Source organism: Plecotus auritus (genome assembly GCF_963455305.1).
Source record: "Plecotus auritus genome assembly, chromosome: 10".
NCBI lineage: Eukaryota > Metazoa > Chordata > Mammalia > Chiroptera > Vespertilionidae > Plecotus > Plecotus auritus.
The window spans coordinates 59,093,238-59,633,422 of NC_137785.1; the positions used below are offsets into that span (position 1 = coordinate 59,093,238).

General features: G+C 59.3%; 7 protein-coding genes across 15 annotated transcripts; 2 read left to right on the forward strand and 5 right to left on the reverse strand.

Moving 5' to 3' along the window:
* Window positions 1–5,404: 5,404 nt before the first annotated feature.
* BRD7 (bromodomain containing 7) lies at window positions 5,405–26,417 on the forward strand. 2 transcript variants are annotated; one of them, XM_080645174.1, is made up of 17 exons: window positions 5,405–5,683; window positions 6,112–6,320; window positions 8,917–9,046; window positions 9,355–9,412; window positions 11,365–11,509; window positions 14,321–14,431; window positions 17,568–17,752; window positions 18,629–18,752; window positions 19,328–19,403; window positions 21,589–21,696; window positions 22,022–22,160; window positions 22,585–22,696; window positions 23,888–23,944; window positions 24,815–24,926; window positions 25,143–25,304; window positions 25,424–25,567; window positions 25,830–26,417. In XM_080645174.1, exons 1-17 carry the CDS (start codon window positions 5,635–5,637, stop codon window positions 25,883–25,885), a joined length of 1,977 nt encoding a protein of 658 aa, XP_080501300.1. In that variant the 5' UTR covers window positions 5,405–5,634; the 3' UTR covers window positions 25,886–26,417. The 2 variants fall into 2 exon arrangements, with proteins under 2 accessions (XP_080501300.1, XP_080501301.1); XM_080645175.1 differs by having other exon boundaries at window positions 25,161–25,304.
* Window positions 26,418–28,755: 2,338 nt separating this feature from the next.
* ADCY7 (adenylate cyclase 7) lies at window positions 28,756–59,983 on the reverse strand (the record flags this gene model as incomplete). Of its 3 annotated transcripts, XM_080645172.1 has the most annotated exons (26): window positions 59,922–59,983; window positions 45,354–45,787; window positions 45,047–45,250; window positions 44,325–44,486; window positions 42,912–43,061; window positions 41,912–42,060; window positions 41,200–41,311; window positions 40,970–41,097; window positions 40,411–40,569; window positions 40,060–40,192; window positions 38,602–38,793; window positions 38,278–38,312; window positions 38,061–38,144; window positions 37,363–37,435; window positions 37,016–37,113; window positions 35,853–35,937; window positions 35,578–35,703; window positions 34,246–34,344; window positions 33,337–33,530; window positions 31,691–31,781; window positions 31,300–31,455; window positions 30,586–30,732; window positions 29,993–30,097; window positions 29,590–29,704; window positions 29,076–29,200; window positions 28,756–28,902 (listed from the first exon to the last, which is right to left on the reverse strand). In XM_080645172.1, exons 2-26 carry the CDS (start codon window positions 45,585–45,587, stop codon window positions 28,756–28,758), a joined length of 3,303 nt encoding a protein of 1,100 aa, XP_080501298.1. In that variant the 5' UTR covers window positions 45,588–45,787; window positions 59,922–59,983. The 3 variants fall into 3 exon arrangements, with proteins under 3 accessions (XP_080501298.1, XP_080501297.1, XP_080501299.1); XM_080645171.1 differs by having other exon boundaries at window positions 40,970–41,311; XM_080645173.1 differs by lacking the exon at window positions 59,922–59,983 and having other exon boundaries at window positions 45,354–45,539.
* Window positions 59,984–79,754: 19,771 nt separating this feature from the next.
* Window positions 79,755–119,789, reverse strand: TENT4B (terminal nucleotidyltransferase 4B). 3 transcript variants are annotated; one of them, XM_080644915.1, is made up of 13 exons: window positions 119,739–119,789; window positions 118,562–119,050; window positions 94,960–95,083; window positions 93,124–93,170; window positions 91,864–91,984; window positions 90,302–90,409; window positions 88,123–88,251; window positions 87,314–87,527; window positions 85,907–86,033; window positions 85,710–85,813; window positions 85,434–85,621; window positions 83,882–84,046; window positions 79,755–82,330 (listed from the first exon to the last, which is right to left on the reverse strand). In XM_080644915.1, exons 2-13 carry the CDS (start codon window positions 118,936–118,938, stop codon window positions 82,154–82,156), a joined length of 1,881 nt encoding a protein of 626 aa, XP_080501041.1. In that variant the 5' UTR covers window positions 118,939–119,050; window positions 119,739–119,789; the 3' UTR covers window positions 79,755–82,153. The 3 variants fall into 3 exon arrangements, with proteins under 3 accessions (XP_080501041.1, XP_080501042.1, XP_080501040.1); XM_080644916.1 differs by having other exon boundaries at window positions 118,562–119,053; window positions 119,739–119,745; XM_080644914.1 differs by lacking the exon at window positions 119,739–119,789 and having other exon boundaries at window positions 118,562–119,345.
* Window positions 119,790–136,005: 16,216 nt separating this feature from the next.
* HEATR3 (HEAT repeat containing 3) lies at window positions 136,006–159,584 on the reverse strand. Of its 2 annotated transcripts, none has more exons than XM_080645318.1 (15): window positions 159,305–159,584; window positions 159,019–159,191; window positions 157,485–157,572; window positions 155,801–155,913; window positions 153,407–153,516; window positions 151,521–151,661; window positions 149,855–150,132; window positions 146,030–146,120; window positions 145,782–145,942; window positions 145,456–145,538; window positions 144,353–144,489; window positions 143,999–144,087; window positions 141,397–141,540; window positions 140,366–140,542; window positions 136,006–136,732 (listed from the first exon to the last, which is right to left on the reverse strand). In XM_080645318.1, exons 1-15 carry the CDS (start codon window positions 159,440–159,442, stop codon window positions 136,610–136,612), a joined length of 2,046 nt encoding a protein of 681 aa, XP_080501444.1. In that variant the 5' UTR covers window positions 159,443–159,584; the 3' UTR covers window positions 136,006–136,609. The 2 variants fall into 2 exon arrangements, 1 of the variants encoding a protein (XP_080501444.1); XR_013959235.1 differs by having other exon boundaries at window positions 136,007–136,732; window positions 143,999–144,245; window positions 159,305–159,539.
* Window positions 159,585–161,756: 2,172 nt separating this feature from the next.
* CNEP1R1 (CTD nuclear envelope phosphatase 1 regulatory subunit 1) lies at window positions 161,757–172,016 on the reverse strand. The gene is made up of 6 exons (XM_080643826.1): window positions 171,876–172,016; window positions 170,508–170,579; window positions 167,117–167,190; window positions 163,986–164,095; window positions 163,816–163,870; window positions 161,757–163,101 (listed from the first exon to the last, which is right to left on the reverse strand). Exons 1-6 carry the CDS (start codon window positions 171,898–171,900, stop codon window positions 163,060–163,062), a joined length of 378 nt encoding a protein of 125 aa, XP_080499952.1. The 5' UTR covers window positions 171,901–172,016; the 3' UTR covers window positions 161,757–163,059.
* Window positions 172,017–226,397: 54,381 nt separating this feature from the next.
* On the forward strand, window positions 226,398–471,387 carry ZNF423 (zinc finger protein 423). Its single transcript, XM_080644591.1, has 8 exons — window positions 226,398–226,691; window positions 274,181–274,240; window positions 311,152–311,352; window positions 367,298–370,518; window positions 376,644–376,728; window positions 442,738–442,869; window positions 444,335–444,450; window positions 470,656–471,387. The coding sequence occupies exons 1-8, from the start codon at window positions 226,652–226,654 to the stop codon at window positions 470,683–470,685; spliced, it is 3,885 nt and encodes a 1,294-aa protein (XP_080500717.1). The 5' UTR covers window positions 226,398–226,651; the 3' UTR covers window positions 470,686–471,387.
* Window positions 471,388–508,504: 37,117 nt separating this feature from the next.
* Window positions 508,505–514,611, reverse strand: LOC308235669 (uncharacterized protein C16orf78; the record flags this gene model as incomplete). 3 transcript variants are annotated; one of them, XR_013959204.1, is made up of 6 exons in its annotated part: window positions 508,604–508,697; window positions 508,787–508,855; window positions 509,517–509,775; window positions 513,447–513,570; window positions 513,852–513,968; window positions 514,393–514,611. XR_013959204.1 is itself a non-coding variant. In XM_080644705.1 (5 exons), 5 exons carry the CDS (start codon window positions 514,609–514,611, stop codon window positions 508,550–508,552), a joined length of 861 nt encoding a protein of 286 aa, XP_080500831.1. In that variant the 3' UTR covers window positions 508,505–508,549. The 3 variants fall into 3 exon arrangements, 2 of the variants coding, with proteins under 2 accessions (XP_080500831.1, XP_080500830.1); XM_080644705.1 differs by lacking the exon at window positions 508,787–508,855 and having other exon boundaries at window positions 508,505–508,697; window positions 509,517–509,769; XM_080644704.1 differs by lacking the exon at window positions 508,787–508,855 and having other exon boundaries at window positions 508,505–508,697.
* Window positions 514,612–540,185: the final 25,574 nt, after the last annotated feature.

The window sequence follows — 540,185 nt, forward strand, 5'->3', positions numbered from 1 at the left end:
AAATAGAATCTAGTGATGTATAAAAGACTTATACACCATGAGCAAGTGAGATTTATCCCAAGCATGCAAAGCTGGTTCAACATTGAAAATCAATTCATGTAATCCATCATATCAATGTCCTAAAAAAGAAAAACCATAGGATCATGGCAATAGATGTAAAAAAAAAATAGCATGTGACACCTATTAATAATTTTAAAATATCTCTCAATAAACTAGAAATAGAGAAGAACATCCTCATCTTGATTAAGAATATCTCAAAAAAACCTACCGCTAACATCATCCTGAACTTTGAGTTTCCTACAAACTCAAAGCTTTCCCTCTAAGCCAGGGGTGGGCAAACTTTTTGACTCGAGGGCCACAATGGGTTCTTAAACTGGACCGGAGGGCCGGAACAAAAGCATGGATGGAGTGTTTGTGTGAACTAATATAAATTCAAAGTAAAGGAGCGGAGGGGAGAGCAAGAGAACCCTCCGCTCTTTCGGCTCCGCGGGCTGGATAGAACAGCCGAACGGGCCGGATCCGGCCCGCGGGCCGTAGTTTGCCCACGGCTGCTCTAAGATCAAGTACAAGGCAAGGATGCCCCTTCTCACCGCTGCTTTTGAACACAACACTTGAGGTGCTAGACAATGCAATAAGACAAGGAAAGGAAATACATATTGAGAAGGAAGAAACTGTCTTTGTTCACAGGTTGCATGATCATCTATCTCTGTTAAAGAAATTAAACCAGCAAAAACCAGTTTGGCTCAGTGGATAGAGCGTCGGCCTGTGGACTGAAGGGTCCCAGGTTTGATTCCGGTCAAGGGCACGTAACTTGGTTGCGGGCACATCCCCAGTAGGAGGTGTGCAGGAGGCAGCTGATCGATGTTTCTCTTTCATCGATGTTTCTAGCTCTCTATCCCTCTTCCTTCCTCTCTGTAAAAAATCAATATATTTAAGGAAAAAAAAAAGAAATTAAACCAACAATTGGTAAAAAAAAAAAAAATTGACCCAAAAAACCTGGAACTAATAAACGCTTACAGCAAGGTTGCAGGATACAAGGTTAATACACAAAAGCTAATCCTTTTCCCATATACTAGACATGGATACGTGGGCCAGATCCCCATCAACCTAAAAGGTTCTGCGTCCAGGGCACCCGACCTAAGACTCCTCCTCCAGGCCAATGTGGGGGGAGAGGGGCGGGCCTTGCCTGACCCAAGGCTGGCTCAGAGTCCCGTCCCATCAGCGCCCTGTTGTTTTCCTCCGTAACAATGAGCACAACTATATTTAAATAATTAGCCGTGTCGTTACTCGTGTGTCTCCCTGGCCAGATTGTGAACTCCATGAGGAGGAGACCATGTCTATTTTGCTCCCACTGAGTTCCAGCACCTAGCACAGTGCCTGGCACAAGAATAGACACCCAACAAAACTAAGCAGGGGGAGAGGGAGGGGGGAGGAGAGGGGGGAGGGGGACAGGGAAGGAGGTCCTTGTGTTTCCTCTTTCCCATTATTTTTTTTTACATTTTATTTATTATTTATTTTTTATTTATGTATTTTTAAATACATCTTTATTGTTCGGATTATTACAGCATCGAGGACTGCAGGTGTACCTTTGTCACGGCAGAATCTGAGTCCCAACGACTTTTGAGGTTGTCAGCAGTGGGCACCGTGGCTGGACTCGCTGCCCTCCAGCAAGCAGCTCGCAGGCCACGAGGGCAGAGGCAGCCCAGACCCCCACGTGGACAGCTGCCATCTGCTGCCTTTTGCTCCCGCAGAGGCAGGCGGCTGGGCCAGCGCCCCCCCCCCCCCCCCCCCCCCCCGTGACCGTGAGCAACCCTGGAAGCTGCCTTGTCAACAGCCTGTCACAGCGAATCACCTCGGGCCGCTGCATCCCCGCAGAGCTGCCCAGGGAGCTGGCCTCTGCCCGCTCGCACACACAGGCTGGCGCCAGATTGGCCGGTCCATGCTGCCACACTGGGCACCTGTTACAGCCACCGGGGGCCGGGGCTCTGGAACTGCCACCTCTCTTCCCCTCCCCCCTGCCCCCGGGGACAGAGGGCAGGCACCCCCAGAGTAGCCAGGAACGTGGGCCCTCCCCCACTCCCTCCTGCTCCTTCTCACTGGGTCAAGAAGCCTTTCCACTCCTCCCTTCCCTGGCCCTCGTGCCAACCACACAGGCCGGGCAGGGCTGGTTCTGCCCATTCCCCAGACAGGAACACTGAGGTCCAGACAAAGACCAGAGAAGAAGTAAGTAGCCCAAGAACAACTGGCCTTGGCGGTGCCTCGCCCGGTGGGGCTGTGAGGAGCCCAGAAGGGCAGAGGTGAGCATCTTGGAGGCCCTGACGTTCATGGCCTTAGTCTGTCTGGGTCACGGGGTCAGCCACCAGGAAGCCTCTTCCGGTCAGCCATGGGGGGATAGCTGTGAGGGGTCCCCACCGGGCGCTCCCAGAACTGCCCCACTAAGGGAGGCCTCACTACCCGCCGGCCAGGTGCCCCGCACATCAGCCATCCGTGGAGCTGGGAGCCCCCCCAATTGGAGCGCTGAGGCCCGCCGCACAGAGGTGCTGGGAGCCCCCCCAATTGGAGCGCTGAGGCCCGCCGCACAGAGGTGCTGGGAGCCCCCCCAATTGGAGCGCTGAGGCCCGCCGCACAGAGGTGCTGGGAGCCCCCCCAATTGGAGCGCTGAGGCCCGCCGCACAGAGGTGCTGGGAGCCCCCCCATTGGAGCGCTGAGGCCCGCCGCACAGAGGTGCTGGGAGCCCCCCCAATTGGAGCGCTGAGGCCCGCCGCACAGAGGTGCTGGGAGCCCCCCCAATTGGAGCGCTGAGGCCCGCCGCACAGAGGTGCTGGGAGCCCCCCCCATTGGAGCGCTGAGGCCCGCCGCACAGAGGTGCTGGGAGCCTGGCTCAGGGTCAGGAGTCTGGCCGGCTCCTGCCTCGGCACCCGGCCTCTCCTGAGAGCGGGCAGAGGCCATTTCCTGGGAATGCCACACACCCGGGGGGGGGGGGGGGGGGGGGGGGGGACGGGGGGGGGCAGCCTTCCCCAGCGGCTCTCTTCCTCCTCCTCCTCTGACTGTTCAGGAGGCCACCTGTCACTTCCTGTCTCCGTCCCCAACCAAAATGACCCTCAGGAGAGAAGGAATCCTTAACAGAACAGTAGCAATTATTTATTCTTTCACCCGACACGTATTTCCAAGCGACTGTGCTGAGCCCAGCGTGGCTGGAGGCTGCCCTGTTCCTTGTGGGGGGGCGGGCGAACAAGGGGGGCTGGCTCTCCACGGCAACCCGCACCATCACAGCCACAGAGTTGGCTAGCAAGACAGAAGTCCCACTCTCAGGTAACCGAACCCCAAAAGTGACAGCTCATCACCTTTGCCACATTCTGTTGGTGAGGAGCAGGTCTCTAGGACATAAATCCCAGGAGGAGGAACCTGGAGGGGTCCTTCTAGAGTAGCCGTGGGCAAACTACGGCCCGCGGGCCGGATCCGGCCCGTTCGGCTGTTCTATCCGGCCCGCGGAGCCGAAAGAGCGGAGGGTTCTCTTGCTCTCCCCTCCGCTCCTTCACCAGCAGCAGTTTTAACATGGCAACGTGGGGAAACACGGCCGCAGCTCCTTCTTCTGAGTGGGCGGATTTATATCCCCATTCAGTGGAAGGAACAACCTCTCAATCTCCCAGAGGCTCCTTGGAATGCCCGCGGACGCGTCCCCCGACATCACCCTGGGAATGCGGAGACACGTTATCGTGGTGATGTAGGGAGACACGCCCCTGGAGAGCACAGTATCAGAGCATTAGCTAAAAAGGAGACCAACAACACTGTTCCCACTGAAGTTGATGTTTTAAAGACCAAAAACCTTTCAACCCAGTCTACATTGCCATCTACATCTACGTCCCGGGCATAATTTGGAAGTTGCACTAAAGAAAATGTTTAATTTACTGTTTACACATTTTGTTCTTTTCTATTTGTTTTAGTTTTAAATTATTTTATTATATTTAAGTTTAATTTGAAAGGCTTTTGTACCTTTCCTTTGTTAGGCAATTTTATTTTGCCTTTGCCATCTTCAATAGAAGGTATGTTATTGTGCTATGATTCCTCCATTTTTTGAAGTTTCAAATGATAATAATTAGTGTTTACATTCTTCTTGTTAAAATGTTTGAAATGAATAAAACTATTGAAATAAAAAAAAAAAAGACGGTACCCTTTTATGTAATGATGTTTACTTTGAATTTATATTAGTTCACACAAACACTCCATCCATGCTTTTGTTCCGGCCCTCCGGTCCAGTTTAAGAACCCATGGTGGCCCTCGAGTCAAAACGTTTGCCCACCCCTGTTAGAGTCTGACCCACACGGCGAGGTCCAGTTCAGTTAGCATGTGGTGCCTCGGAGGTGCGGGCGCCGCCCTGCAGCTGGGAATAAAAAGGGAGACAAGTGAGGGTTTCTCTCTCCCAGGAACCTTTCCTGCGAATGTTTTCCACTTCCTGCTCTTACTCTCCTTTCCCTGCCGTGAGCCCTGGGGGAGCTATACAGGACCTGTGGGGGGGGGGGGGGCGGGGAATTACTCACTCTGCAGTGTGAGTGTTAACCAGATCCTCTTCCTCCACCCCAGGGTGGTGGGAGGGAAGAAAGAGGCACACAGACAGAGGAAGCTAGCGCCAAGGGGCACCGCAGGCGTCACGGTGCGGGTGCTGTGGATGCCAAGGGAACAAGACCAGACTCTGCCCGGGGGGAGCAGACAGGTACACTCATGGGTTCGGCCTGGAGTAAGGCATGCCACCGCGGAGGCCGGACCCCCGGGGCAGCGGGCTTAGCGGTTCTCCTTACAGCAAAAAGGGTTACAGCCAATGGCTGAAACCAAGCTGCACCCTATGCGGGGAGGCCTTTACATATCAGCACCTGCGATTTTTACGGTTGGAATCCCTCCGTTACCAGTGTGCTGGGTTTGCTGGATCTGGCATCCAGTACAGGGCTCCATAAATATTGTTCAATGAGGACAGGGGAAAGGGAAAGTGGGATAGGAAGAAAGGAGGAAGGGTGATGAAAAGAAAAGGCAAAGGAAGAAAGGGGAGGGAGGGAGGAAAGGGAAAGGGAGAGGAAGGAGGAAAGAGAATGAGGCAGGATAGGGAGAAAGGAAGGAGAATATGCAGGGAAGGAAAGAAAAAGACAGAGAAACAGATGTGGAGGGAGGGAGAGAAAAAGACAAGAGGGACAGAACGGAGAGAGGTGGAGAGAGACAGTGAGGGAAGGAAGAGGGAGGAGCGAAAGAGAGAGGAGGGAGAGTGACAGAAGAAAGGGAGAATTCAGAGCAGTGGCCCCGCCTCCAGGTCGGACTCCGCCCCCCGGGCCCGGAGGCTGCAGCGCCCCCTCCAGCCGCCAGGGGCCGCCACGCGCAGCCGGCTGCTCCCAGCGTGCGCCGCGGGCCCTCTCTCCCGCCTCCGCGCTGGCCGCTCGCCGACCCGCCGCCGCTCTCGCGCTGCGGCCGCGTCTCGTTCGCTGCGTCTCCGTGAGGGGCCTCGCGCCGCCGGCGCCCGCCGTCCCCCTGCCTCGCGGCGCTGGGTCTCGCGGGCCCCGCTCCCGCCCTCCGCTCGCCTGGCCCGGACCGGAAGCGGCGGCGCACGGCCTGGGCCTGGCGCGGGGGGCGGGCACCGGGGCCCGGTCGGACATGGGCAAGAAGCACAAGAAGCACAAGTCGGACAAACACCTCTACGAGGGTGAGGAGAGGGCCGCGGGGGCCCGGGGGCGGGGGCCGGCGAGCCGTGGCCGCTCCAGCGGCTTTTCGAGCTTTCGACACCCCCCCCCCCCGCCTCGAGCGCCCGAGGCGGCCGGGCCGCGCCTCTCCCGGGCAGGCCCGGACCCGCGACGGGGGCGCGGCGCAGACCCCGACGGGCGGGGGCGGGGGCGGCCACGGGACCCCTGACCCCGGCGGGGCGCGGAGGGCGGCGTGAGACGGTCCCGAGAGGCCGGGCGGCGTTCGGGGCACCCACTCGGCGAGTGCCCGTCATTCAACAGGTGCTTCGGGGGCGCCCCCTGCGTGCCCAGCGCCGCCGGCCCCCCGCCTCCCCGCCCCGCGGCCCTGCACGGTGGACCAGCCCGCCGGGCCCTCCGTGAACCGGCCCCTCTCCTTCCCTTCCCCCCCCAGAGTATGTGGAGAAGCCCCTGAAGCTGGTCCTCAAGGTGGGCGGGAGCGAGGTCACCGAGCTCTCCACCGGCAGTTCGGGGCACGACTCCAGCCTCTTCGAAGACAAGAGCGAGCATGACAAGCACCGGGACCGAAAGCGGAAGAAGCGGAAGAAGGGCGAGAAGCAGGTCCCCGGGGAGGAGAAGGGCAGGAAACGCCGGCGCGTGAAGGTAAGTGCGGCCGCGCCCGCGCCGCTGGTGCCCGCACCGGTGGTGCCTCCTCCGGCTCCCGCCCCCAATGGAACCGGCTTCTCCGGGCCCTGGCCGCCTTTTTAAAGGCCGCCCTGTTGCGAGGAGGAGCAGGGCTGAGTGGGAACACCGGCCACCGGGTGCCTCGGCAGCTCCGTTTAATTCCCCTCCAGGTGCGCTCACACCCCAGCGGAGGGAGCGGCCCGGCCCACCTGGGCGGGCCTCCGGGGACCCAGGGGGGCGGAGACTCCTTTCGTAAGCGAATGGGATCCGCCCGGGTTCACACATTTTGTTCCTAGATAAAGGTACTCCCAATGCCACATACTGAACGGGCAGCTTCCACCCTTTAAAACTGCGTTTGTGCCCTGACCGGTGTGGCTCGGTGGATAGAGCGTTGGCCTGCGGACTGAAGTCCCGGGTTCGATTCCGGTCAAGGGCATGTACCTTGGTTGCGGGCACATCCCCAGTAGGAGGTGTGCAGGAGGCAGCTGATCGATGTTTCTCTCTCATCGATGTTTCTAAATCTCTCCCTCTCCCGTCCTCTCTGTAAAAAATCAATAAAATATATTTTTGAAAAATAAAAATAAAACTGCACTTGCTCTCAACTGTCGAAGAGAAAATTGGATCGAGATCTTCAAGGGATAGGACACCAGGAATGAAAATAAGCATTTTCTTAACCGTTGGTAGTTAATAGATGAAAAATAAGTCACGGCCACCTTGGTTTGCAAGCTGAGTAAAATCGTAATAACTTCCCTCCCCGGTACGCTCACCTCGTGTCACTGCAGCGTGTTCACTTCACCTGCTGTGTACTCGTAAATAAGCCACAAGGCAGCGGTCCATCTCCCTGGAGCAGGCATTGTGTTGTTTCTAATTTTTTTTACTGATTCAGCCAGGGCTGCAGTAAATACTCTTGTGGACAGTTGGCCCTTGAACACCACAGGGGTTAGGGGCGCTGACCCTCTCCCCCGCCCCCCTTGCAGTCGAAAATCTGCATGCAACTTGACTCCCCAGAAACTTAAGTTGTCCCCTGGTATCCAGGAGGGATTGGTTCCAGGACCCCCTAGGATACCAACTTCCAAAGATGCTCAGATCCCTGTATAAAATGTCATAGATCAACACATACGTTCGGCCCGCCCCATCTGGGCCTCCCGACAGGAGGTCGAAAACAGTAAGGCATTTACTGGAGAAACTCCACATAGGAGTGCACCCACTTCTGTGTTGCCAGGGTCGAGTGTACATTGTGAAAAGAAGTTTCCCCAGGGCAGTGGTCGGCAAACTCATCAGTCCACAGAGCCAAATACCAACAGTACAGCGATTGAAATTGCTTTTGAGAGCCAAATTTTTTAAACTTAAACTTCTTCTAACGCCACTTCTTCAAAATAGACTCGCCCAGGCCGTGGTATTTTGTGGAAGAGCCACACTCAAGGGGCCAAAGAGCCGCATGTGTCTCGCGAGCCGCAGTTTGCCGACCACGGGTCTAGGGACCTTGAGCTAATTCCTTGACATCTCAGGTTTATTCTGGGAGTTACCTGTGATACTCTTCACCCGTTTTCCGTTGGGTTCTTTGCCTTTTGTAGATGTTCCTTATGCAATCTTTCTGGTACTTCCAGTTGTTTGCGTTGCAAGTACTTTATCGCTGTTGATAGCTAGCCTTTTAGCTTTGTTTATGGGGAAGAACATTTTTTTCTACTCGAGTCATAAAGATTCTTTATCTGAGGTTTAAAGGTTTGCTTTGTACGTTTCAGTCTCCTATACCTGGGATTGACTTGTGTATGGTATGCGGTAGAGACCTGCATTCATTTGTCTTTTTCCATGCCGATAACGAGTTGTCCCAGCACTCACTCCCTGTTGTCTGTATTCCCAACGATGCCTCCTCTGTGGCACGCCCAGACTTGCTGTGTGTGTGGGTCTGTTTCTGGGCTCTGCAGTCTGTTCTCTTGGTCCGTTTGGCTATCCCTATGTCAGACCCACATTGTCTTAATTACTGTCACTTTATACAGATGCTGTGTGCCTGGTAAGACTCTCATTGTCACCTTTCTCAAAACTGTTCTGACTGTTCTTAATTTTGACCTGCAAGATAAGTTATACGATTGGCTTGTCAAATGTCATGAAAAAATCCCATCTTACAATTTTTATTGGCATTACATTTTATTTATAGATAACTCTGGAGAGAATCACGGGTCTAGTGTGAGCTCTTGCCCACTAACTCCTGTGCCCAGTTCATGAACATGGTATATTTCCTTTATCCAGGTCTTCCACAGTGTGCTTTCAGTAATATTTCATAATTTTTTCCAAAATGTATTAGGTATTTTTATTAGATTTATTCCTAGGTATGTTATCTTGCTTTTAGGAATAGTGTTATTTTCTAAATGGTTATTCTGGCCTATACTGTCAAATCACTTTTCTTCCCTTTGTGAACATGTTATTTTCTCCGTTTCCAGTAGATGGCAGTAAAATACATGAAGATTTTTTAAAAGAACTTTCAGTGGTGCCTTATTTTTTTTCCACTGAAAGTAAGATCATTTAGTTTAAAGGTATTCTGAAATATTTCTAAATTACCTCCCTTTGTTCTGTTCAGGAGGATAGAAAGAAGCGCGATCGCGACCGTGTGGAGAATGAGGCAGACAAGGACCTCCAGGGCCAGGCGCCTGTAAGATTAGACCTGCCTCCTGAGAAGCCTCTCTCCAGCTCTGTAGCCAAACAGGAAGGTCAGCACAACGGGGAACTGTCCTGAGTGGGGAGGCTGACACGGCCAGGGCAAGTCACTGGGTTTCCAGCTTTCAAGTTAAAGTTTAAACTCTTTTTAATGGAATTTTTAAGTTTTCTTATTTCTCTGATGCGTAAGAGCTTTAAACTAGCTTCAGTTTTGAAGTCATACTTATTTATAAGGTGAATGGAATTTCTGTGTGAGGTGTTCAGTGATGGATATGAATAAGTTATATAGAAAGGAAATAAGTTAAACAGTACTCCATAGAATCTTCCTTTTTAAAGTGCTCTTTTCCTTTCTTTGCTTTAGAAGTAGAACAGACGCCCCTTCAAGAAGCTTTGAATCAGCTGATGAGACAATTGCAGAGGTAAATGGGTTTTCCAGTCCTTTTGTAACATGGAAATTGAAAGGAGAAAGATAGTATCCAAAACACTTTTCTATTTTGATTATTTAAAGCCACATTTTGTGGCTTACATCCAAACGTACTTGATTTTAAAGTGGATGATAAATATTTTGCCTGGCAATAGAAGCCCTCCAAGAGGCTGGCTTTTAGATGTTCTCATTTAGTTTGTTTTAACTGGCAGCTTGAAGAGTGTTACGTAAGATTCTTAATGGCACATTTCTTTTTAATCTGAAGTAACTTCTGACGTTCAAGCTTTAAACCAGGAATAAACAACACAGATATTTCCACTTCGTTAATAGATAAAAATACCGTCTGTGTATTGGTGCAGCGCTTAGCACACTGTGAAAGTTCAGCAATTACTGAGTCTGGGACAGGAGGCAGAATACTATAAATAGGGTTTGTGACACTTTCAAATGCAGGAATTTGTTCTAAAAATTTCAGTATCTAGATTAAACCAATGTTAAGTTTGTAAAAGGGAAAAGAATAAGTCAGTCTTTATTAAAATATCTGGTGCCTGTCTTTACTCAGAATTTGAGCTTTTAGCTGAAAGACATGTCACTGGCAGAGGACTCCCAGGTGCAGGGCACGCATTCTAAGAATGCAGTTGATCAGTTTAGGAATGCCACTTCGGTCGGACCAAGTGGGCTCTCCAGTAAATGACTGATCTTCGGAGGCATACATGGTTTTCTCTGAAGAGGCCTCACAGATGGCTGTGTTGTTGTTCACAGTAACTGCGGTGGGCAGCCCCCATCGGCACGTGTGAGGCCCAGGCAGGATGCTTTTGCTTATTCTCGTGTTTTAGTCTAATTGCGTGGGCATTGTGCTGGGAAGAACAAAGGCAGATTCACATAGACCTGGTTCCGATTTTAACTCTCTTGTCAGACTTACGACCTAGAACAAATGATCTGAGCCCTGAGTCTCAGTCCTCATCTCTAAGTGAGGGTACCACTTCCTGGATGGCTCTGTGAGGGTTAGCTATAAAATACATCAAGTACCGGGCCTGGTACATGGTAAATACATTTTAACAGTCACTGCCATGGTTGGTTTTTAAGCCATTTTTTATTGTTATGATGATTTAGAATCAGAAAATTTTAGTATGCCAAATTTCCAGAGGAAAAAAATCACTCCCATGACTTAATTATATAAAACAATGGTTCTCAGCCCTGTTAGTCCAAATGCCAAATGCTTCCGTGCCAGTACCAGTACTCAACCCTAGAAATACCAATGCCTGGACCCACCCTCCTTCCTTAGGCGATTCTGATGCCGTGGGTCTGAGGTAAGCCTTCCCTGGCCCACTGGGGTTTTTACAAAGTTCTCCAGTAAGAGTTGAGAGCCTGTGATAGAAAACACTGTCTCAAGTTTAGGGTATTATGAGGGCTTTTTAATGTCATATTTTTAACACACTTTTACCTACACACACACACACACACACGATAGAAGTCAAAATACATATGCTCACAGGGATGTAATAATTGTGTGGCCCACCAAGAGTCCAAGCCAATAGTTAGAAACCATAGGGAAGACTGCACAGGTTTGCATTCACAGTTACTATTTTGGCCTTTTCCCCTGTGGTTGATAAAAATACAGAGTACTGATCTTCCAAAGACCAGGACACTGCTCAGTTAAGCTGGGTCTTCTGTTTCGTTTCATTTTTCCCTCTGTAGGAGGTACTACTGATTAATTTAACCTGCATATTTTAAAAGACTCTCTGTACAAGAGTTCAGTTATTTAAAACATCTTCACCTTGTTATTAAATAGTTAGTAGTCTTTACAATTATCCCTGTAGTTTTCAGTGGAAAGCATGTTGGCATACTACAGATTCCTTCTACATCTGAATGGTTTCCTCTGACTTCTGCTCTTAGACCAGTAGATATGTTTGTAGTAGAAGTAAAATTGCCTTTTTTATATCTTCACAGAAAAGACCCAAGTGCTTTCTTTTCATTTCCTGTGACTGATTTTATTGCTCCTGGCTACTCCATGATCATTAAGCACCCAATGGATTTTAGTACCATGAAAGAAAAGATCAAGAACAATGACTACCAGTCCATAGAAGAACTGAAGGTGACTAGAGCTGTTTGTGTTGTGATTGGACAGATAACAGCGATGATACAAAGTAACTTTATTTGCTTGGGAGTCAAGCTCTTGGGTCCTGTATATATAAGATCTTGGTAGAAACCTTCATGTCTGGTATTTAGAATCTTTCTAATTGAGCTTTTGCTTTGCAAAGAATTAAGTTTATTTTAAAATCCAAAAATCTTTCTATATTTTTGTCTTTGAAAACATTTTTGAGCTTGGAGGTTCAAAACCAGATGAAATAAGCCATCTGCTATCTTTTATTATTTGGGGGATTTTCATAAAATTTTGAATTTCATATATTCTACAGTGTATTTTCTCCGCCATTAAAATAAGATACTTGACTTTCAGTTTCAGATCAATGCAGGTAAGGTTGATGTTTTAATGAAATTGAATTAGAGTAGCGCTTTTCCTAGACATCGAAGGTGTGTGTGCCTGTCTTCTCACAGAGAGAGTGAAATGGGCTGGCCCAGAAATGCTGGTTGAATGAAGTCACTTGTTCTCTGAGACACTTTGGCACTATTTGTCGAGCGTATTTCCTTCAACTTTAAAAGGAAGGAAATTAAAAACTTGCAAGTAAAGAAGCTACAAGCCACCAACATGCCGTACATGCCTGGTGGCACAGTTGAAGTCTTCCCTGTCTTTACAGTCTTGGTATAGGTTGACTTGAGAGGTGATACTTCTCTTTTTCATCTTCCTCCGAAAAGGAACCACGTGTGTTTTACATCAGCTCTGTGCCAAAGCACCACAGACTAAACTGGTTTGGGTGTCTATTGTGCCTTTATTTTTTCTGCATAAGCTTCGTAGTGTGCATCTGCCCTAATCAGCTATAAAAGGGAAATCCGACAGTAAACTATATCTTTATTTGCTCTTTTTTTTTTTTATCCACGTCAGTCAGCTGAGAGGTATGAATAACACCAGCACTGAATTCTATCTTACTATCCATTTTGAATATATAGATAATACCCCACTACTCTGAAAACTGGGGTTACATTCTTGTGTCTTTAGAGAAATGGAAACTTTTCATCTGGTGAAAATTAGGCTGGAACTGTTTATTTCAGCATTTTTCCAACTTGATTATTGCTTAATGGAAAAAATCTTAACAGTTTTGTTTTTTCTTTTAGTGAACAGTTTTCCTCTCATCTTTGTCTTGTGATGACAGGAGAGAAAAGTGTGCCCCTAAGCGTTTTTGAGCAAAAGCCTTAGGCTTATCATAATTAAAATGAACAAGTGTTTTTAACTCTTTAGGGTTTTCTATATTACTTCGTGTGTGTTTGTTTTTTCAGCAACAAAAAGTAATACTTACTGGCTTATCCAGCTCATTAGGCTGTTGAGGACTTTTTTAATTACATGAGAAGTATGCGGAGGGGCCATTGCACAGAAGTCCAGGAAAGCCCGCCCAGCACCTGGCAGTTCTGCAGGCCCCTGGCATCCCCAGGTTGCCTGTGCTCAGGAGAATGCAGTGCCCTCTGGCAGTTACCAGGCCCCGTGCTCATTTAGCATGAATAATGGCCAGTGCGTGTTTCCCCTCACCAGCCTCTCCTTCCCCCAGGGAAATATCTAATAATTCTTAAGGGAATGGAAGCTTGCCAGAATATCTGTACCAGGGGTGCTTCACTTAGGGTCCTTTGGGTAGCCTTGGGGGGACCGGGAACCCGCTAAAATTACATGGGAAGGTCTGTTCTGGTGTGTGCATGCACACGCACAGGCTGGAGGGACGAGTGGGCCCGTGGCTTTCATCACATTCTTGGAGGCGCAGGGTCCAGCAAAAGCCTGGCTGGTTAGAGACTGGGCCAGGGCCGAGGTCCACATGGACTTCGTCTACTTCGAATTTAATACCAGTTTGTTAGGACCCTTGAATCAGTCCTCTCGTGACTGTTAAACAGTGCTCAGTGCCTCTGTGTGTTCCATTTGACTGTTCGCGGCTGTCATCACTTCATTAAATAGTGGGGTTCGAATGTTTTGATTTGGAGGAGTTTGTTAGGGGCATCAGATTCTTTTTCGTTTGATTTTTGTCAGTTTAGTTTAGTACGGGCTTGACATAATGGCTCACATTTATGTGATGTAAAAGTGCCCAGGAAACTGGGCTGTGGAATTGCTTCTCCGGGATGTCTGTGTACTTCGAAATTTAAACCGGAAATGTAATTTGGGGTCATTTGGCTCCTCCATTTACATGTTTCAGCTTTTTGAGGTTGTATGGTTTATTTCACATTGTCATGATTTTGCAACGTTCTGCAAATTATGTTTAGCTTATAATAGCATCCATATAGGTAAACGAAAATGTGTAAGCATTGTAACATTTTTGCTCAGTTAATTTGGATTTAGTAGGAAATAATGTGGTAATTTAGCCCTGTTCCCTGTTTTCAGTCAAGATCTGAAATAAAATATTTAACTCATAAATATATAGAAACTTAAGATTTTTTTAAACTAAGAATAACATTTCTAATTAGATTAACTACTCAGTTAAAATTATTCTATTAAATATATGCTAGAAATATTTTCTTCTATTTCTTTTTTGTTCAGTAAGATTAACATTTTTATCTTGATACATAAAATTTATATAGTTATGAAATGTTTCAAGAATTTGGAAAAGAATGTAGGATATTTAAATTAATTGAGTAGTATTTGTGAGTTTTAAAACTTAATAAATTGCTATTAATGTTCTTCAGTAAACATGAAAGAAGGGGACAGGATTTTTTTTTTTTTTAATTTTTCGAAGGCCTGTATGATTTCAAATCAAGAAAGAAGGGTACTTCGTTTTGTTTTAATGCATTTTCCCCCTTAATATTCTCTCTGCAGGATAACTTCAAACTTATGTGTACTAATGCTATGATTTACAACAAACCAGAGACCATTTATTATAAAGCTGCAAAGAAGCTATTACACTCAGGAATGAAAATCCTTAGCCAGGTAAGGAAAATTCTTTGCCATAAATAATAATTATTATGAAAGTGGTATTCTTTTGTTTTTTGTCATAGTAATACAGGTCCAATTCAGTACTGGTTTTATTGTTTAGGCAGATCATGTTTAAGTTGAGATATTCAATGAAAAATTCTGAATAATAGAGAAGAAAACGAAAGCGGAGGATTCTCGTTGGAACTGATACGAATAAATATTGGTGCTCACTTGTAATTACTTATACGAGGCTCTTGAGTGGATCCTCACCAGGTAGACTGTACTTGCTGCTTGAGAAACACCAGCCTGAAGTCCAGGAAGAGGCTGGTGGGTGAGGAGCCGGCAGGAGGCAGTGCTTCTCCCCGTGTAGGGCTGGGGTCCGACGGTGTGGCGCAGCACGGGAACTCCTGGGAGAGGAGAGACAAACGAGCACTAACTGGGAACTGTCTCACAGCCACCTCTGATGGGAGCGGCCGCTCCCGCGAGGGTCAGGCATTCGAGGTGGAGAAATGTGGGCAGGGGCCTCGGCACGCCCGCCAGCCGTGTGACGGAGACAGCGTAAGCACACAGACTCCCGAGAGGTGCTGCCGACAGTGGCAGGAAACGATGTGGGTGTCATCTGGGATGAGGGCTGGTGACAGAGGCTGAAGGGTAAACTGAGGCGATCGCTGTGGGAGAGACGGGAGCTCCCGGGACAAGTCACGTCTCGGAGGCTTGACTCACAGCTCTGAGTGGGATGGGAAATTGGCGCCTCCCACAGCAGGAGTGGGAGACGGGGCTAGTGTGAGCTCTTGGCCACTGACGCCTGGGCCTCAGGCAGGACATGAGCCCCTGGGCATCAGTGTCCTCATCTCCAGAGGCGGGTTTGACCTGTGCCTCCAAGGTCATCGCCCGCAGTGAATGCTGCTGCGAGAGGAGACCTGGCATGGGGAGGAGACGGACCAGGGAGAGCAGGAGAGGAGGGGTTTGCAGAGAAGAAATGTGGGTATGAGAGGGCAGGAAGGAGAAAGCCGGAGCTCGGAGCTGGAGCTCGGACCGGAGGCGTTCGGACAGTAGGAGTGAGTCATGGCCCCACGTGGTTTTTCAGCTTTGATGGCGCATCTGTGTCAGTTCCACGTTACAGAGCCACCGTGGTGTGCACATGTCTGAGTGTCTGTGCTGGGCTCTGAAAGGTTCTTGGATCCACTTCACAAGGGAAAGAGAAACATTGGGATTGACAATTAATTCTTGCACTCCTAATATTTAGACCTCCGTTCCCGTCCTCTCCTAAAGACTAGGAAACTGTGATGTAAGCCAGTTACCCATCTTTGGCAAAACTTGCAGAGGAAAGAGAATGTAAAGTGTTTATCCCAGTCTTGGCAGAAGGACTCAGAGGACAGAACCGAGCCATGTCCCAGGTTTAAAAACCCACGATGCTTGTTGTTACCCATTAGAAGGAAAAGTGCTTCTGTCAGTTGCAGCCTTTACTCCAAACTGTGCACATGAATTTCCAGGAGAAAGTACTTCACAGGGCTAGCATAGCCAAAGCAAGTTTATCCATGTTGATTCACCCCTATTGCCATCACTTACTGTCCGTAAATACGTAGTTAATATAGCATGCGAAAGATTCCAGTGTCCCCTGGAGCTTACTGGGGGTGAGGTGGTTGAAGGCACAGAAAATAAAGTTTCTTCTCCCTTTCCCTTTTCGCTGTTATCTTCCTTTTTCTCAGACCTCTTCCTGTTGAGGAGCCCTACCCATCCTGTGTTATAGCTTCCTGTTGACTTCTCTCCACCCCAGGTGGGAGGGGTCCTTACAGCAGTGATTTACGTGATTAAAGTTAGACCCAGCGAACTCCTCACGGCAGTGCTCCCAGGAGGGCCCCGCACACCTTCCGTGCACGGGGCCTGTTAAAAGATAGTGGCTTCCCGTGTTCGGTGCAAACAGGTGGGAGAGCAGCCAGCCATTGTTTTTTCGGTTCCAATTCTGAGGATGAGGAGACGTTATCTCTATAAGGAATGGGCATGCGTAGAATAACTTGGTCACCTAAATAAACAGAGAGGCCGCCTACAGCACAAACAGTACTAGTGCAGCACAATAGGTCACACCGATCAGGGCCCGTCCTGGCTCCGTCACCGCGCGGCCGTGTGACCTGTTCCTCTAGATAACACACTGACGAGGCTTTTATTTTCTCCTCCATTCACATCTGTGTCTGCAGAACAATACGTTAGGTGAGTAGTTTTAAGATGACTTTATTTAAAATAAAGTTCTGTAAATACAGCAGATCGCTTTCCTGAGGCTTTCCCAGGCTGCACCTCTGGTACAGGCACGGGCAGCAGGAGGCCCGGTCTCGTCACTGGTTCTGTGACCTTAGATGAGTCACTTAGTGTGTCTGGACTTCATTATTCTTACTTGAATGACCTCTGGTCCTTTCTAGTTCCTATTTTTCTGTAAAGCCTTCCCTGCCGTTGCTGTGCGTCCCCAAGGAGACCGCCCTCCATATTTCATCCAGGGACAAGGCTTAGAGTTCAAAGGCAGAGGCATCACTAGGAACAGATCTTCCAGAAGCCTCTGGCCCCTAACCACAGCAAAAACTTGACAGCTTATCAGCGCGGTGGAAGACTAAGCATGTTGAACGCGGTAGAAACAAGATTTCCTTGGTGGGAGGAACGTTCGCGCTCCGTGCAGGCAGCTGTGCTGGCCCCTCGTTCCCAGGCAGGCTGTTTTCCAGGGTCGCTAGGACCGTCCTGAGTGCCACAGTCCTCGGAGACTGTCTGTGTTCACGGGCTGTAGGTCTTAATGCCTGCTCATTCTTAAACTTCAGGTGATAAGCCATTCTGTTCAATATAAAATGTTAACATGCTGTGAAACCCAATTCCGCTTTTTAAATTCCGTACTGCAGAGAAAAGTCTTCATCCGGGTGTCCTCTCTGTGAACTATTTGATGATGCAGTAAAGTTACAAAGCATTCTCTTAGGTTGGAAGTGAAGTCGTCTGAATGGAAGGATAGACTGTTGTCCTGGGTCCTGAGTCTAATACTCCTGGTGCAGTTACATTGAGCGCTCGTCTCCCCAGGTCAATCACAAGATAAACGCAAGCTCTTGTGAGAAACAGAATGCGTTACTTTAAAGGTTAGTGACAGACATGCACTAAGAGTGCTCTTGAATGTCTTCAGGAGCGAATCCAGAGCCTGAAGCAGAGCATAGACTTCATGGCCGACTTGCAGAAGAGTCGGAAGCAGAAGGACAGGGCAGACCCCTCGCAGAGCGGGGAGGACAGCGGCCGCTGGCCGGCGGAGAGGGAGGACGCGGGCGAGACGGAAGCACAAGCCTTCAGGAGTCCCCACAAGGAAAACAAGAAGTAAGGAGCCTTGCAGGGTCTCGGTTAAGCGGTCTGTTCAGGCTGGGGAGGGGCGTGCTGCCTGGGGAGCCAGGCCCCGGTGCCTGTGGGCGGCTGGTTTGGGCATGGAAGTCCATCTGGAGGAGGGTTACCTTCGTCTCCTACAGGCGCCGTGTGGAATCGCCCCGCACAGTTCGGAAAACAGCCCTGAGCGCGTCTTCTTACGAGAGTGGTTTTAAAGCCAGCGAGTTCTCCTTAGGGACTCGCTGTCCGTGCCTTTACTTAAGTAGGACTGTTTGTGGAGGGAAAGGTATTCATTGCTGTGTTCCATAAGGGAGTGGAGACAGTGGTTAAGCTCAGCACAGCTTAGCCGAAGCTGCTTCCGGAAGAGGCGGCTGTCGCGTGGACGTGAACGTGTTCACCAGGCGCCACCCGAGGAGCAGTGACTCCGCGGGGCCGCGCGGGCAGCAGCGGCAGGCCTGCCCCACCCAGCCCCTCACGGTCCACCCTGGAAGAGGGTTTTCATTAGTAGTTGGGATTTCTGCTGTCACAATGCAAAGAAAGTAAACTTTATGACAAGTTTTCGTTCTGTTTCTACGATTTATAATTTTAAATGTTATGCAAAGTCAAACTTTAAAAAAAATTTTTTCTCTCCCTTCAAAATATATTCTTGGTAGATTCTGTTTTTTGTGAGTGTGCTGAGGAAAGTGTTTAAGGCAGATAACACTGGGCCCAAAGGGAGGGAGCTGGCCCAGGTCTGGGGCTGCCTTTCCTGCACACACACAGCCTTCCCGGCATTAATTAGGGAACAGCGCATCTCCACCTGCCTCCATATTTGAAACTCCCTTTGATGTTTTCACCTTACCTTCTTTCTTACTTACATTCATGTGTTTTCAGGAAAGACAAAGATACGCTGGACGATAAAGTGAAGAGCCACATTTTAGAGAGAGAGCAGGAGCAGATCGACCGCATCGTGCGGGAGTCCGGGGGGAAGCTGACCCGGCGGCTGGTGAACAGTCAGGTGACGAGCTGACCCCTCCTTGGAGCCGCTGACCCGGTGGTCTGAGCGTGTGTTTAAGTCCCGTGTACTTTCAGTCCCCATCTGCCCCAGGCCCCCAGCACCACACTCAGACCTGAGAAGTCGTGGCTGTTTGTCAGTTACCTGATTAACCTTACCCTCTTCTACTGGTTGTAACGAGTTCTAAAATCGGGAAATGAGCCACTACTCATGTTTACGAAAACACTGTGGCCTTTTGAAATGGTATTGGGTGGCGCGTTGGTTTTAAACCACATGGATTCACATATGACTTTGGGAGGTCACCCCCTCTCCTGGTCTTCAGTGTCCTCCGTTTAGGCAGAGGAGGCAGAACCAGGTGGCCTTAAGGACCCTTTCACAGAGCCTTGCACAGCCTGCGATTTCTCGAACCATCCTTAGTTTAGCCGTCCGCACCTGTGCACAGGAGGCGGGTGCAAGTCGGGATCTGCGTGTCATGTGATAGCTACCTGTAATGGTGATACAGGAAGGCTGCCTGGTGTGATACATATATGACACACACAAAACCGCTTATGCCGTGTGAATCCTTTGGGTCATTACAGTGTGAATTTGAAAGAAGAAAGCCAGATGGGACGACGACGCTGGGACTGCTGCACCCTGTGGACCCCGTCGTAGGAGGTGGGTTCACAGGATCAGACCCACAGAGCTGCTGTGGGCGGAGAGCAGGGACCTAGGCCTGAAGAGGGACCGGCCTGGCGTATCATTGTCTCCAGTGAACTGGCTAGACCGGTGCTTCCTGTTAACAGCTGGCCCCCTTTCTCCTCATCCCAAAATGTTACCCAGATCAAGTTTTCTTTAACCCAGCAAGTCGGAGGGCGTCACACCCACCTTTAACACAGGCAAAACACGAGGCAGTCACTTCTAGCCCTGCTTTGTAGCGTGGTCTGGAGCTCAGTGACTTCTCCGGGCATCTCAGAACCCTCGATTCTGACATCATAACTCCGCTGTTTCAGTGAAGAGAGAGTGCGGGCCGTGCTGTGCCGTCCGCGTGACGGGCTAGGGCAGACCGTCGGCTTGCCCTGGGCCCGTGGGAATTATAAAGGTCGAGAACCCCTGTTTCATAACTTCAGTCTTATTTTATTTTCTCAGATATTTTATTGGAAATCATACAGGGAATATAGGAACCGTATAGGAAATGGGATGTAAAAATATTAATCTTGTCATTCATCTGAGGGGAAGTATGTGCTGCAATATGCAGTTGTTCGTTTACTTTATAAACACCGTTTTCATGCTGCCTCCAGGAGAGGTCCCTGGGGATCCCGAAATGAATACAACAGAATTCCTGTATTCAGGAAAGGTCGCTACCGCTGCTTTTCCACTGTGGGCGGCACTGTCAGGAGCTGGGGTGGCCGGCGGGTATTGGGGAACCGAAGGAAAGGTCGCTACCGCTGCTTTTCCACTGTGGGCGGCACTGTCAGGAGCTGGGGTGGCCGGCGGGTATTGGGGAACCGAAGGAAAGGTCGCTACCGCTGCTTTTCCACTATGGGCGGCACTGTCAGGAGCTGGGGTGGCCGGCGGGTATTGGGGAACCGAAGGAGAGACCAGGCTCTTCGCTCGGCTCCGTGGGGTGCGGAGAGGCGGGCGCCAGCCATTTACACGTGGAGGTGGCGCTTGTCCCCACGCTGTGCCGGCTCGGAGCAGGGGCTGCCTCCTAGGGCCTTGGGGTCAGAGGGGGCTTCCTTCGCCAGGGGTGTTTAGTTTGGTCCCAAGAAGGTGAGGGAGGGGGGAGCACCGGTGAGACCCCTAAGGCAGGGAGGAGCGGGGGCACCTGAAGTCAGACAGGGCGCGCCCGTTTCCATCGCGTACTTTGCTGTGGAGGCCCCAGGAGCCCGTCCCTCAGAGGGGAGACCTGGGGCTGCGTTTTCGAAGCCAAACTCATCTCCCTCCAGGTGAAGGTTTTGTGGGAGGAGTGTACAGGGTCTTGGTCCAAAGCAGCTGCTCCTCGGTCGAGAACGTTGCTCTTTGCGTACAGCCGTGGTGAAACGGGCACTAGGAGGTGCAGTTAACGATGGAGGCCGCAGTGAGACCTGCCCCTCCTGTCTCTGTAGCCAGGGGTCTGGTCTCCCCGTCAGGGCCCCGGTTTCCAGCCCGTCGATACCGCAACGTGGCCAGAGCTGGCGGCTCCTTGCGCCCACTCCCTGGTGTAGATGGAAGATGCCCGTTTGCTTCTCCCTTTCATCTTCCTGTGGGGGTGCCGGTACCCCGGAGGGCACCAACGCGGGGCCGCCTCCTGAGGAGGAGAGGAGATGTGCTGTGGACTGAAGTTTCTCACGGCACCTTGTTTATCACCGATCGGCTGCGCAGGACCCGCTGCTGCAGGGCCGTCCCGGTACAAAATCCAGGACTCTAGGCCAGGAGAGCGCACCGGTCCCTGGGCGCGGCCTTCCCCAGCACCACCTGCTCAGCCCTCGGCTCAGTTCGGGTCCCGTGTCCTGGGCCTTGCTCCTGGCTTACGGAGGCCGCGTCTGCAGGCTGGTCCCCGCTGTCTGTATTCCTTCTGGGTTGCTTGCTTCCATCGTAACCTTAAAAGGCCCAACTTCTCCATCTTTCTTTAAAGCAACACGCCACACGACTGCATAGAATTCCAGGAAGCTGTTGGGCGTGCTGAGGACCAGGTTTGGGTCCTGGCCCCATGCCTGCCTTTCTAAGCTCAGGTTTTATGTTAAAATTGGAGATAGGGAGGGCTCCCCATCTTCTCACGGTCACGTAGATGGCGTGAAGCTGTGTGCCAGTGCTGCGCGGAGTGCCACTCGGCTCGCCGCCTCCACAGCACCCGCCTCACCATGCCCGCCTTCTGTTTCAGAGCCCGGCTACTGCCCCGTGAGGCTGGGCATGACCACTGGGCGCCTTCAGTCTGGAGTGAACACTCTGCAGGGCTTCAAGGAGGATAAAAGGAACAGAGTAGCTCCGGGTAAGGCGCCCCTCGGGACAGTCATCCTTCGTGGCTTTGTTCGCGCACCCTTTGCTGGCATTTTTGCAACTTTAATTAGTTGCTAACTTCAGAAGAGACGGAGACATCATGTATTAGTATTCAAAATGAGGTTTATTTATTTGCTCTCCCCTTTGTGGGGGAAATTCACTTGAGTTGCTGCTTCATAAGCATCTGTCTGGGAAAATGTCTGCCTTAGGCTTGTGGACCAGTCGGTGAGGCAGGAAAGGTAGAGGGGAGTGGTGCCCGCTAAAGCAGGCACAGCCCGCCACCAGGCCCCAGGCGCTGAGCTCTCCCCTTCCCGCAGTGCTCTACCTGAACTACGGGCCGTACAGCTCCTACGCACCGCACTACGACTCCACGTTTGCCAACGTCAGCAAGGACGATTCCGATTTAATCTACGCCACCTACGGGGAGGACGACGGGGACGTTCCCAGCGACTTCAGGCGAGTCACCAGCTCGGTATTCTGAATGCCACGTTTTTCTAGCACTGATCTGCAGGGCGGGGTCCAGACTTGAGTTGTGACTGAGAGGCTCATACATTGGAAGTCATGAGGGATGCATTCACCCCGGGGGGGCGTGAGGGAGGGGCACGGAGCGCACCGCAGAGCCGGGGCTTCCATCACTGAGCTGGGATTTTTCCCAGTCTCCCCAGCATTTCATTGCACTTCACTGTGTTAGCGAGTGTTGCCTTCTGTCACGATGGCAGATGCTCGCTGGTGCACATGTAGACACAGCGTGGACCGGGGGGTGAGCTTGGCATCGCGGTGTGAGTGAAGGGCGCCTGTGGGAACAGCTGGCTGTGACGGGAAGACGGAGCCAGAGGAGACGGTTCTATGGCAGTGACTGTCCCAACGTGCTCTCTTTCAGCATCCACGAGTTCTTGGCCACGTGCCAAGATTACCCATACGTCATGGCAGATAGTTTACTGGACGTTCTGACTAAAGGAGGGCATTCGAGAACCCTGCAGGAGTCGGAGACGGTAAGAATGCCTCCAGAGAAGCAGGGTGATCTGTCACTGGTCCGGCATTAGTCATGCGGTGTTATGAAACCACGGGCTTAACCGTGTGACAGCTGAGCTCCACTCCCTGGGAGGACGGCCGGCCGGGTGGGGACCACGGGCGGAGGACAGTGGACGGAAACGGTAGTGCAGGCTCCCGGTCCGAGGCAGAGGCCTGGCCTGCGCCCGCGCCCGCAGGGTGAGAAGTGGGTTCACAGCTGAGCGGCCGCCGGTGCCGTGCACCTGACAGAGGGAAGCCTGCTCGCTGGCTGGAAACACTGGCTGAAATGAGAGAGAGAGAATGCCCTCCTCCTCCCTCTCCTCCTCCTCCTCCTCCTCAGTGAGCGAGCTGGGGAGCCGCCAGCAGCGGAGGAGGCCGCTCCTGGTTGCCGTCTCTCATTAACGCCTGTAAGCTGTCCGCAGGGCAGCTGGACAGAGTTCATGAGCTGGGACAGCTCAGCGACCTGGCTCAGATCAGAACCAGCAGCGCACCTTCTGGGGCCGAGCTGAGCTGGTCCCCGATGCCCTTCCTGTCGGTGAACAGCCTTGAACTAAAATCAAATGGCCCTCCCCTGGCCGATGGGCAGAGTGTCCACTTACAGTTCCTCTGCTCTTTGATCCAACAGTTACTATTCTCAGAATTTATTCTAGAAAATAAGGAAAAGGCTGTATATAAAGACACATTGTTCATAATTTTTAAAAATTGGAATCGGTTAAATAAATCACCACCTTCCAGGAAGGTGACCTCGTTACTGGTTGGAGTCCTGAAGCGCTTGTCTGTCTCTGCGTCCTCTCCGAGGACGGGCTGTGCAGCGGGCAGGGTCTCGAGCTGTATTCACAGCAGCTTCTGTCTGAGAAGCGCCTGCTACGTGGGACGGCCCTGGCGCCCCTAATTTCCCCCTACGGACTGACCGCTGGGGAAACAGACACTTAGACGCCTGTGCTGTTCACCACACGCCTTGGGCACAGGCATAGCTTTTGGATCAGGCACAGAATTACCCGTCGCAGAGTCACTAGTGGGGGTGCTCTTGACTCACAAGATACTGCAAAATGCCAGTAATTCTCTCTCATTCATTTTATTCCCCAAATCCACATCCTTCCGTTTTCCTGTGTGTGTGACACTTGCCTTTGCCTGTACCTTGGAATAGACTGTTGTCTGTCTCTCTCCTACAGTCATCACCTGAAGAGGAAGGCCAGAGCAGGACCCTGAGCGCAGCCAAGGAGATAGAGGTGATTCTGTTCTTTATAAAAGATGTTTAAACGGAGACCAAGCTGAAAGACCTACATGACAAAGCTCTGTTTGTAAAGAAAGGTGCAAGCAAGCCCTTTCACCGCGGGGACACACCTGCAGGCGGGAGATCGAGTAGGACAGATGCGGATGCGGGTGGTGTGTGCACGTGTCCTTCCAGGGGCAGGAGCCCAGCGAGGCCGCGTGTAAGAAAGAAGTGTTAGGAGTGGGAAAGCAGTAAGGACACTGAGGGGGCTGTGAGGGCCACCCCGGAGCTGACAGCTTTCCCCCATACCCCAGCCCGGGTGGCGGTGGAGAGAGCAGGTGCTCGGGGGGTTGAGCTTGGAGTGCGACACCACAGCCTAACGGTACCCATCAGCCTTGGCCACGTGTTCCTAAATAGCAGCGTTGAGGTTGTAGAAAGTGGGGCTTGTGGTCCAGAATTAAACGCCGCCCCGTTTTGGATTGTGTCTCCATGCAATGCTGGCCCCTGGCTGCGGGGCCTGGAGGAGACCAGGAAGCGCCTTATATACAAGAGCTCTTGCGGGCGCGCAGGGCGGACCGGGCTGGCGTGGCTCTTGTCTTCACCACGTCGCAGTCCCAGGCAGTTGTCCCTTTCACGCTCTGCGTGGCTGGCACGTGAGACAAGTGATGCAGGTGGTGCAAGACACTCCCTCGCCTTCCCGCGCAGCGTGGGCGCGTGGACGCTTTTTTGCCGGACTTGGCAACGGCGTTTCTGTAGGGTCAGACGGTAGCTGCGAAGTGCGCAGGTGGAATAACGGGGCTGCAGGCACAGGCCACCTTCCCGGCTTCTCATCCCAGCCCTGTGGGGCCTAGCACGCTCCAATGAGTCCTCTCTTCCCTCGCGGCAGGTCACCGACGTGGAGCCCGCGGGGCGGCTGGGCTCCGGCAGTCAGGACAGGCTCGCGGCCCTGGAAGCAGTGGCAAACTTGGGCGCTCCGGTCGAAGTGTTCGACTCTGAAGGTGAATGTCTCAGGGGGGTGATGGGAGCGCTCCTGGCGCGGCACTGAAGACTGGCTGCCCCGCGGTGCCGCTAACGAGCCACCCACACTGGGCAGGCTTCAGGACAGCACTTGGTGGTGGGGGTCTGGTTTGAGGAGATCTGTCAGTACACCCCAGAGCCTCGGAGCGCGCGGCTCCGTTTCCCGCTCAAGGTGGAACCCCGGGTGGCCTCTGCAGGGTGTGCTGTCCCCACAGAGGCCGAAGTGTTCCAGAGGAAGCTGGACGAGACCACCCGGCTGCTCCGGGAGCTGCAGGAGGCCCAGAACGAGCGCCTGAGCACCAGGCCCCCGCCCAACACCATCTGCCTCCTGGGCCCCTCGTACCGGGAGCTGCACCTCGGTAGGTCCCCCGGCGGGAGGGGGCTCCAGGGACACGTCGTCTTGGCGTGTGTACACTTGTTCTTTAAAGAAACCCCATTCCAGTACCTCGAACTGTTCTCAGTTTGTTTGTTTTTCTAGCTGAACAGGTGACCAATAACCTTAAAGAACTTGCACAGCAAGTAACTCCCGGCGACGTCGTCAGCACGTACGGGGTTCGGAAAGCGATGGGCATCTCCGTGCCCCGCCCCGGTGCAGGAAGCAGCCTGGTGGACCTAACAGAAGGTGCGTGCCACGTCAGGAGGGCGGGGCCGTGACAGGTGCTCCCTCGGCGAGTTGCTCGTGTGTAAAGTCCTTGCACTTCTCTCCACTTTGCAAGTTGAAGGCTCAGTGCATTTGCAGGAAGAGCTCAGTGATCGCCTAATAATGCGGTCTCCCCGGTGCCCCTGGGAGGGGTGCCAGCGCCTCTGGACACTACCTTACCGTCACGTTCCTTTTTGCATCAGAAAGGGGAAATATGCTAAATTAAGTGGGTTTTTTCTTTCAGATTTTGAAGAAGCTAAAAAGACGGATGTTGCTGAGTGTGGCCCTGATGCGAGTTGAAGCTGACCAGTATTTGATTATATATTATGTACATATTTTTTGATTCTTAATTTGGAAATGCTTTTCAGAAGATATTAAATATTTGTAAATTGTGTTTTTAATTAAACTTTGGAACAATTAATTTAACGTTCCAGAGACTGGCCTTCTGTCGGGTAAGAGCTGACCCTGGGACTATGAACTGGACGGTGCAGGTCAGCTCAGTGATCCCTGGCCTTTCTGATAATGTGTGGGAGAAAACAGCCTCTTTCCTGACCATCCGTTAAAGGAAACACGTCCTCCAAACACTTCCAGGCCCTCAGTTCCACGGTCCCTGTCAAAGAAACCAGAACCAGATGGTTCCTACCTTCTCAGGTTGCACCTGACGATTTGAAGGGGCCTGTGAGGAAGGCATATGGCTCTGGCCTGTTGCCAGCGGAGCTTTGGAAAGTGGGTGGAGCCAACTGGGCAGAGTCCTCGGGAGACTGGAGTGCGGCTGCTCCTGCCCCGGTGCTGCAGGCAGCCGTGAGCCTGACCCGGAGCCCTGCCTTAGCTAAGATCATTCCTGAGGCCAAGCAAGCGTCTAAGTCAGGGCATGCAGGCTTTCCGTACTGGTCATTTAATACATGGAAGGCTAAGCATGTAGCAGCACAGGTACTTTATAAACATGAACGTAACGTTCCAAAACGAACACTACAGCTCTATACGTACTCAGTGCACAGAACGCCCCCCTTTGTGCATGTTTCCGCACGTTGACCTGCTGTACACACCCCTGCAGTGGGTGAGGGCCTTCCTCCCATTAGGGAGTTTTCTCACCCTAACCTCGGGGGTGGGGGGTCCCTAGTCAGTGTTAGAAAAGAGACTTGTCCTGTCACAAACAAAGTGGCACGTGGGAAGGAGTGATGTCATTAGAAAACATTTATAAAACAACTGCAAGTGGCTGTCATGGTCAGTTACACACTCCGATCTGAACATGGAAAGCCCATCTCCTCCGGGCACAGCGCTTTAGTTGTAAACACACACACGTACATTCACGGTAACCAGTATTCTCTAAGCTCCTGCGGCCTAATGTTCACGCTGCTCTCTCAGGATCGGCTAAGCACAGGACTTACCTGAAACCAGCCCTTCCTGTGAAGAACTGCTGGGTAAACGGCCGTTGAAGCCTTACTCCCTTCCCAGCATTGCTGCCATGCAATGCCTTGTCGTTTACTCAGACCGTCCCCGTTACATGCAACTCATCCGCGCGCCCACCAGCACCCTGTGCAAGGTGCCCTGCCTGCAACCTTGTATCCTCTTCCTGCAGTCTCTCTGCACAGTTCTCCAATCCCAGGGGCTCCATGGGTGACTAGCTGAGAGCCTGCAGTAGTGAATCGCCTGCATTAGATCCGGGGTCCCTGTGGTAGTGACGTCACCTGCATTAGATCCGGGGGTCCCTGTGGTAGTGACGTCACCTGCATTAGATCCGGGGGTCCCTGTGGTAGTGACGTCACCTGCATTAGATCCGGGGGTCCCTGCAGCAGTGAATCGCCTGCATTAGATCCGGGGGTCCCTGTGGTAGTGACGTCACCTGCATTAGATCCAGGGGTCCCTGTGGTAGTGACGTCACCTGCATTAGATCCGGGAGTCCCTGCGGTAGTGACGTCACCTGCATTAGATCCGGGGGTCCCTGTGGTAGTGACGTCACCTGCATTAGATCCAGGGGTCCCTGCAGCAGTGAATCGCCTGCATTAGATCCGGGGGTCCCTACAGTAGCCAATCGCCTGCATCAGGTCCAGCGGCTCTGCTCAGGTGGCAGTGCAGAATGAGGAGCGGCAGGCTGGTTCTCGCCCCGTGGAGCCTGGCTGGACTCAGGGTTCTGTGCGAGTCGAAGCTCTAGGTGCCTTTTGCACTTGCCCTGGTTCATTCGGTCAGAACAAGAACATCTCCGCAACCAGGTCAGGGACCTCTCCACGTGCCCTGGCTGGAGTGAAGCTCCTCAGAGTCAGTATGCGGGCGAGAGGACAGGAGAGGGTCCCACAGGTGCTGGGCTCCCCAGACCCACTCCTTCCTGCCGAAGCGTGCAGGGGACAGCGCTGACGTGCACCAGCAGGCGGGCTGAGGAGGCGGCTGGGCCTAGCTTTCCAGGCTTCTTGGCTGACAACCTAACCTCGAAAGGCTGGAGTCAAAGTGGGGGCACCTTCCGCAGAGCTGCGTCCCCACAGCCGGGGCAGCCCCAGAGCTGACCCTGGACTGGTCCTGCTTGCGTGCCAGTGTTTAAAAGGCGGAGAATACACTGGAGGGAAGAGGCTTGTCTAGATCTAAGAAGTCATTAAAAAGGATAAAACCTGCATTGATAACACATCCACTTAAAGAAACACGTGCCAGAGGCGGCAAGTAACCCGCGTCCGCTGCTTGAAACCTTCCGGACTTTGGAAACGCCCTTCCCAGCTCCATTCGCCAGAATGCCGGCTGAGAAATCTAGAAGCCGTAGCTGGTCGCGGGGGCAAAGGCGTCCAGCCCATCCCAGCCACTTGTCTCCGTCCTCCTGCCTGGAAAGCGGGCCCGTGCGGCTCCTGGCCATGGGGGGTTCGGTCATGACCACAGCATGCCAGCAGCAGCCGGGACCCCAACGAGGAGCTGAAACTCGGGAGCCTTTTCCTGGGGCTGGGGGCGACGTTCCCCCACCAGCACACGGGAGTTCCAACTGCCCGGCGTGGGGAGGCCCAGCGGTCGTCTTAAGTGGGGGGCTGGCGCACGTGCCCCGGAAGTCCTCTCGGGCAGGCTCCTGGGGTCCCCCACACATCTGTCGGGAGGCGATGGCAGCCAGCCGCTCTGACGGCCTTGGGGACTGGCGGGCTGCATCTTCCAGGGTTTGGCTCGCTTCGGGGCGGAGGCGCAGCCCCGCCCAGCAGCCCTCAGTTCAGCCCGGGCCCCTGGCACTTGGCAGTGTCCGTGCAGACAAAGTAGGTCCTTAGCTCCCCTTTGCCCTTGACGTTGATCAGGCCCCGGCATTCGCAGGAGTAGCCGAGGCCCCGGAGGACGCCGCACGTCTCCTCCGTCACCTGGGAAGGGAAGGAGCCAGTCTGCAGAAGCAGGAGGGACGCCTGGGGGGCGGTGGGCAGACGGGCCAGCAGCAACGCGCCTGTTCCCCCGAGGACTCGGCGGCTGGGCCCCAGTGCGCGGCCAGGTCCCCTCACCTGGAGCGCTTCCCTCCTTGGTCCCCAGGAGCCCGTACCTGGATCTTCCCCAGCTCTCCGGTGCTCTCCATTCTGCTGGCAACGTTGACCGTGTTCCCCCAGATGTCGTACTGAGGCTTCCGCGCCCCGATCACACCAGCGATCACGGGCCCGTGGTTGATGCCTGGAGAGGACGTTCGCAGTTCGAGGTCATTGAGGCTACAGAACGCCCACCAACCACAGACAGCCCCGGGACAGCTGACCGAGGCCCGAACCGGAGGCCTGGACGGTGCTTCCCCGTCACCGCAGCTCCCGAGACCTCTTCCCCGGCAGCGGCTCTGCGAACCGTCTGTGGCTCAGTGACCGCTCGGGCCAGGAACCTGGTTCTCAGCGGATGTTACAGCTGTTTACAGCTGCTGACTGGGGTCTCCACTGTCCGTAGGGATGTGTCATTTCCAAGGTAATCATGTCCGTGGGGCGCAAGGAAAGTAACCGCCCAACTGCTAGGCTCGGAAAGGCAGGGCCCCTAGGACCCTTCCCGGGAGGTGGGCGAGGACAGGGCCTGGGGCTCACCGACGCGGAGGCGGAAGGCGTTGAAGGAGTGCCTGTTGATGCCGTCCAGCTTGCTCATCAGGGCCATGCTGAACTCCACCATGATGCCGATGTGGGCGTGCTGTCGCTCCAGGTCCTGGGGACAGCGCCATCAGGCCTGGCCGCACCCCGTCTTCCCGCCTCGACGGGTAGATGGACGCGCCAGCCGCCCTGATCTGCACCGTGTGGGCACGTGGCCCACGGGAGTGGGGGGCGCGTCGGCGGGCAGAGATGGGGCAGGGGCTTCAGCACAGAGGGCCCCGGACTTGCCCCTCGCCACCCTCCCTCCTGGGTCAGGGCGTGGCGAGGACCCCTGTAGGTGGCAGGTCTGGGACTGGAATTGCACCTCGCGGAGCTGGGCCAGAGGCCACCACACGCGGCGTACCTGGTTCTCATGCCCAGAGGGCACGCTGAGCCCCGCAGCTGCCATGTAGGTGCTGCCAATGGTCTTGATCTTCTCCACGCTGCTGAACTTGGGCTTGAGCAGCAGCTGCGGGACAGAGGCAGGGCTGGGGCAGCTGCAGCGGCCTGTCCCAGATCTCAGAGCACGGCTCCCGCCCGGCCCCGGCCCTTCTGACCAAGCCGTTTCTCACCCTGGGCTGGCCCGCCCGCCCGCCCGCCCGCCCCTGTGGACAAGTGCGTTCCCTCCCTGCTCCTGTCTGTCCGCCCTGACACCGCCTGTCCCCGTCCCTCCAGTGCTTGTCCGGCCTCTGGTCTTGCTAAGGAGCAAGCGGCCAGCTCTGCAACAGCGCCACAGGGATGCGGTTCTGTGTCCAGCTCCCAGGCAGGCCCGACCGACCCAGGCCAACCGCGGGGGCTGGCGGGGGATCCCCCACAGGAATCGAACGGCAGCCCGCTGCCGGCCAGAGAGCACCGGACCCTGAGTGCAGCGAGGAGGGCTGCGACGTGGAGGGTGCCCTCCGAGCGGGGTTCGCTGCAGATGGGCAGGGCCCCTGCCGCCCGCCTGGCGGGGCCCACCTCGTCGAAGTCGGCGATGATCTCGTTGAGCAGGCGCAGGCACTCCAGCCCCTCCTTGTTGACGTCGCACTCCGTGTAGAACACTTTGAACTCGGGCACCGAGGCGAACATGACGCAGACGCAGTCGTAGGACTGATGGTACCAGTCCTGGGGGGAGAAGCGGGCCTGTGGCCACCTCCCGGCCTTGCAGCCGGGGGAGCTGGGCGCGGGCTTGATCCACAGTGGGGGGCTCTCCCTCTCCCTACCCCCCCCCTCTAAAATCAATAAACACATTTTTTAAAAATACAAATAAAAGCGGGAGTTTCTGTCAGGTGGTCGGGGAGAGTCAGGCTCGGGCTGATCTTTGCTCTTAAATGCCCTGGGTCTGCAGAGTGGCGTCGAGAGCCCCGAGGAGAGGTCTCAGCCGGGAGACGCTCCGTCTCTGACACGGCGGCACGGAGCTGGTGACACCCGCGTTCATCACTGTCGGTTACACACCACATCCTGCCTGGCAGGCTCCGTGGGCCCCAGCTCACCGTGGGCCACCGCCCCGGGAGGGAGGCACCCAGGTCTGCACCCACGCCCGTGGTCCTGCGCGAGCAGCTCACCCTGTCCCCAGGCCCCGCAGCGAGGCCAGGACCCCGGGAAACACTATCAGCCCTCACTCCGCAGGCGGGGAGCACGCTCAGCGCCCGCCTCCTGCAGCGCCCCGCGCGCCTCGGCCTGCCCGCGCACCTCGTTCAGCTTGTCCCCGATGAAGTGGGCGGCCACGTGGGCCGGCAGCACGTTCTCCAGCAGCAGGCGGTTCACGCTCTCCATGGTCTCAAACTCCTCGTGCTCCTTCTTGAACTTCTTCTTCCACAGGCAGTCCAGGCGGCTGTAATAGTCGATCTGCAGACGGGACGGGGTCCTGGCCCCGTGAGCGGCCCCGCCACCCCGCAGCATGGCCCACCCTGTGATCGTGGTGAACACCGCACTCACGTGACCCAGGGGGCTCTCGGGTCCCCGACCAGGGCTTCCCCCAGGACCATCTGCCCCAGGTCTGAGGCGGCCCAGCCCACCCGGCCCGCCCCGGGGAGGGCAGGTGGGCGGCTGAGCCGGGAGGTGGCAGCGGCCGCCTGCTCACCTGTCGGGAGAGCGAGATGAGGGTGGCGTAGAACAACACCAGGTAGAAGCTCATCATGGCCTTCAGATCTGACCAGGAGCAGGCGGGGGAGCTGCGGGAGTGAGGGGAGAGGCAGGGTCCTTTCCGGCTCTCACCCCCCAAACACAGGGGCGCGGGGCCCAGACTCCCCCAGTGCCACCCGGGAAGAGCCACCAAGACCGGTCATCTGGCGCAGTGAACAAGACAAAGGAGAAAAGGGGTGTAGGTCAGAGGTCAGCCTCCCTGGAGTGACATCTGAGCTGAGGCCCAGATGCCAAGGAAGAGCCACACCCGGTCTGAACAGGAAGCCCGGCAGCGAGGGGGCAGGGGGGCGCCAGCTCCGGCGGGTCGGACGTGTGCCCTGGCAGGTGTGAAGGTGCCAGCCAACCCGCAGGGGCAGCCTGTCCTGGGTCCACAGTCCCAGCCGCTAGTCCGAGGGGAGCCAGGCCCCTCTTCTCAATCCAATTAGGCCCAGAGCCCCAGGACCACACACACACACACCTGCCCCCGGCCACAGGTCACACCTGTCAGGACCACACACACACCTGCCCCCGGCCACAGGTCACACCTGTCAGGACCACGCACACCTGCCCCCGGGCCACAGGTCACACCTGTCAGGACCACACACACACCTGCCCCCGGCCACAGGTCACACCTGTCAGGACCACGCACACCTGCCCCCGGGCCACAGGTCACACCTGTCAGGACCACACACACCTGCCCCCGGCCACAGGTCACCACTGTCAGGACCACACACACACCTGCCCCCGGCCACAGGTCACACCTGTCAGGACCACACACACCTGTCCCCCGGCCACAGGTCACCCGTCAGGACCACACACACCTGCCCCTGGCCACAGGTGACCACCCTGTCAGGACCACGCACACCTGCCCCCGGCCACAGGTCACACCTGTCAGGACCACACACACACCTGCCCCGGGCCACAGGTCACCACTGTCAGGACCACACACACCTGCCCCCGAGCCACAGGTCACACCTGTCAGGACCACGCACACCTGCCCCCCGGCCACAGGTCACACCTGTCAGGACCACACACACCTGCCCCCGGCTACAGGTCACCACTGTCAGGACCACACACACACCTGCCCCCGGCCACAGGTCACACCTGTCAGGACCACACACACCTGCCCCCGAGCCACAGGTCACACCTGTCAGGACCACACACACCTGCCCCCGGCCACAGGTCACACCTGTCAGGACCACGCACACCTGCCCCCGGCCACAGGTCACACCTGTCAGGACCACGCACACCTGCCCCCGGCCACAGGTCACACCTGTCAGGACCACGCACACCTGCCCCCCGGCCACAGGTGACCACCCTGTCTGGGAGCAGCAGACACAGGGCTCTTTCTAGAACACTCTGGCTGAAGCCTCCCACCCCAAACTGGCCCACAGACAGGACCCCCCGTGGCCCGGGAGACCAGGGACGCTCCCAGAGAACCGGCCGGCCAGCCCCGCAGCTGGGCGTGCGCAGACCTGGAGCCCTCACTGCCTTCCTGTGACGGAAACCACGCCGTCCCCCGCAGTGCCCGCCGACGGGGCTCAGTCTGACACGCCAGGCACGGGACACCATGGGCCCATCACGACGGGCAGGGCCGGGCCGCACCTGAGGGTGGCGTTGGTCTGGGTGCGGTTGCGCAGGCCGGGCCCGCAGCAGTCCCACTGCGCGCACAGGGAGAGGTGGAAGAGCGCCAGGTAGGCCACCAGGGCCGCCGTCAGCAGCGCCACCTTCAGCTCCAGGCTCATCCTCAGGAAGACGGAGCAGGCGACGAAGGCCAGGATGCAGCTGCAGGTGTGATACTGGGGGGACGGGGTGCTGGTCACCCACCGTCTCCCGTCTCCGAGGGACACCCCCTGGACCAGCCGTCACCCAAGGGAGGGGCCCCGTGGAGAGCCGTGTGTCTCAGCATCGCCCTCGTGCCTCCCTGACGCCCTAACGAGGGGCCGGCGGCGGAGTCTAGCTTCCTGTGCTGTTTCCTGCACCTTCACTTCCACTCAGGGCAGCGGGCTCAGAGGAAAACAATGTCATGGGAACGCTGGTGGCGTGCAGATGTGACGTGGGCAGGGCAGGGCAGGGACAGGGCAGGGACGGGGCAGGGCAGGGCAGGGGGAAGGACGGGCAGGGGCGGGGCAGGAGCAGGGCAGGGACAGGGCAGGGACAGGGCAGGGACAGGGCAGGGCAGGAGGAAGGACAGGGGCAGGGCACACACATGCCTGAATAGCCTCCCTGCCTTGAGTTTGGCGTGAGCTTGTCCTTCCCACAGAGCATCTCTGCGCACCTCACTCTCCTGCTCAAGAGCAGGCTGTGGCTCCCCGCTGCCCCCAGAACAAAGACCAAACCCCTCACCCTGAGCTGGAGCAAACCCACCCACGCGTCTGGACCAAGCGCACCCACACCCAGACTCCTATGGTCGCCAGCCCCGCCTCGGGGGGCCCTCTCCACCTCTCCGGGGGGAGGCTGGGCTCCACTCGCCCACACCCTGGGGACTCGGGCGGGCCAGGGCGGCGCACTCACCGGGAGGAGCTCGCAAGGGGTCCTCTCCCTGCTGCTCCCGGCCCTCAGGCTGGTCTGGTTCCCAGCAGGCAGCCCCAGGGCTGGGGAGGGCAGCAAGGGCTGCAGGAAAGAGAACACGTCCCGTGACGGGTGGTCGGGGCCTGGGACTCCAGCACCTGCCAGGCCGAGCGGGGCTGGGCCCCAGGCCTCTGCCAGCATCACGGCACATCCCGCCAGGCCCAGCTCTGTGTCAGAGTCTACCGGGTCAGGGTCACAGAGGTGGGGTCAGGGGCACGGAGGTGGGGTCAGGGGCCCGGAGGTGGGGTCAGGGGCCCGGAGGTGGGGTCAGGGGCCCGGAGGTGGGGTCAGGGTCACAGAGGTGGGGTCAGGGTCACGGAGGTGGGGTCAGGGGCACGGAGTGGGGTCAGGGGCACGGAGGTGGGGTCAGGGGCACGGAGTGGGGTCAGGGTCACGGAGGTGGGGTCAGGGTCACGGAGGTGGGGTCAGGGGCACGGAGTGGGGTCAGGGGCCCGGAGGTGGGGTCAGGGGCACAGAGGTGGGGTCAGGGTCACAGAGGTGGGGTCAGGGGCACGGAGTGGGGTCAGGGGCACGGAGTGGGGTCAGGGGCACGGAGTGGGGTCAGGGGCACGGAGGTGGGGTCAGGGGCACGGAGGTGGGGTCAGGGGCACGGAGTGGGGTCAGGGGCACGGAGATGGGGACAGGGGCACGGAGTGGGGTCAGGGGCACGGAGATGGGGTCAGGGGCACGGAGTGGGGTCAGGGGCACGGAGATGGGGACAGGGGCACGGAGGTGGGGTCAGGGGCACGGAGGTGGGGTCAGGGGCCCGGAGGTGGGGACAGGGGCGTGGAGTGGGGACAGGGGCGTGGAGTGGGGACAGGGGCGTGGAGTGGGGAACACCCTGACGAGGTGTGGGGCCTGAAAGATGTAGGGACATGGACATGGACACGGAGCATGGCCCGAGAGGCAGGGGCCCCACGTCCTCCCAGCTGGAGCCCAGGATGGCTCCCCAGTGTCCCCGAGGGTGAGACGGGTCTCCTCGGGGGCCGGGCAGAAAGAACACGGTGTCTGGGACCCCGTGCTTCAGGGCACCTCCTGTGGGGCTGGCCCCACGAGCTCCCTGGGGCCCCGGACAGGAGACTGGGGGGGAGGAGCTCTCCCTGCCACGGAACCCCAGGCCCGGCCACGGGTAGCTTTGAGGCCACAAAACTCTAGGAGTCCAGAAGTGGGAGGTGCCCAGGCTCAGGCCTGGCTCCCGCCACCAGGCGGCGGGCACAGGGTCCTCGCCGGGGCCCGTCCCCGCCCCCCCCCCCCCCCCCCGGCACCAGAACGCACCATGTTGACGACGGCGATGGTGAGCAGGCTGCCCACGGTGAGCACGGCCAGGGCCACGCGCAGCAGCGGGTGGGTCTCCACCCTCTCGGAGGCGGCCCGGAGCCCCGTCCAGGCCGGGCAGCACCGCTGGGGGCACAGGCTCACGTCACCCACTGCAGCCCCGGACAGCGGGGACCCTGCCTGAGGCTTTGGGGGAGGCGGGGGGGGGGGTTCCACCTCCTCAGCCCGGACACCCATGAGCCCCCACAGGGCTGGGTCAGGGGCTCCCCACTCACCAGCAACTCGTCAGCGAAGCACAGGCCCAGCACCAGCCCCAGCACGCAGGCCACCAGCCCGAAGGACACGCCCAGAGCCACCGTCCTGCAGAGGAGGGACACGCCTAAGTTCTGGGGGAGCATCTGCGCAGGGCTAAGCCTCCGACACGCTCCCCCATCTCCCAGCACCCCAGTCCTCGGGCGCACGGCCGCCTCCTGCCCGCCCCTCGCCCCCAAACTGCTCTTCTATACTCAGCCCAGTGCCCTCTGACCCCGTGTCCAGCTGCCGTGCCGACAGCACCAGGGCATCCCTTCCCCCAGGGGGGCCCTCCCACTCCCCACATCTCAGACCAGACGCCCGACAGCAAGCTCAGGCCCCCCGTCTGCACCAGGGGCATGGGGAGGGAGAGCTCAGGCGTGGCTCCGTGGCTGAGCAGCGACCTGTGAGCCAGGAGGTCACGGCTGATTTCTGGTCACGGCACAGGCCCGGGTTGTGGGCTCCATCCCCAAGAGGGGGCGTGCAGGAGGCAGCCGATCGATTCTTCTCTCTCTCGTCACTGATGTTTCTCTCTCTCTCCCTTCCTCTCTGAAATCAATACAAATAGATTTTTTAAATGAGTGACTTCGCGTCGGGAACCTGGGGCCTGGTCCGGAAGCTCCGTCTGGTGTTAGTGAGCGTGCCCTGAACACGATGCCCTGCACCGAGGCCTAACCGCCCTCCAACCAGCAAGGGGCTGACCCCCCTCCCTCCCTGTGACCTCACCCCCACCCTGCCCCCCCCCCCCCCGCCACAGAGGGCCGTGAGGCAGAGGCATGCCTCTGGTGGTGCGCACCCTGGATAAGGCATGACCCCCGCCTCTGAGCCTCCGTGTCCCACAGCTCAGAGGGAGGGCGGGCGGGCCAGCACCCAGGCAGGAGGCCCACGCGGAGATGCCCCGGCCGTGCGGACAGCAGGCTTCAAGGGCGAGAGGCGTCTGGGAGCTGGGAGGCTGGGGCTCAGGCTCCAGGGAGCAGCCCGTTCAGTTGAAGCAAAAACTAGGGGCCGGGAACTCCAGGTGTGGGGACGCCACGGAGGCCTCCTGAGCTCTTCACAGCCACCCCACCCCTGCCGGGTGCCACACCCCTGCCGGCCGCCGACCCCGCCTGACCCCGGTGGGCTGACCGTCCTGCCCACCCCGACTGACCTGGGCATGAGCAGGACGTGGACCAGCAGGATGCAGACGAAGACGAGGCTGGCACAGGCGAAGTAGTGGCGGACCCGGGGGATGGGCGCCAGGCGGTACTGGGGGCACAGAGAGGCTGAGGGTGGCCCCACAGCGGAGAACCCGCAGGGCCACATGCCCTGACCCCTTCGGCCGACTCCAGCTCGTTACCTTAACGCCCCTCACCCTCCTTGACGGTCAACTCTCCCTGGTCTCCATTGGGTGTTTAGAGGGGACCCTGCCCCTCCCCACCCCAGCTCCCCCACTCGATCTCCACGTCCCTGAACAGCCAGGGCCCAAGGCCCCTCCCGGGACGGCCAGGCGCTCACCTCTCGCTCGAAGCCCTTCTCCAGGAAGATGGGCCCGAAGGTGTGGAAGTCGTCAGACTGGGAGCAGCAGGGCCTGCGGTGGCAGGAAGGGCAGTGAGACGTGGGGAGTGGGAGGGCCCCCCCCGGGGGAGGGATGGCCAGGGGGCAGGGCCCACTCTCAGGGGGCACCACCAGGGAAGGGAAGGAGCTCCTAGGACATGACTGGAGCTGGGCCACATGGGGGGCTCTGGGCACATGGGGGGCTCTGGCCACATGGGGGGCTCTGGGCACATGGGGGGCCCTGGCCACATGGGGGAACCTGGCCACATGGGGAACCTGGCCACATGGGGGAATGTGGGCACACGGGGGGCCCTGGCCACATGGGGGAACCTGGGCACATGGGGGGCCCTGGCCACATGGGGGAACCTGGGCACATGGGGGGCCCAGGCCACGTGGGGGACCCTGGCCACGTGGGGGACCCTGGCCACGTGGGGGAACCTGGGCACATGGGGGGCCCTGGGCACATGGGGGGCCCTGGCCACACAGGGGACCCTGGCCACATGGGGGAATGTGGGCACATGGGGGGCTCTGGGCACATGGGGGGCCCTGGTCACATGGGGGGCCCAGGCCACATGCGGGGCCCAGGCCACATTGGGGGCCCTGACCACATGGGGAGCCCATTCGCGGGAGCGGGGCACGCAGAGATCTAGGCCCCTCACCTCGTGGAGCTGAGCCCCTCAATGGCTGACAGCATCTCGTCATCGTAGGAGTCGTCCTCCGACCGCCCCTTGGGGGACGCACTTCTGGAATCAGACACACACCCAGGCATCACCACCGGGACCTGCAGAGGTCAGGGCAGCCTGCCTGGAGGAGGTGACTGGGCGGGGCTCGGCAGGAAGGCCGGCCGCTGGGACGGGGAGGGGCCGGCACACCTACCTGTCGGGGGTGCGGTGGCGCCTTAGCGGAATGGCCTGGAAGGAGGGGGAGAGGCTGTCAGTCTCCATCCCGGGTCTCAGCCTATTGCCTCGGACACACGGGCAGGTGTGGGGCCACCTCTGGACCAAACTGGACTCGGCTGGGGAACGAGGAGGGCGCAGACAGCCCGGCCGCCCGGCGCACCCTCCACGCGCCTTCACGTCCCCGGGAGGGAGCAGGGCCGCCACCGCACCCCTTTCACCGGGGGAGAAGGTGAGGGCCGGGCTCTGCTGCGCCCTTCGAGGGGCATCCCGGTCCCCAGCTCCCCGGGAGGACGGGTCCTACCTTGGGCCGCCGGCCGTTGGGGACAGGGGTCTCGCTGCTGCTCACGCTCTCTCGGTGGTTGAGGTGGGCGAAGGGCCGCTGGGCGCCCCAGGACTCCAGGTAGCGGGTCATGCGCAAGGAGGCCCGCATCTTCAGGGCCGCGTCCCCCTTGGGCTTGGGGAGGTGCTGGCTGGGTGGGGGCGGCTGCTGGCTCTGCGGGGGGGACACAGAGCCGCTGGTCCCACCCCTGGCTTCAGCCCCGCGAGGCACAGCTGCCCCAGCGGCAGGAGACGCTCTCACTGAACACTCGTGGCCCCTGCACACCAGCAGCTGCGGCCGGGTGGGGGAGGGGGGTGGGGGAGGGTTGAAGTGGGGGAGGGGGAGGGGAGCAGGGGCTGGAGAGGCTCTGGGCAGTCGGGCCAGCCCTGAGGACGGCCAAGGCCAGAATGAGGGAGCGCGAAGAGCCTGCGTGGCCGACATTCTTGAGCGCGCCCCAAGGATGATTCACCAGCAACAAGGGGATAAGCTGGCCTCCCAGGGCGGGAAGAATGGCGCGGGGCAGGCCGGGAGCAGCCCGAGGGCCCCCTCCACGGGGTCCTGATGAAAGTGGTGGCATCGCTGACCCGGCCGACTCCGCGGGGCAGAGTCCGGACACGTGGAGGCCGGCCCCGCAGCCCCCTGGCCCCGCAGCCCCCTGGCCCCGCAGCCCCCCGGCCCCGCAGCCCCCCCCCCCCGCCCCGCAGCCCCCTGGCCCCGCAGCCCCCTGGCCATCCCCTGCTTTCCTGCGTCTCATCCAAAGCGTGGCTTTCAAACGTGTCCTTTGGAAACCCAGGGATTAGTGACGGCCGCATGGAAAACAAACTCCCAGTGACTTATTTCCCCGGGTTTGTCCTCGGGGGTGGGCCCCTGTTATTCCCACTTCATGGAGGAGAGCGCTGAGGCCCAGGGAAGGCGTTACTTGGGGCCCAGACCAGTGGTCGGCAAACTGCGGCTTGCGAGCCACGGTTTGCCGCTCTGTTGACTGAGTTTGCCAACCACTGCCTTAGGGAAAAACACTTAAAAAACATTTTAATAATGTATTAATGTCTTTAACCTGAAGTCAAAACTTCTGGGTAAGGGTAACGCCTTACAGCAGTGGTCGGCAAACTCATTCGTCCACAGAGCCAAATATCCACAGGACAACGATTGAAATTGTCTCTTGAGAGGCAAATTTTTTAAACTTAAACTTCTTCTAACGCTACTTCTTCAAAATAGACTCGCCCAGGCCGTGGTATTTTGTGGAAGAGCCACACTCAAGGGGCCAAAGAGCCGCATGTGGCTTGTGAGCCGCAGTTTGCCGACCACGGTAGACCATACCCAGTGATGGGAGCTCACTCCCACCCACAGGCCTCTCCCCCGCTCTCCTTCCAGGGCACCTTCCCCGGGTGTGGGCCCCGCCCCCCCCCCCCCCCCCCCCGCCGCTGCCTCCGAGCCGTGTACCCGGGGGTCGATGACCAGGTAGGTTTGGATGTTCATCTCCTTCAGGTAGGGGTCCCGCTGCTGCCCGTGCCCGTCCTCCACCTCGTACGCCTTGTCCAGGTGGCTCAGGGTGGCCGCTGTGATGTGCACCCGGCTGCACAAGACCCAAGTCAGATGGCGCAGCAGGGCCCAGAGCGGGCCGGCTCCACCCGAGGGTGCACAGCAGCCAGAGCCGGGCAGCCCGGAGCCCAGCCGGCTCCCTGCCCGCCCCCCCTGCTCCCCGCGAGCTCAATGATCCGCCTCTGACCCCCCTCTCCCCCGCCTACAACCCCAGTCCACTGTCAGGAGCTCAGAGCTGTCCGGGGGCCTCACCCGGGAACCCCAGCCGCCTCCATCCTGTTGGCGAGGGACACGTCATGGGACCACACGTCGTACTGCCACTTGCGCAGCCCGATGACACCACACAGCACGTTCCCCGAGTGTATGCCCACACGCATGCTGATGTCCACGCCCGTGGCCTCCCGCACCTGCCTGGGGCAGAACAGGAGGGTCACCTCACCTCACCCGAGGGCCGGCTCGGGGTCCCAGTGTGGGGTGTGGCCTGGGGGCGGGGGGAGGAACAGGGGAGGCGCAGTTCCCGGAGAATGTTCTCGGCCTGATGGGGCCGTGAGCGCCTCCAGCTGCCCAGCCTGCCCTCGGGGGGAGGAGCCCAGCTGCCCACCCTCACGCCCCAGCCCGGAGCTCCTGACACTCAGAGGCCCAGTGAGGGGACCCCAAACAGGCGGCTGAGCAATCCAGGCTCGCCACCTGCCCCCGAGCCTCAGCTTTCTCATCTGCAAAATGGGGACAGTGCGTTCCCCACCGTGCCCTGGGAGGCAGGAGACCGTCGCAGGGACCGGCCCTGGGCCCCAGACCTGCCCGCGGTACCTACTTGATGGCCTCACACATGTCCAGCCCCATCTTCACACAGTTGCGGGCGTGGGTGGGCAGGGACACGGGCAGGCCGGACACGCAGTAGTAGCAGTCCCCCAGGATCTTGATGCGCATGCACTCGTTGGCCTGCGGGGCGAGGGGGAGGCGGGTCGGCGGGGGGCCCGGGTCGCACAGGCCATCGCCTCCCACCCCCTCCTGACCCCCCGTTGCCGAGGGGCGGCGGCTGACCTTGGCGATCTGGTCAAACTTCCCGAACAGCTCGTTCAGCATCACCACCAGCTCTTTGGGGGAGCAGTCGCTGGCCAGCCGCGTGAAGCCCACGATGTCGGCGTAGAGAATGCTGGGGGACGGGGGGGGGGCGGCAGAGGGTCAGAGGCAGCCGTGCCGGACAGGGCCACAGGGACACGGGGCCTCCAGCGCCCCGCCACCCCTGCGCCCGCAGCCCCCATAGGGACGGAGAGGCGCTCCGGCCGGCCGTCAAGTCAAAGCTCCCGAGGCCTCACTTCAAAGCAGACCCCGGAGTGTGCAGGGCTCCCGGCCATCCCGCCCAGCCTGGCTGCGGGAGGGACGGTGCCCCCGCTCACCTGGGCAGACTTCAGAGCTAAAGGCCCGTGAGCTCCGCCTCACTCTCCCCTCCCGAGACCCCCATCCTCCAGATGAGCACACGGAGGCTCAGGGATGGAGACCGCCTGGGGAGCCAGAGCCCCAGTTGGCACCAGACCCCCCAGCTGCGAAGTCTGAGTTCTGGGCCGTCCACAGCCCAGGTGGGAGGCGGGAGGCGGGGGGCGGGGGGCGGGAGGCGGAAGGCGGGGGGCGGGGGGCGGGAGGCGGGAGGCGGGAGGCGGGGGGCGGGGGGCGGGAGGCGGGAGGCGGGAGGCGGGGGGCAGGGGGTGGGAGGCCTCCCCAGGAGACGCCGCACACAGGCCGGCCGGCCGCCCACCTGACATTCTGGTGCCGCTTGACGTAGAGGCTGTGGAAGTTGTTGTCGGGCATGTAGCGGCGGTCCCCGCACTCCTTGAGCCGCTCGATGATGGTCAGCTTCATGCCCATGGAGATGTGGGCCGGGAGCACCGACAGCAGCAGGTTCTCCTGGACACGGGGACGGAGGGGGACGGAGGGGGACGGAGGGGGACGGAGGGGGACGGAGGGGGACGGAGGGGGGACAGGTTGGGGGACGGAGGGGGATGGAGGGGGGACGGAGGGGGACGGAGGGGGGACGGAGGGGGACGGAGGGGGGACAGGCAGGGGGACAGGTGAGGGGACGGAGGGGGGACAGGCAGGGGGACAGGTGGGGGGACGGAGGGGGGACGGAGGGGGACAGAGGGGGACGGAGGGGGACGGAGGGGGGACAGGTTGGGGGACGGAGGGGGATGGAGGGGGGACAGGCAGGGGACAGGCAGGGGGACAGGTGGGGGGACGGAGGGGGATGGAGGGGGGACAGGCAGGGGACAGGCAGGGGGACAGGTGGGGGGATGGAGGGGGATGGAGGGGGGACAGGCAGGGGACAGGCAGGGTGATGGAGGGGGATGGAGGGGGATGGAGGGGGGACAGGCGGGGGGATGGAGAGGGGACAGGCGGGGGGACGGAGAGGGGACAGGCGGGGGGACGGAGAGGGGACAGGCGGGGGGACGGAGAGGGGACAGGTGGGGGGACGGGGGGGGACGGAGGGGGACAGCGGGGTGACGTCAGACCCCAGGCTCTCCCTCCACGTCTCTCCTTTCTGCTCTGCCCATCACCGCTCCACCTCTGGCCTACGTCCTGCCACCAGCCCAGCCGGGCACACATCCCCGCGTGTCCCCAGCAGCCCCGGGGTCAGCCGGCACGGGTGTCTGGCCACGTGGCCCCTGCACACCCGCGGCTCCAGGGGCGCCTGCTGCCCACCGAGAAGGGCACGGGGCCTGGGCCGGGCTGGGGCTCCGGGGGGGGGGGGGCGCACCCACCTGCTGGCGTTTCTCGATGCGCAGCTTGCGGCGGATCTGGATGCACTTGACGGTGTAGGTGAAGAGCTCGCGGGCGGCGCCCTGCATCTGGTGCTTGTGGAAGGCGCCCGCCAGGTTCCCGCACAGGAAGACGACCGCGTTGGCCAGCAGCTGAGGCGGCGGACACGGCTCAGGGTGTGGCCTGGCCCTGCCCCTGCCCCTGCCCCTGGGGTGCTGTCCCCCTTGCTGAGCCGGCGATGGCGCCCCCGCCCGTCCCCCGACCTCCAACCCGCTCAGGCTCAGGCTGCCCCTTCCTGGGCAGGCAGGGAAACTGAGGCCCAGGCAGGGGCTGGTCCCCTGGGAGCCGCTATAACCACAGGACCAGGGCTCAGGTCGGCTCGGCCCCGCCAGCCCCTCCCTGGTCCAGAAGAGCCGGACTCCAGAGACGGGGGAGCCAGTGAGTTCTGGGAAGCAGGATGGCCGTCCCAGGGCTCAGGCCCCTCCCTGTCCCCGAAGGCACAGCGCCCCCCCCCCCCCCGCTCCCCCCCCCCCCCCCCCCCCCCCGCTCCCGGCTGCCCAGAGCTCCCGCCTCCGCCCGGAGCAGGCGCCAGACCCAGGAGGAAAGCGCATGCACAGGCACCACTGAGGGAGACTAAGCCACTCCCTCAGCACAAGACAGGACAGCATGCCCAGGGATGCCCCAGCCTGCGGGGACACCCAGGAACACGCTTCACCCCAGGACAGTGCCCTGCACCCAGAAAAGGGCCAGGACCTGGTGAGGAGCTGAGCCTCTGGGTACCAGGAGTCGGGCTTCCAGAGAGCCTGCCCTGAGGCCAGCGGGCTGCAAACAGGGGTCCAGGCTTCGGACCAACTCGCCCCATGGGCCTGGCTGCCCTCAACCCAAACCACAGCCCCCACCCAGGCCCCCGGAGCCCCTCACCTGTACCCCACCCTGACCCCCAGAGCCCCTCACCTGCACCCCACCCAGACCCCGAGAATCCCTATCTGCACCCCACCCTGACCCCCAGAGCCCCTCACCTGCACCCCACCCAGACCCCCAGAGCCCTTCACCTGCACCCCACCCTGAGCCCCAGAGCCCCTCACCTGCACCCCACCCAGACCCCCAGAGCCCTTCACCTGCACCCCACCCTGAGCCCCAGAGCCCTTCACCTGCACCCCACCCAGACCCCCAGAGCCCCTCACCTGCACCCCACCCAGACCCCCAGAGCCCTTCACCTGCACCCCACCCAGACCCCCAGAGCCCCTCACCTGCACCCCACCCAGACCCCCAGAGCCCTTCACCTGCACCCCACCCAGACCCCCAGAGCCCCTCACCTGCACCCCACCCTGAGCCCCAGAGCCCCTCACCTGCACCCCACCCTGAGCCCCGGAGCCCCTCACCTGCACCCCACCCTGACCCCCAGAGCCCCTCACCTGCAGCCACACCCCGACGCTGGGTGACGAGGAGACCCCCATCAGCGTGCCAAGCACCAGGAGGTGGGACACGCTGGAGACGACCCCGGCCGCGACGGCCCCCCGCATGGTGAAGGGCAGCAGCGTGTACGCCACGAAGACGGTGAACAGGAAGAAGGGCACCTGCACGGGACACGGTGAGTGCCGGCACCGGGCCCCCCCACCCACCCACGCACCCACCCACCCACCCACCCAACCACCCACCCAGGACACAGCCCAGACCCAGCCGGTGTGGGGCGGCCCCGAGGCCATCTCTGCCCGACCTGGGCACGGCCTGCCCGGGTGAATGACACAGAGGAAGCAGGGCGGAGAGGAGTGGGGTGCGGCCCCTGCAGGGCCCCCGGGACCACCCTCAGTCTTTCCTGGCACCTGAGCCGTCCGCACCTTTTGCTTTTCTGAGCTGGACATGTGTTACTTCCCACCCAGTGCGGGTGCACCCAGAAGGGCCCAGACAGACAGCCCAGCGGACGTGCCCCCCACCTCCATCCACCCCATCGGGCAGAGAACTGACAGGCCCGGGTCAGCCCAGGGCCCAAGTCACCGAACCACAGCCCTGGGAGCGGGACGGGCCGGGGCCAACCCCCCAACGCTGGTCCATCCGGCCTCCACAGGGACCTGATCCAGAGACGGCACAGCGGGGAATGGCGCCCAGCCCCCAGGGGCGCCGGGGCCCTGCCTCGTACCTGCTCCCACGCACAGGCCGCCTTCGTCCACGCGTCGAACACCAGCACGTAGCCCAGCGTCACCAGGCAGGCCCAGATGAGCAGCGCCGAGGCCCGGAGCCACCGCCGGACCAGGCACTCCACGTACACCAGCACGTACAGCACCACGAACACGGCGAGCGCCAGGAACGCCGTCCCCACGACGGCCTGCTGTTCGGAGAGGTCCTGGGCGTGGCACACACACACACGGACGTGTCACGGCTTCCCCAGTGGGCGCCGCCTCCTCCAGGAAGCCTGCCAGGCTAGCCTGTCCACCTGCCTCACTCACCCCGTAGCTGAACGTGATGACGATGAGGGCGATGCAGGCCGCGATGACCACCAGCAGGAGCGTGAGCAGCAGCGGCCCGTGCTGGCTGGTGAGGCGGTACTTCTCATACAGGGCATCCTGGTCCGGGCCCTCCTCGCCCTCATTGAGGAAGTAGCGCCCCTTGGCCGGCATGCTCCGCCCTGGGCACACCTGCCCGGGAAGCCCACTCAGGAGAGCCCACAGCCTGGAGGGCATCTGGGTGCCGACACCCTCCCTGCGGGCCTAGGCCTCTGGCCTCCGCGAGCCCGGCAGGTGGGGCGGGGGAGGGGGCCCCTCGGCCTGCAAATCCATGGGCACTGCGGTGCCTGCTGCTCCACGCCAGGCCTCGGTCATGGCGATTCTGGCATCTTCCTTGGCATCCAGGTCAGGCTGACCAGACTCACGGCTCCTCAGCTCTGCAGACACACACAGTGACCCGGAGGCCACGTCAGGGAGGGCTGGCATCGGGACAGCAGGGCCAGGCCTCAGCCTGGGTCTATTTATCAGCCTTAGCCTGGACCTAACTCCAAGTCCTGTTTAAAGCTTTGCACACCCCACGGTCAAAGGGTTCCCTAGAACCGCTCTGTGGGGTACAGCCGTCACCAGTCACACACGGCTCTTAAAAATTAAAGTTGATTAAAATGACATTAAACATTCAGCCCCAGCCTGGCCGGCGTGGCTCAGGGGCTGAGCATAGAGCCAGGAGGCTTCCCCGCCGAGCTCCCTCCGGCAGCGGCAGCCCGGGACTGAACCAGCGGCCAGCTACACGCAGCAACGCCTGCCGCCCGGGCCGGGCCAAGGCCAGTGCGTCGTGGGTGCCAGGCTGAGCAACCCCGAACCCCAAACCCTGAGAAACGCTCACTCCCATCCCATGGTGGCTCCATCCCCCTGCAAACCACACACTCACAGACACACACAGATAGACACACAGACACTCACACACAGACACACAGACACACTCACACACATACACATTCACACACATTCACACACACACACACACATACACACACTCACATACACACACACATACACACTCACATACGCACACAGACACACACAGATAGACACACACACTCACACACAGACACACAGACACAAACACACACACACACACACATACACACTCACACACAGACACACACTCACATACACACACATTCACATAGACACACACTCACAGATACACACACTCACATACACACACACTCACACACAGACACAGACACAAACACACACACACTCACACACATACTCACACATAGACACACACTCACTCATACTCACACACACACACTCGCACACAGACACAAACACACACACTCACACATACACATTCACACATACACACTCACACACAGACACACACACACACTCACAGACACACACACACATACACACACTCACATACTCACACACACACACTCAGACACACACACTCAGACACACACAGAAACACAGACACACAGACACACAGACGCATACACAGAGATAAACGCATACAGACACCACAGGCACAGGCAGGCACACACACATACACATGCACACATGCAACACACAGACAGAAACACACATATGCATGCACACAGAGACACACAAATGCAGGCACAGACACACACGTGCACACACAGACGCGCAGACACACAGGTCCCAGGCTGCCTTTCCCCCGGCTACCGGCCGCCCTTCCAGGACTTGAAGCCCGCCTGAGCCGTCCACGCAGAGGACCGGCTGCAAGGGTGCGAGGGAACGGGCCTGGTGCACACTCCTCTCGGGGACCTAAGTAGGCCACTTCCCGGGCAACGCGGGAGGGCCAGGCCGTGCACAGTGCCAGCACTGCACAGCCCTCGCCCATCCAGGGACCCGTCCAGCCCCTGAGCAGGGCAGGGCCGGGCCGGGCTGGGCGGAGAGCCTGCATCTTCACTCCTGAGAGATGGCCCGGGACCCCCCTCAGACACCCCCAGGCCAGCCCCTCCCTAGGAGCCACCCCAAAACCAGGCGCAGAGACCTCCTCCGCTGGGCAAGGCCTCCAGGCCCTCTGCCTAGCCGCCAGGTCCGTCCCATTTGCTGGATTAGAAAGTCCTCACAGCCCTTTGATGGGTCCAGAGTCAGGGGGAGGGTCCCCTTAGGTCAGAGGTGACAGGGACCTGCAGATGCAACCGGTCCTATGGTGCCTCTGGAAGGGGCTGAGCTGGGAAGGGAACCCTCTCAAACGCACACCTGTCACTGTGTCCCGGACTCCACAGCCCCGGCCAGGCCACGGGATGACCAGGCTGTGGAGGCCCAGACTACAGGAGGCCCGGGCTGTGGAGGCCCAGGCCGCAGGAGGCCCAGGCTGTGGAGGCCCAGAACCAGGCTGTGGAGGCCCAGGCTGTGGGAGGCCCAGACCACAGGAGGCCCAGGCCGCGGGAGGCCCAGGCTGTGGAGGCCCAGACTGCAGGAGGCCCAGGCTGTGGAGGCCCAGGCCACAGGAGGCCCAGGCTGTGGAGGCCCAGGCTGTGGAGGCCCAAAGTGCAGGAGGCCCAGGCTGTGGAGGCCCAGGCTGCAGGAGGCCCAGGCCGCGGGAGGCCCAGACCATGGGAGGCTCAGACTGCAGGAGGCCCAGGCCATGGGAGGCCCAGGCCGTGGGAGGCCCAGGCTGTGGAGGCCCAGAACCAGGCTGTGGAGGCCCAGGCTGTGGGAGGCCCAGACCACAGGAGGCCCAGGCCGCGGGAGGCCCAGACCATGGGAGGCCCAGACTGCAGGAGGCCCAGGCTGTGGAGGCCCAGGCCACAGGAGGCCCAGGCCACGGGATGCCCAGGCTGTGGAGGCCCAAACTGCAGGAGGCCCAGGCCGCGGGAGGCCCAGACCATGGGAGGCTCAGACTGCAGGAGGCCCAGGCCATGGGAGGCCCAGGCCATGGGAGGCCCAGGCTGTGGAGGCCCAGAATGCAGGAGGCCCAGGCTGCGGGAGGCCCAGAATGCAGGAGGCCCAGGCTGTGGAGGCCCAGGCTGCGGGAGGCCCAGGCTGTGGGAGGCCCAGGCTGTGGGAGGCCCAGGCTGTGGGAGGCCCAGACTGCAGGAGGCCCAGGCCATGGGAGGCCCAAGCTGTGGAGGCCCAGGCTGCGGGAGGCCCAGGCCATGGGAGGCCCAGAATGCAGGAGGCCCAGAATGCAGGAGGCCCAGACCATGGGAGGCCCAGACCATGGGAGGCCCAGATTGCAGGAGGCCCAGGCTGTGGAGGCCCAGACTGTGGGAGGCCCAGGCTGTGGGAGGCTGGGGACGGCGGATTCCCTGCATTCTCTCCAGTGGCCTCCTCCCAGGGAGGAACTAGGGGGCTCGGGGCACCCTCAGGTAGAAACGGATGCCAGGAGTATCAACCTCCTCCCCCATGCAAGCCTGGCGGGAGGCCTCCCTGCAGCCCCAGGCCTGAGAGGGGTGGAGGGTCCACATACAAAACCCACTGAGCACCCACGGTGTGCCCGGCGCTGTGTGCTCCAAACCCACTCGCCGCCTTGTAGGTGAGTGCGACTCCCGCTGCCATTGCGTGGATGTGGGACCTGAGGTAGAGAGGTCCAGCCATTTCCCGGAGGTCACACAGCCTGTGAGAGCGCCGGCATTTGAACACAGGCCATCGGGGCCCACTCTCGTCCCGCCCATCGCCCTCACGGCGCCACCATCCACGGCACCCATCCCATCTCAAATGTCACCCCCTTCTGCCCCTCCCTGGGGAGGCCCAGGGCAAGGTCCGGCAGCCACCTCCGCCAGCTCGATCCCGGGCGGCCTCTTTTTCCAGGAAGCCCTCCGAGCTACGCCACACACCGTCGTCTCCCACCCCACAAACGGGACAGGCCGCCCGGGCTCTCCTGGCCGGATGCTGCCCCGCGGGGTCCAGGTTCCGTAGCTGCTGGAAGTTGGGGGCCCGGACCTCAAATTACCACCCAGGACTGGGCCTTCAGGGAGGCTCAGGAAATCGGTCCCCTGTGGAGCTGGCGGATCCGGCAGCCACCAGCCTACCACGCCCTGGGGACTTCGAGCCCACCCCCTGCTTTCAGATGCGGAGGGCCCCCCACTTCCTCACCCAGGCCGCGCCGGCAGGAACCCCAGCCTCCGGGGCAGGAGGCCCGGCTGCACAGGGCCTGGGCTGGTGGCCTCAGAAAGAGGAAGTGGAGGCGGCAGGCCTGAGGAGAGGAGGCCCGCTCAGTCCCCTCGCCGTCCCTGCGCCCACACCCCAAAACCCACAGTGCAGGCTCGCCCCCTAGGCCAGCTGAGAGCTCGAGGGCTGGGTTCTAGGTGGGGGTGAGGGAGCCCAGACCCAGGCCCTGAGGGAGCTGTGAGGGAGACCAGTGGCTGCCCTGCCCAGCACAGGCCTGGCACTTAGGGGAACCTCATGGGACCAAGGGGTGCCAGCCGTTCTGGCACGCAAGCCCACCCACGCTCCGGCCTCACTCTGCTCATCGGCAAACCCCCAAGTCGGGGGAGTGAGGCGCAGGCCAGAGAGAAGGCCCATCCCTGGGACAGAGGCACCAAGAGGCTGGGTCCCCAGGGCCCCTCCCTCCCGGGGACAGGCCGCGAAGCCAGCAGGCAGGGGTAAAAGCTGAAGCCCCCAGTGACGGGAGCCGCCCAGGCCCTCTCTCTGCTCCCCCAAAACTCCTAGGCTGCTGGCCCCAGCCCTGGGGGCCACAGGCTGCCGTTCAGCCTTGGGGAGCAGAGGCCTGCGCTCCAGCTCCAGCTCCACCTCCAACCTGCTCCCTGGCCCTGAAGCCCGGGTCCCCACTTGCAAAGGCGTGACGTCAGACCTCTGGGCCCAGCTGTGGCTGCGGGGGGAGGACCAGGGGGGAGGACCAAGAAGCGGGCAGGAGAGACACCTGGAAGCTAGTTCTGGAGGGGGCGGGCAGAGGTAGGGAATTATTCTTTGTACCCTAAATCCTCGTTTCTGCTCTTCCTCTGTCCTCTTTAAAATGCAAATACCCCACTTCTCACTCACCCCCAAGGCACCAGCTGCCAGGGATAATCCATCCGGTTTGCCACCTCCTGTGCCAATTCTAATGACATTTCATCCATTCATTCACCATGAGAGGAAGCAATCATTCATTCATTCATTCATTCACGCACTAGAGCCTTCCGTGTGCCAGGCCCCAGGTGAGGTGCCAAGAGGCAGGCACTCCAGGCACACGCTCCCAGAAGGCACAGACCTCATGCCCAGCCCCCCAAGGCGTCTGTCTGCAAGGGCGCTGCGCACAGTAGGTGCTCAGGCAACCACGTCTACTGGAAGGCCAGTGCCCCCCCCACACACCTCTTCACCATTAGTGACTCACTCCTTTAAGCACGGCCCTCACTAGGCCCCCCTTTTCGGAGGGAAACACTGCCTGCACATGTTTAGCACACTCTCACCCCTTCCCCCCCGATAAGGAAAAAGGCAGAAAGGGGAGTCCAGCTGGCCTTGGGGAGCCTCACGCCGTGCTAGTCCCGCCCGGGGCCACGGGACAGCGGGCTCCCCACAGCCACCCGGACAGCCAGGCACGAGAGGGCCCGGGAGGTGGGAGAGGAGATGCATCCAATCCCACAGACAGACGGAGCCAGGGGAACCGCTGAACTGGGTTGAGGGGGGCGGGGGGGCAGGAAGGGTGTGAGTTCGAGTCTGAATCCGGCACTGCTCGCTGCCTGCTTAAAGACGCAGCAGGGGCCAGAGGAGGCAGGGCCAGGAGGGCTCCTGGTTTACGGCGGGACGGTTGCCAAGGGGAGCAGAAACCACCAGAGAATGCTATGCAGTGCTGCAGCGAAGGCACCCTAACGTCTCACAAAGCCGACCGAAACCAAAACCCCAAGAAGAGCGATTAGGGAGACATCTGCAGGTCCTGTCACGAGGCGTGGCCTCCCTCCCAGGTAAAGAGCGCCCGCGGAAAAATAAGAGGTAAATTAAAGACACTGACCCGGCAGAAACCTGGGAGACGGGCATGAACAGGAAGTTCACAGAAAGGCAATGCAAAGGCTCCTAAGCATTTGGAGAGAAGCTGATCGCCCCCCCCCCCCCCGCAACACACACACACACACACACACACACACGCATAAGAGAAACGCAGATTAACTCTACGAAGGAACGCCAGTTTTACTTATCCGACTGGCAAAGGTCAACCAGGGGTCCTCAAACTATGGCCCGTGGGCCACGTGCGGCCCGCCGAGGACATGGATCCGGCCCGCCGGGTGCCGCTGCCTGTCCTGCTTAGCAGCCGACGCGTCCCGGGCCCGCAGTGCGCATAGGAATTTGTTCATAGTTTTTTTTAAACTATAGTCCGGCCCTCCAACGGTCTGAGGGACAGTGAACTGGCCCCCTGTTTACAAAGTTTGAGGACCCCTGGATAGCACTTCACAGACCTGTGTTGGCTGGGCTGAATAGAAACAGGCACTCACACACTCACACTCACACACACTCACACTCACACACTCTCACACACACACTCACACTCTCACACTCACACTCTCTCACACACACACACTCTCACACACTCACACTCTCTCACACTCACACACTTACACTCTCACTCACACACTCACACACACACTCGCACTCACACACTCACACTCACTCACACACACACTCGCACTCTCTCACACTCACACTCACATACACACTCACACACTCACACTCACACACTCACACTCACTCACCCCGACAGGAGTGAGGCTCAGCACCACCCCCGGAAAGGCAGGTAAGTCATCTCTAACCAAGTAACCAAGTGGCTAAGGTGCACAGACCTTTGACCGAGTAAATCTACTTCAAGGAGCTTATCCTGCTCACGCCTTCAGGAGTGTGAAGTGACGTGTCCAAATCATTCACAGCAGCGTTGTGTGTGGCAGCAAGAGACGGGAAACGGTGCGTCTACCAGCCAGAAGCTGGTGAGACACATCAGGGCCCATCCTTACGACGGAACGCTACGCAGCTGTCAAAGGGGGCAGCCGCCGAAACAGCGCCGTCCCGGGGGATCCCTGACAAATCCCCATGGGACAGCAATGCCCGGGAGCGGGGTGGAACCCGGACACCGGAAACCAAAGCTGCTGCTGGGGGCAGAGCGAACACGTCGTCCCTCCCCGGATCTGCCGTTTCTGTTTCGAGTGTCATCACGTAGCTCCTGCAATTTTTTTAAAAGTTTTTCAGCCCTGACCGGTGTGGTTCAATGGATAGAGCGTCGGCCTGCAGACTGAAGGGTCCCGGGTTCGATTCCGGTCAATGGCATGTACCTTGGTTGCTTGCACATCCCCAGTAGGAGGTGTGCAGGAGGCAGCTGATGGATGTTTCTCTCTCATCGATGTTTCTAACTCTCTATCCCTCTCCCTTCCTCTCTGTAAAAAATCAATAAAATATATATATTTTAAAAAAAGTTTTCACAGGAAAACCAGGATCTCCTGTATACATCGTGTCCGCAGTTAACAACACAGCACTGCAGACGTCCAAGCTTTTTCTCAGAGGGTGGACTGTATGTGTTACCAGAAAAATAATCATAGACAGAGTAAAAGAAAACTTTTGGAGGGGATGAACGGTTGACGGCATAGATGGCAGCGATGGCTTCACGTGTGTATACTTATCTCCAAACTTAGGAAGCTGTCTACATTAAAAATGTACAGCCCGGCCGGTGTGGCTCAGTGGTTGGTTGATCGTCGACCCGTGCACCCAGAGGTCACGGGTTCGATTTAAAAAAATCAAACCACACGGGGCTTTGAGGGGGTTCAATGGGACGGTGTGGGCAGAGCACCGGGGCTGCACGTGGCACCCAGGAGATCATTACCTGGGTTCCGTGTCTTATTTTCACAATAACCTAGGGGTTATTGTCCCCCTGCCATGTCCCACACTTCCCACCCGGCCGCCGGCCCTCCACCCTTCCTCGATCCGGGTCGAGAGGACAAGGATCAGGGCAATTTAAAAAAAAAAAAGTACAGCTTTTGGTATGTCAATCATATCTCAATAAGGTGGTTTTTAAAATAAAGTGGTAACGACACTAGTAGAAAAAATTCAAAGGACGATATAAGGCGGGTGATGTCTAACGTGACTGGAAGTTTAGTATGTTGACGTGGAAAGATGTGTTCCTAGCATGTTTGTTGGTGTGTGGGGGCACATGTATGCATATATGTGTGGAACATAAAAATACGTTATTTTAAAAAGAAAACAAGTCTTAGGTGCACGGTGTCTACGCTGCATGACCTGGAGGAAGCTGCGGACCCCCTCTGTGCCTCCGTTTCCCATTCTGACCACACAGGGCTTTGAGGGGGTTCGATGGGGCGATGTGGGCAGAGCACCGGGGCTGCGCGTGGCACCCAGGACCCGGGTCGAGAGGACAAGGATCATCAGGTTGGCAGTGAGCCCGGAACCTGCGCCTCCCGCCCCACCCCGGCCCTGTCTGACCACAGCACCGGGGGGTCCAGCAGCCCAGGCCCTCGCTCTGCCCTGAGAGTGATCTGGCCTCCGGGGTGGAGACGCCTGTGGTCAGCACCTCGGGGTGCTGCCTGGGGCCACGAGGAGCAACACGGTTGACACCCCCATGTGGTGCCCGGTTAGGCCTCAAGGGAGCAGCTATCCACTGGGGTCGGGGGTTTGTGGGGATGTCTGTCCGAGGCAGGGAGAACTCCCGGGGGCTTGGCCCCCACCCCAAGCCCCCGAGGTCTGCCGACAGGAGAGAAAGCATAACACCGAACCCTCCAGACGACGCGGCAACCTCTGAGCCCAACCGGAGGCAAAGGCAGAAAACCAGGCCGGCTAGGGACCCCACGGTCAGCCCGGCAGCACCCCCAGCCGAGTGAGCAGGGCTGGGACCGGCCTGGGCACGGTCCTGCCACCTTGATCCCCAGCCAGGGAAGACTCTGGGACCCTAACCTGCTCGGCCCAAGTCCCCAGCCGGGACGCAGCAGGGCTGAGCCTCAAACCCGGACCTGCCCATCCCACGGCCAGGCTCTCTCCACCCGCTCTGCACTTCCCGAGACGGGCTCTGCCCAGGGCCGGGCACACGAGCGGTCACAGGTGGCCACTCGCCGTTTCTGTCACGGGCAGTGCACGTTAACACTCCCCTCCTCCTTCCAAGATCCCCGAGCACATGAGCAAAGCAAAGGCTCTGGCAGGTCCTGCAGGGAAGGAACTTGCTGAATGGAAGGCAGCTACACCTTCCCCCAGCTTCCTGGCCCCAGGGGCTCGTTCTGCAGGAAGTCCCCGGAGACTGGGACATGCTGACTCCGGAGCCGCTGAGGGTCAGCGCGGAGCTTCCCCCAACCAGACTTCCTGGGCCACTGTGGCCAGACAGGCCGCTATCCTCCCGCCCCTTCTCTGCCGGCCTGGGAGCCCCACTCCCCCACACCCACCCGGCGCTGGTTGGGCAGGATGGGCACACAGTGGGGGGACCGGCCCAGCCCCGGGCTTGGCCTCCGTGTGGGGGTGAGAGAAGACACAGGAGACGCCTGGGGAGACGCCCCTGCCCTCGGGGAGTTTTCAGTCGGGGAGACTGAACCTGCCCGCCTCCTGCCTCTCCCATGCAAGGCGGCCAGGTGGCCCCTGCCTCCGTCTCCCCACCGGCCTGGCAAACAAAGCAGAGCCCCAGGCGGACCGCCAGAGACCCTCCCAGCTCTGCCCCTCTCACCGCGGGCCTGATCCCCCCAGCGTCTCCTCGGACCAGCAGAGGAGCCGACCACAGAGAGGGCAGGGGGGCAGGGCACCCCCACCCGGAATCCGCAGGCCATGTTCGGGGCCTTGGCGGCCCCTGGCCATTCCCAGAGCCCAGGGAGGCATCACGGCGCCTGCAGCCACTGCCCGGCCCCGAGGTCCCAGTCTGGCTCCTGCAGCGCCAGCCCCCATCCCGGGGAGGGAGACCCCATTTCCCCCGGCTTCCTGAGCCCCTGGGCCAGGCCAGCACAGCCCGGAAGTGCCCTTCTGCAGGGAAGCAGCCCCGCCGACCACCCCCAAACCACAGCCCGGCTTCCGGAGCGGCACCCACACAGGGGGCACCCACATGGGGCTCGAGAGGCCCTCCATAGCCCGCTCTGGAGCCAGCCCCCATCCGGGCCACTCACTCCTCCCACAAACCCCTGCTCTCCAGAGCCAGGGTCGGCTGGGCACACACAGGGCCTCGATGGAATCTCAGGCCGCAGCATCCCCACCACCACCCCCAAACCCGAGCCTCCCCGGGATAGTCCACCAGGCTCCCCGCACCTGCCCAGGACCCCAAGAACACCCAGCCCAGCCCTGCTCACCCCCTGGCCAAGAACCTCCAGCTGGGCTCCCCGAGGCCTCCTTCGGGGCTGCATGATTTGACTGATTTCGCTTCCCCACACAAGCCCCGCCCACGGCAGCCTGAAAGCACTGCCTCCTCCCCACCCCAGCGCCCTCTGTGCCCGCTCAGCTGCCACCTCCTCCAGGAGGGCCGCCGAGACCACCTGATTTGGGTGCAGCACAGGGCGCCTGGCCTGCCACTGCCCGGGAGGGACACCTCTCCCCAGGGAGGCCTGGCCATGCACTGCCAGCTGCCAGGGCACAGCCCCACTGGCACACAGGTGACTCTCAGGCCCCAAACTCCATGGCCGGGCCGGATACAGCCGCACTGACCCCGCACCGGGTCCGTGTGCCTGAGCTCACGGGTCACGCCTCCCAGGACCCGGTTTCTCCCCTGAGCCCCGGGGATGGAATCGCCCCTGCCCCAGCCTGTCCCGGCGGTGAAATGACCTCGGGGCTACGAAACCCTCAGAAAGCCAGGACAAGGCCACCCATGAGGAGCTGAGCCCACTCTGGTCCAAGGCTCACCACCCGCCCACCTGCCCCCGAGATGGGGGCTGGGCAGGGCCTGGAAGCTGCTCCGCTCTAGGTGTCGCCAGGGCTGGGCAAGGCCACGCCGTGCCGTGGGCAGCTGAGAAACCCGTGGGCAGCGGCGGGTGGAGCCGGATGCCGACGGCTATCGGTGGGCACGCTGCCACCTCCTTGGGGCCCGGGGGTGGCAGGAGCCACAGGTGGGCGACCGGGCTGGGAGGGGGCCGGCAGGAGGCCTCTGCCCACGGCCAGGGAAGCCCCGGGCCCGGGCCTGCGGGTCTCCGATGCCACTCTCCCTGAAACCTGCCCGGGCACTGCCCTCGGCAGGGGAGGAGACAGGAATGAGGATCAGCCAGGGCGCAGGCCGCCAGGCAGGTTCCCTCCCCACCGAGGCTGGCTGGACGGACGGGCAGACAGAGCCGCACCCCAGCCGGGACAGCCATGCAGCCACCTCCCTGCTCGGCGGCTCCGGTCCAGGAGCGGCGTGGCACCTCCTCCCAGCACCGACCCGCGGGGACCACAGTGCCCATCGCACAGATGCAGAGACGCGCCCGGCCCTGCTCTCTCACGCCGCCGGGAGGGGGCCGAGGGGCCGGAGCCCCGGCTGCCACCAGCGTCACTGGCTCTGCCTGGAGGGGGCTGGGCCCCGGGACCCCCACACGACCCTCCTCCTCTGGCCGTTCAGACGCGGCATCTCGTTCGCCCCTGTGACCCACGCCACAGGAACTCCCGGCGCTCAGCTACGTAGGTCTTACTTTTTAACTTAAAAATATCTTTTAATTGGTTTCAGAGAGAGGAAGGGAGAGGGAAAGAGAGAGAAGCATCAAGGATGAGAGCGAATCATGGACTGGCTGCCTCCTGCACGCCCCCTACTGGGGAGCAAGCCTGCAACCCGGGCCTGTGCCCGGACCAGGAATCGAACTGAACCATGACCTCTGGGTGCTAAGTCGACACTCAGCCACCCAGCCACACCAGCCAGGCTACATAGGGCTTTTTAAGCAGAGTGAACGCTCCAAAGATCCACCATCAGCACCTCCTCCCCCCGAGACTCAACCCCACCAGAGCCCCACCTGGGCTGTGATACGCGCGGCCTGCTCCCTGAGGCCCCAACTTCCCGGAAGGTTGAGCGTTATCGTCCGACTGGGCAACGCTGCCGTCAGCTCAGCAAGAGAGGGTCCCGCCCGCTCTCCCTCCCGGACAGGAGGAGGGAGGTGGGAGACAGGGGCGGCCACCAGCTACCTCATCCTGACCCTGGGCTGGGGGATGAAAAGCCGTGGAAGCCGAAACCAGTTTGGCTCCGTGGATAGAGTGTCGGCCTGCGGACTGAAGGGTCCCGGGTTCGATTCCGGTCAAGGGCATGTACCTTGGTTGCAGGCACATCCCCAGTAGGAGGTGTGCAGGAGGCAGCTGGTCGATGTTTCTCTCATCGATGTTTCTAGCTCTCTATCCCTCTCCCTTCCTCTCTGTAAAATATCAATAAAATATATTTTTTAAAAAAAAAAAAGCCATGGAAAATGCTGCCTGGCCGGCGAGGCTCAGTGGGTGAGCATCGACCTATGACCCAGGAGGTCACGGTGCGAGTCCCGGTCAGGGCACGTGCCCGGGTTGCAGGCTCGATCCCCAGTGTGGGGCGTGCAGGAGGCAGCCGATGGATGATTCTCTCTCATCGATGCTTCTGTCTCGCTATCCCTCTCCCTTCCTCAATAAAAATCAATAAAAACATATTTTAAAAAATAGAAGCTATGGGAAATCCAAAGGGCCGGTCACCTACCTCCCAGCTGAGGCCCTGACTCAGCCCCAGCCACCTGGCGCACAGGGGTGCAGACCAAGGCCCGGCCCGGGACTCCCTCCGGGGAGCCTGAGTCCGCACTCTGCCCACGAGGGCCCTCCACCCCCCTTCCCCCGCACCAGCCTCATCACAGACAGAAACGTGACAGCTCCAGGGAGAGGTGGGGGTGGGGGGCATGGACAGCCCTGAGGCCCACTAACGGGATGACCAGGACAGGACAGTGCCCCCTGGGCCTCGGTTTCCTCCCCTGCAAAGTGGGGACAGAAGTCACCCACCACACCTACAGGGCGGTGGGGAGGCAGGGCTGGGTTAAAGCGATAGTTCCAGACTGTAAAGAGGGCTCCGCGCCCCCAAAGCGACATCAAGCCAGACCATTGTCTCCTCTTAAAAGGCCCCCCCTGGCCCTGACCGGTTTGGCTCGGTGGATGGAGCATCGGCCTGCGGACTGAAGGGTCCCGGGTTCGATTCCGGTCAAGGGCATGGACCTGGGTTGCGGGCACGTCCCCAGTAGGAGGTGTGCAGGAGGCAGCTGATCGATGTTTCTCTCTCATCGATGTTTCTAACTCTCTATCTCTCTACCTTCCTCTCTGTAAAAAAATCAATAAAATATATTTAAAAAAAAAAAAAGGTCCCCCCCCCCAAAAGGCTGCGTGGAGGCCCCACTCCTGCCCCATCCCACGGCTCACTGCACCGAGGCCCTTCGAGACCACCCTGCACCGACACCCCGGAAATGCCACTTCTTCCCCACAGAAAACCACTGCAGTCTGCCCCCGGCATCCACACCTTCCCTCTTGGGCCGAGAATCCGGAACAATCGCAGGCCTCCCCCTCCTCCCCTCCACACCACACCACACCCGGGGCCACAGGAAAACCCCGGAGAGCCCAGGGCCCGGCGGGAGGCGGGCGGACCTGCAGCCCCCTCCCCCCCAGACTGCACCCCCAGACCCCGCACTTCCTGCCCGGCCGCCCCCTCCACACTTCCTCTCTAGCCTCCTCGCATGGCACCTCAGTATCTTCCTTAGCCTGGTCCCGGCAAAAGCGCATCCGCGAAGTCACAGTCAAGGTCCCGTGCAGGGATGGCTTCTTCTGAAACGTGTTCAAGAGCTGACAACTGAACACACCCATCCCCGGAGAGGCCAGTACCACCGAGGCCACACGGCAGGTGCCCCCCTGAGAGAGGCTGGTCCCAGTCGCCCCTCATCGCCCAGCTGTGCTCAGTGGCCGAGAGCTAGCGACAGCCCACGGTCACACGCCATCCCAGGCGGAGCGGCCCGGACACCGGCCGCCTGTCCAGGCCGTGGGCCAGGGGCCTGCGGCTCAGATCCCAGCGGGCCCCCCGCCAGGGCTGGCCACAGAGGAAGCCCCCGGTGCCCGCTGTTCCCAACTCCCTGTGGCGACAGGGAAGAGGAGCTTCTCCCCGTGTGTGTCCGTGTGTCCGTGTGCGGAGCGTGTGGGTGGAGAGGTCCGGAAGGACCCATCGCCATGGTGCGCGCTGGCCCCAGGCCGCGGGCTGGGCGGGCTGGGCAGAGAGAGCTGGCCCACTCTGCAGGCATCCGCTCTGTCTCGGCATGCGCTCCCTCCCGGAGCGGGTGTTTGTTTATGTTCTCAGCCTAATAAAATAAACCCAGCGGCCTTCCTCGCTCATGTGTAGCCATTGAGAAAAGCAGAGCATACTTGTCCGTGTAAGGGACAGCCCTGAGCGGAAGGCGGGCTGAGTCTGTCATTCCCAGATTTCTAGGGGCGACCGGCCAGATGGACGACATCACGGCGACTGTGCGCCTTCCCGTCGTCGAGGCGAAGAGCCGGTGACAGGTTGACTCTGGTCCTTGGTCCAGGAGCCAGGCCACCCGGCTGTCTGCCCAGGAGGCCCGAGAGCCTCCTCCGTCCCCAGCCCAGACCCCGTCCATCCCCTGCCCGGCCAGGCCCGCCTGCTGGGACCGGTGTCTGGTGGTCCCCGTGGGCCCAGCCGTAGGACAGATGGCGCCCCGTCCCCACACCCCACGTTACCTGGCTCTCCTCCGGGGCCCCTGGGCAGCTGGGCCGGGGACTGAGCCGGCTCGCGGGTGGCCGGGCCCTCGCCTGCCCCTGGCCAGCCGGCATCCAGGCTCCCACATGTGCAGGCTGCTTCCCCGGCTACCTAATGCGGGTGAGTCACATCTGGGACCCACAACTTCCTGCTCCGCGGCGGCGGCGGCCGTGGGGGCAGCGCCTCAGCTCAGCGCCCCAGGGGTGCGTGGGGGCCCCCTCCCTGCTGCAGCCGAGCCCTCCGCGGGAGTCGGGGGAGCTGTCAGGCCCGGCTCCCGGCTCCAATGACTTCATGGAAATTGGAAGCGTTAAGCTGGAACAATTTTCAAAAAGCGAAAATAACACACGCACCAAAAACCGCCATGAGGAGCCCCGAGAGTGCATTCGGAGGTGGGGAGCGGGGGGGCGGTGCAAATGGATCCTTAATGCGCAGTTAGAGGCCCGAGCAGCCTGGCACGCAGCTCGCCCTGGCCCCGCTGCTCACACGCCGGCCCCGGGCCTCAGTTTCCCCACCCACATCGTGGAGGGCCTCACCCGTCTCTGAGAATCCAAGGTCTCCAGCCCAGCCGGCTGCCTCTCCAATCCCAGCCGCCCCTCCACCCGCCGAGTGGGGCCAGGCCAGGGCCCATGCCTGGAGTCCCCGCTCCGAACTGCCAGAGCCCCAGAGAACCCCGGGCAGCCCTGGGCCTCGAGGCCAGGAATCAAACCTCACGCCACTTCTGCGTTGCCAGGCCTCAGTTTCCCCCCTGGGGTCCTGGGGGGGGCTCAGCGGTGAGGCAGCAGAGGAGGAGGGGCTGGGAAGCAGCCAGCAGAGACCTCCTGAGACAGGGAAGCACCCCCCGGTCCCCGGGGAGCCCTTCTGAGCACGTGCCTGGGGTGCTAGGGTCCTCGTCTACCTTTTATCCTCACAGGAAACCCTTCTGCTCGGTAACAAAGTGGGGAACGGAGCCCGGTGTGCCCAGCGGACACCTCCTGCCCTCCCCGGGCCCCCTTCCAGCTCTTTCCCCAGAGGAGACAGTGGTCAGACGCTTTGCTGCCGACTGCCTGCACCCCCCTCCCCCCCCTCGGCCTGTCCGCACCCCTAGCCCAGCCAGGCCTGATACCAACTGGGCACAGGCTAACTGGTTCTGTGATCAGCACGTGGACACGGCCCCTGAAGAGGGTCCTGCTCGTACCTCCCTCCAGAGAAGAGGAGACTGGGGGTCAGAGAGGCCACTCGCTCGCCTGAGCACCCAGCGCCGGGGTTCTAACTCAGGTCTGTCTGACTCTCAGCCACGCAGCCATGACCCTCCTGGGAGCGAGGCTGCCTCAGATCCCACTCCGCCCTCCTCAGCGGGGTCCCCTGGGCCGCTTGGTGCTCCCAGACCTTCCGGACCAACTTCCCCAAAGGAGGGGCGGCCTGAGGCTCTCCGAGCACCGGACGAGAAGACTCATTTGTGTCAATCACGGTGCCGGGGCACGAAGCCGGGGCCCAACCCTTCCCTGTCCCGCTCGGCAGCACCCGGCCTCCTCCCTGTGGGTGGGACCCCCCCCGGGGTGCTGGGGACAGACACGTGACTGGCACACGGCCCCTGAGATCCAAGCTTCCAGGTTGAGACGTGGCCCGATGGCGTGGCACAGAGATCTGGCGAGGCACCGTGAAGGCCCGACACAGCCCGGAGCTCAGGGGACAGACACCTCATCCCCAGAGGCGGGGACCCAAGATGGGGTGCCCCAGGCCGAGAAGGTGGCCCGGACACTCCCGGACTGGTGTGTGGGAGCCAGGACGGTAGAGAGCGCACGGTGGGCAGGAGGGACTAGAACTCCAGCAGGAACAAGGCAGAGAGGGTTGGCCAAGGGGCGCCACTGAGCAGGGGGCCAGCAGCCTGGCCCACTCAGCTACTCGGATGGGGAGCCCTCCCCGCTGGGAAGAGCCCCCACAGCACCCCAATGCGCTGTGAACGCGGGCAGCTTCCGGGAGGGGCGTGAGCAGGGAAATAAGCCTCTCTCCCATGTCACCTCATCCCTTCCTTGCCCTTGGGGAGAGCTGGGGCCTCATCACACCGCAGCGGAGGCTGGAGAGGGGACTGAGCCATCGGCTGTAACTCACCCCCAACCCAGCCCCTCGGCCCCGGGGGACGAAGAGGAGACTGGAGAGCTTTGGGGTGAGAACCCCATCGAGGGATCTGGGCCAAGGTACGTGACCTTGGCAGCTCGGGAGCCCACCGGTGAAGGGCGGGACGACGTCCTCCAGCCCCTTGTGAGGGCTACGTGAGCCGTGTGTGTAGGGCACATAGGAGGTGCTCAATGAAAGCCGGTGGGCAAGGGAGGCCAGACAGAGGTGTTCCCTCAGCTCCACCCCTAGTTCCTGCCTGTACCCCATGCTTCCCCTGGGCAAAGACCCTCCATGGCCCGGCGGGTGTGGCTCACGGTTGAGAGTCAACCTAGGACCCAGGAGGTCACAGTTCAACCTGGTCAGGGCACATGCCCAGGGTGTGGGCTCGATCGCCAGTGGGGGACGTGCAGGAGGCAGCCGATCCATGAGTCTCTCTCATCACCGATGTTTCTCTCTCTCCCTCCCTTCTCCTCTGAAATCAATAAAATATTTTTTAAAGAAGGCCCGCCCATCTTCACTGTGCCTCCTGAGCCCAGGCCTGGCCCCTCCTCCTGACCCCGCACGCCAGGTCCCTGGCCCCGCGACCCGGCCGCCTCCCTCTTCCTGCCTCTCTGCCACGCCGGCTGGAGAAAATGCCATTCGCCCTCCCGAGCAAGTGTAGATGCCACCTCTTCCAGGAAGCCCTCCCTTTGGGCCCCGGGCCTCTCCACAGAGGGAATTACTGTGACCCTCCTTCCGCTCGGTGACAGCTCCCTGTTCCTGGGGGAACCGCCGTCTGGTGTCCACTGAGAAATGGGGGTGTGACTCAGCTGTGCAGGGAGGCGCAATCCTGGAACTTCTGTTTCGACTACGTGGGGGAGCTCGCTCAGCCGTCAGGCCGGAGGACGGGGCTGGGGGCAGGCACCGTGGCAGTCGGCTCGGAGCGGCCTCCGGTGACCCTGGCCTCCTGCTGCTCACGCCCCTGCACAATCACACCATCTCACACACACACACACACACACAACAACGAAATAGGGCAGACGCACACCATGGGACTTCTGAGGTCACGCAGGACGCCGCGCCGCCCTCGCTACCTCCCGGATCAGCCAGTGGGGGAAGCCCGCCACCGCGCGGCCTCCCGCCAAAGCCAGCACCCACTTGCCCCCCACGGAAGCAGGTCCCCTGGCCCCGGTGCAGACTGGCTGCCTCATTCTCACCGTTGCCAGCTCAGAAGTGAATGGGGGGGTCCCCTCTCCCCAAGACAACCCCATGACATTTCTGCCAAATGGATCCGCACCCAGATTCTCCCAGTGAGAACGCAGCGGAAACACAGCCCACTCCGTGCGGCCAGCGGCCTGCGTCCCTGCGCTCAGCCGGGGGGGGGTGGGGGAGGGCGGAAGGGGGGGTGACCTCGCTGAGGCAGGCTCAGCCTGGGGGTCCCAGACCGATTTTTCACAGAGGGGGTGGGAGGTGATTCCCACACATCGCGTCACCTCAGGGATGTGCTGGGGTCCCTTCCTCCCGGGCTGGGCCCCTGGGAGGTGCTCAGGGCCACCCCTCTCTTTCTTCACCAGCAGGAAGCGGGGTGTCCAGAGCAGAGCAGCCCCTGGGGTCAGGCACAAGTTACAGCCTAGAACAGGGGCCTCCGACTCCTCATCGGGGGTGCTAAGGGGTGGAGGGGTGAGCCGCAAAGCCACTCCACCTACACGTGTGCTAAGTGATCGCGCCTCGGCCTACACCCCCGCGCCTGGCGCCGCTGCCCCTCCGGTGTACGAAGAAGTCTACGCGACGGCTGCTTGTCCCGGTCCCGGTGCCGGAGAGGAGAGATGAGAGCCTGACGGCGTGTTGGTACAGCCGGCCGGGGGGCAGGGGCCGGCTCCCAGGGCTCCCAGGGCCCCCCCCTCGGCCAAGCCTGGGCGACAGGGCTGTGGCCAGGGAAGGGCAGCCGGGGTCAGGCCGCGCTGAGTAACAGCAGAGGATCCTGAAGGAACAGATGTGAAAGCAACTGCTCTGCCAAGCCAAGGCCTTGTTTCCTTCGTAAAACTTGGCAGCTGGGCGACACCAGCGGACGCCTGTCCTTCCCCGCCCAGCCCAGCCCAGCCCAGCCCAGCCGACGGGAGACGGGAGCGGGGAGGAGCGGGAGGAAGGCCGCCCGCCCTGCGGATCCTGGGAGGGGCGCGGCCCTGCCCTGCGAACAGCAGCCAAGCGGGGAGCCCTCTCTCTTTCCTTCAACATCACAGGTGTGTGTGTGTGTGTGTGTGTGTGTGTGTGTGTGTGTGTACGCAAAAAAAATAAATAAATAAAATAAAATCTGGAAGCCGGGCCAGTGTGGTTCAGTGGTTGAGTGTCGACCCAGGAACCAAGGTCACGGGTTCGATTCCTGGTCCGGGCACATGCCCGGGTTATGGACTGGATCCCCAGTAGGGGCGGCCTCTCGATGAGTCTCTCGTCATGGATGTTTCTATCTTTCTCTCCCTCTCCCTTCCTTGCTCTGGAATCAATAAAAACGTGTTTTTTTAAAAACACAAAGAGGGAGGTGTTGGACCCTGAAGGGGCAGTTGGGAGCTAAGAACAGTATTTCAGGAACAACGTCAGCAGGCTGGCGGGAGCCGGCGACCGCGGCGGCTGAGCGAGAGGGTGGGGGTCACGCTCTCTGTCTCCCTGCGTGTGTCCCCTTTCCCCACGAAGCGCCGAAGCCTGGTCGCCGTGAGAGCTCGGCATCCGTCGTCTCATCTGAGACGCCCGCCCGCCCGCCCGCCCGCCTGTACGGGTCCTCTCAGCCCCTCCCTCCGGGTGAGGACTGTGCGGCCCTGCAGGGGAGGCGACGCCCCAGTCTCAGAGCTGGTAACACCGCCACAGGGTCAACCCGCTCCCCAAAGGAACGGGGGGGGGGACGGGGAGGGCAGCTTCCATGCCCCCTCCTCACCTGAACACCCATCATGCTTGGCAGAGACAACCTCAGGCCCTGCCATCACCTCCAGCATGGAGCAGAGGCCTCCTTCCCCTCCTCGCCCTCCTCCCTCTCCTCCTCCTCCTCCTCCTCCTCCCCTCTCCTCCCCCCTCCTCCCACCACCCACACAGGAGCTTAAAGGCTCCTAGCACCAGCCCCCTCTCCTGGAGCCTCTGTCTCATCTCATCCTCTGACCGCAAAGCAGTTCACCGAAGGGGGCGGGGAGTGGGCGCGCTTGGCGCCTGGGACCTCCACGCCCCCAGACGCAGCCTGACCACAAACCCGCGTCCAGTCTGTGGGCCCAGGAAGTGGAGAGATGGGCCCGTCTTCACTGACCCTTCGGAAGGACCCCCGACGTAGGCACAGACCTTGCTGCCGGCGCCCAGCGCAGTGCCCCGTGGGCACAAACACAGAAACAGCCGACAGGACCGGCACAGGGGCCGCGACCCCGCCAGGCTCCCAGGCGCCACAGCCCCCGCGGCTCCACTCACAAGGCACGGCCAGCTTCCTCCAACGGCAGCCAGGAGCACGGATGCTCAAGACGCTCTCTTCGTGTTTTTAAAAAGCCAGCTGGAAAGACGTGCCCGCTGTGGTAATGGGCTGCTTCGAGGAGGAGGGTTCTGGGGTCCCCCCCCGGACCGCTTAGGTTTTCTGGCTTTTCAATGCGAAATGGGAACCACTTCTGTAACAGAGCGAGAGGCATTGAGAGAGAAGCAACGAGCCGCCTCTCCTCCTCCCCAGGAATGTAGCCCAGAGCCACGGCCCAGGAGGCAGGGGCCGCCTGGCTGTGGGACCCCTGGGATCACACTGCCTCTCGGAGCCTCAGTTTCCCTCTGGCAGACACCAAGCTCGCCACGCGGCGCTGCTTCCCAGCATCCTCGCTGCTGGGCGGGCGCTAGCAGGCAGAGCCACCAGGTCAGGTGAGGAGGCCTGGCCAGCCTTGCCCCGCCCCCATCGCCTTTGTCCCCCTGGGCACCGACTGACCCTGCACCCAGGCTGGTGCGGAACTAGAGGCCAAGCACCCTACCCTCCGCGCAGCCACATGCAAAGCGGCCCTGCTCAAGGCTGCCAGCCCACGCCCTCCCAGCCTCCCACCCATGCCCTCCCCCACCCTCTAGCAAGGAGGTGTCCCCATTTTACAGAGGAAGGACCAGAGGCTGGGAGAGAGGGGAGGAGCCCACCCACCCACATACACCAAGCCAAGGCAGAGGTTGGGCCTGGGCCCCTCTGTGGGTCCCTCCTCCCCGAGCCCTCAGCACACCCCCCAGCACTCCTGCCTAAGAGCCAGGTGCCCCGCCCGCTTAGGGCTGCGGGCGGGGTCGAGGGAGGACTGGCTGCACCCTTCCTGAGAAAAGGCCCCAGATAAACAGTTACCACGCCAGTTAATACCGACACCTACCCTGACCTACAGTCCCCACCCAGTCCATCCGCCGCCCCGGTGACGTCCTTCACACAACGTCCTTCAGCCCGAGTCCCATGCGGCCGCCGGGGGGCGGGTCTCTTTGGCCTCCTCGGATCTGGACCTGTTCCTTGGCCTTTGACATAAGCATCCTCGGTGTCTCCATTTCATACGTGAGAAACGGAAGCTCAGAGAGGTTGACGCACTGGCCCGAAGTCACACAGCCAGGGAGCGCCCGGGGGGTTCCCTCCAGAGCCCGAGTTCCAGTCCTCCAGACAGGAGGCCTCGCGAATAATCGCCCCTGTTGATGACGGCAGACAGCGCTCCCCCTGCGAACAGCTGGCCGGCAGGCGCTCATTAACCGAGGGAGTGCCACCCTCCCGCACACACCAGCTGGGCGGCGAGCTCCTGCACAGCCCCACGCCCACCTCCACCCCCACCCGGGCCCCCACCAGCCCCTCTATACAGCTGGGGACAGCATCTCCGGCCTTTCTCTGTCCCCCTCTTAAAGTGACCATCCAGGCCCAAGTGCCCATGTCCGAAAGCAGAGAAAAGGCACCTGCCCCAGAGCCACATCCCTGACCACAGACCCCCGCGCTGAAGGGGACCCCAAGGTCAGCTGCCCCAAGGGGCTGAGCGTCGTGAGGCCCACTGCACACACACACACACACACACGCACACGCACACACGCACACGCCGCCAGCAGAGGGAAGGGTTTACAGAAAGAAGGCACAGCAAGGGCTGGAGGGGGCGGGGAGGGAGTGCTCACCCCGGGGACACAAAGGACTCAGGACTCGGGGGTCACACAGCAGTACTGCAGAGAGGAGGAGAAGCCTATCCGCTGATCCCCAAACTCCACAGCGAGGGGGTCATCCACTCCTCTCGGGACCCGGGCGAGGCACGCCAGCTTGGGAAACCACTCTCTTTGTGGTTCCCAAATGGGGGTGCATCAGAGCCTGGAGGCTCCCGCCATCACCCCCAGCCTGGTCCCCTCTGGAGAGGGGCCGCCATGACCCTGGCCCCCGTCAGCTAGCTCTCCGACAGCGGCCTCACGGCCAGAGGCCAGCAGGCGCACAGGCGCACAGGGAGAGAAGGGAGCCGAAGCTCCTGGGCCCGAGGTCCAGACCGCCTGCTCGGGTTTGGGGCTAATTGGTACCGAAATGCCTCAGAACCCTGGGGCCTCCCCCCTGGGCCACGCTATTAAAATGAGAAGTTTGCACAGCCTCCTGACCCCCGGGCAAACCCAGTGCCAAGTTTCAAACCAGCAGAACTGCTCTTGAAACTTCTCCAGAACCAACAAAAGAGGAATAAAGTTTTGCTTTGCTTCCCCATCGCAGACAATTTTGAAAATACAGAAAGTGTAAACAAAGGAGAGATCTAGCAACAAACTCCACAAAGATATTTCCATCAAGACTCCTGCACCCGCTGGCCTGCGGGGCGGGGGGTGGGGGGGAGTGGGGGGGGTGGCTCTTGCTACAGGTGTCTGGGGGCAAAGTGCAGCTGCTTTGTCTCTCCCATTGGCCAGTGGGCTGAGTCCCGCCTCCGCCCAGGCCCCGGCCGGCCTGCCACTCAGGCTCCCTTGCTGGAGTCAACATAAGCCACTGTCACCCATCAGCCATCCCTTTGTGCCCAACTTCACAGGAAGGGGGCCTGAGAGGTGGGGTCAGCCTCAAAGCCCAGAGCACCCCAGGTTGGGGCAGGACGAGGAGGGGGGACGTGGGCAGGGAGGTGGGCTGGCAGTGTGTTTTGCTCTTGCAGGATTTAATGGGCCCATGTGAGACTCTGCCTGCCAAGGTGGGGTCAGCGCCCAATGGGTACTCAAACGAACCCCCCCCAGAACCCCGGGAGGCTGGACCCTGGTTCCAGCTCCAGGACTGACCTTTGACGACTTCAGCTTTCCCACCTGTAAGTGGGGCTCATCACTCCGACCCTGACTCACAGGAACCCCACCATTCAAGGGGCGTCATGCCATGGCTGTGTAAGCCACCTGCCTCATACACTGGAGGGCTCCCCCTGCCCCCCTCCCCCTAAGAGGCCAAGAGCACCCACTCTCAAAGCCGGAGGATCTGAGGAGAGAGGACCCCATGTCCAGGCTATGTCACCACCCCCGCCCATTTCCTTCATGCAAAAGGTTAGATTTGGGGTCCCCCCAGTGAGGAGCCAAGTCAGGGGCCAGAGCCTGCCCTCTGTCCCATCTGCACCCCCTCCCCCTAACTGGCTGGGTGGATTGCTTTCAACCCCAAGCCCAGGCTTGTCCTCCCTCCGGAGGCTCCTCCTAGGGGCTGTGTTCACTTTAAACAGACCACAGCGGACCCTTAAGCAAGGGGGAGGGTGTTAGGGCACCACCCCCACACCTTTGACTCCCCCGAAACTTAAGGACAGTTCTCTCTGACATCCAGGGGAGGTTGGTTCCCGCCCCACCCCACCCCCCACCAAATCCCAGGATGCTCAGTCCCTCCTGTAAAGTGGCCTTGAAGGATGTGGGCAGTCAGAACAAAGCAGGCGGGCGCCTCGGCACCGGGGATTCCCAGCCACAGGGGCCGGAATGACGGGCCCATCTGCGGCGGGTGGAACACAGGGGTGCAAAACCTGGGGAGACCCTGGACTGGACGTAAGCTATATACCGACACTGTCAGCTCCCTTGTCCATGTCGGGGACACTGACCCCCCCTGCCACCATAAGCCAAGGGCTTTCCCACAGAAGGGAGGCGGTGCCCGGCCTGGGGGCAGCGCTGTGTCCCGCTACCTGGTCTGTCCTGGAGTGGGGACAGTGGCATTGGGCCCCTATTCCTGCCAGCTGGGAGCCCTATCTGGGCACATTTTCCCTCCCCGCCCCCTGCCCCCCCCCCCCCCCGCAAGGGCCCTGAGTGGGGGGCCGAGGGTGGAGGGAGGGGGCATGGGGAGACGATCCCCAGACCCCAGCCAGTCAGAGGAGTGGAGCGGAGGGGGGTTGGGGCTGGGGTCCCAGTGGGCCGGCATCCTCCCCCGCCGCCCCCCATCTCAGGCCTGGGAAGGCAGCCGAGGGAGGGGTCGGCTCAGCCCTCCACCCAGAGGAGCCTGCAGGCACCCCGCACCCCCGCAGGCACCCCTATGGCGCAGGCCTGAGGGCCGGCGGGCGCATCCCGGCCCCTCCCCCACCCGCTCCGGGCGCGCGCCCCAGCGCCGGGGGGCACCTCCTCGCGGGTCCCCGCCGCGCTCACCTGCCCCCGCTCACCTGCCCGCGCTCCTGCCCCGCGGCGCCCGAGTCCCTGCCGCCCGAGCGTCAGTGCGCCCCGGCCGCGGGCGGGATCCGGCCGAGCGGGCTGGGACGGCGGCGTGGCCGCAGGCGCCCCCCGCTGGCGGTCGGGGTCCCGCCCGGCCCAGCCCAGCCCCGGGCGCAGGCGGCGAAGGGGGGCGCCCCGCACGCTCCGGCCCCCATTCCGCCCCGCCTGCCGCCGCCCCGCTGATTCTCCCAGAAATGAAGCGCCCGCCCCGGTCAGCGTGGAAGGGGGCCCCGGGCACCCTGGAACCCAAGCAGGAAATAAACCCTTTCAAACCTGTTCTCAAAGGCACGCACGTGTCTGGACGCGCCAGGCGCCGCGCCGCCCCACAGGGAAACACTTTCTAGCAAACTCCTCTAGCTGCTTCAGCTCCAGATCCGCCCCGTACCCCAGGAACGCCCCACTTCTGGAAGGATCCATCATCGGCGGACTAATGCCCTGCCGCTTGAGATGAGGAAGCTCGGGTGGAAACCTGCGGCCTCACTCAGGCCTGGAACTCCGGTGGGGTCCAGAGGTGGGATCTAAGCCCCCTCCCCGCCCCCTGCACCCAGTAGGTCCACTTGTATCCACCTGCCTGTGCTGGCACAGGAAGCCAAAGCCCACCTAGGAAAGGAGGGGCCTTCGCGCTGGCCGGTTTGGCTCAGTGGATAGAGCCTGCGGACCGAAGGGTCCTGGGTTCGATTCCTGATCAGGGCACATGCCTGTGTTGCTGGCTGGATCCCCAGTAGGGGGCGTGCAGGAGGCAAGTGAACAATGATTCTCATCATCGATGTTTCTATCCCTCTCTCTCCCTTTCTCTCTGAAATCAATAAAAAACATATATTAAAAGAAAAAGAAAGTCCTGCCGGTGTGGCTCGGGGCTGCTGGTCGATTCCCAGTCAGGGCACACACCTGGGTGGCAGGTTGCCGAGCGTCTGCACAGGTCAGCTGACGGATATTTCTCTCCCCAAGCATGTCCAAATACAACAATAAATAAATGGAAAAAAAAAAAAGTAGGTGTTACAACCTCGTCATGACCCCACTCACTGCTTCCCACGAGCCGGGTGGGCCCAGAGTTGGAAGCAAAAAAAAATCTGTCCTGTTTGCGCGGCACCCAGGACGGTGAGCCAGAGCCGGTCCTCGGAGTCACCGCTGGGAGGGACCCAGGCGAGGCCTGAGGGATCTGCAGGACCAGGGGCGGGGAGGTCCCAGGCCTGCGGAGGGTCCCCCTCCCGCTGTCCAGAGCGCCCTGACTCCCAGTGAAAACCCGGTGCCCACTCCGCTGAGAGGGATCGGGGCGCAGCCTGAAGCCCATTTCTCAGGCCCCACCTCAGAGGCCCAGCCGGAGCTCCACGGGAAGATTCTGGGAAATCTGCAGTTTAACAGGCGCCAGCTGACCCTATGACCGCAGGTTAATAAAACCCTGGCCCACTGGGAACCCCGGTCCACTGGGAAGCCCGCGGTGGAACCCGGAGCCAGGTACCCCAGCTTACCTTGGAACAACCCCGCAGGGAACCAGCTGAGGAACTGGGGTGGGACGCTGGCAGGTGAAGATCCGCTTTCCCCTCCAGACGGCGGGAGACGGCGTCCCACAGCCTCTGGACAGGGGGCAAGGGGGCCCTCTGGGCTGGAGCTGAGACGTGGTCCCACAGCCTCTGACAGGGGGCACGGGGCCCTCTGGGCTGGAGCTGAGACGGGGTCCCACAGCCTCTGACAGGGGGCACGGGGCCCTCTGGGCTGGAGCTGAGACGGGGTCCCACAGCCTCTGACAGGGGGCTCGGGGCCCTCTGGGCTGGAACCGTGCCACTCTCCGGGCAAGGTCACTGCTGCATCCTGAGGGCTCACGGCGGAAGGTGTGAGCCACCGGGACGCCCCGTCCCAGAACTGGGCGCGATGGTCGGCACACCTGCTGCTCATCGGAGCCACAGCCCACGCCTGCACGAGGCCCCGCCCTCCCCGCCTCAGAGCCCACCTGAAGCTTCGTGGGGAGGCTTGTGTCCTGCGGCCAAGGTGGACCCTGGAGAGGGAGGGGCCCCTCCAAGCTGAGTCCAGGAGCCCTCCGCCCTCTGCAGGGAGCGATGCTATGGCTTCCACCCACGTGTCACCTTGACCCAGAGCTCTGACCAGCTCTCCCAACAGCAGACGGGAAACAGCAGGAGGGAGGGCGTCCAACACGCCTCCGCTCACCCGCAACTGCCAGGGCAGCCCCACCTGTGGGGGCACCTCAGGGGCGCGGCCTCGTGGCAGGCTCTGTCCTCAGTGACTGCGCGACGGGGCCAGTGTCGGAATCGCCCAGAGGCCTCATGGAAAAAAAAAAAAGCGCACAACACACACACACCCCGCGGCCCCACCCTGATTCTGGTTGAGCAGGTCTGGCATGGCTCCCGAGAATTCTACCTTGTCCGGAGCTCCCAGCTGGCACCGATGCCGCCGGTCTCGGGTGAGATTCTGCTTTCCAAAAAGGGTTGGCGTCCCATTCCCAGGGGTCCTGACCCCGCGCAGGCCCGTGAGTACTCGGGTATGCGTTACCCAACACCCAGGTGAGCCGGGCCGGCGTGGCTCAGAGGCTGAGCGCGAACTATGGACCAGGAGGTCAGGGTTCCATTCCCGGTCAAGGGCACAGGCCCCGGTTGTGGGGTTCATCCCCAGTCGGGGGCGTGCAGGAGGCAGCCGATGGGTGATTCTCTCCCATTAATGCTTCTCTCTCTCTCTCTCCCTTCCTCTCTGACATCAATTTTTTAAAAAATCCCAGGTGAGCTCTGTTAGCGACCCGATGGGCCTTCCCGGGAGAAAGGAGTGGCTGCCCCAGGTGGTGCTGGGTGAACGGCCGCCTTTGGAGGAAAAGCTTTTAGAGACCAGCTCCCACCAGACTAACACCACCGCCACCAGCCAGCCGATGAAAGACCTAGTGTTGGAAGAGAAAACGTACACAGGAAGATGTAGCCAGGCGTCCTCAAACGACGGCCCGCGGGCCACATGCGGCCCGCCGAGGACATTTGTCCGGCCCGCCGGGTGCCGCTGCCTGTCCTGCTTAGCAGCCAACGCGTCCCGGGCCCGCAGTGCGCATAGGAATTTGTTCATAGTTTTTTTTTTAAACTATAGTCCGGCCCTCCAACGGTCTGAGGGACAGTGAACTGGCCCCCTGTTTAAAAAGTTGGAGGACCCCTGATGTAGCCACTCTGTGAGAAGGCAGCAGAGGAGATCCAACCCACATTGAAGGGCTGTCCTTAAACGCAGACTGTCCCTCTCCAGGCGGGGGGAAGGGGCGTCTCCAACGGCCCACCTCCAGCGTGTCTGTCACTCTCTCTCTTTTTTTTTTAATATATTTTATTAATTTTTTACAGAGAGGAAGAGAGAGGAGAGGGATAGAGAGTTAGAAACATCGATGAGATAGAAACATCGATCAGCTGCCTCCTGCACACCTCCTACAGGGGATGTGCCCGCAACCAAGGTACGTGCCCTTGACCGGAATCGAACCCGGGACCTTTCAGTCCGCTGGCCGATGCTCCATCCACTGAGCCAAACCGGTTTCGGCTGTCACTCTCTTTTTTTTAAAAATATATTTGTACTGATTTCCAAGAGGAAGGGAGAGGGAGAAAGAGAGAAATATCCATGATGACAGAGAATCATGGATCGGCTGCCTCCTGCACGCCCCCTATGGGGGATGGAGCCCGCAACCCGGGCCTGTGCCCTTGACTGGAATTGAACCCGGGACCCTTCCGTCCGCAGGCCGACGGTCTATCCACTGAGCCACACCAGCCAGGGGAGGTTTGTCGTTTTCATTACCCACTGTGGTGACAGCCCCCAGAGAACATGGGCCTCATTCGCCCTCCCAGGGGCCGCGCCCACCACGAGGGCCAGCGCCCGCTACCAGAGAGCGGTCAGCATTTGCTGCCTGCATGCCACGCGGCGCTCACATCCGACACCCTTCTCCCGGCAACCCCATCGGACGCGAGAGCACTGGCCAGAAGAGATGTGGATTGAACCCGTCATCCACTCTTGCTGCCTCCTCACACAGACCACTGTTAAAAAGAACAGTTACGCCCTGGCTGGTGTGGCTCAGTGGATAGAGCGTCTGCCTGCGGACCGAAGGGTCCCGGGTTCGATTCCGGTCAAGGGCACATGCCCGGGTTGTGGGCTCCATCCCCCGTAGGAGGCATGCAGGAGGCAGCCGATCCATGATTCTCTCTCATCATGGGTGTTTCTCTCTCTCTCTCTCTCTCCCTCCCCCTTCCTCTCAGAAATCAATACAAATATAAAAAAGAAACGTCAGGATAGCTCCTGGGCAGCTCAAACACAGGAGTTCAGGGGGTGGGCAGTGAGTACGGCTTCTAGCAACGACAGACAGTTTCTTTTTCAGTAACTCGGGTTGGACGATAGGAGCCACCACATGGCGATACTGTGTAACATCCGCAGTCGAGGCGAGCTGGGCCGGGCCGGGCAGTCACCACGGGGCATCTGACGTGTTCGCTCCGCAAAGCTACGCGCAAGCGAAAGTGTGGGCCACAGAATGCGTGGTGGGGAGCGCAGAATCCGACGTGGGACACCTCCGTGTAAAAGCAAAGACCCCCCAAAAATATCTATGTGCAGATGTGTTTATGTTTGTCAACGCATTTTGTTATTGATTTAAGAGAGAGAGAGAGATTTGTTCCACATATTTACGCATTCATTGGTTGGTTCTTGTGTGTGCCCTGACTGGGACTTGAACCCACAACCGTGGTGTATCGGAATGACACTCTAACCAACTGAGCTATCCAGGGCTATAAATGCAGTTTTTAAAATCTGGGGTACATCCCAAATCATCATAGCGGCCGGCTTCCGGGAGCTCAGGGGGACGAGGGGCCAGGCAGCAGACCCCTGGCCCAGGGGCCCCCAGGTTACCTGCATTCCCGTGGAACTCGCTCTGTTGCTGAGAAATGAAGGCCATCCATTCCGGGGAGGTGGATCCTTCACGCTCTAACTTCCCACTTGAGAGACTTATTTCACAGGATTCTACTTCCTGCTTGTTTGCTTAGAGACCGTTGCCAGTGAACGTGTAAGAAGCGAGAAAGGGGCCATATAGGATACTTTCAGCAATAAAGATTTTAAAAATAATAATGAATGTGGAAGAAGCGAGCGGGCTGGAGCAGGCGGTTGTCTACAGACTCCTGTTCACGCTAAACCAGCCCGGGACTCCGTGCACGACCCCACTTGGGTGGTCCAGGCGGCTCCGTGGGGCCAGCCACGGCCGCCAACTCCACTCTGAGAAATGGCTCGGCTGCACATGGCTACGGATCCTGCTTCCTCCGCTCTTGGGAGAAGCAAAAACTCTTTTTTTAAAAAAATGTATTTTATTGATTTTTTACAGAGAGGAAGGGAGAGGGATAGACAGTTAGAAACATCAATGAGAGAGAAACATCGATCAGCTGCCTCCTGCACGCCCCCTACTGGGGATGTGCCTGCAACCAAGGTACATGCCCTTGACCGGAATCGAACCTGGGACCTTTCAGTCCGCAGGTCGACGCTCTATCCACTGAGCCAAACCGGTCAGGGCAGCAAAAACTCTTATGACTCCAACGGGCCGTGGGGTGAAGCATCCGTCACTCAGGGTCCCTTGCATTAAAGCAAAGGATAAGGCCCGGTGGGCATGTGCGCATGGGAGTCCGCTGCCAGCCTGGCGGTGGACCGGGGCGAGGCCAATGCCTGCCTTTGCCCAGGCCCTGGCCGGGCCGGAGGGAAACCAGCCCCTGAAGGCATCCCCACTGCCCTCCCGGCCGCACGAGGATGAACACCGCGGGAGTGCCCTCGCCGTAGGGGAAAAGCCCTCCTTGTCTACACGGGGCTGTCTTTGGAAGGACGAGCTACACTGAGGCAAAGCAGCCATCCAGGGGTCACAGAAAGGCTCAGACCAGCGGTTCCGAAGATGAAGGAGAGCAAACGCCTTTATTGAAGTGCGGGTGATGAGGCGTGAGCCCAGGGTGAGCACTGGGGGGACCGCGGTGCGTAGAAATGCGATTTATAAAATTTTCAAGGCAAACAATGGGCATCTTCGAAGACATCGTCGTCAGCTTAAAAAAAAACACACACACACAAAAAAAACTTCCGGGATGCGATCCGGTGCCCGGGGTGACGGGCCCTCAGGAAATGTCGAGATTTCACGAATCATTTGTATCAAATCTCTCTGCTTTTCTGGAAGCTCCTAGCGCCTCGGCAGCGGCAACTAGACAAGACTGGGAAGCTCTTGAGATGGTTCAGACCTCCAGCACCTCCCAGGAGTCCGCGCTTCTTAGCACAGAAGGCAGCGCTGATCGGAGGAAATAAACAAGAAGGTTATTACACACAAACACGGACTCGCCACCCTTCCAACGTCACGCAGCTATGTACACGGTCCACTACAGAAGCCTAGCTCGCGGCTCCCGTCCAGAACTCCCCTGGCCGCCGCCTCCCGATGAGTGGGTGCTCTTGGCAGTGAGAACGGACGCCTGTGACGAGCCTTTGGGATCTTTTGGGGCCACAGGACTTGCAAAAGGCTGATGTTAAAGGGGACCCCTGGGCCCTCTCTGTGGGAATCAGAGAGGGGGGGGGGGGGTCTTAAATGTCGGAGCGTCAGTGGAGGGGCGAAGAGACGCAGCAGGCTAGCATACCCAGAGGCGTAATGAGGAGACTTGGGAAAGCGCGCGTGTGCGTGCGTGGCACGGAACCCAGCCTGGACGGGAGGGCAGTTTGCACTCAGGGAGTGCGGCCGACCACGGGGATCTCTCTCATCTCAGAGGTGCCGCCGCCTCATCCACGGGAGACAGGACCGAACAGCCTTCCCCACGCCACGCGCTTCGGAGGTGGCTTCCCCAGCCTCCCCCTCCCCCCCCCCCCCCACCGTCCGGGTAACGGCCAGTTTTGCTTCACAGCCGCTCTTTACAACAGCACCTTTAAGATAAACCAAGACTCCAGCCCAGCCGGCGTGGCTCGGTGGTTGAGCGTCGACCTATGCACCAGGAGGTCAGGGTTCAATTCCTGGGGATGGCACGTGCCTGGGTCATGGGCTCGATCCCCGGTGTGGGGCGTGCAGGAGGCAGCCGATCCACGATTCTCTCTCATCGCTGATGTATCTCTCTCTCCCTCTCCCTTCCTCTCTGAAATCGATAAAAATATATATTAAAAAGAAAAAGGATAAACCAACACTCCTAATGAATTCACCGGACTGCCTGGCGGAGACCTCGCTGGCATCTGGCTGCTGCGGGAGAGGGAGCCACGGCCACAGGGAACCCACGGACTTAAGTTAAACGTAAGTGGACGTGCAAATACCCAGCAACACGCGCCGATCGCGCAGGTGGAGGCCACCTGACTCCCTTGCTGCCTAGCACCTGCTCCTACGACATCCGGCATTCCTCCCAGTCCACCCAGGAGGCACCTCCCGTCCGTGACCCCCCCAGGGGTGCACTGTCTCCCTCCCTCTGGGCACCCTCTCTCTGAAGTGCCGTCTCCCTCCTCTGGTGGGCGATGGGCCAGGCTCAGCCTGACAGCGCACAGACTTAAGTCGAAAAGGCAGCGGCCGAGCGCTTCAGAGAGACAAGTGCCGGGAAAGAGCAAGCCGAGCGCGAGCAGCTTATCAGCTCAGAACCGCCCGAGTCAATGTTTGGCTCCGGAGAGCAAACAGGTCCGTTTCCAGGCAGTTCTCCTGGTTAATAGTTCTGTCAACACCCAATTCATGGAGCTCATTATCTCTGATGAAAAGAAGGGGCCTCAGGTGCAAAGTCAACACGCCTCATGGGGACACGCCTCATGAGGACACGCCTCACAAGGACACGGCCCACGAGGACACGGTCCACGAGGACACGCCTCACAAGGACACGGCCCACGAGGACACGGTCCATGAGGACACGCCTCACAAGAACACGGCCCACGAGGACACGGCCCACGGGGACACAGCCCACAAGGACACGCCTCACGGGGACACGGCCCATGGGGACACGGCTCACGGGGGACACAGCCCATAGGGACACGCCTCACGGGGACACGGCCCACGAAGACACAGCTCACGAGGACACGGCCAAGTTTCCGCACCACGTGAGTGCCTAAACGTGAACACGGATTCTGCCCACAATATCCTGACAGAATGGCAGTGCCTTTGCCTTGAGGTGTCGAGGCTGGGAAGGCGCCCCCGGGCACACTCAGACCCGTCGGTGTCCACTGAACGCAGCTCCGTTCTCTAAGCATCTCACCATGACCACGTCAGAGGGCAAGGGAGGAAGAGTAGCTATGACACGTAACGTTCCTCCTCCGTTCAGGGTAATAGGGCCATTTAGCAGATGCTTTGCTCACAAGACGCCTCTGGGAAGGCTGCTTCCGGCCCACGCACAGTTCAATGGGCGGGAGCGAGCGAGAGCTGGCGGGAGGATAGACTCTCCCCACCCGTCACCGTAGCCTGTCGGTGTCGGTCCCGGCTACATCGGCAACGCCGTTTTTATACTTCAGCCTGGACTTTCTGAAAAGTTAACTGAGAGGCAATCCATTTCCCACCAACATTCCTGATGAGTGACTGACACGCTAAGAAATCAGCAGCGTGTTAGGACGGAAGGAACGGATAAAACTCTAGATTACTATCAAAATCGAGATGTCGTCATCATCATTGATAAAATATTAGCAAAGCTCTGGGGATTTTTACAGAGTGGTCTTGATAGCCACACCCCGTCACGGGGGAGGTCATGGCCGTGAGCACATCACAGCCATACGGGGTCCTGCCCGGCCAGAGTGGCTCAGCAGCTGAGCGTCAACCCATGAACCAGGTTACCAGTTTGACTCCCGGCCAGGGCACATGCCCAGGTTGTGGGCTCCGTCCCGTGTGGGGCGTGCAGGAGGCAGCCCACCAGTGACTCTCTCTCATCATTGATGTTTCTATCTCGCTCTCCCTCTCCCTTCCTCTCTGAAATCAATAAAAAATATATGTTAATATCGGGTCCTGCGCTCACAGCAGTCATACTCTCCCGACCTGCCCACAGTCCGGAAACCCCAAACCCTAGTCCACCGGGCACGGCAAACGGCTCACACTCAGCATGGCATAGGGGAGGGGACGGGAAGCACACACATGGGGATCTGAGGCGCTAAGGGGTGACTGTTACCGCCCATGCCCTGTCTGCCAAGCCCCTACCCAGGAATTCCTGAGCCCAAGCACAGAGCCTCAGTGTTCATGGAGGACCCAGATGCAGGGAACGGTGAGACACACTTGCGACGGGACGGACGGACAGTGGGATCCTTAATCCTGAGGGCCGGATGGCGGCGACGTGTGAAGCCAGCCGGTCCCTGGTCCAAGCGAGAGATTGAAGCCACGGGCAGCCTCTCTGAGCGGGACACACGCTGAAACCAGCACCTTCACGGACAGGACACCTCCAGCCTGGAGGGAAAGCACCCGACTTTCTCATCAACACAGAGCCGCTGGGGTTTGGGCCGACGCCTCTCTGACCCACCGGCACCTCCGACAACCGGTACTTAAATGTTTCCGATGACCTTTTAAGGAGCATCGACATGGACTGGGCGCGCGCGCACACACACACACACACACACACACACACACACACACACACACACACACGACCACCAATGGAACGTCCCCATGGGGCGGGGGGGAGGGGCGCGCGTTGGTAACCCGTGTTCCACAAGAGCCGGCAAAGGAAGGTCGTGGCTCGTGGACGCGGGCGGGCCATCTCCTTCAGGGACACGCATGTGATGGGTCTGCCGAGCCCTTAGACTCAGCCGTGGTTCTCCACCTTCCTGATGCCGCGACCCTGGAATACAGCGCCTCGTGTGGTGGTGACCCCAACCGTAACATTATTTTCGTTGCTACGTCATAACTGTCATTTTGCTACTGTTATGAATCGTCATGTAAATATCTGTTTTCCGATGGTCTTAGGCGACCCTGCTAGCGGTTCTCAACCTGTGTGTCGTGGAAAACACAGATATTTCCATGATGATTCGTAACAGTAGCAAAATGACAGTTACAAAGTAGCAACGAAAATAATGTTACGGTTGGGGGTCACCACCACACGAGGAGCTGCATTACAGGGTCGCGGCATCAGAAAGGTTGAGAACCACTGCTTTAGAGGATAAAGACTCGGAGGAGGGGGTGAGGCAGGAGTGGCGCGCACGGATGGGAGGGGACAGAACAAACGAGCAGGCGAAGAGCAAGTTCAAAGTATTTTACTTCGGATTGGAAAAGGAACAGCTCCGACACTGTTCGCTGCAAGATACCCAGTATTCACGAGTACAGTGCTGGTCGTGAGAGGAGATGCACACGCCCCAAGCTCTCCTCCGCCATGCTGTTCCTTCTCTTAGAAAGATACTGTTTACCAAAAGGAAACGGCAGCAGTACAGGAAAAACCAATTTCCCAGTAAGTGTACGAAAACCTAAGATTCCCAATGGAATCAAGATGATCTTCCCGCCATCACCGCCTGCAGCACAATCACATGCTTGTGGGACACGGCTCTCCGCGCCCCAAGAGGACGCTCGCTTTCGACGACGGCGAGGGCGATGCTCAGAGAGACCAGTGCGGGCCGACGGCACACGGGGCTCCGCCGGCACCGAGAGTCCGCAGTGGGCAGCTAACACTGAATCCCGTTTCATTGTATAAATAATTGTTCCCTTAGCAGTAAACAGACGTCGACGCGTTCGCCACGGTCCTAGGAAATAAATACTGTGGTTATGCACACAACATGTTAGGACAAAACTAGTTCCGGAGAACAAAAGGAAGCTCGACACCCTTGATAAAAAAAAAAAACCCTGATCAGAATCAAATGGGCACCTTCGGATTTAAAACATCGTCAATGGAACCGCGCGTCGGAAATCGTCCATGTTCACACGGGGGGGTGACTCTCCAGTTCTGGAACACGTCTTTCGGGTGTGAACGAAAATAACGAACACATTGGAAGTCGTTGATTTCAGGGGTGACATCCGTTCTGGTCTTACTTCCGCGTTATTTTCTTTATAAAAAGTTACACTAAGTGTCCATTCGTGGTCTGATTGGTCTTCAGTATTTCATAAGTGTAGATATAAAAGAAATTCCTAAAAACCGACAGTACTTCGTACGCGTGTATATATGTATAGATAAAAAGAACCTCATCTCGGAAACGGCTGTCATGGACAGAGCCACACACAACACTGATGCTAGACATGAGCGCTTGCACCTACGGACAGCAATTTCAGAAATGATTCACTTACATTCATTAGATCACAGTAAATATTCCCAAACTCAACATGTGACAAGTGACAGAATATACATCTTGTTTGCACTCAAGGCTGACCACAACCGAAATTTACAGTATGATTGAAACAAGCCCATGTTTAAAAACGCTTTAATTCAAGGTAACAATTCCACGGGAGGAGGGGGAAGACTGGGATGACAAGTATTTGGTCTTCGTAAGGCAATACAAAACAGACCCATTATCAAAGACCATTTCGTTGGGAAAGATCGACAATACCAAGAGCATAAAGTGGGTATAAGAAAATAGCTTTTGTAAGTATGACTTAATTAAAGCTGTTTACAGGTAGGTATTCTCTCCCACGGGAGGGGCACGAATTTTAAAAAAGAGATGAGAGACAGGCAGGCGCAGCGCCCGGGCGAGAGGCGCCGCGCGGAGTCCGCAGCCAGGGCTCGCGCGGCAGGAAGGGGACAGACGTGTGGCCTCTTGCCCGATCACAAGTTTAAAAAAAAACCCGCAGAGGAAACAAACATGGGATCTCGTACCTGCCCACTGCCCAGACAGCACGATCGGAAGCGGGTGCCAGTTCGCGGTCAGAGATGAGAGATGTGTTCAGTGTTGACACAGAAGTACATAGTACGGATATATATACTCGTTTGTACAAAATAAAATCAATGTCATTTGCCACCATAAACCTTTACTCGAGGGAGGAGACGTGCCTGCAAGCGGCCGGTCCCGGGGGCCCCGCTAGGTCATTCAACGCAGAGAAAATCGAACACGAGCGCTAGTCACGTCCCTACGCGTGGATGTTAGGATGACAATTCAGATTATTTTGCAAACTAATCCTGAGAAAAATCTGTTTACAATTTAAACAGAAATGTTATGTAAAAAGTATTAACAAATCCACTATTACAAATATCAATTTCCTATGTGGTCGTCTATATATACACACAATAAAATGGTAAATATATGCAAAAATATTTTAAAAACACATGCACAGACCCCTTCCCCTTGGGAATCTGGGCTTCCTATGAGAGACCTGTTCTCCTCCCGGTCCTCCGACACCCCACCCCTCCCCGCACTGACCCTGCTCCCTCACACTGCACAAAGCCAATGAGGAATAGATTTCCTTTACATTCAAGCTCTGAACCTGAAATGACCCTGTTGTAGCATACGGCTTATCAAGCGAGCGGCCTTGCCCCCCTTCGGCTTTTCGCCTTGGCCGCCGTCAGTCTTCCCGATCCATTCCGTGGCGAGCTGGGACAACAGTTGCTAAATCAACACGTGGCCCGCGCCAGGCTCCCGGACGGGTCCCAGGAGGCCCCGGGCCGCTGCCCGGGGCGGGAGGTCACTGCACGCAGCAGGCGTCCGTGGCCCACGCCGACTACCTACAGAGGTCGGCGAGGGGGGCGTCCCTCTTGTGCTTCCTCCGCTTGCCGTGGAAACACTGGTTAGTGGGTTTGCCGGGATGCGGCTTGTTTGCCGCCAGGGCGCTGTGGCTGCTGGGAGCGGTACCTTGGAAGCCTTTGCTGGAAGACCGGAAGAGCCGGGCGGGTCCGTGCTGCGGGAAAGGAAGCGGGCAGAGACGTCAGTACCGGGAGGGGCCCGCGCTGCTCGCCCCACCCCGGAGCTCTCACAACCAGGGCCTGTGGCTCAGCCGGCGGCGGCCCCTCCTGAGCTGCGGTTCTGGGCTCTGTCCCTGGGAATGCCGAGCGCAGACCACCCCCTACCCACCCCGCAGAGCAGGTGGGGCGCGCTCCTCGCCAGGAGCCTGCCAGCCGGGACGCCACACGGAAGTGGCCCCGCGGCTCCGACACCAGGTGCGCGGGGCTGGCCGCCCTCCTGCCGTCACCTGCCACGTTAACTGCCCCTCGGGGTGATCGTTCGGGGCACGGGCCTGAGGCCGTGCCGGGGAAGGACCTGCAGGTCAAGGGAGGCACGCGTGACCGACACGCCCTGCGCGGGGGAGGTGGGATGGCCTCAGGCCGGGCCAGGAGCAAGTGGCTTCTTCCCCATCTGAGGCAGGGCCCGTGATGATGCCACTTCAGGCAACAAAACAGCCTAAAACAGAGGCTCTGAGGCCTTTGCAAGTGAAAGCGGATGCCAAACTACTGGGCTGGTTGGCCGCTGCCTGACCTTTCACCCCAGGCCCTGCGTCGGCCACGGACACATCCCGGCCCCGCTATTCCCAGGTGCGCACGCAGCCAGTCACACGAGAGCCGCACCTGCGGTGACCCAAGTGCAGCGAGGCCCTTTCCAGCCCTGCGGCCTCTCTGCTGAGTCTGGCATGAGGGCGGCGGCCCGGCACCGCACCACGACCGGGACGGACACCCGGAGGTCTGTGTCCCGGGGGTCCCAGGCCCGGTCACTACAAGCCCATCGTGCAGTCACCTCTTAGAACCAAACAGGTGTGCTCTTTAACCTGAGTCTGCAAGCCCACATCGCACACGTGTAACTGACATGTAGGAAGCTGGACATAGGCTGCACTGACTGCTCACAGTGACGCACACGTGTAACTGACACGTAAGAAGCTGGGCATACCCTGCACTGAATGACATATCCTGCACACGTGTAACTGACATGTAAGAAGCTGGCCATACACTACACTGACTGCTCACAGTGATACACATGTGTAACTGACATGTAAGAAGCTGGACAGCCCTAGCCGGTTTGGCTCAGTGGATAGAGCGTCGGCCTGGGGACTGAAGGGTCCCGGGTTCGATTCCGGTCAAGGGCATGTACCTGGGTTGTGGGCACATCCCCAGTGGGAGGTGTGCAGGAGGCAGCTGATGGATGTTTCTCTCTCATCGATGTTTCTAACTCTCTATCCCTCCCCCTTCCTCTCTGTAGAAAATCAATAAAATAAATTAAAAAAAAAAAAAAAGCTGGACATACCCTGCACTGACTGCTCAGTGACGCACACGTGTAACTGACATGTAAGGAATGACATACCCTGCACTGACTGCTCAGTGACGCACACGTGTAATTGACATGTAAGAAGCTGGAAATACACTGCACTGACTGCTCACAGTGACGCACACGTGTAACTGACATGTAAGAAGCTGGACATAGGCTGCACTGACTGCTCACAGTGAGAAGCGCACTCACGCACCTGCGACTTGCTGGCGCTGCCAGGCGTGGCGGGGGCCGGGGCGCTCTGCACCTTCCCACCCGCCGGCGAGGACTCCGCGGCCACCTCCTGCGATCCCACGCGGCTCCCGGCGGACGGACGGCAGAGCAGCTGCTTCGGGGTTTTGCACGGCGTCGCGTCCGAGTCCTGAGTCGCATGGGTTACAAGGTGGCACGTTAATAACTCAGTCCGTGTTAACAGGGAAACCATTTCAGCCGAGTGCTCCCTGGACCCATGTACACATCTGGGAGCGTAAGGAAGCGCACGAAGGAACTGACGAAACGAACTCTGAGTTTTCTTCCGACCACTGAGAGCGGCTTATTTTCCCGGAGGGTTTCTAGTCGTTCCTCCCTCCCGGGCACGTCTGCCTCCGCCCGCCGCCGCTGCGTCTGAGTCGCCTCGCTCTGCGTCAGCTCTGCCCGTGAGGACCTGCGCCCCCCCACGCCGTGCGGGCGCCGCCGGCAGGGAGACGGCGTCCCTCCCACATTCCAGCACTCTGCTCCCGCCTCACCGGGCCAACATGCAGCACCGGGGGGCCGGCTCGGGTCTCAGTCCCGTAAACTCCATCAACCCGAGGGGCAGGGGAACTGTGGGAGTGACCCCCAAAGGCCCCCCGGAAAGGCGGAGAGCAGGCAGGCTGCTGAGGAGGGGAGGGGAGGGGACTGCCAGGGCCGTGAGCAGGTCTGCGTGGGTGATGGGACTGTGTTGGGATCAGCTGGGTGATGGCTGTACAGCACTGTGAATGCACTAGGGCCGTGGTCGGCAAACTGCGGCTCGCGAGCCACATGTGGCTCTTTGGCCCCTTGAGTGTGGCTCTTCCACAAAATACCACGGCCTGGGCGAGTCTATTTGGAAGAAGTGGCGTTAGAAGAAGCTTAAGTTTAAAAAATTGGGCTCTCAGAAGAAATTTCAATCGCTGTGCTGTTGATGTTTGGCTCTGTGGACTAATGAGTTTGCCGACCACTGGCCTAGGGGGAAGGAATCGGGCATTTTTAAACGGTGAACTTTATGTGTTACAGCCCAACTGGTTAGCATGCCATCAGGAGGCTCCGAAGCAACCTGAGGGAGGGGGCCTCGCCGAGCGACACACGCACTCCACCTGCGATGCCGACCGCGGCGGCCACGGCGTTAGACGACCCCGGGACCTCCGGGGTGAGGCTGGGACCGGCTGGCGGCGTCCCAGGGGACTCTCCCCGTTGTTGGGGCTGGGTTCTCAGGTGCACGCATTTGTAAAAGCTCAGTGAGTGTACGAATGTACGAGTGCACTCTGGCTCCGGGGAGGCATGAGCACTCGGGCGCCACTGACCACCCCCGGAAGCCTGTCAGGGAGAAGCATGGAAGTGGGGGGGCCCCTACGTACACACTGCGTGCTGGATGGGCGCGCGCCACGGGCGTGGTGGGCCCGGGAGGTGCGCGGGAAGCTTGTCCATTTCAAGGCGACGGTAACGTCATTCCGACTCCCCAGTACCAGCGCAGTGAGCGAGCCCCTCCGCCCCCGACGCTGCCCCTCCCTGGCCCTGCGCCCTGGACTCACGACGTCGCTGGAGCTGGACTGCGTGGCGGACGAGGAGGACACGGGGCCCGAGGAGGAGTTGGAAGAGTGTTTACTGAGCGGCTCAGCGGTCTTACTCCTGCATTTCCCGAGGGCGTCGTTCTCGCCAGAGAGGCTCCTGGTGCATTTCTCCAACGGCGGGGGCTCCACCATCAGGGTGACACCGTTTCCTGAAAGAGGGCGCAGAGCGGGAACGTTTCTTCCCGTGGCCACGCGCCGTGGGGACCGTGCGTGGCGCCGGCGCGGGACTCAACTCACCGTTGCACGAGGGCTCGGGCCTGCTCTGCCGGCCCCACTGCTTGGAGATCCAGTCCCGGTACGTGGCGACCTCGTCCGTCACCCTGATGATCCTGCCTAATATGCTGCGAGCGGGAGGAAGGAGAGGAGACGTGAACCCGAGGCAGGAACCCACATCCCCCCGGGCGCCCGGCCGATGGGGGGCGGGGGGGCGTTACCTCTCCGTCTCGTTGTTGGGGTAGTGCTTGGCGATGGGCGACACGGCGTGGCTCAGGACCACGTAGGCGTAGTCGAAGGCCTGCTTCACCTGCATGGCCCCGTACGAGCTCCTCCCGACGTCATTGCCTGGGGAGAGGGGCAGGTCAGAGGGGCCGGGCCCCCGCTCCTCGGGGCTCGGCCTGCAACGCGGGCGATCGGGGCCCCGCAGAGCTGCCCTGGGACCCGGCAGTGACCCCGAACTCCAGGCTCCCGGCACGGACATCCTGACCAAGCAGTTAGAGCGGGTGCTCGGGCCCACACGTGCCTGGCCTGCCAGGGGCACCCCACAGGCTGTCCTGCAAACAAGGACGCACCCATTTCTCCTGAGCGCACCCAGGCGGAATGTCTCTGTTCCCACAGCCGCATGCACAGCGCCCACGCGGCCAGGAGTGCCGCGAAGCAAGGGCCATGGGGCTGAGGTCCTGGGTCTTTATGTGGAGCAGGTCCCGGTACACGCCCCCTCGATGAGGAGACACACGGGACCAGTCACGGTCACGAGACGCCCGGCAGCCAGCACAGGCCGAGGCCACGGCGGCCCTCTGCTTCCCTCCCCCCCCCGCTCCCTGCCAGCGTTCACAGGGCACAGCACCGGCGAGCGCCCTGCCGCTGAGGCCGACAGCGCGGGACTGCGTGCTTCCATCACGCCAGGAGGCACCGCCCCAGGAGCCTCGGAGACGAGCACAGAGCCTCGGGGCTCCCGGCCGCTCGACGCTGGGACAGCGCGCGGACCACGCAGGACTGACGGGGAGAGGAAGCTAAAGGGGACCAGCTGCCTCTCCGAACCCCTCGCTGGGGAATCTGTTCCTGGGTCACCGCCCCCCCCCGCCCCCCCGAGGACCTCAGAGGCCTCGTGCTGAACCCCGGGGGGCGGGAGGGAGAGGAGGAGGCCGAAGTGGGTAAAGGATAAACGGTGACGGAAGGAGCCTGCCCTGGGGGGACAGTGACGGACGGCAGAGCTCACACCTGAAACCACACAGCTGCTCACCCACGTCACCCATCAGCTCAACTACAAAATGAAAGCCTGCTGGGCAACAGGCGGGACGGGGCGAGGAGGAGCGAGAGAGGAGACAAGTGGATGTCAGAATGGAGACCCAGACCCCGCCCCCCCGAGAGCCACACCCACTCCCCACGCGTCCAGGGTCTGCGGCGCGTTTTGGTGTGTGTGTGTGTGTGTGTGTGTGTGTGTTCTCATGCGTTCTCCCTGGTGTGTGTTGACGTCCATGTATTTGCTCGTGAACTGTTCTGATGCAAAGAGAATGACCACGTTAGAAGCCGATCCTGAATGTCTTGTCGAGACAGTGCCCACCGCCACACGGCGGCCACGCCCCGCCCTTGCTCCGCCCGCCCCCACCACCTACTCTCATTACCTGGCTGCAAAGGGTCCTCGATGTAGAGCATCGACGGCCTGTAGCCATCCAGCATGTTCTTCTGGACTTCATCTTTGGCCACATATGAACCACCATCCTTTATCCGGATGCCAGTCTTTAAATAATTGAAGTGCCGTCCATATAATTCAAAAAACTCTATTAAGAGAACACCATAGTTTGTATTGGGGATGCAAGCATCTTCCCTGGGATGCAACTACAACCAGAAGGAGAAGAAAAGAAGTTACGTTGCACGTCCTCTGACTTCCCCGGGGGGGACACACGACGTCGGACGCCCCCCCAGCACTGCCCGCTTCCGGCCTCGCGGCTGCTGCACAACCCCCGCCTCCCGGCGAGCACTGGGCCGCTGGGCGGCGGGACGGGCGGTGGCCCCGGGAGGGGCAGGGCTGGCCGACGAGACGCCACGCTGCGTCACGAGCAGGCCAGGCCGCCAGCAGCACTGAGCCCCATGAACCCGCTCAGGGCCGCGGGACCTGCCCCCCTCGCCCCACGGCAGGCCCAGTCCAGCGGGACGCACAAGATCAGCCGCTTAGAGGACGTTGCTGTGCGTGGTATTTCTACGACTCGTCACCGCTACGGAAACCACGCCCCGCTTTGAAAAACCTCAACAACAGAACACGTGGCTAAAAGCACAATGCTCTTCCCCGGGGATTCTGAAACACTTGCTAAACTGCAAAAAGGGGACAAGTTTAAGGGGAACGTCTGTCTCCAGTGATCGGGGCAGCGGCAGCTGCTCCCAGGGCTCCCCGTGGTGCTCCCCGCCACGCACGTGGGCCTGTGCGCCGACTCACCTGGAGGAAGCTGACCGCCATGAGGAAGAGGCTGTAGGAGCCGATCCCCCCTGTAAAGACTTCGTTCAGGTCCCTCTGCAGGAGGAACTGCTTCAGCACTAAGACCAAGTACGGCAGCACGGGGTATTTCTGAAAAAGAGCGACAGCTCGGTGATGCCCCCGTGGGGACCGCCCTAAGTGCGAGCTGGCCTTACGGTAAACGGTCCTTCCATTGCCAACTGGTGGAGACCCTCCACGTCCCAGCTGAAGGGCGAGCTGTAAAAGCAGCCACAGCAACTGGGGAGCACCAGACACGCCCACGGCACACGGCACCGCGGGCCGGCAACGCCACCACACGCGTCCGACGAAGCGCAGTCCGCCGCCACCGCGACACGCCCCGGTGCAAACAGGTAAGAGCAGCAGCACACAGCAGCACCACGTCAGCGGGGCATCGGGGGTCCTTTCTCGTGGGCAGCACCCCCCGGCGGACCAGGGCCCCCCAGGCCAGAGCGGCCGGCCTGCGGCTCCCCGGGGCAGGCGAGCCTTCCCTGCGCAGAGGACGGAGACCTGAGCTGGCGCCCGGGCAGTGCGCCCCGCGCCCCTCGGGCACAGCCTCCCCCAGCGCTCCCAGGAGCCAGGCCCCAGCCGTTCGCACGGCCCCGGCGGAGGTGGGTTACTAGGGACGTCCAGTTCCTCCCGGGCACTAAGAACGCGACGCTTCCGTGAGAAGGAAAGAAGCGCGGACTTCTGCAAGTCGTGTCCAAGCCAGCAAGCAGGCAGGAGAAGGAACGCGTACAGAAAGCAGTCACTTTCAGGCATGGTGGCCGAAGTCAGAGACAGTCTCCTTCAACGAAGGGAGCCCGTCTGTGCGGATAGGAAAAACCTCCAAGATATCACGTCAAAAAAAGGACAAGATGCGGCCCCGGCCGGGTGGCTCAGTTGGTTAGAGCGTCATCCCCATACGCCAAGGTTGCAGGTTCAATCCCCGCTCAGGGCACATACAAGAATCAACCAACGAATGCAATTTAAGTGGAACAACAAGTCAATCTCTCTCTCTGAAAATCAATACAAAATTTTTAAAAATTTAAGTATAAGATAATGAGCGTACAGGGTGCCATTCTTTTTGTTAAAAATTTAAGAGGAGCCGAAACCGGTTTGGCTCAGCGGACAGAGCGTCGGCCTGCAGACTGAAGGGTCCCGGGTTCGATTCCGGTCAAGGGCATGTACCTTGGTTGCGGGCACATCCCCAGTGGGAGGTGTGCAGGAGGCAGCTGATCGATGTTTCTCTCTCATCGATGTTTCTAGCTCTCTATCCCTCTCCCTTCCTCTCTGTAACATATCAATAAAATACATTTAAAAAAAAAATGTAAGAGGAGAATAAACAAGAAAAAGAAAGTTGATGATATAAAGCCGCTCTAACCCTGTAGGGTGTAAGGTACCCTTCTACACCAGTAAGTTTTTATTACTCCTATTAACTCGGTTAAAAACATTTCTGGGAGAAGAAAACCTACACACAGTGGCACCTCCCCAAGTGTGGGCTGGGGCCTGTATTCCTTTCTGCTTCTCTGTGCTCCGTGCATGTGCAGGAGAACGAAGACATTAACATGTTTTCCTAGGAAACAGGGAGAGGCGAAGCCGTGGAGCTGCTAAGAAAACGGCCCATGGTCAGGAGAGACGTGGGCGTAGCCACAGCAGCCCGGCGTCTCTGCTCCGGGAACAGAGGCGGCGGCCAGCACGAGGCCGGCAGATTCTCTGCAAGAAAATAAAGCAGCCCTGACCGGATTGGCTCAGTGGATAGAGCATCGGCCTGCGGACTGAAGGGTCCCGGGTTCGATTCCCGATCAGGGCCCAGGCCCAAGTTGTGGGCTCGATCCCCAGTGCGGGGCGTGCAGGAGGCTGCCGATCCATGATTCTCTCTCCTCATGGATGTTTCTCTCTCTCTCCCTCTCCTTTCCCCTCTGAAATCAATAAAAATATATTTAAAAGACAGATCCTGCCCACAGCGTGGCTCCCCCCTCGTCTCCCACGAGCAGAGCAGCTTTCTCCACTGCGGCTCTCCCTCGAGGCCGCGTTGTAAGTGACCGATTCTCGGGGGCTCGGGAGAGAAGCGCTCGCCGGTGGTCGCGTGCACCTCTCTCGGCACAGGACAGCCCTCCCGCCACGCCCGGCCTGGCCGCCTCACGGCGAGTGTGAGCCTGACCTTGGTGAAGTCCTTGATGAGGTCCGCCGCCCGCACGCCGTTCTGCACGTTAAAGCTGATGTCCACCTTCACTTCCGTGAAGGAATCTGTTAACTTAATGATGGGCACCTGGACGGGGAGAAAGGGAGCATTAAAACGCTTTACCCGGACCGGTGGCAAGATCAGGCGCAGGGTGAAGGGCGTAAGGCCCCACCCCTCTCGGGACGTGCCAACAGGAGGTCCTGAGGCCTGCGCCCCCAGCCAGCCAGCCAGCCTGCCTTCCAGAAACATCCCTCTGCGCAGCTGGCGCTCCCCCTCACACCGCGCATCCGGTCATTCCTCTGGGTGAGTTTTGACACCAGTGACAGAAACGCTCCTGACGCCTCGCCTGTAGAAGCAGCTTCCTACTCGCTGACGGCCAAGCAGTCAGAGGGGGACTCCGAGACTGAGTCACACTCACGGCCCCTGCATCACCGTCAGCGCTGCAAGGAGCCCAAACACACCCTGACCGTTTGGCTCAGTGGCAGGGGTCCTCAAACTTTTTAAACAGGGGGCCAGTTCACTGACCCTCAGACCGTTGGGGGGCCGGACTATAGTTTAAAAAAAAAAAACTATGAACAAATTCCTATGCGCACTGCGGGCCCGGGACGCGTCGGCTGCTAAGCAGGACAGGCAGCGGCACCCGGCGGGCCGGATACATGTCCTCGGCGGGCCGCATGTGGCCCGCGGGCCATAGTTTGAGGACCCCTGGGAGCATCGGCCTGTGGACTGAAGGGTCCCAGGTTCGATTCCGGTCAAGGGCATGTACCTTGGTTGCGGGCACATTCCCAGTAGGGAGTGTGCGGGAGGCAGCTGATCGATGTTTCTCTCTCATCGATGTTTCTAACTCTATCCCTCTCCCTTCCTCTCTGTAAAAAAAAATCAATAAAATGCATATTTTTTTTTAAAAAAAGGAGCCCTAACACAACCCAGCAAGAGGAGACAAAACGCAAGAATCGTCCCCAAATAAAAAGTGACAGGACGATTTCTACGCGACGTTTGGGACCCTTTAAAAGAACAAGAAAAACTCCGCGTGCACCACACGTGGGAAAACGTGGGCGGCACACCGCAGCCCCGGGTGCCCACCGACAGGCCTCCCGGGCTGCCCAGGCCGCGGTGCCCAGAACATCGCGTGCAGACCCCCACATCAACTCAGGCGTGCTCCGGGCTCCCACGGAAGCTCCCCGACGGCCAGGCCAGGCTGGCGCACGCGTGGCCCGACGACGGAATGTCAGATGTGGCCCGAGCTGCGGACGCAGACCCGCACGGAGCCGAGCAGCCCGGCTGGGCCACTAGGATGCCTGGCAGCCGCCTGGGTTGCTCTGTGCTCCACCGAACAGAGCCCGCAGGCCACGTACGGCACCCCAGGGAGCCCCTGAACGGGAAGGCGTGGCCAGCGGAGCCCATCCGTGTCCCGCATGGTGTGAGCGCCCGGCACGGTGCCCGGTGACGGCGAGAAGGCCCCGGGGCCGGGCTCTCCCGACGGACCCTAACCGGGCAGGCGGGCGCGGGAGGGCAGGGGCGAGGGGACGCGAGGGACTCACGGTGGCTTTGTCCAGGACTTTCACCGAATCCTCGTCTGCGACCTTGTGCTTCCGCAGGGCCTCCTCCAGGGTCCAGAGGGGCAGCTTCTCCCACTTGCCGAACACCACGAGGTCGATGTCACTGGGCACAGAGCACGAGGCTGAGTGCGGCCGCCGGCGGGGAGACCCTCACCGCCCGCTCCCCCGGCCCGCGCTGGCGGCGACTCTCCGAGGAGGGGGCTGGGGGGGGGCATTGAACAGCCGCCTCCTGAGTCCTTTCACACGGCCAGGCCCCGGGAGACGGCGACTGTGACAGCAGAACCCCAAAAGCACTGGTGACGTGAGCTGTTCGTGAGGCTCTGGGACTAGACCAGCCTTGGGCAAACTACGGCCCGCGGGCCAGATCCGGCTGTTCTATCCGGTTCTCTTGCTCTCCCCTCCGCTCCTTTACTTTGAATTTATATTAGTTCACACAAACACTCCATCCATGCTTTTGTGCCGGCCCTCCGGTCCAGTTTAAGAACCCATTGTGGCCCTCGAGTCAGAAAGTTTGCCCACCCCTGGACTAGAAACTGAGAGTCTGGCTGCGGCTGAGAACTGCGTTAGCGAGCGGCAAGACAGGATGCGCCACCGCGTAAACCGGAGAAAACACCGCCCGCTCGCCCTCTCCCACGCACGGACCCACCGTCCCGTCCGGACGGAGGCGCCAGGACTGCCCAGCGGCCCCTCCCCGGGACGGAGGCCGGTCCCGGCCCCTCCTGTGATCACTTCTGTGCCTTTCAAACCTGAGCGATGTGACCGCACCGCCACTCCTAAGCTCACCTACACTGTTAGGAAGGGTGAGGGACCCCAGCTCCTACACAGGGACAGGTGTCCATGAACCCGAGGGAGGGACACTACGGCCTTGGCCAGGGGGCCGCGGGGGGAAGGGAGTGGTCAGGACCCACCCCCTTCAGCGGGTTGTGTGTCTGGGGCATGTGCACCTGAGCCCCTGGGTCAGGGTGCAGCTCCTAGTAAAACGGCCCCCCGAATACGCAGGTGCTTCACCCAAAGGCCCCCCTGGCGTGTGAGTGGTTAGGGGACGGGCGGAGGTCTGGGGGGCCAGCGACAGCCCCATTGCTGTGCTGTGGGCTGGCGGGAGTGACATCGACCCCGAGGGAACCAGGAACCCAGGAATGTGAGTATCTGTTCCACCACCCGCTTTCTTTCTACACGTCCGTTCAACAGGCAGGACAAACACACCCCAGGACGGGCACAGTCCCGGACGCGCCGTGTGCTCACCTGGTGGGTAAATACAGGCCGGTTTTGAAACTCCCAAATATCTGGACCTGAAACGGAAACAACAGCAGGTCCACGCGTCACCGAGAGCCACCAGCCAGGAGAAAGGCTGGTGTCTGCTGCCCTCTCCTGGCGCCTCCGAGCAGTGCAGCGGCTCTCAGGGCGCACAGGCAGGCGTCCCGACACAGGTACCCACACTCAGTTCAAGGACCCAACGCAGAGGCTCAGACAGAACAGAAACTGCAGGGACATGCAGGTCACCCGTGCTCCCGATAGCCCCTGCCCCCCAACACTGGTCCCTGCCCCCCAATACTGGTCCCTGCCCCGTAACACTGGTCCCTGCCCCTCAACACTGGTCCCTGCCCCTCAACACTGGTCCCTGCCCCGTAACACTGGTCCCTGCCCCTCAACACTGGTCCCTGCCCCCCAACACTGGTCCCTGCCCCTCAACACTGGTCCCTGTCCCCCAAACACTGGTCCCTGCCCCCCAAACACTGGTCCCTGTCCCTCAACACTGGTCCCTGTCCCCCAACACTGGTCCCTGCCCCCCAACACTGGTCCCTGCCCCGTAACACTGGTCCCTGCCCCCCAACACTGGTCCCTGCCCCCCAACACTGGTCCCTGTCCCTCAACACTGGTCCCTGCCCCCCAAACACTGGTCCCTGCCCCGTAACACTGGTCCCTGCCCCCCAACACTGGTCCCTGCCCCCCAACACTGGTCCCTGTCCCTCAACACTGGTCCCTGCCCCTCAACACTGGTCCCTGCCCTGTAACACTGGTCCCTGTCCCCCCAACACTGGTCCCTGCCCCCCAACACTGGTCCCTGCCCTGTAACATTAGAGGAAGCGTTGCCGCAGGAGGAGGACGCGGAGCTCAGGTCAGGGTCGTGACCTCAGCATCCTGACATGTGGAGCAGGTCATTCTGGGTTGTGGGGGGCTGCCCTGTGCCCTGTGGGGTGTTTAGCAGCACCCTGGCCTGCGCCCACCATCTGCCAGGAGCACTCAACAGTCACGAGAATGAAAACTGTCTCCCACCCATAATGCCAAATGCCTCCTGGGGGGCACATCCCCCCACCCCCCGCTGAGAGCCGCTGACTCAGGCTGACAGGAGAAGCCACGGGCAGCAGCTTCTCAGTAAAGCATGCGTGTCCTCTCCTCTCCCGCCACCTACAGCCCCTCATGTGAAGTGTTCGTGCTTCACCAACCGGAAAAGGAAACCAAAAAGGCCCCTGCGCCACCAGGACAGAGCCTCAGAAAGGTATATGACACAGTGCCGGGCTCTAGGGCGGGCCCTTAGGGCGCACAGCCGTACAACAGACCCTCACAGGAGCCCTAAAAGTGCAGCTGACTCCGTGCAGAAACCGCAACAAACAGGCAGCCCGGCTCGGCTGTGCGCAATGGGGAGGCTGTGCGTGCGGGGAGCCCGGGGCCCGGAGCAGAGGACAGCGTGCAGGGGCGGGGCGGAGACGCCAGCATCGGCCTGAGAACGTGCACTCCAGATGACAGGAGCTGTCCCCCCTCCTTCCCTCTAAAGGACACTGTCCACCTGAGGTTGGAGCCGCGTGGCGCTGACACGGCGCCTCGGGCAGCAGACCGCACGGCGTGCCCTCCTCACACCGCCTCCTGCGCGCTCTGCCAGGCCCCCCGGCACCGAGGGCCCCGGCCTGGAGTAGCCGACTCCGCGCTAATGATTCGGGAGCCCCACCCTAAAGGCTGAAGGGACGCTTGGCCTGCAAATGTCAGCCCCCGACTCTGCAGATGCGCGGACAGGTGCCCGAGAGGCCGCGGCGAGCCACCGGCCCGCGTGTCCCCCTGCTCCCCGGCCGGGCAGGTGCTCACGTCAGCGCTGGGCCAGAGCTCCTTGATGACGCTCTCGATCCTGTTCACCACCTCCATCCGCATCTTCTCCTCCTCCGGCCTCGGCGACATGTACTCGTAGAAGTCACTGATCTCCTCGTGCAGGCTGGAAAGGAAGGCAGACGGTCACACGGGCAGGCCGGCCTCGGGACGCGCCGCGGTCTTAAACAGCCGCCTCTAATGAAGTCTGGGCGCTCCGCTGATGACTTAGCCTCGACCGCTACCTTAATTGTAACGCTGCAGCTCATGCTGAGCTACAATGGGAACGTATGGAACTTAATCAAAAATACCAAAGTAATTCCACAAACACCAAGTCCAGGGAGGCCGGGTGGCATGCTGACAGCAGGAGACCCTGAGCGGCCACTGCGGGAGCCCGGAGGTCGGCCCGGGCAGCCCTGACCCGGGACAGAGAGGGACCCGAGCCCCAGACAGGATGCTCGGGAAGTCACCGCAGCCCGACGCACGTGGGGCGCTGCTCGCCTCGGGCTCCCCCTTCCTGGGCACGCGCAGACGGGCTGTGTGGGAGTGCCAGCGAGTTTCTGGGAGAGCACATTCCATCTGCTGGCACTTCCTCCGGGAGAGCCTGAGGTCGGGGTGCGGCCTGGCCCGGCTCTTCTCAGGCGCAGCCGGCCTGACGGTGCGGGACAGCGCCGGCCCGGAGCGAGCCCCGTGCGTCCGAGTGACATCTTCAGGAGGCCCTCTGCTGGGTGTGCACAAGGAGACTGGCATACGTGCACGCACATGCGCGCACACACACACGTGCACGCACATACGTGCACACACATACACACGGGCACGCACATACACACAGATGCCTGCACTCCCGTGTTTCCTCTGCCAGGTGACCCCTCTACCTAGGTGTCAATCAAACGCAGTGAGTCCAATCGAAAGTCCACGTCGTCCTCCCACACCCTTCCCTCCCGGGGCTCCCCTCCCGGAGAACTGCCTCCCCAACGGAAACTGCCGCCTTCCCTGCTTCGTCCTCTCTCAGCCTCGGGAGCTAACGGGTCTCCAAATCCTCCCCCTCCCCCCGACCCTCCAAAAAACCCCAAACCCACTTCCAAACCAGGCCCTGCCCTCTTAGGGCTCCCAGCCCGTCTCCGCAGGCCACGGGAGCAGCCCCCACAGGGTCTCCGTGGGTGCCAATCGGTGCACCTGCCAACTCCCTCTCGGGGTGCCTGCCTGTGGCCTCCACCACAGCCCAGAGCAGCGCGCCCGCACGCCCCTGCAGCATGCCCCCTTGCCCAGCAGGCCCTGGGCCTGGAGCCCCTTCCCACGAGCCTTCAGCGCTCAAACGTCACCTCCCGGGTACGATTCCTACCTCCCCAGGGCTCCCGGCCGCTCCCGGCTGGCCCTGCCACCTAGCGGTCAGTCACAGCCATGGCCCGCTCACAGGCCTCCCCCTCAGACGCCCCTCTCCTGGCTCAGCCCTGGCCCCAGCCCCAGCACAGCCCTCGTTCACCCGTGTACCCACACGCACGCCCACACGGTCATCCAGGAGACGGTGTGCCTGGGCATACAGTGAGCGAGGTACCAGGGTCCGAGGGTTACAGGTTTTCCCACAATGCAATGCCCTACTGTCTTCCCGCCGAAGTCTGCACGTGTGCTAACTGCCTACACCGATCAGGAGCATCAAAGCCAAAAAGAAAAGACACGTACTCGCCCCCCAAGTTCTCACTACATCTCAGATTTAAAAATGAGGGAGCGAAGATACGGGAGACGGCGTACCATTACTGAAAAGGAAAGGAGCCGGCATATCCCACTTCTGCCAGCGGCGTGGGCATCTGCAACCGTGTTTGCGGCTGAAGAGAACGCCACGCTGTGTCCCCTCCTGGGGGAGGGGCCCAGCAGGGGGCACGGAGGATGTGTCCACCGGGTGAGTTTTCCTTCTTTTCCCCTTTGAAGCGCAGCTCTCAGACCCGCCTTCCCGGACATCGGAGGTCCTTTCACGGGCCAGCGCCTGGGGCCTCCCTCCGGACCACGGTCCCCGAGGCCAGTGTTTGGAAGGACGGTCGGTCTTCGCTGGATTTCCCTGTCCCTCCCCCCCTCCTGCTATGAGAGAGAACGGAACCTGCTCGCTCCTCCCGACCCCCCCCCCCCACGTCTTACTTCGCCCCCCAACCCTGCCACCACTTCTAAGCAACCGTGAGGGAAAGGGGAAGAGAGACTCTCACCCAGCCATTAATTCTCTCCCTTCCAGGGAGAACTCGAACTCCCCAGCTCTCAGCGCAGATCTGGCCAAACGTGGACACCGCTGGAAGCTCAGGGAACAGCTGACGGTATTCCCTGACGGAGACCAGCGATCTCCAGGTAAGAGCTGAGTTAGTAAACGCGGTCCCCGAGCGGGAGGCCCTCAATACGTGCATAGGAAAAGCACAAATAAACAAGGTTAGACTTTTCCCGACCCCCGAGGCCCAACGCCACCGAGAGCAGCTCATTCACGGGAGCCTGCTGCGTGCGGGGCTCCGACAGTGACACGTGCCCGTTTCACCCACACAGTCCTCAACCAAAGTCCTGCCCGGAACTTCCATTTCCCGGACTTATCTCTGGGGGAGAGGCGGGCTTAAGACCAGACGGGGCCCCACGCGTGGACACAGGCCGCCGAGTGCCTTCCCCGGCGCCCACGTGCTGGCGGGGGGGGGGGCGCCCAGAACCACCCGCCCAGGGGAAGCCAGTCCCGGCGGTCAGAGGGGACTCTGCTTAATAAACTGTGCACGTCGGATAAGGCAAACTCCCGACTCGCATTTAGCACCTTCGGAGGCTGGAAAGGCTGGAACTAGGAACAGGGTGGACGGAGAAAGCTTTAACCAGGGGTCCTCAAACTACGGCCCGCGGGCCACAGGCGGCCCGCCGAGGACACTGATCCGGCCCGCCGGGTGCCGCTGCCTGCCCTGCTTAGCAGCCGACGCGTCCCGGGCCCGCAGTGCGCATAGGAATTTGTTCATAGTTTTTTTTAAACTATAGTCCGGCCCTCCCACAGTCTGAGGGACAGGGAACTGGCCCCCTGTTTAAACAGTCTGAGGACCCCTGCAGGTTCTTCCTGTGCTGTGAGATCTCTTGGCTAAGTGCTGGTATTGGCTGTGGAATTTTTAAAAGCTTAAGTGAAAAACGCAAAGACAGGCTGATTCACAGAGAATTCACTTAACGCAGGTGCCAGACACAGAACGGAAACAAACCCCGCGGACTTTACGAGGCCCCAGATCCCTTCAAAATTAACAACAGAATAAACTCCGAGAGGGAGGGCTCGTGCAGCTGCTTGGGAAAGCACACGGAACAACACGCAACCAAACACGTCGGTCACCCGGCTCCACCGAGCGGCAGGCAGCTCGGAGCCACGCCCCCACACCTGGCTCCGCGCTCCACCCCGCCGGCAGTCCCCATTAGCTACTGGACGGACCTGAAGCTTACAGCCTACTGGGAAGTAATTTAAGAACCATTTTAAAGTGAATGTTTTCTATTAAATTTATTGGGGCGACAACGGTTAAGTTTTCATCCTAATTTTGTACGTTGTGCTTGTTACTTTCTTTTCGGTTCACTAGCGTTCTTTATGTATTACTAGAGGCCTGGTGCATGAATTCGTGCATGGGTGGGGTCCCTAGGCCTGGCCAGCCATCAGGGCCAATCGGGGCCGTCTCGCCCAGTCCTAATTGGGGCGGGGCCGATCAGGGCCTGCTGGCCTGGGGGAGGGACAGGGGAAGGGACCGGGGGAAGGGACCGCGGGAGGTCGGCCGGCTGGTGGGAGGGACTGCGGGAGATTGGCCGGCCGTGGGAGGCTGGCTGTGGGAGCGCACTCACCACCAGGGGGCAGCTCCTACATTGAGTGTCTGCCCCTGGTGGTCAGTGCACGTCATAGCGACCGGTCGACCGGTCGGTCCAGTCGTTGGGGCGTAAGGTCGCGTAGGCTTTTTTATATACAGATGGCTGTTAACCTGTGCCATAGAGACATGGGGCAAATACCCTTTCCTCTTGGCCTTTCCACTCAGTGAAGTTCTCTCAGTGTGTGCAGATGGTGGATTTGCATGGACTTATGCCTATGACTCTGCCAAAAGGAACAGACGGCTGCGGCAAATGAATGCACTTGTGCCCTAACCTGTTTGGCTCAGTGGATAGAGCGTCGGCCTGCGGACTCAAGGATCCCGGGTTCGATTCCGGTCAAGGGCATGTACCTTGGTTGCAGGCACATCCCCAGTGGGGGGTGTGCAGGAGGCAGCTGATCGATGTTTCTCTCTCATCAATGTTTCTAGCTCTCTTTCCCTCTCCCTTCCTCTCTGTAAAAAATCAATAAAGTATTAAAAAAATAATAATAAAATAAATGAATGCACTTGTAACAAGAAAGGGCGGCTCACCTGCCCCTGCGGTGCGGGGTGCGTCAGGGACTGCGGAGGGGCCCGCGCCCCACCCACAGGAGGCACCGCCACTTCATGCCACCTGCGTCGGAAGGCGAGCCCAGCACTGCACGCGTCCCATTCCTCTGGTCGGCAACGTTTTTATTTTAAACTGTTGCCATAAACTTGAAAAGATGAGCTGCACGAGATGACCGGTACAGGCAAACGGTCCGTGCGCAGCTCTGACCCAGTCGTGAGCCGTCCGTCAGCCATCTCCGCGTTAGGCCACCCTTTCCCGCGTTTGAAAAGCTTTCTGCCTGGAGGTTAGGAAAGTGTCTGACGATCAAGAGGACGAGGAGACGAGCCCAGCCCGGGAGAAAGAACAGGCACACCAACGCACACGACTCTCCAACAGCCCAGTTACCAGCGGGCACAGACCCACACAGACACCTGCACACACACTCACCAAAACAGATGGCAAACAAGCAGGTGAAAACACCGGCATCGTGTGTCGCTAGGGCCGGGGTCGGCAAACCGCGGCTCGCGAGCCACATGCGGCTCTTTGGCCCCTTGGGTGTGGCTCTTCCACAAAATACCACGGCCTGGGCGAGACTATTTTGAAGAAGTGGCATTCGAAGAAGTTTACGTTTAAAAAATTTGGCTCTCCAAAGAAATGTCCATCGTTGTACTGTGGATGTTTGGCTCTGTGGACGAATGAGTTTGCCGACCACTGCCCTAGGGAATCGCAAATCACAACAACGCAACACCACTGCTCGCCATCCCAATGCCCAGAACCCAGACCGCTACCCCGACTGCCGGGAGCACGTGGAGCCGCGGGAGCTCAACCCCGCGCGGGAGGGCCGGCTGGCGGTTCCTTACAGACCTGCACACTCGTGCCGTCCGGTCCAGCCACCGCGCTCCTTGGCAGTGACCCGGGCGAGCGGAAGACGTGTCCACACACAACCCTGCAGAGGCGACAGCAGCTTTCCTCACCTGCCAGACCCTGGGGCAGCCACGCCGCCCCTCGGCAGGTGAACCGGCCCACAGAGCGGACAGTGAGCGCCAGTCGGTGCGAGAAGGAAGGAGTGGCCCAAGCCGGGGAAGCCATGGAGGCCCCGCCTGCGTATTACTCAGCGCAAGCAGCTGACCAAGGAGGCTGCGTGTACGGTACGACTCTGACTCCTTCTGGAAAAGGCAAAGCGACGTGGAGGCAGCGAAAGGGTCAGCATTCGCCAGAGCTGGGGGGAGGCAGGGGGGAAGGGGGGCACAGAAGATTCCTGGGGCAGTGGGACCGTTCTGTACATCACACAGGGGGGTGTCTGTCATCACACCTTCTCCAACCCACGCGGTGTGCGCCACCAGGAGCTAAGGCCCCGGCAGCGCCCGTCACGGATGCCAGCCAGGTACCCCGGCGGGAACGGGACGAGCCCCTCTTCCTGCCACTCAGCCTGCCGCGAACCTCCAGCGGCTCAAAAAAATCGAGTCTATTTTAAAAACCCGACACAGACTATCACTCACGCGTGACTTCATTTTTTCAAACAGCTGCTCAGTGTCCAGCACCTTCGCTGATGGCGAAAAGGACGCCCCAGTCTGTCCCGTGGCCTGACCCCTCCCCCAGCAACTCCGTGGGGAGCAATCCCTGTCCCTGCCGTCCGGGGTGGTTCTGGGGAGGCTGGGGTTCTGGGTGGAGCAGGCGTGGGACACCCCGTCGGTGTGTCACCCCGTGGCCACGGCCCAGAGGCGGGCACACGGCCCGCAGCCCACGTGGCGGCTTCCTGAGGACTGCGCACGGACACTCCCCAAGGTCCTCGTCTTCCTTGGCCTCGAGCTGTAAAAACAGAAGCGTGGGAGTATCCGCGGCCGCACCCCTTTTCCTCCGGCTGCAGGAAGGAAGCCCCGGCAACCGGGGAGGACGGAGCCAGGCCTGGGAACGCGGCGAAGTCCAGGAGACACGGGGTGCTGAGGGTTTCCTTCCTCCTGCCCGTGAAAACCCCGGGGTCACACCCAGCCTCGGTGGCACACGCCACTCGGGCCAGTGGGGCTGCCGCGGGCTCTCTTTGCAGATCTGCTGCTGCTCCTGTCTCCTCTGCCCCTGCGAGAAGGACCACTGCCCAGGGTACGTGAAGAACTACAATTCCACCACGAAGAAAAACACACAAAAACGGGCCAAAGACCTCCATGGACATTCCTCCAAAGAAGATACACAGATAACCCATCTGCACAAGCAAAGATACTCAGCCTCATCAGTCATCAGAGAAACACAAATCAAAACCATTAGATGCCGTTTCAACCCATTAGGATGGCTACTATTAAAAAAATAAAAAAAAGTAGCCGAAATCGGTTTGGCTCAGTGGATAGAGTGTTGGCCTGCGGACTGAAGGGTCCCAGGTTTGATTCCGGTCAAGGGCATGTACCTTGGTTGCGGGCACATCTCCAGTGGGAGGTGTGCAGGAGGCAGCTGATTGATGTTTCTCTCTCATCGATGTTTTTAGCTCTCTATCCCTCCCCCTTCCTCTCTGTAAAATATCAATAAAACATATATTAAAAATAAATAAATAAATAAAGTGTCCTAACCGGTGTGGCTCAGTGGACAGAGCGTCGGCCTGCGGACAGAAGGGTCCCGGGTTCGATTCCGGTCAAGGGCATGTACCTTGGTTGCGGGCACATCCCCAGGAGGGGGTGTGCAGGAGGCAGCTGATTGATGTTTCTAACTCATCCATGTTTCTAACTCTCTAGCCCTCTCCTTTCCTCTAAAAAAGTCAATAAAATATTTTTTTAAAAAAGAAGTGTTGGTGAGGATGCAGGACCAGAGCCTCCTGCATCGCTGAGGGGAGGAAAATGATTTGGCTGCATGGAGCCCGGCTTGGCAGGCCCTACAAAGGGTAAACATCGTATTACCATGTGACCCAGCAATGCCACCCTAGGTGCAAGCTCAAATGCAAACCAGCAATGTGGACACTTCTACACCAGCACCCAGCATTATGCACAGCTGCCAAAGGAAGCAGAACCCCAGCGGCCATCAACAGGTAGCTGTGTGCTACCACAAAGCAAACTGCGAGGAACAGGACGGCCTGCGAGTGAGTAACAAGAAGACGGGACGGCCAGGTAACCCACGACTTAGGAAAACCCACACGAAGCAACTAGCCCAGCCGTGGGCAAACTACGGCCCGCGGGCCGGATCCGGCTGTTCTATCCGGTTCTCTTGCTCTCCCCTCCGCTCCTTTACTTTGAATTTATATCAGTTCACACAAACACTCCATCCATGCTTTTGTTCCGGCCCTCCGGTCCAGTGTAAGAACCCATGGTGGCCCTCGAGTCAAAAAGTTTGCCCACCCCTGAACTAGACACTTCAGTCCTTCAGCACGTGGAGCAAGCGAACAAGCAAGATGTCGCCCTTTTTGAAAACTGAAAACAGCCCCACCCGGTGTGGCCCGGTGGATAGCGCGCCGGCCTGCGGACGGAAGGGTCCCAGGTTTGATTCTGGTCGAGGGCACATGCCCTGGTGGCGGGCTCGGTAACCAGCAGGGGGCGTGCAAGAGGCTGATGTTTCTTTCTCTCTCTCTCTCTTCCTCTCCCTTCCCCTCTGAAATCAATAAAATACACTTTTTAAAAAAAGAAATAGTGAAAACACGTGCAGACCACATTCTATTAGGACCCAAAGGGGACCCTAGGAATTGAGGGTCGCCCCATCTAATCCTAGAGTCCCAACAGCTTCCCACATGACCCCAGAGGGGCGAACCTGCACCCGCCCGTCCCGGCTCCCTCCCGGCACTGCTGGCTCCACAGGAGGGTCTTCAAGCAGCCACAGAGGTCACACCAAAGCCCTTCCACCATCCCCTTCCTCACCAATGAGCACACGCGACACGTCCTTCCGCTGCCCTTTGCTGCGGGAGCCCTGCCTCATTTCGGTGGCACCGATCTAAGCGGCGGCCGGGCCTTCTCCTCCCGGGGAAACACAGCCACCCACTCCAGAACCGGCTGTGCACCTGCGCACGTGACTGACCTTCTGGCCAAGGACAAACAACCCACGTCCTACCTCAACGGTGCCAAGGCCCCGGTCAGCTCACTTTCAGGTGAGGAAGGGATGAGCAGGAGAAGAGTTAAAACACGAGCGCAACGCAAAGGAGAAGAAGTTATGCGGCCACATCTACACGTCCCTCCACACGCTGCACACGCACCAGCAGACCCGGGGCAAAACCGCAGCCGCTGTACCGAGGCAACCGTACGCGCGGCGGTAAGACCTAACCGGCTCGGGGCAGGAGAGGGGAGCCCGGGGGGCCCTCGGAGAAGGTCCCCTCGTTCAGTGGTGACCATCTTGGTCTTTCTGGGAACCGGTGGGAAGGGACCCCTCAACCTGCTCCGAGGAACACAGACCGAGAAGCCAGCTGGAAGGTGAGCGCGGCATGCCCCCAGCACTGTACGCACAGCAGGAAATAAAAAGCCACTAGGATGCCCACCATAGGCGGCGCCCACGGAGACCCCGGGGTATGGATGGGGGAAGACGTATCTGCCCCCGCCCCCCCGAAGCGCTGCATTTACAGAGCATGTAGATGCGGGAAAAGGCGTGCAAAACAGCAGAAGCGGTAAGGCCTTCCACGGGGAAGTTACTTTTTAATGGGTCTTTTAGAAAGACACAAACGAGAGTTAGAGACTAATAAACTGCTGAGAGCTTACACTGAAGAGCTTCTTTGAAATGGCATGTTTGCTGTTAGTTTGTGGTCAAGTTGATCAAAAATGCAAGAAAAATGATTAAACGTGCAACCTGAAGTTTCTAACACCATGACAACAGGCAAGCACCGCGGAAATGCAGAACGCATCACACTCCCTCGCTGTTTCTTGCTGTTCCGACACAATTACTCTGGCAACCATGACCTGTTCATCCTCCTCACGTCACAAACCTAATCCCGCGTTTTTGGTAAACGCGTCCCCGTCGGCACCCAGCACAGTGGCACCGGGCAAGCGGGCGTGCAGGGGCAGACCCAAAGCGGGCCCCGCCGCTGGGTCAGTCACAACAAAACACGGGCATGCGCTCGGCTGTGCTGCTTCCGCTCCATCACGTGCAAGTCCAGCAACTTCTCCCGAGTCCCCTCAACCCCATCACAGCCCGGCAGGGGGCAACTTAGCACTGAACCCCACCCCTTGCCCAAAAGAAGCACTTTCAGTACAAGACCAAATATTTAAAAAGTCTTATAACCTCAAATTTCTAATAAGCATTTTTACTTTTAATCCGAAAGTCAAGCGTGTTGCAAGGCCTGAGCCACACTCCACTAAAGTCCTGTCTGTTGCCCACAGAACTCCTCTGCAGTTGTTCCATTCGCTGGGTCGGTCTGGTTTGAATGGATAGAGGCAAGTTCACGGGGAGGCAAAGCTACTCCATCTGGAGCGTAACCTCAGGTGACCTCCAGCATCTCCCGCCCCTCCTGCTAGGACCCCCGTGCAGCCAGGGTCCCCGTGCAGGTAGGGTCCCCGTGCAGGTAGGACACCCGTGCAGGTAGGGTCCCCGTGCAGGTAGGGTCCCCGTGCAGGTAGGGTCCCCGTGCAGGCAGGGCCCCCGTACAGGTAGGGTCCCCGTACAGGTAGGGTCCCCGTGCAGCCAGGGTCCCCGTGCAGGTAGGGTCCCCGTGCAGGCAGGGCCCCCGTACAGGTAGGGTCCCCGTACAGGTAGGGTCCCCGTGCAGCCAGGGTCCCCGTGCAGGTAGGGTCCCCGTGCAGGTAGGGCCCCCGTGCAGGTAGGGCCCCCGTGCAGGTAGGGCCCCCGTGCAGGTAGGGTCCCCGTGCAGGTAGGGTCCCCGTGCAGATAGGGCCCCCGTGCAGGTAGGGTCCCCGTGCAGATAGGGCCCCCGTGCAGGTAGGGTCCCCGTGCAGATAGGGCCCCCGTGCAGGTAGGGTCCCGTGCAGGTAGGGTCCCGTGCAATGCTCCCCCAAAGAAGGCCCGTCCCCCCCGAACGCCAGCTCCCATTCTCCTCCCCCCTGCCCCCAGCAACCACTAGTCTGCTTCCTGTCTCTATGGCTGTGACTACTTCCGGTGACCCACAGAAGTACACTCACTCAACGGCTGTCTTTAACGCAGCAGGTCCGTAAGGTTCGTTCATGTTGCAGCATGCGTCAAAGGTCCTTCCTTTTTAAGGCCGAGTAATATTCCACTATGTGTATACACCACACCACGTGGGTTGCTTCATTCTGATTTTTTTAAGGGTATGTTATTTTGAAGTCACATACAAGAGAGTTATGTTTAAAAAAAAAAAAAAAAACATAAGCAGACTACAATTCTACACCTTAACAAGACGACACCTTCACCAATTTAAAAGCACAGCAACTATACAAAGTATGCTCTCAGACCGCACTAGGATTAAACTAGAAATTAGTAACAAAAATGATAGCAGGAAAATCCCAAAATATAATACTTGGAGATTAATCCTTGGGGATTAAATAAAACATGGGCCCTAAAAGAAGTCTCAAGAGATATTTCTAAGTACAGGAAAATGAAAATACAACTTATCAAAACTTATGGGACACAGAGGAAGCAGAGGAAAATTTATAGTACTGAATGCAAACATTAGAAAAGAAGAGAAACCTAAAAAATCAATTACCACCCTATCCGGTTTGGCTCAGTGGATAAAGCATCGGCCTGTGGACTGAAGGGTCCAGGGTTTGATTCTGGCCAAGGGCACATGCCTGGGTTGTGGGCTCAATCCCCAGTAAGGGGCGTGCAGGAGACAGCCAATCGATTCTCTCTCATCATTGATGTTTCTATCTCTCCCTCTTCCTTCCTCTCTGAAATCAATAAAAATATATATATTTTAAAAAATCAATTCTCTAAGTTTCCACCTTAGCAAACTAAAAAAAGATGAAAAAATTAAATTCAAAGTAGGACCAGTAAATAATTAAAATCAGAACAAGAAATCAGTGAAAAGGAAGACATCAATAGAGAAAAATCAATGAAATTAAAAGCTGATTCCTTGAAAAGATGAAAATTGATAAACCTCTGCCAGATGAACTAAGAAAGAGAGGAGACACAAATTACTAATCTCAGCCCTGGCCGGTGTTGCTCAGTGGATAGAGCGTCGGCCTGTGGACTGAAGGGTCCCGGGTTCGATTCCGGTCAAGGGCATGTACCTGGGTTGTGGGCACATTCCCAGTGGGAGGTGTGGAGGAGGCAGCTGATCGATGTTTCTTTCTCATCGATGTTTCTAACTATCTGTCCTCTCCCTTTCCTCTCTGTAAGAAATCAATAAAATATATATTTTTTAAAAAATTACTAATCTCAGACAAAGAAGGGCCATCACTCCTGAGCCACGGACAGTACGAGGACGATAAAGGCACGTGACCAACGATTCTGTACGCCCACGGCGACGGCAGCTCCGGTCATCCCTGCCCAACCGTAAAACCACCAGGCCTCGCAGGAGGTAACGGGCTCATCCTAACACAGCACTTCCGGCGTTTAGGAAAGCAGCTACCAAGCCAGGAAAAGCCAGGAAGGAACCTTAAATACGTATTGCCACGTGAGAGTCAACAGTCTAAAAGGCCACACGGCCCTGGCCGGTGTGGCCCTGGCCGGTGTGGCCCAGTGGATAGAGCGTCAGCCTGTGGACTGAAGGGTCCCGGGTTTGATTCCGGCCAAGGGCACAGGCCCGGGTGGCGGGTTCGATCCCCAGTGGGGGACGTGCAGGAGGCAGCTGATCAATGGTTCTCTCTCATCACTGATGTTTCTATCTCTCTCTCTCCCTCTCTTCCTCCCTGAAATCAATAAAGATATTTAAAAAATAAATAAGTAAATAAATAAATAAAAATAAAAGGCCACATGGACATTCTGGAAAATGCAAATGCTGGGACAACTGGTTAAGAGCAAAGGAATGAAGACGGACCCCTACCTCACGCCATACCTAAAAACGAACTCAAAATGCATCGACGATCTCATGTAAGAGCTAACGCTATAAAACTCTTAGAGGGAAACACTGGATTAATTCCCGGGACTGTGGATTAGGCAACGGTATCGATGATGTGACAGATAAAGCACCAGCAGCAGGAAAAAAAGTAACAGATGAACTGGAACCGACTTATAGGAACTGCAATTTACAGGAAAACAAGCCAACCTTTGTGCTTCGAAGGACACTCTCAGCAAAGCGGGATGGGAGGGGAGACAGTCCGAGGGGTGGGAGGAAATAGCTGCAAACATCTACCCGGTAAAGGGCACTATCTAGACCAGGGGTGGGCAAACTTTCTGACTCGAGGGCCACCATGGGTTCTTCAACTGGACCGGAGGGCCGGAACAAAAGCATGGATGGAGTGTTTGTGTGAACTAATACAAATTCAAAGGAAAGGAGCGGAGGGGAGAGCAAGAGAACCGGATAGAACAGCCAGATCCGGCCCGTGGGCCATAGTTTGCCCATGGCTGATCTAGAACATACAAAGAACTCTTATAACTCAACAACACGATTGTTGAAATGTCCAAGGGTTTCAACAGGTACGTCTCCAAAGATACGTTGGCCCATACGCACAGGAAGATGGGTCATCGTGATGAACATCATGAGCCATCGGGAAGATGCAGACAAAACCACAGGACACTCCACTTCACGCCCACCAGGGTGACCACCCCCCAGAAGACAGATCATGGAGAGTGCTGACAAGCACGTGGAGAAGCTGGGACCCTCGTCTACTGCAGGGAGGGAGGGGTGAAGAATGTGACAGCCGCTTTGCACGACCCAGCAATCCCACCCCTAGATACTCACCCAAGAGAAATGAAAACACATGTCTAGCCCTAACTGGTTTGGCTCAGTGGATAGAGCATCGGCCTGCGGACTCAAGGGTCCTGGGTTCGATTCCGGTCAAGGGCATGTACCTTGGTTGCGGGCACATCCCCAGTGGGGAGTGTGCAAGAGGCAGCTGATCGATGTTTCTCTCTCATCGATGTTTCTAACTCTCTCTCCCTCTCCTTTCCTCTCTGTAAAAAAATCAATAAAATGTATTTTAAAAAAATAAAGAGAACACGTCTACACAAAAACTTGTACATGGATGTGCATAGCAGCGTGAATAGCCAACATGTAGAAACCCGATGTCCACCCCCTGATAAGTGGATAAACGAAATGTGGGCTCTTCATACAGCGGAGGACCCAGCCCTAAGAAGGACTGAGTACTGACACATGCGACCACATGAATGGACTTTGAAACATGAAGTGAAAGGCACTAGCACCAAGGCTGTATGTTGTATGACTCCACGTATATGAAATGTCCAGAATAGCAAATCTACAGACACAACCAGTCTTGATGCGGCTGCCAGGGGCTAGGGAGTGGGGGGGCGGGGGAGGGATGAGGACAGCATGTCTCTCTGGGGTGATGAAACCGTTCTGGACGTACAGAGCTGGGAGGGTCACACAGCCTTCGGAAACCGCTGGGCTGCACCCTTTAGAAGGGTGAATTGGAGCCCGGCCGGCGGGCTCTGTGGTTGAGCACCGACCCAGGAACCAGGAGGTCACAGTTCAGTTCCGGGTCAGGGCACAGGCCCGGGTTACGTGGCCGAGGCTGTGGGTTTGATCCCTGGTCAGGGCGCACACAAGAACCAACCGATGAATGCATCAACGAGTGAAACCACAAATCGATGTTCCTCTCTCTCTCTCTAAATTCAATACGTTTTTTAAAAGTTTTTAAGTCTTTCATCTTTTTTTAATTATTTAAGTTATTTAATTGAGGTATAATTGACATATATTAGCTTCTGGTACATAACATAACGGTTCAGTAATTTGTCTACAGTAATTTTTCCTTATGAACAACCGCAAACCCGCTTTTGCCCACCCCTGCCCTGAGAAAAGACCCCCACAATAACTCTAGTTAACGTCTGTCACCGCACAGAGAGGTTTCCTTTTCTTTTGATGAGAAATTGTAAGATGAACTCTCTTAGCCACTCTCAAATATGCAAGAGTATTCAGCGCAGTCCCCACGCTGCGCCTCACACCCCCCGGACTCCTAACTGGGAGTCTGTACCTTTTGACCCCCTTCACCCATCTCACCCCCCCAACTCCCACCACATCCCACGCCCGGCAACCGCTAATCTGCTGCCCGCATCTATACACACGGGGCGCTGTTTGTTCTTAAGACACCACATGAGTGAGATCATGCAGGAGTGACTCACTTCCTTAGCCTCACGCCCTCGAGGGCCATCCAGGCCGGCACAAATGGCAGGATTTCACCCCTTTTTCTGGCTGGGCAATACTCCACTGGGTGCTGACACCCCTCTCTCTCTCCACTCCTTCCTGGGGAGGCACTGGCTGCTTCCCTGTCCCAGCCCCAATCAATCGTTTGCAGTGAGCCTGGGGGTGCAGCTACCTTCCAGCCACTGTTTTCGTTTTCTTTGGATAAATACCCAGGCGTGGGACTTGCTAAATAATATGGAAGTTTTACTTTTAAACTTCTGAGGCCTCTCCATACCGTTTTCCACGGTGGCTAAACCAATCGACATTCCCACCAGCATGCACAAGAGTTCCGTGTTCTCCACAGCCTCACCCACACTTGCCATTTCTTGTCTTTTTTGTAATAGCCATTCCAACACGTGTGCGGTGGTATTTTAAAAAATTATTCAGCCCGGCCGGCATGGCTCAATGGTTGAGCATCGACCTATGAACCAGGAGGTCATGGTTCCATTCCTGGTCAGGGCACATGGCCCAGGTTGTGGGCTGGATCCCCAGTAGGGGGCGTGCAGGAGGCAGCGGATCAATGATTCTCTCTCATCATTGATGTTTCTATCTCTTTCTCCCTCTCTCTTCCTCTTTGAAGTCAATAAAAATACGTTTAAGAAAACACTGTACGTATATCCACAGTAGGAGTCCATATGGGTAAGAAGAACAAAGGATATAAAGTATACATACATTAAAAAGTCTGAAAATATTGATGCCAAAACGGTAATGGCAGTTATATCCTGGTCGTGGTATTATAGGGCCTATTTTTTCTTCCTTTGGTTTAGCTGTATTTTCTGGCTTCTGACAATTAGCATTTACAGCGAGATACACGCTGATTTTAAAAACCAGTACATTCTAAGGAGCAGTGATTTCACACAAAGAAGAAAACGAAGGGTGAAGAACGAACTCGGGGGACTGAAGACACGCAAACCCACAGCTCGCCGCAGATCCAGCGCGGCATCAGAGCCACGCCCGCCCCGGACAGGGCCCTTCCAGCTCCTCCTCCCCAGCCCCAATGGCCTCGCGCTCTCGTGTTGGCAGAAACTTACGACACGCAACAGTGCCCCGCACTGTGCTATCTGACCCAGTCCAAGCAGTGACGGCACGGAGCGAGCCGCTGAGGGGAAGAGAGCGAGCCCCGGTTCCAGCCGGGTCCGGGAAGCGGTTCCAGTGGAGGTTTATTCGAGGAGCGACCTGAAGCTACAAGTGTGTGCGCCACACGGTCTGACAGCTCGCTCCGACAGAGACATAGCGTCAATAGATCGACTGCCGCCACCGAAAACACACTCACCCCGGAGCCCCCTCCCCAAGCAGAGGCGAGCCGGCGGGAAATCCAGCCCCCTCCCCAAGCAGAGGCGAGCCGGCGGGAAATCCAGCCCCCTCCCCAAGCAGAGGCGAGCCGGCGGGAAATCCAGCCCCCTCCCCAGGCAGAGGGAAGCCGGCGGGAAATCCAGCCTCCTCCTAGCCTCTGGGAGGACGGGGCTCTGTCTGACAGCAGTTGTCCGCTCACCCGTTCCCATCGACATCACGATCCATTTCACACTATAGTCGCTATAAAAAAGCGGCATGTGAAGGGAACGCCGCCAAGCACTTCACAGAAAAGAAAAAGCGTTTAAAACGCCACCGTTGAGAGTAAAACCGAAACCAGCCCTTTTCAGTCCTCAGTCTAGTCGCACACACGACACAAATGAGTGCTCCCGGAACCGGTGCCGTCTGGGTGAGGCCGTGGGTGGTAACGATGCCCACTTCCTGGTGTTGATACCAAACCACGGTTACGTAAGATGTTAGCGTTGCACTGGAGTAGGTGAGGGGAACATGGAATCTTGCTGTACCATGTTCTGCAAATTTCTGTGATTGTATTTCAAAATAAAATGTAGCCCCGGCTGGTGTGGCTCAGTGGCTAGAGCATCAACCTGCGGACCAAAGGGTCCCGGGTTCGATTCCGGTCAAGGGCACGTACCTCGGTTGCAGGCCCCTCCCCAGCCCGGGCCCAGGAGGCAACCAATCCATGTGTCTCTCTTACATCAATACTTCTCTCTGTCTTTCCCTCTCTCTTCCGCTCTCTCTAAAAATCAATGGAAAAACATCCTTGAGGATAAAAGTAAACAAAAAAAAACGAAGTAAAATGTAAAAAATAACACATTTGGAGAGCTATGCATGAGAATGTTAATGTAGCAATAGGGGAGGCTTGACAGCATGTGTGGAACCTGATAAAGGGGCGACATGGACACCCTGCTTTGCCTAAGCCAGTGGTCGGCAAACTGCGGATCGCGAGCCACATGCGGCTCTTTGGCCCCTTGAGTGTGGCTCTTCCACAAAATACCACGTGCGGGCGCGCACGTACAGTGCGATTGAAACTTCGTGGCCCATGCACGGACGTCGGTTTTCGGCTCTCCAAAGAAATGTCAATCGTTGTACTGTTGATACTTGGCTCTGCTGACGAATGCGTTTGCCGACCACTGGCTTAAGCGGTTTGAAGACACAGGTTTCCGCCCACGGTTCCAACCGCTTCAGCAGGAAGCCGGGCGCGAGGGGCGCTCCCGAGTTCCGATGCCAGATCGGCATGACCTCTCCTGTGCACGCGGCCACACCTGCGCCCGACATGAACGTTCAGGGTTTTCTGCAAAACCTTTAACTCCGATTTCCCCGTGGCCTAAAGCCCCTCGTATCATCCAGGAACGCAGAGGACGGAAACAGATGTGTCACCCGCTGCCCGGGTCCAAATGAATAAAAGCCTCGCTCAGAAGGCGCCCTCAACGTCCATAAACGTAACCTTGGGGACACATGATCCCGTGCCGTGGGGTCCCGCAGCAGCGGGGCCCCCAGCTGGGATTCTGAGGGTGGGAGGCGCCGCCTCCTTTGTTCCTGAGGCCCTCCAGCAGCCCGCTCCGCGGAGAGCACGGACAGGGTGCTCAGGCCGGCGGCCGGGATCTGGCCCGGATGCTTTGAATGAGCATCCTCGTTGGCCCTTTCAAGACTACTCCATACCTACGTGTGCGCTGGTGGTTCACACACACCATCTCCAGCGCCGTGGGTGTGATCCTGAAATAGCTGCCTCCACTAACTGTGACTCTAATGGATTCAACAGACGGGAGGACAGAAAGCGGAGTAAAAGCACGTACAACAGCTTGTTTTTCTATTTTCCATTAAAAAAAAAAAAACGGCTTACACGTCCCTCTCAGCTTCAGCAGGTGTAAGAACAGCTCATCAATCCAATACCAGCACAGGTGCCCTGGAGTTTTCCTCCCATGGACCCTCTGGACTCCTAACACCAGGATTCACTGGAAGAAGTTGGGATCCAAGGCCACTGAGCGCCCCCGGACCAGAGCAGTTCTCACACACACGCGCCCCCTCCCAGCCTTAGGCCTCTCGTGTACCCCTTCTCATCCTTCCTTTCCTGCAATATACTAAACCTTTTGGCCTGGCCGGCGTGGCTCAGTGGTTGAGCATCGACCTAGGAACCAGAAGGTCAGGGTTCGATCCCAGTCAGGGCACATGCCCGGGTTACGGGCTCGATCCCCAGGGGTGCGTGTGCAGGAGGCAGCTGATCGATGATTCTCTCTCATCATTGATCTCTCTCTCTCCCCCTTCCTCTCTATAAAATCAATTAAAAAATTTAATGAAAATATATACGCTGCACCTTTGGTGTGAGCACAGGGTAGATTCCAACATCTAAACTTAAAGTGGGGGCTGAAAGATCCCACCGCTGAAACGCCATTGATCCTGCCCGGGACGGTGCCCGCATCACGGATTTCGGATGGAAGATGCGCCGTGGCGTGAGTGCCACCCAGCTGGCCACTGGCCACTGGGTTCTGGAAACCCTCGGGGATGAGGTCCACGTTAGTGTGGACTCTGCCCTGCAGAACGCTTAGTGTCGTCTCGAAAGCGCATTCAGTACCCGACGCCGCAGAATTTAGTGACCTGGAGGTTCTACCAGCCGTGGGCAAACTACGGCCCGCGGGCCGGATCCGGCTGTTCTATCCGGTTCTCTTGCTCTCCCCTCCACTCCTTTACTTTGAATTTATATTAGTTCACACAAACACTCCATCCATGCTTTTGTTCCGGCCCTCCGGTCCAGTTGAAGAACCCATTGTGGCCCTCGAGTCAAAAAGTTTGCCCACCCCTGGCTAGCCCCCTGGAGTTTCCGTGGGCTGTCTCCGCCAGCGCCCAGAAATGATAAGTAATTCTGTGGCGAACAAGCACCTGAAGCAAGGCCTCCAAGTTCCTTCATCCTCAACCCCCGTGAGGCCGCCTGACGGACCGACTGCCCTGGAGCCCAGCGCTGACACCGACCCCATGATCATGCTGTGTAGCCAAGCAGACAGAGGCCACGTCGCCAGTGCTGAAGAACAGCGTCAGCACCTTGGACTGTGACCGAGGGTGTGCACCGGGGAAAGACAATGCCCCCCTGCACGAGGACCACGACATTTCAGCCCCCAAATTCCCACCCCCTGCTGGACAGCTCCACCTCAACATCACCCTCTTCTGCTCCAAACCAACAGGAATCATACCGCCCTGACCGGTTTGTCTCAGTGGATAGAGCGTCGGCCTGCGGACTGAAGGGTCCTGGGCTCAATTCCGGTCAAGGGCATGTACCTTGGTTGCGGGCACATCCCCAGTAGGGGGTGTGTAGGAGGCAGCTGATGGATGTTTCTAACTCTCTATCCCTCTCCCTTCCTCTCTGTAAAAAAATCAATAAAGCCGAAACCGGTTTGGCTCAGTGGATAGAGCGTCGGCCTGCAGACTGAAAGGTCCCAGGTTCGATTCCGGTCAAGGGCACGTACCTTGGTTGGGGGCACATTCCCCGTAGGGGCCGTGCAGGAGGCAGCTGATCGATGTTTCTAACTCTCTCTCCCTCTCCCTTCCTCTCTGTAAAATATCAATAAAATATATTTTTTTTAAAAAATCAATAAAATATATTTTAAAAATTTAAAGAATAATACCAACATTTCCCCAGTCACTCAAGGTCAAGACTGTAGTTGATTATTAAGTCCACGGTGGGTCCAAATCCTCTCCATCCTCACCGTGAAGTACCGCTCACATTTATTTGGTCTTCTTTGCATTCCCATCCCATCATCCCGTTCGAGAGATTATTCCTTAAACCAACGTTTCCCACGGGGTCCTCTTGATGTCCCATGGTCACATGCACGCCAAAACATGACGTTTAAGTCATCCAACCCTTGAAAACAATCTCTCCAATCCTGGCAGTGCGGCCGCCTCAAACTTTTTTTTTTTTATTGATTGATTTTTATTTTTATTGATCATAGAGAGGAAGGGAGAGGGAGAAATAGAAACATCCATGACGAGAGGGAATCGTGGATCGGCTGCCTCCTGCACGGCCCCTACGGGGAATCGAGTCCACAACCCGGGCCTGTGCCCTGACCGGGAAGTGAACCGTGACCTCCTGGTTCACAGGTCGACGCTCACCCACCGAGCCAGGCCTTTTCCAGTGGGCCTGAACGAGCATCCGGTGCCTGACACAGGACGTCTCTGGACTCGGGGGCTCGGACCAAGGACTCTGACTCCGTCCGTTTCCCGTATTCGCTACTTTCTGTCCTCCCCTCTTTCTCCAGGGTGATGGACAATTAAGTCTCTGAAAAGCAAAGGGCTCAATGGCTCCCTTTCATGGACAACCCGAAGGAGCTGGTGGACCGCTTCCCACACCACAGCGAGCCTCTGGAGGGACGTGAACCCCAAGGGGGAAAAAACAAGTGAAAGAACTTTAAAATGAAGACAAGGCGCCAGGCCGTGGCTCGGCTGGATGGCGTGTCATCCCCTAGACGGAAAGTTTGTAGGTGTGATCCGCAGTTGGGGCACGGATGGGGGTCCATTGGTCAATGTTTCCACAGACCGATCCTCAGGTGAGGATTGAACAAAATTAAAAAAAAATTTTTTTTAATGATAAAGAGCCGAAACCGGTTTGGCTCAGTGGATAGAGCATCGGCCTGCGGACTGAAGGGTCCCAGGTTCGATTCCGGTCAAGGGCGTGTACCTTGGTTGTGGGCACATCCCCAGTTGGGGGGTGTGCGGGAGGCAGCTGATTGATGTTTCTCTCTCATCGATGTTTCTAGCTCTCTATCCCTCTCCCTTCCTCTCTGTAAAATACCAATAAAATATATTTTAAAAAAAAGAAAAAGAAAGTGAACCCACTCCCGGGGGGGGCGGGGGGGGGGGGCTGTGGGTACAGGGAGAAGGCTGTGAGGGTGAGTCAGGCAAACTTAACTGTTTGAAATAGGACTATGAGGACTTCAGGATGAAACCTAAGTACTTACTTTACATTTAAGAAATCCCCATCTTTGCCCTAGCTGGTGTGACTCAGTGGATAGAGCGTCGGCCTGGGGACTGAAGGGTCCCAGGTTCGATTCCGGTCAAGGGCATGTACCTTGGTTGCAGGCACATCCCCAGGAGGGGGTGTGCAGGAGGCAGCTGATGGATGCTTCTCTCCCATCGGTGTTTCTAACTCTCTGTCCCTCTCCCTTCCTCTCTGTAAAAGATCAATAAAATACATTTTTTTTTTAAAAAAGAAGAAATCGCCATCTTAGGTAGTGGCCTAGCGGGTGAGGAGAAACATACGCATCCAAGAAAAAGCGGCCAGGCAAGCTGCACCCATACCCGAAGCAGGTGCTTCAAGAGTTCAAGAAGGAACCAAAGGCGTCCAGAGCCGGGGGACGGGCCGGCCGGGATGTGAACCGCCCGGAGCGAGCAGGCAGGAGGTCTACCCGCGTGGCTGAGGCAGAGGACGCCGAGATGGAGATGTGAGAGCGGCACGCAGCCGCCCCACAACCCAGCCCACGGTCCTGCTCTGCTCTCCCCTCCCCCCGATGGAGGCCGTGCGGCCACAACCGGCTCACCTATCAGCTCCACGTCAGCCGCGCGCCCAGGGCTCAGAATGCTGGGGACAGTTTCACCACATTTAATCTCAGAATAGCCTAACGATGCACTCTGAACTCAAATGTTTTAAATGTCTGCATTAAAAACAGCAAAACTCCCACAACAGTCGAGAAACTAGGATCCATAAATCAAAAGAAAAATCTTTAAGCACCCAGACACTCTTACAAAAACTCAATAAAAAAAAAAAAGGTAAAAAAACCCACCCACGTTAAAACTGTTGACCTCCTTTTAAAGAAGGAAACAAAATTAGAAGGAAAGTCTGATAAAACGATAAGTAGTGTTAAAACAGGTTTATAATCAGTTTTAAACAGTAATCCCTCCGGGAAATAAACATTCCTCTCTTTAATCCCTTGGAGGGCAACATACGATCCGAACAAGACCGGATTGCTTCTAAGTTCAAATGGGACCCTGCCATCACACCTTCAACCATCAACAGCCAGGAGAGGGCGGGACAACTCCTCCTGATCAGAAAGAGGCAGCCGCATTTTGGATTTCTAAGGGATTTTTGCTAGACACGTACGCAGAAGCTTCAGGAAACCGAAATTAGGGAACTTCACGTTTTTAGTTGACGGGTTACTTCACTGGAGCTTATTCCTGAACCAGCACCAAGGGAACCAGAACCCCTCAGTGTCCATGTGCTCTCCCTGAGCCACAGGTCGACGCTCCGCCCGCCCGGCCACGCTCCCAGGATGGAACCGGGAGCCTTTTAGGAGAAGGGATGGCCATGGAGAGCGCCCTTGAAGCTCAGCAACAGGGTCAACCCCGAAAGGGCGCCCCTGGGGAGGGGCAGTGAGGGCAGGTTCCACACGTCCCCCAGCGCCAGCCCTGAAACCTCCCTGCCTCTTCCCTAAAAGGTGTGAGCTGTGATCGTAGCGTCTGGCAGACACCGGCCCCCCGCGAGAAGCAGATGGAACCCACCAACTCGTTTCCCCCAGGCCTTCCACACCCGCTCCGCCTGCCCAGGCCGGGCAGAGCGGCAGAGCTGAACGGGTGAATCTAAGGCATGGCTAACAGAGCTTTCACTGGCCTCCTGCAGCCCCAGTGTAAGGCAGGATCTGAAAAGTGAAAAGCAATTTGAAAGCTCATTCTCCACACACCAGGCAAATGCATGCACACGCACACACAGTCACCAACACCCACACACACTCACACACACACACTCACAAACACGCACACACACACACACACACACACACACACACACACTCGCACACACTCAGTAACCGGTCGTATCCCAGCAGACGGCTTTCCCAGACGGGAAACCTAGCTGAAAACTTCCCCTGCTCACGGACGTAATTTCACTAGGGGTCAGGGGAGACTGCATTTTGTAACAGCTGAACTTTAACCAGACTGTCATAAGTGGTGCAACATTCCCTCATTAGCATACAGTTACCCCTCGAATGAAAAGCCCTGGCTGCTGGCCAGGAGCTGGGGCCAGGGGCCATGAACTCCTAGAAAGTTCTATGGGCCGCTGAAGGGAGAGCTCCCCAGCTCCACCGGCCTAAACTTAGCCCTCACCCCATTCCTCACTCCCCACAGCATCCGGCGTCGCTAAGATGATACATTTTGAAAATAAAAAGGAAACGAACCGATGGAGCAAAGGGCCAGTTAGCAGGCAAAGCCTTGCTGGGCTGGCGATTCCTGTTTGGGATTGGGGGAGGGGGAGGAGCTTTCTGGATGATTCTATTCTTGGCAAGGAAATTAGCTCCAGGTCCTGTTCCATCAGAAGGCCCCAACGCAGGACCGTTCTGGGGGAATGAACGCTCTCCCTGTGCGAAGCGACCTCATCCTGGGGTGTGCGGATGGGAGCAAAGTGGGGAGGGAGGGCTGCAGGGGGGAGTCGGGGAAGGTGTGTTTCACTGTGGGGGGGTGGGCATGGGGAGGGGCGCTGGGAGGGCAGAATGAATGGATAAGGTCGGAGAAGATGTGGACAGTTAAGAGGAAGTGTGTGGATGACTAAGGGAGGTGAAGGGAGGGCGTGGATGGCTAGAGGGGAGAGGTGTGGACCGCTAAGGAGGGTTAGGGGAAGGTGTGGATGGTGGACAGATGAAGGGATGTCCATCAGCCCCCTGAGAGGCAGCAGGGAAGGAGGCCCCGTGGGGTGGCCTCGCCCGGGCTCTCCCCACCCCCCTCTGTGGGCGTGTGCCCCGCTGCGCGTGTGCAAGGGCCAGGCCGCCAGGCCGCAGGGCCACCACTCACCCCACGACTCCCTGGTTGTAGTTCCTCCGCTTCCAGGGGGTCCCGCTGTACACGCCCCCGCCGCCGTCGACCCGGCCGCCCCCCGCGGGCCGCGCTCCGCTGGGCTGCAGCAGGCTGTAGTTGAGTCCGTAGGTGCTGGCCTTGTTGTCGCGCTTCCTCTTGTTGCTGCTGCCCGAGGCCGGGTCGGTGGACTCTGCGGCGGGGACAGCGGCCGAGGACGGGGCCGGGGACGCCGACGGGGCCGAGGGACCCGCGACTGCCCGGCGGGCCCAGGCCGCGGGCTGGTGGTGGTTGTTGTTGTTGTTGGTCGTCTCCAGGGGCAGGAAGTCCCGCTGCTCCGCGGGGCTGCCCAGCAGGCGCTCCCAGGAGCGGTACATGCTGGCCGGGGCCGGCGCTGGGGCCGGGGCCGCGCCGCCGGGGCTGCCGCTACCGCTACCGCTGCCGCTGCCGCCGGTGGCCGTGCTGCCGCCGCCGCCGCTCGCGCCGCCGCTGCTGTGACAGTGGTGGTTGAAGTAGAGGTTGCGCAGCCCCTGGGTCGTCTCCCAGATCTGCATCCACAGACTGTTGGACGGTCCGAGCTGCTCTGGCTGGAACCAGGCGATCCTCGGATCCATCAAACGGCGGCGGCCTCTGCCCCCGCCCTTCCCGGCCTCCCGCAGGGCCGCCCGCCGCCGCCGCGCCTCGGGCGCACGCCCGGCCTCGGCTGCTGCTGCCGCTGCTGCCTCTGCTGCTGCTGCTCCCGCTGCTCCCGCTGCTGCCCGAGCTGCCGGCGGCGTCGCTCCCGCCCTCGGGGACTCCGCGGGCCCTCCCCCCTCCCTCCGCCCCTCCGCTGAGCCTGTCACCGAGGTCCCCGTGCAAATGGCGGCCGCGGCGGCGGCTCCGGAGAAGGACGAGTGGCGGCGGCGGCGGCAGTGGCAGTGGCGGCGGCGGTGGCAGGGGCAGCGGGATGCGCCTGCTCCGTAGCGTCCTCGCTACTCCGGCCCGAGGGCGGGGCCTCGGCCGGCTCCGCCCCGCTTGCCCCGCCCCGCCCCGCCCTCGCGCTGGCCCCGCCCCCGCGCCGTGCTGTCCGTCAGCCCGGAGGCCGCACCGTGCGTCACAGAGGCCACGGCGCGGAGCGGTGCCCGCAACCGCCCGGCCCAACCGTCCCGGCGCCGGCTGGGCACCGAGCCGCACGTACCTGGGCGTCCGGGTGCCCCTCGCGCGCGCACGCCGCCACCGCCGGTCTCGGTTTCTGCGTCCCGGAGCCTGGGTGAAGCCGGACGGAAGTCGGCGTCAGCTCCGCGGGGAAGGGGCGGTGGGAGGCGGCGCCCCGCCCATGGGCCCTCCCCCGCCCGCCTCCCGGATGTCCTTGGTGCCGACCCCTCCCGAGGTCTCAGCTCCGAGCACACCTGCCTGAGGGAGGAAGTGCCCCCGGCCCCGCGCACGTGCGCTGGGGCCCGCGCCTACCGCCCCGCGCGCCCCGCGCTCGCCCCGCGCCTGCCCAGCCACGCCCCGGCCTCGGCGGAGGGTCCCCAGCCCACCTGCGCGGCCGCACGCGCGTGATCGTTGCATGTGTTAGCCATGAGCCCAAAACCCACTCTGCACAGCCACGCACACATCCGCACGCGCGGATGCACAGGCGCGGAGACGGACATGCGCTGCTGGGGGTGTAAGGACACCTCGCCCGCCCCGGGGTGCACCGCCCTCTTGGAAAGGCCTTGGTTCAGAATTAACAGAAAACCCGGACCTTTCAGACTCACGTGAGGACCAGATACTGTTGGCGTCAGTAGAGATTTCCCACGGGGTAGCTATTTGCATATCTTCCCAATCCCTGTGGTTAAGACACGGAAAAGGGAATGTTAAGTATTTCAAATCATCAGGAGAGAAAAAAAAAAAAAAAGAATGAGCACATCTCCCGGATGCCTCTAAGGTGGTCCCAAGTCCACAAGTCCCAGCACCAGATTTGGGCCTTCTGTTTGGGGAGCTCAACATCCTGGAAAGTTTTTTTGGCAAATGATGAAAAACTATCAAATAAGGAAGCGTGGCTCTCCCTTTTCTCTTGCTGAGAGGCTAATATGGCTGTACATAACGGAAAACCTACAGCAAGCCCTACAGAATTTTGGTCCTTGGTGCGTGTGCCGAGAGTCACCTAGCCTGGAAAATGAGCAGCAGTGTTTTAATGCTCGTCACCCTGACCAAACGAAACAAAAATAAAGCATTGCGTAGAGATGGGTTTCTTTTGAGGACTTCGAGTTTGTTTCAAAAACTCAGAAGGGAAAAAGAGAAAGCCGAACAAAGTAAACATGATCAAGGTCCCACCATCTAGAAATCACCATGCAGGCTGTGACACAGTCTTCCAGAAATCTCTCCAGGCACACGTGTACGTCAAGGGACCAAGATCCTGTAGGCTTTTTCAATTTTCATTTACCTGATGTTACATGTGATTCTGATTTTACATGTGATTCAGTCTTTTAAAATATTTTTCCAAATGTCCAAGAACATATTAAACGCCACTGCAGTCTAAGACCCACCCCCCAGAAAAGTACCCGTGTGGCAGTACATTGCCCGAAATGAACATTTGTTGTATGGAGCGTTCATTTCCAAAGGCAAACCTTAGGAACTACTACAGTATTGGCAAAACGATCAAATGAGCTAATAGACAGAACGGTACTTCACACTGTGCGGGCTGAACGGTAAGACGGCCCTGTCCTTGTTCGCCTGCAGGGAACGCTGACCTGTCAGCCTGGTCACACGCTCATGTTTCAGGGGCATTCACTCAGTACATCTGGGTTGAATGTCAAGCATCCATAGACAATGGAGCTAATTGCTTCAGAGAAGATAAGTAAGCAACCGGGGGCCTTTGGCTGCCTGCATGAATTTACTGTCTGGTTAGGGAGGCAAAAGGGGTAAATATTTAAAGTCATGTGACAGCCCTGACCAGTTTGGCTCAGTGGATAGAGCGTCGGCCTGCGGACTCAAGGGTCCCAGATTCGATTCCGGTCAAGGGCATGTACCTTGGTTGCGGGCACATCCCCAGTGGGGAGTGTGCAGGAGGCAGCTGATCAAAGTTTCTAACTCTCTATCCCTCTCCCTTCCTCTCTGTAAAAAAATCAATAAAATATATATTTTTTTTAAAAATCACGTGACAATTTATTCGGTTAATTCAACAACTATGTCTCGAGCAGATATTACGTACCAGCATACGGTGAGACAGCCATGACCGACACTGACGGAGTCCCCGCCTTCATGGACCTTCCATTCCAGCGGTAAGGCAAGCGTGTAAGGTCAGACAGTGGTTAAGTGCTACAAAGAAAAAGAAAGTAGGCTAAAGGGACAGTGACTGTGCTATTTTTAGACGGGCTGGTCAGGGAGGGCTGCTCTGAGGAAGTGATGTTTGAGCAGGGACTTCAGTGAGGCAGTGGGTCGTGTCCATCTAGGGAATGACCCGTCAGGCCCAGGAACTAGCCAGTGCAAAGGTCCTGTGGCAGGAATATCCTTTGTGGACCAGATGATAAGGCCGTGTCATTGAGGGGTGAATGTGGTGCCATGATTTAGAACCATCAAGTCTCTCTTGTGGAGGTTTCCTCAAAAACCGTCCAGTCTCATGTAAAACAGTAGGGAATTGTACATACACAAAAAATGTGTCCACTTTCCCCGAAAAATCCGCAGTGTTTGTCTCCAAGTAGCCCGCTGCATCCAAAGAGACAGACTCATTTAAATCATAAATTCTGATGACTCAACCTTTTCATTTTGCTTTTTAGAACAAGAGAATAGACATTATAGTCTTCAAAACTCTCTGCATTATATTGATGAGCAAAAACAACACAACACAGCTATCATACACCCAGACATTTTCGTGCACTTGGCGGGGGTGGGGGTGGTCCCCCCTCAGCCTGGCCTGCGCCCTCTTGCAGTCCGAGGAGGAACTCGGGGGATTTCCGACTGATGGCTTAGGCCCATTCCCCGCTTAGCATCCTCGGTGCAGCTGCAGAGGCAGGAAAGGCTACCGCCACTGCCACTGCACTCACCAGCCCTGAGCCCGGCTTCTGGTTGAGCTCCTGTGCTGTCTGCCCCCGGTGGTCAGTGCGCATCACAGCAACTGGTCGTTCCACCATTCAGTCAATTTGCATATTAGCCTTTTATTATATAGGATGTCCGTTCATTTTCAGGATTCTTGGTCTTAGGGAAGAACATGCTGAGTTGTTGGTCTCAACTTGAAAGATTTACGGCAACACCAAGGTTCTGCAGGTCAAAAACAGAACCGAGAAATGAGAAGAAAGCAAATTACCGAAGAATCCGGCAGATTTAAATAGGATTTTTATTGGCATATTAACTTGCAAGAAACAGAAGGGGCACAGCACGCGCACTACTACAGGGGGTGATTAGTAACTGGCCTTGGAGTTGGCCTTGGAATGAAGGCATGGGCGGTGGATGACTGTATCCCGCCCTCCGGAGCGAACCAGCCCAGGGCTGACGGTCACACAGTAGGGTTGTTAGTACCTCCAGGGCTCAGCTTCTGAAGCAGCCGTCCCAGGCATTCGTAACCTAGGGCTTAGGCCCCATTTACAACTTACCCTCTTTGGCACACAACGTGCATTGATGACATCGTGGGTTTTCTCTCCGTCATGAAGGGAAAAGAAAGTAGACTCTTAAGTAGGGAGGTCCTTTTCTTTTTTTTCTTTTTTTTTTAAATATATTTTATTGATATTTTTACAGAGAGGAAGGAAGAGGGATAGAGAGATAGAAACATCGATGAGAGAGAAACATCGATCAGCTGCCTCCTGCACACCTCCCACTGGGGATGTGCCCGCAACCAAGGCACATGCCCTTGACCAGAATCGAACCTGGGACCTTTCAGTCCGCAGGCTGACGCTCTATCCACTGAGCCAAACCGGTTTCGGCGGGGAGGTCCTTTTCAATGAGACGTCAGCGTAACAGGCGGCGGGAAGGACAGGCCCAATTTCTCCCAGCGCTGTTTTTAGAAACACGTTGCTCAACGGCCTGCCATTCTGGGATCTCCGGAGTGAGTGAGTGAGTGCGTGCGTGTGTGCGTGAGTGCGTACGTGGGTGTATAACAACTTCATCGTATAATGCCTACTCTATAAAATTTGTTCGTTTTCAGTGTGAAATTTTTTAGTAAAGTGAAGAGTTGTGCAACCATCACCACCATCCAATTTGGGAATATTTTCTATCCAACCCCCCCGCCTCCCCCAAATCTCTAGGGCTCATTGGCAGTCAATCCCTTTTCCCCACCCCCACCCTGGGCAACTACTAACCTTCTTTCCGCCTCTAGAGATTTGCCTTCTCTGGGTAACCTCTGACTTGAGTGGCATTTCCATGGACGTTGACCTTGGTGGCTGCTAAAGCCCCCACAGAGAACTGCCTGCCTCGTCTAAGGATGGTGGGAAAAAAACAGCTGTTCAAGTTTCCCCTAGACCAGTGGTCGGCAAACTCATTAGTCCACAGAGCCAAATAGCAACAGCACAACGATTCAAATTTCTTTTGAGAGCCAAATTTTTTAAACTTAAACTTCTTCTAACGCCACTTCTTCAAAATAGACTCGCCCAGGCCGTGGTATTTTGTGGAAGAGCCACCCTCAAGGGGCCAAAGAGCTGCATGTGGCTCGCGAGCCGCAGTTTGCCTACCACTGCCCTAGACTATGCAGGCAGCTCTTTCTTTCTTTCTTTCTTTTTAATATTTAATAAAACATATTTCCTTATTTCATTTATTTATTTGCATATTTGAGAGAGAGAGAGAGAGAGGGAGAAACATCACTGATGAGAGAGAATCCTCCATCCGCTGCCCCCTGCACGCCCCCTACTGGAGACGGAGCCCGCAATCGGGGCCTGTGCCCTGAAAAGGTGGAAATAGGACCTCCTCGTTCATAGGTCGATGCTCAACCACGGAGCCACGCCGGCCGGCCGGGCCCCTTTGGGCATCCTGATAGGGCAGCTGTGGCTCCCACATGCTGCACCCCGTGTTTCTCCGTCTGTGCCCCGTGGTCCGTCTGCCCCACTGTAATGAAGCTCCATGACAGCAGGGGCCTGGTGGGGGGCAGACGGACTCGGAGATGATCCCCCCATGATCCCCAGTTCCTGGGGTTCCCCTTTTCTGTATAACCCACTCCCCTTCCCTGAGGGTGTGACCTACGGCCTGTCTCTCACCAGCAGAACGCGGTGAAGGGATGGATGCCATCGCCCTGAGGATGTGACCTCATAGCAGACTCTGGCCTCCGGGGCTCACACGGGAGCAGGCGCCTTCGGGAGCTGACCTCTGACCCGCAGCGTAACCCAGCAAGCAAAGGGGCTGGGCTGAGCCGGCGGCAGATGCTCCTCCCGTTGGGCCTCCGGCGCGGGGAGAGCCCCGCAGAGCCATGCCCGGGCGCCGGAACCCCGGCACGGACAGCTACTACACGTCTGTCCTCCCCGCTGCCCCTCGGCTCTAGGAAACGGGCGTCGTCTGTTTGGCTCCCTGCTCTCCCCTCCGTGGTTAGGACAGGGTCCTGGCGGGGGAACGTGCCCTGAAAAGGTGGACTGACCTGGTGGGGGAACACATTGCCATGAAAAGCCGAGCAGAGCGACCGAGTGGACGGCGGAGTCACGGCCCGCTGCCGGCTGTGCGGCGTGTGTGTGCGCGTGCATCCCCGGAGGGTGCCCTTGACCTTGCCTGCCTCGCAGGCAGCAAGGCAAACTTCGCTCTCGGACGCGTGAGAGCCAGGCCCCGGGGCCTTTTCTAAGGTCACATGCAAGCCGAAGGGCTCCCAGCTTTCCCCTCGCTACTGCTGGGCATCTGACCTAAGAGGCGTCTCGTGCAAGAAAATTTGGAGTAAGTGACAGAGTTAGCCTGGGATCTGGGAGGGTCTAATAACAGACTTGGAAAAGTGCAGCCACAATAATGGGGGGGGGGGGCAAGTTCCACATTTGTTTGGTGGCGCGGAAGTCTGCAGGCTGAGGACGAACGGAGAGAACCCGTTCCACCGTGAGGAAGACCGAGTCAGGGGCAGCGCGGAGCTCCGAGAGGCCACTCCGCGTGCCACCAACAAGCGGCAGGGTCACCACTCGCGGAAGATGGAGCAGGTGTCACACGTGTAACCCCTGACCTGTTCTGAAACGGATTGATTGCCTGAGCACCTCTCCTAGGGCTGGAGAGGATGTCTGGGACAGCGATATTCCCTCCCAGCAACGAGGGAGGGGCGGTGGCCACAGCAGCACGCGGCGGTTAACCTTTGTTCAGAGTTCGAAAACTGGAGCTGAAAACGCACAGCCGTAACGGAGATTCGGTGATGAATCAGCATCGGAGGACGGCTGGCTGAAGAGAGCGTCACGTCGTTTGTCGACCTTCTCAAATCCCAAGTAGTTTTGGGTGAGTTTGTCTGTGGCCGTGGTCGGCAAACTGCGGCTCGCGAGCCACATGCGGCTCTTTGGCCCCTTGAGTGTGGCTCTTCCACAAAATACCACGGCCTGGGCGAGTCTATTTTGAAGAAGTGGCGTTAGAAGAAGTTTCAGTTTAAAAAATTTGGCTCTCCAAAGGAATTTCAATCGTTGTCCTGTTGATATTTGGCTCTGTGGACGAATGAGTTTGCCGACCACTGGTCTGAGGGAACCATCGCCATTTCTCACAGGTGACAGGAAAGCCGTATCAGCTTGGCTGTTCCAGCTCCTCAAGCCGCCCATCTCGCCAACGTGGCTACAAGGTCATGGCTTTGAACCCTATGAAGGTCCAAAGCTGTCCTCGGCCTCTTGGCCAACATAACATGCTTCCCAAGAAATATTGGAACACTTAACCAGTGTCCTTGTCATTCATTCATTCATTCATTCATTCTACCAACACCGAACACTGGGGCACACAGTGACAAGCCGGGGCCGTGCTCACAGCCCTGTGGTCCTCGGTGTGTGCTGTGTTTCCACTCAGTATGTGCCATTGTGGCCAAATCCTTGTTCAGCTGGCTGGAATGCCAGCCCCTGGAGGACAGGTGTGAAGGAGGCAGCAAATGGGGCACCTGGCGCCCAAGAGCAGGGGTGTGTCCGGGTGACCCATCCTTGGGCTGCCAAGTGGCGAGAAGGAGGAGCAAAGAATGACCGGGAAGAATCTAGCCCCACATCTTTCAAGGACAAAGCCCGCCCATCCCTCCATCCCCACCTCTCGCCGGCCGTGGACACGTGTCATCCCCAATTCAGTTCATCTCTAATGTTACAGAACCTCTAGCTCATTTCCCCAAATCCCTGTGACTTAAATCTCTCACCCTCTAAGGTGAGAGGCCCCAAAACAGTGTCCCCTCACCTTTATTTCTTCACACCCATTTCAACTCATGAACTATGAAAGGAGCAAGAGGAAATGAGAGGGAATGAGGACGTTACTTGAGACGTCCCTGTGGGGTGGACATGCCTTCACGTAACGCATGCCACCTCGTGGGCCTCCAGGGATGGGGAGGGAGGGTAAAACATTCACTTCTTAGCCTGGCCCGCGTGGCTCAGTGGTTGAGCTTTGACCTATGAACCAGGAGGTCGAGATTCAATTCCTGGTCAGGGCACATGCCTGGGTTGTGGGCTCTGTCCCCAATAGGGGGCGTGCAGGAGGCAGCCAATAGATGATTCTCATCATTGATGTTTCTATCGCTCTCTCCCTCTCCCTTCCTCTCTGAAATCAATATATATATATATATATATATATATATATATATATATACACACACACACACACACACACACACACACACATGGTATAAAAAATTCACTCGTTACAAGCCACACACACATTTGGAAAAATCGCGACATTAAGCATTCATCAAAATGGGTACCTTTCTTTGTGTTTCTCCGATTGACGAAGATTAAACAGAGCAGTGACTGCCAGCGCTGGGGAGGGCATGGGAGACACAAGTCTCGGTGACTGTGTGTGGACATGTGACCCAAGATCCTTTCGGGTCCATCTACCAACTTCAAGACGTGCATGTTCTTGGACCCGGTGCTTCAGTCTGCTCGGACCGCCCTAACGGAATGCCTGCCACCGGGGGGACTAAACATCAGAAATGTATGTTCTGACAGTTCTGGGAGCTGGAAGTGCAAGAGCCAGGTGCCGCTGAGGCTGGTTTCCGGAGAGACCTCTCTTCCTGCCTCGCACACGGCATCTTTTTGCACGTCCTCATCTGTGTGCATGCAGAATGAGAGCGCTCTCTGCTCTCTCTCCCTCTTCTTCTTTTTTTTAAAAAAATATATTTTATTGATTTTTTACAGAGAGGAAGGGAGGATAGTTAGAAACATCGATGGGAGAGAAACATCGATCAGCTGCCTCCTGCACACCTCCTATTGGGGATGTGCCCGCAACCAAGGTACATGCCCTTGACCGGAATCGAACCTGGGACCTTTCAGTCCGCAGGCCGACGCTCTATCCACTGAGCCAAACCGGTTAGGGCTCTCTCTCTTATTATAAGGGACACTAATCTTATGAATTTACAGCCTCATCCTTATGACTTTTTTAAACAATTGATTTCAGAGAGGAAGGGAGAGGGAGAGAGAGAGAAACATCAATGATGAGAGAGAATGAATCATTGATCGGCTGCCTCCTGCATGCCCCACACTGGGGATGGAGTCGGCAACCCGGGCATGTGTCCTGACCGGAAATTGAACCGTGACCTCCTCATTCATAGTTTGAAGCTCAACCACTGAGCCACACCGGCCTGACAGGGCCCCATCCTTATGACTTCATTTAACCTTAGCTTCTTCCCTAAAGGCCGTATCTCCAAATACAGTCAAATTGGGGGGGTAGGGCTTCAACATATGAATGGGGAGGAGGTGTCACAATATAGCTCATAACACCCAGCGAATCCAGCTTCAGAAATCGATCCCGCATATGTTTGCATATGTGCACAGAAATCTTTAAATAAGAATGCATTGTGCACGGCCCGGTATGGCTCCGTGGTTGTGTGTCGACCTATAAACCAGGAGGTCAAGGTTCGATTCCCGGCCAGGGCACATGCCCAGGTTGTGGGCTCCATCCCCAGTAGGGGTTGTGCAGGAGGCAGCCGATCCATGATTCTCTCTCATCACTGATGTTTCTCTCTCCCTCTCCCTTCCTGAAATCAATAAAATATTTTTTTAAAAAAAAGAATGCATTGCCTGTCGTAGCCAAAAATGGTAATGAACCTAACCGTCCATCAAGTGGGGGCTAGTTAAACAGATTAAGCTCAGTCCGTCGATAAAATACTAGTGTGCAGCTGTGCGAATGAATGAGCCGGCACAACACAGGCTGGCCGGGAGAACTCACTCAGACGTTCAGTGGGAAATGCAAGGTGCACAATGGCGTGCAGAATACAATCAATTTAGGGCTAGGGCTAGGGCTAGGGTTAGGGTTAGGGCTAGGGCTAGGGTTAGGGCTAGGGCTAGGGTTAGGGCTAGGGTTAGGGCTAGGGCTAGGGTTAGGGTTAGGGCTAGGGTTAGGGTTAGGGCTAGGGCTAGGGCTAGGGTTAGGGCCAGGGCCAGGGTTAGGGCTAGGGTTAGGGTTAGGGTTAGGGCTAGGGCTAGGGTTAGGGCTAGGGCTAGGGCTAGGGCTAGGGTTAGGGCTAGGGCTAGGGTTAGGGTTAGGGTTAGGGCTAGGGCTAGGGTTAGGGCTAGGGCTAGGGTTAGGGTTAGGGTTAGGGCTAGGACTAGGGTTAGGGTTAGGTTTAGGGCTAGTGCTAGGGTTAGGGTTAGGTTTAGGGCTAGGGCTAGGGTTAGGGTTAAAATTAAAAAGTATTCGCACCGGTATTTTCTGGACAGATTTACAAGAAACTTCTGGCCGTTATTCCCACCGAGGCCTGGGCTTGTGCGGGGCGAAGGATGCACTCCTCCCCCCGCTGTACTGTTTGCACTGCCCGCCTCACTGCTAGTGGAGGTATGGGACTTTCTAAAATCGAAGTAAAACTCACCATTTTAACCCCCTGAAAGTGTCCAATTCGGTGGCACCGGTACATTCATATTGTCATGCAGCCATCACCTCTACCTGGTTCCCCACAATCCATCCCCCTGAATGGGTGGTTGCTAATCTGTTTTCATTTCTATGAATTTGCCTACTTTGAATATACTATATTCGTATCAGTGGGATCATATAATCTGTGGCCTTTGTCATCCACATTGTAGCATGGATCAACACTTCATTCCTTTTTTTTTTTTTAACTTGCATTTTATTTTTTATTATTTATTATTATTTTTTAAAATCCCCACCCGAGGATATTTTTCCGTTGCTTTTTAGAGAGAATGGAAGAGAGAGGGAAAGACAGAGAGAAACATCGATGTGAGAGAAACACATTGATTGGTTGCCTCCTGCACATGCCCCGGCCACGTGTCCGGGGAGGAACCTGCAATTGAGGTACATGCCCTTAACCGGAATTGAACCCGGGACCCTTCGGTTCATAGGCCGATGCTCTATCCACTGAGCCAAACTGGCCAGGGTGCTCCATTCCTTTTTTATGGCTGAATAATATTCCATTGTATGACTATGCTATACCTAGTTTTACCATTGATCTGTCCACGGGCATTCGGGCTGTTTCCCACTCTTGGCTATTGTGAATAGGACTGTTAAGAAGATTGACGTACAAGTTGTTATTCCAATACCTGTTTTCGGTTCTTTTGGGTACATACCGGGAATAAAATCACTGAGTCATATGGAAATTCTATCTTAGTAATTTTGGGGGAATGAACGCTACTTTTCTGATTTTGTTCAAGTATTTAATGACATGCCACAAATGAGACAGAATAGAGCAGCCGTGGGCAAACTACGGCCCGCAGGCCGGATCCGGCTGTTCTATCTGGTTCTCTTGCTCTCCCCTCCGCTCCTTTACTTTGAATTTATATTAGTTCACACAAACACTCCATCCATGCTTTTGTTCCGGCCCTCCGGTCCAGTTGAAGAACCCATTGTGGCCCTCGAGTCAAAAAGTTTGCCCACCCCTGGTATAGAGCAAGACCCTTTAGTACAGTCTCTCTTAGACAGGGGACACTGTTTATCTTAATTAAGGCCCTCATTGGGTTTGTCATTTGTCTCAGGGCCTGTTAGATGTCCTCTGTGAGACAGACACGCCAATGTTCTTGCTCTTGAGCTTGGTCTCCCTCAAAAGGATAAAAGGCCGTGGCCGGTTTGGCTAGTGGATGGAGTGCTGGCCCGCGGACTAAAGGGTCCCAGGTTCGATTCCGGTCAAGGGCACATGCCCAGGTTGCGGGCTCAGTCCCCAGTAGAGGGCATGCAGGAGGCAGCCGACCAGTGATTCTCTCACATCATTGATGTTTCTCTCTCTCTCTCCCTCTCCCTTCCTCTCTGAAATCAATAAAATTTATTTTTTTAAAAAAAGGATATAAGTATTCTTCTGATACTATTATCCTTAAATAAAATATAATGCAATTAATAGTAATTATTCCAATTTTTAACTATTGTTGGACAGTTTATTTAAAAGATAACTAGCCCTAACCAGTTTGGCTCAGTGGATAGAGCGTCAGCCTGGGGACTGAAGGGTCCCAGGTTCGATTCTGGTCAAGGGCATGTACCTTGGTTGCGGGCACATCCCCAGTTGGGGGTGTGCAGGAGGCAGCTGATCGATGTTTCTCTCTCATTAATGTTTCTAGCTCTCTATCCTTCTCCCTTCCTCTCTGTAAAAAAAAAAAAGAAGAAAAAAAATCAATAAAATATATTTAACTAACTAAATAAAAGATAATTATTGGCCACTTCACACCCATTAGGATGACTATTATCAAAACATAGAAAAGAATAACTGTTGGCGAGGATGTGCCGAAATCGCAGCCCTTGAGAAATGTTGGTGGGAATGTAAAACGCTGCTGTGGGAAACACGACAGTTCCTTGGGGAGAAAAACAAACTAGTTTATAACGCAGCAATTCCACCCGAAAGAACTGAAACCTGAGATTTAAGTGGATATGCAGGGTGGTCCTGAAAAAAAGTATACACACTATGTATTGTATCACATTTTGAAAATGGAATGTATTTAAATAAACACTGCATTTGTAAGGATGTAAGGTATGTACATTTTTAGGGACACGCTATACTAATCCGAATCCTAACACTAACACAAGCCCTAGCCCTAACCATAATACTAACCCTAGCCTAACCCTAACCTTGTGCCCTAGCCCTAGTCCTATCCCTAACCCTAACTCTAGCCTTAGCCCTAACTCAAGTCCTATCCCGAGCCCTAATCCTAGCCCTAACCCTAGTCCTAGCCCTAACTCTAGCTCTACCCCTAACCCTAACTCTAGCCCTAACTCAAGTCCTATCCCGAGCCCTAATCCTAGCCCTAACCCTAGTCCTAGCCCTAACTCTAGCTCTACCCCTAACCCTAACTCTAGCCCTAGCCCTAACCCTAGTCTTAGCCCTAACTCTAGCCCTAGCGCTAACCCTAACTCTAGCCCTAACTCTAGCCCTAGCGCTAGCCCTAACTCTAGCCCTAGCCCTAACCCTAACTCTAGCCCTAACTCTAGCCCTAGTGCTAACCCTAACTCTAGCCCTAGCCCTAACTATACACCCATGTTCACAGCAGCATTATTCACAAGAGCCCATAGGAGGTGGAAGCAACCCCAGTGCCCATCAACAGATGAATGGATACATGCTATGTGGAAGGAGTAGCATTCAGCCTTGAATGGAATACTATTTGGCCCTAAAAAGGAAACCGATACATTTTACGACATGGATGAACCTTGAAGACATAATGTTAAGTGAAATAAGCCCATCACAAGTCAACAACATATTATGATTCCACCTACATGTGGTGCCGAGTAGTCAAACTCATAGAGACGGAGAGCGGAATGACGGCTGATGGACGGGCAGCAGGGGGAGGTTATGTTTACCGGGACTGTCTCAGCTGGGGACATGGAAACATATTCTGGAGAGGGATGATGGGGACGGTTGCACAACAATGTGAATGTCCTGAGAGCCACTGAAAAAAGCTTAAAATGGTAAGCGTATGCATGTTTTATCACACACACACACACACACACAGGAACACAGAAATGCAACTAAAAGAACTACTGGGCTGCTACTAAGGATGATGAAGGTACAGCAGAGAACAAAACAGTAAACATAGTCCCTTCCTTTATAAAACTTACTGTCTAGTGGGGAGAAAAACAATAAAAAATAAGAATTTGATACACACATGCTCTAAGATACACATCTTTATAAAAACACAGAGTATCTTTTAAAAATACAGATGTGGCCCGGAAGGTGTGGCTCAGTGGTTGAGCGTCGACTTATGAACCAGGAGGTCACGGTTTGATTCCCGGTCAGGGCATATGCCTGGGTTTTGGGCTCCATCCCAAGTAGGGGATGTGCAGGAAGCAGCCGATCCATGATTCTCTCTCATCGATGTTTCTCTCTCTCCCTCTCCCTTCCTCTCTGAAACCAATAAAAATATATTTAAAAGCAATAAAATACAGATGTGCATTTTGCTCTGTAATTTTCTTTCTTTTTTTTTTTTTTTAAATATATTTTATTGATTTTTTACAGAGAGGAAGGAAGAGTGATAGATAGTCAGAAACATCGATGAGAGAGAAACATCGATCAGCTGCCTCTTGCACACCTCCTACTGGGGATGTGCCCGCAACCAAGTTACATGCCCTTGACCGGAATCGAACCCGGGACCTTTCAGTCCGCAGGCTGACGCTCTTCCACTGAGCCAAACCGGTTTTGGCTTGCTCTGTAATTTTCTTTTCACTCAGTGCTAGAGATTTCTCAATGGTAGTTCACGTCTATTTTCCTCCTTTTTTTAACACCGTACAGAATCCCACTGGGAGATGATACAGGAGTGATTTAGCTACACCTCGACGCATGGGCATGTAGAGAGTCTGCTAGTATAAACACTCAGAAGCCCATGCCATCTCCCTCTTAAAAGCAGGTATTTTAATAACAACTTCATTTTTATTTTTTAAAATTCACCCCCAGACCCACCCAGGCAATCAGGGGTCCTCCTTAACAACTGCAGAAATGGAGGCCCCATTCAGGTGAGCTGGTTCCTTACACTGTTCATACCTGTTGTCTACCCTGAGATTTTTCCAACCCGAGTGTACTGCGGTGATTTTCCGGCTATTTCATTTTATCTCATCCTTGTGGGACAAGAACTTATCCACTGTCTTTTCAATGGAAAAGACAACCTCACAGGTAGTTCAGCAGTATTTCCACCCCTCCGAGCCCCTCCCCTCCCGCCACACCCACAGAGACTGGATTTCAAAACTTAGCCTTGAAGTGGCTCGGACCTCTGCACCCACCAGCCATTTTTTGCATTTTAGGGTAAAAAATGTCCCTCTCAGATTTGCTGCCCAGGTAACTGGCCCTTCCTGTTTCTCCATCACCATTTTTTCAGTACCTTTTTCTTTCTTTTTTTTACTGTTCAAACAGCTATATTGTTCTGATCTTATTAAGTGGATCTTAATCCATCAAGTTAATGCCTATTAACTACAGATTTGGACGGACTGAAGCAATTTTTATATCTGCAGAAGGAAATTAGTTTGATAAATGGTCATGAGAATTATCTTCTATCACAAGGCAAGCAATCTAAGAGAATCGCCCTGCAGACGGACTGGTCCTCCCCCGTGGGCGCGGCTCATGCAAAAACTCTTACACACCCCAACTGGAGATGAACGGGCTTGATCACTCACACACACACACACACACACACACACACACACACACACACACTTCCTCCTAAAACACAACTGAAATATGTCTTGCGTTGCTTGGGTTCCTCCTAGAAGCAGACACCAAACCCAGGTTTCAAATGCAAGCAGTTTCCGTGGGAGGGGATTCCAGGAAACACCTGTGGTGAGAGGGATGTCAGCGGGGGAAGGCAGGCAGCAGCAGAGGCTCGGCTTTCCAGCGGGGCCGCTGTGAGTCAGGAACACTGAATCCTCCTGCAGACCTCTGGGACCTGGCTCAGGAGACAGCGTGTCGGCCCGTGGGCTGAAGGGTCCTGGCTTGGTTTCCGGTCAAGGGCATGTACCTCGGTTGCAGGCTCAATCCCTGGCCCTGGTTGGGGCGCAACCAACCAATGTGTCTCTCACACGTCGATGTTTCTCTGTCTCTCCCCATCCCTTCCACTTTCTCTAAAAAAAAATCAGTGGAAAAATATCTGCAAGTGAGGATGAACACCACCAGAGAGGAAATATAACTGTTGCCAATAGAACGATGGAAAAAGTCCTCTTCTGAATTTTGCAGAACTTCTGTTACCTTGTAAGCCAGGTGAGAGTGAAGACCAAAGGCGAACACGTCCCTCTCTCATTTGGCTTTTTTCTTTTTTTTTGGTAGTTGATAACGTTATTTTGTCAAGTTGTGAACTGCACGAATTCGTGTACATTTTCATGATGGGGTTTTTTCATGAGCATGTGTCATGTTTTCAAGACTGTGATGATTTTCAACATTTGCTGACTCTGTACACTCATCTTTGATAGAAAAGAGAAGAAAAGGCAGGTAACTACTTGAACCATCTTGGTGAAATCACTCCAGCGCACGCTAATTCCAGCCTGCATTAGAAAAAACATACTTCATGTCTTCCTTCTTTGCTTGAATAAGCGTAAGTGTCCTTATGTTACACAAACCCAGGGAACGGGTTCCTACAAATGACAGCAGGCAGGTGTCTTCCTGGTTTCACTCAGACGAAATGTAATTGCAGTCAGCAGTCCCTTCACTCAGAAAGGATTTGTCCTTTTCGTGGCCAGGCACACATTGCTGAAAACATTAAAATTTTAGCGCAACTGTGTTCTTCAGTTGAAGATATAAATTTCTCTAATAGGGCAACATTTGAGAATTTTCTACAAGACACCACATTTCCTTTTGGTTAACCAGTAAGAGGAAGGTGTACTTTTAACTCAAAAGAAGGAACACGAGTAAAAAAACATGTTAGACCTTGACATTTTCAGTGGGTGTTACCAATGGAAGCAGTAAGCAGGCCTCGGGGTGAGAGCGGAAAGCGGAACCCCCTTCAAACCCAGCCGGCGTGGCTCAGTGGTTGAGTGTTGACCTATGAACCAGGTCACGGTTCTTCTTCCTTTTAAACGTTGTTTTGGATACTTCAAGTCCTCTCCCCTCCACGTAATTTTAGAGCCAGCTTGTCAGTTTCTACAGAAAACCCTGCTAGGATTTTGATTGGGATTGCCTTGAATCTATAGATGGGTTTGGGAAGAAATACCATCTTCCAATCCATGAACATGGTAGATTTCTCCAATCCATGAACATGGTAGATTTCTCCAATCCATGAACATGGTAGATTTCTCCAATCCATGAACATGGTAGATTTCTCCCTTCGTTCAGGTTTACTTCCTCTCAACAATGTTTTGTAGTTTGCGACGTCTCTAGGATACTGAGAGTCATGCTGAAGGTTCCTGCTTAAGTCTTGGCTTTAATACCTCACACATATTCACAACAATGTCCATTAGCAAGCAGATGCCCAGACGCAGGACTCTCTGGTATTTTTAAAAAAGATTTTGTAAGACACAAAGCTTTTTGATTAAAAATTTGTTTATTAAAAATATTTTCCTCCAATTCTGATGACATATCAAATTAAACAAGGAGGTTACAAAGCAATAGGTTGAGCTGATCTGTTTATATAGAAGGTGATAATGACCTCATTAGCTCTTTCATACATTCTACTAAATAGTGGAATACAAATTCAATTCATTCACTTCACAAAAGATAAACATAATGATATACTTCAGACCAAAAATCTTTCATCAAGCTTGTCTTCAAATGTGTTAGAAAGTCAGCCAATAGAAAACGATATCGACGTAAAAGAGCTTCCAAGCTATGCCTTTGGTTTTCCTGTTTCTGCAAAATCCGGTCAAGTTTCTGCACTGCTCACCGAGCCCCAGCTGAGGCTCCTCCGAGCTGCCAGCCTCCCCTGTCCGGTGCCTGAGGCGGAGAGCACGAGAAACGCCCTCCGATCCCAGAGCTCCAGGAAGGACGAGTTTCTGATGGGCTCCGAAGTTCTGGGAACTTCAAATTAACACACAGAATACAGACACTGACCAGCGGCTTTCGGAAATGTACACACGCCAAGGAAACCTGTAGAGTTGAGCACTTTGGGACAAGAACTGCTCTCTTTCAACGGGTCAAGCAGTCAGTCTTTTCTCAACAGCCTCTTGATAAGCGACAAACCTCCTCAAGTTCAGCTTCACGTTGTCGAGAACGCACAGCTGATCTGGACTGTATTTGCCTTTCCCTTCTTTCCGGATCTGCCAAAAGAAAACCACATACGCGTTGGTGTAAATTACTAATTCCTTTACATACAGAAAGCATTTCGTTTTGGGTGTATTTATTTTCAGAATGAGACAGCTGCTGGAATTGGGTGAAACATTTTCATTTATTTTTTATTGTTGAGATTATTACAGATGTCTCTCTTCTTTTCCCCTCATTGGCCGCCCCCCCACCAGTTCTCACCCCACCCCAGGTCTTCAATCCTATTGTCTGTGTCCATAGGTCATGCATATATGCACAGAAGATCTTTGTATAATCTCTTCCCACCCCTCACCCCCTTCCCTCTGAGAATCATCAGTCTTCCATTTTCATGCCTCTGATTCTATTGTATTCACCAGTTTATTCTGATCATTAGATTTCTTATTCGGTTATTTTGATTTTTAGATAAAATTATTGATAGGTATGTGTTTGTTGCCATTTTGTTGTTCATCTTTTTTATCTTTTTCTTCTTCTTCCTCTTTTTAAAAAATACCCTTCAATATTTCATATAACACTGGTTTGGTGATGATGGACTTTAACTTTTTCTTGTCTGTGAAGCTCTTTATCTGACCTTCAATTCTAAAGGATAGCTTTGCTGGGTAATTTTGGTTGTAGGTTCTTGCTACTCATCACTTTGAATATTTCTTGCCATTCCCATCTGGCCTGCACAGTTTCTGTTGAGAAATCAGCTGACAGTCGTATGGGCATTCCTTTGTAGGTAACTAACTGCTTTTCTCTTGCTGCTTTTAATATTCTTTGTCTTTTGCTCTTGGCATTTTAATTATGATGTGTCTTGGTGTGGTCCTCTTTGGATTCCTTTTGTTTGGGGTTCTCTGTGCTTCCTGGACTTGTAAGTCTATTTCTTTCACCAGGTGGGGGAAGTTTTTGGTCATTATTTCTTCCAATAGGTTTTCAGTATCCTGCTCTCTCTCTTCTTCTGGCACCCCCATAATTCAGATGTTGGTATGCTTGAAGTTGTCCCAGAGGCTCCTTACTTATCTTCATAGTTTTGGATTCTTTTTTCTTTTGCTCTTCTGACCAGTCCTTTTCCATTTTTTTTTTTTTGGAGGTTTCTAGAAGATTCCTGAGTAACTTATAACTATGGTTTTGAACTCTATATCCAGTAGTTTGCTTCCTCCCATTTCTTTCATTTGTGACATGTTTGTCTCCACATTTTGGCTGCTTCCCTGTACTTTGGGTAGAGCTGCTATGTCTCCTTGTAGAGTGGCCTTGTGTATTAGGTATTCTATAGGGCCCAGTGGCTCAGCCCCCCAGTCACCTGAGCTGGGAGCTCTAGGGCACCCCTTTGTGGGCTATGAGCACAGTCTTGTTGTAGTTGAGCCTTGATTGCTGTTGGTGTCACTGGGAGGACTTGACCTCCAGGACAATTGGCTGTGAGGACCAACTGCAACTACAGTGGGAGAGCTGCTGTGCAGGAGACACCCCAATGGAGCAGCACTTGCTTCAGTGGGGCTTTGGTGCTCACTGAGTCTGCCCCTTGAGTGTGTCACTTATGGATGTGAAGTGTTGTAATCTGGTAGGGTCTGACACTGACCACTGGGTACAATGGCTCTTGGGTCTCCTAGGGAGGTGCAAAGTCAGCTGCTGCCTGGGGCCACCCAGCAAGAGCTACAGAGAGATCTTTAGATTCCTCCTCTTTGTATCGGGTTTGGAAGTGCCCAGATGAGGCCCAGCTGTGAAGCAAGGCAGCCTGGTGCTGGTGCCAGGTCTTGGGCCTTTTATTGATAGGTTTGGGGCTCCCTGACCCAGCTGCAGCTTGTTTGAGAGATTTTACCCTGGGCAAGGAAAGGCCATTCATATGCAAAAGCCGCTGCACACAGCTTGGGTGGGGTGTAAATTGGTTGAGGCTACGTCTCAGGGAATCACTAGGGTAGAGCAAACAGAAATGGCTGCCAGTCAGCCCTACGACTGGGGAGGTCCCAGCATAGGAACAATGATCCCTGTGAGTACCTCCATCTGGGAGAAATCCACCCCGAGTTCCTGCCCCGCTGCCAGACAATCCAGTTCTTCCTCATATGTGTCTCTGTTCCCCAGGGCCTCGCCCTGGTGCTGGAGCTCAGAGGAAGCAGGACCTTGTAAGTTTAGTTTGTGGTGCTGGCCTTTTAAGAGGAATAGTTGGGTCTCCAGCAGCCTCTGTGTCACTGAGCCCCAATCCGCACTGGTTTTTACAGCTGTTAATGTTCCTAAACTGACACCCACTACAGACGTGACAATGGCAGAAGTTGGGCACAGCTTGAGTTTATAGTTTCTTTTCTTCTGGAAAGGAAAACTTTTTGTTTTTTAATTGATTTCAGAGAGGAATAGAGAGGGAGAGAGAGAAATATCAATGATGAGAGAGAATCATGTCACCTGCCTCTTGCATGCCCCCTACTGGGGATCGAGCCCGCACCCTCGGCATGTGCCCTGACCAGAATCAAACGGTGACCTCCTGGTGTATGAACTCAATGCTCAACCACTGAGCCACCCAGCTGGATAAAAACTACTTTATGTCTTAAAATTTTTTCAGGAAATTTAAGTTTTTAGCCATACAATCATATCCACCTAAAACTTACCACAGAGTTCTCTCCGTCAGGCCTGAAATTCTATGTTAAAAGCTCCTTAGATCAAAGAAATGCATATTGGAAACCAAGAGAAAGCAGGATAACTTTCCATCAAAACCTCTATTCTCCTGACCAAGATTGAAGAGGGAATATTGCATTTAAAATCTAAACATGAAAAACACAAATGTTTTTGCTTTAAAAAAGGACAACTTAAGAAGTGAGATTTGGGTGAGAAGGGCAGGGCAATGGACGCACGCAGCTCACGGTGTCTCTCCACCGGCCCCCAGAGGAGGTATGGGGATGATTTCTGACTCAGTCAGCTTTGTGGCGCCATCCCCCACAGACCATCCCCCACAGACCATCCCCCACAGACCATCCCCCACAGATCATCCCCCACAGACCATCCCCCACAGACCATCCCCCACAGATCATCCCCCACAGACCATCCCCCACAGACCATCCCCCACAGACCATCCCCCACAGACCATCCCCCACAGACCGGCGGCAGCCGGGAGTTTGCCTTTCCCTCGGAGCGCCAAGGGACGCGTCCATGACAATGGATTCAACTGGGTTGGACCGCAGGACACAGGATCAGGCGAAGATGAGAAGAGGGCTCCCACACGAGGACGTCACTGTGACGTCACCCAACGCACAGAAAGGAGAGCGCAGCCGCCATCTGGCTCAGGCCCAACGACTGAGCGCAGCTCGGGGTGACTGAGCTCGGGGTGACTGAGCTCGGGGTGACCGATCTCGGGGTGACCGATCTCGGGGTGACCGAGCTCGGGGTGACACAGCTCGGGGCGACTGAGCTCGGGGTGACACAGCTCGGGGTGACTGAGCTCACGGTGACCGATCTCGGGGTGACCGATCTCGGGGTGACTGAGCTCGGGGTGACTGAGCTCGGGGTGACCTAGCTCGGGGCGACCGATCTCGCGGTGCCTGAGCGGGACGCTGCCCGCAGCACTCAGCCTGGGCCACGGTGCTCCAGGCTCACGGAGGCCTGGGAGGGACCACACCGCCCCTCCCCCCGGACGCTGAGGCGGAAGCATTTCTGACCCCGCGGCCTCATACCTTCATCTTGAAGACGGGCTGGAACTCCTTCAGAGCAGATAACAAACGGATCTGCACAGAGGCCCTCTCGGCTTCGCTACCGTCGGCGAACACGTCGAAGAGGGCGTCCAGGGCCTCGCCCACCACCACCAGCGAGGGGTCCTTGGTGGCCACCTCCAGCAGGAAGCACCCGATGGTCTGCAGCCGAGAGAACACACCCGTCACCTGGCGCTCAGGGCCATTCCCAAGCACCGCTTCACGGCGGCAGTGATTTATGCACGTTTTACATCAAATGCCAGGGGCAAAGGAGAGCTTTTAAAAGCTTTAACACATATTTATAAATACACCAAGTAAAATGTAAGCAAGATAAGTGAAACGTATTAGAGTTTATATTCCTAAATAAAATGAGTTAAGGTCCATAAATGATGTAAGAAAGATCAATTTAGAAAATTATTAAGTTGTCCTCGTCTCCCTCAAAAAGGCTTTCCCCAGGGTGTAAAAATGCATACAAATATTATCTAACAAAAAACCCTGCTTTTTAAAGTATAAGACAAACACTCACAGGCAATAAAAGAAACTGAACAGGACACAGCCTCAGGTGGCTCCGCTGTGCTGGCCTCTGAGACACCCACCTCGCCACAGCCCGTCGACGGCAGCCCTCCCCACCGACGGCAGCCCTCCCCACCCGCAGACGCCGGAGCGCGCAGCGTGCGGGCCACAAGCCTCACCCTGTGGGAGGGCGCGCACCTGGTAAACAGGTGGGAGAGTGGACGTGCCAAGAGCTCCAAACTGGCCCCACCATGAGCAGCAGGGCGACCGCGGGACAGTCTGTTCGCTGCTCGGGCCTCGGTTTTCCATCTGAGTGCGCGCCTAGCTACCCCTTCAGGCAGCATTTCCCTTTCTCACCCTACACATCAGGGTGCGTTTTACTAATACCGACCAGGAAGCAGCTTCTTAATAGGATCTCGTCTCAGGATGTCCACCGAAGTGTTTGAAACCCCACACCCCACTTCTAATCACTGAGCATTTCAGGTCGGAAGCCGCCGGGTTACCTTGAGCGTTTCAAGTGCACCATCTTCTTTGGCGAGGACGCTGCCCGTGATCCCCAAAATGCTAACCACGTTCACTCTCACGCCGACGCTGCCGCTCTGGATGCCGGCTCTGCACAGCGTCATCAGCTGGTCGGGGGTCATGCACTGTTGGAGGAGGAGACGAGCATGTAAGGCGAAGCTCAGCCAACGCCACAGCACGTGCGACACGGCCGAGGGGCGCCCCCCCAGGCTGTCTGTCCTGAGAACAGCAGCTCCCAGCAAAGAAGCTGCTGCCCATTCTGCTCACTCCCAGTACCGCTGCCGTGGAGCTAGGGGAGGCCTGCTGGTGGCTCTGTCGCTGTCCACCCCCGTCACCGTGTGCCTGCCGAAGGGCTTCCGCTCCTACCAGTCCGTCTGAAGGCGTCCGTTCAGGTGCCCAGACTAGAGAGATTCCAACTGCTTTTCATTTCTTGTTTGAAAACGGGATAGGATCATGTGACTGTAATAAAAACTGGCTGACCCTGTGCGCGGTAAGAGCACGCCGAGGTGTTACGGAGACTACAAAGGACTGTGAAACCGCTAGCTGACACAACGCTCCGCCGTGCAGGGATACGTCCCCGTGTAAGCCAATCTGAACACGCGTGTGGACGCGGTACTGGGAGAGTGCGACGTCCCAGGGCCCGGGACCTGGACGTGACGCCCTGGGTTCGAGTCCCAGCCCCACTCCTTCCCCCAGGTGATCCAGCCCCTTCCTGAGCCCTCTGAACCCTCCGTCTCCCCGTCAGCAACTTGGGCGATAACGGTCACAGAGGTGCTAGGAGGGTTAGACTGTGCACACAGCACTCGCACACGTGGGCTGTCACTCTACAGGAGTGCTGAGCTGCTCTCCATCAGCTGGCTCACGTCGGAACCAGAAGCCAGTCGCTGGGAAAGCTCCAGTAACTGGCATCGTTCAGAGCGGGCGGGCGGGCGGGCGGTGGGGAGAAGGCGTGCCGCGCCGTCTGACTCCCAGGTGCCTGGTGTGTGAGAGCCACGGGCGGCAGGACAGCGGGCGGGCCCGGAGCGGTCCCTCAGCAAGTCCAGCCTTCGGTGTCCTCTGCAAACAGCGCTCCGGAGGCAGGCTCCTGCCAGCTCCAACACTCGAGGCCCATGCCCAACACACAGCCAGCCCGAGGACGTCCGACCTTAACCCGGAGGGCACTTTCTTATCACTGAGCCTCTAACATCCAGCTGGCCCCGTCGATGGCCGCCTGGCACCATGGCACATCAGTGAAATGCCTGCGGGTCCTGCCAGCCCTCCGGGAGGGTTCTCGGACCCTCCCAACAGCCACGCGGCAGGCGGGCATTCTTCCCGGCCCCATGTCAGAGTCAAAAGTTACGTTCCTGAAAAAAAGTCTCCAATTCACAAAGAAATGCTGGAAGAGTACGTGTGAGAAGTCAGCAGCACACACAGCATTGAACATTCCCTGTCAACTGGGGCCAGGGGCAGCGTGGGCTGTGTGGATGCCCTAGGGGCGGGGCCATGGAGGGCCGGGACGAAGACCCGGCCAATGGGGAGGAGGTCCAGGTGCTGGGGAGCCAGGCCCTGGGACAGTGAGGGCGCCAGAGTGGGGACAGGACTAGTGAAGAACAGAGCCCAGCAGAGCCCTCAAGGCCCGAGACGCACGGGGGGGGGGGGGGGGGGGGGGTAGAGGACCGACCAGTCAGGGAGCGTGCTCGCCGCCCACACATCGCTGATAACCAAGCAATGGCTGCTCATTTGCGAGCCTGGGATAATGGTACTGTGGTCACGGTTTTAAAAAGTTCACTTACAGGTGAAATAACGTGACTTGCGTTCAACTACTCCAGGAGGCAACCACGAATGTGTAGTGGGGGCAAATGAAATGAACACGGGATGCTGACGACTGGCTGACACCCCGTGACCGTGACGATGCGTGGGGTTCCTTACACCGTTATCTTATAACCACACGCTACCATCTCTGCTTGTGCGAAAGTCTGACAATTTCCTGAATAAAAAGCTAAACATTTCAGGGAAAAGGCGCCTCGCACAGAGGTGAGGTGGATGGCTGTGGAGGTCAGGAGGGCGTGCTTGAAAACGTTTGTAATAAAATGCTTTTAAGGAGAGAGATGGTGAGCAGAGAAAATCTTTACTCACCACGTCAAGAAGCTGCACCAATAAGAACGCCTGTGGTGAGGCAGCGGTGGGAGGAGGGGGCAGCAGAGGGAGGGGCGGCGGTGGGAGGAGGGGGCGGCGGTGGGAGGGGCGGGTGGCGGTGGGAGGAGGAGGAGGGGGCGGCGGCGGGAGGGGCGGGCGGCGGTGGGAGGAGGAGGAGGGGGCGGCGGCGGGAGGGGCGGGCGGCGGTGGGAGGAGGAGGAGGGGGCGGCGGCGGGAGGGGCGGGCGGCGGTGGGAGGAGGAGGAGGGGGCGGCAGCGGGAGGGGCGGGTGGCGGTGGGAGGAGGAGGAGGGGGGCGGCGGCGGGAGGGGCGGGCGGCGGTCAGAGGAGGCACCTCTGCTTTCCCTACAAGGCTCGGATTGGAAACAAGCACTCCGCAAGCAGTGAGGTCGCCACTTGGCCTCCGTATGAGGCTCCTGGCCGGCTGCGCAGAACTGTGCACATCTCACCTGAGCAATGTTGCTGGCGGCCATGGTCTGCAGAAGGGCCCTCAAGGCGCTGCTGATGGCTTCCAGGAAGTCCGCGTGCTTGGCGAAGTCTGAAACAGAGCGGGTGTGAGGGCCTGCTCCGAGGCCAGCGGCTGGCAAGGGGGCCGATCCAGGCCGAGCGCGGGAAGCGGCACACAGGCCATCGTCATAAACACGCTGCAGGTGGAAGCCGAGCTCCTGGGAAGGCCCGGGGACCGCACACTGGACTCTGAGAGATGGCAGCGGCTGAAACGACCGTGACAAGGCGTGTTCCCCCGTTCCCGCCCCTCGGAAGTCCCGCTCCGAGCGGTGCCCACAGCAGGCCCGGCGGTTTACCTGGCTGAGAGAAGAGCAGGGTGGACAGGTGCTGCGCCAGGGCCTGGAGGGCCGGCGCCCCGCCCAGGTGCTCCACCTCCAGCAGGGACACGAGGCTCTGGAGACACACGAGGGCTCGCCACTGCACGGTGTTCATCCTGCAGCGGAAGCGGGAGAACGCCGTCTGCTTCTCGAGCAGGGCCCCCCGGAACCCGGGCCCACTGCTACCCCGCGCTCCGGTGCTGACTCGGGGCGTCAGGAAGCAGGGGTGGCAGCCAGCACAGACTCCAATCGCACTGCCTGAGCCTCCAGGCCCCGGGGCGCAGCCCACTTCCGGGGCATAAGGCCCCGGCTTTACAAAACTGCACACGGCCGCGTCTTTCTCTTCACCTGCAGCTGTGAAGTGTGACCCCCTACGGGAAAGCACGTCAATTCCCGTCCCGTCTAACAGTGTTTAAAGCCAGCGACTGTGCAGCCAGGTGAGACATGCACACGCCGGCACCCTCACAGCCCGTGCCTTCCCTGCCACGCCCCACCTCTTTACCCTGAAGGTCACCGCGCCTGACTTTGACAGCAAACAGCTCCTTGCTTTTCTTCACAGGTTTACCGCCTACGTACGGCCATGTACGTAAACCAAACAGCCTGGCGTCACCTGCTTTGGAACTTTGTAAAGACAGAATCCGCCCGGCTCAGTGGTTGAGCACTGACCTATGAACCAGGAGGTCACGGTTTGATTCCTGGTCAGGGCACAGGCCCAGGTTGCAGCTCAATCCCCCACAGGGGGCGGGCAGGAGGCAGCCAGTCAAGAATCCTCTCTCCCCACTGATTTTTCTCTCTCCCCCCTCCCTTCCGCTCGAGGTGCTGGGGACAAGACCTAGCTCGGATTCTGCTGCCTGCTGCCTGCATCCCACTGCACGGCAATGCCAGATGCACGGACCCCCTGCCGCCGATGGGCCCCCCTGCTGTGCACACGCTCGGGCCTCAGTGACGTAAGCACACGCCTCTCCAGGGCACACACTCGGGAACAGAACTCGGGAAGCGGGGGCAGCGGCACCTCCCACTGAGCGGTCCACCTTTCACAGCACAGCGACGACCAATGGTTTTGCAAACAGACAAGGTCTTACTTTCTAACCAACGGTTTCCACGCGGGGCTCCTGGAACACACGTCCACTGCAGCGCTGCTGGGAAAGGCGGTTTTCTCAAACACCTGGATTTGAAAAGGCGGGAGAGCAGAAGTTAAAGAGCAGACTCTTTCTACAGCGCCCCCTACAGAGCCAGCGCGGCAGCTAAGTGAGACGGCCGTCGGCTGGGGCTGCCTCAGCCCACTTCCAGGCCTGCGTTCTGCCCAGTCCCCGTTACCCAGTGTGAGCTCACTTCCCCTGCACACAGAGCGAGCAGCCTCCCAGCCCTTCCCCGCGCTGCACGGCGGGCCCGGACCGGGAGCCAGTACCTTCCGGGGGATGTGGAAGTTGGTGAGGGCGGCGTGCGTCTCGTGGGAGAGGCAGAGGGGAGACAGCAGCTGCCCCCCGCCGTCGCCGAGGGAACTCTCCATGAACGCCTCGCTCTCGTCACTGCTGGAAAGCTCTTCCTCCCACTCGTCGTCCGAGGGATCTGTGGAGTGCAGAGCAGCGGGGCTGGGTCGGTGAGCACGGCCTGGCGGGGGCTGTGGAGCCCAGGGGAGCAGGGGCGGGGACGGACCTTCGCTGCAGCACACGTTGACGATGATCTCCAGCGCCGTCTGCTGCGCCGTCAGCAGCGCCGTGGCCTCTCTCAGCTCCTCGTTAGTGGGCTAGGAAAACCAACACCAGCTCTCAGCGTCGGAGAAAGCATTTTTTTAAATAAATATGTTTTCATTGATGTCAGAGAGGAAGGGAGAGGGGGAGAGAGAGAAACATCAATGATGAGAGGGAATCATTGACTGGCTGCCTCCTGCACGCCCCCTACTGGAGATCAAGCCCACAACCCGGGCCTGTGCCCTGACCGGGAATGGAACTGTGACCTCCTGGCTCACAGGGTGACACTCCATTAGCTAGCGGGAGAGACGGAGAAATACTCAGGCCTGTGAGCTGAATTCACCCTGAAACTTAGCCGGGTATGTTCAGAAGTAGCTGAGCGCACAGATGAAACAGAGCAGTCCTGTCAGACGCCTGGCGCTGACACAGGACGAGGACAAGCCCGCTTTCAGACGCCTCATGGCTCCTGGGGGAGGCCCGCACTGCCGAGAACTCCCAGCAGCCCTTCCGGCCCGGAGCTCGCTGAGGAGTGGGAAGGCTGCTCCCTGGCTCCCCTGAGGATGCAGGAGGCATTCCTTTAACACTGAAGAGAGGGGGGCTTCCCTCTCCCCCCGGGAATGAGTTAACACGACCTTGTCAGTTACCATTCTTAGGAGGAGCTGGATAGATTTACACGACCTCAGTTCGCACATCACCCATGGAAAGTGAAACAGCTACACTGACATCCCAAAACCGTGCATAAGCTAAAAATCATGTAAATTTTAATGTCTGAATGGCAGATGCACTATAACTTATTAAGCATTTCACTAGTGTGGAATATTTCAGATTACCTGGGATATCTTATTTGTCAGATGTATAGATCAGACCTTAAAAACGAGAGACCTGCCGGCTGGTGTGGCTCAGTGGTTGAGTGCTGACCTATGAACCATGAGGTTGCTGGTTTGATTCCCAGTCAGGGCACATGCCCAGATTGTGGACTGGATCCCCAGGAGGGGGCGTGCAGGAGGCAGCCAATGGATATTTCTTTCTCATCAATGTTTCTTTCTCTCCATCCCTCTCCCTTCTCTCTAAAAATCAAACATTGTTTAAAAAATGAAGCAAACAAAATAACTAGAGACCATGACACAGTCCCTAGAATGTATATGCTCCCTTATCATCCTCCAGCCTCCCCTGTGCAACAATGTAACTGTAATTTCAAACCATGCTCTTGAAAAATAAAGGCAAATGGCTACCTGAAGAGATGTAGCTCATCTAACATTTGTACTCCTTTTACTGCCGGCAAGAACTGATGTAAAATCATCCCCCTTTGCTGTGAGTATGCTATTCAACTGAACAAAAACGTGTAAACGTGACAAACTGCTGTGCGGCTCTTACCCACCTAAAAGGCACGCAGATCTGGCCTAGAAGCATCTGTGTGAACGTTCGCCTTTCCATGCCAACTCTCCTGCTCAGAACGTTTCCCTGCTTCTCACTGTCATCCAAGTGACAGAAGGAGCCACTCCAGAGGAAATGTTATGACAGCAGAGATCTGCTTCAAAGTACTGGGAGTGGAGGGGAGAGCGGGGCCATCGACGAGAAGAACAGAGCGCGGTTTGATAGCTGGCAGCTGTGAATGTGGGCAGCGAGGGCCTTCTCCGCCTGTGTGAACACGCTGCGATGCCTCTTTCTTTACAGGCCTGTGATGGCAGCTTCTTACGTTAAATGCTGCGATTGCAGGTTCTGATTCTAAAGGACTCCTGCACGCCCCTGGGCAGCGAGGAAGACCGGAGCTGACGGACTATACGTCTGTATTCCGGGCACGTACCAGCATGACGGCTGGCAGCTGACGGGCACCTACACACTCTGGCTGGCCGACTGGCATGTTAATCACCCAGTCGACTCAAGTTATGTCAACAGACTTTAAAAAGCAAGCTTCTGTTATAAGAAAACACTGCAATTTATAAACAGCAGAGTTCTATTTTTAAAGAACACTTAGGGGAGTAAATCTCTAAATACCAGTTAAGTATCCATACTTTTCGTTGCTGTTAATCCTCACATGAGGCTATTTTTCCCATTGCTTTTCAGAGAGAGAGGAATGGGGATGAAAGGGGGGAAGAGAGAGAGACACATCGATGTGAGAGAGGCAAGACACATTGAATGGGTGCCTCTGCACGCACCCCGACTGAACCCGCCACCCAGGTACGTGTCCTTGACTGGAACTGAACTTGAGTCACTTCAGTCCGCGGGTAGACGCCCTAACCACAGAGGCAAATGGCCAGGGCAACACTCTATGACTTGCAAGAAACTCAAGGGCAATGTCCACACCACACCTGACACGTCGCTTTGCACCTAACGGCTATTCACGGGGCTAGAAAAGGAGCCCTAACTCCATTTTTCTTTCGAACCCACCAATTCATGTTTTGCGAGACTGTGTGAACACGGCTGAGTAGCAGGCTGACAGCTTTCTTTCTCGGCACATTTCAGCGGGGGAAGTCCCACTGGGCACAGCCTTATCGAAACTCGAAGGCACTGCCAGCCTGTGTCAGGTCGTTTGACACGGAGGAGGACGGGCTGGTCTGAAGCGTACAGTGTGGGGGACGTCCGTGCCTCCTTCCAGCTCAGGCCTCCGCCCCTGTGGGATGGCGCCAGCAGCCCCCTGCGCCTCCGGCCTCCAGGCCCTCACCGCCCACCTGCCCTCACCAGGCTGGCGCGGACCAGCCTCTAAGGCGGCCCAGGTGCCTGTCCAGAGAGCTGACACCTCTTCCGTCCTCTGCCTCCTCCACACACGCAGCTCCCGGGAGGCCTGCGCCCAGCCCCTACGGCCCCAACACAGGCATGACAGCAGGTCACTCCCGCCTGCCTCTCCTCCCAGGACGGAGGCGGTTCCTGGAGACAGGAAGTGCGTCTTAATCACCTTTCCTTTGTCAGCACCTGGCCCGGAGCCTGGCACCGGCAGCACAGATCTGCACCTGAGTGAGCAGGCTCCGGTCCTCCCTGTCCCCTGACCACCTCTCTCCTCCTCGGGAGCGTTCTCTCTGCCTACCAGCTCGGCTACAATGTTTCCCGCACCCTCACGCCAACATCACACCCCCTGGCACGAGCGAGCCCCCATCACCCAATCAGCAAGACCACCAGCCATTGTTCATCTTCCCGATCACTCAACCTCTCCTGTGAGGGAGGAGCAGTGGGCACAGGACCGCCTGGTCCGCTACCGGGTGAAGCTCAGCACCAAAACAAGGGAGACGAGACCTGGCCAGCGGAGCTCAGGGGCTGAGCATCGACCTATGAACCAGGAGGTCACAGTTCGACTCCCGGTCAGGGCACATGCCGAGGTTGCGGGCTCGATCCCCCGTGGGGGGTGTGCAGGAGGCAGCTGATCCATGATTCTCTCTCATCATTGATGTTTCTCTCTCTCTCTCTTCCTTCCTTGCTGAAATCAACAAAAATATATTTAAAAAAAGAAGAGACAAAGATGTCCTGGGTTGGACAATCCAAGCAGTGGAAATTCCTCCAACTGGGTAAGTTGGGGGGTAGCGTGTAAAGGCACTGGGGAGACACAGCAGCCGGGAGATGGCCGTGTTTCTGAAGTGTTGTAACAGAGTGCTCTGGCCCATCTTGGAAATCTTCTGTGTGTGAACGTTTCATTTTAAACAGGGTTTCTTTTCCCTGTGGGAGCAGGCATGCAGCACTGATTTTTCCTGAAAGCCGCCTTCTCGTTACCTCTGCTCTCACACTTTCCTACACAGCTTAGGCTGGCTCTTGAAAGAAAACCTCTGTGTGACACCATGTCGGCAGCACCGACCCGACTTACCGGAAGTAAATCCGAGATCAAAGTTTTCCTTCTGACCCTTCTCTTGGGAGGAGTTTCTTCCATCTCGTCGTCTTCGGTCAGACCCACGCCGTTCGCACTCTCTAACCTTTCCTCGGTCTCCGCGGCGGTTCTCAGCCTCTGCGTCTCGGCCTCCTTCATCTGAATGACCACTGCGCCGGCGTCCATTTCCAGAACTTCGGATAAGATCTTGAGGATGGCGCTTATGATTTCTGCTTGACTCTTGGACGGAATAATGTCCTTTAGATTCCAAACTGTGCCTGGGAAAAAATGAGCGCAAGGACAAAGGGACCGCCTGTGAAATCTTTTGTTAATTACGGTTTCCACAAGATTGGTTCTCTAAGCTCAGCCGTAATTTCAAAACATCCTTATCCCACTGCCTTTGTTTGGTTTCCAGTAAATGGCAGAAAGCTGTGCACAGAGACAGCTCCTGTTACTACGGCCTCTCGCAACCTCTCCCTTCCTTGGCTCACAGGCCCTCCTCTGATACACCGCCTCGCAACAGACCAGGAGCACCGATCGAGTTTCTCTGAAAATGATCAATTCATTTGCCTCTCTTTCTTTCATCTGAACCTGAGCTGCTCTCCGAGGCAGCTTCTTATATTCCAAGGGTGGAATGGAATGTACTAAAAATTCCAAGGTCTCACGCACATACCAATCATGCAACACGTTCTTATCAAAACAGAACAGGAGCTGCCATTAAGTAGTTAGGCCGATTGTTTAAAACGTGACTATTAAAAATACCTCCTGGGTACATACCCAAAAGAACTGAAAGCGGGGGTTCAGATATTTGCATCCAAACACTCACGGCAGCATTACTCAACAGCCAGAAGTTGGAAGGCACCCGAGTGTCCATCCACAGATGAATGGATAAACCAAATGTGGTACATACTGCCTGGCCAGTGTGGCTCAGTGGTTGAGCACTGACCTATGAACCAGAAGGTCATGGTTTGATTCCTGGTCAGGGGCACATGCCTGGGTTGCAGGCTGGATCCCCAGTGAGGGCCATGCAGGAGGCAGCCAATCAATGATTCTCTCCCATCATGGATGTTTCTATCTCTCCCTCTCCCTTCCTCACTGAAATAAATAAAAATGTATTTTTTTTAAAAAAAGTGAGTGGCCACGTCTTTTTTTTTTTTTTTTTTAAATATATTTTATTGATATTTTTACAGAGAGGAAGAGAGAGGGATAGAGAGCTAGAAACATCAATGAGAGAGAAACATCGATCAGCTGCCTCCTGCACACCTCCCACTGGGGATGTGCCCGCAGCCAAGGTACATGCCCTTGACCGGAATCGAACCCGGGACCCTTCAGTCTGCAGGCCGACGCTCTATCCACTGAGCCAAACCGGTTTCGGCGAGTGGCCACGTCTTGATGCCCACAGCCCATTCTGACCTTCCTGGTTAGTAAGGGGACCTTGAGAGCAGCATTTCTCATCAGACAAGAGTGTCTGTTACACTGAAAACAAGTTGATCCTAGGAGGCTTCCCAGCTAGGCACACCGCTTGAATTCAGGGTCTCCACTTCAATATTAAAAATTTCACAACAGCCATAATAAGCACAGATTGGATTGGTGAAATCCAGGCATTTCAGCCTATCTCCACCACAGGTTACTGAAAAGCACCCTGTCACAGCCGGCTCAATTTTACCTGCCACCAGTGTCTTCAACAGGACGTACGCCATGGAACTGACAGGAGCCCGCATGGCCGATTCCAGCACCTGCAGTGCTGACGCACCGAACGACTTCAGTAGCTCTGGGTTATCTTCAGTTACCGTCTGCAAACAATATGCTAGGAACACAAGAATGAAATGCTCAGACAATGAATTCTGCGAGGGTAACTTACAGCAAAATAACTCCATTTAACTCCTCCGCTGAATTCAAACAAGACAAATAAATCTCTGACAAGACTGAAGACACGAAAATAGAAGTGACGTTTTTCTTTTAAAAGCTAAGCGCTAACTTTCCTGAAACTCTTACTGTAATAAAAACAGTCCTCTGAGATTAAAAGCCACCTGCCCATTTCCTCGTTCCAGTTTATAAAACTCTGCATTTACTCACAGTCTCTTCCCTGCCAAAGAGTCCATTTTAAGAAAAAGATTTTTAAATTTTCCCAGTAGTATTTGTCCCCCCACCTCCCTCTTTTATTTCTTTTTCTTTTCTGTGCTTTAAAAAGTACCCATTAGATGCCCTAACTGGTTTGGCTCAGTGGATAGAGCGTCAGCCTGTGGACTGAAAGGTCCCAGGTTCGATTCTGGTCAAGGGCATGTACCCTGGTTGCGGGCACATCCCCAGTAGGAGGTGTGCAGGAGGCAGCTGATGGATGTTTCTCTCTCATCGATGTTTCTAACTCTCTCTCTCTCTCCCTTCCTCTCTGTAAAAAATCAATAAAATAATTTTAAAAAAAAAGTACCCATTAGAGCCAACAGAAGCATCATTGAGGGGACCGCTCCGTCCTTGCCAGGAGGATGCAGAGTTAAATAGAGGATGCCTGCCGGTATTATGGGCAGAAAAGGGATGCTTTTCATCAATTATTTCTCCGTTCTACTCCAAGTTCTCCGGTTTCATTCTCCTACCTCACCAATGGCTCTCTCACCCCGTGGACAGGGGGCGGGAGGTGGGCAGCTTTGCCATCCCACGGAAGGGAAGCAGGCCTGCGAGAAATTTCAACCATTTGTTTTCCTCTCTCAAAAAAAAAAAAGCCCAGGTTTACAGTTTTCTGCTAAAAGTAGGAGCCAGCAGCCCGGCTGGTGTGGCTCAGTGATTGAGCGCCGACCCATGAACCAAGAGGCCACCGGTTCGATCTCGGTCAGGGCGCAAGCCTGGGTTGTGGGCTCGATCCCCAGTAGGGGTGTGCAGGAGGCAGCTGATCGATGATGCTTCTCTCTCATCAATGTTTCTATCCGATCCCTCTCCCCTCCTCTCCCTAAAAATCAATAAAAACGTGTTTTTAAAAAAAGTAGGAGATAGTGGTACAAGGCATTTAAATAGGTCCAGATTCCAATGACCTCTGGCTGCGAGGCCTGGCGGCTGTGGGTCGCTGTCTCTCCGTGAATGGGAGACGGGAGCTCAGGAAGAGAGAGGCTTCTACGAATGGGAACAGCAGAAGCCTCGCAGGGGTCCTCAAACTTTTTAAACAGGGGGCCAGTTCACTGTCCCTCAGACCGTTGGAGGGCCGGACTATAGTTTAAAAAAAAACTATGAACAAATTCCTATGCGCACTGCGGGCCCGGGACGAGTCGGCTGCTAAGCAGGACAGGCAGCGGCCCCCGGCGGGCCGGATCAATGTCCTCGGCGGGCCGCAGGTGGCCCACGGGCCGTAGTTTGAGGACCCCTGCCTCACAGGCTCCATTAACTGCCTTCTTCCCTTTCCGAGTGAAGAGCAGGAGAACTGTTAAGTACTGACCACAGATTCTAAAAGATTCAGAACAAACAGAGCTGGGCTGTGCGTTTGCACACGAGAAAACATGCTCTATCTGAATAAACAGTTTCACGTAAGGCGACACATACGGAGATCATCCCTGTTTCTTCACTTACCTGCCGAAATGGCCAGGTCAACGTTGGTGGGAAACCTACTTAAATACTTCAGCACGCTCTCCAAACACCCTTCTTTGTTGAAAAGAGACACTGCTCTGTTGCTGCATTCACTAAATTGAAGGGGGAAGAAGAAGTTTCACTATTCACATTTTCACACTAGAAATCAACCACAGAAATTCATGGAAAAGTCAGCCAGGTTTTAGAACAGAACCGGAGTTGGAGTCAAACACCCGCCATTTTTATGGACGAAGAAACCACTGCCACCGTATTCTCTGGACAGGAACACAGCCGGCGTCTGCGTCTACTTCTCTGTCCCAGCGGGCTCTTTCTGCCCCTCTCTCTACCTGCACCCCGTCTTCTCACCGGCGGTCAGAGCTGAAAGAGCTCTGAGGAACCACTTCCTTCCAGATGAGACCCAGGCCCCAGAGGTGAGGGACCCGTCCCAGGACCACAGTTTGTCAGTGGTGGCTCCTTGGGTCGGCCGGTGCTTCCCACCGAGCCGCAGGGACAGTAAGTTAAAGGCCTCTGTGCTTATCTCCAAAGGCACGCATTTTAAGAAAGTAGAATTAATTTTAGCCATTCTTTCTAGGCTATTATAATCATAGCAAGCAGAATTTACAGTCTGCAATGGAGATAATGCTATACTATTTTTAAAAATCGCACTGTCTGTTAATAAAGGAACCAGAATTATGTTAACACTGCTATTAACATATCTACTAAATACAGGGTAAACAGAGCTAACTGTAATAATGGCAGCCATGTTTCAGAGAAAGTATTGCCCCATACATACCACATGCACATATGACACACTAACAGCCAAGCTGGCTACATCACTAAACCCAATCCTACAAATTGAAACATAAACTGTTCCTGTCTTCCTCTCTCTCTCTCGCTACTGCACACTCTGTGAGCCTTCCCTCGAGAAGCCCACAGTCGCCCTAACCATTTTGGCTCAGTGGATAGAGCGTCGGCCTGCGGACTCAAGGGTCCCAGGTTCGATTCCGGTCAAGGGCATGTACCTTGGTTGCGGGCATATACCCAGTGGGGAGTGTGCAGGAGGCAGCTGACTGATGTTTCTCTCTCATCAATGTTTCTAACTTTCTATCCCTCTCCCTTCCTCTCTGTAAAAAATCAATAAAATATATTAAAAAAAAAAACAAAAAACAAAAAAACAAAGCTCACAGTCAAGTCAGGTTCAGCCAGGAAGGTTAACACACATGCATTGAGACAATAACAATACACATATATGTAAGTGCGTTTACAAGACAAACTACAAAGCAAACATGTTAGCGGCAATGACTCAGAGAGGGCTCACAGGCAGCAGGAAAGAGATCACTGAGGAGACCACACTTTCAGGCTCTTCCCGGAGAAATTTCTAGAGAATCTCCCCGTTCAACAATCTCTGTAAGTTAAAGGTACGTGGCCCGGTGGCTCAATGGTTGACCTATGAACCAGGAGGTCAGGGTTCGATTCCCGGTCAGGGCACATGCCTGGGTTGCAGGCTCGAGCCCCAGTGTGGGGCGTGCAGGAGGCAGCCGATCCATGATTCTCTCTCATCACTGATGTTTCTCCCTCTCCCTCTCCCTTCCTCTCTGAAACCAATAAAAATACTGAATAAATAGTAAAGTCACGTGGTGCGCCGCGGCTGGCTCCGATGCTGTCTCCTCACATCGGCTCTCCCGTGCTGCTGGGGAGTGCCTGCACTGGCTTCCCATGAACCACAGGCAAGCTGCAGCTGCTGTGTGGGCAGCTTTTCAGATCTAACGGGACCGCGTCTCCTAAAAAATACCGGTGCTTTAGGCCAGGAGTTACAAATGCTGCCGACGGAACAGAAGAAACTACGGCAGAATCGTGCTAAAAATGGGGAACATAAAATGGGGCAGAAAAAAGAGATCCAGGGTGTGTTTCCAGCCAGTTCCACTCTAAAAGCACGTGCCCCCCCAGGCCACGGCCGCTACAGTCCTGGGATGGAGCTCCTCCCAGGCACCTGCTGCCCCGTCGCATGGCAACGCAGGGTGAGGGGGGCCCAGCGCCACCGAGCTGTGTGGTCCCTGTCTCGTTCCAGATGCCAGACCAAAGCAGCGACTGCACCAGGGCCCGCTGGCTTTAAGACAGCTGCCACTTAAGGTATACGGGCAGTGGGGGGAAGGGTGTGCGGTCCGTGCCAGTGGACAAGACTCCCCGTATTGTGGTTAGCAGTAACGATGGAGAGAAGAGCGGAAAAGCAGAAGTTGCAGTGATGAGGGGAGAGACCAAGCCGGGAAGGAGGACTCAGCACCTGACCTGGCTGCCTACCAGGGTCAGCATCACGCGTTTACAGGCGCACCAAGGAGAGCAGAGCACCCTCGGGGCTGAGCAGCGCTGCGGCAGGGGCGGGGGCGGAGAGCACCTTACCAGATGTTCCACAGCACGTTCACGGCCTCGTTGGCTATGTTCTCAACAGAATTTCTGTTCTGCTCTTTCTCTTCCCGGGGAGGCACCTCGTTGGAATCCAGTCCAGCACTGCACTGTAACCAAATATCAAAATTAGCACCTGGTCCAAAAGAACAATTAAACGGAACAGCCAATGACAGCAAAGAATCTCAAAAACTAAACATCAGCAATTACAGTGCTTCATGAGCCTGCTCCCCTTTGGCAAGAGATACAGACAGGAGAGGGTCACCAGTCATTGGACAAACTAGTTGGAAAGCACTGCACGTGGAAATGAAAGGGCAGCCCTGGCCGGGTGCTCAGTGGTTAGAACACTGGCCTGAGGACCAAGGAATCTCAGGCTCGATTCCCAGTCAAGGGCACGTACTTGGGTTGCAGGATCCCTGCCCCCATCGGGGTGCATGCGGGAAGCATCCGACTGACGTGTCTTTCTCACATCGATGTTTCTCTCTCTCCCCGCCTCCCTTCCACTCCTCCACTCTCTGTGGAAATCAATGGAAAAAATATCCTCAGGCGAGGCTTAACAAAACAAAAAAATGAAAATGTAAAATCAATACCAAGTATTTCATCTAATGTGATAAAGACAGTAAATAAGGCAAAGAAAGCCAACACATGGCAAGATCTAACATCTACACGGTACCTTCTAAATGCAAGGCACCAGTCTAAGCACTTCCCAGATATTGAGTCACTTAACCCTCACCACAAACGCACGGAGTAGAGGAACTATTATCCCCAGTCTTCCACTACCGGTAGGAAAAGGAGGTACAGAGAGCTGCTGAGGGGGTGCGGAGTAGGTGGTGCAGCTGGGATTCAGACCCAGGCATTCTGGCTCCAAATCGGGTGCTGGGAACCACCCCCTAGAGCAGGGCTTCTCACCTTGGCCCGGCTGGTGTTTTAGGCCGGACGAGTCTCTACTGTGGGGGGCTGACACGTGCGCTGTGGGAGGGTTAGCAGCAGCCTCGGTCACTACCTGCCAGGAGCGGCCCCAGCCCCAAGCTGTGACCGTCAAAAACGGCTCCAGACTTTGCCAAATGTCTCCTGTGGGGCAAATCACTCCTAGCAGAACCACTGCTTTACAAAGGAATGAGGCTGGTGCCTCTCATCGGAACTGGGTGACCTTGAGGTAGCACTGAGTGAAAATTACCCGTCAGTACAGCGTCGTGGGTCAGAGGCACGCCAGGGAGAGAGCTCCTTGATCCCGGAACTCGTATCATGCAAAAAAGTTGGCACGATATTAAATCTGGGAACTTAATGTCATCTTTCAGGCAAAAAACAAACACCCAAAACAGGTATTTTACAGATGCCAAGTGGACCGCTGTGAGGGTTTAACAGTATATGGAAGAGCACCTGGTAATGCTCATTATTTCATTGTATGAAGTTTAAAGTCTGAAGGAGTGTGTCTATCGTGTCAGAAGGTCTGTCCCAACTGGCATATAAATAAAGGCAGTGGGGACAAACCAGGGGCGGCTATCAACGAGGCGAGATCCGTGTTTCCAGGAAACGAAATAGACTTCCCACAGGATGTTTTGAGGGAAGACAAAACAACACCCAAGTACTAACACAAAAGCACACGCACAAAACACTGAGTTTGTGTACCGAACGCTCCATTTCACAACTGTGGCCCCAGGACACTGAAGAGACCGCATACCTCCCGGAGCAGCGGGACCAGGGGCGTCATGATGTCCTTAGTCACCATGTCATCGCAAACCTCAAAACCTCCACAAGCACTGAGATTCCTACACGAGAAGTTTAAGACACGTGTTACTTTCAGAGCAAGTCACAAAACACCGGGAAGCTCTCAAATGAATTTCTGTTTCTAACCACGATTAAGGTTTCCCAGACAAAATTGCTTATGATTTTGATAAGATGTGGCGGAACCAATCCCTGGATTCCCACCTGTTCTGACCCCTGTCCTATACGATGTAAACCAGGCATCCTCAAACTACGGCCGCGGGCCACATGCGGCCCGCCGAGGACATTGATCCGGCCCGCCGGGTGCCGCTGCCTGTCCTGCTTAGCAGCCGAAGCGTCCCGGGCCCGCAGTGCGCATAGGAATTTGTTCATAGTTTTTTTTAAAAACTATAGTCCGGCCCTCCAGCGGTCTGAGGGACAGTGAACTGGCCCCCTGTTTAAAAAGTTTGAGGACCCCTGATGTAAACAAATGACTTAGTCATGCAACAAGCCCATCTGAGAAGCACGTGGGTGTGTGCCTATAGGGATGGGGCGGGGGAAAGACTTTTCCTATTTAATGCGCATAAATCACAGCCTAATCTCATGTGAAGGGACCCTGTCTTGGAACCTACTGAGAAGGACATCCCTGAAGCACCCCTGACCTGCTAAGTCCATGAATGAAACACAGTCCACAGAGACAGAGCTATAAGGACTACAAACACTAACTCTTGCCCCCTCTACAGTCCACTGGCTGCACAGCCACCGGAGGGCCCTTTGGAAAAGGAAAATTGGATCATGCCACTCCCGCTTAGAATGAATTGGTCCTTTAGCTCTGCACCCCCAAGCCCTTGTCTATCTCTCCAGCCTCCTCTCCCATAACACCCGCCCCTACCCGACTCAGCCACACTAACCTTCCATCCTTTAACCATGCCAAGGCCTCTGCTGCCTCCCTTCTTTGCTGTTCCTCCCCCCCCCCCCCCGCACCCCCTTTCTGGCTCTCTCCTCCGTCAGCTGTCACCTAGAAGGCATCCACTTTAAAGTAACGTTTCACCCCCAACTCATCCTCCTCTTGGTTTTCTCCAGAGCGCGGCTCACTATCTGCTGTCTGTCGCACCAGCACGGGCTCTGTGGCGGCAGGGGTCTCGGCTGTCTTGCTCAATGTGCTGCCTGATTAAAATCCCCGGCACATTTATACTGGGAGCGTTTCCTGAATCTCAGGACTCTGGAGGGTTCCTGGAGAAGGGACAATGTGCGCTAGGCTCTGAGGGGAGGACGCTGGGCAGGTGGACTCACGGAAAAGGTGGGAGACTCAGGGGTCTGAGTTCAAGTTCCTCTTCTGCAAATGGGGGGGGGGGGGCGCGCCTGGGCGCCTCAAGGCGCTCGCGCGCTGCCTAGGACAGGTGCGCCGAGGATGCAATGGGGGAGCGACGGTGCGTGGCACACAGAAGGCGCAGTCTGGACGCAGTGCCGCCCGGACCCGAGGCCCCGCCCCGGCCGCCCTTCCCGCTCACCTGAGCGCGCCGGCCGCCGTCTCCCTCACCGCCAGGCTGGGGTCGAGCAGCAGCGGCCCGAGGCGGCGCACGGCGTCCCGGCGCGCCAGGTCTGGGAGCACCGGCCGCTGCTGCACCAGCCGGGCCAGCCCCGCGCACGCGCACTCGCGGACCTCGGCGCTCGGGTGCTGGAGCTGCGGAAGGGAGCAGGGTCAGAGGGAGAGCAGCGCGCAGGCGCCGGGGGCTGGGCCGCAGCCCGCTCCCCTCGGCCCGCCCCGCCCCCCGGGCCCGCGAGCCGGCGCCCCACCTTTTCCAGCAGCTCCGCCGCCGGCCCGTCATCCTCCTCCAGCTCAGTCCCGTTCGCCGCCGCTGCCAACTCGGCCTGACAGTCGCCGGTAGGGGAGAACTGAGGTCTCTTGAAGCGCTTCGTCCTGCTCTTGCCCATGGCAACGTGAAGACCGAGAGGGGGCGGCAACGGCTAGGCGGTGGCGGCTGCCCGGCTGGTGGCAAGGCCTGGCCGAGGCGGCGGTTCGCGCGGCGGCTCACCTGGGCCGGCTGACGGCAGGAGCCCACATGGACAGCAGTGCGCAGGCGCGCGCCGCGTCGCGAGAGAGGAGGGGGCTGGCGCAAGGAGCGCGCAGGCGTAGAGAGGGTGGGCGGGGCCCGACCTGGGCGAGGGGCGGAGTCCTGTGGAATATCCTGGGAAGGCGGCTGGATTTGAATGGTTCTACGGGATGCACCTCCCACCGGCTGGTGCCGTTTATCGCTATGGAACCTCGCCAAATAATCAAATTTAATTTCCATAATAATCAAATGGGATTAAGGATGCCTAACTAGCAAGGTAACTGTGAGGCTTAAATAAAATTATGTAAAGCACCTAACACCAAGCCCAAGGTACAGTAGGTGCTCAAAAAATACTTACCACGAGTTTGTGTCCCTGGTGCCTAGCACAACTCCTGACATAGACAAAGCCCAGTTAACATTTTAGAATGGACTCCTTTAAGCAGTTCCTTAATCTTTCTGCCTCAGTTTCCTCATCAGTGATATGGAGACGTCAATAAAACATACCTAATGCAGTTATAGGATTAAGTGTTAGTGTTAAAGATGCTAAGAACAGAGACTGACTGGCACAGAATAAGCACTACGTTAAGGCCAAATATCCTTTCTCTTGGCATGTAATCCACTATTCAGAAGTTTGCTTAGTTCAAAATACAGACTGAATTCCCTCATGGTTATTTCACCTGAGATGTTGACATTGGGTAAGGTGGTAACAGTGAGATCTTTTTTTTTTTTTTTTTTTAACTTTTAGGATTTAACAGATTTACTAAGCAGTGACTTTGTAGCCAGAGTGCTTTAGATGAACTAACATGTTTAATACTCTATATAAACCTGGAAGATTGACCAACCCTATACAGAGTTGGGCAAAAGCAGTTTACAGTCATCTGTATGGCCAATAATACAATAATAATAATACAAGAATAAATGTTTTGCATGCTCACAACTATAAACCTACTTTTGCTCGACCCTGTATTGTATCTACCGAGGATAAATGAGGAAAGGGAAGTTGCAAGTAGCAGATGTGAGATTCAAATCCAGCCTGGCGTAGGCTGTGTTCCTAACCCTAACATTATAATAGGTCATGGCTGTGTTCCTAACCCTAACATTGTAATAGGTCATGAATTAAGTCCAATGCACACGCACACACACTCACATCCTTTCGATCTGAGTCCAGGGACTTGGGTTCTGGTGCTGCCTGTCTTCACTAAGTCATTGGGATCTAAAGCCACTTTGAAAACCCCAGACTGTCCGCCCCGCCTATAAAACCAGAGGAGCAGCCTCAACGAATAACTCCCTGGTAGTGGGGAAGCAGGTATGAGGGTGAGGGCAGTGGTGAGGAGAAACTAACTTGGCAACAACCCTTGGGCCTATTTCAACCAGAGCAAAGGGTTGTTGGAAAATGAATTGTTCTGCTCGAAGTAAAGGCATAAAAAACCTTTTACAAAAGTTTCTTTCTTGGAGCAAATGGACTCCAAGGAGGCTGGCACCAGGAAATCTGGGAAATCTCTCCAAATGCATGCCAAGTATGTGCATGTACACAGCGTATCTTCCTAGGGGAGAAGGTGCACAGCTTTAATTAAAATACTCAAAGTTGCCGAAACTGGTTTGGCTCAGTGGATAGAGCGTCGGCCTGTGGACTGAAGGGTCCCGGGTTCGATTCCGGTCAAGGGCATGTACCTTGGTTGCGGGTACATCCCCAGTGGGAGTTGTGCAGGAGGCAGCTGATCAATGTTTCTAGCTCTCTATCCCTCTCTCTTCCTCTCTGTAAAATATCAATAAAATATATTTAAAATAAAATAAAATAAAATACGCAAAGTAGCTGATATCTCCAGAAAGATCTAAGGACCTAACAAGTTCCTCTTTTTAATCGTTATTGTTGTAAGTACTACAGATATCCCCTTTCCCCCCACCACAGACCCCCACCTTCCTACTCCCACTCCCTCCCCAGGTCTTTACCACACTATTATCTATGTCCAATTTATCCTCTTGGAGGAAGCTGGAAATGCAAGTTTGAGAAAACCTGCATTTCCTGATTAAGAGCCAAATGTTATTAGACAATGAGGGAGACAAAGTTATAGCCGAATAAACTGGGTATGTACAAGTGCTACTGGAAATTTGCTCTATTGACAGAATTAAAGTGAAATATCTCATTTGGAACTCGCCTGTGTTGAGTTCCTATAAACCAAGGAAAAAGCCCAATCACCAATTATATATAAAGTATTTATTTTATGCACATATTTACCTACAAAATTTACAGAAAATAAAACAACGCAGAACACAGAGAATACCCTCTTAAGACTTCTTAGGAGCAGAGGGTTTTATTGCTACAGTTCAAAGAATAAAACCTGATGCACGTGAAAGCCAGGATGAACACGTTTCCATGAAATGGTAGCCTGGTTAAAAAGTTCTTGTCCTGTTACTGAATTTTCAGCTTTATGTCAAATGAAATTTAAAAGACTGCTCTTGAAATAATTTAAACCTTCTCAAAATCTTCTAATAAACAGGTAAAAGGCACCTCCAGTTCTTTAAAATATTTACAGCAATCCCAATACTTTAATTCTAAGTTATATAGTCCATGTGGCTAATATGCATACACAGTATGTCGATAACACTCTCTGAACAGTGAGAATTGTACTCTCGGTTGTGGCACCGCCCCCGGTTCTCCTGGTGACGGAGTGGATGATCAAGGACACTGTGCAATACTAGTGCCACGGCACGCTGACCACAGCATAAAACCAATTATCTAAAACAACAACCATCCAATTCCCAGACAATACATCATTTACAACTAAACCGGTATTTTCAGAAGCCTCTGGAGTGTTCTGAAAATTGTTTTTAAAATATAAAGTAAATTTAGCATTAAATGAAAACAATGACTAGGAAAGTATCTCCCCCATCGTGGCTGAAGTTCACTCTCTGGTTTAACAAAAACTGTTTCTCAAAACATTTTTGATTCCTTACAACATAATGAAGGTGAGTTTTCCTCCGTCCAAGCCCAACGGCGGTTTCCTGCATTCTGATGGAGAGAGAGGCGTCAGAGGAAAGGCACAGCTACACGTAGCAGGAGGTTTTAAAGAGCCGCGGAGACGGCACGCTGACGTTCCTGTAACTCCGGTGCAGGAGAACAAGTCCACATGACGCTGTCCTCTTTGACATTGGCATTGATTTGCTATTTACAGTAGTTCGCAAAAACACATTATAAAAACTGGATGAGGTTCTGTTTCTAAGTTTAACTTAGTAACATACACACATACTTCACCTGCAACCATCGTGGCAGGATGTGAAGTACTAAAGTGACACTAACACTGACACGCAGACAGCCCTCGGTACCAGCGCTGATCCTGGGAGCCGCCGCCGCCAAGCTATCTGGGTAAATATTGCACACGGCTTGTCGGCTGTCGCCCTGACCGTCCACATCCCACCGCACAGGGAACGCGGCTGGCTGCTGCTGGGCCGCCTCTCCGAAGAAAGGCTGCTTTCGGTCCCGCCACGGACTGCCGGCTGTCACTGCACGTGAGGCCTTGGTTTCAGAATCAGTTTTCCCGTCTGTGAAATAAAAGGTAAGTTTTTAAATACACAGTTCTGTTAGAAACACCGCCATTTAGCCGTAAACCTCAAAGGGCACTGGAAGGGTACTAGGGCACCGCTCTGTATTTAGTCAAGATGAAGCAATGAAATTATTTTTCAAAGTTTTCTCTACGTGGAGCTTTCTTCCAGTCTTTATTATTTTAAAACACACGTACAATCTTTATTTGATGTATTCCCTGTCCCCTGGTTACTTGAAAATCAGCCAATCAACTGGATAAAATTAGTGTAATTGAATTTATGTGCTTTACCAGTGTATAAAATACGAATAACATGATGTATCTGACAAAAGCATTTCTCTTTTTCCAGCAGTAAATTTTACTTGTTATTAATTTTTTTCAAAGTTGAACTGAACTTTTATTTTCCCAACAGTAAACTTTAATTTCCTCAAACTAAAATGTTAACCAACGGCTGGAATAAGAGAAGAGATGCATCATTAAGAAAAATTAAACTGTCAACTCTACCAATTTAATTGTAAGACACCACTGATTTATTAAATACATCTCAATTTCAGAGATGTTAAAATATTTACAAAGTCTTAGAATCAATGCGATAAGGAATATTCCCACTATTAATTCCATGGAGACAATTACTGTTAATAAAATGCTTGTTTCACTTAAGCAAAAACATCGTCCTTTCACACATCTGTAATTTTCAAATGAAGAAAACACTTACGTCATCACAAGACATGTTGTACTCTGCTAATATAGTTCGACATCGCGCAGCTATACTGGAAAAGTGTGGTTAAGGGAAGAGCCATCATTTACAATAGGCTTTACCATGCCTCCCTCGCCAAGAAGGCACCTCAGCTTCGTTCCGAGCGAACTCAGCCGCGCAAAGGATACATGGAGGGAGCCACCACTCTCTTGTGTATTCCAGCAAAGAACAGGCCTATGAGCGTGATGCAGCTAATGGTGAAAAACGGGTGATTCCATAAGGACGTGAGGAAGGACACCTGGAACGAAGAGTGTGCAAGAGAAAAATGTTAAAATCTCAAACAACACAGATTCCTTCCTACCTCTCCACTCATGCATACATGTATGTAACATTTTAATCATCTGAAATACGGGCATTTGAAGACTTCCAATACTGCCAGTTCTCTGTATTGCTATGCTATAAAAATGAAAACACATAATATACGTTTATATCTTCAATGTGGCAAGACAATATAGGACTATTCCCTCCATTCATTCCAAATACCTGAACCACCACAAACTCATTCCTGTGATAAAAAGCCAGCCTACCACAAACATGGACTGAGCCCCCCAGGGAGAGGCCCATTAGAAAGCTCACTCTAAGGCTCCGAGAGGGACACGGCCCTGCGCACCTGAAACGGCACACGCTCCCCGAGTCTTGTGGAGAGAAGAGGATCTGATCTCGATGAAAACACAATCAGATGTGATCTATTACCTTCTGCTAAACGCCTCCTTAGGACTTGGGCAAACTGTGCCATGGGTAGCCTGGTCCCGTGGCATCGCTTCCTGCCACACGGCACAGATGCAACTACGGCCCGCGGGCCACATGCGGCCCGCCGAGGACATTTATCCGGCCCGCCGGGTGCCGCTGCCTGTCCTGCTTAGCAGCCGACGCGTCCCGGGCCCGCAGTGCGCATAGGAATTTGATCATAGTTTGTTTTTTAAACTATAGTCCGGCCCTCCAGCGGTCTGAGGGACAGTGAACTGGCCCCCTGTTTAAAAAGTTTGAGGACCCCTGATGTAGAGGGACAGGTGTCCAGGAGCCACATTTCGGAAAACAAGTGGGCACTGACACCAGACTCCTGGGGGACAGGAAACGTAGATGGGAGGAGCGAAGACAAATATGTGGTCTGGAAAATGGACTAGGAAGTAAGGGGGAGCGACGGAATCAAACTGAGGGCCTCTGCACCCCCTGGCACGCCGCGAGGTGCATACCTGTTTCAGGACAAAGACTGAACTGATGAAAGGCACCTGGCAGGCGGCCTAGCGTGGTCCTGGTTAAATAACTTGTCAAACGAAGGAAGGAGGGGCTGGGAACATCAGGAGGAAGACAGACGCTCAGGAAGGATGAGCTCCTGAAGAAAGACTCCTGATCCAGAGGCCTGTCTTCTTAAAACCTGAGGACAGTGTAATTCCCACGGGCCAGCTGTGTTCCATGTGCCCGCGCCCTGTCAGCACAGGCAGTTTAGGCTTTAATTTTCATGTGATCAGCCGGTGCCAGGCTCTCCTCTGTGGCCACAGCCAACTGCTGCCAAGCAGCGTGTTCCTTCAGATCGGGGGGCCCGCATTTCCCCGTTTGCCAGGTCCCTCTCCCGTGTCCCTCCAGCTAGCCACTGGCTTTGAGTCTGCATCTCCGGCTACAGACACAATTGCTAGTGAAAAGGCTTGTCAGGTTGGAGCTTATTAAATACTAAAATATACAGAGCCAACCCTTAGGCTAATCCTCACATTCTCACCTAATTTAGAAAATCATATTAACTACAGAGTTTTGGGCCTATTTCAAATTACATTTAATTCTGTGTTTTATTAAGATCTCAACGAGCTGAAAATCAGCTTGTATTTTTCCCAATTAGAAGTCAGCTTCATTTCCCAGGACAGACCTTTTTCAATCTTCTTGCAGCTTCCTTCACTCTTCCCCTAAAGATGAGTACCAACCTTACGATCGGGTTTTTATAAATGAACACACAGGAGAGTTTCCGCTCTGCCACAAAACCCCTCTATTAACATAAAATTCCATCACCGACCTCCCCTGCTTATGACATCCCACCCAGTGGAGCCAGGCAGGAGACTTCACACTAAGAAACCCTGGCCGCCTGAGCCGCCATGCAGCCTGCTGACAGCCTTCCGACCTGGCTTTTCTCCCCCATACAAGGCCATAAATACAGCTCCTGACATGGGCTCCCTAGTCCCAGCTTATACGGGGGAAGTGGGATTAAGATTTGTGAAAACTACACATTTTTACATAAATAACATTTTTACATACATTTTAAATAAATTTACATTATTACATAAATAAAGCTGCCCGGGGGGGGGGGGGGGGGGGAGACAACTTCACTGATAAATTGGAGACTACTGCTTCTCCAAGAAAAAAGCCCGGGCTTGAAATTAAGACCCCGATTAGTAGAAAGAGGCAGAATTTGAGAGGCATGCTACCAGCTTTCATCAAGGACGCTTCGAGAAACCCCATTCTGAACCCGTACTGCAGTGGTATGGGGGTGCCCCCGCAGTGCCCGATGGGAGCTCTCTCAGTGTTCCCTATATTAAACTCCAGGCAGGAAATTTTTTTGGAGATGAACGCCAAGGAAATGAAAGCTCTGCTAGCTAAGAAACGTATACGTATATCCTCTTCACAGACAATGAAAACCGAGGAACTGGCTGGGACTTGAATGATTAGGTGCCTCAGAGGCTAATCTGTAACTCAATTCGGGAAACTTGCTGGTGCACATGGCCACACGGTCAGTGACCTGGGGTCATTCCTGGTTTTGTCCTCCAAGCCGAATTAATTTCTAGTCTTGACTGTTTATTACATTTAGATTGTGCTATTTTATCACATGCTTCCTACAGAGCCGGCTCAATGCTTTAAGGGATGAGGAAAGCTATAAACAAAGGGAGCTGATAGGAGAAAATGTTGTTTTATAATTCTTGAAAGCTGCCCCTGCGGACGCTAACTGAAGCAGAACAAAGACCATGTTTACACTGGGACGTAAAAAGAGGGACAGATGAGACGCGGAAAGCTGCACACAAGTTCAGGAATGAGTGAGGAGTAATCAAAGTGGAGTTATAATAATTCTTAGGCCTTTTCCCCCGTAAAGATACTTAATTCACAACAGCCAGCCGAAGGTTTTATGAAGCACATTACTGTAAGGCATGTTTTTAATATGATGATTAATACCACTGTTAGTAGTAACAAGCAGCAGCATCTAACACTCTCCAATGAACAAAGCACTGTTATAGCCAGTATCGCATTTAATGTATTAAAGATTTTAAATCAAAACGTCTACCTTTTGTGTCTCGGGATCTATTAACCAGTTCCAGGCACCAGTAGCTGTACAGACAGATACCACTATAAGAAGCACTGATGAGAGATAAACACAAAATTAGTAAGGAATGAGCTCTTAGCAGGTGACACTGCTGCCACCAGCTACTGATCAACGACAGCCAAAGGCAGCGCACTTCAGGAAACGGAAAACGCACTTGACGGTGGAATCAGGGGACTTGCCACGAACCTTGAGGAATTCTAAACCTGTGACCTGGGTTACTGAGGACAATACTGTTCCCCTCATTACTTTAGTCAGACGTATGAAAGCTAATGAAATTAAAGCAATACAACCAGCATGGTAAAACTTTAAGATTCTACGTTATATAACTTGCAATGTGTTTTGTACTGATTTTGCAAATTCAAATAAAAAGCAAAACAAAAACCCTCTCATTTTCCACTGCAAGCAACCAAACAAAGCCTCCTTTATGAATGCACTGTGAATTCCGACTGAAGGGTTTGTCTTGCAGACACTGCTGTTTAATTACACAAAGGTCAGTGTGACTGTGTGTGTGTGGAGCACGCCAATCAGGATCGGATTTTCTTTAAGGGACTCAAAGGGGTAGAAATTACTGATAGTAAATCTTAGCTAAGGTTTCTCTCTCCCCACTTAGCTAGGATTATTTCTAACAGTTCTAAAGAAATCATAAGTAAAAGTTAGTAAGTGGCATTACTAGAAAATCATGAAAAGGCAACAAGGCCTTGTTAATATTCTGATCAATACAGCTCCTGTCTTCCAGCGGGGATACACAGTCTTAAAATGTAGAGCTCAAGCTTCAGAGAGCAATAGGAATATATTAAACCCCTAATTGTCTAGAAGTCCGGGCAATTTATTTTAAGAAGAGGCAAATTACAGAAAAACAATCTCATTTTAAGTATTTAGTAACAATCAAAATCTCGAAATTAGTTCTCAGCTCAGGGCAGATTAAAATCAATTTCCTATAATCTATATTTCCAGTAAGAAATATACTCCGGTACAGTTTCATTGTCACTAAGCAAAAGCAAACCCACATTAGGGGCCCTCATACACCTACTCTCACACACACATTAACCAGCTGCCACTTACAGGCCAGCGTGGAGACCACAACCAGGAGAGGGAAAGCGTGGTCACTGTGTCGCATTTTATAAGCGCGGGCAGCATCACAAATCTTTTAGAAGATTCTCAAGTAGCAGTGAAACAAGGTTTTGGAGGTAATTCTAGGTAAACCAGAGAACCTGGAAAAATCACTGCTTGTGAATTCTGATCAATGAGAATTCTCACGGCACAGCATTAAAACCCTGCCGACAGATGTAATAAAAACTACCCAGAAATCTTGACCGGAGAGACCCGTATCCCCACTAGCGCTGTTTTGGCCCCACTACTGACACTCAGTGCAGTATGTCCCTGACGTGTGCTGTGCTTCTTTCTCTCTTTTTTTTTAAATATATTTTATTAATTTTTTACAGAGAGGAAGAGAGAGGAGAGGGATAGAGAGCTAGAAACATCGATGAGAGAGAAACATCGACCAGCTGCCTCCTGCACACCCCCTACTGGGGATGTGCCCGCAACCAAGGCACATGCCCCCGACCGGAATCGAACCCGGGACCTTTCAGTCCGCAGGCCGACGCTCTATCCACTGAGCCAAACCGGTTTCGGCACTGTGCTTCTTTCTTGGCAGGAATTAGTTTCAACAATAAACCTCCAAGAAAGTAAGACTGGTCCCAACGTAAGTCAGCAAAGCGTTCTGTTTGCTGATGTCATCATTTGTACCTTTGCCTGTATGTGCTTATGTTTCTACTGGGCATAACCTCAAGTCTTTCTAATCATATTTTGTAACATTCATGATATTTGTGAGTAGACAGTAATAATGTGAATTTTTTTTCTAGGTTAGGCTCTAAAGCAGCATAATCACTGTTAAAATCAACGAATTTCGTAACCTTTGCAAATACAGAGGGGCAAAAGTAGGTTTACAGTTGTTCATACAGAAAATAATCGTATATAATAAAAGCCTAATATGCAAATTGTCCCCTCGACCGGGAGTTCAACCAGGGGGCGGGGCTGGTGGCAGCAGTGGCAGCAGGTGGCCAGAGGAAGGGAGGCGCCCCAGATGGCAGCCGGTAGCCGCTAGGGACCCTACCCATGCATGAATTTCGTGCACTGGGCCTCTAGTCTATATAATAAAAGCCTAAGCGACCGTTATGGCCGAATGACCAGAACCACCAGAACAACTGGTCGCTATGATGCGCACTGACCGCCAGGGGGCAGACGATCAATGCAGGAGCTGCCCCTGGTGGTCAGTGCGCTCCCACAGGGGGAGCGCCACTCAGCCAGAAGCTGGGCTCACAGCTGGCGAGTGCAGCGGCAGTGGCGGGAGCCTCTCCCGCCTCCATGGCAGCGCTAAGGAGCAGCGAGCCGAGTGGTAAGGAGCAGCGGGCCGGTAGGCAGTAAGGAGCGAGGGGTCCCAGACTGCAAGAGGGATCCCGGACTGTAAGGACTTTGAGGAGAAAGAAAATTAATACCTGGGTGCATCAGAGGGAAACTACAAAAAGACAAAGGCAGAGGACATCTTAAAAGTAGAAGAAAACCGGCAGGCAGACATCCCCCAAGGGGTCCCGGACTGTGAGAGGGCGCAGTGCATGAATTTTGTGCACCGGGCCTCTAGTGAAATAATAATACAAGAATAAACTGTTTTGCACTCACAACTGTAAACCTACTTTTGCCCCACTCTATATATGATAAATATTCTTTTCCTTAACAAAACTTTATTCCAATCATTTGCAGGTAAATTGTAAAACTGCTAAATAGGCTACTGAAAATTTTGTCGTATGTATTGTCTATCAAATTTGTAATATTTGTTTAAATAAAAAAATAAAAGTATGTCTATTTTAATGGGAAAATGAAAATTCAACCACAAGGATTGTTCTTCAGCCTGGGTGATGCGGCTTAATTGAGTGTTGACCTATCAACCAAAAGCTCACGGTTCAATTCTGGGTCAAGGCACATGCCCCACTTTCAGGCTCAATCCCCAATAGGGGGCATGCAGGAGGCAGCCAACCAATGATTCTCTCTCATCCCTCTCTCCCTCTCCTCTCTTTTCTGAAATCAATAAAAAATACATATTTTTAAATGTTAAAAAAAAAAAGATTGTTCTGCACGGTGGCCAGTTCCCTTTCTTAAAAGTTTCTTTACAATGCATTGTTTACGATGCTAAATACATTTAGAAACTGTGGAAACAAAAGGAAACATCTATGGCTTAGTAGAGCCAGTGTTTGTTATTCAAGTTTTACATAAAAGTAAATCATTGCTAGGCAGGGAGAAAAGTATCAACTGTTCAGTTTATGTCCCCTTTAAAAAACAAAAACATCCGGGCACTTACTTCTCCAGCGTCCAGTGGCAGGTTGCAAACAATGAATATATTCGGTGAGTCTCCTCTCGAAAGCCTTGAGATCTAGGCAGAAAGATGTCAGTCTCCTCGTTAGCTACTCCTACCGTGTGAGTCTAGGTAGGAGATGACACGCTGGGTGCTCTAGCTGCGTCACCTCCTGCACATCAACTCCCAGGTATGGCTGCCCTGCCTGCGTCCTTTACCACCACAGCTTTAAGCCCTTGGCAAACACATTACGTTTCTTCAGTTCCAATTTCACACATAAGGAAACTGGCTGGTTCACTTTGAGAAGTATGTGGTATGTGGAAAAGCAGCAGCAGCAGCAGCAGCAGCCTCAAGCCAGAGCCAGAAGCTAGAAATGTGGGGGTTGCAAATAAAAGGATCAAAGCCAGGTGGAGTTCTCATTCTGCTGGAACCAAGAACTTCCTATCAGACAGAAGGACCTCATCACCTCACTCCCAGGTCCTCCATGTCTATTGGGACGCAGGCACCCGATCCCCTTAGCTCGCCCTTAGGTCTAGCGGCTCTAGCCAATGGCTACGCTTTGCGCCTTGGAACCTGCTAACGGGGCTCGGTCTCTATTGGGCGCCCGCTACCTCCCAGGCAGCGCTCTGGTCGTCGTCAAGGGCGTCAGAAATCACCGAGCGCGAAGACAGCCCCCTCCCCTCCCTCCGAATGCGGGGAGAGGTGACCCCGGCTCCACCGACGCCCGGACGCCTTCTCAAGTCAGGGGCGTCCAAGGTGCCCCCGCGAATGAGCGAGGTGGGAGGTGGGGGGAGGTGTCACTTTCACGATCGCGCTTTTTAAACTTTAAAAAGGAAACCGAGAGGCAACCTCTTACCCTGGCAGTTACCAGAAACCACGGCAGGAATGAGGGGTCCAACTCACGGGGTTTTCAGTATAAAATGCAGATAAAGGAATGAGGGATCCAACTCACGGGGTTTTCAGAGTAAAATGCAGATAAAGGAATGAGGGATCCAACCTGCGGAGTTTTCGAAATCCAGGGCTGAGGGGTACAACTCCCGGGGTTATCAGGATAAAGCGAGTGGACTTGCAAACGGAAGTGCAAACGTTCACTAATGAATTAAAAACAGCCCCGAAGAGGAGCTTGGGTTCAAACCGGGCACTGGGGCAGCGGCCGCAACGCCCCCCAGCGGCCGCGCGCGCGCAACCCGCGTCCGGCCGGGTCCCGCAGCCCCTCGGCCCCCAGGCCGGGCCCTCGCGCCCCTTGAGCTCCCGGCCGCGTCCGTCCACCCAACGCGGTCTCCTCTCCCCGGGGCGGGGTCCCCGCGGCTACAGCCCCTCCGGAGCCCCGCAGGCTTCCGGGGCGAGCCCGGGACGCGTCCGGGCGGCCCATACCTTCCGCCTGCTCCAGCGAGTTCATGTCGGCCGGCAGCTCCGGTCACGGACGCGCTCCCGCCCGCATCGCAGCTCCGCGGCCCCGCCCGGCCCGCAACAGCGACTCCCACCTCTAACCGCTCCTCTCGGCCCCTCCTCGTCGCTCCGCCCCTTACCTAGACCCGCTGCGTTCATAGGGCGCCTCTGTCTCACCTCACAACTAAGACGGCTTCCTATTGGCTAACTTCCGCCCTGGCCTCAGGGCCCTGGGTTGGACGGTCAGCCGGAGGGGCCAAGAACTGCCGGCGTCCGGGTTGGTGTGACGCTAGCGCCGCCTCTTGCCCCGGGGCGGAACTGCAGTCTGGCCCAGCCGGTTCATAGGTTCTTGCTTTCTAGTTTCCAGCTTGATTCTTTAATTCCTGAAACATTTATTGAGCGCCCACTACCTTCCAGGCAGTGTTCCGGTCGTTGACAAGGGCATCAGAAATTTTGGGCGCGTGGGGAAATATGTACAGAACTATCTAGAACCCCAAATAAGGGGTATAGTACCTCTTTCCTAGATATACAACTCCTTAAGCAAACATTTCTCCCTTGATTACTTTTTTCTCACGACCACTTTCATAAATCATAAAGGAGACAAGCAAAGCACCCCAATACCTAAAACTCTAAAAAAAAAAAATCTGTACGACATCGACTACATTTATATTTGATTCAAATGTTCTCCTGTTTGCCTGTCGGGTGTGGCCCAATGGGGTGTGGCTCCAAGTTTGAGTGGTGACCTATGAACCAGGAGGTCTCCGTTCATTCTCAGTCAGGGCACATGCCCGGGTTGCAGGCTCGATCCCCAATGTGGGGCGTGCAGGAGGCCACCGATCAATGATTCTCTCTCATCATTGATATTTCTATCTCTTTCCTTCTCCCTTCCCCTTGAAATCAATATATATATATTTTAAATGCTTTCCTGTTAATTTCCTCGTGGTCATTCATTCATTCTAGAACTACTGACTCCATGATGCTGCCAGGCACTGGATCAGGGATATGAGCGAGACAGACAAGACCCCTGTCCTCGAAGTGGGAGGGTTACACCAGGCCATAAACACGCAACCAGGTAATTACCGTAGTTTCAGATAAAGGTAGTAGTTCTACAGGGGAGGGAAGGGTAATAGGACACACTGAGATAAAGGAGGGGAGCCGGAGCCAGTGCTCAGGGGAGTGGGATATTTGAGTTGAGAATCCCAAAGGGCCCTGACAGGTTTGGCTCAGTGGATAGAGCGTCGGCCTGCGGACTGAAGGGTCCCAGGTTCGATTCTGGTCAAGGGCATGTACCTTGGTTGTGGGCACATCCCCAGTGGGAGGTGTGCAGGAGGCAGCTGATGGATGTTTCTCTCCCATCGATGTTTCTATCTCTCTCCCTTCCTCTCTGTAAAAAATCAATAAAATATATTTTCTTTTTAAAAAAAAAAGAGAGAATCCCAATGGATGAGAAGAAACCAGCCCTGCAAAGATGAGATCCAGAAGGTTCCACGCAGCACTTTGGGGAGTTTCCATTGGGGGTGCCTCCCTCTGGACCAAACCCTTTACATCCATCACCCCATTGGACCCTCCGAGGAGGTATTTTTTAAACTCTGGGTCAAAACCTTTGAGAGGGTCATGAAATCCATCTCATGAGCCATAACTGTTATTTGTTTTGTAATGAACTAAAGTAAAATAAAAACTCTCAGCCTCGTGGAAAGTCAGCATACCCATTGTTTCAGGATCTTTTCTTTTGGTTGTGTGTGCATGCCTGCTGGGTTCAGATCCTAAAATAAAGCATATACTTAACTGAGGGTTCCAATAAAAAATAAAAAACCCCCACAGTTTCAAAGTTTGAAAGTCACCAAGCTAGTTATTAGTAGGCTCGTTGTACAACTGAGAAAAGTAAAAATGAGTTTGCCCAGATCTTGCAATGACTGTCATAGCCTGGATTTAAGCCCCAAGTAGCATATCGCCCTGCCTTCTCGCTCAGGGTTCCACTCCTCCATCTCCAAGTCTTATTCCTCACGTTTCCACTGGGCACCCAGCAGTGCTTAGAGAGGGGCCAGCGAAAAATCTGTCACAGGACGGGATGCAAAGTTGGCTTGGTATCAAACAAATGGATTAATGACTATATTATCTCAACAGACTAAAGGACAAAACCCAGGTGCTTAGATAAGGCTGTAGAGAAAGTGCAGCGTTCATGCCTTGCTCGGGGAATGGCGCGGCTGCTGTGGGAGACAGCATCACAGTTCCTCAAGAAATCAAACACTGTGGAGCTCTCAGACGATCCGGCAATTCCACTTCCGGATCTACACCCACAAGAATCAAAATCAGGCCCTGGAACATAGAGTTACACATCCATGTTCACTGCAGCATTGCCCACCACAGCCGAGCGCTGGGAGCGATCTAGATGCCGCTGATGGGTAAACCAAGTGTGATGTCTGTGAATACCCACCGTGGGGTATGACTCACCTTAGAAAGGAAGGAAATTCTGACACATCTGCAACATGGATGGACCTTGAGGACATTGCGCTCAATGAAATAAGCCAACCATACGGGGAAAATCACGGTAGGATTCCGCTTCCACCAGCTAAGGCTCCTGGAAACGGAAAGTGGAACAGGGGTTGTCCGGGCCGGGGCGGGGGCTGGGGAGTCGTTGTGTAACCCGGACAGAGTTTCGGTTTTGCAAAGCGAAGAGTCCTGGAGGTGGGTGGGGGTGGGGGTGGCAGGACAGTGTGAATGTGCTCAATGCCGGTGAACCGTGCACCTACAAATGGCTAAGGTGGTTAATATCATGCGATGTGTATCTTACCAAGATTTTAAAATGTTTAAAAAATTATCCGGCCGGCGTGGCTCAGTGGTAGAACGTTGACCTATAAACCAGGAGGTCGTGGTTTGATTCCCAGTCAGGGCACATGCCTGGGTTGTGAGCTCGATCCCGTGTGGGGCATGCAGGAGGCAGCCAATTCATGGTTCTCTCTCATCATTGTTTCTATCTCTCTCTACCATAAATATATATATATATATATATATATATATATATATATATATATATATATATAGTAAAAAATAAAGAAGAAATATATTAAATTTTTCTTTTAAGTTTAAAAATGTGTATACTGACTTCTCATTAAAAATATTGGTCTCTTGCCCTGGCCGGTTTGGCTCAGTGGATAGAGCGTTGGCCTGTAGACTGAAGGGTCCCAGGTTCGATTCTGACCAAGGGCACATGCCCAGGTTGCAGGCTTGATCCCCAGTAGGGGGCGTGCAGGAGGCAGCAAATCAATGATTCTCTCTCATCACTGATGTTTCTATCTCTCCCTCTCCCTTCCTCTCTGAAATCAATAAGAATATATTTTAAAAAATATTGGTCTCTTTAGGTCCTACTCCGAACTGTGGAAATGTCCTCTTTTGTAAAAGGATTCTTACTCGGTCCTGAGACCTTCTCACCTTCGCAGTTTCTGACAAATATATCAAAAAGGCTTTATGAAGACTTATCAAATGAGAACTAATTTTACCTGTCCTCCTTCACTAAGGGAAGATTTCTTTAACCCAATATGCTCAGAAACAATTGGGGAAATTGTCACGTTGGTAGTTAAATGCATCTTTCCCAATATGTTTTGAAAAATAAAAAAGCCTTTTATCTTATTACATACTTCAAATATATTCTCATCAAAAGCCAGAAGGAGCGGATTTAGTTCATATAATTTGTAGACATGTTTACCACCTACCCTCATTGGCAAGGCCAGTGCTGACCGCTGAAGTACAAGGAGCATTTCTGTTCGAAACCTTCCCTTTTCTTTTTTTTAAAATATATTTTTATTGATTCCAGAGAGGAAGGGAAAGGGAGAGAGAGAGAGAGGGAAACATCAATGATGAGAGAATCATGGGTGGGCTGCCTCCTGCACGCCCCCTACTTGGGATCGAGCCCATAACCCAGGCACATGCCCTTGACCTGAATCGAACCCAGGACCCTTCAGTCCTCAGGTCGACGCTCTATCCACTCAGCCAAACCAGCCAGAGCAGAAACTTTCCCTTTTCCATGCAAACTCCCCCTTGCAAGTCAACTGGGGTCCAGCTTGCCGGTGTCCAAAGCAGCGCCACTCTTAACACAAATCTGTGCAAAACAAGAAAGCCACGCCTGTGGGAGGGATTCCATGTGCCTGCAGGTCTCCCTTCCTGCCTGCCCCTCCTCATGCTGACCAGGCGGTGCCCTGGCCAGCGAGCTTTGCTGGGCCAAGGCTGCCCGTGGGCTTTGGAGGAGCCGACAGCCTACCGGTAGGCATCGTTTAGTGAAACTCGCGTTTCAGTGTCACATGTGTGTGTGTGTTTCTCCATGTATATCCTGGGAAGCGATCTAACATGGATTGCAACTGTGCGCGGGGGTGTAAAAAAAAAAAAAAAGTTCCTCTGCTAGAACTTCAGCTGCTGGGCACAGAAATGGTGCCCTTGCCTCACCCCCCGCGTCTGAGAGGTTTCTGACACCGAATATTTGTTGCATGGAAGAATGAATGAAAGAATGAGTGTCTGATTGAAAACATGAAGGACAAAGGAAAAGAGAGAGGGGGCGGGAGAGGAGTGACTGGGAAGGACAGGGAAAGTGAAAAGGAACAAGAAAAGGAACTGAGCAGTGAGCAGAGAGGTGCGCGGGCCTGCGCCTGTCCGCCGACAGGGGGCGCTGCGGGCCGCCGGTGGTGCGGTGCGTCTGGTGGGGCGGCCTCTTGGGGCGGGGCCTCTGGACGAGGCCTCTTGAGGGCGGGGCGTCGTGTGGGCGTGGCCTCCGGGCGAGGCCTCTTGGGGCGGGGCGTCGTGTGGGCGTGGCCTCCGGGCGAGGCCTATTGGGGCGGGGCCGCAGGCGTGCGGGCCAGGTGAGAGTGGAGGGGTTGCAGGGAAGGGGCGCGCGCAGCTGGAACCACACGCGGCCAGGTAAGCGTCCTCCCGAGGCCGGGCGGGCCGGGCCTGGCCTCACTGCAGTCCCTGTGTCCCTGACCCCTCATGGGTGGGAGCTCAGGGAGCCTGAGAAGGGCCCAGCAACTCAGACTCGGTTTCCAGCTCCTTAAAGCCTCAGTTTCCCCAGCTGGTCAGTGGGCAGATGGGCTGCACGTGTTGCCTCGGAATGAACTTGGGGGGCTCCAGCCGCCACTCAGGGCCCCTCTCGCCCCAGGTGTCCTCACGCGGTGCAGGTGGGTGCTCTCTGAGGCCTGCAGCCCCGTCCCTTGGAAAAACGCTTGCTTCTCCATTCAGCACCCCCTCTAATATTGATTGAGGCCCCACATTTGGCCATTACTCCAGCCTTCCCACGTTATGTACACAATGGGAAGGGCCGGGCTCTGTGAAACCTTACGGTGAAAAGAATTAGTCACTTTAGCAAATTCACTCTTTCTGCAGCTGTTCGTTGAACACCTACGATGTGGCAAGCACCCTTTCAGTTGCTGGGGAAACCGGGGGCGCCCGGCAAAGGTCCCTGTCTTCTGGGAGCCCGCCTTCCTACCTGGGACGAGGTAATGCACAAATGGTAGGTGAGCAGCGCTCCTCAGCACGGCCAAGGCCACCAAGGGGAGGCGCGGCCCAGACACTGCCGCGGCCCAGAGGAGCCTAAGAAGACGCGACGGCTGAAGGACGTGCATCCTGGGCCGCGAAGGCTGAAGGACGTGCGTCCTGGGCCAGGAGCAAGACATCAGGTAAAAACGGAGGCAATGGAATAAAGTCAGGAATAGTGTCTCAGTACACGTTAATGTAAGGTGGTAATAATAGGGAAATAGGCTATGTGGGAACTCTCTTACATTTGTACCATCTTTATGGTTTTTCTGAAAATTTAAAACTGCTCTAGATAGGAAGGTTTATTTTAAAAATGTGTGTGCGTGCATGCCTCTGTGTGTGTGTGTGTGTGCGTGTGCGTGTGCATGCTTCTGTGTGTATGCATACCTGGGTGTGTGCATGCCTCTGTGTGTGTGTGCATGCCTCTGGGGGTGTGTGCATGCCTCTGTGTGTGTGCATGCCTCTGTGTGTGTGTGCGTGCCTCTGGGGGTGTGTGCATGCCTCTGTGTGTGTGCATGCCTCTGTGTGTGTGCATGCCTCTGGGGGTGTGTGTGCATGCCTCTGTGTGTGTGTGCGCATGCCTCTGTGTGTGTGTACATGCCTCTGTGTGTGTGTGCATGCCTCTCTCTGTGTGTGTATGTGTGTGCATGCTTCTGTGTGTATGCATGCCTGGGTGCGTGCATGCCTCTGTGTGTGTGCATGCCTCTGGGGGTGTGCGCGCATGCCTCTGGGGGTGTGTGCATGCCTCTGTGTGTGTGCGTGCCTCTGTGTGTGTGTGCGTGCCTGTGTGCGTGTGTGCATGCCTGGGTGTGTGCATGCATATGTGTGCCCTGGTGTGTGGTATATCAGATGGTGATGAGTGACATGGAGAAAATGAAAGCCGGGTCAGAGGGCAGGGAGCACAGCTGGTGGGAAACAGGGGGCCCTGCTGAGAACCTGACACTGGGACAGAGTCCTGGATGGAAGGGAGGGAGCCGGCCGTGTGGATATGGAGGGGAACACGTGTGTTCAGGACACAGGGAGCAGCAGGGGTGAGGCGCTGGGGGTGCGAACAACTCGGGGGCTTGTTGGTTGCCATGGAGGGAGGGGCTTGGAGACTAGGGGGAGGAGGGAATTAGGTTAGTCATGTTGGGGGGTACACTGGGTGGAAGGAAGGGTGGGCATCCGGAACCTTTTACGTCCTGGTCAGGACTTTGGCAATGACTCTGGGCCAGATGCGGGCAAAGCCGTGGCCTGGCCGTCCGCCCTGTGGCTCGGAGCACCTCACCACGCCCTGGCCCTCCTCTTGCAGGCTTTGGAAAGTTAGCCCTTGCGGCCTCCTGAGGCTTTGGAGCAGGGGTCCCAGAACCCCAGCCTTAGGGCCAAGTCCTGGTCCCCACTTTCTTTTTTTTTTTTCTTTTTGGTAATCATCATCTGAGGATATTTTTTCCACTGATTTTTATAGGAAGAATAGAAAGGGCCCAGCCGGTGAGGCTCAGTGGTTGAGTGTCGTCCTATGAACCAGGAGGTCACGGTTCGATTCCCGGTCAGGGCACAGGCCCAGGTTAGCAGACTCGATCCCCAGTGTGGGGCGTGCAGGAGGCAGCCGATCCATGATTCTCTCTCATCATGGATGCTTCTATCTCCCTCTCCCCCTCCTTTCTCCTCTGAAATCAATACAAATATTAAAAACAAGAAACCAGAGATCTTTAAAAAATAATAATATCCGTTGTATGGATGTACTTCAATCTGTTTATCTGTTCACTGGTGAAGGGCGCCCCAGTTTTTGGTGATAATGAGTAAAGCTGCTATAAGCATTTGTGGGGTGTGTGTGTGTGTGTGTGTGTGTGTGTGTAACGTGTTCAGGTCACGTGGTGTGTTTGCTGAACCCCATAGAGCCCTGTTTAGCGGTGTATGGACCCCGGCTCTATGGAGCGTCGTGGCAAGAGCCTCAGGCCTGGCTTGGTTTGTGTCCCTGGGACAGCACCACGTCACCGCTCTCTCCCTATTTCTGGAGGCTCTCTGGAAATTTCTCCAGAGGAGTGTTAAAATTCAAATTGTTTTCAGTGAAATTTGAAATTATGATGGAACTTCGAAGAGTAGACTCTTAAAAATCTTTTTAATTTTAAAATTGATCCCCACTGGGTCCTATCCTGAGAACTTAATAGATCGGCTGCCTCATAAGTGGAGGTAATTGAGATACAACAGTAAAAAGTTAAAAATAATCGTCCCAGCGTTCCTGGAGGCTTCGGGAGTGACATGTACATTTAATTTGAAATCCTGGGGAGAGTGCGAGGGCTCTTTGTGGCGGTGCGAGCGGTTTTCTGTGCGTAGAGACAGCAGAACCTGGCGAATTCTGAGCAGCACCAGGACTGGAAACACTCGACACCTATTGATGTTCAAGAAGGAAGAAAACGAAGCAGGGATGAGGCTGGGATGTGTTTTCTTCTTTTTCTTTAATAAATCTTTATTGTTCAGATTATTACAATTGTTCTTCTTTTTCCCCCCATAGCTCCCCTCCACCCGGTTCCCACCCCACCCTCTGCCCTCCCCCCACCCCCTCACTGTCCTCATCCATAGGTGTATGATTTCTGTCCAGTCTCTTCCCGCACCCCCCATACCCTTTCCCCCCTAGAATTGTCAGTCCACTCCCTTTTTATGCCCCTGATTCTATTATATTCACCAGTTTATTCTGTTCATCAGATTTTTTATTCACTTGATTTTTAGATTCACTTGTTGATAGATATGTATTTGTTGTTCATAATTTTTATCTTTCCTTTTTCTTCTTCTTCCTCTTCTTAAAGAGTACCTTTCAGCATTTCATGTAATTCTGGTTTGGTGGTGATGAACTCCTTTAGCTTTTTCTTATCTGTGAAGCTCTTTATCTGACCTTCAATTCTGAATGATAGCTTTGCTGGGTAGAGTAATCTTGGTTGTAGGTTCTTGCTATTCATCACTTTGAATATTTCTTGCCACTCCCGTCTGGCCTGCATAGTTTCTGTTGAGAAATCAGCTGACAATCGTATGGGTGCTCCCTTGTAGGTAACTAACTGTTTTTCTCTTGCTGCTTTTAATATTCTCCCTTTGTCTTTTGCTCTTGGCATTTTAATTATGATGTGTCTTGGTGTGGTCCTCTTTGGATTCCTTTTGTTTGGGGTTCTCTGCGCTTCCTGGACTTGTAAGTCTATTTCTTTCTTTATGGGGCAAGTTTTCTGTCATTATTTCTTCAAATAGGTTTTCAGTATCTTGCTCTCTCTCTTCTTCTGGCACCCCCATAATTCAGATGTTGGTATGCTTGAAGTTGTCCCAGAGGCTCCTTACACTATCTTCATATTTTTGGATTCTTTTTTCTTTTTGCTTTTCTGGTTGGGTATTTTTTTGCTTCTTTGTATTTCAAATCTTTGACTTGATTCTTGCGATCCTCTTGTCTGATGTTGGATCTCTGTATATTATTTTTTATTTCAGTCAGTGTATGCTTAATTTCTAGTTGGTCCTTTTTCATATCCTCAAGAGTCTCGCTAAATTTATTGGCCTTTTCTAGAAAATTCTTGAAAAACCTTATAAACGTGGTTTTGAACTCTATATCCAGTCATTTGCTTTCCTCCATTTCTTTCATTTGTGATCTGTTTCTTTGTCTCCGCATTTTGGCTGCTTCCCTGAGTTGGTAGAGTGGCTTTGTGTGCTAGGTGTCCTATAGGGCCCAGTGGCTCAGCCTCCCCAGTTACCTGAGGTGGACACTCTTGGTGCACCCTTTTGTGGGCTGTGTGCACAGTCTTGTTGTAGTTAAGCCTTGATTGTTGTTGGTATCACTGGGAGGAATTGACCTCCAGGCCAATTGGCTGTGAGGATCAGCTGTGTCTACACTGGGAGAACTTCTGTGCTGGAGACACCCTTATGAGACAAGACTTGTAAAAGCCTCTGTGCTCAGCTTGGATGGGGCGGAGTCTCAGGGTGGAGCAGACAGTATTGGCTTCCCGTCAGCCCTGCGAGCACCTCTGAGAGAAAGCCACCCTCGAGTTCTGCCCGCTGCCAGACAGTCCAGTTTCTCCCCGAATGAGTCTGGGTCCCTAGAGTCTTGCCTGGAATTGGAGTTCAGAGCATTCGGGAGCTTTTGTCTCCCTCCCGCTTTAGAAAGCCAGCCGCGTACTCAGTTGCCCGCCTTCTCCGCGTGCGCACCTCGGTACCTCTGCCTTCCGCAGTTCCTCTGAGTCTCAGTGTGCTTTTCTCTTTCCTGATAGTCTAGTTTCTCCCCGTATGAGTCTGGGTCCCCAGAGTCTCGCCCGGAACTGGAGTTCAGCGCAGTCAGGAGCTTTTGTCTCCCTCCTGCTTGAGAAAGCCAGCCGCATACTCAGTTGCCAGTCCTCTCCGCGCGCATCTCTGTACCTCTGCCTCCTGCAGCTCCTCTGAGTCTCAGTGTGCTTTTCTCTTTCCTTCTAGTTGTAGAATTTCCACTCAGCCAGCCTTCCTGTGGTTCTGGGTGATGTCCGTTTTGTCTTTTAGTGGTAGTTTTGAAATTGTTGTGCGAGGCAGCAGTTTAGGTGTTTATCTATGCCGCCATCTTGGTTTCCCCTGGGGTGTTTTTTCTTCAGATTACAGATGTGTGATCTTGGTGTATGATGTACCGCTGCATATATGTATTTATTTTAAAAATACGTTTTTATTGATTGGAGAGAGAGAGAGAAACATGGATGAGAGAGAAGCATCATGGATCAGCTGCCTCTTGCATGCCCCCTGCTGGGGACAGGGATGGAGCCCACCACCTGGGCACGTGCCCTGACTGGGAATCAAACCGGAGACCTCCTGGTTCATGGGGTGACTCTCAGCCAACTGAGCCACGCCGGCTGGGCCGCAGGGGCTGTTTTTAAGGAAGGGAACAGGAGCCCACGAGGGCTCTGGGCGGGCGTTTCTCGGGCCTCTGGGACCCTCGCTGGGCTGTGCGCTCGCCTTTCTCAGCTTGGGCTGCTGTCCAGCTGGCCCAGGTGCATGGGGGGTGCACGGAGCCGCCGCTGCCATGGAGAAGCGGGAACTTACCCCGGGATGGCTGGGCCAGACTGCTGTCTGAGGCTCTGGCGTTGGCAAGGTGGTCTTGAAAGGCATTCCGAGCGGCCAGGTGGTTGCCATGAGCGTGGCCAGGTGGGCTGGAGCCCGGCGGCGCTGCGGCGGAGACGGAGGTCCCGGCGAGGCGGGCAGTGTGGGGGTCCGAAGGCTCTGCCCACTCTGCCAGGGGAGTGTCTGGAGGCCTCCCCTCCCCCGCTGGCCGCCGGGCTCCAGGTCCCCTGCGGCGTTTCTCCTCGGAGCGGCTGGCTTTCTTGGCATCGGCAGGCCCAGTTGCTAGGAAGCCGAGCAGGGCACATGCAACTTCCTTTTGACTCGCCTGCCTCCCGCCATCTGCCCGCTCCTTCCCGCGCCCGCAGACTGGCCAGGAGCGCGGCAGAGGCTGGCGCAGCATCTGTGCTCTCTCCGGGGAAGGGGGCGCTTTCTGATGCTCTTTAACCCTCTCGGCCCAGGTGCAGAGCAGCTGGGTGCTGGGCCCCTCGTTCCTGCAGGCCAAGGACTCGGTGCCTTTGTTTCCGTTCGAGGTCTAGGTCCCGGGCACCCAGTAAGCACACGGCCCTTCAATGAGGAGGGTGGTCTGCGCGAGCCAAATGCACTTGGCACATCAATATTTCTAACAGCGGCCTTCCCAAGGTGTCTCATACTTCCTATGGATGCACGCGCATCACTTAGGAATTTTCTCTCCTGAGCTCCGTTGTGGAGCTGCTGCCAGATCCGGTCAAGGTGGCAGGGAGTCACGGACATTTATGGTGATGTCCGTGCAGTCTCCAGCAAAGAGAAGTTTCCAAAAACAGACTTTTATTTTTTTAAATATTTTTTTTTTTATTGATTTCACAGAGGAAGGGAGAGGGAAAGAGGGAGAGAAACATCCATGATGAGAGAGAATCATGGATCCACTGCCTCCTGCTCAACCCCCACTGGGGACTGAGCCTGCAACCCGGGCATGTGCCCTGACCGGGAATCGAACCATGACCTCCTGGTTCATAGGTGGATGCTCAACCATGGCTGGACAAAAAAACTGGTTTTTCAAAAAAGCATCATGCCCTAGCCGTTTTGGCTCAGTGGATAGAGTGGTGGCCTGCAGACTGAAGGGTCCCAGGTCAAGGGCATGTACCTTGGTTGCGGGCACATCCCAGTAGGAGGTGTGCAGGAGGCAGCTGATTGATGTTTCTCTCTCATCAGTGTTTCTAACTCTCTATCCCTGTCCCTTCCTCTCTGTAAAAAAATCAATAAAATATATAAAAAAATAAATAAATAAGCATCAAACACCACCCATGGCCTGTGTGGCCCAGTGGGTAGGGCGCCATCCTGTGCACCGAGAGGTTGCAGGCTCGCTTCCTGGTGCGGGGCGTGCAGGAGGCAGCTGATGGATGTTTCACTCTCACATCGCTGTTTCTCTCTCTCTCTCTTCCTTCCTCTCGTTCCAAAAAAAAAAAAAAAATCAATTTAAAAAACACTTAAAACAAGAATATTACCCAACGCCCTCTGCTTCCCCTCCTTTCAGGGCTGGTTCCGTTGGGCCAGCCAGACTCCTGAGCCCGAAGCCGCTCTCTGGCGTGAGCTGGTGCGGTTGGCTGTCCCTGTGTCCGCGCTGCGCTTTCGGCGTCGTCTCCGCACACGCAGGTGAGCAGGGGAGCGGGGGAGCGGGGGGCCGGACGGAAATAGAAACAGGCCTCGCAAAACAGGGTTCCAGGAAGAGAGAGGAAAGCCATTGTTCGCGCTCTCAAGATCCAGCGTGACCGGAGCTCGCCTCGGCCCTGCGTGCGCCGGGCCGGGAAACCACTGTACGGGCGATGGGCAGTAATTCCTCCTTAAGGGTAATTTTGTCTGTGTGGGTTGGTAGCAGTAAGCCATCTAAACCTTTTCTGCCGACTTCTTATTCTCCCCAAGAGGGCTACTTAAACGGGGGGCCAAGACGTGCTCCGGTAAAGGTCTATTGTTGTGGCTCAATCTGCTAAAAGCTTTAGGAGCCATTCAGGTGTGTTCTGACTGTGCAGACTTTATGCGCTTGCTAAAATTGACGTTATTAATATTTGCTATTCCGGAAGTCCCTCGGGTCAGCTCGATCGTATTAAGCCACTCTGCTCTAACTTGTATTTCCAAAGTCATTTGGGCTCCGGGAACGAACACAAGCCTGGGGACCGAAGGGACCCGGCCCCCCCCAGGCCCGGACTCTGGGTTCTGCAGTCAGCTCCACCGGGGAACCCACTCCGTGGGCTGCCCCTTCTCCCAACACTTTCGGGGCTACCATCTAAACATGGGCATACGCACCCAGAATGCAAATTTAGTTTATTCTGAGACAAAGCAGTACTCCAGAGACTAGCATAAATATGTCGCTTTAAAAAAGGTGTTTTTTGCCTTAGCTGGTGTGGCTCAGTGGATAGAGTGTCGGCCTGCAGACGGAAGGGTCCCGGGTTCGATTCCAGTCAAGGGCACATGCCCTGGTGGCGGGCTCGATCCCCAGTGCGGGGCGTGCAGGAGGCAGCCGATCCATGATTCTCTTTCATCACTGATGTTTCTAGCTCTCTCACCCTCTCCCTTCCTCTCTGAAATCAATAAAAATATATATTTTTAAAAAAGGTGTTTTTTCCCCCGAGGAATGGGTAGAGTAAAAGTGTCTCTAAGTAAAAGTGGAATCACTTAGCCCCCTGGGTGGCTCAGTGGTTGGGCGTCAACCTGTGTGTGCTCGGTCACGGTTTGATCCCTAGTCGGGGGGCGTGCAGGAGGCAGCCGATCCATGATTCTCTCTAAGCATTGATTTTTCTCTCTCTCTCTCTCCCTCTCCCTTCCTCTCTGAAATCAATAAAAAAAATATTTTTTAAAAAAGTGAAATCACTTTTCAGAACTCTGCTATTCTCCCCTTCTCTTCCTTGTTTTTGTTTTGTTTTATGGTTAATCCTCACCTGAGGATATTTTTTCCCATTGACTTCTTTTAAAAAAAATATATCTTACTGATTTTTTACAGAGAGGAAGGGAGAGGGACAGAGAATTAGAAACATCGATGAGAGAGAAACATCGATCAGCTGCCTCCTGCACCCCCCCACTGGGGATGTGCCTGCAGCTAAGGTACATGCCCTTGACCGGAATCGAACCTGGGACCCTTGAGTCCGCAGGCCGATGCTCTATCCACTGAGCCACACCGGTTAGGGCTCCCATTGACTTTTAGAGAGAGTGGGAGAGAAGGAGGGTGTGAGAGAGAAAGAGAGAGACATTGATGTGAAAGAGACACATGGATTGGTTGCTTCCGTACACGCCCCAACAGGGACTGAGTAGAACCTGCAAGCCAGGTATGTGCCTGGACCGGGAATCGAACCCTCAACCCTTTGGTACACATCTGGGTCGGTGCTCTAACCACTGAGCAGGCTTTTCCCCCACCCAACCTTGTGTTTAACTTAAATGGCGCCCACTGGTACATTGTTCTGGAACTTGCTTCCTTTGCTTATTCACCCTCGTGGTTTTGACCTGCGCGTAATATTCCAAAGTGTGCAAACCAGTTTTCTGTTGTGTGTTTTTTTTATCATGATGGCTATTTATTTTCTTATTTTGTTTTTTAAACATATTTTTATTGAATTCAGAGAGGGCGGGGGAAGGAGAGAGAGGCAGAAACATCAGTGATGAGAGAGAATCCTGGATCGGCTGCCTCCTGCACGCCCCTCACTGGGGATGGAGCCCGCAACCTGGGCCTGTGCCCTGACCGGGGATCGAACCGTGACCTCCTGGTTCATAGGTGGATGCTCAACCCCTGAGCCATGCCAGCTGGACTGCAAACCAGTTTTGAAGGTGACCTCGTGCAACTGCCGTCCCCATTCAGCGGTGGAGTTACAAGTAAGTTCTAGAAGCTACGCAAGTCCGGGTGGCAGCGCCCGTTCTGCCGGGGAGCTACCGCGGCGGTCTGGCAACGCCCTTTTCCTTGAGCCACATTGGAATTGATTTTTGTGTGTATGAACCTTGACAGGGCCTCTCTCCTGCCTGCATTGAAGATGAGATTGGTGTCAGATCAGATTAATAATTCAGAATGGAAAACCGCTTTCCTCTCCCACGGAAGCCCGGGCAGTAGAGGCATCGGGAGTGACGGTCCGCGGAGGTGAGCTTCTCCGTGACCTTTCCTGCGGGGGACTCCGAGGGCTGGCCATCCTCCCAAGGACGGGTGTCCGTGGCCCTGGCCTGAGAGGGACCCAGAGGCAGAGGTGGGAAACCCTGCTGACATCCATCGAGGGCCTTCTCCGCGTCAGGCACCCAGATGAACTCACCCAGTCCTCCTAGCAACCCAGAGAGGTGGCTTGTCCTCATCTCCCCATTTTACAGGTGAGGAAACTGAGGCATAACCATGTTAAGTAACCTGCGCAGTCTTCTCCGTTAGTGACGGAGCTGGGGTTAAACACCCGGCCGTTGTGCCCGGCTGGCGTGGCCCAAGGATTGCGTGGTGACCTATGACCCAGGAGGTCATGGTTTGATTCCTGGTCAGGGCACATGTCCGGGCTGCAGGCTCGGTTACCAGTAGGCAGCCAATCAATGAGTCTCTCTAATCATCGATGTTTCTATCGCTCTCTCCCTCTCCCTTCCTCTCTCTGAAATCAATAAAACAAAACAAAACATATTAATAACAAAAAACACACACAAAACAACCTTCCAGACTGCTTTAAAAAATAAACAAAAACCTTTTCCAGGCGATTGCGATGGCTGACGTAGAGCTTATCTTTTTCTTAGTGTTTTTAGGTTTTTTTAGCCATAAAAGTTCCCGTCAACATCCATGCCACCCATTTCTCTTTCTCCCCTTTCTCCTCCCCCGCCTCCCCTCTTCTCCCTTCCCTCTCTGTCATCAGCTTAATAGGAAGCTGGCCGACGGTGGAGCGAGGGTGTGTGGGTTTGCATGGAAACGGTACACCAAGCTGCCACATGTTATGATTTGGAAACAGACTGTAATGTTTGCTTTCAAAAGCTGACAGGGCACCGGCTGTTCAGGGTCCCCGTCTCTTGCATCAGCAGACAGTAACACCTGTACCGAAACCTGGGGCGGTTTGAACAGCATGCAGTTCGGTTGGCTGTGTTATTTTCTGATCTTTTCTCCGTCTTCTTGTAAAGGCGTCTCTAAGCGCCATCAGGGCGCCCACTGGATGTGAAGCAGGCTCTTTGGAGTCCTGTCATTTGCTCCTGGAAGATGTCATGGTGTGGGTGGCTAACGGACACAGAAACTGTTTTTTTTAAAATATATATTTTATTGATTTTTTACAGAGAGGAAGGGAGAGGGATAGAGAGTTAGAAACATCGATGGGAGAGAAACATCCATCAGCTGCCTCCTGCACACCTCCCACTGGCGATGTGCCTGCAACCAAGGTACATGCCCTTGACCGGAATCGAACCTGGGACCCTTCAGTTCGCAGGCTGACGCTCTATCCACTGAGCCAAACCAGCTAGGGCGAGACTTTTTTTAAAAAAAAATGTTTTTATTGATTTCAGAGAGGAAGCGGGAGGGGGAGAGAGAGATAAAAACATCAATGATGAGGGAGAATCATGGATCAGCTGCCTCCTGCACGCCCCCTACCGGGGATCAAGCCCGCAACCTGGGCCTGTGCCCTGACCGGGAATCGAACCAGCGATCTCTTGGTGCATGGGCTAACCACTGAGAAACACTGGCTGGCATACAGAGACTTTTAAAAAATATATATACTTTTATTGATTTCAGAGAGGAAGGGAGAGGGGGAGAGAGAGAGAGAGAGAGAGAAGCATCGATGATGAGAATCATGGATCAGCTGCCTGTTGCACGCCCCCACTGGGGATGGAGCCCGCAACCCAGGCTTATGCCCTTGACCGGAATCAAACCCGGGACCCTTCAATCCGCAGGCTGACCCTCTATCCACTGAGCCACACCAGCCAGGGCCAGAGACTTTTTGATGAACAGGAGCCGCAGGAACAAGCTGGGGTTTCTCCGAGGGTGGAGGGCTGGTCCCTGATTCCTGGCCCCGGAGCGCCTGTATCTGGCCCTGTGGGTGGGCGTTCGGCATCTTCTCTTCCTGCGAACCAGGGAGAACATTGTGTGGGAAGAGTTAGACTTGCTCATGGACGACTCAAAGGCCAGGCTGGGGCAACGGGGAGGTGCTGGGTTGCCCCGCCTCCTCCCCTATGTCAAAGCCGGGGAAATCTTTCTCTACAAGTCCACGTATGAAAGAAAACAAAGAACTTTTCAATGTAGTTGAGAGACTCTAGCTCTGTAACACAAAGATATCGTATTTAGACACGGTCCTGGTAGGAATACACTATTTTTTAAAATACATATATTTTATTGATTTTTTACAGAGAGGAAGGGAGAGGGATAGAGAGTTAGGAACATCAATGAGAGAGAAACATCCATCAGCTGCCTCCTGCACACCTCCTACTGGGGATGTGCCCGCAACCAAGGTACATGCCCTTGACCGGAATCGAACATGGGACCCTTCAGTCCGCAGGCCGATGCTCTATCCACTGAGCCAAACCGGTCAGGGCAGGAATACACTATTTTAAGGTTTAACCTGCATAGACTCCAGTGCTGCTTCGGGAGCAAAGTTTGCTTTGGGAGCACGATTTTAATATGTAAATAGGATGACTCTTCCATAGAGATGGACGCGTAGAGTTAGTTCAAGTGCTCGGTCACTCTGATTTTCTGATTCTACGTTTCCATTTTTTATTTTTTATTTTTTTAAAATATATTTTATTGATTTTTTACAGAGAGGAAGGGAGAAGGATAGAGAGTTAGAAACATCGATGAGAGAGAAACATCGATCAGCTGCCTCCTGCACACCCCCTACTGGGGATGTGCCCACAACCAAGGTACATGCCCTTGACCGGAATCGAACCCGGGACCCTTCAGTCCGGCTATTTTTAATTTTTGGTGGTGGTTGTTCATGGAGACATTCTCAAGATTGCTTGGACGGACGTGGTAAACTTGAAGTAGAAGGTCTTCACCTTGAAGGTTTTAAAGCGTCTTCTGGTGACAAGCCAAGTCCTTGAAGAGGGACTTTTCAGTTTGCTTGTTTTGAGTTAAGTGGGTGAGAAGAAAAACATCACTTGTCCCGTAGGAACAAGAAGCTGGAGATGCAGGAGCGCGGTGGAGCGTCGGAGAGGTGGTTCGTTTATAAGAGGGAGCATGTGGTTGATTTCTGTACACTTTTCTTCTGCTCAGGGCCCAGGGTGGGACGGGACCCCAGAGACTGAAGCCAGCGGCTCCATTTCTTCGAGATGTAATCGACACGTAACCTTATTTCAGTTACGGGCACAGCGTGACGGTTTGCCGCGTGTCTGTACCGAGTAATAACCCTCACGGTCAGTCTGGTTGACACCTGGTTTCTCTGTGACTGGAGACACCTCTCAGCCGGAAAAAACGAAGGTCTTCTCCGAATCGCCAGTTCTCGTGCAGTGCGGTGCCGGCTGATCATTGGCTGTCTTCATTTCCTCCAGGTTTTTTTTTTTTTTTTTTTTAGAGAGAGAGAGAGAGAGAAACATCAGTTGGCTGTACTCCCTTCAGCGGGGGATGGAGCCTGCAACCCCAGCATATGCCTTGACCGGGAATCGAACCTGGGACCTCCTGGTTCATAGGACGATGCCCAATTAACTGAGCCACACCGGCCAGGGTAGGATTTTCTTCTCTTCTAAGGGAAAACCATGTTTGTCTACACCATATTTTCTTTCTTCCTTTTTTTTTTAAAATATATATATTTTGATTTTTTACAGAGAGGAAGAGGGATAGAGAGTTAGAAACATCGATGAGAGAGAAACATCCATCAGCTGCCTTCTGCACTCCTCCTACTGGGGATGTGCCCACAACCAAGGTACATGCCCTTGACCGGAATCGAACCTGGGACATTTCAGTCCACAGGCCGACGCTCTATCCACGGAGCCAAACCGGTCAGGGCTACACCACATTTTTTAAAAAATATATATTTTACTGATGTTTTACAGAGAGGAAGGGAGAGGGATAGAGAGTTAGAAACACCGATGAGAGAGAAACATCGATCAGCTGCCTCCTGCACACCCCCTACTGGGGTTGTGCCCGCAACCAAGGTACATGCCCTTGACCGGAATCGAACCCGGGACCCTTCAGTCCGCAGGCAGACGCTCTGTCCACTGAGCCACACCGGTCAGGGCTCCACCACATTTTCTTGACCAACATGTCCCTCATGGACATCTGGGAGGTTTGGGGGTTGATGTATTCAGTATTTCCTTTGGTGAGGCTCAGGTCTTAGATCTGCAATTCGGCTCCACGTCCCCGCAGGGCAGAGACCCGCTCTCCTTCTTCAGGATCTCCCAAGCGGAGCGCCTGGCCTGGAAGGAGGCCGCGTCCGGGAAATGCAGCCTGTCTCCTCCCTTCTCTCGGGCTCTGAGGCCTGAGCCCCGTTTGCCTGGACCTGTGCAGCCACCCGTTCCATGGTCCCCCGCTCCAGGCCCTCCTGATCGCCGTGGGGGCCGTTTCCTGTGCCCTGACTCCGTGCTCTGCTAACGGCATGAATCTAGCCCAGCCCCCCTTGCGATTGCCCCCACCCCACGTATGTTCTCAAAACCTTGCATTGCCTACAGGAGGGTTTTCTGAATTAGGGACACAGGCCCTTGCTGTGGCGGGGTGGGGGATCCTCAAAATTGTGTCAAGGTGACCTGAGTGAGTTCTACGAGGGTCTTTTGATTTTGTGTTTCGGTTTTCAGAGCATCTTCAAGGGCAATCCTATATAATAAAAGGCTAATATGCAAATCGACTGAACGGCAGAACGACCGGTTGCTATGACATGCACTGACCACCAGGGGAAGACGCTCAACGCAGGAGCTGCCCCCTGGCGGTCAGTACGCTCCCACAGGGGGAGCGCCGCTCAGCCAGAAGCCGGGCTCACGGCGGGCCAGCGCAGCAGCCGTGGTGCGAGCCTCTCCTGCCTCCGCAGCAGCGCTAAGGATGTCTGACTGCCGGCCTGTGCCATCCCTTGGACATCCCCTGAGGGCTCCCGGATTGCGAGAGGGCGCAGGCTGGGCTGAGGGACTGCCCCACCCCAGTGCATGGATTTCGTGCGCCGAGCCTCTAGTTTTAATGTAATCTTACAGCTGATCTTACAGCCGATACCTGTGTTGCTACTTTGTAACGGATCCTATCGTGAGATTTCTGTCTGGTTTGCTTTGGTGCCAAGAGACTGTGCAAAGTGACAGGGTTATAGCTGTTCACGGGGTGTTTCTCTCATAGTGTGTGTGTGTGCATGTGAGTGTGTGTGCATGAGTGTGCGCGCGCGTGTGTGTGCATGAGTGTGTAAGTGGGTGTGAATGTGCATGTGTGCACATGAGTGTGTGTGTGTATGTGAGTGTATGCATGTGAGTGTGTGCATGAGTGTGTAAATGTGTGTGAATGTGCGTGTGAGCGTGTGAGTGCGTGTGTGTGAGTTTGCCCCTCTGAGAGGCGCTGGCCATGGCTAAAGCCACACCCCTATGTCCAGCTCACAGGGACTTCCATGTTCACCTCTTGGGCCTCAAGTCTCACCTCTGTCCACGTGAATCCTGTGTCGCGGCTCCGTCCTTGCCCCCCAACACCTTTACGCCTTAGTGCACCCCTTGGTGCCTTTCCACCTCTCTTCCTCTCGGAGGCCTGCTCCAGAGGCCGCAGCCCTCCCTGCGCTCAGGAATGCCCTCGGTGACAGCGCTTGCCTCCTCCATGCCGCCAGGGCCCCCCGCCTGTCCCCCCGGCAGACTCGGAGCTCCCAGGGCAGGACTGTGCTCGCTGTCTTTTGTGCCCGGCAGCCAGCAGGTGCCGAGTCCACACTCACCGCGTGGCGTCGAGTTACCCCGAGAGCCTTCGAACTCTCTTCCCAGCACAGGCCTGGGCCCTGCGCCCTCGGAGCTGGACGAGTTGCTGCTCCCAGCGATATCTACCTGTGTCCATACTAGACGCTCAGCGAACACGCCCTCATCTCTCTGCTGCAGGTAGATTGGGGCAGTTTTCTCCCTTATGGACAGATGTTTCGTTCGGTACTTTTTTCCTTTTTTTTTTAGTTCTCACCCGAGGACATGCTTAGAGAGGAAGGGGGAGAGAGAGAGAGAGAGAGAGAGAGAGGAACTTTGATATCAGAGAGAAACATCGATTGGTTGCCTTCCGTATGTGCCCCAACTGGGGATTGAACCTGAAACCCAGGAATGTGCCCTGGCCAGGAGTCGAACCGGCGACCTTCCAGGGCATGGGACGACGCTCAACCAACAGAGCCACCCGGCTGGGCAAGGTGTTTCTGGGGAAAACAGAAAGACAAGGGTCAGAACGGCCCATTAGATGGCAAAGAAGCATTGCTGGCGTCATTCTGTGTTTCCCTGAAGACCGGCCTCACGTGCTGTCGCGTCGGAGCGTTTGCTGAATGCATTGCACAGGTCGCTTGTGGACCGTTTCGGACATGTTGTGGAAATTTCCCTGGAATTGTTTCCCCAGAGCACGCTCTGCTCTTGCTCGCTTGGCATCTTAACTGTTTTACGTGATGACTGGTTATTCTTTTTCATAGCCACTCCCCCCGCAAATCCCTGAGTCTGCCCCCCACGCCCACAGAGTCTGCCCCCACAGAGTCTGCCCCCACAGAGTCTGTCCCCACAGAGTCTGCCCCCACAGAGTCTGTCCCCACAGTCTGCCCCCACAGTCTGCCCCCACAGAGTCTGCCCCCCACGCCCACAGAGTCTGCGCCCCCAGCCACGCCCACAGAGTCTATCCCTCCCCCAGCCATGTCCACAGTCTGTTCCTGCGAGCCACACCCACAGAGTCTGCCCCCAGCCACGCCCACAGAGTCTATCCCCCCCAGCCATGCCCACAGAGTCTATCCCCCCAGCCACACCCACGGAGTCTATTCCCCCCCAGCCACACCCACGGAGTCTATCCCCCCAGCCACACCCACAGAGTCTATTCCCCCCCAGCCACACCCACGGAGTCTATCCCCCCAGCCACACCCACAGAGTCTGCCCCCAGCCACACCCACAGAGTCTATCCCCCCCAGCCACACCCACAGAGTCTATCCCCCCAGCCACACCCACGGAGTCTATTCCCCCCCAGCCACACCCACGGAGTCTATTCCCCCCCAGCCACACCCACGGAGTCTATCCCCCCCAGCCACACCCACAGAGTCTATCCCCCCAGCCACACCCACGGAGTCTATCCCCCCAGCCACACCCACGGAGTCTTTCCCCCCAGCCACACCCACAGAGTCTATCACCCCCAGCCACGCCCACGGAGTCTATCCCCCCAGCCACACCCACAGAGTCTATCCCCAGCCACACCCACAGAGTCTATCCCCCCCAGCCACACCCACAGAGTCTATCCCCCCAGCCATGCCCACAGATTCTGCCCCCCCACAGCCACACCCACAGAGTCTCCCCCTCAGCCACACCCACGGCCCTGGGTGTTGCACTCGCTGTATGATGCTCGCCCTCCCCAGGGCCGCTGGGCAAACGTGTTGGTTTGAACTTGAACCCCTCTCCTCTCTCCTGCGCTTGTTTGTGTATGATACACTTTCCGAAGACGTTTGAAAAGTCAATGTTTGACTTGCATAACCTTATTTGAACGGCCTTTACACTCCCCTCACTGTCGGGCTGGCGGGGGCTGCCTGGCTGGCTCGTCGCGGCCAGAGAGATTCGAAGGGACGCACCAAAGGGGCACCTTCTCGGCTGGGCACCTGGCCCCGCCCGCCAGGGCCCCGGCAGGGCTGGCAGTGGGGGCGGAGATGAACTTGATGGGAGGCGTTTCGCTGGGGGAGCCCTGCCTTGCCTCCTGAGAGTCACAGCGAAGGGCACCGGGACCCCCGGGGACGCTGTCGCCTCAGATCCCGCACGCCAGCGGGGAAGTGGTGACAGCCATTTTATAAAAATAACATTGTTGGCGATTAGAGGAGCGAGCGGCGCTCCGGGCAGAACACGTGGAAGATTCAGGAATGTCACAGACGAGAAGACAATCTCACCCCCCGGTGTGTGCGGGGGGAGGGGGGGTGCTGCGGGAGCCGCTCTGATGTTTCTTTCCACAAGTTTCCTGGCGCGTTTACAGCTTCATTTCCCCGACGTGGCTCCCGCTTCTTCCACTCCTCAGCGGCCGCGCCCACCGCGCCCGGCCGGTCTCCATCCCCTTCTCCTTAACACCCCCTCCCCGGCGGGGGGGAGGGGCATTTCTTTGGGTTCTGACTCCCCGTTATTCCCATTATCCGGTGATAAACATCTTTCTCCACGTGGCCTTGCTGGCTTCTCTTATTATTATGAGGACAAATGACGAGAAATGGAATTCAAAGGAATTTACACTGAGTGGCCAGATGATGATGACCTCTGAACGCATAATCATCTGGCCACTCAGTGTCTATCCTATAGAATAAAAGGCTAATATGCAAATTGTCCCCTCGACCAGGAGTTCGGCCAGCAGGCAGGTTGGCCAACCGCCCATGTCCCCTCCCCCTGGCCGGGCTGGCCAGACCCATCCCATGCATGAATTCATGTACCGGGCCTCTAATATATATATATATATGTGTGTGTGTCTATATATATATATATATATATATATATATAGAGAGAGAGAGAGAGAGAGAGAGAGAGAGAGAGAGAGGCCAGATTATTATGGGTTCAGAGGTCATCATAATCTGGCCACTCAGTGTACATTTAACACCGAAATAAGAGTCGATCGATTTATTAGATGTCACGCATGCAGAAAATGAAACTTTAAATGGCAAGCCCCCGCGTCTATGTTAATAGCTGGATGGCTCTCCTGTAACATCCCGCAGTGGTAGGGCCACGGGCTGTGGGGCCACGCTGCCCGGGTGCTGGTCCCACTTAGCAGTTGGGCACGTGTCTCGGTTGCAGGCTCCATCCCCGGCCCTGGTCGGGTGCGTGTGGGAGGCAACCAATCAACCAATGTGTCTCCCATCGATGTTTCTCTCTCTGTGTCTCTCCGCCTCCCTTCCTCTCTCTCTAAAAATCAACGGAAAGCCCGGCTGGCGTGGCTCAGGGGTTGAGCATCAACCTACGAACCCGGAGGTCAAGGTTCGATTCCCGGTCAGGGCACATGCCCGGGTTGGGGGCTCGACCCCCAGTAGGGGGCGCGCAGGAGGCAGCAGGTCAATGATTCTCTCTCATCATTGATGTTTCTATCTCTCTCCCTCTCCCTTCTAATCTGAAATCATTCACTAAAAAAAAAAAAATCAATGGGAAAACCTCGCCTCGGGTGAGGTTTAACAAAAAACAAAATTACTTCCTAGGCCACAGCAGGCAGCGTGGCCTGGCGGGGGACATGGTTTCAAGCTGGAGAGCATGGCCCTTTCCCAGCCTGTTCTGTGGCTCGTGCAAGACGGCATTTGGAGGGCAGGTCAAAGGCAGCCATCGGAGGCCCTTGTCATGGCGAGGGGGGTCCTCTCCAACGGGGCTGGGCGGGACCCGGAGGCAGCACCGAGGCGGGCCAGCCGCACCCTGCCCCTGCTCACCTGCCCCAGAGCTCCTTGCAGGGGGCGGCTTCCGGAGAACCTCCGGCCACCAGAAGGGGGCGGACTGTCACTTCCGAAGGCGGGACACCGGGGGTCTGTGAGGAGGCGGGCGGGAGGGGCCGGAGGGGCCAGCCTGCCACCAGGGTCAGACCCCCTCAGGGCAACCTGTGTCCCTATAGGCTGGGTCTGCACCCCCAGAATTTCAGGGATGGTCCTGCTCAGAAGACCCCACCCCAACCCATGTCTCGGATCAGGTTTCCCAGCAGGGAGGCCGGACCACTTGGGGGTGGGCAGTCTGGCTGGGAGTGGGGGCTGGGGGCTTGCTTTTTCTTCTTTTTTTTTTTTAAATTGATGTCAGAGAGGAAAGGAGAGGGAGAGAGAGAAACATCAATGGTGAGAATCATGGATCGGCTGCTCCTGCATTCCCCGCGCTGGGGACCGTGCCCATAAACCAGGCATGTGCCCTGACCGGGAATCAAACTGTGACCTCCTGGGTCATAGGTCGACGCTCCACCACTGAGCCACACCTGCCGAGCTGGAGGCTGGTCCTGAGACTAAAGAACAGGCCCCCCGTCTTTCCCTGGATTGTGTGTTTACTTGGGGTGCTGGAGGGGCTGGTGGGGATCTGGAGTGGTTTACACCCCCCAAGCCACCCCTAGGCCTGGTGACGACGACGAGAAGCACCCAGACCTCAGAAACCTCCAGAGCCACCGCTGCCCCGTGTGGAGGGCGCGGTGACAAATGCCTACGCGCCCGTGCGGCCGGCCTGGGAGTGCGGCATCCGCAGGGTGCCGAGGGCGGTGGTGTCCCAGGGTTGGGGGGGGGGCGGCCTTCCAGCAGCCGCAGCCTCCCAGACCTCGGCCCCTGCCCAAGCCCGGGCCTCTGCGGACGCCCGAGCCCAGCAGCTCTCAGATGCTCGCACAAAGAGAATTTTAAAGTGACACACGCTGGACACGCAGCCAGGAGAGGGGATCACGCGGGCTCCAGCCTGGGCCTTTGAAGGGCGCTGGGCTTCCTGCGGCGAAGATGGGGTTTCACAACAGAATTAAGAAGCCCCTCCCAACCCAGGCCCATCCGCGGGGCCAGGCCCCCCCTGTGTCACCGGGCTGTGGGGGAGGGGCAGGGGCTGATTTTTATTTTTTTATTTTGGGTTAATCCTCGCCCGAGGATGTTTTCCCATTGATTTTTTAGGGAAGAGTGGAAGAGAGAGGGAAAGGCAGAGAGAAACATCGATGTGAGAGAAACACGTCGATTGGCGGTCTCCTGTACCGGCCCTGACCAGGCCGGGGAGGAGCCTGCAACCGAGGTACCTGCCCTTGACCGGAATCGAACCCGGGACTCTTTGGTGCGCAGGCCGACGCTCTACCGACTGAGCCACACCAGCCAGGACAGGCGCTGATATTGTCACTGCAGGGCCCACGTCCAGTGTCCTGGTCCCCGGCTTGCCTTTGGACCATCGTGCATTGTTCTCCTCTGCCTGGACCCTCCGCCGCTGTGTGTGGCCAGCTCCTCTGCACCCTTCCAGGCTCAGCTCCAATGTGACTTCCACCAGGAAGCCCTCCCTGACCACCAGGCCCCCTCCACCCCCGCTCTGTGCTGTCATAAACCTCATCACCAGTTTCTGTTGTTACTGGTCACGACTCACGTCTGAGCGTCACAGCCCGGCTCAGTGCTGAGCACACAGTAGGTGCTCAACCAATGTATTACCCCCTGGAAGCAGGCAGGCGGGGCCCATATGGACTCTCTGCAAAGGGGTCCGCGGGGGGTGTGGCTTGACTCCAAGTCAAGGGCACACACGGGCCTCCAGCCGTGCCCGAGGCCTCCCCAGCCGCCCGCGCCCGCTCCTTGTCCTCCCTGGCCATGTGCCTCCCTCACTGCCCACGGATCTGCGGCCTCCGCAGGGACTGAGCTGGTCTGCCTGCAAATTCCCGCACGGGGCGCCGCGGTCCTGGTCAGAGGCGGCCTGAGGGCCCTGGCTTCGCTTCCCAGGCCCCGTCCACTTTCCCGTTCTCAGCCCTGCCCCTGAGCCCCCCTGACTGGAAGGTGAGGCCCTAGCCCGCCAGTCCCCCACACTCACAGCTCTGGCCTCCTGCCGGAAGCCCCTGGGCTGGCGAGCAACGTGTCCCTTCAGCAGAAGGCCCAGTCCTCTCGCCCGCCCCGGCTCGGGCCCCTCGGGGAGGCCCCTGGTGAGGACCGGGCACGAGCATTCAGCTGCTCCTCTGAGCCACACACAGCGTTCCGACTCGGGGGGCCCGAAGACGATGACACATAGCCCTGCTCCCCGAACCCCAAGCCGTCCCAGGAGTTCTCATTCTCATTTTCTGCTCAGGAAAATACTTTTTTAAAATATATTTTATTGATTTTTTTACAGAGAGGAAGGGAGAGGGATAGAGAGTTAGAAACATCGATGAGAGAGAAACATCGATCAGCTGCCTCCTGCACACCCTTTCCTGGGGATGTGCCCGCAACCAAGGTACATGCCCTTGACCAGAATCGAACCTGGGACCCTTCAGTCCACAGGCCGACACTCTATCCACTGAGCCAAACCGGTTAGGGCAGGAAAATCTTTTTTAAAAATATATTTTTATTGGTTTCAGAGGAAGGGAGTGGGAGAGAGAGCGAGAAACACCAATGATGAGAGAGAATCATTGACCGCCTGCCTCCTGCATGCCCCACACTGGGGATCGAGCCCACAACCCCGGGCATGTGCCCTTGACCGGGAATGGAACTGTGACCTCCTGGCCAGGCCCATCCTCCCAGGCCTGGTTCCTTTGGTCATGCAGACCCGATGGCACCTCTGCTAGAGCCTGGTCTGGCCGCCCTGTTTAAAGTGCCCACCTGTGAGGGGAGGCCTTTTCTCTGCTCCATCCTATTCTCTGCTGTATCCACAGCACCGGCAGGGGGCCTGTCCCATCACAGACCTCACCAAATATTTGTTGAAGGACCAGTGAGTCCCCACGAGGGTGCATTTCCTTTGTCGCTCCACGTGTAAGCTTCTGCCCATCGCTGGCCAGCGGGCGGGCAGGCGGGCGGGCGGGCGAAGTTGGTGCCCAGTGACAGCGCCAAGGACGGATGTGGCTCCTAACAGCTGCTCAGCACACGTTGGGATTTCTTTCCTTTTAGGTCATTTCTTTTTTTAAAAAAAAAATATATTTTATTGTTTTTTTACAGAGAGGAAGGGAGAGAAATAGAGAGTTAGAAACATCGATGAGAGAGAAACATCGATCAGCTGCCTCCTGCACACCTCCCACTGGGGATGTGCCTGCAACCAAGGTACATGCCCTTGACGGGAATCGAACCTGGGACCTTTCAGTCCGCAGGCCGACGCTCTATCCACTGAGCCACCCCGGTCAGGGCTCCTTGTAGGTCCTTTCTGTCGTTCAGTCCGCAGGGCCACCTCCCCCTGCGGCGTGTGTTCCCGGGAGCCTCAGCAGGCCTACGGGCGCCCCTCGTCATTTCGAAGGCCCCCCTGGGTGGCTCCGGGCCCAAGCTCCCACCAGGGCGCGGCCTTCCTGGAACCCGCGTCTGGGCCCGCCCCCGACCCGGCGATGGTACCACCGCGCTGGAGTCTGTGGGTGACAGAGAGATGGCCGAGCAGCCGGCCCCTGTGGCGTGCCATCCCCAAAGCAAATCCACGTCAGCCGTCAGATCAAACAGCGTAGGCGTCTTAAGAACGTGTTTCACAAGCAGTGCGCGGCGGCCGGGGCTGGTGGGGCGCGGAGAACTCGCTGCCGAGCCCCTCGGGGAGGCCTGACACGGACTCCCTCAGGGCTGCTGGCTCCGCATCTCCGGCTCAGCGCCCGCGCCCCCCTGTCCAGACTGGAGGGCGCCTGCAGGGCAGGCCGCTGGCCGCTGGGGAAGCAGCCCGAGGGGGCCTCGCACTGGAGGGAACGGCCTCCGGACACTGGACACCCCGTGGGATTGAGAGCGGAGCCTGGGGCTGGGCCCCGGCCTGGAAGGAATGATCCCCTCCAGGGGACGCGGCCCCCACTTCTCCTGGGCCCCAGCCTCCTTCCCTTTGACACGGGAAGTACCTTACCTACCCACAGGGCCAGGAATGCTTTGAAACGGAATCTATTTATTTTATTATTTTTTTATTTTTTATTATTTTTTTTAAAATATATTTTATTGATTATTTACAGAGAGGAAGGGAGAGGGATAGAGAGTTAGAAACATCGATGGGAGAGAAACATCGATCAGCTGCCTCCTGCACGCTCCCTACTGGGTATGTGCCTGCAACCAAGGTACATGCCCTTGACCGGAATCGAACCCGGGACCCCTCAGTCCGCAGGCCGACGCTCTATCCACTGAGCCAAACCGGTTAGGGCGGAATCTATTTATTTTATAAAGATTTTTTTTTTTTATATTTTATTGATTTTTTACAGAGAGGAAGGAAGAGGGATAGATAGTCAGAAACATCGATGAGAGAGAAACATCGATCAGCTGCCTCTTGCACACCTCCCACTGGGGATGTGCCCGCAACCAAGTTACATGCCCTTGACCGGAATCGAACCTGGGACCTTTCAGTCCGCAGGCTGACGCTCTTCCACTGAGCCAAACCGGTTTTGGCGGAATCTATTTATTTTAAACAGGGAGGACCCTCCCAGGACAAAAACGGTCAAACGATGCAAAAGGCCGCCCTCCGATAGAGGGTAATGTCCTTCCCGCCCTGGACCCCTCCTCTCCAGGGCCAGCCCCGGCGGTGGGGGGCAGTGGGGCGCTGTGCGCTGCCTGGAGCCCGTGGGGTGGACCGAGAGGCGCAGCTCTGTCTGCACAGGACCAGCTCCCCCCAGCAGGCCCACAGCGCTGGGAGCGGTCAGCGGGAGGCTCGGGCCGAAAGCCGAGCCTGTGTCCTTTGGTGACACTGGTTACCCATGGTTCCTGCCCTAGGCTGCTGGGGAGGGGCTACCACGTCTGAAGGCCGTCTCCCCAGCATGGTCTCTCCATGCTTTCAAATGCAGACTGTCCTGAGCCACTGCGTCCATCCCAGGGAGGCACACACCTGACCCAGCCCAGGCTGAGCAACAGCAAGTGAAGGTACCACAGCATTGCCACCAAAGACGGGGCTTCCCGGGCCTCCTGTGAAGAGCATCCCCATAATGCTTTTAGGCTCCGCCCCCTCCCATGCCAAGGGTAAGCCTCATGGACTGCAGTCTCCCCCTCTCTCCCCAGTGAGGAATGGTGGACGGGCTACTGAGCTTCCTGTCTTGGAAGCGGATACATCGCTAGGATTCGGTCATCTGCACGTAAGAGAAAAACCTCACGATCACAGTGGCTTCAGGAAGATTATTTCTTGTAAAACAAGCCCAGGGTGATGGGACGGCTGTACCACCCGCCCTGGCCAGGCTCCTTCTCATGTTCTGCCCACCAACCTCAGCGTGGACTTCCACCCGCCAGGGCACCGCGTGGTGCATGCTGGCTGCCAGGGCGCCGGCCCTCACGACCGGGATCCCAGGAAGGTGAAAATGCGGAAGGGCTTGCCCTGACCGGTGTGGCTCAGTGGATAGAGCGTCGGCCTGCGGACTGAAGGGTCCCAGGTTCGATTCAGGTCAAGGGCATGTACCTTGGTTGCAGGCACATCCCCAGTAGGGGGTGTGCAGGAGGCAGCTGATGGATATTTTTCTCGCATGGATGTTTCTAACTCTCTATCCCTCTCCCTTCCTCTCTAAAAAAAAAATCAATAAAATATATTTTAAAAAAAATGCGGAAGGGCAAACAGGTGGCTCCTCTCAGCACCGCCCGTTCCCTTCCAACACTCTTCCCCGAAGTCCCACTCAAGCGTGTCTCACTTCTCACTGGTCAGAACGCAGTCGCTGGCCGCAAGAGAAGCTGAGAAATGCGACTTTCATGCCAGGGAACAATACGGCAACTACGGACCAAGGTCGGGTCGTTGGTGAGAGGAAAGGAAGAGTGAATGCTGGGAACGTAAGGAGCGGCTTCTGCCACCAGGGCTGCGACCCACAGCTCAGGTCAACACTCATTTGCTGGGCACCTCGTGTATGCCAGGCCCAGGGCTGGTCTGTGGCCTTAAGGAGAGAGAGAAGATAAATGGTCCTTTCGCTCAAGAAGCCAACAGTCTCGGGTGGATGGCGGACCGCAGCTGAAATGGCTTTCGCAGGTAAGGGTTGTTTCAGCAACAGTGTTTAAAAAGAAAAAGCTGCCAACCGGCCTGGCTCCGGGGTTGAGCGTCGACCTAGGAACCAGGAGGTCAGGGTTCACTTCCCGGTCAGGGCACAGGCCCGGGTTGCGGGCTCCCTCCCCCGTGTGGGGCGTGCAGGAGGCAGCAGATCCATGACTCTCTCTCTCTCTCATCATGGATGTTTCTCTCTCTCTCCCTCTCCCTTCCTCTCTGAAATCAAACCGAGCCCACACGCCTTCCGGAAACCCCATGCTCTTCTCTAGGGGAGAGGCTGAGGACAGACAGCATCCTTTTGCAGCTTCTCCCTCCTTGGGGAAGGCGGCTCCAGCCCCTGACACGTGGCGGCAGGGAGGGCTGACAGAGGCGGCACTGCTCTCTCCCCTGGACGACCCCCGCGTCCGTCACCTGGCGGAGGCCCTGCCCAGCACCGGGTCCCGGCCCCCGCCGGGCTCACCTGGGCCACAGGCTCCTCGGTGCTCACCGCCTTCTTCGCGAGCCGCCCCCGGAACCTTCCCGGGAGTCCAGGGCTGGCGGATCACCCTGGAACCTCCTTCCCTCTCGCCCCAGCCCTGTGGGAGCCGCACGCGTTCTGGGTGGCCTCCCGCCCGCCCAGCCCAAGGGCGTCTTGCAGCTATAAACGGACTAAATTGAAAATGTTACTGAGGGTTGGAGATAAAAGAGGGAGCTGGGTGTCTCCATGAATAAAACATGATCGGGAGGCCAGTTCTTGGAAAATTAGAGAGAATAAATTGTGGCGGATCAATTTTATCTAATTTCTTGGCCGAGCTTCTGACATGTAAATGAATGCATGCTCATAATTTATGAGCGAGCTGCGGAGATTACGGAGGAAGGCTGCAGAAAGGAGGGGCGTGGCTAAGGCCTTAGCAAAAGGCCACTAGCCTTCCCTCCTGGAAACCTAAAGACTTAGAAACGCGCCCAGGGCCCGGCTGACGACGTGGCTCAGGGGTTGGGCCTCGACCTATAAACCAGAAGGTCACGGTTTGATTCCCCGTCAGGGCACATACCGGGTTTGTGGGCTCGATGCCCAGCAGGAGGCAGCCAATCGATGATTCTCTGTCATCATTGATGTTTTCATCTCTCTCTCCCTCTCCCTTCCTCTGTGAAATCGATAAAAAAATATATATTAAAAAACAAAGAAAAAGAGTGAAAGAAAGGAAGGAAGAAATCCTCCCAGGGAAGGCGAAAGCCAGCCCGAACGCCAGACCGAGTCTTGGGGTCAGGGCCTGACTCTGTGGCCAGTTCCTCTGGCTACTCGCTCATCCCAACCACACCAGTGGCCAACTGGCCAGGCCTGGCCACAAGGACATGGTGAACCTCCCCCACCCCCCGCCTTTGCTCAGCTGGTTCCCATCTCCCCACATACCATCTCACCAGACAGGCTTCCCTCTGGCCTTGGTTTCCAGCCCGAGTGTCCCCTGGCCGGCCCCGGGAACCCACCCTCCTCCTGTGCTCAGAGCCATGGGTCCGCCCCCCTTGCTCCGTGCCGGCCGCTGGCCCGCGCCTGCCTGCAGACGTGTTGACTTTGGCCTGAGCAATGACTGAATGACTGTAACGTGTGTGAGTTGGGTGCCAACATTAAGGAATTGGGAGGCTGGCCCTGCACCAGGGCGTCTGGCTTCCCCAGAACCATCCGAGTATCTGGTTGTGTGGGCTTGTGTTTTCGCTGGCTGGAATCAAGAAGTAACCCTGGCCCTTTAAGACCAGCCGCACACCCCAGTTTGCTGCGGACCCCCGTGCGCCGTATTGCCTCTCTTACATGCCATTTATTATTGCGTTTGCTCTGTTGCGTTGCTTACAGTCATGGGCCCCCTAATGACCCTTCGAGGCCGGGGATCGAACCTGCAACCCAGGCTCATGCCCTTAACTGGTAATCCAACCTGTGACCTTTCAGTGTGGGGGGCCGGTGCTCTAACCACTGAGCAACCGGGCTGTACTGTCTCTCTTTTTTTTTTTTTAATATATTTTATTGATTTTTTACAGAGAGGAAGAGAGAGGGATAGAAAGTTAGAAACATCGATCATCGATCAGCTGCCTCCTGCATGCCCCCTACTGGGGGTGTGCCTGCAACCCAGGTACATGCCCTTGACTGGAATCGAACTTGGGACCCTTCAGTCCGCAGGCCGACGCTCTATCCACTGAGCCAAACCAGTTAGGGCTGTACTGTCTCTTTTGACACTCTCTTTCTGTCCCTGCTCACTCCGAGGCTGCCAAAATGCCTGCTGGTTAGAGCAAAATATCAATTGGCTGCCTCCTGCACGCCCCCTACGGGGATCAAGCCACAAGCCCGGCACATGCCCTTATCAGGAATCGAACCGGCAACTTGTCGGTGCCCTGGATGTTGCCCAACCAACTGAGCAAAGGGCTGGACCTGGTCTTCTTTATTGATCCCTGCCAGTGGGTCCCTGTGACTCCATGTGCAGGCCCGTGGGAGGCCTTTCAGAGCCTACGCTTGTGGGCTTCCGCGGGTGGGTCAGAATCCCCCCCGAGCCTCAGTTTTCTGATCTAAGAAGTGGGCACACTGCTCTGTGCCCCGCAAGGCCGCGCTGAGGATGACCGTGGGAAGGGCTGACTAAACGCTGGCTGCCTGGTCCCTCCACAGAGCTGGCTGGAACCCCAAAGCCCATCTCTGGGGAGGGTTTCAGGACGCTGCTAAAGGGACCTGTCCCTTGAAAGCAGAAATGGGATTTTTCTTCCCAAATCCGTTCCTCGGGGGAAGTCTTCAAAGAGAATCCTTGTAATTTCCCGTCATAAAATTTTATGTGCAATTACGAACAATGAACTGTGAGCCTTAATTGGGCAGACTGCGACATTTTCTGTTTTTAAAACACGGACTATTTTAAAACGTCCCAGACCACAAGAAACTGGCCTGAGGACATGAACTTGCAGAGGGTGGCCCAGGCGGCCGACGCCCCCCCCAGCCCCCCCCCTGCCCCGCAGTTCCCCTTGCAGTATCTGCAGTTCCCCAGGAAAAGGAGGGGTGGGGCCTGTGGAAAGTGAGATGGGGTCCAGAGAGTCAGTTCATGGAGCTGTACATCGAAGATGGGGTCACGGACTGTCTGTAAGCCACGCAGTTAAAAACGGGAGATAATATACATGGAATAAACAATATGAGTTTATGACCTTGGGACCAGGGTCTCTGGGTCCAGGTCTCTGCCTGCAGCTGGGGGAAGGGGGGGTCCTCCCTGTCCCTCGCTCTCATCAGCGAGGCTCTCTGCTCCCCCAGCACGCTCCCTCCAGCAGCTCCTCCTCCCTGACCCCACCTCACCAGGCTCCTGCAGGAAGTCGCCTCCCCGCGCCCCAGTCCTCCCTTCTTAGCATTTCTTTTTCTTTTTAACATATTTTTTTATTGATTTCAGAGAGGAAGGGAGAGGGAGAGAGAGAGAGAAGCATCAATGATGAGAGAGAATCATGGATCGGCTGCCTCCTGCACGCCCCACACTGGGGATGTAGCTCACAACCCGGGCATGTGCCCTGACCGGGATTTGAACCGTGACCTCCTGGATCATAGGTCAATGCTCAACCACTGAGCCACACCAGCTGGGCTCCCTTCTTAGCATTTCTCACACAGTGACCTGCCTGGTGGCCTGCTGGTGGCAGGGAGCCGCTTGCTGGTGGGCAGGCTCCCAGCGTTGGTGGCCGGGACACAGGCTGCGCGTAGTGGTTGTTGAATGAATGAGCACCCACCATGTGGGGGAGGAGAAAGGGCTGGTACTCCTTGGGGCTCTGCGCTTTCCACTCTAACCGGGAGAATATGCACATTCAGGTCTGCAGGTCCAGGGGAGGGAGGCGGAGCCTCGTCACCAGCCCCCTGGAGGCAGGATGTGTTCCCAGCAATGCCCGTGGCAGCCACGCCTGGCTCCGTGTGCCCTCGGCATCTCAGGCCCTCCTTCCCCGGGGTGGGTACCTGGCTTCCACACCCAGAGACGTGTGCCTGAGGCTCAGCGAGCTCCAGCCCCTCCAGCGGTCACGGGACACCGAGCGGAGCCGGGACTGGTACCCACGTCTGACTGGAGAGGCCACGCTCTTGGCCCTCACAGCCCGCTGGGTCTGGCTCATGTAGGAAGATGAGAAAGGAGGGAGGACAGCGCCTGCCGGGCCCCTGACGCGTCCCTGCCTCCCAGGCCGGGTCTCCAAAAGCCCAGCCTTAAGTCAGAGCGCCTGGCCACCCAGGTACAGCTCTGACCAGGCCTGTGGGGCCACATCACGGGGGCGAACGTGCAGAGCAGCTGCCCCTGAGCAGGAGAGACGGCGTCTCGACTCTAGGCGGCCGAGCTGAGATGGAGCTGGAAAGCAGGGCGGGAACCCCCTTGCAGGAGCCTAGGAGATGGGAGGTCTCTTGGGCCTGGAGTCTGATTCTCCATCAACTCCTGGCTCCTGGGGCTCCGCTTGGAAAGAGTGAGGCCAGCCAGGCCTCAGGCCCCCTGGGACCCCGTCCCCCGGCTCCCCGCGTGGCAGGGGCCCAGGAGGCGCAGGGCACCCCGGGGGAGAGGGCTTGGCAAACTTCTCCCGGCAACTTCTCATGGGCTGAGGACACGGCCTGCTGCTTCTCTGGGCTCCGTCCCCCAGGGGTGCAGGGCCCTGGGGAGGGGGCCGTGGGTGTTGGGGGCCTGGCCACTCCCAAGTGCCCCGTGTGCCCCTCAGGGTCCCTTCCCAGGAGGGCCCCTGACCCCAGGCCTCTCTTTCCAGTCCTTTCCCTCAGGGACCTGTCCCCTCCCAGGACGGGCCCAGGTTGCTGGGCGGAGGCCACCGAAGACCCTGGGGACCAAGAGACGCCGGGAGCAGGCCCGGAGGACTGGTGCTCCCAGGGGCCCGGTTGCCAGGCCCCCCAACTCTGTGACTGGAGCTGAACTCCCTGAGCTCCTGGAGAGCAGGGCCCGGGGGCGGAGAGGCCTGGGTGGAGAATGAAATATCCGTGTCGTTAAAGGCCGGGAGCAGGGGACAGGCACCTCCTACACCATCTGGTGACTGGGTTTCCCACCAGAGGGAGCCCGGCTCCTGGGGGCCGCCGGTGGGAGGCGACGGCTCCTTCCCCGCTCAGCACCTCCTCTTGGTGGCCGCCCACCTGGAGCTCAGTCACCGTCATTTTCAGCCCGGGGTGTCCGAGCATCAGCACGGCTGCTGGGGGGACTGTCCCTGACCTCCAGGAGCCAGCGCCGGGAGCAGGTGGATTACAGACCAGTGAAGTGTCTTCCCCACGTGATGGGGCTGTGGTGGCCATGATCCAGAATGAGGGACAGGAAGTGATGGGGGGGGGGAGGTGGAAGAGGGCAATCAGGGAGGCCTCCCTGAGGAGGGCCATTTCCCCGAGGCCTGACGGATGCACTGAGGCCCCGCGCAGGGCAGAGGCCCCAAGGCGGGAAGTGACCGAGGAGGTCCAGGGACAGGAAGGCGGCCGCAGGTCCATGCATGGTGCCAGGGGGCGTCTGAGAGGCGAGGTCAGTGGGCACAACGTTGTGCTGGGCCAGGCTGGCTGTGGGTGCAGGCTGACTCCTATTCTGGTTGTCATAGAAACCACTGGAACGTTCTAGCAGAGGGTGGATGTGATCAGCTCTGCACATGGAGAACCTTGTCCAAGGGGAACCTTGTCCGAGGGGAACCTTGTCCGAGGGGAACCTTGTCCGAGGGGAACCTAGTCCCAGGGGAACCTTGTGGGGGGGTGGTACTTTCTGGGACCCCCTCCCAACTAAACAACTTGTGCGGGACCCCTCGGTCCAGCTCTGCGCCTGGGGAACAAGCTGAGACGCCGGAAGTCATTAAATTCCAGCTGATCCTCCGTGCCCAGGGAACCCACTTTTCCTTTTGGACTGCTTTCCATGCAGCAACTGGGGTGCAGCTGGGGGGCCAGAACCCGCCTGCCTCACAGGGGCCTATTTCCACGGGGGTTGCCCAGCCGGATAGAGCTCTCAGAGAAATGGAAGCATTGTAATTAGCATGTGCAGTCCTCACTTCTGATATCATTAAATTGGTTCCGCTTGCACAGGGCAGAGCGCCTTGAAAAGGCAAATTAAACTGTTACGTGTTAATAGGCTTGGATTAAATTGGGCTCTGAGAACCCAGGGAGGCGCTGCTGGTCCCACGTGGACGCCGTGTAGGGGGTTCGAGGGGCCTTTTCCTCCCCTCGAAGCCTCTGCCACGGAAATTACTCAGGAGCTGGCGGATCTGCAGGGACCGCCCCGTCCAGGCGCGTGGACCTGCCCGTGTTCCTGTGTGTTTAGCGCTGGGCCGGCCTCTCTGTGCCTCGGGCCAACAGGAGCGCGGAGAAAGGAGCGGAAACCAAGAACATTCTAGACCCCGGCCACGTGGTTCAGGGGTTGAGTGCCGACCTATGACCCAGGAGGTCACGGTCAGATTCCGGGTCAGGGCACATGCCCTGGTGGCGGGCTTCATCCCCAGTAGGGGGCGTGCAGGAGGCAGCCGATCCATGATTCTCTCTCATCATTGATGTTTCTCTCTCTCTCTCCCTCTCCCTTCCTCTCTGAAATGAATAAAAAAATATTTTTTAAAAATTATATATAGATAAAAGAATGCTCTAGAAAGGAACGGGAACCCCCCCTCTCAGTAGAGTAAGCCTGGGAGCCGGGAACCTGCGTCCCCCCCACGAAACCTTGGTGACCAGGCCCCAAGCTTGGGGGACTCGCCTGAACAAGCGGAGTGCAGGGGGGCTGTGCTGGCCCCGACCCTCGGAAGGACGTGCTACGGAAACCCCAGCCCCAGGGATGTGGGGCAGCGGCCGGAACGCTGCTCTCTCCCAGTGAGGTGGCCGGGGCGGGCATCCCAGCCCTCATTTCGGATGGCGGCTGACCCCAGGTAACTGACCCCCGGGGACGGGGGATTACGGTCCAGTGAGGAAAAATCTGACTCCTTCAAATCCTACACCATCACCTGGGGAGCTTCAGAAATGGCGGCCATAGGCCCACCCCGGTCAGCCCACTCCCACCCCGCGCAGGGGAGGCCCAGGTGCCAGGGGATCCTGCTGGCCGCGGGGGTGGGCGACGGCTCCATGGTGGCGCTGGCCAGCGCTCTGAGCACTCGCCACGTGCCAGGCGCCGTCCTGTGCTTCTGCATCAATGAGCTCATTTACTCGACATCACCCCCTTCTGGGGAGAAACCATAATCACCTCCCACTTTCAACAGCTTTATCCTATCTAATAAAAGAGTAATATGCAAATTGACTGTACCTCCACTACACCCACCAGCCACGCCCACCAGCCATGCCCACCAGCCCGTCAGGAGCAAGTATGCAAATTAAGCCAACCAAGATGGCGGTTAATTTGCATATCCGGGAGTAGAGCGAAGACTGAAGACAACGTAGAAGGAAGCCAAGCGTTGCAGAAGGGAGCGAGGCTGCGGAGAAGGGAGGGAAGCAGGCGGGGCGGGGGAGAAGGGAGGGAAGCAGGCCACCCCAGGAAGCCCTGTTGCAGGAATCTGCCTGCCATGGGCCTCTAGTTGAGCGATAATTACGTACAGTAAACTACACCTTTTAAAATATATAGAAGAATTCCTGAAGAGAAATGGCGGCAGAGTAGGAGGATGCTCACGGACATGCTCCCAGGGACCAGCCGGAATTACCACGGAAATACGGAAAGGCTTCCCGAATAACCAACGGAAAACTCACAGGAGAGAACCCCGATACCCGGGGACTGAAGGTGGAGACGGCATAGGGACTGGGAACTCATACAACTCCACAAAAGGAAGACAAACAACCCAATCAAAAACGGGCAAAGGACCTAAATAGACACTTCTTGAAAGAGGACATACAGAAGGCCGAGAGACATAGGAAAAAGTGCTCAAAGTCACTAATCATCCGAGAGACGCAAATCAAAATGCCAATGAGGTACCATCTCACACCTGTCAGAATGGCTATCATCAACAAATCCACAAATGACAAGCGCTGGCGAGGATGCGGAGAAAAAGGAACCCTCGTGCACTGCTGGTGGGAATGCAGACGGGTGCAGCCACTGTGGAGAACAGTATGGAGTTTCCTCAAAAAGTTAAATATGGAGCTCCCATTTGACCCAGTGATCCCACTTCTAGGAATATATCCCAAGAAACCAGAAACACCCATCAGAAAGGATATATGCACCCCTATGTTCATAGCAGCACAATTCACCATAGCTAAGATTTGGAAACAGCCTAAGTGACCATCAGTAATGAGTGGATTAGAAAACTGTGGTACATCTACACCATGGAATACTACGCTGTGGTAAAAAAGAAGGAACTCGCCGAAACCGGTTTGGCTCAGTGGATAGAGCGTCGGCCTGCGGACTGAAGGGTCCCAGGTTCGATTCCGGTCAAGGGCATGTGCCTTGGTTGCGGGCACGTCCCCAGTGGGGGGTGTGCAGGAGGCAGCTGATTGATGTTTCTCTCTCATCAATGTTTCTAACTCTCTATCCCTCTCCCTTCCTCTCTGTAAAAAATCAATAAAATATATTTAAAAAAAAATTACTTCACCTCTTAAAAAATAAAAAAATAAAAAAGAAGGAACTCCTACCATTTGTAACAGCATGGATGGACCTGGAAAGCATGATGCTAAGTGAAATAAGCCAGTTGGGAGAAAAATAAATATCATGATCTCACTCATTTGTGGAATATAATGAACAACATAAACTGATGAACAAGAAATAGAGCGAGAGGGAAAAATATTCTAGAATATAATAGAAGCAATCCTGTTATTTGCAGATTTTTAACATTTCCTACAACTTTTGTGATATTATACTATGTTAGTTCAGTTTTGGTAATATTATACGTAAAATCCTTTTATTCTTGAAATATTAATATTTATTGCATGTGATATTATATTTAAGATCATTTTTCTTGAATAATTAGTGTTTATTGCATGTAACATCATATTTAAAATTGTTTTTCTTGAGATATTAATGTTTATTGCATGTAATATTATTATATTTAAGATCATTTTTCTTGAAATATTAAGGTTTATTGCATGTAACATAAAAAATATATAATTTGATGTTTTGACATATATACGTATACACACATATATCAACACAAATCAACTCAATCAAAGACCGGGACACTTTCCATCACCCCCAAAAGTTTCCTGTGCCCCTCATAACCCCTCCCTCCTGCCTTCCCTGGCTTCTTCTGTCTGCAAATGACCCCTGATCTGCTTTCTGTCACTACAAATTACTTTTCATTTTCTAGAATGTTCTATCAACAAGATCATAGCGGTATATACCTTTTGGGCCTGGTTTCATTCACTCATAATAATTTGAGATTCATCCACCTCGCTGTGGGTATCGACAGTCCATTCCCTTTCCTTGTTGAACAGTATTCCACTGCTTAGAGGTAAGCCAACGTCTCCTAGTTTATTAAAAATTTTTTTTAAATCCTCACCTGAGGATATGTTTTTATTGAGTTCTGTGTGGGAGAGAGAGGCAGGGAGAGAGAGGAACCTCAATGGAAGAGAGAAACCGTAATTGGCTGCCTCCCTCATGCACCAGGACCTGGGACTGCACCAGCAACCTGGGTGTGGGTGGGCCTGACCGGGATGGAACCTGCAATCTTTTGGCGCACAGGCTGACGCGCCAACCATCCTCCGAGGCACCGACCAGGGTCCATTGTCCCTCATTTTTTTTTTAAAATGTTGCCGAAACCGGTTTGGCTCAGTGGATAGAGCGTCGGCCTGAGGACTGAAGGGTCCCGGGTTCGATTCCGGTCAAGGGCATGTACCTTGGTTGCAGGCACATCCCCAGTGGGGGGTGTGCAGGAGGCAGCTGATCGATGTTTCTCTCTCATCGATGTTTCTAGCTCTCTATCCCTCTCCCTTCCTCTCTGTAAAAAATCAATAAAATATATAAAATGTATTTTATTGATTTTTTACAGAGAGGAAGGGAGAGGGATAGAGAGCTAGAAACATCAATGAGAGAGAAACATCGATCAGCTGCCTCCTGCACACCTCCCACTGGGGATGTGCCCGCAACCAAGGTAAGTGCCCCCGACCAGAATCGAACCTGGGACCCTTCAGTCCGCAGGCCGACGCTCTATCCACTGAGACAAACCGGTTTCGGCCGTTGTCCCTCATTTTAAGAACAAGAAGACTCGGGTTCAGAAAGTCAAGTGACGTGCCCAAGGTCTCTTGGCGGGGAGGTGGTGAACTTCAACCAGGCGGCTGATCGGGGGGCCAGCGTGCCCAAATGCCATATGAGCCTCTCTCTATGCGGGCCGGGCTGCCCTCGCTGAGGCAGGCGGAATAATGTCCCCCCCCCCCCCCATGTCTCTCTGCAGCCCCTGGGTCTGTGAGGATGGCCTGGAAGGTGGCAAGGGGTGACGAAGGTTGCAGAGGGAACAGGATGCTGGCAGCTGACTTCACGATAAAGCGATGATCCTTGCTTGTTCGCCTGGCGGGGCCAGCGGAACCACAGGGGCCCGTTAAAGCGGAAGAGGGAGGCCGAGGAGGAGGCTCGAACGGGATATTTGGAGAAGCTGTGCTGCTGGATTTGAGGATTTGGGGGAGGAGCTATGAGCTAGCAAATGCCGGCGGCCTTTGCAAGCGGGGATAGACGGGAAAGGAGCCTTCGGTAGGAACAACGGGGTCCTGCCACCCCTTCTCCCCCCGGGACACCCTGTGGGACCTCTGACCCCCAGCTCCGTCAGGTAATCAACTCGTGTTGTTTTCAGGCGCGAATGCTGTGGTCGTTTGTCACAGCAGCCGCGGGAAACTAATACGGTGACCTTGACCACGCCCTTCGGGGAGGCAGCCAGGGGCCACAGAGCGTGCTGGGCAGTGGGCGCACAGTGAGCCTGTCAGAGGGTGCGGAACCCTGGGCAGCGGGTGCGCGCCCTCGGACCCCTGCCCCACGTTCAGGCCCAAACTCTGGCTGAAATGTTTCCAAGGGGGCAGTGGGGCAGCTGGAAGGCGGGATCCGGGGGGCTCAGAGACGGCTGGGCAGAACCAATCAGTCCCTAGTTCTTTGCGGGCCGAGGATGACGGCAAGGGGCGGGCCTTCTCTACCCCCTGAGCCAGACAGACCCGCGGCAGGGGATGCTGGGAGTGTGGGCATGCTGGCCCGGGGCAGCCATGAAGTCAGTGCTCAGAACACGGCGAAGTGGCCCAGCTGGCGTGGCTCAGGGGTTGAGCATCGACCTAGGACCCAGGAGGTCGCAGTTCGAGTCCCCGTCAGGGCACAGGCCCGGGTTGTGGGCTCCGTCCCCAGTGTGGGGCGTGCATGACTCTCTCATCATTGACGTCTCTCTCTCTCCCTCTCCCTTCCTCTCTGAAATCAATAAAAATATATTTTAAAAATAGAGACGGTTAAAGCCCGCAGAGAAGGAAGGGCTGGCGGGAGCTGTGTGGCCTGGAGAGCATGTTAGCACCAGAATTCCAGGCAGACACAGGGGTGCACAGGCCGGGGGGCGGGGGGGGAGATGGGAGGCCGGGTCAGCATCGGGCCAGGAAGGCGCTGGGCTCCCTCGGAGGCCTCCTCTGGTGACTCAGGGGAGAGCGGTGTGGCCAGCACTGGCATGGGGCATCGAGCTGGAGAGGAGGGGACATCCTTGGGAGAAGAGGGGGCAGCGGACAGCCAGTGGGAAGCCCCCCAGCCCAGGATGAGCCGGACGGAGGTCATGGCTCCAGGATTTGCCCCCCAAAGCCCCTGGGGCTGCCGTCAGCACCCCTTCCAGGCCCCGCTCCTGAGTCCCCAGCCTGTGCCCAGGGAGACAAGACCAGATTTCCTGCTTTAGCTCCCCCCTACTCCCTACTCCCCGCCCCCATGGCCCGCCCCTCACGCCCCCAGCCTCTGATCAGGCCTCCCTCCCACCAGGAGGTCCTTCCCCAGGCCTGCCAGCTGGGCGGCCCCTCAGCAGGGGGCCTGGGGCCTGGATCTCCTCCCCTGCCGCCCCCCCCCCCCCCACCTCTCCCCATCCCAGGCCCCTGCCTACCCTCCAGCCATCCCAGGCTCCCCCTCTGGTCCTCCTCTCTCGCCTCCTCCCCTTCCTCCCACCCCTGCTGTGCAGGCTTCCTCCCCCCACCTCCCCCACCCCCCGCGGCTCTGGAATTCCTGGTGGAACCCAGTCCAGGCAGGCCCTGCACCCTGGTTGCTAAAGCCGCGGGTGGGTGGGTGGACTCGCCTCGTGGGCCGTCCTGGCCTGGTGTTACGCGCCTGGGTGTTCTAACGGGCACGCGTGTGTGATTCTGTATCCCACTGTGTTGAGACACCGAGGTATAATTTTTTGTGCACACACACTCGGCCGCCTGGGGAAGCGTTCCTGAAACCTGGCTGGCAGTTTCCATATAAGAGGGCTTTGTTTAATGCCAGCAGCACCCCGCCCGGGACTCACCGCGTGCTCACCTGCTTCCTTCCCCCTGCAAGGCCCGGAGGCCCAGGCTTTGTGGTTGGGATGGGGGGCGGCCGGACGGGGGTTTCCTCGCTCTGAGGAAGAGGCTCTTTCTGCCACCCCCCCCCCCCGCCTCTTTGCTTCGTGTCCCTCGCCCCTACAGTCTTTCTGGGGCCCCACAAGCTCCCCAGCCTGCCTCTCTCCGGGCTGTTTAACTCTGAATCCGACCCCCTCAAATATCTGGGCGCGTGAAAACGATGCCAGCTTCCCTCGTGCTGTGGAATTCGAGTTGAAATGGGGCCAGCAGGCGGCGAAGGCTGCGAGCCGGGTGGATGGAGGGGGCGGTGGGCAAGGCTCAGGCACTGAGAGTTGGGGAGAAGGGGAGGGCACCCCTCCGAGTGCAGACGGCCAGGCCTGTCTCCCAGTGGTTTTTTTAAAATTTTATTTTATTGTTTAAAGTATTACATAGAGTAGTACATACATCTCCTTTTTTTCCCCATCTGAGTCTAATCCAGCCGTGGGCAAACTACGGCCCGCGGGCCGGATCCGGCCCGTTCGGCTGTTCTATCCGGCCCGCGGAGCCGAAAGAGCGGAGGGTTCTCTTGCTCTCCCCTCCGCTCCTTTACTTTGAATTTATATGAGTTCACACAAACACTCCATCCATGCTTTTGTCCCGGCCCTCCGGTCCAGTTTAAGAACCCATGGTGGCCCTCGAGTCAAAAAGTTTGCCCACCCCTGGCTAATCCCTTTAGCGTGCCGTGGCCGGCTGGCCCTGTCTAGCACCGCACAGTAGGCGTAGCAGGCGCTGGGCGAGGACGTACGCCTGTGAGCTGTGTGTTGGCGTTCGCGGGAGGAGGCAGAGAGCCGCGGGGACCGGCAGACCCTTTGGGTTCCGGATGCCAACGCTGACCCCACACGGTGTGGCTCGCCCTTTTGTGCGTCCCTTCCCTCCGCTGGAGAGTGGAGCCCATCGTGGTGGCTTACTGTGAGGCTGAAATGAGTGGGTTCACAGGGGCCCTCGGACAGTCCTGGCACATGTATGTGCTGTGTATGTTTATCCTCCAGAAGAGGGGTTGGCGCCGCCTGCTTTGACATGGCCCTCCCTGAAGCTGAGAATGGTTCATATACTTTTAAATGGTTGCGGGTGGTGGTGGGGGGTGGGTGGGGGGGAACAGAAGAAGACTAATGTCCAGGATGCATGAACATCCCATGGAGTTCAGAGGTCCGGGTCCATCAATAAAGTTTTATTGAAACACAGGCCCACCCGTTCGTTTCCGTATTGTCTGTGGCCACTTTCACGCAGAGGCAGAGCTGAGGAATTGCGACAACCTCAGTTCCGGAGAGCGGGGTTTTTCCCGGGGGCCCTTCGCGTCCCCCCAGCACCTGGAGGGGCACCTGGGACCTGGATGCCCAGGCAGCGGCATGGATGAGTTTGGCCCCAGGCAGTGGGGAAGCTGTGGCCCCAATGTTCCTGAGCTTGGTATGGGGCCCCCTGGGGGTGTAAGCTGATGTTCCTTTGGAGATCAGAAGGGGGAGTGCCCTGCCCCCCACATTAACCTTCCATCAGGTAAGGCACTCCCAGGGGTCCAGTTCATTCCTTTCCATCCAGCCAAACCCCAGGAGCAGGCCCCGCAGGAGAGGCAACTTAGGGTCACCGCTGGGAGGTCCCCGTCCCTTCCCGCCCACCCTGGCCACGCACAGCAAGGCGTTTGGGAATGGCTCCCGAGGAAAGCGCTTGACCTTCCTGCCAGGCGCTCCACGGCACAGGCGGCACAGGCTGTGGGGACTGACCCTCCTCTCGGGGGGTGTGGAGGGGGAGGCTGAGGAGGTGCAGGCTCACGGGGAAGACTTATGAGGAGATTGCACTGGGCTTGCGGGGGCTCCTCAAAGGTCCCCGTGACAGGTCCCCGTGACTGTCCGCTCAGAGACACAGCCTGCCCCGGTGCTGAGCTGGGCGCATCCTGGGGACCCCTGGGCGGGCCGGGTGTTTCCTGGAGTCCTGCCGCCTGCCTGGCACCGCTGGGGGGCAGGAGTGAAACAGCCCCTCCCTCCCAGGGGGAGCTCAGGGAGTGATGGAGCGTGAACAACTATGATGCCTGGAGGTCAGCCCAGAGCCAAGGGCACCACCCGGGCTGAAGATACAGGCAGACATTCTGCAGAAGAGGGACCCCAGCAGCCAAAGACACATGACCGGCCGGCGTGGCTCAGTGGCTGAGTGGCCACCTATGACCCAGGAGGTCACGATTCGATTCCCGGGCAGGGCACAGGCCCGGGTTGTGGGCTTGGTCCCCAGTGTGGGGCGTGCAGGAGGCAGCCGGTCCATGATTCTCCCTCATCATGGATGTTTCTCTCTCTCCCTCCCTCTCCCTTCCTCTCTGACATCAAGACAAGTATGCTTTTAAAAAAGTGATCCATTCAAGCCCTGACTGGTGAGCTCAGTGGTTAGAGTGTTGGCCCGGGCACTGGAGGGCAAAGGTTCGGTTTCATGTCCAGGGCTCGGTTCTGAGTCAGGGCAATTACCTGGGTGGCAGGTTCAATCCCCAGCCCCAGTCAGGGCCTGCGCGGGAGGCAACCAATCGCTGTGTCTTTTTCACATCGATGTCTCTCTCTCTCTCTCTCTCTCTTCCACTCGCTAAAAAAACCAAGGGGAAAAATACCCTCAGGTGAGGATTAACAAACCCAAAACAAACCAAAAAAAGAAGGGACCACAGACCAAGACCACAGACTGTGCCCGCTGGCCCCTTCCCTGGCCCTGCTCACCGGCTCCCTCGGAACTGGGCGCAGAGAGGAAGGGTGCCTTTAGAGGGAGGGGCCTGGGAGGCCAAAGCAAATGGCCAGAGGGAAGGGGCCAGGCTGTGCCCACCCTCCTGGATGGTCGGCTGCCCTGCCCCCCATAGACTTCACAGGGCCCTGCCCTGCCCCCCACAGGACCTCAGGGTGCCCTCCCTCCCACAGGACCTTAGGGTGCCCTCCCCCCCCCCCACAGGACCTCACAGTGCCCTGCTCTGCCCCCCACAGGACCTCAGGGTGCCCTGACCCCCCCACAGGACCTCACAGTGCCCTCCCCCCCACAGGACCTCAGGGTGCTTGTGGGGCCCCTGTGGAGGGTGAGCGAGCTGTCCAGTGGGTGGGGCATGTGTGAGCTGAGAGTGACTGATCACGGCCCCCTCGTAAGGCAGACAGCCGGTCAAGCAGGGGGCATCTCTAGGTGTGTGCTGGAGGCCCCGCCATGGTGGACTGTTCCTGGGTCAGGTGACAGACGGTGGCTCTCGGAGCTCCCAGCATATCCCCATTTCACAGATGAGGAAACAGAGGCACAGCGACGTGCAATCACTTGCTGGGAGGCAAGGGAGCTGAGAGCACAAAGCAGATCATCTGCTGTCCGTCTGGACCTTTTACCAAACATGACTCCCGCCCCCCTTATCCAGCAGCCTCAGGGTATGACGGCCCCTTGCCTCCCCCCTCCCAGCCCCCCCCCCCCCCGCATTTCTTTGCTCCCTGATATTAGCATTGAGAGCCTTGGCTTCAAGGGTCAGCTTGCCATAGTTGGCGGTGTGACCTTGGGCAAGTCTGTTTTTTCTCCCTGGGTATCTGGTTCCCCATCTTTCCAGCCAGAAGTTGGATTCCTGTGTCTCCGAGGGCCCTTGTCGCCAGCGCCACCACCCCGAGGCCTGTCGCTAGCGTGGGGGGCCTGGTTTTTCATTCTCCGCCCTGACAAGCAGGCTCTGTCCCAGGGGCAGGAGGAGGTTGGGATGCTGGCAGAAACTTCCCGAACCCTCCCCTGGCTCCTGCTGGGGCCTTGGCTCTGGGCGGGGGCTCCGGGGCCTCTCCCAGTGGGTGCCAGGCCGGGCCGCCTTTGTCTGCCGCAGGAGGCCAGCCAGGCGGCGGCGGCGGCTGCGGCTGCAGTGGGCCCCTGCCCAGGCCTGGGAGATGGCTGCAGCTGGGAACGTTTATAATAGGAAAAAAAAAAAAAGTGAGAGAGCAAGAGGGGGAGAGAGAGAGAATGACCAGGCCAGCCGGCTGGCAAAGAAAGAAGCTTAAACAGAAAAGGGCTCGGCTGTTCCCCCGCGGAGACTTTCGTTCCGCACAAAGTTTCCCTTCCTTCTGAAGGCGCTGGGCTTTTGAAGTCCCCTGCGGGAGCTCCTGTGCCCCTGGGAAGCCGGGCCCTGGCCGGTCCCCAGGTGCGTGGCCAGGGTGGGGCCGGGCACTCCAGGAGGCAGCAGCAGGCCCTGGCCAGCCCTGTGCCAGGCCGGGTCCACTGGGGTCTGAGCCTGGCCCCTGTGCGCCCAGCCCCCGCCCCACACCTCTGGTGGCTGGCCTGCCGCTGGTCGCCTCTGCTCCCTCTGGCATTGACCGCTGGCCCCGTGCTGGTGGGGCCAGAGGGTAGGCATCAGCCCGGATCTGCCGCTTCGTGGAGTCAGAGCTCCGGAGAGCTTTCACAAGTGGGGAGACGGAGGCAGAGAGGGGGCCGCAGGCATGCCGGGAGCCGAAGCTGACGAGTGGCCATCGTGCGGGCTTTGCCTCTCAGTAGTAACATAGCTGACACCTAGTAGGCGCGTACAGCAGGGAGGACCCAGCGACGGGCTCCAGGGACCTGGCAGGTAGAGAAAGATGAAGGCCCCTCTCGGGAAACTGCCTTCCCCGCCGGCCCGTCGCCTTAGAGGGTCCGATCCTTGCAAGAGAGCTCTCCTCGGTGTCAGCCCGCCCCTCCGGGCCACAGCCACAGACTGGGACGCTCTCCCAGCGCCACCACGAGGCCCTGAGCATCTGAGGACACTGGGGTGCCGTGGGGACAGGGGGGCCTCGGCCCCGATGATCCCGCTTCCCTCCTTCCTGCCCAGGGGCATCGGGTTCCCAGTTCCACGTGCCCAGCCCAGGGACACGCATGCTGGCGCTCTGCTGAAGTCTCCATGGCATTTCGCTTGGGCGCGAGCGCCTAGTAGGTTCTTTTCACGCTGGTGGGGGTTGGGAGGAAATAACATGACACCAGTTTTTGGTTGTTTTTTTTTTGCAAAATGCTCTGAATTTGGTGCTGCACACACTTGGGTCTTTTTTGGTAAATAATAACGGTCCCAAAATGGTTGGAAGTGGGTGAGGGTTGGCTGCTGCCCCATAACCTCTCGCCCAGGTGACCGGGAGGTGAGTCTCTGGCCAGATCCTGACGCGCACACGGGTCCTCATGGGAGCAGGACCACCACGACGGGGGCGAACAGGTCCGCGCCCGGGGCTGGGAGCTCAGCAGTCCCAGCATTCTGTGCTGCAGGGTTACCCGCCCTCTCCCGGGAGCCTGCACCCAGGGGGCCCCGTCACACGCTGCAGGGCCTGTGTCTTCCTGGGGCTGGGCACCACGAAGTCAGAACTCCTAGCCGACAGCTGGACCCAGGACCTCGGAAGGACCAAGCTGGGGGGGGCGGGGTGTGCCCTCAGGGTTCAGGTTACTGAGTCTCACTGGACTTTAATCGCCTGTTCAGACAAGGTGGGGAGTGTCTTGACACTATTTTACTAGATTATACCTGGAACGCCTTTAATTCCACCAAGGAGAGCCCACTTCTAAATCGATCCCATTAAAAAAATGTTTTTATTGATTTTAGAGAGAGAGGAAGGGAGAGGGAGAGAGGGAGAGAGAGAGAGAAACATTAATGAGAGAGAATCATGGATCGGCTGCCTCCAGCACTCCCCCCAACTGGGGATAGAGCCCACAACCCAGGCCTGTGCCCCGACTGGGAATAGAACCAGAGACCTCTTGGTTCCTAGGTTGACACTCAACCACTGAGCCACACCGGCCGGGCTCGAGCACATTTTTTGATATCCTGTTGGCTAATTAGTAAATATCGTTGGCTGATAGACGTCCGGGTGGCCAAAGGCCTTGTGACCAGTTCTGTGTGTGCCCTGCCTGGTGTGGTCACTTACAGTTAGAACACGGGGCACCCATCATGTTCATGAAAGTTGTCCAGTTTTGGGGGAGTCAAGACTTACACACAAACTTTTGCCTTCGTGGGGTGTCGGCCTCTATAACCCCTGTGTTCAAGAGTCCACTGTACACTCCTGTTTTGTTCTTTTAAAGTGAATTGCAGCCCAGCTGATGTGGTTGGGCGTCGACCTATGAACCAGGAGGTCACGGTTCGATTCCCGGTCAGGGCCCATGCTGGGGTTTGTGGGCTCCATCCCCAGCAGGGGGCGTGCAGGAGGCGGCAGGTCAAGGATTCTCATCATTGATGTTTCTCCCCCTCTCCTTTCCTCTCCCTGAAATCAATAAAAACATTAAAAAAGCATAGTGATACCATCACAATTATTAAAAAACAATGAAGTGAATGGCAGACGTTGTAAAAGGAGCATTTTAAGAGCACAAAGCAACAAGTGACCCAGAGTTGGATGCCCCGGGCGGTGTGTCCCACACGGGGCAGCCCGAGGTGGCCTGGGCGGAGGCGCTAGGGGCCAGGAGCTCAGAGCTTTGGGAGGCAGGGAGTGGGCGCGAGTCAGCTGGGACCCTCCGCCGAGATGGTTCTTTCGCTGCCTTGTGGGTGTTCCCTGCAAAGACTGCTGACGCCCCAAGACTCCAATAATTAGAATAATGATGATAAACTAGAAATGGCTTTCTCAGCCAAACAGAAACTGGAGAAGACAAGGAGGTTCCCACACCCGCCTTATTGTTTTTGGCCCTGCATTCCCACAGCCCCAGGGAGGCCAATGTCTGGGCTCATGGCTGGCCTCTTCCAGTTGTGGTCAAGGGTGGGGGATGGGGGAGGGGAACTGGGGATCCTTGAGGAGGTGTCATGTACAGGGATCTCTCTCTTGGAGCCCCAGGCTGAGATTTGAGAGGGAGGGACTCACTTCTTTCTCCTCTGACCCTGTCTGCAGCTTCTGGAGCATCCAGACCAAGCCCCGCCCGGGAGAGGAACCCTCAGCATCGTGAAAACTGGCGAGGGCGCCGGGAGGGTCCAGACGGTGGGGGCTGCTGGTTCATCATCAAGGTGCCAGGCCATCTTCCCCAGGTTCCACGGAGGCCACAGCCATCGCTTCCTTCGCCCCCACAGGACCCAAGCGCCCGAGGAAACCTGGCCTCCAAGAATAGGCGGATTATTAAGATACAGACGCAAAAGAGAAAAGGGGAAATGCAATCCCACTCGGCACAGAACCTTCTGGAGAGACCTGAGGCTGCGGGGAAGCGCCTAGGGAGCAGGGCGGGTCTGTCTGAAGGAGCACCAGCACCAGGAGGGGCTTGTGGGGCCAGGAGGCAGCTGTGGATGGGCATCTCTCTCCAGACGATGACCTTGACCGGTGCTGAAGGTGAGAGACAGGGAGGGAAGGAAGTGAAGGCCCGACGCCCCTCAGGATCCTGGTCTCTGTCTGGGCCAGGCAGGGCGCAGGGACTAACATGACACCCTCCGGACGGCCCCCGGAGATCAGGCTCTCTGCACCCCCATTTTGCGGATGAGGAAATGGAGGCACAGAGCCTCCCCTTGCTCGAGGCTTTCTGCAGCAAGGCCAGGAAGGGAGCTGGCGTGGAAGACGCACCAGGCCGGTCTCTACGCCTGGCTGTGATCGCCCCGTTGGGCCCTTGGCTCCGAGCTGTGACAATCCCCCCACCCCCAAATCACAGAGCCCCTTTCTACCTCAGGCCCTTGACACACACCGTTCTCTCTGCCAGGAACCCCGCCGCCTTCCGCCTCCTCCAGGCTCTCAGCCAGACCACCACCGAGACCCTCTGTGCCTTGGCCTCGTTTACGCTGTACTTTTCCTTCTCAGGATTGTTTAAAACTGTGATTAAATAATTATTTATGGGGCCATTGATGACAAGTCAGCCTCCCTGCAAGAGAACCAGCCAGCAGGCAGGGCCTGGGGTCCTCGTTCTGGCACACAGTAGGCCAGAACAATCAATCCGAACCTGCTGAGTAAACAAATGAATAGAGGCATGGATTGCTTTCCTAGGGGGAAGACGTGGGGGGGCGCATCTTCCCTCCCAGGACCACGGTTCCTCCTTTATAGTCCAAGGCAAGTTTTCCCTGGGAGCGGGCGCGTGACTTTCAAGTAACACAACGGCAGACAGAAGCCACACGTTTAGATGTTCCCATTGGAGCGCCAGTGAAAGGGTGTGTGTGTGCGTGTGTGCGTGGTGTGCGTGCATGGGGAGAAGGCGGCCATTTGGTCACGTGTGGCCAAGCACCCCTTGACCGAACCTGGGGATACCAGTTTCGAGGTTGCAAAAGGAACCTTATTTTATTTTACTTTTACGGGCCTGCCTGGCTTGTGTCGCCCACGGCCCCTCCTGCTCGGGGTGACACCTGCTTCTTGAGGGAAAGCAAGGAAGAGGCCTCACTTGCTGCTGTGTCCCGGCTGCATCCTTAGGACCAAGCAGACCTGGGTGGGGCCAGGCAGTGCCCGACCCGAGGGGGCCCTCCTCCAGCGAGGGTAGGACTGAGAAGACACTGTTCCTGTGAACATGGATTTGTTTTTGAAAACATCAACTTGTCATCTCTCTTGCGTTCATGCTGGCGGCTTGGCTTCTCACAGTTGACAAAGGGTCTTTCCAGCCACTCCTGGGGGGGGGCGGGGGTTGGGCAGCTGATGAAGGGGCCATGGGGCCTTCTCACAGGGGAGACCCCAGGCCCCCAAGCCCGGCTGGAAGCAGGTGGGGTATCAGATGCCACCTGAAGAATGACCTTTTTCTGGTCCCAGGTCAGCAGGCCAGTGAGAATCAAGGCTGGGGGGAGGGGGGGAGTGCAGGGCAGCGAGCCTGCCCTCAGCCAGTGCCCCCCGAGACCCTTTCAAGTAGTAGCTACAGGCTTTTTGCTGCTCTGGAATTTTTCTTAAACTAGCATTTTTTTTTTTTTCTGGAAGGAGTTAAAAATGAAACAAGCTTCAGAGAAAGCTGCGGGGAGCTGCACCCCCTGAGCTGGGAGACAGCAGCCAGGTCCTGGGGGGCGGGGGGAAGGAGAGCCAACACGTGGGATTGCACCCCCAAGGGGTCCAAAAACTTCGTGCTCTCCTCCAAGTCCCTCAGCCTTTGCGGGTTGGGTCCGGGGAGGCTGTCCCCCGCCCCATCCTGTTACTCCACCTCTGGCCTCCGGGTCTTTTAGAATTCCCCGTGGGTGGAAAAAGGGCAGCGCTGCGGGTCTCCCTGCCTGTGACCCCCCCCCCCCTTCCTTCAGCACACCCCTTCCCCTCTCTCCGGGCTCCCGGCTGGGCTGGGCAGGATCGGAAGTCTCCAGCCCGGTAGGGAGCCTAGGCGGGTCAGCGGGGGGCTGTTCTCCGCCCCCTCCTCCAAGGAGAGGCAGCCCATGGCGAGGGCACCCCGGAGCCAGGCCAATCGCCCCCCCTCCCGCCCCCAGCGTGTGCCATCTGCCGCCTGTCAGCCTCTCTCCGTGGGCCCCGATCCCAGGCGCCGCTGGGGGTGGGGGAGCTGCTGATTCGGCCCCTCCTTCCTGGCTCCTTCCCAGGCGCCTGGCGGCCTCTGCCCTCGCCGTGGCCCTTGGCACCCCCTCTCAGCCGAACCCCGCCATCCGGGAGCTGCGGGAGGCGGCTCCCACTTCCAGCCAGCCCCCGGGGAGGCCCAGGTGCGGGACACTCTCAGACGCGAGAGCTGGGGAGGGCGATGACTCGGGGGGGGGGACCGTGTAACTTGGGGGGGGGGTTGGATCCCAGGTAGGGGACATCTCTGTCTTGGTCCCTCTGGGGGACCCTCCTCGCTCTCGGTCTCCCGGTGTCAAGGTGTTCCGCTGGGCGTCGCGTTTCGCGGGTCACCCCGACTCTACCTCCGAGCGCAAGAGTGTCCTCCCCGCCCCCGCGGGCCCTCGCTCCCTCGCCACAGGGGTTCAGGGCGGCATCTACCCCAGCAGCCAGCTCAGCCCCCGGTCGGCGCCCGCCGGCCCAGAGAGGGGAGCAGGGTCGGATGGGACCGCGGGGCCGGGTTGGGGACCGGCGGGACGCAGGCGCCCTGCTTGGAGCGGGCGCCGCTGCCGGGTCGCCCCGGCGCGGCTCTCGGCGGGCTGCGGGCTTTGCCGTGAAAGGTTGCCCTGGGTAACTAGTCTCCAAGGGGACGCAGCCCGCTCTCTCCCAGTGGCGACTTATCGATCCGCGAGATGGATAACCCCCAGCGCCGCGCCCGCACCCGCGCGGCTCCCCGGCTCCAGGGCCAGCCGACCCCAGGTGGCGCCACTCGCCCGGGAGGGGGTGGACGTTGGGGCCAACCCCCCACCCTGGCCTGGCCGCCTGCTGCTGATGGGGGAGGGGAGGCTGCAGAGGACCGGCTTAGGGGACCTTCCTGGGGTCGTCCGCACCCTCCCCGGGGCTGGTCCCACGTGGAAACCACAACTGGTCTAGAGCTGCAGGGACGCGAGGCGCCCCCTGGTGGCCGGGGCAAAACTTGGTGGGAAGTAGGGGCAGTTTCTTTCTTCCTCCGCAGGCGGGGGGGGGGGGTTGGGGGGCAGGGCTACAGCTATATTTTGGAGCTAAGCGGGTCCTTTATAGTCTTAGCTAAGAAGTGCGCGGGGACCCTACAAATGCGGGTTTGGGGGGCACGGAGTTAGCCCAGAGGCTTAGGAGTCTGTGGATGTGGGGCCCCGAAGGTCTTCACACACGGACCCGTGGGCAAAACCCGAGAGTGAACAGCCAGGTCCACGAATCACTTGTCCGTGGGACATAATTTGCGGAGGTGGCAATCTGGGGCAATTCACCCCAGTTTCCCACCCCCTCCGTCCCCTCGCTTTTTGCAGTTTGCGATGCGGCTGCATCTGGACGAGTGACAGCACGCGTGGGCCCCGTGTCAGTTTCCTCTTCCCGCCCCCCTTCCACCAGGGCCCGAGTCGGCGCCCCGCGCGCCGGTGCGGGGTCCGCGCCCGCGCCGTGCTTGCCGCCGCGGTCCGGGTTTTGCGGGCGGCCGGAGCTGTATTTCCAGCGCTGTCCATCGCTCGGTGCTGTTGGCCCTCTCTCCGTCTGATCCGAGCCGGAGCAGTGCGGGGCGCCCCACGGGATCAGAGCGCTCCCCCGCCGGGACTCCGCTCCTCACATCCTCCTGCTGGGACCCGGCTACATTTCCAGCCAAGCCTGGCTTTATTATGTGTCTCTGCAGTGCAGCCCCAGCAGCCGGATCGGGAGGAGGAGAGCCAGCGACCACAAAGAAGACAGGAGCGCGAGGGAGGCTGGCGGGCGGGCCGGCGCCGGCTGGAGCGCGGAGGAGCCGGGGCGCAGCCGCCGCCACCGCCGCTGCCCGGGAGGACGGGAGCCCAGCCGCCGCCTGCTCGTCCTCCTCCTCCGCCGCCGCCACCCCCACCGCGGCCGCCGCCGCCCCCTTCTCCGAGCCCCTGGCCCATGGAGGCAGCTAGCGGGCCGGCGACTTGGCACCGGCCTGGGGATCGGCTGCGCACCGCGCGCTGAACACCGCAGCCCGAGGGCAGGCAGCGGCGGCCGGGCGCACGGGCTGAGCGATGCCCGGGGCACGGGTGCGCCTGCCCGCCACCGCCTGAGCGCCCCCCGCGCGCCCCTTCCTCCTCCGGGGGGCCAGCGCCGGACGGAGCCTAGAGCCAGAGAAGGGGGCGTGAGCCAGGGCCCCCCGAGCTGCGGCTTCTGGGCCACTGCGGCCGTTTCGAGCCCCCAAGTGGGCTGAGTTGAGGGACCCCCCCTCCCCATCCATCATACTCTCCGAACCAGGCGTTTGGGCATTTTTTAGCCGCTAATATTTATTATATTTTTTGTGTGAGGCCGGGAATAATTCGAAGGCTTTACCCCCCCGGGGGGTGCTGAGCTTCCGTGCTCCCGACCGCCTCCGGCCTCCTCCCCCCAGACCCTTCGACTCCAGCCCCGTCCCCCCTCCTCATATGGGCTCATTGTGAGCTCCGCACCGGGCTGCGTGGCCGGACGCCTGCAAACTTTGCACAAAAATCCGGCGAGGGGCGGAGGAGAAGGAGGAGGAGGGCGAGGGTGGCGGTGGGTGGGGGAGGGAGGGGGCCGCAGGGGCCGGGGGCCGGCGGGGGGTGGGGAGGAGGAGGGGGGCGGCTTTTTTTTTTTTTTTTTTTGCATAACTCGGCTCAGCCGAGTGGCCTCCGGACTCCCCGCGCCGCTGGGACCGCCGCTGGGACCGCCACTGGGACCGCGAGCCCCCGGCTGCCGCATTGCAACAGGCAGGGCCCAGGCGCACCCCCCGGCCTCCCCCCCGCCCCCAGGGAGGCCGCCCCGGACCTGCGATCTGCTCCCCGCAGCCGCCGACCCGGCTGCAAAAAAAAAAGTTTCCGAGAGGCAGGCGGAGGAGAAGGGGGAGCAGGGCTGCCCGCAGCGGCGGGGGGCGGCAGGGGGAGCCGGCGGCGAAGGGCGACGGAGCGCCGGGAGCCCCGGACATGTCCAGGCGGAAGCAGGCGAAGCCGCGCTCGGTGAAAGGTGAGCGAGCGAGGCCCTGCGAGGCGCGAGCGAGCGCGGAGGGAGGGAGGGAGTGAGGGAGGAGGGACCGGCGAGCGAGCGAGCGGGCGGGCGGGCGGGCGGCCGGGGACCGCGCGAGCGAGCGGGGAGGAGGAGGAGGAGGAGGCGGCGGCGGAGGAGGAGGCGGAGGCGGAGGAGGGGGAGGAGGAAGCCGGGAGCGGGAGGCGGAGGCGGCGGCCGCAGCGGCGGTGGCGGCGGCGGAAGGGGCGCGCTGTGGTCAACCTCTCGGCCCGGCCGACCCTCTCCGGCCCTCCGACCCTCTCCATCCCGGCGCCGCCGCCTGGGGTGGACCCGGGCCTAGGGCGCCGCGGAGGGGCCCCCGCTGCTGCCTGCGTGCCGGCCCCGGGCCCGCGTGGCCAATCAAGGGGTGCGGGCCCGACTTGGCGGGGATTGCGAATCTCGGAGGTGGCGGGTGGGCCGGCGGGGAGGCGGGACGCCCCGGAGGCCGGCAGCTCCGAGGCCTCTCTCTCCGGCTCCCGGGCCCCGGGCCCCGCCGCCTTTCATCAGCCCCCGCCTGGTCGCCCAGGACGCCCAGGGCGGCGGGCGTTGCTTGCACGCGGCCCGGCCGCCGGGTGTCCCCTGGCCACGCCGCGCACCCGGCTCGGGCCCCCACACTTCCTGCCTCTCCCACCGAGGCCAGCGGGGCCGGGAGCCTCCGCCAGGAGTTCATTGTCTGCGCGGTGCTGGCGGGACGCGGTCCCCCGGGGAGTTCAGCCACCGCCGTGCGCGCTCCTCCTTGGAGGGCGCCTGGACCCGGCTCCGCGCACCCAAACCCAGGCCAGCTTCCAGTGTGGGTCCCCGGGTGCACACATTTGTGAGGACACACACACACACACACACACACACACACACACACACACACCACCCTTCGTCTCCTTGCTTTGCTTTCTATTTCCACCGGGGCTCCCCCGCTCCAGTGCGCGCCCTTGGAGAGCCTAGGCCCCCGGGAGAGGCCATGGTTGACTGAGCCCCTCCCCTGCGCTCCTCTCCCCACCGGCCGGCCGGCCTGCCTCTCCAGGCCTCGCTTGCTGCTTTGTCCCTATTCCAGCCCCTCGGTGGGTGTCCGGCTGCCATGGGCGGTGATAGAGGAGCGACAGGATAGCAGCTGAGTCGCTGGAGCCCAAAGTCCTGAGGCCTCATCTCCCCCAGCGCCCCTGCTGACCTCTGGCCTGAGCCAGCTCTGCTCTGCAAAGTTCATTTCCTGAGGCCTGCGAGCCAGCGGCGCTGGGGCCCTGCTCCCTTCCTGCCAGCCTGGCTCCCGGCTGGAGGGGCTGGGGCAGAATCCGCAGCCCAGCTGGGGGCCCTGGGACCCCGCCATTGCTTCTGGAGCCCCAGGGGATCCCTGGTGGCGGCTCCGTGAGACCCTCCTTGTCACCTCAGAGCAGACCCACTCAGCTCACACTCCCAGTCGCTGCCTGCCGCCTGCTCCCTTTTTCCTTGCGAGAAGTGGGTCTGGGTCCCCCCCACCCCGGCAGGCACCCCTAGACGGGTCCACAGACTTAGGGGCCCGAGGGTGCTCTGACTGGGAGACAAGGAAAGCAGGAGAGAGACATCAAGAAGCGGGGACAGGAGCTCGGCAGATGTCTGTCCTTTGGCTGCCTGGAAGGGCTGGGCGGTGGGACGTGACGCTGGGTTTCTTTTCCCTCTCTCCGGCTCAGCGCTCAGGACCGGAGAGCCACTTCAGGGGCCCCCAGAGCAAACGGAGACCCCGAACCTCTGGCTGGGAACACGGTTTTATTACTGAGCGCCGGCAGTTGATCTTGAGTGACATCTGTGTATGGGAGGCGGCTTTTCATAAAAGAAGACGCAGCGCTTACCTACTTCTCACATCCGTCCTTGCCTCCCAACCGCCTTCCTTTATTTATTTATTTCTAAAAATGTTATTTATTGAGAGAGGGGGGCGGGGAGAGAAACATGGATTTGTTGTTCTACTTCTGTCTGCATCCATTGGTTGATTCATGTGTGTGTGTGCCCTGCTGGGAGGGGGGTGGGGGGGGCGGGGAGGAACCTTGGAGCCTCACATCCTTGGCATCTCATATGATGCTCTGACCAACGGAGGTACCCGGCCAGGGCCCCGACCTCCTTCTTTTAGGAGAGGTAGCTCTATTGGCAGTGATCAGATGGGTGGGTGGCTCGGAGTTGCTGGAACTTCATGCTGAAACCACTCTGTGTATTTCTGAGAAAAGACTCCAGAATCGGTTTTCTGCCTCTGGTGGAACGAGCCTTGACGTGGCGTTAAACGAGTGCCGCTCTCTAAACGCACACGTGTGGCTGTCTAGCGGACGGCTCACGCACAGGGATGGCAGGGAAGAGACCGCAGAGGGGGGCAGACCCGTGTAGGCATCTTGGGGACGTGTTGTCCGTATCAGCCCCCCAGCGCCTCTCTGCCCCTGGAATCTGACCTCCTCGGCTTCTCTCGGTGGTGCTCTGCATTTTCCCACAGCCGCTCCCACCCACCCCCTCCCCGTTTCGCTTTTTATTCTGCTTTTTATCCTGTTTACCCGGGTGACTAGGGCAGAGACCTGGCCGCTTATCAAGGGATGAATTAAAGGAGAAGATGATTCGAATAGATAAGAGGTGCAGCAGGTGACGGATTTACTGCTTTTCAAGAACGCCACCCTCCCCCCCCCCCCCCCCCCCCCCCGGCCCTCTTCTCAAGCAATATTCAAAAGTGTGTGTAGAGTGTGGACAGCTCCGCACCAGGCGTTTCAAACGGCAGGTCCTCACCTTTAAAGATGCTGGAAGGTGCTTTCTCAGGGAACAGTGGTGCCTTTTACATTTCGCTTTATTTTACTTCGCCTCCACCGCTGCGTGGGGGGGGGGGGGGGGGGGGGGCCGAGGCCCAGGCACGCGGGCTTCCCAGCCGGCCAGAGTCGCTGGCCTGTAATTTGTAATTGATCTCGGAAACGTGAAAGCCCGTGGCAGGGAGGAAAGGCAGAAATGTAACCATTTCTAATGGACGGGCAGAAAGTGTGATTTGAAAGCACAGGCTTTGCTGCTTTGAAAATCAAACAGGCTTGGTGGGGGGGGGGGCCGGGAAGGGGGGGGGTTCGTTTCCCACGCACGGGTGCTACCTCCCTTCTGGAGGGGGGGGGTCACTTGTCCCCTGGGATATTCGTCCTTTTTTTTTTTTTTGGAAAACCCAGCACCCATGGCGTCGCCCAGCAAGTAGGGAAGGGAGCAGGGCAGTGGGGCAGGGGGGAGGACAGGCTCATCAAAAGCCTTGTGATTAAAAAAAAAAAAAAAAAACAACCCCAACAAAAACCACCCCCAAACCATGCATGTTACACAAGTCACATTCTCCGGCCGGTTTTCCCTCCCGTCACCACGTTCTGCTTTTTTTGTTTCTAGGTGGCACGGGGTGGCCGTGCGGCGATTTGTTCCCTTCATTCATTTTGGCCTCGTTCTGGGTCTGTTCTCATCACCTCTCACTGATGTTATTTCGGCTGCAAGTACCTGTCCGCTTGCGGGCTAACTGGCCTCCCCTCACCCACACTGGCCTCCTCAGGCCCACGGTTCTTTTACACGGGAAATGGATCCATCTTTTTCCCAGCCTCCGCTGAAAACTTTCGCCGCCCATGCTCCCCATCTCGCAACAGCCTGTTAATTACAGTTATTCATATTAATTAGCAGTGAGGCTGTGTCCACGCATCCTTCCCCCGCCCCCCCCCACAGTCCCAACATCCCAAACTCCCCCCAGTGCCTTCTCTGCGGACCCCTCCCCTTCTCGCCGCCCCCCCCCCCCTCCTGCCAGCCCGTAGCTCCTCTGAAGTCCATCTTACGCATGTGGTGGTCCAGGGACTGGGGGAACAGTGTCGCTCGCCGCTGCTTGTTTCCATGGAAATAATTGAGATGTAATAAACAGAGGCGTTGTGAGGTTACAGGTTTCTCCATTCAGCTGAGACCGCGGACAAGTGTAAATTGTCGAGGTCGGCTTGGCTAAAGGTACCTGATCTTGTAGGAAGGGCAGGACGGATCCTTCACAGATTCTTACTTAGCTTTCCGTGTGGGTGGGGGCGGCGGACACTTAAACCCTAATATTTCACCCCCCCCCCATTGAAGTCCCCCACTCCCAGCTCCACGATGATGTCTAATAAAGGCCATTTGCATTCCTACACCTGTTTCCCTGCAGAAACGCAGTAATAGGCCGTGCAATGCGGATGCCTCAGGCAGGGGGGCCCTGCTATTGAACCGTCAGGTGCCCAGGGGGACACTCATTCGGGCAGGGGCACAGTGTGGGTTTCTTGACAGTGGGCAGGCAAGTCATTGGGTGGAACCCGGAGCCCTGGCACGGCCCCCGCCCGCCACAGCGTGCCAGCGGGGGAGGAGGGGGCCCCAGGCGGAGCCCCGAGTGCGCCTCCCTCGCCGAGCAGCGCTGCGTTCTCGCCGGGGCTGAAAGGCGGGGATCTGGTCCCGTGGAATAGAAAGTTGCAGTAATTGCCGTATCGGTAGCCAACTCCGAAGCTGGTGGCGCTGGAATTCTCCCCCTGATGTAGGATTTAATAGTCTGGCAATTAGATGCATTGATTTCTCTTAACTGTTCATTTGGATGTGTAAACGAAAGAGGCCCGGGGCCGCCGCCGAGGCTGCCCGGCCCCTGGAAAAAGGCTGCCGTGGGTGGCGGCGGCGGGAGGAGGACGGGGCTCCTCCGGGGCGCTGGGGCCGGCTCCCTCTTCTTTCAAAATTCCCGCCCCTTTGCAGTGAAAGGAAGAGCCCCTCTGTTCAGACTGTTTACAGAGACAGGAACAAGGCGCTATGGCCGAAGCGCAGACCGCCTTTCCCGCCGCCGCAGGTGCGCGGGGAGCGCCATCTCCCTGTCTGAGGGCCGGGACCCCCTGCGTAGCTTTGGCAGCTGGTCTGTTAGGGGCCAGAGGGCAAAGTCGCAGAGCACCTTGGCTCGGAGTCCCAGAGGGGGACCCCCGGCTGGACATGGAGCGTTCTCTCCACCCTCCTTAGCCATGGCCTTTGACCTCCGGCCACCTAGCCTAGGGACTCTGCCCAGCCCGGAGGACGTGCGGGCGCGGCCTGTTGGAGCCCGTGTTGGGCCGGGGACGCTGTTGGGCCGGGGGACGCTGGGACTTCGGCGGCTGGGAGAGTGTGTGGCTAATGAGTGCTTGCCAATATTAGCCCCTCTTACCTCCCGGCTCCTGGGCCTGTCAATGGCAACCTGGTCTCACCTGCAGGCACCCCAAACTGGTGGATGGTAAGCAAGCAGAGGGGGCCCGCTTTCCAGGTGGCCCCGTTCTTTTAACCAAGGTGCCCAGGGGGTGCGGGGGGGGAGTTAGTTAATTCTTTGGTTGGCCAGGGTGAGGATAGATTTACCCTTCCCCACCCCTTGTCCACGGTCCACTCGTGTTTTTTTGGTGTTGGTTAATTCTCACTGGAGCATATTTTTCCCATTGATTTTTAGAGAGAGTGGAAGGGAGCGAGAGGGGCTAGAGAGAAAGAGAGTGAGAGAGAAGCATCGATGTGAGCGAGAGACACATTGATTGGTTGTTGCCTCCTGCACGTGCCTGGACCAGGGCCAGGGGATCGAACCTGCACTCCAGGCACGTGCCCTTGACCGGGAACCGAACCCGTGACCCTTCTGTGTGCAGGCGGACACTCTAACCACTGAGCCACACCTTGCCCACGGTCCACTGGTGTTGTGAAAGAATGTCATGGTCATGTCTTGAGGATGTCATCGTCATGTTTGTATTCGATGGCAGGACTCCTTCCTTCGGTGCGGGCCCAGCGCAGCCACAATGGAAGGGTACCTTGGACACGGTTCCGTGACTGTGGGTTGCCCGGGGAAACCTCAGGGCACCTTGGCGGGTGAATCTGACAATTTCTGCAAAATCCCGTCAGCTTGCAAGGGCTTTTTGTGTGTGTGTGCGCAGAGACAGGTTCGTGGGTAATCAGAGTCGTTTCGCACCCAAGATGGACTCAGGAAGCCTGCGTGGACTCTATCCCGCTTGAAGTTTTCAGCGCCCGCTTGTCAGCTCCCTGGGCCTACGGTGGGAGCGGCAGGGCGGAGCGGAGCCGGGGAGATGCCGAGGGAAACTTTGGATTCACCCGCTTACCCGCCGGGATCAGCAGCCGCCGACGATTGGGGTTGGACGCGCCGTAAATACAAATACTCTCCCCTCTGCCGAGGAGCACCAATTAGCTGATTGCTCTGGGCCCGCCCGCCTTCAAGGAGCGCGCGGCGTCACCCATCTTCTCCTACAAAGGTTTGATTTTTAATGTCTCGCGGAAAGGGCTCTCTTTGTCTTGATTGATGTCAGGAATGAAAGCGCGATGGTAATATCCCTTTGAAAGCTATTGTACTGTCAGCCCTGGCTGACAGCGCGGGCCTCCCAGCGTTATAGATTAGCGCTGTGCAAACACTGACACTCTCTTTGTTAGGGGCCTGTTGTTCTACCGGCGAAGTCAATTACACAATGTGGGCTCAGTTACCGGCTGGCTTCCGAAGTGGCGACGGCTTGCCTTCTCTTCGGAAAGATATAATTTCCCCTCGATGGTGGCGGTGGCGTTTCGTTTTCTGTCTTTCATTTTTTATTTTTTATTTATTTTAGTCTTTGGGCCTTTCTTGGGTGTCCCCCACCCCGTGGTCACGAGGCAAGCACACGCTGGGTCCCGGGGAGCAAGTCGGCCGCGGCGACGGCCGCAGGGTTATCTGCCAGGTCTTCTGCGCATTCACGCGTCCGAGCTTCTTATCGACGTAGCAGCCCTGGGACGGAACACGGTGCCCGTCGGAGGAGATGGCGGTGGGGAGGAGAGACATTCCCCAGTGCGGTGTTCTCTGGGTTTGGGGTCCTTGGGGTCGGCAAGTTCAGGGTTTTTCCCAAATGTCCTGCAGGCCCTGACCTGGGTGGACGGGACGCCGGCAAGCGGCTCTTGGTTCCAGGGAGTTGATGAGCGTTGCAGGCTCGGAGGCCGGCTGTGGCGTTGGGGACGGAGGATCCGGGATGGCACTGTGCAAGGGCAGCAGGGTCTCCCAAGAGAACGCTTCTCCCATTGCAGATGGCAAACGCGAGTTGTAAGGCGATTCCGGGGTGCCTTTCCTGGGCGCCCTTGAACTTAGGAGTGACCCGCAAGCCTAGTGTGTGAATTCCTGCTCCCGACAGAGGCAAGCCTGCCAGGTCCACGGCTGAACAGGGTCAGGGTGGGTGTGTTCTCTCTCTCTCTCTCTCTCTCTCTCTCTTTTTATTAAAAAAAATATTTTTATTGATTTCAGAGAGGAAGGGAGAGGGTGAGACAGAGAGGAACACCAGTGAGGAGAGAGAGAGTCATGGATCGGCTACCTCCTGCACGTCCCCTACTGGGGATCGAGCTCGCCACCCGGGACCTTGTGCCCTCGACTGGAATTGAACCCGGGACACCTTCAGTCCGCAGGCTGACGCTCTACCCACTGAGCCACACCGGCTGGGGTGGGATGTTTCTCTTTACCCCCCTGCCCTCCCGCTTCACCCCTGCCTTCTGCAGGGAGATAAAAGCCTCACACCCCTCAGGTCCTCTGCACCTGGCTCCCGGAGGGGCAGTGGCCTGGGGCTGGACCGACCGGGGGCCAGGAGGCCCAGATGACAGGGACCGGCCAGGAGACGGGAGGAGGACACTCACATGGGCCCCGAAGTTGTTATTTCGAACCACCGGACGAGAGCCCGTGTTGGCCAGCAATTTGTTGGGACTAATTTTGTTTTTCTCCGATAATTGAAAATTAATGTCTTGAAGTGAAAGCAGATGTTCGTGTCATCTTTGGAACTGGGATATGAAATGGGGCTCTGTCGATGGGCTCATTCGTCTACCAGCCATTTCCCCGTCGCAGCTCATGGGGTGATGGGGCTGACGTCACCCCAGGCCCAGGGCTGCGGGGAGGAGAGAGAATGGTGCCCCAGCGGTCGGCCCGGCCTGTGGGATGCCCCCAGCCCCGGGAAGGAGGGCGGGAGGGAGAGTGTGCTGGTAGACCTGCTTCCCTGAGCTACGGAACCTGCAGTGTGTTGTATGGGAAACCCTCGCTCCCAAGAGGCTTTTATTGAGAGAGTTGAAGGTGGTGTGCTGGAAGAGGTGAGGGAGCCCTGACGAGGGGGGAGAGTGGGTTTGGCCAGACCACGGGGTCCTCGGGCGGCGAGGGGCACCCCTGCGGTAAAGCTGGTTAAGTAGCCCGTCCCGCAGATGCTCGCACACTCTCCCTCCGAGAGGAAGGGGTGTCCGCTTCATTTCTTCACTTTGGGAAAAACTGAGATGAGCTATAGGTAACATCAAATCTACCATCGTCACCACTTTTTAAGGAAGAACACTTCTTCACATTGATTCCAGAGAGAAGGAGAGAGAGAGCGAGAGACACATCGATGAAAGAGAAACATCAGTCGGCTGCCTCCTTCCTGCGCCCCGTGCCCTGACCGGGAATCGAACCCGAGACCGCTTGGCGCATGAGAGGATGCTCACCGGCCGGGGCGTAACCGCCTTTAAGCGCCCTGCTCAGTGGCATTCAGTGCGCTCACACTGCTGTGCACCGTCGCCACCGTGAGCTCCGCGCTCAGGCGGCACCAGGTGGCGGTGCGTTGGGGGGCTCAGCCCTCCGCCCTCCCGGGAGGCCCTCCGATTCCCGGCCGCGTTATTCCGGGGAGAGCTGGGACACAGAGGCACAGACCAGGAAGAGGCTCTCCGAGGAGCCGGCGTGTGTTCCTGGCGCTAGGGTGAGCCGTGTGGCTGGCTGGTGTGCCCAGAGCGAGGACAGAGACCGGGACCCCGTCAGGCCTGGGGGCTGGGGCCAGGCCAGGAGGGACGCCCAGAAGCAGCTGAGCCGTCAGGTGACCATTCTCAAGCTTAGAACGTTCGTCCTCTCCAGTGTCCTTGGGGACTTCATTCCTCTGGAGACGGACTGGGTGTGCGCTTGCCCAGTGACCCAGGGGCCCCCACACCTGCCTGCCAGGACCCAGGTGGCCCCTGACTCACCCAGCCCTGGTTTGTCTGTGATGAAGAAAGGGGAGGGCCCTGGCCAGTGTGGCTCAGTGGATAGAGCGTCGGCCTGCGGACCGGAAGGTCAAGGGCACGTACCTCGGCTGCAGGCTCCTCCCCGGCCCTGGTCGAAGCGGGTGCAGGAGGCAACAAACCAATGTGTCTCTCTCACATCAGTGTTTCTCTCTGTCTCTCCCTCTCTCGTCCACTCTCTCTAAAATTCAATGGGAAAAGGGCCTCAGGTGAGGCTAAAAATAAATAAATAAATAAGTAAATAAATAAATAAATGAAAGGGGAGGGAGCCCTGACCGGTGTGGCTCCGTGGATAGAGCGTCGGCCTGCGGACTGAGGGGTCCCGGGTTCGATTCCGGTCAAGGGCATGTACCTTGGTTGCGGGCACATCCCCAGTGGGAGGTGTGCAGGAGGCAGCTGATCGATGTTTCTCTCTCATCGATGTTTCTAACTCTCCCTCTCCCTTCCTCTCTGTAAAAAATCAATAAAATATATTTAAAAAAATAAAAATAAAATATAATTTATAAAAAAAAAAGCAAGGCGAGGGACGGCTGCTCCGCACGGGCCACCTCGGTGCCTTGGTTTCCGGCCCAGAGCGCCGACCCCTCTGGGCCCCGGTCTGGGTCCTGCAGACGCTGGCGCTGTCCTTTGCGTCACCAGGCCCTTCTCCTCCCCCGTTTTGTCTGTAATTGAAACTTGCCCTTTCGTTACCTAGGCATGAATTCTTTTCCGCAACGTTGTCATTCCCTTTCCCGCTGTGAGGTTTATCTCTTCTGTTGATCCTAATTAAATAAAACATACTGTTCACCTAACTCCGGTGGCACTGAAGTTTACCTGCCGGAAGGCAGTGATGGCCATCTGGGCTGGGTTGGGAGCAGGGCATGGCTGGCGCGGGGTGCTGGGGGGTGGGGGAGTGGGTAGTGGCTGCCACGTCCAGGCCAGGTGTACCTCCTTGGCCTGGGGGCTGCAGGACTTTGTAGCCAAGCCACCTACAGCACAGTGCTGGTCCCTGCAGCAGAGATGCCGCTTTGTCCCTGGCCCCTGGGGGCTGCCGGCTGAACCTGGGGAGAGGAGAGATAATCACCAGCTCCAGAGTGTCCCCAGGGAGAGGGTGAGGGAGGAGAGTGGGCTCCCAGGGGTGGGGAAGGATGGAAAGCGGGGGCAGGCTCCTGGCACCAGGGGTGGCGGCTACAGAGAGCGCGGGGATCTCTGGGGAGCAGGGGTGCAAGCAGGGCACACCCTCCCGGGGCCCAGGACAGCTCTGCAGATGCCCTGCGCCCTCAGCGAGGGACCGGCCAGCCAGGGGCCTGGCACGCCTGTGGGGCAGATCCAGTGCCTCACTCTTAGTCTTTGACCGCCTCAGAAGCCGGAGAATCCTGGTGGGAAAGGAAAGCCGGCTTTCTGGGTGTGTCTGCCTGACATCCAGCTAGGACCGGCACCCTTTCCCTGTCGGGGGGCTCACCACCTCCCTAGCGCATCGGGGCGGCTTCAGCTGGAGGTTCCCACATCCTTTCCAGGAAGCTGCAGCCTGCCTCCTCTCATCCGGGTGCGTGGGCCCCGGTCCTGGCTCCTGGGGCCACAGCCCCCCACCCCCCAGCAGCCCTGTGGGAAGCCCGCAAAGCTCTCCTCCTCTGCCCGCCCAGGGGAAGGACTGCTTTGTGTGGGACGCAGCCAGCCCTTCCAGAGCCCCACGCTCACTCGGCCGTGGCCTCGGCCTGGGTTTCCGGTCCTTGTCTCTTTCTTTATATTTTAAATATATTTTCATTGATGTCAGAGAGGAAGGGAGAGAGAGAGAGAGAGAGAGAGAGAGAGAGAGAGAGAGAGAGAGAGAGAGAGAGAGAGAAACATCAACGATGAGAGAGAATCGTCGACCGGCTGCCTCCTCCACGCCCCACACTGGGAATTGAACTGTGACCTCCTGGTTGGTGGGTTGATGCTTAACCGTGGAGCCACACCGGCCGGGCTGGGTCCTTGTGTTTCAAAAGGATTTTTAAAGTGAACGAGTAAAGGTGTAAACTGCTGAGGGGATAAATGAATGGACGAGCGGAGGAGTGAACTGAACAAATGACTGCTCAGGGAGTAAATGGATTCCTAAGTGAACGAGTGGGTGAGCGAGTGAGTGGGTGAGTGGGTGGGTGGGTGAGTGGGTGGGTGGGCTGCAGGGGGCACAGGCCCCAGACGGCTGGCTGCTGGCATCTGTGATGGTCCCTGCCTCCTCATCCGCCTCCCCTTCCCCTCCCCCCTCCCCCTCCCCCTCCCCCCTTCAGGTGTTGGGGAGGTGAGAGCTGTCTTCCTGGAGGCTGGGAGCCCGCACGTCCACCCTCGCTCCTCAGTGAGTGTAGCTACTGTTCCTTGAAGGCTTTGTGCGAAGCGTTGTGCTGGCTGTAAAACATTGTTTCTGAACGATAAAAGCAACATGAGGTTTTTGTGCTCGTTTATTTAATTTTTAATCTTTTGTTAATCACTCGAGAATATTTTCCCATTGATTGTTAGAGAGAGTGGGAAAGACAGAGAGCAATGTCGATGTGAGAGAAACACATCCATTGGTTGCACGAACCCCGACCAGGGCCCGGGCGGGGGAGGAGCCTGCCACCGAGGGACGTGCCCTTGACCGGAATCGAACCCAGGACCCTTCGGTCTGCAGGCCAGCGCTCTCTCCACTGAGCCCCACCGGCCAGGGCCATCTTCACATATTTGAAGGAATGATTTCCACATCTTCGATAATCATGCGATCCCCCGCTTCCTAGAGATAAACATGTTCCGTAGTTATCTTTCCTCCCCGGCCTTTTCTGTGGAGCATTTAGACCAAAACACGTGTGCGCGGCCCCACACACGCCTCGTGGGAGCCTGGATAGCGTCGTAGGCCGCTGGACTACACTTCCTGTTGTTGCTGTCGCCACGAGGTGGTGAGTTTCCGATCCTGGTTGCACATTAGCATCCTCTGAGGCACTTAGAGAAATGCCATCACCTGGGCCCCACCACAGACCAAGCCATCAGGAACCCTGGGGCTGCGGCCCCAGCTCTGTTGTTTTTGTTTTTGTTTTTTTTTAAAGCTTTTTGGTACTTAAAAAAAGGAGTGCAGCTGGGGTTCAGGACCAGGAGTCTGGGAGATCCCCTCATGTTTGTGGAGGAGACCTACGCCCCGGCCACACGGCTGCGGAATAGACGTGCTAGAACGTACTGACAGTCCTTTGTTGATGGACGTGGAGGTGCCTGCAGTTCTTTCCTGTTACAAACGGGGGTGCAGGGAGAAGCCTCGTTTATAAATCGTCGTGTTTCTTAGGCCAGATGCCTGGAAGTGGAATAGTTAGTTAGGTCAGAGGGTGGTCACGTGACAAATATGATAGCTATTCTCAAATTGCCCTCCGCAAAGGGGGTGCCAAGGGACCCTTCAGCTATGATGTGGGAGTGCGCGTCTCTCCGAATCCTGCCCACACAGGACGAGTGCTTTTCCCCTTTCCTCCTCGTCGTCCTCTCTTTCCTCCTCTTCTTCCTCCCCCTTCTTTTTGTCAGTCTGGCAGGCAAGACATAGCTCATTGTTTTAACTTGTACTTTCCTGATGACTAGTGAAGTTAACCACTTTTCTTCATGTCTATGGACCATCTCTATGTCTTCTTTAGGAAGGGGCACTGCATTGAATGTGGAGCTTGGGGGGTTTGGGCATTTGTTTCCATCAGCTGGCTCTTTATTCATGTCTTTTTCTCCATTCATCCATCCATCCATCATCCATCCATCACCCATCACCCATCACCCATCATCCATCATCCATCCATCCCTCCCTCCATCCTCCATCCATCCATCCATTCTCCATCCATCCTCCATCCATCACCCATCACCCACCATCCATCATCCATTATCCATCCATCCATCATCCATCCATCACCCACCATCCATCATCCATCATCCATCCTCCATCCTCCATCCTCCATCCTCCATCCATCCATCCATCCATCCATCCATCCCACCCTCCATCCTCCATCCATCCATCATCCATCCATCTATCATCCATCACCCATCACCCACCATCCATCCTCCATCCATCCATCCATCCATCCATCCATCCATCTATCCATCCTCCATCCATCCATCCATACATACATCCATCACCCATCAACCATCAGCCATTCATCCATCCTCCATCCATCCATCCACCCATCCATCCATCCATCCATCCATCCATCCATCATCCATCAACCATCTATCCATTCATCATCCATCCATCCATCCATCATCTATCCATCCATCACCCATTATCCATCAATCCATCCATCCTCCCTTCTTTCCTTGTCTTCCTTTTCTCCCTTTACTTTCCTTACCCCCTCCTCCCTCCCTCCCTCCCTCCCTCCCTCCCTCGCTCCCTCCCTCCCTCCCTCCCATTTATCTAAATCTTGAGGATTGCTGCCGGAGTGCTGCTACCTCTATAATGGCTGCTGCAAAACAAACGCTGGATGTTATTTCCACTTTTCACCTTTCTTCGTAAAAGCGAACACCCTCTTCAGACTTCTTTCGGTTACTGAAAACAGGTACCAACGTGTTAAAAAGCAGGGACTAACTTCATAAAAGCAAACTGACGTAATGCGGCCTTTCAAAAAGTTCGAGGCCCATCGTTTCTAATCTCCAAACCTAGTACACACTTGTCACGGAATCATCTTACCTGGGTAGAGTTTGGCTTCCTGGCATTTGAAGTTGACCACCACTACCTATTGATTGACTCATCCCCTACATGTTTATTGAGCACCTACTCTGTGCTGGGCACTGTTCATGGTGCTGAAACAGGTGAACAGGCAGGTTGTTCTAGCGGGACCGGGGGTGGGGGGGGGGGTGGGGGCCGTCCACAAGTATGTGAGTCAATCCCATAATTTCTGGGGAATGACCCTAGGCAGGGAGAGGTGGGGGAAGCTGTCCAGACAGGGCCAGTGGGAGGTGATGCTTGAGTCCAGGGTGATGGGAGGGTTAAGAGGGGAGCTGGGGGCTGGAAGCCTTTGTGATTGGTGCTCTGAAGGGGCTGGAGGATGTGGGAGGCGGGTCCCTCCCTGGGCTGAGAGGACCCCCCTCCCCGCCCCCCCCGCCCCCACTGGTTCAGCCCTGTGGTTTCTGTGACAGCCCAGGCCTCAGAGAGAGGCTTCTCCGGCCGGTGAATCCGTTCAGTGGAGCTCTTTCGGGGACCGGGTGGCTTCTGCTCCCAATCTTGCCCTGGGAGCCTCGTGACGCTCCCCCTCTTCCCCACACCACGCCGTCCGTCCTATCTCAGCGGAAGCCTGTGAAAGTCACCGTGGAGGGCTCCGGGGACGGTCCCTCCTGGGCAGGCCGGCTGCGCGCAGAGTCCCTGCCTGTCTCGGTCACGGCCGTGTCCCCAGTGTCTGGCACTGGACCCATTCCCACCCCCACCTGACAGATGGCTAAATGAGGCCAGGAGGCTCCCACGGCCGTCCCTCCGCGGCCCAGCCCAGAACCTAACCCTGTTCCAAGCCAGGCTGTGACCCTGGCCCGTGGGGTCGGGGAGCAGAGGTTTCCTGGTGGGAGATGGCCTGGGGCCTCTGTAGATTTGGGTCCTGGGAGATGAGGGGAGGAGGATGGGGGTGGCTGGAGGTGCAGAAGGGTGGGCTGGGAGAGGGCCAGGAGGCGGGAGAGGAGGTGGGGAGGGGGCCAAGGGGAGGGGTCTCTGGGTTTGGGGCGGGGCAGCCAGGCGCTTGGGAACCAGCCCCTCCTGGGCTCTAGTCTGCCCGGACCACGTGGGCAGCCCTGGGCCCCCTTTGAGGCGCGGGCCTGGGCTCCATGGCTGCGCGCAATAACTCAGGCCTGGGTTTGGGCACAAAGCACCGCGGCAGGAGGCCGGCTGGGAAGGCGCAGGCTGTGGCTCTCGCCTGCGCCCCTGATGGGGCCTGGGCTTGTTCCGCACCGCGGGGCCCCGCCCCTCCTAGGCTAGGGCTGGCGGGCACAGCGGGCGCCCCTAGAACTCCCAGTCCTAGGCCCCGAGCTGGGGAACTGGGGGCGGGGCGGCGAGGGCAGTGCTGGCGTCTAGCCCGCAGCTGGGGGCCGCCCGCGGGAGGGCTGGGGCCCTGCGGCCAGATGTGCGCCATGGGGGACCTCTGGGGGCTGGAGCACCGGGCGGGGGGCCCTCGGCTTTGGGGCAGGGCTGGGGGAGCGCAGTGGACAGCGCGGGGTTATGGACAATCACAAATCAATGTCCTGATGGTTCTGAGCACTTCACGCCCACTCACTCATTCATTTCGCTCCATCGCAGCCCCATGAGGTCCTGTGATCGCCCCGGCGTACAGAAGGGGAAACTGAGGCACAGGGTGGGAAATTGAATTGCCCGATGTCCCAAGCTGGGGCTGGACAGGGTGTGAAGGCTGGCTCTCTGGCCCCAGAGCCACGAGTGGCCTGCGCGTGGCCGCCTGGCGTGCATGTGTGGGGGACACGGGCGTGGGGGTGGTTTTGAGTGTATCTGCAGATGCTTAAGAAAGGACAGACAGAACATTTGCAGGCAGATCTGAGTCACGATTCTGGGTTTGCCCCTTGAAATCACTCACTCATTCATTCCCTGGGTGGACCCTGCCTGACTTCATTCATTCCCTGGCTCTGTGCTCGCTCCTCAGTGGTGGCTGGGGCACAGGGATGAGTGACGAGGGCCAGGTTCCCCCGTCAGAGAGCTGACAGTGGAGTGGGGGGCCGGGTCCCCCATCAGAGAGCTGACAGTGGAGTGGGGGGCTGGCCGGGTCCCCCGTCAGAGAGCTGACAGTGGAGTGGGGGGCCAGGTCCCCCAGTCAGAGAGCTGACAGTGGAGTGGGGGGCCGGCCGGGTCCCCCGTCAGAGAGCTGACAGTGGAGTGGGGGGCCGGGTCCCCCGTCAGAGAGCTGACAGTGGAGTGGGGGGCCGGGTCCTGAGGCCGGCAGGAAGTGTGAAAGTCACACCGTAAGTCGCTCGTGGGGACACTGCTCGGGCTGTCGGCCTCGCCTGTGCGGTCCTGGGAGGTCATGACATGGAGGCCGCGTGTCAGCTGGCCAGGCGAGGGGAGGGACTCCCAGAGGGACGCTCTGAGCTCATTCCCAGGGCCACCCCCTGCCTTGGGCCCAGCCCTGCGTGGGGAGGAGGGAGAAGAGAAGGCCATGGTCCCTTCCCACGAGGACGCGAAGGGGCGTGTGTCTGGAGGGGCAGGGACAAGTGGGGTGGCTCCTGGAAGGGTGAGGAAAGAGGGTGGGTGGGAGGGCAACGGGGCCCTGGGCGTGGGGTGGCCCTTTCTGGGGAGTCCCCAGGGCCGCCCTGGGCTTGAGCTTGAATGACCCCGAGCCTTGCATAACCTCTGAGCTCAGCACTTGGTTCCAGGGGTTCTCCTGGCCTCTCAGGACCCAGCGAGCAGCAGGAAGGGAGGCCGGAGGGCCCGCCGCCTTGCCCGGCCTCCACGGGGCGTGTGCAGCCATCCATCAGGCTGCTCCTGTCCAGCATCCCCATGTCCCAGGGACAGGGGTCCTGAGCTCCAGGCCCCGGCTCACCAGGCCCGGGCGGAGAGGGGCCCCGCACACCGTTAGGTGAGGGTTGCAGGTGGAGGGGAGACTAGACACTCCATTGCTGTCACCCAGGTCCCCGAGCTGCCCCCATCCCCCAATCCAGCTTGTGCCCGCGGCGCCCGCAGTTCAGAAAGCATGGGGTACCTGCAAGGGCTTCATTCTGAATCGCCTCAAGATGCCCCTCGCTCCATGTGCCCCGGGTGCGGGGCGGCGTGTTCCCTACGTGGACTGCGGGTGAGGCTGGGCCTGTCCCTGGCCTCTCTGTGCTGCCTTGTGTTTGTAAATGTATTTGTGTTGATTTCAGAGAGGAAGGGGCATCCGTGAGGAGAGAGAAGCATGGGACGGCTGCCTCCTGCACACCCCCTCCTGGGGATACAGCCCACAACCCGGGCCGGTGCCCTGATTGGGAATTGAACTGTGACCTCCTGGTTCAACCACGGAGCCGTGCTGGCTGTGCCGCCTCGTTTCGTTAGGAGGGCTCCAGGTCTGCTCTCCTGTGGACGCAGGCTTGGCCGGGGTGGCCGGAAGGGTCGGGCAGTCGTCAGTAACGGGACTGAGGCTGACCGTGTGGCCAGGGCATGCTGACTGCTCCCGTCCACAGCCCTGGGAGGTTGGAGCCACTAGGTTTGCCAGCCTGCAGGTGAGGGTCAGCCTGTGGTCCAAGGTCACATGTCGCAGGCAGGCTGCCTGCCACCCTGGGGCCCGTGAGTCACTCCCAGGGCCACTGTCTACAGGCCTGAGAGGGAGCCGCCCCTCTCCCCAGCCCCTAGGGGCCCACGCTGGGCTGGGAGACAGACCCATAAACAGCCATGAACTCTGAGGCTGGTAACATCACGTTCCCCCTGAGGACCCAGCTGGTGGCCAAGTGCACCCTCCACCCCCCTCCCCCTGCTGCCTGCCTGGGCCTGCCCCTGAGCTTCACTGGGGGAGAAGCAGTGTGGAGGGGCTGGGGGGGTGGGAGGGTGAGGTCAGGTGGGTGGGACATTGGGGTGGGGCGGGGGAGGGCAGGGCACACCCTCAGTTCTGCTTGGTGGGAAGTGCTGGCTGCATTTCGGGGAGGGCTCCTCCCTGCTGTGTGCCCCACCCCACCCCCAAACCCCAAGAGTCCAGCTGGCTCAGCCCAGGAATCTTGGATGTGGTGGTTGGGGGTGGGTGGCCTTGCCGAGGGACTCCCAGATTTAAAGGGCCCTGTCTCCGGGCCTCTCTCTGTTGCCATGCACACCGCCCCTCTGGCCTGAGGCCTGGCCGGCCTGGGAGCCTGCATCGGCCGCCTCAACCTTTTCCCGGAGCCTCAGTTTGGACCCGGGGGTGCGTGACCCTCCATGGCGGCGTCTCCAGCCTGCCCTTCACCGTGCCCGTCCTGGCTGAGAGCCTGGGAGCGGCTCCACCCGCCCCCCCCCCGCAGCCCTCTCCCTGGGCACCGACCCTCTGCATTCCCTGCCCTGCACCCCCTCCTGCGAGGCTTCCTGGAACCCGGGGACCCTGGAGGTTTCTGGACCAGATCGAGTTGCTGGGTGGTTCTTTCCGTTTTGTTTTTTTTTTTTTTTTTGGGCCGTCCAGGGTGGGGGAGCCGGGAGAGGAGCTGATAATTGGGCCAACTCCAGCCTAGGGTGGAGGCAGCCCCTGGCTCCCCGGGTGGAAGTGTGACCCCCAGCCCCTGCCCCTGAGTGGCTGGGGGGCCTGGCTTCCTCTCCTGGCGAGGACCAGCCGGTTTGGCGTTTCCTGCCTCCTCCCTTTTGTTTTGCAGCAGGAGGCCCCTGGGGGGACGCGGGCCCCTCTAGCCGCTCTCCCTGGCGACTGAGGCCTGGCGTGGCCTGGCACCGCCGCACCGCCAGGCCCTGCTGAGCCTGGATGGGGTGAGCTAGATTGCTTCTCCCCACCCCCCTGGCTGGACAGCTGGGCCAAGGTGGGCCCACCTCTAGGCCTGTGCCAGAGGGCGAAGCTGATGCCAGGGCCCCTCCCAGACCCTTGGGCTGGCCACGGGGGGGTGGGGCTCTGGAGGAGGCTGAGGGCTTGGGGGAAACGGAGCCCCAAGGTCAGGGGGTGGGAGAGAGCAGGATCAGCCCCCTGGGGGTAGGAGCCAGGGCTGAGGCCCCTGCAGTTAAGTCTGCGCTGGCTTGGAGAACCCTCAAGCCCTCCGCAGCCCTGCACTGCTGGCCCGCGCCCTCCAAGGCCCACTGCACACATGGTTTTGCTTTTCCAGGCATCCTCCCCTGGTCCCCTCCCTCTGGGTGCCTTCTGAGCTCCTCGGGCCCCTCCCCCAGCCCTCCTGGGCCCCCTCCTTCCTCCTTGACCCACTTTAGTCCCCTGTTGCTGGGGGAGGGGCGCGCACAGCCGGCGGCTCTGATCCTGGCTGCCTCCCCCAGCATCCCTCGGGGCGGGCTCTGGATGGAGCCAGCAGGCTGAGCGGCCGGGCCCCAGGGACTGGCACGCGGCGTGCTCCAAGTGGCGGCCTCCCTGCCCCCTCCGTGGACAGACAGTTCTGGACAGCTGCCCCTGCCCTGGCCCCTGGGAGGCCCTGCCAGGGCTGGGCTCCGGTTTCCCCCAGCCCCAGGGAGCTGTGGCTGCAGAGGTCTCTCCTTCCACCTCCTCCTTGGCGACTATGTGCACTTCCCAGAGGAGCCCCGGGCGGCCCAGGCCATTCTTCCCGTAAATCTCTGCTGGAGACACTGGAGCTGGGGTCAGTTCTGTGTCGGCACTCGATCTGTGCGCCTCGGGGAAATTCACCCACCCTCTCTGGGCAGTGAGGGAGCTGGGCCAGATAGCTAACCTTCACTGAGCATTTACTATGTTTAGTATGGCAAGGCATGCTTTCCTAATCCCTATCTTATTTATTTATTGACTTAAATATATTTGTATTGATTTCAGAGAGTAGTGGAGAGGGAGAGAGATAGAAACATCAATGAGGAGGGAGAATCATTGATCAGCTGCCCACTGGGGATCGAGCCCACATCCTGGGCATGTGCCCTGACTGGGAATCCAACTGTGATCTCCTGGTTCCTAGGTCAATGCTCAACCCCTGAGCCACACCAGCCGGGCCTGAATCCCTATCTTAAAGGAGGGGCAATGGCAGCGCAGAGAGAGTAACTTGCTGGGGTCACACAGGCTGCACAGGCTGGAACCACAGGGGTCACAGCCTGGCCCAAAGCCTGATGGGAGATTCCCTCTGCTCTAACCTGATGCTGAGGCTAACTTCTGGGCTGATGGTTGGCCCGCTAAGGGCTTGAGATCCGCCTCCAGGGTCCTGCATCCTCCTGGCCCCCAGCCCCCACGCCCCCTCTCGGGTCCCTGTGTCCTCAGGTGTTGCCTGGGCCCTAAGACTGCCCCCTGCTGGGAACTTGCCCCATCCTAGTGCTGTGGTCCAGGGGCCCGGCCCCCTGAGCACCTGTCCCAGCACAGGTGTGACCTGGCGGCCAGCACCTGAGCCCTGGGAGTTTCCCCCTCCCTCCCTGCACGCCCACGTGCCCAGCCCTGCTGAAGCCCCTGCTCATTCTCCCACTCCTCCCTTCCCACAAGCCCCCCCAAACGACAAATGTAAGGAATGGTGTGCCCTCTGCGAGGGCAGTTCCGATGGGGGAACCTGCTTCCCTAACCCCTGAGAGCTGACATCTGTGTGTCCTCTGGGACCCCGTTCCTGCCGCCATCCTTGTCTTGCTGAATAAAGGAGGGGCCGGAGGTGGGGGGTGGGGGGCTTGGGGAGCCAAGTCCAGGCATTTTTTTCTGATTTGCCTAATTTCCTCTCTCAATTGTATCTTGTGATTAAACATTTTCTTAGCACTCGGTCAGGGCCAGGCCGAGTTTCTTTTCATAAACATGGGCCAGTGAATGGAACCGCCCTGCGTGTGTCCGCCGGCGGCTTCATTTGCATAGTGATTGTTCTTGTGAAACCGAATAATCGCTGGCAGTTTATGAAACTATCAATACTTAAGGCTGGAGCCCCGCGCATGCGCAGCCGCCTCCTCTCGCGCAGGGCAACCCGTCAGCGTCCAGAGGACACTCAGTCCCAGTCCCAGGAAGAGCCCAGCCCAGTGCGGGGTGTTCTCTGCCCAGAGGTGTTTTCGGGGCTGTGGGTATTGCCTGGTGGGTGGAGCTTGTGCAGGCGGATTAAGGCGCCCACACCTGTGAACCCCATTCCAATCCGGGGCTTGCAGGGGGTCGTCGGCGCCAGGTGGGCGAGATGAGGGCCAGGTGGGCGAGGTGAGGGCCAGGTGGGCGAGGTGAGGGCCAGGTGGGCCAGGTGAGGGCCAGGTGGGCCAGTGAGGGCCAGGTGGGCCAGGTGAGGGCCAGGTGGGCGAGGTGAGGGCCAGGTGGGCGAGGTGAGGGCCAGGTGGGCCAGGTGAGGGCCAGGGGGTGAGGTGAGGGCCAGGTGGGCCAGGTGGGGGCCAGGTGGGCCAGGTGAGGGCCAGGGGGTGAGGTGAGGGCCAGGTGGGCCAGGTGGGCCAGGTGAGGGCCAGGTGGGCCAGGTGAGGGCCAGGTGGGCCAGTGAGGGCCAGGGGGTGAGGTGAGGGCCAGGTGGGCCAGTGAGGGCCAGGTGGGCGAGGTGAGGGCCAGGTGGGCCAGTGAGGGCCAGGGGTTGAGGTGAGGGCCAGGTGGGCCAGGTGGGGGCCAGGTGGTCCAGGTGAGGGCCAGGTGGGCCAGGTGAGGGCCAGGTGGGCCAGGTGAGGGCCAGGGGGTGAGGTGAGGGCCAGGTGGGCGGGGTGAGGGCCAGGTGGGCCAGGTGAGGGCCAGGGGGTGAGGTGAGGGCCAGGTGGGCGGGTTGAGGGCCAGGGGGTGAGGTGAGGGCCAGGTGGGCGGGGTGAGGGCCAGGTGGGCCAGGTGAGGGCCAGGGGGTGAGGTGAGGGCCAGGTGGGCGGGGTGAGGGCCAGGTGGGCGGGGTGAGGGCCAGGTGGGCTAGTGAGGGCCAGGTGGGCGGGGTGAGGGCCAGGTGGGCGGGGTGAGGGCCAGGTGGGTGGGGTGAGTGGAGGAACCTGCAGACCCGAGCCGTCTCCTTGATGCTATCTTCCAGCCTGTCCCTCTGTTAAGGTTGCAAAGGGGTGGCCTGAGGCCGCGCCGCCCACAGACGTGTTTTCATTGGGTTGTTTGTACAGAACAGCCTTTAAGAACCTGGAGATGTCATGGGAGCATCCGTTCCGAGTTCTCGCTTCTCAGAGCACTCGGCAGATCTGGCGCCGCCAGGTGTGGGTCCTGCCTGGCGGCCATCCGGGCAGTGGGGGGGAGGGGAGTGGGCTGCCCGCAGATGGGGCACATTCATTCATCAGACCGCCCTGCGCATGCCTGACCCCGGGACCTGGGCTCCTGGTTGTCACGGCCTGTTGGCCCAGTGCCCAGTGTCCTGCAGGCCTGGGCCCTTGGTCCCTGCTCTGGGCTGTGGTTAGGAGACAGGGCTCAGGCCCTTGCTTGGTGAGTGGCTGCCCTGGGCCCCTGGCTCTGCGGGAGCGGCTGTGGGCCCCAGGTCTCCCTCCCGTGTCCACGTGGCCGGCGGGGAGGGGGACAGGTGCGGAAAGGGAGTCACTGTGGGAGGTCACGCCCTCATTCCCAGGAGCTGGCTTTTGCAGAACATGCCTGGCCTCCTCCCTCGGGCTTCTTGCAGGCCCACTGCCCCCAGAAGACAGGCCCGTCCTGAGCGCAGGCTGTTCCGCGGATGGAGGTGGCGCCCAGCTTGGTCAGTGGGCTGGGCTGGGAGGACTTGGAGCTGATGGTAACTCGTGGTCAGCCTGCTGGTGGTGGGTGGGCCGCCCGACCCCTGGCCAGGGCAGGGATGGTTTGGCCGGGCCTGGGCTGGGGTTGCGTTCGGAGCTAAGGAAGGCCGCCTGCCCCACATGTCCCGACGCCCCGACGGCCCGGCAGCCCCGGATACTTGGTTGCTTTTCTGGAGCTTCTGCTTTGCAGGAGGGAAAGGCAGGAACAACAGAGCACGGGGTGACGCTGACGAATGCTGGCAACCCGCCCTGGTCTCCCTGAGGACCACGGACGCCTGGGGGAGCCACAGCCCGGCTCTTTGCCCCTCACACAGGGGTCTCACGTTACCCTCACAATGGCTCTAAGTGGTCGTTACTTATACAGATGAGGAAACCGAGGCCCGAGCCCCCGGTCACATGGCCGGTGGAGGAGGCCGGATTTGAACTCAGGCCTCCAGGCTCCGGGGCCTGCCCTCCCTCTTAGGTTGTTCCACCGCAAAATAGGAACTGTCCCCGCCTCCCGGAGGGAACACGTAAGATAAAACGAGCAAAGACATAGTTCAGTGTGACCTCTAACCTCTACTTATTCCAGGCCAGTGGGACTCGGCACTTTGAAGTTTCTCGAACGCTTTATTGCTTGATGGTGTCATTAGCATAACTCTTCCTCCACTTACCTGGGCCCTAATCTTCCTGACCTGGGGCTGTGAGGGTCCCCTGGGGAGAGGAGTGCATCCATCTCTCCCTCCCCTCGGCCGCCCCCCCCCCCCCCCACCCCGCCCAGCCCCGAATTGGACAGAGAAACCTGAAGACTATTCTGTTTTTTAAAAAATATATTTTTGTTGCTGAAACCGGTTTGGCTCAGTGGATGGAGCGTCGGCCTGCGGACTGAAGGGTCCCAGGTTCGATTCCGGTCAAGGGCATGTACCTTGGTTGCGGGCACATCCCCAGTGGGAGGTGTGCAGGAGGCAGCTGATCGATGTTTCTCTCTCATCGATGTTTCTAGCTCTCTATCCCTCTCCCTTCCTCTCTCTGTAAAATATCAATAAAATATATTTAAAAAAAAATAAAAAATATATTTTTGTTGATTTCAGAGAGGAAAGGAGAGGGAGAGATAGAAACATCAATGATAAGAGAGAATCATTGACTGGCTGCCTCCTGCACGCCCCCTACTGGGGATGAGCCCACAACCCGGGCGTGTGCCCTGACCGGGAATTACACCGTGACCTCCTGGTTCATAGGTTGATGCTCAACCCCTGAGCCACACCTAGGGCCTGAAGGTTATTCTGGAAGGAGGAAGAGCAAGCGGCCGGGCCAGACATTCTGTTCTGATGGAAGTGGCTGGGAGACCAGGCTGGTACTGGGTGGGACCCTTTGGGCCGCCAGGCGTAAAATCCAAGTTCAAAACGGCTTGAGCACGAGGGCATGCAGCACCTCCTAGGATGAGAAGCCGGAGGGAGTGTGGCTGCAGAGTTCCTCGTGGGGCAGTCCGCGCTGTCAGCAGGGACCAGGTGTCTCCATCTTTTCACTCTGTTTTGCTCAACACATCGCCTCCTGCCCTTGGCGTTGTCTCCTCGTGGTGAAGAAATGGCTGTGGTGACACCAGCCATCACATCCGTGTCCAAAGACCAGGGGAGCGAAACTCCCTTAGGCCAATCTTTAGAGCAGGGGTCCTCAAACTTTTTAAACAGGGGGCCAGCTCACTGTCCCTCAGACCGTTGGAGGGCCGGACTATAGTTTAAAAAAAAAAACTATGGCCCTAGCTGGTCTGGCTCAGTGGATAGAGTGTCGGCCTGCGGACTGAAGGGTCCCAGGTTCGATTCCGGTCAAGGGCATGTACCTTGGTTGCGGGCACATCCCCAATAGGGGGTGTGCAGGAGGCAGCTGATCGATGTTTCTCTCTCATCGATGTTTCTAACTCTCTACTCCTCTCTGTAAAAAATCAATAAAATATTAAAAAAAACCACAAAACTATGAACAAATTCCTATGCGCACTGCGGGCCCGGGACGCGTCGGCTGCTAAGCAGGACAGGCAGCAGCACCCGGCGGGCCGGATCCATGTCCTCGGCGGGCCGCCTGTGGCCTGCGGGCCGTAGTTTGAGGACGCCTGCTTTAGAGGGAGAGCCCTTTCCGAAAGGGCGCTGCTGTGCCTCCCTTGTGTCTCGTTGGTGAGAATGGCACCGTGACACCTTCTAGACCAGTGGTTCTCAACCTTTCTAATGCCGTGTGTTGTGGTGACCCCCAACCATAAAATGATTTTCGTTGTGCCGAGGCCGGTTTGGCTCCGTGGATAGAGCGTCAGCCTGGGGACTCAAGGGTCCCGGGTTCGATTCCGGTCGGGGGCATGTGCCTTGGTTGCGGGCACATCCCCAGTGGGGGGTGTGCAGGAGGCGGCTGGTCGATGTTTCTCTCTCATCGATGTTTCTAGCTCTCTATCCCTCTCCCTTCCTCTCTGTGAAATATCAATAAAATATATTTAAAAAAAAAGAAATAAAAAAAGAATTCTGACTAATGCTAATACTGATGGCATGAAAGTGTATATTTATTAAAAAAAAAAAAAAATGATTTTCGTTGCTGCTTCCTAACTGGGCCGGGGTAGAGAGCCTTCCTCCCGCGGCTCTGGAGAGCCTAGCTGTCCTTGGATTCAGTGGCCGCTGGGTGCCCCACACCCAGTTCAAGTTGGGTCAGCAAGGGAGACATGGAGGGAAGGCTGCCGGGAGGTGCCAGGGACAGGCGGGCTCGAGGAGGCCTGTGCCAGCAGCTGCATGTCTTTCAGTGCAAGGTTCTGGCCCGGCTGGCGAGGCTCAGTGGTTCAATGCCGACCACGAGCCAGGAGGTCACGGTTCGACTCCCGGTCGCGGCACACGCCCGGGTTGTGGGCTCGATCCCCAGTGCGGGGCGTGCAGGAGGCAGCCGATCCATGACTCTCTCTCATCACGGATGTTTCTCTCTCTCTCTCCCTCTTCCTTCCTCTCTGAAGTCAATACACATATATTTTAAAAAGTGCGAGGTCCCGAACACCTTCTTGACTCCTGACGGCCGTCCTTCCCTCACCTCATGCTCTTGGTCTGCACTGTCCCTTTGCACCTCCCCGACCTCTCCTGCCTGGCTGACTCCTTCTCATCCTTCTGGACTCAGGTTCATTGTCGCCTTTCCTGATCCTGCCCCCCACCCAGGGCCCCCACTGTTAGCCTCTGTCTCCCATGTTTGCTCTTCTCAATAGGAATGAATTCATGTGTCTCCCAGTGGACGGTCTTCCTTCTGTGCTGGACTCTCAGCTGGGTGTGGACCGGGACCGGGTTCGGCTTGCCCACACCTGTGTCCTAGGTTTCAGGACGGAGGCCAGGGGGCTGGAGGAGGGGGCCAGGGGGCAGGAGGAGGGGGCCTGGGGCAGGAGGAGGGAGTCAGGGAGCACGTGGCATGGAGTGGGCAGTGAGCGAATACACATGGACGGGTCTCCTTGTCTCCTTCCGCCGCTGCTTCTGCCCCTGTCCCCCCCCGCCCGCTGGAGCCCCGGTCCCCCTCTGTGCTCTGTGCTCTCTGAGGAAGAGGAGAAGCGAAAGGAGGAGAGACGGAGGAGAGGCGTCCCCAGGAGCCGGTGGGCCTGCTTTCTCTTTACAGAGACCAGGGTGCCGGCAGCGGCTGCTCCAAACGCTGCTTCTGCCAAAATCTCTGCTCCGGAGGTGGGGCGCCGAGCAGGGAGCCTGTGGGGGGCTGCCGAGGATGGGAGCCTAGGGCCTGAGGTTGGCCCTGCTGGCTGGTAGGTCCAGTGGCTGAGGCCAGCCGGCCGGGTGGCTGCGTGGCTTGACGTCTGGATGTCTGGACCTGACCCTCGCCTACATGGTCGAGTCACTTTGCCCGAGGGCAGTTTGAGCAGTTTGTTGTCACTGCTGATGACGCCTCCACCCATGGGGCTGCAGGTCCCCCACGCTGGGTGTCAGCCCCCCCCCCCCCCCCGGGGAGGCACTTCTGCTCTCAGTCTTGCTCCCACCCGATCGCCAGGCTGGCACAGGAGCCAGCTGGTCCTTCTAGACACACCAGGTGGAGAGAGTTGGCTGAGGCTCTTTGCAGTTTAGAGATAAGTAATCTGAATACTTGTGTGTGTGTTAGTTTTCCATGGATTTTTAGAGAGAGTGGAAGGGAGGGGGGGAGACAGTGAGAGAGAAACATTGATGTGCGAGAGACACCTGGGCCGGGATCTAGCCTGCAACCGAGGTATGTGCCCTGGTCTGGACTAATTGAACCTGAGACCCTTCAGTCTGTGGGCTGACGCTCTAACCACTGAACCAAACCGGCTAGGGCCGTGGTCGGCAAACTGTGGCTCGCGAGCCACATGCGGCTCTTTGGCCCCTTGAGGGTGGCTCTTCCACAAAATACCACGGCCTGGGCGAGTCTATTTTGAAGAAGTGGCGTTAGAAGAAGTTTACGTTTAAAAAATTTGGCTCTCCAAAGAAATTTCAAACGTTGTGCTGTTGATATTTGGCTCTGTTGACGAATGAGTTTGCCGACCACTGGCAATCTGAAGAATTTTGAGGAATTCCTTGACTGGAATAGTCAGGAGTTTGCAGGGGTCAGATGAAGTGGATCGTGGGACACACCCACACGACATTGCCATATTGTCGCCGTGGGACTGGGGAGGGGGACAGGAGGGGGAAAGCCCAGGCCAGATTGGGCGCCCCTGAGGGTGAGTGGGGTCACATAGGGAATGGGGGACTTGGCCCCGGGCGGGTAGAACCAGATTAGGCGAGCCTGCCTGAAGCCCTCCCTAACTTAGGGCCTCTGGCTGCCACAGTGATGCTCCCCAGGTGTCGGGGAGAGAGAAGAAGGTCCAGGGTCTGCAGCCCCCTTCTCTGTAGCTGGTTGTATGCAAATGCTGGCCTTGTATGCAAATGATGTGGGCGGGACTGCAGCCTGCGTCCACGGGCCTCGAGACCCACATGGCCACCCCTGGGACCCTTGGAAGGCGTTGGCTGCAGCGTGAGCCTCATGAGCAAAGTGTAGGTGGTAGGGCTGGGGGTCCCCCACCAGGATTTGGTCTCCCCCCCCCCAACCCCCCCAAGCAGAGCCCTTGACTCCGCGAGGCTCTCCCGGAGGCTGTTCAGGCTCTGGCTTCTGCGGCCTTTTCTCTTCCAGTGGGAAGTGTCGGTGTGAGTAATTATATATATTTTCACAAACTCGGACCCTGCTTCATTGAAACTTCTATAAACATGTCTGTATAATTCTAATGAGCTGCGCGCAGAAAGCCGTCAGAAAGTTACACGGGGCGGCGCGTTTGCCAGACTGCGGCCTGGAAGCCAAGGAAAATATTATGTTCTTCCAACAAGCGGACTCTTCATGCAGCCGGTTCCCAAGATAAACAGGAGATATTTGAGGACAAGTGAGATTTTCAGCAGCGATGGCTGAGCTGCTTGTAAGTGGTGTTCACCAGAGTGTTGGCAGGGTGGGTGGCTTGATTGAGTGATAAATGCTCTTCAAGGAAAATGCCCCAGACGTGGAATGCGGGGTCGGGACCCTGGAGACGGGCCACGGTGGTGCGCTCGCTCATGTTCGTGGGCGGGAGGCGCTGCCTTAGTGAGCAGGCTGAATCAGAGGGCCAGTGTACTTCTGTCCCGCGGTTTACGCTTCGGCTCCTGAGAAAGTGCGGGCACGAGAGCCGGGGGGCTGCTTTCCAAGCAGGTGAGCATGACGGAGCCCGGCGGGAGGCTCGGTAGGTGGGAGCGTTGTCTGGTACGCCGCCCAAAGGTTGTGGGTTTGACTCCCGGTCAGGGGTGTACAGGAAGGCAACCAACCGCTGTTTCTCTCTCACCTGGTATTTCTCTCTCTCTGAAAACCAGTAAGCATGTCCTGGGGTGGTGATTTAAAAAAAAGGATGCTTTTAAGTTAACTTTCATGCATTCATCCATCCACCCATCCATCCATCCATCCATCCATCCATCCATCCATCATCCATCCATCCATCCATCTATCCATCCATCTGTCCATCTATCCTTCCATCTATCCACCCACCCACCCACCCATCCATCCATCCATCCATCCATCATTCATCCATCCATCCATCCATCATCCATCCATCTATCCATACACCCACCCACATATCCATCCATCCACCCACCCATCCACCCATCCATCCATCAATCCATCCATCCATCCATCCATCCATCCATCCATCCACCCACCCATGCATCCACCCACCTACCCATCCATCCACCCATCCATCCATCCATCCATCCATCCATCCATCCATCCATCCATCACCCATCCATCCATCCATCCATCCATCCATCCATCCATCCATCAGCCATTCAGTGAGGTTATCGGTGCTCCCCAAATCACAGAGATAACCAGGGACAGAGCTGATAAGGGACCTCAACATTTGAATCTGGATGCTGGGCAGGCATTAGGTTTAAGATGCTCTAAGCCAGTGGTCGGCAAACTGCGGCTTGCGAGCCACATGCGGCTCTTTGGCCCCTTGGGTATGGCTCTTCCACAAAATACCACGGCCTGGGCGAGTCTATTTTGAAGAAGTGGCGTTAGAAGAAGTTTAAGTTTAAAAAATTTGGCTCTCCAAAGAAATTTCAATCGTACTGTTGTTATTTGGCTCTGCGGACGAATGAGTTTGCCGACCACTGCCCTAAGCGATTCTCATGAAAACCTATGGGAAGGTGTTCGGGGCAGCTGCACCCTTTCTGCATTCCTCTCCCTTGCTGTGTCCAGATGTTTGCCTCTGAGGTGCTCCCAGGAAAGGCTCTCTGAAGGTCCTCTCTCAGTCCTCTGGGCCGGATGGACCAGCGGTGGGTGCCTTCATGCACCCCGCTCAGCCCGGTCCCTGGCAGGCAACACCCCTTTTTCAATAAGCAGGAGTTTTTATTCTGAGCAAATTCTTCCGAAACCTTGTTGGGCCTTCGAAAAGCGACACCTGGAACCACCGATGTCTTACAGGGCCGGATGGATTGCACCTGGGTATTAGGGTCTGTTTTCAGTCACTTCATTCATTCCCTCCCTCATTCATTCCTGCCGAGGTGTGATTTTTTTCCCTTCAAGGAGATTCCCCTGGTCTCAAGTTTCCGGAGGCACCGGTACAATCTAGATTCCAATTAGCTTAATTGTGTTATGTTAGACTTCTTAGGAAAGATTTTTTTCCCCTGCTGATGGCTGTGGTTCCAGGAACGTCTGCCCCCACCGGCTGGCTTCCTTCCTGCTGTTCCCAAGCTTGCATTTCCTTCAACTTCTTTTCTCCAGGACCGGCCGACCCCTCCGTCCTGTGAGTTCCAGTGTCTTTGCATCAGTTTAATATGTTTTATTTTTAAAAAAAATATATTTCTGTATTGATTTCAGAGAGGAAGGGAGAAGGAGAGGGAGATAGAAACATCAATAATGAGAATCATGGATTGGCTGCCTCCTGAACGCCCCCTCCTGGGGATCAAGCCCACAACCCAGGCGTGTGCCCTTGGCTGGAATCGAACCTGGGACCTTTCCGTCTGCAGGCTGACGCTCTATCCAACGAGCCCAGCTGGCTAGGGCTAATATGTTTTCTTTAATTGATTTTTTTTTTTGAGAGAGAGAGGAAGGTAGAGGGAGATAGAAACATCAATGATGAGAAACGTTGATCAGCTGCCTCTTGTACGCCCCCTACTGGGGATCAAACCCGAAACCCAGGCATGTGCCCTGATCCATGGCCTCTTGGGTCCTGGGGTCAACGCTCAACCACTGAGCCACACCGGCCGGGCTGTTGCATCAGTTTATGTTGGAGTGGCCAAAGCAGGGTGGAGAGGACACCAGGAAAAAATTATGTATGCGATATATAGGTCTAACATTTATTTTTATTATTTTGTTTGCGTTATGGATATTTAAAAAAAATTTATTTTTCAATTACTGTTGACATTCAGCAGGATTGTGTATTAGTTTTAGGTGCTCAGCATATAGTTTACAAAGTGATCCCCACTCCGATACTTTCAGTACACCTGATAACCTACATCGTTACTATTGACTCTGCTTCCTATGCTGTACTTTTATATCCTGTGACTATTTTGCAACTGCCAAGATGTCCGTCGCAACCTACTCCCCTTCTTCCCTCTGCCCCCCAACCCCCCTCCCCTCTGGCAACATCAGTCTCTTCTCTGCAAACAAAACAGAAACAGTATGCGTAACATTTCAGTGCCAATTGTCTGTACCCCTTACATCTATACGATGGCATGCATCCGCAGGTTGACGCTCTATCCACTGAACCACACCGGCCAGGGCGGCATGCATCTTTTTAAATTCCTTCCTTGTCTGTGTGTGCGTGTTTCAGTAGAAGAACCGGACCCACATGTACCCCGAGTTCTGGCCCCGGCCCTCTTCCCTGTACCATCAACATCAGATTTTTCAAAAAGTTCTTTTCAACACACGGAGGAAGCGGTTACATCCTGACCGACACACAGGATGTCGGCGCAGTCCTGGTGCTGTTAAGTGATCAGGATTTCAGCCAAGGGAATATAATGAAATCCACATAAAAATTTATTTACCTAATGAAAATCCTGGAGTAATGCATAAGTGGTTCTCTGATAATAAAATGCAAATCTAAAACTATAACCAGGAGGACAATAATCCTCATTAAACGTATTGTCTAGAGGAAGCCCGTGACATCCACTTAACAGTGATTTGATTTGTTTAGTAATTTCCACGTAATATTTAAACTTTATTCCGAGCTTTGAACACCCTCCCACGAGCTCCTTTCCCACCCGGGCGGAGGGCAGTGGCTGGTGGGTGAGGGTCGCAGCCTGGGCACCCTGGCAGGGTGTCTTTCCCACGCAGCGCTGCGCCTGCCGGAAAGGTGGGGTCCAGGAAGAGAAAGCAAGGGGTCCGGTTTCCTTCTGCGTGGGAGACGCAGTAAAGCTCCAGTCTGCAGGACCAGGAACTCTGAGGCCCAGCGGGCGCGGGAGGGCAGGGCCTGGCCCTGGTGCATCCTGAGCCCTGGGGCAGCCCTGTCTCCGTCCCACTGCTCCTCCCGCCTGGGGAGTGACCAGGGCCATCACTCCAGCGCCCCACGGGTGGATCTGCAGCTGCCCCTGGCCCGGGAGCACCCAGCCCTCCCATAGGCCTGTGAGGACTGCCCCTTGGAGGCCATTGTCTGGGGGTGGTGGGGGGGACCTGCTTTGGGAGTGGACTCACCTGGGATGGGAACCCGGCGCTGTCACTCATAAACAGAGTGACAGTGGGCGTGGTCCTCACCCCTGTGAGCTCAGTCCTCACCTGGGAAAGGGACTGAGCCTCCTTCTCCAGGACCCTGAGCAAACGGCAAGGAGCCTGTCCGCCCGGGGCCACGGGGCCTCATGGTGCGCTCAGAAGCCCCCCGGGTAGTTTGGGAAGCAAAATAGGGAAAATTGGGGTCTGCGGCCTTCTGCTCAGTTTGAAGCTCATGATCTACCCCCGAGATGAGAAAAATGAGCCTTTGGGATTTTAACTGTTCCCAATCACAGAATCCCAAAGCAGCAGCAGGTTAAGGCTGATGTGTGTGTGTGCACCTGTGCTTGTGTGTGTGTTCACCTGTGCTTGTGTGTGTGTGCACCTGTGCTTGTGTGTACACATGTGCTTGTATGTCTGAAGTTTTCCTATCAGACATGTGCTATTATCTTTTAAAAAAATCTACTTTTATTGATTTCAGACAATCAGGGAGAGGAAGAGAGAAACATTCAATGATGAGAGAGAATCATGGATCAGCTGCCTCCTGCACGCCCCACACTGGGGATGGAGCCCGCAACCCGGGCCTGTGCCCTGACCGGGAATCGAACCGGGACCTCCTGGTTCCTAGGTCGACGCTCAGCCACTGAGTCACGCCGGCTGGGCTCCCCTAACCTTTCCTTCTTCCTCCTCCTCTTTTTTTTCTGTCAAGTTACAACTTTTCTCCCTTTGGGCTGGTGCCGAGCGTTTTGAAATAGATGAAAATGAAAAGAAGGTAACACATCACTCATGATCTCAGGCAGGAATCTCCTTGCGAAGGCAACGCGGGACTGGGTAAGCCCGGAGGGGCCGGGGCGGGGCCTGCTCGGCGCCCTCACCCGCACGGAACCCGTTTCCTTGCCTTGAAGGCGGCGTGGACGCCCGCTTTCCGCGCAGGAGTGGAGATCACACCAGATGGTGTGTGTCCAGCGCTGGGCTGAGGGCTGGCACGCAGTCAGCGCCTGATAAATGGGAAGGGTTCGGGGGCAGGAGGAGAGGTTGGGCTGAACAGAGGCCGGTGAAATGGAGAAGCCAGGCAGCCATTCAGGTGGGGATGCCAGCCTGCTGGCAGGCCCGCCAGGCCAGCCGTAATGCCCCGAGCTTCCAGCCAAGGGCCAGCTCAGGTTACTCCCGGCCCATTAGCGATGCAGGTCAGAGCTTGGAGCCTCTTAAGTTCAAGGTCGATCACAGGCCTGGTCCCCCTCCCACCACCAGCCTCTCTTCTCCGCCCCGCCAGGAGTCATTAGTCACCACAGGGTGGCCTGATGCAGGAGAGAGAGAGAGCGCGGGCTGACTCAGTGCCGCCTCCCTGCACTCCGGGGCCACACCCCAGGGCCAGGCCCTGCTGGCAGAGGGTCCCAAGCGTCCGTCATCCGGAGAGGTTGAGGTTCCATTCACATCTCTGGAAAAGCAGTTAAATCCTGGCTCCGCAGCTCATTACTGGCCGGGCAAGTCATGGACCGATCCGAGCCTCAGTTTTCTCATCTGTTGAATGGGGCAGCAGTAGTAGCATCTCATCCAGGAAGGGGAGACTGATCCTATACCCTGCCTTCAGGTAGCAATCCTGTTACTATTCTCCCAGGAGAACTTCCTGGAGGAGGAGGGGTCTGACCCCCTGCATGAAGAAAGATGAGGATGGCCGAGGAGAGGGGGAGGCAGGGAGACGGGAGGTTCTAGAACAGGAGTCCTCAAACTACGGCCTGCGGGCCACATGCAGCCCGCCGAGGACATTGATCCGACCCGCCGGGTGCCGCTGCCTGTCCTGCTTAGCAGCCGACGCGTCCCAGGCCCGCAGTGCGCATAGGAATTTGTTCATAGTTTTTTTTTTAAACTATAGTCCGGCTCTCCAAAGGTTTGAGGGACAGGGAACTGGCCCCCTGTTTAAACAGTTTGAGGACCCCTGTTAGAAGAACCTAGCGCTTACTGACAGGGTGGGTCTCATCCCTTCTGACCCAGCTGGGAGCCTGGCAAGGGGACGGGTGCTTGCAGGAGGGACGATGCGGGAACAGCACCTTCTTGGCCTGAACTAACTTGTCTTCAAAAATTCCTGCAGGGGCAGCTCAGGCCTACGGGTGACCTTTCCGCCCCAACGCACCCACAGTTTCGTGTATGGGGGACTGTCCCCTCCCCGTCCCCAGAGTTTCCGCCCGCCCTTGTTGGATGTGATTCGTGGGGGAGCCAGGAGGACAGGGACGAGCCACCGATGGGGATGGGCATTCTCCGTGCAGCCTCTCAGGGAGGGAGACTGAGGGGCACTGGGTGCGGCCCCCGGAGGCCCTTCTGCGGGAGGCAGAGCCCACCTCACAGCCGCCTTTGAGGCTGCAGAGGGCCTGGGGCTGGGTGGGGGCAGGCGGGGGAGGTAATACCCTGAGGCCTGGGGAGCCCACAAAGGGTTTGAGTGACAGCCGGCCGAGGCCTTCCCACCCCAGGAACCAGGGGGAGGGACCGAGTGTGCAGGGGCTGAGGGGGCTGCCAGCCGGGGACAAAGGCAGAGCCGGAGAGGAACAAAGGGCGGGAGCGGACCCGGGGACAACCTGGGTGGAGGGCGCCGTGCCTGGCTTCCCACAATGCTTTGGAGCGAAACTCTCAGTTCACCCCACCAACCCCCCCCACCCCGGACCTTTCAACTTGCAAGCTGTACCCCCAGGCCAGGCGGGGACCCCTGTCCGGGGTGCGCAGCCCCAGGCTGGCGGCTCCCCTCCCTTGCGCACGGGGTGAATTTGAAGCAAGGATCGGAGGCAAATCGGCTGCCAAATTTCGAAGCAAACATTTTTCTTTCTGGATTTAAATAATTGCATTGCATGGCCGGCTCTGTTTCTCCTCTCAAACCAGCCCCAAATGACATTTGGCAGGCGGGCCGCTCTGCCGCCCGCCCCCTCGCCCCGTGGGCCTCGCGCAGAATATTTTCCTCTCCGTCTGGGTAGCTGGCTCTTAAACCCCTTCGTTTTCGTTCTTTCTTCCTTTCTTTTTGTTCGGGTCTCAAATTTTATTCCATTTACATTTTATTCCATTTCAGGCTATAAAGTCTGCAGAAGTGGCCTGAGAGGGAGCAGGTTCTGGCGCGCGGGAAACAGGTTCCCTCTAAAGCAAATAAAAGAGTCTCGCTTCCGAGGTGAACGAGGCTCTCACGGCCCGGAGCCGCGCGGAGAGGGGTGTGTGTGTGTGGGGGGGGTGGGGTGGGGGGGGCGTCCACCACGGCGCGGGCTGGTCGAGCCCCGTGTGGAAGCACACAGGTTGTACATGAAACGTGTTGTGGACACAGGGAACGCATCGCTCTGCCGTGAGCTCAGTTTTGGGGATCGAGTCTTAAGAGCTCAACTTGCGTCCCGCTCCACGCGGTGACTTCTAGTCGACCAATGAAAGCCCCTTCACGCTCTCCCAGTCTGAGGGGACCCTTAATACATTTTCTAAATGGTTCGGCATTTTGAATTAATTTTCTTAGAAGGAAACGAGATTCTTAAATTGGGATCTTGTCGGGAAAAGACAGCCGGGTAATTAGCGAGCGCCGGGCCCCTTTCCTGACACGGGGGCGGGGGGGGGGCGGCGGGGGGAGTTGACTCCACGCAAGGTGCGTGAGAAATCTATTTCCGAGCAGAGATTTCAAAGTAAGCAACGCCATCTGTGCGTTAATTATTTCTCCTCCTAGAAAGAGCGGCGCTGCTTGATGTGGGTTACCGAGTCGGAAAGTCACGTCGCGGAGATGCGAGGGAGCGGGCTGTTCCAGGCCGACGGTGGGCTCCGGTTGGCCGGGGGTCCGAGGGCTGAAACCAGGAGAGGCACCTGGGAGCCGGCTGCCTTCCCGGGGTGCTAGCGCTCAGGCCCGGGGGGCGGGGGGTGGAGGAGAGGGCCCCTGCTAGCTCTCAGGCCCGGGGGTGCTAGCGCTCAGGCCCGGGGGTGGGGGGTGGAGGAGAGGGCCCCTGCTAGCTCTCAGGCCCGGGGGTTGCTAGCTCTCAGGCCCGGGGGGTAGGGGGTGGAGGAGAGGGCCCCTGCTAGCTCTCAGGCCCGGGGGTTGCTAGCTCTCAGGCCCGGGGGGTAGGGGGTGGAGGAGAGGGCCCCCTGCTAACGCTCAGGCCCGGGGGGCGGGGGGAGGGCCCCTGCTAGCTCTCAGGGGGGGGGGGGGTGCTAGCGCTCAGGCCCGGGGGGCATGGCCACCCGTCACCTGGGGACAGTCCTCGCTGCTCACGTTTAGGGACAGGCAGAGGGTCGGTGCTCTCGCAGGGAAATCGGGAGGAGAAGTGTAACACGTCTTCTTTCCGTCAGCCCCTTCCAGAGTCCTCACTGTGCATCCGCCCGTCTGTCCATCCACCCACCTGTTCCATTCCTCCATCTAACATACACGTACAGGGTGTCCCCCCGAAATGTATACACATTAAAAAAATGTTTTTAAAATTGATTTCAGGGAGGAAGGGAGAGGGAGAGAGAGAGAGAGAAACATCCATGATGAGAGAGAATCATGGACCGGCTGCCTCCTGCACGCCCCCTACTGGGGATGGAGCTCGCAACCCAGGCGTGTGCCCTGACCGGGAATCGAACCCTGACCTCCTGGGTCATAGGTCGTCGCTCAGCCACGGAGCCACGCCGGCCGGGCTGCGCACGTGTTTGAACAGCGGATTCTATTACGTTGGGAAACGGGATGCATTTTAATAAGCACTGCCTTTATCGTTACTCAACGTGTGTATGTGTTTCTGGGGACACCCTACCTCCCCTCCCCCCCGCCAGGAGTGGGTTGGGGTGGCATCCAGGGCAGGGCCATAGTGCTTTTTCTGCTGACCATCACGGCTGCGTTCGCTCAGCAGCATTGCTCTACCACGCAGGTAGGTGCTGTTCCCCCTGTTTCGCGGATGAGGAAACCAAGGTTCAGAGAGGTTGAGTAACTTGTCAGAGGTCACACAGCTGTGCACCTGGGCTTGTATACTCCAGACCCCGGGCCCTGGCCGCATGCTGCCCCGCCTGAGGTGGCCTGGGAGGGGCCGTGCTGATGTCCGTGCAGGACAGAGGACCTCCGGAGAGCGGCCTGGCCTGTGCTCTGAGCTGCTTCCTACGAGGCCCAGCCCCCACTTGGGCTCCTGCTCTCACACCCGGCTTCCCTCCCCGCAGCCCCGACGTGGGCCGTGCTCCTGGGTTCAGATGAGGTGGAGGAATGGGGTTCGAGGGCCATCGAGCTGGGAGATCTTGGTGTTTCATCGGCCCTTCGATGGGCAGTATTGCTTGCAGAAGAACTCTCTGGATCAGGGGTGGGCAAACTTTTTGACTCGAGGGCCACCAGGGGTTCTTCAACTGGACCGGAGGGCCGGAACAAAAGCATGGATGGAGTGTTTGTGTGAACTAATATAAATGCAAAGTAAAGGAGCGGAGGGGAGAGCAAGGGAACCCTCCGCTCTTTCAGCTCCGCGGGCCGGATAGAACAGCCGAACGGGCCGGATCCGGCCCGCGGGCCGTAGTTTGCCCACGGCTGCTCTGGATCCACGTGTATAGCCAGGCCAGCTCACGTGGTGCCTCAGGAGGCTCTGGAGGTTGGGGAGCAGCTGGCGGTTCTCAGGACCCAGCGCACTTCCTCTTTAAGCCTCGATGCCCGCTGAGAAAGGTGGGCGCCTGTGTCCGCACGTCCTTTACCTGCGGGCAGCCCCCCGGGAGGCGGGTTCCTCACGCCAGGTGGTGATGGGAAAGGTGTGCCCAGGCCTAGTCGGAGGTGCCCCGCTGCTGAGGGCCAGGCTGCGACCGTGACCCAGCTCTCGGCCCCGGGCAGCCTCCCTCGGAAGCCGGGCACAGCCTCCCGCCTCCCGCCACGGGGTCGCTTCCCGGGGCTCTGGGGCTCCCCGGAGGGAGAGGGGGCGTTGAGCTCACCCTGCTGGCGTGCCCTTGCTTGAGTGAGGAGGTGTCTGTTTTCTTCTGGGGAGGCCTCCACCCCATTCTCCAGGGCGTTTATGTGGGTGGGAGGGGTGTGGACCCTGCCTGGAGAGCTCTTGGTCTTTCCCGGGGGGCTTCTGGGCGGGAGACGGTGCTGGGGCCATCCCTGTGCTGAGGGCCACCCCTGCTCTCCTGCCCATCGGGGCTCAGGGGTTGCCCGCGACAGAAATGAGTCCAATGGGAGGATAAGAGGGGCTGATGGGTGATAGAAGGAGAAGCAGGACCCAGCATAGCTTTGGAGATGCGGAGCAGGGCGGAATGGCTGTTCTCCGGGCGTGGAGCCCCGCCCCCTCCGTCTCCCGTGTCCAGCTGCTTAGAGACCAGTGTCCCAGACCATCGAGCCGGGCCGATCCCGGGGGAGGCATTTTGACGGACAGTCCGTGGAGGTCCAGTGGGTGAGAGGTGGCTCCTTAGGGCACAGCGGGTGCCAAGATGAGAGGCCCGGCTCCCTGGTGGCCGGTACACCTGCCGACGGTCACGCCGCCCTGCTAGGATGTCCTCCCGTCTCGGAAGGTTCCAGCAGCCCCGTGTCGGGTGCAGCGTGGGCTGGGTGACGTGGAGCGTTGCCCTTGGTGGCTTTGGGCTGCGGGCTTGGGCTCACCATGCCATGGCGTCTAGGGCACCAGGAAGGGAGAGGCCTTGGGGGCCCCAGTGCAGCGTCTTCCTTGTGAACAGAGGGACCCAGGAGGGGGGACAGACTGGGGGAGGGGCCCGAGGCGCTGCTTTCCAGTACGTCTGGGTGCCCCTGGTGGTGCGGCCGGGGATTTAAGTGGAACAATATGGACTTAAAAAAAATTAATTGCTGCCTGGCCGGTGTGGCTCAGTGGTGGAGCATCAACCCAGGAACCAAGAGCTTGTTGCTGGTTCGATTCCCGGTCAGGGCACGTGCCTGGGTTGTGGGCTCCATCCCCAGTGGGGGGCGTGCAGGAGGCAGCCGATCCATGATTCTCTCTCATCATGGATGTTTCTCTCTCTCTCTCTCCCCTCTCCCTCTCTGAAATCAATAAAAAAATATTTAAAAAAGCTGCTAATGAATGCACAGGGCACGGAATTCCAAACGCCCTGGCCCTCTACTTCCTCTCCCTGGAGGCCACTGGTGTTCCAGTCTCTGGCGTCTGGTTCCAGAGAAATCCTACGTATGTGCTCAGGCAGGAAAAACGTGTGGATTTTCTCTCCCCCCTCCCCTGAACCAGTGGCAGTCACCAGCCACCCCATCCCCTCTCCTCTCTCCCCAGCCGGCTAGAAGGGATTGCATATCAGCTCCTGGCGCATCCGTGTTTGTTCAAGTTAACTTTTTAGCATTGAACTTGCACGTGCCAGGCATACTCCTCAGCTCAGGAACTTCATAAACCGCAGCCAGCGTCAGAGCAAGACAGCCTGGCCTGCTTCCCGGAGCCCGCCCCCGCCCCCGCCCCGGCCCCGGCGACCCCCAACCTCACGTGAAAGTTTGAGATTTGAATGCCCGTGTATGTATTTTCATGTGTTTTTGGAAAAAAAAACACAAAAAAACGGCCGGCAGCACATCGAGCGGGGGATGTCCCTGGGTGGACGCATTGGATGAAAAGCGCTGTGCGGGGCGCAAAGCTCCTAAGTGGGAGGACACCCGAGGTGCCCGGGTGCTCGATTCCAGGGGTGATGGCGGGACCAGCCTGAGTTACCCCCTGGGGCCATGGGGGCTTTGTCTCCTCCTGCTGCTGCCCTCAGCCCCAGGCGCCCCTATTTGTTATAAGACATTGCTCTTGGGGTGTGGACAGCCCCCTGGGACAGGGGGGCCCATCAGGAACCAGGTGCCTGGATCCCCGGGACTAACCAGGTGGAGGGGAGCGTGGAGGCCAGGGAGGCGGGCCCTCTGCTCAGTGTGCGATGCGGGGGTTCGCGTTGGAGAGGGCTGGGTTTGAAACCCGTCTCTGCCCTTGTCCGTGTGACCTTGGGTGAGTGTCCGAACCGCTCTGAGCAGAGGGTTCCTCACGTGTGAAGTGAGGGTGCTCAACCGTAACCGCTCCCGCACAGGTGATGTGAGGATGGCATAGGCCCGCAGCCTGGAGCCCCGGCCTTGGCGCGCACGCGCAGCGAGCAGCGTCCTCCCGGTCCGCAGGCCCCGAGCTGCCCGGGAAGTGGGAGAGGAGAGGGGACAGAGCTCCGCTTCTCGCCCGTGGCATCCGTCCCAACGAGCACATGGCTGTCCGCGGGGCGTGGGGGGGCGACCCTCTCCCTGCCGCCTGTGGCCGGCGGGACCCAGGGCAGCTGTCCTGTTCCCAGGCCCGGGCTTCCCTGCTGGGGGACGGGGCGGCTGCCAGAGCCCCCGGGGGCGCGGAGACCAGCTGCAGCCCCGGAGCCAGCCAGCGCGTCCCTTAACCCATTCTGTTCCTGGGAAGGCAGCTGTTCCAGGCCCTGCAGGCTCTCTGGTCTCCTTCAGCGGCCTCGTCCCCCGTCTCCAGCGGAGAAGCTGGCTGGGCCTGTTGAGAAGGTGCAGATTCGTATACACATGCAGCTCTGGCCTCAGGAAAACACAGGAGACCTGCTCAGCCCACCTTGGTGGCAGCTTGGCCTGGGCTGGGGGTGGGGCTGGAGGTGGGGGTGGGGGTGGGGGTGGGAGTGGGGTCCCCTCCCCTATGTCCCTCTCTGGAGTCCCTGCCATCATTTGAGATCTTGACCTTGGAGAGCCTGCCCAGGTTAACTCTAACCTCGTCTCCTATCTGAGTCTCGACTGCCCTGGGGTCTCCGTTCTGCTTGCCCTGCCCCGGGGTCTCGGTTCTGCTTGCCCTGCCCCGGGGTCTCCATTCTGCTTGCCCTGCCCCGGGGTCTCCGTTCTGCTTGCCCTGCCCCGGGGTCTCCGTTCTGCTTGCCCTGCCCCGGGGTCTCCGTTCTGCTTGCCCTGCCCCGGGGTCTCCGTTCTGCTTGCCCTGCCCCGGGGTCTCCGTTCTGCGTGCTCCCCTCCCCTGCCAGCAGCCTCACGGCCTCCCAGGGGACCTTCCCCGGAGCCTCTGCGGACAGAAGGCTTTTCCTCCTCAGACGCTCCCTGCAGCGACTTGCACTGGTTGGTCCCTGTGTGTGACCCCTGGAGGCCACAAAGCCAGCTCAGCCCCTCTTCCCCGTGATAGTTCTGGGGCCCCTGAGCCTGCCCCTCCCCCCCCCACAGACTGACCAGTGTTCATTCATTTGCTCTCCCTCCTAAGATGTGCTTTCAAGGATCCCATTACCCTAGGTCCTCTCCTTGACCTCCTCCCTTCAGCCCGTGAACTTCTTGCAAAGGACTTTGCAGCTCTGACCTGCATGGCCTCCCGCCCCCCCCACCCCCCTGAGGGCCGTGCCTGAGGTCCCACCTCTGTAAAAAAAGGGACTTACACATGTGTGGAAAGTGTCCTGTAAGGCCAGCCACCCCAGCTGCCTCTGGCATTTCCAAGAGGGGAGGCATTATGCGTTGGTTTTATTTTTCTCCTTACTGTCCCAAGCCTTGCTTTCTCATGCACCGCAGGATAATGGGGCTGTGAGATTTAACCGGGTGATGGGAAAAGTGCTTAGCCTCGGGCCCGGCCCCTGGGCCACCTCGAGATACTTTGCTGCCTCGCCTGGTCCTCAGTGTGGTCTGGGGGCTTGGAGCCATGGACAGAGCTTCTCCGGTGCTCATGACCTCCCAACGCGGCTGTGCTCCCATTTTACAGGTGTGCACACTGAGTCAGAGGTGCGGGATGTACGTTTGGGCTCCATGCTACGAGCCGCACCACTGCACTGCCCTCCTCAGAAGGTTTGGGGGCGGGATGCCGGCCCTGGGGGGCGCACCTGGCCCAGATCCCTTTCTAGGCCATCTGCTTTCCAGAGAAGACCCCTTCACCTATGCAAAGGCCTCAGGGCCGGGGGCGTTCAGTACCCGAGCCGGGCCCGGGTGGGGAATGGCTCCTCCCGACAGGTGGACAGGTGAACTTGGCCCTGGATGGACACTCCAGCCCCAGCCCCCTGCTGTCCTCGTCGCCACCTTTAAGAGCATGCTTAGGTGCCATGGGGCTTGACAGAGGCCCTAAAATCAGTGCAGGGAGCCTGAGGGATGCTTCTGGCTGTGTGTGCCCTCCAGATGCCCCTGTCCCCAGGGGAGCCACGGCGTGCACCATGGAGGGAGAGGGGCAGCCACCGGGAGCCTTCTCCTGGACACGCCGGGGCCGAGGGACCTGCTATGAGCCACACCACTGAGTCACTGCCGCCTCTCGGGCTCTGCCTAGCTGAGCGCTGGCTGAGCTGCTGCCCGAGGGGCCTGGCCTGGGGGGACAGCGGGGTGGGCGCGACACTGTGGCCACCCTCCTCTGCACCAGCCAGCCCCCCACCCCCCCGGGCCCCGCGGCCGGCCCTGCAGCAGGGGACCAGATGGATGTGACCCCCGGATAGTGTGGGAAGCGGCTCTGTGTGGGTGTCCTCGCGTGATGTGTGGGCCGCTGTGCTTGGCTAGAAGGCAGCCCACTGTTCCTCCTGGCCTGTCCCTCCGCCATCCGAGGCAGAAAGTTAAATAAACACAGCCAAGTGGTATCACAGGACGTGCGGCAAATGAACTCGGTCCCCACGGGGCCCACATCTGGCAAGCGTGGGCCTCGTGGGGCTGCGGGAAGAGACAGATGTGGGGGGCAGGAAGGGCTCCGTGCAGCCCCCACCCGGGGACGTGCCTCCTCGCAGGGCTCCGTGCCAACCTCCGGGGCTGGGGGCGCAGGCCCCTCGCCTTCAGCCGGAGCCCTTGCCTGGGGGCGGGGCTCCCCTAAGCCTTTCCAAGGTTGGTTCTCCCCGGCCGGCCTGGTGCTGGTGCTGGAACTGGAGCCGGGGAGACGGGCCATGCTGGTGAGACCCGGACGCCGGGCCTGGGTGTGGGAGGTGGCCAGGCGCACTGGGGGAGCTGATCCTCCGTCCGTCCCCCCCCCCCCCCGCGCGAGGCCATGCAGAGCCCCATGCCGGGGAGTTTGTGGCTGGCCTGTCCCTGCCGGCCTCTGCCCAGCACGGCCCTTGTCACCTGGCACTCAGCCCTCCCTGAGCTTGGCTGCTGTGACGTGGTTGGGAGGAAGTGAAGAGGGTGTGCCTCCTTCTCTCTTCCCCTCCTGCCCTCCCTCCCTCCTGCCCTCCCTCCCTCCTGCCCTCCCTCCCTCCTGCCCTCTCCCCACCTCTCCCTTCCTCCTTCCCTCCGCCCGTCGTTTATTTATCAGAGGTCACCCAGCCCTGCACGTGCCTGCGGCCCCCAAAATGTGGCATTCCACGTTCCCGAATCCTCCTGCAAGTCAGGTGGTTCATAGAGAATGAGTGTCCCCTCCACAACTGTACAGTTATTCCCGTCCGGAGAAAAATGCTGCCGTCCGCTAGAAACATGGTGACTAGCGCACCGGTGTGCGGCCTCAGGAGCGGTACTGCTTTGAGGGAGGCTGGAAGAAAGGTATTTGAGCCCGGTTGGCGTGGCTCAGTGGTTGAGCGTCGACCTGTGAACCAGGAGGTCAGGGTTCGATTCCTGGTCAGGGCACAGGCCCAGATTGTGGGCTCCATCCCCCGTGGGGGGAGTGCAGGAGGCAGCTGATTGGTGATTCTCATGTTTCTATCTCTCTCTTCCTCTCTGAAATCAATAAAAAATATATAAAGAAAGAAAAAAAAAGGTATTTGAGTCAAAGAAGGGAGTTGATGTAAAGAAAGCGTCTCTAACTCTCAGTGCGGCGGGGGGGGGGGTGTGTGTGTGGGGGACCTGCTCAGGGAGACTCCTGCCACACCCACCTGGAAGGTGCACGTCCTGGGGACGCCTGGCAGGTATGGGTGACACAGGACCTGCCTCCGTGGGGCCAGCGGCCAGGTGGAGACGCTCAAGGCCCCCTGAGGCCGCCTCCCCACGGTGGGTGGGCTGGGGGGCCGTGCTGGGGACACGTCTGTACCAATGAGGGGCCCCTTCCCAAATCAGACTCGTGGAAAGTGTTGGCTCCTCAGACAGTGAAGTGTTCTGGTCGCCCCTCCCCTGGGACATGGTGTGGAGCGACAGGGTGTTTGGAAACGTGGGGCTTTTGACGTGAAGGAAGAGATGGGGGCTGGTCTGTGTGTCCAAACCAGATGCAAACACACGCACACACATGCACATGTGCGCACATGCATATACACACACGCACATGTGTGCACACAGTGCTCGCACACACATGCACACACACACGTGCTCACACACATGTACATACAGACATGCACACGCACATTCATGCAGAACTGATGTGTGCGTGTGTCTGTATGTGTGCGTGCATACACATACAGACACACATGCACAATCAGTTTCCAGTGAGGCTCCGTCTCCTCTTTACTTGTGTTTGAGGTGCAGCACGCGTGTGACTGGGCTGGCTTTTACGTAGTTAGTACAGAGGATGGGTTGTGAGGGGCAATAAAAAAAACTCGCTTTTACTCTATGGGGCTCTTCTTCAAACGAATGCGGAAAAATGGGAGCGTGAGATTCCGGTCTCCCCCGCTCCTTCCTCTTCACCCCAAACAGCAGCCAGGCCTGGGCAGGTGACCCCTCTCCCCGGGACCTCAGGCTGGTGGCCCGCCCCCCGCCCCCGGCCCCGCGCAGCGCGTCACGCCCCCGCTGCTCGGTGTGGGACATCGTGGGGGCCACGCCACGTCTGCCCCGGCTTCGCCGCCTCTGCCAGAGCGGGGCAGCTGGGGGCCGCCACCCGGTGTTGCCACCGAGGCAGGACGTGGGAGCCTGGTGCTGTGGTCAAGTCTCGGGGATCTGCCGCGCGCCCTGGTGACCAAGCCGTCCAGGCGTGGCTGCGCGAGATGAAATGCGCATGGGAACGCGGAGATGAACCTCGGGGGGAGCCGGGACTCAGCAGGAGGGCAGCCTGGGGGTCCCCAGAGGGGCGTTTTCAGGAAACATCCCAGCCCCTAGCGAGTTCGCTGGGCGCGGCCAGGGTCACCCTGTTTCGTGTCTCCGGTGGGCCAGGCGCGGGCCCGGCGCTTGGCGGCGGTCTCTCAATTTGTCTTGGAAACAAAGGGGAATTCTGTGGTCCCCACGTCGTCCACGCGGGACCAGGCCTCTGAGAGGGGAGCACGGTGCCCTGCGTCACACAGCGGGCGGGAGGGAGGGGGGGGTGCCTGAGGCTTGCACGCCCAGCGCGGACCTTAAGGCAGACCTCGCAGACCCCTCTCTGCGGGGCTCCGAAGCGGGTCCTTTCCACCCTAGCCCCCCATCCGCCGTGGCTTCTCGGTCCCGAAGGCCCCAGGAGCTGCCGTCCATGCCTGCGTGTCCGGCGTCCGCTGGGAGAGCAGGTTGGGTGGGGGCAGCCGTGAGCCTTGGAGCTGTGCCCACTCGGCTGCAGCCCGGGCTCTGCCTCCCCCGGCTCCTGTGAGTCACGGTTTAGCCCCCCGGAAACGTCCATTTAGGCCCTGCTGTCCCCATCCGTGACATGGGCCCATCTTCCGACCCCTGTGTGGGGCCATGGGGAGGGTTACTCATACACGTGACACGTGTGTGGAGAGCGAGAGGGATGGCTGTTTCCCGTGTCACTGCTGTGGGCCAGCTGATCTGCTGGGTGGGAGGAAAGGGGGCGGTCTCCTTTAAGGGCCTGAGGGCTGTAGCTCGTGGCTTCCCTTTGCCAGGCATCTGGGTATCAGGCTCTGGACTGTACCTTTAAGCCCCTTCTCATTTTGTTCTCAGAGCTACCTGGCAGGGCCGCTGTGCACAGAGAGGTTCCCTGATTTGCAGAGGTCACACAGCAAACCAAGGGGATTGGGATTGGATCCCGAGGCATCTTGCTCTGACGACACCCTGCTGCAGAGGCTAGGTTCAGTCCGTCCCCGGGGGGTCAGGGAGAGCTTCTTGGAGGAGGTGAGCCCGAGCCCTTAACCAGGGGAAAAGGTGGCTCTGTAGCCAGTGGTCAGGCTGACCCTGGGGGCTTGGGTTAGAAGCTTGAAGGCCTGGGCCTGAGTCTGGGTTTTTCCACGGGCAGAATCCGAAGTGGGGTCGGGCAGGGCTGGGCCAGCCTGGGCTGGGCTGGGCTGGTCTGGGCCGGGCCGGGCTGGGCCAGTGGGGCCGCATCAGACTGCCCCTGCCTTCCCTTTCCTTGCTGAGGTCATGCAGTTTGAGTTGCTTCTCCTGAGCTTCATCTCGGAGCAGGGAATTCACATTAGAAAAGGGGCCTGCAGACTTTTAAGATTTGCAGCCTCGATGGCCGTGCTTCCTGAAGTGAGGTTTCCACGTCAGTGTCAAAGGAGCTCAGAACCGGATCTGTGGTTGAAGTAGAGACTCCCCTGCTCTGTGCTGGTCCCCTCTCCCCGAGCCTTCTCAGGGTCCGGGCCTGTGGACGGAAAGGCCCACCTCTGAGCTCCGGGCTGTGGGTGGCGGGTGGTCCCGGTGTCCAGGGGCCTGCCTGCCACCCGCACTGGCTCCTGTGCGCTCCCTGGTCCTTACTGTTGCCACTCGTCTCCGCCTCGCTCTGAGATTAAATTAATTTTGCATCCTCCAACATGAAGTAGAATGTTTGCTCCTTCATTCATCCATCCATCGGTCCATCAGTTCGTTCGTTCATTCATTCATTCATTCATTCACTCACTCACTGAGCTCCTATAATGTGCTCGTCCTGGAGGGGCACAGCAGTACTTGTCACTATAAATTCACAGTCTAATCGCTGAAAATCAAGGTCAGAGTCGCTGTTCTCATCTCTCCATCGCACCTCGCTCAGCGTCGGCGTTCGCCCGGAGGTACCCAGTGCTTATTAAGGTGGAACCGGTCAAACACAGGTTGGCAGTTGGTCTCCAAAGCCTACAAACGGGCACCCGCTTTGTCCCGCAAGCCGGCTTCTGGGAACTTAATCTAAGAGCAATCCCTGGCAAGGCTGTGCCACGTGTGATGTGCGTGGATGTTACACGGGTGGATGCGGCCTCTGTGCCCAACAGCAGGGCATCGGTTCCATCAGTCCTGGAGCCCCGGTGAGCGGGCCGAGGCCGCGGTTCATCACGAGTGTCCGTCCCCGTTGGTGCTGTGAAAGGCGTTCGCGCTGTGCTGCTGTTAGAAACCAGTTCCAGGACAGGCCGTGTGGTTCAGGTACACGCCTCGTTACAGCCGCGGGAAGTTGCAACAATGTATTTGAACGCAGAAACAGTTGCGCTCTGGGTGTCCTCATTGGAGCTCACACGTGTTTGCTGGCTTTCTACCGCACGTGGGTTACTTCGCTCAGAAACATGCAAAAAGGAAAAGATGCTGGATCTTAATCCTTTACGGAGCCCGCGACTCAGAGGGTCTTGAGTTTTGGCCCACAGGCGCGTGGACTTGCTGCTGTTAGACCTCAGGCTCGTCCCCGCCGCCCACCCCCAGGCCTGTCAGTGCCCGCAGAGCTCCTGGGCCCACCCGGCTCACAGTTGTGCCGTGTTGGCTTCGGCCTGCTCGCGTGTGCGGCTTCAGAGCAGGCCTTCGAGTCTGGAAAATGCCACGCATGCACACTTTGGGCTTCAACGCGTTCCTTTGTACGAAGCCCGTGAGCCAGCTTGCATCTCATTACCTGCCCCGCTGGGATTCATTCCAGGACAGGAGCCCTGTGATGCTGTACAGAGTTCCCCCGTGTTCTCCCTGCACATGGCCTCGTCCCCACCTGCCTGGCCTCCCTCGCTGGGGTGTGGGGTGGTGGGGACGCCCCGTCCCTGTCCAGCCTGGCTCTGTGGGCCCTGGGGTGGCGTGGAAACCTGAGCTGCTTTCTGATGTCACCGGCTCATGACTGCTGGCCTCACGAGAGTTGACCTCAGCTTGCCCTGGGGTCTGTTTGGGGGTCCGGTCTCAGGGTGGAGAACAGCACCCCGCGCTTCACCAGCCTGTGAGAGGGCCCTTGTGTATTTCTTGGGATAATGGTGAAAGCTGCCACATCTGGTGGTGGTGTAAGGAGGCTGCTGTCTGCAGATTGGGCGGGGCGGGGGGGTATCTGAGTCTCCCTCTATTAGATAGGGGAGGAAGAATCCGCAGCCGCATCCGATTCGAGACAGAGCTGGGATTGATTGGTGATGTCTGCCAGGGGCACAGGGATGGACACAGCCCTTACTTGCTACTCTCCCGGATGCTGATTATTTTGCCTCCGTGAAGCCAGTACAGTCCCCTTTGTAGACTTTACCCCTCCCCCCGACCACGGTGTCACAGGGACCCCCCGAATGGTTTCTCTGCCTCTCCGTGCCCCACCGCGATGACCCGTTTCTGCCGCCTCAGAATTCACGGCCCATCTCTGTTCTCTTTCAGTCGAAGAGGGGGAGGCCTCGGACTTCTCGCTGGCCTGGGATTCCTCCGTGACAGCCTCAGGTAAGCGCCCTGGGACGGGGGGCGGGTCATGGGGACCCCCCGGGGGACCGGCTGGGGAACTGGGAAAGCCACCCGGCTGGTTATGGCCATCGTCCGCCTCCGGTCCAGACGACCCCGGGCAGCACGGTTTCCCAGCAGTTCCTGGGAATAAGGTCAACGAAACCTGTTACACCGGAGACTAACATGCCTGGGTTTCCCGCCACATTTTCTCCTCGCGGGCACGTCCTGATGGGCCACGGTGTCCCCACGGCTCGGGCTTTGAAGCTCGTGCTACGGCGCTGCTGCCCCTCATTCCCGTCTAACTACTGAGAAGCCGCTCTCATAGGACATGCAGCGCCAGGGAAGTCAGCACCCCGAGGCTCCCCCTCCCGGAGGGGGCTGGCTTGGGTCCACGCCTCCAGGGGGGCCATCGGGGAAGCCCAGACTGCTGGGGTGCGTGGCCATTGCGGGGTGATGGGGTGTGTGGCAGTCAGGGGCTAGGGTTTTCAGCGCAGATCGGCCCTCGCCTATGCTCCGCCGTGCCTCAGTTTCCCCCACTATGAAAACAGGTGGATGCAGGAGGTTTCTCTAACGGGGAAGTCCTGTCATTTGGAACTGGTTTGGGGTCCTCGGAAGCTTCTGGGTGGCGGCTCTCGGGTTTGCTCAGCATCCAGCGGACCCTGGCTCCCTGTCCGGCAGGGCCGGGCTCTCCTGCCTGTCCCCTGTCCCAGGACCCTGGGCCGCTGGCTCCGGCCCCATGGGGGAGCTGGGGCCAGTTCCGTCTGGTGGAAGCTTGGGCCCGAGGAGTCTGTTAGTCCAAACTTCCCCCTTCAGCTGTGGACAGTGAGGCAGGGAGAGGGATTCGCTCGGGCTCAGCACTTCCGTAGGCGTGCGGTTGGGCGTCAGGCGTACGGACGTTAACTCGATGGCTACGCATCGCATTTGTGGTTTTACGGTCATTTGTGACTTCAGATGAGGCTGGGGTCCCGCCGGTGAGAGAATGGAGTGGCACAGTGTGAAGTCGCAGCACTCAGGCCGGGCTGGGCCGAGCTGTGAGGGTGGCCACAGGCGGCTGACGCTGGGAAACGCTGGTATGCCTGGGACAGAGGGGCACGGGGAGCGACACTTGAACCCAGATCCCTGGACACCCGGCCCAGGACTCTTCCCCGCAGGGTCCGGGCGCTGCTGGGAGAGCCTGCGGGTCCTGGCGGGTCCTGCTGACCCAGGTGTGGGCACGGCTGTGTCTGCAGGTGCCTGGCCCTTGCTGACCGGTGTCCCAGGGTCTCGTCTGAAGCCACGTGGGTGGGGTGCTCAGATTCTCAGGAGGGGAGTCTGGTGTGGAGTCCTGGCCAGCCCTGTCCGGTGCCCTGTGTGAGGAGATGCACTCCCCGTGGTGGGAATGAGACTGTCAGAATCCACGTGTCATCCGGGCGTCCTGCCCGATGTGAGGTGCCACGTGGGGTGCTTGCCGCCAGTTCGGAAGAGGGACCCCGCTGTGCTCCCAACCCCCGAACCAGGAGAGCGCCAGCCTGCTGGGGTGCATACAAGGCCCCGCTCCCCGAAGCTGCTCTCCCGGCTGTGCCGAGGTGCTGGGGACCGGCGGGCCCGGCAGGGGTGGAGGAGGGCGTCGGGGCTGTGCGGGCGCGAGCCCTGTCCAGGGTGCGTCAGCGGCGGGGCTGCACCCTCAGGTGGGGAGGTGTCACTGGTCTGCAGAAGGCAGGGGTGATGCCGGGGGCTGAGGGGACCCTGAGTCCCTGGTGGAACAGCGGCCTTGGGGCCTCTCTGGGAGCTCGGACGGCGGAGCCCCTGGGGCTGGCCCTTCCCGCCCGGATCTGAGCGTGCCCTGCCCGCGTGTGTCAGGGGAGCTGCTGGGGGCTCTGCCGTGCCAGTCGGCTTTGGGTTTTTTGCTGGGAGACGGGCAAGGGAGGGCGAGCGGCGGGCGCTGGATCACCCGCAGCCCGGGAGTGGGTGGCTGCTTCCTGAGGTCCATGCTGATGAGCTTTCCGTCGGGGGCGGGATCAGCGGTCCTTCCCGGTTCTGTTGGGCCGGGCTGGCCAAGTCCCCTGTGTTCCCTGAGCATGGCGCTTGGGAGGTGCTGGGAGCCGGGGTGGCAGGTGCAGGCTGGGAGGCAGCCCTGGACGCGGGCGATGCCACCTTTATTGAGCATTTCTTGGTAGGTGCCAGGCGTGGAGCAGAGAGTTGACGACGGCCTTGCCCCGGGCCAGCGCACCAACCCCAGGAGGCGGGCGGGTGGGCGCTGCTGGGAGCACCCCTCAGGCTCCCTCCCTGGGCGGGTTCCGGGCAGCCACGTGCTGGAGGCCGGGCCCAAGGCCTGGTTGAAGCTGCTTTCGCGTAATGCTTTCCATCATGGGGAGAAAACGTCACTTGGCTGCATCAGAAAATGGGGGCAGGTGCCAAGGCCGATTATGGGGGAGCAAAGCCGCCCTCCCCGCACTGGGGCCACCCTTGGTGCTGCTGCTGGGAATTGCCAGCCTCATTTGGGGGAGGAAGAGGGAGGCTGGGAGCAGTACAGTAGCGCACCCACGGTCCTAGCCAGCGCGCTGGGAGGCAGGGGCTCGAACCCAAGTCCCCCTGCAGCCAGATCCCGGGTTTAACCTCTGCAGCGCCGGCACTGGGAGGCGGGCAGCTGAGCAGGCGGGAAGCCGCGGCATGATGGCGGCCCCGGGGAGCCCCCTGGCCGCACAGGATCCGAGGTGGCCACAGAGGGTCTCTGGCTCCTCGGATCAAAGGAATGCGGGGGTGAGTTGAGCAGCGTGGGCCGAGAGCATTGCGCAGGGGGGTGCAGAGCGGTAGGCGCGGGGCGGCTCCCCGGGGTGGGGGCCCTGGCAGCCCGGGGTGGAGGTGGTGTTTGGGGCCAGGTTGGGCTTCCTTCCAACATGGCCGCTCTGGACCCAGCCTGGGATGCAGCGGAGGAGGGTCCGGAGATGTGAACCGGTTGCTTGGTTAACAAATGCTCAGGGTCGGGCCAGGGCAGGTTAGCCAGGCTGATTTCTGGTGCAGTGACAGCCACGCCAGGGGGTGGGGAGAAACAGCCGAGCCGATCAGCCGCTTGCAATGGCCCAGCAGCCCGAGGCCTCACTGGTGTGATCGGCGGGTGAGGCCTTTCTGCCATGTGACAGGTCTCGTCGTCCTGGTTAACGGAACCTTCCTTCCCACTGCGGAGCTGTTCCCAGGAGCCAGGCCTCTGCTCCGGCTGCTCACACACAGACACCGAGGCACAGGCATGCTGGTGGCTTGCGTCGAGGCCACCCCGCCCCCCGGAAGCGGCCGAGCCGGGCCGTGAACCCAGGCAGCTCCCGCAGGAATGGAGCACCTAAACCACCAAGGGCGGACCTGCCTGTGAGGAGGGGGTCCAGGCTCTTCATTTTCGAGGGGACCCAGAGGCTGGGGGAGGGGTCAGCTCTAGGTCCAGGCTCCCCGGGTCAGGGGGAAGCGTCTAGCTAGGCCCGGAGGCCTGGTTTGCATCCCGGAAGGAGGAGGGGTGCGTGTTTTGGGGGCTCATGTCCCCGTTTCCCATCTTCAAAGGCTGGAGAGCATGTGGGCCAGGCCCTCCGCAGGCCCTCTTGCCCGAGCCCAGCGCCGCCCCGCGCCCTGCTGTGACTGTTGGGCAGGGGTGCGGGCTGCAGAGGGAGGCTGGCATCAGGCCCGCAGACTTTGCACCTACCTGCTGGGGGCGCGGGGAGGCATCTGGGGACCAGGTGTCCTGGGGGCCTTTCAGGTCCCTTCTCTGCAGGTTCTGGGCGAGGAGAGGGATAGGGAGAGCGCTCTGTGTCCCACTCCTGACAACAGGGCAGCCCCTCACCCTGTAGCCCCCACGTTTGGGACATGCAGGGAAGGAAACAGCACAGCCTGCTCCCCTCCCCGTCCCCCCCCCTCCCCGCCCCCCCGCCCCCTCAGCCGTCGAGCCTCCACGTCGCGACCTCTCGGAGCGGCCTCCCCGCCCGTGTGTTTGCTCAGCGCATGGATTTATTATTTCAGCCGCTTCTCCTCCATGCCTGCTGCTCACGTTCCTCTCGGCCCCTTTCCCAGCTCCGTCCGTGTGAGCCAACCTTCCTTCCACCGAGGGGTCTGGGGGATGCCGGTGCCTTCGCCGAGCCCCCTGAGGCCTGACCTCCATGTGACCCCTGCGCCCACCGATCTGGCTGCCATCTGGGGGGTCTCGGTAGCTGCCCCTGTCCCTGGCGGGTGGGCATTCATCCCCTAACGCTGTGAGTGACAGTGGTGCAGGCGGTCTTTCTCCTGGAGGTTTCCTGGCCCCCCCCCCCCCCCGCACCTTTCAATCCTGAAATCAGGGCTGGGGAGCCTGTCCCCCCCTCTTGCCTGCCCACCGCCCACCCCCCAGTCCCTCACTTCAGTTTCTTCCTGAGTGGTCGCCCACCTGGCCCCTGGCCCCACCATCCCGTGGCCAAGGCCAGAAGCGGCCCAGGCTGTGCTGTCCACCTCTCATGCTTGAACCCCAACCCAGGTGTTTTCCTTGACGAGGACCAGGGGTCGTTTTAAAGGAGCAGGAAGGTCCCGAGCGGAGGTAGAATGTCCCCGTGTCTGAAAGACTTAGGAGCTGCGCCTTCCAGGGGCCAGCTGGGCGTCTCTCATTAGCTGGGCCGGGCCTCTGCGGGGAAGTGAGCCGAGTGGAGCCAGGCAGGCTGGGCAGGCAGACGCGGTGGCCCCGCGCTCACCGGGGGAGCGTGGCGGGCATGCGCCTGCGGGTCTGCTCGCGGCCCCCCGGCCAGGCCGGCCCGGGCTGCGCCTTTGTTAGAGCCGCCTCCCCGGCCCCGGAGGCCTCAGAACCCTCCAGGTGGTGGTGGCGCTCAGAGGGGGCCGCTCCGTTACCATGGTGAGCAGTCCGCGAGGCAGGGCGCCTGTGCCCTGGCGCAGGGGGTGCCCTGGTGTGCGTGTGTGCGTGCGCCCAGATGCCCAGCCCCGGTCCTTCCCCGGGGGGCCTCTATGCCCCTCCCCCAGGCATCCTGGGCCCGGGCTGACTTGGGGGATGTGGCATTTCCTGCCCACCCTTTCCTCTGGCCCTCGACCGGCCAGGGGCCCTGCCGGGCGCCCCGTGTCACTTCCGGTGTCGTGTCTGTCCTGCGCACGTGTGTGCCGGCGGCCGGGGCGTGTGTGGAGCAGCGTGCGTGGCGTCTCTCCTCTGACTCCGTTTCCCTGCCCCCTGGCCTGGCTGCTGGTTCCACGTCTGGGGGTGGGGCTGGCTGGCTGATGTTCGCCTCTCTTGTGGACTTGGGGTGCCTCCGGGGCAGGGACTCGGGGCCATTTGTCTCATACCCGCAGCCGGTGCCCAGGGCTGCTCTGCCATCCCACCCTGCTCTGTGCACGGAGGTCGCCTGCTGCCAGCCCGGTGACTTGGGGCTGTTCGTTCACCCCAGCGAGCCCTGTGTCCCCTCCCCGTCCGCCCCTCCTGGGGCGCCTGGGCTTTCCGGGGTGTCAGTAAAGAGGGAGGGCTGGCCCTGGCCGGTGTGGCTCAGCGGGTTGGGTGTCTTCCCATGTGCTAAGAGGCAGCGGCTCGATTCTTGGTCACGGCACATTCCCGGCTGGCAGGTTTGATCCTCCGTCTGGGCACACGCAGGAGGCAACCGATCGATGTTTCTCTCTCTCTCTCTCTCCCCCCCTCCTTCCTCTCTCTAAAATCAATTAAATAAACAAAAGAGGGAGGGCTGGTCCTACTTCCTCCTAAGGGGTACTCCCTGAGGCCAGGACAAGGTCTCCTGGTGTCACCGCTCCCTCAGGCCTGAGGACCCCGTGGGGGGTGGGGAGACCAGCAGGTCTTTGGTAATGAAGCCTGGCTGTAAACTGGGGCCACAGGCATGCGTGCGTGTGTGTGCATGTGCGTGAGGGTGCGATGTGACAGTGTCCCTGTGGTTTTGGGGAGGGAGGCCCACTTGTGTTGCTCACGTGTGGTTTACAGCAGGTCTGCTCAAAATCACGCCCTCACCCAGTGGTCGGCAAACTCATTCGTCCACAGAGCCAAATAGCAACAGGATGACGATTGAAATTTATTTGGAGAGACAATTTTTTTTTTTAATATATTTTATTGATTTTTTACAGAGAGGAAGGGAGAGGGATAGAGAGTTAGAAACATCGATGAGAGAGAAACATCAATCAGCTGCCTCCTGCACACTTCCTACTGAGGATGTGCCCGCAACCAAGGTATATGCCCTTGACCGGAATCAAACCTGGGACCCTTCAGTCCGCAGGCCGACGCTCTGTCCACTGCGCCAAACCGGTTAGGGCTGGAGAGCCAAATTTTTAAAACGTAAACTTCTTCTAACGCCACTTCTTCAAAATAGACTCGCCCAGGCCGTGGTATTGTGTGGAAGAGCCACACTCAAGGGGCCAAAGAGCCGCATGTGGCTCGCGAGCCACAGTTTGCCGACCACTGCCCTAACCGGTTTGGCTCAGTGGATAGAGCGTCGGCCTGCGGACTGAAAGGTCCCAGGTTCGATTCCGGTCAAGGGCATGTACCTTGGTTGCGGGCACATCCCCAGTAGGAGGTGTGCAGGAGGCAGCTGATCGATGTTTCTCTCTCATCGATGTTTCTAACTCTATCTCTCTCTCTTCCTCTCTGTAAAAAATCAATAAAATATATTTAAAAAAATCAGACGTGCGTGCAGCTCTGCTCTGGCGGTCTTGTTAAAGGGAGGATTGTGGCTTTGAGGGTCGGGGTGCGGGGGTGGGGGGCGCGATGGCGATAGTCTGCCTGTCTAACAGAGCCACAGGAGCTGCCGCTGCTCGCACGGAGCCCTGCGCGGCGGGCCTGGAAGGCTGGACGCGGGAAGCCCCTTGCCGCTCCCCTTGGCGTCCAATGTGCGGCCCCTCTGTCCGTGGAGCGCATCCCTGGCCGCTCAGCCGAGACAGCACCTCCCCCGGGAAGTGCACGTGGGAGTCCCGCCACGTCCTTGTGCCTTCGTTTGGGCCGCGGGCTGGCGCTGACCGCCCTCCCTGCCCCCTGCTCGGCCATGACCTTCCTTCTGTGCGGGCCCAGGTCCCTGCTGCTCGGCTCCTCCTCAGGCAGTGACCACGCCTGATCCCCTGTGCTGCCCGAGCCTCGCCCGGCTTGGTAGCTCCAGGGCCTGCCAAGGTGGAGACCGTCACCTCTGCCCCTTTGTCCGTATTGGCCCTCGGCGGGTCAGGGCCAGATCCTCGTTCACTTCGAAGTGGAGACACTTACTAGCTGTGTGGCTCTGTGTAAGGCCCTGACCTCTCTGTGCTTCCTTCTTGGAGCTAGGGGTAACCACCCTGCTTCCGGGGCCGCTGTGGGGATGGCAGGAGGGACTGCACGTGGGCGGCGCCGGGTGCTCCGCAGGTTTATTCCTGATACTGATCCCGCGTCGGGGGCACTTGGATCGGAGCTGGGCTCTGAGGCTGGGTCTGTGCAGTGACCAAGGGTCGAACGGCCCCTCCTTCCCCTGTCTTAGCTGGCAGCCTCTGAGCATCGCCCCGCGGGCGGGCACTGTCGTCTTCACCCTGTTGCAGGGTGGGGTGGGACGGAGGCCTCAGGGGGCCACCCTCACTCATGCTGACCTGCTGGGCGGGGCGCGGCCCATTTCCCAGGTGGACAAGGCTGGGGGGGGGTGGTGGGCAGGGTCTGCTCTGCAAGGCCGAGGCCCCGAGGCTGTCATAGGATCAGGCTCCTTCCTGGGCGGGGCCTCACTCAGACTGCAGCCTCAGGTCAGCGCCCAGGAGGAAATGGCCAAGGTCAGGCCTATCGTGTTGCCTGGCTGGCCCTGGCTTCCTGGGCGGGCGCTCTGCAGGGCCCAGCTCCTGGGTTGGGTATGGTCCACGCTGCGGCAGCCAATGTCCTGTTGGAGGCTGCTGTCAGCTCAGCTGACATTCTCTGAAAATCCTTGAGGCAGGTGTGGTGTATGCATGCGTACACACACACTCACACACACACACACTCACGCACACACACACACTCATGCACACACACACGCACTCACACACTCACACACACACTCACGCACACATTCACGCACACACTCATACACACACACTCACACACACTCATGCACACACACTCATGCACACACATGCACACACACGCACACATGCACACGCACACTCATGCACGCACACACTCATGCATACACACACACACTCACGCACACACACTCACACTCATGCACACACTCACACACCCACCCTCATGCACTCATGCACACACTCACGTGCACACATGCACTCATACACACACTCACGCAATCACACACACACTCATGCACACACTCACACACACACACGCACATTCATGCACACACACACTCATGCTTACGCACACACTCACACGTGCACACACACTCATGCACACACACACTCACACACCCACACTCATGCACTCACGCACACACACTCACGCACACACTCATGTGCACACACGCACTCATACACACACTCACGCAATCACACACACACTCATGCACACACTCACACACACTCACACACACGCACATTCATGCACACACACACTCATGCTTACGCACAGACACTCACAGACACATGCACACACAAACGCACACACACTCACACGTGCACACACACTCATGCACAGACTCACACACTCACACTCGCACACACACACTCATGCACACACTCTCACACTCACGCGGACACACACACTCATACACACACTCACGCAATCACACACTCGCGTACTAGGCCGCACCTGGCTAAGCCAGGCCTTCCGTCTGCCTGCACTGAGCACTCGCTCCCCTCGCTGTGGCGGCTGTGTCGGCTGCTGGCTGCCACGCGAGGCACCGTAGTAGCTAGCAGCCCGCACTGATTCCGAGCCCCGCACGGAGGGGACACGTCGGCTTCTGCAAGTCTGCCGCTGGCTCAGTGTTCGGCCAGCCCCGCGAGCTTCTGGAGCAGGGCCGGGCCTGCTCTGCTCGCGGCTGCGTCCTCCCTGCTCGCTGTGACTACAGCCACTGCAGTCACAATAGAAACAGTACCCGTCTAGTGAGCGTCCTGGTGCCGGGCGGGACCGCAGCCTGACGCTTCCTCGCCTGGAGCCTCCTGAACTGCAGGTGGGAGGCGTTCTGCTCCCGCCTCCCAGACGGGCGCGGACACTCACAGAGGCCGAGACGGTGCAGGCGTCACAGCCGCGGTTTCACCGGGGCCGGAGGGGGATTGGAACCAGGTCGGTCTTGTGTGAGTCTGGGCCCACTCTGTCGTTGCTTAGTCACGGGACCAGGCCTCCGTGGAGATGTCATGGGTCCCTGTGGAATGGCAAAGGCGACGTGCTGAGAACCCCAACCAGGTTGTCACTGTGACTCACCACCCGGGAGCGGCCCCCAGGGCTCGTGTGGGAAGGAGTGACTGGTGATGGGCACAAGCCCGGGTGCCCTTCGACAGTGCCATGACCACCGACGAGTCACTGCGTGTGCATGCATGTGCACACACAGCACACACATGTACTTGCTCACAGAAATAAGCACATGTGCACACATATTCACATGCACACAGTTACACACATGTGCTCTTACCTGCTATACACACGCACACACATCGGGGCACACACACACATATACTTGAGTATACTTACTCCCCCATAATACACTCAACGTACATATACAGACATTCACCTATGTGTTCCCCCACACCCCACACATGCACACACGTGCGCAAACATGCAACACATGTATGCAAACACAAGTGTGCGTACAGGTGCATGCACACGTGCATGTATAGTTGGCTTTCTGTATCTGTGGGTGTCGCACCAAGGATTTAACCAACTGCAGATTGAAAATATTCAGGAAAATAATACCAGAAAGCTCGAAAAAGCAAAACTTGAATTTGCCATGTACCACGCGCCATGCGTCACGCTCCACGCGCCACACTCCACGCTCCACACGCCACGCGCCACGCTGAGCCCGTGAGAATGAAGTGATGTGCAGGCCCGGCCTGCTTGCCGCTGTGCAAATGCAGGTCGCATGCAGGGGCCACGCCATCTTATGCCAGGGCTTGGGCATCTGTGGGATTTGGTACCTGCAGGTCCCGGAACCAATCTCCTGCGGATACCGCGGGAGGACTGTGTGAGCAGCACGTGCTCACAGGTGCCTACACATACACAGTGCACATAGGCACACACTCACGAGCGTGTGTACAATCAGGGACATGCGCACCCCCCCCACACACCCTCTGCACCCCTAGGCGTGCAGATGTGCAGTGAGGCCTGCTCCTGGGGTGTCTGTCTCCCAGCAGGAGGACAGTGCTCCCCCAGGCGGCTGTCCAAGGCGTCCAGCTGGCCTCCTTGCTCTCCGTGGTCTTTGGATTCTTTGTTGTACCCTCAGGGCCTGAGACATTTTTTCCACCCAAAGATTCGCACCCCTGCTGCGGGACCCCGCGCTGGGCTGACCGACCGGGTGAGACGTGGACCCCAGCGCCCATCTGTCTGTTCTCTGCTTGGCCAGCTCTGGCCCAGGGCGCCCCACCCCCAACGTGGACAGGACTGCATCTCCACCCTGCACCTGCCCCTTTAAGAGCCGTGGGCCTGGTGGGCCTGTCCCCGGTGTCCGGCTGGGGGAGGCCGGACAGCTGTGGTTGGGGGAGGCTCTGTGAGCTCCCAGGGGCCTCTGGGAGCCCAGCAATGCTGGGGAAGCTGAAACAAAGGCCGACAATGGCCTCCTTCCCTCCCTGGCGGCCTCAGAGCGGGGCCTGCCTGGGCGGCCTCTGGGGGCCCCTGTTATTTCCTGTGCTGGCTGTGGGGCTCCTGGCCAGCGCACATGGGCAGGAAGCAGGCTGGGCATCTCCCCCCGCACCCGCTGGGCTGGCCCCGCAGGCCAGAGTGGCCGCTCCTGCGAGCCGGGCCAGCCCGCCGGGCCTGCTCCCGGCCGGCCCGGCCCAGGCCCGTCCTGCCCAGGTCTGCCCGGGCGCCCTAGGAGGGGGAACACGACCCTGTCCCGCTGACCTCTCCCTCCTGCAGACCCCACACGCTCCACCATCTGCGCTGCGGCCCTGTGTCTGCCCCCGAGCCTTTGTGGCCGGAGCACGGGGCCCACAGAACCGAGGCCCAGGCCGGGCAGGGAGCAGTGGCTGGTTTTTAATTAATTCATCGCGATTGTGCGAGAAATAAACTTAGATCTAGAGTTAGGGTTACCAAGCCCTAAGGACTAAGAGGACTGGCATTAGAACACGGGCTTTGGAGTTACAGACTTTTGTCTGAGTCCTGAATTTATCACCTAATTTATCACCTAATTATCGGGTGTCCCTTGTCCTGGGCCAGGCCACAGGGACACGCAGGTGACCTATGCTCCAGGTCCTACCTTGTAGGCGAGGAGACAGTGGGCAGTGAATACACAGCGACTTAGCTGCTTTAGCTGTGAGGTTGGACTCGATGGAGTTTTCCACCTGGCCAGGACGCCGCGTGCTGGTCTGTACAGTGGGGTGCCGAGGCCCTGCCTGGTGCCATGGTCCTAGGGGCACGTGAGAGCGTAAATGTCACGTGTTCAGCACGGTGCCTGGCACCTCCACCCCCCAAATGCCAGCCCCGGTGATTATTAATGAGCCAAGACGACGTGGCCCACGTGGCACTGGGCATCTAATAATGTCAGTAGCCTCAGGTCTGGGTCACTATGCAGGTGAGCTTCCTGGCAGCCTAGGCGAAAAGAGAAACAGGATGGAGGGCAGCGCGGCCGGCTCTGTCCGATTCCAGGGCTTGGGGCAGAGGAACGTGGGTCCTGCCTGGCACTCAGTGCAGAGGAATTGACTGCGCGTCCTCAGTCATCGTTGAGCAAACAGCAGGCCGTGTCTCAGCAACAACGTGGCACACGATGCACAGACATCTCTCTTACGTTGACTGAGGAAACACGCTCCGGCTCCTCCGTGCACACCCAGGCCTGAGTGACAGGCAGTGCGGCCGGGAGGGATCCGGGCAGCGACCAGGCCTCGCCGGCTGCACCCGGGCCAGGTTTGCTGAGTGCCTGCTGGGATGCAGGCGGATGCATTGCTTTCACGCAGGACCTTGGGAGGCTTTTCACGTGTCTTAGACCTCAGAAAGTCCTCCCCTTTTTATTTTTTATTTTATTGCTTTTTTACAGAGAGGAAGGGAGAGGGATAGAGAGTTGGAAACATCGATGAGAGAGAAACATCGATCAGCTGCCTCCTGCACACCTCCTACTGGGGATGTGCCCGCAACCCAGGTACATGCCCTTGACCAGAATCGAACCCGGGACCCTTCAGTCTGCAGGCCGACGCTCTATCCACTGAGCCAAAGCACCTAGGGCAGAAAGTCCCCCCTTTTAACAAACATATTTTTATTGATTTCATAGAGGAAGGGAGAGAGAGCTAGAAACACCAATGATGAGAGAGAATCATGATTGGCTGCCTCCTGCACGCCCCCTATTGGGTATAGAGCCCGCAACCCAGGCATGTGCCCTGACCGGGAATCGAACCGTGTCCCTCCTGGTTCATAGGTCGATGCTTAACCACTGACCTCACCGGCCGGGCAGAGTACCCCCTTTTTGTGAGGACCACTTATCCCCCAACTCATGGAGCCTTGGAACACAGTTTGGGAAGCCGTTTGCATCCTTAGGTTTTGAGCTCGCCCACTGCGCCCCTTCTCTGTCCAGGCTGTAGTCTGTCCTCTCGGCTGCGTGGGCCTGAGGGCTGTCACCCATGAGCAGCCGCCGCCCCGTGTGCACTGTTGACAGGGCTCTTGCCGCTGCTAGCTTTATCTGGGTGCAACCCAGCCGCCAGGAGGGGCAGAGCCTGGGAAACCGAGGCTCCGAAAGGTGGAGAGGGCTCAGGGCGGGGCTTCTCCTTCGGGGTCTTTCCGTAGACACATAACATGCCTAAATGCACCCCACCACGCTCCCCCTCTGCTCCGAGCATGCGTATGACCTTGTCCTGTGCCAAGCCCCTCCTGCGCCCTCCCCCACCCGGTGGGCAGGACAGTGGGCCCGGCCCGCGGAAGGCCCGCCAGTGGCCACTGGCCCTGTGTCTGGCGGGCGCCCTGTGGAGTTTCCATGGTGAGCGCTCCTTTGGGGGCCCCTGGGTGGGACTTTCCATCTGGGTGGAAACCTGACCCGCAGGCCCGGGCAGGAGGAAATGCCTTCCCCAAATGTGGAGACAAAGAAGAGACAGGCGGCCAGCCTGGGACTCCAGCCAGAGCCCCTGACTCCTGCAAAGCCACAGAGCGGGGACCCCCGGGGCCTGGGCCCGGCTGCCTAGGATCTGCCCCTCGAGGAAGGCCAGAGCCTGGGCGGGGCCGTGCTCCACACTGTGGGTGGCTCGGGGGGCCCACTGCCCTGGGCCGGGCCACCCTGGCCTTGAGTTGGGGTGTGTCTGCAGCTCCTGCAGAGATGGGGGGCAGCCAGTGGGTAAGTGGGCGGGACTAGAACTCGCCTCTCGCTGTCACTCTGCCCCTCGCCCCCCTCACTGTCTCATTGACCCCCTGAAGCAGCACGTTGACCTCAGGTATCGTCACGCTGCTCAGAGAGGCCAGGCGTCCTGCCTGGTGTCACACAGCAGGTGTGTGCGGAGCCGCATTGCCACCGCCCCCCCCCCCCCCCCCCCCCCCCCGCCGACAGCACAATCGCAGGTCATTATAGTGCAGCTGGAGGCTTGCCTTTTTTGGGGGGATGGACAGCCTCTCAGAATGCACATGGCCGGGAAGTTCTACTGAAGGTCTAGCCACCTGCTCAGCTGCTGCTGGCTGGGCCTCAGCGCTGGTGTCGCAGGGCCTGTCCCTATGGCCGGTGACGGCCGTGAGCCCGAGTCACCGCCCACGGGATCCCGACAGGCCTCCTTCTGTCAGTCGCAAGTGCTGTTGAGCACCTACTAAGTGCAGGCACCGTGCCTGGTGGCGAACAGAGCCAGCGGAGCCCCTGCACGCAGTCTGGTGGGGGAGGTGACAGAGTCAGCGGATACATACGTACATGTTTACCCTGGGACGCGACCAGCAGGGTGGCCAGTTAGAGAGGGAGGGTGCGGGAGGAGAGGGCCCTGTGGCGGGGTGGGCACAGAGGCCTGGGTCGAGGCGGGGCAGAGAGGGAGTGAGCCGTGCAGGCGTGAGCCGTGTCACTGAAGTACATTGACCCCGGAGGACCCAGGAGGTGAGGGAGGAGCGGGGAGGCGGCAGCAGCTTTCGTGGGTCTCGTGTCCTCGTGGGCCCTGGGGGTTTGACCCCGAGTAAAGGGAAGCTGGGAGAGTGGGGAGCGGAGGGACCCTGTGGGCAGGGGGGAAGCCCCCCCAGGCGCTCATCCAGGGGAGAGATGATGGCGGCTGGGGCCAAGGTCGGGAGGTGAGAAGGGGTCAGGTCAAGAATTTCTTTTGGGCCGGCCGGTGTGGCTCAGGGGTTGAGCATCGACCTATGAACCAGGAGGTCACGGTTTGATTCCCTGTCAGGGCACACGCCCGGGTTGTGGGCTTGATCCCCAGTGGGGGGCGTGCAGGAGGCAGCCCATCCATGATTCTCTCTCATCACTGATGTTTCTCTCTCTCTCTCTCTACTTCTCTGAAATCGATAAAAATATATACTAAAAAAAAAAAAAAAGAACTTCTTTGAGAAGTGGGTCCAACAGAACTGGTCTCCAGATTGGGTTTTGGGACTGACAGAAGGAGAGGAACCAGATGGCTCCGGGCAGCTGGGGAGCTGGAGGTGCCCTTCATGGGATGGGGGTCCCGGGGGAGAGGGGGGCGTTGGGTGCGGATAACGGTGGTGAGGCTGCAGAGCCAGGCCTTGGCCGTGAGTTTGAGATGCCTCTTGGACATCAGTGGGCACTCGGAGGACGGCCCCGTGATGGGGGGGAGGCTGGGACTGGGGTGTCTCTGGGTGTCATGAGTGTGTGGTTGGCGCTCAGAGCTGGACGGAGGCACCCCCACCCCCCAGCCAGTGCGCCCAGACAGAACAAAGGAGTTTAGGTCCGGGTCCAGGGAGGCGTGCATCAGAGGCAGGGAGGAGGGACCAGGGACAAGGGACGAGGGACGAGGGACGAGGGAGGAGGGACGAGGGATGAGGGATGAGGGATGGGGGAGGAGGGACGAGGGATGGGGGAGGAGGGACAAGGGATGAGGGATGAGAGATGAGGGAGGAGGGATGAAGCAGATCGAGGAGACGCTGGGAGGTCAGGGAGGTAGGAGGAAGCACAGGAGAGGCAGGGTCCCCCAAAGTCTTTCAGGAAGGAGGGGGAGGTCCAGAGCTTTCCAAAGTGGGGTGCTATGACCTTGCTGGGACCAGCTCTTCCTCCAGAGGGGGACACGTTGCCTGAGATTTCTGCAGATGGGAGGGGAGACCAGCCTTGCTTCCTTTGCTGGAAAGATTCTGGGGCGAGAAGAGATGGGGTTCAGGGGTTAATGAAATGAACTCGTGTCTGCAGACTGGCCCAACCGGGGGGGGGTGTCTGCGCCGAGCCCCCTCCCCGGCTCCCACTCAGGAAATGTGCCCGCGGCCGGACCAGGGTGGCGTCCAGGAGCCGCAGACGGTCCACGGCCGTCCCGCTGTGCGCGAGCCCGCGGAAGTGGGCCAGCCGCACCCGCGTAGGATTAAAGGGACGTGTAATGGATTAAAGATCAAAAATGTTAATTAAGAAATGGTCTTTTCTAATAAGATGCCTTCAAGGGCACAGGCCCGAAAAGGAGGGAATTTCTCATTTTGGCAACACGGTTCCTGTTGTAATGAAATTGGTTCACAGGCAGCAGGGAGGACCGGCCTAAGTCTCCTTTGAAAGACATCTCCATCCAAATTAATTAGCGAGAGAAGACGGAGGGCAGAGCGGCGGGCTGACAGGCAGGCGTGCAGGCGTGCGGGCGTGCGGGCATGGCGGGAGGGTGCGTGAACTTACAGAGAAACCCGTCCGTGTCCCGGTGCCCGCCAGAATGGGGTGCCCGGGGCACGTTTCGGGCGGGCCTTACTGAGATCTGGCTACTTCTGGGGTGAGGGATGAGGCCTGCTTGGACGAGGCCATTGGTCGGCAAACTGCGGCTCGCGAGCCGCGGTTTGCCGCTCTGTTGACTAATGAGTTTGCCGACCACTGGACTAGGCCTAACTCGATGGGAACTTGCTGTGTGACCTTGGGCTGTGTCTGCCCCTCTCTGATCGCTCCTTGTTTATCAGTTGTGGGTGACAGCAAAACCTCTCCGACCCGCCTCCCCACCTGTTGGATCAGCTAGGTTCATAGCCACGAGTGACTTGAAATTCCGAGCTCTCCGAGGGAATCCGTGAGATCACCCGTCTCTGTGTGCCTCATGCGGCCTCGGCCGCTCCGAGTGCCGCCTCCCCAGGCCTTCCCTGCGTCCCCGACGGTGAGGCGCCCCAGGTTGTTTGAATGTCTCCGAGGGCACCATCGCCCAGCCGTGAAGAACCGGGCTGTGGAGCCTGCCAGCTCATTCATTTGAATCCCACGTCTGCCCCTTGCCGGGGACCCTGGCTCAGTCCCTTGACTTCTCTGAGCCTCAGTTTCCTCATCTGTACAATGGAGCCAGTGGTCCCTGCCTCCCAGTGTGACGTGTGAAGGGAGATCAGGGCTCTGAGGGACTGCGGCTCGGTGTGCGGGCTAGGGCTGTGGCGCCGATTACTCAGGAGCAGAGATCTATGGGACTGGGCCACGTGGTTTAAAAATACTGGGTCAGCCTAGCTGGCCTGGCTCAGTGCATAGAGCAGGGATGGGCAAACTTTTTGACTCGAGGGCCACAATGGGTCCTTAAACTGGACCGGAGGGCCGGAACAAAAGCATGGATGGAGTGTTTGTGTGAACTAATATAAATTCAAAGTAAAGGAGCGGAGGGGAGAGCAAGAGAACCGGATAGAACAGCCGGATCCGGCCCGCGGGCCGTAGTTTGCCCACGGCTGGAGAGCGTCGGCCATGGACTGAAGGGGTGCCGGTTTGATTACGGTCAAGGGCATGTGCCCGGGTTGCAGGCTCCATCCCCAGTGGGGGGCGTGCAGGAGGCAGCTGATCCATGATTCTCTCATCATTGATGTTTCTATCCCTCTCCCTCTCCCTTCCTCTTGTATATGATAAAGAAAAAACGTGATTTTGGAGGTTGGAAGTTCTTGGCCCCGTCTAACCCCAACATCGATGATGGCAAGGCTGTTCTGTGTGGCAGGCAGGGCCGGGAGCTGGTAGGGTCGGTCCCTCCCTCCCCTCCACGCTTCCTGGTCCAGCGTGGCGCGGCCTGCGGCGGGGAGACCACCTGCCCGGCGCTCCGGTATGTGTCTGCTTCTCATCGTTTACGCGGCCCAGCCCTGGACCTCGTACCCGGGACGTCCCGGGCCTCCGTCTTTCCCGGCACAGCTGCGGGCATGCAGGAGGGGGGCGGGCAGCGGTGGACAGCAGTCTGTTCTGGAGACCACGGGCGTCGAGACCTTGCAGTCGCCGCTGTGGGTCTGCCATGCTTTTGCCAGCAAACCTTTCACGGCCTCCCCATTTCTTCCACCCCCACCCTTAGCGCTCCCGGCCCCTCCGCCGTCATCTCCGCCGCGCCTGGCCACTCGCCGGCTCCTGTGGGCATCCTGATCTCATCCGAGGCAGCGTCTCTAGCTCCACTTCGGTTTTTGTTCATCCTCCCCTGAGGATATTTTCCCACTGATTTTTAGAGAGAGGGGAAGAGAGAGGGAGAGACAGAGACAGAGAGAGAGAGAGAGAGAGAGAGAGAGACATCGATGTGAGAGAGACACGTGGATTGGTTGCCTACCACACGTACCCTGACCGGGGCTGGGGATTGGGCCAGCAACTGAGGTGTGTGCCCTTGACGGGAATCGAACCCGGACCCTTTAGTATGAGGGCTGATGCTCTAACCACTGAACAAGACCAGCCAGGCTGGGCTCTGACCCGTTGAGTGCCCAGCCTGGTGGGGGCAGGCACCCGGCCACACTCCCTGGCCACTGAGTCGCAGTCACTGCTGCTCAGAACCGCTCTCTCTCAGGCATTTTATTTCCGCCAGCGTCCTGGCACTGCAGCTCGGGGGTCATCGGAGTCACAGGCGAGAATGCAGCTCCACGAAGGGGCAATGATGGTTATGGCTGTTATTATCTTTTCACCAACCGCCCTTTGCAAAGGGGGCGTGGCGGGAAGGGGGGGGGCGCACCCACCTACACGGGGGCTCATTAGGAGTCTCCCCGATCGCGTCGGCCTCGTCAGCGACAGAACAGCACGTGGACAATCCTAACTTCCCTCCCCCTCGACGCGGCCCAGGCGCGATTACAGTGATTACAGCGGCCACACTGCGCCCGCGTGCGTCCCCTCCATCAGCGACAGAGGGCCCCGCTTAGCCGTGTCTGGTCGGAATCGGACGCAGAGCCGGGTCCCACCCTCGACAGGTGTCCTCGGAGAGCGGAGAGGAACTTCCCGTGGGAAAGAGGACTCGCCAGGGACGCTGGCTCAGAGGAGCAGGACGAAGCTGGAGGAGGCTGCAGGCAGTGTGCTCCCCGCAGGGTCCTGGGAGCCTCGGGCAATTCCTGTGGAGGATGTGTCCCTTCTGGGGCTGGACCCTCTCCCCCCCGGGGTCACTGCCCGCCCCGAAATCTTCCAGGGTCTCCGAGATCCCTCTGGGGGGGTGGTCCTCTCTTGCATGCTGGCTCCAGAGGCTGCGAATGAGACGCCCCCTTGCTAGGGACAGGGCTTGGCCACTTCACCCCACCCCTTCCAGGTGGCTGTTCACACCTCCCTCCTCCTCCTGCCGTGCAGGGAAGAGGGGGGGCGGGGGGAGGGCATGCAGCACTCCCCCACCCCCAGGAGGATCGCTGCCCTGGGCCAGGGATGCAGAGAGCCAGCACATCCTTCTAGAAATAAGCAGCTGAAAACCCGAGTCAGAAATTATTGAACACAAAGGAAGTCGGGCCCTGCAGGCCGCGCTGCAATCATCCAGGAAGTGCCCTGCCCAGGGGGCCTGTGAAGGAGGATTTAAGTCCATTCCGCCGGGCACTCCGTGCACGCTGTTGGCACCAAGCTTTTTCTTCCATTCCGCGCGCGCCCCCTCCCTGCCCCCACCCCAGTCCCACCAGGAGCGCGTTTCCCTGGAGCAGCCTCAGGGGCTGCACTTCGTGATTCTGATAAAAGTGAGCTCTGAGCTCCCGCACATGCGTCCCAGCTGCACAGGTGCCGTCTGTCCTTGGCCGTCCAGCAGGGTCAGGGGCTGGCGGCCCTCTGGCACCGAGCAGGGGGCAGATCCGGCAGCTCTGTGCGTGGGAAAGAGCCTGGAAGCCCCATCGTCCCCGCCCCAGGGGCCCCCGTGGGTGTTCTTCCAGCTCTGCTCCCCTCTTCACAAAGCCGGCTGGACCCCAGCGACGGCCCGACCTTCCCGTTCCTGAGTAGTTACCGCGTGCCGAGAACTGCTTAGTGAGACAAACACCACTGAGACCCTCCACGAGGCCAGGCGGCAGGAATCATCAGCGACCCTCCGTGGAGACTCTTGCCCTCCCCGTCGGACCGGGTGCTGGTGGGGAAAAACCCAGTCAACGCAGGAAGGTTCGGAGCGCTGGGGACGAAGGGGAGGTAGGTCCTGCTGGGACCTCTTCACGATCCCCACCTGGTCCGGCCCCACCTGCTCTCGCTGACCTTCCAACTCCTGAGCTCTCCAAGCTCGCTCCGGCCCACCTGCCCGCGACCTCCCCGAGGGGCCTTTCCCGCCCGCCGCGCTGAAGGCGCCTCTTGGCCTGTGTCACTTCTGATCCCGTGGGCCCTGCTCTGCCTTGGTCCCCTCTGAGATCTTCTGATACTTTATTCCTTTCCCCCAGCACCGTGGTCGGCAAACCGCGGCTCGCGAGCCACATGCGGCTCTTGGGCCCCTTGAGGGTGGCTCTTCCACAAAATACCACGGCCTGGGCGAGTCTATTTTGAAGAAGTGGCGTTCGAAGACGTTTAAGTTTAAAAAATGTGGCTCTCCAAAAATGTTGTCCTGTGGATATTGGGCTCTGTGGACGAATGAGTTTGCCGACCGCTGCCCCAGTAGATTAGGTCAGTTCTGTGGCCCGCTGTGTCCCAGCCTGAGGACCCTGCCTGGCACACAGACCATGTACTGCTGGTGGGTGAGACACGAGAGATCCACGCTGGTGCATCTGTGATGCGATGCTGTCTCTGTTGATTGGCTCATGTCGTGACAGCCAGCCCGGACCCTTTGATTGTCCGGCTGCGGTTCCGTCCTCTCAGCAGCCTCGTGCACTGTTGACCTCCGGTTCTAAAGGAAGAAAGGGAGGTTCAGAGAGGTTGAGTGATTGACCTGGCGTCACACAGCCCGTGAGTGGTGAGGCAGGGAGGCGTCTCCAGCTGAGCGGAGGCCACCCACGCCCTCTGGCCTGGTGACGAGTTGGTGGTGGGGGGTCTTCTCCTCCCAGCCGGTCCCACGGACCTGGCTCTGTGGCCGTGACCTTCCAGCACAAGCCTGCTCGCTGGTGTCCCCCTGCAGGGTCCACAGGCGGTTCTCCTGACCTCCTCCTGCTCTCCCCTCTTTATTTTATTTTTAAAATATTTTATTGATTTCAGAGGAGAAAGGAGCGGGGGAAGAGAGAAACATCCGTGATGACAGAGAATCATGGATCGGCTGCCTCCTGCACGCCGCACCCTGGGGATCGAGTCCGCAAGCCGGGCCTGTGCCCTGACCGGGAATCGAACCAGTGACCTCCTGGTTCGTAAGTTGACGCTCACCCACTGAGCCACGCCAGCCAGGCCTGCTCTCCTCTTTATTTTTATTTTTTTAAAATATATTTTATTGATTTTTTACAGAGAGGAAGGGAGAGGGATAGAGAGCTAGAAACATCGATGAGAGAGAAACATCGATCAGCTGCCTCCTGCACACCTCCCACTGGGGATGTGCCCACAACCAAGGCACATGCCCTTGACCGGAATCGAACCCGGGACCCTTCAGTCCGCAGGCCGACGCTCTATCCACTGAGCCAAACCGGTTTTGGCTGCGCTCCTCTTTAAAGGATGAGGTGCCCAGGGCCAGAGTTCTCCCATGTTGTCGCCCTTGTCAGGTCGGGACCAGTTCTGGAGGGGGTCCCTGCCCCCCCGGATCTGTCCTACAACAGGTGGGTGCTGAGAGGCCCTCACCAAGGGCTTCGGAATGCCCACGGCCTCAGCCCAGCGGGGCAGGGTGCAGGCAGGCCCTCCGACGTGGGACCCTGGGTGGGTCCCTGGGTGCAGCTGTGGGCAGAGGTCTGCAGAAGCCGCTGAGGCACCCGAGACTCCTCCCCTCCCCCAACACCTCCCCCACCCCCCCACCCCCCCAGTCTCCCTGACCGGAGGGTGTGTCCGCCTCCTGCCCGCTGTGGGTCCTGGCGCTTCGCAGGTCTGGCTCGCGTCTGTGAACAGGGGGGACGCGTCTCTGGCCGAGGGGCGTGTGCGGTGGCCCTGGGGCCGCCCTTCTTCCCGTGGCCGGTGTCGTCCCTGTGATTCAGAGCTGGCAGCTGGCAGCGGGAAGGTGGCTCCCAGGGGACCCCGCTTCCCAGAACCGGCTCGCTCTCTGCCCCCACCTGGCTCCCCCAAGGACGGAGGAGCGAGGGGCTTCCTGGAACCCTGCGGTGCGGCCCTGGAGGGCGGCGGGCCCTGGCGAGCGGGGCTGGGGGTGACGAAACCCAGGAAGCGTCCCGACTGCACGCCCAGGCGGGAAGAGCCTCCTTTGCGTCCGGAGGAGAGAGGAGAGGAAGCCCCGCCGGCCAGGGTTTCCGCTGTGGGAATTTTCTAGACTTTCCCTGGCTCGGTGCACGGAGGCGGAGGCCGGGACGCAGTGGCCCGGGCAGGAAGCGGTGGTGAGCATGCATGTGTGTATGCGTGTGCACACGTGTGAGTGACACCCAGACACGGGGCTCGTGGGCCCCCCACAGACCCACTCTGTGCTCATGCGCGAAGCGAGCTCTTTTCCTGGAGTCACCGTTGCAGAATGGTGATGGGGAGTCAGTCTGTCAGTCCTGCTGCTGCTTTCGTCCTCACCCTAGGGTGCTTTCTCCCATGGTTTGTAGCGAGTGTGCAGGGGAGGGGGGAGACAGAGAGGAACATCGGGGTGGGAGACACACATCAACTGGCTGCCTCCCGAACTTGCCCCAAATAGGGCAGGGGAGTCAAACTGACAACCCAGCCCTACCTGGTTTGGCTCAGTGGATAGAGCATCGGCCTGCGGACTGAAGGGTCCCGGGTTCGATTCCGGTCAAGGGCATGGACCTGGTTGCGGGCACATCCCCAGTGGGGAATGTGCAGGAAGGAGGCAGCTGATTGATGTTTCTCCCTCATCGTTGTTTCTAACTCTCTCTCTCTTTCTCTGTAAAAAATCAATAAAATAGCCAAAACCGGTTTGGCTCAGTGGATAGAGCGTCAGCCTGCGGACTCAAAGGTCCCAGGTTCAATTCCGGTCAAGGGCATGTAACTTGGTTGCGGGCACATCCCCAGTAGGAGGTGTGCAAGAGGCAGCTGATCGATGTTTCTCTCTCAATGATGTTTCTGACTATCTATCCCTCTTCCTTCCTCTCTGTAAAAAATCAATAAAATATATTTAAAAAAAAAAACAACCCACAACAAAAGGAAACAAAAAACTTACAACCCAGGTGCATGCCTTTGACCGGGAATCGAACTTGAGACCTTTGGGTCTGCAGGCCGACGCGCTAACCACTGGGCAAACAGCCGGGGCTCCATCCTGTTTTAAAGACAGCGGGACCGGACTTAGGGACAGAGACAGCGGCTTGTGACAATACAGGCTCCCGGGCCCCGTTTTCAGAAGAGGGCTGCGGCACGTGGCCTGCGTCTGAACCGGCCCTGCGGCCAGGGGCACCCCCGGAAGCCAGCCTGCGCCTGTGGGACCTCTGACGCACGCAGCGGCACTCCGGTGCGCCCAGCAGCAAGGAGCCCTTCGCTGAGATGGAAACCCCGCCTCTCCCGGTGCCTCTCCTGGGGCCGGTGGACCTTGGCCCGGGAGTGGGGACCCCTGTGAACCCCTCCAGGTGCAGCTTTGGGGGCAGGCTCTCCTACCCCATCCCCGGGAGAGGTTCGCAGCCCAGAGCTGTGCCGCCGGAGTGTGAAAAGGTGACAGATCGGCGTGCGGCTCGGACTCGGTTCTTGTCAAACCGTTGCTGCGTGTGTCCCGAAAAGGTGAGATCTCGTTCATCAAAGCACAGCGCGAACCTCCGTGTGGGGACGTGTTCACTCTGCTTTAGAGGGGCCCGTGCGCGCGCGCCTTCCACGTCGGGCACAGGCGTCTTTGTCATCAGAGAGAACAGCAAAGCTTCGTCTTTGTGGGAAAGAAATACTCGGGGGTAGAGAAACAGTTCTGGGGAGAAAGCGGGGGGCGGGAGGGGTACCCGCCCGGCATTGGGGAACGTGGTTCCCGTTGGCAATCTGGGCAGAGCCTCCGCGTGGGCGTCTCCGGGCTGGGCCTGCCTTTCCCGTAAGCCCCCGGCTCCCCGTGCCTGCGCCCTGCTTAGCGGGGTCTCTCCTGGGACCTCACTCCTGAGGCCAGGCCTGGTGGGGCTCGGGGCTGCTGGCCGCCCCCCTGGGGTGGTGCCTTGGCCTAAGAAGGGGGTGTCCCTCCACCAGCCTCGTCCCTATTTATTGCCGCGGACATGGGACGGCAGCACCTGGGTCCTTCGGGAACCCGGCCTTCTCCGTGCGGAGAGCTGCGGGCTGGCCGGCGTGGCTCCGTGGTTGAGCGTCAGCTTATGAACCAGGAGGTCACGGTTCGATTCCCGGTCAGGGCACAGACCCGGGTTGTGGGCTCGATCCCCAGTGTGGGGCGTGCAGGAGGCAGCCGATCCGTGATTGTCTCTCATCGATGTTCCCATCCCTCTCTCCCTTCCTCTCTGAAAGCCATAAAAAATATATTTGAAAAAAGGGAAGACAGCTGCGGGCTGTGGTCAGGCCGTCTTTGCCACGGCCTAGAGCTCCCGGTCCACCCGTCTCTGCAGCGGAAGCTGGACCAGGGGAGCGGAGAACCAGGGGCCCTGGGAGGCCCTGGGAGGCCCTCGTGCTCGGATGGAGCGCCGGTCCCTCTCTGCCTCTCTCCGGCTGCGTCCCCTTCCCTCTCCGGGACTCAGTTTCCCGTCTGTGACTGAGGCTGTCACGGCACCTACCCCGCAGGACAGGGGGTCACAGCGGGTGCCGGCGAGCTGGCTCCTGTTCCCGGCAGAGAAGGGCCGTCGCCGGAGAGGTTTCCGGATGCTGTTTGGGATTCTGATCCCGGCCATGTCCTGCCTGTGACGAGTGACCATCGGAGGCGGCCTGCTGGGATTTCTCAGCCCCCGGCTCGCTGAGTCAGCCCCGCCCAGACCCTCTCCTGCGCCGAGAGCGCGAGTAATTTTTTCCGCTCGGCCTGTGCCCCTGGAAGGGGGCCAGGGATGCATTTGCGCAGTACCTGGCCCTCCTTCCACGAGGCTGCTTTCCATTCTCAGCTCCCCAAAGGTGGCTTTCCGACTCCGCGTGAGTCACGGCTCAGCCTCCCGCAGGAGGGCCAGGAAATTGGTGAGAAGTCAGAGAGGGAGCATTGATTTTTTTATTTTTATTTTATTTTAAGACACCAATGTAAAAATCTGCATTTGCTTAAAAATGACGAACATGGCCTGGCCAGCGTGGCTCAGAGGTTGAGCGTCGACCTATGAACCAGGAGGTCAGGGTTCAATTTCTGGTCAGGGCACATGTCCGGGTTGTGGGCTCCATCCCCATTGGGGGGCGTGTAGGAGGCAGCTAATCACTGATGTTCTGTCTCATCATTGATGTTTCTCTCTCTTTCTCCCTCTCCCTTCCTCTCTGAAATCAATAAAAATATGTTTTTTTAAAAAATGACTAATTTGGTGTGCTGTCCAGCAAAGGGCCCTGCCCCAGAGGGTCTGCTTTATGGGATGGATGTGCACGACCTCAGTTCCTCTCAGTCTTCACCCACCCATCCACTCAGCAAATAGATACTGTGCACCTACTGTGCGCCAGGCACCAGTCTAGTGCTGGGGATTGCACAGTGCGTAATATAGACAGCAGCCCCTGAGCCAATGGCTGTTTATTTTCTCCAGCCAGACACTCCCCTCCCTGCTGTGGCCCCTCCCCCTGCCCATCACACTGGTCAGAGGGGAAGGAGCTCTAGGCTGAGGGGGGGTCAGCCCACAGAGGACTAGCCCTGGCTCTGCCACTCACCTGCCACGTGGCCCGGGAACTTTACCTCGGGCCTTAGGTCGGATAAAAGGCTGTGGATTGGATCAACTCTTTCTGGAGAGGCTTCTCCGTCTAAAATCCCCCAATTCATTCATCCTCTGTGCTTTTAAAAATGTTAATTATTAAACATTTTTAGTGGCTCATCAATTGTTTGTTTACTTAACTTATTTCAGAGAGAGGAAGGGAGAGGGAGACAGGAATAGAAGCATCCATGATGAGAGAGAATCTTCAATCGACTGCCTCCTGCACGCCCCCTAGTGGGGATCAAGCCCGCAAACCGGGCATGTGCCCTGACAGGGAATCGAACCTTGACCTCCTGGTTCATAGGCTGATTCTTAACCACGGAGCCACGCCGGCCGGCTTCAGCGTGTCCTTTTTAGAGATGGGGAAACTAAGGCTCACAGGGGCCTAAGAGGGTCCCCTGAGGTGACTGTGGGACCCCTGAGCCCGGGAAGGCCTCTGCTCTTGCCCCCACGCCCCCTCCGGCTCTCAGAGGCCAGGTGGGTCTCTCGCGGCTCCTGGAGAAGGTGGGGGGACCAGGCCAGGAGCAGGATGGGGCTCCCAGGCCCTTCCTTGTCTGCTCACTCATCTAACCTCCTCATGGCTGCAGGATGCTGGTAGAGGTGGGGAAACAGGCGCAGAGATTGGAGGCCACCGGACTGACCCACGGCCACGCCAAGACTCAGGGACAAAGCTCGGATGGCGACGTAGGCATCTCCTCAGTCCCCTTTGGTGCCACATCCACCTGTCCCCCAGGCTGTTTCTCCGCCCCCGACGGAGCGGGCATGGCTGTCTGGACCCCCATTGTACCTTCTACGAGGCCAGGAGATAGGCCGCTGGGTCCCGGTCCCTTCAGCCCCATCCCCGCGGGCTCCCCCAGAGTCCTCTCCTGCCTTTGATGCAGATTCTCACTCTTTCCTCATTCTATCTGGGCTCTCCTCGACGTGCGGGGGGCGGGGTGGGGGTCGGCGGAGGCATCCCGGCAATTTATAATTCCTGAGAGTTCTGTTGGTGGCCCGCGTTGTTATTTAACAGAACCCGCCACCGCCTCTGTCCCTATTGTGACAAGCTCGTGGCAGCGCCCCCCGGGGACTCGGGGTAATTGCTCCACGCGGCGAGCCGGGAGGCCGCGTCGCGCTCTGCTCCGGTGCGCCTCGGAAACCATCTCCACGATAGACGGTCAGGTGCGCGTTCGCTGAGCTTCGAGGTAACAATTCCGACTTAATGCGACGCTCGAGGAGGGAGCCCAGGTTTCCGGCTGGACGCGGCGTCGCTCCCGGTTCGGCCTGCCCGTCCCGCCTCGAGTGGCGACACCAATAATTCCTTCGTAACAAGTGCCTTTCCGAGGGGCCTGCTGCTGACAGCTAATGGGGAGTTATTGCCCCTGAATGCATTTCGGTAATTACTTCCCCGAGAGCTGTCTTTGTGTTAGAAGACATTTCACACTTTGGTAACATAAGTGTTTGGGGAGCGCACGCGCAGTAATTACGAACAGGCTTTCCGTGAAAATAAGCCTCAAAAAATTATAAGCGCTAATGCTGGCGTTGGTGAGAGTCGGGGAGGGATTGCATTTGATTCATGTATATTTATTCCAAGTGGAAGGACCTCTCCTGCTTGGAAACTTCTCTCTCTCTCTCTCTCTCTCTCTCTCTCTCTCTCAAACAAAAGCACTCATGAGCCACATAGCCCGCTTTCTCCTTTTTGCGTAATGCGGACCCTGAAAAAGGACATGTTGCTTGAGACTGAACAGAGAGACCGCCTCGCGGATCCCCGATAGGCGGCATTTGCGGTAATGGGAAATGAAATGATTCGCAGTGCGATCAATAAAAAATTAGCGGTGTTTAATCAAAGGTCCCGGCCTCCTGTTGACTGAAGACCATGGCGAGCCGCAGGAAACACGAGCTGAGTGGTCAACGAGGCTGCGCGGGGGCGGGCGGGCGGGGCGCGGGTGTGCGTGTGCATAGAGATGGCTGGGATGTGGTCCCTCCTGGTGGAGGCAGCCAGGTCCCTGGGGTGGGCCTGGAGGTTTCCGTTTCTCTGCCCACTTGACCTTTGCCCTGTGGCTCATCCTCTGCAGGTCTCCCCTCCTCGTGTGGGAAAGTGTCTTGGTGAGTCCGGGGCTCCCAGCAGGCCTTGCTCGCACAGGCGGGTGTGGGCCCAGCGCCCTCGCCACTTAAATCACCACCCCCCCCCCCCGGAGTGTTTCTGCAGAGGCCCCTCCGACGCGCTGTCTGCGCCCCTGGTCGTGTGGGTTTGGAGACCTCCAGCATGCCTGTGGTGGATGGGCTCAGCATCCTCTTGGGGGCTGGAGGGAAATGAGCAGAACGCCAGCCTCAGCAGGTAGATGAGGTTAAGGGATTAAGGGGTGTATGTGTGTGTGGGGGGGTGAAGAGCCCATAGCATGGTGGGTCCATGGAGGGGCCCGAGGCCACCCCTCCTCTGGGTGGGGGCAGGATGGCCCGTGGGCGCTGGCTGCCTGCAAGCTGAGAGCTGGCATGGGGCCTGTGCCTCTGTGGCTGCAAATGGTGAGAACTACTCCGTCCGACCGCCCCTCGCCCCGTGGCTCCTTCAGGGCCCCTCCCCCCATGGCTCCTTCAGGGCCCCTGGGACACGCTGCACACCCCGCTGTCCCCCTGCCCAGCGACTGGTTACTTTTTTTTTTTTTAAATATATTTTATTGAGTTTTTACAGAGAGGAAGGGAGAGGGATAGAGAGCTAGAAACATCGATGAGAGAGAAACATCGATCAGCTGCCTCCTACACACTCCTCACTGGGGATGTGCCCGCAACCAAGGTACATGCCCCCGACCGGAATCGAACCTGGGACCCTTGAGTCCTCAAGCCAACGCTCTATCCACTGAGCCAAACCGGCTAGGGCAATAACTGGTTACTTTTTAAAAAATATACATTTTTATTGATTTCAGAGACAGGAAGGGAGAGGGAGAGAGAGAGAGAGAGAAACACCCATGATGAGAGAGAATCATGGACCGGCTGCCTCCTGCACGCCCCCCCACAGGGGATTGAACCCGCAACCCGGGCCTGTGCCCTGACCGGGAATCGAACCGTGACCTCCTGGGTCATAGGTTGGAGCTCAGCCAGTGAGCCAGGCTGGTCGGGCCTTGTTACTGTTTATAGGCGCGATACGGCCTCGCCACTGGGGCTGGGGGCGTGGGGTCCCCGGCTCCCCCTGGGCCTGTAACAAGGCCTGGGCTGCAAAGAAAACGCTGGGGTTGGAGGGTCCCCGGGGCAGCTGGCCTCTGGGTTACAACGCAGCTGGGAGCCCAGGACCAAGGCCAGGGGGCCCTTTTCTGCTCTCTGGGTCCTGCCTGGGGCAGCGGGTGGCACCAAGGCCTGCTCCTGGCTTTGCCCGCACTGTCCCGTCTCTCCTCAGAGACACACAGACCAGTGGCTGTCTCTTTAAATGTGCTTTTGTTAAGTGTCACCCGGGAATAGTTTTCCATTGATTTTTAGAGAGCGTGGACGGGTGGAGGAGGAGAGACACACAGAGAGAAACATGGGTGTGAGAGAGACACATCCATTGGCTGCCTCCCGCCCCAGGGCCAGGAACCGAGCCTACAACTGAGGTACGTGCCCTTGACTGGAATTGAACCCGGCACCCTTCCGTCCACGGGCCGATGCTCTAGCCCAGTGGTCAGCAAACTGCGGCTCGCGAGCCACATGCGGCTCTTTGGCCCCTTGAGTGTGGCTCTTCCACAAAATACCACGTGCGGGCGCGCACGTACAGTGCGATTGAAACTTCGTGGCCCATGTGCAGAAGTCGGTTTTCGGCTCTCCGAAGAAATTTCAATCGTTGTACTGTTGATATTTGGTTCTGTGGACTAATGAGTTTGCCGACCACTGCTCTAGCCAGACTGGCTAGGGCCAGTGGCTGCCTCTTTAAATGATGGAGTAGGAAGGGCCCTTCCACCTGGCTTCATTCATTCATTCATTCATTCAGCCGTAGGAATCGAGCACCTGCAGCCTCCCAGGCCCCGTGCTGGGTGCGGGTGGGGCGGGGGGGGGCAGGGTTAGCAGCCCCAACGCTGACCTGCTGCCTGGGGCCGGCTGGCCGCACAGGGGCCATTGCGTGTCCCGCAGAGGTAAGGGCCGGGACCGCTGGGATGAGAGCGAGCACCCGGCCTGCCCTTGGCCCCGCTGCGAGCCGCTGAGGCGCACCGTCTAAACCAGGGTTGGGCAAACTTTTTGACTCGAGGGCCACCATGGGTTCTTAAACTGGACCGGAGGGCTGGAACAAAAGCATGGATGGAGTGTTTGTGTGAACTAATATAAATTCAAAGTAAAGGAGCGGAGGGGAGAGCAAGAGAACCCTCCGCTCTTTCGGCTCCGCGGGCCGGATAGAACAGCCAAACGGGCCGGATCTGGCCCGCGGGCCGTAGTTTGCCCACGGCTGGAAACGTTTCTATTCCGAGGTCCTTGCCTTAATGTACGGGAGGGGCAGCCACGGCCCGGAGTCAGTGACCACAGCGTGGCCCTGGCTCCCGGCTCCTTCAGCCTGGCCTCTTGTCCTGTCTTTGGGGTACCCACCCCTTCCTTGGCCCCTTCTCTCCCCCCTCCCCCCTGTGGGGCTCCTCTTTCTGCTGCGGCCACCAGGGGGTGATTTGCACCCCAGCATCCTCGCCCTGAGCAATTAGGCGCGCAGGCCACGGCGCTGGCCACAAATTAGCTGGATTTATTGAGCTCCCACGCTGCCCCTCCGGCCTCCCCCTCCCCCTCCCGCCTTCCTCCCGTCCGCGCCTCCGTCTCCTCCTTCCCAGAGGCCATCGGAGACCAGCATGACAGCGAGGCGAGGGCAGAGCGGCCCCAGCCTCGGGAGGCCACGGGAAGGAACGGCGCACAATTTTCCTGGTTCCAGGGTGGCCCCGTCCCACTGTTCCTCATTACTGCGTGCGGCGAGCCCGCGCTGCCAGGACCGGAAAGCGCGCAGGAGCCACGCTGTTCACGCGCTGGAAAAAATAGAATTTTCTCCTTTTTGGCGGGGGGTGTCGGTGATGGCTTCGTCTCCCCCTTCCTGCTCTGCTCCTCCCTCCTCGCCTCCCTCCACCGACCATCTCTCCCTCCCGCCCCTTTCTCCCCAGGCAGAGCTGGGAGCTGTGGGCTCGGGCCTTTGTGGGTGGGGCTCAGCACGTGACCGTCCCCCAGGGGGGTCGGGTCACAGACGCCCACAAAGGGCGAGGTGCTGGTGCCACGACGTCTGGCGGGTCGGTGAAGGAGCCGGCCGGGTGTTGGGTGTTGACGCAGCTGCGTGCCCAGAACAGCTCTGGCACACACTAGGTGCTCAGTCCATGTTCACTGACCCACCAAAGACATGGACTCTGTGCCTGCCCTGGCTCCAGCTGTGTGGGGGAGACCTGGGGTGAAGGCCCCTTGAAGGCCGCCCCATTGGGAGCCCTACAGGCGGAGCAGGAGGGGACCTCATTCCCATTTCCCAGGTGAGGAAACCGAGGCTCAGATGTGTCCATATGTGACGGAGGTCACGCAGGCGTGGACTTGAACTTGGGTCCCAAATCTCCAAAGAAGGGACACGTTCACGAGTGCCCAGCGAACCTCCCCGCCTCACCCTGGGCTCGAGGGGGCGGGGCATGCTGCCCACCCCCAGGCTGGCTGCCTCCGGCCTCCAAGGGCTGTTGTTGTACCCATGCTGTTATCCTAAACCTTGACGCCAGCTTTGGGTCATCGGGGGAGATTTCACATAGAAATATGAATGTCCTTCTTTTTTTTTTTTAAATATATTTTATTGATTTTTTACAGAGAGGAAGGGAGAGGGATAGAGAGTTAGAAACATTGATGAGAGAGAAACATCGATCAGCTGCCTCCTGCACACCTCCCACTGGGGATGTGCCCGCAACCAAGGTACATGCCCTTGACCGGAATCGAACCTGGGACCCTCCAGTCCGCAGGCCGACGCTCTATCCACTGAGCCAAACCGGTTTCGGCTGAATGTCCTTCTTTAAGAAAAGAAACAGATGAGGTGTCTGCACCAGGACCCCCTTTTTTGTATGGCGACCCTGAGGGTTTGAGCAGGAGCCGCGCCCTTGGGTGGGTGTACCCCCTCCCCCCCCCGAGCCCCTCCCAGCTCTTTCTGATCATTTGTATTGAAGGGAGGCATTGGTCCACTGTGGTGAGTGTCATGTGGGCTGTCTGACCCATCAGAGCCTCCGCCTGCCCGTCCGCCCGTCCGCCCGTCCGCCCGTCCGCCCGTCTGCCCGTCTGCCCGTCTGCCCGTCTGCCCGTCTGCCCGTCCGCCCGTCCGCCCTCCGTAGCCCAGTCTAGTGTAGCCTCACCCTTACTGGGTCGCGGGTAAGGAGGCCAGCGAAGCGCTAGGTCTGGTCTGAGGGCAGAGATGGCCATCACCCTGCGAATCATTTTGGCCTCAGGTTCTAGAATTCCTGACAACGGAGGAGACATCTTCTGGAAGATTCTAGTCATTTCCGTGGCCAACCATGGGCCTGTGGAGAGAGGGGCCGCGTACCCAGGCCCGCACGGCCCGCCAAGGCCTGTGACGCAGCCCGGGTCACGTTCAGGGGTCACGTTCAGCGTGGGGCGACCGTGGCTTTGAAATTCCGTGCACAGAGCCATCAGCACTGACCGGGGAGCAGCAGGCAGCCCCGGCAGCTTCCTTATTTAAGAAGCGGATCTTGGACAGCAAATAGATGTTAAAATATTTGCCTGCAGCTCTGAGTGTTAAATGTCACCCCACTGTCCGCACTGCAAATAGTTTAAACCTGAAGATAAATAGTGGCTGCCTCTCGGAATTTGGGGCCAGCCGTTGGGGGCACAAGCCGGGTGTCTGATTGGGTCGGCGGGCTCCCTGCCCAGCCCGGCGCAGCCCCTCCCGCCCCCCATCCCGCCAGGCCCGGCGTGCGTGTGTGCGTGCCTGAGAAAGTGTTCACGGAGCCGTGTCCTCTCCAGCAGGGCCAGGGGTTTGACCTCGCGCCCAGGTTCCTAAACAGAGCTCCCTCTCACCTGGCCCCCCCAGAACGAGCCTGGTGAAAGCGTTTGTAGGAAACACGGGCCTGTGGGGCTGGAGCAGGGGTGGGCAAACTTTTTGACTCGAGGGCCACAATGGGTTCTTAAACTGGACCGGAGGGCCGGGACAAAAGCATGGATGGAGTGTTTGTGTGAACTCATATAAATTCAAAGTAAAGGAGCGGAGGGGAGAGCAAGAGAACCCTCCGCTCGTTCGGCTCCGCAGGCCGGATAGAACAGCCCAACGGGCCGGATCCGGCCCGCGGGCCGTAGTTTGCCCACGGCTGGGCTGGAGTCTGGTTTCCTATTGGAAACAATGTTGCTCCAGGCTAAGCACATGGGAAACTGTAGCGACCTTGCTGGACTGGCAAGGCGGCGCCCCAACTCCATCCAGGGCACGGCGCAGGAAACGGGGCTTATGAATTTCAATTTATTACTGTTATTTTTTAATCCTCACCTGAGAATATTTTTTCCATTGAGAGTGGAAAGGAGGGGGGGAGGGGAGAGAGAGAGAGAGAGAGAGAGAGAAACATCGATGTGAGAGAGACACATCGATTGGTTGCCTGCTGCACGCACCTGATCAGGAGCAGGGACTGAACCTGCAGCTGAGGTACGTGCCCCTGACGGGGAATCAAACCTACGACCGTTCTGTGCAAGGGTCTACACCAGCCGTGGGCAAACTACGGCTCGCGGGCCGGATCCGGCTGTTCTATCCGGTTCTCTTGGTCTCCCCTCCGCTTCTTTACTTTGAATTTATATTAGTTCACACAAACACTCCATCCATGCTTTTGTTCCGGCCCTCCGGTCCAGTGTAAGAACCCATTGTGGCCCTCGAGTCAAAAAGTTTGCCCACCCCTGGACGCTCTAACCACTGAGCTGCCGGCCAGGGCGGGGCTAGTGGATTTTAGAGCGACATGTGCCCCCCGTAGGCTGGCGGGTCACACCTCGCAGAGGTCACTCACTCCAGGTCGCAGAGCCCCTGCTGGGCCTTGGGGGCCGGGACGAGGACCTGACACGTTCCTTGACACGTGGCTCGTTTTCCGTGGAGTCGCTGCCGTAGGGAGACCTGTCGCAGGTGCTTGAGTCAGACACAGACCCGCCACCGTGGCCTCGCTAAAGCTTTGTCGCCTCTCAGAGCCGCCGCCTCCTCACCTGTGAAACGGGGCCGTGGTGGCGCTCGCCGCCCAGGGCTGCCAGCTGGCTGTGCCGGGGAGGGCCTGGCGGACCGCGCTTGGTGGAGGCCCGGGCGAAAGCATGGGGTGTGCGCGTCATCGGGGAGCAGCCAGGTCGGGAGCTGTCGGGGTGGAGTGTGAGGCCGGCTCTTCAGGTGCCGATTCCGTCTGCTCCCCATCCAGGCACGTGGCTTGGTCCTTCCCTGGGTGGGTGGGGGGGAGCTTCGTGCTGCTCCAGGCCGCCTCCAGGAGCACGTGGGTGGGGCCCGAGGGTCAGGTGCCCTGTTTGGGGGAGCTCTTCCCAACCCCAGGGCCTGGATGGGAAGAAAGGAGCTCCTTGCCCCGCCGACGTGGCTCAGGGGCTGAGCGTCGACCTATGAACCAGGAGGTCCCGGTGCGATTCCCGGTCAGGGCACAGGCCCGGGTTGTGGGCTCCATCCCTGGTGTGGGGCTGCAGGAGGCAGCCGGTCCATGATTCTCTCTCATCCTTGATGTTTCTTTTCTTTTTTAATATATTTTATTGATTTTTTACAGAGAGGAAGGGAGAGGGATAGAGAGTTAGAAACATCGATGAGAGAGAAACATCAATTAGCTGCCTCCTGCACACCTCCCATTGGGGATGTGCCCGCAACCAAGGCACATGCCCTTGACCGGAATCGAACCCGGGACCTTTCAGTCCGCAGGCCGACGCTCTATCCACAGAGCCACACCGGTTTCGGCTCATCCTTGATGTTTCTATCACTCTCCCCCTTCCACAGTGACATGAATAAAAATATATTTAAAAAGAAAACCAAAATGAAGAAACCAGATTTGCATTCTTGGGTGGCTTTGTGGGGTGGTGACTTCTGAAAGCCCAAGAGCCGACGCTGAACTGCCTCCTCCCGAGTCCATAGGACGCACCGCCGTCAAGAGAGCCGAGGTGGTGGCGTGCGCTTCCATGTGTGGGTGAGATGCGCTATTCCGGAAAGCGCTGCCAAGGAAATACGGCCAAAAAAAAAAAAAAAAAAAAAAAGAAAAGGGAAAAGGATAGCAGGGGATCATTTAAACACGTCTATTAACTCGGGTGTTAAGTAAAGCAGCACATGCGTGTGCTGGAGGGACGGAGTGTCTGGAGAGTTGGCGCAGTAGATGCCGCCGGGATTGCGCCTCCCTCCTCCCCTCCCTCCCCTGCCCTCCAGAACGTTTTTTTTTTTTTTAAGTATATATTTTTATTGCTTTCAGGGAGAGAGAGAGAGAGAGAGAGAGAGAGAGAGAGAGAAGCAGCAATGATGAGAGAGAATCATTGATCGGCTGCCCCCCCCCCCCGCACGCCCCCCACTGGGGATCAAGACCTGCAACCCGGGCCTGTGCCCTTGATGGGAATCGAACCCGGGACCCTTCAGTCCGCAGGCCGATGCGCTATCCACGGAGCCACACAGGCCAGGGCCAGGGCATTTTTTTTATCAGGGGAAGAGGCGGTTAGGCGGCCCCGCACAGTCACCATGGATTTGTGGTGACTTACGATAGGGGAGGTTCCCGGTGACCGTTCTCACTTCTTCGCTTCCTCTTTCTTGCTGTCGCCCGAGCAGTGGCTCTGATTTCCGGAGAGAAGCAGGCTGCCTGGCTTTAAACGGGGCTTCTTTCTGGCTTGCCGGGGGTTGGCGTGTTCTGATGATAAAAAAAAAAAGGACCTAAACATTGCACATCCCTTAATTGGTAAGAAGGGAGCTGTTTGGATGGGCCACCGACGGCCACATGGATTTTTCCTGCCTCGGCGCTGCTCCGCGCGGCGTGGTGGGCCACGTGCCCCGCCACGGAAGGCGGGGGCTGGCTCTCGGACCAGCTGACGTGTGTTCGCGGGGGCGTGGGGTCGGGTGCTTGGAAGTGCATGTGCGTGTGGCCGGGAGCAACAGAGCCCTTACCCCACTGGCTGTTTGTAAATCGGTGCGTTGACAGGACTGGGGCTTTCGCCTCGAATTGAATGCACGCTCATCTTCGTTCTTCCTTTTGGTTTTTGGGGACCAGCCCTCGGGGGCCTCCAGGTCGCGTGCCGAAGCCTTTCGCTGTAGCTGCGGGGTTGGGGTGACGCGCGCGTACACGCCCGCTCCTTTGCACAGGCAGACGTGTTTGCATCGGTATCTCAGCACGCAGCAGCAGCGGCTTCTCCCTTAAGTGAATCAGCGCCGGTTTCTGGGCGGGAGATCTGACTTGCAGGACAGACCGTGGGAGGAGACACCACGCACGCCACGCTGGCGCTCTCGTCCGAGTCTCTGCGCGGCAGTGGGCAGGTTGAACCCACTGGCGTGTTGGGGGATTATGATCTGTTCTGCGCGTTACGCAGTCTTGTTTTGCACCTGGATGGACACGTCCTCCACGTGTCCTGTTCATCTCTCCGCTGGAGGCCGCATGCCGTTCCCCCAGCCCCGCAGGGACATGTGCCGGACATCAGGCCGGGTGCCTCCCCCCCGCCCCCCCCCCCCCCCCCCCCCGCCTCCCCCGGCTGGCTGCCAGGCGCCTTTCCTGTGAAATGGGAATAGCAAATGCGGGCAGGGGCGTGTGAGCCTGAGAAATGGGTCTGCGGGTATGTAACTGCCTTTGACAACGGGCAGGACGCGCCGCCAGTGTAAGACGTCCTCCGTCCGGATCGTGAGCTCACTTTATTTTTGTGGTTGTCAATCCTCACCCGAGGATATTTCTCCCATTTATCTTTTTTTTTTTTTTTTTTTTTTTTTTTTTTTTTTTTTTTACAGAGAGTGGAAGGGAGGGGGGACGAGAGGGAGGGAGAAAGAGAGACACATCGATGTGAGAGAGGCCTATCAATCCATTGCCTCCCCTGACGGGGAATCGAACCGGCAACCCTGTGGCGCGCAGGCCGACGCTCTAACCACCGAGCCACTGGCCAGGGCCTAACGCGCTTTCCTGTGCACATTTGGCGCTTGCTGGCACCGGGCTAAGCAGAGAGTCGGCATTTTATCTGAAAGAAATCGGTCCAGCGTTTCAAAGGCTGGCTCTCCCTGTCCACGCGGATGCCGGGCACGAGCGAAGGCTCAGGTGCGTCTGACACTCGCGAGCTGGCTCCGTGGCCCTGCCAGCAGCTGTGCTTCCTGGTTCTCTGAGCCAGGACGTCTGTGCCGAGAGCCCACCAGGGTCAACGAGTTCCAGCTTGGTGTGTGCGCGGCGCGGGGGGGGGGGGGGGGACACGGGGGGTGGAATAGGGGGTGGGGGGGGCGCGAACTTGGCTACGATATCTCCCCGCTCTAAGTCGCAAGGCTTTGGGGGAAATGAAACATTTCGGTGCGTCAGGAACAGCGGATGGCGGCTCTGGAGAAACACGTAGGCGAATGGGTTTTGGGGAGACAAATGCTGAGGCACTGTCACCTCCCTGACGGGCCACAGCCCCCAGGGTCCATGCACAGGGGGACCGTGACAGGCAGTCCGCAGAGGAGATTTGCACCAACAGCTAAAGAATCTAGTTGAGAACGAGGGCGCCGCCTGCTACAACCCCCCCACACCCCCAAACCCTGATATTAACATACCGAGAGGCATGCATAACGCACCCTGGGAGGCCGAACAATTCAAAGGGTCTTCATGAGCGCCAGGCACTTCTCTCCCAACCCTGTCCTGAGACCCCGAGACCCCAAGACCCCGAGACCCCGAGACCCTGAGACCCCGGCCGCTCACGGGGGCTGTGTTCTTCCCGTTGGCAGGAGGCCTGGACGGAGGGCCCGAGTGTGAGCAGAAGGCCAGCCGGGCGCTGGAGGACAGGAACAGCGTGACCAGCCAGGAGGACAGAAATGAGGACGATGACGACATGGAGGATGAGTCCATCTACACCTGCGACCACTGCCAGCAGGACTTCGAGTCCCTGGCCGACCTGACGGACCACCGGGCCCACCGCTGTCCTGGAGGTAGGCCGCCGAGCGCCGGGACGCCGACAGGCGGCTCCGCGGGTAATAGGACGTAGCGACAGCTGGAAGCCTCCAGCGAGATCCGAGGATGAATCGTAATGTTACGGCGAAGGTCATTTTATTGTGGTGTCTGGGGTACCCTGGACCCGCCTTTTAAATAATTAACAATAAACGCGAGCGCATTCCGGCCGGTGGGAATGGGGGGGGGGGGGCGGCTCCCCTCCCCGTCCCCGGTCCCCGAGTTTGTCCTCCGAGGTACAGGGGCCTGCACCCCACGTTTCTGGAAGGCCGTTTGGAAAGGCTGATAGGAAGAGGTTGTGAGTGCCCGGGCAGGCGGCTGAAGTGTGGAGAGCTGTGTGTAGCAGGCGCTCCCGGCAGGGCTGGTGATGGCACGTGGGCGATGGCCCAGGCCAGGAAGAGTCCGTGCAGACACGGACCCGGCTTCACCCCCGTGCGTGGCCTCCTGCTTGTCTGAGGGGCAGGTTGGACCAGAGGGTGGTCCTGGTCTCTGTGTCCTTGGTGCCTCGGAGAAGGGGGCCAAGGCCGGTGGTTTGCAGGAACGATTTCAGACTTTTCAAGTCGTGTGTGACTGTGTGTCTGGGGCATGGGAGGTGTGTGTCTGCATGGGATGGGGGATGGTGGCACATGTATTCCCTGGGGTGTGGCAGCCATGCTGTCTGTGTTCCCTACACAACTATCTCCAGGCATCATCTTCCACTGGGATTGTTGGATGGAAATATCTTAGATGCTGGTTTATAGGGAAAGGAACCGACAATCTCAGTCCACTATTCCAAAGGGGACCTATTACCTGTTTGTTTCTTTTTTTGGGGGGGTGGTGGAGTGGGGGGAATCTGCTGATAAGAAGTAGGTTGGGACTCAAAGTTCTCTCTTTCCCCTACTTTTCATACCACCTTGGAAGTTTGAAAGCCAAGTATTTGGGGAACTGCTATGACTTTCCCTCAAGTGACATCCATACCTGCACAGCCCTGGCTAGACCATGTGCCTGTTCTCAAGTCTCTGAAGGAAACAGATACCCCAAAACAATGCTCCCAAGAGGACTCTCACAGGCTTGGAATTTCCGGGGGCTCAGCAAATCAAACCCCAGTCATTTGGAATTTGTGGTATTTCAACCCCAGGCAGAGGCGATGGCTGACTTGTGGTCTTAGGATACCGAGGCACTGGGAGGTAAGGATGCTGGCTCGACCAAGGTCACATAGCGATATGGTGGCCGAGCCAGGACCTCCCCAGGACCCTCAGCTTTGGACTCTGTCCTGCTTGAGAAGTCCCAGATGCTATTGTGTCTCTTCACTTAGCCACGGCCTGAGGTGGACTCTAACCTGTAAGATGATGGAATACTGCCACTTACCTTTATTTTTTATTTTTAAATATATTTTATTGATTTTTTACAGAGAGGAAGGGAGAGGGATAGAGAGTTAGAAACATCGATGAGAGAGAAACATCAATCATCTGCCTCCTGCACACCCCCTACTGGGGATGTGCCCACAACCAAGGTACATGCCCTTGACCAGAATCGAACCTGGGACCCTTCAGTCCACAGGCCGACGCTCTATCCACTGAGCCAAACTGGTTAGGGTGAGGTGTTTTATTTAAAAAAAAAATATTTTTGTTGATTTCAGAGAGGAAGGGAGAGGGAGGGCGAGAGAGAAACATCAATGATGAGAGAGGATCATTGATGGGCTGCCTCCTGCACGCCCCCTACTGGGGATCGAGCCAACAACCCGGGCCTGTGCCCTGACCGGGAATTGAACGGTGACCTCCTGGTTCCTAGGTCGACGCTCAACCCCTGAGCCACGCAGCTGGGCTCAAGGAGGCGTTGATGTCCCCCTGCCACACTGTGAAATTGGTGGCGTTTCTAGGTGGAGAAGGGAAACCGTGGGACTTGGGGGGTCTCTGGGGTGGGCGGTCTGTGCTGGAATCAGCTCTGTGCTTCGGTCCCAGGCTGGACTCTTCCCAGCGCCGTCTCTCCTCTCTGAGCCTCAGACGTTGTCTAAAGTCATGGCAGCCCGTGTGCAGGGAACCCGTGTCGTTGCTGGGGTGTCCACCATAGGCCTGCCCGCTCCCTAACCGGACCCCACTAACGACCTCCACGGGGAAGTGGGAGCCCTGGAGGAGTCAGGGGTTCCTGGGAGGAGTGTGGGAGACGGCCTCGCCTGATAGCCTGCCTGAGACGCCCATTCCGCCCAGGCCAGTGGGACGCGCCTGGGAGAGGTCCCTGACGCGGAGAGGCAGGTGAGGAGGGCGTCCCCAGGTCGCGGGCTCGGAGGGTTACCCAGCGACAGGGAACCACACGGGCCCCGACCTAGGACGCCCCGCACCCCTCCGTCCTGCGGAGGTTTCCCAGCTCTGTCCTGGGCCGTGTCTCTGGGGTGCTGGGTGGGTATCGGGGCCTGTGTGGCTGAGGGGGCTCTGACACCCACTCCTTAAAGTCTGTTTTATACACTGGGCTTCAGCATAAGATGTTTGAAAATTGGCTTCTGCTTTAAACGTTTGGAATGGCTACAAAAAGGCAGTCACAGGCCCTCCCTGGCCCGGCTCGGGGTCTGCGGGGGCTCGGGGTCTGCGGGGGCTCGGGGTCTGCGGGGGCTCGGGGTCTGCGGGGGGCTCGGGGTCTGCGGGGGCTCGGGGTCTGCGGGGGCTCGGGGTCTGCGGGGGGCTGGGATCTGTGGGGGCTTGGGGTCTGCGGCGGGCTCGGGGTCTGCGGGGGCTCGGGGTCTGCGGGGGCTCAGGGTCTGCGGGGGCTCGGGGTCTGCGGGGGCTCGGGGTCTGCGGGGGGCTGGGATCTGCGGGGGCTTGGGGTCTGCGGCGGGCTCGGGGTCTGCGGGGGCTCGGGGTCTGCGGGGGGCTGGGATCTGCGGGGGCTTGGGGTCTGCGGGGGCTCGGGGTCACGCTTCCGGGCACAGTTCCAGGGACATCGCGGAGGGCATCCGGTCCTCAAGGAGGACACGCTGGAGGGACACTCGATGGCCCTACGGAGACCTTCCCAGGGAGGGCCATGGTCTGCTGGGCCCGGGAGGGGGCCCTCTGGGAGCCGAGCAGACATTTCTGAGTCTTGTTTAGCGGGAAGGCGGCCCACCTGGCTGTGGAGAACCTAGGGCCTGAGGGCAGACACCTGCGGTCAGCTGCCCCGGCTCCTGCCCCCTGCAGAGGGCTGTCCCTCTGGAATGTGGGGCCCGGCCTCCCAGGCAGGTGTGGGGGAAGGTCCGCCCGCCCTCCCGTGTGGAGGGGGTGGGTGTGGGCCCATCTTGAATGCGGTTCTTCTTTAAAGTGCTTTAGCAGAGCGACCTCCGGGCCAGTAATGTGGCATTGAGTGGGGGTGGGGGGACGGACAGTGCCTCATTCTGTAAGAATCAGGGGCGGGTGGCGGGGGGGCAATTTCAAACGAAACTCCAGCCAGACACAGCTTTTTTGAATGCTCAAGCTTAAAAAAAAAGAGCCCTAGCCGGTTTGGCTCAGTGGATAGAGCATCGGCCCGTGGACGGAAGGTCCCAGTCCGATTCCAGCCAAGGGCACATACCTGGGTTGCAGGCTCTATTCCCGGCCCTGGTCAGGGTGCGTGCAGGAGGCAGCCGATCAATGTGTCTCTCTCACATCGATGTTTCTCTCTCTCCCCTCCTTTCTCTGAAAATCCACGGGTGAGAATCCACGGGTGAGGATTCACAACAACAACAACAACAAACAGGAGGAGGGAATTTGTTAAAACAGTGACACCAAAACACACACACAGAAGTGCTCCCCGTGGCTGCATCTCGCCGCTCAGCCGGGCTGCCCGCCGGGCCGAGGCCTGGGACCAGGGAGCGGTGCCAGCCCCTCGGGCAGGGCGGACCCTCCCTCGTGGCGCAGGCGAGTGCTGCGTGAAGCGCGGCGGGGAGTTAATTACGCCCGGTTTATTCAGCTGCGGCCACGGTGACCTGTGGGCCCTCATCACAGGCTGGCTCCTGGCGGCTGGCACCTCTGCCGCCTCGTGTCCATCTGCCCGCGGCCTGTGTGTGCCGGCTCGGCCCTCTCTTGCTCGGGCAGCGGGGGTGGGGGCCCGCCCGCCGTACCGCGTAGGGTGCCGCCCTGGTCCGGGTTCCATTTGGGCAGAACAGAGCGGGCACGTTCCAGCCGCTGGGCGACGCTCTGCCAAGGGCGCAGGTGCAGGGCGCCGGTGCCTTCCGCCCGGGGAGCGCCCACAGCGCCTGGGTGCCAGCCGCATCGCACAGCGCACAGGCCTGGGGGCTCGAGCCCAGTTAGCACCCCCAGGTGAAGACGCCCCTGCAGGCAAACGGCATCTAGGCAAGGCTCCCGCTTCCGACGGCCACGGGATGGACAAAGGCCAGAGACCAATCCCGGAAGCACGTGCCTGGGTGTGGAGGGGACCCAGCCACAGGATCAACCAGTGGCGGACACTGTCGGAGGAGCCGTGAATAAATGAACAGAAAGGCAGACCTTACCCTGGGGTGGAGAGCCCCAATGTCGACGTGGCCATGTCCCCCGAATTCACCCGTTGGCGGAGCCTGAGCCGATGGGCGGGCAGGAGGACTGGCTTAGATGGAAAGCTCCCGAGGAGAGCTAGGCCTGCAGGGGCGGGAGGGAATGCCAGGAGGTGGGAATGCCCGGCCGGGGCAGGCTTCATCTGACCTGGTGTCGGAAGCTGTGGGATTGGTTCCCAGGGCCGTGGGACAGGCTAGGGGGAGGGGAGAGAGCAGACATGGGCCTGAAGAGACGTGTGTTTGGTGGGAGAAGGTGTCACTGTTGGGCGGTGGGGGCGCCGGGTTCCCGAGCAGGTGGGATTGGGAGGGAGAGGGTGGCCCTTCGGAAAAGAGGAAATTGGATCCCTCCTCTCAAACACCAAACAAATCCCAAACGGACCAGAAATCCAAACATGAAAAGAAAACTTAAAAATACTAAGAGAAAACAAGCAAGTTTAAAAAAAATAGAATCAGAGGGGGAAGCCTTTTCTAAATATAACCCTCCACTCAGAGGCCATAAAACAAAAGACAGAAATATTCCGCCCCACGAAAATAAAACGCGTCCGCACTGCCCACACCACAGTAAATCAAGCCGGGGACACCCAGCACCAGCCAAGGCGATTTTTCTGAATGTGTGAGGCACCCCTACCAACGCCAGGAAAACACCCAATAAATCCACAGGACACGGGGCCCAGGCCCGGCTGCCCGAGGCCAGCGCCCGCGTGGATGGTTGTTAGCGCTCTTGGTCTTTAGATAGTTTGAACACCTCCCATGTGCAAAGGACAGAGATGGAACGAGAAAAAGAAATACCACTGACCTTAAACATTTAGAAAGATTCAGAACTGTCCATTGAAACCACAGAAATTACCTTTTTTTTTTTTTAACCTATAAGATTGTGTGTCGTTGATGCTGAGGCTTGGGGGTCTTGTTCTCCTATCTGCCCTCAGGGTAGCCTTGGCCTGTGGCTAGAACCCATAGTAGGTGCTCAATAAATGTTTGTTGATCTTGCCCCCAAGGAGGCCTCGGCTGTGTGTCCTTGATGCTGAGGCTTGGGGGTCTTGTTCTCCTATCTGCCCCCAGGGTAGCCTTGGCCTGTGGCTAGAACACACAGTAGGTGCTCAATAAATGTTTGTTGATCTTGCCCCCAAGGAGGCCTCGGCCTGTGCGAGGGGCCGAGGTGTCCGAGATAAGGGAGACAGTGGGAATGCCATGGATAAAGGGCTTTGAGGCAGGAGACAGCAGGAATAAAAGATCCGTGGCCTGTGCCCGGACATAGTAGGTGTTCAGTTAATGTGGAACCAGAAGGGGGAGTTTAGAGCAGGAAGAGATGATTTCCCGTCAACAAATATTTGTTGAGCATGTACTATGCATAGGGGTGGAGGAAGTGAGTCGGTGCACTCCGAGGCCAGAACCAGGACCAGTTCCGGAAGCCACAGGGACCCCACACAGAAGGAGCGGCTTCCCGGTGGGCTCATCCGAGGACCACAGGGCCAGGGGAGTGGGAAGCAGAGGTGGGGGTCCAGGGGCTGGCACTGGGCAATGCTGCAGGTCCCTCTGAACCCGGAGATCCTGCGAGTGGCATCCCTTAACTGACACCCTCACACAGAAGAATAAAGAGCATCCCCAAGCAAAATGAGAAAACAACCACATTTCTCTCCCGCTGGCCGGGGCGTGCGTTCCGGGAGTGCTGCGGCAGGAGATCAGCGTGCTTTTCCTCGCGCTCCGAACACCCCCCTGCCGGCCTTGCAGCTGGGGTGGGGCCGAGGCTGGGGCCGGGAAGGGAGCAAGGACACCTGAAACCGGGCTCGGGCCCTGGCCTGGAATAAAGCGAAGCTATCGGTGGTGGGTTTTGGCAGCGTGTGAAACGCTGTGTACCAGCCCAGGGGAGAATGTACAGGGGATTCCAAAACGCTTCCTTTTCTGTTAAACTGTTCTATTTTGGAGGCGATGGCTAGGATTTGGCTGCTTTTGGAAATGACATCAGTGCTGGGGGCCGGGGGGAGTAAGACTGAGGCCGTGAGGCAGCTGTGCAGGTGCGGGGGGACGGTGACTGGCGTGGTGGGGGCGCGTACACCCTGGCCCTTCCCCTCACCCCACCATCTCGGATGCCAGGAGTCTTGGCCTCGCCACACGGTGGGCTGTGTGTGTCAGCGCAGCCGAGGGACGGAGGTCAGATCTGTCGGAGTGGGTCTGACCCCTCTGAGGACGGGTGGGGGCGGCGTGGTGAGGAGGAAGGAGGCCGAGGGGAAGGCAGGAGGGGACTGGGGAGGGCAGGTGACTGGCATCTGTCTGCGGCCTCCCAACCCCTTCGCAGCATCTGCTCCAAGGGCAGCTTCTGCCTGATTCTCTGCACTTGGAACGAATCCATCGCACCGACCTGGCTTCACCCCCCCTCACTGCACCCCAGGGCCTTTGCACGACCTCCCCCTCCCCCTGGAGGCTCGTGCAGGCTTCGCTTGGAGAGCTCCTTCACCTCCTTTTGGGTCTCAGCTGCAACACCACCTTCTGAGCGTGGCCCTCTGACCCCCCGCTCCCCCTCCCCGCCTCGCCCCAGCTAAAGCTGCTCTCCTTCACTCCCTAGCAAATCTCCTCCCCACTTGAGATCCTTCAGGTCCGTCACTTCACATTCTTCTTTATGATTTTATTTTGGATTATTGTCTTCGCTGCTAGAAGGTGACCTTTGGAGAGCAGTGCCTTTCACGTGCCTGCATCCGGCTTTGGCCTGGCCCGGGGCCTGGCGCACAGTAGGTGCCCAGGAGCTAGTCACTGAGTGATTTGTTAGAAGTGGCTTGGGCATTCCGTGGGTCACTGTCCAGGGTGTGCGAGCACCGGGAATTCTGTGGGCTGTGCCCTCTGGTCTGGAGATGGCTCCTGTCAGATGCCACCCGCCCCCACACAGCCCTCCCACCTCCTTTCCTGCCCCAGGAACGGCTGTGCCACCTGCTTCCTGGGGGTGGAGGAAGGGACCGCGGACCAGACCGGCGGGTGCATCCTGCTGCTCTGGGGGATACGGCCCCCTCCCACTTGAGACCTTCCGTTTTTATCAAGTCCCTACTGTGTGCAGGCCCTGGCTCGGTGCCGGGGATCCAGCGGGTTCCTTCGGGCGGGGGACATACGATCAAGAGGCGAGCGGATAAGCGCAGGGCACACTGGGGTGCTCATGGGGTTTGGGGTCAGTGCCGCTGGGTGCCGTCCCCAGGAGCTGCTGTCTCCCCGGGGGAGTGAAGCATAGGGTCCCGGGTGGGATTTGAGGGGCCCTGATGGAGTGGCAGGCGGGAGACCGGAGGTGGGCTGGGGGAGTGACTGTCTTCCCCACGGACGGATGGCAGGGCTGCAGGCAGCGGTCATTGAGGCCGGACCGCCAGGGCACAGGCACAGGGCCCGGGACCCGGGGTGGGGAGTGAGGCCTCACCCGTTTTCACTGTGGGCCACGGCTCGCCGCCGACTCCAGCCCGTGTCATCACGGATTCCTGCGCACCGATGCCGAATGTAGGCTGCTTCCCCTCACGTCCCTTTATCACACTCTTAACAAGCAGCTTGTCCAGTATTTACTTAAAAAGTTGTCTAAGCCCGGCCCAGCCGGCGTGGCTCAGTGGTTGAGCATCGACCTCGGAACCAGGAGGTCACGGTTCGATTCCCGGTCAAGGGCACATGCCCGGGTTGCAGGCTTGATCCGCAGTGTGGGGCGTGCAGGAGGCAGCCGATCAGTGATTCTCTCATCACGGATGTTTCTCTCTCTCCCTCTCCCTGCCTCTCTGAAATCAACAAAAATATTTAAAAACAAAACAAACAAACAACAATAACAAGAAACCAAATCACACCCGAGCTGCCAAACGTCATTTGCTCAGAGGAAGAGAGCTGCACGCCCGGGGTGTGGTTGACGAGGGCGGTTCCTGCTGGCACGGGGGGGGGGGGGGGGGGGGGGCACGTGGTCCTCCCCCCTCCGCAGGTCACTCCCCGAGCGGCTCCCCGGACGAAGGCGGGAGGCGTCAAGGGCAGCAGAAGGTCAGGGAGCTGCGGAGGAGCGGAGTTCATTATGTATTTATTTATACGCACGTGCCTTCCACTTGCCGCCCCGACCCCAGAGGACGCGCCGGGGAACCGGGGCCCCGAGCACCGAGCTATTTTTATGGAGACGCGGGGCGCGGAATTGGATGTGGAGGCGGAATTGGGAGCTGGAGTCCGAGCCGGTCCCCTGTGGGCGATGCGCCGGATTGCCGCGTGGCTTTGCAAACAGCTTTGCAGACCGTGCCGGGGTGGGTACAGCGGCCATTTGGGGGGACAACCCCAGGCCCCCAGGAGCCCCCAGTGTTGCTCTGTGAGGGCCTCATGTCTAGCTGGAGGGAAGGCATGCGGTGAGACGTGGATCCGAACCCCAGAGCACCCCAAGTGAAGCCTGGGGTAGGGGTACAGGGGCCCCTGCATTCCGACGATTCATTTCAGCCCGCGATTTCAGGCCGGCGAGCCCCCCGGGAATAACCGAGAGCAGGCCTTCGTGCCGACCGCCGCCCCCTGGACTCCCCTGCGGCATACGGGGATCCTCCCCAGGTGGGGTCCTGGCGGCTGCGGTGTGGGGTTGTGAAGAGGGGTCCCCGCTCTTGTTCTCCCCCGTTGCCCCGAGGAGAGAGAAGAGCCGGCGGGCGCCGTCCTGTGCCACGTGGGCTGCTCTTTGTGAAGGTACTCACTCGGGGTGCGGAAGCCGGGGCCAGGGGTGGGGTGATCTAGGCAGATGGCCTCCCTTTTCCACTCTGCCGGGGGGGCTTCTGAACAGGGGAGCCCCCGAAGGCCGTCCCCGCGCGGCCTCAGGCTTCTCAAACCTGAAAGTGCGTGTGAGCCGTGGGCCTGGTGCAGATGACAAGGGGGCGGGGCGGGCGGGGGTCAGGGGGGGGCAGGATTCTGCACTTGCTCCCGGGGCTGCGGGCCCATGGGTCACACTTTTATTTTATCTTATTTCCCCATCACCACCATGTATCCCCCCGTGCCCTCTGCCTCCTCCCCCCACCTCACAACACCACACTGTCTTTGTGTCCCTGAGTCCTCTCTCTCTCTCTCTCTCTCTCTCTCTCTCTCTCTCTCTCTCTCTCTCTCTCTCCCTCCCCTCAATCCCTCTGCCCCACCAGCACCTGCTCCCCCGGAGCCGTCAGCCTGGCTCTGTGAGTCTGTCTCCATTTTGCTGGCTAGGCCAGGCTGTCCACCGGCTTCCACGTCGGAGTGAAAGCTCGTGGCACCGGTTTTTCTCGGAGTGGCCCACGTCACGTAGCGCGATGCCCTCCAGCACGGACCGCACTTGGAGGAGTGAGGACCACATGACCGCTGGGCACACTCAGGGGGCGGGCAGGGGGGGGGCGGGCCCGGGCCGGGGCTGTGGGAAGGGGAGTTTTCAGGGGACCTGGGGCCTTCTCGGGGCCAAAGCTGGACACATGGGCAGGTCCCTTCTTGGGACCCTGGGCGGCTGGATGTGGCTTTGGGCCCTGCTCTCCCGCACTGAGTGCGTCCGGGCAGGAGCGGGGCTTGATCACGCGGTGGATCTGTGCTAGCGTGTCCAGGCGGGCGGGGGCGGGGGGGGCAGAGCAGGCTGGGTCTGCAGTCCGGGGGACCCCTGGCCGTGCCCATGAGATGCCAGGAGCTACCTCTCTGATGATGTAGCGCTTGAAAACGATACCCTTGAAGGGCGGGCAGGCTGGGCTGGCCTGGGTGAGAGCCGTGGCATTGGACACGGCCCGGTGGCCATGATCCCAGTGGCTGGCACCATCTGGCCTGGCACAGTGAGAGCTCGGTCCGCTGCCGGGCACTCAGGGAGGCAAGTTCTAATAATCCCGCCGGCTTCAGGGAGAAGCCCAGGTGTGTGCCCCCCGCTGCTCCCGGCGGCGGGGGGGAGGGGCCCTGCTGAGCCGCACTGTCCTGGCGTCGAGGGACAGCCCGGGGCACAGGACGCAGAGGAGGGGTGCAGTAGTCTAAGGTCCCTCCGTTCCCCCAGCTCCCGAGGCTCCATTTGCTCTTTTATTTTTCGTTGTGTGTGTGAATCCTCACCTGAGGATAGGTTCCCATTGATTTTTCAGAGAGGGAGGGAGGGGGACAGAGAGAGAAACATTGATGTGAGAGACGCACATCGATTGGTTGCCTCCGGCATGCGCCCCGACAAGGGCCAGGGATCAAGCCTGCAACCCAGGTACATGCCTTTGACCGGGGATTAAACCTGAGACCCTTCGGTGTGTGGGCTGACGCTCTAACCACTGAGCCATGCTGGCCAGGGCGAGGACATATGTTTGTATTTTCATTGTTTTCCCCCATCACCTACAGAATAAAGTTATATGTTCTTAGCATGACACACAAAGCCCCGGTGATCTCACCTTTGCTTGTGTCTCCAACATCATCTCTCGTTATAGCTTCTCTAATCACCACCAGCCTTACTTGCACACACATGCACACGCACTTATGCACATGCACACACATGCACACGCACATACACGTGCACACACACACACACGTACACACACACACACACACACACACACACACACCCTCCAACAGGACTGCACTAGCTGCAGCTCCCTGTAGCACGTATGTTTTTAAAGGCGCCTGTGGCCGCCATGTGGAGAGTGGACTCCCCTCTGAGCCATGCCGGGGGCTTGTTGGGGAGGGTTCTTTGGGGGCCAGCAGTCACGTGGCCAGGGCCGCCCGTTGTGGGTCAGGCAGCCCCGGCCTCAGAGGCCAGATGGACCCGAGGCCTCCGGGGCTGCTTCGATTTCGAAGTCACTGTCCACTTCACGGAAGTGACCTATTTTGCTTCGATCTCGCTCCTGTGTTTGTGAACGGGTGACAGACAATGTGGCAGGTCCTCTGTTTTAATTTCCTTCCGAGGCCTGGACGCCGTGGTCCCAGGGGCTGGCAGCGTCCGTGCCTGGCACGGAGCGAGGGCTCGGTCAGCTGCTGGGCACCGAGCGGTGGGTGGGAAGGCCACCTAGAGGTCAGCCGTTTGGCGGCAGCTGCCCCTCCAGCGGCGGGGAGCCCCCTCCAGGCGCCGGGCCGGGCCCCAGCACACCTGGCTCTGGCGGAGGGGGGCAGCTGAGGCCGCGGGCCCCGGCCCTGGCCCTGGCCCTCCTAACACAGCAAGCCCCTTCGAATGGGGACGGGAGGGCCGATGCCCGTGCCAGGGGACGGGCTCGGTTCCAGTGTGGCAGTCGGCTTGGCCAGACGCTGCGACAATGGCTGGCTGGGAGCTAGGAACCTGAAGGCTCCATCTTGTTTGGGGCTGCAGCCCGTCCATCTTATCACTCGGGTGATGGAAACCAGTCCTGCCCGGCCGGCGTGGCTCGGGGGTTGAGCATTGACCGAGGATCCAAGACAGGGGTGGGCAAACTTTTTGACTCGAGGGCCACAATGGGTTCTTAAACTGGACCGGAGGGCCGGAACAAAAGCATGGATGGAGTGTTTGTGTGAACTAATATAAATTCAAAGTAAAGGAGCGGAGGGGAGAGCAAGAGAACCGGATAGAACAGCCGGATCCGGCCCGCGGGCCATAGTTTGCCCACGGCTGATCCAAGAGGTCAGGGTTGGATTCCCGGTCAGGGCACAGGTCCGGGTTGCAGGCTCCATCCCCAGTGGGGGGCATGCAGGAGGCAGCCGATCCATGATTCTCTCTCATCACAGATGTTTCTGTCTCTCTCCCCTCTCCCTTCCTCTTTAATAATCAATAAGAAATATTAAAAAAAAATACAAACAAACACAAAACCAGTCCTTCGAGGCAAATGGTGGCCTCCCCTGTGAAGGGAGTGGCGATGGGTCGCAGCTCAGGGTCGCCAGCGCAGTGCCCGCCGGACCACAGTCCACCCCTTCACTCGGGCGGCCACGGTGGCGGGCCTGTCCCGACGGGCCGCCTGTCCCTTCCCTTTCCACCCTGCCACGGCCCTTGAATCGGCTGTGCCCTTACCGAGCCGTTCTCTCTGCCTGGCACCCCAGCCACCCACCTGCCACCTAGCTTCCCTGACAGAGCCCGACCTTCCTCCCCCAGCCTCCCAGCCTCTGGGTGGGTGGCCGCCCAGCTCCTCCTCGGGGGCCCCCAGGAGCACTTGGCCTGCTCCCTTGTTTCAAAATACGTTTTTCTCGTTTCATGCTTGTTAGACACATTCATTGTAGAAGATCCATGAAACGAAGACAAGCCAGAAAATAAAATAAAATCCAGCTGCAATCCAGAGACCCGGGGGGCGGCGATCTCTCGGCCCTGGTCTTCCCAGCTTGTTCCGCCTTTTCCCCACTCACCTGTGGATTGTGAACGCTTAGCGTATTGTTGACCACAGCAGTGGTATATCAGGGAGGGCTTCCTGGAGGCGGTGAGGTTGTGACAGCCAGGACGGGGTGATGCCCGGGAAGGGTTTCCATCAGCCTCCTCCGATCGGCTGTACGGTGTTCCGTGGGTTGCTTGCGTTCCATGTCTAGGGCAGCGCCCTGTCTAGACTGGGCGCACCCACCCCGCCACCCACCCATAGCTCTTGCGAGGGGCCAGGACCTTGACTTCCTACCTTTGCTCGCCCAGGCGCTGGCGTGGACGGGAGGGTCATGGGCATGTTTGTGGAATGGATCCTCGTGCGCGCTCACCTCGCTCCGCCCTGAGCCAGAGCTGAGCTTGTATTTACGGCCTTTTTCTTCTCCCACTGCAAGGACCCTCCCACCTGCTTCTAGAAAGGAGACCCGACCACTTGTTTGACCTTTGCAAGTCTAGTCCGAAGGCTGGGGGACCGGGGTGCGGGGGTGAGTGGTGGATGGGGAGGCCACCTCGAGGTCAGTAGCATGGGTACCTGCTCGGAAGCGGCGTCCGCCTGGAGGGAACTGGGAGGTTCCGGATGGCCAAGGGGCCGCTCTGTGGTGAGAAGGAGGGACTCCAGGCCCTGCCCCGCTTGGCTGTCTCCGGCTGCCATGTCTGAAGGCCTCCGTGGGCAGCAGAGGCAGCCGAGGCGTGCTGCTGCCGTTGGTGCCCGGCCAGTGTGAAGACACACGCCTTCGTGCTCCCTCCTGGAGACCGACTGGATCCCAGGGACAGAGTCTTAGTTTAGTGACGCACGCGTGGACGACACACACGTTACTGCATCCGGTCCCACGCCGGTTCCGCCCCCACGGGGCTCACCGTTCGGGGGTCAGGGTGAAGGGTGACCAGCCGCCCGGGACTGAGGGGCCTCCTGCGGTGTAGGATTCGGAGCGCTAAAACCGGGAGAGGCCTGGACAAACTGGGACCTGTGGGGACAAGGGGTCGGAACCCTCGGGCAGGGCCGGGGGCTCGGGGCGGGGCGGGAGGGGGGGGGGACACAGTAGGGATCGTGTGCTACGGGCCCACACACCTAGTGGGGGGTGATGCCCCTCCTCAGGCCTTCAGGCCACCTCCCCCCCCTCCCCGGTGTCACCCTCGGGGCACAGCTTGGCCGGGGGCTGGGGCGAAGGCAGCTCTCGGGATGGTGGACCCCTGGGGCCCGGGTTCCATCACCTCTGTCAGCCTCCAGGACCAAGGCTCCCTTTTGGAAGAAGAGGGTCCCTCAACATCGGTTTTGAAGGGGACACGTGTCCTTTGCCCCTTGAGACCGAATGGAGTACATCTGCAGAGTTTACTCGGACAGCCTCCTCATGGCCTGGGGGTGTCATTCCTCCATTTTTTAAAAATTAAATTTATTGGGGTGACAGTGGTTCATCAGATGACATAGGTTACAGGGTGTCATTGTATGATACACCATCTGTGTGTTGCATTGTGTGCCCACGGCCCAGGGCCAAATCCATGCCTCCATTTCTTCATCCACGCCTTCACTCAGCACGTGGTCCCCCAGCATCTAGTGTGCACATGGGTGATGCCCTCAGGCCAGGCGCCCCGGGCCCCCCCGCATGCACGCAGGAGCCCGTAGATACAGCCCCTGCCCCGCAGCGGGGAGCCAGCCAACTCTGGGAGCTTTAGAATTTCTCCCCCAGGGCTGCTGTGAGGAGCGCCCCATGGAGGCAGCAGAGGCTCATCTGTCCCCAGCTGGCCTCCCCCAGGGCTGATACCCCAGCGGGGGGGGGGGGGGGGGGCGGGGGCAGGGCTCCCCTGCCGGGCAAGGCTGCGAGGGGGCTTGGGAGAACGGCATGCGGCACCTTCTCTTGCAAAAGGCCATTTGCCCATTGAAATGCAGTTTACTTCTCAAAGGAGGGCCAAGCTTAGAAGGGCCCCCGGGGTGACCAGGTGTGCCTGGTCCCTACAAGCCAGCGCCAAAGCCAGCTTCCAGCGTGGAGGTCAAGTCCTGGGCAGGGCTGGACAGGAGGTCACCATCCCCATGGGCACCTCCCCCCGCCCCCACCCACCCCCCACCCACTACTGCATCAAAAGAAATGATTTTTATGTCTTAAGGTGCTTTCAAAATCTCCAGTCAAGGAAACCCCCAAGCTGACAATAGACAGTCCGGTTCAAAGGGAATAAATTTAAAAAACAACACCACCACAATGACATTTCTCCAGGAGGGTTTCTTTGTGTGCTCCTGGCCTTGGCGTGGGGGAGCAGGTCGCCTCGCCTCCCCTCCCCTCGGGGGCACGTGGGGTTGGGGCTGGGGGGGTGGGGGAGGCCCTGGCTGCGAAGCCAGCGCTGGGCGTTGGAATGTGCCTGCCTGTGTGTGGTGTGTTCCTATCAACACATGTACACATTTATCACATTACATCTGCTTTTACCTTTAAAATTTTATGAACACAGGCATATGGCGCATTATCCTGCCACGGGGAGAGAGAGTGTGTGTGTGTGTGTGTGTGTGTGTGTGTGTGTCGCTCCTCGAGTGGCTGAGAAACTTGGAGAGGGGCGCCCGGGAGCACGGGGCTGTGGGTGAGCGCCCTCCCCCGGGCCCCGCCTGGCCCTCGGCCCACCAGGCCAGGCATCCATTTCCATCCATCTCCGCCCCCATCACCTAGGCAGCTAATTCCTGGGGGCCCCTCTGCCTTATTAAAGTCACAGATCACTTTCCAAGCTTCACGCTGTCAAGACCAGCGCGCCCCCCCGCCCCCGCCCCGTCCAAACCCCCCTCCCCGCCACGCTGCTGCCTCTCCTTGGAGGGCTGGGGGGTGGAGGTGCCGTCCTCCGGGGGGCCCCCCCACCCCGCCCCGCCCCCTCCTCCATCGGGCTGCCCGCCGCCTCGCCGCGATCGGCGAGGTGGCCTCGGATTCCTTCAGTAAAGCCCTTGGCAGGGAGACAAGGGCCGGCACAGCTGTGCAGCACAGCCCGGCTTCCAGAGGCGAGCGCGGGCCGGCCCACTCGAAGTGGCGGCTCCGCGCGGGGGTGCGAGGCCCGCTGCCGGCGCGGAGAACACGCCGCCGGGCCCCGGCTGCCGCGGCGAGGCCTCCCCCGCGATGAAATATGGACGGTCCCGGTTCCAGCGCCCGGAGACTCGCTGGCAGCGCCGGGCGTCTCCCAAGGCCCGCCTTGTGCATGCACCTAAACACTTCACTGAGCAATCTGTCAACATGTCAGCGACACATGTTTTGTAAAAAGCTTCCAGTGGGAGTAATGACTCCCACCAGGACTTCCAAAATGCTTTGAATTCAGCAGATTTCTATTGCGGGCGTCCCCTGGGGCGCCTTTACAATGCCTACATTTCAGAAATTTGAGCCACAGACCCCTGGGGGCTTCCTTTCATAATGCCTCGAAATGTAGGGTTATATTGTTGGGCGTCCCCGGGGGGTCTTTATTAATACCTGAATTCTGAGGAACTGGAAATTACACAGGGCGCTGCAGGGGCCCAGAGCCACACCAGGAAGAAGAGAAAAACTCTGTGGGGAGATTTTTTTTTTTTTTTTTTTTTTGCTTCATGCAAGACTGAAAGAGAAGAATTTGCTAAAGGACAAAATTGAGTGTGTTTGAGCTCCCTTCATTTAATCTGCCTTCTAGAACGCGGCAGCAAAATCGGCGCCGGGGAGGGGGGGGGCGGGCGGGCGGGCGGGCGGCGCTCCTATTTTTTAAGTCGCACTTTGATATTTTAGGGGCCGGAGTGTGTTCCCTTTAAACACCCGGTGTCCGGGGGCATTGTTTAAAAGGAATTATTCTTCTTTTCGGTAATTGAAAACACCTCTGCCCGGCCCCTCGCCGGGCCTCCCCGCTTCCTTAGCCGGGAAACTCCTAGAGCAGAGCGGGCTCCCTGCTCTTTAGCGTTCACCGTGAGGGGTCGGTGTGAGATAGTGGCCCCCTTGCCCTCCTGCTCCTCCTCCTCCCCTCCCTCCTGTGCATTAAAGATGAGAAAATCCGCCTTGGAGATCCACCCCCAGCGTCCTTCCCTTCCCGTTGGGCCATCAGGGTAGGAGATGTGGAGGTGGCCGCCTGCTTTCTGGCAAGGGTTGTGTGGCTGGAGTCTTGGAGAGACAGAAGGGGTGCCCTCTGCCCCCCACTACACACATGCATGTCCACACACACACACACATGCACGCACACACTTGCATGCACATGCACACAGCACACACTTGCACACACAGCATGCACACACGGGCACACACACAGCATGCACACACATTTGCACGCACACGCACACACTTGCACATGCACACGCGAACACACACACACACTCTGCAGTTTCTACGCGGGGCCTGTTCCACATCTACCATCTGCGCACTCACCGTCACTATTGTTTTTACAGGTTACAAGCCTTGACCATGTTCAGCCTCGGGGTTAATTTGCACTGCTCTCCCCGCTTCTAAACCTGGCGCTCAGCGGGCTGGCTGAAAAGAGGCCTCGCTATTGCTATTACAGCCTCATTGACTGGGACAGGAGAATAACACTGGGAAAGCTAACTTGCATCAGCCAAGGCCAAGAAATTCTAAGTTGCTGATAAGACCCTCCCTCCTCCCTCGTCCCCCCTCCCTCCCTCCTCCTCTCCGCCCTCCTGCTTTCTGCCAGAGTGAGTGGCTCACACAGGGGACTGGGGAACGCACATTCTCCCCCCTCGGTGAGACTCCCAGCCGGTGCTCAGCCATCTGTGGTCCCGAGGGCCCCGCAGAGGGGGCCCGCGGAGGGGGGTTAGCCCGCCAGGAGCTGGTTGGGTCAGACACTCACCGAGATCCCCTGCACCCACCCCTAGTGGGCTGATTAATTAAGCGATTGCATCATTGATTCAAGGTTTGCGATCGGGTGCCAGGGCGCTGGCTGGCGCGTTCCTCAGCTCTGCTTCCCTCCCCCGGGCCCTCAGTTGTAGGATCCGTTCTCTTTTTCCAGCCGGATTTTCCTCCTTGGTGTCCACACTGGGCCCCGTGTCCCCCTCCCCCCAGCCAGGAAGCTCTGGTGGCTCCTGGGGGGGGGCTTGATGGAGCTGGGCTGCGGCTCACAGCCCTGGGCCCATCCCGGGGAGGGGGGCGGCTCTGATCCCAGCTGGCCCCATGGGTGTCAGCAGGGGCTTGGGGACCCGGGGACCAGGAGCCCGTGGCGCTGACTTGACATTTTTAGCGGAAGGCCTTTGTTCACCCGACTTCCAAGTAGCTTTGGGTTGGAGGGCATTCTGCTTTTTTCTCTTTCTTTCTTCTCCTTTTTAAAATTTTTTATTTTAAATCCCGGGCCTATTTTTCCTTTTTCTTCCAAAGCGATGAAACAGAGTGTGACCCTGGGAATCCCATTCTTGCCATCTCTCTCCCCAAGTCACCTCTCAAGTCCGACCCAGGAGGCCTGGCTTTCCCAGCAGCCTCTGGGGCTCAGGCTGGGCCGCAGACTCCCAGGGGAGCCCGGTGCCCTGCCCAGGGCCTGGAGCCTCCTCCCGGGGTAGGAGCCGCCATTTCCCTGCCCTCCTTCCTCTTCAGACTGTGGCCTCTTTCTGGGGAGGCGGGGGTCCACCCAGAGGCGTTCCGGGACCTCTGATCTCGGGAGGGGAGAGCCGCCGCGGTGGGTGGCAGAAGGAATGGGAAAGGAAGGAAACTCGACCCACCTCTCAGGAGCGCAGGCTCTTTCCAGGGGAGCCCTGTGGCGGGGACCCCCAGAGCTGCCCCTGAGTGGAAGTCGCGTTATCAGAGCCAACCCACGGCGCGGGGGTGGGGGGTGGTGGTGGCGGGGGTGGGGTGGGGTGGCGGGGGGGAGGAGTTGGAATAAATCAAAACCCCAAAACACAAAAACAACCCAAAACCCAAACAATAGAAACGCCTGCTCCTGAGGGCCTCCCGGTAAACTGCCGAGGCCCTGCTTTCGGGAAAAGGGGGGGCGGGGGGCGCTGCAAACTTAGCTGGTTTAGGAGACCCGTCCCGTTGGCCCACAGAGATTGGCGAACCCCCTCCCGGCACGAAAACCATGTGTTTCCAAGGAGGAAGGCGGGGGAGGCGGGGCCCCAGATGTCTGGGGAGGGGAGCCCCCGTGTATTTTATTTTTCCCATCTATAGGCCCTGGCCCCTTTATTTATTTATTTATTTATTTATTTATTTATTTATTTATTTATTTATTTATTCCAAGGGGCTATTTTTGGCGGCTGCCTGGACTCCTTTGTAGCGAAAGCCCCCTTTCCTAGAATTTCTCTCCTTTATTAGAGTTACAGCTCAGCTTTGTGCGGGCCCGGGGGAGCCGGCCAGCCGCTGGCAATCTCTCTCAGACACCCAATTACCCCCTGACGTCACCGCTCCTGGCCCTGCTCCCCCGGGTGCCTGCGTTTTTTCCTTTGTAACACTAATAGCTGCCTAGCTAAGTGCCTGTCGGTTCCTTGGCAGAGCAGTTGATTGTGTTTTCGGCTGGATACTAAATCCAAAAACTATGTAAAAATGTCAATAGGTGAGTGCGCATTGATTTTGGTGAGTCACAGTGATATTTGAGCCCCTTCGGGGACTCCGTCTGGGGAAGTATTTTACAAGAAAGATAATATAACAGAAAATTACTGGAGCTCCCTGGGTCTCCGGCGAGCTTCGGAGGGGCCTGCTAAATTGCCGGAGAATCAACAAATGCTTTATTAATCTAAATCTGTGGTTTTTTTGTTCTTTCTTCTCTTTGGAAGGTTGGCGTTTTAATGATGCCGGTGGTGAGGCAGAGCAGCTCGGCTGGGGCACCCTGGCTGGGAATGAACCCCAGAGGATAGGATGCTGGAGCAGGGCGGGGTGCTCCCCGCCAGCTTCCTGGGGGTGCGGGGCCGTGCCTGGCCCGCAGCTCGCCAGGCCGAGGTCTGTGCGTGCAGATAAAGCGAGGGGCCGAGGGCCTGGAGCAGCTGGGCCCGGCCGGGCTGACTGGGAGCGGCTGATAAGGGCCCAGGAGGCGCCCAGGCGGCCGGCGTGGCACCGCCAGAAATCTGACGGGGTATCGGGACGGCCAAGAACATTAACGGCGGCCGGGGCCGGAGGTGGCTGGGGACCTGGGCAGGAAGATAATGGTAATGGATGGAATCAAAGTCACAGCACAGCCTGTTTTCTTGGCAATTAACTCCCCCACCCCCCGCCCCACAACTCGTACCCCCCTGGCATTCCGGAGCCCGGGGTGCCCGGGAGCCGGGAGCGGGCGGCGCGCGCACAGACACGGTGGGAGACCGGCTTCTCAAAATCTCTCCCAGACAAACAAGTTGCCGAAAGAAAACGCCCCGAAAAGTTCAGGTGTGTCACTCCCGTGGCGCATCTGATCTTGCTCGGAAGGGAAGGGGGAATCGATGTCTTTGTCAGCGTGTGGGGTGCTGTGTCGCCTGGCCAGGCAGGACAATGTGAGCTGGGCAGTCTCCCCCCCAACCCCCCGCACACACGGGCACGCATGTGCGCACACACACACTCGCACACACACACACGCCTCCCACAGGCGGCTGCCGGCGAGATGCGGCGATCGTGGGGCCGCAGTTTGCGCCTCTCCCGCGTGCGCCCCTCTACCTTTTGTCCCTGGACAAGTAGCCCTTCTCAACAATGGCCCGGCCAGCCTGCTTCCCGCTCCCGCTGCCCCACGTCTCCGTGGGTGAGGCCTTTTGTTGTGCACACGCTGGGTCACACCTGCTCGCCCAGGCGCGCGTGAACGCACAGCAGCAGCCGGGGGCCCCCCCGCCCCTGCACGCCCGGCTTGCTGGTTCCTTAGCGGGTCCCCGTGTGCCCCAGGGGGGCCCCCCCGAGTTGGCACCAGGGACTTCAGGAAATAAAACACTCCCCCGCCTCCAAATCTTTTAAAATGAAAGCGAGCGCGTAGTAAAATGGAGCCTGGGTCCCGGGTGCGAGGCCCCGGCCGGCCTCCGTGAAGCTGGAACTCCTAGAGGGAAGCAGGGGGAGGAGCCCCGCCTTGCAGGTGGCTCCCCTGGTGCTGGGCTCGGCGCCGATGCCAGGACCCCACGGGGGAGGTCACGCGCATGGCAGGAGCCCCCCTTGGGGAACGTGAGGCCCTCAGCCAGGGGACTTGTGCCCCCGTCTGTGGCGAGGTGACACGGGCTCTGTCCCGGCAGCCAGGTGACAGACAGAGGGACCCAGTGGGCAGGTCTGCGAGGCCCCTGATCTTATTTTGACCCCTGGGGGGGCCCACCCCATCCTGCCTTCGTGGGCTGCTGGCAGCAGGCCCTGAAGGTGGCCAGAGGGGGCCTCCCAGCAGCCCGCTCCCCAGGCCTGCATTCCTCCCTCAGCCCCCCTCTGTGTCTCCTCCACGGGGTGGGAGGAAGGAGGAGGGACAGGAGCCCCCTGGTGACTTCTGAGCATCAAAGCCTGGGCAGCAGGCCGGCCTGCGCTCTGCGGGCCAGCAGCTGTTCGGAGGCCTGGAGAGGAGCAAGGGGCTGGTCCTTTGTCCTGGCAAGGAGGCCTCCCAGGCCCAGGCCCGCATGGCCGGCGGCCCCTTAACCTTCCACCCTGGGGGGAAGGGGCTTGCCTGAGGTCAGGCTCATAATGAGGCCAGGTCCCGGCTGTCCCCTGCCTGGGCTCCGGCAACAAAGGCCCAGTCAGGCTGCACAATGGGGGAGAGGCGGGGTGGGGGCGGGTAGGTGCCTCTGGGCCCAGGGTTTCCTCCCAGCCCACCCCATGCCGGCACTTCAAAGGGGCCGAGCAAGAGGCCAGCCCTGCAGGGCGCCTGGGTCTCCTGCCCCCAGAGCTGCCCCGGGAGGTGGAAAAACACCTTGAGAACGGCCGATGGAGTCAGGGGTTTGGAATCTGGCGCCACGGGGAGCTCTTGGTATGGGGGCCTCTCGGGCAGCCTTGATTCACATCCTTTGTCTGGAGCCAGAGCTCATTATGGGCCAGTTCTTTAAATCAGAGCCTTTCAAATCATCATCATCAACAACAACGACAACACCACATCCATGAGCCCCGTCACAGTGACATTCCTACCTGCCCAGCGGGGCGGGCGGGGGAGCAGGGACCAGCGCCCCTGCCTTCAGGTGGGAGGGACAAAGGGAAAGAGCAGATGAGCGGGACTCTCTTCCTGATCCCTCGGAATCCCCACGGCACTGCTGAGAGTCGGGCCCTGGGACCCATTTTCACGTGACCCACTGGGACTCCCAGGAGGGAAACGAACCTGCCCGAGATCGCAGGGCTCCTGTTCATGTGCTGCCTCAGTTTTCCCCTCTGCAGAATGGGGCTGACAGTAGTACCTCCCGCAGGGAATGCTGGGAGGATGCGCTGAGGTCCCGGCGCCCAGGGCTCCGAGTGGGCGCCCTGGGCTCCGAGTGGGCGCCCTGGGCTCCGAGTGGGCGCCCTGGGCTCCGAGTGGGCGCCCTGGGCTCCGAATGGGCGCCCTGGGCTCCGAGTGGGCGCAGGAAGTGCTCAGGAGGCAGGAGCTGTCCTGTTGACGGTGTTGGGTCTGGGCCCAGAGCTGGTGATCTTTTTGCCGAGGGACCAAGAAGGGAGCCCCGGGTGGGGGAGGGACGGTACGGGCCACAGGGCGAGTGGCTGTGGCTCCGGGAGCCAGAGGTGCCTCTGAAGCCACTTTTTCCTGTTGGCAGATTCTGTATTTTGTCAGCTTTTGCTTCATTGCAGAGCTTCGTTTCTTTAAGAAAAAAAAATATTTTGTTGATTTCCAGAGAGAGGGAAAGGGAGAGGGAGAGGGACAGAAACATCGATGCGAGAGAAACAGCGAGCGGCTGCCTCCTGCTGGGCATGGAGCCGGAAACCCAGGCTTATACCCTGCCTGGGAGTCGGACGGGTGACCCCTGGGTGCCTGGGTCGACGCTCAGTCCACTGAGCCACACCGGCTGGGCGACCCTTGTTTCTGTGCATGAAGCGGGACCCCCGTTTGTATCTTGGGGACGCTCACGAGGGTTTTCCTCGGCCCTCCCAGCACGACCCCAAGAAGCTGTGAGGAGTCACGAACTATAAGTGGCTGTCTGGTCCCTCCCCTTTGCTGTGGCCCAGGGGTGCCTGCCCTGGCCAGCGCGCCAGAGTCCCTCCCCTCGGAGGCCAGCCTGGGTCCTGTGTGTGGGGTGCCCTTCGCGGGAGAGGACGGTGGATGGAGGTCCGCGGGGTGGAAGGAGGTGGAAGGCGAGGGCATCTGGGCGCAGCACAGCTCGCCACCCTGCGGGCGAGGAGCAGAGGCCGTGTGTGGTCACGCATGGGCAAAGCGGCCCTTTGGGGAGTGGCTGGAAGGGGGACACCGGGTGCCATTAGGAGTCTGACAGGTCGGGTCCCAGTGCGCGTGGCCTTGCCGTGAGAATCGAGCCGGCCCTCCCCGGCCACCCGGCAGGACGAGGCGCGGCTCTGGTGCGGCTGTCACTCGGCTGCTCATCACCTGTATTTTCGGAAGCCTGTGTCTGCCAGGCCCGGTGCTGGGCGCACGGCGGCACGGAGATGCGCAAGAACGGGGGGTGTCCACTCCGTAGCACCACCCTGCAGGCCCCTCTCAGGCACCCCATCTTTGAACCCCCCTCCGCATCCCTGTGGGATGTGTGCTTTGGGGATCCCTTGTTTTTACCGACCGAGACCCCCCAAGCCCCAGAGATGTTCAGTAACTCGCTGCCGGTTGTCCAGCGGAACGTGGCGGGGCCCGGGGCCCGTTGGACCACAGCGGCTGAATTCTCGGGCGCTCGGTGGTCCCGTTCCACGGAGCGAGGGGCTGCCCAGCGTCTGCCCGCTGGGAGGGGCCCCGCGCACGCCTGGTTTCTTCCCACAGGACAGACACCTCCGCCGGTGGGCTGGCCAGGGGGGCGAGGGCCCGGGCAGACGGGAGCACGTCTCCGTGTATGCTCTCCACGCAGGGCGGGCAGGAGGGGCCTCACTGCCATAGTAAACAGTGCACTCACGAATACGCAATGTGGCAGGAACACACCGGTGTCTCATGCCCTCCGCTGTGAGCTCCTTCCCCCCGCCTCTGTATCTGTGTATCGCCCCTACGTCTGTCTACTTTGGAGGCTGTGTTCAGTCCTCTCTGAAGGACCCCCGTCTCGGTCGGGCCAGATCCTTCCCACGAAGGAAGGGCGCCCGCAGACCCCGCCTGGCGACCGGAGGCCCAGAGCCAACAGCGCCGGCGGCTTCCGAGAAGGGAGGGATCGATGACCCCAATCAGGTGCCCCCGCCTCCGGCTGGAGCCGCTGCTTCGGGGGCGTCGCCCCTCCTGTCTCCACACGCTCCCCAGGGCCCCTGCCTGAGACGAGGCGGCTCGCAGGAGTTCATTACGTGTGTCTGCAGACCTGCTGGCCCGCTCTGAGCCTCCTCCCCGCCCCCGCTGCGCTCCCCCAGCCCGCCTTCTCCAGCCCGGGGTGCAGGGCAGGGCGTACCCCAAGGCTGCTCCCGCGGCCTCAGCCAGCGGTTCTGCGGGGCCATCGCCAGGCCTGGCCTGGCCACGCAATTCAGTCCTGGGTGGCGGGGAGCCCGGGGGGACGCGCCCTTTGATTTTCTGTTCCCCGCCTTTAGAAGCTGGTGGCTGGCACGCCCTGACCTCTGGGAGGGAGGCACAGAGGCACACTTTGGGACCCCCTTGGGTTGGAGTCTGACCCCGTTCTTTCTCATTGGGCGCACCTATGGGGCGCGCGAGGGGGGACGGAGTAGGGGTGGGGTGTGAGGCTTCGGACAGGCAGGGCCTCGAGTTCTGTTTGGGGCATGAATGACGACTGGCTTAACCCGACAGCACCTCACACTGCCTCCACCAGACGTCGCTGGCCTGCACCCTTTGAGCGAAGGTGCTTATGGTGATCGGCGCTGCCCTGAAGGTGTGCAAAGAAGAAGGTCTTTTAACCCGACCTTCTGCCCGTCCCCACCACCTGTGGGTTTGCCGTCTTTCCTCTCTCAGAGAGTCTCCCGTTCACCACGTGGCTCACGCGTGTGCGTGCACGCCCCTGCTTGCGTGTGTGCTTGGAGGCGCGCCTGCTTTGTTCACATCCTTCGCCGTTGTCCATGCACCGATTTCCCGCCCCGGCCTGGCCTCGCCACCCTGCACGCAGGAAACACACGTGGGCTCTCATCGCTGGGAAGACCCCAGCCTCACGCCCCCTCCGGGAGGCACCGCCTGCCAGCGAGGGGGCTCTCGTGGGAATTCGGGGTTGGGGGGGGGCGGCATGCCCTTGGCCTCTCGGGCCCAAAGCTCCGTGGACTTCCCTCCATCGAGCAGGAGGGCGGCTCCCACGCGTCTTTTCTGTCTAAACGCCCTCGCTGGCGCGTCCCCTTGCTACGCGGGCCGGGCCGGGCCGGAGTGAGTTCTGTGGAATGCATTTCCGAGTCCGCGCTGCAATATTAGCTCCAACTGTCCACTGTGGAGGAGAAGGGGAGTTGGTGTTTGAAGTTTAATCCAGCGTCTACTTAAGCCGGGTCCCTGGGCAATGCTTTTTTCCGCCGCTGAGCTCAAACAGCCGGTGCTCAGGTTTGATCCGCTGCGCCACGGAGCCCTGCCCGGTGTGAATTTGAAGTTCTCCCCCCTCTCGACCAGGAAGACGTGCAAAAAAAAAAAAAAAAAAAAAATCGCTGTGCTCTGCGGCTCCACGGCCACAGTGGGTCCCCAACTGCCTCGGGGAGTCCCTCTGGCTGCTGGGGGACTGGGGCTCCCCCAGCTCCCGGCCCCTCGAGGGGATCCCGTGTCCCTTCTCCGGGGTCTCCGAGGAGCCCCTTTGAGCTCTCTCTGCCGGGGGACGGCGAGCGCTGGGGAGCCTGGGAGTCCTGTCTGGCGTGCGGGGGGCCGAGGAAAAGGAGGGAAAAAAGGGAGGGAAATGAAAGGCGTGAGTTTGTCGGGAACTGGCGTCGGCGGTGGACACAGGCGCCGCGGCGGGACGGAGCCCGGCGGCCTTCAAAACTCTCCTCTCCCCTCGAGCCGCGGGACTGAGGCTGCGGGCAGTAATTAAAGGCCCCCCGGCCGCTCACTTTCTGCGCCCGCGCCTTTGATCCGGCTCCCGTCGGCCGAGGTTCCCATTGTCCCTGCCTGTCTCTCGTTCTCTTTTGATGGCAGACATGATGATCTTTGATTCCCGAGTCGGAGGTGGGCAGGGGAGTGGGGCCGGCCTTACATAATGCGGCCCTCACATCTTATTTTTAAACGCGGGCATAATCAGGGCCGGGTGGAGGAGGCCGGGCACGGCGTGCACCCCGCTTTGGGGTGGGGGGCTGCCTGCCCCGTGGCCAGGCCCGGCCCGGGGGTAGGTGGGGCGGGCAGTCCCCAGCAGCCGAGTGAAGATGACTGGAGGAAGTGTCCCCTCCACCCCTTTCTAAATATAAGCTGGAGGGTGTCTCCCCGATGCTTCCCCTCGTGGCCCAGATGTGCTGAGAGCAAGCAGGACAGCGAGGCTCGGGCTGCGGGAGGCCGCGCTGTTTATTAGTGGATGTTAATAAACTCTACGGCACGGCCCCCGGGAGGAGGGACTTGAACCGGGAAGCCAGGTGCCGAGATAAACGGAGGTGCTGTGCCCGGCGAGGGGCGGCCGGAGGCCGCGGGGTGGTGTCCCGTCTGATACATTCGTACGCCCGTCCCTGCTCCTTGAGTCCCACCCAGCAGACTCGGGGCACCTCCCAGCGTTGCGCCCCGTGGGACGGACAGAGATCAGAAATGATGTTTGTTTTTTTAAAAAAATATATTTTATTGATTTTTTACAGAGAGGAAGGGAGAGGGATAGAGAGTTAGAAACATCGATCAGCTGCCTCCTGCACACGCCCTACTGGGGATGTGCCCGCAACCAAGGTACATGCCCTTGACTGGAATCGAACCTGGGACCCTTCAGTCTGCAGGCTGACGCTCTATCCACTGAGCCAAACCGGTTAGGGCAGAAATGATGTTTTTTTAAAAAAAATATATATATTTCTTTATTGATTTCAGAGAGGAAGAGAGAGGGAGAGAGATAGAAACATCAATGATGAGAGGGAACCATTGATTGGCTGCCTCCTGCACGCCCCCCACTGGGGATAGAGCCCACAACCCAGGCATGCGCCCTTGGCCGGAATCGAACCTGGGACCCTTCAGTCTGCAGGCTGACGCTCTATCCACTGAACCAAGCCGGCTAGGGCAGAAATGATGTCTTTTAAAAAATATATATATTTTTAGTATATGTGCTGCCGAAGCGAGCACAAAAAATATATTTTCATTGGTTTTAGAAATAGGAAAGAAGAGGAATAGATAGATAGAAACATTGAGGAGAGAGAAATATCCATCGGCTGCCTCCTGCACGCCCCTTCCTGGGGATCAGGCCCCCAACCCTGGCCTGTGCCCTGACCGGGAATCAAACCGTGACCTCCTGGTTCCTAGGTCGACGCTCAACCACTGAGCCGCACCGGCCGGTCCAGAGATGATGTCTCGGTGAAGGGAAGCCTGCAGTTCAGGCCTGGGGCGGGGGCGTACATGCCTAACTCGGGGTTTGCAGGGTCAGGTGATGGCGGTCAGGCCGGTGGGGGCCAGGTGGAGCTGGGTAACGGCGGTCACGTGCCTGCTAAGGGCACAGTGGCTCCTCAGTTTTGTCAGCTCTCCTGGGCGCCAAGCAGGGACATGCAGAGTCCCCCACAGTGCCACTGTGCGATCCAGAGAGGGGTCCCCCTGATCAGGGTCACCGGTGGGTGGACAGGCTGCTGGGCCCACTCGGCCCTGAGGCTCCCGAGCCCGACACAGGTGTCTGGGAAGGAGGGGCGCTCAGAGTGGGGTGGGTCACCCCCTCGATGGCCACTCTGTTGAAATCCTGACCCCTCCTCAGAGCTACCAACACAGGGTGCAGTGGTAATGGTTGTCGTCACCACATAAACACTGCCGCTGGTAGGTGCTTCGGACCCGCCGCCTCCCACCCCATCATCCAGAAGCCCCGTGAGGGAGTACGGGGCCATCGTCCCATTTCACAGATGGGGAAACTGAGGCTCCGAGAAGGTCTCCTTTGCCCAAGGTCACACAGCCAGGAAGCTGTGGGGATGGCAGTGGATCCGGCAGTCCTCCCTCCCGAGTTCATGTTCTCCTTGAGTGACCCGTCAGCCCAGCACCCCCAGAGCCTGGCTGGCCCTTCCTCCCGTCCCATCGCTCAGGCCCTCTGCCGCTCCCTCGGTGACATCCCATCTGCCGGAGGCTCTGTTCTGGCCTGAGGCGGTGCCCCCTGGACCCCAGGCTGGGCAGTTGCTGCAGGGGGAGGGGAGGGGACTTCTCAGGCCCCCGCGGTGCTGCAGACCCTGGCTTTGCAAGCGTGGCCTGGGAGGGTCTGGCAGTCTTAGGTGCTTCCCCGCGGCTGGGCCTTCTGTGCCCAGGATGAGCCCCCCACACCCCCCTTTCCCTGAGCAGGTGGGCTGGGCTTTGCTTGGCTAGGCAGGGAGCTCAAAGCAAGGCCCGGCTCTCTATTCCCTCCCTGGCTCCTCTCTCCAATGGCTGAGACGGCCTCGGAGTCGGGTGGGCAAGGGGGGTGAGAGGAAGGGGGCAGGCAGGGACATGGGACAGCCCGGGGGCGGGATGGGGGAGAGGAAATGGATGCAGAGGCTGCAGACAGGACAGAGGACACAGCTGGTTCCTAAGAGGGAGCCCAGAGGGAGGGGCCGGCAAGGAAGAGAAACGGGGTGCGGGGGGGGGGCAGGCAGGGAGGAAGGAGGAGGGAGGCTTGGGCAGGGATGCAGGAGGATCTGCGTGAGGCACAGAAGGGATTCTGATGGTGGAAGCCTAAGTTAGGACCCGCAGCCTGCAGGAACCCGGGCAGGCGCCTGGCGGTGGTGGCAGAGGCCCGCTGGGCAGCTGGGTGTGCTGTGGCTCCCCTCACTGGCAGACGGGCCGGAGCCGTCACTTGGAAGTTCCTGACATTTGTGGTGAAGTCCTCGTCTGAGGTCCCCTTCGCCTCTGCGTTGCTGCACACGCCTGCCCTGCGTCTGGGGCCACGGCGTGTAAACCTGCCCGTTTGCTTTGTGAAGTCTTTTGCGACGTGAACCAGACAGCTTAATGCCCTCGAGTGTTCCTCCCCTCCGCCCCCCCACCAGCCCGATCACCCAGCTCAGCTGCCTGGGGAAGACCAGGAAAGAGAACCAAGTCTCATTCTCCACTGACACCTGGGGCAGCGGAGTCTGGGTGCTGGTGGGTCTCCCCAAACTAGCGCGGCACGGCAGCTGCTGGGAATGAGGGGGCCCTCCCTGCTGGCGCTCTCCCCACGCCCCCACGTGGTCTTCCTGCTTTGCTCACCTGAAGCCTGGACCCTCAAATCAGGGAAGCCCTTGGCGTCTTCACTGGATATGCTGGCTGCGCCCTGGGGTTCACGGAGCCGCAGACACCGTGGGACATGGACCTTCTCAGAACCTTCCCTCCCATCTCTCCCCACTGGCCTTGATGAACATGGTGCTTGTCTGGCTCAAAGGCTGTGCTTCTACAAGGGCCTGATGGTCCAGACCTGCCTCCCAATGCTCCAGACCCGCCTCCCGATGCTCTAGACCCGCCTCCCGATGCTCCAGACCCGCCTCCCGATGGTCCAGACCCGCTTCCTGATGGTCCAGACCTGCCTCCCGATGGTCCAGACCTGCTTCCCGATGCTCCAGACCTGCTTCCCTATGGTCCAGACCTGCTTCCCTATGGTCCAGACCTGCTTCCCGATGGTCCAGACCTGCCTCCCGATGGTCCAGACCTGCTTCCCGATGCTCCAGACCTACTTCCCTATGGTCCAGACCTGCTTCCCGATGCTTCAGACCTGCTTCCCGATGCTCCAGACCTGCTTCCCGATGGTCCAGACCTGCTTCCCGATGGTCCAGACCTGCTTCCCGATGCTCCAGACCTGCTTCCCGATGGTCCAGACCTGCTTCTCGATGCTCCAGACTTGTATACCGATGGCCCCTGACATGAATGCCGCTGGGAAGACAGACCTACTGGGTTCCGAAGCCGCCGGGCTGGCAGTGTGGAGCCAGCGTTCACAGCGTCTCTGAACGTTTGTGTGGCGTGAGGATTGACTTTGGTGCCTCACGTCCGGTTCTTACAATGCTTCGTACTCACTTATTCGTCCATTCGTTCAAGAAGCAATGGAGACTGGTCTCCCCAAACGGCGTGCCAAGGCACCCGGGGCGCCCCCGCCAGCCCACAGGAGCTGTGATGCGTGCACATGTCAGGGGGACCACAGCAATGCTCAGCACCTGCCGGCGTGACGCGACCTCCCAGCCCGAGGGGTCCCTGTCAGCGGGACGGCGCTCTGCATGCCGCTGTGGTGCTGGCATCCTGTCTGCGAAGCTGGGCATCCGGTGGCCGCTGTGGGTGAAGCACAGGTCTGACACGACAGCCAACCGGAAGCAGAAGGGAGGATGGCGGGTCCAGTCCGAGTCCAGGGGCGGAGAGGTGGCCGTCGCCAGGGGAGCGGCGGCCTCGGGCCTGTGGGGTGGATGGGAACTTGGCCTGGGGACAGGGGAAGGTCCGAGAGGGGCTCGGTGCAGGGCGGTGGCGTGCGTGGACCGGGCCACAAAGCTGTGTCTGGATTAGACCGGCCGTGGGGAAGGCGTGGGAGGCCACCGCGTGACCCAAGCGACACCCGCACGCCCGCCCACCCAGAAGGCGCGGACTCCAGTGGCAGCAGTCGGCGGGGACTCTGGGGACAGAGACCTGGCTGAATGTAGGGGTGAGAGGCATGGCTTAGACGCAGGGGTCCTCAAACTTTGTAAACAGGGGGCCAGTTCACTGTCCCTCAGACCGTGGGAGGGCCGGACTATAGTTTAAAAAAAAAACTATGAACAAATTCCTATGCGCACTGCGGGCCCGGGACGCGTCGGCTGCTAAGCAGGACAGGCAGCGGCACCCGGCGGGCCGGATACATGTCCTCGGCGGGCCGCATGTGGCCCGCGGGCCGTAGTTTGCGGACGCCTGGAGAGGGTCAGCTGTCCCTGTCATGTGGTTTGAGGTCCCCCCCCCGCACAGCTGCCCCATGCCCATGAGCAGAAGTCCCTGCCTCGCCTTATCCGGGCTCCGAGGGGCCGGCTTCCTGCCTGAGTGTCCAGGCCCCACCGAGAACATGGCCGTTGGTGGCGCCCACCAGCAGGGCGGTCCTGGTGGGCCTGGAGCGGGTAGAACTGCTGCTGGGCAGGCCTGCCTGCTGTTTGACCTCCTGCAGCCACCTGCCTGTGAGGCCCAGGTACCCATCGTAGGCCCGGGGTGCCAGGAAGCCAGGGCACTGCCAGACACGCCTGCCTCCCTGTGGGATTGCGGGGCATCTCCTGGCCTCCATGGCTGGAGCTTCTCCTGTGGGCTCGTGGTGGTGATGGGTGTCCAGACCTGGGCAGGGGAGTTTCCGTGCACTCACAGGTGCACTCCCACGTGTGTGCGCGATCCCAGTCAGTGCCTGGGGGGCTCCACGGGCAGATGGGAGGGCAAGAGGCACCCCCGTTCCCCACCCACCTGTACTTTCTGTTCCCTCAGTCTGGTCCGCGGGTCCAGTGAGCATACGAACGACATTGACCTTGGGGCCAGAGCCGTGCTGTTCCCTTTTGCTCAGTGCACCAACCATCCATCGACCCATTCATTCATTCATTCACTCACTCATTCATTCACTCACTCACTCATTCATTCACTCACTCATTCATTCATTCATTCACTCATTCATTCATTCACTCACGCCCTTGTGCTGCAAGCGTTTATTACTCACCTGGCTGATGTTCTGAGCTGGAGGGCGGAGTCGCTGGAGAAGGCTTCCTGCAGGCGGGAGCCCTGTGCCGTGTGTGCACACGTGTGCCATGCACCAACACACACGAACACACATGCACACACACGTGCCCCATGTACACGCATGTGCACATTAGGTCATACGAGCAAAGCCTTGGTGCCAGGAGCAGGCGCTTTGGAAACCCCGCCCCGTGCGGGTCCCCGGCTGGAGGAGAGAGGCCGCCGGTGGGCAGAGCAGACTTTGCAGCTTGGCTTCGCGAGCGTGTGAGCACTTGGGTGTGTTTTAATTAACTAGAACATTTGCCTGGAAATGAGCAGCGGCGGCAGCCGGCGCAGAGGCAGCTGGAGGAGGCGGGGCTGTGGCCGCCGTGGTGGCAGAGGCTGTGGCAGCCAGGCGCTCGTTTCCCCGGGCCCCGTCCTGGCCGAGGGCACCACGGAGCGGTGGGGTGGCAGGCCGCCCCCGGTGCTGGTCACCATCCCAGTGGGACGGGGATTCGGGGCGTGGCTGGGTTCTTTAGGACAGCGGTCGCCACCCTTTCGGACCTCATGGATCACCAGTGGTCCCCGGACCATCGGTTGGCAACCCCGAGAATTCCCAAGACCCCTCCTCACCTGATCCTAGGGCAGCCGTGGGCAAACTACGGCCCGCGGGCCGGATCCGGCCCGTTCGGCTGTTCTATCCGGCCCGCGGAGCCGAAAGAGCGGAGGGTTCTCTTGCTCTCCCCTCCGCTCCTTTACTTTGAATTTATATGAGTTCACACAAACACTCCGTCCATGCTTTTGTTCCGGCCCTCCGGTCCAGTTTAAGAACCCATGGTGGCCCTCGAGTCAAAAAGTTTGCCCACCCCTGTCCTAAGGGGCCAGGGTCATGGTTCCAGCATGCGGGTGGGGACCTGCAACTCCTGACGTGCGTCCATGGGCTTTGCACCCCTGAGCCATCCAGCACGGACTGGCCCTCCTCTCTCTGTGCGCAGCCCACACCTGGCCCAGACTGGGGCTCTGTATTTGTTTGTTGCATGGATGACTCAACACACAGAGCAGCACAAGGCACGGAGAGGTTAAGCGATGTCCCCAGGGTCACACAGCACGTGGGCAGACCAGCTGGACATTGCGGCATTTCGGTGCTCTCCCCGCGACCCCGTGCTGCTGGCATGAGGACATGCACGGGGCAGGTGAATCCATGCACTGCAGGTGTGGGCGCTTCGCCCCGTCTTGAACGGTTCCTCCAGCTGTCTACCCACCATCTGTCCCTCTGCATGTGGCTTCTGGGGTGGGAGAGTTTTCTCCCACCTGGAGAGGCGGGGGAAGCGTGGTGATAACCGGAGGGGAAGGGCTGGGTGGCCCCTTCCTAAGACACAGGGGCCACCAGGAGCTCAGAGCTTGGAGTTATAGGAGTGAATCTCTGCTCACACGGCACACTCTTCCCCCCGCCCCCCCCCCCCCCCCCCCCCGCCAAGCTCCCCTCCTCTGCCATCCAGTGTTCCAGGGCCTCAGAGCATCACCGGGGCTATCGTCCACCCCTTGGCCCCCCAGAGCGGCTTGCAGGGGCTTCGCCTCCGCTTCTGCTTTCTCTTTGTCCCATTCCACGCTGGGGCCCTGCCGGTTATTTTGCTGAAATACAGCTTCGTTCACGTCTCCCGCGTGTCCAGGGCTCCGGGGCGTGGGCTCCGGGGCCGCACCGCCGGGGTCAGATGTGGGCTTGCCCCTTCCCGTCTGTGATTCCACCGAGGACGTCGCCTCTCGGAGCCCCACTCTGCTCACCCGTACAGCAGGACAGCGCCCAGCACCCCTCCAGCTGCGACTCCGCACACACGGCCGGGCTCCCGACCCTGCAGAGGTGCAGCCGGCCGCTGCTCCCCCGAGGGCGCTGCGTCCCCGCACGCGCACCCCGGCTCCTGGCACGCGGAGCGCAGACCCGCGGGAGGAGAAGCGGAGTTCGTCTCGTCTCGTCTCGTCTCTCCCTCCTCCTGGCACCTGTCCCGGGTGAGGGCAGGGGTTGCAGCGCTGCTTACGGCGGCCTGTCTCTTCCTGAACACACAGCGCTCACGTGGTTAAAGGCTACACGGCAGCGCACCCGCTACACCTGCATTTACTGTTACCCACCTGTCATGCCCTGGTCTCTGTCTCTCTGTCTTCAATAGATCTGTCATCGGTATCTGTCATTACCTATCACACCTACCTACCTTCATCGGCATCTATCATCTACCTCATCTATATCTATCATCAATATCTATCATCTATCACCATCTATCTATCTGTCATCTCTACCTATCATTTATATTTGTCTATCATCTATATTTATCATTTATCACCATCTATCTATCTGTCATCTGTATCTGTCATTTATATTTATCTATCATCTACCTGGCATCTATGTCTACCATGCCTCTCTGTCATCTATTTGTAATCTACAGCAGGTCCTCGCGTTACATCGGAGCGCCCTTCCTACGGCGCGACGTAACGCGATTTTCGCCGTAAGTCGGAACCCACCTACATAAGCACCTCCGTCACTCACATACACAGCAGTAATGAAGTGAAATAGTAAAAAAATTTAAAAGATAACAATTCCTGACCTTCACTTGTGGTAAATAAATAATAAAAAACATAAAGCACATATGTACATACGACGAAATGATGGACCTTTTTTTTTTTTTAATAAATAAATGGGAGATGGCGACGTAACCACGAAACAACGTACGTAGAGTCCGACGTAACCTGAGGACTGCCTGTATATATATATATTTGTCCTCTATATCTATCTATCTATTCCTCTATCTATCTGTCTCTCTGTCATCTATCTGTGGTCTATATCTGTGGTCTTTATCTATCATCGGTCTCTCTCTCTATCCACTGGACGACTGTCCTCCATTCTTATACCAGCTGCCTTTGTCTTGACCTTTGCCGTGTCCTCAGCCCAGAATGTTCTCTCCATCCACCTCTGGCCTTTGGTTGTTTCCCACGATCTAAGACCTAGCACAGGCCTGTCCGCCCGTGGTGGTGGTGGCCCCGATCAGCCGGCCAGCACTGAGCTCTCCGGGCCCGACAGGGACCCTTCCGTGGTCCCCCCTCGGCCTGCCCTGCCTTCTCCGTGTTCCTCGGCCCCTTCTCGGGAGTAAACTCTGGAGGGCCGGCCCGGCTCCTTCTCAGGCACACACAGTGCCCAGACATGCTGAGCCCTGTCAGTGTGCGTGGAGCGGAAGGCTGCGTGGGGCCTGGAAGCCAGGCAGGAAGAAGAGTTTTGCATGTATGCATGCATGTGGAAGCATGTGCACACATGCACAACATTATATGCATGCATGCATGTGGTGGTGTGTCCGCACACGTGTGGAAGTGCGTGCACACACGTGTTCAGAAGCATTTGCACGCATGCATGCATACAGAGTATGTTCACATGCACACCGGGGCCTATGTGTATGTGCGCACATGTGCGTGTTTGGGCTTACCAGCTGATGCTCCCGGTAATTGGGTTTCTGAAGGCAGGCGCCTGCTTTGGTCTTTAATTGGCGATCGGAGCCGTGGAAGATGGGCCAGCGCTGCCGCGGACTCCCCCTAACAAGCCCGGCCTTCGGTGGCCTCGGTTTGGCGGGAGGCTGCCACGCGTGCCGGTCTGAGCGGCTCGCTGCCTGCGAGGTTATCGTGTGATGATTGGGTGATGGAGCCTCGGGATTGTGCCAGGCGGCCTTCCCCGCAGTCGGGAATACTGCCGAGGGGGAGCAGGCGGAGAGGACCCGGGTGCACCTGAGGGGTCGGGGGACCCCACACTTGGAAGAGCTGGGTCCCTGCCCTCTGGGGTCCTGCGGAAGCCTGGCCTGTCTGAGGGGATTCCCGGTGCCTGTGTGTCCTCTGTTGAGCATATGTGTTGTATATGTGTTGTAGGTAACATGATCCGTGCAGACGGTCAGGTGGGGAGTCATTACCTGGGCACCAGGGCGGGCGGGGGCCTCACTGCTTCACCTGCTGGTGGGAACCTGCCCCAGGCTCTGGGCTCCAGCAGGGCCCGGCAGGTGTGGGGCTGCAGCCAGGGTGCGGGCAGCCTCCAGGCAGGGCGCCTCCTGGTGGGGGTTGGCATGAATACCACCCACGTGGTGGTTGGGCTGTGGACACTCTGGGGACATGGGAAGATGCTCACTTTTTTTTTTTTTTAAATTACCTTTATTGTTGAAGTATTACAGATGTCCCCCTTCCCCCGCCCCCATTAACCCCTCAACCCTACTCCTGCCCCCTCCCCAGGCCTCCCCTGCACTATTGTCTGTCCGTGGGCTACGCATATATGCATCTAAGTGCTTTGGTTAATTCCCCCCTTCCCACCCCCCCCCCCCCCAGCCCCAGCCGCCGCCGCCTTCCCTCTGAAGCACATCGGTCTGTTCCATGCTTCAGTGTCTCTGGATCCATCTTTTGCACCAGTTTACTTTGCTCATTAGGTTCCACATGTGAGTGAGACCATGCGATGCTTGCCTTTCTCTGGCTGGCTTTTTGGGCTCAGCACAATGCTCCCCAGGTCCCTCCGTGCTGTCACAAAGGGGGAGAGATCCTTCTTTTTCACAGCTGCCTAGCATTCTGTTTTTCTCAGGAAGCTTTCCATAGGAAGCCACGACCTTGGTCAACTATAGGGCACCCTGGCAGGGAGCCCGCAGACCCTCAGGCCAGACAGCCACGGCCCCCCTTGTCCTGCTGTGTGACGACGGGGCAGTGACTTCTTCCCTCTCTGTGTCTCGCGTTCCGCTTCTGGAAAGCAGGGATGGCGACCAGCCCACCCCCTGGGGTCAAAGAGACACTGCGAGTCTGTAATCCCTGCTCACAGTTCCGAATTCTGGAAAGCCCCGGAACCTGGATGTGTTCAGTATTCCTGTAACTCACTGGCCTCTGCTGATGCGAAGCTATTTCTAGTCTTTATTTAATTCGCGTTGGTGACTACCTTTTGCTGTGGAAATATCGATAGGTTTGGTTGCTTCTGAGGTGTTCCCAATGCCAGGAGAGGCACAGTGTAACCTCCTAAAGACAGCACAGTTGAATTCTGGGACCCGTCTGGCTCTGGGAGTTTGGGGCGGGGGGCAATGCAGACCTGCACTGGCCCGGGGTGGGGGTGGGGGTGGGGGTGGGGGAACTCACCGGAGCGTCCTGCCACCGACCACCGAGTGGCAGTGCGTGGCCTCGGCCTTTCCTGTCTGCTGTCCCCGTGCAGGCTGGGCCTCCGCTGGCCTGTGGTCCGTCCTGGCCCGGCGTGTGCACGGTGCGCCCGCACACGCTTGCTGGTGCCATTCCCCGGGGCGGGTTGTCCTGGGACACGGAGGAAGGGCCAATGGCTGGCCGGCCCGGGGTGGGGCGGGTCCTCGGCCGCAGGATCGATGCCCTCGGCTTGTCCTGTGTCAGAGGTGGCTGCTGCCAGGCCTCAGCTCCTCGTGGGAGCAGGGCCACGAGGGACCCCTCACTCCCTGTCCCTCTGCCTCTCCCCGCCCCCGGGGGCCGTCATCCTTGTACTGATGGACGAGCCCCTGCACGCTGACACCACCTCTCCCAGGCCCCTGGGCGGCCGGGCACCGCTAATGAGGGCCGCCCGCCTTCCTGGCCGTGGGGATCCCGTCGGCTCCGACACCACCTTCCGAAGGGACGGCAGGGAGCCGAGCCCGTCGCCCGCGAAGGAAGGCAATTAGGGAAGCGGGAGCAGGCCTCGCTTTCTTTGTGTGCGGGGTCTCCCGAGAGGACATTTCTGGCGAGACGCTTGCCCCCGTGTTTCGGGTCTGACTCCCCACAGGCGCTGAGCATTTCTCCCGGCAGTGCTTCTGCCCGTGTGCCAATCCATTCGCACCCCAGCAGGCGCACGTGTGCACGCACACACACATACACGCACACACGGGAACACACACACACACACGGGAACACACACATAGGAACACACACACGGGAACACACACACATAGGAACACACACACGGGAACACACACACCTAGGAACACACACACGGGAACACACACACATAGGAACACACATAGGAACACACACATGGGAACACACACACGGGAACACACACATAGGAACACACACATAGGAACACACACACATAGGAACACACACACAGGAACACACACACGGGAACACACACATAGGAACACACACATAGGAACACACACATGGGAACACACACATAGGAACACACACATAGGAACACACACATAGGAACACACATACAGGAACACACACACAGGAACACACACATGGGAACACACACATAGGAACACACACATAGGAACACACATGGGAACACACACACATAGGAACACACACACAGGAACACACACATAGGAACACACACATAGGAACACACACATGGGAACACACACACAGGAACACACACATAGGAACACACACATAGGAACACACATACAGGAACACACACACAGGAACACACACATGGGAACACACACATAGGAACACACACATAGGAACACACAGACGGGAACACACACACAGGAACACACACACAGGAACACACACACAGGAACACACACATAGGAACACACATGGGAACACACACACATAGGAACACACACACACAGGAACACACACACAGGAACACACACAGACGGGAACACACACATACAGGAACACACACAGGAACACACACATGGGAACACACACACAGGAACACACACATAGGAACACACAGACGGGAACACACACACAGGAACACACACAGGAACACACACATGGGAACACACACACAGGAACACACACATAGGAACACACAGACGGGAACACACACACAGGAACACACACACAGGAACACACACGGGAACACACACGGGAACACACACACACACAAGCACACGTGCACACACACGGGAACATACACACGGGAACACACACATAGGAACACACACAGGAACACACATGGGAACACACATGGGAACACAGGCACACGCAAGCACACGTGCACACGCACACACACACAGTCACACACGCTCACACCCCGAGCTCTCTGAGCCTCGCCTCAAGCCGCGTCCTCAGCGAGCTGCGCTTTCTCCCTTCGGTTTGGGCTGTAAAACTCCGCGATTAAGAAAACCCCCTTTTCTGACGAGTCAGAGCGGACGCTGGCTCCGAACGAGTTGGCACGCTGTTTCGCTCGGGTTTCATAGTTTCGGGGGCCACAGGAGCTGGAGCCCTTGGGGAAACTGAGTCTCGGAGAGGGGGGTCCTTGGAGGAGATGGCAGGGGACAGGAGTGCAGGGGTAGTGGTCGGGGAGGGGGTCTGCGGGGTCTGTCGGGGCAGCCCTCCTGCCGGTTTGAAGGAGGGGCACCTATGTCCTGTCCATCGTGGTGGTGGCCTGGGCTGCTAGCGAGCCGTGTGGGAAACGAGGCAGATTGGAGACCGTTCTCTGCTCCCTTCCCCATCGCTGTGCGGACTAAGGGCTCCCAGGTGTGGGTTGGGGCACTCCCCGAACTGAACACTTCCCAGACATCACCCCCTTTGACCCTCAAGTCGGGGAGGGAGGCGCTCATTGTTACCAGCTTCACTTGATAGGTGAGGGTTGTGGCGCAGAGAGGGGCGGTCACTTTCCCCAGGTCACACAGCGTGAGTGTGGCAGAGCCAGGATCCAACCCAGGTCCATCCACTTGACCTCCGCTGCCCACGCCTCTCTCCTCCTTGGGGGTCTGGTGCTTTCTGGGGGGCAGAGCTGGGGGAGCCTGCAAGCACTGGGGAGTTAGCAAAGGAGCTGAGTGCCCAGGTCCCACTGCCCTTCCCCAGGCGGCCTCAGGTGGCTCTGAGCCTTGGCTGACCTCCAGGAAGCTGTGTGTGTGTGTGTGTGTGTGTGTGTGTGTGTGTGTGTGTGTGTGGTTAGCTTGGGCCCTGCCAATTAAACGGAGAACGGGACTGGTCACAGCCACCACCAGCCCAGTGGGACCTGCTGGGTGGAACCCGTGTCCAGGCCCCTTTTCTGGACACTCCCTGGGGGTTCCAATGAGCTGCCCATGTGGCAGCCCCCAGGAGGGGTGCCTGCGGGAGGGCAGGGCGGGGGGTAGGAGTGCCAACCTGGGAGGACTCAAGACTTGCAGCCTCAGCTCCCATTGGGAGTTGTGGTACCCTGAGCCCCCTGCCCCCCACTTCCGGGCCTCAGTTTCCAAGTCTGTGAAATGGGCAAAGGCCCTTGCCGGCCCCCGCCCCCTCCCCACCCATGGGTGCGTTGAGGTCCTTGTGAGCCTCTGTGTGGGGGAAGCCGCTCTCCTGGGTCGGGGTCGAGTGGTCTGAGGCTCTTGCTGTCCCAGGGGCAGCCACAGCCCCTGCCCGATAGACGGTCCTCCCCGCCCCTCCCTCCGGGAGCCTCGAGCCAAGCTGACTCCGTCGCAAGTCGCCTCTGCCCCTTGTCGTCCTGGGACACCGGCCCAGGCTCTTCAGCTCTCCGAGCCTCAGTTTCCCTTTCTGTGACTTGGGGATAACCATGGCCCCGTCCAGGGCGCTGCTGTGAAAATCGAATGGAGACGCCTTCCTTCCGGGGGTTCCCGTCAGCCCGGTCGGTTACTCCTTACACCCTTTCAGTCTCTTTGACTTGCTTTTTGGATTCCCCCTTCCTCACTCTGGGGATGAGGGTCGGGTAAGCAAAATTTAAAATATATATATATATATATATATATTTTTATTGATTTCAGAGAGGAAGGGAGAGGGAGAGAGAGAGAGAAACATCCATGATGAGAGAGAATCACTGATCGGCTGCCTCCTGCACGCCCCACACTGGGGATCGAGCCCATAATCTAGGCGTGTGCCCTGAGCGGGAATCCAACCGTGACCTCCTGGTTCAGAGGTCGCTGCTCCACCACCGAGCCAGGCCGGCCGGCCCCGTAAGCCAGGGAGAGCCGGGAAGCCACCCGCTGTTCTCGGCTGTACCCCGGCCCTCTGACCATGCCTTGGCGCCTGTGAACACGTGTGTGGACGGCAGCAGCAGGAGCATTGACGCGGCCTGCCTTGGCCGGGCAGTTTCCTGGCATGTCTGGTTTATGCGCACGGCGGTCCCCGGCGGCGAGCAGCGGGTGGCTTCCCAGCTCTCCCTCGCTTACCGGGCCGGCCGGTGTGGCTCAGGGGGTGAGCAGCGACCTCTGAACCAGGAAGTCCCAGTTGGGTTCCCTCGTTTGCCATGTTTTGGAGGATGAGGTGAAGCTCAGGGCTCGGGCGTGGCGGAGCCAGGGTCTGACCCAGCCTGGCTGCGGATCGCCGGGCGGCGGCTGCGGGACGGGGAGGTGAACTCAGTGTTGGCAGCGCTGGCAGCCTCGGCCTCCCTGCCAGGCCCGGGGTGGCCCCCGGCTCCTGCCCACCCGGCATGGCACACCCCGCCTTTTTCCCCTTGGCCGCCCGCTCCCCCTCCCCGATGGCCTAATGACTTAGCCCAGGTGGCGTGTTGCGTGGAGAGACTACTCCAGGGAAATAAGAGTCCTTGCTACCAGCCCGGGCCTCAGGTGTGCGCTCAGTGGCCTCCGGGGGCTGGCGAGAGGCGCCTCCCCCCCCCCCCCCCCGGCTCCAGCTGTTAGATGGGAGCCCAGAGCCGTGTATGTGGGCCTGTGTGCATACGCGTAGCCTGGTGCGTGGGGGGCTGTACACGCACCACCCTGCCTGTGTGGCTGTGCATGGGTGACCACAGAATTGTGTGTGTGTGACCGTGCTGTGTGTCGGTCCGTGTGTCTGTCTGTGTGTGTGTTTCTGTGTGGGGGGGGAATCTGGTGGGAAGGGGAAGGGGAGACGTTCGCCGCCTGGGGCCATTGGCAGGGGCCCCAGGTCCGCAGGGAGGGGCCTCGAGTCCCCTCCGTTGCTGGATGGAGTGCTTTGTAGAACAGTCACGCACGTGTTGAGGTAATTCGAACAAAAGCCAAACGAAGAATGCGGTTCCGGACCTGGGGGGCGCGTCCCGTCTCCCCGGCCTCGCCGTGTTTGGATCGCGCGCGTGGAGCACCCTTTGTGGGAGGAGACGCTGACATTGGCCTGTGTGCCGCCGCTGTGAAGTGTGCTGCGCTCCCGGGCCCACTCGGGACGCCAGGCCATTAGGAGCTGATTAAATGAGCTAATTTTAATTTGTTCAGTGGTTACAGATGCACAGACCTTTCCGTGCCCTTTTCTTGAGGCTCCGTTTATTTATTAAATTTTTTTTTTTTTTTTCTGAAAAGAAAAAGACCTTCAGGATCCCTCTGCTCCCCCCATCCCCCTTGAAAAATAAACATCGGAAAACATTTCTAACAAGAACTGGAGTTGGGAGAGATGGGCGTGCCTGTGGGCTTCGCCGCTAGAGGTAACGTGGGGGCGTGGGGAGGGGTGTCCCCGGGTCTGTGAAGTGGGGGCTGCCCAGCCTGGCTGAGCAGGAGGAGCGGAGGTTTAATGGAAATGGTCAAGGACGTCGGTCTCCCGTCCGGGCGTTGCACGTGCTGGGGCGTGCGTGGTCTCGGTCCCCCCCCACCCCCAAGCAGCATTTCCTCGATTCATTCTCACTCATCCTGCTGGTCTCAGTATAAAGGCCGCTTCTTCCAGGAAGCCCTCCCGAACCTCAGCCCAGCCCCACGGGCGTCACCGGTCACAGCAGATATCACAGCTCATACAACGCCTGTCTCCATCGCGAGGCTGTGAGGCACCCCCCCCCCCCGCCGGGACAAGGACTGCCTGCCTGCTGCCCCCTCGCCCCCCAGCACCATGGTGCTTCGTGGGCGGCAAACACATCGCCAACATCTGGCCACTGACCTTAGGAGGGAATGGACGGGGGGAGGGAGGAATGGGGTGACACCTACACTCCCTGGACTCTGCATTCCAAGCTCTTGGTGTCAGGGCCCCGCGGGCCCACGGTCCTGCGCTGCCGGCCCAGCCACGTGTCCGGGGCCGGGGCCTCAGGAGTCAGGCCTGGGTCTCCCAAAATGAACGTGGTGGGAGTGGGGAGGTCGCGTTTGCCTGACCCGGTGTGACCCTGACCCCAGGCCCCGGAGGCAGCTCAGGCCCAGGGACACGTGGAAACCGCCCGAAAGTGGGCCCTGGGGGACGTGCCGGCCATGAGGGCGTCAGAGCACAAGGAAGGGAAAGGGGGCGCTGTGGCTGCCCCCGCTGGACACCCCTGTCCTGCCGAGCGGCCCGGTCCCCTCCCTGCTCTGTGACGTCTCACACCGCCTCTCGCCAGGCTGGGGCACCTTTGAGCGAGCGAGCGAGCCGCGGGCTGTTCCCCAGAGCTGAGCAGAGCCAGGCCCGGCCCGATTCCCAGGCCTGGTTTCCATTTGCCGAGAGCTCCTTCCCGCAGACGGCACCCCACCCACCCCACCCGGGCCTCGGAGGGGCTGTCCCCCACCCTGTCCTGGCAGCTCCGGGCTGGCTCTCCGTGTCCCCCTCCAACCCCAACCTCAGGGCCGGCCCAGACCCCTCGTCTCGGCAAGAGCCCCAGAGCCCGCGGGGGAGTCCCCACTTCCCGGCACCCCTGGGGCCCGGGGCCCTCTACTGGGTCAACATCTGGCCGAGTGGCCGAGCCTCTGGCCTCCTGCCTCCTCCCCGCCCCCCTCCCCGAGGCCCTTTCTCTCCCTGCTCGCTGGATGCTACGCCAAGCGCCGCGGCGGGAGCGCACGCTCACTCGGCCCATCCTTCCCGGCTGAGGCCGAGGGTGGGGATGCGTCCGGGGGCTGAGGTCACCGGTGGGGCAGTGGGAAGCGCCTCTCCGGCCCTCGCCTGCCCGCTGCTGGGTGTCGGGGACAAGAGCAGCGACCTGTTTGTCCTGGGGCGCCCCGGTGAGCAGGGGACGAGGTAAGGGGGGGCAGGGCTGGGGGAGAATGAGCAAAACAGGCCGGTGTCTGCACCGGACGCCAGGAGTCCCTTGAGCGGCTCCCCGCTCGTCGGGAGGGAGGCGGGGGAACCCGGTCCAGAAGGAAGGAGACTTCCTGGATCCGGCGGAGGGAAAGGCAGGGCCCAGAGGCGCCGGCCGCCAGGTGTTAGGTCTGCGTCGGGCCCTCCAGCGGGGGGGTGGCGTGGGGCCCCCCGGCGAGCACCCCGACTTCTGGGTCTGGCGCCGCGTTTGCTTCTCCCTGTCCTCCTCCGTGAGCTCCGCGTGCGGCCTCCTGGCCCCGCTGGCTCCTCGAGGAGGCCTGGCTGTGTCCCTGATGATGCTCGGGTGCCCTCGGGGCTGGTGTGCCCCTCCGCGCGCCCCCCTCCCACGCCCTCGTATCTGCCCCACTTCCGACCACGATGCCTGGCCTGGGCCCGGAGTGCCGGTTTCTGGGCCCAAACTTGCCACCCACACAGCCAGCCTGGCGGGCCATCGGCTGCTCCCCAGTCACAGAGGTGATGGCCGAGGGGCACGGAGACAGGCCTCCGGACTATCCATCACGGGCTCCTGATCCCCGTGGGCCTCGCTCGCGGGTGGGGGGCCTCCCGTGGCCAGCGGGGCTTTCTCGTGGCCAGCCTCCGCCTCGGGAGGGAGCTGGCAGGTTCCTCTCTGTTTGCGTCGTAACCAAGCTACCGAGATGGCAAACTCGGATTCCGCGATTGCACAGCGTTTCAGAAGCAAATTGATAGGGTAACGTGTTATTACTGGCTACCGGTTAACAGCTATGTTGGCAGGAGTACCAGTCGTGCGTGGCGTTGCTGCTGCGGGCGTGAGAATGGCGCAACGGGGTAGAGAGGCGTGGGGCGGTGCGTCCTGCACAGCGTGGGGGGCCCGGGGACCCTCCCGCCCCTGGCAGCGCTGCGCCTTCTTGGAGGATGCTCAGCCCCCCGTTAGCCATTGCTGAAGCCAGGACCAGAGAGGTCGAGACACCAGCTTCAGGTCACACAGTGAGTCGAGGCCGGGGTTGGCTCTGAGGTCCCTGGGGGAATGGATAGCTTGACCTGTGACCTTTGAAGGCAGGGCCAGAGCCTCCGCCCTGCGCATCCTGTGGGCATCACAGGGATTGGGGTTTGGAAGGGACCCAGGGGAGCCTGCTCGGACTCGGGGCCTCGCTGGGCCCCCTGCCCTCCTCCCGGTCCCGCCCCGCTCCTTGCTCGCTGGCTTCGGGTCTGCTAGTGTCACCTGTCTCTGTGTCCTTCCCTGTCCCTCCCTTCTCCCGCATCCTCCCGGGCCACCTGGCTGTGGCAGATGGAGTGAGCGCTGCATTCTGGGTGTCCCGCGCGGAGGGCAAGGACTGTGCCGCTCACGACCCGTCCCGGAGCCTGGAGCGGGGCGGGCAGCAGAGGCGGTGGTGTCGCTGAAGGAAAAAGCGTGAACTGCAGGGCCCCTTAGACAAGCGGCTGCCGCCCGCGTCTCGCACTCCTCCCCGCGGGGGGGGGGGGGGCCGGGTGCCCCCGAGGGCTCACGGTGACGTCACTTCGTCTCACTGAGGAAGCTCATAGGGAGTGAGTCCCCATCACTGGGAGGGACCAAACCTCGTGACAGAGGGGATGTGAGGACCGAGGGGGTTTGGGGTCCCTCGCCGGCCCTGCTGTGTTTGGGCTCTGTGGGAAGACAGTGGGCTCGGCTTCCTCTGTCACCCGACGTCACTACCTCCTGCTCCACCCGGGGATGGCGGTGTGAGGGCGTGGCAAGGAGGGGGCGCGGCTCGGCAAGAGCGGGGAGCCCGTGGTCACCCAGGGGCTCCCAGCACCGCCTCTTGCTGCCACTGATCTGGAAACGACAGGTGGTAATACGTTCACGGAGCGTCTCCGTGCGCCCGGCGCGGGGCCAAAGTGCTTAACCTGGATTATCCGGTTTAATCCTCACCGCACCAGCGGAGGCCGCATCCTCTGCCCGGGCGTCCCCTGCGTGAGGCTTACGAGGCCCAGTAACGGACCTGGTCACACAGCTGGACGGGGGGCGGGGAGGGGGGATGGCAGCCGGGACGCGCACCCAGCCGTCTCTGGCTCCGGGGCTTCCCGGAGGCAATTCTGACCCCGGGGAGGCAGGCTCCACGGGCGGGGCCGGCACCTGGAGAGCGGGCCTGGACTAGCGCTCGGTACGCGTTTGGAGAACGAGCGGATGAACGAAGGAAGGAATGAATGGAAGGAGCTGCCCGAGGTGAGCAGGGAATGCTCACTCTCCTCGGGAGGGAAGGAGAGCCCAGGGCAGGGGCGTAGGAAGGGGCGACACACGTGTGCTTGGCCGGCCCCACCTCCCTCCAGAGACACTCAGGGGCCGCTGGGCTGTGTTTCTCGTGGGAGGTGCCCTTGTTCGTCGGGTAATGAGGTGGGAGGTGAGTTTTGGAGATGCCTGGTGGGGAAGACACGCATGCACATGCATGGATGTGGGCACACTCACACACACACATATACATACACACACACACATGCACACCCTCACCAAACTGCTTGAGGGATGCCTCCTTCCACAGACAAAAATGTACCCCCCACCCCAAATCACAGTGCTGAGTCTGTCCCTTTAAGAGTGTGGAGTCTCAGTTTATTATCTTATTACATCTGCGTATTTGTTGTGCGCTGGTCTGAATAAATAAAAGCCACCGCCTCGCCCCGCCCCCAGTGTCTCCTCATTCTAATGCATTCCTCCAGGGGTTCAGGCCTCCACCCCTGCCCTCTGCCCCCCCACCCCCCGAGTGTCTCTCGTTCTAATGCATTCCTCTGGGGGTTCAGGCCTCCATCACTGCCCCTCTGCCCCCCCTCCTACCCCCCAGTGTCTCCTTGTTCTAATGCATTTCTCCGGGGGTTCAGGCCTCCATCCCTGCCCTCTGTCCCCCACGCCCTTGCTTTCTCCTTGGCTCACGATGTTCTTTCAAAAAGAAGAATGACCAATGCGCTCACACTGGAGCCCGGACTAATTGCATCCTGCCTCAATGTGCGGGCCCCAGGGGCCTCGGCGACACTGGACGGGCTCTGCAGAAGGCGGCCGCTCTGGGCCCAGGCAGTCAGGCGAGTGGTCAAGCTCATTAACGCCTCCATTCCAGCTGGAGACGCACCGGCCGGAGGGGCCCCTAGCACCTCTTTCAGACTAGCTTTTCATTCCATCCATCCATCCATCCATCCACCATCCATCCGTCCATCCATCCGTCCGTCCGTCTGTCCATCCATCCGTCCGTCCATCCATCCGTCTGTCCGTCTATTCATCCAGCCAGCCAGCCATCCGTCCATCCATCCATCCATCCATCCGTCCACCATCCATCCATCCATCCATCCGTCCACCATCCATCCATCTGTCCATCCATCGATCCACCCATCCATCCATCCATCCACCCATCCATCCGTCCGTCCATCCATCCATCCATCCATCCATCCATCCATCCGTCCATCTATCCATCCATCCATCCATCCATCCGTCCATTCGTCCAGCCATCCATCCGTCCATCCGTCCATCTATCCATCCATCTATCCATCCATCCATCCATCCATCCATCTATCCATCCATCCATCCGTCCATCCATTCGTCCAGCCATCCATCCGTCCATCCATCCATCCATCCGTCCATCCATCCGTCCGTCCGTCCATCCATCCATCCGCCCGTCCAGCCATCCGCCCGTCCATCCATCCATCCATCCGTCCATCCATCCATCCGTCCATCCGTCCATCCATCCATCCGCCCGTCCAGCCATCCATCCGTCCATCCGTCCATCCATCCATCCATCCATCCATCCATCCATCCATCCGTCTATCCATCCATTCGTCCAGCCATCCATCCATCCATCCATCCGTCCATCCATCCATCCGTCCATCCATCCATCCATCCATCCGTCCATCCATCCGCCCATCCATCCGTCCATCCATCCACCCGTCCGTCCGTCCATCCGTCCGTCCGTCCAGCCATCCCATCCTTCATGCATTCATGCCCTAGTCGCCAGGTGTTCCCTCTGGGCCAGGACCTGACGTGCACCCGTTCACCCATCCATTCGTTTATCGACTCGTCAAGCAGACAGTTCCCTCCAGGCACCTGTGGGGGCTCCCAGGGACCCCGACATGAGGGGCCACTCGGCATGGTCTCCAGGCGAGTCCCTGTGGGGAAACGCTGACGCCATCCTGGGAAGGCCACGCGCAGGGACAGGTGCAGAGCTGCTCAGATGGGGCTGGCTGAGGGGTGAGCAGCGGGCAGCTGGGTCCTCGCCCTGCGCGGCTCCGGCCGGAGGCCTGGCTGAAACACTCATTCATTCATTCGCTCGTGGCACAGTCAGCAAATGCTGAGGACCTACTATGTGCTGACGCCGGAGGAGCTGGTAACCAGCCCTGCCAGGGACAGGGGCAGCTGCAGGCCTGGCTCCTCCCTCAGGGACTCCGCTCGCCCCGGCTGGGGTGGGGGCAGTGTCTCCCTTTCCCAGATGCCCGGGGGGTGGGGGCGGGGAGGAAGTTCTCACACCTGAAGGGTGACCCGCGTGTGCAGGGGCCTGGGCGACTGATGATGCTCCCTCGGTCGTCTCCCTCAGTTTGCACGTCTGCGTCCTGCCCGTCTTCTCATCCTCCCGGGGAGGGGTGTGTGTGTGAGGGGGGCCCCCCAAATCCCAACCCTACTGACATTTTCCCTGAGCCAGGCAGCCAGATCCTCTTGGCTGTGCCTTGGGGCCGGTCCCTCCCTTGAGTCAGTATCCCCATCTGCACAGTGGGTGGTTAGCTGGGCCTGAGGACCAGGCTGGGTTTGGGTGGGCAGTGCCGTGAAGGGGCATCGTTGGGGGTCACCGTGGCTGGAACAAGGGCTCAGAGGCTGGGCCGGGTGAGGCAGGCTCCCTGACAATAGTGGAGGCTTTGGTGGCTCTTTTGGAGAAATATGGGATCATTCCGGACTCGCTCCACAAAATGCTGTGGGACGCGGGCCTGTGCCTTCTCCGAGTCCGTACATGGGGCAAAGGATGGTGCCCCGGCATAGGGTGGAGGTGAGGCTTGAACGAGGCTGAGTCTATGACAGACTTGGCACTGTACCTGCACACACCGAGGGCGCTGCAGCTGGTAGCTGCTGGAGTGGGGGGGGGGGGGGCTGCCAGTCTGAAGTTGAAAACGGGGGCTCAGTGTCATTGTGTCCCAGCCCGGAAAGATGCACGGGACACAGGGCTTCCCCACGGACTCAAAAATAAACAGCGGTCCCAAGAGCCACGGTTCAGGGCGAGACATGGCCCAAAGGTGGGGCCTAGAGGTCGAGAAGGAATGGCCGGGGGAATCAAAGAAGGCTTCCTGGAGGCGGTGTTTCGGAGGCGTGTCAGCCAGGACAGAGCGGGTTAGGTACGATGCCGCAGTGGCAGGACAGGCTCCCGGGAGCGTTGCTCACCTCCCTCCCCATAAAGGAGCGGGAGCATCCACTCCCCATCAAGCCTGGGGTGGGGCGCGCTCTGGACGCTCTGCGCCTTTTCCCTCACGTGGGCCCAGGAGACGCCTGAACGCTTCTTAGAAGCTTCGAAGACTGGCATCTGAAACGCAGCGAGTGGAAGAATGCTGTCCAGACAAGAGCTTAATCCCAACCAGAGGACTGTTTTCTGACCAGGACAGAAAAGCCTCACCTCTACTTAATAGTTTTAAGTTGTTCCGGGTTCCAATTAAACTTTCAATTTTGCTGTTCCCTCTGGCAGCTGGAGGATGTGTGTGGTTTGCGTTTAATCAGAGTTGATTTTTTTTTTTTTTTGGTGGTGGTGATGGTGGTTCCGGGACAGGGGAGGAGACGAGGAGTCTATTTTGGGGTTCCTTCTGGGCCTGTGTCTAGGGGAGAGGCGCCGGGCACTCCAAATTTGGGGTTCCCCGTAGGGCCAGGATGGATGTCTCCAGAGTGCCAACCAAGGGCCCCGCCCCCCCCCACCGGCGGCCCCCGGCGGCGGTCGGAGGGGTTGCCACTGCGGTCCCGCCTGGAGACGCCAAGGCCAAGTTAACTCTGTGGACTCTCCCCCAATTTCCGCAGCCGTGGGGTGAGTTTTTATTGACTCAGAGCACGACCAAGCCGCGCTGCATGAATTAGCAAACAGCTGTTTCTAATTGGAGTGTAGAACGGTACGCAGAGGAACTTGTTTGTCTGTTCGCTCCTTTCATTGGTAATGAATTTTAATCACCGCTACAGGTGAGAAGAATGTAGGAACAAGCTTGTATCTCCTGGAAGAAACAAAGGAGAGACAGATGTAACAGATTTGCAGCCTGCGATGAAAGGGAGGTTTGCTGCACGCTACATGCAATTAGCACGCAGCTGTTGCTGGTCCCGGGTCCACGCACGCGGCCGAATGTGGGCTCTGCCGGTCTCCGAAGGGAGCCCAGAAAAACAGTGATTCAACCCCGAAAGCATGTTGCTCTCTCTCCAGGCGCTCAGCCCTTCGCTCCGGGCCTTGGCGGGGCTGTTTCCAGAAAGCTCTGAGATGACTTCAGGGGCAGCTGCCTCCTCCCTTGAGGAGGTGGGAGGCGGCAGGGCGATGTTGGGGTGCCAGGGAGGCCAGGCCAGGCGCCGATGGGGGGCCCTTTGGAGCCCCTCCACTAGCTACAAGCGTCCCATCTTTGGGGAGTCTCTCAGCGGGGCAGATTGGGGGGCGCTTCATTTGCCCCCTAATCTGTTTAATTTCTGCAATAAAAGTCAAGCTCAGTTGCGTTCTCAATGCCGGTGCTGAGTAAGTCTGTGTAGGGAAGGAGCGGCCGGGCGAGCTGTGAGCTCCGGGAGGCCAGGGGCTTCCAGGGAACGGGGGGCGCCTCCTCCTTGTCCTGTGGGCCCAGCGGCCCTCTGGGAGGGCAGTGCCCTCTTGGGGGAGGGGTCGGGGAGTCGGAGGGTCTCCCACCCACTCCCCCAGGAGCCTGGAGACCCAAGTCCAAGCCCTTGCAAAGCGCTGGTGCCTCAATTTCTCCATCTGTGCAATGAAAGGGGTGGGCTGGGTGCCCCAGACAGTTCCTCTCCTCTCTGACACCCTGGGGTGGTACGTGCAGGGGCCCTGGGGCCACGGTGCAGGTCCAGCACAGCAGCCTTTGCTTTGAAAACTACCTTCTGGCCCGGCCGGTGTGGCTCAGTGGTTGAGCGCCAACCTTGAATCAGGAGGTCATGGTTCGATTCCCGGTCAGGGTACATGCCTGGGTTGCGGGCTCCATCCCCAGTGGGGGGGGGGGGGGGCGTGCAGGAGGCAGCCAGTCCATGATTCTCTCTGATCATGGATGTTTCTCTCTCTCTCTCTCTCTCCCTCCCTTTCCCCCTCAGAAATCAATCCTATATAATAAAAGCCCAGTAGAAGAATCGGGGGAACAATCAGAATGACCAGAGACCAGAACACCACGGCCCCTTGCCTAGGCTGGCCCTGCCCCCCAGGGAGTGGTTAGGGGCGAGCAGTCAGGAGCCAGCGGTCCTAGATTGCAAGAGGGTGCAGACAAGCTGAGGGACCCGTCCCATGCATGAATTCCATGCACCGGGCCTCTAGTAAAAATATATTGTAAAAAAAATAAATAAAAACCATCTTCCGCAGGGGAAACTCTTGGTCCTTAACGTAAGACCCTGCTGATGGTTACTCAGACCCAGACCCTCCCTGGCTCGTGCCCCTGGGAGCCAGCCCAGCAGTGGTGGGATGTGTCTTCTCCCTCTGTCTGCCCTGTGGCCTCAGGTTGAGCAGGAGCCGGGAGCCAGTGGCTATTTGTATACATTAGAGAGCATTTCTCGCCTAGAACTCTTTTTTTTTTTTTTTAAATACATTTTATTGATTTTTTACAGAGAGGAAGGAAGAGGGATAGAGAGTTAGAAACATCGATGAGAGAGAAACATCGATCAGCTGCCTCCTGCACACCCCCCACTGGGGATGTGCCCGCAACCATGTTACATGCCCTTGACCGGAATCGAACCCGGGACCCCTCAGTCTGCAGGCCGATGCTCTATCCACTGAGCCAAACCGGTTTTGGCACGCCTAGAACTCTTTATAAATAGTCACTTATTTCATCGGCTTAGCAACGGTATAGGTGGGACTGTTCTTATCCCCATTTTACAGATGAGGAAACTGAGGCCGGTCTCTTCGTCTAACAAATAGCAAGTGCTGGCGAGGATGTGGAGAAAAGGGAACACTAGTTCATGGCTGGTGGGAATGCAGATGGGTGCAGGCAACTTGGGAAAAAGCTGTGGAATTTCATCAAAAAATTAAAAATGACACTTCCGTTTGACCCAGCGATCCCACTCCTGGGAATACATCCTAAAACCCTCCAAACTCTGCCCTAGCCGGTTTGGCTCCGTGGATAGAGCGTTGGCCTGCGGATGAAAGGGTCCCGGGTTCGGTTCTGGTCAAGGACACGTCCCTTGGTTGAGGCTCCTCGCTGGCCCGGGGCCCTGGTCAGGGCTCATGCAGGGGGCAACTCATCGGTGTGTTTCTCTCCCATTGATGTTTCTCCCTGTCTTTCCCGCTCTCTTCCTCTCTCCCTAAGAATCAATGGGAAAATATCCTTGGCTGAGGATTAACAAAAACACACACACACACCAACAAAAACACCTCAAAACACCCATCAGAAAGAACAGACGCACCCCTATGTTCATGGCCGCGTTACTTACAATAGCGAAGGTGTGGAACAGCCCAAGTGCCCGTCGGGAGATGAATGGATAAAAAAGCCGTGGGGCATTTACGCAATGGAATACTACGCAGCTGTGAAAAAGAGGGACCTCTTACCTTTGGGGACAGCATGGACGGGCCTGGAAAATGGTATGCTCAGGAAATAAGCCCGTCTGAGAAAGACAGACATCACATGATCTCACTTATTTGTGGAATCGAATGACCAAAATGAATTGACCCACAAAATAAGACCCAAAGCCAGGGGGGCATGAAACAGACTGACACACCTCGATGTGGGGATGCGGGGACGGGAAGAGATAAACCAAAGAACTTAGACACTTACATGCACAGCCCACGGACCCGGGCCATCGGGTGGCGAAGACCTGGGGAAGGGGGGTGGGCAGGGGCTGGGAGGAGCGGGGGAGAGGGAGAGAAATAGGAGACATCTATAATACTATCAACAATAAAAATATATATTAATACAAAAACACCCGATGGAGGCTAATTAACTTGGTGGAGCGGGGAGTCTAAGTCAGGGGTCCTCAAACTACGGCCTGCGGGCCACAGGCGGCCCGCCGAGGACATGGATCCGGCCCGCCGGGTGCCGCTGCCTGTCCTGCTTAGCAGCCGACGCGTCCCGGGCCCGCAGTGCGCATAGGAATTTGTTCATAGGTTTTTTTTTAAACTATAGTCCGGCCCTCCAACGGTCTGAGGGACAGTGAGCTGGCCCCCTGTTTAAAAAGTTTGAGGACCCCTGGTCCAGCGTGTCCTCTTAGCCGCCAGGCAAACATCAGTGTCCCCAGGGCTCGGACCCCACCTCGTGGGAAAGAAGCAGGTCGCTGGCTGAGCAGAACTGCCCGTGAAATGTGCCTCATAACCATGGCGGCTGATGTTACCACTGGTGCTAATCAGCACTCGTTCTTCTGCTTCTTATTGTAAATATTTTTATTGACTTTTAGAGAGAGGAAGGGAGAGGGAGAGAGAGAGAGAAACATCATCCATCAGTGGCCTCTCGCTCGCCCCCTACTGGGGATCGAGCACACAACCTGGGCATGTGCCCTGACCGGGACTCGAACCAGCGACCTTTTGGCGCCCGGGACCACACCCGGCCTCCTGAGCCACCCTCGCCAGGGCCAGTGCTCATTCTTCTCACTGGCAAGCAGTGCTTTCTCTTCAGCAGCGTTAGTGACGTACCCTTGGCAAACCCTAAAGTTCGCTCGTGTCGAGCGAGCAGCTCCAGGCCGTGGTGCATTTACAGAGCCGTGTGTCCCCGCCAGACCAGGGTCGGAGCGATCCCCCCACCTGGAAGGTTGCCCGGCGCCCGTGGTACCCGTCTCCTGCCCCGCCCGCCTCGGCCCGGCGCTCCTCCGTGCTCTCGAGCCCCGCGCCTTCTCGGGACAGTCCCGTAACGGAGAACAGCGCCTTTCCGCAGTCCTGTGCCCCGCCCGCTCTCCTTTCTCGGATGTGGACGGTCTCCGGGGTCCAGAGCAGTGTGCCCGGGCGGACGAACAAACACGGGGGTTTCAGGGCAGGTGGAACGAGGTTCGGGAGCAGGTGACCATCCTGGGCCTCGCCGGCCTCCGGGGGGGCCCCTCCCCGAAATGCGGACGGCGGGCCAGCCCGGTCCTCCCTCCACAGAGGCCCCAAGGAGGTCCAGATCGGGCCTGCGCTGGAGGCTGACGCGGGGTCCCCTCCCTCTCACCTGTGCCGGCGGCGTCTTCTCCAGCCGACCCGCGGAAGCTCACTCAGGCCCGCGTTCTGGTCAGGGGGCTGACGGGGGACCGTCCTGGTGCGGTCATCTCCCGGGGAGACTGAGGCACGGGCTCCTCGTCTGTGCAGTGGGAGGGGTCCTGGTTCCCCGCGTTGGTGGTCGCGGGAGGGAAGGCGCTCAGCGGTGTTGCTGGGCCCGCAGGACCCGCTCCAGGGCAGCCTGAGTGAGCCTGAGCTCAGACGTGGACACAGTGAAGGCGGGCCCGGGGGCGGGTCCAGCAGGTCCCCCGGGGCCCCAGCTCCAGCCACCTTCTCCCGTGGCCCCTTTGTCTGCGCCCGGAGCCTTAGCGAGCAGGGGCTGGGAGTTAGCAGGGAGGGCGGGTATTTCTAATCCGAGGTGCTGACGGCGCCTGCGTCCTTGCGCCCCGTAACGTGAGACCCCCAGGGGAGCAGGTGCTCACGCTGGGAGGCCGTTCGGGGCGGTGCCTGTGCCAGGCGGGGTGGCTGGGCTTCAGAGGTGGGGCGGCTGCCGGGGATGCGGGGCTCGGGGCCGGGAGCTTTGCCAGCTGTGCCTGCTGGCATCGGGCAGCCTTTCACACGGTCAGAGGTGCGGGGGGCACCGGGGTGGGGAGGCGGCCTGGGAGCAGGCTCAGAGGCAGCCCCGAGGGACCCTGCAAGACACTCTGGTCAGACCTGCCACCTCTCGAGGTCGGGGGGTTGGCCTGGGACAGCACAGGGAGCTGAGAGGGCCCGTGTCCCTGTGAGTATGAGTGCAATGGCGGTGACAGCGTGTCTGCAGGGGAGAGTGCGTGAGCATGTGAGTGCGTGTGCATGCGTGTTTGTGCGAACGATAGTGCATGAGTGGATGTGTATGTGTGGGAGAGCATGTGATTATATGTGATGTGAGTGTGATGATAGGTATGGCTGTACGTGAGTTCGTGTGCATGCGTGTTGTGTGCGAGTGATAGTACATGAGTGGATGTGTATGTGTGGGAGAGTATGTGGTTGTATGTGACGTGAGTATGGCTGGATGTGAGTGCGTGTGCATGCGTGTTTGTGTGCGAGTGATAGTGCATGAGTGGATGTGCATGTGTGGGAGAGTATGTGACCATATGTGACATGGGAAGGTAGGTGTGGCTGTGTGTAGGTGAGTATGTGTTTGGGTGTAAGTCTGTGTGAGTTGTGGGGTGCTGCGTGAGCTGTGTGCGTGTGCATGCTGTGTCTGCCTGGGCCGGGATGTGGCCCCCTGCCCCTGCCCCTCTGCCCCCCTGCAGCGCAGACCCTCCGGCTGCGTCCGAGGCTGAGCCGGGCTGGCGGGGCCGGGGGCGGGCCGTGCTTGATGTCCCGGTTACAGAGCAAGGCCAGTGCGGCCGAACCTGAGCCCTTGTCTGCCTCTCCCCTGCGCGGAGCAGCCTGCGGTCCGTTTCACTCACTATTAAGTTTTAAATCCACCGGCGCCACCGGAGCCTGGCACGCCCTCCTGCCCGGCGCTGGGCTGGCCGCGTCTTGGGGACCCTCCCCTGCTCCAGGTGCTGCGTCCTGTGCGCCTTTGTTCTCCCAGAAACAGCCAGTTCCTTGTTCGTTTCCTTTCCTCTGAGGCTGGGTGGGCCAGCAAAGGCCGGGGAGGAGGTGGGGGTGGCTCCGGCCCCGGGGAGTGGGGGGGGCCACACGGGGCGTCTGCGTGAGGAGAGCTCCGCCCCCCCGGGGATGGCGGGGCCCACAGGCTCTGAGCTCCGTGGCCACCTGGGTCCTGGCCCCTCCTCTGCTCAGTCACCGTCAGGCCCCCTCTCCCCGGGCTTGGGTGGCCTTGGGTGAGCGTCGGGTGGAGGGAAGCAAAGAAAAGAGCCCCTTCGCATGGTTTGGGCTGGAAACACAGACCCTTCTCCGTGGCCTCCGCCCGCGCCCGCGTGCGCCCGGGTGTCCGATGCCACGTGCCTGTGACTTCCCGCCTGGTGTGTGTCTGCCACCGGGTGGAGCCGTCCAGCTTCCTCGGGGCCCCCCCTCCCCAACGACGTGGCGCGGCCCAATTCACGAGCATGCGCGTGTTTCCTGGCGAAGCGGTGCCCGTGCCCCCGGGACCCGCGAGAGGGCTTCCCGCCAGGGCAGGGGGTGGGAGGGGAGGGGACCCCAGGTCTCCATCTGGCGCGGGAACTTGTCTCACGTCCGGTGGCTCTGTCCCAGCGGCCCCTGCACCCCCTCAGGGAAGGGGCCACGCCCTCCCTTCCCAAGGGGACACCTTGTCCATCGAGGCCCAGGCAGGTGTCGCCAAGGGGAAGGGCACGGCCCCTCCATTTCCTGCCGCCGCCCCCCTGCCACCCTCTCTGCTGCAGGCTGGAGGGCCCCCGTGGCCACTGCTTTCCCGCCCCCCCCCATCCCCCCACCCCCGGCCGGCCAGCTGCAAGCCTCAGCCTCGCTGTGGAGACGCTGGCTCTGTCCTTGTCTGGCGGCCGCCCTGGGAATCGCCTCTAATCTGCTCTCCGCCTCCCCCCCCCCCAAACCCGCAGATGCTGACGACGACCCGCAGCTCTCCTGGGTGGCCTCGTCGCCCTCCAGCAAGGATGTGGCGTCACCCACGCAGATGATCGGGGATGGCTGCGACCTGGGCCTGGGCGAGGAGGAAGGGGGCACGGGCCTGCCGTACCCGTGCCAGTTCTGCGACAAGTCCTTCATCCGCCTGAGCTACCTGAAGCGGCACGAGCAGATCCACAGCGACAAGCTGCCGTTCAAGTGCACCTACTGCAGCCGCCTCTTCAAGCACAAGCGCAGCCGCGACCGCCACATCAAGCTGCACACGGGCGACAAGAAGTACCACTGCCACGAGTGCGAGGCCGCCTTCTCCCGCAGCGACCACCTCAAGATCCACCTGAAGACGCACAGCTCCAGCAAGCCCTTCAAGTGCTCCGTGTGCAAGCGCGGCTTCTCGTCCACCAGCTCGCTGCAGAGCCACATGCAGGCGCACAAGAAGAACAAGGAGCACCTGGCCAAGTGCGAGAAGGAGGCCCGCAAGGACGACTTCATGTGCGACTACTGCGAGGACACCTTCAGCCAGACGGAGGCGCTGGAGAAGCACGTGCTCACGCGGCACCCGCAGCTCTCCGAGAAGGCCGACCTGCAGTGCATCCACTGCCCCGAGGCCTTCGGCGACGAGAGCGCGCTGCTCGCCCACATCCACCAGGCCCACGCCCACCAGAAGCACAAGTGCCCCATGTGCCCCGAGCAGTTCTCCTCCGTGGAGGGCGTCTACTGCCACCTGGACAGCCACCGGCAGCCCGACTCCAGCAACCACAGCGCCAGCCCCGACCCCGTGCTGGGCAGCGTGGCCTCCATGAGCAGCGCCACGCCCGACTCCAGCGCCTCGGTGGAGCGCGGCTCCACCCCGGACTCCACCCTGAAGCCGCTGCGGGGCCCCAAGAAGATGCGGGAGGACGGGCAGGGCTGGTCCAAGGTGGCGTACAGCTGCCCCTACTGCTCCAAGCGGGACTTCCCCAGCCTGGCCGTGCTGGAGATCCACCTGAAGACCATGCACGCCGACAAGCCGCAGCAGAGCCACACGTGCCAGATCTGCCTGGACGCCGTGCCCACGTTGTACACCCTCAACGAGCACGTGCTCAAGCTGCACAAGAACCACGCCTCCCCCGCGCTGCCCTTCGGCGGCCTGTCCGCCTTCCACTGCAACTACTGCCCCGAGATGCTCGCCGACATCAACAGCCTGCAGGAGCACATCCGCGTCTCCCACGGCGGCCCCGGCGCCAACCCGCCCGACGGCAGCAACGCCTTCTTCTGCAACCAGTGCTCCATGGGCTTCCTGACCGAGTCCTCCCTCACCGAGCACATCCAGCAGGCCCACTGCGGCGTGGGCGGCGCCAAGCTCGAGTCCCCCGTGGCGCGGCCCGCGCAGTCCTTCATGGAGGTCTACTCCTGCCCCTACTGCACCAACTCGCCCATCTTCGGCTCCATCCTGAAGCTCACCAAGCACATCAAGGAGAACCACAAGAACATCCCGCTGGCCCACGGCAAGAAGTCCAAGGCCGAGCAGAGCCCCGTCTCCTCCGACGTGGAGGTGTCCTCCCCGAAGCGGCAGCGGCTCGCGCTGAGCGCCGACGCCATCTCCAACGGCGAGTACCCCTGCAACCAGTGCGACCTCAAGTTCTCCAACTTCGAGAGCTTCCAGACGCACCTGAAGCTGCACCTGGAGCTGCTGCTGCGGAAGCAGGCCTGCCCCCAGTGCAAGGAGGACTTCGACTCCCAGGAGTCCCTGCTGCAGCACCTCACGGTGCACTACATGACCACGTCCACCCACTACGTGTGCGAGAGCTGCGACAAGCAGTTCTCCTCGGTGGACGACCTGCAGAAGCACCTGCTGGACATGCACACCTTCGTGCTGTACCACTGCACGCTGTGCCAGGAGGTCTTCGACTCCAAGGTGTCCATCCAGGTGCACCTGGCGGTGAAGCACAGCAACGAGAAGAAGATGTACCGCTGCACGGCCTGCAACTGGGACTTCCGCAAGGAGGCCGACCTGCAGGCGCATGTCAAGCACAGCCACCTGGGCAACCCGGCCAGGGCGCACAAGTGCATCTTCTGCGGCGAGACCTTCAGCACCGAGGTGGAGCTGCAGTGCCACATCACCACGCACAGCAAGAAGTACAACTGCCGCTTCTGCAGCAAGGCCTTCCACGCCATCATCCTGCTAGAGAAGCACCTGCGCGAGAAGCACTGCGTGTTCGACGCCGCCGCCGAGAACGGCACGGCCAACGGGGTGCCCCCGGCCGCCGCCGCCGCCAAGAAGGCCGAGCCCGCCGACCTGCAGGGCATGCTGCTCAAGAACCCCGAGGCGCCCAACAGCCACGAGGCCAGCGAGGACGACGTGGACGCCTCGGAGCCCATGTACGGCTGCGACATCTGCGGGGCGGCCTACACCATGGAGGTGCTGCTGCAGAACCACCGGCTGCGCGACCACAACATCCGGCCCGGCGAGGACGACGGCTCCCGCAAGAAGGCCGAGTTCATCAAGGGCAGCCACAAGTGCAACGTGTGCTCGCGGACTTTCTTCTCCGAGAACGGGCTCCGGGAGCACCTGCAGACGCACCGGGGCCCCGCCAAGCACTACATGTGCCCCATCTGCGGCGAGCGCTTCCCCTCGCTGCTCACGCTCACCGAGCACAAGGTGACCCACAGCAAGAGCCTGGACACGGGCACCTGCCGCATCTGCAAGCTGCCGCTGCAGAGCGAGGAGGAGTTCATCGAGCACTGCCAGATGCACCCCGACCTGCGTAACTCGCTCACCGGCTTCCGCTGCGTGGTCTGCATGCAGACCGTCACCTCCACGCTCGAGCTCAAGATCCACGGCACCTTCCACATGCAGAAGCTGGCGGGCAGCTCGGCCGCGTCCTCCCCCAACGGCCAGGGCCTGCCGAAGCTCTACAAGTGCGCGCTGTGCCTCAAGGAGTTCCGCAGCAAGCAGGACCTGGTGAAACTCGACGTCAACGGGCTGCCCTACGGCCTCTGTGCCGGCTGCATGGCCCGCAGCGCCAACGGACAGGTGGGCGGCCTGGCCCCGCCCGAGCCCGCCGACCGGCCCTGCGCCGGCCTCCGCTGCCCCGAGTGCAGCGTCAAGTTCGAGAGCGCCGAGGACCTGGAGAGCCACGTGCAGGTGGACCACCGCGACCTCACGCCAGAGACCAGCGGGCCCCGGAAAGGCACCCAGACGTCACCAGTGCCCCGGGTAAGTGCGGCCGCCGGAGCCTGCGCCCTGCGCCCTGCGCCTTGGGGCTCGGCTGATCCACACAGGAGCCCCCCCCCGCTGAGCTCTGCGCTGCCTGGGGGCGCGCCCTGCAGTGGCCCCGAGGAGCAGCTCGCTCAGGCGGCGGGGCGGGCACCTCTGTTTTGCGGTGGGTTTAGGTAGGAACCCCGTGTCGCCGGGGCCCCTCCAGCTGTGTGACACGCATACATTATTGATCTCTCTGAGCCTCATTTGCCAAGAGCTCATGTGGGAAAGGGGAGTTGTTGTCTTGGCGTGATAGAACTGTGAGGGCCCATGACGTCGGCCCATGACGTCGGCCCATGACGTCATCCGGGGAAGGGCCGGCGCAGTGGCTGATGCAGTGCGTGTTGCAGTCGTAAGTCGCACAGGGCGCGCTCCCGTCCTCCAGTTGTGTGGCGCCCGGTGAGAGCTCTGGTCGTAGTGCTGTCACCCTTGTGATGGATGGGGAGGGCGGGGAGGGCCGGGTGGTCCTGCGGTGAAAGCCGCTTTGCTTTCCCAGCTTGAGAGCCAGGAGTCCATGTTACTCACGGAGGTAACGTCCCCATCAAGGCCCGGGCCTGGCATCCAGGGCTCAGGCATGGCTCTAACCACCAGCCGGTACCATCCGCAGCAGCAGCAGCAGCACAGTGAGTGCAGCTGCCGGTACATGAACGCCCTAGAAATGGTCCCGCTTCCTGTTATCGATAATGATCCATTGATGGATGAATGGATTGATGGATTCATCACATTTGTCCTGAGTATCCATTATGTTTGGGTTGCCTACAGCCAAGGAGTCAGAAATGGACCCTGCCATGGTTGGTCCCAGACCAGGGGAGTCACAGGCCCATATCCAGTGGCTTCAACGAGGCAGCGGCGTCTGGGCTACTGGAGGGTCCACACGGGCTCTGGGGACAGCGGCCAGGGGGCACCTGATGGCGGGTCTGGAGCCGGCAGGGCCCTCGGGTGTCAGAGGGACGGGCTGGAGAACCCCATGGACTCAGGTAGTCTTGTTCCCAGGTCGAGATGGTTAGGAAGGAGGACCTGAGGGGGGTCCAGGACTGACACAGGGACGGAGGCGGAGCAGCATTGCCGGGAGGGCCGCTGTTGGCGCCGCGGGCAGGGAGGTGGGACCTAGGGGCGGGCCCCCTTCCACGGGAGCCTGTGGGGAGACAGGGATGTGTGCTGTGGGCTCAGAACTGGGGCCTGGGCCCAGGGACACTGAGGGGGAGAGCTGGTGAGGGAACGAGGAGGCTGGAGAGAGTGAAGGCAGACTCTGCGGTGGGAGGTGCTTTGGGGGTCCCTGGCCCAGCTCCCCAAGCTAGGTCCTGATCGTGGCCCTTCCTGGTCACTGCTGCGCAGCTCTGTCCTCGGCCTCACGGTGCTGGCCGGCCAGCGTGGGAGGACTTAGGAGCATGTGGGCCTGAAGTCAGGGGGGCTGGGTTAAAATCTCCTCTCCCGGTCCCACCTGTGACTTTTTTTGGGGGGGGGGGGGGCGTTAATCCTCATCTGAGGATATTTTTCCATTGATTTTTAGAGAGTGGAAGGGAGGGGGACAGAAAGAGAGAAGCATCGATGTGAGAGAGACACACCAATTGGTTGCCTCCTGCACGCACCCCAACCAGGGATCGAGCCTGCAACCGAGGTACGTGCCCTTGACCGATATCGAACCCGGGACCCTTCAGTCCGCAGGCTGATGCTCTGTCCTCTGAGCCAAACGGGCTTGGGCCCCACCCGTGACTGATGGCTCTGGGCCTCAGTCCTCCCGGCCAGGCCAGCGGGTAATAGAAATAATAGCGTCGGAGAGCGGCAGCATCCTTCCCCAAAGCGGACATGGGGTGATGGGGTCGCTCTGGGTGTGTCTCCGCTCTGATGGGCCAGGGCCTGCTCCGTGTCAGGGGTTGACTATTGTGACTCATTCCGGGCTGTGTTTCGCTCTGAGCATGGAGAGCGCATAGCGGACGGACGTCCCTGTCGTTTTCCCGTGTGCAGTCCCCACAGCCGTCTGTGGGGACGAGGATGCCCACGGCCTCATCTATTCAGTGCACCCAGAGCTCACGAGGACGCGGAGGCTCAGCACAGTCAGGAAGTGGGCCTCGAGCCCCTGCTTTCAAGAGGCAGAGACGGGCCGCGAGCCAGGTGATGTGCGGTGCCAGGGCCCGGCTTGACCCACCCTGAGCCCAACCTGGTTAGGAGACGGGCAAGGCCGGCGGGGCGGGGTCTGGGGTGGTCACCCCCATGCTCCGGCTGGGCCCTGCTCTGCCCCCTCCCAGGTGCTCCCGGCCCCATCCCTGTCTCTCTGGCACTGCCCGCCGCGGCGCTGGGGCTGCTGGAGCCGCCTCCTTCCCTGTCTCCGTCCTGGACCCCACCTCAAGTCCTGCTTCCTAAAGCACCCACTGTGTAGGTATCGGTTCTTATTTCGTTTCCATGGCAACAACCTGGGAGCCTTGCTGTGACCTCTGTCTTGGCAAAGAGAGGATCCAGGCTCAGAAAGGGGCGCCGTGGACCCCAGGACGCACAGCTGTGCGAGGCGGCGCCGGGGTCAGACCCGAGGGGCCTTCCTGTCTGCGGCCAGGCCTGTGGGAGAGGAGGTGAGCTGGCGGTCCCAGCTCGAGGCCCTGGCAGATGGGCCGTGTGCAGACGGGAGCGAGACAAAGCCCTGCACCTCCCCGCGGAGGGCGCCGTCTCCAGGGCCTGGCCCCCTGCCTGGGCACGCCCGGGGGCAGGGGCCCAGCTGTCTGCCAGCCCGCCCGCCCGCCCTCCTTCCCCCAGGACTCCCGCAGGCAGGAGCAGACTCTGGGGGCTGCGAGGGGCTTGGGGGCTGGCAGGCTGGGACCCTCGGGAGCGTATCCATAGCAACCAGTTCTCGGAGGACTGGGTTCCTGTGGGGCCGAGGCTGCTGTTGGCTAGAGCGTGAAGCATTGAGGTTTCCGCCTCCCCCTCTGCTTATGGGTAATTATAACATCACCCCAACTCCAGGCCATGGTGCCGTGGGGTTACGGGGTGCTTTCCCACGCCCTCTCCGAGCGGGAGCAGGCGTCCAGATCAGAGGGCTCGCCCAGGTCACACCAGCTTCCTGTCACCTGGACCAGAGCCGTCCCCGGTGGTCTGGGGCCTGCAGCCCTGAACGGCAGCTCAGACAGGGGGCTCCGGCGGGAGCCTGCCGGGCCTGAATCCCTGCGCGGGGCTGTGGCCAAGTGGCTGAGCCTCTTGAAATTCCACTTTCTCATCCCTGCAGCGAGCTTGCAGCGATGGTGAGCCTTCAGAGTAAACAGTGCCTGCACACAGTAGGTGGTGAGCGATGGTGAGTGTTCCGAGTAAACAGGGCCTGCACACAGTAGGTGGTGAGCGATGGTGAGCGTTCCGAGTAAACAGTGCCTGCTCATAGTAATTGGTGAGCGATGGTGAGCGTTCCGAGTAAACAGTGCCTGCTCATAGTAATTGGTGAGCGATGGTGAGCGTTCCGAGTAAACGGGGCCTGCACACAGTAGGTGGTGAGCGATGGTGAGCGTTTCAAGTAAACAGTGCCTGCACATAGTAGGTGCTCATGAGCTGTGGTCGCCATCCCGGAAGCTCAGCGGCTCTGTGTCCTTCCCCTCTCCTGCCCTCCTGACCCCGTGTCCGCATCCTCTCTAGGGTGCTCTCCTTCTGCCCAGGCCTCTGAGGCTGCGCAGGGCCAGGCTGGGAGGCAGCCCTGGCCTCAGGTCCTGGCGCTCCGCGTTGCTTCTGCGGGGCCCCTGCCCTCCCCCCGGGAAGCGGCGGATGGGAAGGGAGCTGCTTTGAATGCCAGGTTCTGTGTGTGATTGTCGCCTAGCGGGGCTGAGGCTCCAGCGGGGGAGGGCGTCTCTCGGGGATGGAGAAGGGGACACAGACAGAGAGGAGGTGTTGGGGCGAGGAGGGGGCGGTGGCCCAGGGTGCAGCGGGAAATCAGGGTGAGAGAGAGAGAGAGAGAGAGAGAGTTCTCACCTGCTTCTCCCCGTGCTCGTCCCACCAGCCTGGGGACCGACAGGCCTGCCGGTGCCCTCTGCTCTGGACATGGGCGCCCCCGCCTCGCAGGCAAGGCCGCAGGGCCGGCTTTGTGTCGGGCTGCTGGGTCCACGCGCACCTTCGCGGGTGTGGTGTGGTGAGCCTGTGTGTGCGCGTGTGCCTGCCTGTGTGTGAGTGCACACGTGGGCAAAGGCGTCTGCAGGAATGGCCACGGGGGTGCGTCCCTGGGTGGGGCTGTGCACACGGCGTCAGAGGCTGCTGGTGCGTGTCGGGACAGGGAGATGGTGGGCGTGGCTGCGAGGGGTCCAGGGAGGATGCCGAAACTGTGTGAGGGACGAGACCGGATGTCAGCCTGCGTGAACTGGTCTTCACTCCTCGGGGGGTGTGGCCGCTATGCACCTGTGATATGGGGAGTTGGTTGTTGTGTGGGGTGTGGGGGTGTGTTCAAGAGGGGCGTGTGTGTCACTGGTGAGTGGGGGTGAGCGTTGGTGAGCGTTGCCAGTTGCGGGAACCCCTTTCACTTCCTGCGTGGTTCAGGGTTCCGGTTCAGGGTTCGGGTTCTGGAGGAGGCCGCACACAAATGAAAGAGACTAGAAAAGCATTAATTTGGCAATATTGGGGGCCAGGCGGGAGCCCACCTCTAGGGGGAGGACTGCCCCCGCTCCGGCCTTGCTATCCCTTTTATTAAGGTTTGGGATCCACCCATAGAGGCAGGCAATTCCAGTAATAGCCATGGGGTGTACATATGTGTGCTGCATGTCTGTGTGTGTCCTCATGTGCATGTCCAAGCCTGTGTAGGTGGCTGTCTAGCTGGATAGATAGGTGTGTTTGTGTGTGTGTGTGTGTGTGTGTGTGTGTGTGTGTGTGTATGTGTAGGTAGGTGGACAGATGGGTAGATGAATGGGTGAAGAGACGGATGGGTGGTAGGTGGAGAATGGGTGGGTGAATGGGCGAAGAGGAGGATGGGTGGGTGAATGGGTGAAGAGGAGATGGGTGGGTGGAGGGGTGAAGAGGCAGAGGGCAGGCAGGTGGAGATGGGTGGGCGGAGGGGTGAAGAGGAGGATGGGTGGGTGGAGGGGTGAAGAGGAGGATGGGTGGGTGGAGGGGTGAAGAGGAGGATGGGTGGGTGGAGGGGTGAAGAGGAGGATGGGTGGGTGGAGGGGTGAAGAGGAGGATGGGTGGGTGGAGGGGTGAAGAGGCAGAGGGCAGGCAGGGTGAGATGGGTGGGCGGAGGGGTGAAGAGGCAGAGGGCAGGCAGGGGGGGATGGGTGGGCGGAGGGGTGAAGAGGCAGAGGGCAGGCAGGGGGGGATGGGTGGGCGGAGGGGTGAAGAGGCAGAGGGCAGGCAGGTGGAGATGGGTGGGCGGAGGGGTGAAGAGGAGGATGGGTGGGTGGAGGGGTGAAGAGGAGGATGGGTGGGTGGAGGGGTGAAGAGGAGGATGGGTGGGTGGAGGGGTGAAGAGGCAGAGGGCAGGCAGGGTGAGATGGGTGGGCGGAGGGGTGAAGAGGCAGAGGGCAGGCAGGGGGGGATGGGTGGGCGGAGGGGTGAAGAGGCAGAGGGCAGGCAGGGGGGGATGGGTGGGCGGAGGGGTGAAGAGGCAGAGGGCAGGCAGGTGGAGATGGGTGGGTGGAGGGGTGAAGAGGAGGATGGGTGGGTGGAGGGGTGAAGAGGAGGATGGGTGGGCGGAGGGGTGAAGAGGCAGAGGGCAGGCAGGGGGAGATGGGTGGGCGGAGGGGTGAAGAAGCAGAGGGCAGGCGGGGGGAGATGGGTGGGCGGAGGGGTGAAGAGGCAGAGGGCAGGCGGGGGGAGATGGGTGGATAGTGGTGCACCCTCCAGCGGACAGCCTCCCTCCCTCCCTCCCTCGGGTGGCTCTGCTGTGTGTGCACATGGGAGGGGGCAGGCCCGCAGGCCTCGCAGGGAGCAGCTGCTCTGGGATGCAGCCCGACCCTGTTTCCCGGGCTGGGGGGCTGGTTCGGAAGCAGGCGGGAAGAACACGGCCCACAGCGACTCGGGGCGGGGGGGGACCAGAGCCATTCGGGGGACCCCGAGCGGGCTGCAGGCCCTGCCTCTGCTCTCCCCTCCCTCCTGCCTGGCTGACTCCTTCCTGTTTCGGTTTCCAACAGAAAAAGACCTACCAGTGCATCAAGTGCCAGATGACCTTCGAGAACGAGCGGGAGATCCAGATCCACGTGGCCAACCACATGATCGGTAAGGGGGCCGCGCTCGCCGGCCGCGCGCTGGGGTCGGGGCTCGCGGTTCCTGTCTTCACGCGCCGGCTCTGGGGCGAGGGCGGGGACACGGCTGCTGTGGCGGGCACTCGGGTGGGAGAGTGAGGGCCGGAGCTGGGCCCTCCCCAGCCAGCCTCTAGTCCCGGCTCCGCTCCCATCACAGTCCCCCCCCCCCCCCCACGACAGCCTCTTCACCTCCCAGCCTCAGTTTCCCTCCGTGTCCGGGATGAGGTGCTTTCCCGCGGTCAGGCACTCGGGCCTTCTGTTTCGTATGTCACGACGTTGAACAGACTTAACGGCTCACACCCCCACGGAGCGTGGCGGCTTCCTCGGGCCGGTTGTCCCAACGGGACGCGCACAGGTGGACGCGCACAGGTGGACGCGCACAGTTCACGCGGCGTGTCCCTGTTCCTCTTCCAGCGGTTTGCACTTCGCAAAAGCCCACCTTCCCGGGAGGGGAGCTTTCCAGGTCCCGGGGGCCCCACGGGGCCCGAGGGGTGGTCTGGAGGGAAGCCGTGCCGTTCATGTGCCGTCCGTGGGTGGGTGTGGTCCCCTGGCAGGGGCCCCTGGAAGAGAGGGGCGGTGGGGTGGCGGCGCGGGCTCGGAGCTCTGCAGTCCTGCTGTCCGGGGTCCTAGTGGAGGTGTGGCCGCCTTCCCCAGGACCCTGCCAGCTGAGACGTGGGGGTCAGTCTCGTGCTGAGTTTCCTGATGGTCACTTCCGCCCTCCTTCTCTTCTTCGAAGTCTTTTCATTACAGTCTTTTAAAAATATATATATATATATTTTATTGATTTTACAGAGAGGAAGGGAGAGGGAGAGAGAGTTAGAAACATTGATGAGAGAGAAACATCGATCAGCTGCCTCCTGCACACCTCCTACTGGGGATGTGCCCGCAACCAAGGTACATGCCCTTGACCGGAATCGAACCTGGGACCCTTCAGTCCGCAGGCCGACGCTCTAGCCACTGAGCCACACCGGTCAGGGCACCGCTGTTCCTTTTCACGGGTGTGTCACCGGCCACCGCACGGCCACATCGCCGTCCACCCGCTCTCACGGGCACCTAGGGAGCTTGCATTTGGAGTCGTTTCCCTTATGCGCTGCGTGAGCGTCCCTGTAGGTGTCGGTCGTGGTGAACGTGTGTGTGCCGTTCTCAATGGCCGTCTCTAGGGCTGGACGGGTGGGCCACAGGCTGGGAGTCGGCTCGCCTTCAGCAGGTGGGACCACTTTCCCAATGGGCTGTCTGACAGCATGCTCCCCGAGCAGCTGTGAGAGGGACCACATGGGTGCTCAGGGCGAGTCTGGCCCCTGTCCCCCCTCCTCCACCCCCAGCTACAGCATCGCCGTGCTCAGTGGGTGCAGGGGCCCAGCATCCCAGGCACCAGGAGCGGGTCCCCCGAAGGCGCTGACCCTGACCTTGTATGTGGTGGGGCTCCCCCGTGGTGAGGGGACGCCAGGGGCCCAGGACGGGCAGGGAGGGCCCTGAGAGCTGGGTCTGACGGGGGGACTGGCGGCTTTCTCATTTCCTCCGTTTGAAAGCCCCCTGCCCGTGTCGGGGAAGGAAACCGCCTGTCCGTCACGGCCGCCGAGAGCGTGTCCAGGGGCGTCGGGAGGTGCAGGTGAGGATGTCGGCAGGCGTGGGCCTCGAGCAGGTGCGCGCGCTTCTGCTTGTGAGCGTGAGGGGCGCGCCTGGCTAATGGGCCACACCCTGCTTTTTCAGAGGCGCCCCCTCTCGGGCACCTCACCTCCCCTTTGTGGGGAGCCGGGAAGCTGCGTGGCATCTTCAGTGGCAGGTGAGGGCTTCCTCTTTTTAAAATTTTAAATATATTTGTATCAATTTCAGAGAGGAAGGGAGAGGGAGAGAGAGAGAGAAACACCCATGATGAGAGAGAATCATGGACCGGCTGCCTCCTGCACGCCCTCCACTGGGGATGGAGCCCGCAACCCGGGCCTGTGGCCTGACCAGAATCGAACCCTGACCTCCAGGCTCACAGGTCCACACTCAACCCCTGAGCCCCGCCGGCTGGGCGAGAGGCTTCCTGGTGACTAGGGTGGTGGGTAATGTGAAAGGAGGAGTGATGGGCGTGTGTGTGAGTGGGGGGCTGGGCGTCAGGGTCCTGACCCGAGGGGGACAGGGACCCTCACCCGCACCTGCTCTGCTGTGCTGTCTGCTGGCCGGGGAGCCAGGGGCCTGGGGAGCAGGCAGCAAGGACCTGTGGTCTCAGAGCTGAGGTGTCAGCCCAGGCGAGACGTTTATGCACTAGCAGAAGGTCTCACGAGGCATGAGCTGGTGACCCCATGGGTGCTGTACCCTCTCTGGGTCTAGCCTGCCCCCCACCGCCCGCCCTCCCTTGGCCACGCCCACTTGATTGATCCGAGAACATTGGCTGAGCAACAGCTACATGCGTGTGCTGGGTGGTCTCTGTCTGTCCCTTCCTGCGTCCCCTGGAAGACGCCACAGCAGACCCTGCGCAGCGAAGGGCGGCGGTCACGGCGGGTGAGGATGGAGCAGGGGCCGTGGCTGAGCCCACACGTGCCAGGCCCCCCGTGCAGGTGCCACTCGTCCATCTCCCAGAGGAGGCTGTCCGCCCCCCCCCCCCCCCCCCACTGCCTCCCAGCCAGGAACTCAAGGAGCCAAGGTCTTGCTCGTCCAGCGGGGCTCAGGGGTTGAGCATCGACCTAGGAACCAGGAGGTCACAGTTCGATTCCCTGTCAGGGCACAGGCCCGGGTCTCTTGCTCCGTCCCCAGTGGAGGGCGTGCAGGAGGCAGCCGATCCATGATTCTCTCTCACCATGGATGTTTTTCTCTCTCTCCCTCTCTCTTCCTCTCTGTGGCCCCCGCCAGGGCCTGTGGTGGAAGAGACCCTACTTGGCACAGTTGTGGGGGCTCAGCAGCAGCAGCAGCTGGGTCTGTATGTCCCAGTCCTCACCAGTCCTTGCTTTGTTTGAAGGGGATGCTTTGTGTCCCCAACCTGGTCCCTGTGGGCACCTGCGTGTGCAACCTTGGGCTGAGGCGCCGGGGAGCCATTGAAGGTTCTGGAGCAGGGTGTGGCCTGGACATGGCTGCGTGCTGCAGGGAAGTCAGCCTGGTGGCAGTGCTGAGGAGGGTGGGAGAGGCCAGAGGCCGCCTGGTCTGGCCCAGAGGGGAGGGCATGAGACGGTGGGGGCTAGGGACGGAGAGGAGGGGGGTGAGAGGCTGTATTCGGCTTGTCCCCTGTGCCCCGTTGGCCCTGGTGGCTGGGAAGGTGGCGGGGCTGACAGTGGGAGGTGTGAATGGAGCAGAGCCAGGCAGCGGAGCCCTGGCGGGGGGCGGAGGGAGGCTCTGTAGTTTCAGAAACGCTGTTGGGGCCCAGGTCCCTGTGGACAGCTGCCCCTGCTAAGTGGCCCGGGCCCAGCGTGGCCGCCTGGAGCTAGTGGCACCAGGGGGACTGGGCGGGTGGAGCGGCCCGTTCAGCTGGGCGGCCTTCTCGTAAACCCGGGGCCTGGGGTCTGAGCAGGCCTCCCCGCGGACCCGGCGGCTGGAGACCTCCCCGGGGGACGCTCAACGGGCCTGTTTATAGCGGGGCTTCTCCCTGGCTGGGCAGCCTCCGGCCGGGAGTTACGATGACTCGGGGACACAGACACGTCGCCTTGGAAACGTGTCCTCAGCACCCCTCTCCGGCGGCAGCTGGCCTGGCCGTGGTGTGGCGCTCACAGACGGGCGAGGGCCTTTTGAAATCTTAGCACTGGGGTCGCCTTTGAATCCCCCTCCCCACGGAGAAGGAGGCCCCCCTGGGCTTCCCCCACCTTTTAGATACCCCCCTCCCTCCCGCGCCCCCCCCCCCCCCCGCCCCCGCAGCCACTTCACACACTTGGGACAGCGCACAGCACACAGCTCTGTCTTGCTGGCCTCCTGCCTGCATGGCCTGGCTCTGCCCAGCCACCCGTCCCCACCTCCCATCAGCCCCCCACTGCCCCCCGGCCCCCCAGATGCTGGGAGCAAAGGCTCCCCGGGCTCCCTGGGGCCTTTGAGCAAGGGCTGAAGGAGAGGCTTATGGGCGCTGGGCAGAGGCAGGCCCTCCGGTGGCTGGAGAAGGAGTTGGCCCTGGTGTGTTGAACATGTATGTGCGAGGCGTGTGCAGCCCTCCCAGGGCACTGGGGGGCCTCAGACCCCCAGGAGGAGATTTGCGGGGGGAGGCCTGCCCCCCCCTCGTCCGCCTGTGGCCATTTCTCCTCTCAGCCTCTGTCAGGTGAGCAGCTGGGTACGGGGTCTGAGAACGTGTCCTTGAAAGGATGAACTTGCTGTGACCTGGGTGGCCCCCAGGGAGTGAGTGGCCGGCTCTGGGCCCTGGTGTCCTTGCTCAGGGCTCTGGGCCCCTGGGGAGCCTGAGGAGGGTCGGGGGGCAGGGACCGGCCTCGGGAACCTCGTCAGGAACACTTGCCGTCTGCGTCCTTGGGAAGTGGTGTGGCCCTTCGGGCCGGCAGCCGGGCCGTCCCTGGGGCATCGGTCATTCCGGGTTCGGTGCTTCCTTGGTCCCCCCAACCCCTTTAAGGGCCGAGCTTTGCTGTGGGCGGTGAAGCGGTGGAGGCGTGTAGATCGGCCTCTGACCCCCTGCTCAGGCCGCCCCTCCGTGCCAGGCCGGAGTCCTTGTCTGTCTTCTTTCGGAGGCAGGATGGGCCCTGGTCCACCTGGCGAGGGGTGGGGGGGTGTCTGCTCAGAGTGTGTGTGTGTGTGTGTGTGTGTGTGAGAGAGAGAGAGAGAGACAGAGAGAGGGAGAGGGAGAGAGAGGGAGAGAGAGAGCTTTTCTGCCTTCTAAGTCTTCAAGGAGCTCCTCCCGGTGCCACCGGAGGCCACCTCTCCCTGCGGGGTTCGGTGCCGGTTCAGGACGGTCCTGTCACGATGCTGAGCTGTGCAGGGAGCCTGTGATCCAGCTCTCCCCTCCTTTCTTACACCCCACCTCCCGTAAGAGGGCATCGTCGCTTTCCCCCTTAACAGCCCCGCCCGGGGTTCGGGGTGCCAGCTGTGAGCACAGCCCGGGCCTCTCCCCCGCAGCGTGCACGGACCCCGCCAGCCCCCGCTCCTGCTCATCGCGCCGTGGTGAGGATGCGGGCTCGGCGTTTTGCTGGGGTTTCTCTCGTTCACCCCGTTCCCGGGTAGAGGTTCGGAAGCACCCTTCAGGGGGATCCCTCGTGCCCCCTGTTCCGGGCGCCAGGCTGTTGGAAAGTCTTGTCATCAGCACATCTGTCCTTGGTCGCACGGCGGGTGGCCTGTTAGGCAGCGAACGGAAAACCGACGCCTGTCCGTCCACCTGCCCGTGGGCCGTCTCCACGCCACTGGGAGCCTCGGGCTCGTCCCCTGGACGGGGGGCCGGGGGGGGGGGGCGCTCTGTCCCAGGCCGCGGGCAGACCCAATGTGATGTCTATGGCGGCTGGTGTCTGGGTTGAGGGTCAGTGGGGAGGGGCGTGGGGGTCCAGTCGGGGGGTTGCCGACGGTGGCTGTCTCCTGCCTGCCTGCCCGCCTGCCTGCCGGTGTTCTCTGACCTGCTTTTTGCTCTTACCCTCTGCCCACATCCGGATCTTGTGGCTCAGACATCTGAATAACATGAGAAAACCCAAGGGCCTTTAGTCTCCATCGGGGGCCTGGCTCTCAAAAGCTTCCTCCTGCCTCAGGCGCCCTCTGCCCTGGCCCATCCCCGGGGCTCCCCTGGCCCGGCCCCTGCTCCTGGCGAGCCTCAGCGGTGGGCCCACATCTGCAGGACGTGGAGGGTGAGGAAGGAGGGAGTCTGGGTATTTTCTTGCTCTTTGGATGAAGGTATTCAGTGATGGATGGCTTATCCCTCTTCCCGGCGGCCATGGTGCTCTCAGACACAGAGGGAGGGCCTGCTCCGTCATTTGTGCCAAATGAAAATTCGGGGCCCTGTGTTAGAAAATGAAGACCTCCGCCCGGCCGCCATGGCATGGTGCTTGAATGTGGACCTATGACCCAGGAGGTCATGGTTCGATTCCCGGTCAAGGGCACATGCCCGGGTTGCGGGCTCGATCCCCAGTAGGGGGCGTGCAGGAGGCAGCCGATCCATGATTCTCTCTCCTCATGGATGCTTCTATCTCTTTCTCTGAAATCATTAAGAAAATATATTTTTTTTAAAAAAGAAAGAAAATAAAAACTTCCAAGATCAAGCTATGAGACCAAGTTCAGGGTCCTTAACGCAGGCCCCCGTGCAGCCATACACGTCACGCACCCACGAAACCGGCGCTGTTTAGAGGCAAGATTCTTTGAGTGGCAGGGAGCCCTGGGGACTCGGGTGTGTGGGGTGTGCTTGTGCAGGTTGTGGGCTGCACAACTCTAGGGGGCGCCACGCACACCATCTACATGGGGCCCTGCCCGTGGGGGCCCCGGAGCTTCCGCACATGCCCCGCTTCCCCGCGTCCAGATTCTCCCTCCTCCCCCGGTGCTGGGACCTCCCCCCCCACCCCCCTTCCTCCTTGGCGTTTCAGGGACACGTTCCTCCGCGAAACCGAGGTGCCAGGCTCCATGCGGGCGCTGCTGGGGCCGCTTCCGCTCCTCCGTGCCGTGCGCCCGCCGGCGGCTCCGCGGGTAACCTTTGGGGTTTGCGCGTAAAATAGAAACTCTCTTTGTAGGTCAGTTTGTCAGTAATTTTGGCAGCTGCGGGGCCACCGAGGGAGTGAGGCTCGGTTCCCACTTGTCTCTCCGGCTCGGTTTGGAGACTTTCGCGGAGGCCTTCCCGGGAGGAACGCTCACCCCGCCGGAAACGCCAGCCCGCTTCCCCTGACCTGGTTTCCAATCGCCGGGAGCGGTCCTGCCTGCCGCACACGCGGGCCGGGGAGAAGGAACCGGGTCCATGCCGGCCGCGGAGGCTGCTGCCCCGGCCGTGCTTTCCCGGGCAGGTGGCACCTGGGGGAGGCTGCGAGGAATCGACGTTTCTGCGGAACCCGCCCCTCACCTGAGCCTCACGTGGCGCTGGCCCGCCTGGCCCTGTGCCATCCCTCCGGCCCTCGGTCCCCCAGCCCCCAGCCTGGGCTGCGGAGGATATTCCGGGCATCTCCCATCACGGGAAGCTCCCGGGGCCCAGCTGTGTGGTCCCTGCTGCAGGGGAGAGGAGGTGATGAGCAAGTCCTCGTCAGACCCGGCCTCCACGGGCCTGGCAGTGGGACTGGGGCGCGGGCGGTTAGGTGAGGGGGGTGGCTGGTGGGATTGGTTGTCAAGAGAGAGCCGTGTTCAGGGAGTGCTCAGACAGGTGCCTAGAGAAGTCCGGGAGGGCTTCCTGGAGGAGGCGGTGAGGCCAGGGAGTGCTCAGACAGGTGCCTAGAGAAGTCCAGGAGGGCTCCCTGGAGGAGGCGGCGAGGCCCTGGACTCTGGGCCCTCTCTCTCTCTCTCTCTCTCTCTCTCTCTTATTTGGGGGGCCTCTGCGGAGTACTTTGGAACAAAGCATCTCTAGTTCAGGACAGGAAGTGGGAAATTCAATCCCACCCAAACAGTAATTCGGCTCCAACTGCGTGTGTAGAACCTACTGCCAGGATCCGAGTTGCAGAGTGAGGACTCCAGGCGGGTTGGGTGCCAGGGGAGGGGATTGCAAGGAGGGAGACGAGAGCAGATTGGGGTGTGGGGGAGCCCCCAGGAGTCTGAAGGAATGAGACCCTGGCTCCTGCCCCCTCGAGAAGGCAGGTGGCGGGAGCATGCCCACCAGCTGCTCCGTTAGGTCCCAAGGCCCCGAGTGCTCCTGGGATGCGGAGGCGGCTCCCGGCTCCCGGCTCCCGGCTCCCGGGACAGGCCCCTGGGTTGATGTCAGTACAGAGCGCTGCCTTGGGGGCTATGGGGGAGCATCCGTATGGAAGGAGCAGCGGGGCGACAGAGGTCGGATTCCAGCCTGTCCTCCCCCCCCCCATGCCAGGCCCTGCCACATGGACTGTCCCATGTAATTCTCACATCAGCCCTCCCAGGGACACCCTATTCTCCCATTTCATGGATGGGGACATTGAGGGCCACAGCGGAGAGGATACCTGCCCAGCAGGCAGGAGTCAGAGCGGGGTCAGGACCCAGGTGGGCTGGCGACAGACCCATGTGCTCAACCTCCGTGCCGCACCTCCCCCCTGTGGTCATGGAGCCCCTTATCCACGGAGCTGCTGTCTGCAGGGCGGTGTTTGCTGGACACCCTTTCCAGCTGCCTGTGCCGGCTGTTTCTGGCAGCCAGCTCTGCCCGAGGGATCTCACCCGGGGCTGTAGGCCCAGCCTCCAAATCCCACCTATGTGGCCTGCAAGATTAACCCCCCTGCCCCCCCTCCCCGGTTCCCTTCCTCCTTCCCTCTTTCTGTAAACACCGACGCAGAGAAATTCGTGGGTGACACGGCCACGCGCAGACCCCAGCCCGGGCCGCTGAGCATTAGGGGACATCCTGAAATGGAGCCTGGAGCGCGGGCCCGGCCGGAGCCCCTCTGAGCGACGATGATTTATTTCGGGAACGTGGCAGTCATTAGTATCCTCGGTGTCGGAGCCGAGCGCCGGGCCGGGTCTGCGGCCGAGGGAACCTTCGGGGCCATTACGAGCTAATGGCTCAGTGTGGGCGACCGAGGCCCGCAGTCAATCTCCGCGCTGGCGGGTAATAAACGCGGCTGGTCCCTTCCCGCTCCCCGCCCGGGGCGCCTCGGCTCACCGGCTCCTGCTCCGGACCCAGGCCCGGCTTCATCCTCCCTGCCCCGGGGGGCCTCTCACGTCCCTCCTCAGCGTGGAGAACGGGGGCTGAGAAGAGGCCCAGGACTGGCCCAGATTTTAGAAGCCTGGGCTCGCTCGGGAGCTCTTGGTTCTGCTGGTTTGGTTTTTGGGGGCGTCGTCCTGAGTACGGTTGCAAAGCCCACGTGTCACGCTGGGCGGCGCTATCGAGGACTCTCTGAGTATCCGAATGGCAGGTGCTCAGGTTTATGGGGTCCTGAGACCCCGGACTCCAAGTCCCACAGAGCTCGGGACCTCAGCGCTGGGGACTCCCCTCTCCCGTGGTGACTGGAGAGCCGCACTCCTACGCGTGACCACAACGCAGGCTTTCCACGCCAGCCAGGCGCAGTCCAGAGCGCGCTGTCCCAGGCAGTGCGACTGACTGCAGCCACGTGTGTGACTTACATGTGGTACCAGCCACCCCGAAGACCAGCCCGGGGGAACGTGCTTTACGTTTTTTATTTCACTCCGAGGGCCCCCGTTACTGGTTGTACCATATAAGCAACCGAAAAGTGACGAGAATTTTTGCCTTCTTTCTCTCCTACTAAGTCTTCAAAATCCAATACATACATATTTAGTACATATTCTTATTGATCTCAGAGAGGAAGAAAGACGGGGAGAGAGAGAGAAACATCCACGATGAGAGAGAGAATCATGGATCGGCTGCCTCCTGCACGCCCCACGCTGGGGACTGAGCCCGCCACCCGGGCCTGTGCCCTGACCGAGAATCGAACCGTGACCGCCTGGTTCCTAGGTCGATGCTCAACCCCTGAGCCACGCCGGCCGGGCCGTCCGCTGTGTATTTTGCAGACAGCGCATCTCTGCCTGGACCAGCCCCATCTCAAGGGCTGAGGCTCGTGGCCGGTGAGGCGGACAGTACGGCCCTGGGTGGGAGCGTCCTTGTTCCTGATGGGACGTGGGGGCTGCGGGCTCCCGAGGGAGCAGGGGTCCCCTTCGTGGGAGGCTCCCGGGATCAGTGGCAGAGACCCTGATTTCCACCTGGACTTTGGAAACCGGCAGTCGCCGCTTGCCATTTTACCAGCCCTCCCTTCATCACAGCTACTCCGGGGCTGGCCCCCCAAGACGCCTCTCCTGCCCGGACGGAGGGAGCCCCGAGATCCTCAGCTAGAGCAGGAGGCCCAGGCAGCCCAACGGGGAGAGAGGAACCCCACAGCCCAGGCATCCCCTTCCTTCTTGCTTCTGGCCTTGGGGGAGCAGAACCCTCGGCACTGCCTGCTGGCGCGTGGCCTCCCGCCTGCCAGTGCCCAGGGGTGCAGGTGGTGGGGGAGGGGCACCAGCTCTCTGCCTGATGCCCCCCCCACCCCGCCGCCTGCCATCCTTCGAGGTCACCTTCCCGGCCTGGCGCTGCCGAAAGTGCTTCTCAGGGGCTCCGCCTGCGGCCCCGGGAGATAAAAGCCGGGCTGTGGGGATGGCATGCAGGGAGCCCAATTCTATTTATAATATTAAAATGAGTGCATTTGTGCCTTGCTGTTCTCCGGGGCTTTTTTTTTTTTTTTTCTCATAAGGAGAAAAACACAAATTAGCATTTTTCCATTTCCATATATTGACTAGAAAAATCGCCTGCTCTCAATTAAGACCTATAGCTTTTGGGATGTATGCAACAATTTTATAAAATATTTACAGCGAGATTTGCATTTTTCCACGGTGCTACGGTTTTTCCTTGTGTTTAGGGGAAGGCGCCGAGGCCTGGGAGAGGAGAGGGAGGAGAGGAATGCAGGGGCCAGAAGGCTTGGGGCTGTTTTTGCCTTCTCAGGGCGGGGTGGGGGGGGTGGGTCTCTGAGGTCGGCTTTGATAATTACCTCCGGCCAGCCGATCCACCCACGGGCCAGAGTATTTGTTAGCCCCGGCTCCTTTTGACAAATCTATCACTTTCCCTTTAAAACTTGTGGGGGAATGGAGCTGTGTGTGGCTGCGGTGCGAACATTTCTTTCCGAATGTAAAAGCATGCCGTAAAGAACATAGCGATTTCCTGGATAATTTGCAGTTGTATATTTTATGTTAATTTCACCGAAAATACTGTGCCCCTGCCAGGCTTCGTAGCGGCTCACTGCGATATGAATAATTTCTAGTGAATCATTTTTTTTCCCCTTCATTTAAGATTTGGCACCTTTTTAAGATTTTAATAATAGCAACAAGGAGGAAGATTTAGAACAAGTGAAACATTAGTGCCAAAGAAATTCACGTTGAGCGCTAATGTGAGCTCGCACGAATAATTACATGGAAAGCAGTTGTCACAGATGTTGTTCCTTGTAATGTAATAACTGTTTACCAAACTGTTTATTTTAGGCCTTTTGGTTTATAATAAAATATTTATCCGTTCTCAGCTGTAATAAAAAAATATTGACGAGATGCTATAGAGGTTTGAAAAGACGATTGATCTGTTTATTTTCCGGGAAGCGAGCGTGGTATCAAAGTTCTATTTCGGTAGATGGGTCAAGGTTAGCGGAACTGGGTTCCGTTTTAGAGTCTGTTCCCTGACTCACTGGTTGAGAGCGATTAGGTACAAAAATTAGTATTTTGTTAGCCTGTTGTTGGGTTGGGATATTGGTAGCTAGTGTACGTTAAAATTTTTTTTTTATTTATTGAATTGAGAGAGAGAGAAGCATTGATTTGCTATTCCACTGATTGATGCATTAATTGGTTGCTTCTTGTATGTGTCCTGACTGGGGATCGAACCCGAAATCTTGGCGTATCGGGATAACGCTCCAACCAATTCAACTATCCGGTCAGGGTCTAGATAGTGTACTTTAAATAGAATCCTTAGATCTGAGTCCCTCCAGTGGGCTGGGAAATATCAGAGCTGCCGTCCATATAAGTCAGAGGGGCTTTGGGGGTGGGGGTGGGGGCATGAAGGTGCTGTTGTCACATTTAGGTTCAGGCAGGAGCAGGGGCTGCTGGGAGGTCAGTTGGGTCCTGGGTTACAAAGATTTGACCTTGATTCTCAGCTTCTGTCTGCAGCCAGCGAGGAGGGGTGCCCCGTATCGCTCTGCCCCACGTGAGCCCCCATCTGGAGCCTGGGTGGCCAGGAAACCCACCTCATTGGGCAGGAAACCAGCAGTGGGAGACCCAGGAGAACCCCCCCCCCCCCAGCCTGGATGGGGAGGGTCCTGTCCGGGTCTCCCAAAAGGCCAGGGCTAGGACAGGGAGGAGCCTTAGGACCCTATCAAGAACGAGGCCACCCCAGAGTCCCAGAGTCCCTGCCTGGCCTCGCCCGGTGCCCCCGGGGCCGCTGACCGCTCGCGTCTTGTAATAACCAGCCGATCCGGCCTCTTGCTCCCCGGAGGCTCCGCGTTGCAGCGGTCGGAGGGGATGTCTGTGAGCTGGGTGTCTGGTTTCCGCGTGTGTGGTGTGTGTCCTTGAGAGTTGGTGTGTCATTTGTGTCATTTGTGTCTCTACGTTGGCATGCCTGGGAGTCTTCCTTGGCGTCTTTGCACTTGTCTGTGTGTCTGTACGTGTGCGTGTGTGCGTGCGTGCGTGCGTGGTCCATGCATTTGATGTTTGTGGGTTTGGGTGTGTTTGTGGGTGTTTATTTGATTCTGCATATGTGCATCAGTGGGGTTGTTTCTCTGTGTGTTTGCACGTGTGTATGTGTGTGTCTGTATTTCTCTTAGTGTGTGTGTGTATGTGTGTGAGGGACAAGTAGCACCTTCTGCTGTGTTTCTGGGTCTAAGCATGTGTGTGTGTGTGTGTGTGTGTGCGCGCGTGCACCCCCCCCCTCACACACACACACACACACACATGCACCTGCTGAGGAGCCAGCCCCCTCCTTGGTGAGGTCCAGGCCGCCTGGTAGATATGGTGGCTGTGCTATGGCAGGTGTGTGGCTACTTCTCTTCCCAAAACTTTCCGCAGGAGGGAGGGGGAAGGGGGAGGGGGAGGGGGAGGGGGAGAGGGGAGGGGGAGGGGGAGGGGGGAGGGGGAGGGGGGAGGGGGCGGGCAGAGGCTCCAAAGGGAAGGAAGTGTGGAATGTTTAATAAAGAGGGAGACAACTGGGCGGGCCCCCCAGCCCCCAGCGTAGTCTGCGAGAGGGAGATGGCGGCCTTCAGCTCTGAATCCAGAGAGCGCCCTTTCTCTTGCTGGGGAGGCCAGTGCCAGGGCCTCTGCCCGGAGGGGCCCCCCACCTCGAATCTGAGGGGCAGGCGGCCTGGGGGAGCGTCTCTTCAGGGACTCCTTGTGCTGCTGGTGGTCTTGGTTTGGGGTTCTATTCTCCTGGCGTGGTGCACCCCCAGTCATTTAGGACAACATTTTCATCCTGATCTCCGGCAGGGGAGGGGGCCGCCTTGGGGGGCCCTGGGGTGCTGTGGGGCCCTCCTCAAGGGGGTCCTGTGATTAGCTCTGCCGCCCCCCAGCATGCCCAGGAGGGGAGAGAGCGTGGCAGGTGGGAGACGATGCCCAGGAGCCCCTGGCGAAGTCCCGGGAGGAGTGTCCCTCCTGTGCTTTGCTAGGTAATCGCTAGGGAGCCGCCTTCTTCGAGGGGCCACCCCAGGGGGGGCTCGGGAGAACCAAGGCGCCCCCCCTCCCTGGGAACTGCCTGGGGCTCAGACCTAGATTTTCCACGTCATAGACAGAGAACCTGAAGCCGGGGGGCGCCTGGGGCCTGGACGGGATCGTCAGGGCGGAGTTAGGGAGCTGGCCTAGGGGAGGTGCTAGGAGCCCATCCCAAGGCTTCCCAGACGGACTTCCTGGGGGACAGTCCCAGGAGGGCCCAGCGGGGGCAGGGCCGGACCCAGGGCCAGGCTTCCCCACGACCTCTCTGGGGTGTGGTCTGCTCGCTGCCTGCTGAGCTTTTGTTCTTCCCCAGGATGCATCTGGGGTCCGAGTGGATGGCTGCGGCCGCCACCAGGGGTCCCCCTTCCGCTCACGCCCCACACAGCCTCCCCGTCCCTAGATGAAGCTCCATCGCGATGTAAAGGATGTACGTTTGGTTGGGGGCAAAGGAGTGATCCGCCCGGATGACCGACCTCGTCCCCCAGGAGCTGTTTCTACTCCCACACCTGCTAACCGCCCCCCTTGGTGGGCATCGGGGGAACTGGGAGGGTGAACTGGGAAACGGAGGCGTTAAGAGCCACCTGCTAGAAAGTGGTACAAAATGAGCAAGAAGCGGGGGGGATGGCCCTGTGGGCCGTGGGCTCTGGCCACGAGGTGCCACGCCTTTGCCAGGGGTGTCTGACCCTCTGGCCGGCTTTGTCTCTGTCTCACTGTCCTGGCCGCCGTGCCAGCTCCGGGCAGCGCTGGGCACCAGGGTAGACTCGCCACGGGGAGCCGGCCCAGGGAGCTGTTTGTTAACGTTTTGGTTCTCACGGCTCACGGGCCAGGCCGGGGAACACCGTTCACTCCGCAAGTGACTGGCGCGGAGAAGTTCTGTTTTTCCAGAAGTTTCTAGATGCAGGTCTCAAACTGCATGCCAGTGCTTTATTGGTTGAGTCAGGGACTCCTTGTGCTGCTGTGGTGGTGGGTATCACATCCCTTTAGCTCATCCGTCCCGTTCCTTATAACGTCAGGCGAGCTGGCCCTCTGTTATCAAAAGCCTTTAAAAAAAACAAAAACGCCAAAACCTCAAGGAATCTATTTTCCTTACAAGAAAAATAAAAGCGCGGATACATCGAAAGAAGAGAGCAAATCACCCTGAATCTCACCCCCGGGGAAAACGGCTGCTCAGCATCTGGCGTTGGCCGATCCTGACCCCGCAGTACCCGTGTGAGCGCAGCTTTAAACACTGCGCCGCGGTCGGACGTGTCCGGGACAGTGCGCCTCTCGGTAAGAACGGCTGTGACTGGTGTGTAACGCACACCCAGAAAGGCTCCCCTGTCGGAGCGCCCAGCTTCCCGAATTTCCCACAGGGAGGCCAGCAGCGCAGGTCCTGACCTGGGGTCACCTGGGTCCCGAATGCCACCCCGTGTCCCCGCCTGGTCCCTGGGGCACCCTCGGCCCTGACCTCCGACGGCCCGATGATGGCCCTGTTTCTGCTCCTTCGTTCGCCTGGGACACTGCGCCCCTCTCACGCACGTGCTTACCTCGCGTGGGGTTATAATGTCGGTACCGTCCTGTCACCTGTCCCCTCCGCCGTGTGCGTGATCATGTCGCGTGTCCGCACACACGCCTCTCCTCCACCACGTTCAGTGGCTGCTTGGTGTTCCCGTCTCGGAAGGGCCAGGGTTTGAATCCCCTGTGGGAGCCGTTTGCGTGTCACTGCTATAAACCGCGTCCCGGGGAACGTCCGTGCCGCGTGGGTGACGGTCGCCTTGTCCTCCGGGGCGGTGGCCAGTGAGGCCATGGCGGGGGGGCGGGGGGCGGGGGGCTGGTGTGCCCACCGCGGGAGCCAGGTTGCGGTGTGGAGGATGCTGGCACCACTTCAGTTTACCAGCTGGGCCTCATCAGCGGCGGGTGTTAATTACTGGGAGGCCCCCGGTTCCACGAGCGGGCGGGGACGCGGGGGCGCACACGTGAAGCAGGGTCACCTTGAAACAGACGCTTCCGGGGGAAGCGGAGCCGAGGGGGGAAGACCACGGGCAGTCAGGCCGGCGGCTCCTCACCAGGCTCCTCTCGGTCACCTGCAGCCCGGGGGGACCTGTGTGCCACTCTGCACCCCGTGTTCCTCCGCTTTGAAAACGTCGAGTCGAAGTCTGAAATGTGTGTGCGGAACAGTGCGCCTCTCAGTGAGGAAGAGTGACCGTCACTGACGTGTAACTTACATATGGAAAGGCTCGCCGGAAAGGATCCGTCCGGGCCCACGTGGCAGCGACTCGGGTGACTTTGTCCTGCCTTTGACTGGGGTGAGCTGGGAGCAAGACCACGTAGCTGTGGCTGACCCCTCTCCTGAAGACCCTCGGCCTTCCAGGCAGCTGGCCAGGTCCGGCCGACCTGCAGATGTGGCCCGAGGGAGCACCCTGGCTCGGGAGCGGAGCCGGGGCTGGGCAGGGGGCCGCCTGGCAGTGCCAAGCGGGGGCAGCGCAGCCACACAGCGTGCTCAGGTTGGCAGGCGCCGCCCCCAGGCCCCAGCCAGGTGAGCGCAGGGCCGCGGGCGATGGGGGCCAGGCTGCAGGAGAATTAAGTGACCGGCTTCCGCTGTCATTCTTCACCGGGGCCGCCTCCTGGATCTGCAGCGGGGAATCGATGTGTCTGACTCCATCCTTTCCCAGGCTGCCTTCCTCCACGCACATTGTGCTGGGAAGGGAGACACCCCCGGCCACGTCGGCGTGGACCAGATAGAGATATAAATATATATAGATCCCCTTTGCCCCCCCTCCCGGCACAGGTGTCGCTGGAATGTCCCCGACCTTGGCTGAGCTTTTGTGGACACACTCCCTCGCGTGGGCGCCAGGCCGCGCGTGGCGGGCGCCCGGGTCCGCGGAGCCACCCTGCCCGGCCCTCGTGACGGCGAGGAATGCGCGGTTAATAATGCATCTGTGGAACTCAGCTGTGTGGGCGCCAAGTAATTATCCCACCGCCGCGTCCCCGGCTCCGGTGTCATCACTACTGGGTTCATTAAAAGTGCTGCCCGCGCCGGTGTTGTGCGCGCCGCCTGTATATATATTTTTTCATTTAAATGATCAGCCCTGCTCGGGCACAGAGGTAATTTGACTTTTTGAAACCGCTGAGCCCCTGCGAATTCCCTCCCCTGCTCCTGGCGCGGCTCCACCAGCTGATCCGCCCCAGAAGAACAAAAGGTTTATCTGGAGCTAGGAAGCATATATTCACCGGCTTCTGGCGTCTGGATATAAAAAAAAAAAAAAAAAAAAAAAAAAAAATCAAAGTCTTCCATTGAACACGTTAATACTGAGCAAAACGCACACAGCCAGACACTAAACCTGTGCAGGAACTGGGCGTTTGGGAAGCGATACCGGATCAGGTCCGGAGCTGCCGCGTGTCTGAGCCGGAGAGGTGCGGGCAGCCGGGAGGGAGGAAGGGTGTCGCTAAGTGGATAGGGAAATGCTCCTGCCTCCCGGCTTCTCCCTTCCAGAAGTTGGGGTGAGGGCACATCTTGGGGACCCGGGGGAGAGGGGATGGGGGGACCCTGGGAAGAAACGCCCAACATGGGCGGGGTGGCTTTCCTTTTGTTTCCCCGATTCTCCGTGGCCTCTCGGCTGTGGGGAGTGGAAGGCCCTGGAGAATCGCAGGAAGGGGCTCCGTCGCCCGGCCAGTGTGGCTCAGTGGTTGAGCGTCGACCTATGACCCAGGAGGTCATGGTTGGATTCCCAGTCAGGGCACAGGCCCGGGTTGCGGGCTCCATCTCCAGTGTGGGGCGTGTGGGAGGCAGCCGGTCCATGATTCTCTCTCATCATGGATGTTTCTGTCTCTCTCTCCCTCTCCCTTCCTCTCTGAAATCAATAAAAATATATTTGGAAAAAAAGAAAGAAAAGAAAAGGGGGCTTTATCAGGCACCCCGGCATCTCCCAGCTCCTTCCTTCCATTCCTGATGGGGAGCAGTGCCCACGAAGACTCAAGAGCAGGGGTGGGCAAACTTTTTGACTCGAGGGCCACAATGGGTTCTTAAACTGGACCGGAGGGCCGGAACAAAAGCATGGATGGAGTGTTTGTGTGAACTCATATAAATTCAAAGTAAAGGAGCGGAGGGGAGAGCAAGAGAACCGGATAGAACAGCCGGATCCGGCCCGCGGGCCGTAGTTTGCCCACGGCTGCTCAAGAGCCACCAAGTTCCAGGAGCTGACCATTCATCACGGGGCGAGCGGATAGGCGCTTGATTGGCAATGTCTGCCACGGTGGCGCAAGCGGGAGGGGGCCCACTTGTCTGTCAAATAAGGTCCCTGAGTTTCTGTCCTGGCTGTGGATCCAGGAAGACAAGGAAAGGAGTGGATCCGTGTCTGCCCCACAGAAGCTTTCAGGGGGCAGTGCAGCTACGGAAAGCTTCTGACGTTAAAAGCAATGGGTGATGAAACGCCGGAGTGCACATTGGCATCGGGGTAGGGACAGTGGAGGATGGAGTGGTCCCCTGAGACGCCCGGAATGATGGTGCACGTTGGCTCTGGGGTGGGGTTTAACCCACTTGGGGAGCCACGGAGAGTGTAGACCAGGGGTGGGCAAACTTTTTGACTCGAGGGCCACAATGGGTTCTTAAACTGGACCGGAGGGCCGGAACAAAAGCATGGATGGAGTGTTTGTGTGAACTAATATAAATTCAAAGTAAAGGAGCGGAGGGGAGAGCAAGAGAACCCTCCGCTCTTTCGGCTCCGCGGGCCGGATAGAACAGCCGAACGGGCCGGATCCGGCCCGCGGGCCGTCGTTTGCCCACGGCTGGTGTAGAGCAAGCGTGTCAAACTCAAAAGCTAACACGGGCCAAATAAACCAGGCCTGCGGCCCGTGGGCTGCGCGTTTGACATGCTTGGTGTAGAGCAGTTTGCAGCAGCTCCTACCCCGGTGGAGGGAAACGGCGAAGAATCCAGCCTTTTCTTAGAGTGGCCCCCGTGGGGCCCTAAAGGAACTGTCCTTTGGGGATGGGGGCCAGCCCGTCCTGGGTTGGTGTGAGTGGGAGTAGATATGTGAGGCAAGAGAGCGGTCAGGGGGGGTGTGAAAGAGGAGGGGTATTGGGGCTGGGTCTCTGCAGGATGAGTAGGAGTTCACTAGAGGGACACAGACAGATAATTCCAGGGGGTGGGCACACAGCTCAGAGGCATGGAAGCGAGCAGGAGGCTCCTTGAAACACTGCTCGCCAGGGTCCCCAGGGGTTCCCTACGGTAGGAGCTGAGAGCGTTTGTAGTCCCATCAGGCCACTGCCCTGCGGACCACTCCCTGTCACTGCCCTGGTGCATAGCGGACGCCCTCCAGAGCCATATTCTGCAGTCCTGGCCGCCTTTTCTCTCATGTCCCACCCTCCCCGCCAGCTGCCTGCTGGCCATCCGCTCAAGGTGCCTGCTGGCCATCCGCTCAAGGTGCCTGAAAATGTCGCCCCTTCCCCGCCCCGGGGTGAAAGTCTCCCGGGCCAGCCCCCTGCCCCAGCAGCAGCCCCTGGATCAGCTCCTTCCCCCACCCCCAACGCCCCTGCCCACAGGGTTGTGGGCTCCTGTTTTGTTTTTTGAAGAGGGGTAAGGGAACTGGGGGTGGGGGGAGCCAAGAGGAAGGAACAATGTATACTCGTGTGTGTTATTTCAGTCCTTTCTCCAAGTGCAGGGTTCCTTTTCTTTTCTCTTTAAAATTTATTTTTATTGATTTCAAAGAGGAAGGAAGAGGGAGAGAGAGAGAGAGAAACATCAGTGATGAGAGAGAACCATGGATTGGCTGCCTCCTCCACTGGGGTGGAGCCCACAACCCGGGCATGTGCCCTGACTGGGAATCCAACCGTGACCTCCTGGTTCCTAGGTCGATGCTCAGCTACTGAGCCCCGCCAGCCGGGCTGTTGGGGCCCCTGATGCCCATGAGCTGGCTCTTCCTGCCGGCCCAGCCCCGGCTCCGGCCTGGCCCCCGCTTTGGGGTTTCTCTTTGTCGGACATGGACGCCTCCACGTTTGCCCAGCGTGCGGCCCATGCACGCCCTTCCTCGCTTAGCTTGTCTAAGAGCAGGGACTGGTCCCAGGGCCGGCCGTGGTCGGGTGTCAGGGGCTGGGGACGGCGGATTCGGGGTTTCAGGAGCGCGTCGGGCCCTGAACATTGTCCCCAAGATACGCACAGGGTCATGGCCAGCGGCCTCCGCCCACGTGTGGGAAAATAGGTCGTTGCCTCCGTTCGGGGCCGAGTCTGTGCTCCTGTGAAGCATTTTGGAAACACTGGGGCGTTTGAGCCTCTACAAGGGCCCCTGTCCCCGCCGTGCCCGGGGAAGGGACACCCACAAGGAATGCGGCCGCCCCTTCTCCCGGCACCTGGGCTGGGGTTTCAGTAAACACAGTGCCTCCTCCCGCTGTCCTCACCCCAGATGGGCCGAGCACGCGCGGGCACCCGGGGACGCCCTCCCAGGCCTCCGGCCCGGTTCTCCCTGGTCCCGGTTCTCCCTGGTCCGGAGCTGGAAGACGGGGGGAGGAGCGTGTGCGTGCTGTGCTGTGGAGGGAGCAGGCCCGCGGCGAGGCGCTTGTGATGAGAGCGGGCTCCTCGGAGATCCCCTGGCTCCGAGCTGCGATCCGCACACCACACGCGCAGACAGCTGGTCGCCCAGCGTGGGCCGCGCCTGCCGCTCGGCGCGGGCGCATGGCGGGGACCAGGTAATGCTCTGATCTCCCCCGTGCAGATGCGGCCAGGAATATCTTAATTTACCCCCGTGCTGGCACGCGAGGGGGACGCTGGGGCGGCCGCGGTCCATGCGCGGAGCACGGGGCGGTCGGCCCGCATCTGCCTAAAGCGGCGCGGAGACCCTGGCCGCCTTTCCTTGTGCTGGAGGGGCCCGCACGATTCTTAATGATTTAATTAGGGGCGCGCAAGTAACACGCTGGGGGCGGCCCGCCATGCCAGGCATGCTGGGGGCGGGGACGTGGTTAGTTACTGGAGGGGGAGTGGTAATTACACGGAAGCGTGGTTTGCATCATGCCCGTTACTCCGCCAGCCACGGGCGGGGAGCGGGCTCGGGGCCTGGCCTCGGGAGCTCTGATGGAAGGTCGGACCCGCAGAGGCGCGGCCACCTTCCTCTGCGCGTGGCCGCAGCATCAGCCGAGCTCTGGGCGAGGTGCCCGCTTCGGGCTGTGGGACGGACACTGTGGTCCCCATGCGAGGATGGGGAGAGGCTCCCGGGCTGGCCCGAGGGCACACGTCGCTCGGGCTGGGAGCCACGGCTTGTGTTTCTGGGCCCCCCGGGCGGCCTGCCCCGTCTCCCGACGGTTGGCCGGCCCCCCACGCGGGTGACTGCTCGCCGGGGTCGCGTGTCGGCCGCCGCGACGTGCCTCTCGTGACGGACACCTTGTCATTATCCCCCCTGGCGTCCCTCCCATTAATTCCGTGGGGGCTGTTCCGCTGGGTCAATCCGTTGAGCACGCTATGGTTCTCTCTACACACGGAACGGAGCCGCCTTTGAACAGGCAGCCGGCTAATTGCCGGTAATTGGCGCTCTGACGCGAGGCAGAATGGCCGTGTGGCATTCCACTCGGCAGTCAGTTAACAAATCCGCCGGTTCGGGCTGCAGGCATGCCGTCCGTGGCAGAGGCGGGCTGCGGCTCGCCCGTGGATACACTTTAAAAAACGCACACCGGTAAGAAGCGGTGACGCCTGCCCCCTTTCCTCACGGATGGTGCAGCCACGGCGGGAAGGGGTGCCGGTGGGTGCGGGGGTCTGGGAGACGGGAGATGCTGGGGGCGGGGCTGGGAGTGGGAGGGACGGCCTCGGCTGCTCCGCTGGGGGCTGAGAGGTCCTGAGTGAGGTCCCGCGCCTCCCCCCCTTGTCTGTGGTCCGGGGGCGCCCGAGGCCCTGGCCTTCCGATGGTAGTTAGGTGACGTCTGCCCTGGGCCTTGCATTCGGGTCTTGCCACCCTGAGGGGCTCTGGGGAAGGGGTGGGGAGAGGGGTGGGACTAGGGGGGTCATCCTCCCCGGGTCCCGTGCCCATTCTGACCCCCGCCTTGAGGAAGGCGTGGCGGACAGCACCTGGAGACATGGGGGAGCAGGTGCATTGGCTAATGAGGTGATGGGGGGGGCCTGACATGGATGAGACAGGAGCATCTTCCATCTGGAACAACAGAGAACCCCAATTCCTATGTGGAAGCCCCAATCCCCAGCCCCTCCGAACATCACTGTGTTGGGAGAGGGGGGCCGTTAAAGAGGTGGTTCTGATAAAGGGGCATGGGGGTGGCCCTAACCCAATCTCACTGGCGTTTATAAGAAGAGGAAGTTTGGCCCGGCTGGTGAGGCTCAGAGGTTGAGTGTTGACCTATGAACCTGGAGGTCACGGTTCTATTCCTGGTCAGGGCACATGCCCAGGTGGTGGGCTCAATCCCCAGTCGGGGGGTGTGTAGGAGGCAGCCGATCCATGATTCTCTCTCATCATTGAGGTTTCTCTCTCATCGATGTTCCTATCCCTCTCCCTCCCTCTCTTTCTAAAATCAATTAAAACATCTCTATATATAAAAGCCTAAGCAATTGTTATGACCCGACGACCAGCCGGTCGCTATGACGCACACTGACCACCAGGGGGAAGGCGCTCAACACAGGAGTTGCCCCCTGGTGGTCAGTGAGCTCCCACAGCCAACCTCCCACGGCTGGCCAACCTCCACGTCCTGATCGGCCCGAGTGGGGCTGGGCGTGACGGGCCCCGAATGGCCCGATTGCCGGCCAGGCTGAGGGACCCCACCCGTGCACGAATTCACGCACCGGGCCTCTGTTTAAAAAATAAAAAGAAGAGGCAGTTCGCCCTAACCGGTGTGGCTCAGTGGATGGAGTGTCGGCCTGTGGAGTAAAGGGTCCTAGGTTCGATTCTGGTCAAGGTCATGTACCTTGGTTGTGGGCACATCCCCAGTAGGGGGTATGCAGGAGGCAGCTGATCGATGTTTCTGACTCTCTATCCCTCTCCCCTCCTCTCTGTAAAAAATCAATAATATATATATATATTTAAATAAAAAAAAAGAAAAGGAAGAGGCAGTTGGGGCACCCAGAGCCATGAGGTGTGCGAACCATCCGAGGAAGGACCCCGTGAGGGCGCAGCAGGGAGGAGGCCATGCTAAGGAGAGGTGCCCCGAGGAAGCTTACCCGGCCGACAGGTACCTTGATCTTGGACTTGGAGCGTCCAGAACTGTGAGAGTGGATTTCTGTCCTTTAAGGCCCGCCCAGTCTGGGGTATTTTGTTGGGCGTCCGAGCAGATGTGTACGGTTCACGCCAGCAAAGCTGTCAGAGTGGGGTGCGAGGGGCGTGGGATGGATGTGTTAGCCGCGTCCAGAAATCCAAAGGCAACAGCCCCCTTCGAGCTCGAAAAGCCTAGTTTTAGGACCGAGAACAGGAAGCTCCAGGTGCAGGCATGGGGATGGCCACTCAGAGAGCAGTCTGCAGTAGAGGCACGTGGGTGGGTGTGGGGTGGCCTTGTCCTGTCCGCCAGTCAGTGAGCAAGGGCCTCCGGGGAGGGCGCTCCTTGTAATTTGCAAACGAGCGTTCTCAGTTCCCGTGTTTTGTTTTCTTTTTTAAATATTTTTATTGATGTCAGAGAGGAAGGGAGAGGGAGAAAGAGATAGAAACATCAATGATGAGAGAGAATCATGGATCGGCTGCCTCCTGCACGCCCCCTACTGGGGATGGAGCCCGCAAGCCAGGCAGGTGCCCTTGACTGGAATCAAACCTGGGACCCTACCGTCCGCAGGCTGATGCTCTATCCACTGAGCCACACCAGTCAGAGCTCAGCCCCCGTTTTAACGGAAGACATAGAGGTGGGCGTTCATTCCCGTGACTTCCTCACTGGGCACGCACGAAAGGGACGTGTTAAACGTGGGAGCCAATGCCGTGCCCTCGAGGTCACTGCAGCCTGTCTCAGGCCGGGGATGTGCTCAGGGAGCCAGCCAGTCTGTGACGGACACATTCCTCAGCACTCGGTCCTCACTTCTGTCTGCCCCGTCGCTCCGGCACATCATTGAAAAAAAAAAACGCCACAGAACTGTTTTTATTTCTTTTTATTTTTTTGTTAATCCTCTCATGAGGATGTTTCCATTGATATTTCAGAGAGAGTGGAAGGGCGGGGGAGAGACAGAGAGAGAAACATCGATGTGAGAGAGACACATCGATGGGGTTGCCTCCTGCACGCACCCCGACCAGGGCTGGGATCCAGCCCGCAACTGAGGCACCTGCCCTTGACCGGAATCGAACCCATGACCCTTCAGTCTGCGGACCCACGCTCAGTCCACTGAGATCGACTGGCTAGGGCTCCGGTCTATACGTTTAAAAGAATTTAATTTTCTTTTAATTTATGAAGCAAAAGGAGCAATTAACTCCTCAGTTATGGGGCGCGATGTTGCTGTTTTCAGGGTCGCTGTACCTGGTTGCGGGACAAACACGATGGACATGTGACGGTTGGCGCACTGGCCTGGGTCACACGGTGCTGGGCGCCTTGGTCTTCCTGGGTGTAGCCTGGGTACGGTCTCACCCCAGAGCGCCTTCCTCTCTGGCCAGTGGGACGATACGTGCTGGTGTGTGAATTACATAGGCAGTACGTGCGCACTTCGCGGGCGGGTAATGTGTTAGTAGAGATAATTACGGCATTAGAAGGAAATTGACAGGTTTAATCATTTTGTGCCTAAACAGATTTGTTTTCCAGCAATTTCGAATCCATTGACATTTCACACAGCACGGCAATGGTCTCGCCATTGTGACTTGTCCCCCCCGCCACGGAGGGTGTAATTAGCTCATCACAATATATTTTTCTCACATCAGATGGCAGCTTTATCGGAAGGACCCAGATGTCGGTACTCCCGGCCATATTGTTCTACCTCGTCTTTCCTCCAAGGACGGGGACAGAGAGCACAGGAGAAAACCTTCCATCTGCAGTTGGCCAGGCTGCCCCAAGGCCCTGACCGTTGGCCCCCCTCAGGCCACTGAGGCCTGAGCGTCCTGCCCCCTCGCTGTCCCCTGAGTTGGTGGCCCAGTGCTGGCCTGGGTGGCCTGGCCCTGTGTCCAGCCAGCCAGGCCAGGGGGAGGCATCCGAGCTCAGATCTGAGCAGGGCACCCCGAGAACCTCGTCGTGGGCGGGTTTCTGTATGTACCATAAATGAACCCCCAACATGCCGCCGCGACATTCACGCGTAGCTCTGGATGGCGAGTGTGGGTCCTTGAGGAAGTGGTGGGAGACTGAGAGTTAGTGGCGGTGATCGGTCCGTGATGACATTCATGAAGGTGAGTTACATGTGGAAACTCAAGATGGCACTGAGTCCTTGTCATCCACACAGATGGGTCTTTCTCTACTCAGAAGAGGAACCCCTGGCCCAGCCGGTGTGGCTCAGTGGTTGAGTGTTGACCTATGAACCAGGAGGTCACGGTTCCATTCCCAGTCAGGGCACATGCCCAGGTTGTGGGCTCGATCCCCAGTAGAGGGTGTGGAGGAGGCAGCCGATCCATGGTTATCTCTCCTCATTGATATTTCTATCTCTCTCCCCCTCTCCCTTCCTCTCTGAAGTCAATAAAAATATATTTTAAGAAAAGAAAAGAAACCCTTGCACCCGGAGAAAGGATTGAAATAACACACAAGAGTATACATCCTTCCCGTCTCTCGCCTCCTCCCCCAATTCCCACCACCCGAAGTCGCTCGCTCCTCTTCCTGATTTTTCCTGGGCTCGTCTGGGCATATACACGTGCATTATTCCAAAGGTGTCAGTCATATTTGTTATTCCGTGTCCTGCTCACTTCCCTTTCAGCATCACGTAGCAGGGGACAACGCTCCTTACCAGCCCCCTTGGCCGTGTTTTATTGGGTGGCTGCCCAATACTTTATTTAACCGCACCTCTCTGCGTGGAGCCAAAGCCTTTGCCGATGGTGACGGAAGGGCCGATGCCTTCTGATGCTGGGAGGGCTTCAGAGAGGACGTGACATTTGCTAGCGGGTTCTGAGGAGCGTGCTGGAGCTGGTGGGGTGAAGTCTGTAAGGTTGTTGATGACAGTTTAATTGGGAGGGAAGCCACGCCCCCGATCGCTGACCACGCCCCCAGTAGGATGCAAAGAGGCTGAGGGAGCCTCAGTGGAGTCAGGAGGAGACTGGAGCAGGCTCCCACGTCCCTGCTGCTTGGAGGGACCTCCCCCGAGGGCTGACCCCGCCGTTGGAGACGGGGCCACTGTCCGGCCTCCCCAGTCTAGCGTAGGTGTGGGCGGGCTCAGGGGACCACCTGAGCATGGTGGGCTGTAGCTGGAAGACATGCATCTTGTACAAATGACCAAATGCTTGAGCCAGGGATCCCAGCGTGCCAGCTGAGAGAGAGAGAGAGAGAGAGAGAGAGAGAGAGAGAGAGAGGAGAAAACACACCCGCTTGCTGGAAACCCTGGCGATCACCCGGAGAATGTGGCGGGGGTGGGGGGGCGCCCGCCCTGTGGCATGTCAGCTCCTGATGGAAACCCGGGTTGGCAGGCCCCGTGCGGAACGCCGAATGCCTGTCGCCTGCCAGATCGCATTTGGATTGAGTGGCTGGCACTCCGCGAGCCTCCCTTTAATGGGGTTGAAAGAAAAGAAATGTTACTTTTCATCGCACCAGACAACAAAGAGAAACGGGGAAAGGAAAATATTATTTCGTTTGAACAAATTACCGGGAGACCCTCTGGGGCGCTGTCAGGGAGTTCGATGAGGAAAAGCACTTCAATGCCCTTCCATCAGACTACATGTTTAACTGTGATTCTCCTCGCGGCTCAGATGTGTGGGGAGGGTCCAAAGACGATTAGCGCCCACCTCAGCAGACACGGCATTCCAATTCCGCCCGCCCGCGCTGGCCCCGCAGAAAGCACTAATGCCTAGGACGCGCCCCCCCCACGGGGCGGAGAGTTCAGGATTCTTATGAAAACACAGCGGCTGATTCCATTTCGTGGTCTCCGCAGACCCCCTGGTGTCACTGTGGTAAGTGTTATGAATGTTGTTTTAAGTATTATAATGGCCATCCCTCCTGACAGGCAGCGCATCCTGCCACCCCCCCCCCACCCCGCCGCCGCCAGGTGGTGTTTGCCTCCGACACCACCCAACTGTTTGCTTTTCCCACAGCAAACCCTCTGCTCCCAGCTGCTTCATCAGCCACGGGAAAGCGAGGCCACGGCGCACTGCGTTAGGTGCGTCCCATGGCCCCAGAGTGAGGGGCGCGCCCTGATGGGGGGCTGGGGCGGAGGAGTGGACCACCCCTCCTTCCCCTTCTTTTTTCTCCCCCCAAAAAATATTTTTATTCAATTCAGAGAAGAAGGGAGAGGGGAGAGAGATAGAAACGTCAATGATGAGAGAGAATCATGGATCGGCTGCCTCCTGCACGCCCCCCACTGGGGATGGAGTCGGCAACCCGGGCCTGTGCCCTGGTCGGGAATCGAACGGTGACCTCCTGGTTCATAGGTCCAAGCTCAACCACTGAGCCACGTGGACCGGCCCCCTTCTTTGTTGTGTGTGTGAGTATGCGTTTGATGGTTTGTCCACGGTTCTCAAGGAGGACTGCTGTGCATTTCATTGTCATAGTATCACGCCAGGCCTTTCTCCCAGCGAGCACTGGGCGGCCAGGCCCCGGGCCCTCCTCCTGGCGGGCCCCTGGGACCCTGTATTCCGGTCACAGCCTGGTTTCTGCGCGCTCAGGATCCAGAGCGTCCCGTATGCTCTCTGAGTGGGCTCTCCGCAGCCTGCTCCGTTGAAGCCACATCTCACTGGGTTTTATGAAGGTGAAACTCTTCTACCCTCCTGTGGGGGACCCGGGGGTGAGGGGTAGGGGGGTGGAGGGGTAGCAGCTTATAAGGTTCTCTCTGGCCAGAGACTAGGGCGTGGCTAGTGACTGGGGGCGTGGTCAGCGATCAGGGGCGTGGCCAGTAACCATGTGAGGGAGGTTTAGCCAGTGACTGGGGGGCGTGGTCAGCGATCAGGGGCGTGGCCAGTAACCATGTGGGGGAGGTTTAGCCAGTGACTGGGGGCGTGGCCAGTGATGGTGGGGGCGTGGCCAGTGATGGGGGCGTGGCTGCAGTGCTGTGTGAGAGGCCTGCACTGTGGTTCTGAACCGGGTTTCGGTCTCTGCGGTGAGAAACCAGCGCGGGGAACTGCTTTAAGTTGTGGAAAGACTGCGTGGCCGCCCCCCTCCCCGCTTGGAGGAGCTCAGCAGGGAGCGGGAGTGGGAGCGCCGGCCCCGTGTGCAGCCACTGATGTTCTGGCCGGAGAGGTGGTGCGTGGCCGTGGCCGTGGCCGTGGAGTGGGTGAGGGTGATCAGGGTGCACCTGGAGAGGCAGGTGGCCATGCCCGCTGGGGAAGTACTTTAGGGCAGGAAAATGGGGGGCCCAGTGACTCATGCCTCTGAGTTCCTACAGGGGGTCCACCTCTGCCTGTGCCCCCGCCTGCCCTCCCTAATGTGTCCTCCCCCCGGGGAAGGCCTCTTGCTTCCCAGGACTGATCCCTAGGGGGTCTGTCTCCTCCCCCCAGACAGTCCCTGAGGAAGGACTGGCTGGGCTCCCCGCCTCCCCGCCCTCCATGTGTAATGTTACTCATTCTCTAGCCTCAGTTTCCCCAGCTCCTCGTGGGGAAGGGATGGGAGCAGCTCAGCTTGCCCGACCCTTCCTCCCCCTCCCCTCCCCCTCCCCCTCCCCCACACCAGTCTGTCCTCCAGCCACCACACCCCGGTCCCCCAGGCCTGTAGTGTAATTGAGCTCCAGCCTTAGTTACAGACCAGGGCCAGCAGGTAGCTGATCGTCCGGGTCCTCGGTGGGCACCAGGTCCTCGGGTGGGCGCTCGACCAGCTCCCGTGAAGGGGACGGGGAGCGCGGGGTAGGAGGGGGCTGGCTGATAATTAAAACGCCCTGAGGGCCAGGTCTGGTCTGCTTGGTGCAAGGGGCCTCCTGGTGCCTGGACAGCAGGCTTGTGTGTGCACGACCCTCTGGCAGGCGGGCGCTGGGATGGCGCAGGGCGTGGGCGGGCGTGGAGGCTGCTTGGTCAGAGCGTCCCAGTGCCCGGCTGTGGGGTGAATGAACATCCAGTCTCTCTCTCTCCGCCCGTGGAGAGGCAGCGCCGTGGCGGCTCCGGCGCCTGGGTCTCTCCCCACTCCCTGCATCCCAGGGACCATCGAGGGATCCCCAGAAATAATGCTCAGATCAAGGGGAACCTCCCGGACTCCCAGATGTGCTGGGTCGTAGAGGAAGAGGGGAAACAATGGTTTTGTTTGTCTGCAACACACATGCTCACACACTCGCACACACATGCACACACATGCGCACACACATGCACACACATGCATACACACACACACACACGCCCTCTGTCCCTACCCAAACCAGATGAGTATTTGAACGCCACAGCGTTTAGCTCCGGCCCTCCACGGCCAGAGAATGGCCTGAAAACCTGCATATTCCAGGGAACAAAAGGTCCTTGGGTCGCCTCCCTGAGCAGGGCCTCGTCCAGGGTTATCTGAAGGCCGCCTGGCGGGGGCGGGAGGGGCGGGAGGCGGCGGGCGGGTTCTGGGCCTCTCCTCCTGCCCGGCCCAGTGCCTGCTGTGGGAGCTCCTGCCCGCTCCTTGGCACAGCGCAGGCAGCGAGGCCCAGCCTCCCTCCAGCCTCCAGCCGCGCACCAGGCGAGAGGAGCCGAGCGCCAGGGGGAGCTGGGCCGGGAGAAACAAACTCTATTTTCTGCTCGGCTGTGGTGAGGGCTCCCGCGGCCCGCAGGCTCACGGAGCGAAGCAATTTCAGGCTGCACGAGTGTCTGTTTTTCCCTGGAGCAGAGACGAAAACCCCGCAAGCCCTTGGTTCCTCTGCCTTAATATCCTGTTCTGGAAAGTGCGGGGTGAGGCGGTGCAGGGAGGGGAGAGGGCCCTTGGCCAATGGGAGAGGCGCTTCCCCCGTGCGCCTGGGGCTGAGGGGAGCGGGGGAGGGGGGCCTGGAGGGCGCCTGGGGGGGGGAGGGGGAGGACCTTGTCCCTGGAGGGGCCCTGTGTGGGCGGCCACTGCCCACAGAGATCCCCATTCCTGTCTCGGGGTGTTGGCTGGGACTGGTGCCGCCTGGGTGGCTTCAAAAGCCTTGGACAATGGCAAGCCGGCTTCCTGCCCAGAGGGGCGAGGAGTTTGGAATTCTGTTGCTGTGTTTGGTCTCCTTCATCCCACAGCTTAGCTCCGGCGCTGGGCCTGCTGCCGCCCCCTCCCCCACCCCCCCCCCCCCCGCCCCACGGTGCAGGTGTCTGGCTCAGGTCCAGGCCAAGCAGGCTCGGACCTTCTCCCCACCTGAGAGCAGTTTCAGAAGCAGCGCTGGGAGCTGGGAGCTGGGTCTCCAGAAACCAGAGAGGCTGTTGGGGCTCAGAGGGGCCCTCCCCTCCGTCCGCGTCACCTAGGAGGGAGCTAGAAATATGGCATCCAAGGCTCCCCCAGCTTCCCCCCACTGTCCTGTCAAACCAGAATCTGCATTTTAAAGGCAGGCCACCAGGGCGGGAGGGAGGGAGGGAGGGGAGGAGGCGGCACCCTTGCTGCAAACACAGACGCCCGGCGTCCCATCCCAGTGCCCCCCCGATGCCCCCCCGACCCCTGTGGCGTGTGCCTGTCCTGGCTCGGTGCCCCCTGGGAAAAGCGGGACCCCTCCCTTGGCCTGCTGACCGTGTTGGACGTAATGGTGTGTAAGGTGTGCCGTCCTCAGCCCACAGCCCAGGAGGGGTGAGCGGGGTGGGAGGGAGGCTGGGCTGGCGCTCGGCTTGTCAGAGGGGTTCACCGGGGAGCTGAGTCCCAGCCGGACGCCCTGGGATTATTAGGTGGAGGAGGGGGGCAGGGGAGCCTGAGTGAATGCTGCTGGCAGCCATGTTTTAAAGTTAAAAAAGTAACGTGTTAAAGGCAAGGGAAGCCCCTGGGATCGCAAATGAGGGGCCATCTTCTCTCGGCAGATCTGCCTTGTGAGGGCGGCTGGGGGCGGGGTGAGCGGCTGTTCCTTTCCCAAGGGGGGAGCATCGGGCCCTGGATGGCCCCTGGCAGAGGCTCCAGGCCCTGGGCCCCTCGTGGGGAGCCACAGCCACGTGGGGAGGGAGGAGGTGGGAGGAGGCGCCGTGGGCAGGGCCGGCATCTGGGCCTCCTGGCAGCTGAGTCAGCCAGCCATTAGCAAGTGGGGCAGGAAGAGGTGCTAAAAAGAAGTCTTCCCTCCTCCCCCTCCCCCTCCCCCTCACCCCCTCCCCCTCCTCCCCCTCCCCCTCCTCCTCCTCCCCCTCCTCCCCCTCCCCCTCCCCCTCCCCTCCTCCCCCCTCCTCCTCCTCCTCCTCCTCCTCCCCCTCCTCCTCCTCCTCCTCCTCCTCCCCTCCTCCCCCTCCTCCCCCTCCTTCCCCTCCTCCTCCTCCTCCTCCTCCTCCTCCTCCTCTTCCCCCTCCTCCTCCTCCTCCTTCTCCTCCTCCTCCTCCTCCTCCTCCTCCTCCTCCTCCTCCGCTGGCATGTTTTGAAGGGAGTTCAGTTATGAGACGATTAAAATGTTATTTTGATAATTAAGCCCACAGCTGTTCCGAGGGCAGCAGGGGCAGGCGGCGTGCCGGCGGCAGAAGGCTCCTGGAGAAAGAAAGCAGGCGGGGAGCGTGGTGGAGGGAGGGTGGGCACCGGGCCTGGGGCAGGGCCGGTTGGAGGGCCGAGGGCCATCCCACTCACCATGTCCGAGGTGGCTTCTGGGTGACTGGACGGGACAGTGGCTCAGGAGGCCCCTTACGTGGGTCAGGGTGACCTCCTGCCCCCCACAAAGTGTCAGAGAAGGTAGCCGACAGCGATGCCTAGATCGGTGGTTCTCAAAGTGGGGTCCCATGGGGCCCACCAGCACTGGGCTTTGCACACAGCAGGCTTTTGATACATAGTTTCTGAATGAGCGAACAGAAAGGATACATAGTAGGTACTTAGTAAATATTGAGTGAAGCAGGAAAGGTGGCCAGCCAATGTCTGTTGAGCAAGCGAATGAATGACAGGGCGGGATGCTCAGGGTCTTCCTTCTTGGATAAGCTTGGATAAGCTCTGCCCGAGGAGGGCCCCTCTAGACCAGAGACTGACTGTCCACCCCTCCCCTCAGCCCTCCTGCTCTCACCCCACCAGGTCCTGGAGGCTGTGCGGGCCAGGCCTCTGAGCCTCTTGACCGCTCCCCCCTTGCCCGGCTGTGTCAGGGGTGGGAACAGTTGTATGGGGGGGGGGCGGTGGGGATGGGTTGGGGTGGCCTCCTGCAGAGAAGCAGGAGGGAGCCCGCCCAGGCCCTGGGCCCCTGGTGTTGCGACCATCTTTGCATCTGCAGAATCCTTTCAACTCCGCGGCCATCGGTCCGGCCCTGGTCTGGACCAGCTGTTTCCTCCTGGATCAGTACACTCCCCAAAGAGGGCGGACGTGCAGAGCGTTCTCTCTGCCCTCCAACGGGCCGTCTGCATTCAGTGCAGGGACGTGGTTGGGGAGGAGTTGGTGGTAATTAAGCATACTGTTTTGGAGCAAAAATGTAGCAAACTATTTCTCTCTCCATTAGCAAAGCACCTCTCTGGACTCCCCATGAGGAAGGGAGGGAGGGAGGGAGAGAGAGAGAAAGAGAGAGAGAGAGAGAGAGAGAGAGATTAAAGAAACAGCTCAATAGCCACTCAGCATGATTACGGGCACCATGAGGGGTTTGATTTCCTGCTCTCTTGTGCTCTGTGACCACAGCGAAGTCTCCTTCCCTCTCGGAGCCCCAGCCTTTTGGTCTGTGAGACGGGATCACCCTACCCTCTCACGGGGCGCTGTGGGGATCACACAAGATTGTGAAGGAAAGGCATGGTGCCCAGCACGCCGTGGCCCTCCCTCCGTGGAGGCCCACCGTGGCCCGGAGGAACATCGGGGCTGCGTGCTTTACGTTCTCTTGGTCCGGGCCATGTCACCCAGGAAGACACACCTTGCAGACCCGACCCCTACCCGCCTGAGAGGGGACATTTGTCATTCATTCATGCATTTGGGCAGACCATCACTGTATTTGATACTGCAGGGCGGGAGAGCAGGGGGAGGGAGGGAGGGAAACAGAGACAGACGGATGGACAGTGAGGGACAGACCCCTCCCTGGGAGGAGCCAAAGGTTTACAAGCAGCACAGCTGTCAGGCCTTTTAGAGTTGCAAGAGCGCAGACCCAGCCTCAAACTGGCTGACGGAACCAAGGGGATGGGTCCACTGGGCCTGAAACAGGAAGTTCTCAGGCCCAGGTGGGCCCCCCCATCAGGAGGGGGGAGTCCCCAGATAGTAGGGCAAATAGCCACAGTCCCTGCAGGCTCTTATCCCAGCAGCTCAACAACCTCTATCTGAAAATTGTCTCTGATTGGCCAGGCCTGTGTCCCATGTTCATCTCTGAACCAATCACCTTATCCAGAAGCATGGAGTAAGTACACTGATTGGCCAGGCCTGGGTCCCATGTTCATCTCTGAACCAATCACCTTATCCAGAAGCATGGAGTAAGTACACTGATTGGCCAGGCCTGGGTCCCATGTTCATCTCTGAACCAATCACCTTATCCAGAAGCATGGAGAACACTGATTGGCCAGGCCTGGATCCATGGTCATCCCTGAACCAATCACCTTATCCAGAAGCATGGAGAACACTGATTGGCCAGGCCTGAGTCACATGCTCACTAGGGCGTCAGGGGTGGTTGTTTGTAGGAGAAGGGAGGTAGAAGCCAGCAGGACAAACCAGGTTCCCTTCGGGGGAGTGCAGGCCGCCTCTCCTGGTGGGACAGGAGACAAGTGGGAGGTCAGACGCTGGCCACCCACGGAGGGGAGGGTCCACGGCAAAAGGGGTGCTTGCGCCAAGACATGATGGATTCTGGTGGAGGCCACACGTGGGCAAAGGGGCCCCTTGCCCTCTCCAGCTTCCCGACACCCCGTGCGCCTGGTGTTCTGGGGTCTGCACTGGACGTCCACCCTTTGCCCCCTGCCCAGCAGTCCCTGCGATGGGACCAGAGCGTTTGCTCCCGGCTAGCGGTGGTCTGACTCCCGTGGGGCCCCCGTGAGTGGTCATCAGACTCGGGCCTTGTGGTCCTTTGCACCCTCCCGGCAGCGTCCCGCCTGGCTCTGTCTGGCAGCGTGTGGTGTTTTCTGGGCAAAGCCCCGAGCTCACCCGGTCCCCGCTTTGTGGGATGAGTTGTCAGCCTCACGGGGGACTGCTCCGGGACCTTTGTCCCTCATTTTCTTTCTTTTTTTTTTTTTAATATATTTTATTGATATTTTACAGAGAGGAAGAGAGAGGGACAGAGAGTCAGAAACATCGATGAGAGAGAAACATCGATCAGCTGCCTCCTGCACACCTCCCACTGGGGATGTGCCCGCAACCAAGGTACATGCCCTTGACTGGAATCGAACCCGGGACCCTTCAGTCCGCAGGCTGACGCTCTATCCACTGCGCCAAACCGGTTTTGGCAAGTCCCTCATTTTCGTCGCGGGGGGGATCCAGGCCGGGATGGGAAATGAAAAGCTTGGCAAATGCCATCTGAGGTCACATCTACCGCAGCGCCAGCCAGGTGCGCTCGCTCCGCTCAGCCCCCCCGCACCCACCCCACCCCCAGCTGCGCGGTTCCGGTTGTCGGCGGCCGTGGCCCGGTCCCAGCCCTGCTGTGACTCGTTGCGTGATCTTCCTGGGCCTCGGTTTCCTCATCTGTCCACACAGGCACGTGAGCAGTTTCCAGGGGGTGTAAGTGTACACGTGAGCGATGCCGTCGACTCTGGTGCCAGCCCTTTCGGTCCCCCGGGCCTTTGAGACACCCCGTGAGCTGCCTCTCTCCCCGTGGCCGTCCCCTGTAGCCGGTGGGGGCTCGGACACGCGGCCTGGAGATTTGTAGACTGGCTGCCCCTCCCCTGGTTATGCCCCTTCGCCGGCCCTGCCCTCTGAGGCGGAGCTTGGCCGGGCCACTGCCTCCCAGCGCTGGCCGCCGAGCCATTAGCCTCCCTCCTCACTGGCTGGGCATCAGCGCAGTAATCACTTTCAGATTTGCAAGCATTAAATATTTTAATTTAATGCCTTGGCTCCCTTGTAATTCATGCACTTAATTATATGATAATTACTCAAATGAAAGAGATACAGCTGCTGCAGCTCCGTTCTGAGGGAAGACTGGGTTTCGAGTTGGACTGATTTGGGGAGATGGGCCCCCCCAAAGCTCTTCTCTGGGCTGTGTCCTCTGTAACAGCCCCTTCTCCCCCAACTAGTGCTGAGGGCGGGGTGGAGGGGGCGGGAAGCGGGTAACCTGCACCCATCTGCTCCAGGAACGGGGTGTGGGGCCCGCCCTGGCTGGTGACCCCGGTTCCTGTGGGTGCTGCTGTTCAAACAGAGACCCGCTGGCTGAAGAGTGGGGAGAGGGGGTCTTGGGGTCTCCACGCTGGTGGAGAACCAGGGAGTCTGTCTCCTTAGTGATGGGTGTCTCCTCTGAGCGTCCTACGGAGCGGGGAGAGCCTGTGCCTCTTCCCACTGACCACGGGGATCGGGAGGGCTGGGCTGGGTGGGCGGTGCTTGCTGCTGAGAGCCCCTTCTTTGTCACCCAGCCCCGCCTCTCCCCTCCCCATCGGTCCCCTCCTCCTGTCTTCCCTTCCCTTTTCTATTTTTTAAAATATATTTTATTGATTTCAGAGAGGAAGAGAGAGGGAGAGAGAGAGAAACATCCATGATGAGAGAGAATCATGGATCGGCTGCCTCCTGCACGCCCCCTACTGGGGATGGAGCCCACACCCCAGGCATGTGCCCTGATGGGGAATCGAACCGTGACCTCCTGGTTCCTAGGTTGACACTCAACCCCTGAGCCACGCTGGCCAGGCTCTGTTCTTCTTCTATTTTCCTCCCTTTTTCTCTTTGACATTTAAAATCGTTGGTATTTTTTGAGAACACTCATGTGTCCTATTTGGCAAGTATTGCAGCTCCCCCCGCCCCGCCTACGTTTCGGAGACCCCACTGGGTCTGATGCTGACCAGCGAGTGACTAGGGCCCCTCTCCAGTTGGTGGCACCAGCAGATTGGAGGATCAGATGGGGTTGCCCTGGGCCAGGCCCTCCTTGGGGCTGGGGCTGATGGCCCAGGTCGAGCTGAGCCTGCTTCCTTGGGGAGAAAAGCCCTCTTCTCACCAAGAATCCAGCTGAGCCCAGCCAGTGTGGTTCAGGGGTTGACCGTCGACCTAGGAACCAGGAGGTCACAGTTCGATTCCCGGTCAGGGCACATGCCCGGGTTGTGGGCTCGATCCCCAGTGTGGGGGGCGTGCAGGAGTCAGCCTGTCCATGATTCTCTCTCATCATCGATGTTTCTCTTTCTCTCCCCTCTCCCTTCCTCTCTGAAATCAACAACAACAACAAAAATATTAAAAAAAGAATGCAGTTGAGTGCCCCTTAGAGCAGCACTGAGGCTGGCCAGGGCTCCGTGCTCCGGCTACAGCTCTGGAGAAGTTGAGTCAGGAGCGAAGAATTTCCAACCAACAGTGAGTTCAGGCTCCTGGAAGTCTCTGGGTCTCCAGGTGAGGGCCCCCCAGGTGCAGGGGGGCGGCTCGCCGCGCTGGGCCTGCACAGGGCGCATGCGCAGGCCGGGGAGCGGGGGTGGCGGTCTTGCAGGAGGGCGCGGGCCCGGGAAAGGGGGGCCCGCGGTCTGCCCTGCGCGCACAATCTCAGCTCGCTTACAGCAGCTGCGGCGCCTGCTGCTAGATTAAAAGCAGCAACCAGCCCCGGAATGGAGTGTATTAGCTCGCCCGCTGGGCCGCGCTGGGGAGAGGCCCACACAGCTGTCATCTAGGCCAAGTTTCCACCCGCCGCCAGGGCTGGATGGAACTGGAGAAAAGTTAGCTCTGTAAGCCAGGCTGCCGCTGTGCATCGGGAGCGGGGAGGGGCGGGAGGAAGCTGGGGCTTAGGAGGCAGGAGGAGGTGGGGATGGGTGGGGGTCCTGCCTGGACCAGGACTTCTGCACAGACCTGTGGCTCCAGGGCCAGGAACCGAGGCTGCTGCCATTGCCACGTGGGGGGGGGGGGGGGGCGGGGAGGGGCGAGCTCCCAGCCTTCCTCTTGGGCCTTGCTCCGGGCGGCTGGCGGGGCAGTTGGGCAAATGAGAAGGACATCCAGGGGTCCCACATTATATCCCAAGGGCCCGCTTGCTCAGCGCCCCTGGGCCATGCCTGGGGCTCCCTGGCTAAAATGACAGGGTGGCTCTCAGGCTTGGGGGCCACACAGGTCTCCCTTGTCCGGGAAAATTCCTCGATCATGTCACGTGCTGCGGCCGACCTCGGTTCCCCCCCCCACCCCCCTGGCGTCTTTACTTTGATTCTTATTCTTCTGGGGTGCCTTCTCTTAGGAGACAAACGGCTCTTGGCAGGGGCTGGCTCCGGCCCCCGAGTCTGCTGGAGGCTGGGGGGAGGGATGTCCATTGTCACAGATGCCACTTGACCACCGGAAGCCCATCTGGACACAGCATCCTTAGAACAACCAGAATGCCACGGGCAAACCCGAGTATGTTCTTTCTCTCCTCCCTCCCTCCTCCCTCCCTCCCTCCTTCCCTCCCTCCCTCCCTCCCTCCCTTCCTTCCTCCCATCCTTCCTTCTTTTTTTCTTTAATATGTCCTTATTTTGCAAAAAGCAAAATAGAGGGGTTATGTGAGTCTTTACCAAGAAAGAAAGAGAGAAATACACGCAACTAAACTGCTTCGACGAGGATGACTGGGCCCAGTGCAGCAGGAGCTCGTGCTGTTATGTGTGTGTGTGTGTGTGTGTGAGTGTGTGTGTGTGTGTGTGTATGTATGTGTGTGTGTGTGTGTGTGTGTGAGTGAGTGTGTGTGTGTGTGGTGCCTCATAGCGATTCAGCCCGTGAACACACGTTCCCTGCGTCCTCGCCGAGCAGCCTGTCAGCTGTGTGTGTGTGTGTGTGTGTGTGTGTGTGTGTGTGTGTATTGGGGCGGGGGCGGGCAGTAAATAGCAGGTGCACCTGATCACTGAGGCAGCACAAACCCAGGCATGGAACCTGCTGGCGATGCTGCCGGCGTCACGTCCCCTGGGACGCTCTGCTGTCAGGACGAGGTCTGGCTCCCGAGCCGCCACGCCATCGCGCCCTCTGCCCGTCAGGCGCTGGGCCACGCGCTCCGCTGGCCGATGCCAGGCCCCCAGGCTCCGGAACAGAGGTGGAGACGGCGGCGGCGTCTTTCCTGACACGCAGTCGGGTCTCAGACGTTGTTCGCCTGGGTTCCCGGCCGGCCTCGCCGGTGGGATGGGTGGGGCCCGGCTGCAGGCTGGGGCGAGCGGGGGTGCGGGCCGATGCCATGGGCTCGGTGCACCCTGGTCCTGGGCTGTGGGTGGGGCAGTGCAGACAGGTGTAGAGGCCAAGGCCCCAGCTCTGGGAGGCAGGCCCCTTGGCGCTGAGTCCCGGCTGCTTCTCTTCCTGGCCGCGGGTACCCAATGGATGAAAGGGAGCAATCAGGTCAAATTCCTCTTGAATCGCGAAGCGTTCAACCAAACTCCCGGAACCTCAGGTCAATGCGTCTGACCCCAGAATGCATTCACAGGCTGTTCCACAAATGCTCGGCTCCCCTGGCCTACCTCCCGCGCCGGGGAGCTCACCCCCAGGCGGCAATGACAATCATCGACAGTTTTCGTGGACCCAGTTTGGAAACGCTGTCCTCTTTTGGGACAAAGACTTTCCTCTTCCGTGGAGAGGCCCGAGCAGAGACGGCAGCTTCCCCCGATGGGTAGCTCACGGGTGCCAGACACCGTGCGGGGCCCTGCGCACACCTGTCTCCTGCCTCCTCCCCGGGCCGGCCGAGGGGCAGGTATTGCTTTGCCCTCTTTTGACAGCTGAGGAGACAAGAGGTCAGGGAGGTGATGAGTGGGAGGGTCAGGGGGATCGCGGAGGTCAGGCGGGGACCGCGATTACATCTTTCTGGCGTCAAAACCCATGACCTCGCTCCGTGCCCTTCCCCAGCGAGCTCAGCCCACGGTTCTGAGCGCTGTCCTTGCTTTCTCGCCTCTCAAGCTCCGTTCTTCCCAGCAACCTTTTGGCCGCACGATACAGGGGCGCGTGGGTAGGGCCATGACCTTTAGCCAGGGGTGACCTAGCCAGTTCCTCCCAGCCCCGGGAGCCGGTAGGGAAACTTCAGGGTGTATAGTCTCTCAGATTCATAAAACAACTAATCTGATCACCCGGTGATTGTAATTTATCCACATACAGCAGAGCATGTGCCCGAATTGCCCACCGGGACTCAGGCCGGTAGAAAATAGCCCGCAATTACCGGGAGCTGGGCGAGCTGGGTCGCTGCGGCCCCGCGGTCTCGGAATTAGGAGGAAGAATGAATGCAGCCAGCATGCATCCATTTTCAGCAAGTGCTGCATGGATTATTAAATTTATTATCAATAAAGTTATTCATTGGTACCCTCTACCGCACTTAATGCATCTGAAGTGAGAAATTAGACGTGGGTTTAATTCTGGCGACGGCAGAAAATTCCTGTGCAGCAAATTTGCGGTAATAGGAGAAAGTTAATACCCGGCAAAAAGGAATCAATTTAGCTCTTGCTATTATATTTGGGGAGAACAGGTTGGTGTTCCTTCCTTTTTCATTATAAAAGCATACAGAGACACTTGGATCCCTGGTTCCAAAGAACATTTAAAGGGAAGTTATGCATTAGGGATAACATGCAGAAGGTGAATGATGTATGCATGTAATGTCTCTATGTATGTATGTCTAGCTATAAGATATGTGTGCGTGTGTGTGTGTGTGTGTGTGTGTATATATATATATACACACCTGTGCATCTCCATCCATGTATTCATACGCACACAGAGTTATATGATGTACTGGTGAATATTTAACAGTGAGCTGTCTACAAAAAAAAAAAGTCTGCCTTGTTGCGTTTGCCAATTTCTGTGGTGTAAATACTGTGACTGCACTGAGCATGGGGCTAAGGAAAGAGGCAGGTCACGCTGGCTCCTGCACACCGCTGTTTTACATCTGCCCGGATACACATCCCGTCGGTGATTTAAGGAGAAAGAAGAAAGGAGATGTCAGTTTCACCCATCAGTCTGAGCCCTCCGCTTCCTGGGTGTTTCTCCTGAGGATCCATCCCCGTTGGCGAACTTGCACGGGTATTTTGTGCACATACAGAGCAGGCCTCCTCCCCCTGCAAACACGGCGGCTTTATCTTCATTAAATTCCAAACGCAAAAGGGAAAACCGCCAGGAGGGAGAGGGGAGGTGAGGCGGAGGCAGGATGGGGCTCGGCTTCCCCGGGCCTCCGAAACGCGGTGCGTCTTCCTTCGGCGCACGGTGAACTTGCCTCGGTTTTCATCCAGCCGTTGTTCATGTGTACCCCGCGCCCGCACGCGGCGGCGCGTCCGGGGAATCTCAGCCGTTGGAATATACATGAAAAGAGTTCTGTTCCACTTTCATAAGGTCCCCGGATGGCTCGGACGAGGCCCCGCGGCCCCACGGTGGAGCCGGCGCCGCATTCATATTCCTCGCCACCCCCGCGGTCGCGTGCGCGCCCAGACCCAATGAAAACCTGACAGTGAGCCTTTTGATTTGCGGGGACACCGCCACCGTGCTGCGGGAGGGAAGGGAAGGAGACCAGACCAGAGGCTGCTCACCGTGGTGAGCTTGAAATCCCAGCCCCACCGCCGAGCCGGCTGATTGGGATCCTTGGACGCTGCGTCCAGGACCTGCGCTGCGAGAAGTTGGCTCCCGGCTCCTTCTGCCTTTTTGAAAGAAACACCGTCAGCCGGGGAGCGCCACCTGAGGCCTGGGTTTCGTCTGTCCAGGCAGCAAGGACGCGCGGAAGCGATTGGCAGGCCTTTCCAAAATGCTTAGGGCTCCTGCCTAGGAGGGGGCTCCGGTGGGGGAGTGAGAGGCGGGCGCCATGGCCCCGGTGACGGCTGCCATCCCTGACACGGCCCTGGCGCTTGCACACCGCGGTGCTGTTGCCGTTTCACTGGTCGCCAGCCCGCTGCTTGGGGGACAGCGGAGTTGGAGGCGCAAACAAAGCCACTCGGCACCTATGTTCTGCGTGGTCCCCCCCCCCCCCCCCCCGTCCCGGGCTGCGGGGACGGGGTGCTGTTCTTCTGGGGGCGCCTTTCACCCTGGCCAGGTCACCACAGCATTGAGGGGGCCAGAGGCTGACCTTGAACGTACGGATGTTCCCGCGGCGAATCCGTTCGCAGCCTCGCTCTCTTTGTTGGGGGAATGTCTACGGGGTCACGTAGCTGGGGTTGGGGGGAGCCCCCATGTCACTGGTGTGAAGATTCTCCTCGTGGACGAGGGGCCCTGGGGGGACCTACCCGCGACGGGCAGGGTCTCTGGTGCCTTCGCCCAGCAGCGTCCTGACGCATCGCGTGCAGACAGGAGACTTGGCTCCGATGCACAGATGATGGGGCTGGACCCGGTCAGCGGGGCAGGGGTCAGGGGCGTGCCATCCGTGGGAAAACACGTCGTTGTCCACCTCTTTTTCCTGGACGAGGATGTAACGCCCTGGTGTTTTAAGTGGGGAAGGTGCGTGCGCGTGGGGGAGAGGGGGTCAGCGATGCGGAGACGGGGTTGTGATGGAGCCATTTCTGCAGCAGGGAGGGCCGGGCGAGGACGTTGCGGGGCCTCCTGGTACGACGGGCGGCGGGGGCTCTCTAGCCACCTGGCCCTGGCGGGTGCCCGTGCCCGCCCTCCCTCATGGCCAAGGGCCCCTTTGCTCTGCCTTCTATCTTCTTATTTCCCGCGCTCTGCTCGACCCACGGGTCCCTCAACTCAGAGGCGCCCGCCCCACCTGGGCTAGTTTTCTCCGGCGACCTGGCGGATGCGACCGTGTGTCCGTGCACTGAGGGGGAAGGACAGAGCAGGAGGGGGCCTGCCGAGGGTGCAGCCCTGGCTTTGGGCCTTTAGTGGAGGGAGGCTGCCGTGCGGGCGGAGACCTCGCTGGCCTCAGTTTCCCCATCTGTGAGACAGAAAGCACCCCACCCCAGACACACCCCTGCCTCTCAGTGGCGCTTGGGAGCTGAGGGCTCAGGGGATGATAGCGAGTGTGCACTGAGACCCCCAGGATTGTGCATCATGGGGGCACCCTGGCTGGGCATGGGTTTCTGAGGAGCTCAGGACTTGGCCCCACCCTGGACAGGCCCCACCCTGGACAGGCCCCACCCTGGGCAGGCCCCACCCTGGACAGTCCCCACCCTGGACAGGCCCCACCCTGGACAGGCCCCACCCTGGGCAGGCCCCACCCTGGGCAGGCCCCACCCTGGACAGTCCCCACCCTGGACAGGCCCCACCCTGGGCAGTCCCCACCCTGGACAGTCCCCACCCTGGACAGGCCCCACCCTGGACAGTCCCCACCCTGGGCAGGCCCCACCCTGGACAGTCCCCACCCTGGACAGGCCCCACCCTGGGCAGGCCCCACCTCTGAGATTCACGGTCAGTGACAGCCTTTGCTAGGCCTCGCTGGGTGGGTCCCCCTTCCTCACTCGCAGACACACCTTGGTGCTTCTTGGTGCCAAGACAATTCAGGGAAGAGCAGGAACCTAGAAATTTCTCAGCTGGAGAGCGTTGTAAAAATAAACGTCTTCTGTGGGCGGAAAGGTTGTCAAACACACGCTGAGCCTAATTGAGTCCTTAAGACGTGCAGTTCCTGCCGATTTTCACGGAGGATGTGGAGGGGTGTGTGTGTGTGTGTGTGTGTGTGTGTGTGTGTGTGTGTGTGTCTGAGAACCCTGGGAAAATAGGGTGGATGCCTACGTTAGAGATGTGTGAATAAGTACAGGTGCCTGGCCTGCCTGGCATGGCTCAGTGGTTGAGCATTGACCTTTGAACCCGACCTAGGAACCAGGAGGTCACGGTTCGATCCCCGGTCAGGGCACATGCCCGGGTTGTGGGCTCCATCCCAGTGTGGGGCGTGCAGGAGGCTGCCGATCCGGGATTCTCTCTCATCATGGATGTTTTTATCCCTCTCTCCCTCCCTCTCTGAAATCAATTAAAATAATTAAAAAAAGAATAAGTACAGGAACCTGGGCCTGTTGGCAAGCCCACTCTTGAGCCAGCGGCCTGGTATCCCTCGTCCACTTCCGGTCACCAGGCTGGGAAATGAGCCAGGGACCAGGAACCGTGTTTGGTGCCACGGGACTGTCTCCCCGGAGTGGACGGGGCAGCTCTCGGCCATAGTTCTCTCGTGTCCGGGTGCCAGGCCCAGTGGCGCGCTTCCCGTGTAGCAGCTCATTTAAATGGCCCTCCGCCGGCAGCTGGGACTCAGCCCAGGATTGCAGGACCTGCACGCTCCCCCCACGAGCCCGGGTTAGGGGCGCCTGCCCTGGGGAGCTGACTGCACGCTCTACCCAGGAGCCCGGGTTTGGGGCGCCTGCCCTGGGGAGCTGACCACGGGCTCGGCATTGATTTCACCAACAGCCTTTGCTGCGTTTTCCTGAAGGCAGAGCTGGCTTAGAGGCCCTGGCCCCGCAGGCCACCCTGTAGCTCCGAGGGCCCAGCGGCCCACTCGCGTCTCTGTGACAGACGCCCACCCTTCCCCTCTCGGGACTGCTCCCCGTTTGAGGACGACCCCCTGGGGTCCTGCCTCTCTTGCGTTGGGGCCCTGGTTCCCAGCCCCGGGGTCCTGCCCTGCCCTCTAGCTTCCAGCATCGATTTATTTCCTCGCACCGGAGGCCCCGACCTGTCCGGTGGCAGCGAGAGCTGGAACCGACCGAGTCTCCAGGGTGGGACCTCTGCCCGCCCGGGGCCGCGTGCCCAGCCGAGCCCATCGCCTGGCAGCTCTGCCTGCCTGGAAGCAGAGGCGCCCCCACTGCCCTGTAGCGGATGAATAGTCTGCTCTTCCATCAGGTCCAGCCCTGGCCATGCCACCCTTGGCCACCCATGCCTCTGTGTGCCCTCCGCCAGGCTCTGGAGTCGGGGATCAGAGCCCTGACCTGGCACCGTCTGCCGCAGCCCCCAGATCCACCTCTGTCTGGTCCCACCCAGCCTGCTTGGGGGCTGAGCTGGGCAGCCCGGGGAGGGGGTGGGCTCTGGCTGTGCGTCTGGCCGTCCCTCCTGCCAGGGACTTGCTTGTCTGCAGAGGGATTAGTGGGCATTGACGGGCCCCCATCCCCGGAGCTCCTGGCGCCCCGGGAACACCCTCTCGGATGGCAGCGTGCAGGTGGCAAGGTTAGAGCAGACCCTCCCGCCACCACGCATGCCCTGGTCACGCTCCAGGCCGCCAGCCTCGAAGTGTTTTCACGTCTAACCTTTCGGCTCCTTCAGCCTCAGAGAGGGCCCGCCTCGCGTGGCAACGGGCAGGAGGGAGCAGCGGAGAACAGTCGGACGTGAGCGCCGGGCACGGACGCGGGCCCGCGCTGCCCCCCTGCCTGCTCCCACCGATGCTTTCGCGGCCGCTGACATGTATTGAGTTACGCGGGCCGGGCCGATCCCCGCGGTCCTGTTTCGGGATCTGTTCACCATAAAGCGTGGTGTTGTGGAGTCAGTGACTGACTTCAGAAAGCACCGGCGTTTAAACGTTCCTATAAATACAGGCGCGAAGACGTTGTAATTATAATTTTTGAGTTATACGGGTTCTGTCAGTACACCGGCACCTACGGAAGGCTCTGTGCTCTCTGGTGGATGAAGAGGTAGCTGCAGGGGCTGGCCTGGAGGGGAGGGGAGGGGCCGGGGTGTGGCCTCGGGGAAGTCCAGCGTTGAAGCGTGGGGATCCATCGCACACGTGCTTATCCGGCCCTTCTGTGTGCAGAGTGCTGAGCTGAGGGTTGTGGGGCCTCCAGGTCGATGGGGCCACATCTCCACTCTCGTGACACGTTGGGTCCGGCCGGTGTGGCTCCGTGGGGAATCGGCCAGAGCCACGGAGGAGGGGCGTGTGCCTCTAGGGGCGGGCGGGGCTTGGGAGAAGAGGGGACACCTCTGCTTGGTTGCAGGGATGAGAAGAGCCGCAGGGATTATTTGGGAGTGAGCCGAGCCCCAGTCGGTCTGCAGTGTGACGGCCTTCTCCCTCATGCCCCTTAGCCACCCTCCCCGTAGGAATGCTCTGAGGGGCAGGGAGCTGGCAGGGGCTCGGTGGGCTTGGAAACTGAGCCTCGGCGGGGTGGGTGAAGGCAGTGGGTAGGGGAGACGAGGGGGAGCTGGCCGGGGCTCTTGTGTTATCGTAGTTGGGACGGGAGCAGTCTTTGGGGCTGTCTCCTTGTTTATGTTGTTTATGTCTCAGTGCCGAGGGGTGGACCTGAGGGAGGGAGTCCGCCTGGACGGGCATGACTGTCATCCATCTGACATCGGCGCGTCCACCATCCACTCACCTTCCCGCCATCGACCCCCACGCCATCCACCCATGTCTCCTCCACCCTCTACCCATCCATCCATCCACCCGTCCGTCATCCATACATCTATCCATTCATGTATCCTCCACTGTCCAACACTCCATATATACATCCACCTACCCATTCATCCTTCTATCTATCTATCTATTCATTCATCTACTCATTCATCATCCATCCATCCATGTTTCATCCATTCCCCACCCATTCATCCATTCATTCATTTACCCATCCATCATCATCCATCCATCCATCCATCCATCCATCCATCCATGTTTCATCCATTCTCCACCCATTCATCCATTCATTCTTCTATCCATCCACCCATTCATTCATTGACGTATTCATCATCTATCCATCCATCTATCCATCATCCATCCATCCATCCATCCATCCATCATCCATTCATTCATTTACCCATTCATCATCCATCCATCATCATCCATCCATCCATGTTTCATCCATTCTCCACCCATTCATCCATTCATTCTTCTATCCATCCATCTATTCATTCATTGACCTATTCATCATCTATCCATCCATCTATCCATCATCCATCCCTCCATCCATCCATCCATCATCCATTCATTCATTTACCCATTCATCATCCATCCATCATCATCCATCCATCCATGTTTCATCCATTCTCCACCCATTCATCCATTCATTCTTCTATCCATCCATCCATTCATTCATTGACCTATTCATCATCTATCCATCATCCATCCATCCTCCATTGATCCATCCATCATCCATCTACCATCCACTTTCACATCTGTCTGTCCATCTCCCATCCATCTAGACATTCACCCACTGTGTATCCATCTGTCCACCTGCCACCTCTCCATCCACCCACCTGTTTATAATCCAAGACACATGATCGTGTCGGGATTAAAAGCACAGGTTCTGTAGTCAGATTTCTTGAATTCGAATTCCACCCCCATCGCTCACTAGCGCCATGCCCCGGGAGAAGCTGCTGACCCACCACACACACCGTGTTGAGCACAGCGCCTGGCACACAATACGTGCTCAGTACACAGTGGTGGTGTTTCCCGGGTGACACCTGTGTGCCGGACGCTGTCCCCACGGCCAGACTGAACTGGTAGTGCCGCCGGCACAGTCTGGAGAGGTTCTTGCGGGGAATAGGGGTGTCTGTCCCCGGGCTGGCGTCCAGCAGGGGTCTCTGAGCTGGGCAGTGAGGACTGTGAAGGAGTGGCCAGGGCATTTTGTTTTTAGTGCTGCTTTTGGGGGGAAATTCCTGCTTTTAATGGAGGTTTGTTTGCCCTGTGCCCAGGAGGTCTCTTAAAAAATGTTTCTAAAAATCATGAAACAAACATATCAAATATCAAAGAAAACCACACTCCTTGGTGAGATGTCCTGGCGGTGGGGGTGTCCGAGGGCGCCCGAGGGGGAGCCCACGGTGCTGTAGACGCCGTGTCCTCACTCGGGACCGCGTGCGGCTTCCACTCCGCTCCGCCTTCCGGAATGCCGCCCCGGTCCCCTGGGCTCAGCCGAGCCGGGAAGTGTGTCTTCGCAGATGCGGACCGACGCGCCTCTTTTATAAATTCCCGGGCATCACGATTGATTTGGGGCCGAGGATTTCGAATCCGATCTGCAAGGCTCTGGAGAGTTCCCGCCGCAGTAATAATGCACTGTCATCCTTAATATCTCCAGCCCCTGGCACCACATTCATATCCTGTGATACTCGTATCAGGCTGCTGAGGCGTGGCTCCGGCACAGCCTGGGGGGGACAGGGGATCCGGGGGGTGGGGTGGGGGCTGCTGTGAGGGCCCCACTGTCCCCTCCCCCTCCCCCAGCCTGTCTCCCCACCTGCAAACCACACCAGTGCCCTCAGCTGAAGGGGCCTGAGGTTGCGTCTTGGGGGCACCAAGTGTATTCCTATCCCCCCCCCCCCGCTCCCCCGCATTGCACAGTTTTCACTGCAGCCCAGAGAGGGGCGGGACTTGCCCAAGGTCACACAGCGAGCTGTTGGGGGGCCGGGAGAGCTGAAACCCTGGTCTCCTTTGCCCTCTTTCACCCTGTAGTTCAAGGGTCACCGCGTCTGTGTCCCCAGGGGCCAAGCATTAACCAGGAAGTGAAACGGGGGTGTGAGATGGGGGTGTGAGTCAGCGGGGCCACTGTCTCCCCCAGGCCAGGCCCTTCCAAGGGGCTGCATCTGGGAGAGTCCACAGCTTCTGAATTTTGTAGACAAGCCCCGAATCCAGAATCTGTATCACCTTTCTCGCTTTAAAGAAATGTTGGGTCCAGCCAGTATGGCTCAGTGGGTTGAGCATCCACCCATGAGCCAGGAGGTCACAGTTCGATTCCTGGTCAGGGCACATGCCTGGGTTGCGGGCTTGATCCCTGGTAGGGGGCGTGCAGGAGGCAGCCGATCCGTGCTTCTCTCTCACCACTGGTGTCTCTCTCTCTCTCTCTCTCTCTCTCTCTCTCCCTCCCCCTCTCCCTTCCTCTCTGAAATCCATAAAAATACTTTTTAACGAAGAAAATGAAACCAGGGAGTGGAGCAGCCGGTTTTCCAGGTCACAGACTGCTGGCCAGTAGCCAGTCATGGTGTCCACGTAGCCGGTCACGGTCATGGCCAACAGAATGAAGGAGGGAGCGGTCAGCAGAGCAGAGCGAGCAACGGGATGGAACGGGAGGGGAGGGGAGGAAGCGCGGGGACCTCCCGCTTGGCAAGCGTCGTTCCCTGAAAGTGCGTGTTGCTCTTCTCCGTGTGGGGATTCGTGCGGGGCGAGGTCGTGGCGTGCATGTGCGCCTGAAAACTTAGGAACGCACAGGCTCGACGGCTGCAACGATGCTCCCAGCCGCATGGCTCCTGAGCGCAGTTCGTGGCCGAGCGGATCGTGGCCAGTGAGGCAGTCTCTGACTCGGTGGCCTCCTCTGTACAATGGGAGTGATCCAGCGCCCTGCCCCAGGCGTGGTGGAAGGAGCAGCGAGCCAGGCCCACAGCGCACAGTAGGTGCTGCAGGCCAGCTGTTCCCGCTGGGCTGCTCATGGGCTCTCAGACATGGGGAAAGGAGACAGGGGCCAGATCCGCCCCCCGAGGGCCTCCCCTGTCAGCCTGGGAGGTCGGGGGGTGGGGGGAGATCAGGGTGTGCAGGGCTCCCCAGGGACAGCCCCGGGGAGCCCCAGCTGATGCTTAGCCTGGCACCCAACCCTGCACGGCCTGGGGGCCAGGTCTGCGGTGCCATCTGGTGGACCCCTGGCAGGCGGGTCCCCCCAGAACCATCTCTGCCTCATGCCCCTCCCTGGGCGGAGTGGAGAGCTTGGGTTCCAGCAGTGGGAAGCCTGGTGGGTGGTCCCCGCCCCAGACCTGTGAGCGGGGGCATCTCCTCTTGCTGGCCCGTTCGCACCTCTGTGCCTGTGACTCCGTTTTGAACTGTGCAGCCCGGCCCACCTGTGACAATAACTACTTCTTCGCCTGCATGCCCCCCCGCCCCGCACCCCGCTTTCCTTAACGATGCATGACAGGTCTGGGAAGAAGTGTTAACATCCAAAAAGTAAAGAAGAAAAGAAGCAAATGAAGATGTTGTCAAGGATGCAGGAAGTGGGAAGCCAGCCTCCTGCAAGGGCAGCCAGGGACGATGACACCTGAGACTTATTTTTGGCGGGAGGGGGAGGAGGGAGGAGGCAGGAGTGCGGGGCTGGGGCGGGGCCAGGGCGGTGGAGAGGGACCCTCCGGTGTCTGGGAACTTTCCGGGATCTGGGCCTGGCCCTGAGGAGAGCAAGGTCGCAGGACGTGGTGGGGGGGTGCGCCCCGAGGCGAGTCGGCCCTTCCCGCCCCTCCCGGCCCCCCTTCTCCGCGTGCAGATGGCCACATTTGCGGGTTAACTGGAACAGCTGGAGACGCATTATTAGTTCCCTGCTGCTCCTTCATATTTGCTAGGATTTTTTTTTTTTTAACGGCAACATAATTTACAACTCGCGCGCAGTGACAGAGCCGGCGCGCTCTAAATCCGAGTCAGATTTATGCCACGCCGCTGCTTATCAGTGAATGAAGTCATAATTATTGCTTTGTACCATTAAATAGCATAAATATATAAACTGGTATACAAATTGCAGGCGACGTTTCCTCTGGGGAGCTCTAGACCAAATTTTAATGTCGCGCATTTGTCTGGGATGGCAGTTTCTAGGGTATATAATAATGTTGATAAATTTTTCTGTAGCAAGTGACATTTGAAAGCATTAATTTTGATGCCGAAAAAAAAATTTTTTTTTCGAAGGATGCCCAGCCCCGAACTGGGTGGTGTTTCGAGGACCCGCCGGGTGAGGCCCCCCGGGTAAGGTGGGTGTCTCTTTAAGAGCACGGGGGTGGGAGGGGGCGGGGGGTGTGGAAGGGGGGACGTGTGTCACCTCCCAAGGCCCCTCGGCACACGAGATCGCCCCCTCCTCCCTCAACTCCCGAAGGAAGGCGGCGGATACATTTTCCATGGCAATGATGATAATTAATTTCAAAAAATTCAAATCGATTCCTTTCTCCCTGAAATGTGAAGTGGGCGAGGGAACGCGGAAGGAGGGCGCGGAAGGCGCGCCGTCGGCGGGAGGGTCCTCGTCCTAACCTCCTTCCCAATTATGGAAATGCTGCGCGGGGCGGAGAGAATCCCCGTCCTAATTAGAGATGCGGCTCCTGGCCTCGGCCTGGCCTCCCTCCAGAAGCCTTACCGTCGGGGCGACGTTTGCCCAAAGCCCGTGACAGCGCGTGGCATTTACCTGGCGGGGTCTGCGGAGAGCGGGCGGCCGGAGGGAGGGCACCCCCTCCGCCCTCAGGAGGGGGCGTGGGGACTGGGATGCCAGAGAGAGAGAGAGAGAGAGACTTGCTTCTCTCCCTCCAAACCTCGAGCCTGGGCGAGCCCTGTGGCCATTGTGAGTCCCCTTTCTGACTCTCCCGACTCCTGTTTCCAGCTCTCCAGGGCGTGACATGGCCCTGGGTGAAGGTGGCAGGGGCCGGCACGTGGCGGAGTTCCCCAACGTGGCCCCCTTTATCTGGGGGGGGAGGTGCAGGGGCTCATTCTGGCCAGAGAGCTGCGAGGGGTGGCCTGTGTCGCTGCCAGGGCGAGACCCTCCAGACTTCTCCCCTGCCCTGGGGTGTGGTGACTGTCAATGCCACAGACGAAGGGGCCCCACCCACTTGGGAGCCCCACTGGTCTCCACGCACAGAGCCCCCCGCAGCCCTTGTGGTTTGGGGGTTGTTTGTTACCGACCGCTCATTTCCAGCCTGGCTGACTGATCCACATCTCCGTGGGTTCCCCCGAACTGCATGATTTTCCTCGGGGTGCTGGGAAACTCGGCCTCCCCACCCCCGGAAGGGATTGCTAACAGATGCAGATGTGTGCCCACCATGGGCATTGAGGGGGCCGCAGCTCAGAGACGTTAGGCAACCTTCCTGAGGTCACACAGCGTATCGGCCTCAGGCAGCCCAGCCCGCTCTTCGCAAATATGCTCTTTCTCTCCTTTCGCTCCGTCTTTGGAAATGAATCCTCCTTCCCGGTCACCAGCGCACTGGCCTCGGAGCACCCGGCAGGTCAGGGCGGGGCCGTGGAGGGTAAGACCGTAGGGATTGGTGGTGACTTCAGGGAAGAGTCCAAATGCACAAAACTCAGCGTCTCGCCCGCAGCCCGTGTCCTCCGGCATTGGACCCTGAGCCCAGGGAAACCTTCCTTTAGCCGCTGCTGTGCATCGCGCGCCCGTGTCCTGCTCTCCGGGTTCAGCCTTGAACTTCCTAAGGAGGTTCTCGGTGCTGCCTCTCCCTGTCCTCCAGCTCCCCGAGAAAGGCCTTTCCCGGGACTGTGGAGACTTACCCTTCGCCTCCTGCTCCGAGGGACCCGAGGGACCCTGTGGGCTCTCTGATCCCGCCGCCTCCTCTCTCAGACCAGGACTCTGGGCTCAGAGAGGGAAAGCATCTTCCCCAAGGGCACACAGCAGGAGTTTCCTCAGTGAGAGCCACTGTTCAGAGGCGCAGGGAGCAACTGAGAGAGTGAGAGTGTGTGTGGGGGGGGGGGGGCGGGGGGAGAGGGTGTTACGTGGAAAAGAGGCAGCAGGGAATAAATAAAAAGGGACACCCCTAAGCAATGTTAACTTTAATATATATATATATTTTATTGTTTTCAGAGAGGAAGGGAGAGGGAGAGAGAGAAACATCAAGGATGAGAGAGAATCATGAATCAGCTGCCTCCTGCACGCCCCGCACTGGGGATCGAGCCCACAACCCGGGCTGTGCCCTGACCGGGAATTGAACCGTGACCTCCAGGTTCCTAGGTCGATGCTCAACCCCTGAGCCCCACCGGCCGGGCACGATGTGAACTTGTTTTTGCTGAGTCAGGACGCCATGTGAACGTGTTTTTGCTGAGTCAGGACGCCATGTGAACGTGTTTTTGCTGAGTCAGGACGCAATGTGAACGTGTTTTTGCTGAGTCAGGACGCAATGTTAACGTGGTTTTGCTGAGTCAGGATGCAATGTGAACTTGTTTTTGCTGAGTCAGGACGCAATGTGAACGTGTTTTTGCTGAGTCAGGACGCAATGTGAACGTGTTTTTGCTGAGTCAGGACACCATGTGAACGTGTTTTTGCTGAGTCAGGACGCAATGTGAACGTGTTTTTGCTGAGTCAGGACGCCATGTGAACTTGTTTTTGCTGAGTCAGGACACAATGTGAACGTGTTTTTGCTGAGTCAGAGTGGCCTTGCCGGGTGCTGGGCATCAGGAGGGTCTCCGTGAGGGCACAGCTGCCTGTGGGCACAGCGTTGGAAAGGTCACGCGGGCGCTGGCGTACCTGCCTGTGTCCAGTCCTGGCGCGACGCCCTGCACAGCCCCGAAACTGTATTGGATTTAACTGCCTTTCCGCCTCTGCTGCCAGCGGTCACACTCAGGAATGAGCCCGGAGTTCTGTGGCCGAATGCCGGGGCTCCGTCACTGTCGCCCCCCGGAGAGGTTGCCGGATCCCACCCCGGCGGAGAGCGTTCGGCACGGTGCCCGGCACACGGCCCTGGCCAGGGTGAACCCCGATCAGCCCTCCAGCCCGTCTCAGAGCGGGCAGCTGGGGCTGGGCCGTGTCCGCGTGGGGGGCAGGCAGGACTGGCCCTCAGCAAGGCGGATTCATTCTGCTGGCTCCCCGTGTGCCGAGGAACACCATCTTGCGCCCCACGCTGCCACATCGCCACTTCAGGGGTGACGTCGGCTCCCAGGCCGCGTGGAGACGGTTCAGCGTGAGCTCAGTGCAGCCGCCCCGCTTTCTCTGGGGCTGGAGGCAGTGAGCCGGTGGGGAGGCGGGTCCGCAGGCTGGGGCGTGGCGGGCGGGGCCGGGAACGCCGCCCACGTGGTTCACAGCTCTGAGCAGCTCCCTGAGCTGCGTGGCTCTGCGGGAGCCGGGGCCCAGGCTCACCTGTTACACCGCAGGGTGCTGGGCCTGCCCTCGGGGAGCCTGCCCGGTCCCCTCTCCTGTCTCCGCTGTCCCGCCCCCAGCTTTGGGCAGGGAGCGTGCCCGGGACGAGCCGCCGGGGACCTTTCCCGCTGCCACCTGTTCCCTCTGTGGCCCGGAGCTGACTCTCCTGTTCCTGTCCGTAAGGCGGTGCCTCTGCCCAGCGGACTCGCAGGGCCCAGGGGCGGGGGCAGCGTGGGCTCCCGGACCAGCTGCCCCCAGAGGCAGTGCAGAGGGGAGGAGCGGGGTCCCGCGCGGGCTCAGCCACGACCGTGAGCCCTGTGACCTTGCACTAGTTGCTGAACTTCATTCAGTGTCAGCGTGCCCACCCGGTCCTGGGACTGGAGGCGGCACGGCCTGAGCATCGCTGGGATGATGAGTGATGAGCTGGGGAGCCGCGAGGCTCCAGGGTTCATGTTATTTACATGACATTTGTTGTTCTGCGTGCTGAACAGGAAGCAGGAAACGCTGCGAGGTCAGGGCCCGTCAGCCCCTTGGCCTGCGTCCTGGGCACCCGGCACTGTGCTCCGCCCTGGGCGCTCGGTCTATACCTGCAGCCTGGACAGCGAATGGGACCCCCCGGGATGGTTTCTCGGATGCCGCCCCCCCTCCCCTTCCCCGGAACCCAGCAAAGGCAGAGGCGCCCGCTCCAGGGTCCTGCTGTGGCACACCAGGCCCACGGGGCCTTTGCCCCGAGAGAACCCTCCTCCGGGTCATCTCCACGTGGTCCTGCCAGGCCACCTCCTCCAGGAAGCCACGGGGATTCACTCGTTCACTCAGCCTGTATCTGTGGGGCACACACTAGGCCAGGGGTGGGCAAACTTTCTGACTCGAGGGCCACCATGGGTTCTTAAACTGGACCGGAGGGCCGGAACAAAAGCATGGATGGAGTGTTTGTGTGAACTAATATAAATTCAAAGTAAAGGAGCGGAGGGGAGAGCAAGAGAACCGGATAGAACAGCCGGATCCGGCCCGCGGGCCGTAGTTTGCCCACGGCTGGGCTAGGCGCAGACACCTGCGAAGGGGCTCTCCACCTCTCCCTGAGGCTGCCCTCCCTTCTGGTGCTGCCCTGCCCCCCATCCCAAGTGCGTAGACACCCCGACAGTGCTGGGCCTTCCTGCCTGCTGTTACCCACACACCTGGCTCCCCGCCCTCCCCGAGGGGGCAAGAGGCTTTAAAAACGTGATTGAAGCCTGACGTATGTCCAGGAAAACGCACACGTCAGGAATCACGGCGGGAGGAGTTCACAGCCACGAAGGCGTCCAGACCCAGGCAGAGCTGCGGCTCCAGGTGCCCCGCCGCCCGGCCTGCCTCAGGGGCTCGTGCTGCCCTCCCATCGGGGCCTCGGGCGGTTTGGTACCTGAGGCGATTTAAAGGTGGGAAGGGTTTCATTCCTCCTCGGGCCTCCTGGATCGCCCTGCCCAGTACCTGGCATGTGTGAATAAATAAACGGATGGATGGGTGGATGGATGGATGGATGGATGGGTCAAATGATGCCCGGATAAGAATGATGATGGTGTTACGTTCATAATGGCCGATAGCAGCTGGCTTCTCTCTGCCTGTCTCATCGGGGCCTCACCAGCTGCCTCGTCCGCTCCTACTGCCATGCAGAGAGGTCAGCCGCCCGCCCAAGGTCAGCCAGCCCGAGAGCGGCGGTCGCTATGACCCGGGTCTGCCCGGCCCGCGTCTGGAGCTGGCACTCGGAGCCCGGCGTCCCGCTGGTTCCCAGCCCTGGGCAGTCTTTCCTCCGCGGGGCCAGCTGGACACGGGCTCCGCGGGCGACGGAGCTGAGCCGTGCTCGGCGGGCGCGCTGCCCGCTCCTCGCGCCCCCCGCCCACCTGCCGGGCGCCCCCTCCTCCTGGGCCCCGAGGAGCCCTCTGTGTGTCTCTGGGAAGGACAGGGCATATTTCTTCCCAACCCTCCAAGGCCCAGCCCGCGCTGGAGGGCTTCATCATTATGCAAATTAGCTGGATCGGATCTGCTCCCGCAGAGGACTTGGTGGGGGGGGGGGCGCTGGCAGGGGGGCAGCAGAAGGACGGATCGAGCCTCCGAGTAGGCCCTGGATGGGTGGGGGCGGGGAGAAGGGTGGGCATGGAGACCAGGGGCTGGTGGCAATGATTTGCCACCCCTGGGGAGGCTACGGGACTGGGGGTGGGGGGGGCTGGGGACAGGTGCTGGGGGGAGGGGGGCTCAGGCTCCCAGCGTGGCTGCCGAGGATGGGGCCAGAGACAGACCTTCCTCTTGGATCCTCTTTGTGTGCCGAGCCCTCGTACGATTCATCAGTAAGGGACCGTCGGAGGGTGATTTGTTTCTAACGAGCTTATGAAATACTGGCGTCGTTTGTGGGCTCATTGCAGTGCTGATTGTAAACACTCCCCCATGCCCACTCCTTCCTGTCAAATTAGCATCCAAAATACAGATCCTGGGTCTTCGCGGCGCTTTCTGCCGCCTCTCCGGAAGCTGGCGGGACCGCAAGGGAAGGGGCGGCGATAGGACCCCGGCCTCGGACAGGGCGTTGAGGACTCCCAGACTCGAGGGGTGAGGGGTGCCCCCAGGCAGGGCTCGAGGCCCCTGGAGCCCAGCTGCTCCCCCTGCCTCTCTCCTTGCCAAGCCTCCTGCCCCAGCTCCTCCGGCCCCCGAGCCTGTCAGCCTCAGTCTCGCCCGGGCACAGGCCTGGGCAGGCAGGATCAGGCCTGGGAGCCTTGGAGCTGCTGCCTCCGCCGGGGCCGGCCCGCTCTGACCCAGCGGAGGCAGGGAGGCAGGGAGGCAGGGTTGCTAAAGACATCTGAGTAGTTGGGGGCTGCCACGCCCCAGCTCCCCGCCTCTCTGTCCATCTCCCCGCACTACCCGGCCTCTGGCATTGTGGCCACGAGTCACACCGAGCGGGCCCCCTTCCCTGTGGGGCACGGGCCTGGACAGCCCCCCCCCCCCAATGGCCCGGCACCCTCAGAAGTCCCGTAAGACGTGGGTAAGCATGCTCCCGGCTCTACCCCAGACTCAGAGGCGGACATTGGGTGGGGCGTTTCCCTCCAGGCCTCAGTGTCCTCGTCTGTGAAGTGGGGAGAGAGTCGCGGTGGTGACGCAGGTCTTTCCGGAACACCTTCCCAGCCCCGCGTGGGGGCCGGCGAGAACCCAGCAGGTGCGCCCAGGCTTGGATGCCAGTGCGTCCCATACAGCTCCGTGCTGTCTTAGGTGGGCACAGATCGGGGATGGTGCGGGCCCAGGTAGCGGGGTCAGAGGGGAGGACGTGGGAATGGCCGCGTCCAGGCCGAGCCCGAGGTCTGCTTGTGTGAAGTGTCAGTCACGACGGGGCAGTCTGTGACGTGGCAAAGTACATTGTGTGGGCGCCCGCGGTGGCACACGCCGGTCATCATCTGGCTCATGGATGAGTTGCTGCCGATCATTTAAAAAATGCCCGGCCAGCCTGGCTCAGTGGCCGAGCATCGACCTGTGAACCAGGAGGTCACGGTTCGATTCCCAGTCAGGGCACGTGCCTGGGTTGTGGGCTCGATCCCCAGTGTGGGGCGTGCAGGAGGCAGCCGGTCCATGATTCTCTCTCATCATGGATGTTTCTCTCTCCCTCTCCCTCTCCCTTCCTCTCTGACGTCAATACAAATATATCTTCAAAACTGATGTGGCCGGGATGGGGGGGATGGCGTCAGCGGCAGAGAAAAGCCCTGCTGGAGGGAGCAGGCGCGGCGACAGGAGGGTTTGCAGCCTGCCCGTCACGTTCCCTGTATGCGGTCAGAGCCGGTAACCTGAGGGTGATGGGCGCGGTGCGTTTTCCTGCGGTCGCCTTGCTGTGGGAAACCTGAAGGTCAGGGACATCGTCCGTGGGCGTCGGTGTGTTAAGGGCTGAGGATGGGTAGGCGTCCTGTGTGCGCGGAGGGGCCCCGGGTGTGTGTGTGTGTGGGGGGGGGCAGATCTTCCTGTTCAGAGGGGCCTGGTCTCGTGCAGGTGGAGGGGCCGGGACCGTGTTCACTAAGGGGTGTCAGGCCCCTGAGCCCCCAGTTCTAGAGGTTTGGAGGCAGAGAAGCCCTCACATCTTTAGGGCACCAAGCCCCGCTCCTGACCCAGGGGAGGCCCACGGGTCCGCAGGTTTGACTTGCCACTCACTGCATTCCCCTCTCTCTGTCCGTCAGGGGGCCAAGGTGGGCCCCTCCCATCTCTCGGTGACATGCCCAGGGCCTGGATGGTGACCTCTCTCTCTCTCTCTCTCCTCTCTCTCTCTCTCTCTCTCTCTCTCTCTCTCTCTCCTCTCTCTCTCTCTCTCTCTCTCTCTCTCCTCTCTCTCTCTCTCCTCTCTCTCTCTCTCTCTCTCTCCTCTCTCTCCTCTCTCTCTCTCTCCTCTCTCTCTCCTCTCTCTTTCTCTCTCTCTCTCTCTCTCCCTCTCTCTCTCCTCTCTCTCTCTCTCCCTCTCTCTCTCCTCTCTCTCTCCTCTCTCTCTCTCTCTCCCTCTCCCTCTCTCTCTCTCGCTCCTCTCTCTCTCTCTCTCTCCTCTCTCTCCTCTCTCTCTCTCCTCTCTCTCTCTCCTCTCTCTCTCTCTCTCTCTCTCTCTCTCTCTCTCTCTCTCGTTAATCCTCGCCTGAAGATACTTTTCCATTGATCCTTAGGGAAAGTGACGAGAGAGGGAAAGACAGACAGAAAACTGATGTGAGAGAAACAAACCAATGGGTTGCCTCCTGTACGAGCCCCAACCAGGACTCGGGCCAGGGAGGAGCCTGCAGCCCAGGTACGTGCCTTTGACCGGAATCGAACCTGGAACCCTTCGGTCCTCAGGCCGATGCTCTATCCACTGAACCACACTGGCCAGGGTGCGGCTTCTCTTTTGCCAACGACAGCTCATCTAGTCACCATGTCCCGAATGTGCCAAACGCTCACTAGCCGACGGGCCCAGGACAGGCGGTCACGGTGAGAAGTCCGTAGGCCGTGTCCCCTGCAAAGGTGGCGCATTTTCTCAGACCACCTGGGGCTGCTGGCTCCTGGGGCTGGGTTCCCTGGCAGCGTGCGGGCGGATCGGGGTGCATGGAGGATCCCCCTCCCTCCGAGCCCGTCCAGCGGGGCCGCCTCTGTTGGAGGTCCCGAGGGCACTGGGCCCGGCCGTGAGGAAGGCCCGGGTGGACCTGAGTCACACCCGCATCTCGGGGCCTGCGTTGACCTGCGTGGAGATCCCACTGCACGGAGTTTCAGGAGTGGGGCGAGGAGAAGATCCACACACACACACACACACACACACACACACACACACACACACACACGTGGAACTTTGGTCCTGAGGACGCCTGAGGGGTGACCGGAGGGAGGGAGCTGCCGCCGGCACGGCTGGACAGAAGGCTTTGGGATCGGATCCGAGTTCCGCCGTCGCAAATACGGCGAGTGGTCGGAGGTGGAAGGGCGTCCAGGCGAGGAGAGTGACAGAGGCATTGGCAGAGGGACGTCACGTCGACCCAGGACCCGCCAGGGCAGGTGCTGCCTAAACCCGGGGGACGGGGCGTTCCGCTGCCCGTGAGCCACGGGGCCTCGCGCACACCGTTCACTAGACCCGGGCTGTGGCGCATCGCAGGGCGGAGCCGCGTCCAGAATCCCAGCAGCAGAGTCCGGGTGATGGAGTGGCGGGGACGGCAGCACGCGGTCAGATTTAATCACCTGGCTCTCTCGCGCGCCCCCGTCTAACAGCTCCCCCGCCACGTGAGGGCCGTCTCTCTCCCCACTCCGCGGACCAGGAGACTGAGGCCTGGAGGGCAGTGCCCTCCTCAGCCAGGTTTTCCTCCTTCCAGAGGGGCTCCTCTCGTCAGAACAGGGGGCGCAGGAGGGGGGTGCGGGGCGGGGGGCGGGCGTCAGCTGAGCTGTCCTGTTTGCTGTGACGGGAAACCTCCAGGGGGCTTTACCCGGCCTCGTCCTCAGGCTTAGCTGACCCCCAGCTAAGATCCATCTGACGGGCTCCTGGGAGCAGGTGGTCCTGGAGCCATCTGGAGCCTTCTGATTGCCGTTTCGGGGGAGGGAGCCGCGGAGTCCTGGGACTCAGGAGAGCGGCGTCCTGGACGCGGCCCCGGCCAGATGGCCAGTCTTGCCGTGGGAACCCCGGGGCACGGGCGGCAGTGGCTGAGCCAGCCAGGCCTCCCCCAGGAAGGAGGTTGTCCCCCCTCTCGGCCCTCCTTCCTCAAGCCCCACCTCGACACCCGCCCCCCCGGGTGTGCCCACCTGCCTGGGGACGGGACTCTGGTAGGGAGAGACTGATCCAACCCGGAACAAAGCCGGGCCGCCAGGGACCAGGCCAGGCCCGGGCACAGGCGGAGGGAAGGACTCGGGGCCCCTCCTGGGGCAGTTTCACCGGATGCCCGAGGGCAGGAGGGCCCAGTGCTCCTGGCAAGAATGAGTGAAGGGGCGCGGGGACGGGCAGCCCTTTCCACGGCGGGCACAGCAACGCCGTGCTGCGATCGGGGAGTCGGGGAGTTCGGCCGCCCCTTCCTCCTGCCGGTTGGCGGTCTCCGCACAGGCCTTCGTGCGACTCCGGCGTCTCGGCGGAAGGGGGGTTGCTGGTGGGGACCTGGGTAAAGAAGTCTGTATAGTTTTCTTTCTCATATGTGACCGGATTATTTTCCAGTTGATTTCAAGCCTTGGCCCCAAGTGGCCCACAGATCAAAAAAAGATAAGGGTCAGTTACAAGGTTGAGCTCATTCTCCGTTGCCACGGCAACCGACCTCAGTCCCCCCCGACCCCCTTGGAGGACTACACCCCGCTCCCCAGGTGATGCTGTGACTGTCCACGCCATCAATCCCGCGCCTTTCAAGATGCAGGCCCCTAATTGTCAGGGCTCCGCGTGGAGGAGGCTCTGTCCCGCGGGGCCCCGAGCCGGCTGCCTGAGCTCATTTATAAGCCTCCGTGAGACGCAGGGGACCCAGATGGGTCCCTCCTGGCCAGCGGGGCCGGGGAAGGGGCCCCACAGGGGAGGCAGGAGGGCCAGCCCGTCTTTCAGGATTAATGAGGAAAGTGGGGGTGCCGTGCCGGGGCCTGGGGGATGCCCCACGCCTCTACCCGTGGAAGACCCCGACGCCACCCACCCAGTCGGGATAACAGGAGAGTGTTTCCCACCCTCAGGCTGTTTCTCAGCCTCCTGGGGTGTGGACTCTACAAAACGTGTACCTTTTGGAGATCGGTAGGGTGCGCTCTGGGTAAAAGCCGGGCGATGGCTCTGAGCACACACGGCAGGACTCTGGCAGGGCCCGTGACCCCTGAGCGCTCGGGGAGCTCAGCGCCACCCAGACCCGAACGCACGCCCGTCTGGGGCCCCTTCTCGCTCGGCGGGCCTGGGTGCGGCCTGAAGTCTGCATCTCCGACCAGCTCCCCAGGGCTCCAGTTTGGGCACCACACCTGCCCACCCCGGCTAGAGCGGCTGGAGGGTAGCCGGGGTGGGGGGCCGGGGATCCCAAGATCAGCCCTTGTCTCCCCACACACGTGCCCCGATTCCCGCCTGGCCTCTGGTGAGGACTGCCCCGCACGCCGTGTTTCCTCGGTTGCCCCATGTCAGCGCCAAGCCCAATGCCACCCCGCCCCGCCCTCAGCTCGCCTGGGTTCATTTCCTGGTGGTATTGGAGGACAAACGAACAGGTCAACAGCCTGACCCGCTGCCCCCTCGCACTCTCTGCCCTCTTCTCTCTCTGCCCGCAGGTCTTTGTTCCTTAGAACAAAGGGCTGAGCCCCCCATCGGCCCAGGCCTCTGGCTTCTCTCCGGCACCTGTTTGTGGTCGCTTATTTGTTGGGGTGGCATCAGAGGGGGCATCTCCCGGGGTCCCCTCTTACCCCCTCGTTTTCCTGGACGAATGCCCCGCCCTGTGCCCCGTGATCCTTATCCCCACGTCTCCGGTGTGTGTCTGAGCCCGGCCTCTGGGCCTCGTCCGTCTTTGCCGACCGGATATTTGGGGTGGGCGTGGGCTCAGCCCCCAGAGCTGCGGCATTGAAGCGTGGTGACGTTCATTCGCTGAGCTGGTGACGGAGGCAGCCCATGGTGGCCCGGACTGCCCGCGCGGCCAGGGGTGGGGCTGCCTCCGCCCCTCACCCGGATAGCCCCCCAGCCCTCCTGTCCACCGGAGCTGTGGCTGGCCAGCGGGCCTGTCCGCCCGCCTCACCTGTGGTTTTGAATGATCCAGGTGACCAAGGAGCTGGGGTGGCTCGCTGGGTCCCAGGTGGGGGCCCTGCCTGTCCACGCTTCCTTCCTGGCCGCCAGGGGAGGGAGACCCCCCACACCCCTGCTTCTGGAGCTGGCCAAGGCTCCCATCCTAAAGTCTGCAGATGTCCGGAATCAGCCCCCACTTCTGGGGACTGGTGTGTGGTACCCCATGTTTACCAGCACCCCTCCCCCACATTCCAAGCATCGTACTAAGCGCTTTACACAAATCATTCACTGCCTGTTTATTGAGTGCCTACTATGTGCCAGGTTCTGTTCTAGGTGCTGGGGATGTAGCAATGGACAAAATAGCCCTCGTGGAGTGTGTGTGTGTGTGTGTTATTGAGAGAGAGAGAATTGGTTAAAAAAGCCATCAACTCTGTAATATACCGCGGGGTGCCAGCACTATGAAGGAATTAAAGGTGGCTGAGTTGCTGGAAAGGATGGGGTGCGCGCCGTTAGCGGGGTGTCTGCAGCGTTCTCCCGGAGAAAGTCTCCTTTGAGCAGACGCTTGAGTGAAGGAGGGGAGGAGGAGGAGATGGTCCTGGGGCAGAGCATCCAGCCAGCGGGAAGCGTTGAAGCTCAGAGAGGTTAAGTAACTTACCCAAGCACACACAGCAAGTGGGCGATGGAGCCTAACTTTGTGTCCTTCAGCGCCGCTCCCTGCATGGCGGAGGAGGCCCGTGAGGCCCCTGTCCGCACAGCCCACAGCCAGTCCCCGGTTCTCGGACGGAGGGGAGAGGGGACACGCATTAAGGACACCACTGTGGGGTCAGCTTCCCTTGTGGGGCCCCTGCTTAGAGAAGGGCCCGGCGAGGCCCGAGGATGCCGCCGTGGCCGGTCACTGGAGCGTGAGAGCTGGGGGACAATGTCCCGCCCACGGCCCGCTGCCCGCAGCCCCTCCCTCCCGGCAGCAAATTGCAGCCTCTGAGCGTGGCCCAGGCCTGCCTTTGACCTCGGCGGGGCCCACCTGCGCTTCACCTTTAGCTTCTGGCAATCCGCTCTCTCTCCTCCCGGCTTCCCCCAAGACCCGTATGGAAATAAGTGCGTGTCTGCCAGGGATCAAATGCTTGCGGAGACAAAAGTCGGAGCGGAGGATGGTGCAGGGACTGTCATCGCCGCACGGCGCTGCCCCACAAAGCCCGCGCCGCTCTCGGCTGACACAGTTTCAGCCTGAAAGGTGCCAGCAGGCCGACTTGGTTTTAAGCGAAAGCACAGCCTATTATTATTATATATATATATTTTTTTTTGAGAAACGAAGTGTAAAATTAACACTTATTATTCCTGAGCAGAGTTGAGTGAGACACACTCACTCTGGGATGTTCAGGCTGGCTGGGTTGTTTGGCAGTGTTGATTTTTTTTTTTTTTTTTAATTTTTGAGAAATCATAATAGCCCGGCCGGCGTGGCTCAGGGGTTGAGCGTCGACCTATGCACCAGGAGGTCAGGGTTCGATTCCCGGTCAGGGCACATGCCCAAGTTACGGGCTCCATCCCCAGTGTGGGGGGTGCAGGAGGCAGCCGATCGATGTTCTCTCTCATCGTTGATGTTTCTATCTCTCCCTCTTCCTTCCTCTCTGAAATCAATAAAAATATATTTTTAAAAAAATCATAATAACTCAATAGATCCCTGGCGCCAGCCCCCACTTCTGGGGACCCGGAGGCAAGATGGGGTGCAGGGAGCTGGCGGAATCTACATTGCATGTGAGTTGGGCTGCATAACCCACTTGAGTTGTATGCGTGGGTCTCACTTACGGATGCCTGTCATGTGCTATTAAAACAAACAAAAGGAATAGAAAGGAGAGGTCTTAACTCGCAGAATCCTGCACCCCCGGGTCAGCGCGGGACCCGAGCTTCCCAGGCAGCCTGGCCACTCTGCACCAGGGTCCCCCGAGTGCTGTGTGCTCTCAGAGAACTCCGGAAAGTCATTCTCGAGGGTGCTGCTGTCTTTGGACCCTGCGACTTGGGACAGAATGAGAGGTTGTCAACATGGCAGGGTGGAGATGACAGTGGAGGCGAAGTCTGTCAGCATCCACAGGCTGGCCCACCTGGGTCACCTCAGGGCTGGGCCAACTGGGTCACCTCGGGCTGGGCCACCGGGTCACCTCGGGCTGGGCCACCGGGTCACCTCGGGCTGGCTCACCCGGGTCACCTCTGGCTGGCCCACCTGGGTCACCTCGGGCTGGCCCACCTGGGTCACCTCGGGCTGGCCCACCTGAATCACCTCGGTCTGGCCCACCTGGATCACCTCTGGCTGGCCCACCTGGGTCACCTCGGGCTGGCCCACCTGAATCACCTCGGTCTGGCCCACCTGGATCACCTCGGGCTGGCTCACCTGGATCACCTCGGTGTGGGCCACCGGGTCACCTCGGGCTGGCCCACCTGGGTCACCTCGGGCTGGCCCACCTGGGTCACAGGTGCGCAGAGGAGCGCTGCCCTCTAACTCGGTCCTCCCACACGTTCTCCTGGGTGGTTTCATGGGCAGAGGTGCACATAACGGACACCCCCGGAGCACCTCCACCCCCTTTGTGGGGCCAGGGCCTCCTTCTTCAGAAAGATTGGCAGACCCGATGGGCTGGCCCTGAAGGCAAGCACTTCCCAGGGCGGTGGGACCCTCAGGCGTGACTGTTTGCACCTCCCTTTGACGTCTTGCCGCTTTTATTTTCCTCCTCCGTCTCCCCATTTTCAGCACATCGGGGAGAAGGAGGAACCGGATCTAATTAGCCCAGAACCTCGCCTCCACGCTGGTTTGGGGCTGCGATCTGTCGCAGTGGCGGCTGCCTGGCCGTGGAACCGCCTCAGCCCCGGCTGCCTGACTGGGCGCGCGTGTTAGGAACGCGGGTGACGGCGTAGCTGTGTCTATGAATCAGGGGGACCCGCTGACGAACCGCTCAGCACTCGGAGGACGGAAAGGGGTGTCGGCCCTGACGCCTCGGATTTCTGAGCTGCAGGAGCCTTCTTTGTCCTCTCGGTGCTTGTGTGTCAGACGGGCACGGCTCCGTTCACGGCCAAGTGGCTGCAGGCCTCGCTCGGCAGAGCCATCCATCCTCCTTTGCCATCTCAGCCTGGCCGGGCGGCTCTGGCGGGCAGGGGAGAGGGCCCGCCCGGGGCCTCTCTCCTCCGTGAGTATTTCCCGAGCCTCTCCTATGGACCCAGGCGGGACGTGGTGTTCCGGGGCTCTGAGGAGGAGAAGGCAGCGTCGGCGCCCCTCACCTGGTTACCAGGGTCAGAAGGACTTGGAGGATATGGTGAGATGAATCCAGGGTCGCTCTGCCCAGCCAGGGGCAGCTGTGTGTGCTGGCATTGTCCGGGGAGGCTGCCTGGAGGAGGTGTCCAGGTGGGACACACACGGATGGGAAAGGCTTCAGAGCACCCCTCTCTCCATCCCCCCCCGCAAGGCTGTGCTAACTCAGACGTGGTCAGATTCTGAGCCCACGTTTTCCTTCTCTAGAAATGTGTTTTTCCCAGCCAGCAGGGTGAATTCTGAGGTTCAGCTTATGTTATAAACGGTCATAGAGTCCTCTGTACAATGTCTTTTTCACACACCCTCTGCCTCATTAATGTCCAAGAGGTGTCCCCATTCTGATAGGAGGCCCATGTGTAAGGGTGCTGTCTCCCATTCATTCATTCATTCATTCATTCATTCATTCATTCATTTTTTCATCCCTTGAATCCATACTCTATGCCAGGCGCTGAGAAGCATGGTTTGTGGGGCAGAGGGTGCGCTGGGGGGTCTCTGAGGCAGCCCCCCACATTGGAGGCCATCTCTAATTACGGTGACAGTCTCCCCGAGGGAAGAGGAGGACGTGCGTGGGGCCTGTGCGGCAAGCGTGCTGAGCCCGCCCCGTGTCCCTGAACTTGTCAATGAATTCTTTTCCGCTAGGATCCGTGGAAGAGCTGCCGGAATCTCTGCCGGGTGCATGTGGCCTAGTTGCCAGGGCTCCAGGGGCAGGACAAACACCCGGTAGATGCCGCCAGTGGGCTATGTGGGGCAGGCCCACTGGCACGCCCACGTGTGCGTGCGCCTCTGCGGCAGGGTGCCCGGCCGGGGGGGACGCCTGCTGTCGCTGCCAGCCCCTGCCAGGGCCCGGGGACCCAGGGACTGGCTGAGAGCCGCAGCCCATCTGTGTTTGTGCCTTGCCACCGGCAGAGGCCCTCTGCTACCGAATTCTTGCCTTTGCGGGCAAATCAGAGCACCTGGCGCCTTTGGTGAGGCTGGGCCCCCGGGAGCCCGAGGGGAGCCCACGTCCTTGGCTGTCCCAGATAATGTTCTCGCTGATACACGGAACACTGGCGACAAGCACTTATTGAGCACTTGCTGTGTGCGGGGGCGGGTCAAAACCCCTTTTCTGCCCGGACGGTATGGCTCAGGGGTTGAGTGCCGTCCCAGGCACCAGGAGGTTGCCGGTTCGATTCCCAGTCAGGACACATGCCTAGGTTTCGGGCTCGATCCCTAGCAAGAGGTGTGCAGGAGGCAGCCAGTGGGTGTTTCTCTCTCATCAGTGTTTCTGTTCCTCTCTCTTCCTCACTCTGAAATCAAGTATAAAAAAATTAAAAACAAAAACACTTTTCTTTGTAATTGTTAATATTATTAGCTTATTTAATCCTCACATCAACTGTAAGAGGAGAAGGGTGTTTTTGGATGGCGGTAACTTTAAAAAAAAAAAAAGCCTTTATTTTTGGGGTCACACTGGTCAGAAGACCACGGGGTCACTGCGGTCACAGGTGCCAGCCCCTTCCATCCCCACAGCCTGGGTGGCCCTTATTCATCAGCAGGAGCTGAGGTTTGGAGAAGCCAGGATTTGAACTCTGCCCTGCTGATTCCGGGCGGGGCTGCGAAGCCTGGGCTCTGGACGTGGACGTGACGCGGGTGCTCAGGGCACCCCCTCTTCCCTGGGAGCCTTTGAGTGGATGTTCGGGGTCTCAGAAGCTCCCAGGTGGGGAGATGGAGCCAGGTTCTCATCTGGAAGCGGGACAGGGCGCCTGCCCCTTGTGTGTGAGCCACGGGGTAGGCCACCTGTTAACAATAGAACAAGAGCGCTTCATTGCGTGTGTTTTTGTGCGAGGCCTTCCAGCGGCTCCCCGTCCCTCTGCGAGGAAAATCCCAGAGTCCTCCGTGGCCAGAGGCCCTTTGCAGTGTGCGTCCACGTGCCCCCTGTACCCTCACCCGCTCCCTGCCCCGGCCCCAGCACAGGCTCACCCCAGAACTTTTGCTCCGACCCACCGGCAGGACTCCCATGTTCCCACAGCACCTCCCGTTGCCGTGACGTGTTCATCATCTTTGTGTATGATCCGTTTGCCTCACCACTAGAATGGGGGACAGCGTATTATCTGTTTTGTTCCCCCTCCACTGCCCCCCCCCCCGAATCCCCAGCTCAAGGTGCCTGGCACATAGTACATGCTCAGTAAATATTCTATTGGGTTTTTAAAGTCCTGGCTGGACCCCATCCTGGGGCCCTCTCCATGTGACACGGTCTGGGGTTCGGGCCTTGGAGGTGGCCTGTGCGGCCTGCGGCTGGACCTGCAGGACAAATGCCAGCAAAAGGCGCCTTCAGGTGCCAGCTCTTGGGAGCCAGTCCTCCGGGGTCCGTAAGCTGGGGTGGATGGACTGTCTGGGGCTGGGCCAGGGATCAGCATCCGCAGTCCCACACCAGCCCTGGTTCTGCGGATGGGGCAGGGCTGGGGCGTGCGGGGCGTGGCTCTGCAGGGAGGGGTGTGACGTGACTCTGCAGGGAGGGGCGTGGCGTGGCATGCGGGGTGTGGCTCTGCAGGGAGGGGCGTGGCTCTGCAGGGAGGGGCGTGGCGTGCAGTGAGGGGAGGGGCGTGGCGTGTGGGGTGTGGCTCTGCGGGGAGGGGCGTGGCTCTGCAGGGAGGGGAGTGGCGTGCAGGTCACTGACATCCGCTTCCTTGCAGAGGAAGGCATCAACCACGAGTGTAAGCTGTGCAACCAGATGTTCGACTCCCCGGCCAAGCTGCTCTGCCACCTCATCGAGCACAGCTTCGAGGGCATGGGTGGCACCTTCAAGTGCCCCGTGTGCTTCACAGGTAAGGGGCCGCACCCGGCGCGTGCGGAGAGGGAGGGGACCCCAGCCTAGGCGTCCGGCCTGACAAGGACCCGGGGCTCCTGGGGAGGCCCCGAGGGACCCCCAGCCCCGCTGCCCTGCGGACCTGCCCCGCGGCCTGCTCCCTGCTCTCTGCCTCTCCTAGGAGGCCGCTGGGGTGGCTGCCTCCCCTGGCCCTCCCCTCAGCCCTGCACTCAGCTGCTGTGAGTCCTCGCTGGCCCAGCCTCGCCCTCGGATTTGGAGGCATGGGCTCCAGCGCCGCCTCCATGACCGTGAGCTCTGTCCAGCAGCAGTGGCTCTCCTGGCCACGCCTCCTCCCTGCCCAGCTCAGCCCATGTTCCCTCCATGCTCCCGGCTGGAGAGGTCAAGGGCAGCTCTGCTGGTCAACCCCCAAGCTGGCTGCCGGCCCAGGCAAGTGGCTGTCCCAGCCCTAGGCCAGTCTCGGGGGCTCTGCCGGCCCCCCTTCCGCTGCCCAGATGGCAGCCGGTGTGCGCCGAGGAGTCTGGCCTCCCCCAACATCTGCCGTCTGCCAGGCAGGAAGCCCCCCCTGGGAAGGGCGCCTGGCGGGGGGACCTCTGAAGTGCTCACCTCCCAGACACACAGCTGCTTCAGGGCCGCCTCCTGCCTGCCCGCGCCTGGGCTCCCGCCACCGGGAAGCGGGGTGGGTGACCCGCTTGGTGACAGGCCTGAGGAAAGGGCTCTGCCGTGCGAACGTCCGCACACTCACACCCTCGGGTCTCCCTCCCCCTCCAGCTAGGAGCCCCACCGCTCTGTTCCATCACCCTCTGTGGGCTCGGGGTGGGGGCTGGCTCCCAGGGGCCCCAGGTCTGCTGGCCCAGGACACGGGTCCTGTGTGTGGGGTCAGGACGCTGACAGCCCTCAGCAACAAGCATAGCCATTTGTGCGTGTCCAGCACCTTCCTGCCCCAGGCACTGCGCTCAGCCTGTTTAAACTCCAGTCTCGGCCCCGCCACCTGCCAGCCGTGGGGCCTGGGACACGTCACTGAATAGTCCCGGTGCCTCAGTTTTCCCTTCTGTAAAATGGGGGCAACAGCAGTGCCAGCCTTACGGGCCTGTGCTCTCATCCAGGAGCCCCCGTGGAAGGCACCTGGCGGGTGATGGCATGCCTTGGCCTCTTTGCGTGCCAGGCCATCTTCTAAGCATTTTTAAGTTAACCCATGTGATCCTCCCAGATGCTCAGTGAACTACGCCCTTTAAAGGTCCCCATTTTTCAGATGAAGACACGGGGCCCAGAGAGGTTCAGTGGCTTGCCCCAGGTTGCACAGCCCGTAGGTGGCCGAGCTCAGCTTCCCTGGTGAGAGCCCCAGGAGCCCCCTGTCGGCCGGCTGTGTCCAGGCTGGGCGGTCCCTCCTGCGAGCGGCGTGGGCGGCGCTCGGGGCCAGGGCTGATGTCCCGCCCTGCGTTGGCTGACGCCCTGTCCCTGTGCAGTCTTCGTCCAGGCCAACAAGCTGCAGCAGCACATCTTCGCGGTGCACGGGCAGGAGGACAAGATCTACGACTGCGCACACTGCCCCCAGAAGTTCTTCTTCCAGACAGAGCTGCAGGTCAGTGCCCTGGCCCGCGCGCACATCCCGCCGGAGGGTGCTCTTCGGGGCCCCCCGCCTGCACCGGGGGTCTCGGGATGCAGCCGGGATGGTGGGGTTTTGTAATTAGCACCGCTGACTGGAAAAGCTCCGGGCGGCCGGACGTGGCTTGTGGGCGTGGAGCCGGCGGTGGCCCTCCAGGCCGGCTGGCCTGTGGGGCGGGCTCGGCCTCTGGTGGCCCCTCATGGTCAGAGGGCCAGTGCAGAGCCGCTGAGCCGGGGGCAGGAGTCACGTGACCGTGCCCAGTTTCAGATGGGAGGACGGTCATCCGCTCTGTGCTCAGGAGGGGAGTGCTGGCTTTCGTCCTCACCACACTGGCTGTAGGGTGTGTCTGCCCATGAGGAACCCCCCACCCCCTGGACCCGCCTGCACACACACCCACGTGAGCCTTGCCCTCAGCAGTCCGCCCACCTGGACAATGGCCCATGGCTGTGCCAGGGCCCCCTTGCCGAGTGGAGGTGTGGAGCGAGGCCATGGCAGCCAGAGCGGAGTCAGACGCTGCCGGGGGCACGTGCTGTCCCCCTGGGGTGGGAGGGGCGCATTGGTGTGGCCAGTGGCAGGCAAACTCCTGTGGGCGCTGCAGCCGTCACGGAGCGGGGCCTGGGCCATCCTGTCTGCGCAGCGGGTGGTCCTCACCCAGATGAGAACAGGCCTGTGGAGGGCGCCGGGGGAGGTGGGGGGGTTGAGCGCTGGGCGGGGGGGTGGGCACTGTCCAGTGGTCAGGGCCCCGCTCCCGCTGCTGCTCTCTGACCTCTGATCCAGGCGGTTTGCTGGAGAGCCTGTTCCTTCTGCTCTGGGCAGCCCCTCGGAGCCCCCTGTGAGTCGGAGCCTCGCTCACACTGCCATCACCCGAAAGCCGTGTGGGATGGAGTTATGAACCCAATTATGCCGAGAGAGGGGTGCCACTTCCAAAAGGCTCCCGCAAGTCAGGGACCCCACCCCACGGCCCACCGCTGACTCCCCATGATCCAAACCTGAGCGTGTGCCTCTGGGCTGGGGACGGTGGGGGGATGGCCATAGGGGGCGTGGTGTCAGTGCCCGGTCATGTGACCACAGGGGGCGTGGTGTCAGTGCCCGGTGGGCGGGCCATCCGGGAGCCTCCTTAAGCCTGCAGCCTGCAAGGTCTCTCCGTGCCTCACCACCTCCCACCTGCCTTACCTGCCTGGCCCAGCTGCCAGCATAGGCCCCACGTCCCCAGACACCCGGAGCTTTCCGTAGCCGCACGGCAGGCCGCTGAACCCGGGAGTGCGTAAACTGATTTCCTTAAAACGGGGATTCGCCTTGTCCCGGGAGCCAGGAGCGGAAGGCGGCTCTCCTCCGTGGCTCCTGGGTCTGTCCCAGACACATTTCCCAGGCCGCATTTTTATTTTTTTTTTAATTTTTATTTTATTTATTTACTTTTATTTATTTATCTTTTGTTAATCCTCACCTGAGGATGGATATTTTTCCACTGATTTTTTTTTTTTTAGAAAGCGTGGGAGGGAGGAGGAGAGACAGAGAAAGAGAAACATCGATGTGAGAGAGACTCATCAATTGGTTGCCTCGCATACGGGCCTTGAGCAGGGCTGGGATCGAGCCTGCAACTGAGATCCGGGCCCTTGACCGGAATCAAACCCGGGATCCTTCAGTCCATGGGCCGACGCCCTAGCCACTGAGCCACACCGGCTAGGGCTCCCCGTTCGCCTTTTTTGAGCTTCGTGGGCACCGTCGTGCCAGGCCCACCTCGCCGGCGGAGTGTGGAGCTGCGGCCTCCGTCCCATCTGGCATCAGCCACGCCCTCCCCGGCTGCCGAGGGCCCCAGGCCCCAGGATGCTTTCCGGGAGCCGCAGGTTCCTGGGTCACCCCGTCAGCCTTTAAGGCAGATCCTCAAGTGCCGAGGACCTCGCTAAATTATAGCCTTAACGAGTCCCTATTTTCTGCAATTACTGATTTTAATTACAGACCGTTTAAATGTGGAAGTGTTGTCGCAACGCCAAATCTATGCAAATAATGGCTTTCGTTAAGTGGTTCAAACAGCAATTTTCTGGGTTTTTGAGAGGAGGCTTTTCCAGCCGTGGGAGTTTTCGTCGCCATCTCGCTGAAGCTGGGGCCGGCAGGCAGGGTGGCTTTCTTCGCTGACGTGGGGTTAGGTGTGCAGCCGGAGCGCGGCCTGGTCCCCGGGCCTCGGCTGGCTCGCCTGGCCGCCTGTCATTGAGGTCCGGTGGGGATTCCGGGGAGATACTATTTATAGGCGCAAGTGACGCGGGGCTGAGAGGTCTTGAGAAGACGCAGGGACGGCGGCTGTCCTCACTGCCGGACTGGAAATACTGCTGTGGACATAGAAGCAATACGGTGGATTAGCCGGCCGGCGTGGCTCAGTGGTTGAGCGTCGACCCGTGCACCAGGAGGTCGCTGGTTCGATTCCCAGTCAGGGCACGTGCTGGGTTTGCAGGTGTGATCCCCAGTGCGGGGTAAGGTGGGGTACTCCTTGGTGAGGTGATCAGGGAGAGCCTCTCTGAGGAGGTCACATTTGAACCGAGGTCTGGGTCCGTGAAGGAGAGAGCGCGTGGAAGAGAGCCGTGCAAAGGCCCTGTGGTCAGGGGGAGCTAGGTGTGTTGCTGGGACAGAAGGCAAAGTGCGGCTGAAGCACAAGAGAATGGGGGCTGGAGGGAGGGGCTGGCAGGTGGCCCAGGTCATGGCAAGGTTTGCAGGGCAGCGAAAGCTTTGGGGTTTTATCCCGTTGCAGTGGGAAGCCCAGCCGGGGAGAGGGATTATCGGACGTATTCGGTGCCTCAGCATTTAAGACAGTGGTCGGCAAACCGCGGCTCGCGAGCCACATGCGCAGCTCTTTGGACCCTTGAGGGTGGCTCTTCCACAAAATACCACGGCCTGGGCGAGTCTATTTTGAAGAAGTGGCGTTAGAAGAAGTTTAAGTTTAAAACATTCGGCTCTCCAAAGAAATCTCCATCGTTGTCCTGTGGATATTTGGCTCTGTGGACTAAAGAGTTTGCCGACCACTGATTTAAGAAGTTTAGTCTTTGAAAGGACACTGTTAAGTGAGGAGAAGTCACAGACTTGGGCGAAAACTTTTACAGGTCACATGTTTGTATCCAGAACACGTAAAATAAAACTCTCAAAACTCGTGAATGGTGGCGGGGAGGGGATCCACAAAAAGTGAGCAAAACCCTTCAGGCCTTCACCTGCGAGGTGTGGATGCTCACGTCCTTCGTCCTCAGGGACGTGCCGGCGAAAACCACGACGTTAAGCCACCGCGGCGACGCCGAGTGGGGCCGGGGTGTGGACGAGGTGTCGGAACGCCCAGACTCTGCTGGTGAAGCGCACGGGGCCCGTAGTTGGTGCGTTTCTTCTGCAGAGAAACATGCATGTGACACGCCACCTGGTGGCCCTTCTCCTGGCTGCTCCCCCAGGAGAACTGCCAACGTGCTCCCCACAGCCTCGCCAGGAATGAGGCCAGAGCTCTCCTCGCGCGCCCTCCCTGTCTCTTAGCGGGTGGAGGGTGGAGGGACGAGGTCCAGGCATCCTCCCGGCCACGGCGCAGGAGCAAGCAGCACGTCAGCCGCAAGAGCTGCCGACACCAAGGGAGAGAAGCCAGACTCGACGAGCTCCGACCGGACGTTTCTGTGTCCGTGATGTCCCGGGAACGGGCAGAAATGCTGGAAGGGAAAACAGTAGGCGCAGGGGCTGCAGGTGGGGGCAGAAATGGAGGAGACTTCACAAGGTTCTCCTGAACGTGCAGGCAGCAAGCGCCCACATGCACACACATGCCCACATGTGCACACACATGCCCATGCTTACATACGCTTGCGCACACATGCACACATGCACACACACATGCACGCCCACACCCTGAGTGCTCGCTGTGCCAGGCGGGCGGGTCCAGCCTCACTTCCGGGAGCTCCCAGGCCCGTTTGACCGGAAGCGCCTCAGGTGGACGGCAGGCAGGTGCGGGGACCGTCGTCGGCGAGCGTGTAAGCGCCGTCGGGAGGAGGGTGCTGTCCACATGCTTCCGCGGCCCTAAGACTCCGGTCGTGGGCAGAAGCTCAGGACGTGGCTCCGGCCTCTGGCCGTCCCAGGTCAGAGTTCACTCTGGCTGGGCCTTCGATGGGAGGGGCACGGGGGAGGGGGGTTGGGTGCCTGGAGCTGTTTCGGGGGTCCCGTTCCCAGGAGTCCAGCATCCCTTCATCGAGGCAGGGACACGCAGCCTCCGCGTGGCTCGGCTGTTCTCTGTCCTGGGTGTCCTGGATGTGGGAAGGTGGCCCGCACCGCCCGACCCCTGTCGCTTCCGCCGAGACCCGTCTTCCTCCGCTGCGCCCGGGCCCCGTGGAGGGCGGTGGGTGGACCTGGTTGGGGGCGTGAGACAGACGGCAAGCCACAGACTCCCACAATGTCAGGGCTGTCGGCCTGTGTTCCCAGCCTCAGGCCTCGGCAGATGAAGGCCTGGGGCTCTGTGGGCCCCCTGCCAGGGCTGAGCTGACCCGAGAGGAGGGGCAGGCTCGGCCCGTGCCGCCCAGCTGTCCCTGAGTCCCCGCGGACAGCTCTGTGCCCGCAGACCCTGGCATGGAGGGCACCTCCTCTCCTTCCTGACGGCTTCCCTGAATCCCGCTCTGCAGCATGCCCGGGGAGGGCACGAGGGAGTGTGCCCATCGCCAGCCTAGCAGGGCCGGCTCCAGCATGCGGGACAGGACCCGCCGAAACCGGAGGAGAAACAGAACAGCCCCACCCCCGGGCAGGTCCCCGCTGCGGGCCAGGCCCCGCGCTAAGCGTTTTGCTTGAATTGGTCTCAGCACAGCCCAGGACGGCAGAGCTCTCGTCTCCACGGACTGATAGGGGAACGAGGCGCGGGGACTGGCCCAGGGTCACGGGCGCACGGCAGAGGCGTGTGCAGAGCCAGATCGTGGCGGCCACCGAGGCACCCGAAAACCCCCCAAAGTTTACACGCGCTGCCATTCGTATGAGCTAATAGATTTAAATGAGGCCTGCGGTGCTGAACTATTAAAAGCCTTCATGTCAGGGGACCCAGAAACTATTTTCGTAGTTGGGCCAAGCAGGTAGCACAAGCAGCGGCAGCGACAGGGGATGTGCGGGAGCCTGGCGGCAGGCGGCCCAGGTGGGAGCGCCCGGGGCCCCTGCTGGGGAGCCGGCCTGGGGGCCGCATTCGCTGGGCTGGAGCGTGAGGCCAGGAGCCTGCAAACCTTGCAACGAGCGAGGGGGTGAGACCCGCTCTGGCCAGGCCTGGGGAGGAGGATTCAGGCCAGTGGTGGAGGCAGGGACCTCGTAAGACCTCAAGCTGCCCAGTGCCTCCACCCCGCCCCCCCCAACACACACACCTACAGAAACTTGGGGTGCACAGAGAGCTGTCACGGGGAGGCGGGGCCCGGGAACGGCTCTTCTGGCCTCTGGCATCCTGGCTTCCTGCAGACCTCGGGGCTGGGGCCCGGCTGGGGCCATGGGCTGCCCGGGGCCCAGGAGGCCAGACGCCCTCGCGGGCAGACGGAGAGGCGACAGGAAACGCCTCCTGAGGGCCCCCGGTGGCCAAGCGGCCAGCCCGGCCTTGAGCGGATGCATTTAAAGGATTAGCTCATGCTGTCTGCTTGCATGTGCCTGATCATGCCACTTCCAGCTAAATGATTACCATCGATTAAAAGCGGGGCTCCGGACGCTCACGCGCAGCCCAGTGCCCTTCCGATGGGGCACGCTGGGCCCTGCCCGCGGGTCCTGGTACCCAGCCAGGGGAGGTGCCCAGGAGCCCCGGCGCCCTCTGAGCTCCCCTGGATGCTTCCTTCCCAGCCCTCGAGCGCGCTCGGTGGGCCCCGCTCACTCGTTGCATTTCCTTGAACAAGCCTTGACCGAGCACCTAGCGAGGGCGCTGCCAGGGAGCCCAGGGCCGCCGGGAGCAGGGAGCAGCATCCCTGCTTTTGCCCAGAGCTGGCGTTCTGTGGGAAACGCCAACGCTGAGTCAGTGAGCACACGAACTAGGTCATGGCAGATGGCGGGATTCCGAAGACAATGAAACACGGTGTCGTGATAGTGATGCACGTGTGTGTGCGTGCGTGCATGTGTGTGCGTGTGTGTGTATGTGTGTGCTGGGGGGTGTGTGTCAGGACAAGGGGAGGGGATGTTAGGGATGGAAAACCGATCGGGTGTCCAGGGAAGGCTGGCATGTCGACTGGGTCCTGAAGGTTGAGAAGGCGCCAGTGGGGAGAAGGGCTGGGGGTTCTTCCAGGAAAGGGAGCAGGCAGTGCAAAGGCCGGAGGCAGAGATTGGGGTGTCCGCGGAGCAGAGGAGAGGGCGGCAGTGAGCGGGACGGACGGCAGTGCCTTCTTGCTTTGTTCCTCTGGGCGGTCCCGTCTCGCCTGCTCAGGTGTGGGTGCTTCCGGGCGCACCTGTACCTGCTGGTCCTTCTGCTTGAAGGCCCTTCCTGTCTCGGGCCTCAGGGCCCAGCTCACATGGGCCCTGCTCAGAATCCCTCGCTGCTGCTTCTCCTTTGGCTTCTTCCGCCTGGGTTTAACCCCTGCTCCCTTTGCCAATACAGACTGTCGTAACTAGATCTACACCTGAATTCCCACTCGACCCTGAGATTTTGGAGAGTGAAGACTCCTTTGCCATCCACCCACCCATCCATCCATCCATCTATCCATCACTCATCCATCCATCCATCCATCCATCACCCATCCATCCATCCATCCATCCATCACTCTTCCTTCCATCCATCCATCACCCATCCATCCATCCATCTATCCATCACTCATCCATCCATCCATCCATCTACCTATGTATTCATCCGTCCATTCATCTACCTATGCATTCATCCGTCCATCCATCACTCATCCATCCATCCATCCATCCATCCATCACTCATCCATCCATCCATCATCCATCCATCCATCCATCACTCATCCATCCATCCATCCATCTACCTATGCATTCATCCATCCATCCATCACTCATCCATCCATTCATCACCCATCCATCCATCCATCACTCATCCATCCACCCATCACTCATTCATCTATCCATCCATCCATCCATCACTCTTCCATCCATCTATCTATCACTCACCCATCCATCCATCCATCCATCCATCCATCTACCTATGCATCCATCCATCCATCACTCATCTATCCATCCATCTATCCATCACTCATCCATCCATCCATCCATCACTCACTCACTTATCCATCCACCCGTCCATGTATCCATCCATCATCCATCCATCCACTTATCCCTCCATCCTTCCATCCATCGCCATATGTTTCACCATATTTCCTGTAGTTCCTAAGACGTAGGAAATGAAGGGAAGAACAACAGGGGAAGGAGGAGAAGCAGGGGGGCTGTCGCTGCAGATTCCAGGGGCCCAGGTAGAAGTTCCTGGTTTCCTTGCCTCTTCGTGCACTGCCGTCGGATCCAGCCGGATAATTACAACTGATAATAATTAAACGTTAAAAGTGCTCTAGGCACATGCTTAGCATTTGACTCTGGCTGAGCTTTCTGTGAGCAGCAGCGTCTTCCTCCTTCCTGCTTTGAAGTCAGCCAGCCCGTGGCACCCACCCCGCCAGGGGCCGAGGGCCGGCTGGGCCTGGCCTGGGGGAGCTATGGGAAGGTGCCGGTGACTCCCTCAGGGTGAGCCTGCCGCTGGCATTAGCGTCTTCCCCAGATCGCCGCCTCCCAAGTTATTTCCTATTGCTGACATTTGCACCTCAGTTTCCTCATCTGTAAAATGGGGTGAGACCAGGTGCCTCGGGCTGTGACGACGGAGAGGTCCGTGTGTGAAGCACCGAGGATCCGAGCTTTCCTGTGGGCAGTGGTGGCATGGGTCAGGGGGTCGTCACTTAGAGCCCAGTTCAGCTCGGATTCTATCACACGTGGCAGTGTGGAGTGACAGCGCCGTGCCCATGCCCTGGGACAGACAGCCTGACTTCAGGACCCAGCCCCACCACCGCGCAGCTCGGTGACCTCGAGCGGGTCACTGACCCTCTCTGGGCCTCAGTAGACGGGGGTGATGCCAGTCCCCTCCTGTGGATGCTGGGGACCCGGGGGGCGGTGAGCACCAGCCACTGTCGTCATCATCACCGCGTTCGAGGTCTGGGTGCCATGAGCTTTCGGTTCACATCCCCATCGGCTCAGCCACTCAGTGTAGCCCCCGGGGTTTCCTGGGCACCTGCCATGGGCCAATGTGTGCCGGTGCTGGGGACGCACGGAGGTCTCAGCCCCTCGTGTGTTGTGGGGAGGGGACCCGTGAGCTGATGAAGGCAGTGGGAAGCCTGTGTATGATGTGTCTGAGGAGCGATGGGGTGTCATGTACGACAGTATTATCTCCACGCATTGGATAGGCCCATATCACAGCTGCTGTGGACAGCAGAGCCGTATGCATCACGGCAGCCAGGGGCCTGCACCCCGACCGTGTCACCAGCACCAGCCTCTAGTCTCGGTTCATCCACTCCTGAGCCGGCGAGGCATTTCCCGTGTCCAGGGACGCGGAGCAGCGTCACCATCGCCTCTTCCCGCTCCTGCTCTTGGGACGCTGGCCCTCCTGAGGGGCCACGGGGGTGGGGTGAGGCGGGGCGGGCACGGCGGGGCGCTGTGGAGTCTGCCTGGGCACTGGCTTGCCCCTTGGCATCCCTAATCACTGGCCCCAACGTAGTGAAAACCAGACAGCGTTTCCGAGGGCCTCCTGGGAGCCTGACGCCGCGGGGGCAGGCTTCCAGACCTCGCCGTGACCCGGGAGCGTGGCGCCCTGTGACCTGCACGCCACAGATGGTGAACTGAGGCCCCCGGGCTGCCCAGCTGCCGGGGTTGCAGGGCTGGGAACCCAGGCATCGCAGCACCGGGCTTGCACGAGACTCTCGGGCCAGGGGTAGGCCTCTGGGTCCCGGGCGTCGGGGAGCCGGCGGGCCTCCACCTCCAAAAGGGCAGGCGTCCAGAGGTGCCCGAGAGGCCTCCCCGCTCCTGGACACGTGCTGTCCCGCTCTGGGCAGCTGCCGCGGTCACTGCCGGGAAGGGCAAGGCGGGAGCGGGCAGGGGGCGCCCGCCCAGCTGTGTTCAGATGCACGCGCCCCGGGGCTCTGCCTGCCAGAGCGATGAAGTGTGTGGAGGCCCAGGTGGGGACTGGGGGGAGGGCTCCCCCAACGGCCCAGCTCCGGGCAGAGATGGCACTTGGAATGGGCCTCGGGCTGCCCGTCTGCCCATCAGAGCTTGTCATTGATGCCCTAGGGCGGGGGGCCAGCCAGCGTTAGAGGGGCACGGTGCCATTGCGACAGATGGGCACGGGGGAGCTGCCAGGAGCCTTGAGCCAGCAGCCATCGAGTGCGGGGAGCCCAGCCCCTCGCCGGCGCGGCCCCAGCCGGACCAAATGCCTTCAGTTTCTTAGAAGCAGTGAGAAGACCAATCACAGCGGGCGCCCGGTGGGCCCAGGGCTCCCAGAGGTTGGCACCTTACAAAGCCCCGACCCTTCCCACCCCCAACTTAGAAAATTGGGCGTTACCACCGTCCGACCTACAGGAAAGAAGGACAGGGGCGCTGGAGGGCGGGGGTGAATTTCAGCTGCGTCTTGCTGTCGCTGTGACGTGGGTGTGCGACCTCGTCTGTGAGACCCCCGCCCCCGCCCTGGCCTCACCTGGACCGTGGCCCATCTGCCTCTCCTGGAGGGTCAGGGTGGAATGCCTTGGGGGGACTGTGAATCATGGGACACCGTGCCCGGCCCGGGGAGGCCTAACAGGATGGGGCCGGGGATGGAGGAACTGAGGTGACGCTGCTGTCCCATTTCACAGATGGGAGACTCGATACCCTGTCTGTCACACAGCTAGGAAGTGGCAGGGCCGAGCCTACCCTGGTGGGAACAGCAGTGACAGCGACAGCGACAGCCCCCGGGCACTGTGGGGAGCCCTTCGCGCTGCTCATCCTGTTTCATCTGGGGACCCTCCTATGAGGCCGATGCTGTTTTCCCTCCCCATTTTACAGATGGGAAGACGGAGGCACAGCGAGGCAGTGGCCGAGATGGGATCTGAGGGTAGGACCGCTGCCCGGACACCGTGCCGGTCTTTTCTCTGCCCTCGAGCCCCGTCCGTGTTAAAAACGCGCCCTGCTTTGTCTCCTGATCCGGAAGTCTGTCTTCCCGACGCCCCGGGAGCGGGCGGCTGCCTCCCGCCGGGCCGCGGGGCCTGGCATGCGGGTGCTCGGCCCCACCGCCACGCGGCGAGAACTGGGTGCTCTCGGTGGGAGCCTGCATTGCACGCCTCGGTCGAGCAGCAGCAATTACTAATGACATTTAGGAAGAAATTAATGATGAGAAATGCAAGTTGGCATTTCAGGAGCGCCCGTCAGCCGCCGCGCAGCAGCCCTCGCGGGAGAGGCCGGGAGGGGCCGGGCACGGAGGCCGAGGGGCAGGGTGAGAATTAATTCCGCTGTGTCAATAGTGAGCGTGGCCCTCGCCCTGCTCCTGGACTTCAGACAAGAGCAAACACGGATTGGCCGGGGCTGGTCCAGGGTCGCCGTGAGTTCCCTGTGTGCTGGGAGGGGGGCGAGGCCAGGTGCAGGTCCACTGGTACCAGGAGGCGGTGGGGGCAGCAGGGGACAGTGAGAAAGGAGAGGTGGCCTTAGGACAGGGTCCTGAGGGCTCAAATCCAAGCACCGCCTCTTACCACCGGTATAACTTAGCAAGTGACATCGCCTTTCTCAGCCTCAGTTTTCTCATCAGTAAAATGGGGCCACTTGGGAGTTGACTGGGCCGGGTGGACTCGGTTCCCTGCGGGATCAGGGAGCACGGCATCCCCTTCCCTCCCTTCAGAGTGAGAGGAGGTCCCGTCCCGGCTGCCCTCACCCCGAGGGCCAGAGGCGCACACAGGGACTAGTCACTGTCACAGGAATGAACATTTTTACAGTGCAGGGCCTGGGGGATTTGGGAAACTTGAAATGGCTGTCCATGTTTCAGATACGGACGTTTCTCGTAATTACAGTGGCTAACGTTTATATAGTGTGCATTAAGTGCCAGACGTTGTCCTTAGCACTTTCATACACTAAAACAGGGGTGGGCAAACGTTTTGACTCGAGGGCCACAATGGGTTCTTAAACTGGACCGGAGGGCTGGAACAAAAGCATGGATGGAGTGTTTGTGTGAACTAATATAAATTCAAAGTAAACATCATTACATAAAAGGGTACGGTCTTTTTTTTTTTTTTTATTTCAATAGTTTTATTCATTTCAAACATTTTAACAAGAAGAATGTAAACACTAATTATTATAATTTGAGACTTCAAAAAATGGAGGAATCATAGCACAATAACATACCTTATATTGAAGATGGCAAAGGCAAAATAAAATTGCCTAACAAAGGAAAGGTACAAAAGCCTTTCAAATTAAACTTAAATATAATAAAATAATTTAAAACTAAAACAAATAGAAAAGAACAAAATGTGTAAACAGTAAATTAAACATTTTCTTTAGTGCAACTTCCAAATGATGCCCGGGACGTAGATGTAGATGGCAATGTAGACTGGGTTGAAAGGTTTTTGGTCTTTAAAACATCAGCTTCAGTGGGAACAGTGTTGTTGGTCTCCTTTTTAGCTAATGCTCTGATACTGTGCTCTCCAGGGGCGTGTCTCCCTACATCACCACGATAACGTGTCTCCGCATTCCCAGGGTGATGTCGGGGGACGCGTCCGCGGGCATTACAAGGAGCCTCTGGAAGATGGAGAGGTTGTTCCTTCTACTGAAATGGGCGGATATAAATCCGTCCACTCAGAAGAAGGAGCTGCGGCCGTGTTTCCCGACGCTGCCATGTTAACACTGCTGCTGGTGAAGGAGCGGAGGGGAGAGCAAGAGAACCCTCTGCTCTTTCGGCTCCGCGGGCCGGATAGAACAGCCGAACGGGCTGGATCCGGCCCGCGGGCTGTAGTTTGCCCATGGCTGCACTAAAACATTCGATCCTCACAATGCGGGCATTGTTAAAGTAAGAAAACTGAGGCTCAGAGTGGCTAACTAACTCCCTGAGGCCACCATCCATCCATCTATCCATCCATTACTCCCTGTCATTCACCCATCTATTCATTGACCCATCTATCTATTCACCATCTATCCATCCATCATCCACTCATCTGTAAATCTACACATTCATCTATCCATCCATCCATCCATCATCCACCCATCTCTCCATCCATCCATCCATCCATCCATCCATCCATGCATCATCTATTCATTCTCCATTCACCACTCATCCATCCATTCATCCACCCACTCATTCTAACATCCACCCATCCACCTTCTGTCCTTCTGTCCATCCATTATCTACCCATCCATCCATCTATCCATCCATTACTCCCTGTCACTCACCCATCTATTCATTGACCCATCTATCTATTCACCATCTATCCATCCATTATCCACTCATCTGTAAATCTACACATTCATCTATCCATCCATCCATCCATCCATCCATCCATCATCCACCCATCTCTCCATCCATCCATCCATGCATCATCTATTCATTCTCCATTCACCACTCATCCATCCATTCATCCACCCACTCATTCTAACATCCACCCATCCACCTTCTGTCCTTCTGTCCATCCACCTTCTGTCCTTCTGTCCATCCATTCTGTCCACCCATCCATTATCTACCCATCCGCCCATCTATTCATCCATCCCTCTATCCATCTACCACCCACCCATCTATTTGTCCATCATTCACTCATCTATTCATCTACCCATCTCTCTATTCACCATCCGTTCATCCACTGTCCGCTCATCTACACGTTCATCTATCCATCCATCATCTACTGATCATCCGTCCACCATCCATCCATCCATCCAGCCAGCCAGCCAGCCATCCACCTGCCACCATCCATCATCAGCCATCCATCCAGCTGCACATCCATGAGTACTGAGTGCTGGGCAAGTGCCAGGAACTACACCCTTGCATGATGCTTCCTCATATACTTTAACTCCATGCTTACCTGGTACCCATCCCTCCCTCCCCTAAAACTGCACGTGCACCTACACACACACACACACACACACACACACACACACACACGCTCTGGTGAGGTGAGTGGGATGGGACAGACTGGAGGTATGGAGGATCCTTGGTTCGCCTCATGGACACCCGGTGGTTCTGCCTGGTGGTGGGAGGGAAGCTTAGGGCAGACCCACCTGGTCATGGAGGGGCAGGTGTGTGGGTGAGGATGCTGTGCCCACAGTTCGTTTGGGAGCTGGTTGAGGACAAGCTGGGAAGACAGCCTGGGCCACCGTGTTCTTCGGCCCCTTCGGTGGGAGCCGCTCGGAGGAGCCTGCCATTCTGGGTGGCGGGGGTCCCCTTTGCCCTTCGCTTTGCGCCAGACTGGACGTCCTCTCCGGACGGGCAAGGGTGTACAGCCGAGTGTTTCCCGCGAACCGTCGCGATCATTGGACATAATCGGTCTCAGCTGCGGCTTTGCTCGCTGGCGCGTGGACACAATTCATCACAGCAAATGAGGTCCAGCCCCAGCACGCCGGGCCCTGGCGCCGCCGGGGGCTCTCGGCGAGGGGCTGCCGGCGAGGGGCCGGCCACGTGGGCGCCGGGAGCCACGGGGGGCAGTGGGCCATGTTTTCTGAAGGGCATCACCCTCAGAATACCCGCCAGGCAGCTCTGCATCCGCGGGGTTCCTTTTCTGGAAATGTTAAGGATGCGGGAAAGTCTTCCTTTGAGGAGGGATGTGAGGATGGTGGCAAGGGGTGATCGAAGTCTGAAAACAGCACCACGAGCACCTACAAGCACGGGGCTGGGTGAGGGACCTGTGTGTTGGTGTAATGAGTGACGCGGGACCTGGGTTTTCCAGAACAGCCCTCATGGCCGGGGTTCCGTCCCTGCTACTGGCACGGCGTCCTGACTGTGGGCTCGTGAAACACGGCGACTGTACGTGGAGCTGGGTTTTCTCGTCAGATGTTGACGAATGAGGATTTAAAGTTGTAAAGGCCTTTCTTTTCTAACATGGCAAAATGTTCCATGCCTGCAGGCGAGCCTGCCCACCTCTTTGGGGGCCGGGGGGAGAGGGCACACCTCCTCCGAGAACAGGGGACTTGAAGGCCCAGGTCCTTCCAGGCCTGTGCCTGGGCGCTGAGTCCTGGGCACAGTGGAGGCCCCCCGCGCAGCAGAGAGGTGGTGGAGGCCTGGCACGGAATGCCAGCGGGCGATCGCGGGTGGCGTGCCCCTTCGTCTCTCTGCCTCTGTCTGTGCAGCTTCCAACTTCCAGCCCTGAGCCAGAGCCGTGGGGGCAGTGGTGCAGGCCCCCCCGAGCGCTGAGCTCTTCGGTAGAATGGGCCCCACTCGTGCCCACCTGCCCACTCACCCTGTGGGGCCCCACCCAATTTTTTAAAATACATTTTTTATTGATTTTTTTTTTAGAGGAAGGGAGAAGGAGAGAGATAGAAACATCAATGGGAGAGAAGCATCGTCTACCAGCTGCCTCCTGCACGACCCCCTCTCCCCCACTGGGGATCGAGTCCTCCACCCACTATGTTTCCTGACCAGGAATCCAACTGTGACCTCTTGGTTCCTAGGTCAACACTCAACCACTGAGCCACGCCACTGGGCCAATTCTTTTTAGTTGTGGTAAAATACACATAACATACATACACACAATACATATACATGCAATAAAATACTTAAGTAAAAATAAAACATCCTATATAAGAAAGAGGTAATATGCAAATTGACCCTCACGGCCTCACAAGATGGCTGCCTATGACCAGGCCGACAGGGGGGTTAGTGAGGGATGACAAAACAACTGAGCAGCAGGCTGCGTGGGGCGACCAGGCCAGCGGGGTGGTGAGAGGGCAGTAAGGGGTGACCAGGCTGGCAGTGGGGGGGCAGTTAGGAGCGACCAGACCAGCAGGGAGGGGGGGCAGTTAGGGGCAACCAGACAGGCAGGCAAGTGAGCAATTAGGAGCCAGCAGTCCAGGATTGTGAGAGGGATGTCCAACTGCCCGTCAGACATCCCCCAGGGGGTCCCAGATTGGAGAGGGTGCAGGCTGGGCTGAGGGGGGCCCCCCCCCATGCATGAATTTCATGCACCGGGCCTCTAGTATTAATATAGTAAATCAATAAAACATAAAAATGGATAAAAATGCCCCTAATATAATGTACGTCTGAACCACTGTTTGGCGTGGCGTTCAGGGGCAGCGAGCACACACACATGGACAGTGCCGTGCACACAACGCCCTTTCACCTGGCAAAACGGAAAGTCTGTCCGCACTACGCACGACCCCCAGCCCCGGCCCCACCAGTCGAGGACCTCACAGAGGGTTTTTGTCCTTCTGTGCCTGGCCTGTGGCCCTCGGCATTGTGTCTTCAGAGGCTCCCCCCACTTTTCAGGAAAAACCAGAACTGCCCCGGGCAGGGCGGGCAGGGGCAGGGGCGGGAGGAGGGGCTCCAGTTTTGCTCCTCGCTGCCCCATCGTGCAGGGCTTGCTGGCTGCCGTAGCTAGCTGGCGGTCATTTCTGCCTCCTCACTGTGTTCCCAGCACCTGCGGGCTCTGCGCTGACACCAGGCACCGCCGAGAGCTGAGAGCCACGGCGGGGAGACACCCAGATCCGTGCAGGCAGAGTGGGTGCAGGTGCGGAGCTACACGGGGAGGGGGCTCACCACGTGGCAGGAAGGCCCTGCGGAGGGCACAGGATTCCGCTCGGGGAGCTGGAGGAAGGTGGTTTCACACGGCGTCTGGGCCTGCGGGCACCAGGTCGTGTGTGGCTTTCAGGACCATGGACAGGGGTTTGCGTGTCCCTGGGTGTGGTGGGGACCCGTGGCACCCGCAGAGATCTCCCCCTGCCCTGCCTCTGGAGGTAAGAACCTGGCCGTGCCTCTCGTGGGTACTTGATCTTCCCAGCTTCCCACTGCCAGGAAGCCCGAGCCCCCGGGAACCCGGGTCGTCGGCCGTGGGGGGCTTCGAGGGGCCTAGCAGGGCTGGGGGCGGGGACCCGGGCAGCTGCCCAGTGGGAGACGGAATCCAACAAGTAGCAGCCACGCCTGAACCACCACAGCAGGCGGGCAGTGGGATGGCCGTGTGTGCGTGGGGTTGAGGGTGTATGTGAGTGTGTGCACACATGTGAGCCTGGGACAGGGGGTATCCATGAGTGTGTGTACATGTGTGGGCCTGGGACGGTGGGGTATCCGTGAGTATGTGTATATGTGGGGCCTGGGATGGTGGGGTATCCATGAGTGTGTGTACACATGTGGGCCTGGGACATCTGTGAGTGTGTGTACACATGTGGGCCTGGGACATCCGTGAATGTGTGTACATGTGTGGGCCTGGGACGGTGGGGTATCCATGAGTGTGTGTACACACGTGGGCCTGGGACATCCGTGAATGTGTGTACACATGTGGGCCTGGGATGGTGGGGAATCCTTGAATGTCTGTGTACATGTGGGCCTGGACGGTGGGGTATCCGTGAATGTCTGTGTACATGTGGGCCTGGGACGGTGGGGTATCTGTGAATGTCTGTGTACATGTGGGCCTGGGACGGTGGGGTATCCATGAATGTCTGTGTACGTGTGGGCATGGACGGTGGGGTATCCGTGAATGTCTGTGTACATGTGGGCCTGGGACGGTGGGGTATCTGTGAATGTCTGTGTACATGTGGGCCTGGGACGGTGGGGTATCCGTGAATGTCTGTGTACATGTGGGCCTGGACGGTGAGGTATCCGTGAATGTCTGTGTACATGTGGGCCTGGGACGGTGGGGTATCCGTGAGTATGTGTATATGTGGGGCCTGGGATGGTGGGGTATCCATGAGTGTGTGTACACATGTGGGCCTGGGACATCTGTGAGTGTGTGTACACATGTGGGCCTGGGACATCCGTGAATGTGTGTACATGTGTGGGCCTGGGACGGTGGGGTATCCATGAGTGTGTGTACACACGTGGGCCTGGGACATCCGTGAAGGTGTGTACACATGTGGGCCTGGGATGGTGGGGAATCCTTGAATGTCTGTGTACATGTGGGCCTGGACGGTGGGGTATCCGTGAATGTCTGTGTACATGTGGGCCTGGGATGGTGGGGTATCTGTGAATGTCTGTGTACATGTGGGCCTGGGACGGTGAGGTATCCGTGAATGTCTGTGTACATGTGGGCCTGGACGGTGAGGTATCCGTGAATGTCTGTGTACATGTGGGCCTGGGACGGTGGGGTATCCGTGAGTATGTGTACGTGTGGGCCTGGGACGGTGGGGTATCCATGAATGTCTGTGTACGTGTGGGCATGGACGGTGGGGTATCCGTGAATGTCTGTGTACATGTGGGCCTGGGACGGTGGGGTATCTGTGAATGTCTGTGTACATGTGGGCCTGGGACGGTGGGGTATCCGTGAATGTCTGTGTACATGTGGGCCTGGACGGTGAGGTATCCGTGAATGTCTGTGTACATGTGGGCCTGGGACGGTGGGGTATCCATGAATGTCTGTGTACGTGTGGACATGGATGGTGGGGTATCCGTGAATGTCTGTGTACATGTGGGCCTGGACGGTGGGGTATCCGTGAATGTCTGTGTACATGTGGGCCTGGACGGTGGGGTATCTGTGAGTATGTGTACATGTGGGCCTGGACGGTGGGGTATCCGTGAGTATGTGTATGTGTGGGGTATCCGTGAATGTCTGTGTACATGTGGGCCTGGGATATCCATGAATGTCTGTGTACATGTGGACCTGGGACGGTGGGGTATCCGTGAATGTCTGTGTACATGTGGGCCTGGGACGGTGGGGTATCTGTGAATGTCTGTGTACGTGTGGGCCTGGACAGTGGGGTACCTATGCGCCTGGCCTGGGCTGCACTTGCCTGCAGGTGGCCCCGACAGCACTGCCCTGAGCCGGAGGCCTCCATCCAGGCGACTGCACGGGCCAGAGCCCTGCCCAGCACCGCTGGTCCAGAGGCCGTCTTCAGCTCCTCCTCGGTCACCGAGTCTGCGCCCTCTGATAGGACGCTCTACCCTCCGGGGCTCCGTGCATGTGTGTGTGTGTGTGTGTGTGTGCGCGCGTGTGTGTGTGTGCTCAGAACCACCTGGAATGACAGGCGCAGGGGGCGGAGAGGCCCTGTCTTGGTCTTTGGAAGCCGCCTGCCCAGCGCCGTGTTTCCCAGTCTCAGAGCCTCTCGCTGGTCCCTCCTCAGGCCCGTGGTGGCGTGGGTGCCCGGGCTCCTGCCGGCTCTGTGCGGTTGGATCCATACCGTCTAGGGGCCCGGTCAGGCTCTACGGGGGCCCGGGACATCTCTAAATTTGTATTTGAGATGAGCTATCCCCCAGGGGCCTGGTTCCCGGTCCCCAGGAGGTGGACAGGCCCGGACGGTCCGCCCAGGAGGGGGCCACGGTGCACAGAAGGGGTTCGTGGCCGCCTGGCACACCATTGCTGGAACCCTCCATTCTAGGTGCGTAGGCTGTGTCCATCAGGCACCCCGTCCCCACGGGGCCCGGCCACCAGGGATCCCACCTCCCGTGAGAAGCAGCAGCCGCAGCAGCAGTCCCATTACCTCGGGACGTGGGGTCAGGGGTGGCCTCTGTCGTCGAGGTGGGCAAATCCACGGCTGCCCTGGAGCGATGCCGTCTCCTGCGCCGTGATAACAGCATGGAACCCATGTCCCTCACGCCACCCGTCTCCGCTGGCAGCCGGGCCCCTGAGCCTGTGCACCCAGAGGGCAGTCCCTGGCCCCGCCCCGCGGCATCACCGGTCCCCTCGTTCTGCTGGGTGACTAAATGGAGCCTGTTTAGAAGCTGCGAATAGAAGCCTCCCACTCCCTCCCTGGCATCTGTTCTCCGGCGGGTTTATTTCCAAAGCGCAGAACTACACACCGGACCCGTTGGGAGTTTGTTGGGCTTTTTCTTTTTCTTTTTTTTTTTTTTTTTTTTTTTCATTATTTTCTCCCACATTTTCCCTCGAAGGAAGCTGTTTTCTCGTTCATGGAATTTGTCGCTGGCCGTCTCCTGTGTTCCCGGTGCTGCAGAGCTGGGGAGAGGGGGTTAGAGAGGGCGCCGTCTCCCGTGTGGGCTCAGAGCAGCGAGACGGGAACCCCACAGGCAGCCTCTTTGGGGGAACCTCCAACAAAATCAGTGCGGGTCACACGGCTCCTCACGTGCCCCCGGGTGACTTCGGGCCTGCTCTTGGGTCTCAGCAGCAGCCAACGCCCCCTTCCCCAAAAGCCAACCCGCTGCCCCCTGGAAGGCGGACCCCCACAGGCCGGGCGTTCCCAGAGACAGATCCCGGCTGTGAGGGTGCGAGGCTCACTCCCTGCTGCTCTGGAGTGGCAGACGGCCGCCTCTCTGGGTGTCTGGGTGTCTGGCCACCTGGCTGTCTGGGTGTCTGGCTGTCTGGCTGTCTGGGGGGCTGTCTGGCTGCCTGGGGGTCTGGCTGTCTGGGGGGCTGTCTGTCTGCCTGGGGGTCTGGCTGTCTGTCTGCCTGGGGGTCTGGCTGTCTGGGTGTCTGGCTGTCTGGCTTCCTGGGTGTCTGTCTGCCTGGGTGTCTGGCTGCCTGGCTGTCTGGCTATCTGGGTGTCTGGCTGCCTGGCTGTCTGGCTGCCTGGCTGTCTGGCTGTCTGGCTGCCTGGCTGTCTGGCTGTCTGGGGGTCTGGCTGTCTGGCTGCCTGGGGGTCTGGCTGTCTGGCTGTCTGGCTGTCTGGGGGTCTGGCTGTCTGATTGTCTGGCTGTCTGGCTTCCTGGGTGTCTGGCTGCCTGGGTGTCTGGCTGCCTGGCTGTCTGGCTATCTGGGTGTCTGGCTGCCTGGCTGTCTGGCTGCCTGGCTGTCTGGCTGTCTGGGGGTCTGGCTGTCTGGCTGCCTGACTGTCTGGCTGTCTGGCTGTCTGGCTGTCTGGCTGCCTGGCTGTCTGGGGGTCTGGCTGTCTGATTGTCTGGCTGTCTGGCTGTCTGGCTGTCTGGCTGCCTGGCTGCCTGGGGGTCTGGCTGTCTGGCTGTCTGGCCGTCTGGCCGTCTGGAGGAGGGCTGGGAAAGCTTCACACACGTCCCCACGCACGGAGGAGCCGCCTTGGCCTCCATGGACCTTCCAGGGCTGTCCCAGGCCAGTGAGCCGCCAGCTGCACCCAGGACCCTGACGCCAAGGCAGGTGTCACTTCCACGCAGTGAGCCCTTTCCCGCCGTCTGTGTGAAGGGGTAAACTCTGACCGACTGGGGCGGGGGCCCCAGGGAAAGGGGGGTGCACGCACGTCACAGCCGGGCCCCCGGGAGCGTCTGCGTCACCAGGCAGGCCTTGAGGGGACCTGGGCCGTCACTCTCCGAATTTCAGTGACGTGCGTTGGCTCAGCTGCTCGGAGCATTCATTCTGGGCTGTTGACGGCTGCTCTCGAGCGCGCTCTCCGTGGGTGAGCAGTGCAGACCAGCGAGCACGCGGGCCTCCAAGACGGGCCATCTGTTCGCCGTTGCCCCTTGGACGGCTGTCAGGCTCCTCCAGAAACAAGGGCTCGCCGCAGGGGGCCGCCCGGGGAGACGCAGCAGAGCGGGGAGCCGCCTGCCTGCACCCGCACCCTCCCCCCAGGGAGGGGCAGACTGCGTGTGTGTGCGCATGTGCCTGTGTGTGCGCATGCATGTGTGTGTGTGTTGCCGGGGGTTTGGAGGGGTCCCAGGAAGGGAGCCGAGGGAGATGGGGAGCATGAAGGCCCCGCGATACATCTCTTTGAGCTTCTCCCTCCTCCTTGCCTCTTGGGTGACTCCACAGCTCCGATACCTCCGATGGCTCCCCGTGGCTCATCTCACATCCGGGCTGTCTCCACAGCACGCACCCTGTGCCTCCGCCACATGAATTATTCATGCTCGCCCGGCACACGCTGCGCTCTCGCGGTTCACAGGCAGCGGTGCTGTGGCGAAGACCGGGCTCCGCGCAGACCGCACGGGAGCACCCCGGCCTGCCAGGACTGGCGGGGGGCCTCGGCGCTCTGTGCCTCGGTTTTCCCGTCTGTGAAATGGGGAGAATCGGAGTACTGAGGCTTAGTGAGTTCATCGATGTGAAGGGTTAAGAACGGGGCGTGGCCCAGGGTCCATGTTAGCTGTGACCATCATTGGTATCTGCACTGCCATGCCGGTATCCAGGAGGTTCACTGTCGGTGGGAAGCTACCTCTGTGTGCACATGCCTGCACACACACACTCACACTTACACACTCACACACACACACACACACACACACGCATGCGCCCAGTGCAAGGTGTCCTCCGAGACTCAACTGGAAGGCCAGCATCTTCCCTAAGCGTCTCCCAACAGAAGTCCTCTCATCATAGTGTGTGTGGTGTGTGTGTGTGTGTGTGTGTGGTGTGTGTGTGGTGTGTGTGTGTGGTGTGTGTGTGTGTGGTGTGTGTGTGGTGTGTGCGTGGTGTGTGTGTGGTGTGTGCATGGTGTGTGTGCGTGGTGTGTGCATGGTGTGTGAATGTGTGTGTGGTGTGTGTGTGGTGTGTGTATGTGTGTGTGTGGTGTGTATGTATATTGTGTGTGTGTGTGGTGTGTGTGCGTGGTGTGTGTGTGTATGGTGTGTGTGTGTGTGGTGTGTGTGGTGTGTGCGTGGTGCGTGTGCGTGGTGTGTGAATGTGTGGGGGTGAAACCCCATCCCCCTGGCCAGGAGCTGGGAAAGGCCAGGCTGGCCTGGCCCCCTCTGCCCACCGCGGGCAGCTCCGCGTGTTAATGAGCAAACGGCAGAACCCACGCAGCCGGACGTGGCGGCAGGCTTGGCCGGAGGATCCGCCTCTTCCCCCGGAAGGTGAATCTCCCCGGGGTTCAGGCAGGTCCCTAGACCCGGTCCCCGCTCCTGGGCACAACTCACTGTTACACCAGCCGCCAGGGGTGGCCTCGTGGCGGTCAGTGGGAGCAAGGGGGTCAACCACAGTTTCTCTCCCAGCCCAGCACCAGCAGGAGGTCCACATGCAGCTGGGGGGCTCGGCTCGGGGTGAGCCGGGTGTGGGAGGCTCTGGATGTGGGGACTGCGTCCCTGCCCTGCAGCCTTACCCTGCCACAGAGGCCCGAGGGCCAGGGCCAGGGACCAGTCCTTCTCTGGGGCCCCTTGAGAATGAGGGTCCCCCCCTCACCATGGAAACACGAATTTCTCAGGGGAGGGGGCCCGACACGTGCCTGGGCCTGGGCCCGGGTTGCGGTCACTTTGCTGCCAATTGCCCAGCAGCGAGCACGTGGCTGTGACCTGGCAGGTTTGTGCAATGAATGAATGAGTGAGTGAATGAATGAATGAATGAGTGAATGAATGAATGAGTGAGTGAATGAGTGAGTGAGTGAATGAGTGAGTGAGTGAATGAATGAATGAGTGAATGAATGAATGAGTGAATGAATGAATGAGTGAATGAACGAATGAGTGAATGAATGAATGAGTGAGTGAGCGAGCATGTGAGTGCAGGTGAGGGCCTGACAAAGGAAGCCTGGGTCTGAGCTCTTCGCTGAGGACTTGCCTGGAGGGCTCAGCAGGACCCCAGCCAGGGCCCCACCCCTGACACTGACCACGGGCCGCCCCTCGCTCATCACTGTGTCTGAGGGGCAGATGGGCCGGTGCACGAGCCAGAGGCGCCTGAGACCAGCCCGGCTGGAGTCTCCATCCCTGAGAGCCGCGAGGCTTGCCGAGGGGCTGTATCTCGGCGGCAAACCAGCGCCCCCAGCCCTCCCGCTCTCCCGTTTATTTCTGTCACCTGCTCCCGGCCCACACCTGCGTCTCCCTGGCAGGCGAAGGGCCGGGGGGATGCCAGGCCTCCCTTCAGGCCCCTCCCTGGCTCCCCGCTCCCACTCCCGCCCCCGCCTGGCCTGTGTGGTGCTGGGAAGCCACCCTCATCGGCGAGGCCTGCAGCATCTTTAAAAACCGATTTTCTTCCTCCTCCCCCGGGGCTAAATATAGCGCAGGCAACACAGCGAAATGGACAGGAAGCCGACGTGCCCCGGTGAGAGACCGCGGGCGGGAGGCCCGGAAGCGGGGGGCCTGATGGGGCTCTCGGACCCTGAACCGTAGCCCCGAGTCCCGGGAAGGCGCTGTGGTTCCTTCAGGGTTATTGACCTGGGCCCGTGGGCAGGGCCGCCAGGAACCGCTGGGCGCACAGGTGCTGGGTGATCCGTGGGTCCCGGTGACTCCCCGCCACCCCTCCTCCCTCCCAGAGGCTGCATCCTCCGCCTGGGGAGGGGCCGCTGCCATCCCCGGAGCTCCTGGGCCCTCAGCGCCCCGGCCACCCGCGCTGCCTGGGTGGCACTGACCGATGTCCTCCGCTGAGCAGCCATCTGCACCGTTCGGGCCCCCACAAACATTCGGGTGTCTGTGCCTCAGGCCCCGAGGGGGTGGGCCCGGCTGGGGTGTCCCCCTGCCCTCCACGTGGTGCCCAGGGCAGAGCATCCAGCAAGGCGCTTCATCGTGCGGGCTGAGTGGATGCGGGGCCCGGGTCCGAGGCCTCCCGTGCGGACTGTCCAGGGGCCGGGACATCCGGGTGGAGCCGCAGGGACGGGGTTCCCCTCCGGCTCAGACCCTCCGGTCAGAGGAGGAGCTCCTGCTGCTGTCCGTGAGGGGTGCTCCCTGTGGTTCCTGTCCGGCCGGCATTGCCCTCGCAGGGGTCCCGGCGTGGGCTTCTGTGTCCGGGGTCTCTGAGCCGTCAGCCCCTGGATGGGCCGGTGTGGGCCCCGTGTGTCTCCCCGGCCCTGCATCCAGAGGTCCCGGATGCCCCCCGCGCTGGTGGCTGGTCCTTGGGGGCTCTGTGGAGATCTGTCTCCCCATCTCTGGTTTCCTGCGGCCTCGGGAACAAAGGCATATTCAGGGCCTCCCTGTGCAGAGTCCGAACTCCGCTGTCCTCCCTGACTGTGCTGGGGTGACCCTCCCTGCCCGCAGGTGCACCTCATCCCAGCCCATACCTTGGTCTCCGCTGTGCCTTCCCCTCGGGCGCCCTCTCCCCTTCTCACGTAGCCACCCCCCGCACCCCCATGTGTGTTCCTTCCCTCTGTGCGTTCGGAAACATTCACTGTGTCTGCGTGGTGCGGGCCCTGGGGCTGTCCTGTGGGGACAGGCCGAGTTGTCCGTGTTTATCTTCGGGCCTCCTCCCCCTCCTCCGCAGCCCCCACAGATAAAGAAGGGCCTGGCCACTCCGGGGAGCCCGGGCCAGGGGCCCTGTGAGTGGACGGCCGTTGGAAAGTCGTTCCTGGGCAGCGGTGCCGGGCATAGCGTGGTGGGGCCGGAGAGGAAGCGAGGCCCCTGCCCGCTGCTGCGCAGAGGCCCCGCCTTGCCGTGAGGGGCAGTGGGTGTGTGGGAGGTGGCCCCGAAGTGCCTGGACCTCCAGAGGCTGGGGGGTGGGACTTGACCTTGTGACAAGGAGACCTCAAGAGCGGCTTGACCAGGAAGGAGGAGAGAGGAGGTGGGAACGGACTCGGCGAAGACTTGAAGCTCGGAGGATGGTTGGGTGGAGGGTGGGTTGGCTCCCGAGGGACTGGCTGGTTGTCCCTGCACAAGTGGGAGGAGAGGTGCGGGTTGGGGGGGGGGTGTTCCCATGGAAACCGCTGCAAACCATCTGTGGTCTCAGACAACCCGCTGGAGCCCCCGGGTTCCTGACACCCCCGCCGAGGTGCCAGGCCACGCTGGCGGAGTGTGTGTTCGTGTCTGGGGTGGAGTGCGGACGATCCGTGGATCGGGGTGCCCGTGGGGTGAGGGGCCCTGGGAGGTCTGCCTGCTTGCCCCAGCCCCTCGCTCTCTGGGGTTCCCGTTGCCTGGGTGACCTAGGAGCCAGTGACTGAGCCTCTTTGTTCTCCTGTTACCTCGTCCCACCTTGTGAGGCTGCGGTGAGGATGGAAGGAAACGTACCTGCGATAGCACACGGCATGTGCACATGCCAACCGCCAGCCATGTGGCCTGCGCCCAGGAGCCCGAGGAAGGAGGCCAGCAGTGGCTGGCACCTGTGCTGCCGCGCCAGCCGCATCTCCTGTCTGAGCGCCGGGCGCTGCCCCTCCCTGGCTGGGAGCTCGCCGGTGGGGGTGGTGACATCACCACGGAGGCGGAGGCCAGGGCAGCAGTGCCTGCAGTGGGAGGCGGCTGCTCCAGGGCCCTGGGCCCGGGGTGAGGGTGTCCTCAGGCCTCCCAGCAAAGCCTCAGGCATCGGGCATCGAGCATTGTCCTGTGGCCCTCCCTGCCCAGACCTGGAGCCCAGGAGAGACGCAGAGTCACGTCTGCCCCCTGGTGGTCGTCGGCAGAACTGCAGGCCGGGAGCTCCTGGGTCTGGGGAGGCAGGAGCATCCCTGGCATGTGGCCGGGATTGGGGTTTCTGTGCTGTCCCCACGCAGGCTCCTTTGCCGCGGGTAGATTTGCTTCCTGTCTCCAGGTGTCATGAGGCTTTGATGTGATGGGTCTAAGATTTGGAACATGGACCACTGGAAAGAAACAAAAAAAACCTGCAGGCTCTTAGAGGCCAAACCCCACCGCCTGCCCCGGGCCACTGGCTCCAGTGAAGACAGACGGCCCTGCTGGCTGGCTTGGCTGGGCTGCGGCTGTGGTGAGAGGGAAGCATCTGGCCAGAGGGTCACCTGGGCCCTGGGTTCCCAGGCGGATTTGGCCAAGCTGTACAATGTTCTTCTGGCCGGAGAGCTGTCACGTGACCGAGCGGACAGGCACCCTCCTTCCGCGCCCTCTCTGCTGGGTGACTCTCGCTGCCTGGGCTGCAGGCACCACCACCAGGAGCAGGTCTGTGCCACTGGGCGCTTCTCGGCTGGAGAGCTTCTTGGCACACGTGTCTCTCCCTGCACTGGGCTCGGAGCCGCTCCTGGGATGGACCGAGAGAGAGGATCTGGGGGCAGCTTGCAGGGGATCAGATAGAACCTCCTCCTCCTCATTAGAGCCAAAGGGATGCCTTTCATTCCTGCTCCCTCCCCAGCATTTCCCCTTTCCCTCCGTATAGCCAGTCCCCACGGTGAGACCCGAATGGCAAAAAAAAAAAAAAAAAAAAAGACAATTTATCGGGAGCCCAGGTTGGCAGCCACGGGAACCGATCCCCAAGCCCCACATCGACATGGCGTCTTGGCAGCTGCGTCCCCGATGCACTCTCTCCCAGCTGCTTTCTGTTCTGGAATAATCGCGGCTCTTTTCTGTGGCTTGGGGCATACGTGCGTGGAGTGGGGAGGTGGTGGCGGTGGTGGTGGGGGGGGTGGGCAGGCTCTCCATTCTTCTGCCCTCATGCGTGTCTCCTTTCTTCGCCTTCGCAGAATCACACGATGAGCCAGCACACACAGTGAGGGACCGCGCGACAGGACACCTCTCCGCGGAAGGCCTGCCGGAGACGCCGTGCGGAGGGCCATTTGAACATTACATCCAATCAAAGTGTCATTTGCAACCCAGATGTAAAACTCTAATGATTTGGCCATGAGGCGCTGCTATTATAAGCAGCTGGAAATGAATATTAATGGCAGAGATTAAAAGTATTCCATGCTCAGTATTTTTTATTGCCCTGCTCCAGCTAGCGCGCTTTTAGACTTTCCTGCCGCAGACTACGTTTCTAGAGTTAGAGGACCCCGCTTTTTTGAGCCTATTGTCCTTTGTTCCTTCATGTATTATATTGATAGTTTTTAAAGAGAAAGAATTAGTGTGTTTTTTTTTTTCTTTTTTCTCTCTCTCTCTCCTTGGCTTCTTTTTCTTTCTTTCTTGTTTTTCTCCCCACTCCCTCCCTGCCCCACCCCCCCTTCGGTTAACTACTTTTTAATTGCAGTTCTAGATAATTGTGCATTGTGACGTGATTGCTTGGCGATTGTCGGAGTATCTCCTTTCCCTTTTTTTTAATTAAAGACGAATGCTTTGATTGGATTTGCCAGTTCACCGGACAGTGATTACAGCTGTGTAATGAGCAGCACCCGTGTCAGTGCCACTGGAAGGTCTGCTTGGAAACGTGGCTGCTGACCGCGGCCACTGTGCGGTTTAATAAAAGGGAAACACGCTCTCGGCGTCGGCTGCCTGGTTCTCTCCTCCCAGCCTGGGGCCCTTGCTGGGGGCGGGGGGTGGGGAGGGGGTCGCCCGTGGGGCGTGTCCTCGAGTTCCTGTGGGATCGCACATGCCGGGGACCAGCACACAATCGACCCAGCTTCCCTCGGATAAGAAGTGCAGTCGCCTGGTGCCCGCTCACAGCCCGGAGGAGCTGGCGGGGGGCCGCCAAGTGGGAAGCCCCCTAAAGATGACATGCTCACCCCTCTGAGGGATGGGGAAACGGAGGCCCCGGGGGAAGGGGGCGGCTTCTCCGCAGCCACGTAGTAGCAGGTGGATGGCTCACACACGCATCCGCCTTGTGCCCTGTGGTTCCCCCGTGGGGATGGCTTTCCCAGGGGCCGATGTAGTCAGCCACGTGGTTAACCCTTACCTGGCCGGGCATGGGGAGGTGGCAGGAGCTGGGGGTTCCAGGTAGGGGCAGCAGGCTCCCTCCCTCCCAGAGACCGGTGGGATGTGCTGGTGCAGAGACCCGTGGCGGGTCCAGGATGCCAGTGGGGCAAAGGGGGTGCTGAGGGTAAAAGGCTCAGGGGGTCCCTGCTCTCAGGGGCCACCTGCATTTGCCAGCCCCTGGAATGGGTGTCTCCTGACACTTTGCACCTTCCCCGCCTCACCTGCCTCCCCTTCCCCTGGCCCTGCTGGTGCCCCAGGGCTCACCCAGCACCTGGGCCTCCCACCTGGCCCTCCTCCCACACCTGTCCATCATGCTGGTGCTAGGCGGATCCACCAATCAGAGGCCAGGGTTTCAGAACCTGCCAGGGGGAAGCCCTTCCTTGTTAACTTTTCACAAGAGGCAAGAAAATTGGTTATTACCCTCCGCAGAGCCGAAACGAAGCAGGCAGACAGATTGCACCTAATTATAATGCAATACTAAGTCACGGGCGTGGAATTGGGAGCAATTACGCCAGCGTCGTCCCACCCCCGAATCCGGGGCTTCGGGTGACGGGGAAGAAGAGATCCTCTCTCTGCCACCTGGGGTCACGCCCTCGCACGGGTGGGGCGCTTCGCTTTTCCAAAGGCATTTTACACCTTCCCATCACAGAGCAGAAGCCACGGTGTTGGACACAAAGGAGCGGCTGCCTTTATCATTCAGGGCTCTTGCCTCCCGGAAGCCAAAGGCCGTGAACCCCCACTTTTACCCCCCTGGAGACTTGGCCGTTTTAGGGGAAGGCCTCAAGGCAGGCATCGGTGTTCCCCTAAGTGTGGCTGGGGCTGGGTCAGGCTGTCCTGCATCCACAGCCAGGCCTGGCGTGCCCACAGAACCCACGGAGCCGAGACTGGGGGCAGGACCTGTGTGTCCCGGGCTCCCCATCACTGTCTCTGGGCCCCCTGCAGCCCGGATCTCATCCCCAACCCCACGGAGCCCAGGTGAGTCCCAGTAAGTACCAACGGGAAGATCCGATTTGACGGTTGGTGGCGTAGGGCTAAATTAGTCACTGCCCCCATTAAAAATGCAGCGGGGGGTTTGAGAGCTTTTCTCGCCATGTGGGAGTCGGCAGCGAAGCGGCGGATGCCTTGGGTAAGGAGAGAAGCGGCCTAGGGGACCACGAGGTAATGAGGTTTACGGCGATGGCAAGGCAGCCCGGGAACCCCACGGACTCCCCCTCGCCTGGCCCCATTGTTCTCTGGCTGGCTCTGCCCCCGCCCCTTCCGCTGAGGAGCCCCTGTGGCCTCTTGCAGGGAGGAGGCTGGGAGGGGGACCCCCGAGGCCCTTCCTGGGGCTGGATCTGTCCCCATCAGGCTGGGAGGGTGCAGGACGATGAACCTGAGCTTTGGGGACAGCCCACCTCCTTCCAGTCTAAGGGTTTGGAGCTGGGACGAGGCAGCTTCCCGCTCAGGTCCCAGGGGCCTGGACAGTCATCAGGAGGCTCACGTGAAGGTCTGAGGACCCGATAGCGGCTTGACCATTGTTAAAGGGACGGCGCACCAGGCCCCCACCCTCCTTCCAGCCTGGAGGGGTGATGGAGCCAGGCGCTAGTGTCTGGATGCAGGAGCAGGATGCAGCTGTGGAGGGTGGGCGAGGTGACGGGGAGCCGAGGGTTCAAGGTCACTGGGTTTTGCATGTGTAAATTGTCAGTATCTAGTGGCTCTGCGGGTGGAATTGTTGCCCAGGCTGACCCCTGGGCCTCAGACCCCTGTCACTGGGTACCTGCCTAGGGCTTCTAGAAGCAGGTGGCTAAGGGGTTTTTTAAAAATAAATTTGGCCGAAACCGGTTTGGCTCAGTGGATAGAGCGTCGGCCTGCGGACTGAAGGGTCCCGGGTTCGATTCCGGTCAAGGGCATGTATCTTGGTTGCGGGCACATCCCCAGTGGGAGGTGTGCAGGAGGCAGCTGATCGATGTTTCTCTCTCATCGATGTTTCTAGCTCTCTATCCCTCTCCCTTCCTCTCTGTAAAATATCAATAAAATATATTTAAAAAAAATAATGAATTTGTATGGATTTCAGAGAGGCAGGGAGAGGGAGAGAGAGATAGAAACATCAACGATGAGAGAGAATCATGGATCGCTGCCCCCTGCATGCCTCCCACTGGGGATTAAACCCCGTATTGCAACCCGGGCATGTGCCCTGACCAGGAAGTGACCGTGACCTCCTGGTTCATAGGTCAGAGCTCCCGCCCTGAGCCACGCCAGCCGGGCCGGGTGAGGGTTCTGGCCTCCATGGAGAGCGACACTCTCTTCACTGGGGTTGGATTCGAGGTGTGGGTCCTCCGGGGTGTGCCTCTGCCTGGGGAGACCTCCTGGCCAGGCTGAGCCGGACCCAGCGGGTCCATCTGGGACCCCAGTTGCAGAGGCCGCGATTTAGCCCGCCCCTCCCTCCCCTGAGCTCTGATTGGTCCGACGCTGCGCCGGCCCCGCCCCCCGGCGCCCCGCCCCCCCCGGCGCCCGCTGTGCCTGGAGCAGCGGTGCTAACGTATTTGTGGTTATTAATTACTGAAGGGCGCACGCAAACCGTGCTTCTGTGCATAAAAATATGTTTGAGCAGTTTCTACTTAAACTTTAAGGAGAACGTTAATCAATTTTATTTTAACAAAATGACCTTAAGCAGGAAAAAAAAAATGGGTGTTATTTGCCCAAACAGGCAAATTAATTTCTCTCTCTGGAGAAATCTGAGAAGTTTCCAGAAATAGCTATGCATAATTTACACCTGCCCTGGCCGCTCCTAGTTTAGCGCCAAGCCCCGTCACCGGCCCTACTCGCCCGGAACCCAGAAAGAAGGGGAAGCAGGACCTTGCAAAGGCCCCGCCCCACAGCCACGCCCTCCCTTCCCACGACCTTGGGAAAGGGGTGCTGAGGGGGCGCAATGGAGTCTCCGAGAGGCCAGCCCTGCCTGGGTCAGGTCACTGGGAGGAGAAGGCTGGCTCCCCAGGACTAGGGCCTGGGACTTCTCGGGAGGCCCAGAGAGGGTCTCCAGCAGGTAACCATCCCCCAGCCCGGGGCGCCCTTCGGAGGCACGGGACCTGCGGGTGCCTGCCTGTCACTCTTCACCTCCTGCCTCCCCACCCTAAGAGGTTCTCAGACCACACCCCAGACCACACCCCAGAGACCTGCTGCTCTTCCCCTTCAGGTGGGTAGGTGGGCGGGGGGTGGGGGTGGGGGCCAGGGTTGGTAGACCCACGTGGTCTGCCTGGAGTAGGCGGCCTAGAGGCAGAGCATGGGGGCTGCTGGACTGTGGTCAGTTTCCTGTCCAGCCTCTAGTCCCGACTTTTGGAGGCCATTCAGCCTCCCGGCCCTGCGTGTAGTCCCACTTTCTCAAGGCTGCTCCGAGGATGGCATGAGAGTCCTGGAGAAGGCCGCTCCCAGGGGGCAGAGTTTTGTCTCCGCTGTCTCCCCAGCACCCAGAGCGGTGCCAGGACATGGCAGATGCTCCGTCAATATTTGTTGACTGAGTGAGTGGGTGAAGGTGCTGAGCGTGCTGTTGTTCCATTATTATTACTACTAGCACTGCAGCAGGGTTATTTTATTTTTCAGACATAAACTTAGGCCATCACACAGAAATTTGTTTATCAAACCACATTTGCCCACTAGCTCCCCCCAGCGCCCCTGGAGATGTGGAGAGGGTCGGTTGGAGGGGAAAATTCCTTCTTCAACACCGGTCCCTTGCATCTATCGAGTGGGTGCTCGAGGCATATTTTTGGATGAATGCCTGAGTGCTTTTAGCAGGAGCCACAAACTCAGGCCCTGAAACTTTGGAGAGAGGAGAGGGTGTGCCCGGCTCCATCATGAACCACAGGGACTGAGCAGCTCGGAGAGGCTGGGAGCCCGGCGCCGGGGCCGAGGGCTGTGGCTGGAGCTGTTATACAGCAAGGCCATGTTACACGAGGGTGTGACCAGTCACGCTTACTGGGGCCTGGGAAACAGTACTGACCATCAGAGGCAAAACAGCTTTGAGCAGCCATGACAGAGATAGGCAGGCACCCAAAGGCACACACAGCCCGGGCACAGCCAGTTACACGCACACACACACACACACACACACACACAACAGAGCTATACATGTACACACACACACAACAGAGCTATACATGTACACACACACACACACACACAACAGAGCTATACATGTACACACACACAGACAACAGAGCTATACATGTACACACACACACAACAGAGCTATACATGTACACACACACACAACAGAGCTATACATGTACACACACACAGACAACAGAGCTATACATGTACACACAGACAACAGAGCTATGCATGTACACACACACAGACAACAGAGCTATAAATGTACACATACAACAGAACTATACATGTACACACACAGACAGACAACAGAGCTATACATGTACACACACACAACAGAACTATACATGTATACACACAGACACACACAGACAACAGAGCTATCCATGTACATACACACACACACACACACACACACAGCATGCACCAGGCAGGTGTACACAGATGGCCCACTCAGACACGCACGCACACACGGAGACCGGCCCCAGACACACGGGCACACATGCGCACGCACCACACCCCCACGCAGCGGCATATGGAGCAGCCCCGCCTTCCCGTGGTTTCCGGGAGGCTCCGCGGGGGGTGCGGCTCCACATCTGACTTTCCTGGTGTTCGGCAGGCTCGGGCTGTAATTAAACGTTACATTGAATAATCCGGCGAGGGCTCCGTGGTGGCAGAGGCGGCTGTGCGGCCGGGGGCTGGGGGCTGCAGGCCTGTCTCTGCCCCATCCTTCCCGCCCACAGGCTCCTCCAGCCGCCACCCTGCCCGGGACTCTAGGGCGGAGGAACCCTTGGCCACAGGGTCACTGGTCAGGCCTGGAGGCAGCATGGGGTGGACAGTGGTCTGGGGAGACCCCTGGGCTGCCCTGTGGCTGGGGGGTCACTGTCTCCTGTTCCTGCTGCGGAGAAAGTTGCCCCGGGGCCTCCCGAGCAGCGGAGGGACATCTGGGAGCGGGGACGCCCCACGTCCAGAAGGGCCCTGCTCCCCTCTGCTGGGCAGAGCAGATGCTCCCTCCCCCCTCGGAGCTTTGGGTTGCTCTCTGGCCTCCCTGGGAGGCAGCCGGGAGTGGCGGTCACAGGCCACCCCCACGGGTGCCACTCGCTAACCGTGTGACTTGGGGCAAATGCCCTGAGCTCTGTGTGCTCAGTGTCCTTGTGGGTAAGGTGGGGTCACAGGGGTACACTCCCTGGGGTTGCTGGGGGGACTGAACCAGCCCCGAAAGCAGGGCCTCAGACACACAGCCGTTACCTGGCCGGACAGTGAGACCACCCTGCCAACGGCTCTCCTACGGAGCCGCCTGGGCCAGGCCCGCCCGCCTGCTGAGGGGAGGCTGGGGGTCCACGCCCATGACGCCACCATGCAGCCTCCGTCCCCCTCGTCTGCGGGATGGGCTGCCGGTCACTCCGGCCGGGCAGGGTGGCAGGCTAGGCTGGGCCATGGCACTGGGAAGCGAGCTGAACTGTGGGTGCTGGGCAGCCGGCCTCCCCTTCACTCTTCCCAGATCACCCTTGGGGTTCCTGAGCCATAACCCCTCCCCTCTGCAGCGTGCTCCCCCGAGCACAGAGCCGGGACTGCCCCTCCGCTCGGAGCCCAGCCAGGCCCCTGTCCAGCTCGCCCCGCCCGTGAGCGAGGGCCTGGAGCAGAGAACCGAGCCCCCGACCCAGGCCCGGTTGCTGTTGGGGTGCAGAGTGATTTCAGCACCAGGGCCAGCCGCTGGCCGAAGTCTGCTGGACCCTGGGTGGGTGAGCTGAGGCTGAGCCGCCAAGGGGGTGCGGCGGCCTCCGCCAGCCCCAGCAGGCCCACCCGGAGCGAGGGTGGCTAAACGAGGCGTCTCAGGGCATGTCCTCACTGGGACGTCTGTCATTGTCGCCTGGCCCGAGCCGGTGAGCCCGGGAGGGGCCGCCTCCCTTGTGCACACACTGGTGCCCGCTCGCACCTCCGTACATGTACCCCCAGGCACAAAGGTGGGCACGAGCCAAGTCACACCCAGAGTCTCATGTGCACACCCAGGCGGCCCACCGGGAGGTGGTGACCTGTGCACCAGCCCACAGACAGATCCAAGCTCACTAGATCCAAGCCCGGTCCTCGCCCCCCCGTCTCCTCTCCTCTTCAATCGGCACAGCCATCCTGCACCTGTTTTAAGGGGGTCTCAGAGCCCTACCCAGTGTGGCTCAGTGGATAGAGCATCGGCCGGCAGACGGAAGGGTCCCGGGTTTGATTCCGGTCAAGGGCACACGCGTGGGTTGTGGGCTCGATCCCCAGTGCGGGGCGTGCAGGAGGCAGCCGGTCAATGACTGTCTCTCCTCATGGATGTTTCTCTCTTCCTCTCCCTTCTCTGAAATCAATAAAAAAATATTTTTAAAAAAGGGGGTGGTCTCAGAATGGCTCAGTGGGTGCACAGTCAGGCCCTGGCTCCCAGTCCACAGGGGACGCCGGAGAAGGGATGCGTCCAAGAGAAAGCTGCGACGTTGGAAGGATGTCTCCAAGATGGAGCGCCCTCCTCGCCTCCCCCCGGCCCAGGACTCTGCGCCCACACCGCCGGCTCGTGAATATGCAGGACCCACCGCACTCCTGTCTCTCCCCCTGCTCCTCTTCGGTGCTGAGTCTTAAGTGAAATTGATCTTTTTTTTTTTAAGGCAAGAGAAATCTGTCTTTTGTTCTCCTGCTCCCCCCCAGGGGCGTCTCAGAAGAGGAGGCCCCCCGCCCGGTTTAAGGGGCACGCCTCAGAACCAATCGCTGCCTGGCACGGTTCCCCGGGCTCTGGGCTCGGCCCGGTGCCATGCGAGCAGATGGCCGTGATTGCTGGCAACCCGGAGACCCTGCAGGAGAGTCGAGTATGGGTGTTTACAGCATCCCGGTCCTGCCGAGAGCATCAGAATGGCAGACCGAGTGGCGCCTGGCGGCCCCCCCCAGCCCCCGGGCGGGGGAGGGGCGGCGCACATTCCTGAAAGAGGAGAAGGGGCCCCCTCCTCCCCTCAAGGGGATCCCTGCCCAGAACCCAGCACCCAGAATCATGTCCCATGTAGGCAACAGCCAACCCTTGATGCTGGGGTACCTCCCGCCCTGCCCCTCCACCTCTCTCCTCTGCCTCCTTCAAGCATCCTTTCTGAGGTTCCCAGAGCCGGTCCACCGGAGAGTCCTGCCATCATTCAGAAAACAGATAGGAGCACCTACTGTGTGCTCAAATCATGAGGAACAAGAGAGAGACCCTCAAAGCCTCGTTCCTTTCCCAGAAAGCCCCCTCAGCATGTACATTTCTTGGATGAATTCCGGCCTCCATCACGAGACTGAGCTCCTGAGGGCAGGGTCCTGGCTCATAGTAGGGGCTCAGTAAAATCTTGGTTGAATGGTTTAGGGGACCCTGCCCCCATGGAGATTGCAGTCCCTCTGGAATTTCTCCCCTTCTTCCCCTCATTCTGTTTCCCAGTTACATGGCAGGCCCTGAGGATGGGGGGTGTGTGGGGGGCGGGGGGTGGCCTTTGCCTCGCCAAGATGCCAACCAGCTTGTGGCTCTTGCTATGCAGACCGTGTGGCCGGTATGGGAATGAGTCTCTGGCCAGGGCAGTTCCCGGAGAGGAACTTCAAGAGTGCCAACCCGAGCCTGTCGTGATGTCTGCAGGCCTCGGAGGGCCGCCATGCCTACGCCTCACACTGGCATCCAAGGCTCTTCCCGGTTTGCCTGGCACCCTACCCTTTTCCTTCTCATTCCTTCGAAGACATTTTCTGAGCACCGACACGTGGCAAGTGCTACCCCGGGGCTGGGAGGAGACAGCGAGTGAGCTGCAGCCACTGTCCTGTGGCTGACACCCACGGGTGGGGATGAGGGACAGGTGAACGGGTAATGCATGTGCGCTGGGGAGAGAGGGCTCCGGCGAAGGACAAAGCAGGGGCAGCGCAGGGCCGGTGGGGGCGGGCAGGGGGGCCGCGGGAGCGGGCAGGGGCTTCTCTGACACTGGAGCAGGGACCTTAATGTAGTGAGAGTGTGGCTGGGGGGCCATCCTGGAGTCGGTGCACCCGTAAGCCGTGGTTCCCAGCATCCCCGGCTCCAGGCCGTGGTCACGAGCGCGCTGAGCCTGGTGAGGACAAAGGCACCCAGCCGACACTCGCTGTGTGCGGGTGAGCGATAGGGAGCGGTGAGGACTGCGGCAGACGTGGTGGGCCTGGCGGCGCGGGGAGGCAGGCATGGAGCGGCCGGAGCGTCTCATGTTTCAGGCAGAGCCGACACCTGCCTCTTCACACATGTGCAGTCTCCCAACGTGGACATGTTGGAAGCCAGCACAGCTCAGCCCCTGGCCAGTCCCCGGCGGTGAGCAGCCCGTGGCAGCGCGGGGATGACTCTGAGTCATGGAGGCCGAGCCCAGTGGGCGGCCAGATGGCCCTCGGGCGGTCAGGGCCAGGGTCGGGGCAGGGCCAGCTCATCCTCTGGACTCCACTGTGGCCCGCGGACTGGGGGTCTGTGAGGTCCCAAAGGTTGACAACCGACCGCTGCTCTCGAGGGACCCTTCTCCTGCAGGCCTGCCCCTCCCAGGGTGGGCCCTCCGCCTCTCCCCAGACCCACTCTCTCTGGCCCTGGCAGGGTCCAGCAGCTTCCCCTCCAGCTTTCCTGGGGACCCCACCACTGAATGTGACCCCGAGGGCCCCCTGAGCCTCACCCCACAGCCCCCCCCCTCCCCCCCCGCCAACTTGCTCTCAGCAGCCTTGGGCTCACAGCCCTGCCTGCCCGGGACCCGGCTCCCCCAGCAGCCTCATCGGGAATGACTTCTGCATCCACACGCGGGGCCGGCACCTCCAGCTCCCGCCCTTCGCCCGCCGCCCCCATTCGAGCTAATGGAAGGCCCGCAGCGCAGCCAGGCGCCCCGCTGCAAAGAGGCCTCGGGACGCCCTCCCGCAAGCATGACCTTTCACTGTAAGAGACGAGATTCAAAATCAATCCCGCCGGCGGGCCTGTTCATCCTCGCCATCCGCCCACGCGGGGAAGAGGCCCCGGCCCCAGGACGGGCGGGGAATCTCCAGCCTCAGGAAGCCGCTGTCTCCCCTCACCCCCGAGTGTCTCTCCCAAAGGCCACGGGACGGTCCACGTCTTCGCTCGGTCCCACCACGCCCGCTGGGACCAGCTCAGCCCTGGAGGCAACTGCTGGCACAGGGAGCCCTTGGCTGTGCCGCACACCTGGCCGCTGAAGTGGGCGCCGGGACGACCCCCATTTCACACGCGGGGAGGCTGGCGACAGAGAGGTTTCGGCCACTCGCTGAGGCCACACAGCCGGGCAGAGGAGGTGCAGGCATTGACCCGGGCCCGTGCGTGTACCAGGGACTGTCATCCCACCGGGCCAGGCCTTAGCACCTGGGGCCGCCTCAGCTTTCTGCCACCTGCATGGGAGGGGGCGGGGCCTGCGGCTGGGAGCGGGGAGCCCCGATGTCCCCGCCGTTCCCTGTCTTGAAAAGACTCCGTTGAAAGGGAAAGGAGTGAGTTTCAAGTTGGGAAACTGGATGGGTGTCCGGTGCCCTGGCACGGCGGTCTGGCCTCCAGCCCCGGTGGGGGGGCGCATGAAAGGGGCCCTCCGAGGGGAGAACAGAGGAGCTCAGGCCGGGGTGCCCCCCCTCCCCTGCACCTGCTTCAGAAGCCCCCGTGGTGGCCCCCAGGTAACCCCGCTCCCTTCCTTCATCCCAGGCCTCTTTTTTGAAGTTTGGCTGCGTTTTGATCTTAACAAGTTTTCCTTCTTTTCTGCGCCTGTGTCCTCTGTGCCGGGGCTTTGACAACGCCACCGCCTTTTATTTTAAAACGGCGGCTTTCAAGCCTCCTCTCATCTCGGACTGTTTCATGTTTGCACGTTTCTGGGAGGTTCGGAGCGGGGTCCTGGGCCAGCGCCTTCCCAGCTCCTCCTGCTCGGCTCGCCGCGGGGAGGGGCTGGGCCTCGGGGCAGCGGCCTCCTCCCGGCCCCTCTGGCGGGGCAGCGCGGACGGAGGAAGGAGCAGGGCGCGGGCTGCTCTCCTCACCCGAACGCCTCCTCGCTCTCCGCGAAGCGGGACACCCGTGGTGGCAGGCAGGTGGCTGGAGGTCCAGTTTCGGACGGGTCCTCCACCCTCTGGGCCTCAGCTGCCCCATGTGGACAGTGGGAACAGTCATTGTCCTCTCAGATAACAATAATAAGGGCGTAGTCATCCTGTAAGTCACTGGCGTCTAAGGCGGAGATTTTCATCAGGCGTGCCGCGGCCGGGCCTGACCATTTAATCAGGGGCACTGGCCTCTTTCCGCTTAGATTGTCAAATAAAAAAAAAATGACCACTGCCAGGCTGGTGTGCTCAGTGGGTTGAGCATCCACCCATGAACCAGGAGGTCAGGGTTCGATTCCGGGTCAGGGCACAGGCCCGGGTTGCGGGCTCTATCTCCAGTAGGGGGTGTGCAGGAGGCAGCCGATCCATGATTCTCTCTCATCATGGATGTTTCTATCTCTCTCTCCCTATCTCTCTGAAATCATTAAAACCATTAAAAAAAAAAAAAAGACAATAGCCAACACAATAGCCATCTGATGTGAAGGAAGCAAAATTATACCTTTTTCTTTTTTTTATCAGATCCCCCCAAAATATATTTTTTGGTGTGCCACAGAATTTCAGTAATTTATGTGTACCATCATGTGAAAAAAGGTTGAAAATTGCTGCTTTACGGTAATAGCAACAAGTACTTCCAGGGGTCCTCAAACTTTGTAAACAGGGGGCCAGTTCCGGACTATAGTTAAAAAAAAACAACTATGAACAAATTCCTATGCGCACTGCGGGCCCGGGACGCGTCGGCTGCTAAGCAGGACAGGCAGCGGCACCCGGCGGGCCGGACAAATGTCCTCGGCGGGCCGCATGTGGCCCGCGGGCCGTAGTTTGAGGACCGCTGGTAGACAATGATACTCTAGGTCAGTGGTCGGCAAACTGTGGCTCGCGAGCCACATGCAGCTCTTTGGCCCCTTGAGTGTTCTAACGCCACTTCTTCAAAATAGACTCGCCCAGGCCGAAAACCGACTTCTGCGCATGGGCCACGAAATTTCCATCGCACTGAACGTGCGCGCCCGCCCGTGGTATTTTGTGGAAGAGCCACACTCAGGGGGCCAAAGAGCCGCATGTGGCTCGCGAGCCGCGGTTTGCCGACCACTGCCCTAGGTAATAGCCATAAGTACTCACTAATACTAGGAGTACAGGCAGCAATACTCTCAGGTACTAGTCATGACTACTTAATAAGTACTTTCCCCCCCTTAAGCCACTTAGAACTGGGTCTTCATCCTTTTTGCCACGGAAACAGCTATTGGCTGGGGCTTCCGGTGGATTTGAACTCCCGGCCCCACAAGCAGGAGGACAGTACGGCGACCCGAAGGCCCCTCCTCCGCGATCCCAGGTCCATCTGCTGAGCAGCGCCGTGGTCTCTTCCTGTCCCAGGGGCCCGGCCTGGCCGAGAGGGCCCTGTCCCGTCCTCCCGGAGCCGACAGAGGGCCTCCGAGCGGGAAGCCCACCCCCTCTCCTCTGCTCTGGGGCGGGGGACGGGCCCTCTCCTCGGGTTTTTATGTTGTTTGGCCTTTTTTATTTTTTGTTTTGTTTTGTTTTTCAGATTTACCTTCCTAATTAGGTTTCACTCGGGCAAATATATTAGGATTAGCGTGTAATCCTTGAGCTCACAGACAGCGAGGGTGGGCTGGCCCCGAGGGGCTGGGAGGCGGGAGGAGGTGCTGCTGGGGAACCTGCAGGGGGCAGGGAAGCGTGGCTGCCCAGGCGGCCACACCGGAAGTGGGTTTCAGGTGCGTCCGTTACCCCCCTGTCTAAGCTCCATGCAATTAGAGTTGCCAGGTACGGCCTGGCTGACGAGGCTCGCGGTTCGATTCCCGGTCTGGGCACAGGCCCGGGTGGCGGGCTCCATCCCCAGGTGGGGGCGTGCAGGAGGTAGCCGGTCCATGATTCTCTCTCATCATGGATGTTCCTCTCTCTCTCTCTCCCTCCCCCTTCCTCCCTGAAATCAAAATAAAAAACAAACAAAACCCCCCACAAGTTATTCGTCATGTGCTGGATCCTGAGAGCAGGACAAGGGGGTCTCCCGGGCCCCAGTGCAGGGGAGAGGCAGTACGCAGGACAATAGTGCGAGCGGGTGGCCCACACTCTGGGGCCACAGGTGCTGCGGGAGACTGGGGTCCCCCCTGCGGAGGTGGACGCCCCTGCTGCGGCCCCGCCAGGTGAGAGGGCTCTTTAAGGAAGACGCTCCCACCGCCCTTTGCTGCATTTGGCTCCCCGGGTTCCAGCCCTGGCGCCCACAGCCCCACCCCTGCCGTGCTCCAGCCAGGCAGCTGGGCCAGGTGCACCCCGGGCTGTGTGGGAGACGACCCCCTCCGGTCCCACCCCTCCAGGCTTTCCCTCGGGGTCCTTGGGGTCCCTTCCGGCCAGAGGTCATGGCCAGGCCCCACCCACCCACAAAGCTGCGTGCTTAGGAAGGACGACAACACGTGTCCATGCTGGTCCAAACGTGTCCAGCTGAGGGAGGGGGTGTGGATTGTGGACGGGCAGCCTTGGCCAGGTCCCCAGCGGTGCGGACACAATGTTCCCCTCGCCATGGTGCCCACGCTCTGGACACATGCCCACCCGAGGGGGCCTCGTGAAAGGCCTCATGGGCAGAGAGGACCTGCCCCCGGAGAGCTGGCGGCTTCGGTTTGCAAACAGCTCCTTCTCGAAGCTCTGCCCGAGCAAGCGGGCCCTGGAGCTGCTGGCCGAGTCCCCGGGGATCAGGCCTCTCGGGGATTCAGCGATGGGCTGCCCCTGGACCCCACTCCTCCCATCGGGTGGGAGGTGGTTCTGCTCCTGAGGGCCTGGGCCACCTCCGCCTTCCTGAGAGCTTCCTAAGTTCCTGAAGCCGGGGCTGCTGGGGTGTGTGTGTGGGGGGAGGGGGCGGGCAGAGAGGCCCAGCAGGTGTGCGGAAGGGTGCTCTGACCCCACAGGGTGCAAAGGAGCCTTTGGGTGGGGGGTGCCCCCCTCGAAGAGAGCATGGGGCCACCTGGCCTCTATTTTGCCTCCAATCATCATCTACAAATGGCCACGACGGGGCCTGGGGCTCCCCAGAAGGCGGTCCACCCTGAAATGAAAGCCCTGCCTCCTGGGGGGTGGGGGCAGAGAGGGGGTGCTCACGGCCCATCTCTCTCGTGGAGGGGGTTTGCATCCTGGTAGTTTACGTGGGGAGTTCAATGGGGCTCGATGGCCCCACTAGAAAGTGGGTTCTCTGCTTGGTGACTGTGCAAGCAGGTCAGGCATGGTGCACGGCCTGCTACAGGGGACTCCTGCCCCCCGGGTGGGGCGTCCCTCCCCCACCCCACTCAGGGCTGGCACTGAAAGGCTCAGCCTAGGGGCCAGGAGACGTGGGGAGGGAACGTGATAGAGGCTGGGGTGGGGCTTGCCGTCCCTGCCTCCCTGCCTCCCTTGCCCTCGTCCTCTCCTCTGGCCAGAGGCACCTCAGGCCCTGGCTCAGCTCCGGGTCCCTGGGTCCTGGCCGAGAGCCCCACGTTGTTGGCAGGAGCAGGGGGTGGACATGGGTGGCTTTCTCCAGCCCCCAGGGCACTGAGGTCTGCGGTGACGAGGCGGCTACACTGGAGGTTACAGGGAGCGAGCGGCGTGGCCTGCGTCAATGCCGCGCGTGGAGGGTGTGGCCTGCGTCTGCCAGGCCACGGGGCCACAGAGGGGCCTCGCACGGTGACCGAGAGCCACACGGTTCTTGCTCTCGCCGGACACGGCAGGACTCCCAGCGACCCCTCCAGAGGTCACCGCGCCATTTCGGGGCCTCTCGTGGCTTATCTCTCGGGGGCTCATACCCAAGTGGCACAGGCAGGCCTCTCTGTTCTGCGCTGGTGACTGACCTTCGGCTACGTCTTCCTGAGAAGCGTGAAGTGACCCCCCTCCCACCCTGTTCTCCGTGCCCCCAATGCAGCTCATCCTGTAGGCACCGCAGAGGCAGGGGGACCCACCCTAGACCCAGCAGCCTCAAGGGGATCCCTTGCTGCTGGCCCCGCAGCCGCCTCTGAGCATCAGGCCTCCAAGCCGATGGGCTGACACCCTGAGCTGCCCATCGCTCCCCACGTTTGGCCCTGAGCGGCCGTGGGAGGACGCCTCTGCCCCATCCCTGCGGCTCTGTCATTGGTCCCCGGGCCTTCTGAGTTTCATGCAAACCGTTCCATTTCCACTGACCGCCTTTCTCTCGGCGGAGGACTTCAGGCAGGAATCTCGGGGTGTGGTCAGCCGAGAAATCTACAAGCCAAACGCGGAGTCCTGGCCCCTCGATGCCTCAGCCTCAGATCTTTGCTGTGAAGCCAAGCTCTCCCTTTAGAAGAAAGTCTACCCCAGGGGGCTTCTCAAATCGCCATGCAGGTAGACTTCTGGTCTACCCAGCATGCAGCTACGCCCTGTCTCCACCAGGAGGCGATATTTAACCTCAAGCTGTCCCTTCAGGATTCCTATGTAGCTTGTGGTCATGGTCGGCTCCTGCTCTGCCTTAAATGGGGTTCGAATTAGGGCGGGGGGTGGGGGGGCTTTGCGGTACCTGCCTCCCTGCTTCCGCTACCCTCTTCCTCTCCCTCCGGCCCTCCCGTCTCCCCATGCTGCCATCCTGCCCAGGCCGGCTGTGGGGACTCCCAGGTAGGGGTGATCACACCTGGGGAAGGAGAGGGCATCCCACCGCACACCCTCCTCCCAGCATGCCCCCCCTCCCATCTCACTGGCTAGCCTGAGGTCACATGCCTACCCTGGAGTCACGGGAGAGGGTCCTAGGACAATCAGGATTTGCTGAGTCCTACGGGGTCCCATCCTCCGAAGCTGGGGAGGGTCCGAGCCAGCACCCGGCACCAGACCCTGGTGGGGAGGGTGAATGCCCACGAAAATGCCCTTCACACCTTCGCACGCCTGTGTTAGTGTCTGAGGCTGCGGCAAGAAATGGCTGCACGCGGGCGGCTTTGAACAACAGACATTTATTCCTGCGCAGCCTGGGGCCAGAGGCCAGAGGCCAGGCGTCGTCAGCAAGGCCTGCTCTCTCCAGCCCCGAGGGGACGCCGTTCCTCACCTCCTCCCCATGGCGCCCCCTCCGCCTCAGTGGTCACGTGGCTCCTCTCCCCGGGGTGCCTCTCTGAGGGCATCCACCACCGCAGTTAGCCCACCTGGCCGGCCCAGGGCTTCTCCCCTTAGCGAAGTCCGCAAAGGTCCTCGCTCCGAGGTAAGGTCGTCCGCGGAGGGCAGGGTGGGACGCAGACGTATCTTTATTTGACGGTCCATGTTAGGTTATGCATCGATTCCCACTTTTTTTTTTAAAAGGTGGGCAAGCAATTGGGTATTTTAAATATGTTTCTTAAATTGATGTCAGAGAGGAAGGGAGAGAGAGACAGACAGAAACATCCATGATGAGAGAGAACCATGGACCGGCTGCCTCCTGCACGCCCCACACTGGGGGTGGAGCCCGCAACCCGGGCCTGTGTCCTGACCGGGAATCGGACTGTGACCTCCTGGTTCCTAGGTCAACGCTCAACCACTGAGCCACACCAGTGGGCCAGTCATATGTTGTTGGGGGCCACTATGCACCCACCTTAATGGAGGGTGGCGGGGAGTTGCTCTGAGTAGACAAACAGCCGCCGAGCGTCTCCCTGGGCCCCGGAGGCTGTGGTGAGGCTGCAGCCGGAGGGGGCACAAGGCCTTCTGGGAAGAGAAGGAGGAAGACAAGCTGGGGCGGCTGCAGGGTTCGTGTGGTAACCTCTCTCTGGTTCGCACCCCCCCATCTCTCCCCCCTCCCCCCCGCCCCCCCCCCCCCCCCGCCGCCGAGTCCCATTTGGTCCTGATGACCTGAAACTCCCCGGGACGGCAGAATCCTCCCATCGTGCCCTGCCTGGTATCTCACCAGCGGTGGCCTGCCTGGCATTGAAAAGGAGAGCGTTTCGGGGGACCCACGGGGCTAGGCGCCTGGAAGTGCTGTGTGTGGGCCTGGGGCTGGCGAGGGAAGCTGAGATGGGAGGGCTGAGTGACAAGGGGGAGATGGTCTCCCCATCCAGACCCCTGGAGTCCGGGCGGCCGGAGGGAGGGCGTTCACCGGGCCTGTGACCGGGAGTCCGGGCGGCCGGAGGGAGGGCGTTCACCGGGTCTGTGACCGGGAGTCCAGGCGGCAGCCACTCCAGGTGAAAGTGTGAATGTCCGAAGGGGCGCCGAGGGTGAAGCGCCGGCCGCCTGGCCCGGGAACAAAGCGGGCCCAGCCCGGGCGCCTGGCGCAGAGGCCCGGCGCCCGGCCGGTGCCCACGGGGAGGGCCAGGCCTGCTGTTGTTCAGCGAGGAGCACAGGTGACTGGAGGGAGGGGTGGCCAAGGCGAGGCCTGGGCTGGTGCTGCGGGTCCCTAGGAAAGAACGCGAAGGGAGCAGCCCAGCAGGCAGGTTGTCGTAGGGAAATGCCGGCACTGAAGGGGGCGGGGGTGCGGGGGGGGGGAGAGGGACGCCTTTTCCTGCTTTGAAAAGGGTGACTGTGTTTTTCCCACTCACCGACTGCAGATTTGAATGTCATTGGAATGCCCTGCAGTTGGCCAAGTTGCTTCACACCCTAACTGTCTGGGCTGGGGGTCCTCCCCAGTGGGTGGGGGTCCTCCCCAGTGAGCTGGGGTCCTCCCAGTGGGCGGGGGTCCTCCCCAATGGGCTGGGGGTTCTCTCCAGTGGGCAGGGATCCCCTCCAGTGAGCTGGGGTCCTCCCCAATGGGCAGGGGTCCTCCCCAGTGGGCGGGGGTCCTCCCCAGTGGCTGGGGGTCCTCCCCAGTGAGCTGGGGTCATCTCCAGTGGGCGGGGGTCATCTCCAGTGGGTGGGGGTCCTCCCCAGTGGGCAGGCGTCCTCCCCAGTGGGCAGGGGTCCTCTCCAGCACGCAGGGGTTTGGGGAGCTGGCGATTTGGGGGGACACACTGCTGTATGATTCAGGCTGGCTGCTTACTCAGGAAGCCTGGCCCCGGGGCCACCTGCTCTCAGCTTCCTTTGCACCTGACCGCCCCCCGCCCCCTGTGTATTGTTGTTCAACTGGCTACCAAGGGTGATTTCTGGGACGGGGGTGGGAGGGTCAGCATCTGGCCCCGGGGGGCACAGGTGCCCCTCACACCCACACTTTCTAAAAGAAACCTCCCTGTGCCCAGGATCTGGCTGGACACCAGGGGGACATCCCTGCCAGCACTGTATTCCTCCTCTGGAGCAACAACGTGCAGAACTGTCAGCGTCAATCCGGCACCTGTTCCGTGCCAGGCAGGGTCTACTGAGCGAGACAGACACCCTACAGTCTAGTCGGGGAGGTGAGCAGGTAAGCCACAGCCACGCAGACAAAGAGAAGCCAAGAAGAGGAGGCGGTGTGGCTGTGGGGCCGAGGGCAGGAGTGCCTAACCTGGTCTATGGCCATCGGGGAAGGCTGCCTGGAGGAGGCGACGTTGGAGCTGAGTTGGGGAGATTCATTGGTCGCTAGTGAGGGAGCTCCTCCTTCCTGCCAAGAAGGAGTCACATGGATCGGATCGAACTTACTGTCTGACACGACCAAAACCCGGGACCAATCCCTGCATCAATGGTTTGCGAGGCACTGGACTTGGAGAGAGGAAGGGCAGGGGTCCCTGAGGTGGGGGGAGTGTGAGGGGTGCCCTGAGATGGCCCCGGCTTCCGGCCCTAAGAGAGGTTCCAGGTCAGGGCACCGGGAGGAACACCTGGGTGGGGTGGGGTGGCCGACTCCCCAGAGCTGAGAGCCGGGAGACCAGGTGGCCGCAGAGCCCGGGAAGGAGGATCCGAGAGGGAAGGCTGCCCACAGAGGCCACGGGGGTCCGCAGAGGCCCCCTCAGGCTTCCGCGGAAGGCCAGGCTGCAGACAGCTGGGGCCACGTGGCCGAGGCCCCGGAGGGACCCCCCCCAAAGGGTCCGCATGGAGAGTGCTCGACCCGCAGCCGCAATAAAGCACAGCCACGGTCCAGGGGGACAGAGAGACCAGGGAACCAGCACGGTGGTCTGAGGATGAGCCCCAAGGGGGTGGCCCGGGGTTCGGCCGAGGGAGACCCGGGGCCAGAGGGGCAGCGGGCATCCTTGAATGTGTTTCTGGGGAGACAGGATTGAAGTGGGTCTATAAGACGCATTCATCATTTTAAAAAAGGTTTTTGTTTTTTTTTAATTGATGTTTAGAGAGAGAGGAAGGGAGAGGGAGAGAGAGAGAAACATCCATGTGAAAATGAACCACCCATCCATTAGCTGCCTCCTGCACGCCCCCTACTGGGGACCGAGCACGCAACCCTGGCAGGTGCCCTGACCGGGAATCAAACCAGCAACCTTTCGGTTCCCGTCCGACACCCAACCAGCTGAGCCTCCGGCCAGGGCCACTGGATGGATTTAAATTGGGGTCAGGACAGGCAGAGGGAAAGGCCCGAGCTGAGGGAGGGGACGCGACGGGCCGTGGCCAGCATGTTCTGTACGTGTCAGTGCCGGGTGGAAGTCGCTTGGAGACGATCCTTGGTGACGGAGGGCCGCGGGGTGCAGCCGCAGCAGCAGTTGGGAGTGTGGGCGAGAGGCCTTCCGTGTCTGTTCCTCTGTGGTGGGTGTTTCCCTGGTTTTTCCACCGTGACTCTACACACATATGTTCCTTGTGCACTTCCGAAACGTCATGAGTCTGCCAAGGACCAAATCTGACCTCACAGTCCCAAGACCCTCGGGCAGGAACGTGAACGCAGACCGGCCCCTCGCACGTAGGCCGCGGCCCGGCCCGGAACCTGCTCCGCTGGCTTTGCGAGGTGCCAGGCCCACCTGAGCAGCCGGGCAGGTGTGACAGACGGCCCGGACCCCCTGGAGCCGGCTGTGCCTCGTGCACACACAGCCGCCCGCCCCCCTCCCCCCGCCGCCCCCCGGCCCTCCCTCCGCGCCCGCGAGCTCAGGTGTGGCGCATCTGCGGCCCCGTTGGCAGCTCTCGGGCCGTGGAGCCGGGGAGCTGTCAGGTTAAAAGCTGGCTTGCTCGATGCGATCCCACACGTGAGCTCTTTTATTTCCCTCTCCCTCCCGTCCATGGCTTCGGTGTGCTTTTATAAATATTTCACTAGCCCCGCTAACGTCTATTTCATCTCTCCCTTAAATGTATTAAATATAAATGCGGCGACAGCGCTACCGTAAGTCTCGCTTTGCTGTCACGGCTCTCGGGCTCCGTGGAAGTAAATATAATTTGCTTTGTGTGCTGCGGGTTAATCCGGAGACCTCTCTGCCGTGTGAACACCCCGCCCCGTGCGTGCTCCCCGAGTCTTCCTGCATTCATTCGCGGGGGTCCGCCCAACCCTGAGCAGGGCGCCGGGCCAGGGTCCCTCTCTGAAGAGGGCGTGGCTGAGGACCAGTAGGGCTGTTCTCCAAGGCTCCCGACCAGCACCCCTCGGCAGGCGTCTTCCCCATGGTACCCTGAGTGGGGGTGGGGGGCGACCTGCCAGGAAGGACTCGGAGGGCTGTGGGGCGGTGGGGGGCGTGGACAGCCCCCCCCCACTTCCCCCCAGACTCAGAGTCGCAGGGCCAGGAGCAAGGCAGGAATTCTGTCCCCGAGCCCCTGCGCATCCTTTGTTCTTTAATTGCAAAATAACACAATCCTGTTTATTTTGGCAGAAAAACACGGCCAAGAATAAATAAATAAATAAAAGCCCACATTCTACTCAAGGTCAGAAGACGCGCCGTACAAGGCAGCCATCTGTACCATTCCACCACGTGAAACTTTTCCTTGGAAACCCTGTGCACCCTTAGGGCCTGGTGGGTGCTGAGGGTCTAACTCCTGTTGCTCATGGGCATTTTCGCTGCGGCTTCCCTCTCCCTGGGGGTGGGGGCCAGGGGAGAGGGACAGACTCCGTAAGCCCCCCCCCTCCTCCGCTGTCCGTCTGTCTTTCTGTCCCTCTCCGGCTGAGCCCACTGAGATCTGGGTGAGCCGGCCCCTGATGTGGATGGATTCTATTGTACCTCTGCACATGCCTTCCTCTTGCCAAAATCCTTTCTCTCCCCCGCCCCCCGCGTTCCACCCCTGCCCCCGCTAGGATCCCGGGTCCCACGGAGAAGGCCTGGGAGAGGCGCTGGTCAACGTCCGGGTCCAGGCTGGGGTCTCCCCCAACCGTGGCTCCGGGAACGTGGATGGGTTAGGGTGCGGGGAGCACTGGTGCCTCTCGGGGACATGTGCGAAGTCTAGAGCCGCCTGTGGTCGCACAACTGGGGGCTGCTACTGGCATCCAGTGGGGAGAGGCAGTGCCACACCCTCCAGCACCCGAGCCGGCCCGCCCCCCCAGGACAAGGAGCAGGGGGCCCAGGGATGGACAGAGGCTCGGACTCAGGGCCACGGATGCCGTGTGGTTGGTGACGATGCCACAGGGGCACTGCCTTCCCCTATGACTCACTGCACGGTGGCGGCAACGAGTGAGTGCCTGCCGCATGCAGGGCAGCCTGCTCTGCCCCGCCGGCACCCTCTTGTTATACCCGCATAAGATGCCATAAGCAAGCGAGTCTCCCGTGGGACCGAGGAGGGGGTCGGGGTGCAGGAGGGCATCACAGGGGTGTGTGTGGGGGGGTTTCTGGGAAGAGCACGCAGGAGCTGCACCTGGAGCGGGGAGGGAGGCAGGCCTGGGCAGAGGGAGGGGCCAGGCCATGGTGCAGCCACAGGCAAGATCTTGCTGGGCCACGTTCCTGCCAGGAGCTGGGGGGGCAGTGGGCAGCGGGCAGCTGTGTCCCTTGCATGAACCGGGCAGTCTGGCCACTCTGCCGCTGTGCCCCTGACCCACAACCCCGGTTGCTAACTCGTGTCACGACACCTCCTCGCTACACAAGCACTGGCCGTCCCCGCTCACCTGCCCTCACCAGCCGATCGAGCCCCGGGTTTCGGCTGCTCTGCGACGTCAGGCGTGTCCCTATGCCCAGCTCCCACTGTTGCTTTTAAAGAAACTCTCAGAAAATAAAATTAAAATAAATAAACCCACAAAGCCCGGCCAGTGTGGCTCAGTGGGTGAGCGTCGACCTCTGAACCAGGAGGTCACGGTTCCATCCCCGGTCAGGGCACAGCCTGGGTTGCAGGCTCCATCCCCAATGGGGGGCGTGCAGGAGGCGGCCGATCCATGATTCTCTCTCATCATTGATGTTTCTATCTCTCTCTCCCTCTCCCTTCCTCTCTGACATCAATAAAAATATATTAAAAAAAGAAAAAGCACAGAGGACGCTTCTCCATCTGCCCTGTCGCGGGGTATCCCGCCCGCTGGCCGGCTCTGAGGCTGCGGGCACCAAGCGATCCCGGCTCAAGGACGCGTCTCCCCCTCTGCGTGGGCGACGCCACCGGCAGGTTCCTGAGCGCGTTTGCCATCGCGCGAGGTAACGGCTTCATTACGCGGCGAGGAGTGACCCATATTTCCTGACATGATTTCCCTGCTGTAACTCAAATTGAGTTCATGTTATTCTAATGATATCACTTGACCTTGAGAATTAGACCAAGAAGCCTGGGGTGGTTCTTCCCACTTCCGCTGCCGATTCTCCGGCTGCGGTTGGAGATGCGCTCTGCTCTCTGTCGCCCTGGAGTGGGCTCGGGGAAAACCAGAACACAAAAACCTCGAAACGGCTCGGCTTTTCGGAAAACGCACCCGGGTGATTTCCCACCCCTCGAGGCTCCCTGTCTGCGGCTGGCGTTTCTGGGCGCCCCCCGACTGCGGGCTGAAGGCCTCCCGGGGCCTCCTCCCTCCCCGTCCCTTCCCAGGCCCTTGGGCCTCCCCAGCCAGGTCCCCTAGGGCCTCTGCCTGCCGGTCATTGTCCCCAAACCAGATAGAGTCACATCTCCCGGCCCCTGACCAGCTCCCCACTGCCCATTGGTAAAGCCCAAATCCTCAGCCTGGCATTCAAGACCCTTAATCCCAGCGCACCTGCACCCCTTCCGCCTGCGCCACCCTGGCCCAGGGCCTGGATGGCCTCGGAGCCGCTGTGTCTGCACCAACCTGCCTTTGCGCCCCGTCCTCCGCTCCCGAACCCGCCTGATCACCTCCCTCGTGGGCTCTGGACAAGCCCAGATCTCACTCTCCTTGCATTTCCCGGCAGCTCCTCCCGCGAGAGGGAGACTTTCTCGGTCCCTTGCAGCTGTGTGGCCCCGTCACGTGCTCTCATCAGTGGGGTCGGAGCAAACGTGAACCTGAGAAAGGTTTACCCTCTCCCCACTCTCGGACCCCAAGACAGCCATGCAGGAGCCTGGGCTAGCCGGCTGGGTCCAGCTGTCCCCGCCACCCCGGCCGCCCGCCAGCCCACCCGCAGGAAGGGGCCACCTGCCCACCCGCCACCGGCCACAGCCGCGTTCGGAAGTCCTGCCGGGCTGGGTCCGGCCCCGAGTGCCAGCTGCCGGCATCCTGAGCCCAATAAGTGGTTGTTCGCCGCCACTGCGTGGTGGGGTGTCCTTCATGCAGAAAACGCTGGGGGATACACTCCCTGTGGCTGACGTTTCTAGCGATGAGCAGCATGTCTACAGGTCTGTGTTGGAGGCCCGAGTTCATGAGGTTTTCCTCTCGGTGCGTCTAGGATTGTAAAGACTGCAGGACGGGGCGGGCTTGCTGTTTGCGTCTGTTTCTTTAGCCCCTGAACTGGGCTTAGGAAGTGTTTGTTGAAGGACCCAGTGAGTGAGTGCCATTTACAAACACCACGTGACCCGGCTTTGGGTGGTAACAATGTATCCATGTAGGTTCGTTACTGTAACAACGTCCCAGTCTGGGGTGGGAGGTGCCCAGTGGGCTGTGCACTGAGTGGGGGGGGGGGGGGGAGGAAGGGGGGCAGAGGGCGTGTATGGGAACTCTCTGTAGTTTCTGCTCAGTCTTGCTGGGAACCTAAAAATGCTCTAAAAAAGAATGTTCCCTAGTTACCCACAGGAGCGTACCCCCCCACATACACCCGCCCACCCACACGCACATACATGCCTGTGTACCACCCGGGATCCCCCCGTGCGGACACCTGGTCCACCTCCCTGTACACCCCCACGCGTAACTCCTGCAAGGGGACCCCAGTGGCATGTGGAGGAGATGCTGGATGTAAATATCCTCTCTCCCTTCCCCTCAAAACCCACAATATCGGGCCCCCCAAGTCAATCTCCTTCGAGGACTGCGTTTGGGGTGCAGCATGCCTTTCGCTGGTTGGCCGAGCATGGGGCCCCGCCTGTCTTCGTGAACAGCCCCACCGTGAGGGACCCTTCAGAGCAGGGACGTTCTGCCGGCTGGGCACTTGGCTGACGTCTCCACGCACCAACGCCGTTACTGTCCCATTAAAATACTCGTTTCAGCCGGGCGGCCGGGGCTGCGTGCCGGCCGCTCCATCGCCCTCACCTTGGGGCCCTGGGCGTGGAGATGGGTTCCAGGTGTGGCCAGTGCCGTGCGTGCCAGGGGCTGCAGGAGCCGCGAGTGGCTGCCTCACCCGGGCCCGCCAAGCCCGTCGGCGCGTCTCTCCTGTGAAATCCACCGGCTTTGTTGAAAGGCCTTGGGGAGTTGCTTGCTCATTAAATACACCAAAATACAGAGTCTCTCTCCACACAGGATTATCTGGGTAACAGAAGACTTCCTCGGTGTGGCCTCAGAGAGAGGGAATTGTCGAAGCTTCGGGGGGAAACCCATCGCGACCCAGGCCACAGCGCGGCCAACAGCACGCCCGCTCCCAGATTCCCAGGCAACTCACCGCCAGGTGACCCCAGTGACCTTTAGCATCAGGAGCGGGAAATGGCTTGGAAACAGGCGCTGCTGCCTGGCCGGCGTGGCTCAGCGGGTGAGCGTGGACCTATGACCCAGGAGGTCACGGTTCGATTCCTGGTCAGGGCACATGCCCGGGGGGCGGGCGTGCAGGAGGCAGCCGATCCATGATTCTCTCTCATCGCTGATGTTTCTCTCTCTCTCTCTCTCCCTCTCCCTTCCTCTCTGACATCAATAAAAACATATTTTAAAAAAATGAAAGAGGCACTTCTTCCACCAGGTGTCAGCTCTGGCGTCCGGTCGTGGCAGGAGGGTTCATCTGGTGGTGGGAATGGGGCCGGGACCGTGGTTGGCTTTTCCCACCGCAGCTGCCAGTGTTTGGGACCCAACCTGAGTGGGAACGTGGGGCCTGGGCCCTGAGTCAGAGCCGGCCACCGCCCTCGGGGCGCTCCTGCCTGTAGGACCTGGTGGGAAAGGACGGGGTTCCCTCCCCCGCAGGCGGGCAGGCGGAGACGCAGGAACCCGAGACGGAGGGCCCTTCCTCGGTGTGAGAGCTCTGCCAAGTCACTTCTACGTCCCGACTGTCTGTTTCCTTCTGAGTCAATTTAGGTTAAAAACGCCTTTTCTTCTTGACAGGTTGGCTCAAAAAAAAATAATAAATAAATAAAAGATTCCATCACTTTCCTAAAAGGATGTGGGTCAGCGAACAGCACAGGCAGGAAGTCTCGGATAATTTTAACAGGAATCGCAGGGAAGCCCCGAGTGTGTGTGTGTGTGTGTGTGTGTGTGTGTGTGTGTGTCGGGGGGGAGGGGGGGGAGCTCCAGGGAGCCTGCCTCAGCCAGAGGAGGCGCCCACACGCTGGGACACAGGAGGGAAGGACAGTGGGCTGGGTGACAGGTGTGGGGTCTCCGCTGCAGGGCAGACACCTCTGCCCGCCCCCAGCCTCCTCCCCCACCTCCCTCTTCCTCTCCGAACCCCCGTGTTGCATCAGGCCCTGCACTCACCTGATCGAGCCCAGGGTCCCCACCTCTGCGGTGCCGTGGACCCTCGGCTGTCTCAGGATAGAGCGTGAAATGCACCCAATAAAAGCTTTCTCTCCACGTGGCGGCCGGGTGAGCCGAAAAGAGTGCCAAACGGATCCCCCCCGCCCCCGCCCCGCCCCGCCACGGGTAACCCCATTCACGTCCCTGCCACGCATTCAAGGCCCGTGGGGCTGGTTCCCGCTGGCACGGACAGGGCCCCTCCGCCCATGTCAGGCCCCTCCCCGGGGCCTTTGCACGGGGCTCCCTCCGCCTGTGGTGTGGCGGGCTCCCCTCGCACCTCTCTCCTCCTCGGGTCTCTCCCTGCAGGCGGCCCCCCTCAGCCTCAAGCAGGCCTCTCACCCTCAGCACACCCCGTCTTCTCTCGTTCCCTGCGGCTCGTTCCCTTGGCACCCCCAGCCCCACTCTGCAGGCCCCCCAAAGGCCCAGGGCAGGGGGTGGCTCCTGATCACAGCCCGGCTTCTAGGGTGGGACCTGGCCTGTCCCCCGGGCCACCAGGAGACCCCGCGCAGGCCTGGCGTGTGGGTGAACTGTCCCCGCGCCCCCACAGCACCCAGCGGCCCCGAGAACCAACTCCCCGCTGCGGCCCGCAATCTGGGGCTGCCCAGGCTGTTCACAGGCCGTCCATCAAGCCCCAGCCCACCCTCTTGCTCCGGGGCCTCACCCCTGACCCCGACCCGCCGGCCGCCTCCTGCCTCCGGGCCCCGGGGGTGTGAGCCGTCCCAGGTCCCAGGGAAACCCCGGAGCCGGCTCCCCGACGCCGGCCTCGCACGAGCGGAGACACACCGACGGTCTCTGCCATCCGGCTCACGGCAGGACCGTGACCGATAAAAGGGAAGACAGCCCGGCCCGTGTGGCTCGGCGATGGGGGGTCGGCCTGTGCACGGGAGGCTGCTGGTGAGATCCCCGGCCAGGGCACGCGCCCGGTTGCCAGCCCGATCCCCAGTAGGGGGCGTGCAGGAGGCAGCTGATTGATGGTTCACTCTCACGTCAATGTTTCTCTCTCCCTCTCCCTTCCTCTCGCTCTCAAATCAATTTTTAAAAATCTTTAAAAAAACAACACACACAAAACACCACGGTGGGAGACAAACGCCCCTCTCAGGGGCCAAGGACAGGCCCCCCCCTCACGCAGACAAGCGCCCCCCACCCCTTCCACGCAGCCTTCTGAGGAGGCTTGCGGCCACCCTTTCCCGGGTGGAGAGAGAGCGTCACGATGAGGAACCAGAACCGGTTGGGTCGGGGACTTACTTTTGGGTCAGGGGCCCCTCTGGGCCCCCTTTCCCCGGCTGCCCTTCCTCCTGGGGCCTCCTGTCTGTGGGGTGAGGGTCTCCGTAAATTTGCTGAGAAGGTCTGGGGCGCTGTGGGGGCGCTGTTGGCGCATGCCTCCTAGCCAACCTCCCCCACGTTCCCGCTGCCTCTGCCCGGGCCCGGGCCCAGGCGGCCAGGCCACTGTCCTCCTAACCCACCCACCTCGTCCCCACGGCAGCCCTCGCCCCGGGAGCGTAGCCGGCTCTCCTTCTCGTCCCTTCCCACGGCCCCGACCACCACCAGTACCACGGCAAGTGCACCCTTCCGCAGGCACGCCCCTCCTCGGACCCTCGTGGGCTCCCACGTTTCCTTTACCCGTGTGTTTAGCGAGCATCCAATGCCCCTCGCGGGAACCCGAGCTCTGTGCGCGCCCCCCCCCGCCTGCTCACTGTGGCACCCCCGGGGCCCCGCCCCGCACCTGGTCCCTAAATACCTGTGAAAAACAGAACGGGCCTCTTCTTCTGTCCTCCCCACCCCCATCCTGCTCCCCAAAGCTCTTCTGGTCCCGTGGGAAGGCTGGCCCCTCAGGTCCCGGGGGAAGCCTGGCCCGGCCTCGCAGGGACGCGCCCCTCCCTGGACTTGGCCGTTGCCCATGGCACCTTCTTGAAGTCGCCTCCATCTCCAAGCCGGCCCGCTGGGGCCGGGATAACGAAGCGGCTTTAACATACATAATTTGCTTCCGAGGGGTGAGGGACGGGGAGTATTTTTAGAAGGGCCGGCCCTCCTAGGGGAAGCAAATGACTTGCGAGGACGGGTTTTCTTCAAAGAGGCCTTCAAGAGCCTTGCGTGAGGGCCGGGACGGAACGCTATGAATTAGAGCGACTCATTATTCCGGCGTCCGCACACGCTCGCGCCTCTGCTCCCGCCGCCGCGTCCCCCGTCTCAGCTCGGCTCCGGGATGAAACCACGCAGGCCTCCTCCCCGGCCCAGCGGCGGCCGGTCTGATTAGATGCCTCCCGCCGCCCCGAGGACCGGAGGACCCGCGCTTCAAGGAGGAGGCCGCGGGGACACGCTGAGCCCTCGCTTCTTCAAGTGCGCGCCGTACGTTACCTTGAAATGTTTTCTTTTCTTTTTTTTTTGAAAAATAAAAACGTATTTTAGGTTCCACAGGCCCTTGGGCTCCTGCGAACAAGTCATTGAAGGAGAAGGCGGGGGAGGCGGGCAGATCAAGGCTCCGTGACAAGGCGGGCCCCTCGCCTCGGCTCCCTGACCGCGTGGCCGGGATGAAAGGAGACGCGGGTTCGGAGGAGGCGAGCGGGCGGCGGAGGACAGACGGCGGCGGCGGCGGCCACGGAGATGCAGGCGCCTCGGGACGGGCTTTGTCTGCGGATCGTGGAGACTGGCGGTGGGAGGGAGCGGGAGGGGGACCCGACACCGGGACACGAAACGCACTCTGCGGCCGTTGTGCTTGCACCGGCGTCCCGATCAGGGCCACGGGCCGCTCCGGGGACTCATGGGACGCGGCTCCGGGTGAGGCCGCGCTGAAGACCCGGGCGAGGACCCATCCGTGGCCGCCGGCTGCTCTCCACCTCCACACACTCTGGCCTCCGGGGGGCGGGGCACGGTGTGTGGTCCGCCCACCCGTCACCCCTGAAACCCAGACCACCAGCTCCGGGCCCTTCGTCGGGAGGGTCTGGAGGCCTCCACGGGCCACAGGCTCCCTCAGGCCCGCAGCCTAGCGAGCGAGGTCCACCATGGTCCACTGTCCTGGCCCTTCCCGCCACCCCCCCCAACCTAAGACCTCTCCCCCCACGCCCGTCCCACCCTCACCCCACGCTCTCTTCCCGCCCCCACGGAGGGGCCTCTCCTCCCCGCTCTTCCCTGCTTGTCCCGCAGGCCTGACCCCCAGCAGCCTCTGAGACCGCCCTCCTCACTGAGCGGCTCCCGCCAGGCCCACACGGTTCCGAGCAGGCCCATCCCAGGGTGGCCGGTCCCGTCCGCTCTGCCGAGAGGACTGCTGGCTTCCCAGCGCAGGCTCCTGGCCCGCGAGCACCCCACCTGGCGCAGCGCCCGCAGAGCGGGCACCAGACACCCCGCGTCCGAAGGGGGCGGCGTGGTCAGGCCGAGGCGGGAGAGCGCAGGTGGGGCGCACCCCCCTCTCTCATCCAGGGGCCACGGCAGACATTACCCGTTACCGGCCAGTCCGAGCCTCGTTTCTGGGGTGCCTGGGCAGGGTTTACAAGCACCTCCTCTGAAGGTTCCCTGTCCCCCGATTGTTTTCTACAACGGAACCCCAGCTGGCGTGGCTCAGGGGTTGAGCGTCGACCTAGGAACCAGGAGGTCAGGGTTCGATTCCCGGTCAGGGCACATGCCGGGGTGGCGGGCTCCATCCCCAGTGGGGGGCGTGCAGGAGGCAGCCGGTCCATGATTCCCTCTCATCACGGATGTTTCTGTCTCTCCCTCTCCCTCCCCTGCCTCCCTGACATCAGTGAACATAAACAGCCCGTTCTCGCTCCCAGCACTCGTCACCCTCAGTGATTATGTCCTTTATGGGGCGGAAGCCTGTGCACCCGCTCCTCGAGGTGGGACCGTGGGGGCTCCTCACAGAACCCGCGGGCGTGGCGGCCTTGGTCGCGAGGAAACGGCTCCATAATATCGGCTGCACGGTGCCCGGGTCCGAGTCCACGGGTGACGGAGAGCGCCCGCCGGCTCCGGCCCTGCCGCCTCCTAGCTGCGTGTGCGGGCCGCCTCCCTCCGCCACCCAGGGCCTGTGGGCACAGGCCTCGCCTCCTACCAGGTGTCAGCAGGGCTGGGACGAGGTCTGGCCCCTGAGCTCGACAGCCAAGGGGAATTCTAATGTGTTTTTATTGATGTCAGAGAGGACGGGAGAGGGAGAGGGAGAGGGAGAGGGAGAGGGAGAGAGAAACATCAACGGTGAGAGGGAATCACGGATTGGCTGCCTCCTGCACGCCCCACACCCAGGCATGCAGCCCAGGCCTGTGCCCTGACCGGGAGTCCAACCCTGACCTCCTGGTTTGTAAGTCGCCTCTCAGCCACTGAGCCACGCCGGCCGGGGAAGGGGGACTTCATTCTGGACTTGAGCAAGGGGCCCAGGAGACAGGTGCCATAGATGGGCAGAGCCGGGGCCGGGTTCTGTGGGCAGGAGGCGAGGCCTTCAGGCCGGATCCAGCGGGCATTGCCAGCTGCCTCTTAGCGTCCTTCCCTCCTCCCACACTCCTTCCACCACGGGGAGCGAGAGGGGGCGCTGCCTGGGCCCCTTTGTTCTTCCCGCAGCTGGGGCTCCACGGCCGCTCCCCTCTGGGGACGAGAGGGCCCCTGAGCCTGTTTTCCTGCAGCCTCGCCCGCTCTGACCAGCAGAGGCTGCCTAATGTGTCCTGGGGGAGGCGGACGCCGCAGGCACAGTGGCTCCGCTGGCCTGGAGCCGGTGGGAATTTGGGGGTGTTTAGGGGGTGGAGGAGGAGCGTGGGGGGCTTCAGGATGGCCCAGTGGATTGTGAGGGCCCTTCTTGAGGGGGATGGCAGTGTCTCGGGGGGCGGGAGGGCCGCCGGGGGGCCCAGCAGGAAGCCTTGGGCCACCTGGAGCAGACCCGGTGCCACGGCCCATCTTCGGGGGCCTTTGGGCTTCTGTGGGCTGTGACCTGCCGTGACTCCGCAGTGACCGGTGGGGACCCCTACACACCCCCCGGCCTGCTCTGGGCGACGTCCCAGGACGACCAAGGAGGGGTTTCCCACCAGCGCAACGCCGGGTTCACCGTCCTTCGGCTGCAGGAACACGGGCCGTTTCTTCCACACCCACGTCTGTGGGCCAGGACTCAGCCCCGAGGGCGTCAGGCCTGGCGGCAGGAATGCTCCCTCGGTCTTTCTGTTCGTCAGGGGCGGCCTTGCCTGATGCCCAGAAAGCACTCAGCCCGTGCTGACGCGCAGAGGCCCACCGAGCCGAGAACGGCAGGCGTTTCCCGAGACTCCTCACAGGAACCCTAGAAAACCGGGTTCTCGTCCACATTTTCCCTGCCCTCCCTCCCTCCCCCCCTCCCTCCCTTTCTCCTCTTCCCGCTCCAGCCGTCCTAATGAACTCGCACAGTTCTCAGAAGCAGCACGTTGTCCACACGTATGTGGTCCGCGTGTAGTAGACCGCAGCTGTCCCGCTGTCACCTTTCCCACAACTGCGGGCTGCCATCTCCTTCCCGGGCTGCCATCGCACCCCCCGCCACCCCCCGGTTCTGGCACCTCCCCACAGCCCTCTCCACCCCTAGTGGACTTGCCCGTCACAGCGACGCCTGCGGTGACATGGCCAGGGGAGGCCGCAGTGACCCACTTCCACATGCAGGGCTTGCTCACTCCCATGTCGGGGCCTCGCTGGCATCCCCCAGCGCACTAAGGTTTACTAACGTTTTCCAGCCTAATTGGCTGTACAGCGATGCCTCCGTGTTGTTTTAAATTGTGTTTCATGCCTGTTTTTGGAGGAAGAATGGAAGCTCGGAGAAGTGGCCAGAGGCCCTCGGCTGGTGTGTGAGTAGCTGGGATTTGCCGCCCCCTCTGGGCTGAGCTGGAGGCGGCCGGGGTCCAGGGGCCCCTCTCCTGGCAGAGGGCTAGGCCAAGCGCTGGCTCACACCTGTGTGGGTGCATCTTCCGCTGTGATCGACCGCCACCTGGTGGCGCTTGGAGGGAACTGCAGCTGCGGAGGGGCAGGAAGGAAAGGCTCCTGTGGCTGTTTTTTTACATTTAAATTTAATTATTTCTGAGATACACTTGACATAGAACATGACATTCGTTTCAGGTGTACAGCGTGATATTCTCCTCGTGAGGAGCATTTTCCCATCCACACTCTTCGCACCCCCAAATGGACAGCCCCCCAGTTTCAGCCGCAGTCACCGCGGAGGTGGTGTCTCTCCTGAAAACTCTCACGGTCTGCGTCCACCTGGGATGGACTTGGCGTGCGGCGGGAGTGGAGGGTCGATACTTCTTCCCTGTGGGTATTTCATTGACCGCCGATTTATTTCTTATTTATTTTATTTTTGGTTAGTCCTCACCTGAGGATATTTTCCCACTGATTTTTAGAGAGAGTGGAAGAGAGGGGGAGAGACGGAGAGACAGGGAGACATCCATGTGAGAGAGACTCATCGAATGGTGGCCTCCTGCCCACGCCCCAACCAAGGCTGGGGATCGAGCCTGCAATTGAGGAACATGCCTTTGACTGGGATCGAACCCAGGACCCTTCAGTCCACGGTCTGACACTCTATCCACGGAGCCAAACCAGCTAGGGCTGACTGCTGATTTATTGAGAAGGTCTTTTCCGCACGGGCCACGGGCCACGGGCCATGGGCTATACCGGGACATGTGTGTCTGTCTATGTTTCTGGCGGTAACTGTCTTAGAAGATGCAGTGTAACCAGGCCATGCACAAGGTCACTTCTGAGTGTGGGAACTACTGGCGTGTGCTGTCTGCCCAGGCCCCGGGCCCTGGGGAACATTCCTTTCTCACACTTCTCCGTGGATCTTGGGGCTCACCGTGGACTCCTGTGGCCAGAACATCGGGAAGCCGAGTCGGAGGCTCCCTATGCCTTGGGGGCTGCACCTGAAAACCCTCTGCACCCCAGAGCATTCCTGTGGCCCTAGCAGCTGGGGTGAGGGGACTTCTCCTCTGAAGTCCTCTCCCTCCTTTTTCCAGTCCGCTCTGGGCCCAGGAGGCCTGCCACCTGCTGGGCAGCAGAACCCGGGGTCTGAGGGGTGTGTTTCCCACAGCAATACCCGCCCCCCACTCCCCACCCCGAGGGTCAGGGAGCACCAGGCAGCCCCTTGAAACCGGGGCATGTAGCTCAGCAGGGGCTGGGCGGACCTCCGGCTAAAATGACTCTACCTTGTGGAAAGGGGGTGCGTGTTGATGAATGAGTCCCAGAACTGGGGACTTGGCTTCCCCGACAATGCCCCAGAGACCCGGGCTGAGGACTGGAGCAGTGTGCCAGGTGGGCCTGCCTCTGGGGGCCACCAGCCTCGGCCCAAATTCTGGCCATTTCAGTGGGCAGAGGTGGGCAGTGGAGGCGGCTGGACCAGGTCAGGGAGGGTGCCAGGAGGGAGGGTCCCAGTGCAACTGTCATGAACTCAGGGGTCTCGGGGACCTCTCTGCCTCTCTCGGAGCCTCCACCTCCTCACGTCTGGCCTCTGCAGTGTGGGCTGAACTACGTCCCCCAAAGGTTTTGTCAAAGTCCTCGCCCCCCGGTGCTTCCCAATGTCATTTGCAAACAGGGTCCTTGCGAAGTGATCAGGTTAAGGTGCGGCCATTTGGGCGGAGCCCCATTTCATCGGATTGGTGTCCTCACAAGAAGAACAGAGACACACAGAGGAGACGGCCACGTGGAGCCGGAGCAGAGATGGGAGTGATGCTGCCACAAGCCAAGGACACCTGGGCCGCCGGGAGCTGAACGAGGCGCAAGGACCCTTCCCTGAGGCTTCGGAAGGCACTGGCCCCTCCGGTGCCTTCCATTTGGACTTCTGGCCCCCGGACCGTTGTGTTCAGCCACTCAATCCGGGGTCCTTCTGACAGCACCCTGTCTCTGAGCTTGCCCTCCCCCTGCCCCTCCCCATGTCACTTTCCTGCTTCCTGCCTGCCCGTGGCTCCTGACCATGGAACAGCTGCGGATGCTGACGGCATCTCCCCTCACCAGCCCATCTGCATCCCGGCTCCTGCCTTCCTCTCTCTTGGTCCCCCCATCTCGTTTCAGGCACCCCAACAGTCACCCTGGCCAAGGATGCCTCTCCCCCATGCCTACATCCAGCGCAATGACCAAGTGGCAACCGTACCTCCCGGTGTGTTCTCAATGAATGGCTCTACCACCACCCACTGTACACGCCTCTAACTTCTCTCTTTAAAAACATCTATATCCTATCTAGTAAAAGAGTAATATGCAAATTGACCATCACTCCAAGACACAAATGGCCGTGCCCATGTGGCCAAAGATGGCTGCCCCCATGTAGACACAAGATGGCCACCACAAGATGGCTGGCAGGGGAGGGCAGTTGTGGGCAGTTGGGGGTGACCAGGCCAGCTGAGGAGGGCAGTTGGGGGAGACCAGGCCAGCAAGGGAGGGAAGTTGGGGGGAAACCCAGGCCTGCAGGGGAGGGCAGTTGGGGGGACCAGGCCTGCAGGGGAGGGCAGTTAGGGACAATCGGGCCGGCCAGGGAGCAGTTAGGCATCCATCAGGCTGGCAGTGGAGTGGTTAGGGGGTGATCAGGTTGGCAGGCAGAAGAAGTTAGGGGCAAATCAGGCAGAGGCAGGTAAGCAGTTGGGAGCCAGCAGTCCTGGATTGCGAGAGGGATGTCCAATTGCCTGTTTAAGCCCGATCCCACCAGGCCTAAACGGGTGGTCGGACATCCCTCAAGGGGTTCCAGATTGGAGAGGGTGCAGGTTGGGCTGAGGGACACCCCCCCCCACCCCGTGCACAAATTTCGTGCACTGGGCCTCTAGTATATCTATATCTCTATATATCTCTCTCTATATATTTTTTATTTATTTCAAAGAGGAAGGGAAAGGGAAAGAGATAGAAACATCCATGATGAGAGAGAATCATGGACCGGCTGCCTCCTGCACATCCCACACTGGGGATGGAGCCCACAACCCGGGCATGTGCCCTGACCCGGAATTGAACCATGACCTCCTGGTTCAAGAGTTAGTTTTCCCGGAGGGCCAGACATTCATTGGAGAGCTGGGCATCATGCAGCCATTTGCGGCTGGGGAGGCTGTTGGGTGGGGAGGCTGGTGGATGGGGAGGATGGTGGGTGGGGAGGATGGTGAGTGGGGAGGCTGGTGGGTGGGGAGGCTGGTGGGTGGGGAGGATGGTGGATGGGGAGGATGGTGGGTGGGGAGGATGGTGGCTGGGGAGGCTGGTGGGTGGAGAGGCTGGTGGGTGGGGAGGATGGTGAGTGGGGAGGCTGGTGGGTGGGGAGGCTGGTGGGTGGGGAGGCTGGTGGGTGGGGAGGATGGTGGATGGGGAGGATGGTGGGTGGGGAGGCTGGTGGGTGGGGAGGATGGCGGGTGGGGAGGATGGTGGGTGGGGAGGCTGGTGGGTGGGGAGGCTGGTGGATGGGGAGGCTGGTGGGTGGGGAGGCTGGTGGGTGGGGAGGATGGCGGGTGGGGAGGCTGGTGGGTGGGGAGGATGGCGGGTGGGGAGGCTGGTGGATGGGGAGGCTGGTGGGTGGGGAGGATGGTGGATGGGGAGGATGGCGGGTGGGGAGGCTGGTGGATGGGGAGGCTGGTGGGTGGGGAGGATGGTGGGTGGGGAGGATGGTGGATGGGGAGGATGGCGGGTGGGGAGGTTGGTGGGTGGGGAGGCTGGTGGGTGGGGAGGATGGTGGATGGGGAGGCTGGTGGGTGGGGAGGATGGTGGGTGGGGAGGATGGTGGGTGGGGAGGATGGTGGGTGGGGAGGCTGGTGGGTGGGGAGGCTGGTGGATGGGGAGGCTGGTGGGTGGGGAGGATGGTGGGTGGGGAGGATGGCGGGTGGGGAGGATGGTGGGTGGGGAGGATGGCGGGTGGGGAGGATGGTGGATGGGGAGGCTGGTGGGTGGGGAGGATGGTGGATGGGGAGGATGGCGGGTGGGGAGGCTGGTGGATGGGGAGGCTGGTGGGTGGGGAGGATGGTGGGTGGGGAGGATGGTGGATGGGGAGGATGGCGGGTGGGGAGGCTGGTGGGTGGGGAGGATGGTGGGTGGGGAGGCTGGTGGGTAGGGAGGCTGGTGGATGGGGAGGCTGGTGGGTGGGGAGGATGGTGGGTGGGGAGGATGGTGGGTGGGGAGGATGGCGGGTGGGGAGGATGGCGGGTGGGGAGGATGGTAGGTGGGGAGGCTGGTGGATGGGGAGGATGGTGGGTGGGGAGCATGGCGGGTGGGGAGCATGGCGGGTGGGGAGGATGGCGGGTGGGGAGGATGGTGGGTGGGGAGGATGGTGGGTGGGGAGGATGGTGTGTGGGGAGGATGGGGGGTGGGGAGGATGGTGGGTGGGGAGGATGGCAGGTGGGGAGGATGGTGGTGGGGAGGATGGTGGGTGGGGAGGCTGGCGGCTGGGGAGGATGGCAGATGGGGAGGATGGTGGATGGGGAGGATGGCGGGTGGGGAGGCTGGTGGGTGGGGAGGATGGTGGGTGGGGAGGCTGGCGGATGGGGAGGCTGGTGGGTGGGGAGGATGGCGGGTGGGGAGGATGGTGGATGGGGAGGATGGCGGGTGGGGAGGCTGGTGGGTGAGGAGGCTGGTGGGTGGGGAGTATGGTAGGTGGGGAGGATGGTGGGTGGGGAGGATGGTGGGTGGGGAGGCTGGTGGGTGGGGAGGATGGTGGGTGGGGAGGCTGGCGGATGGGGAGGCTGGTGGGTGGGGAGGATGGTGGGTGGGGAGGCTGGTGGGTGGGGAGGCTGGTGAGTGGGGAGGATGGTGGGTGGGGAGGATGGTGGATGGGGAGGATGGCGGGTGGGGAGGCTGGTGGGTAGAAAGGCTGGTGGATGGAGATGTTGGCCAGCTGGGGAGGCTGGCTGGTGGGGAGGCTGGCGGCTGGGGAGGCTGGCTGGTGGGGAGGCTGGCGGGTGGGGAGGCTGGCGGCTGGGGAGGCTGGCGGCTGGGGAGGCTGGCTGGAGCCCTGCTGGAACATGGCAGAGTAGCAGCTCCCGCCCGCGTGTCTGACCGGCCCCTCCTCTAAGGGCTCCGCCCGTCCCTGTTGGTGATGCGTGTGGCTGGGCCGCATGCGTCTGACTCCCAGCGGTGACTCAGTGGAGGCCGTCCCTCCGAGGGTGGCTTGGCGCCTCGGGGAGCGGACATGTGAAAGCAGGCGGAGCCCGCCCTGTGGGCGCTGGGAGGCAGGGAGACACCTGGCCTGGCTGCTCACCAGCGACCTGGGGTCAGCGTGAGGGATGTGGGTTTGCCACCAGCAGCTTTGCAACAGGGTTTGGATCCACAATGCCGCGCCAGTTCCCAGGGCCCCGGGGGAAGCGGGGGCTGGGCAGGGGCTGGGCAGGGGCTCCCGGTCCTCCCCAGGGCCTGCGGGAGCGTCCGCATCCCTCTCCACAGCACCCTCCCAGCAGGCTTCTAACCTCCGTGGGCAGCTGCTCAGGACGGGGCTGTGTCTGCAGGGCCTGCAGGGCCTTCGATCTGCCCAGGCCTCTGGGACGCGGGACGCAGAACGGGGCCGAGGTGAGGACATGGTCCCGTCCCGGCAGCCGCCCCGCTGCTTCTCATCCGTGGGACCCACAGGCTCCTCCCCTCCGCGGCCTCTTTTCATCCCAGAAACCCCTGTTTCTGCGCGGTGATGGGTCTCCTCCCACTGCCCCCCCTGCCCCAGACAGGCTCCCCACCGGACTCACGAGAGCCGGCTCCCCACAGAGTTTCTCCACGTGGCATGGGAGACCTGGGTGGGTGCATGTGTCCCGCACCAGCCCCCCACCCTCGGTCCCCCTGCAGCGTGGGGGCCCTGGGCCTGCAGCCTGTGCGGGGAGGGGCTGGGGAGCGAGCCCGGTGGCCGCTGAGCCGGTTCGGAGCCGGAGGAGGACAAAGGCCGCTGCGCACCGCCATCCATGCAGCTTAGCCGTGTTTGCACGTCAACACGGTCCAAAGGGCCGGGCGTGGTGAGCCGGGGTCCCAGGGCAGAGCCAGCCCGGGGGGCCGCGGGGAGGGGCGGCTTAGAGGGCCACGGTGGGGTACGGGGCGAACACCTTCTTGGCGTCGATCTCCGATTCCACCATGTGGGGGTGGATGTCCACCGCCATCCCGGCGTCCGTGCACAGCTTGAGCAGGGTCCGGATGTTGTTCTTGGACAGCCGCAGGTACCTGTGCGGGCGGGCCAGGAGGTCAGGGGCTGCAGAGGTGAGGCCAGACCCCCGGCCCCCGAAGGCTCGCGAGGCATCCCTGGAGCTGACCGGGGGCTTGGGAAACAGCGGGCACCTCCGAGTTGCTGGGAGGTTTTTGGTTGTTTTTTGTCTTTTCATCTATTTTTATTGATTTCAGAGAGGAAGGGAGCGGGAGAGAGAGAGAAACATCAATGATGAGAATCACTCATTGGCTGCCTCCTGCACGCCCCTCCCTGGGGATGGAGCCTGCAGCCCGGGCCTGTGCCCTGACCGGGAATCGAACTGTGACCTCCTGGATCCTAGGTTGATGCTCAACCCCTGAGCCCCGTGGCCGGGTGAGGTGGGGGCGTTATTGGTAATGAAGTCGTTTGGGAATTAACGTGGCGACATATGTACAAGCACCACCCTGCCCGTCCCCTCCCCCCAAAAGGTTGTGTCCACCCGGGACACGGGACATGGGACGTGGGATGCGGGACATGGGACACACGGGACACGGGACACGGGACACGGGACACGGGACGCGGGACATGGGACATGGGATACATGGGACACACGGGACGCAGGACATGGGACACATGGGACACGGGACACATGGGACATGGGACACGGGACCCGGGACCCGGGACATGGGACACGGGACACATGGGACACGGGACACGGGATGTGGACACGGGACACGGGACACCCGGGACACAGGACACGGGACACATGGGACACGGGACGCGGGCAGGTGGCCAGGGGTCTGGACGGGGCAGCAGCGGGCAGAGGCGTCTCGGGGCCGCCGCCCCGCGGGCCTCACCGGCAGCTCAGCACCTCCTCGGGCTTGAGGGTCCGCACCATCTCCACCTTGGGCTCCGTGCCCTTCTCCATGAGGCTCTTCAGCCTGCGCTCGTACGCCGTGTCGGGCAGCTTGCCCACCCAGTCCCGCAGGAGGGTGGACTTCCGGCCGCCGAAGATGGTGTCCTGCAGCGTGGGGTCCGTCATGCTCTGGTGATGGAACGACATCAGCCGCGGGGCCGTCTCCATGGCGAGCGAGTCCTTCATCTCCAGCTCTGAAACTGGGCGCACGTCAGTCACCGGAGTCAGGCCCCCCTCCCCGACGGGGGGCAGCAAGGCCGCGCGGACCTCCCCCAGCGCCTCTCCCAGGCCTCGCAGGGCCTCCTCCTCAGCACTGGTTCACCCTCACCTTCCCCGCCCCCTCCTCCCTGACCCCCACCTCCTTCTCTCCCCTGTCCTTCATCCTCTTCTCCCCTTTTCTTCTTCCCCCTCCCCAGACAGGGCGTCCCGGAACGCAACATCAGCCTCGAGGGGTTCAAGGATGGGACCAGAGGAGAACAACTGAGCTGGGTTTTAAAGGACAAACAGACGAAAAGGGGAGAAGAGAGTATTGCGGGCGGGAGGAGGGGCAGGTGCAGGGGGGAGGAGGGGCAGGAGGGGCGTGTGTGGGCGGGAGGAGGGGTGGGTGCAGTGGGGAGGAGGGGCAGGTGCAGGGGGGAGGAAGGGGGTGCAGGGGAGAGGAGGGGCGTGTGCAGGGGGGAGGAGGGGCGGGTGCAGGGTGGAGGAGGGGCAGGTGCAGGGGGGAGGAGGGGCAGGTGCAGGGGGTAGGAGGGGCGGGTGCAGGGGGGAGGAGGGGCGGGTGCAGGGGGGAGGAGGGGCGGGTGCAGGGTGGAGGAGGGGCGGGTGCAGGGGGGAGAAGGGGCAGGTGCAGGGTGGAGGAGGGGCGGGTACAGGGGGGAGGAGGGGCGGGTGCAGGGGGAGGAGGGGCGGGTGCAGGGTGGAGGAGGGCCGGGTGCAGGGGGGAGGAGGGGGGTGCAGGGGGGAGGAGGGGTGGGTGCAGAACGTCAAAGAGAAGAAATACATGAACTGGTAAGTGTCTGATGTCGCCCAAATGTGGGATTTGTACTGAATGAAATACTGTTGGGGTTAGAGCTTGGAGACCTTATTGATTTATTGATTGTTAAATTTACTTCTAAATATTTTACAGATTTTTTTACTTGAGGGATTGAATAATTTCTTCCCGCTTCCATTTCTAACTGGTGTTACTAGTAGAGAAAAAAAGACTGTTCTTTTTAAAAATATTTTTTTTCTACTGCACCAACCAGCATACCAACTTTCATTGGTTTCCGACTAGACTTCCTTGAGGTTTGCTGCGATGCGATCATATCAGGGGAAATGGAAGTATCTTCCTTCCACTATTTATTTATGTATTTATTTAAAAATATATTTTATTGATTTTTTATAGAGAGGAAGGGAGAGGGATAGAGAGTTAGAAACATCGATCAGCTGCCTCCTGCACACCTCCCACTGGGGATGTGCCCGCAACCAAGGTACATGCCCTTGACCAGAATCGAACCCGGGACCCTTCAGTCCGCAGGCCGACGCTCTATCCACTGAGCCACACCGGTTAGGGCTCTTCCTTCCACTATTTATAGAAGTTAGACTCTCTCCCAAACGCAGTGCCCCGCCAGCATGGCTCCGTGGTTGAGCATTGACCTATGAACCAGGAGGTCACAGTTCAATTCCCAGTCAGGGCACAGGCCGGGTTGTGGGCTCGATCCCCAGTAGGGGGCGTGCAGGAGGCAGCTGAGTCATGATTCTCTCTCATCACTGATGTTTCTATCTCCCTCTCCCTTCCTCTCTGAAATCAATAAAAAGATATTTTTTAAAAAAATATATACTGACCGAGCAGTCATGCCTCCTTTTGTTCCTGAGTTTCCTGAAAAGGACGCAGCCTTCCATCCCTGAGGGCGACCCTGGGTACACATCTGCTCCCTGCCAGCTCCACTCCACTTTACACGGCGTCTCATTAGGAATCATTGCTTGGTTCTGTTCACTGATTTTCTGTCATCAGCGATCATACGGTTTCCCTTTCACGGGCTGATGTCATCAATGATGTTATCAGATATGTGGATATGGATACCCTAGCCCAGGGGTCCTCAACCTTTTTAAACAGGGGCCAGTTCACTGTCCCTCAGACTGCTGGAGGGCCGGACTATAGTTTAAAAAAAAAACTATGAACAAATTCCTATGCGCACTGCGGGCCCGGGACGCGTCGGCTGCTAAGCAGGACAGGCAGCGGGCCCCCGGCTGGCCGGATACATGTCCTCGGCGGGCCGCATGTGGCCCGCGGGCCGTAATTTGAGGATGCCTGCTAGCCCTTCCCAACCTGCTTAGACAGGGGTCCTCAAACTACGGCCCGCGGGCCACATGCGGCCCGCCGAGGACATGTATCCGGCCCGCCGGGGGCCGCTGCCTTGTCCTGCTTAGCAGCCGACGCGTCCCGGGCCCGCAGAGCGCATAGGAATTTGTTCATAGTTTTTTTTTTTTAAACTATAGTCCGGCCCTCCAACGGTCTGAGGGACGGTGAACTGGCCCCCTGTTTAAACAGTTTGAGGACCCCTGTTGCAGCTAGAATAACCCCCCTTGTGTGTGGTGGACTATTCATTCCAAACATGGAGGCAGGTGAGATGTTGTCATACGTTGAGTCTATTTGCCGGAAGCTTTTATACTTCGGCATCTGGGTTATTGTGGATCCTGTTTGAACATGAAGACGAGGAGTGCTTGTTAAACGAATGCCGGCACATCTCTGTCTCACGGGCCTGCGGTCCGTGCAGGGACGCTGGGATTCTCTGCTCGGTAAAGGCTCCAGAGACCCGGTGTGGAACCCGGTGCCCTATTGCTCCTCGTTAGCGAGAAAGTGGGCACCTGGAGCCTGTAGGGTTTTACTCCCTAGGGCAGCCGTGGGCAAACTACGGCCTGCGGGCCGGATCCGGCTGTTCTATCCGGTTCTCTTGCTCTCCCCTCCGCTCCTTTCCTTTGAATTTATATGAGTTCACACAAACACTCCATCCATGCTTTTGTTCCGGCCCTCCGGTCCAGTTTAAGAACCCATGGTGGCCCTCGAGTCAAAAAGTTTGCCCACCCCTGCGGGTCACCCCAAAAGCTCCCCAAGACAACTGTGTGTCTCTCAGCAGATCCTTCCTGCATTTCCGCATGTGTGTGTCCTTGGCTCCTGCATCTCTGGGTGTGTGCAGGTTTGAAGGCTATTATTTCTTCTCGTGGACTCTGAGAAATACCCCTTTTCGTCCGCGTGTTGGTTTTGGCCTTCACTGAACCTCATCTGTCTGCCTTTCTTATTTCTTTGCTTGTCCAAACTGGTTTCCAGTTTGCCTATAGCTGTTTCCCGGGTTCCAATGTGTGTCCAGATTTATATTTTAAACCGGTTACGCCCCCATTTGGCGCCTCCGCTTCCTTCTGTTTGTATGTGATTTCATCGTATTTTTGTAATCCTCACCGGAAGATATGTTTTCCATTGATTTTTAGAGAGAGTGAAAGGGAAGGAGGAGGACGGAGGTGGGGGCGGGGGGGGGCCGGAAGAGAGAGAGAGAAGCAGCGTCGATGTGAGAGAGACACCACTGATTGCCTCCCACGCATGCCTGATCGGGGGGCAGGGAGCGAACCCAGCAGGCCTGGACCCACCCCCGAACCCGATACTCCCGGGTCCGAGGGCCAACGCTGTAACCACTGAGCCGCACCACCAGGGCTCAGCTCTCTCCTACAGAGTTTCCCGCGGGCGGAGGGGTGCATGGCTGAGAGCACCCCTAAATCTGCAGCTGCCCCCTCACTCGCTGGGGTGGCTTGCTGGGAAGGGTGCTGGGCTGAGGTGTCTCTCTCAGGGCCTCTGGGATTCGTGGTCAGTGGGGTTCGGGGCTTTGCCAGGACAGCTCACCGGATTTGCCAAGGCTCTCCTTGCTGTAGTTGCCGGGCACGATGCTCAGGCGCTTCCCCTTGGGCTCCACCCCGTAGAGCCTGCGGTAGGAGGCCGCGTCCCCTTCCCTCCGGCCCGGCTTGGCCTTGGAGGGAAGAACAGCTGGGCTGGGGCGGTTCCGGCTTGGTGTCCACCCCACCCTGAGCGGCGGCGGGGATTCACGGAGAGGCCGGGGGGTGGGGGAAGGGGGGGCAGGGGTAGCACGTGGGAGCCGGTCCCCAGCTCCTCGCTGTGTGACTCCATACCCACGGGAAGCCGTGAGGGGCCTGGGAACGCAGCCTGGGGCGGGGAGCCCTGGGTGCTCTATTGTGGGGGGAGGAGGAGCCGGCCCCCCCACCCCCCACCGCAGGGCACAGCTCCCACTACCTGCTCGGAGAAGGTCACTTGGCGGTTGTTTTCTTTCCTCCTTTTCAAGGTGACCTTGGCTTTCTTGGCCTCCTTCCCAGTTGCTTTCAGGGGCGCCCATGACCCCTTGCTGGGTTTCTGAGAGGGCAGAGGGAGAAGAGCTGTGCCCGTGCCCCGCCCTGGGCACCGCCCGCCCTCGGCCCCTCCGTGGGGAGCGGACGGCAGCTCCCGCCCGGCACGCCTGCCCCCTCCCTGCCCCTCAGACCGCCTCCAACACTGACTGAGGGGCCTTCAGTTCCCCTCCCTGGTTAAGCCTTTGAGAAGTGTTCACCCAGACAGACAGCGCCCCTGCCTCCGCCTCTGTCCCTGCGGGAGGGGGAGTCCAGCTACCATCCGGGGCCACAACGGCCTGCTCTCCGGACCGGCTCTAACCCCCCCCCCCCACCCCCCGCCCCGGCTTAAAGCTCCTCCAGCCTTCGCCCCCTGGGGCCCGTCCCATCTCTCCCTCTGGGGGACAGGCTGGAACCAAGCCTTCCTGGCAGCGTTTCTCCGTGGTGCACACCTTGGGCACCTGCGGCTGCGGCTGGGCCTGTGGCTGCGGCTGTGCCTGCGCCTGTTTCTGCAGTTGTGTCTGCACCAGCGACAGCTTCTTTCCCCGCCGCCGCTCCAGCCACTCCATCACCCGCGTGAGGTCAGACATCCGCCTCTCGTCGGCCGTCCGCCACATGGACTTCCTCTCCGTGGGCATTAGATCCTTCAGGTCCCCTAACTTCTCTTGCATGATGGAGCCTACGTTCTGCATCGGGTCAGATGGTGGCACAGGCTCGCTCTGGGGAGCCCTCTGTTCCTAGCTGCTGGCCTGGGTGACCCCCAAGGTAGGGTCTGGCTTCCAGGGGTGAACAGAAAGGGCAGAGTTAGGGCCTGGCCGCTGGGATATTGGCCTTGAGGGTGGGAGGTCTAGAGGGGATTGTGAGGTCACCCTTGGCTGTCAAATAATGGCTCTCTGAGGCCACAGTGGTAAGTGGAGGGGTGCGAGGGGCATGAAGGAAGGCATGTCGCCTCTGAAAGCCGGTGACTAGGGGGGAGGTGGGGAGCGAGTGGGCCCCACAGGGCTCTGGCCCTGACGGAGGAGCACGCGAGGGACGACGGGAGGCCAGGTGGCTGGTGAGGAACGGAGCCGGAGAGGTGGGCAGCGGCCGGGTCGGACAGGACCTTGGAACCCACGTGTCGCCTTCAATGGGACGGGAAGGGAAGCCAACGAGAAACAACAAAGGAATTCAAACAGGGAGGAGGCCATGAAGGATCAGGGCTGCTTCCTTAAGGAACCTGGGCGTGTGCCCTGACGGGGAATCCACGGGGCTTTTCCACGAGGTGCCGCGTGGTTCGGTTCCCGAAGACGGGCGGCCTGTCTTTTTCACTCTGTCCGCCTTTCTGGGATTCTCGTACTCGGGGTCACTGCAGTCCTCAAGGGCCGTTTAAAACGGATATCCCCTTGTCAGCGAGGACGGCGTCCCTGGGGCGGGTCCACGGCCCACAGAGCACCTTGGGCCCCGGCCCCGCAGGCAAGGCGTCCGGTGCTCCCAGCAGACGTCTCGATCAGGCCACGGGATCGATGGGCTGGGATTTGCAGATCCAGAGCCTGCAGTCTCCCGCCTCCCGCAAAGCCCTTCCTTCCTCCTGCTCTGCGGGGCCCGGGGAGGCCTCTGGCTTCCTTGCCAGGGCGCCGGGCTCAAGGCTGGAGGCCCGGACGCGGCCCCCTGGCTCTGCATTCTTGGCTGGGACCCCGGGACCTTGCTCTGCCTTTCAGTCTTGTGTTTCAACTCCTCGGGGACTGGGGACGCCATCGGGGGTTGCGAACCGGGGCAAGGGGTGTTTGGCCCACGGGCGTTATTTTATGCAGCCTGCAAAGTGTCTCAGAAATGAGGGCACTTCATTTTTTAAACATCCAGAGTTCCGCCCGGCCATCATGGCTCAGTGGTTGAGTAACGACCTATGAACCAAGAGGTCACAGTTCGATTCCCGGTCAGGGCACATGCCCGGGTTGCAGGCTGGGGGCGTGCAGGAGGCAGCCAATAGGTGATTCTCTCTCATCATTGATGTTTCTCTCTCTTCCTCCCTCTCCCTTCCTCTCTCTGAAACCAATCTATATATAAAAGGCTAATATGCAAAGTGTCTCCTCAGGAGTTCGACCAGGAGACCGGGAGTTCAAGTGCTCGCTATTACATGCGCTGACCACCAGGGGGGCGGTGTGGAACGAAGGAAGGCCCCGGCCGGCAGCCAGAAGGCCCCAATCTGCCCTGATTGCAGGCCAGGCCTAGGGACCCTGCCCATGCATGAATTTCGTGCACTGGGCCTCTAGTAAACACATAAAAACAAAATCCCGAGTTCAGGATTGTTTAATAAACAAACGATCTGGTACGACTGGGCTAGACCTGGCCCGGGGGATGAGGCCTGCGTGCTATCTGCTGCCTCGGCCCAGGCCTGGCCCTCTTCACCGTCTCCGCCACCTGCCTGTTCCTGAAGACAGTTGAGTTTGCGGCCCCCGGACCGGGCAGTAATCCTAACCACCTTACAAAGTGCGGAGTCCACGTTAGCTCCTCTCTTTGAGCTCGAAAAGGAGGGATTCTTACCCCATGTCACAGGCTGGGAGCCCAAGGGTCAGAGACACCCAGCCCCCGGAGGGTGCTGACACTGGGAAATCCTGTCCTATTATGTGATGCGGCCACACGGTTAAGGAGAAATGTGGTGAGGCAGGACCGGAAGGCAAGCCGGGTCATCTGGAGGCAGGAGGAAGCCAGGGAGCGGGAGAGAAGCAAGGGGACCCGCCATGTGTGTGGTGAGGACCTCGCTGCCTCATCCAGGCCTCACGGAAGCTCCTCGCGGTAACTGGCACGTGGCGGTGCGGGCGTGCTCTCCCGGTGGCTGGGCGGATGCCATTTCTACCCGTGGAGCCAGTTGAGTCTCAGACTCCCAGTGGCACCTACAGGTGTCTCTACTCCTTGCCCGGGTGGTGGGCTCGATCCCCAGTGTGTGTGTGTGGGGGGGGTTGAAGGAGGCAGCTGATCCATGATTTTTTTCTCATCATGGGTGTTTCTGTCTCTCTCCCTCTCCCTTCCTCTCTGAAATCAATAAAAACACAGATATTAGAAAAGAAGCAGATCATAACCAGGTCTGAGGGAGGGTTCGCTGTTTCCCCTCAGAGGCACCTCACCCTGCTTGGGAGGGTGTGTGTGTGTGTGGGGGGGTGGTGGGGGTGGGAGTGTGGGTGTGGGAGTGTGTGTGTGTGGGGGTGTGGGGGTGGGTGTGGGTGGGGTGGGGATGGGGATGGGGGTGGGGGGGTGGGAGTGTGTGTGGGTGTGGGTGTGGGTGGGTGTGGGAGTGTGTGGGTGTAGGTGTGGGTTTGGGTGGTGTGGGTGGATGTGGAGGTGTGGGTGGATGTGGGGGTGTGGGTGTGGGAATGTGTGGGTGTGGGTGTGAGTGGCGGTGGGGGTGTGTATGGGAGTGTGTGTGGGAGTGTGTGTGGGAGTGTGTGTGGGTGGGGGTGGGAGTGTGTGTGTGGGTGTGGGTGGGGGTGAGGGGTAGGAGAGTGGGTGTGGGTGTGGGTGTGGGTGTGGGTGGGGTGGGGATGGGGATGGGGGTGGGGTTGTGGGTGGGTGTGGGGGTGTGGGTGGATGTGGGGGTGTGGGTGGCGGTGGGGGTGTGTGTGGGAGTGTGTGTATGTGTGGGTGTGGGTGGGGGTGGGGGTGAGGGGTGGGAGTGTGTGTGTGGGTGTGGGTGTGGGTGGGGTGGGGATGGGGGTGTGGGTGTGGGTGGGGTGGGGGTGTGCGTGTGCGTGTGTGTGTGGGGTTGGGGTGGGGGTGTGTGTGTGTGTGTGTGGGTGTGTGTGTGGGTGGGGGTGTGGGTGTGGGTGGGGATGGGATGGGGTGGGGGTGTGGGTGTGGGTGGGATACGGATGGGGGTGTGGGTGGGGGTGCGGGTGGGGGTGGGGATGGGATGGGTGTAGGGGTGTGGGTGTGGGTGGGGTGTGGGTGGGGGTGAGGTGTGGGTGGGGTGGGGATGGGGGTGTGGGTGGGGGTGTGGGTGGGGATGGGGATGGGGGTGTGGGTGGGTGTGGGTGTGGGTGTGGGTGTGGGTGGGGTGGGGATGGGGTGTGGGTGTGGGTGGGGGTGGGGGTGGGGCAGTGCTGGCCCAGGAGGGGCCCACCCTGGCCTTGGAGGAAGTGGAGCCTCTGAGGCCTGGGTCTTGCCTGCTATCCTGAGACTGACCAGCAGATGGCGGCAGTGCTCCAGGAAAGCCAGGGTGGGCGCATTCCTCGGTCATCTGCATGGGCTTGGGCTGCCTACGAAAACCACAGGCCAGGTGGCCAGGACGCTGGATGTGCTTCTCACCGTGCTGGAGGCTGGAGGCTGGAGGCTGGAGGTCAAGGTCAAGGCGTGACTAGGAAGGCTGCACTCTGAGGCCCCTTCCCTTGGCCTGTGGGCGGCCAGCATCCTGCCGGGGGCCCTCGTGGCCTTTCCTCGGGGGTGCATGTCGGGGAAGGGGAGGCTCTTCCCTCATCTATTGGGTCAGGGCCCCACCTTTGTGACCTCATTCAACCCTAAGGACCCCCAAAGACCTGGCTCCAAACACACTGGGGGTTAGGATTCAACACATGAATTTGGGGGGGGGGGCACAATTCAATCCACTTTTTTAGGGGAGGGGCCTGGGGAGCGGGGCGGTGGGGGGAAGAGCCAGCCTTGCCACTCACTCGATGGAAACCCTCGCAGGTCACTTGTCTCATTGAGCAGCTGCATCCTCACCCCAAAGGGGCAGTGGAACCCCCACACCCCGCACCCACAGAAGCAGGGACCGGAGCTCCCCGGTTCCTCACTCCGTTGACGCAGCGACCCTGTGGGACAGGTGTTCACATCATCGCCATCTTCCCAAGGACGGACCGGGAGTCAGGGAAGTTACGGTCTTTCCAGGGCCTCCACGAACCCCCTGAGAAAGGGCAAGTTTGGGGGAGGGCCTTGGTGGGACACATGGGCCCCCAGGACTAACGGCCTGGCCCGGGGTCGTGGGGACCTGGGAAAACACTCCTGGACACAAGGCCCCCACATACAGCGGCCCCGACGGCCCGGAGGGCGGCCTGTGTCCGCCTCGCCTGCTGGACGGGGAGCCCGCCCGCCTGCCCTTGGCTTGTGCGGTGGGACGCGCAGGACAGAGAGGAGGACGGAGAGAAGGACGCCCCCTCTCCCCAGGAGACACCGCAGGGAACCCTAAATCTAATAAGTTAATCCAGACTCCTGGAAACAAGATTAAATTTTCAAATAAAGGCCGCTCTGACAGCCGGGGCATCAATCTTTTATTTAAAATAGAGACGGAGCCCATTCAAATGCAATCAGCGGTGACAGATGCAGAGAGGAATGAGTTCCGAGAGAATCCCAGAGCGGTTTGCTAGCCCCGGACGCCCCCCCCCCCCCCCGCCCCAGGGTGACCGTAAGGACAGTCTCGGTGTCAGAGAGCGGCGGGACTCCACATCCATCTCCTCTCCCAGAGGTTTGTGGGCCCCGGAGCCCCGAGGCCCGAGGCAGGTGGGAGGAGCCAGCCTCAGAGCCAGGGGCCCAGGTCCACCCCCCTCCAGTGGCCACAGGAGGGCAGGGGCGGGGGTCGGCGGTGTCCGGAGAAGCATTGGAGCAGCCACAGGAGGAGAGAGTGGCGGGTGGGGGTTGGGGGGGCTGTGGAGAGCAGATGGGGGATGGTTGAGGCAAGAGGAGAGGTGGGGAAGGAGATGGGGTATCGCCTTCCCCACAGTCTGCTATGGGGGGCACTTCCAATGCCAGAGGCTGTGCGTCCGCTGCACCATCCCACTCAGGCCCCACATCAAACCCTTTCCCAGTGGCCCGACCCACTGTGAGCAGGAGGGAGCGCGCCGCGCCCAGACTCTGCGCACAAAAATCCCGGGGTGTCGTCCTCATTCCTGGTCTCCTGTCCTGACGGCGGCACGGGGACGGCAGGCCGGGTCAGAGGGTGGCAGAGCCACAAAGGGTCCCAGAGCCCCTCTTGGAGGCGCCTCCTGAGTCAGGACCCCGTGTGGGCTTTGCACAGGGAGAGGTACATGTCCCCTGAGCCCCTGGGACCGGGCTGATCGGCCACAGCTGCTTCCTTAGCAGTGGATTCTGTGTGAGCCGCCGAGAGCGTCTCCACCAGAGACTCGTCTGTGCCTCAGAAACGCTGGGCGCCGCCTGGGAGGCGTCTCGCAGAGACAGCGCTGGCCTCAGCTCCAGCGGACGGACGGAGCAGGCAGACAAGGCTCCAACAGAACTCTTTCATCGGATGTGGGCAGGCTACGGTGATGAGTCCTTCCCTGGCCCTGGCCCCTTCCTATTGGTCCTGACCCCCTTCCTTGGCCCTGGCCCCCTTCCTATTGGTCCTGACCCCCTCTCCAGGCCCTGACCCCCTTCCTATTGGTCCTGACCCCCTTCCTATTGGTCCTGACCCCTTCCCATTGGTCCTGACCCCCTTCCTATTGGTCCTGACCCCCTCTCAGGCCCTGGCCCCCTTCCTATTGGTCCTGACCCCCTTCCTATTGGTCCTGACCCCTTCCCATTGGTCCTGACCCCCTTCCTATTGGTCCTGACCCCCTCTCAGGCCCTGACCCCCTTCCCTGGCCCTGGCCCCCTTCCTATCGGTCCAGGCTTTCCTGTAGTTAGGGCTTTTTCCTGGGACCCAGCACCCTCTTGCCAGCCTCTGCCCTGATCCCTGGCCCTGGAAGCTCTGTCCGTGGTGCTGAACCTGGTGCCGGGGCATGGAGCCTGGCCTTGAACACGAGACAGCGCCGGCGGCGACGTGTGAACATACGTGCTCCTTGGAAAGCTTTCTGGCCTGCAGAATGGGAGACGGATGCTTTCCTTGTGAGATGCTGTGAGGATAAGGCATGTGGAGAAACTGGTGTCGTACTTGTATTTTTGTGTCTCCTCCCACTTAAAAAAAAAGAGCCTGGCTGGTGTGGCTCAATGGTTGAGCATCGATCTAGGAACCAGGAGGTCAGGGTTCGATTCCCTGTCAGGGCACATGCCCGGGTTGCGGGCTCCATCCCCAGTGGGGGGCCTGCAGGAGGCAGCCGATCCATGATTCTCTCTCATCATTGATGTGTGTTCTCTCTCTCTCCCTCTCCCTTCCTCTCTGAAATCAATAGAAATATATATATATATATTTAAAAAGAGTGAACCTCCTCCCTACCCCCCCTCTTAAGAGTAACAGGTGAGCGGGTGACAATTTCATACTTAGGCATAACATTGACTTCAAGGGCCAGACCAATCGGGCACTGAAACGTGCGTGAATTGAGAGAATACAAAGCAAACAGCCTCCAGAGAGACCCTCCCTCCTGATCCCAGCTGCTCCAGGCGGCAGGGGTTCCGGAATATTCCGAGTTGACGGAGATGGGAAGGGTGAGGAGGAGTGTGTTTCCTGGTCCCTGGTTTCTTCACTTGTGAGTGGGGGTGGGGTGGCCGCTCCAGCAAGGACCCCTCTCCCCGCGCTCACCTTCCCTGGTCCCCAGCTCTGTAAAGATCTTGTCGACGAAACACACTGCACTTATTAAGGAACAGCAAATTAATTCCCCAATTTTATTAATAAGGGACATTAAGAAGCGATTGTGCCATAAGAACAGAATGAAGCCTCCCAGTTTAATGAGCTGGCGCTGCTTCCGCTGGACTGCGTGTCCTCGTCATCATGTGTGTGGAGCCGCTCAGGTGTTCGGAGCGTTTGCCAAGAATCCCGGGACCTGGGGCAGCTCCTGGGACCTCAGCGCGGGAGCCACTGCGCGGGGCTCTCCGAGCTCCCAGCTCCGCGCTGACCCCGGGGCTCCGGGGGCGGGCAGAGTGGGCGCAGGAGAGAGAGAAGGCGGTACGGCTGGGGGGACGCTTCACCTCGGGGACCTCACCTCGGGGACCGGCACCTGAGAGGGCCCCCGGGGGTTTGTTCCACCCACACTGGGAGATGGAATGCAGGATCCCCAGCATGCCCTTCACAGCGAATGGAGTAAGAGGCCTTGCATGTGTGCACACATGTGTGTGCATGTGTGTACATGCGTGTGTGTGCATGTAGTAACTGGAAAGTTGGCTTATTAAAGAAACACATGCCTGCCAGGGGAAACAGTCAGTTGCCCTCCTGCAAACACGCTCTCTGCTGCTGCACGTGACACGGGACCCTCGTTTGAAACCCGGAGGGCGCTGGGTGGGCAGGAGCTGCGCTCAGGGAGCTCGGCGCGCCGTGGCAGGGACACTGTCTTCAGGCCCCAGTGGCTCGTGGTCCCGGAAGGCTTCCTCAGGCCCCGTCAGGCACGGAGACCCCACGCTGTCCCAGGTCACGCTGGAGGCAACCATGGACACTGCCCTTTAGTCTCTGCCCCCGACCTGTGCCCGCTGGCAGGGGACCCGGGAGGTACAGGCTGCTGCACTTCCTACCCGCTTGGGGGTTTGGTGAGTGTTGGGTCTGCTCTCTGAGGGGAGTGGGCACCGAGGCTGGCACTGAGGCTGGCACTAAGGCTGGCACTGAGGCTGGCACCAAGGCTGGCACTGAGGCTGGCACCGAGGCTGGCTTCCAGCGCGGACACGGGGAGGCCAGCCCCTCCCTCCTGCTGCCGCCTTGCTCACTTGGTGGCTTCAGCCTCACGCGCCTCCCTCAGGTGGGGCTGGTGGCCGGTCTGGATGCGAATGACGTCACTGTGAGCCCAGAGCCCACTCCCTGGACTGCCGCCCTGCACGGCCCCTCTAAGGCTGGCCCTGAACTCCGGGCCCAGCTCCCCTCGCCCGCCTGCTCTGCTCGGGAAGCCCAGCCGGGGCCCGGGGAGCGGGGGCGGGAGGAGCCATCGCCCCAGAGGGGGCCGCCCTGACCACGCTCAGCAGGTCTCAGCGCTGGAGGCCCCATTCTTCTCCCGAAGCCTCGGGGCTCTGCTTCCCCTTCCCCCCCTTATGAGCCCAGCGGGTGCTTCTCCCTGCCCCTCCCCCCGGAGCCGGGCTCCAAGCGCCTGCTGCTTCGCAGGGGGCCTGGGGAGGGCTGCGCCCGCAGCTTCGGGAGCTGAACAAGGAGGGGCCGTCCGGTCCTTGGAAGGTGGCTTGCAGGGAAGCGGACGCCCGGGCCCTCATTCTCAGCTGCGGGGTCCGGGTCACGAGAGCGTGGAGGCCGCACCTCACACAGCAGACGTGTTGATGGAAGACGGGGAACCCGCCTGAGAAGCCGTGCGTCGGAGGGACGCGCACATCCTCCTGACAGCTGAAAATTGCAAACCGCAGCGGTTCCTTTGCACCTGTCAGCGGTCCAGCTCCCTGGCTCCGTGGACTCTGAGCCTTGCCCTGCCCGGCAGGGCCTCCCGCAGCCCCGGGGCCAGCAAGCTGGTGCCGTGGGCACACCATGGGCACACCATGGGCACAGCCTCTCCACTGTCCCGGGCACTCACGTTTCACTGTTCACCAGGACTCTTTCAGTTACAAGCAGTTCTCAAAAGGAGATACATTGGCTCAAGCGCTGGAAAGATATGAGGTCAATGCGGCTTCAGGCACGGCTGGATCCAGGGGCTCTGTCTGTCTCTGTTTAAGTTTCTTTTTCATATGGCTCTCCCCCAGGGGGATGGCTGCTGGGGCAAGGCGGTCCCTGGGTGCCTTAGATTCATCTGTTTCATTTCATGGCCCAAACATGCTACTCACTCTGTCTCAGCCGCTCCCCTTTTTCTGTCCCTTAAAGAAACAGGCACACGCCTGCTTTAGGATATTTGCACTATTTCAGGAGCCTTGGGAATCCATACCCTGTCCCCTCCACAGCCACATCCTCACTCCCTGAGCCCTGATAAGGCTTGACCCAAACACACCTTCTCAGCAAGGCAGGGCCTGAGCGCCCGACTGAAAAGTGGAATCCATCTCCTCAGCGCCTGCCCACCCCCCCCCACACACACGCCCCGCCCACGGCCATGACTGCCTCTCCTGCCCTCTCCCCGGGACTTCCTTATCACCTCGGTTGCCCCAGAGCCCACCGGGGTGTCTGTTCTGTTCGCAGACGTGTCCTGAGAGCCTGGCAGGGTCCTGTCACGTAGCAGCAGCTCAGCTTTTGGGGGTGAATGAGTGGAACGGAACACCCAGACCTCGGAATGCACAGCAGTGAACAAAGCAGAAGAGAAACCTGCCCCTTTGGACCTGACTCTGGTGGGGAAGGCGAGGCGGGGTCCGGCCGCCCCCTGGAGCCGGCGGCTGGAGGAGGAGCAGCGGCTCACACCAAGGGGAGGAGGAGAGGGAGTGTTTAAACCCTGGCTGGTGTGGCTCAGTGGACAGAGTGTCAGCCTGCGGACTGAAGGGTCCCAGGTTCGATTCCAGTCAAGGGCACAGGCCTGGGTTGTGGGTTTGACCCCCTGTGGGGGGCGTGCAGGAGGCAGCCAATCAATGATTCTCTCTCATCATGGATGTTTCTATCTCTCTCCCTCTCCCTTCCTCTCTGAAGTCAATCAATAAAAAAAATATATAGAACATTTTAAAAAGTAAAAAAAGGACTCTTTCTTTTAAAAAAAGAAGTGCCAAAGTGAGAGTTTCCGGGCAGGGGATGCCAGGCGAGATGGGACCCGTCTCTGTCCCTCACTGAGCGCCAACACGGGCAAAACTCCTTGCTTTTGACTGTTTCAATGTTACTCTTTCTTTCTTTCTTTTTTTTTTTTAAATATGTTTTCATTGAATTCAGAGAGGAAGGGAGAGGGAGAGAGAGAAACATCCATGATGAGAGAGAATCATGGATCCGCTGCCTCCTGCACGCCCCCCACTGGGGACGGAGCCCGCGACCCGGGCCTGTGCCCTGACCAGGAATCACACCGAGGCCTCCTGGTTCACAGGTCGATGCTCAACCCCTGAGCCCCGCCGGCCGGGCTTAATGTTACTCTTTCTGACATGGAGAGAGGACACGCGCACGGCTCCCAGCAGCAATACAGCTTCCTCCCGGTCTGTCTGTGGGCCCTGCCTGCTGGCTTTGGGATCGCGTGCGGGCAGCCCCCGCCAGCCTGCTCCCCGACACGTCCCACCCGCGTGATGTAAATGAAGAAACGGGCCCACCGACCAGCTGGGTGTGGGTGCTGCGGGGCCCGGACGCCCCTGGAGCCGGCGGCTGGAGGAGGAGCAGCGCCCACGCCAGTAAGTGGGTGTTGAGTTGCATTGACACTGACATCCTCTTGTGTGGACACGAGTATTTTATCAAGACTGGCCTGGGCGGGGGGACATCCATCTTCGTATCGACGTAAAACAGACGATATTGCAGGACGGCGTCCTGGCCCCGGAGTACAGGCCTCTGTGCGCAGACACAGATGTGTAATCGATACTTCATCATCGAATTACGATCGGCTCTCAGTGCTCCGCAAAGAGCCTCGAGAAGAAAAATGAAGAGCAACAGTAATGTTGAAACAGATACGAAGATTCCTTTGCGTTTTTAAAAAATACGTTTTTATTGATTTCGGAGAGGAAGGGAGAGAAAGAGAGAGAAACATCAAGGATGAGAGAGAATCACATATCGGCTGCCTCCTGCACGCCCCCTACTGGGCATGGAGCCCGCAAGCCAGGCCTGTGCCCTGACCGGGAATCGAACCCTGACCTCCTGGGTCATATAGGTCGATGCTGAACCCCTGAGCCCTGCCGGTCGGCCTTCTTTGCATTTTATTTTTTTTAAATATACTTTATTGATTTTTTACAGAGAGGAAGGGAGAGGGATAGAGAGTCAGAAACATCGATGAAAGAGAAACATCGATCAGCTGCCTCCTGCACACCCCCTACTGGGGATGTGCCCGCAACCAAGGTACATGCCCTTGACCGGAATCGAACCCGGGACCCTTCAGTCCGCAGGCCGACGCTCTAGCCACTGAGCCAAACCGGTTAGGGCCTTCTTTGCATTTTAATAAGAGTTGGGGGCTCCCACTGGCCATCCTGGGAGGGCAGCAAGAAGGGATCCCTTGAGCTGGGGGCGGGGGGTGGGGGGGGCTGCCTCAGTTTGGCTGTTTAGCATCAATGGACACACCCAGGGCCTGTTCACTCATCTGAATGGTAGGCATTAGGGCATTGCTCTCCTCCCCCCCCACCCCACCCCCTGCCCCCCCAGCCCCTCTGGCATGCCTTTGCCTCCAGCGGCCAGCAGGGGCCACTCTTGGGCTCCTGGCCCCGCTCTGGGAGGGCCCGGGGGTCACCCCCTGGGCTGCTGGGCAAGCTCAGCCCCTTGCCCCCCGTAGGACGACTCCACTCAGGTCTCCGGGCTCAGGGGGAAGCCCTGCTCCAATCCTGCCCCCCACTCCTTACCCCCGCCCCCCCCACTTCCCCTATGGTCCTGGGGGCGTTCCCCCGGCCCCTCGCGTGCACAGGAAGCCGTCTGGGGTCTGCCCCTGGGAACCCTATGTTTTGTTTTCGGTACGTGCCGTTTCATTGGAGGCTATTTCCTCCTGTGTCTTCTGAAATATTATTTCATTTGGGGTATGCGTCAGTGCTCTTGCAAGTCTGCGGGGAGATGGGTTATGGGCCCGGCTCTCATTCGAGGACAATGAAGGAGGCGTAACAAGATCTGCTGTTTGAAAAGGAAACGCTGGGCTGCGGCGTGAGCAGCGAGGGCTGCGGCGGGAGGCGGAGGCTGCTTGTGTTCGGCACCCGCCCTGGCCCCGCTCCTGCCACAGCTATTCACGGAGGCCCTACTATGTGCCGACGGGCAGGCTGGATGGGAAAAAATAAGGGAAGGGTTGGGGGGGAGTACGTTCTAGAAAAACGAACATTCTGTCCAAAACGGGCTGGAAGGCCATGGGAAAGCGTAGAATTCGGGGCTGGGAGGCCCGCCGTCGCATCCCAGTGGCCACGCCGCAGCTGCGTGAAGGGGTTGGGCGGAGGGGGGGCGGGTCTGGCCTCTCTGGGTCTTACTGTCCTCCCTGTACAGTCGGCCGGGTGCCCACAGGGCATCAGAAGGTGACTGGATGTGAAGCAAGACGATGCTGGGGAGCGTGCATGAGAGAGAGAGAGAGAGAGAGAGAGAGAGACATTGATGTTCGATAGACACATCGATCAGTTGCCTCCCGCACGCACCCCAACGGGGTGGAGAGTGAACCCACAACCCAGGTATGTGCCCTTGACAGGAATCAAACCCGAGGAGTCAGTCGATCATGACTGCGAACCAGGGCCCTGGCCGGCGGCTCAGTGGTTAGAGTGCCCTGGCCGGCGGCTCAGTGGTTAGAGTGCCCTGGCCGGCAGTTGAGGTGGTTTCTCAGGCCGCCCGGGGTCTCCGCGCACACAGCCCGCCTCCCGCCCTCCCATCGCCTGGCCGAGCTCCCACCGTCACCCCGACGCCCCGCCCTCATTCCGCCGGTCTCCCTGGCCCTTACGCACCGGGCGCCATCCATCCATTCATCCATCCATCCATCCATCCATCCATCCGTGGTTCAGGGCACCCGCCGCCTCCCCACCAGGAGCTAGAAACATCGATGAGAGAGAAACATTGATCAGCTGCCTCCTGCACACCTCCCACTGGGGATGTGCCCGCAACCAAGGTACATGCCCTTGACCGGAATCGAACCCGGGACCCTTCAGTTCGCAGGCCGACACTCTATCCACTGAGCCAAACTGGTTTCGGCTCCAGTCACCTTCTGATGCCCTGTGGGCACCCCAGTCGAAGACCGTTTGTTTTGTTTTCCGCTGTAATTTGCCCAACGTTCGGCACAAGCCCGGCGCACAGTCGGTGCTCGGGAAGCGCTCGCTGAGTGGATTTGTTGGAATCCACGCCCCTGGATGTGGCTGCATGCGGCTGGGCGCCAGGGACCGGGGTGGCCCTGGGGTTCCCGGCTGCGATTTCGCAAGCACTGAGGTGTCCCTTCTAATCTGTCTGCCTTGATCACGTCAAATGTCCGACAAGCGCAATTGACCAATGACGAGCATGTACGATCCTGTTACATCGTTTGTAACCTGTGATGCTCCTTCTACTCATAAAGAGCTTTCTGTTTTTCATGAATCGGAGTGGAGGGCGTGCATAATGAATATCGACGGCGCATCGGAGGGCGGTAAGGCGTGGCCCGCTGTGGGCCGGGTTCGCGCCTGTGGGGAGTGACAGAAACCCAGCAAATTCTCATGGAAACGCCGGTAACACACAACCTCGGACGGCGGACATTGGAGCACGAGGCGTCCTCGATTTTCCTAATTACGGGGCGACAGCAGACACCCATGTCCCGACGGCAGCCTCTGCGAATAAGACCATCAGCCTAGCTGGTTTGCCCAGGTTCCCGTCGCTGAGCACAAAACCGCCCCCGCCCCCCCCGCCCCCCCCGCCCCCCCCCACCCCCCGCATCCTGTCTTCACCCGGCCAGACTCCGTGCGTCGTGTTTCAGGAAGCAAAGGCCCACGGGGGAGAGAGCCTTAGGCGCAAAGCGTAAAGGAAGGCACGTGAGCAAAACCAGATTTACCGTCTGCACGGCGACCACGTGGTTTGGGGGGTGCTAACATTCGGGGCACAGGGTCCACATGGCTCCCGCTGGCGTGCGGAGCATTGTGGCGTCGCCAAGGTGATAGATAAAGCAGAGCAAGAAAGAAGACGCGGCCGGCCCGGGTGGCTCCGTGGTTGAGCTTTGACCTATGAACCAGGAGGTCACGGTCCGATTCCGGGTCAGGGCACGTGCCCGGGTTGTGGGCTCGATCCCCAGAGTGGGGCGTGCAGGAGGCAGCCGGTCCAGGATTCTCTCTCATCATGGATGTTTACGTCTCTCTCTCCTGCTCCCTTCCTCTCTGCAATCAATAAAAACATATTTTTAAAAAGTCACCCCAGGGGTTAGGGCTCCCCACACCCACACCCCGACTTCAGAAGGCTCCCCCATGACTCAGGGTCAATGCCTCTGATTAGATTAGCGTGCAGGCGCATTAGGGGCCCTGCTGAGCGTGACGTGACTCTAAACTGACGCTCTCCTGGCTGAGCTGTCCACTCGATGGCAATGGCGAGACAGGCTTCTCCCTAGAACTTAGGAGGCAGACAGGCCCGCCCCGCTCCGTCATATGTCTATGTGCGAGAATAAAGAATTCACAGCTAGCTCTAAAATAGAGCGGACGCATCCACAGACCACAGAGTGAGAGGCAGGGCGAAGGGGGCGGAGGGCGGGGGCTGGAGATGTCGCTCATTATCGCTTGAAAAAAAAAAACACACACAAAATAACTCAGGGGCGTCATTAAACGCCTTCCCGGGGCGTCACGGGGCGGGGGGGTGGGTGTACATCTGGGCCGGAACATCCTGATGGTCTGGGTACCAGACGGGGCCTCCTTCGCACTGAAATTTGCCTTTTAAAGCCAAAGACCTCGCCGGCCCCTCCCCTTCCTTTGACATCCTCGTGAGAATCCTCTCTGAACACATCCTCGTGAACGTCGCCACAGCGAGCGTGCGTGTGGTCCTTGTTGTCTGTGAACTGTTTCCCGTGGGTCAGCTCACTGAACCCTCACAGGGAACCTGGCCGGCTAGCGTCCGCCCGTTTTCTACAGGAAGAAGCTGCGGCTCGGAGCGGGTCCGTGAGCGGCCGGAGGTCGCCGGCGAATGCGCTGGGCTGGAAAGCGGGCGTTGTCCCCACAGAGCCCACACCTCCGCTCCCTCCTCTCCCAGGGCCTCCTGACCGTGACCGTGCGATGGTTCTGCAAACACACGTCCTGTCCTAGGCTTCAAGCCCGGGACGTGGCGGTTTGACACTTGGCTCTGTGGGAAGTAGCTCACCTTCACCTGCGGGACGTCCGAGGACGGAGCTCAGGGAGGGAGGCGAGAGGCCTTGCTTCCCAGGCCCCGGGCTCCTCCACCAGGTCCCCGTCCTCCCCGAGTCCTGGCTTTCCCTCCCGCCGAAGCCACCTGCTCCCCGAGGCCACGGACGGGCGCGCTGCGGATGCGCACGTCGGTGGCCCCCGGACTCCCTGCCGGCGCTCAGAAAGCACGCGCGACGCCCGGACGGCAGGCGCTGGCTGGAGGGTGGCCCCGAGCCTCCGGCGGGGCGCAGGCACGCGGAGCCGGGAGGCCTCTCTGCTTCTCCCCGTCTCTGCGTCTCTTCGGGAGGAGAAACGCTTGGGCCTGCTCTTCCCGGCGTCGCTGCTGCGGGTGAGTGTGCCCCGAGAAGCTATTGGTGCGACTGAAGGGAAAGAGGCTTTCCCACGCCTCACTGGGGAGTTAGGAAAGACGATGCTCGGCGAGCCAGCTGCACGCGCACACAGACCCACTCGCGCCTCTAAATGTCCCGAGAGCCACTCTGGAGCAGGACCGCCCTGGGCTCTTCCCGCCACGGTCAGAGGGATGCAGTGGGGAGAACACACCCGGGAGCTGCTGTGTGCGCACGCGTGGCTGCGGCCGGGGTGTGTGTGTGTGTGTGTGTGTGTGTGTGTGTGTGTGAGTGTGTGTGTGTGTGTGTGAGTGTCTGTGTGTGTGAGTGTGTGTGTGTGTGAGTGTGTGTGTGTGTTAGTGTGTGTGTGAGTGTGTGTGTGTGTGAGTGTGTGTGTGAGTGTGTGTGTGTGAGTGTGTGTGTGAGTGTGTGTGTGTGTGTGAGTGTGTGTGTGTGTATGAGTGTGTGTGAGTGTGTGTGTGTGTGTGTGTGTGTGTGTCTACACGCACAGCCCCGAGAGTGAGTGATTTCAAGCAAGAGCATTCGAGCGCGTCACCATTCCTCCTCCCTGTGGCCGTGTTTGGTCACAGCAGCGGCTTCAGAGGGGTCAGGCCTCCCTGGTTTGGAAAGCGTGACTGGTCACACCGGGCCTCATCGGGTCTCTGGTGTCGCCAGCCCTCAGGGGCCCCGTGGGAGGCAATGCCGCCTGAGGGACAGTGTCTGGCCACGCCCACACGCCTCTGCCAGCTGTGGACCTGGAACAGCGATCCCCCCCCCGCGTGGGAGGCAGGCAGAGGGACAGCCACCCCTGGGGGGCTGAGAGGCCCCTTTGTGGGCCGACAAGTCTCCAGTTGGGGACAGGACAGCTTATCCGGAGGGAAAGAGACAGGGGAAACGTGGCTGAGAGACACAGCACCGCTGGGTACGCTACAGGAGCTGAAAAGGGAGGAAGAGTGATATGGTGACGCATGGAACGCCCGTGAGTCTGACACCGTAGATAAAACGGACAAATTCCTTGAAAGACACAAGTTACCCGAGCTCACTCGAGAAGAAACAGACAGCCCATCAGCCCTGGAGCGACTAGAGGAATGTTTAATCAGAAATCTCCCCACAAAGAAAATTCCGTGGGAGAGGGCTTCCCTGGTGAATTGGACCAAATATTAAAGGAGAAACAACGCCAATTCTATCCCGCTCTCCCAGGAAATTAGAAAGGGGGGAGTCCCTCCCAACGTATGCGGTCAGGTCAGCCTTGCCCTAGCACCAAAACTGAACGAAGATATTACAAGCCGAGAAAAGAGACGAATATCCCCCGGGGACCACAACAATTCTACCCAAAATGTTAGCAAATCGAATCCGAAAACAAAGGGTATAGCCTATCATGCTATGGAAGGGTTTACCCCAGGAATGCGAAGTCGGGTTAGTACTCAAATATCAGTCAGTGTAATTCACTGCATGACAGGCTGTAAAGAAAACCACTTGGTCATCTTAAGAGACGCAGAAAAGGCGCTGGCGGATCTGACACGCGCTCCGGATGAGAGCTCTGGGTAAAGGAGGAATGAAAGCGGACGCCACAGTATGACAAAGGACATCTATAAGACACCGATGTCCACCCTCACGATACCCGCTGGGGGTTCCAGCCCACGGAAGACGCCACGTAACGGAAATGAAAGGCCAGACGGAAGGAAGTAAAATGGTCTTTATTTACAGATGACACGATGGCCTATGTAGACGATGCAGCAGACGCACAAAACTGCGATGACACGAGTTGAGCGAGGTGGTGGGATACGAGACGATTCCATCACGCCAGGTGTCTTTACGTGTGCTAAAAGCGAACGACCGGAAATCCACACTTTTAAAAAGATGCCACGCGTGGCAGCGTTGACAGGTATGAAATGCTAAGGAGTCACTTGGGATCCATGAACAGACCCCCTCACAAAGGGCTGAGATCCTTATTCCTCTCTCATCACTGGTGTTTCTATCTCTTTATCCCTCTCCCTCTCTCTCTAAAAATTAAATAAAAACGTATTTCTTAAAGTGGGCGGGGTAAGGAGGATATCTATAATAATAAAAGCATAATATGCTAATTAGACCGGATGACCTTCCGGAAGAAGCCGGGGCTGCACGGGAAGCCCGGGGCCCGGGTGCCTGCTGGGAAGCCGGTGCCGGCAGCTGGGGGAAGGAAGGCCTACTCCGGCAGGAATTTTGTGCATCGGGCCTCTAGTTAAGCAAACAGCAGCATAAAGCTGCTATGACAACGCTTGCGAAGGCGGTTTCCAAATCACTGAGGCAGGGAGACACCAGGGCCCGACCTGCTTCCCCCGGTGCACGGGGCTGCTTGCGGGTCACCGAGGGAGGAGGCCTCCTCCTGGCTGGATGTGCAGCCGCATCTCCTGCACCAGAAGCTGGGAGTCGGCTCCTGCTTTTTAATAATCTCCCAATTAGATGCAACGGTGGGGAGCTGCCCCCCACTTGGAGTGCGCCACAAAGCCTGGGCGCAGCCCTGGGAACTGCGGGCCACAGACTCCGACACGTGGAGGGCAGGTGAGCCGCTGAGCTGGCCGGTTTCCCTCCAATTACCCCTGAAATACAGCCTCCCCCACAGAGCCGCACTCCGCACGCGGATGGTCCCTCCAGCTCAAGCCCTCAGCGCGGAGAGACACAGAGACACGTGGGGGGTGGGGGGGGGGAGTTTCCCAGCAGCACCAGCTGCTGCAAACGGGCCTGAGTGGTGGCTGGGAGGGTGGATCGCCACGAGGTCGCCGCGGAGGTCGCCGCTCCAAACCTCGCACGGATGTGATGATGTGGCGGCGTCACCGGGGCGCCGTGAGCCCAGGGTGAGGATTGCAGCATGCTGACAGGAGAGCTGGGGGAAGAGGAAGACGATGGAGCAAGATAATTCCAGGTCGGAAACAACGGTGACCACAAGATGCCACGTAAAATTATAAAAGACGGGGCCATGGCCTGGGGGATGGCAACATACCTGTCAGTCACAAAATTACTGGTTATGTACATGCACACAACACGCACACACACACACACTCACACACACACTCACACACAGACACAGACACACACACACCACACACACACACACAACACACACACAACACACACACAACACACACACACTCACACACACACACAGACACACACACACCACACACACACACACCACACACACACACTCACACAAACACACACACACAAGCACACACACACAAACACATTCACACACAGACACACACACCACACACACAACGCACACACACCACACACACACACACTCACACACACACAAACACACACGCACACAGACACACACACACTCACACACACAACAGACACACACTCACACACACACAGACACACACAGACACACACTCACACACACACAGACACACACACAGACACACACACAGACACACACACAGACACACACACTCAGACACACACACACACACACACACACATACACACGCCTCCTACAGATCCATAAGACGCATAACCCAGTAGAAAAAGGGTCAGTGTCTGAATAAGCACATCAGAGGTGGGACATGCCGAGAACCAGCAAACATGTAACAACCAGTAAACATATAACAAGTGCTCCCATCTCACTAGACACGAGAGGCGCCTGCGTTACAACAGCGAGCCTCACGCTGCACCCGCTGAAGCAGCGCACACTCCAACGTCTGAGAACAGATTCTCCTTTTCAGATGTTGTCGTTGTTAGTCCTGATAGAAGCATCCGTGAGGAGAGAGAATCATGGATGCGCTGCCTCCTGCACGCCCCGCCCCCTCCTGGGGATCGAGCCCGCAACCCTGGCCCGTGCCCTGACCGGGAATCGAACCCTCACGCCAGTGGAGCGGATCTCATGTTTCAAGGAGTTGGTATTTAAATATTACCTGAGTCATTTAGATAATATCCTCCTCCCCCCACCCCCCCCAAAAAAACAGTGAAGCCCTAAGAAAGACGGAGAGGAGGGGCAGAGCCGTCAGCCAGCCGTGCGGGGCGTGTCTGCTTCATACGGAAAGGCCTCGGGGCAGCTGCCCACGGGGGGCGCCCGGCGCCTGGGGCCGCGTCTCCCACCCTCGCTGGGACAAAGGCGAGGACCCCATCAGCAGGACCCAGAGCCGTGGTCTCCGATCCCTGTGGTCGGAGGAAACCCCCAAACAGGATACGCGTGCACATAAAAGACTCTTCCTTTGCTTCTTTATTAAACTGTTATGTCCACACACAGCACTTCAGCAGCCAAAAACGAAGTCCCCTAATGTGGTCTCCTGGTGCTAATATTGTAAAACAATGCAGAGTGGTGAGAGGTGGGGGTGTGGGGGGGGGTCCGGGTCCGAGGTGCCTTTCGGGGGGCGCGCAGCCGGGGGAAGCTCGGAGCTGTCAGGAAGCGGGCCCTCTCCCTAAACATCCCAACATCCATGTCCTCGTTAATTGCCCAGAATTCATGTCACTTAAGCGGAGAAGCTATAAACATCCACTACCATAAAGACGCATTTAGACGCCCGGGACGAAATCAATGCCGTATTATTTTGGTTTATTATTCCTCGTGGGGTTCGCGCCGGCCTTCCTACTTTGATATTTATTTATACCCGAGAAGCAAAAGAACGCGAACGCCACACTTGGGAGCAGGCTGATGCCGGGATCGAGCGGGCGCACACAGCCTCTGCCTGGGTTCCAGAAGCCTCTCCGGGAGCCGCCCCGCGGTGGAGGGCAGAGCTGAAGGTCACTGCTTTCCCCACGCAGCGAGCCGCGGATCGGGATTAACGTGAAGGGCCCTGCGATGTGAGGGGCGGCTGGCTCGCGCAGATGGCTCCCCGCCTCCTTCCCGGGGCGGGGTGGGGGGCGGGGGGGGGGCGGTCAACGGTGTAAGAAAGAGCGGGCTCCCCGCCCTGCCAGTTCTCTCTCTCGGTGCCTCTAAGCTCTCTATTCAAGAGGTCCCTGGCTATTCACAACTTTGCTGCTCTTATGAAAAATTAATGACTGCTTTCTCGCCGACAGACAAGGGCCTTATTCTGTAGAAGATTAACAAAGAGGCCTCGATGCAGAAGTGAGTCTCACTGTGGGAGGTGCCTCTCTCACCAGCCCGTTTATAACTGGGGGTCAGGGGGGAACACCCCGTTAGTCCAAGGCTGGCAAGTAATAGATGGTGCACAGCCTGGCAAGCACAACAGCCAACACAAAAGGGACGTGGCATGGAAAACAGCCTGTCTCCCCACAGCGGGCTGACCGCCCTCCCCCCCAGCAGGCTGACCGCCCCCAGCAGGCTGACCCCCCCACAGCAGCCTGACCCCCCCAGCAGGCTGTCCACCCCCCGAGCAGGCTGACCCCCTGCAGCGGGCTGACCCCCCAGCAGGCTGACCCCCCAGCAGGCTGAACCCCCCTAGCGGGCTGACCCCCCCTGCAGGCTGACCCCCCCTCAGCAAGCTGACCCCCTGCAGCAGGCTGACCCCCTCCCAGCAGGCTAACCCCCCAGCAGGCTGACCACCCCAGCAGGCTGACCACCCCCAGTGGGCTGAACCCCCCTAGTGGGCTGACCCCCTGCAGCAGGCTCACCCCCTCCCAGCGGGCTGACCCCCCAGCAGGCTGACCACCCCCAGCAGCCCAACCCCCCCCCCAGCAGGCTGACCCCACGCCCTGCCCACTGATCCTTTTTTTCTCGGCAAACCGCGTGGGGAGCTGTGTTCACCAGCCATCATCAGGCAGGCGGGGTTCTGCAGGGGTGGGGGCGCAGGTGAGAGCAGTTAACCGTGTGCAATCGCGAGAACAACACGGAGATGGGGCTTTGAGCGAGGCAGCCGATGCTTAGCAAACACTTCTGAGAGCCTCGCTGGCTGGCGTCGCCCTCGGATGGAGGAGCTGGGGCGGGTGCGGGCGGGCAGCTTGCTTCAAGATGCTTTCCCGAGGGAAGAAGAGGGTGTGCACTGCAGAAATAAAAACATTTTCATCCTCACCCGAGGACGTTTTCCCATTGATCTTTAGAGAGAGTGGAAGAGAGAGGGAAAGACAGGCAGAAACATCGACGTGAGAGAAACACATCGATGGGTTGCCTCCTGCACGTGCCCCCCCGACCAGGACCCGGGCTGGGGAGGAGCCAGCAATGGAGGTACCCTTGATTGGAATCGAACCCAGGACCCTTCTGTCTGCATGCCGCCGCTCTATCCACTGAACCACACCGGCCAGGGTGCAGAAATAAAATATTTCGAGTTCGTATCCTATCCTGTGCACACTCGGTCTTCACGCCGACACCCAGGTGTCGCATGAAAGGGACTCCGGGTGCCACCCCATGCCCCCCACGGGAAAGCCTGCTTTGCTCACCCGTCTCCCTGGCAGCGGAAGGAACGGACGCGGAGGGAGGCGGGGTCAGTTATGAGAGGCTCAGTGGGGGACCAGGTCTCCCCCTCCGCTCTTCTCGCTGTGAACCCAGCTCTCCACGGTCCCCACGCGTGAATCCGGGCCTCCAGACGGCCAGGGACCGTGGTAAGAACGCATCTCATCCTGCGTGATGACAAGGGCCCACCCGCCCGGCCCTAGACGCCCAGGAGCGAGCGCCTCAGTCGCCGTGCGCTTGGCACCGGCTGCCCTTGGCCTTCAGGGAGCTGGCAGGGGGCGGGCGGGGAAGAGGCGGGCACAGGTCCACGCAGATGACTGCCCCGCTGCCTGCGGGAGCGCCGGGTTTGGTAGACGTGGTTCAACGCCACCCCCTTCGGTCTCTGGTGTCTTAATCACTGATTTGCAAGTGTGTGGGGCGGGCAAGCACGGAGCGTGGAGGTTCCGGCGTGCCTGGGGGTCGACAGACGCCGTCCTGCGTGGGCCGGTTTCTCTCAGCGGCGTCTGCATCGCCAGAGGGCACATAAAATGCCCGTTAGACAGAGCGGCGCTATTGGACTTGCGGACACTTTTTTTTTTTATTTTAAAAAAATATATTTTATTGATTTTTTTTTTACAGAGAGGAAGGGAGAGGGATAGAGAGTTAGAAACTTCGATGAGAGAGAAACATTGATCAGCTGCCTCCTGCACACTCCCCACTGGGGATGTGCCCGCAACCAAGGTACATGCCCTTGACCAGAATCGAACCTGGGACCCTTCAGTCCGCAGGCCGATGCTCTATCCACTGAGCCAAACCGGCCAGGGCTGTGTACACTTTTTTTTTTAAAAAAAGATATTTTTATTGATTTCAGAGCAAGGGAGGGAGAGGGAGAGAGAGAAACATCCATGATGAGAGAGAATCTTTGATGGGCTGCCTCCTGTGCGCCCCCTCCTGGGCATCGAGCCCAGAAACCCGGGCCTGGGCCCTGACGGGGACTCGAACCGTGACCTCCTGGTTCATGGGTCGACGCTCAGCCACTGAGCCGCGCGGGCCAGGCTGGCGGACACTTTTCGGAGAGCACTGTGCCGACGACTTTCCCCTCCTTCGCGAGAACCTTGAAATATCTGAGGGACAACGACTGTCAGCCAAACGCTGTCCCCGGGGGCTCTGACGTGTCTTCACTCCAGGGTCACCCGGGCGCCGTGACCCGTACCGTTCTCACCCCATTGTACAGAAAAGGACACTGAGGCACGGAGACCAGGGCGGGGGGCTCGGGCTCTCAGTTACGGGGGCAGAGCTGGGACTCAGAGCGGGCGGCCTGGCTCCTGGCGGCTACGGCCTCTGTCTGAAGAGAGATGTTACGTAACATAATGTTTAAGCATCCGACGTCACCTTCAGCACCGTGACAGGGGCGGGTGCCGCAGCGAGAAAAACCCAAGGGAAGAGCCCCGACTAAGCACTTGCGAAGCGTCTACAGGAGGAGGCAAGATCAATGCCTGCTTCACAATCTCCCGCCAGGGTTTCGCCACTGTCGGCATTTGATGATCAGCTGCCGAAAGATCGTGACCACACCCACCCGCGCTTCACAGCCACATAAAAACGAACGTCCTTCCTTCAGGAAAAATGCTATAAATTCGCACGAGAAGAATATTTTTCTCCCAGCAATGGCCACAAGCCAATAAATCACCACGCCCGGTACATCCGCTTCGATCGCTTTCCCCAGAACGTCACCCATAAAGGGTTAGTAGGATGTGTCACCAGCTAGATGAGCATGAGGGGCGCCTGTTGAGAGCCACTGTCAGAGTCTAACAGGGGTCCTCAAACTTTTTAAACAGGGGGCCAGTTCAGACCGCTGGAGGGCCGGACTATAGTTAAAAAACAACAACTATGAACAAATTCCTATGCGCACTGCGGGCCCAGGACGCGTCGGCTGCTAAGCAGGACAGGCAGCGGCACCCGGCGGGCCGGATAAATGTCCTCGGCGGGCCGTATGTGGCCCGCGGGCCGTCGTTTGAGGACGCCTGGCTAAGAGTTAGAACGCTTACAGGAAAGGCTTACAGACACGTTGCAGATGGGGAGGAGACGGTGGAAACAGATCTCGCACGCGGGCGATTGTGAACCAGAAGTTATCAAGCTCCTGCAGATCAGTAAGACCAACAGCTGGGCAGGAGAAGAGCATGCGTGACGGGTGTAACGACGGATGGACGCCCGGCTGGCGGGGCTCAGCGCTTGTATGTGTTTGTGAGCGTCGGCCCAGGAACCGAAGGGTCGAGGGTTCGATTCCCGGTCAAGGGCACGCACCTGGGTTGCAGGTTCGATCCCTGGCCCTGGCTGGGTTGTGTGCGAGAGGCAACCAATCGATGTGTGTCTCTCACATAGCTGTTTCTCTCTCCCTCTCCCCCCGTCACCTTCGCTGTCTCTAGAAGTCAATGGGAAAAGTATCCTCCAGCGAGGATTGACGAAAGCAAACAGACAAACTCAGTTCCTCAGCCACATGAGGCGCCTGTCAAATGCTGGGGGGGGGGGGGGGGGGGAGGTCATGTGAGGCTGCAGCCTTGGGCAAACTACGGCCTGCGGGCCGGATCCCGCTGTTCTATCCGGTTCTCTTGCTCTCCCCTCCGCTCCTTTCCTTTGAATTTATATTAGTTCACACAAACACTCCATCCATGCTTTTGTTCCGGCCCTCCGGTCCAGTTTAAGAACCCATGGTGGCCCTCGAGTCAAAAAGTTTGCCCACCCCTGGGCTAGAGGCTCCCGTACCAGGCCGCTCCCCCACGCAGCACGTCCTTCATCGCCAAAGCGCACTCGCCCTGCCTTGGCACGCACAGGCTCTGGGCATCTGGAGTCTACAAATGCCAAAGATGGCACCGAGGGATTGACATAGTCACCAGCGTTAGAGTCCTCACGCGAACCTCTAACGAACAGAGAAGCAGACCCTGTTTGGTGAGAAAGCGAGGAGTCAGAATGGTGTGCAGCACTGAAGTCAGGGCCTGGGTGCGAGGAGCTCAGGCGGCCCTGGCCGTGGCCGCTCGTGACGTGGCCCGGGCACAGCCACGCACTGACTGCTGTTGGCTCTCCCAGAGCCCGAGACCCCGTGGTGCGCCCCGCCTGAGGCTCCGAGACCCCGCTGCCTGCGCCTGAGACCAGCAGACTCAGCGCGGCCCCAAAGCCCGTTCTCAGCAGCAGCCGGGAGGCCCTCGCTTGTCCTAATGGGTTTGGGGGGGTACGGGGGGGAGACAGGGATGGGTAGGGACAGGGGTGGGGGGACAAGATTGGGAGGTGGGGGCAAGGTGGGGGACAGGGTGGGGGGACGGGGTGGGGGATGCGGTGGGGAACGGGGGGGGGAGACGGGTGGGGGGACAGGGATGGGGGACAAGATTGGGGGGTGGGGGGACAAGGTGGGGGACGGGGTAGGGAACGGGGGGGAGACAGGGGTGGGGGACAAGGGGGCAGAGGAAGTGGAGGCACGCTCTGTGTGTGCCTCCAGATGGGCATTGAAAATGAGGGTTCTATCCATGTGACTTTGGAGGTACAAGAATGAATCCTCTCCTCGAACCTGAACCCGGGAGCTTCCCTTCGCGTGCTGGGCAGAGGCAGCCGTACCTCCTCGAAGGCAAGGCGGGCCCCGTCGTCGGTGTTCTTTCCCCGGGCGACGGGCTTTGCCCAGCTTCACCACGGGCTGGGGTTCCACGGCAGGAGTCGGGGGGCTGCTCACGTGCACCTGCAGCGTTTAAGGCAGTGTGGCTGGGCGGGCGGGGCGGGGAGCGGCCGGAAACCAGGGGCTGAGCGCACAGACAGGTCGCACGAGCCGCCCTTCCCCCAAGCCTGTGGGGGACAGAATGGACCGGGGGGGCACCTGCTCGCCCCAAATGGTGCAGGTGGTCGAGCCGGGCAGTAGAGCGAGCTAAGCAGCCAGCAAGGGGCCGTGGGATCTGGTCCGCTCAGCCGGGGC

Excerpts from the sequence above, each read along its gene's own strand:
- BRD7 (XM_080645174.1), top strand. The coding sequence starts at position 5,635 with ATGGGCAAGAAGCACAAGAAGCACAAGTCGGACAAACACCTCTACGAG. Across the intron at positions 19,404-21,588 it reads TGTGGACCCCGTCGTAGGAG|AGCCCGGCTACTGCCCCGTG; the intron begins GTGGGTTCACAG and ends CTTCTGTTTCAG. Across the intron at positions 22,697-23,887 it reads CCCTGCAGGAGTCGGAGACG|TCATCACCTGAAGAGGAAGG; the intron begins GTAAGAATGCCT and ends TCTCTCCTACAG.
- TENT4B (XM_080644914.1), bottom strand. The coding sequence starts at position 119,175 with ATGGATCCGAGGATCGCCTGGTTCCAGCCAGAGCAGCTCGGACCGTCC. Across the intron at positions 87,528-88,122 it reads TGGCGGTCAGCTTCCTCCAG|TTGCATCCCAGGGAAGATGC; the intron begins GTGAGTCGGCGC and ends TTCTGGTTGTAG. Across the intron at positions 85,622-85,709 it reads GCCCGAGCCCTCGTGCAACG|GAAACGGTGTCACCCTGATG; the intron begins GTGAGTTGAGTC and ends GCCCTCTTTCAG.
- HEATR3 (XM_080645318.1), bottom strand. The coding sequence starts at position 159,442 with ATGGGCAAGAGCAGGACGAAGCGCTTCAAGAGACCTCAGTTCTCCCCT. Across the intron at positions 155,914-157,484 it reads TGGTCCCGCTGCTCCGGGAG|TGCAGTGCTGGACTGGATTC; the intron begins GTATGCGGTCTC and ends ATTTGGTTACAG. Across the intron at positions 145,539-145,781 it reads ACTTCCACATCCCCCGGAAG|GTGTTTGAGAAAACCGCCTT; the intron begins GTACTGGCTCCC and ends TTTCAAATCCAG.
- CNEP1R1 (XM_080643826.1), bottom strand. The coding sequence starts at position 171,900 with ATGAACTCGCTGGAGCAGGCGGAAG. Across the intron at positions 167,191-170,507 it reads TGCCACTGGACGCTGGAGAA|TGCTTCTTATAGTGGTATCT; the intron begins GTAAGTGCCCGG and ends ATCTCTCATCAG. Across the intron at positions 164,096-167,116 it reads TAGATCCCGAGACACAAAAG|GTGTCCTTCCTCACGTCCTT; the intron begins GTAGACGTTTTG and ends TCTTCGTTCCAG.
- ZNF423 (XM_080644591.1), top strand. The coding sequence starts at position 226,652 with ATGTCCAGGCGGAAGCAGGCGAAGCCGCGCTCGGTGAAAG. Across the intron at positions 226,692-274,180 it reads GAAGCCGCGCTCGGTGAAAG|TCGAAGAGGGGGAGGCCTCG; the intron begins GTGAGCGAGCGA and ends GTTCTCTTTCAG. Across the intron at positions 311,353-367,297 it reads GGCCCACCGCTGTCCTGGAG|ATGCTGACGACGACCCGCAG; the intron begins GTAGGCCGCCGA and ends CCAAACCCGCAG.